Raw genomic sequence first — 487,587 nt, 5'->3', positions numbered from 1 at the left:
AAATTCAACCCGATTTTTTTCCTGTACCCTCTCCATCCAGGACACGACACTTCCGGTCAGTGCCTCAAAAGCCTCGACCACCGCCAACGACAGCCGGTTATGAATAAATAAATGAAATATAAGGCCCACGGTTTGGTTGGGTTTCCAGTTTTTTTTTCTCGCAACTTGCCGTTTAATGCTTGTCCCCTCTCGAGAATCGGACCGCAGGCCCGTATGCAGGCTTCTCAAAGTTCACGATTTATATGCTATGCTCCAGTTTCGTCCTGCAGGCGAGACGCATTGCCTACGGGCCCTGTCCGTGTTCAGAATGAGTTTTCCACTTGCTTCTCTGCACCTCGCGCACGGTTTCCAACAACGCCATGGTTGTACAATATTTATCGCTAAAAACTCATTATCAATTGAACATTTGATTAATAATTGCTTTTAACACTCGTGTTTTGTGTTTAATAACTTTCTCCGGTTTCATGCTTTTGCTTCCGCTGTTGCTTTTTTCCTCGTGCGTTTTTTGCTTCCCGATAGCTTAATATCTGATTAGCATAATACGATTTCGGTTAACCTGCTGTTTTGATTATTCATCTATTAGTAATTAAAAGGTAATTAAGCGTTAGATTAGCGTTACAGTATACTGAAATCGAGACGGTTGAGAAAAGTGTAAAATAAATATATCAATTTTTAGATAGTCATTTTCAACATCAGAGATTAGTTACAATCATTTTTGCCTAACAAGTAATAATGTAAAAAATTTGTTGTTCATACTATAACATATCTGCAATTAGTTTCGTGTATTTCATTTGTTTCGTTTCAAGCGTATCAAACTTTGGCTGTAAAGTATTGTTTTTTTTTCAACGTTTATTGTTTTCGTTTTCTGTTTGTGTTTGTTTCTGTGGTGGCTATTCTAAGTCTCTCTCTTATGACATAGTACAAGATCGCAAAAAAGTGAACTGGTAGAAACTGGTCGACAATGTTGCTTCGAAGGACGTAGTGAACGTGTAATCTGGCGTTTATATGTAGGTGTGCGGTGCTAGAAGTGTGCGTTGTGTACAACATTGCATGATGACTAATCGTGATGTTGGGTGCCCGGTGGTGCCCGATAGGCTGGATACGTTTGATTCAGTGCATTCTTGGCGAAGAAATCGCTGTAGTCCTACGGAGAGAAATGACAATAAACATTTATAAACACAGTGTGGTTAGCAATATGTACAGAGATTTTAATTATTAGTTGATAACTATAGCACATGAGTGAGAGTCAATTTGTAGTTTAATCCAGTCCAGAGGCTTAGATAATGTCGTAATTGGTATGACATTAATTTACGAAACGTATAAATATAACTTTCCCACATTTTTAGCATTCCTCTAAGGACTTGCAGAAAGTTTTCACTGCTGTTGTTAAAAATCCCATTTCGGAGTGTGCAACACATGCAAAAAGCTTGCTCAATACATTGATTTCAGTAGAAAATGCAAATTTGGAATTCATTGCTGAGTTTACGCTTCAAATAGGCAACGTTATTATGCAGTATATCAAAAGGGCCCGACTGATTCTGTTATGAAGACTTCGCTCACGCTGTCTCCAAGTCAGTTTTCATGTTACGATATTACTCGAGTGAGTACTAATCTGTCTACTATTCTATACGTTGCAGTTTCATACAGTCGGATTCCGTTCTAGATGTCTTAGAGATCTTTAAATCGTTGGCATAAAAAGAGAGGGCTGCCAGTTCATTTATCAAGAGAGGGAAAATAGCGGTGGTCCAATGCTGCTCCCCTGCGGTACAGCCGAGTTGTTGCAGAGTGAGTTTGAATACTTGGACTCAATCTTCCCACTCAGCCCATGTTTATTGGATACGCGTGAATACGATACCATTTACAAAAAGGTAGGGTATTTATCGAAAGACTGGATCCAAGGGGCAATGCCGTTCTTACTGAGTAGACCTCAACCTGCCAGCTACCGAACCCTTTTCGTTGTGCCAACTGAATTGTGAGACCAACAAAAAGATCGAGAACCAACACCCGATGGGACTGTTGACCGCACGCTAACACGCAAAGCGGGCTTTCTTCTTCGAAAGGTAGTATTTGGGCTCTACCCAGTTCTTGATAGTGCTCGGGACCAATTACAGCAGCTGGTCCTGCGGCGAGACAGTAAGGTTGGCCGCGGGCCTTGCAAGCCTAAACTAAAACGAAGTAAAGAATGACATAAATAGTAATTCACAATTGGCGAAAACAGGCGACGAAAACGGACTTCGTCTTGGAAACTCGGAACGTGGGACGATCTCTAAATTTCCTCGTCCAGCAGTTCCAAAATTATCTTTTATCGGCTGTTGCCAGTAGCTACTAGATTTGTAGAACAGGTATCTGGCCGGCTTCATGGAAGGTCGGTCTACAACAGACCCAATCTTCACCCCCCAAAAGTGCCGTGAATTTTGAATCCGCACGCATTGCCTGTCTGTTAAGTTCAAAGCCTCATATGATAGTGTAAACCGACTAGAGCTATGGAATAATTTGAATGGAAACGACTTTTCAGTAGGCCTGTGCGAGATTTCGAATAATTTCTTACCATTTAGCTTAACCCGAGATTTCGCGAAATTTCGCAAAATTCTAGTTTCGCGAAATCTTAAAAATATTTCGTTGAATTTTGTCAAATCTCATTCGTCATTTCGCGAAATCGAATTTTAAATTTCGTCATTTGCGAGATTTCGCAAAATTTCGATCCGAATTCTAGATAAAGGAATTATAATAGTTTGCAAGATATCTCAAGCAACTTGTCAAAAGGTCTAATATAACAACGAGAGATCCTCTTCGTTTCTGCTCTCTTCAGCTTATTACGGAGAAACAAATGCACTTGAATGCATCTGTATTGCCTCAATCGGTTGCTGGCATTATTAGCTAACTAATCCTTAAGAAATCTTGCGTTGAAATGCGTTTATGTCGTCGTAATAATCAGAAAAGGGAGACATTGAAGAGAATCTCTCATTTCTAGACTGGACCTTTGATAAGTTGCGCGAGATTTGTTTTAATTGTGTGCATCGTATTTATGTTTGCATTCTCTTCACAGTCACCAAAGCTCTGTAACCAACATGAAACATAAACACAAAAATAGGGCCCTACTATACAAGTCATGTCGAGCAACTCGACTCGACTCAGCCACTGTCGAGTGTCGAGTACGAGGAGAATGGGTAGCATAGCGGCTCAATGTAACCAAAATAAAACAGTTCGCTGGTCATTTGCTCACTTTTTAGCGGTTGACTGAGCTGAGTTGCGCAACAAAATCGTATCGAATGTGACTTACATAATACCAAAAGTAGACCAGTCGAGCAAAATGACATTCGACGTGACAAAATCGTAGTCGAAAGGTGGTTCTATGGGAATTGGATAGAAAAGAAATCGTCAACCCTGACTCTCTGACTTGAACAAATATTCGAATTTAAAAAAACGAAATAGGGTGATTCATCTATTTTGAACAGGCGTTATGGACATTTTCATTTCAAAGTCAAACTTTTGCATAAAAAATACTTCAGCTGCAAAAGGCAAGTTTAGTTAACATGTACATCCGCCTATAATGGCGAATCACGAGGCTTGACAGAAAACTTGGGTTCGAATCCGATTATAATTGGCTCCCATTATAGCTTGGTTCAAACCGTGGATCTCCCAGTTTGGTAAAAAGAACGAATTTCGAACCTATAAGTGTTGCTTTTATGCTCCTTCCCGAATCTTATTTTCGCTCTTACCCCGTCACATTTTGTCTCGTTCTGGAAATACTATGAAACACATATGCTTCATTACTTTCTTCTACTGTTTCCTTTGACTGTTAGAAAGAATATTGTTATATATAATAAGTTTTTTAGCTATCGATAAACTTGGAAAGCAAACTGGGTTAAGAACTGAGGAAGGCGTTAAATCGGATCTTTATCAAGGATGCTAGAATGTCATGCTACGGTTCCGTTTAGATATCAGCATCTGTGGCTGATTTATAACTGAAGTTTTTGGAGCGTCTTAGTAGAATACGAAACCTAAAAATAAAAAATAAGAAAACATCCAATTTAATTCTACTATGTGTATTTTATTCAATGACAGATACGTATTTCGCCTACGACTTGCAGGCTTCCTCAGTGTCTAGTTCGAAAACAGACACTGAGGAAGCCTGCAAGTCGTAGGCGAAATACGTATCTGTCATTGAATAAAATACACATAGTAGAATTAAATTGGATAAGTTTTCTTATTTTTTATGATTTATAACGCCGAGTATTAAAGTTACACAAAAGTTGCTGAGAGATATGAGCATGTTTACCAGTCTTATGACAGGACATTATCCGAGCAAATATCATCTTCAAAATCTTGGTTTTGCCCAAGATGATATCTTTCGTTTCTGCAATGCGAAACATCGGAACACCTGCTCTGCAATTGCGGAGCACTAATAAGACGCAGACTGCAGTATCTCAAAAAGGGCCCATTAGAGCCTAGAGAGGTCTGGTTTGTATCACAGATTAGGGTAATTACCCGAGCAGGAGCCAATACCTCATCCATACATAATGAATATCAAATTTAGCTATCATATCTAAATTTGATATTCATTAGTTATCGCATTTTTTGCAGAATAACTTATGAATAACTTGATGAGATATGATGCCTCGATATCGATATATTAATAAGTAATTTTACATCTTTGTACTACACCAAATGAATTACTGAATCAGCTATGAAGCTACAAAGAATGACTTGTAAATGCCTCATTGAGGTATGAAACCTTAATTGACGTCCCGTGTAGCAAAAACATTTGATATTATTTAGATATTGTAATAACAAAACGAGCTATTATTTAAGTGCTTGCAGAACATTTTTAGTTATTGTTTTAGCTATTTTACCTTTTCTGTCAAGCTCGTCAATACCAAATTCAGATATGCAGTTATTCAGGAAAAAAATATCTGGATCAGGTATTCTTCAGTAATTTTCCCCTGCTCGGGTAGGTTTATAAATAAAGAGATTCCTGTTTGGTACCTTTCCCGCTCCAACTTCCAGCCTATCATTTCCTCAATAAAAAAGTATACAGAAATTTCGTTCGATTTCGCGAAATTTTTTAGAAACCCAAATATAATTTCGTTTCGTTTCGAGAGCTCGAAATTGGTCATAATTTCGTTTCGACTAATTTCGTCTAGTCGAAACTGAGCTTGAATTTCGTTTCGTTTCGTCTCGACACAGAAAAAGTCAATCTCACACAGCCTTACTTTTCAAGGAAGCTGACTAGACTTATCATGGCTAGGATGGATGGGATCCAGTGTTGTGTGGGAATTTCGGGTGGAAGCACTATTCGAAACCCGAACCTTTCCTGCCTGCTATTTAACATTGCGCTAGAAGGTGTTGTAAGGCGTGCGGTGATCTACTTGTGGGGCGCGGTTTATAATAACTTCAGTCAATTTACCGATGACGTGGATGCTGGGTATGAAATGAGGAAGGCAACTAGGAAAAAGCGCCCAGCACAGCTCTAGCCATCCCTAGCCCCTACCTAGCGCCTCCACGTAGCCATACCTGGAAATACTTCAATTTGTATAATTAAGTAGCCAAGCTAGGAGGTGAGGGGTCGTGCGGTTTTCAGTTCCTAACCTTACAAATGTAGTTTTAGGCAATTATTAAACCACACGACTTTATTTTCAAGTATTATATGATTTAAACTAATATTTTTGTCTAACTAATCTATTTTCAGAGAGCGAAATAAAGCGCTATATCCTTGGCCAATTGCAGCCTGCCTTCTGGTCTAAATGCCATTAGTTCATCGCTGAGGGTCCGGAGTATCACTTAACCTTTATTAGCAAAGATACTCCCAACGGCTGTGAATAAATCATAATCTATGTATATGGGAAGCGTTTGGTACGGGAGGTCGACGCTTTCTTCCGTCCCCTTGATTTCAAGAAATTTAATGGAATTAGGTATTTTTTCTGGTTCCACTTGATTCCTTGGAATTCTCTCTGCGGTACATGCTGGCCGTTGACAAGAAAAATGATTGATTCAAGTAATCGTCATTTTCCAGGATGCCTTTAAGGGGGCATAGTACTTTTTCAATTTAAAAAAATCGAAATTTTTTTTATTGATTATTTCGAAAGATTAACATTTTGACCATATGTGTTTCAAGTCATTTCGATGAATTCCAAAAATTGACAAAGTTACAGCTATTTGTACCGCGCATGTCTGGAGCGATTACACAGCGAATAAAAACTTCAACGTCGTTTTTCTCGAAATCAGGTTTTGAAAGTCGGTACCATAAATATCTCAAGAACGGCTCAAGCAATTCTCATGATTCTTTTTTTGTTTCAAAGCCAACAAAATTATCTAGTGTTTGACCCATCCTTTTTTCGATATTACAATTTTTGTATTTTTTAGAAATGTTTAAAGTCAATTTTTTCGACTAAAAACCTTACTTTTATATTTGAATGTCCGCCATTTTGTTATGAGTTCGAATTTTAAAAAAAGGATGGGTCAAACACGAGATAATTTAATATACTTTCATGCCGTTTTGGAATTTTTCAATTCGGATAAGCCCCTTAGCGCCAATCCATGGTACCGCAAATCATGTTTTTTTCGAATGATCATGTTCAAGGAGCCAAAGGGGAGAGGGGAAGTGGTTCACATATGCAAACAATATTGTAAATATTAGTATAAAGTGCAATGTTTAATATGCAAAAAACCCGAATCGATTTGATTTTCACGTTATCGAAAAAAAAATATTTGAAATAAGGCAAAAAATATGGTGTTAAAAGTACTATGCCCCCTTAAGAATTGGCTGCGTTAGTGTGAGATTAGATTAGATTAGATTTACCGATGACGTGGATGCTGTCGGCAGAACATTTGAGGGTGTGTCAGTACACTAGGCTAGAATACGAAGTAGAGAAGATTAGGCTAAAGATAACTACATCTAAAATGAAGTGTATGCAAGCTGGTGGGTCCAAGTGCGATGCAGTCCGCTTATTTATTAATTTACATTATCAACAGGCTAATTTTATGCTATGTATGACATGACAGATTTCACGTCAACTCGCCTATGGGTCTATGGCCTATAATTCTTCTGTATATCGTAAAATGGGCATATTTAAGGCAAAAAAGTTTTTCTAATAAAAACTTTTCCGGATAAAAAGGTTCTTAAGTATTTTCGAAAATTATAGCACCTACAAAAAATGATCTATGGGTGACTTTTACAAAATTTTCTGAATTTTCATTAAAAAATACTGAAAAACCCATTTTTGCACTGAAAAAAATAGCATTTTAAAAACTAAAATTCAATTTTCCCAAAACGTGCATCTCGAAAATTGTTGAAATTTTTTTTGGAGGTAGATATATACATGGCCTATAAGTCTCTCATATTTTGCAAAATGGGCGTATTCAAGGGATAAAACCTTACCTACCTATATGGTTTATGCTAAACCAATCTGTAAAACTGTCCAATGGCATCAGCGATAGAACTAATATGGCTGAAGATTTTTATAATCGTCAGTGAAAGACCAACGGGGAACTCTCAGTTTTAAATTCACATCGTTGAAGTATATAATGACATTCAATAGTCCGAGATGGATACCTTGGGGGATCCTAAACGGAACAGCAAATTCCCCAGAACAATTATCACCGATTTTCACTGAAAGCTGACGACCAACGAGATACGAACCGGCTGATAGCTCTGTCGGCTTAGGAAGTACTGTGCTAATCGATGGTTACGATGCTTTCTTTCACAAAAATAAACGCGGACACAAGATCTTCAAAGTTACATATGGCATTTTACAGGAATTGCTCGCTAGGTGGCGTTAATGCGAGAATTATCAACTTTTTTGTTTTAAATTTATGAATTCTACTCGCGTTAATCGTTCCTGCTCGCCGAAAAATTCAGTTACTAGACACGTTCCCCGAGTACAACTTACAAACATATCATCTGTTTCCACCGTTTTCCGACGAGACTAATTTCGCTGATTCGTGCGACGCTGGATAGGTCACAATCATACGTCAGAATAGCGGGTAAGACTGCAGCCATTTTCGTGATGTTGGATGTACTCTCTAATCTGCTACTTAACATTGCCTTGGAAGGTGCAATACGAAGAGCAAACGTGGAAAGGAATGGGACTATCATCATGTAGTCTCACATGCTTCTTGGTTTCGCGGATGACGGTGATATCGTCGGAATCAATCGCAAAGCAGCGAAAGAGGCCTTCAGGCCTTTTAAACGAGAAGTAGTGAAATTGGGACTTATCATTAACACCGCCAAAACGAAGTACATGGTTGCTAGCAGAGCAGCAGACTTTCTACGGATTACATAGCCAGCGGAAGTCCCGTAGTTTGCAAATTTTCCCACAACTGGCGCTCTACAGAACACTAATCCTTCCGGTGGCCCTGTACGGACATGAATCGTGGACGTTAAACTAAGCTGACCGCGGGTGCTTGGGATTTTTGAGCATAAAATTTTGCGATCAATTCAATTGAAACCTTGGTGTCAAAAGGGAAAACGAAATATGGCGCCGACGCATAAACTACAAGCTGTATCAAGTATACAAATAGGCTGATATAGTGTAGACTGCGGTGGGCTGGTCACATGTCCAGAATGCCGCATGAAAGAGCAGCCAAAACTATTTTCATCCGATAACCAGGAAGAAGCCGTAGACTTCGGGGCAGACCCCGCACCCGATGGATGATCACTGTCGAAAACGACGCACGGTTAGCTGGTGTTCGAGGGGATTGGAGAACGGCAGCCGGAGGATCGACAGTACTGGAGGGCCTCCAGTGGAGGCACATCGCATGCGCAGGATCGATGGCAGACCGTCGTCAATAAAGTAAAGAGTAAAGCAAGATGAACTGTTCCTGTTTGTAAAGATCTAGTTAATATTTACATGACTTTCAGGATTGGTGTACGAATCTACTTCGTGATAGAAGACAACAAAATAAATCGTAAAACAAACGGTCATTTTTGTCCTACATATCGGGAGGACTCAATTTTCACCATCGGATAAATTTTGCAGAAATATTGGGAGTACAACGTGACCACGCATCACATTTTTATTGATTTCAAAGCAGCATCCGATACAGTCGATCGATACCAGCAATATGCAACCAGTTTATATGCAATGCAGATTGTAAAAGTGGCAGTATTTGTGACACTCATCGTATGGAAGGTAATTTCACTTTTTTCCCGTATGGTTTTAGACCGCAACGGAATTCCGTGAATGAGCCGTCAAATTTTTTGAATAAATTTTATCCTCAAGCCATGTTTTAGTGAGAACAAGTAGGTTACAGGTTCCGATTCCGCCACGGCAATGAAATAACGATCAATCGATCAAAAGCAAAGCAAACTGTTTTATTCCTACGAGCCGTTGTAAGGTTTTTTCATCCAAATTTAATATTGGGCGTTATTTGCAAAAAGAACAAGTCTGCACTAGATGGATAGAGCCCTAACTGGTAGAATGATTTATTTAGAACAGCTTTCTGTTCGCGCTCCGGTACATGAAAGTAATTCAACTATGGTTGAAAGAATGTTGTTGCAGTCTGGTAAATATAGGTTTGAATCATGCACCGAACATCTCGTTCGTTTGCAGATTCTATCAGCCAGTCATACCCTCCTACTACGTTGTAGTTCTAGTGGCAAATAGGCAGCACCCTCTTTGGATGACGGTCGTCAGAAAGTTGATTCGTCAGAAACAGTGAGGAATGCATTCACTGCATCGCACTGTGGGCGGTAGTGGGACATGATTTGGCAACAGTTGTGTTTAAAATTGAAAACATTTTTCAGTTGAAACTAAAAAAATCAACCAATTATCAACTTTGAACCTGTGTTGTGATCAATCAACCTGGTGACGTCCTCATTTTTACCCACTGTCAGTCAGGTTTGGTCGCTCGCACCCCACTGCGGAATCGTGAAATTTTTCGCATGTAGGTTATTGCAAAAAAAAAAACTGATTCAATGCAAGCTGGAGGCTTAGAATGATAAGAGCTAAGCTCTTTAGTGCTTCTGCAGTGATGGAGCATTCAGTTCTCCAGACAGTTTCGGTAGAGCAAGGGTAAGTGAACTATATTTTGCTTTCAGAGCTTGGACCTTCTGCTGATAAGAAAAACTGCAGTTCATGTTTGACATAATGAACAACAAGGGTGCGGGTAAAGTGCCATTACGGAGTTTCTGTCACTGAGATTTCGAGTCTCATTTAATTTGCATACAGTTTGTTGTGCCATCATTTGCAAATTTTGTTATTCACATTTTATTTCCAATTTCCAAATATGTCCATAAATTTGTTTGCAAACATTAGCAAAATCAGATTTTCTTTTTCATTATAATCCGCTATTGACCCAGTCAGAAGTTCGCCGTTTTTCCGATTCTGTGTGATAATCAAAATGTGAATCTATGAATAATATGATTATTTTGATGATGACGATGATGAAACTACACGCTACACGCTTCGGGCCAATTTTGGCCCTCGTTTTTCTTTTTCTTTTTTTGCTCCTGTCATAGTCAGAATACCCGCGCTCCATCATCGACGCCTGCCGACCAACCAACGTCGGCATCGGCACAGACCGGATCAAATTCAATTTGAAATGCATTCAGTTCGTAGCGTATAGGAGCATAGGAGAAAGCCTCGGATGCTGAATGCAGAATGATCCAATCCCCATGGCCGCTCGGGGCGGCACCAGTGTCGTGAATGATTTTTCGTCTGGAACGTTCACCTGCCGATTGGATTATGCACTCGGTGAAGGTTTTTTTTCGCTCTCTGTCCTTTGATGAAAAAAACATTTGTGATCCCTTGGCGGGAAAGGCAAAGTATAGGAAGAGAGTTATACGAGATGAGGGTTTTGTGCAAAATTTTTATAAATGTGAATAGTTTGATGAGGGATTAATGGAGGAAATTTCTTCGGATTTATTCTATCCTGAATTGGGTAGCATGGGTCCATGCCATCAGTTTGCAGTGGTGAACGAGAATATAGCCAAGCTCACGGAAATCGTGGAATTATGGAATAGAGGATGACAAAAAGTTATGTGAAATAAAACTGCGTGCGATGAAACAAAAGCTTTTGCGTAGCCAAAAAGTGTAGCCTCCACGAGTCGTACAAAACCCGTAGTTCAGCTTTAGGTTGAATTGCACTAAAGTTTGTTTACGGAAGAGAGATTGTTCTATCGACCTGCTCATTTGTGGATAGTTTATGGATCATATGTGGATTAGAATGGATTTTCACCGATTTGTCTGAAATTTTATATAGAGTAAGGAGGGGAAAAGTGAGATGGGGGTAAAAGTGCGATTCAATAATTTATCAGTGCAGATTACGAGAAATTGACTGCATTGGCATGGATGGGTGACTACTTTGACAGGTTGAATCTATTGTACCTTATACGGCAAATACGATATCAACAGGGGATATTACTTGTCGAAAAAAATGTAGTAGCGTTTTACATCACTCACATATTTCTTTTAAAAATGTGGTGAGAACAATTTACAAAATATCTTTCGTTTTCCATAATTTGCCCAAACCCTGACAAGCGCCTAGCGGGGCAAAAGTGCGAATCATGGACAAAGCCAAAATACATAGGTAATTATAGTCCGGTTTAGGCACTGTATTGTACTGCTGGCCGAAGCAAAACAGTGCCATCCGCTGGTGATACAAAAAATAAACGTTTGGTAAAGTTGCGATCTGGTGTAGGCTGCAGTGTACCAGTGGAACATAAAAATGGTGCAAATTGAGAATATTGAAACTTTTTGAAACTTATCGCAGATTGAAGATATTATGGTTTTGTTAGCTACTGCTGTGCCAATTTCACAGATTTAAGCTTCGCACTTTTGCCCCGCGGTACTCGAACTTTCGCACCGCTAGTGGAGTAAAAATGCGAATCGGCACTTGATCAGAAAAACGAAGAATTTATTTAGCATAACACTATTACCCCGGATGATTAATAGTTGAATGCGTTGAATATTGAGTTATTGCATCAATATAAAATATATTTTACTGCTGTGCTTCTTTATATCTCATGAAAACTGATGACAACTTCAAACGTCGCACTTATGGCCCACCCTCTCTCCTCTCCTCTCCTCTTCTGTTGGGTACTCTCACCACTGCGTCCATTATTTTGAGCTATTGTGGTATGCCCCATTGTTTCTTTTGCTGTACGCTTCAGGCTTACCTATCACTTATCACTGTGGTATGCCCCACCCTACTCTACAGCTGGTGGTAACATATCAACACCAATGCTTGGAGTTTGACCTTTTAGTTTATTTCCTGCGTATGCAATTAGAAGGCACAAGAAATTTGCCCATGGATACTCCATGGGATTGTTTATAAAGTTTGCATTGAAATGCCAAATAATTTTTCTTTATAGAATGTTTCATTAGCATTAATTGTCTATCAAGACTTTCTATAAGAAACAAAACCACCGGGAGTAGCCATTATCTTGTCTACGTTTATAATCTCATCATAATCTCATAATCAATGTAAATCATGCAATGAAATTATAAAATAAAACTATGGTCTCTGGAGGCTGCACTCCAGAAGGTGTATCGAAACAGTACGATTTGTTTCCATTTGGATTCGCGAAAGCATTGTGACTTGGACATATTCCAAAATTATCGTGCAAATTTCAACAGAAAATTTTCTCAGCAATTCAGGAAAAATATTATCCGAGAAAAGTTTTTCACAAAATTTGTTGTCTTTTATAGTAACAAAATAATTACGTTAGCGTTTTTATTGCTCCTGAGTTACAGTACAACGGCACAAGCCTATGAATTAAGAGGAAAATAAGAGAAAAATATTCCTTTTGATAAAATTGTTGGTAAATTTTCTTAGCATATTTTCAGATGGATTGCCGATGCATCTAGAACTGGTCCGTCTCTTGCTGCTGTTGGAGAAAAAATGGAAAGGAGCACGGGAGCAAGCGTGATAAAAAAAACTAGTTAAATGGGACAGAAAAAGAGGAAAAACGCGAGAGAGAAAACGAAGAAAAACTGGCATGAAAATAAAATAAACAAAAGACGCAATGAAAGGTAAAGCTGGACGTAAAAAAGGAAAAGAGTGGAAAAGAAAAAAACGGAAGAAAAAAGTAAAGCTAGGTAAAAAAGAGGAGACAATGAGGACAAACAGGACAAATCACAAGAAAACGGGATAGAAAACGATAAAATATGGGACAGCAAAAAAATTGAGAAACGAGAACAAAATAAGAGGAAAATTGAGAGAAAAAAATTGAAAACGGAAGATAGACGGGATAAAACGAAAAACAGAACGTGACAAAAAAGGAGGGAAAGCAGGACATGCTTAGAGGAAGAACGGGACAGACGAAAAAAAAAAAGAATTAAGAAGGAAAGGAAATAAAAACCGAATCTAGAAAAAACAGATGGAACAGCCCAGAGAAAGCTAGAACAAAATCAGGACCGAATAGAGCGAGAAACGGGACAGGAAAAGAAGAACACATTGAACAGCAGACAGAAAAAAAGAGAGAGGAAAGAAAATAAAACGTGACCAAGAGAAGGAAGACGGGATAGAAAAAGAAAAAAAGCGAGACAGAAAAGGGGGAGAAAAGAAAAAGAAAAATAGGGATGTGACAAGAAAGGGAAAACGAAACAGAAAGCATTGAAAAAAAGAAGGAATGTGAAAAAAAGGGCGAAAAAGACGAAAAACGGAACAGGAAAGAGAAAAACAGGAAGAAAATCAAGACTAAATATAGCGAAATACAAACGGGAAACGCAGAAAACGTTGAACAGTGAAAAAAAAAGCAAAAACGAGACAGAAAGAGAAAAGGAGGGAATACAAGACAGATAGAGGGAAGACGGGACAAATAAAGAAACGAAATCGTGACAGAAAAGGTGGGAAAACGGGAAAGAACAAAAAGGAAATACGAGCAAGGGAAAACGGAGCTGAAAACAAGAAAAACCCAAAGGGAAAAGAGGAATAGCTCTGTCCCTAGAGGAAACTAGGAAAATGGGGAAAAGATGTGATTAAAAATGTGAAAAAGATGTGATAAAATGTTTGAAAGATGTGAGTGAAAAACAGGACAGAAAAAGAAGAAAAGAAAAACAGAAAAAACAGATCAAAGAAAGAGCTAAATCTGAAGAAAAAGACGAAAAACAACAGAAGATAGAAAAGGAAAATCGGAAAGCAAAGGGAAAAAAGGGAGCCAAAAACGGAATAAACGTGACAGAATAGAAGAAAAAATGGGATATCTAAAAGAGAAAAAACCGAACAGACGGAGACGAAAAGCGAGAAGGAGGAGCGGTAAAAAAAGACGAAAACTGTCATCGGAAAAACGGAAAAGAGAAGAGGAGAGACGAAAAACGAAATAACTACAAATAATAGTGAAAAATAGGATTGAAAATAAGAAAAATTAGGAGGATAGGAAGTAAAGAAAAACTAAACACTGAGACTCGGGACAGGAGCAGAAAAAAGAAAAACGAGAGAAAAAGAGGAAAAACAAAAAGGAAAAGAAGAAAAGTAAGAGAAGACATCAGGAAATGGTACGAACAAGAAGAAAAATCGATTCATAAAGTCATAAAAATGGGACTGGGAAAGAAAAAAAAAAGAGAACAGAGAACGTGTGAGAGAGTGAAACTAAAATTCAGCTATAATTTCAAGTAAAACTTCTTATCTAATTTCATAATGCCCAAATTCAAGTTCCCAAATTTTGAGTTTTCCCAAATTTAATTATTGTGATAATTCCAAAATTTGCTGTGAAACAAACTACATACGACACGGTTTTGTAAAGAGGAAAGATAGGGTTTATAAACGAAGTAAAAAAAATATCGGCGGTCATCTTGGATTTGGCCGCCATGTTGAATTTAAAAAAAAATCGTCGTTTTCGCCATGATCCCCCCAACCGATTTTAATTTTAAGACCACTTTCGGAAAGCTGAGAAAAAATGCTATAAGAAACATTCATCAAATTACATGTGTAGTGGCATTAAATAAACGAAACAATTAATTTTTTGCACCAAGGTTTACAACTCTCATATAATGGTATATCTTGTTAAAGAAAATTAATTGTTTTATTTAGTTATTGCCATTGTACACCTAACTTGATGGATGTTTCTTATAGAATTTTTTCACACCTTTCCGATGGTGGTCTTGAAATTAAAATCGGTGGGGTGATCATGGCAAAAACGGCGTTTTTTTGATAAAATCCAATATGGCGGCCAAACCCAAGACGGCCTCCGATTTTCACTTTGTTTTTAAGCCCTATCTCTCCTCTTTACAAAACCGTGTCGTTTGTAGTTTGTTTCATAGCAAATTTTGGAAATAACACAATAATTATATGAAAATTGTGAACCTTGCTACAAATAACTGGTTGTTTTATTCAATTAATGCCATTGCACACCTAATTTTATGAGCGTTTCTTGTAGCATATTTTTTCAGCTTTCTAATGGTCTTAATATGCAAATCGGGGTGGGGCTCATAATGAAAACGGCGATTTTTTGATAAAATCCAATATGGCCGCCAACATTTTTTTTACTCCATTTGAAAGCCCTCCGCTTCTTGTTTACAGAACCGGGCCATTTGGTAGTTGTTTCATGGTAAATTTATAAAATTTCACATGATATAGATCTCAAGGTTTGCTCAAAATTCAACAATTTTTGAAACTGCTAGGCCCCTTGGCAAACGAAGGGTCCACTATTTCGAGGTATCAAAAGTGTAATTCTTATTATTTAACCATTTTCAACCAATTAAGCGCAAATGTTCCAATATTTGAAGACTTCGTGTCAGTAGTGGCCCCGTTTCAGCGAGAATTACTCATGTTTTAAATGAGAATGAAACGCGTATCTGAAAGGCGCATTTTCCATGGGTATTCCACTGGCTTGTTTACAGATTTTTTCAAATGTTAAATAACTAGTAAATAACTCTCAACCCACAACTGCTACCACTATTAGAAAGCTTTCATATCAACAACACAACACATACAGTTAATCACCGCACAGATGTAGATGGAATAAGCTGCATATACGCAGGGCTCCTACACCAACTCAAGACTATAAAAAACCGAAACCAAAATCAAAAAAGCGACAGCCAGACGACAACAACCCCACAGACCAAAATTACAACCACCACAGCAAACTCCAAAACTTTGTAAACCAATCACACCCACCACAACAAATCAGCCACTCTAGATAACACATAAAGCTCTGATAACTCAAAGCTTAAATAAGCTAGATAGCACAGTGTACGCAAACGCAACCAAAGTTAGCAAAAAGTGAAAAAAGAAAACATTCAAATGCACAATCCTCTACAATTTGCAAAAGAAATGGTATAATCTCAATTTATAAAACAAGCACTGCTCTATCAAAACCTTATACTAATTATATCTCCTAAATTAGCTTAAAACTTGGACTAAAAATCTCTTAACAATAGACCGCAGAGCTAGTGCGCTTAACGTAAAACGATACCTATGTGAGTAAAATTATAATTTTGTACGTTACATGTTGTCAATAAAACAAACAATTGCTAGATTTCCTTTGAAAAAGGCCGAAACCAACGGCCGAAACGTCGGATATACAACAAATATCGTTTTGAAATCATTTCGTGGACTGCAAAAGCCGTATACCTAAACCAAACACTATTCACAGTCGAAACCAGTAAAATAACTAGTTAAAGTTTAGTAGCTATTAAGTGTTGAATCAAGATTTTATTTAATAAATCAAAGTAACGGTCAGGGTGATAAAATCCACACAGAAAAAATCTCTCGAATGTACCCCATATAAGCGGAATATGGGAGAGAATGGTGCAATTTCATATCGAGCGGTTCTACCAGTGCTTATGAATCGCAAGAAGCGTAGTAGTTTCTAATACTATACAATTTTTACATCTCACTTTCAGGTTTGCGGACATTTGAGGAACCTTTATTTTTAAGATAATAGGGTTTAAAACTTATGAAAACTTCATAATATTAGGTATCAAAATGTTTCAGCATATCAATTGGAGAGCTCTCTCTTTCTTATATTGACCGTTATTGTGCTTTTAAAGAGCTCGTTCAAATAGCAGATTTGAAAATAAAAATTATTTAAGTATTCAAACTGTATAAAAAATTTTAGCTTTAAAAAACAGACACAAAAACATGTCTCCACTGGTTGCATGTGACACGTGAATCATTTTAAATTGTCAGCTCAATTTGAAATGAATCCACGTTGCGTCTGTCGATTCAATCAGTCCAACAAATTAAGTGTTATTTTAGCTCCCCATCCATATCAACCCAGTTTTCAGCAAAAAAAAAGAGGATGGAAAATTGTTATTATAATGAACGTGTGAAGCACGCTCTCGTTTGCGTATCGTCCATATAGTGGAAGATGGATTATTGCTGTTCGCTTGCCACACAGCAGCATGAACAATTCATACTGATCCACCCAAACACCCGCACGTAAACATACTTTCACATAAATTGACTGGTAGCAGTAATAATAATGGCTATGTGGGGTGGAGTTTATCAGAGGTAGGCTGAATCATATCAGAAGCCATTTCACGCTGGACTACCGGCAGGCAGACAGCAGAAGCCCTCGACGGACTGACGGTTTGGACGCTCGGCGGATGCATAGTTTGCAGCTATGTTGTTAACGGTAATAATAATTACGATCGTTATTATTATTTCAGAATTACTGGTAAATACGGATTATGCGCTGTATTATTCGGCTTTGGAGGGAAGATACTTGCTGGCATTTGAACTCGAGTGCCTCTGCCGTTCGAGTACGATTGTTTCGCATTGCAACGGTAGTTATAAGATGCTGTACCTGAAGAAGCAACTCGATGCTTTTCAAATAGGGTTTTATTACTGACTCCCGCACTTCAAGTACAAGTTCCGCAGATTCGATTGGTTTCGCGTAATTAATCTCGTCCCGGTGGTGCAATAATTGGACAAGAAATGTTCGAGCGTGTAATTGTTCAAAACGATTTGACGTACAATAAACATTTTAAAGGCAATTCCAAAATGGCACGGGAACGGGCTGTAAATTCACACCTAGAACCAATAACAATCGTTTCAAAAAGGTGATTATCAACATGAAGGCAACATAAACATAAATTGGATTCGTTCGCAACATTCTGCATGAACAAGGCGGGGCCGATCGGCTCGGCAGTGAGGTAACCATAATTTCGCGCTACATCGCGTTTTCATTCAATCGAAGAATCATCCAGACAGAACAATATCGGTTGATTTGTGTGTTCGCGGGCTTCCGGTTGCAATTTCCTCTCGTAACCGCTTTCTCCTACATACGCACACAGTTTGTCTAATTAATTTTCCTATCATTAATTTCGTACTTATCCCGAGGCAAGCTGGTATTTTTTCTACTATAATGTAACGAATAAAAAATGGATTCAATGATCGGCATATGTACTAATTCGTTGCAACGAAATTTATTGCACTTCATCACTAACCAGTTTATGAGACAGCTTCAGAAAATACATTGGTTAGAGGTTCGTTTCATTTCAACGATACTGACACTGTTGTGCAACGACAGCAATTTGCTGTCATCGAAACTATATGCTCTAGGTAGCACAACAAATCGCTGTTCAACTGCTTCTGACAATTATCCCCACAAAGGAATCAATGCCGGCTGGATTGGATCGCGTCGCGCCCGTCGCCCGTCGTCGGACTGGCGAACGAGGAAGCGGCGGCGGATGTGGTTTTCCCGGGTAACGCAAACAGTGCCAATTCGTTCGGAATAAAAATGTAACACGCGGCATATCATTGTACTCTACACGATTGCATTCAGCGACACAAACATATCCCACATTTTGTGTTTGTTTAATGTTGGTAGCAGCAGCAAACCATTCGGAGCGTGACAAGTGCATTCGAGAGTGCACCACACCGCACCGGGGGAATACGGACTGAATGTAATTACTCAATGCAAATGCAGTGCAGCCGCGCCGCATTTGTGCGTACATATGTTACACATTGTGCAAAAATCTGCTCGGTCAAGTGACAAAAGGGGATTCCGATGTTACTTGAGTTGAATAAATTGGATTACACATTCCAGGCGACGGCCGGCGCCAGCGGTGGTTTCGTTTATTTTTCCTACCCCGGTCAGTTGTTTTAATGAGCAGAATGTCAAAGGTTGTGTAAGCAAAGGGAACTTATTAATTGGAATCAAGATTTACGGGATTATCGGCAATTGCTATACTGAACTGAGCGAACCATATGACGAATTTACGAAATGAATAAAATTGGGGGCCTTCCCGACATGTATTAATGAATTTGGTTTAACACAATAACCGAAACGTAACAAATTTATTCCAAAACTCCCAGAGTTTAGGTTTGTCATGTTAAATGAGAGACTTCGGTCGATTCCTAGGTGCTTCCAAATTGGTTTCAAAAATACAGAAAATTTTGAAACCCATTCTTCACCGAAAACTTGTAGAAGTACGATTTGTTTGAAATCATAATGTAAGATTCCATTCTATTACAATATATTTACAGAGGGTTATCTAATCACATATGTTTGGATGCAGAACGTCTTAGTGAAGGTTCTTAAGAAAGATGTTCTGATTGTGTGAGAGGTAATATGTTACAATGTAGTATCCTAAGAGTCCTGTACAAAGTACTTCTAATTCAGATATCTATGCGGCTTCTTGACGGTAGCAGGCAGGCTTCTGTGCCTAAAGATATTGTGTTACGCTTTGCGAAAAAGATTACGATCGATTCAACCATGAAAAGCTATGGGATGCCGTCAAACCCAAAGGAGAAAATTTCCGTTGGGTCTTCTTGAGAAACCATGTGATTTACAAATACAGTTATCATCCATGTTAAGTTCATGAACATATAATGCAAAATTTATGCATTTGTGCATAAGTTTTCCAATATTAAAAATGCTTTTCTTTCTCTATCCCACTTCTCTGTATCATCTCTATTTTTATCCCATCTTTCTTCATCACTTCTTTTTCTACCTGTATTTTCTTTCTATTGATCTTTTTCTTTCTCTCTTTTCTCTTTTGCTTTTCCCTCTCTGTCTCTCTTCTTTCTCTATCATTGTTTCTTTCACTCTTTCGCTTTCTATTCCACTGTCTTCGTTTAGTTGGCTATTCTTCTTCTTTTTACCTGTTCCTTCTCAGTTTCGCTCTTCATTCACCATGTTGCTGCTCTTTCTGACATCGTACAGTAATCCTATTAGACAGGTAGTTCTTTATGGACTTGAAGCTGTGACGATGCTCACAGAGGACATCCGCGCCCTTGTCGTGTTCGAGCGGTGGGTGCTACGGACGACATTTGGCGAAGTTCAAACTGAAAGAGGAGAGTGGCGAAGGTGTATGAATCACGAGCTACAAACACTGCTTGGAGAGATTCCTATCGTTCATCTAGCGAATGTCGGTAGGTTGCGGAGGGTCGGACACGTCGTAAAGATACAGAGTGCTCTTTAACAATCCCACCGGCACCAGGTGGACACTACTTGAAACAGCACGAGCCACCCCCGTTTTACACTGACGATGACGAGAATTTTGAACAGCCTTGAAAACAGCGTTCTTTTTTACTGGATAAAACAGCATTATATCGGTGGGAAAAATAATTTACAGACATTGTCAACTTTGTTCATTCAAGAGGATAAATAAAAATGGACCCAAATTACTTCCCTACGGTACTTCTGAACATATGGTTGCAGCATAAGATTCGGAGTATGCTATCTTTCGGTCAAGTATCCATGGATCTATCTCATCAACGAGTCACCAATGTAATTGCCCACGACCTTGCAGGCCTTTGCCATATCTGTGTATACGCAATCATCCTGATGACCTTGTTTCTATTTAGTGACTCGCGTGATGAACTCGTACAAATATCAAATTCTTCATAACCGAGTACTTCAAATGGTTTCGGGAATAACCAATTGCGGGTAAAATAACCAAATCAAAGCAAAACCTAGGTGCTACATTCCGTTATCGAAACTTGACCTTCTGTTTTTATACGCAGCCAGCTGTTAGAGTGCAGGACAATTGCAGGGAGAGTTGCTACGATCCTATTGACTCTAACAGCCTCTCCCAGTCCGGATTCGAACATATGACGACTGGCTTATTTGGCCAGCATCCTACCTCGAGGCCAACTGGAAGGTTGGTAAAATAATCAGTCTTCTATTGCGTGATAAAATCACAAAGTTCGACAACGCAACAAAACTTGATGTTAGACTGTAAGATACCAGACGGCCGTGTGGCGTAATTGATTAAACAACACGCTCAACTAGAGATTGAGAGCTGTGAGTTCGACTCTCACCCTCGCATAGACGATATTTTTAGTCTAAGATCAAGATTTTCAGTTTATATTATTTTTGATTTGTCACATTAAACATTTACTCTTCCCGTGAAGAAAAAATTAAAGTGACTTATTGTCAACCAAAAAAGGAAGAATTACCAACTTTCTCAAATTATTTTAATATATTACTCATTCTAAAATCATTGTGGCTTGATATGGCTTCCGTGATATGGAATATTAAATACATTCAGGAAGGCGAAGGCTGAAATCATTAACAAGAGTCGCTGTATGGAAATTTTCTGGACACCGTGCGGTCTCAACCCAAGTAACTATTCCAAGTTTTATTACGTTCGTACAGTGGTTTTCATGACCAATTTCATAAATTCGCTAATAAAAGTATGAGGTTCACCAGAACTTTCTGATGACCGCTATAAAACTGCTTTCTGACCAAGTGGTCCACCCGTCAGAATGTTTTCATAACCTCTATAAGAATCAGGGTATAAGCTCAAGTAGTCGTATAACGCTCTGCTGAAAGCTGTAATAAAACCGGTTAAGCTTTCGCTGCTTGACAGCCATCGCCATGATTTAATAAAGCTTTTCGCTTTTCGCTCTGGTAAAAGCTAAATAAGTTGGCCAGCTTTATCAACATGATTATACATCCGTGAGCAGCAAAGTTCATGTTTTACTGTCAGATTATTCTGATCGATTTGGTTTATAGCGACTGTAATAAAATATCCCATAGAATATTTAATAAATTTTAAGCAGTTCCGTTGGTTTACAGCATGTGCGCATTTAATTTTATCGTGCATATTGATATGATAGAAAAATAAAATCGACGCGCCACTGCAATTTTGTAATGTTCGAAAACTGGTTGTTTTAACAAAATGTATATATTCAGTTATTCAATCTCAATTTTTAGCAAAACCATTTTAGTTGCTTCCTCTGACAGGAAAACCGATTGATAATAACTTTCTTTCTGCAAAACACTTTGCTTTGGTGAATTTTTGTTTGCGAGCTAAAACAAAATACTGGCATATGGCAATCCTAGCCTAAAAAAATGATTTTGGTGTTGAGCTTTGGTATTCTTTATAATAGCAGCAAAAAACTGTTTGGTCAGGATGTTACCGTTTTAATAGCTCTACAAAACTAACAGATTTATTGCGGTTTGACAAGTAACCGCGATAAGATCAATTTTGATTGGTGCGCCATTTTGTGTTGCTACGCCACACTTATGGTAAGTTTATAGTAGACGTGGTGCAGCCAACAAGTTTTAACGTGGTAATATAAGCAACCACAATAAATTTGCTTTATTAACGGGACATCAACAACTAAAAATTTTGAAAAATTCATTATTTTTTATTTCAGATTTTGATTCTGCAATCTTTTCCGCTTATTTTGATATCAACTTTGTAATGATCTGACCACGGGAAGTGGCCGAAAAACGATCATACACATAAGCATTCCAGTGCGGCGTGGAACAACCTCGTCGGAATAAAACGCCGCTCCTGAAAAACCACTATTTTCAAACTTTATGTATCTTTTTCTCAGAAACTACACAACGTATTGGAACAAACTTTTTTTTGTTTTGTTGGTAGGAGCTTAGCAAAGACTTTTATAACTTTTGAGTTTTGTAAACGAAATACAGCTTGAGAAAAACGAAAAAGAAGAAGAAAAGATGGCTAAAAAAATAAAATTTTGTCTTCTTTTTCTGAAATTTATTTTAATGAAATTTTCAAAAGTTTAGAAGGTTTATGTCCCCTTAACAGTTTTATTATGGTTTTCTAGCTAGCTATAAGTATGTTTGGACTTGTATGCTCTTGGTATTGGGCAATACCACAATAAACCCGGAGGTAATGATTAATACCGCAATAAAACCTTTATAAAATTCAAGTAAAACCAAGTGGCTTTAGAATTGTTACTTGGGTAAGGGGCCCACTTTTCAGGAGTTTTATATAACCTCTTTAAGAATCAGGTTACAAGCTTTGGTAAGTAAGTCTTATCACATTCTGCAGTAAACAGTAACAAAACTGATTGTGCTTTTCCCTGCCTTACAGCTTTCGCCATAATTTAATGAAGCTTTCCACTATAAAGCTATAAAGCATACAGCTTGCTCCGGTACAAAGCTAAATCAGTCCACCAGCTTTGTTAACTTGAAAATACACCCCTGTGTGAAAAAGTTAAAGTTTTACTGTACCCCAATCGGTTTAGTTTATAGCGAGCATAATAATATATCCCACAGAATAATTAATAAATTTTCAGCAACCTCCGTTGGTGTGCAGCATATGCGCATTAAATTTTATCGTGCGTATTGGTATAATAGGTGGATAAAATCAACGCGTCATCGGAGTTTTGCAATTTTCGAAAACTGGTTGTTTTAACAAAACAAATATAATCAGTTAGACAATCTTAATTTCTGGCAAAATCATTTTAGTTGCTTCCTGTGACAGAGAAACCGATTGATAATAGCTTTCCTGTTGCAAACCATTTCACTTTGATGAGTATTTTTTGCGAGCTAAAATAAAGTAACAGAATGTGGCAATATGACCTCGCATAAAAAAATGATTCAGTGTTGAACTATAATATTTTTCAAAATAGCAGCAATAAATCTGATTGGTCAGGGTGTTACCGTTTTAACCACTTATATGGCACGTTTATAAGAGTCGTGGTGCAACCAACTAGTTTCATCGTGGTAATACAGTAATGTACCGAATTTGTCAGCCCCATGTTGAATTTTGGGCTGACAAAATGGAGAAACTGACAAAATCGGGATTTTTTTTCAAAATTCAAGACTTAAAACCTTGCAATATTGAAGACTTCTACTGAAAATTAAATTTTAACTCTCAATTGGTCCACTGCACACTGGTCCAGAACTTTTTTTGGTGCGCATTAGCTTTGAGCAGGAAAACTTGGTTTTAGGTTTACCTTTGGAAGAGTTTCTTAAAATTACAAGTTCTATCGTCCAGCGGAATTCAAATTTTGATTAATCCCCCTAAAAGTGCAGTAAAAAATTATTTTTCTTCAGTTTCAATATAACACATTGATGATTTCTGCAAAGTACAGCATATGATTACAAGAAATTTTGCTGAAGACAGTAACCTTATATCTCTTCAGCAAAGATAGAAAAATCCTATTTAAAATCAGTTTTTCAATTCTAGATGCTTTTGTATTTGTTGTATGACTTTTTCTTGTTTAACAAAGTTGTACAAATAGTAAAAATACTCAACATTGCTGAATATAGTACGCCTCTATCTTTGCTTGGTTAGGAACTGTAAAACCTTTTCTATAAAAATACCCCAATTTTGATTCCGAGTCGCAAGAAGGCATCATTTTATTCAAAAACTCTTTCCAGAGAACCAGAATAGTTTTAAGCGGGCTGAAAAGTTTTATAAATCATGCTGAAAAGCACAAAAGTTAATCAAAATTTATAGGCTGACAAAATCGGGATAAAAAGCTGATAAAATCGGGGGTAGACAAAATCGGGAGCTGACAAAATCGGAACATTACTGTATAACCAATCAAAATAAATTTGCTTTATTAACAGTTTAATTATGGTTTTATAACAAACTTTAAGTGTGTTTTGACTCGTATCCTCTCGGTACTCTTCTATCTATACCTATAAAAATGGATTTCTGTCTGTCTGTCTGTCTGTCCGTATGCTCCTTATAGAATCGAAAACTACTGAACCGATCGGCATGAAAATTTGCATGTAAGGGTTTTTGGGGCCAGGGAAAGTTCTCTCGATGGCAAAAGACCCCTCCCCCACTAAGAGGGGGAGCTCCCATACAAATCTATGCCTATAAAAATGGATTTCTGTCTGCCCTATGTTCCTTATAGTATCGAAAACTACTGAACCACTCGGAGTGAAAACTTGCATATAGGGACCAGACCTTTGTTTTTGGGACCAGGGAAGGTTCTTATGATGGTTAGAAACTAAGAGGGGGGGCTCTCATACAAATGAAACACAAATTTCTGCATAACTCGAGAACTAATCAAACAAATGGAACAAAATTTGACATGTGGGTGTTTTTGGAGACAAGAATTTTTTCTATGATGAATTAGGACCCCTCTCCCTTTTGAAGAGGGGGGGGGGGGCTCCCATGTAAATGAAATACAAATTTCCTCATAACTCGAGAACTAATCAAGCAAATGGAACCAAATTTGTCATGTGGAGGGTTTTGGAGGTAGGAATTTTTTTTTATGGTTTGAGACCCCTCACCGTGGTAGGACTATCATACAAATTAAACAGAAATTTTTGCGTAACTCAAAAACTAATCGAACTCGAGAAATTTTAGACTCTTTAATAAAACATTAATCAATAACAAGATCACCAAAAACTAAACATTAGATAATTCAGCGCGAGACGGCCACAGGCCGCGAGTGTTGCCGGCGACCTGCCGTCGGAAGCGCCGGGCACTGCCCCCCGATGAGATCACCTCTGTCTAGGTTTATTTATTTTCCTAGATCTACTGACCTCTATTACTTTCCTTCAGATGGGTCACCCCTGCGAAATGGTACTTTCTATGAAAAGATTTTCCGTGAAATGGTACATCCCGCGTAAGGTTTTTCGCGAAATGGTATTCTGCGAAACTCTATATTCCGCGTTATGGTCAACAGAGAATTGGTGTTCCGCGAAAGGGCATTCGGTGAAATGGTTTGTAATGATGGCGAATAATTAAATGCTATCCGCTAAATTTTATCAGGCTAAGCAATGGGAGGAGTTGTTTTCTACTTTACTGTGAGGAAAAATTGTATATTAAAACACCTATGAACTCCCCAGAAACTTGCAAAACTCAAGAGTGTGACAAAGGTCATCCTAGAGTCACGATTAATGTACAACACAGTTTAATTTGTGGCAATACGACGTTTGTCGGGTCAGCTAGTATATATTTAAAAGTGAGCGAGAGTATGTTTGTATGTTCCGCCATAACTCCAGAACGCCTTCACCGTTCTCCACCAAACTCGGCGCACATGTTCTTTCATATAAGGGAATAAGGGAGGGGGGGGTTCCTAACAAGGTGGGTAGTTCTAAATAAGTTAAAGGGCTTGCGTTTCTCTTGAATTTAGACTGATTGCAGTTGTGCAAGTGATTGTGAGAAAAGTGGGGATTCCACAGAGGAGGGATGTACGAAAAAAGCCTATGTTTCGTTTCCGTTATAGGGATCTTCATGGAACAAACCGATCCATAATTGGATACGTGACATAAGGGGGAGCTGAGTGGGAAGGAGCCGACAGGGGGGTTGACGGTCTTTTACAAGGTTGGAGGAAAGTTCAAATTGGTAAAGGGGTGCGTTTCTCTTACAGTTGGAACGATCGCAATTGTACAGATTGGTGGATTTCTGAAAGGGAGAATAGGGTGGCCATTAACAAGGGAGAGGTTCAAAGACGTAAATAAGGCATTGTGTCCATTTATATGGATTATCGAGAAGAAGACATATTTACAAGTAGCTGCGGGACAACGGAAGGGGAACTGACAAAGGGAGTAAATAGACGCATTCAAATGAAGAAAAAGGGGTTTGTTTCTTGCGTTATGAGAATTTTCATTACAATACCAGATGTACAAGTGACTGAGAATCAAAGGGGCCCCGAGTAAGATCGGGCAAACAGCTAGTACCATAATAAAGCCAGAGATAATCTTTATTACCGCAATAAAACCTTTATAAAATTCAAGTAAAACGAAGTGGTTTTAGAATTGTTACTAAGGATGCGAAATGAGATTCATGTAGCGATAAAAATTTTGATGAATTTATTTTGTTGGCGCATGGAAAGTCATAGCATATGAAAAGTGAATCAATGTGACTTGCTGTCTAATTCGGCTTGTCTGACTTTTTCAGGAATGCTAGTGCTTTAGTGTTATACAGGATATGTTGGAAATAAGAGTCGTTCTGTTTACTGCTCGTACTTTGGTGGTAATACTTTAGTTTTAAATTAAATGGTAAAATAGAAATGTGACTAATGTTCAGTTTCGGCAATTTTAATTTTGAAGACGGACTTTTTGGCTTTTCGCCTGAAATGAACAGGTACTCCTACCTCGAATAAATAAATAGTTGGGACAAACTTTGTTGTTCCAATTTCTGGCGGGTTTTCAAAAATACAAGTAGGTAGTCGTCAAATTTGTTTGCCTCTGAGATATTCTTCAATATTAGTCATATCACATTATTGTACATGCGTTAGGGTATGAAACTTTCAGCTACTAAACGAGTAGTAAAACTTGAAGTTAATCAACTTACTTTCTGCACCTTACGCGGACGGAACGCGGGCTGCTGGGCTAGTCTTCGGCGTTCTTCGTTTTCCAGTTCACTTTGCTTCTTGTACTCTGCCGGTGGCCATTTCTGATCTCCGCGCATGTTGGTACCGCCTGCAAATCAAAACCAAGAAGATCAATTAGAAGCCATTATTTATGTTATGAAAATTTTAAAGCATTGGAAGCAATCCGACGGATGACATGCTGAAGTTAAGTGCTGAAACTTATCCACCATTCAAAAACGGAGAATTGCAAAACAAAATGTATTGAGACAGACAGAGAAAGAATGGCAACCGTCCAGCGCGGCCAAAGAAACGGGAATACAAGCGGAATTTTCGACCATTATTGTGTGAATGTGAAACCAGTCAAGTGGAGGAATCTGTCGGATTCTTATTTTCACTTGGCATCCACCTAGCGTCGACGGCAACGGCGGCATGTGATTGCTTTTTTGCACTGCCGCCGTTCAGATTTTCCGCTGCTTTTCCTGCTCGCTGCTGCTAGGTTTGCTCGTGATTGTGATTATTACTGTGGAGCACGTGGCCAGGCTCTGTTGACGACGACGACATGATATCCCCGGAGGCCGTCTGGATGGCTGGTACGTGTACGTTGAATTTTGATTCGATCCTGTACCGTTTTTCTCCGCCGTACTCCTAAAGGGTACAATTGCTTTTAGCTGTCGTTTTTCCGTACCTCTTTTGACTGTGATTGTGACGATGGTTTACAAACTTTCAAAGGAAAAAGCGTTCGCTCGCTCGTTCAAAGGCGACTTTTTTCGTGATCTTCGTGAGGGCCGGCAGCCTCACAGTTCTGATCACAGTACGGGTGAAGCATGTCACTTTATTTGCTTCTGTTTCGCTGTAATTGCAACTAGCTTCGGGGATCAAGAGTGCAATTCCTGTGTTGCAGAATGAATCTTTGCAGCGTGGTTTCACTGTGAGTTCTTTTTTGGAAAACTTTTCCTGCATTGTTTCTTCTTTGCATTCTAGAGAAACTGTAGAAGCTTTGTGAAAGTTGAGCATATTGTATCAGCAAAATTATATTTTTCCGGAAAAGTTCTTCCGCTGCCGTACCGTTGCTGACGCCGGTTGTTTTCTATTGAAAGTGACGACCGATCATATCTACCGTGAAAACTCCTCCCAATTGACAGTAAATGTAACTGCAAAACTGTTGCTGCCGTTTCTCGACGAATTCAACGAACGAAGCACATGTATAAATACTGAATGGAGCCAAATTTAAATACAAGCTTTTCAACTTTTCCGGTACCGCTAGGTACAAGCGGCACCCGTGCCTGCGCTGCGCCGCTCCGGTTGCCATGGTTTGGGCACCGGTTTGCATATCTCGACGAGCGAGATGATGTTCGTCGGGAAATTTCACAAATCAATCGTTTGGAAGCTGAATTTGAATTGAATGCAGCTGTGATTGCACTTTCACGAGGTGCGGAAAGTGCTTTCATTATAAATAATGGTACCGACTGCAATTGATTCGTTGTATCCAGTTCCGTTTCGAATGAAAATGAATCGATGCCGGCGTGGCCGGCTTCAGCAGGTCAATCGCCCGGTGGAAACTTTGTTCGTCGAAAGTTTGACATCAGACTGGCGTAGAACGTAGGTAACCGGAAGTTCATCTGTTATTAAATTTTGGAAACGCTTTTGAGCTAAATAATTGGTGATGATTAAGTCATGCAAATAACGTATTTTTTTTGTAAAATTCGCAATTTTTGCCGGCTCCAGCTCAAACCAAGCATGAACTGAAGTGATGACCGTAATTTATAGCTATCCAGAGACCAGCCGCAACTATCTCGTACCATTAAGAGGTCAAATAAACTGTAAATCAGCGTATCCTTGAAGCCCGCTTGTTTTCTATCGTTGTTGTGCCTATAATTTTGTCGTTCCACTATTTTTCTCCCCCCAGGGCCAGGGTTAGTTGAACAAAAGCAACCGGTGACAAATGATAGTGTCATCATGCCATTGTCGTGTCGTACTTTGTGGGGAACGCGAAAACATTAAATAAAAAAAAGAAAAACAGCAAGAAACAACCACTGGCACTGCAGGCAGCATAGTGACAGGGCCGTTTTGCCGAAGTTGCGTTCCCGGGAATAATGTGCTGCTTGCTCACGGCGCGTCGCCACATTACGCTTCGAGTCCCTCGGATGCAATTTGTCGCGCTATAATTTATAGATATTCCAAAACATACGACCGGCCCGTAATCTTTTCGAACAAGGTAGGAATACGGGTTTTTTTTATTGCAGATTTTAGCTACGGTTTCCTCAAACGCCAGCGACAAACAGAGCGCTGGCTGGCTGGCGACGTTTCCGCACCGATCGGGGCGACAGCTGCAAAAACGGGACTGCCAACGATGATGAATGGCTCGGCGGAAGTTTTTCATTTTATAGTCTGCTGAGTTTGTTATTGATGCTGATCGAAATAATGCCCTTTCGGGCAGAGGAAATAAACAGATATTTGTCCGAACAGAAAAAAACATAACCGCATATGTTTCCGGATTAGAGAAAGCAAGTTTTTCGGAAAAATGATTGCTTGCGGTCCACCTTCTTCCGGGCATTTTGTTAAAAAACGCAATTTTCGATGGTTTCTTACTTCCTAGTTGCTTCCTTTCATTTCAACCCTCGAAATCTATCCAATCGAAGCTTATAAATTGTTCAAATAAATTCAATTTCACCCGATAGCTGCTAGTTTCGACCCGGTTGCTGACGTTGGCATATCAAGCCGTCAATCCGTCACCCGGCAATGGCGAAAATGCCTCACTCTAGCCGGTCTGCCCCCCCGAAAGGGGGAGGGAAACTCTTGCCGTCAGTCACCATCACCACCGCGTTGCGTTCCGGTACCTGTGGAGAACAACGGAACAAGGAAAAACAGCTTTCGGGCTAAAAAGCGAAACTTCATCCGGTTCCTGCTTTTGCAATTGGGGATTTGGTGGCAAGTCGATTCGTTTTCGAATTACAATGGGTGAGAAGGGATGTGGAGCTTCCCTTTTCCAGCGATTTGATATTTCACTTCAGGCAATTTTATAATTATAGAATTATTTAACTGATTCACTTTTCTCAGAGAAGATTTAACAGATTTTGAGTTTTTAGGGTTGAATTCGGAACAGCGGGTTCCGAACAAATAGAGGTTACAGAGATATGGCAAACCTGCTTTTACTTTTGATGCCACTTCATGCTTGAGCTTATGCCTTCCGAGTTGATTTTAAGTTATAGTTGATTTGGTTGAAAATATATGCTGTAAACGGCATATAATATAAATAGAAAATATCCCAAACGCAACCCTCAAGGAACACCAGCTTTAACAAGTTATTAAAATAAAATTTGAAACTCACTAATATACTAGACTGTCCTGAACAGACTGGACTGACACGGACTATAGTGGCTCGGACTGACCCAAGCTAAACCGGATTGACAGGATTAACCAAGACTGACTAGGCTGGCTTGGATTTACTCGAACCGACTGCATCTAGATTGACTGCGTTGAACCAGACTGAATGGAATAACTCAGACTGATTGGGCTGAACCACACTGGCCCGAACTGGCTGAACTGAACCAGATTGATTACACAGAACCAGACTAAATAATTTAGTCCAATTATTGGACTGACCCGGATTAATCCGGATTGAATGGATTGATTCGGACTGACTGGAGTGAACCAGACTGGCTCAAACAGAATAGGCTGATCCGCACTAACTAGACTGACAGGACCGATTTGGATGGACTAGAGTGACCCAGACTGACCCGACTGACCTGGACTCCTGTACTGTCCCTAGCGGATCTGACGTGGACTAACTCGAACCGATTGGCCTGTCCCGGTTTGCCTGGATTACTCCAACCTGATTGGATTATCCCGGGTTGATTGGCCTGACTCGAACAGACCTGACAGGCCTGACCGGACTGATTCGAACCGACTAGATCGACTGGACTGATTGGATTCATCCGAATTGATTTATATGACTTGGACTGACTGCATGTGCCCTGATTGATTGGACTGATCCGGACTGATTCGACCGAACCGGACTGACCCAAAATGATCGAACTGACTAAACTGACTCGAACAGATTAAATCGAGTTCGAACTGGCTTAACTAACAGACTGGATAAACCTGATCTTACTGGAATGACTAGACTGGCCAGTCTAAACTCTAAAGTATTACGATTTCTTTTCGATGGTCTGGATTGATTTGGACTGACTGGAGTACCCCGAACTGACCCAACCGTCCTGGACTTCTTCACCGTCCCGTGTTGATTTTAAATGACCGGTGCTGCTTCGAACCGATTGGACTAATCGGGACAGACCGGACTGACAGTTCTGATTCGAATTGATTGGAGTGACCCAGACTGATCCGACTGACCTGGACTTCTTTACAGTCCCAGGCTGGTCCTAAATGGCCGGGACTAATTCGAACAGATTGCACTAACTCGAACCGATTGGACTGATCCGGACTGCCTGAACTAATGAATTGTCAAGGATTGATTGAATTCACCCGGACTGATTGCATTGAACCAGACTTACCCAAATTGAGTAGACTGACTGGATTGATACGAACTGACTTAACCCTTAAATGCGCATGCTGAAAAAATTCATTTAAAAAAAACTGCTAATCTAAAGGCAGTAAAAATAATTTACTTTGGGGATGTTTTTCACTATGTTATTTTAAAGCAACATTGCGCATTTAAGGGTTAAGAGACCTGGACTGACTGAATTGACTGATTCGACTGAACCAGACTGACCCAAACTGACTCGGATAAAGTGGACTGATTTTGAAATGATTTGACTGAGCCGGATAGACTGGAACAACTCGGATTGCTTGGACTGAGTGACTGAACTGATCCAGATTGAGCCGGACTGACCTGGATTGGCTCGAGTTGACTCGATAGATTCGGAATGACAGAAGCACGTCAGACTGAATTGACTGACATGGACACCTTTGTTGTCCCTGATTGGTTCAAACTGACTCGAAAATACTGGATTGATCCGAACTGACTAAAATGATGCGGACTGATTAGACTGTATCAGGCTGACCCAAACCGGTATCAGCATCTGTGGCTCGAGCAGTACGTTCCTCACAATCGTGTGGCCTAAACTGAATAGACTAACTCGGACTGACTCGAGTGATCCAGATTAAATCCAGATTATTAAACTAACCTGTACTGTCCCGTGTTAATTCAAACTGACGCGGACTGACTCGGACAGACTGAACTGACATGGGCTGACTGGGCTAATCTGCACTAACTGTACTGACTCGAATACACTAGACTGTCCTAGATTGAACGCGGACTGACAGGATTGACTGAATTGACTGGCCTGGACTGACTGAATTGACCCGGACTGTTTGGGTTGAACCAGACTGACCCAAACTAAATGGACTGATCCGGACTGACTCGGAAGAACTAGACCGACTAGACTGACAATCCCACCGCTGTCACCAGGAGGTGGATTATGTTGCGGCAGAAAGCCGCATTGCAATATTCCCTCGCAGTTAGCTTCTATTGGCCAGCCGAATCTAGTCACAAAAGACTATTGTCCGTTCGACCAAACGTGATACGCAGTAGCTATTGTTCTGAACGTTGAAGAAATCTTTTTACTACAAGTGTATAAAAGGCCATCAATAAAGAGCAATCATTATTCAGTGCACTAGCAGCTACCGCCGTTGGCGAATGGTTGCCGTAAGACAATCCTGTGCCTAATTTTACTGTGTAAAGAAGTCAGTCCCGTTAGTAATCGGACTACCCTAATGACGATCACGAACATTGGTCGATCACGACATCACGAACACCAACTGATAGAGAGTCCAAATCAAACACACGGTTTTTTAGAAACGGGCTCCCCAGGGATCAATACAGAGCCTTTAAGCAGTATGGATCCTTAAAATCTCGTCCAATTCTTGAAATAAATCCGAGATACCATTTTGCTTTAGAACAAATAGCCGTACGATTCAGAATTAAATTAAGCTACTATCATATACCGTGAACGTACCATATTCTGCGCAGTTAAGACATTTTTATGATTCTTCCGCTATTCTAAGCATTCTAGATTTAAAAGAACAACGTAGATAGCAGCAACGTGTAGTGCTACGATCTATAATATCTGGTAAAAAATATAGGAATTATAAGTCGACCAACAATTGAGTATTTTTTTCGTTTTGTAAACTTGTCCACGGTGCCTAATTCTGCGCACTTTCTTGCCCATGTTCCTAATTCTGCGCATATTTGCTCCTAATTCTGCGCACCCAAAAAGTGAAAATAAATACTCCTGCCGTGCTTTTTATGTCTTTATGCGCTGAAAGCACACCAAAAAACCCGGCATTAGCCATTACCATTATTAAATCCATGATTCGGTCTTCTTGTGCTGTCCGGGTGGCAAAGGAATATAGTTATCATTTTGATTGCCTCATTTTAAATATTTTATTCTCGATAACGTGAAGGGCGAATTGATTCGGGGTTTCTGCATACTGAACATTACACTTTAGATTGATACTAAAATTGTGTTTTCAGATAGAAACCACTTTCCCACTCTCTGGCAGCCCCATGAGGTTGGACATTCAAAAAAAAAAAAAAAAAAAAAATAGAAGACATGGTTTCATGAATTGGCGCTCGTAGGTTTGGACCCCGAGACACAGCACAGGATGCAAATCAATGCAAGTTAAAGATTCTACTTGAATTTTCATGCCTCTATACCTCAGCCATTTGGGTGAGGTTGCGTATTCTTTCGCGATTATTTCGTAGGATACATTACTGCGCAGAATTTGGAACATGAATAAAAAATCTGTGCCTAAATCTGCGCATTATTGCATTGCATTTTTCTAAGGAAAGCCATGCATGCAATCACTCTTTTTGTCTAAAACATGACTAAAATTAATTATTCTTTCTAATTATGCTGGGTAATTTGATGATTGCAAAGAATTTCGATCATAAATTTGTTAATTTTCTAGAAGGACAATCTTAGCGTTGGTGCTAACGACGATGTTTTCTACCATATAAAATACTATCAGTTTCACGTTCAAATTATTTCGCTCTCAAATATTATGGCCCGTTTGTGAATAATGACGTAATATTCAACAGACATTTATAAAAAAATAACGCAATGATCATAGTTATGCACAATTTTAAAAAATACTTAAATAAAGAAAAATGCGCAGAATTAGGAGCTGCGCAGAATTAGGGGCGGTCACGGTACTACTATATTAATGATGTTCAAACAAAATTGGGCTTATAATGCGACGGATTGTCATAATTTGACACTTTGCGGTATTAATGTTCAGCCAGTTCTTGCGACAATAGTTGACAAAAATATCTAACAGCATTTCAAGCTTTTCAGCTTTTACGACCGTTAAAACTGGATACAGTTTCAAATCTTCTGCGTACACCGGAAAACATCGATCACCTTGAAGCAAGAATATGTCACTAAAGTACAGCTAGGACACAAGGGGTCCATAGTGCTACCTTGTGGTACACCCAATTTGTTTCAGAATGGGATGGAAAGGCAGAAATTAAGCTGGATGCTTTGCGTTCGGTCGCATAAGTAGGAGCAGGGACGTAAAATGTACTGGTTGGTGACAAAAATTTGAAGACATTTACCATTCTTTCTTGCTACCAGCCTTGCGACATGTTACTGGTACACAGGCACCAAAAAGAAATGCAAGAACAACGAAAACATCTCTTGGTTTACGTGTCATACACTCTTCGATATCGGGGAGAAAATGTCACCAGTCTTGAAGACACTTTTTTATATTCTCTTTTGCTGTTGCGCACGTAAACCAGCTTTCCCCCAAACAACACGGTTTTAAATAAAAAGGTCCCCAATACACTGCTGTCTATCACTACTCCATACTATTCCAACTACAACTGTAAGCAAAAAGCGACAAATGCATGTCATTTCTACACGACATTTTGTATGAATGGTCGGCTGACATACGAAAATGTTTGCTTATTATCATGTACGTATTCGGGCTAGTCTCGATTCGTGCAAGAGATAGGCACTATCGATAGAGTCTGACATGGCATTGCATGCTGGTAAATGTAAAAAAAAAAATGTAACCGTTTCGCTCACTGAGTAGGAGTTTAACCACTCAATTACAACAAAGCCTAGGTGCTACATTCCGTTATCGAAACTTGACCTTCTCTTTTTATACGACAGACTTTGCAGCCAGCTGTTAGAGTACAGGACAATTGCAGGGCCAGTTGCTACGATCCAATTGACTCTAACAGCCTCTCCCAGCCGAGATTTGAACATACGACTCTCAACCACTCAATTAAATATTAAATCTGTTGTGTTATCGCCCGGGTATTTGCTGTATAACATGCACTGCATTTTTTGCTAGATTAGTGCATACAAGATTAGTGCAAACGGATTACTCAGGTAGGAATCCTTGAATCCATTATGTGTATTCTGTCGCCCTTTGTTGTCATCTTCTTGTCGTTTTTTTTGAACGGCTATTACTCATTTCTGCTCTCTTTAACATCTGGTTTTCTAGCATCCTTAAATCGTCTTTTTGCTTTTTTTTCACCGATTTGTTGTCGTTTTTTATCGTCTTTTGTCGTGTTTTTGGTTGCTTTTGATGGCGTCTTTTTGTCACGGTAGTCTTTTTTGGCCTTTCTTGCTGTTTTTCACTCTAAACTCTTCACTATCTTTTCTGCACTTATTTCTTGTCGTTTCGTCGATTTATATTGTTGTTTTTTGAGATTTTTGGTTGCTTCTTTGGCGTTGTTTATGCATCATTTCACCGTATTGTTGTTGTCTTTATTTTTTTCCGCCAACCTGTCACCATTTTTTCGTCATCTTTTTATTGTCTATTCGCTGTTTTTTCGTCGCTTCTTCTTCGTTGTTTTGTCGTCTAATTTTTGTCCTGTAGTTGTCTTTTCGTAATCTTATTGTTGCCTTTTCGATGTCTTTTCGCCGTGATCATATTTTTGTAGTCTTTTCTTCGTATTCATCATCTTTCTTTATCTCTCTGTAGCATTTATTATATCGTCTTTTTAGAGTCTTTTTGCCGTTTTGATGTCTGGTTTCGGCATTATTTGATACTTTTTTGGCGGCTTTTTAATTACTGTTTTGGCGTCTTTTCATCGTCACTTTTTCGTTTTTCTGTCGCACATTCGTAATATTTTTTCCATGTTTTGTTGCCTCTTTGAAGTTTATTGTTGATTTTTGTTTTTTATGTCTTTTTGTCGTATTTTCATAATATGTACTAGGAACGTCGTATTTTTATCGAATTTCATCGCCTCTTCGTTATCTTTTCATTGTATTTTCGCAGACTTTTAGGACCTTTTTGTTAGCTTTCTATCGCATTGTCGAAACAGCACCCGACCGATAATTTTTTATCGTCTTTTGTGGCATTTCTACCCTGTACAGCGAAGCCTGACATGTGTAGGGACGAGGGACGGAATCTAATCACAAACGAGCGCGAGGTGGTCGACAGATGGAAGCAGTTCTTTGATGAACAACTGAATGGCGAGGTCGCAGAATGAGGCGGATCGGAAATTAACCTAGGAGCGCCCATGGAAGATAGTAATGTCCTAGCACCTGTTTCTCAAGAAGTCAAACGAGAAATCGGGCTGCTGAAGACCAATAAAGCCGCTGAGAAGGACCGCCTACCGGCAGAGCTTCATAAACATGGCGAAGAAACGCTAGCAAAGGCTCTACACCGGGTTTGGGAGGAGGAAAAGCTACCGGAGGAATGGATGGAAGGAGTGATTTGTCCCATCTACAAAAATGGTGATCGGCTAGACTGCTGCAACTATCGCGGTATTACGCTGGTAAACGCCGCTTACAAGGTACTTTCCCAGATCCTGTTACGCCGGTTATCACCGATAGCACAAGGTTGCGTAGGGAATTTCAGGCGGGTTTCATGGGGGCTTGCGCAACTACGGACCAAATTTTTTCTATCCGACAGATCTTGCAGAAATGTCGGGAGTACAACGTGCCCACGCATCACATCTTTTTTGATTTCAAAGCAGCATATGATACAGTCGATCGAGACAAGCTATTGCACTAATAATGCACGAATACGTTTTTCCGGACAAACTGACGCGACTGATCAGAGCTACATTGGATCGAGAGATGTGTTTCGTACGCATCTCAGGGACACTCTCGAGTTCCTTCGAGACGCGGCGAGGGCTGAGACAAGGTGACGGTCTATCCTGCATGCTGTTCAACATCACTCTTGGGGGGATGAGCCGACGAGCGGGCTTCGAAACGAGGGGCCCAAGGGCCCAAGGGTAGCCAACTTCTAGGCTTTGCAGATGACTTCGATATCATAGCCAGGAACTTTGCGACGGCGGAGGCAATCTACGCAAGACTGAAAGCGGAGTCTAGGAGAATTGGGCTAAAAATAAATGCGTCAAAGACCAAATACATGAAAGACGTAGAGGCTCAAAGGAAACAAACGCGCGTCTCTCACGGACGGTAACTGTAGCTGTGACGATGCTCACGGAAGACATACGCGCTCTTACCGTGTTCGAGCGAAAAGCGCTGCGGACGATATTTGGCGGAGTACAAACTGAAAGCGGAGAGTGGCGGAGGCGTATGAATCACGAGCTACAGGCACTGCTTGGGGAGACTTCCATCGTAAATCTAGCGAAAGTTAGTAGGCTACGATGGGCCGGACACGTCGTAAGGATGCCGGTCGACAGTGTGACGAAAATAGTCCACCACTGTCAACACCCCACCGGCACCAGGAACACGGGTGCCCAACGTGCACGATGGCTCGACCAGGTCAAAAGTGATTTGCGACTTCTGAGACGACTAGGAAATTGGCGATGAGTGGCCCAAGACCGAGTTGAATGGAGACGAGTGTTTGAAACAGCACGAGCCACCCCGGCTGAAGAAGAAGAAGAAGAAGCCTGTGCTGCGTCTGTATATAGTCGTTCTTTATTGTCTATTCTATTGTCATTTTTTGTAGCTTCTCTAGCATTTTTCGGCGTCTTTTCATCTTATTTTGATGGTATTTCGTCAATTTTCAACATCTTTTATTGCTTACTTGTCATCACTTTTTCGTCGACTTTTCGCTATCCTTTCACCGCCTCTTTTCCGTCTATTTGCTACCTTTTTGTCTCTTTTGCTGTTTCAGTCTTTTTTTCGCCTTATTGTTGTTTTTTCGACGCCATTTCGCCGTCATCTCTTTGTTTCCTTTTCTTCGAATTCATCATCTATTTGGCATCCCTCCGTTGTATTTTTGTAATTGTTGTTTTTTGACGTCTGGTGTTTGTTTTTTTTGCTGTTTAGGCGTTTTTTATTTTTTTTACGTGTTTTCATTGTCACGTTTTGGCGAATCGCTGGAGCAGTTATTCCATTCAATCAAAACCGCGTGAGTGCTGAGTAGTGATTATTAGTCACACCTATCTACCCTTTCATGAAAGATAACGACATTTGATAGAGCAAGCTTCTCGAAAACTCGTCATCTTTCAAGCTGACACAGCAATTATTCACCGAAAGAAAGATAAACGGCTCAAATTAAAGATAAATCTATCGACGTCGATGATGGTGAATGTTTTTTTTTGCTCACACTTCTTCCGAATTGGAATCCTGATTTCTCCGGGGCCATCCGTATCAGTTTTTGCTGCCGTCCGCCTTTGCACGGCAAGTGCTGATAGCAAATGTGAGGAGACCCTTCACTTTGTGTAGGCATTTTTGATCGAATATTTGAATTGATCATTTTATGAATAACAATCCGAATTGCTCTATCGCACGCTCAAAGGCAAGGCAGAGCAGAGGTGCAATAAATGCGCACTTTTCAAACTCACCAGACAAAACCGACCGGGGACACGATTTTCAATTTTATTTTCTACGACACGTTTTCAATGCGAGATGCGAGGAAATTGTTCACGTGCGAATTTTTATTTATATTACCCGATATAGGTATGCAAAATTTCCGCTTGAAGCTAGGTAGGTCCTAGTAGCATCAACACAGCCGCTGAACTTTTCTGATCTTCGACCCTTCTCGTAGAGGTACGTGTGGCACTAGAAGAAGGGGGTGAACGGAAAATCACTTTCGATAAGATTTGTTCCCGCTGAATGGAGCAAACTGTATGAGACACGAACCAGCGTGAATGTGTGTACTTGTAGCATTATAGCTTTTGCACCGGCAGAACCGTGCTTACCCGTGCCGTGGATAGTCCTTGTATGGCACCTGAACGTACGAGCCTGATGTGCTTGTGCTTGACAACCTCCGTTCGACACGACGACGACGCCCGACGATAGGTTGTGGAAGCCTGCAAAAAGCGTTTCATCAGGGCGAATAAAACATTATCATAATCTGAAATCGCTTCAGCAATCATGCAGTGACAGGCCGTGCAGAGACCGAGGTGCGAGACGGGGGTGAGGAAAATCCGGAACAAGAAATTCTCCGCTTCTCGTCGCTTGGAAAATGTTTTGCACTACCGCGCACCGCACCGTGCCCCCGAAAGGGTGAATTCAATTGGGAAGGAAAAGAAAAAAAAAACCGAGAAAAAAGGAACGAAACTGGAAGTGCATGTCGGATGGGTGAGCAATCGAAGCTATTAAATTTACTGATGCACCGGTGAATTTTTACCTTTTGCAAAGGATTTGTTGCCCTTTTCTTGGTGACATAAACTATTGCACAGTACCTTCGACCTAAGCTATTGTATCGCAAAAGTAATTCTACGCAAACTTGTTTTAAAAAATTCGGAATCCGGAGAATTCGAAGACTCGGAAAAAATTAATTCCATTCTAAAATCTAATTGAGATTGAGTTGAGTGAAAAGAATTGTTTTTATAATCTCAAGCTTAAGTGGCAAAAATCAACTAACAAATTTCTAATACCTGATAGCACTTACGACATCAGAGTCGTTAGTAACTCATTGTTTCACAACCAAAAGGAATATATATGTATATATTCAATAAGTAAAGAAAAGGATTTACGTAGGATTGTCGGTGCAATTTTGCTAGAAATAAACATTAATGCAAATATTTCCCATTCTTTACTGTTTCCTCCGTACTTAGCAAAGTAAACTCCTCTTGTGAGTCAGGGCAAAGGCTAGCGTAGATGCGGAAAATGGTTTCCTCCAGCCTCCCGTTTGCTCTGATGTTATGTTTCAGTAAATTACAGTATAACAAGCACAACAAGAGCTGAGCAGGGGTTTACCAGACAAAACAGCAAGTGATCTATTATCAGCAAACAAGGAGCAACCTGCTTTTTTCATCTTTATAATGCTATTTTAGTATCATCAACTATAATATAAGCCTAAAAAAGAGCAAACTGCAAATATGTGCGTGTAAGTGTGCACTGCACACATACACACTTGATGAGCAAAAAAAATCTGTAAGCTGAACACGAATGAATGCGCAGATGATGGGCCTGCAACTGGCTACGCAAGTAAAAATTTCTTTTTTGTTCTACTTTCCCCTCGTCCGACATCTATCCGGAGCATTCCGTCTAATAGGATGGGTTGTGTGCGGCATGTATTGTACCTGCAGGGCTCTGGAATTAAACCGTATGCACAGCCAAGTCACCTGTTGGCCACAGGCTGCGGCGGGTAAAGTGTAGTTTTCTTTTCGCACATTGCACTGCGAATGCATTTCTATGAATGATGAGAACTACACTCTTGTTTTAAACTGTTCATTCCGTGTGATTAAGTTTTCATCAAGATTAGATTTCAAATGCTTTTTGGTTCAAAGTTATTTATTAACAATTCAGCAATTTGCCATTTTCAGTGCATTTTTCATCATTATTTTCTCTGTACGTCCACAAAACCTATTTCGTTATCTAAAAGGGTTTGCTTGCGTCACGTCAACATAGACCTGCTGAATGAGATCGACGGATAATATTATTTTTCACCGCTGCTCGAACGCATTCGGGTGTTTCTAAAAACTTTATTATTTTCTTTAGTGTTTTGGTCTTACTAGGAAAGACTTAGTTTTGACAACGACTGATAAGAGTTTTATTTTAGCGATTAAATTTGGAGTCGCAGTTTGAAAACTGCTCCTAAACTACGACCTTTTGTCGGCACTTTCGGCTGTGGTCTCCGGTCTAAGTTTAGCACTCATGAGGGAATGTAAGATTATTTATAAAACTGTTAATTAAATTTGCCTGCATATCCATCCAGTTTGACGCATTTATCTAACCGGACCTATCTATTTATTTGGTCCGATGGAAACGACGAACTTGGGACTTGATTTCTCTAATGAAACTGTCACCAGTCCTGTCACCAAATCCAGTTTTTATAACCGAAATAGGTCCACCCAATCCGGAAAAATATGCCACATATGAGAATAACTGGTCTGAAGAGAGGAACCCATGTAAAATGTAAAATTTGTGTTCGTCGCATATGTCACACAACCACGGTCTACTGTCTACTGCTGCTGCTGCTGCTGCTTGCCACCGCTACTGTTGGGTGCAGCAGCACATTTGACTGCTGTGTCTATTCGTTGGACCGACGCGTCGCGTCGATCCCGGTTCAAGCATCCTCCCCCGCCCCCCTTCGACCGTTTGGGAACAGTTTCTGAATAAATAAGAGCACGCTTGTTTGCCCACCGAGCAAACCGACCGACATGCGAATGCTTCGAGTGTGTAGAGTGGAAGAGTGCAGGCTGGAGCATTTAAAATACACCTTCAAGTTGAGGTGAGTTCTTAATCCCTTTCCCCCACTCCCGCCCAGCCCACCGGCTGGGCTGGAATCTCGCCTGCGGCGAAAGGGTTGAACAAATATTTGCTCGCATTGTGGCATTCTGCCATGTGCGGCACACCGGCCGGCGGCGGCCTGGGCGTTCGGTGGGTTCGTTGATGATGGATGTACAACTGTTTAGGCACATACGTTTGCCGTACAGCACACAAATGACGAGTAGCATTTAAGCGTGCTTTGTGTTTTTTTTTTCTTTGCCTCTGTCACTGACTGGCATAGAACTGAAAAGGGATGTTCGTTTGGACTTTTCAATGCCCAACTGTAGCTTTTGTCTCCGAAACTGGACCAGAATTGGATTTAGAATTTTTTATGCCTTTGCTTGTGTAAATAGATTTGATCAGTATGAGTAAAGAGGATTAAATTCTCTACCATATTTGAATGTTAATTATGGCATGTGAATCAAGATGTAAAAGATTAATAATAAAAGGATCAATCAAATTACTGCCTGGGATATTGCCGTTGATTAATTTCCTGTACTGGAAACTGAAACGAAATTGGAGATGAACAACAGTCATGAACCGAGCATATTGGCGTTCAGGTCAAATCCCGGTCAGCCTTGGTCGGCCTGGACGGACATCACACATGGATTAGTAAGGAAGTATGCCATTCTGAATTGTATGTCATTCTGAATTGTCTATTGTTGTGATTGAGCGACTCTTAGTGGAAGTCCATGGACCATTACGACGAGGCTTGCAACCGACCTGGCGTTCCACAAGGAAGCAGTACTGGACCACTGGATTTTTATTTGTAGATTCTTTTAAAGAACGCTGTGAACTGCAAATGCTCATAAACATTTTCGAAAATAGATTTTGCGGTCGCTGAAGAATAAATTTTTAATCAGTCTGTGTCTGTTCAATTATCATGAAAGAATCAAGTATATGGAACTAGCAAATTTGAAATGGTCTCTTGGGAACAGAATCTGTGGAGAATTGAAAGTGCATGTAGATATGACCTTCATCTTTTGAGGGCATCAGATATATATGTTATCTAACGCCAATTAAAATTCGGTCTTCATATTTCGATCTTCTTACGTGTTTTACGAGTCTTACGAGTAGGCCGCTGTGAATTGGAGCTGTTGCAGAGTTAAAAATTATAAAATTTAGTTGGAGTTAGAAGTTAGAAGATATATAGGCCAAAAATCAACTCGTTCAATGGCAGGTGGGGCTCGCGTCCATGCTCTGTCGGTTGGTAACCGTATGTTTTACTAACTAAGCTACTGGCGCATCCTTATATTAGGTAGTCTAATATAAGGTAGTCTAATAGTCTTTTGCTGCTGGTTCTTTAATACATTGTTTATTGTTTATTTTCTATGGAGTAGGGAAAAGCCCTCGGGAGTGATACTCTATGTCATTGTATCTTCTCCCGTGGGCACAAAACCTCTCATCTTTTAACTGTACAACAGATAACATGACATCCTACAGTACAACATTGCTTATATACTATCCTATGCGCTAATTCACAAATAATACACCTAATTTATACACACTGATTAAATACTTATGAGGCAGATATAACAAGACGAAAATTCTTCTTTAACGTAGCACGAGAGACATTGAAATCGAATTCTTCATTACAAACGTTAAACACGCGACATACACTTACTAACGGTTCATTGTGGCCGTAGTTTGTGCGAGAGCCAGGGATGAACAGGAGATTATTACGACGTAAATTTCGAGGCCTCACATTGAAATTGAGACGGTTAAGCAAATCGGGGCAGTCAATATCCGAGCGAATTAGATCGGCAACAAAGGTAGCCTTAGCAACATCGCGACGAACGCTTAGCAGGTCAAGTCCAGCTAGCTGACATCTACTTTCATAAGAAGGTAAGTTATTAGGATCATTCCATGGAAGGAAGCGAAGGGCAAACCGCAAGAATTTGTGTTGAATTGCTTCAATTTTCTGAATGCCATTTTGGTAATATGGTGCCCAGATAATAGATCCATATTCCAGAACTGAGCGGACCAGAGAACAGTAGACTGATTTAAGACAATGGACGTTTTTGAATAATTTAGTTGCACGAAACATAAAACCTAGAGCGCGCCCAGCCTTTGCAGAAATGTAAGCGATGTGTTCTTTGAAGGTAAGCTTAGTATCCAATAAGATGCCGAAATCTTTGACTACAGTTACTCTATTCAATATTTGACCAGACACTTTATAATCGTATGGCAATAGAGAGCGTTTTCGAGAAAATGAGATGACAGAGCATTTCGAAGCATTCAAAACCATTCGGTTGGTAACGCACCATGAGTAAAAGCTATCCAGTTGCTTTTGAAGAAAGATTTGGTCGTCTACGTTTTGTATAATATGAAACAATTTAAAGTCATCGGCATAAGATAATTTCTGGCATTCAATAGGTAGGTGGATATCATTCAGGTATAGTAGGAATATTAATGGACCTAAATGACTTCCTTGCGGAACACCAGATGTTGCGGCAAAAAATATCGATTGAGAGTCACCGATTTTTACTGCCATCTTGCGGTCATCCAAGTACGAGCGTATCCAATTCAGTATGGAGCCGGAAAATCCAAAACGTTCAAGCTTAGCAATTGCAATTTGGTGGTTTAGTTTATCAAATGCAGCAGAAAAATCTGTATATATAGCGTCAACTTGGAGACGTTGTTGCAGCGCACGGATGATTGCAGATGAATACACCATAAGATTAGTGTTTGTAGAGCGCTTAGAAATAAACCCATGTTGTTCCTCCGCTATAAAATTACGGCAATAGTGAGTAAAAAAATCGAGTGTAATCTTTTCGAACAATTGGGAAACGGAGCTCAGAGACGCGATTCCACGGTAGTTGCAGCAGCTTGCCTTATTTCCTTTTTTGTGCACTGGAAAGACGAAGGATTGCTTCCAGCATTTTGGGAAGGTACCTGAGCCGAGTGATAAATTGAACAGGTACGTTAAAGGAACAGAAAGGCTATTTGAGCATTTTTTGAGTACGATTGCAGGGATTCCATCTGGGCCAGAATTGGTGGAGCATTTCAGTTTGGCACAGGTACTACTGGTTGTTTCGTTTGAGATGTTGGGATGCATGGTTAGTGATATATGACATGGGACATTTGCGGAAGCCAGTTCTACTTGATCACTAGTTAAAGTTTCGGAAACAAAAACACTGCTAAATTGTTCGCGAAATAAGTCGCAGATACCTTGAGTGGTGTCAGCTGTATTATCACCGAAAGACATGGAGGTGGGCAAACCGGATTCTTTTTTCTGCTCATTCACGAACTTCCAAAACATTTTTGGGTTGCTTTTCAGACTTAGTTGCACTCGGCGTTGATAAGCTCGAAAAAGTTTTAGGTTGAGGTTTTTATAGCGTTTGTTGGCGGAAACGTAGTGTGATCTGGTGTGAGCTGTACGATGCTTGTTGAACTTTTTCAAGGCAGATCTTTTTAGTGATTTGAGATGTCTAAGTCGATCATTCATCCAAGGAAGCTGAGGTACGGGTCGAAGTGTCCTTTTGGGTACAAATTGATCAATGGCGTACAGGACGATATGCGTAAAAACCTCAGCGGCTCTGTCAATGTCTTTATCGTGAAAAATATCATTCCAGTCTGTTTGTTCAATGAACTGATTAAAGGCACGGAAATCTGCAGCGGAGTAGTCGTAAATTAGAGGCTCAGATATATCCTGGTACACTAGTTGTGTGCATTTCGTAATCGTTATTTGCAAAGGAGGGTGGTGCTTGCAAATCTTGACAAGCGGAGCTGGCGCGGTCGTGATCGAGCAAGAATTTAAGAAATCCGAGCTAACGAAGCATAAATCGAGGATACGATTATTCGAGTTAAACACTTCATTAATTTGGCAAACCCCGGCTGTGTTATAGACATCAATCATATCGGATATACTGGGACGAATTGAAGAGTGGCTAACGTCGGGATATAAATAGTTTGATGAGCTGCGTGTCCACCGTATTCCAGATAAATTAAAATCGCCTAATATGATTATCTGGTCATTCATCTGCAGTTGTGTTACGACCCATAAGAGCGAAGCAGAATGATGAGCAATATAAGTTACGTCATTGATGCGATCGGGTGGTATATATAAAATGCACAGGTAAATATTACGTTCAGCGAGCGAAATGGCGATCCAGATCTGTTCAAGCATAGCACAATTTGGGGGACAGATCTCTTTCGCTTTGATGTGGGAACGAACGGCTAAGAGAACGCCGCCACCGTGTTTTTTAAGACTGTTAACCGCGTTACGATCTTGCCGAAAAACGCTATATGAAGGAGTGAATAATTGATGTGAAGATGTATTATCATTCAACCACGTTTCGGTAAAGGCAAAGATGTCATACGTATCATCCGAACAAGCTATATAGTAATCACTAATGCGGGTGTTCATCCCTCCAGCATTTTGATAGAATATCGAGATATCATTCATACCAACGATTCTGCTACTGGACGATGGTTGTATCGTTGAGGAGGGTAGCGGGGACTGAACGGATGAGGGGGATCGACTGTGCGCTGTGCTGGCATGTGCGAACTGTTGATTAGATATCTGCGTGGAGCGGGGGACCGAGCTATTGCATTCCGAGTGTCGGTGACTAGTTGTAGTGGTGGGTATATGGTTTGGTTGAGCGGTCGGTAATGGTTGCCTACAATTGGGCGCTTCTCTAAAAAAGGTGAGATTGTCACACCTATTGGCCAAAATAGTTCTGAAAAAATTGCATTTTCGAATTGGGCTGGAACAGAGATTTTAAAAGATACGTATGATAGTGGCATAAAGCTTGCGCGATTCTGACGTATAAGTTTGTGACACTGAATTTGGTGCGGATTACAATTGGTCTTACTTGCTATGTACATAATAATATTATCTTCCGTTTCATATGGTTGAAATTTGGTAACATAGAACCAATTTTGATTTACAACTGAAGGTGCCACAGAAAGAGTAACAGCGGTCGGGTTGGTCATGTGGCTACGATCATACATACTACTTACATTCAAATTATCCGATATACTACCAGATGCTGTTCGATAAGATGGTGACAGTTGAGCATAATTTCCATGTGTTCTGGCGATCGAATACGTAGGCCGATTTGTGTGTATAACTTGTCGAGAAGCAATAGTCGTGTTTCCAGCAGCAGTAGCAGGTGCAAAATGGTTAGCGTTGTTTGTCTGGGTCCTAGCCGTTGAGATGGTTGAGAATGGTTGATTGGTAGAAACAGCAGTTTGCAGATTGAAATTGAAGCCGGTAGCTTGGTTGGTGACTGGCAGAGGGCGAGGTGGAAACGCAGTGACGGGCGTAACAGTGTTGGCATAGTTGGTGGGAATAGCAGTTTGCAGATTAAAATTGAAGGCGGTAGCGTGGTTGGTGGTTGGCAGAGGGCAAGATGGTAGAGCAGTGGCGAGCGAAGTATTGTTGATGTTGGTGTTCTCGGTGGCAGTGGGATTGGCCGTGACGTTAGCGTGCAGCGGTGGGACAGCAGTAGTGGTCCTGGTATTGGTTTGAGCGTGCGGTGTACTAATGGTGGGAGCTTCGTTGACTAGTGCAGGTAGAAGCATACCAGCGACATTTGATTCAGTGATTGGAACGGGTTGTAAGGCTGGCTGACTGAGTGGAACTTGATCCGGATTATCATTGTTTACATTGGACTGATTAGTGCTGGCAGTGACGGTAATGTTGCTTTCTGTAACGGTGGCGATTACGGTTGAATTTTCAGTAACGTCCATATCTGAAACAATGGAAGCTATAGTGGTTGGCAAGATCGATTGGGTAACTGGAACGTCAACTCTCTGGATTTTTTCGGGCTGCAGGACTGATGGTCGTGAAGCGCTGCTTGTGCGGGGTCGTTTATTAGTATCTTCGAATACTGAGTCGAACAGGCTTGTAAGATTCAAACTGAAGTCGTCTATACGGTCTTGGAATGTAGCCGGAATGGAGTTGTTGGGTGACGCATTAGAGGCCGCTTGCTGACAGCAGCTTGGTCTGGACATGTTGTTCGAGTACATGCGACAGAAAGACTGCATTGTATCCATTAGACCAACTATTAATCGTAAAGCTGAGGTGGTACGTTGCAGGATGAGGTTTATAGAATCACTCGAGGTTGTGTTCCTGTTGCTGGGCTCGCGGCACTTTGGACATAACCAGCATACTCCGGCATTTTCGCGAATCGATTTCGTGTGTGAGTTATTTAGATTGGCACATTTCAAATGCCAGTTAACAGAGCAGAGTGCACAAGATATTTTTGCCTTCTGCGGGCCAGATGGACAAAAGCAGATAATTGCGTCGCACACGTCTGGATTTGCCATTCTTACTAGATGTGAAAAGCAAGCGGGCAAACAATAGAGAGCAAGCGGTTGTGTAAAAGCAAATACCACTGGGGGGTTTTGTCGGAAATATGGGTACAGAGAGACAAAATTTCACTATTTCCATAAAAAGCACTCAAAGAATTCACTGCTAATCGAAGAATTACGGCGAAAACGTTGGTAAACTTTGAAAAAATTAGAAATTATTGGCAGAGTAATTTAGTAAACAAACTCAATTAACCGTGCTGCCAGAAAAAAAAAAAGAAAAAAAAAAAAATTCTCGTAATATTTAATGTAATATTTAGTGTTGATTTTAACACTAGATTTAATGAACAGCAATTGCAATTTCAAATTTTTTAAGAGACCCCGAAAACATTCTAAAACTTTGTACAACCAGTTTGTCCCGAAAAAAGTGCTGAATATATCGATCATTTTTTCGTCCGAAAACAGAATTTCATAATCACCGTGCCGCTTTTTTCGACTTTTTTCGACTTTGGCAACCTTCGGCTTTTCAGTCCATGCGCACCCTTTGTCAATTGAAGATCATCATTAAAACTATTCTTGAAGGTTGACTGCGAAATTCCCAGTTCCTTCACCATCAAGACTGAACTCCAGATCGATCTAGGTTCTAACGAACTCGGTCTCTTAATCGTTTGATGTTTTCCGGTGTCCTTACAGTGCGGTTTGGAGAGTATTTAGTTTCCAAGAATCGGTTTCCTTGTATCGCTTGATGGTACGAAAGATGAACCTATCGTTTATTCCGGGTGACTTCAGCCTCTTTGAAATATCACACGGTCAAAATTTTTCAAAAACGAAAAAAAAATCAAAACAAACTTGAAAGCTGAGTTGACATTTGAAAACATTCTAACCGAAAAATATGCAAACATATCTGTGATTAACCCATTTTTAATTAAACACGTCCAAAAGCACTGGCAGCTAGTACTACTGACCATATAAGCCTTCTGAAAATACAAAACAAACACAACAAAAAGGCATTGAAGAGGCGAATAAAATACAATGAAAAATTCACGAAAAGACTACAACAAAATAGATTGAAATAACGTGAAAATACGACGGAAAACACCAAAACAGCGAAAAAACGCGACAAAAACGTTCAAAAAGACAAAGTATGCAAAACAGATAATGATAAAAGAAGACCAAGAACCAGTAAAACGGACAAAACTTTTGTTGTCTTGACAACAAATAGGACGACGAAAAAAATGGCAAAAAGTGATGACATGATAACAGCAAAAGACGATAAAAAGATGACAAAGAAATCGAAGAAAAGATAGCAAAATGACGACAAAAAATGCAACAAAGCTACAAAAGAGACGACTAAAACAACAGAAAGCCGACGACAACAAAACGATAAAAATACTACAAAAAAGGTCAAAAACGACGAAAACATGGCGAAAAGACGATGTAAACATGACAAAAATACAACAGAAGGATAACGGAAAGCCAATGAATACGAAAAAGAGATGACAAAAGAGGATGAAAAGGTATCGAGAACAATATGATGAGGAAAAGACAGAAAGCAGACGACAAAAAAAACAACAAGGCGAGGCGTGTGTGAATAGACAATGTAAATGCAATGGAAAGATGACGAAAAATTGATGCCAAGTAGGCGAAAAGACGATGCAAAAAGACAAACGATGTGACAAAAAATTTCAATACAGACAATGAAATACAGCAAGAGTATTTCGCAAGAGTATTATGCAGTACATGCTGTCAAGAGACAATAATAAGACGCAAAGTAGCGACAAGAAATGCTAAAAAAGACTACAAATAACGACAAGAGGTACAGAAATTTCACGAAACGTCGATAAAAAATGATAACAAATCACTGACGATATAAAGATGCCAAGAAAGGCAGAATTTTTTTTTCCAGTGTGGACTCACCACTGCGACCACTATCGTTGATCTATTGTGATATCACCCGGGAGTTTGCTGTTTAACACGCACTGCATTTTTTTGCTATAATCGATAATCGAGCGATATGCTCATTAAATTTTATGCGTGCTTGTGTGTAGTGGGGTTTGCCCTTCCTTCAATGCTAGATCTACTTTACCCGCCATGCTTCTCAATGCCAGTACTGTCTCCAATTACAGCCATCCCTGGAGGGCTGACCAGTATATTTAACTATAAGAGTGACCATTTGCACTGCCAAGAGTGCTTTTATGGGGGTAATATAGAATTCAGCATGAAGGAAGGGTAATGAGGGGCCTGAGAATAAACCCATGCTAAAGTGACTTGATATCGAATGGCCTGATTCTACTACGATTGAAACCCACGACCACTCGCTTGTTAAAGCAGACACTGTAACCTTGCGGCTGCGAAGCCCTCGAGGCAGAAGTTAAAAACAACAAAAACGACTGACGGGCATTAATAAGACTAATAAAAACGACAAGAAGACGACAGAGTACATATAACAAAACCCAAACGACGGACTATGAAGGATGAAACACGGAAAAACAAAGATGAAAGGTGAATGATGCAAGAACGAGAACTAAAGGCGGGAGTGAGTGTCCTTGAATAATTTAGGTCAAATTTCAAGTATATTATGAATTGATACGATTAAACAACTATCACTTGCTTCAAATACAATCAAGAATAATACCATTAAAACAAACCTTCAAATAAAGCACAAATGTCGGTAAAACTTTCATTTAGACTAAAAATGTTAATTAAATTTTGCTGCTTACTTACTTCTGAAACGAAAACATAACCCATTTGATAAAAATACAGCTTGAACAATTACGGATTTTTCTTCTGCAAAGCCTGGCAACGCAATACGGGTTATTCTCATTCAGCTTTGAATTGATAAAAGAAATTCGCAGCTTCAAATTACTGCCTTATGTTTGCTATGAAAATAAAAATAACCAGCACGCTTCGCCAGCTATTCATGATGGACTTTCGTATATTATTTTGCAGCAAGCTAAATTTTTGACGAGTTCGTCATTAAAGAAAGGGCTGTGTTGAGAAAAGATTAAGTTTCGAGCGTTTAAAATAATCTTTTAGACTCTGTTTTTCATTTTACTTTCTCAAATTTTTGTAAGACGTACTCGTCGTTTGTGTATAATATCCGTTTAACTAAAATTTAAAAATCCATTTAAAAGTCCATTTTATATCATACTATCTGAAGATGATCTGAAGATTAGTAGGCCGAAAGGTAATAAAAAGAGGTTAAAATGATTTACCGACAATGTCAATTTTAAAACCGAAGATGATGAAGAGGTCCGAGTATGCTTCCTGGGGGTACGCTGACAGAGCTCACTGCAAAATATGCAGTGCGTTCCGTCAGATATGGGTAGAGATATTTTGTAATGCCATCTGTGCTTCAACTTACCGGTAACAGAATATGTGGTACAGTAACGAAAGCGTTGCAGAGTCGATGTACACCGAGTTCACTTGTTCGGGCCAGTTCGGGATCAGTTCAATCAGTTCAGGTCGGCCCGGTCTGTCTGGGTTAGTCCAGCCAGTCTGGATTAGTTCAGCCAGTTCAAGTCAGTTCGGGTCACTCCGGTTTAGTTCAGTCAATTCGGTTTCGTCCTGTCAGTCCGAGTCAGTTCAATTAGGCCGGGTCGCCCCACTTTAGTTCAGTCAGTTTAGTTAGTCTGGAAGGTACCCAGTTTGAGTAGATCCGGTCAGTCTGGGTCGGCCCAGTTACTTGGAAACGGTATGGATTAATCTGGTCAATTTGGGTCGAATCAGTATCCTTTATTCGGTCAATCTGGGACATTCCAGTTAGTCCGGGTTGAGTCAGTTCCGTCTACTCTGTCTGGGTCGGTTCAGTTTCCCGAAGACAGTCTGGATTATTTCAGTCAGTCTTTGTCTACCCAGTAACCTGAAGTCGGTTCGGGTTAATCTGATCAATTTGGGACAGTCCAGTCAGTCAATTTGTTTGTCAATCCGGGCTAGCCCGGTCAGTTCAGTCTGGGTCGGTCTAGTCTGTCCGAATCAGTTCAATCAATCCGAGTTAGTCCAGTTGGTCCTGATCTGTCCAGTCAGTTTGGGTCAGTTCAGACAGTCTGGGTCACTTTAATCAGCCTAGGTCACTCTGGATTAGTTCTGTCAGTCCAGTCAATCCGGGTCAGTCTGGGACGTTCCACCCGGTCTGAGCAGGTCCGGTCAGTCCAGTCGCTCGAAAACGGTCTGGACTAATCCAGTCAATTTGGATCGACCCGGTAACCTGAGGAACAGTCTGGATTAATCTGGTCAATTTGGGACAGTCCAGTCAGTTCCAATTGGCCCAATCAGTTTGGTCAGTCCAGTCAGTCTGGATCGGTGGAATTAGCCTGAGTTGGTTCAGTCAGTTTGGATTAGTCCAGTCAGTCTCAGTCTATCCATTATTCATCAGTCCAATCAGTCCCAATCAGTTCAATCAATTCAGGTCAGTATAATCAGTCCGGATCAAGTCAGTTCTGTCCAGTCAGTCTAAGTCGGTTCAATCTCCGAAGACTAATGATGACTGACTGAGATTCCGAAGTCTGGATTAATTGTGTCGACTCAGTAACTTGAAGTTAGTCCGGGTTAATCTGGTCAATTTGGGACAGTCTAGTCAGTCACCGGTAGATCCAGTCCGAATCAGTCAAGTCAGTCTGAGTTGGTCAATTAGCCTGAGTTGGTCCAGTCAGTGTGGGTTGATCCACTAAGTCTGAGTCGATCCAGTCAGCTGATGTCAGTCTGGGTCAGTCCAGTTAGTCCGGATCTGTTGAATCAGTCCGAGTGTGTTCAGTCAGCCCGGGTCAGTTCGGTCTATTTATCAGTCAAGTCAAGTCAAGTCAGTTTGGGTCGGTCCTGTCAGTGAATCCAAATCAGTTCATTTAGTCCGCGACAGTCCAATCAGTCCGCGTAGGTGAAGTTAGTGCTTATAAATTCAGTCAGTCCACGTTGGTGCAGTTAGTTTGGGACACTCCAGTCGGATCAACCTAATCCAGTCAGTCCAAACCAGTCCGAACAGTTCAATCACCCCGCCCAAGGAACATAATTTTGGTACTTCTAGTTACAGCAACCTAGTCATATAATCTGTAGCTACAACAGCTTTATAACAACTGTGTTAGTAGGGTGGATCCGTTCAATTAGTTCGGATCAGTCGAGTCAGTCCAGTATAGTTCTTGGCAGTCGTGTAATTCTGGTTCGATCCAGTCAATCCGACTTAGTTCAATCGGTCCAGCTAACCCGAGTCAGTTTGGATTAGTCCAGTCAGTTTAAGTCGGTGCAGTCTACAATCTACGTTAGTACAATCAGCAGACTTAGTCCGGGTTAACTTAGTTAATTTGGGACAGTCCGGTGAGTCCATTTTTATCAATTCACATCAATCCTGCCACTGCAGGTCAACCCAATCGGTTCTAATCAGTTCAACCAGTCCGGGTTAGTCTAGTCAGTTTAGCCAGTCCGGACAAGTGCGGGTCGATTTGGTCATTCCGGGTCCAAATCAGTCCAGTCACCCTCGGTCAGTCTTGTCAGTCCAGGTCAATTCAGTCAGTTCGAACCTGTCCATTCTTTGCGGGTTAATCGGGTCAATTGCAATTAGCCTGAATCTGTTCAATCAGTCCGAGTCAGGTTCGGGTCAGACCGTATTAGTCCAGTCGAAGTTCCATTTTAGTGCCTTTTAGGGTTAATTTCTGTGGGTATAACCCAATATTGACTTCGATTTTGTAATTTTTCCTTTCTTTTGCATTATTTCATTTCTTTTAAATTAATTTTATACAAATTTTTTGAAATTTTCTTAATTTGGGCCATATTTATCAGCGTTGTCCCAATTTTGCTGTATTAACTTTAAATGTTGTCTATATTTTTTCGAAATCTAAAATAACATTTAAACTCAAAATTCCAAATCCAGCTTTGAGGCGTGATTCGCTACAAACTAGCATTTGTTTCAAAGGTGTGCTCCCCATGAACGACCCAATCCGGTGAACCCCGGTTGCAGCGAAAACAATTATCGTCCTGTGCCACCGGAATCCGGGATCACACTGCACATAGGTACAACTGGCCAGTAGTGCCAGTCTAATTGCAACCCTCGAGAAGGATAAACAGCTCTATGGTAGTGTGTTTGCTTGCCTCTCAAAAACCGTGCAGCAAATGTCAGCCAGCAGAAGTGCATGTCGCTGGCTGCTCGCCCGCTACGGCACACTTCAGCCGAAGTGTACCTGTGCATTCCGTCGGCGTCGTCGTCGTCGTTATCGTCGCTAGGTACCTACCTTGATAAATAGCAGCAACTGGTTGGGTTTGATAGACCGGAGCCGGTTCCTGCGACATCGGTGGTTCCTTGCGTAGTGTGGTGACGAATGGTATTTGGTCCGGCTGTTGATAGTACGGTTGCTGTGGGACAACCGTTGGCTCGGGAGGATGTTGATAGAGCTGTTGCTGTTGCTGTGCGGACGCTAGCGGTTGGAAGGCTTGCGTTGCCTGTGGTTGATACTGCGGCTGTTGAGTTGACGGGTCAGACTGCGGAGGAAAGGGAGAGCAGACAAAAAGTCATTCGTTAGTTCGTGGGGAACAATGCAGCGATCGAGATTTGGAAGATGCATCCATTCAATTTAAATAGAGAAAGAGATAGTGAGGTAGTATACGAGAAAACATGTAAGGAGAAAAATCAATCTGTTCGCTCCTCATCCTTGGTATGGCATGGAAGGATATTTTTGAATAAATTATTCTAATCTTATTCAAGAGTCAGAGAGATTGTGTGAAAGTGTAACTGTTAATTAGATCGCTCCTTTGAAATTGACATTCACTTTAAAGTGTTCGTGAGTGACGTGATGGAAATTAATTTCCTTCCCTTACTTAGCCTGGAGCTCATTTGGCGAAGCTCCTGAAAGCAAAATGTTCATTATAGTGAAAGTGAAAGTTTTGGTGTCATTTCGGATCTGTTCGCCGTTGGGTGCAAAAAGAATGTTTGAGAATGATGTGTGATACGGGCGTGTGAGACAAATGATTTAACAAATGTGCGATCCGGCACGTGTGCAAGTGTTTGCATAAATTTCCCTATTCGAGAACAGTATGACGATAGCTCCGATGAGAAGATGATTTTAAATTCTATTGAAAAGTTTAAACTTTATTTAACATCTGAAATTATTTTTTATGTTCAGGTGAATGGGACATCTGTCCTATTGTGTCAGCTACTCAGAGTAGGGTGGTTCAATTATTGATTTTCTGCTGTCGGAAATAAATTGTGGTTACAAACACCAGGTTAGTAACAAAATCAGCTATGAGGATGTTTAGTTTAATTACCAATGCATGCAACACCACATCAAAGAAGCACTCAGAGTAACGCTGGTTTTCCGGGTGGCGGGCGGTGCTATGGATACCCTAGCGAAAAATGCTCGAACTGCCACAATAAAGAGCACACAATGTAGTTCACTCGTTATGGCTAATGAAGTGTGACTAGATATTTATATTCAGTGCAAAATATATGCGGCATATTCGCACACTGCACACGCTCTCTCTCTCTCTGTGTTTCAATGGGAAGAATAGAATTGTATCGCCAGGAAGAAAACTTGTACGATGTGTGGTGCCAGCATCGAAGTTCGGCTGCTGCTGCTGCTGCTGCAGTCGCCCGGCTACCCCACAGGAGACATCGCACACAATGAGTGTGCGATAAGCGATTCTCATTTCGGACGGGGATTGGTAGAATTTTCAAGAACAGGTTGAAATAATTCAATTCAATTTATGCTGTGGATCCTTTGCACAGGCAGTAGTATACTAAGTGTGTCAGCAAAGATATGTGGCAGCGTGAGCTTTGTGCACAATGGAACCCGGGAAACTGGACGGGTGGCGGCGGTTGTGTGGTCGAGGCGCGCGGCGGAACATTTCTTCGGAAAGAAGCGGTCGGTTCAAAAAGCATGAAAAGCTCCAGTGCGTCATATTAGAAATATACCCGAGGTCTGCCGGTGCATGTTGGCTTGTGTATAAATTTTCTGCCTCATTTTAGTTCGGTAGAGCACTGAAAAGCGGGAGCGGAGCAAGGGGAAAGTGTCATAATTAAATTATCACTATGACATGGTAATACTTTTGAATGACAATTTCTTTAGGCATGTTGAGAGAAATGAGCAACACATACGAGTTTTTCGAGTTAATTAAATGTACGTTTGTGTGAAAATTTATTGTTGTACACCCCACTTTTTATAATTAATGACTTCAAAACAACTTTAACTTTGCTTTGCACTTTGTTAGAGAAGTTATCATAGTATCATGTGAACAAAAAATCTTCCATTTTTTAAGTTTATTTAATTGGATTTTTTTAAGTTTATTTAATTGGATTCAAGTTTATTTAATTTTAATGCAATTGTTAGCACCCTAAAAGTAAACCCTAAAAGATTCACACAGTCAAACACATCCTATCAGCTGTATTCACACTAATCATTGGCTATCAAAGTGCCTCCATGATTGCTGAGAGAAGCAGACGCATGGTTATTTTCCAATTTGCTGCAAAAGCGTTCAAGAATTTTGGTTCGGTGGCAAAAATTAAAGCTCCTAATGAAAGTCGAAAATGATTATAATCTTTCAATCTCTAAGACTAAGGCTAAGATAGAAGAATACTAGTTAAATGATCACAATCATTGAATATTGTTAGCATTTACTTCTTTGACCATTATTTGTGAGATTCATCCTTTTAAGTAAACCACATCCTAAAGGAGGACCTAGATGATTGCTCCCAACAATAACTACTGCTATATCTAGTTATTTCATATCCAAACAATTTAATATAATTGATTAAAATATTGCAACATTTTAGACGACATTTTCATGTTCATCTCAATCTTCATATATGGAATAATAAAAGTACATTTTTAGCATTGTGTTCAAGACCATATTTAGATCTAGCTTCAAGTTCAATTTCAAATAGGATTTCAAGTGCAATTCAAATCCAATTTCAATTCACAGGTTAAGTTCAATATCAAGTGTAATATGCCCATTCCAATCGGAATTCTAATTGACACTTTAATTTTAAGTCAAACTTTAAGTTAATTTTAAGTCCAGCAACTAATTCATTTCCATTTTTAATTCCATTTTTAGGTTAGTTGATGGTGGAAAACTTCCAAGGCAAGTCGGAAAATATAATCTGTCACACAGAAATCTTTGGAAATATTTGGTTCTTGTTTGTCAGTTTCTAATCCTTTAATGTTAAAGTTTTTATAATGATAAAATAGCAAAAACGCGAGTGATACAAAAAAAAAGAACTGACATGAAAAAAAGAAAAATGAAAAAAAAAACCGTATTAGAATGAAAGGGAAAACGCAAACAAATGAGAAAAAAGACTAGACAAACTAGACAGAAAAGAAGCAAAGAGACAAAAAAGGAGAAAAACGGCATAAAAATAGAGGAAAAGAAAAAGAGAAACATCTCAGTTGGCCTCGAGGTAAGACGCTGGTCTAATAAGCCAGTCGCCGTATGTTCGAATCTCGGCTGGGAGAGGCTGTTAGAGTCAATAGGATCGTAGCACTGACCCCGCACTGTGCTGTATTCTAACAGCTGGTTGCGAAGTCTGTCGTACAAAAACAGAAGGTCAAATTTCAATAACGGAATTAGCACCCAGGCTATAAAAAGACAGAAAAATGGAGAAAAACAAATGAAAACGGAAAACAGAACGTGACAAAAGAGAAGAAAATCAGGACTCAGGAAAGACGAAATCTTAAAATCTCGACTCAGGGCGAAAAACGGGAAGAAGAGAAAACAGATAAAGGAGAAAAAGAGGACAGGAAAAAGAAGAAAAAAAAAACTGTGAAAACGTACTTAAGATAAGGATAAACCGAAAGAGGAAAAGATAAAGAGAAACTCTATCAATATCTTTGTTTCATTACTTCATGCTATCGTCCCCTACGTTAATTGAAAAAACCACCACCGTTATAACAAACGAAAAGGAAAACCGGAGAGGAAGAGGGGGCGAAAATAGAAGAAACGTAACTGAAAAAATGGTCAGGAGGTTCATTAAAAAAGCAAGAGCGGATCAGACGAAGACATAAAACGAGAAAGGAAGGAGATAAAAAGAGTTAGAAAAAGGCGAAAGCTGCCAACCGAAAAAAGGGCGAGAGAACAATGACGAATTTAAAACATGAGGAAAAACAGGACTGAAAATAAGAAGAAATGGAGGAGAAAACGAAGAAAATCGGAACAAGTAAACAGTAAAAAGGAAAAACGTAAGAAACTAGAAAAAAGTGGAAGCAAAAACCGATAAATGGTACCGAAAAGGAGATTGCAATTGAAAAAGAGACACAGCGTAACAGAAAAGTGTAGGATAAGAAGACGAAAAACGTCAATTCAAATCTATCTATTCTATCTTCTATCTTCTTCTTCTATGTCTATTTTCTATCTTCTTCTATCTATATATATATATATAAAAGTGAGCCTGAATATGTATGTTCCACCATACCTCCAGAGCGCCTTAGCCGCTCGCCACCAAACTTGGCACACATATTCCTTGTTATACGGGAATCAGCACTGGGGGGTTGATAAGAAGGGGGGTCGTAACAGGGGAGAGGCCATAATTCCTTAATGCTTGGACGGTTCTTCAACAAACTTGGCATACATGTTTCTTGACATAAGGGAATCAGCACTGATGAGTTGTATTTTGATTAAAGCAGTGGAACGTTTGGTGCGAAAAATGTTAGACTGAATACTGGGAAAGTTTCGATCTGCGGCTAAAAATATTGGGTTAGTTTGTGGCAGTGGGACTCCAACCCACAATTTCTCAAAGCAGTCGATAATCGTCTAGCTTCTCGTGGTAAAAGCAAAGGGCAGTCATATTACAAATAGTAACCGTCACCGGGGTAGTGTATGCGTGCTTGGACTGTTAGAGACAAAACTAGATCTCAGACTAATTAATACATGGGTGTGGTATAGTTTAAATGCGTAAAGCACTCGAGTACTAATCGAGAAATTGTGGGTTGGAGTCCCACTGCCACAAACTAACCCAATATTTTTAGCCGCAGATCGAAATTTTCCCAGTATTCAGTCTAACATTTTTCGTACCAAACGCTCCTCTGCTTTAATCAAAATAGAGTTAACGTTTGGCCGCAAAAAAGTCAGTAACAGTAACACGACTGATGAATTGAAAACAATGGGGGGAGGTTGTGATTCATAACAGGGGGAGGTCATAACTCCGAAATGCCTGGACAGTTCTTAACAAACTTGAGGCACATGTTCTTTGACAAAAGAGAACCACTGTGAGGGTTAACAAAAAGGAGGTTCCCTAATAGGAAGGGGGGAGGGCTCCTAGTAGGGGGGAAGCGATAACTCCGAAACGCTTTGACCGTTCTTTGTCAAACTTGGCACACATGTTCTTTGACATAAGGGAATCAGAACTGAAGGAGTTTACAAAGGGGGGGTTCATAACAGGGTGAATTGTTTGCACGGTTCTCCCATAAGTGACGGGGGAACAAAAGGGGAAGTTGATGACCGCAGGTTGCTGAAAGGAAGGGGGAGTAACGCCCACATGACTGTAACAATTTATTCGTACAACAGAAAAAATCACAATACGAAACACTAAACTGTAATGCTCGCAGCTGTACAGCTGACAAATGTGGAGGAACTTCCAAAAAAGGAACCATATTTTAATATTTTTGCATTACAAACATTTCGATTACAATAACTGATGTACAAGTGGCTGTGAGACAAAGGCGCTCCGAGTAAGATAGGGCACTCAGCTAGTTTCAAATAAAACTTCGTGTCTAATTTCGTGTGCGGGTTGTCCCATTTTAAAGCGAATACCAAGTTGAATTAAATTCCAATTTCAGCAGCGTTTTAAAGTCTAACTTCAAGTGCAATTTTATATCCAGTCCAATTTCAAGCCCAATTTGAGTTCAACATCTTATCTAATTAAATTTTATTTAATGTTAGACTCGAAGTTCAATTGTAACTTCCAATTTAGGTCCAGTTTGAAGTCCAATTTTTAGTTCAATTTTGAACCAATTTTAAACAAAATGTCTAGTCCGAATTCAAACCCAAATGCTAATCTAATGTCTAATTTCAACTTCAATGTTAAGTTTGATTTCAAATTCAATTTAAATTTCACGAGTGGACCCGGATTGGAACATCCATCCTGTCTTCTCTAGAAAAATTATGAATTATGGAGAAAAATCCTAATGTGAAACTCCCAACTTCAGTGTTGTTAACATAACCGACCAGAGTTTTTACAATTAATAAATTAATTACGTGAAAAAGATCCGCTATCCTACCATTAGTTGGTAATTTTCTGCCTAAAGCTTACTTTTGAAAGGTCGGTGCCCTATCTTACGCTTAGGTTTACATTAATATGTGAATTTCAAGTTTACTTCATTTCTTATTTCCAAAAAGAGCTTCATATCAACGGTATAGACTAGCACTTTAGGCTCGTTGAGAATCAAGGTGATATCGTTTAGGTACCAAGTAAAAAGAAATTGTCTCAAATGAGAGCTTTGAGGGTCACTAAACTAAACTAAAGTGACTTGAATTGAGTTCGAGTTATTGTGGATTCCAGATTCTAAGGACGACAAGTTAAAATGCCAAAAGAAAAGAGCGATAAGTTCCATTCCAAAACTTTTTATGGACACTGGAGGGATTTTGTAGCGACTAGGAGAGGCGTCGAAATCGGCTGCCGCAATCATTTACGTGCTAGTTGAGCCATCTTACGCAATGAGCCCCTCTGTTCCTGGTGTTTATTGGTTGGTTTGTTGAAGAAAACTGTTTTCGTCGCGCTGTTGTTCGGCATCCTTGCGACGTGTCCAGTACAATGTACGATGGGAATCTTTTTAAGTAATGCCTCCTGTAGCTTGTAATTCATACGCTTTCAGTTTGTACTCCATCAAATACCATCTTCCTCTCGAACACAGCAAGGACGCGTATGTCCTCCGTAAGCAGCATTCCAGCTTTAGGTTTATAAAAAACTACCGGTCTAAAAGGGGTTTGTACATTGTCAGCTTAGGATAGTTGTACATTGTTAGTTTCATATAGCTTCGTTATTGTCCGTGGGAGCCGCACGATGGTCTATTTCCTTTTTGAGCTATTTCATCATGTATTTGGTCTCCACTGCATTTATGTTTAACCGAATCCTCCTAGATTCCGCTTTCAGTCTGGGGTAGATCCCAAAGTTCCTTGCGATGATCTCAAATTCATCTGTGATGCCTAGGAGCAGGGCTATAACCGATCCATTTTTCTACCGCAACCACACCATCGCGCATTCAGATTCACACCGTCCGTTTAGTGGTGGAATATGCATAACACAACCAGCAGTTCGCTCAGTCATACCTCCGATTGTACAGCAGAACGAATGCGTTCTGATCTTTTTTTACATTTTCGTTTCGATCCAGTTTCCTTTACGGTTTTTGCGGCAGCGAATGACTGAAAAGCAGTCAATTGACTGGCAGTCATCACTCTAACAGCGGCAGATTGACTGGATTCACAAAAAAAAACAGTCAAATGATCGTGTTTGAAGCGTAAGTTGAATGCAGAAAGCGTACACATTCACGCAGTCATAGTCAACTTGCGATTCCTTTTCAAGCCTTGGCCTAGGAGTTGGCTACGTTTGGGGAAAATCGTGGCTCTCGTTTCGATGCCCGCACATCGGATCATGCCCCTAAGAGCGATATTGAACAGCATGCAGGATAAGTCGTCATCTTGTCGCATTTTATTTGCAGAACGACGACTCAAACGAAAAGTATTATCGTCTCTCCTGTTTTTATACGAGAGATTGGACACTTTCTAAAAAAATTGAATGTCTGTTTTTGCAATATTTTAATTCGAGCAAAGCTGTTAGGAAAACTAAATGATTATCCGTAATGTTTCGACTCTTCGAAATTCGAGCTGTACTGTGTGTGTAACCAACTCTTCCGGGCGAACCCTCCCGACGGCACCGATTTGTGTTCATTCACGCGGCATGTTGAAGCAAGCAGCCATCATGCTGCATTTTGGACAACGTCGCCGTGGTCGACGTCGTCGTCGTCCCTGGTGATGTCGATGCATCGTACGTAGCATAGTACATCTTCTTCTTCTTCGGGCACTCGTCGTTGGTGGTTGGTGTGCATAATTCTGGTTTCCCTGAAGTTTTGTATGTAATGAATTATTTATGCTAAACTATAAACTACAGCGAATATGTTTGAATAGTTAAATTGTAGCTGAAATTTTAATGACCACTCGCTGGTTCCTGCGGAGTTGTGGTTTTTCTCTGCTGGGAGTCGGGCGAGGCGCAGGAATGTCTACAGTAGTAGGTACAACACACGGAATGTGGAACTCATCGGGAGGCTCTTCGCCGCGGGCGATAGCGTCGGCAGGAGGCAAAACAGCTATTGCATGTTTTAGGTCCGTTGTGTGTACTCTGCTGATGAGCGACTATTCCCTTTCGCATGTGGCTGCTCGTAGAATGTCGGTACCTACTAGGATACAACAGCTGTAGGCACAGCGCGGCTCGTTAGCTAGCTAGTGGGATGCTTTCGGCTTTCGGTTCGACCCTTCATGTCAGCAGCAGGGACCAGCCAGCCAGTCAGCCAGCCAGCCCGCCCGCCTGGGTGTATGGAAAACATTTTTCCCAGCTCGTTTCGACTAAAGACTAGTTTTGCGAGAATGAATTGCCAGTTAGTTCTTTTAGGGATGAAATTGTTACGAAGCTCATTTCGTTTTAATTTCTAAATTAGCATCCAATTCACACATCGTTGTACATACTTTGCCGGTTCAGCTCCATTTAGGGGTTTGTAGTTTACCCGGTGGAAACCGCTAAATAAGTGTGTAACAATGATTTGAAATTACGGTATGTTTAGAGCGTTTGGTTGAAGTTGGCTCATTAACTGCAGTTGAATGTGCGAAATAATTAACATCGGTAGGTAGGTTAGTACAAATGAAAGTGAATTTTTATATTGATGATGATCATGGATGTGACTCTAGTAAGAACAGTCATCATTTAAATAGTCTGTGATGATCTTGTAGATCTGAAATGATATCGAATCTAATTCAAGGGGAAAATTTTTGCGGGGAAAAAATACATACTAGAGAAAGTAACATTGAATGACGACCACCACAAATAAGTCGAGCATGGTGAAACATATTCGACATAAACGTACGTCTACGGACGTCGTCGTTGATGGTCGTTGGTTGGAACATGTGAACGCACCGGACTTTTCCCGTTCAGAGCATGAGACACACTACAATGTCAATGACTAGAGCATCCCACCGGGTACGTCACCTGGTTAGCAGTTCGTGTTTCGCATTTTTTTTCGGCGATGAGCCTTTATCTAGTCGGGCCAACAAAAAGCTTCTAATACGCACGTATCGTCGAAACAAGAGGTGCAATTTAGATAGGATGTTTTGAAAGCTGTCGCCAGCTCGTATTTTCGCGTGGGACAATACATTTAGATTGGATTATTATCATTAAAAAGGTGCGCGCGCGCTCGTGTATTCATGAGAACAATGTTGCAGTTATCTACGGAAGGACCCGCAGCCGTACGGTTCGAAACATGGCCGTCGGCGGCGGCTTCCGAACTGAGTATTTGTATTGAATCGGCGGTTTGATGATGCGATGACATGGTGATACACCTGGATCGAACTACACTTCGGCAGTGCCAAGAAGTGATTTAATTTTTCGCTCAATCGGGGTGAGGTAGCAATTGAATTATTTTCGGTTTTGCTTGAATGATAAAATTTACATTACTTTAAGGAAAGAGTGGTTATATTTAGATTGCATTACGCAATTTTTTACGGTAATAGAGGTTCGTCTTATTTTAAAGATAACAAATGTATCAAATATTTCTATATTCGAACTTTCAACCTACTGACTAAATATAAGGAAAGGTATGTTTTTGCTAATATTTCATTTATGTGTAAGTTGAAATTTGAAACCGGATCTTCAAGGGAGTAATCTTGGACCATTGCTTTTTTATTACTTGACCTGTGCGCTGTACTATTTTGAACTTACAAACTTTTTTGTGTGGATGATTGCTTAATAATACCATCCGACTCAAGGTCTTAACGAAATATGACTAGTGGCTGCACCATAATCATTATCCACAAAATGGCTTAAAAACATGTATCAATGTATCACTTGAAAAACTGCCTTATGTGTTCCACTAAATCCACTTCCACTGATTGAAGATTAAAATCAATCGCTATATCAGGCGATATTCCCATCGTGATGGAAAAAATCTATCATGTTCCCCATTTTTAAAAAAGGCGATAAACAAAACGTGGCAAACTATCGTGGAATTACATCCCTCTGCGCAGATTCCAAGCTGCTTGAAATCTTAGTTGGTGGCATCATATTACGGGAGGCAAAATCCTACATTTCGACGGATCAACATGGATTTTTCCCAGGCAGTTCGACAACAATAAACTTAGCACAGTTTACTTCCCATTGCATTAAGGGTATGGAAGGAGGAGCCCAAGTCGACTCCGTGTATACTGATATTAAGGCGGCATTTGATCGCGTTGATCACTCTATCTTACTGGCAAAAATTGAACGCCTTGGGGCCCAACATGGTAGAATGGTTCAAATCATACCTTGTTGGTCGAACTCTTTCTGTAAAAATAGGAAATCATGAATCGCAATGTTTCACAAACTGCTCGAGCGTACCTCAAGGGAGTTACCTGGGGCCATTACTTTTTTCATTATTCTTCAACGACGTCTGCCAAGTATACCATCAGGCCGATTTCTTATCTATGCCGACGACCTCAAGCTCTTCCTTATCGTACGTTCGACAGCAGATTGCATTGAACTACGGCAGCATTTGAATGATTTTCATGACTGGTGTTCCCGAAACCTCCTGGTCTTGAGTGTATCTAAGTGCTCTGTTATATCTATTTCACGTAGGAAAAACTTTATTCTTTGGAATTATACTCTTTCTGAAGAGCATCTCAACAGAGTAACAGTAATAAAAGATCTTGGGGTACTATTGGACTCACAAATGTCTTTCTATCATTACTACGATTTCTATCATTACTCGCATATTATAGCACAGGCGAACAGAAATTTGGGATTTATCGTAAGAATTGCCAAAGATTTTAATGATCCATACTGCTTACGAGCATTGTATTTCTGCCTTGTTCGTTCTGTATTGGAATCCTCAGCTATTATATGGAGCCCATACGCGGCTTCTTGGTCAAACAGAATCGAAGCAGTTCAATCAAGGGTCCTGGCTATGCTCTAAGACGTTTGCCTTGGCAGAACCCAGTGGAGTTACCACCATACATTGATCGTTGCCGCTTGCTCGACATGAATGCGCTGCACAGTGGTCCCTTTGGTATCAGAACACGTGTTTTTTTAATTGCGCCGAAATAGTTGATTATACTGGTTAAGTATGTTCAGAGAATCATCATCAATGAATGTTTGCTAATACTGGCTAAGATCTCGGTTCCATCTTCCATCGCAACCGTACTTTACGAAAAAAGTTACTGTCTTCAGTTCTTCATCAGAAAACGTGTTTAGTGATGCAGCTTTCGAGCTGATAATACTTGACGAGGTCTGATAATCACAGTAACAGCGATGAAGTATCTTGAAATACACTTCGAAATTTGTACACCTCGAACTGCAGTAATCAAATTTCATCCGAAAACGAATTTTGAAAATCTTAATAATCCATGCTGCTTGGATTACACATTTTCATTATTTATTTTGCACACTTACTTGATCGGGATAACACGGTTTTTACACTACGCCATATTAAATTCAACCGAGTAACAATTTTCAATGCGAGTGTTTTGGTAGAGGGATAGCCAGGGTCAAGCTAATTTGTTTTGTATTTTGTAGTATTTTTCTTGTACTTTCACATGGGTAATAAATGGCTTGAATATATTTGCATGTTTGGGAGTTATTGCTGTCGAAAATTGGTTAATTTTTAAACGAAAACTTTAATTTTCTCCGCAAATATTGACGATAGCAAGTTACTATATTCTACAAATGTATGTAATTTGACTGTTAAAAAATCTTTTCCGAACATGTCTAATGCGTATAAATACTGTAGAAAGAGCTGTGGTCAAAAAATTGATTATCGTAAAGTCTCCACAAAAATTGTTCTTTATCTCTAAAACTATAATAGCTAGAAGGTTACTTTCTTTGGCAAAGTTCTTTATAATAATCTTTTCGAAAATTTTGTAGAACATTGTTTTGCTGTATCTCTTACTGTTCAAAAAATAAATTTTTTATCTAACTTTTAGAGGGATTAATCAAATAATCGTTCATGCCATATGAAAGAGCTTTTAACGCTGAGAAATTTCTCTGAACATACTTAACCAGTATAATCAACCATTTCGGCGCAATTAAAAAAACGCGTGTTCTGATACCAATGGGACCACTGTGCGCTGGCCAGAAGAAGGGACATTTCCAGAGCAGTTTTTGTTGGAAAGCTGCTACTAGGGGAAATCGACTCGCCTTTCATCCTATCTAAAATCAATATTAACACTCCGCCTAGAAGCCATGGGACTTTCTAAGACTGCAATTCCAGCTTACTGAATACGGCCAAAACGAACCCATAAGGGCGATGAGTGATATTTTTAATAAATGCTATGTTCACTTTGATTTTTGCATGCCCAGTGTTAGTTTTAAAACAAGACTACAAAGATTATTTTAATATGTATGACGCCTACTAGAAATTTGATTAGTTATTGAGAAGTGTATGATTTTTGTGTATTTGTCTATTTGTATGTAAGTAATGTAAAAACGACTTTCATAGAATTTGTAAATGATCAAAAGATGATGGGGTTTTTATGCCTATTTGAGAATGGCGTATGTTAGACTATCTCAAAGGGGCTTTTCCCCATCCAATCCAGTTGAATTTCATGGAGGCCTAAGTGGCCAGATGGAAAATAATTAACAAATAAACAAATAAACAAAAATACTCCAAATTCTTTCCTGGCAGATCCTTTGATGGCAAGAATACTCAAAAAGCGCAAAGATCCCCGTATTCTGATCAGGGCCCGGCATTGTCGAAACAAATTAATGAAGCTGCCTTCTCTTACCTTCGCTTCACACATAAACCGACTTGTTTCATTTGTTGAACAGAACGTTTCAAACAAACTTCAGCTGAAGCTAGTAACTGTCAGGCACGATTTGTCGATGTTGAGTAGGTTAATCATAATATGCGTTAAATGGTAGGAAATGTTACTCAAAATCAATTTAATTGCATTCAAAGTTGCTGGCCTTCTTCTGAATATTTAATAGAGAAATACAAATGAAACTTTAAAACCGGTCGTCATGATGAAGTAAAAATCGTTTCAATGACGCTGATTGAAACCAATTTTGAAGCTTCATTACTTCATAGTTGAAAAACAATATACTATTGTAACTGACGTTTCTGGGCCCTGATATTGTTTCCTAAATTCTTTATTTGAGAGCTTCGAATGATTTTGTGGCTTTTAAATATCAAGTTGTTCAAAAATAAATTGAAACGCGATGTCTGGCTCATACAATGAAACATTTTTATAGCAAAGGTGCTCTCCTGTGCCTGAAACGGGTTCAAGAGCTATAATTATTTAACCCACCATTTCACTCTCTTCATTGTTAGTAGTCGAAGAATCCCGTTTGCATTAAGGGGGCATAGTACTTTTTACACCATATTTTTGCCTTATTTCAAATATTTTATTCTCGATAACGCGAAAAGCGTATCGATTCGGGTTTTTTGCATTCAAAATATTGCACTTTATACTAATATTTACAATTTTGTTTGCATATGTGAGCCTCTTCCCCTCTCCCCTACGGCTCCTTGAACATGATCATTCGAAAAAAACATGATTTACGGTACCATGGATTGGCGCTGGGGGGCTTATCCGAATTGAAAAATTCCAAAGCGACATGAAAGTATATTAAATTATCTCGTGTTTGACCCATCCTTTTTTTAAAATTCGAACGCATAACAAAATGGCGGACATTCAAACATAAAAGTAACGTTTTTAGTCGAAAAAATTGACTTTAAACATTTCTAAAAAATACAAAAATTGTAATATCAAAAAAAGGATGGGTCAAACACTAGATAATTTTGTTGGCTTTAAAACAGAAAAAGAATCATGAGAATTGCTTGAGCCGTTCTTGAGATATTTATGGTACCGACTTTCAAAACCTGGTTTCGAGAAAAACGACGTTGAAGTTTTTATTCGCTGTGTAATCGCTCCAGACATGCGCGGTACAAATAGCTGTAACCTTGTCAATTTTTGGAATTCATCGAAATGACTTGAAACACGTATGGTCAAAATGTTAATCTTTCGAAATAATCAATAAAAAAAATTTCGATTTTTTTAAATTGAAAAAGTACTATGTCCCCTTAACATCAAGTTGTTTTTCTAAGAGTTTTATAATCTTCTATCAAATTTAGTTCAGATCAGAAAATACCGGAAATACCGGTTTTTTGCCTTTCCAAAACCGGTATTTCGGTATCCCAAAATTGGCCGTTATTACCGGTTTCGGTACTACCGGTTAGACAGCCCTACATGTGAGGGACGTGGGAAAAAACCTGATCACAAATGCAACTCAATAGCGATATAACAGAAGGATGCGATATGGAAGTTGCCTACAAACGATAACAACATCCTAGCCCCCGATCTCGAAAAGATCCGTTGAGAAATCAGACAGCTGAACACGAATATAACCGTCGGAAAGGACCAACTCCAAGCAGAACGCCACAAAAAATGATAAGGATCCACTAGCAATCGCACCTCACTGGATAATTTTAAGGATTTGGAAGGAGGAGAAAATACCTCGTCGTAGCGGGCGGTGCCTCACTTTAATGTGCATCTAAATTACGAATTTGGCTCTGAATTTGGTCCAGCATTTGCGCCTAAATTTTGATCTGACAAAATTAGGATCTAAGTGTGGTTCAGAATAAAGACCAGAGCTTGGACCAGAATTAGGTGTTTAACTTGGATCCGATTTCGGATCGAAATTCGGGCTAGAATATGGTCTTGATTTTGGATTATAATTTGAACCGTGTAATTTGGATTCATGTGAAATTTTGCACAAGAATTGGGACGAGACTGAATTTGATATAAATATGATCCATAATAGGGCCCAAAATCGAGACCAACATGTGGACCAAAATTTATACCGGAATTTGGACCAGAATACGGCCCAGGATTGGGAATTGAATTTAAACCAGAATTTGGTGCCGAACTCGTATCAAAGAGTTAACCAGAATTTGAACCAAAATTCACCATACTCAAGATCAGATTTTTGGGGGCATCATTTGGACTTACCTCAAAACGAGCCTAAATTTGGATGTGAATTTGGATAAGATTGTATAACATTTCGCCGAATACCATTTCGTGGAAAACCAATTCGCGGATGACCATAACGGAATATACTGTTTCGCGGAAAACCATTTCGCGGAAAGTACCATTTCGCGGAAAATATTTTCGCCGAAAGTACTATTTGGCGGAGAACCACTGCTTATTCAGTTTGAAAGCTGCAAAAAGCGGCTTTGCCGCTTTATATTCAACGAGAGTTAAATCGATGCGAGGACTAGGGAAAACTAACTAGAGGTCAGTAGAACTAGGAAAACGAATAGACCTAGACAGATGTGATTTCTGCGGGGGGACTGCCCCCCCCCCCCCGCAGTGGCCGGCGCTTCCGACGGCGGGTCACCGGCGAACACTCGCCGTTGCCTGCGGCCGGCTCGCTCTGAATCATCTAGGAAACGTTTGCTACTAACATGTTTCCCGCTAAACAATATTTTCCACCAAAATTGGGATCAGACTAAATTTGGATTTAAATGTGGTCCAGAATAATGGTCAAAATTTTGATAAAACGTGGACCAAAATATGGATATGAACTAAAATATGGAACCAAATTGGGATTCGGGATTCGAATTTAAACCGGAATTTGGTTTTGAATTTTGAACTAGAATTTTTACCAAAATTTTCCATATTCAAGACTAGATCCTATGGAGCATAGTATGAGCGTAGAGCTCAATATAAATCTAAATTTAGAAATGAACTTGGATTTGAATTTGGATCTGGATTTGATCCCGAATTTTGACCAGAATATGGTTTTCAATTTGGTCCACGGAATTTGGATTCACATGGACTTGAACCAGAATCTAGACCTGAATTTGACTCAAAATTTGAACTTGAATTACGTACTGAATTTCGACCCGAATTTGGAGCGAATTTGGGATCAGAATTTGAATTTGGTCCAAAATATGCCAAAAATTTCAGCTGAACTGAAGTTGGATCTGGATGTGGGCCAGAATAAGGGTCAAAATTTGGACCAAAAAGTTGGGTCAGAAAATGGACTTGAATTGGGACCATAATTCGGACCGCGGAATATGGATTCATGTGAACTTAAATTTGGATCTGAATTTGAACCCAGATTTGAACTTGAATTACGTTCTGAATTTGGACTCGAATTTGGATATGAATTGGGTCAAAATTTACACCGAAATTTTGACCAAACTAAAGTTATATCTAGTTTTGATTCAAAATATGACCAAAATTTTGCCCGAAATTCGGTCCAGGGTACGGAATTGGGATCTGCATTTAGTGCGGAATTCGGATCAAAGTTTTAACCAAAATTTTAACCAAAATTCACCATAAAGGGTGTCCCACATCAAATTGCACCACCGCAGAAACGCTGTAGAAAATTACCTAATTGACCGATCCTTTTATAAATTTTAGACAATAAAATATAACTCATTTGTAAGCTTTTGGCATATTTATTTCGTTCAACTTCAATACCATAACCGTATGCTCGCACCTTACGCTTAACTCCATTCAAAAAGTTTTGTACAACATCTGACTGCAAGACCAGATTGTTTGAAGCCTTATTTAAACCTACATATAGACCTTGATACGAACGTTAATTTGAACCTGAATTTGGACCTGAATATGAATTTGGCTCAGCTTAGACCGCAATTAGGACCAGACTGAATTTGAATTTAAATGTGGTTCAGAAAAAGGACCGAAAATGGATTTAAATTTGGAACTGAATTTCGATTGGAAATTTATTTAGACCAGATTTAATGGAATTTATAGCAGAATTCTAACCAAATTATAATCTTGAATTTGGATGGTGGAATTTGGATTCATGTGAACTTAAATTTGAACCTGACACATTTTGGATCTTAGTGTGGTTCAGCATAAAGAACAAAATTTAGAATTGGGACTTAAATTTCGATCCGCTTTGGGTCAGAATTCGGTCCTGAACATGGTCTTGAATTTTGAGCATTATTTGGACTTTAGAATTTGGTTTTATGTGCACTTAACTGAATGTGGGTTTATAGTTTGGATCATAAAATTTGGATTCATGTGAACGTAAATTTGGACCCGAAATTAAACTTGAAAAACTTTCTGAATTTGGACCAGCATTTGTATTTGAATTGGTTCAGAATATCCACCAAAATAAGGACCTGACAGAACAGTTATCTAATTATGATCCATAATAACAATGCCCAAAATTCGGTCTGGAATTTGGACCAGAATACGGATTAGGATTGGAACTTCAAATTAAAAAAGAATTTGGATCAAAGTTTTAACCAGAATTTGTATCCTAATTCACCATATTCAAGATCAGATTCAAGATCAAAATTTCGACCAAAATATAGACCAAACAATGGACTTGAATTCTAACCTGAATCCCGATTTGAATTTAATTTAGAACAGATTTAGACGAGTTTGAACCAGAATATGGTCTTGAATTCCGACCATAGAATTTGATTTCATATGAACTCAAATTTGAATCAGAATTTAGACCTGAATTTAGACCAAAACTTGACTTACTTTCCGAATTGTTAGGAAAATCGGATTTGGTCCAAAATTTGGACCAGACTGAAGTTTAATCTGAATGTGAATTTAGAATCTGAATTTGAAGCTCAATTTGGACCACAATTTTGAGCAAAATATTGTCTTGAATTTGGGCCGTGGAACCACTATTGGAGCTTGAATTTAAACCTGAATTTAGTGTTGAATTCTGACCAAATAGTTAGCCAGAACTTGAACCAAAACTTACCATATTCAAGATCAAATTTTTCGAGGCATGATTTGGACCTATATGTAGGTTCTCAACACGAATCTAAATTTGAATTTGAATATGAATTTGGTTCAGATTTTGCACCAGAATTGGGACCAGACTGAATTTGGGTTTAAATATGGTCCAGAATAAGGACCAAAATATAGTCTTGAATTTGAACCATAATTTGGATCGTGGAATTTGGTTTTCTGTGAACATAAATTTGGACCTGAATTTGAATCTGACCCCGATCAAATGAAAATAACAAATTTATAACAGGATGAGTTCTAAATAACAAGTTTTTTGTAACAAAATCTCCTTCGCGTTTTGCTATAAACTTAGTCTTGTTAGTAGTTAAAATAACAAAAATTGTAACAAAATCTGCTCTAGGCATATCACAAATATATCAAATTATGATATAATTCGATCTAGTTTATATCAGAATGTGTCACAAAAACAAGAATTCTGCCCTGCTTTATAACCAAAATATAACAAAGCATATTATAAGTTAGAGAACGGGATAGAATCTTTGTGAAACATTTTGCGTACCGCAAGTTTTTCTACCAAGTTTATAGCGTACTTTGGTAGAAATATCAACTGGAGTTACAATTCTGTAATATTTTTGTTAGAATCATCTGATCAGGAATTTGGAGCAAAATTTCAACCGGAATTGCGTTCTGACCTTTGATTTGAATTTGAATCAAAATTGAGACGAGAGTTTCGATTTGGTCCAAAATTGGCACCAAAATTTAAACCAGACGGCTGTTGGATCTGAATGTAACCCAGAGTAAACATCAAAGTTTGGGCCAAATTGAGGACTAGAATATGGACTTGAATCTGGACCTGAATTTGGAGCTCGGTTTGGACCAGCACATTGTCTTGAATTTAGATCATAATTTGGACTAGAATGTGGACTTTAATTTGCATCTGAATCTGTTTTTTTATTAAAGTGGAGCAGCGTTTGGTGCGAAGACTGGTAGACTGTATGAAATTGGAAAACTTCGATATTGGGTAGTTCAATTGGTAAGTGGGACTCCAACCCACACTTTCACACTTTCTGGCGGTCGACTGCCCGAAACACCAGCGTTATCGTCGGTGGGGGAGCGTATGTGTGTACGTATAGGGAATGGTTAGACTGACTGAAGGGACGGAAACTAGATGTGAGACTATCTAATATGGGGGGTTGTGTGATAATAGTTTAATGGCCAAAACACTCGGGCACCAACCGAGAAAGTGTGGGTTGAAGTCCCATTTATTATTCTTCTCACTAAACGCTCCTCCACTTTGGTAAAAAATAGTTTACGTTGGACCGAGTTACAGACAAGCAAAACAGAAAAAATCTGGATCTGAATTTATTCGTGTCAGTGGTGTTCGATTAAAAATATTCGAATATTTCTTTGATTAATTCGATTAATCGAACGATTATGAACGATTAACGAGCATTATACGGGGATTATTTGTACTCATTGAACTATGCGATTAATTCAACTACTCGTGCTGGCAGTATTCGATTAAAAATTATTCGAATATTCCATGTGTTATTCGATTAGTTGAATTAATCGAACGATTAACGGACATCACTAGGATCAGTATTTGAGCTAGAATTACGTTTTGAATTTGGACCTGAATAGAGACCAGAATATAAACTTGAATTTAATCCTGTTTGGAACTGAACTTGGATTTGAATTTGGATTTTCATATGGACCTTAGTTTGAACCTTAATTTGTGCCGGAATTTGTATGAGAAATGGTTTTGAGTTCTATTAGAATTATACTGATACCAGAAATTTCTTTGCAAAATTCAACCTTGGTACATACACTTTTATAAATTTGAACTTGAATTACGTTCTGAATTTGGACTCGAATTTGGATGTGAATTGGTTCAAAATTTACACCGAAATTTTGACCCGACTAAGCTATATCTAGTTATGATTCAAAATATGACCAACATTTTGCCTGAAATTCGGCCCAGGGTACGGAACAGGATTGGGATCTGAATTTTGTGCGGAATTCGGATTAAAGTTTTAACCAGCATTTTAACCAAATTTTACCATAAAGGGTGTCCCACATCAAATTGCACCACTGCAGAAACGCTGTAGAAAAGTACCTAATTGACCGATCTTCTTATAACTTTTAGACAATAAAATATAACTCATTTGTAAGCTTTTGACCTATTTATTTCATTCAACTTCAATACCATAACCGTATGCTCGCACCTTACGCTTAACTCCATTCAAAAAGTTTTGTACAACATCTGACTGCAAGACCAGATTCTTTGAAGCCTAATTTAAACCTAAGTACATATAGACCTTGATACGAACGTAAATTTGAACCTGAATTTGGATCTGAATATGAATTCGGTTCAGCTTAGGACCGCAATTCGGACCAGACTGAATTTGGGTTTAAATGTGGTTCAGAAAAAGGACCGAAAATGGATTTAAATTTGCAACTGAATTTCGATTTGAAATTTATTTAGACCAGATTTAGTCGAATTTATAGTCGAATTTCTCACTAAACGCTCCTCCACTTTGGTAAAAAATAGTTTACGTTGGACCGAGTTACAGACAAGCAAAACAGAAAAAATCTGGATCTGAATTTATTCGTGTCAGTGGTGTTCGATTAAAAATATTCGAATATTTCTTTGATTAATTCGATTAATCGAACGATTATGAACGATTAACGAGCATTATACGGGGATTATTTGTACTCATTGAACTATGCGATTAATTCAACTACTCGTGCTGGCAGTATTCGATTAAAAATTATTCGAATATTCCATGTGTTATTCGATTAGTTGAATTAATCGAACGATTAACGGACATCACTAGGATCAGTATTTGAGCTAGAATTACGTTTTGAATTTGGACCTGAATAGAGACCAGAATATAAACTTGAATTTAATCCTGTTTGGAACTGAACTTGGATTTGAATTTGGATTTTCATATGGACCTTAGTTTGAACCTTAATTTGTGCCGGAATTTGTATGAGAAATGGTTTTGAGTTCTATTAGAATTATACTGATACCAGAAATTTCTTTGCAAAATTCAACCTTGGTACATACACTTTTATAAATTTGCGATGCGTTTCTCATGAAACGATTTGCTGTTGCCTCAAGATAAATCTTAATTGTGGGTATAAAATCGTTACAACCAATTTTTGAGACATTTTAAAAAGTAAAGCAGTAGAAATTGTAAAAGGGGGGAAGGGTAACTGCTTATTCACTTGCTTGTGTTATTAAATTCTATACTTATGCCAAAATACAGAAACCATTCACTGGATTGTTGAATATTGTTTGAGAATTTTTAAAAATTGTCGTATAAAATGCGCTGAAAGGTCTTAGAATTTCTTAAAATTTTGAGTGCGGGCATGAGCCTCGTGAAAAATCGTGTTCATCAATGTTTTTCAGAGAACTTCAAGGAAGTTTTTCTGATTTTTTCGGACATCGCTTATGTTAAAAACGAAATATCGGTATGAAACCATTTTGCATGAAAGTGTAAGCAAATTATCTCAGAAATTGAAATATTAAGAATAAGTTTTCCACAAAATGTTATGTCGTGAATTGTACGGTACTTCAGATTGCTCTACTACACATGCAAAATCAATTAGCATAGGCCTTAGGAAATTCTGAAACTCAAGCCGAACCATTGAGACTCAATTGTGCGGATCGCTTTGATTCATTTTCGGATTCTTGAAGACTTGCATCCTATCCACTGACGAGATTCATGTGAATTATTGAGTTGTTGCAAATAGAACGCACAGTTCATTAATTGCTTCCTTACGGAAAACACATTTGCGCTAGTTAGCTAGCAGTAGGTGAATCTCCTGATTTCAACATTGATTGCATAAAGCAGTTGGTGTCTTCCCTCTCAAGCATACTAGAGCCTGTTTGGGTTGACTAATGTTCGTTTGATGAGCATCTTAGCAGGCAAAAATATGAATAACATTCTTTTGATTTTATTTGTTATTTATGTTTGTATTTTAATAACTCAAGCTATGAAATATTTCCTCTTTCTGGACGTTATTGAATTGTTTTGCACGTGTAGTTATGTCTTATAGCGGGTTCACCATCCATTTGAGAGGTATTTTTTGCATTATTCCAATCTAATGATATCAAAGTCATATTCAGTTTGTAACAAAAACCTCAGACTCACAGCGGTAACTATCAAATAACTGTAGATTCAACGATTCGCTGGCCACCGAGTGTAACACAATGTTGTGTGCAAGTTTGGTTCATTAAAATACTTGAATGAAATCGAACTATCAAGGCTATAGAAGGTACATATTCCACTTCACTTAATTTTGATTTTTATTGCAGCAACGTACGCAAATAATAATCACGACTAAACTGAATGCCTTTCAGTCATTGACAAATTTAATTGCAGTTCTCCTCAACCATACGGGGTAACTTCAAGGATAGGTAGCCATGCGAATTCATTATTTTTTAGTTCGATGGAGGCGCTGTGTATTTTGATTAAACGGAATGGCAGTAAAATGTCGTTGATTTTTCAAACAAGAACCACTTTTTGGTTCCTTATTCTATTCACGAATTTATTGAAAATATGAACGGTAGAAAATTCAATTTTGTCATTTTAGCAACGAAACCTCGGGCGTACCTTTCCGGACTGAGTTCAAATGAAGCACTAAAAGATTAAATTTGTCAGCAGTATTATGGCACAATACTGCATAAAACTAATTCCAGTGATTGCATTTCCGACTGATGATTGTTTTTTACCGCGTAAATTTCAGATCCCGCCACGGCACCAAATTCATTAGCTACCGAAAAGTTCAAAATTGTTTTCGTCGTACTGGTAAAACTGCGATTGGTAACAAACTTTTCGACGACGACGACGACGGTAATGCGCTCATAACGCAAAGAGACGTACGACCGTATGCTCCATCCGCCGGGAGGACATAATTCACCGAGCTAGCTTACCAAATGGAAAACAAGTCTCAATCATAGCCCTCGGGCAGGGTGGCCGGGAGTCCCCGATCAGCAACAGCAGCAGCCAGTCGCCTTGGCTGGCGAGGTCCTCTGGCTAGCTGGCTGGCTGGCAGGTTCCACCTGTCAGCCGGGAACATATGTGCTTGCGTGTGTACCGAGCAGTACATGCTAATTTTGTACTTGTTTGTTCAATCATGTTTCGGGGCACTTTTCGGTAGTTGGTCGTTCCGCGAAACTGCCAATTCGATACCGGGTGACCGCGGTGAGTTTCCCGAACATAGCGGACGGTGACCCGCAACTGTGTTTATTCGGAATTTGTTTCCCCGATCCAAACTCGGCGGGACATGTTTGTGCGTCCGCCGATGTGCGTGTGTGTGTGTGTATTTGTGTATTATGAGTGAGTTGATGTCATCGGTTTTCAGTGGCTTTGGCCGGATGAGGATGTGCTCATTTAATGTTTGCACTCCTGTCTGCGGTGACACGCACGCTCTGGCTGGACACCGATGATGATGATGACCGACCCCGGTTCGGAACGTACCTTCGATGTCGCGGAATCGCCGCTGGCACTGTTTGGTCAATTGGGAAATTCCTGCGTCGAACAGTTGGGTGCGTCAATTTTAGACGATTTATGATTGCGAATCCGTTGGGGCATAAATCATCGCCGTTATCAGTAGTATTGTTTTCGGAAGTATTTGTAAAAGTTGACCAGACGTGCTGAAAACGTGTTGATGTTCAATCGGTTCTGGTGCACTATCAAAGTGTATACAAACAAGCAATAAAAGTAAAGAAAATATAACCACACGTCACAGTTATTTTAGTTAGACAAATGAACTCACAATTTTAACTAATTGTAGTTAGTTTTTAAAATCGTGAATGATCGTAACTTAAAACATAGACAGAAGTGAAAGCTTATTTGGTCAGCAATTTCTAGGGAAGCGCAATATTGAATGTAGTCGAAAATTCAAATATTCTTCTATCTATCGCGTAGTGCAACGAGTTTCTTAGGAAAGTAGCACAGAAAGAATTAAAACGAAACTATCACAAAACAATGAGAAAAAAAATCTAGACATAGACAAAGTATAAGAAAGAAAGTAAAAAAGAGCGCTTAGTTTGTACAACGACACTCTATGAACCCACCGGAGTTTGGCGCGAGCGCAGCTGAGAGACTGAATATTTGGCCAAGCGGGTTTCAGTTATGTACCTTTCTCGGTCCGTAACCGTGACCGTACCCAGCGAAGGTGGACTGCTGGTACGGGGCGGGTTCCGGTTGAAAGGGCGGTGGGACGTACGGCTGCTGTTGGCGTTGTTGTTGCTGCTGCTGGGGCACCGGACGGTACACCGGGACCGGTGATTGCACGTGAGCCCAGCCGCGAGGACTGTGGCCCCCTCCGCCACCGACGATCTGCGGCGAACGGGGCGAGGCTAGCGAAGCCGTAGTCGAGGGCGAAGAGTATCGATTATACTGAGGTTGTTGATAATGTTGTTGCTGTTGATGTTGTTGTTGATGATGTTGTTGTTGCTGTTGTTGATAGTACGGAGCACTAACCGGTCTAGCCGGTTGCGGTTTCTGCTGTTGGGGAAGAACGGCACGTCCTCCGCTGAATGCTACGGTTGAGGAACCACCCAATGGGGAAACGGCACGGCGCTGAGGGCCTGCGTGCTGCTGGGGCGCTAGCAAAGTTTGGGGCGACGCCGGTGGATAGCTCGGTGGATACTTGAGCTGATTAACTGGCGACTTCGGGGTGCGTGCCGGTGAGGTGTGAGATGTTGCCTGTGGTGGTACAAGGATGGATTGATTGCGATTGATGACACGACACGCACGGTGATTTTACATTGGTAGTGAAAGAAGGTGAGCGGAAGATATATTTGCGTGGTTTTGGTTTATTCGAAAGAAGAAAAAAGAAGAAAAATTAAATTAAAAATGATGATTTTTCTGATTGCTGTCGGAGTTTGAGGACAAGTTGAATGAGTGAAGGGTGTGTATTTGATGCATGCTGGAATGTTTTGCAATCTGTTTCGTAGATCAACTCTTTACGGTGATAATAATGTTCGACATGATATTGTAAAGTTTAGCAAACTTTATTCTTCAGTTGAATGGCTTACGTCATTTGTGTTGTCGGAACGATTTAGTTGCATTTTGACTGTAACAACTTATTTTAGTGTCGATGTTAATTGTTGGTGACTTGTTATTGTGCTACCCATCGGAACGATGAAAAAAATGGGACTTCAAACTGCAAACTATTACACCATATAGAAAAATTAAGCAATAATCTTAGATCTCGAACGGGACTGACGAAGTCTATTTGGCTAATTACTTTTATTATTTTTTATTGAAGTTGCGTCTTGGTTTAGAAAAAACTGTCATTGGAGTTGGATAGTAAACCCAAGTAGCACACTTTATGTCCATTTAGTTTACGCAACCGGATTTCAACTGAAATTAGTCATAATTCGGTTACCACAACTACTTTTTAACAACCGTGCTAGTAGGGAAGAATGTCTTCATTTGATTAAATTAACTATTTTCCAAAATATCCAAAAGCATGAAATATTAAAAGAATTAAGACTAAATGCAGTAATGTTCCGATTTTGTCAGCTCCCGATTTTGTCTACCCCCGATTTCATCAGCTTTTTATTCCGCTTTTGTCAGCGTATAAATTTTGCTGAACTTTTGTGCTTTTAAACATAATTTAAAAAACTTTTCAGCCTGCTTGAAACTAATCTGTTTCTCTGGGGAGAGTTTTTGATTGCCATGATGCCTTCTTGCGAGTAATTCGGGGTCAAAATTAGGGTTTTTTATAGTAAAAGTTCTATAGTTCCTAAATAAGCAAAGATAGAAGTATACTATATTCAGCAATGTTGTGTATCTTTACTATTTGTACAACTTTGTAAAACTGGAAAAAGTCATACAACAACTACAAAAACAGCTAAAATAGTAAAACTGATTTTAACGATTTTTCGTTTATGAGAAATACGATTTTTCTATCTTTGCTGAAGAGATAGAAGGTTACTGTGTTAAGCAAAATTTCTTGTAATAATAGAACCTTGAAGAAGGTGTTATATTGAAACTGAAGAAAAATAATTTTTTTATTGTACTTTTGCGGGGATTAATCAAAATTTGAATTCCGCTGGACGATATAACTTTTAATTTTAAGAAAGGCTTTCAAAGGTTCCATCAACCTAAAACCACGTTTTCCCGCTCAAAGCTAATGCGCACCAAAAAAGGTTTTGGACCAGTGTGCTTTCGGTTGACCAATTAAGGGTTAAAATTTAATTTTTAGTAGAAGTCTTCGATATTGCAAGGTATTAAGTCTTGAATTTTAAAAAAATTTCGAAAAAACAATTTCCCGATTTTGTCAGCCCAAAATTCAACATGGGCTGACAAAATCGAAACATTACTGTATTCAAATCAATCAATACTGTTTAGGTGGGACTAAAAATTTGAAACAGTAATGAATTACTCAGTTATACACCAATCAGCTGTTGTAAAATAATGAAGAAAAATATTTTTTCGTATAACTATTGTAAGCCCATAGGTTATGAAAACTATACTTTAAACGTCAAATAATGAACGTTTTAAAACGATATTTAACGAATTCGGTCCTCAGTTACGATCTGAATTTGAAAAATAATTGAGACCAGATTGAGTTTAGACCAAAATTAGGACTTGAAGCTTGGATTTGAATTTGAGCCACAATTTGAGCCACAATTTGACCAAAATTGGTTCCGAATATTGACTTGAATGCGAACCAGACCTAGGGCCAGATTTCGATCTGGATGTGGATCTGAATTACGTCCTAAATATGGATCAAGATTTGAAAACGAGTTGAGACCTGGATTTGGACCTAAATTTGAAGTTGAATTTCGACTATAATTGGTCAGAATTCAGATCTCAATTATCTTATTTTATCTTATCTTATCTCAGACTGCTCAGAATTCAGATCTCAATTAACGGGTGGCAACTAAAATTTTGGATTTTTTTCGTGGCCCTCATGCTCAACAACAAACGAGCTCAAAGAGAAATGAGAGTATGTATATGTTGGCTCTCTCTCTCTCCTCTTTTTGTAAATATTTTTTGTTTTGTTTATGCTTGCCCAGTTTTGCTAAAAATGGCGTCGAAACAAGAAGCATTTCGGGTGCGCGTTGTACATTTCTACGAACTGCAACAGAAATCTTGGCAAAAAGTATACGGTACAACATTTAAAAAGCAAATATGTTGCGGCTTCGACTGTTTACCATATCATAAGATGCCCAACAATTATTCGCAACCAAAGTAGTGGAAGACCAACCAAAATTATGGACGCAGAAGGACATCGTTCTCTTTCTCGTTTTTTCAACAACAAGCTCAAGCCCTGGTTTGGCTATCAATTAAGATGCACCAGACGAATGTTTGGAGAAAATTTTGATCCCGTTTCTACAAAAACAGATGGACAATACGTGTTTTGGCCGGATAGAGCATCATCGCCTTACGCCAAAAAAACACAATCGTTCCTGAATACCCATTCGATCCCATTTTTACCCAAGAACCACGACCGGAAAAATCTGTCTCACTGCGCCCAATCGAAAATTTCTTCGGGATTTTGAGTTCCTTGGTGTACAAACATAATTGGAGAACCACGAATTGCCAACAGTGGATTGGTAGAATCAAGAGATGCATTCGCAAAGTTGACATGAAAGCCGTACAACGCTCCTGTTTCGACGTCAAACGAAAGCTTCGCCGTACAGCCGATTACGGACCGTTTTCAAATGAGTTAAATATGGTTCCGAATTAATTTTGACCACAACATTGGACCTGAATTTGCACTTGAATGTGGATCTGAATTCGAACCAGAATTTTAGATTAAATAGAATTTGCACCAAAATTTGAATCAAATAGAATTTGGATTCACATGCGGTCCGAAATAAGGACCAGAATATGGAGTTCAATTTGGACCTGTGTGTAGAGCTGAATTTGCAGCTACATTTGAATCAGAATTTGGTCTTCAATTCGGACCTGAAATGGAAACTTGTAGTGGAACATGGATTTGAATTAAGATCAGATTGGGTTTAAACCGGAGAAGAATTTGGCTGAGATCCTCAATTTCGCAAAGCTTTGGGCTTAAACTTAGTAACTTAGTAACCTTACTGACTCTAGCCGCTTATATTTGAACGTACGATGACCTGCTTTTTAGACCAGCATCGTATTGGATGGCAACCTGAATTTTGACCAGAAGTTGGACTAAAATTAGATCCAGAATTTTCTCTAAAATTTAGACCAGACAAAATTAGAATCTAAATGTAACCCAGAATAGGGAACAAAATTAGGTGAACCAAAATTTGGTCTACAATTTAGTCTTGCCGGTATATGAACCGCAGTATGGATGGACCAGACAGAATTTGGATTCAACTGCAGTCCAGAATACGGACCAGAATTATGGACAGGACTCGAATGAACGCCTTGCCTTTAAAATGTTCTTATAAACTAAAAACAACAACAACAATGATGGACAAAAATATGGACTTGAACTTGGGCTTGAATTTTGATCTGAATTTGGGCCTGATTTATATAGAATTTGAACTTGAATTACCCTCGGAATTTGTATCAACATTTGGACCGGAATTTTAACTCGAATATGGCCTATAACCGGAATCTGGCCTCTAATTTGGGTTTCGAATTTGGACCTGGATTAGTTTCACGCTGATTTTCCATCTGAATGTGGAGCATGAACAAGGAACTAAGTTTGGAGCAACATTTTGAACTTGGACCAAAATGTGGACTCGAATTTGAACCTGCATGAAACGTGAACCGTGAAAATTTGGACCAAAATTACATTACAAAATTACGATCTGAATTTTGGCCCGAATTCGAGTCAATATTTGGATCTGAATGTGGATCTGAGTTAGGACCTGAATTTGTACTAGATTTAGGATTTGAATTTAACTGGGATCTGAATTCATACCTGCGTTTGGACCTTCATTCGGACCTTAATTTGAAGCTTAAATTTAGATCTGAATTTGGACTTGAACACGGTCTTGAATTTGGACTCAAACATGGTTCTGAATGTAAAGCAGAATGTGGAATGAAATTTGGACCAGAATTCGGATCAAATTCTCAATTTAGAGTATTTAGACTTCAATGTGGTCCTATTTTGCGATCTGAGTTTGAAGCTGAATTTGGACCAGAATTTGGATTTGAATTTGGTCCGCGGGTTCCCAGACAGCTTCGATGTACGATGCTGGTTTGACAAGGCAGTTTTCATAAGTTCGAATCTCCGCTTGGCGGTGCTGTCTTCGCAGTAAGACTTTGGTTTGCATTTTGGTCAACGGTTTGAATCTGATTTTCGATCCAAGCTTGCATCTCATTTGGACCCCTGCATTTGGACTTTAACTCAAACCGGAGTTGGACCTAAATTAGAATTTGTCTGTGGGCCTGAATTTGGATCAAAAGTTGCGTATTAGTGTCGGAATGTCCTTTCGAGGTTGGACCTGAATTTGAAGCTGAACATGGATCAGAATCAGTTTCGATCTGAATTTGGACTCGAATTTAGATCAGGATTATGACCAGAATTTGGACAGGAATATGGACTTGAATTTGGATCTGAATTCTGATCTGATATTGAACCAAGATTCGGGCCGCTATTTGCACCAGGATTTGAATTCAAATTTAGACCTGAAATTGAAGCCGAATACGGACTAGAGTTAGTTTCGACTTGAATTTCGATCGAAATCTGGACCTAAATTTGGGCCAGAATTATCATCAGAGTTTGGCCAAGAATATGGAATTTAATGTGAATCTAAATTTGGACTAAAATTACGACCCAAAATTTGAGCCGGAATGTGGAGTAGAATATGGGCCAGAATCTACATTTAAATTTGGATCTGAATTTGGAGCTAAATTTGGTTCTGAATTTCGACTTGAATTTTGACCACAATGTGTTCTTGAATTTCGACCATTGAATTGGATTTTATATAAACTAAAATTTGGATCTAAATCTGGATCTGAATTTGAGTCTAATATTGCGTAGTATGGTGTCGACTTGTATTTGTTTGTAGCTTTTTTTGGGAAATGGCATATGTAGTCAAACCAAAATCGTAACAAATTTTTAGTTACTCTCCGACGTTTCGCATTTATTTTTTAAAAATCGTAGGAATCGTGGATTTTTTAAAAATAAAAGCGAAACGTCGGAGAGTAACTAAAAATTTGTTACGATTTTGGTTTGACTACATACGCCATTTCCCAAAAAAAGCTTTGAGTCTAAATTTGGATCTGAACTTGAACTTGTATTACGTTTTGAATATGGACCTGCACCTGTAGTTGAATTTGGTTCTGTATTTGAACCCGAATGTGAACCAGAGTTTTAGTCAGACTGTGGTCTTCAAATCGGACTTGCATGTCTATGGAGCACAATATGAATATTAAATTGGACGGAATATTGATCCAGATTGGGTTAGGCTTTGCACAAAAAGGGCCCTATCGAATTTGGATTCAAATACGGTACAGAATAATGAGTAAAGTTTGGACCAGAAAGAATATGGGTTAAAATAGGGACTCGAATTTGGATCTGAATTTTGAACGGAATTTGGTATTAAATTTGGACCGGAATTTTATTCAGAATATGGTCTTGAATTCCGATCACGGAATTTGGACTCATGTGCACTTAAATTTTTTGGACCAGAATTTGTATCTTAATTTGCTCCAGAATTTTCGCCTCAATTCGGATCAAACAGAATTTGCATAGAAATGTGACCCAAAGTTTGGACCAAAATGTGACCCGAAACATGGACTTAAATCTGAATCTAAATGTGGAGCATTGGCATTGGTTCTGAAATTAGCAGAGGAGCGTTTGGTGCGAAAAATGTTAGACTGAATACTGGGCAAGTTTTCGATCTGCGGCTAAAAATAAAAGTCGATAACAGTCTATCTTCTCGTGTAGAAGCAAAGGGCAGTCATATTACAAATAATAACCGTCACCGGGGGAGCGTATGTGTGCGAAAGATGGAATGCTTGGACCGGTAGGACAAGACTAGATCTGAGACTAATTAATACATGGGTGTGGTATAGTTTAAATGCGTAAAGCACTCGAGTACTAATCGAGAAATTGTGGGTTGGAGTCCCACTGCCACGAACTAAACCCAAAATATTTTTAGCCGCAGATTGAAAACTTGCCCAGTATTCAGTCTAACATTTTTAGCCCCAAACGCTCCTCTGCTTTAATCAAAATAGAGTTTACGTTTGACCGCGAAAAAGTCAGTATCAGTAAAACGATAATCTGAAATTAGACCAGAATAAACTTGGTCCAAGATTAGCACAAAATTTGGACCAGAGTGACCAAACCAGAAATTGGGCCAGAAATTTGTCTTGAATGTGAACTTAAATGTAGATTTTGATTTGGCTCCGAATTTGGAGCTCAATTTGCACCAGAATTTTGACCAGAGTGTAGATTTGAATTTGAATCTGAATTTGGAGCTGAATTTATATTGGAATTAAGACCCAAATTTGGTTCCGAATGTGTTATACAATATGAATCAGAATTTGGAGCTAAATTTGGGTCAAAATATAGACTTGAATTGGTCCAATCTCGTAAACGACACACACCCGAGTCTGATATGTGGAGGGCCGAGGAGGAAAACCTGACCACAAATGAGCGATAGTGGACAAATGGAAATAGTTCTTCGATAGGCAACTCATCGACCACATAACAGAAGGATGCGATAAGGTAGGTTCCTACAAACGACAACAGAGTGCTGGCCCCTGATCTCGAAGAGATCCAAAGAGAAATCGGACAGTTGAAGACGAATATAACCGCCGGAAAGCACCGACTCCCGCCAGACCTCTCCAAAACTGGTAAGCAACCACTAGCAAGGCACCTCACTGGATAATTTTAAAGATTTCGGAGAAGGTGAAACTACCGTATCGTACCCGGAGGCGTTTGACTTTAATGTGGATCTAAATTACGACCTGTATGCGGAGCTGAATTTGGTCCAGAATTTGCACCAAAAATTTGGATCCAAATGTGGTTCACAATAGGGACCTTAAATTGGAACAGAATTTAAACTTAAATTTGGATACGATTTCGGATCAGAATTCGGACCAAAATATGGTCATGAATTTGGAGCATAATTTGGACCATAGAATATGGATTCATGTGAACTCAAATTTGGACTTGAATTTGGGTCTGAATTTGGGTAGTTTTTTGAAACGATGATTCTACAATTGATGAAGGGACGGTAAGGGAAAGTAATGAAGAACGATTTTTTCGGGAATGAAGGGGAAGGGTGGAAAGGAAGGGGGGGGGGGGTAATAGGTAGCTATGGTTAACAAGTTGTCGTTGTGACTCCTATCTTTTGTCCAATGCTGGAAGGTGCATGGGTCGAACCAAGCTGTAATCAGAGATTATAACCGGATTTGAACCCACAACACCTGCCAGGGCGTCTGAATTTGGGCCCGAAACTGAACTTGAATTACGTTCTGAATTTGGACCAGAATTTGGATTTGAATTGGTTCAAAATTTGTACTAAAATTTGGATCAGGCAGAATCTAATTATGATTCAAAAATAATGTCCAAAATTTGGACTGGAACTTATACCTGACTTCCCAAAACCAAATTTAAGACCAAAATTGGATAAGAAAACCGCCATAAGAGTACAACAAAACTCACATTGTTGCTTGGGTTTGGACCAGAATACGGACTAGGATTTGGACTTGAATTTGCTGCTAATTTCGGATCAAAAAGCAAACCAGAATTTGAACTAAAATTCACCATATTCAAGACCAGATTTTTTGGAACATGATTTGGACCTATCATATGAATACCAATACGAATCTAAATTTGGACCTGAATTTGGATCTGAATTTGGTTCAGATTTTGCACCAGAATTGGAACCAGACTGAATTCGGATTTAAATATGATCCAGAATAGGGACCAAAATTTTAACAAAAACTTGCACCAAAATGTGAACCAAAATCTGGGCTAAATTTGGACCTGAATTTCGATTTGAATTTTATTTAGACCAGAGTTTGGAGCAGAATTTTGGTCAGAATATGGTCTTGATTTTGGACCTGAATTTGGATCTGAATTTAGACCCGAATTTGAACTTGAATCGCGTTTTGAACTTGGATTTGAATTGGACCAAAATTTACATTAAATTTGGATCTGACAGAATTTAGATCTAGAATCACCGCCATATTATGATTTGAGATTGCTTGATTCTTTTCGGTGAAATGATAACTATGTTTGTTTTATGCGTGACGCGTTTCAGCCTACTGCATTCTTTCTCTATTCCAATAGACATTGAACGCTTAAAGTAACTAGACGTGCCTGTTTTGCGTTCGAAGATGGCCGAAAGAATGCAGTAGGCTGAAACGCGTCACGCATAAAACAAACATAGTTATCATTTCACCGAAAAGAATCAAGCAATCTCAAATCAGAATTTAGATCTAGACTATACCGAAATTTGAACCAGAAGACGGACTAGGACTGGAACTTAAATTTATATCAGAATTTGGTGCTGAATTCGGATCAATGTTTTATCTGAATTTGAACCAAAATTCACTATAATGAAGACGAGATTCTTTGGGGCATAATTTGGATCTATATATAACCTCAACACGAATCTAAATTTGAACCGGAATTTGAATCTGAATTTGAATCAAAACTTGGTTCAGATTTTGCACTAGAATTGGGACCACACTGAATTCGGATTTAAATGTGGTCCTGAACTTGGACCAAAATATGGTGTTAAATTTGAACCTGAATTTCATTTAGACCATATTTAGACGAATTTGGAGCAGAATTTCGACCAGAATATGCGATTGAATTTGAACCATAGAATTTGGATTTATGTGAACCTAAATTTGGACTTTTGGAATTTGAGTCTGAAGTTGAACCCGTATTTGAACTTGCATTACGTAACTAATTAATAGTTATTACGTTGAGCGTCTTAGCACATTCCCAATAGGAGTTAAAAGATGGAAAACTTTTTCATTTAACTTGAATTACGTTCTAAATTTGGATTTGAGTTGCTTCAGAATTCACATCAAAATTTGGACCAGTTAGAATTTATATCTAATTGTCGTCTAAAATTTGGGGTGGAATTTGGAGCAGAACACAGACCAGGATTGGGACTTGAATTTAAACCTGAATTTGGTGCTACATTCGGATCAAAGTTTTCAAACCTGCATTTGAACCACAATTCACCATATTCAAGACCAGATTCTTTGGACCAGAATTCGGACCTATATGTGGGCCAAAATATGGACTTAAATTTGGGCCTGAATTTAGGTTTAGATGAATTTGTAGCAGAATTTCGACCATAATTTTGACCAGAATATGAAACAGGACTTTGTTTTGAATTGACTTGAATGAGGACTTTAATTTGGACCTGAATTTAGGACCAAAATTAGGATCAGAATATTGTCTTGAATTTAGACAATGGAATTAGGACCTGAATGTGAACCTGAATTTGGTTATGCATTTGAGCTTGAATTACGCTGTGGATTTGGACCTAAATTTAGACCAGAATGTTGACTAGTGCCAAAATTTTGACCGGAATTCGGAGCAGAATTTGGACCAGAATACGGACCAGAACCTGATTTAAAACTGCATTTGGCATAAAGTTTTAACCAGAGTTTTTTTTTCAAAATTAAGTCTTAAATACTTATTTACTTTACTTACGGCAGATACGTATTTCACCTGCGACTTACAGGCTTCATCAGTGTTTGTTTTCGATCTCTGATGAAGCCTGTATTCTACTAAAACGCTCCAAAAATTTCAGGAAAATTTTAATTTACTTTTTTATTAGTCTGTTCAAACAGTGGAGCAAATAAATTTCGCCGGAGTGGTTAACATTTCCAAAATTAGTACTATTTTTAAGCAGCTTTTCGACAATTGTAAATAGAAAATGCTAAGTAAAATAACCAAACTTGTGAATAATACTAGTTTGAACTGTAATAATTTAAGCAATCCAAGAAATATTACTCAAAGCCAAGCTTTGATCATCATGATCAACTTAATATCGATTGCCTGCAGGAACGAAATCCAGCTTAAACCGGATTTTTTTTTTTTTGAAAATAACCAGAAAGCTCATGTTCCTGCACTTGCTGTTTAAGCATAATGTTGACTTTATGCATACATCCCCTCCCCTATCCACATCCTGAACCATAAAACAAACAGCGGAAGAGTGAACCACAGTAAAAGAGTTGAAAAAAAAACCTGCGTTTATTTGCATTTCAATGAGCTAATAAAAACGGACGATATCGACAGCATTGCCGAATCGTACACCCGTCGAGATATTCGCAGCACCTGTCCTGAGCTGGAATGCCACAGCAGCACACGTTAATGTGTGGGAAGGGCCGAGGTTGTATACGAAAAGGAAGTCCCGTGTTTTCCGCATTGAGAAACCCGACAGCACCAACAACGCGCGCCGCGCCTCGCCACGCCACGCCGGCCGGTTGGACGCAAAGCGATTGTGGTCGCCGCCCCGTTCACTAATGGGGGATTGTGGCAAAGCGGCGGGCGGTTTGCGGTTTGCAAGGTACGAGAAGATAATTTTGATTTATTTTGGAATTTTGTGGTACAAACAAGCAACGGAGTGAAAGCAAAACAACAACACCGGGGATAACCGGCCCGGTGGGCGGGCGGTAGTGGTGGAACACCACCGCCGCCTCCGCCAGGAAGCCAAACACTTTCGGGTATTCGGAATTCGGCAGGATAACAGGATCAGGCCAAGGTTCGACCGGTGCCGGTGTACAGTCTGAGCTTGAATGCGACGAAGGAAATGAGAAAGAAATAAATTAATCGCATTTGATGTGGGAATACAATGTTTAATTTTAATAAAGCGGAACCATAAATTCTCTTCGTAAGCCGACTTATTTTTGTAGAAGTTTTATTGGAAAATGTCACTATTGCAGAAAGAGGTGTGGAGTGTGAAAAAAAGAGCAACTAAATGCTTTCTATATTAACTGCAAAATATATTGAAAGTTAAAGCCAATCAGGAGGCAGTCGTTCGCGTTGGTCTTCTGAAGACAAATAATCGCAGACAAAATAGAAACAAGATTCAAACAAATCTTCCTTGTTAGCTGTTTTGCATATTCAAATTGATCCCAGCCTAGCACTTGATTAGAAATTTCCAATTTGCGCCTTCTCCACAAGTGTATTGTTTTCCACAAAAAAAAATCTAGGAAAAAAGATGGACACTTTTTCATCCTGGTACATTCAGAAGCCCACTTCTGTCCGTTCCCGGTGCCATTACCATTAGACAATGCGCGAACGTTAGGTACACATTCAATTCTTTCACCACACCATGGAAGTAGTCCATGGAAGTCCGAACCTTTATTTTTTTCGCTTTCGACTATGAAGCATTTTAACACCCGTTCCGCCACCACCAAATCACGGTGGAAAATTTATTGCGAAAAGCTGAGTAAGCTGCTACCGAAGAGCTGAGCTGCGAAGCAGTCAGAAAACAACGCCAAATCCACTTCGACACTGACTATTGCCTGAGATTCTGCCGGGGACGTGTCCATTTTGGTTTACTACCAACCGTTCTGGCATGGTCCAGCTTGAAAATCGAAAAGTTATTTGAACAAGCAAAGAGCTGCAGGAGCTGGGAATAACTTTCCTTTTGCTGGACAAACAAATCAGTATTCTAGCTGGTTGGTGAGAATGGCGTTAAATGGCAGAGATGTAAAGAAGGTTTACTCTGCGGAAAGAAAAGCGGATGCTTGTGAAGAATTTTCTACAGCAAGTCATCACTGTACAGCATCTCTTCAGTGGTACCCTGAAGTTACGGTGGTTATGCGGGAAAATTTTCTATTTGCTGGAACCACAGACATAAACAATTCTGAATGATGTAAACTACAAACGATGAGCGCTGAAAATACAGAACAGCATTCAACATCAGCTATTTACTGTTGCTCTATCCATATTTTCCGACCTTGGCTGTAAGCACGGACTTCCCTCAGTACAACTCTTCCTAAAATTCCCACTCAAAGCTTTTTGAAGCATCACCCGCCAAAGTGGCAAGAATTAAATTCAATTTATAGAAGCAAAACACGGTGCTTTATTACAGGGTTTTCCGTTACTCCCGCTAACCATTTTACAAGGTACAATGGAAAAGGAAATAAATTGTTTTGCTTTGCAGTAATACATCCTTGATAACGAAACACAAATCGTCCGCCGGAGCCGAAGAGCAGCGCCAATCCCGACGAAGAAGAACTAAATAAATACAGGCAAGCAACGCAATTCTTCCTTCAGCCTCCGCACAAAAACCATTACCAACGCCCAGCGTTGGAGGATTTTCTGTGGAAATCCAGTTCCACAGCGGCAGGCGGAGAAAAAAGAAAAGAAAAACACGAACAAAGTGAAAACATCCGCTTAAGTAACGCTTAAGAATGTCAATCATTTTTATTTACCGACTGCGAGAGCCCCACTTTTCCGTTCGAATGCGGCGGCGTCAATGTGGAAGCGTTCCCGTTTCCCGTTCGTGGCTCCCCCTTCCCTACTACTTTTACCGCACTGCAACTTGGAAGCGGCAACAGCAGCATAGAAAAGCATACAAACAGCATTCGTCGTTGCCACTGCCGCCGCTTCCACCGCCGCCACAGCCATGGTTTCACGAGCGAGCTTGAATGATGACAAAGATTAAAATGTTTGACGCGATGATGAATGGTGGGACACAAATAGCGAAGGTTATTACAAAAGCGTGCAACGGGGAAACTGTGAAAGTTTTTCACCAAAAAAAAAAAAAAACACGAGTGGAAATTTTTTGAAAGGCGAAGTAATTTTGTGCATTGGGTAATTTTGGGAAAATGAGAAAATTTAAAGAGTTGAAAAAACGAACAATTAAAGTGTCGAAAAAAAGTCTATTAAATATTTGAGGGAACAGTCGAAGAAAGAGTCGAACCTAGAGTCGAAGAAAGAGCCGAAGAAAGAGTTGAAGAGAGAGTCGAATAAAGAATTGAAGAAATAGTTGAAGAACGAGTTTATTATTAGTTTATTAGGACTTTTACGAAGAACGAGTCGAGGAAAAAGTGAAAGAAAGAGTCTAAGAAAGAGCTGAAGAAAAAGTTGAAGAAAGAATCGCAGAAAGAGTCGAAGAAAAAGTAGAAAAAAGAGTCTAAAGTAGAGTTGAAGAAAGAGTCGTAGAATAAGTTGGAAAAAGGTTCGAAGAAAGAGTTGAAGAAAGAATCGAAGAAAGAGTCCAAGAACGAGTCGAAGAAAGAGTCGATGAAAGAGCCAAAGAAAAAGTCAGAGAAAAAGTCGAAGAAAGAGTTGACGAAAGAGTCGTAGAAAGAGTTTATGAAAGAGTCGAAGAAAAAGTTGAAAAATGAGTCGAAAGATGAGTTGAAGAAAAAATCAAACAAAAAATTAAAGAAAGAGTCGAAGAAAATGTCGAAAAAATAATCGAAGAAAGAGTGAAAGAGAGAGAGAGAGTCGAAGAAAGAGTCAAAGAAAGAGTCTAAGAAAAAGCCGAAGAAAGAGTCGATGACTGAATCGAAGAAAAAGTTGAAGATAGAGTCGAAAAAAGCGTTGAAGAAAAAATGGAAAAACGAGTTGAAGAAAAAGTCGGTGAAAGAATCCAAAACAAAATTCGAAGAAGAAGACGCAAAAAGAGTTGAAAAAGGAGTCGAAGAAATAGTCCAAAAAGGTTCGAAGAAAGAATCAATGCAAGAATCGAAAAAGTCGAAGAAAGAGTCGAAGAAAGAGTTGAAGAAAGAATCGAAGAAAGAATCGAAGAAAGAGTCCAAGAACGAGTCGAAGAAAGAGTCGATGAAAGAGCCAAAGAAAAAGTCGGAGAAAAAGTCGAAGAAAAAGTTGACGAAAGAGTCGAAGAAAGAGTTTATGAAAGAATCGAAAAAAAAGTTGAAAAATGAGTCGAAAGAAGAGTTGAAGAAAAAATCAAACAAAGAATTAAAGAAAGAGTCGACGAAAGTGTCGAAAAAATAATCGAAGAAAGAGTGAAAGAGAAAGAGTCAAAGAAAGAGTCTAAGAAAAAGCCGAAGAAAGAGTCGATGACTGAATCGAAGAAAAAGTTGAAGATAGAGTCGAAAAAAGCGTTGAAGAAAAAATGGAAAAACGAGTTGAAGAAAAAGTCGGTGAAAGAATCCAAAACAAAATTCGAAGAAGAAGACGCAAAAAGAGTTGAAAAAGGAGTCGAAGAAATAGTCCAAAAAGGTTCGAAGAAAGAATCAATGCAAGAATCGAAAAAGTCGAAGAAAGAGTCGAAGAAAGAGTTGAAGAAAGAATCGAAGAAAGAATCGAAGAAAGAGTCCAAGAACGAGTCGAAGAAAGAGTCGATGAAAGAGCCAAAGAAAAAGTCGGAGAAAAAGTCGAAGAAAAAGTTGACGAAAGAGTCGAAGAAAGAGTTTATGAAAGAATCGAAAAAAAAGTTGAAAAATGAGTCGAAAGAAGAGTTGAAGAAAAAATCAAACAAAGAATTAAAGAAAGAGTCGACGAAAGTGTCGAAAAAATAATCGAAGAAAGAGTGAAAGAGAAAGAGTCAAAGAAAGAGTCTAAGAAAAAGCCGAAGAAAGAGTCGATGACTGAATCGAAGAAAAAGTTGAAGATAGAGTCGAAAAAAGCGTTGAAGAAAAAATGGAAAAACGAGTTGAAGAAAAAGTCGGTGAAAGAATCGAAAAAAGTCGAAGAAGAAGTCGCAAAAATAGTTGAAAAAGGAGCCGAAGAAATAGTCCAAAAAGGATCGAAGAAAGAATCAATGCAAGAATCGAAAAAGTCGAAGAAAGAGTTGAAGAAAGAATCGAAGAAAGAGTCCAAGAACGAGTCGAAGAAAGAGTCGATGAAAGAGCCAAAGAAAAAGTCGGAGAAAAAGTCGAAGAAAAAGTTGACGAAAGAGTCGTAGAAAGAGTTTATGAAAGAGTCGAAGAAAAAGTTGAAAAATGAGTCGAAAGAAGAGTTGAAGAAAAAATCAAACAAAGAATTAAAGAAAGAGTCGAAGAAAGTGTCGAAAAAATAATCGAAGAAGAAGAGGGGAAGAGAGAGTCGAAAAAAGAGTCAAAGAAAGAGTCTAAGAAAAAGCCGAAGAAAGAGTCGATGACTGAATCGAAGAAAAAGTTGAAGATAGAGTCGAAGAAAGCGTTGAAGAAAAATGGAAAAAAGAGTTGAAGAAAGCGTCGAAGAAAGAGTCGAAGAAAGAATCGCAGAAAGAGTCGAAGAAAGGATCGAAAAAAGAATCGAAAAAGGCGTCGAAGAAAGAGTCGAAAAAAGAGTTGGAGAAAGAGTCGTAGAAAGAGTTGAAGAAAGGGTCGTAGAAAGAGTCGAAGAAAGAATCGCAGAAAGTGTCGAAGAAATAGTCGAAAACAATTTGAAGAAAAAGTCAAAGAAATAGTCGAAGAAAGAACTGAAAAAAGAGTTGAAGAAAAAATGGAAAAAAGAGTTGAAGAAAGCGTCGAAGAAAGATTCGAAGAAAGAATCGCAGAAAGAGTCGAAGAACGGATCGAAAAAAGAATCGAAGAAGGCGTCGAAGAAAGAGTCGAGAAAAGAGTTGGAGAAAGAGTCGTAGAAAGAGTTGAAAAAAGGGTCGTAGAAAGAGTCGAAGAAAGAATCGCAGAAAGTGCCGAAGAAATAGTCGAAAAAAAAAGTTGAAGAACAAGTCAAAGAAATAGTCGAAGAAATAACTGAAGAAAGAGTCGAGGAAAAAGTCAAAGAAAGAGTCCAAGAAAGAGCCGAGGAGGTCGAAGAGTCGAAAAGTTAAAGACTCAAAGAGCAGAAGTGTGGAAATGTCGAGGAGACGAAGAGTCGAGGAGACGAAGAGCCCAAAAGTCGAAGAGCCGTAAAATCGAAAAGTCTAAGAGTCGAAGAATTGATAAGTCGAGAATTCGATGAATCAAAAAGTCGAAAAATCGAAGAGTCGAAGAGTTGAAGAGTCGAAAACCTGAAAAGTCTAAAAAAACGCAAGTCGAAAAGCTGAAAAGTTGAAAAGTCGAAAAGTCAAAGAGCCGAAAAGTGGAAAAGCCGAAATGTTGAAGAGTCGAAAAGTCCAGAAATCGAAGAATCGAAAAGTCGAAAGCTCAAAAAGTCGAAGAGCCGAAAAGTTGATTGGTCGAAGACTCGAAAAGTTGAAGAGTCTAGCAGTCGAAAAGTCGAAAATTCGAAGAGTCGTAAAATCAAAGAGTCGAAAAGACCAAGAGATGAAGAGTCGAAAAGTCTATGAGTCGAAAAGTCTAAAAGTCGAAAGTCATAAGGTCTAAACGCCGAAAAACCGACAAAAAAGTCGACAACTCGAAGAGTCGAAAAATCTAAAAAGTCAGAGTCGGAAAATTGAGAAATCGAACCGTCGAAGAGTCGAAAAATCGAAGAGTCCAAAAGTCGAATAGTCCAAAAGTCGAAGAATTGAAGAATGGAAGAATGGAAGAGTTGAAAAGTCGAAGAGTCGAATGGTCGAAAAGTCGAAAAGTCGAAAAGCTGAAGAGTCGATAAGTCGAATAGTTGAAGAGTCGAGAAATCGAGTAGTCGAAGAGTCGAAGGTTCGAAGATTTGAAAAGTCGAAAAGTCGAAGAGTCATAAAGTTGAAGAGCCCAAAAGTCGAGCAGTCGATAAGTCGAAAGTTCGAAAGATCGAAAAGTAGAAAAGATGAAAATCTAGAGTCGAAAAGTCGATTGGTTGAAGAGTCGAAGAGTCCAAAAGCCGAAGAATCGAAGAGTTCAAAAGTCGAAGAGTTGAAGAATGGAAGAATGGAAGAGTCGCAGAGTCGAAGAGTTGAAAAGTCGAAAACACGAAGAGTCGAAAAGTGTAAAAGTCAAAGAGTCGACAAGTCGAAAAGTTGAAGAGTCGATAAGAGTCGAGAAATCGAATAGTCGAAGGATCGAAGATTTGAAAAGTCGAAAAGTCGAAGAGCCGAAAAGTGGAAAAGTCGAAAAATCGAAGAGTCATAAAGTCGAAGAGCCGAAAGTCGAAGAGTAGAACAGCCGAAAAGAGTCGAAAAGTCAAAAGGTCGCAGTTGAAGAGTCCTACAGTCGAAAAGTGGAAAATTCGAAGAGTCGTAAAATTGAAAAGTCGAAAGGTCGGAAAGTCAAGAAATCGAACAGTCGAGAGTCGAAGAGTTGAAAATCCGAAAAGTCAAAGAGTCGAAAAGTGGAAAAGTCGAAAAATCGAAGAATCATAAAGTCGAAGAGCCGAAAGTCGAAGAGTAGAACAGTCGAAAAGAGTCAAAAAGTCAAAAGGTCGCAGTTGAAGAGTCCAACAGTCGAAAAGTGGAAAATTCGAAGAGTCGTAAAATTGAAAAGTCAAAAAGCCGAAAAGTCGAAGAGTTGAAAAGTCGAAAAGTGCAAGAGTCGAAAAGTCAAAAAGCCGAAGAGTGGAAAAGTCGAAATTTGGAAGAGTAGAATAGATGAAAAGCTAAAGAGTCGAAAAGTCCAAAGGTCGTAGTTGAAGAGTCCAACAGTCGAAAAGCCCAACATTTGAAGAGTCGTAAAAGAAAAAAATCCAAAATCGAAGAATCGAAAAGTCTAAAACTCAGAAAGTCGAAGAACCGATGAGTCGACTAGTCGAAGAGCCGAAAATTCGAATACTCGAAGACTAGAAAAGACGAAAAGCTAGAGTTGAAAAATCAAAGTCGAACAGTTGAAAAAGAGTCGAAAAGTCAAAAAGTTGAAGAGACGAAGAGTCGAAAAGGGAAGAAATCGAACAGTGGATGACTCAAAGAATCAAATAGTCGAAAGGTTGAAAATTCGAAAAATCGGAAAGTCGAAAAGTCCAAGAGCCGAAGAGTCGAAAAATGATGAAATCGAACAGTCAGGAGTCGAAGAATCAAAAAGTCGAAAAGTCTAAGAGCCGAAAAGTCGAAGAGTGAAAAAGCCGAAAAGTCTAAGAGTTGAAGAGTCGAAGAGACGAAAAGTCGAAGAGTCGAAGAGACGAAAAGTCGAAGAGTCGAAGAGTTGAAAAGTCGAAAAATCGAAGAGTCGAAAAGTCGAGAAAATGAATGAATGAATTTCATGGAAAATATATTGATTTATATATTTTCCGGATTCCTTCACCGAAAAATTTATACCGCATTGCTTGGCCTATAATATCCTAACCTTTCAAGCAAATTCGTCGAGAATGTCAATATCATTTCAATAGAATTCATTAGGAATAAAAGTCCTTCCCGAAAATTCAGTAATAAAAATTTAAGTGGAATTGAGCGAGATTGAAATTTAATTTTCCACGCCTGAAAAACAAAAACCTTCAACGGTCGTATCGAACCGGAACGCAAGTTTCGTCCCGAGCCAGCAACAAGTCGGCACAACCATCAACTCGGCCCAGCCCGGCCAGGCCCGGCTCGGCTCGGATCGACTCATCATAAAGCATCCGCATTCCAGCTTCGCGGTCCTTTGATCATAGTCAATTAATTTTAATTCTTTCTTGCTTACACCGAAAACATCGTGTTACCGCCATTATCATACCTCTCGCGCAAGGGAAGAAGACTGCTCCGAACATGAAGCATCGTAAAAAATGCTGCCAAAATATAATTTTGCGTTGAGTTGATGCAAACGACACAATTAAGCGTTACACGAAATCTTGCCACAGGCGCCAGTACGGAGATGGAGGCTGCGGAAAGGCAAAAATTCATTAAAATTTTTCTTCATACTTTATACTTTGCTGCACGGCTGATGGCTGCAAAAAAATCCCACCGTGTCAAAACTCAGCCTAAGCCAGCCTTAGCAGTTTAATATTTTCAAACTACAATTAAGTTTTTCGAGTGCTGCAGCCTGTAAAACTTTGCCTGCAGTTCACTTAAACGCTCCCTAGCCTCCTTCCGTCTTGTTTTGATTTACGTACCAACAACAACAGCACAACATCTGCCATTGACACCCTTTCGCACAGCCTCGCGCCCAGCGCGAAAAATTTCCACACATGTGATAATTTGTTTGCCGCGAAATTCTTCGCGGAAAAGTTTGCTAGCGCCGTGGTAGAGTGGCGTGGCGGCAGCTGGCGGCGGTGGCCTGCAAGCCGCGCACAAATGTGTTTTGTTTTTCACCTAATGGGTAGCAATTTCGGTTGAAGCCAAAACCCGAAACCCGAAAGCGCGGAACCACCGCGCACTCTTTATACTGTCTGTCTGTCTGTCTGTCGTCTTCATGTCGACACCACCACCTCGAGGCACGATTGGCTGTGCACATACATACCACACGCGCGTGCCACGGAGTCATGATTGCTGCCTGCTACCAGAACTGGCGGATGTTTTGTAAAATGAAGTGGAAATTGGAGTAAATTCTTCTGGAAGTGAACAATTACGGGTGAGGATTATTAAGTACCGGGTAAACAGGTTAGCAGACTGGAGTGGAAAATTATTTCGAGTTTCCTTTTTTTAGACTTTACCTTTTTTTAGAGTCATAAAGTTGAAGAGCCCAAAAGTCGAGCAGTCGATAAGTCGAAAGTTCGAAAGATCGAAAAGTAGAAAAGATGAAAATCTAGAGTCGAAAAGTCGATTGGTTGAAGAGTCGAAGAGTCCAAAAGCCGAAGAATCGAAGAGTTCAAAAGTCGAAGAGTTGAAGAATGGAAGAATGGAAGAGTCGCAGAGTCGAAGAGTTGAAAAGTCGAAAACACGAAGAGTCGAAAAGTGTAAAAGTCAAAGAGTCGACAAGTCGAAAAGTTGAAGAGTCGATAAGAGTCGAGAAATCGAATAGTCGAAGGATCGAAGATTTGAAAAGTCGAAAAGTCGAAGAGCCGAAAAGTGGAAAAGTCGAAAAATCGAAGAGTCATAAAGTCGAAGAGCCGAAAGTCGAAGAGTAGAACAGCCGAAAAGAGTCGAAAAGTCAAAAGGTCGCAGTTGAAGAGTCCTACAGTCGAAAAGTGGAAAATTCGAAGAGTCGTAAAATTGAAAAGTCGAAAGGTCGGAAAGTCAAGAAATCGAACAGTCGAGAGTCGAAGAGTTGAAAATCCGAAAAGTCAAAGAGTCGAAAAGTGGAAAAGTCGAAAAATCGAAGAATCATAAAGTCGAAGAGCCGAAAGTCGAAGAGTAGAACAGTCGAAAAGAGTCAAAAAGTCAAAAGGTCGCAGTTGAAGAGTCCAACAGTCGAAAAGTGGAAAATTCGAAGAGTCGTAAAATTGAAAAGTCAAAAAGCCGAAAAGTCGAAGAGTTGAAAAGTCGAAAAGTGCAAGAGTCGAAAAGTCAAAAAGCCGAAGAGTGGAAAAGTCGAAATTTGGAAGAGTAGAATAGATGAAAAGCTAAAGAGTCGAAAAGTCCAAAGGTCGTAGTTGAAGAGTCCAACAGTCGAAAAGCCCAACATTTGAAGAGTCGTAAAAGAAAAAAATCCAAAATCGAAGAATCGAAAAGTCTAAAACTCAGAAAGTCGAAGAACCGATGAGTCGACTAGTCGAAGAGCCGAAAATTCGAATACTCGAAGACTAGAAAAGACGAAAAGCTAGAGTTGAAAAATCAAAGTCGAACAGTTGAAAAAGAGTCGAAAAGTCAAAAAGTTGAAGAGACGAAGAGTCGAAAAGGGAAGAAATCGAACAGTGGATGACTCAAAGAATCAAATAGTCGAAAGGTTGAAAATTCGAAAAATCGGAAAGTCGAAAAGTCCAAGAGCCGAAGAGTCGAAAAATGATGAAATCGAACAGTCAGGAGTCGAAGAATCAAAAAGTCGAAAAGTCTAAGAGCCGAAAAGTCGAAGAGTGAAAAAGCCGAAAAGTCTAAGAGTTGAAGAGTCGAAGAGACGAAAAGTCGAAGAGTCGAAGAGACGAAAAGTCGAAGAGTCGAAGAGTTGAAAAGTCGAAAAATCGAAGAGTCGAAAAGTCGAGAAAATGAATGAATGAATTTCATGGAAAATATATTGATTTATATATTTTCCGGATTCCTTCACCGAAAAATTTATACCGCATTGCTTGGCCTATAATATCCTAACCTTTCAAGCAAATTCGTCGAGAATGTCAATATCATTTCAATAGAATTCATTAGGAATAAAAGTCCTTCCCGAAAATTCAGTAATAAAAATTTAAGTGGAATTGAGCGAGATTGAAATTTAATTTTCCACGCCTGAAAAACAAAAACCTTCAACGGTCGTATCGAACCGGAACGCAAGTTTCGTCCCGAGCCAGCAACAAGTCGGCACAACCATCAACTCGGCCCAGCCCGGCCAGGCCCGGCTCGGCTCGGATCGACTCATCATAAAGCATCCGCATTCCAGCTTCGCGGTCCTTTGATCATAGTCAATTAATTTTAATTCTTTCTTGCTTACACCGAAAACATCGTGTTACCGCCATTATCATACCTCTCGCGCAAGGGAAGAAGACTGCTCCGAACATGAAGCATCGTAAAAAATGCTGCCAAAATATAATTTTGCGTTGAGTTGATGCAAACGACACAATTAAGCGTTACACGAAATCTTGCCACAGGCGCCAGTACGGAGATGGAGGCTGCGGAAAGGCAAAAATTCATTAAAATTTTTCTTCATACTTTATACTTTGCTGCACGGCTGATGGCTGCAAAAAAATCCCACCGTGTCAAAACTCAGCCTAAGCCAGCCTTAGCAGTTTAATATTTTCAAACTACAATTAAGTTTTTCGAGTGCTGCAGCCTGTAAAACTTTGCCTGCAGTTCACTTAAACGCTCCCTAGCCTCCTTCCGTCTTGTTTTGATTTACGTACCAACAACAACAGCACAACATCTGCCATTGACACCCTTTCGCACAGCCTCGCGCCCAGCGCGAAAAATTTCCACACATGTGATAATTTGTTTGCCGCGAAATTCTTCGCGGAAAAGTTTGCTAGCGCCGTGGTAGAGTGGCGTGGCGGCAGCTGGCGGCGGTGGCCTGCAAGCCGCGCACAAATGTGTTTTGTTTTTCACCTAATGGGTAGCAATTTCGGTTGAAGCCAAAACCCGAAACCCGAAAGCGCGGAACCACCGCGCACTCTTTATACTGTCTGTCTGTCTGTCTGTCGTCTTCATGTCGACACCACCACCTCGAGGCACGATTGGCTGTGCACATACATACCACACGCGCGTGCCACGGAGTCATGATTGCTGCCTGCTACCAGAACTGGCGGATGTTTTGTAAAATGAAGTGGAAATTGGAGTAAATTCTTCTGGAAGTGAACAATTACGGGTGAGGATTATTAAGTACCGGGTAAACAGGTTAGCAGACTGGAGTGGAAAATTATTTCGAGTTTCCTTTTTTTAGACTTTACATTGAGTTTTTACACATCATGCTTTTTATGCCAAATAATGCCCGTTTTATAGAATTTTCGAATCAACGACGAAGTAAAGAGGCTGTCCCATTTAATGCTACTACATTTATAATTTACCCTGCGCTAGTTGCTAGACAAGTTCCAGGAGTACAACTTGCAGATTCATCTTTTTATGGAATTTAAGACGGCGTTAGATTCAGTCAAACGAAACGAGCTGTGACAGATAATACTAGGACATGGTTTTCCGACGAAACAAGTTTAACTTAATCACGCGACGCGTGAATGGGGGAAAAATCATGCGTCAGAATAGCGGCTAAGATCTCAGACGCTTTCCTGGCGTTGGATGGACTTGAAGGGGTGCACTCTCTAACCTGCTATTCAATATTACCTTGGAAGGTGGAATACGAAGGGCAAACGTCCACATCATTGGAACTATACCATAGAGAAGTGGAACAGGCCTTTAGGCCTTTTGAATTGTAAGTAGCGAGGTTGGGATTTCTCATTAACATAACCATGGTACATGGTTGCTGGCAGCAAAGTGGGGCTAGATTGGAGGTATTCACATACCTTGGTATGTTCGTGCCATATGACAATGATGTAAGCCGGGCTCTCTACGGATTATGTGACCAGCTAATGTCGTTCAGTTTCTAAGTTCGCACAAAACTGAACGATAATCCTCCTGGTGGTCCGTTATGAACATGAATCATGGACGCTAAAGGAAGCTGATTGGCAAGTGCTTGAGTTCTCGAGCGTAAAATTTTGCGTTCAATACGTCGCCACTAAAGTAAGGTAAAGTAGGTATGGAATTCAAAATCCACTGTCGTGATTTGTTAGTTGACACGATTATTGGTAACTTGGCTTGTCAACAGATTTGAAACTACGAAATCAGTATTTAGCAATTTCATCAGTATTTAGCAATTAATCTGATGTTCCCCAAAGAAGTAGTATAAGACCTTTACTTCTCATCATATTTTCAGGTATGTGGCTACACTGCTTGAAGTAGGATGCATACTTATTGACGCTGACGACCTCAAACTGTTTCTTGTCGTGCATTTCATCGCCAATTGTCTCCGACTAGACAATTTTACTAGACACTTTTGTGAACTGGTAAGATCTTAAGTCCAAGGTCCAACGTCCAAGGACCAAGTTCCAAGGTCCAAGGTCCAAGGTCCAAGGTCCAAGGTCCAAGGTCCAAGGTCCAAGGTCCAAGGTCCAAGGTCCAAGGTCCAAGGTCCAAGGTCCAAGGTCCAAGGTCCAAGGTCCAAGGTCCAAGGTCCAAGGTCCAAGGTCCAAGGTCCAAGGTCCAAGGTCCAAGGTCCAAGGTCCAAGGTCCAAGGTCCAAGGTCCAAGGTCCAAGGTCCAAGGTCCAAGGTCCAAGGTCCAAGGTCCAAGGTCCAAGGTCCAAGGTCCAAGGCCCAAGGACCAAGGTCCAAGGTCCAGGCGTCATAATGGATGAATGACAGAAAGCAGTTCAAGGTGTTTTAACATTTTATAGCTCGTTCGATCGGCACAGTGCCCCAACCACTGCCAAAAAAAGTCAAGGTTCCCGAAATGGCTCTGCATCTGGAGACAATTTAGTACATTCAGAAAAATTTAGTACATTCCGTAGAGTTTTCTGACATGTCTGGGCGGACTAGCCAGGTAGGCACTATACAAATCCGAATTACAAACAAATTAACTGGGATACAACGCCAATAATCAGCAGTTCTCAAGCAGTGTTGAATAGCCAATTCTCCTGTGTTAAATAACGCCCATTACTCAAACTCTCATTTGTGAAGGTCAAACTGTCAAAGAAGAGTGGGAATGCAAACAACGAGAGCGAGTTCAAGCGATAATAGAATTGGAAAATAGCTTCCTTAATCGCAGAAGCTTTCGGGAGCCACCATTTCGAGAAAGATTAAGAGATTTCTCACTCTACCTAGAATTGCTTTGCTTGGCATATAAACATTTTTCGATTAGATCGTTCGATGTACCCTCATCAGTAGGCAAAAAGCAATTTTTCTCGAAAGTTCATGAAGAGTTGTTTAATCCGTTGCAGCTGTGTCGTTTCCGTTCTTCGATTTTCATTTCGTTTCAATATCCTTCTCTTTTGCTGCTTATCCGGGTTTCGGCTGATTATTCATCTGTTTTTATAGTTTGCTATTTCTGTGTTTTTTTTTTGTTTTCCTTTTGAACTCAATCATATTCACAATACGACAAAAGAGTTCAGATGATGTAATTTTAACTCTGGAATGGTTTTTCTATCGGCCGTTATTCCGATTCACTGAACTTCTGTTTTTCTTTGTTTCGTTATTCTTTTTTACTACTTTATGGCTCATTGCACACTTTGTGGCATAATTGTGGCCTATTACGGATTTTCTGGTATTCTGTCTAGTTATTCTATCTCATAATTTGTTTCTGATTTTCCATGTCTTAATTTTCTGAATTCAGAATTTTGAATTGCTATTTAAATATACTTTTTTCGGCATCAAAAGATTGAACCACGTACAGCGCACAGTGGTACAAAAGGGCGAAAAGCGGAACTTTTTTCCTAGTGTCTTTTGATTTCATTTTATCAGTTATGGTCTATAGCACTTTTGTTCGTATGAATATCCCCCTTAATCTAAAACTGTTAAAAGTTTGTCATCGCTTACTATAATGAAAATAAAAAAATAAATTTTTTGTGTTAGGAAATATGGACATAGTTTCCTCGGCAAAGTTGTAAATATTGTGAAAACAAGCAACTTTGCTGAAGAAACAAAATTTCTATCTTTATCGAGTGCTGAACTATAGGACATATTCTTCAAAACTTCTTTAAAAATTGGTTTTTCATACTTAGCTTTTCTTAGTTGCATTTTACAAGAATATAATGTTCTAGGCAATTATCGAAGCTTTCAACATATACACGTTTTTTCAGAAGACCGAAAATCTCTTGGACCTTTACTTGCTGAGTTATCGCATATTCAAGCTTTAAATTTCCATAGCTTCACGAACCCATGGGGTAAAATGGGGCAAGCGGAGTTATGAAATCAGCACTTCATCTTTAAGCTTAAGCCGAGTGCTATAAACTTGTATGGGTTCCGCTTGTTCCCAACCATCCAAATGTGTTTTATGTGTTTCGCGTTCGCTAAAGGCTCGATGCACATCCATTTTTTTGTGTTAGTAGATAGACACATGGTTTCTTCGGCAAAGTTATGGAAAATATGAAGGTTAATAACTTTGCTAAAGAAATGACATTTCTATTCCTATCGAGTGCAGAGCTATAGAACATTGTGTTTGGAAATTCTTTAAAAATAAGTTTTTCATACTTAGTTGCATTTTACAGGAATATATGCTTCTAAGTAATTATTGAAGGACTCAAAATACACGTTTTTGCAGAAGATTGCAAATCTCTAGGACCTCTCCTTACAAAGTTTTCGCTTTTGGTTTTGGTTTTGGGAGGAAAAACAAAGCTTAAATAAGCGATAACATTGTAAGGAAAGGTCATGGAGATTTGCAACCTTCTGTATAAACATGTGTTTTGAGTTTTTCAATAATCGCCTAGAACCATATACTCTTGTAAAATGCAACCAACATACGCTAAATATGAAAAACTTATTTTCAATTAATTTCCTAAAAAAATGCTGTATTGCTCTGCACTCGAAAAAGATAGAAATGTCTTTTCTTCAGCAAAATTGTTTACCTTTATATTTTCTATACCTTTGCCGAAGAAATCATCTGTCTATCTTCTACTAACACAAAAAAAAATGAACGTGTATCGAGCTTTTCGCGAACGCGAAACCCTTAAAATGTATGCTTGCCGTACTCTCATTTGGGTGATTGGGGACAAGCGGAACCTATACAAGTTTATAGTACTCGGCTTAAGCTTTAAGATGAAGTACTGATTTCATAGCTCCGCTTGCCCCATTTTACCCCATGGGCTCGTAAAGCTGTGAAATTTTAAAGCTTGAATATAGCATAACTTAGCAAGTAAAGGTCCAAAAGATTTGCGGTCTTCTGTAAAAACGTGTATTTTAAGAGCTTCGATAATTGTCTAGAACATTGTATGCTTGTAAAATGCAACTAACAAAAGCTAAGTGTGAAAAACCAATTTTTAAAGAAGTTTTAAAGAATATGCCCTATAGTTTAGCACTCAATAAAGATAGAAATTTTATTTCTTCAGCAAAGTTGCTTGTTTTTACAATATTTACAACATTGCCGAAGAAACTATGTCTATATTTCCTAACACAAAAAATTTATTTATTTTTTGTTTTAATTATAGTAAGCGATGGCGAACTTTTGACAGTTTTAGATTAAGGGGGATATTCGTACAAACGAAAATGTTGAAGACCTTTTAAAGATTTTCGCAAGGAAAACAGATGTGCGAGTGGCCGGGTAGACAAAAGAGGGGTAGCTGACAAATGGAGAGGAACGTTCAAAAGAGGAACAAGCATTATATTTTTGCATTATAATCATTTCGGTTACAATAACTGATGTACCTACAAGTGGCTGTGAGACAAAGGCGCCCCGAGTACCCGACCTTACTCGGGTACTTACTCAACTAATTTTATTATATTTTAGGGAGAAACTTCTAGTTGATTTGCTTTTGAAAATTTAATTTTACTATTTATTACAGTATTATTAGCTAAGTTCAGTAAAATTCACCTATAAAACCAATAATAATAAAAAAAACTTCGTGTCAGTTTTTTACGACGTGCACATATGATGGCATGAAATATTGCCAGAGAAGTGCAAAAGTTTTTAACGGATCCAAAGCATCCTTATACCATTAACTGTGTTTACGGGACGTCAAGATTGCTTCTGTTTTCTTGATCCATAAAACCTAGACACACGATTGATAAGATGCATTAGCGAGCTCGCTGATGGCAGGTATTTCGCAGCATATTGCCAGTGAGCAGCACGTAATAATACTACCGAGGAGAGGCACCTTTTATGTTTGAACGCTGAAAATAGCTTAGCTAAGGATTCGTTTCTTTTTACTGTGAATTAACATTCAAATCTAGGAGATTAGTTTCATTAATGGAAAAATTCAAGGAAGCTAAATAACGTTCCGTGAGGTAGGTATTTTTCAAAAACATTCTAAAAGCAGCTATCAATCAACTGTTTAATCAATCAAACAGAACTGTGCAAAGCTGAAGAATTTTATTCGAAATATTTTAATCTGCTACTACCCCAGACTGGTGGAGAGAAATTTTTAATTTGGAATTTTGTTTTCCGGGGAAAATATTACTTCGGCTGTACTAACTGATGAGCTTCAAGATAAATTTGGATTTCTAATTCGGAAAAGTACTGACAAGAAAAATTTCATATTTCGTCTGTAATGAATGAAGCTTCTATTTCAATTATCGCTGCTCCGGCCTGGAACAATAATAATAATAATGATCAAACAACGAAGAATGCGAGCAATGTTTCATTAAGCAATAACCCATTCTGGGAGAATTGCGTTTCTGCTACTCATTCACTGCCAGATGAGTTTTCCGGCCTACGCTGGCTGGCTGGTGTCGGCAAAATGGCGAAAGTCATTCCGGGAGGGGAGTTTGGATTATTATTGGTAAAGATGAAAAAGATAACACGGGCATTGTTTTTGTCAGGAACGAACCAACGAAGACAATGCGATGCTATAGGTTTTCGGCCTAAATTGAATTGATGATATTTTCTAAGTTATCATCAAACGATTTTACTTAGTTGATATTACTTCCGTAAAATGCTGAATTGACGGCCCCGTCCCGGGCCCGGGGTTTGATCGAAACTTTTCCTAGAAACGGAAAAGAAATTCGCTCACGTCGGTGCCATCATCAATTCCGGGAAGCGAATAAATTTCTCCGCCATAAGCGTGAAATCGACTAGGAATTTGCGGTAAACGCACCTGACAAAAATATGCTTTATGGCCGTGCACCTGAGATAGCGGCGGCGGCGCTTGCCAGGGGGGAAATATAGAGAGAAAATAAAACAAGTGACAAGTAAATTTGCGACGTAACAAGGAGTATAAAGAACGGTACATGCAGGTGTGCGACAGGAAACCAGCCCATCCCACCTCCCAGCTGTAAGGAGAGAGAGGATTTCGAAGCCGTAAAAGTGGCCCATTCTTGCCGTCGCCTCCTGCTATCCTACTTTTTCGGGCCCTATTAAACTCAACCCAAAAACAAAAATTATGGCCGAATGACTGCCGCACAGAAATCGACGGAAATTTATATTTGTTCTATATGTGAGGCGAGCTGCGCTCGTTCCGGGAGTCGAGTTCTTCTGCTTCAGCACCTGTGTTCTCGGTGGCGTCGCTAGCTCGGTAGCTGGGTTTCTGGTGACTAGCAAGAACGGCAAGAAAAGTGGTTTATACCTATTTTCCGGTCATAACGCGCGAACCGGGTTCGGTTGTCGTTGCTTTCGGCTGGATGGGAATAATAAAAAAAACGAAAGCCGGAGTGCAGAGTGTTCGGGAACGTAACTATAGGCGAAACATGTGTGCCGATTCATAACTCATGCATTTGCCGGCCGATGGCATTAAAAAACTTAAGCTGAGGAAGTACAGTCTCTTGAAAGTAAGAATCAATGATCAAATCAAATTGAAGGCAGAACCGTGGTTTTTTCGTTTGCCTTTTAATTTTAATTACCGAGAACTTAATCAGCTTAATGCACAGCCGGTTTGCCAATTAATTCGCCTAGAAGTGATAGCCATAAGTTCAAACCGAGCGGACGACGATCGTCATTGTTCATGATTAGTACGCGTAAGTCCATTTCCTCATCAGTCATTAGGCGTCGAGGAGGATTCGATTTTGTTTGGGCCTTTAGCTGCGGCAATATTACCACAATTGATTCCGTATTACTGCGCCATGTAATCGAGAGTAGCAGGGCTAGTTTGCCAGCTGCAGTGGCCATCGATTCGGGGGAAACCTGCTCCAGCAACCCTGAATAAAGTTCGCTCATTTAACCTGGCATACGGCGGCAGTGGCTCGAAGTGGCCTTGCAAGCATGGGCAGCAGCTGATGGGTTATTAAAATAATTTCCATATTTGCTCGCTGCAGCCACTAATCAACGCAAACAGTCGGGACGACGGAAAGGCCGCAGTCAATCGGAAATAATCGTGGAACGGGTCTTTCCTCGAATCATACCCGTGTGCAGGTATACAGCGCCAACAGGAAGTGAACAAATAGGGACAGAAATAGCGGGGACGGAACGGGGTCCCGGCTGTGTGCTGGAGGTGCTCTAATTAATTGCACTCGATAATGATTATTAAGTGCGGCTGTGGCTTTTATATTAGAAACTTCAATGGTCGGCCAACGATGCAACCGTAATGGGCAAGGGGAATACTCCCTCCCAGGTTAGGAAGCCCTGTTCTAAGCCGTAGTAGAAACTTGTGTACGGGCAATTACTGTATAATTGAAATTCCCATTTCCGGGTGGCACAAAATTGGAAGAAGAATCATTTGATTGTCGCAAATGTTATTCATCCATGCCTGTACTCTCTTATTTAATTTATTTTAAAAAATTCTCCAATTAAGTTATTTCAATTTTGCATATTATTTCCAACTCCAAAAGCACGACTCTTACAGAGAGGAATCGGAATTCTTTCTCGAAATAGCCTGCAAAGGTCCGCGCATCACGCACGGATTCTATAAATACAACATTAATACTTTCAAATAGAATCATAAATGCAATAACGAACGGCGAAAGGGAGAAAACCTCCCATAAAAAACCCACTCAGCAGTTCTTTGCGCGCAGAATTTTTTTTCCTGCTCCGCTCATGAATCATGTTCCGACCAGCCGGCCGGCCGGTCGGCCCGACGATATGCACTTTATGCATCGAGTTTGCATAAATTTATCATGGCCATCACCGAACCGAACCCCGATACGATGCGATTCACAATGCTTGGTTGGCACTGTTAGCGGAATATAAACTAGGCACCGTAGGATGTTCATTGAGTGAGTGCACAGTGTAATGGGATGGGGTCGGAAGGTCGACTGTTCGCCCCCTTCGGCTCGCCTCGGCACGGATAGTCACGCACTAGGTTAATTGAGGATTGACTTTCTCACATAATCCTGTTGAATTTGTTGAAGCTTCCTAGGGCGTCGTTCAATGAAAAGTAAATTTAATGAAGGACTCATTGTAGGAGAAGTGAAATAAAATAAAAAAAAAAGTGACGAGTCCCTCGAGCTGCTTTCCGTTAGTGGGCTACGCGCTGCTGGTCGGTAGTGCAATTATGACAATATATTTTAAATATAGCTTACAGACAAAAAACCACCGCGCAGCGATCGAGCAAAAATGTTATTTTTTCGTGGCTAAACGACAGGTGGTACAAACTAATTATGCATTCATTTTTCGATATGGCAAACGAATAATGCAAATGAAGCTAATTTTTAAATGAAAGCCATGAAGGCTTGTTTTAATGGTTTTTAAACTAGAGTAGAGTCCGTGTGGTGGTCGCGTTGTGAACAGCGAAAAAGGATGATGACTCTTTACTATCATGCTCGTCAGAAAGGCAGGGAAACTTTTTATAAAATATCAACTAATAACAGGTTTAATTCTTAAGTCATTTGAACGCAAAAAATTAGCTTTGAATGGTCCAATTCCTTCCTAAGCAATCGATGAAAAGTCGAACGGACTTTCTGGAGTACCGCCCAGTAAAAATAGACAGATTATCTCTGGCAATTTTTCTCGGCTGCTGCAATCGATGACAGGATGCAATCAGGAGTCTGTCACCAACAGGTGTGCACGCTTCGGTAAATATTGAAAATAGACGCCCCCTGGTGCTGGTGCTATTTGGCGTGCTGCTGTAAGCCGCTCCTTATGTGAGCGTCAATGGACGTTGGCCAAAGTAATAGATCGGTTGGCTGGTTGGCCGTCAGTAGTTGTCGGTAATCGTTATAGTGGCAAGTCGATTGGCCACGCGCATTCCACCTGGTACTGGTTTCTCCCGCGATTGATGAGCCGCCAGCTGTAACTGAACGGCCTGTCAGTGGTACAAAGTTGCTGTGACTGAAGCTTGATTTATACGGAAATAATTGGCCAATTTAGGAGTAACGATATTAGCCCAGTTTAAATTGAGCTATAAAACTCGCACGGAATTTTAGCGAATTGCTCTTGCCCAAAACATGTAAGTTTTTCACGTAACATTTTTACGAAAGTTTCGAATATCATAAAAATTAGCAAAGATTGTTTTGTTAGTTCTTCACAGACGAGGACAGGATGCCACGTGTAGAATTTCAGTAGAATTTTCGCTTATTGTGATACTGTTGAGTGGACCACGGTAGGTGGATGAAATATTACAAACACCTTTCTGCCCCTGCTGCTTTTGTACGATACTTTCTCAAAAACTTCTATTTCTCTATGAATTTGGGGAAACACTGGGTCTTGCGATTTGCGGAGTACCACTGGCGTTCCTCAGGGTAGCAACGTTGGACCCTTGATGTTTTCGCTGTATTTTGCAAATTACCTCAGTTGCTGATTGCATCGAATTGCAAAAGCTGATCACCACGTTCCATGATCGGTGAGTGTGCAACCGACACAGCATCAGCGTCGCCAAGTGCTCCGTAATCAGTTGCAGCAGAAATAAAGACTCAATTCATTACAGTTATTTTATAAACAGCCAGAATATTGAGCTCATAATGGTCGTCAAGGTTTTGGTCGTTTTACTGGATACAGAATTTGGTCTTCCTTGAACGGATCTAGTTGAGAGTCGGATCCAGTTCGGAATCCAGAATCTTAAGACCAGAGTCCAGAGTCCACAGTACCGAGTCCAGAGTACCGAGTCCAGAGTCCAGAATCCAGAGTCCAGAGTTCAGAGTTCAAAGACCAGAATTTCAGTCTTATATTACCTTTGGATTCGAATACTCGGCAATATTGTATAATTAGTCAACCCATGCTTGTATGGAGTGCATCAAACTTCTAACGGTAGGTGGTATTCGGTTATTCGGGCTTTTGGTTGTGAACTTTTTAACTTATACACCCAACCTAACGTATTTCGTAGCTTCTGGACTTTTCCATTTTTGGGAATTTGAAACTTTTAGGCTCCTGCTTTTTCGAACTTCGAGGCTGTTGAATTATTTGATTCCTGCTTCCATACTTTTGGAATCTTGGATTCTTGTACTATTGGACTGCCAAACTCTTAGCTTTTTGGGCTGCCAAACTCTTGCCATTTCAAATATTTTGCACTCTCAAACTATTGGATTCCTAAACTCTTGAACTCCCAAACGCTTTTGGGAGCTTAAATTCTTGGACTCTCAAACTTTAGGACTTTCAAGCTTTTGGACTTTCAACTTTTTGGATTCCAAAACTATTGGCTTTTCAAACTAGCCCAATAGTTGAACTCTTACACTCTTAGACTCTGGGGCTCCAAACTCTTGTATCGTCAAGCTCTGGGATTCTTGAGCTCTTGTATTCTTGAACTGCCAAACTTTTCCATTCTCGGACTCTTGAGATCCCAAACTCTAGCAATTCCAAACTTTTTTGCTCAAAAAGTTTTGTACCACCAAACTCACAGTTTCAAACTCTTGGATTTTTAAACTGGTGGACATCCAAGCTCTTCGAATTCAAAACTTGTAGACTCACAAACTCTCACATTCTAAAACTCTTGGACTCCAACGCTGATTCCCAAAGTTTTGTACTCCAAAATTCTTAGATTCCCAAACTCTTGGACTCTTGGGCTCCTATTGGATTAATAGGCTCCTAAGCTCTCGTACCACCAAGCTCTAGGATTTTCGGATTCTTGAACTGTCAAACTCTTGTATTTTTTAACTCCCCAGCTCTTGGACTCTTGGAGTCCAGCAGTCTAGGAATTCCTACAACTTTTTTTTTAAAGACTGTTATTCGGTCCAATTCTTGGATTTTCAAACCCTTCGATATCCAAACTTTTGGATTCCCAAGCTTTTGGATTGCAAAAACTTTCAGAACTCTTGGATTCCATAGTTCTTTGACTTCAACATTTTTGGATGCTCAAACTATTGGACTCCAAATCACCCAGAATCCCAAATCTTGGACTCTCGGAATTCCAAACTCGTGAACTTTAGACGTTTAGTCTCGTAAACTCTTGGACTTCTGGACTCCTAAGTTCTTGGACTCTTGGACTCCCCATTTCCAAACTCTTGTATTCCCAAGTAATTGGGCAACCAAAGTTATAGAATTTCAAATTCTTGAACTTCCAAACTTTTGGACTCTCAAACGCTTGAACTCTTAAGCTATTGTATTTTAAAAATTTTGAACTCTTACATTCTTAGGCTTCGAAACTCTTGGACTCAGGAAAAACTTTGGATTTCAAACTCACGGAATTTACGGAATGTTGGACTTATTGTACTTTTCAGTTCTTGGATACCCAAACTGAATCAGCTTCTAAAGCTTTTAGGCTCACAAACTTTTGGTTCTAAAACTTTTGAATTACGAGTTTTTCGATTTCCTGAAAGATTTTTTAGAATCCTGAATGGTTACGCTTCTGAATTGTTGGACTTCCAACCTTTTGTACTCCGAGTTTCGTAGCTAATATGCTTATTCTAAGCTTCAGTTTTGGCATCAGTTTAATGTTACGATTGATTCACCGTAATCTCTGATGTCGTTTAGTGCAATTTTCGTTAAATTTGCAATGAAATTAAAGTAGATTATAAAACAATAAAAATTGTGAAATAGTTGAAGTATATTTGTTTACGTTTCTGCGTCCAGTTTGAAAACCGAAGAGTTTGGTTGTCCAAGGGTTTGAGTGTATGCTCGCTCCCTTTCGCTGCTGTATGCTTTGGTGTGCGTTTGTGTGTTTCTGTAGAAGGTGGCTAGTACCTCTTTGGATTTCAACTTCCAGTTCGGTTCTGTGGTTTAGAAGTCTAAAGGTATGGTAGTTTAAGAGTTTGGGAGCCCAAGAGTTTGAATGTTCAAAAGTTCGAGAGTCCAGGAGATTGGGAGTTTAAAAGATTAGAAGTCCAAAGGTCTAAGAAATTGGGAGCCCGAAGACTTGGGGGTCCAAGAATTCATGGGGTTTGTTGGTCCAAAAGTTTGAGTGCTCAAGAGTTTCAGGAACCAAGATACCGGGAGTCCAAGAGCTTGGGAATCCAAAAATCTAAAAATTTTCAAGGTTTTGAGTGTCCAAAAGTTTGAGGGTCCAAGACCTTGGAAGTCTATAATCCAAGAGCTTGTTTGTCCAAGAGTTTAAGTTTTCAAAAGTCCAGGAGGCTGGGAGTACAAGAATCCAAGAGTTTGGGAGTCCAAACATTCAAGAGTTTCGTAGTCCAAGTGTTGAGGATTTCAAAGGTATAGGAGTACAGGTGTTTGTGTCCAATAGCTTGTAAGTCCAAAATCCAAGAGTTTAAGTTTTCAAAAGTTTGATAGTCCAGGAGGCTGGGAGTACAAGAGTCCAAGAGTTTGGGAGTCCAAAAATCGAAGAGTTTCGTAGTCCAAGTGTTGAGGATTTCAAAGGTATAGGAGTACAGGTGTTTGTGTGCAAAACATTGGGAATCCGAAAGGTTTTGAGTCTAAGTGTCCAATAGCTTGGAAGTTCAAAAGATCAAGAGTTTAGAAGTCCAAGAATCCAGGAATTTGGTAGTACAACCGTCCCAGTAGCACAGTTGTTACAAACCGGTTGTCACAACAGATTTGTGACCAATTTTAGTACCGCCAGGTTAGCTAGTATCTGTACGCGTTTGGATTTCAATTCTCACTTCTGCTTTGTGATTTGGGAGTTCAAAAATTTGGTAGTACAAGAGTTTAAAACTCCAAGAGTCTGAGTGTTCAAAAATTTTGAGAGTCCGATAGGATGTGATTTCAAGAGTTTGGGAGTCTATAAATCCAAGAAATGGGGAGCCCAAAGAATCTAAGAGTTTTTAAGGTTCGGGAGTCCAAAAATCGAAGGATTTGGAAGTCTAAAAGTTTGGGAGTCTAAAGGGTTTGAGAGTCAAATAGAGAGTTCAATGGCTTGGGAGATCTAGAACTCAAGTGTTTGTTAGTCAAAAGATTTCAGAGTCCATGGTTTTTGGGGTCCAAGAGTGTCCAAAAATTTTGGGAGGTTTGAGTGTCCAAAAGTTTGAGAGTTCAAAGGCATGGAAATCCAAGAATACAAGAGTTTGCTAGTCCAAGAGGTTGAGAGTCCAGGAGATTGGAAATCCAGAAATCCAAGAGTCCTAGAGTTTAGGAATAAAAAATCCAAGATATTGGGAGTTCAAAGGCATGCGAGAACAGGAATCCTAGAGTTTGGGCGTCTAAAAGCCTAACAGACTAGGAGTATGGGAGTGCTAGAGCTTGAGAGTCCAAAAATCCTAGAGTTTGTCAATTTAAGATATTAGGAGTACAGCAGTTCGTGTGTCCAAAAGGTTGAGAGTCCAATAGTCTAAGAGTTTAGAAGTCCAAAAGTTCAAGAGATTGAGAGTGCAAGAGTATGTCAGTTCAAGAGTTTGAGTGTCCAAAATTTTGAGAATATATTAATTTGGAAGGTTTAGGGCTTGGGATTCCAAAAACTAAGAGTTTGAAAGTCCAAAAGTTTGGGCACAAGCAAGGTACAAATCTCCCACACGATTGTGAGAAACGTAATGCTTGAGCTACAAATACTCAAGAGTTTGGGAGTCCTAGGGGTTTCAATGTCAAAAATTTTGAGTCCCCAGAAGGTTGGTAGTCCAAGAGTTTAGAAGTTCAAAAGTCCAAGAATTTGGGAGTCCAACGGCTTGGTAGTTAAAAAGTTTGAGAGTCCAAAAGTTTGAGTGTGCAGAAGGAGGTAGTAGAAGAGTCCAAGAGTATAGAACTCCTAAATTTTGGGTGATTGGGAGTTCCAAGGCTTGCGAATCTAAGAATTCAAGAGGTTTGAGTGTCTCAAAGATCACGAGTACAAGAGTTTAGGAGTCCAAAAGTTTAAGAAAGTGGAAGCCCAAAGGCTCGGGAGTCTAAAAATCCAAGAGTTAGGGAGTCTAATAGTTTGGAAGTCTAAGGGTTTGAGAGTCCAAATGTTTGAGAGAACAATGACTTGAGAGTCCAAGAGTTTAGGAATCCAAAAGCCCTAGAGATTGGGAACCAGAAGGCTTAGGTGTCCAAGAATCCAAGAGCTTGTTACTCCAAGAATTTGAGTGTTCAAAAGTTTGGGAGTCCAAGAGTTTAGGAGTCCGAGAGCTTGGGACTACAAAACTCCATGAGTTTGGAAGTTTAACAGTTTAGAAGTCCAAAGGTTCGAATGTCCAATAGTTTGAGAGTCCAGAATGTTGGAAGTTCAACAGTCTAAGAGCATAGGAGTCAAATAGTCCAAGATATTGGGAGTGCAAGAGTTTGTTAGTTCAAGAGCTTGAGTGTCCAAAAGTTTGAGAAACCAACAGTCTAAGAATCAAAGATCATTATCTCATTATCATTATTATAAGAATCAAAGAGCTGGAGTGTACAAATGTTTGAGAGCACAAAGGCTTGAGAAACCAAGAATCCAAGAGTTTATTAATTCAAGAGCTTGTGTGTCTAAAAGTTTGAGAGCTCGGGGATTGGGAGTCCAAAAGTCTAAGACCTTAGGAGTCCAAGGATTTGAGTGTCCAAAGATTTGAGAGCCAATTTAAGAATTTTGTTAATCCAAGAGTTTGAGAGTCCAGGAGATTAGAGTTCAAGAATCCAAAAGTTCAGGAGTTTTGGAGTTTAAAAGTCTGAGAGATTGGGAGCCCGAAGGCTTGGGAATCCAAGAATTAAAGAGTTCAAGTTTCAAAAGTTTAAGAGTCCAAGGGTTTGAGAGTTCAAAAATCTATGAGTTTGGAAGTTTAACAGTTTAGGAGTCCAAGGATTTGAGCGTCCAAATGTTTGAGAGCTGTTCAGAACGTCGGATGTCCAAGATTCCACGAGTTTGGGAGTCCAAAAGTCCAGGAGCGTGGAGGTTCAAAAATTCAAGAGTTTAGAAGTTTAGAAAGTTGGGAATAGTCTAGGGTTGGGTTGGGAATAGTCTAAGAGTTGGAAACCAACAGGTTTGAAAGTTTGAGAAACCCAGAGTTCGAGAGTCCAAAAAGCCAGAAGTTTGAGAGTCTAAATGTTTGAGAGCACAAAGGGTTAGGAACCATAGTATTTAGAAGTTTATTATTCCGAGAGTTTGAGTGTCCAAAATTTTAGGAGTCCACGGGGTTGGGAGTTCCACATTCCAGGAGTTTTAAAGTCCAGAAATCCAAGAGTTTGGCAGTCCAAAAATCCATAAAATTTTGAGTCCAACAGTTTAATTGTCCAAAAGTTGGAGAGCCCATGAAGATTAGCTTAATTTGATATTTCTCGGGCAGAGCGTCACTATAAATATTAACATTTTTATAGCATTTTTTCTCAGCTTTCCGATGGTGGTCTTCAAATTAAAATCGGTAGGGGGTATCATGGTGAAAACGGCGCTTTCTTGATAAAATCCAACATGGCGGCCAAATCCAAGATGGCCGTCGTTTGTTTTCACTTCGTTTATAAACCATATTACTCCTCTTTACAAAACCGTGTCGTTTGTAGTTGGTTTCATAGTAAATTTTGGAAATATCACAATAATAATATAAAAATTGTGAACCTTGCTACAAATAACTAGTTGTTTTATTCAGTTAATTTTATTGCACACCTAATTTTATAAATGTTTCTTGCAGCATTTTTTCTCAGCTTTCCAATGGTGGTCTTAAAATAAAAATCGGTCCATTTAAAAGTCCTGTTCTTGTTCTTTACAAAACCGGGTCATTTGTTAGTTGTTTCATGGCAAATTTATGAAATATCAAATGATATAGATCTTAAGGTTTGCTCAAAATTCAACTTTTTTTAAACCTATTAGGCCCCTTGGCGAACGAGGGGTCCACTATTTCGAGGTATCAAAAGTGTAATTCTTTTTTTTTAACCATTTTCAACCAATTAAGCGCAAAAGTTGCAATATTTGAAGACCTCGTGTCAGTAGTGGCGTCGTTTCAGCGAGAATTACTCAACTAATCTGAATAATTTGTTTTGTCTACTACAATTTTGCTGAACCTTTTTAAGATATTGAGATACATAGAAGTGGGAGTTCGAAAATGTTATTAAATAATAACGTTGTATTTTTGCTTCAAAAACGTGTTGTTAAAAATTGTTAAAACAGATTAATCAGTCAGCAATTACATATGTAAAAATGGAAATGTTCTAGTTTTGTTCATAGCTGGAGTGTCTGCTTAAATTTATTTAGAAAAATTTTTGATTCCTACGTATTTTTGTTCACTTAAGACGCCCATTTCTGAATCTAGTTGCTCTCAAAAATTATCATTTTTGCCAATTTTTGTTTAAAACTGCATAACTTTTGAAACACAAAATCGTTTTTAATGTTTATTTTTGTGAGTGTATAACGTATAAGTATGAAGAAGTCCCTAGACTCAAAAGACCCGAAATTAAGTTGCGATAATATAATGGAGACGCACGGTTACTTTTAATTAAAAGGAGTAAAGAAAATCCAAAGATATCCATTAGTATATGCCATTGAATAGAACCGACTATTTTTATGGCTGAGGTTTTCCGAGAAGGACATTGTCGACGGTATAAGCAAGCTACGTAAAACAGTTAGAAATTTATGGAGGCGTCCTAAGGCACCTGTTCGCATTTTAACCTAATTGCGTCATAAGTACGACCGATTGAATGCTATTGGACAATCATCTAAAAGGAAGAAATTAACAAAAAAAAAATCTCTAAAGTGCATAGTGCTGCTGTGCATAATAGTTTTTTATGAAATACTGTTTAATGAAGTAAATCAATTGAATAAAACTGGTTCATTTAACATAATTTTTGCTTCTGACGAAATATACTCTTATTTTTCTTTGTAACTTAGAATTCAGTGGTAGTTTCATTTTCGTTCCTTAAAAGCTTCTGTCAAAATGGACGCCATTTCAAAAACGTTTTAATTAACTATCTAGGCCGTTTACATAATTCGAGTCAAAAAATCACTACTCGCTGCAGTGTCGGTACTAAATAGGTTTTCGCTTCACTAGCTTCCCGGAATGTAACTGTAATGTCGCTCCAGCAACAAGAAAAGAAAAGAAAAGAAAACTCGCCGCTTTCAAACAAAAAAGAAAAAGTACGTCTCATGATAAACATGCAAATGATGGTGGCTTGGCCAGCATAGCCAAGCAGCGAGAATTAAAGGAAAAATGTCCCAGTTTGAATGCAGTCAGCAGCACCGACCGAGTGCCATTCATGCTTAAATTTTTCGAGCTCAAAATATGTTTTCAAGCGCGCGACTCAGCACTCAAGTAGGTAAGCATAGAATATCTACCAGAAAGTTGAAAAGGTTCGAATCGTGTGTAGAGTAGAGAGAAGGAAACATTCACCACCAGCGCAAGTAAGGGGTCTTCTTAATAGATTAGAGTTTACGTTGGTGGGATTTTAATGAGCTTACCCTCTGAATCGGGATGATTCGTTCTCGCGGCTGATGCTGTGCTTGCTGATGTTGTTGTTGCTGTTGTGGATGTTGTTGCTGCTGTTGCGAGTAGGGCTGATAGGATGGCTGTTGAAAAGTCGGTTGCTGATGGTGCTGGAACTGGGGGGATGGTTGTTGCTGCTGCTGATAGTATTGCTGTTGAGGCGGATGGGAGGGTTGTTGCTGCTGCTGCTGCTGGTAGTAATCGTCACCACCCTCCGCTTGTGGTGGTGGCCAGGCAACGCGCTTCAAACCTGCAATGATACGCGGATAAAAAGCAAGAAAATTGTCAAATGGACTTTTTTTCACTTCGACATATAGAGGACGATAAAGGAACGCGATATTCTGCCACTGCCACCGACCGTCGTCAGTGAGTGGTTCGCTGGGAGTCGGAGTTAAGCTGTTTGCAGAGAGGACTTTCAATGCGAACCGGCTGCTGCGAGCTCCATTGCATTCAGATCATAGTTTTCTATTATATTTTTCTATGGAACGCGGGATTCTTTTGAGACTCAGTTCTAATACTGACTAGGTAGTGGGGTTTAGTGCTTTTAAAGTCGAATTATCCTTTTTAAATATTGACGTTTAATGGACTGTAATGGCGTTTTTCGATGTAAAAACCAACGTCTTAACGTTTCATGCAAACGGTTTCATTTGATTAGTTACGCGAAATAAGATTACACTTAGCGAGATTATTATTTGGGACTGTCAAGTAAGTCTGATACGTTTTATGAATGTTTAAGGGGGTCAATTGCAGTGTTATTCAGTTTAACAAAACTGAACACATTTCAATGCAATTTTTGCATTGCATTGCAATCATTGCGGTATTTTACCACGAAATACACTTCAGCATCAGAAACTTTAGCACTGCAATTAAATGTCCGTAATTGAAAACTTTTACGGTAGTTAAAGTTCAGTAATTTCACGGAAAATGGCCTGAATAATAGCCGGTTGCTTCTTTGGCTTCTTTAATTATTGTTTTCTCTCGCTCCGTCAGACAAGCAAAAAAAAAAAAAGAATAATCGCATCCACCAGAATGGTTGTAATTGTACGGTTGTGATAATTTCATTTGCTTTGGCATTTTGCCGGTGTTTTCTCCAGCTGCTGTAGCTCACGTACACAACAGGAAACCGGCCGCCGCACCGGGGCGGGCGGAACGAGCGCGAAAAGTTTCTGCGAAAGTGGAGAAATCGCGCAGAACGAGTTCAGCCTGACCGGGATATTTAATTTGTTTCCGAATTATTTTTCTGTTATTCAACACCGGCGCACTGTAAATTAATTGGCGGATACAATAAAATAATTTTTTTAAAAAGACGCACGAATTTTCCTATTAGTTGAGTCGAACCTTAATTGGTTGTAATAAATTTCATTCAACCCAAATTATGACCAGGTCGTAAATCAAAAAATTACACTATCACAGAGGGGTGTGTTCAAATTGTATCGAAAATCAGCATCGAAATGTGCCTCGACAGTCCCGGGTGGTAGGGCGGTAGGCAGGCAGGTAATCACATATCTCCAATTCGGTGGCAAAAAAAATGTAATTCGATTTGGGTGATATGCTCATTCGAACAATTTGTGCCGTTTGGTTAATTTATTTATTCCGTTTAAATGGATTTCGATTTATTTTGATTCCCTGATCCCATTCTACGGTTCTGTGCGGGGCGCTGGTCAGCAGTGGTACAACTTTCTGCCCTGAGTAATGTGGCTTGTGAAGTCGAATGGAACTAATTTTTGCGCTGATTGGATGACATCCACACCTTTTTCTTCCCACGGTGTAATTTTGGCTGCTATTCAGGACACACCGTACACGGAAAACAAAATTCACGTTTCACTTGAACTAAATTACACACTTTTAATCACTCAAATTATATTCTTCACTAAAATTGCTCTGACTCTTCAGTAGTAATTCTTCACCGGAATTTCACTAAATAAGGAAACCAAGAACACGAAATTTCCCGACCGCAAGTGCTAATATTCTACTAAATTATCACGACCGCATGCGGACACTTCGCGCTGCGCGACCGGGGAGGTATATGTGCATAAAACGCGAATCTTGGCACTGAACTGAGGCCGCAATCGGGATATGCACGGAAAAACTCTCGCTGCGGGTTAGCCTCCGTTCCGCACCCGTACCGCTCACTCCGTCACGTCGATGCTGCTGCTGCCGCTCAGGTGTGTATGGCGTGTTTGGTCTAGTTTTTCATCCGTCCGATGCTGGTATTTCGGGCCATCTTCATCGTTGCGTTCTTCGTGTTGTTGTTGTTGTGGTAGTTGTTTGCGCTCTCGCATCGTTGGTTTTGCGTTATTTTCGCCGACTGTCCCGTCAGCGAAATGTGCGCCCAGAAGCGCGAAACAAACGGGAACCGCCGCCGTCACCGGCACGGACCGTGCGGAACATGCGGTGACTCATTCGGGAGATTTTTGATGAAACGCTTCTAGTAAACGTTTTAATCAGGATGCTATTTTTGGACGAGATTCGAAGAAGATTGTTCCATTTTGTAGAAAAAGAAACAGCTTTTATGTCCGCGAAAGTTGTGAAAATCCAATTGTCTTTGTGTTTTGCTGATTTTTTTTGCTGCCCCCATTTTTTTCTTTTTTTTAATGACAGTTTTCTTGTTCTAATCCAAAAGTCACAGGCTGTCGCCAAATATAGAGCAAGAGCCTGCGCATTTTATTTCCCGGTTTATTTTGGAGGACAAACTTCTTTTGAATTAGTTTTAAAAATAAGAATTTTGGAATGCTGACGGAGACAAAAGAAGTAAAAATAAATCAATGAAAGAACTGCTAATGAGTATGGTGATCACAGAATCGTGCCAAATTTTGTGCATCTGTCCTACCTCACTAAAGCAAGAAAATCAAAATCGTCCATCCCACTCCAAAAAAGCGTATGGGATGGAGACAATGCCCAGGAAAGATCAGGTGCCATCATAAAAAAGCAACATGCTTTCTTTCAAGGGGACATCGTAATAGCTAGTAGTTTTCTATAAATAAATTTCAAGGAATTGCTCCACGAAAATGATTCACGTAAAATTATAAAACATTTTGTGTAAACAGGTGGAAGCAGTTCTTCGATGAACACCTTAATGGTGAAGTTGCACAAGGAGGCGAAACGGAAGTTAACCTTGGAGTGCCGATGGAAAATAGTAATGTCCCAGGACCTGATCTCCAAGAAGTCAAACGAGAAATTCGGTAAGGACCGCCTACCGAAAGAGCTTTTTAAACATGTCCGGGAAACGCTGAAAATTATCCAGTGTAGTAGGTAATTTCCAAGATTTGGGAGGAGGAGAAACTACCAGAGGAATGGATGGAAGGAGTGGTTTGTCCCATCTACAAAAAGGGTGATCGGCTCGAGTGCTGCAACTATCGTGGCATAACGCTAGTAAACGCCGCCTCAAGTTACTCTCCCAGATCCTGTTAGGCCGACTGTCACCCATCGATAGCACAAGGTTTCGCAGGGAATTACCCTGCGGAGTCTCGCGCCGCTGCGGACCAAACTTCTACCATCCGACAAATCTTGCAGAAATGTCGGAAGTACAACTAATCATTTTCATTAATTTCAAAGCAGCATCCGAAACAGTCGATTGAGATCAGTTATGGCAGATAATAACACGGTTTTTCGGTTTTTTCGAGTACTCCTAGGAGCCAACTCCTAGGCTTTGCAGATTACTTTGATATCATAGCCAAGATCTTTTCGACAACGGAGGCAATAGACTAATCTTAAGATTTTAGTCTTGACCTTGGAATGAGGTCATACATATATTAATATTTTTTTGAAACGATGGTTCTACAATTGATGAAGGGACGGTAGGGGAAAGAAATGAAAATTTTTGGTGAAGGAGGGGGAAGAGCGGAAAGGAAGGGGGGGGGTATTGGTAGCTATGCTTGACAAGTAGTCATTTTGACTCCTACCTTCCAGCATTGGACAAAAGGTAGGAGTCAAAATGACTACTTGTCAAGCATAGCTACCAATACCCCCCCCCCCCCTTCCTTTCCGCTCTTCCCCCTCCTTCACCAAAAATTTTCATTTCTTTCCCCTACCGTCCCTTCATCAATTGTAGAACCATCGTTTCAAAAAAATATTAACGGAGGCAATCTACACCAAACTAAAATCAGAGTCTATGAGGATTGGGGTAAACTTAAATGCGTCGAAGACCTAATACATGAAAGGAAGAGACTCAAAGGAAACAATCGCGCTTCTCCCATGGGTTGACGGCGATGAGCTAGAAATGGTAGATGAACTCGTGTATTTGGGAGCGCTGGTGATCTCAGACAACAACAATAGTAAGGAGATCCAACGGCGCATTCAAGCGGGAAATCGGGCCTATTCGCCGCCGTACGAAGCTGATAATGTACAAAACCCTTATCCCAAAATATTATGAAATTTTATGTATGGACAGAGTGAATGGATTGATTAATATATTATTCAAGGCCCCCTATTTTGCCAACTCTTGCTCCAAGAGAAATTTTTCGATTTTCTCCGACATCGCTTATTTCAAATGTTCAACTTTTGGATCCAGTGTCGTAGAACAAACATTTTTTCATGAAAATGCAACCATATTTACTCAGTGATCCAGGAAAATATAATTTTAAAATAGTTTTTTACTAAATTTTCCTCGACGGTGGATAGTACCAAAAAAACCACGAAAAAGTCATATTCTAACTTTTTTTGAAATTAAATAAAAAAGAAAACGTTTCCAATTAAATTCTATTATCTATATTTATTCGCAACAAATATGTATTTCGTATACGACTTGCAGGTTTCATCAGTGTCTGTTTTTGTGTTTATTCAATATTTTTTTTACTAACAAAAATTTCACGATATTATATCTGGTATGTTAGAGTGATGACTGGAATACTTGGTTTTCTAAAACATTTAGGTCATTCCACGCCGATCACCGTCCAATCCCCGTGTAATCGACCTTTACGAATTTGAACCAAATTTCGCCAGATTCTTCGTTTTCGGTCAAAAAGCAAAAATCGAAAATTTGATGCCGATCGGACATTCTCTCGATTAATGGGGATTATTATTTTTAAGCACCAGTGCTGCCAAATATTTTTAAGCTCAATTTGAAAACTAAATTTACATTTTTCTCAACTTTAACAACAATTTTAACTCAAAAATTTCAACGGAGATTTGTTATGATAATCACAAATTAATCTCTTGTACGGGGTGTGCATGTTGATTTTACAAATCTACTTTAGAAAACATTGAAAGGGCTCGTCAAATAAACGTTCGTTTTCGTACTAGGATTATGAATCGTGCTTTATTATTGGTGCCGATCTTCTAGACTTTCCTGGCTTCGGCAATACTTCTCGATTCACCATAGGCCGGGAAGCGACCATCTTCTAGGCATTTTTGTAGCATTGTTCTGAACATATTCGGGAGCGCTTGCATAGCAGTCTTCAGGGCCACATTAGGGATTCTCTCCGGACGGGAACCGGGTTGACCGTCTGGGTGTACTATCAAACCTTATCAGCTGGTTCAAGTCGTAGCTGATTAATCGTCGATTGTGTGTACTACTGGGCTCAATAGAATAAGAAAAATTGCTCACCCGTTCAGGGGTCCCACAAGGCAGTGATTAAGGGCCAATACTGTTCATCATATTTTTCTACGACGTGTGCCACCGTGTGTTTACAGGAAGTTGTAAATATTCGCATGCCGATAACCTTATAGCGTTTTTGGTTTTGCTTAGATCCAACCTAGGTTCGCTCTAGTTCCAAACGAACCGCTGTCAAAACGTTTGTTTGTTCACGCAGGTTGAACTTAGTTTCGCATGAGCAATACATTGACAACCTGATAACGTTTGTTTATTCTTATTTATTCAGTGGTCGGGCTGGAATGAACCCAGGTTGAAAAACAAAAACGCTATTAATATTTTTTGGGTAACCAAAACTTCCACTGACTTCCTTGGTTACAAGTATTCATCGACAAATTTCACTACTGCAACGGTGGAATGCTTAGGCACATCCTCCCTCCTGAAGTAAAACCTAACGGTAGTTCCGGAAGGAGTTCAGGGAAAGGGGTGCAGGAGAGTTTTCAGTAGGTAGGCGCGATTTGCCACCTTGCGCATATTATACAACACCGTGAAGGTGTTGTCTTTCGAAGATTTTCACCACCGGTGGGCACCGCTAATCAGCTAACCGCTAACATTTTAGCTAGCGAGTATTGCGTTCGCCTAGTTTTAAATGCGTTGGCGCCTTCATTAGCTTCCGATAAGTTAAAGTGCCACTAAATATACTACTAGCCGCTAATTGTGAAAATAAACCTAGCGAACGCACTACTCGCTGGCTAAAAGGGTTGTCCGAGTTTCCAATCTATAGTCCTTTTTCGCTGCATGGGTCTATTATGATTACTATTTATATTTTGTTGATTTTAAATGTTTACTGCACTCTTTTATTGACTGGTAATTCACTCAATGGAGTTTCTTTCGGCTTTGCAGGCTTAAAAAGCAGAAAAACAGTGTTTTTCTTTTTCACCAACGTTTCGAATAACTTATATTCTTTATTAAGGTTTGAGAATGGACGTGCTACGAATTTGAAGTTTTCAGTTTGTAGTGTGTTTGAAAATTATTGCTAATATGTATATGTGCTGTTGAAGTGACCGTGTAATGATGAGCCACCTGACAAAGAAATGGTCCATTCTCGAGCCTTGATAAAGAATATAAATTATTCGAAACGTTGGTGAAAGAGAAAAACACCGTTTTTCTGCTTTTTAAGACTGCAAAGCCGAAAGAAACTCCATTCTATAAATGCTCTACAGTATTTTTGACTTCAAATGCTCTACAGTTCCTATACTAGCAAAGATAGAGGTATACTATGTACAGCAAAGTTGTGTATTTTTACTATTTGTGCAACTTTGTAGAACATGAAAAAGTCATACAACTACTACGAAAAAAGCTAAAATAGAAAAACTGATTTTAACGATTGATTTATAAGAAACAGAATTTTTCTATCTTCGCAGTAGAGATAGAAGGTTACTGTCTTCAGCAAAATTTCTTGTAATAATATGCTCTAAAACTTCGTAGAACACATCAATGTGCTAAATTAAAACTCAAAAAAAAAAAAAAAATAAAAATTTTAGTTCTCTTAATCAAAAATTGATCTGTATCAAATGATAGAGATTTTAATATCAAGAAACTCTTCCGAAGGTTCCATAAACCTAAAACCAAGTTTTCTCACTCAAAAGTCTAATGCGCACGTTTTTTTTGGCTTTTAGACCACTGTCTACTGGTGCAAACGCAACAGTTTGGTGACTAACCTAGTGAAATACTCAGTAACTACGTTTAAAAGAAGAAAACACCCGATTCAATATATGCACAGGACAGAAAACGACACGTAAATAGAACAAACGCACTTTAACAAGCCAATTTTATATGAATTGTTTGCTAGCGCCACTAGCTAGCTAATCGTTAAGAAAACTTTATCTGCCAAAGAGAACCTCTCAGTGTTACTTAGGTTCTTTTGAAACATCATCTATTTTGGACATTTTGTTATTTATTTGAGTACTTCATCTGACTATAAATCTACATGATTAAAATTGACGTGTCTACATGAATAAAATTGATTACAGATTATAGTAAATTAATTTTTAATTCGGTAAAAGCTCATAACTTCACACTTTGCAATGCTTTAGTAAGCCAATCCAATCTGCCATTCAGTAAATAAAAAAAAAAAAAATAAAAATAGATTTAGCAAATTTTGCAAACGGCAGCAGTCGTCTTCATTACCTGCCGTAGCAAAAAATTTCAGGTCATCGGCGTAAATTAACTTGCAGCCGTGTTCTACCAGAATCGCAGCATCATTGAAGAACAATGAGAAAAGCAAAGGACCCAAGTTGCTACCTTGAGGAACTCCAGATTTGTTGCTCAACTCTGGCGAAGTACTGGATCCTAGTTTCACACGTAGTACTCTATTGCTAAGATATAAGTGAAGCCAATCGATCATTTTCCGGGATGCACCAAGTTGTTGGAGTTTCCGCTAAATTATTACAAAGTTCTCTTCCATTTGCAAAATACACGTCGAGATAAACTCTAACAGACTAATACAGACGGATCGACCAGGTATAAAGCCGTGTTGAACAGGTGATATATAGTTTTTAGTTCGGGACAGTATTTGACCACTCACAATTATCTCAAACAATTTTGATGCCTCAGAGAGACTAGTAATCCCGCGGTAGTTTCTTACAACACGGTGATCGCCAGATTTATACAAAGGAAACATAAACGATTGCTTCTAAATATCAGGAAATTTGCTTTGCTTTGCTTTGGACATGCGTTAAGTGTAGGGGATTGTCGTCGTGGTTGGGCCACGTTTTGGAATTCGCGCATAACTTTCGTTTCAAAAGGAATTTCGGAAATCTAAATACATCGTTGCAAAGGTCTAAGAATAAAGTATAGTTACGAATAGTTTTGAACTGATTGCTTGAAAAATAAAAAAGTTATAGGCATGGACCATGTTGTACAGGTTGGGCCACAGCAGAAAATCTAAGACATACGTATTAAAATTCTACATAGAGACTTGAAAAGAATGAATTCCTTGAACAGCGGCTCATATAGGTACAAATACCCTATTTTTAATTGAATTTTGCGAAATTTTGGCGATCTTGTAAAATCAATATTGCTACAATCGACTTTTCCGAAGTGTCCAACTACAATGAAAAAAAAACAGCAAAAATCTAAGTTTCTATCGTATTAATTTTGCTTTATTTCATCACATTTTACGTGACTGACATTCTCTAACGATTATTGCGCTTCTGCGCTTAAAATTATGGTGGCTCAACCATGACTACTCAAGTGGCCCGACCTTTACAAATAGCGCTTTTCTAGTATTTCACCTTAGCCTTCCCAAACACCTTACTGGAGGACATTTTTCTATAGTCTTCGTGTGCAGCACAACATACTTCATACATTTTCAATATTTATCTGGATAGTTGCATTTCATGAATCATTTCTTGAAGAAAAGTTCATTGCGCCTGGAAAACTTTTTTTGTAAGATTTAGTCACTGAATTCAGTACGGGTGTTTTAAATACACGATTGAAACTCACAATATTGTAAAAAGTTGGCTATCACAGTAAGAAGTTCTACAATGGTTGTATCATAGATATCATGAGTTATTAAAACTGTAAAATCGTGATGGCCCGACCATAACAGTGGCCCGACAATACCCTACTCTATTGTGAACATTTACGGCAAAATCAAATGCAAATATCCAAAATAGAGTACGCGTAACGCCTGTCCAAAATCCGTCTGCGCGTCCAGCTGACATTCGAACATGGGCTAACTGGGCAGATTACTTACATTCGTGAGAAAATAGTTATAATAAACAGCAGATTCTTTTATTGATTTCAAAGCAGCATACAGTCGATCGGGACCTCGGGTCGAGCTCCTTCGAGACGGACCAAGGGTTGAGACATATGGTGACAAATTACCTACATTCTTTTCAACATCGCTCTTGAGGGGATGATCTGACAAGTGGGTATTGAAACGAGAGGCCTTTGGAATAGTTGTCAACTCTTTGGTTTAGCAGATGTCTTTGATGGTTTCGCAGATGCCATCGCTAGAAACTGTGAAACGGCGGAGGTCATCTGCACCAGGTGAAAAGCGGTATCTAGGAGAATTGGGCGACTAATATGACTAATTTGAGTCAGGAAGTATATGCTGCTATACGAAGCTGACAATGTACAACTTTATGGACTTGAAGTTGTGACACTGCTCACGGAGGATATACGCGCCCTTGCCGTGTTCGAGTGGCAGGTGTTGCAGACGACGATTAGCGGACTGCAAGATGTGAGTGACGGAGGCGTATGAATTACGAGCTTGGAGACATTGCTTGGAGAGATTCCTCTCGTATATTTGGTTCGACACGTCGCAAGGATGTCGGACGTCGAAAACGGTTTTTTTCAGCAACCTTACCGGCACCAGGAAGATAGCTCGACCAGGTCTAAAGCGATTTGCGGCTTCTGAGACGTCTCGCCTGGGAAGTTCGTGACATGTGGCCCAATATCGAGTTGAATGGAGATGACTATTTAAAATAATACGGCTACCCCGGCTCTATGCTAACGATGACGACTGCACCGGCGATGTATGTTTAAACCTCGGCTGGGAGTAACTGCTCGAACTAGTTAGATCGTAAGATTAGCCTGGAAATTTTGATTCATGACTGGTGAAAAAATATAGTTTTTAGACCCTATTGTAATTTAATAGGAAAAAATCCATAACGCGAGAAACGCTCAACCTAACAGGGCGAATTCTTATTTTTTAGGTACATTATTACATTCATCTAGTCTGGTATGTACGGATTTCATATACTGGTTTAAGAGGATCCATCATTCGACTAGTGATTACTAGTCCACTTATAGAACAGCACAGCGACGTTTCCCATTTCTTTTTTCGTTCGTCACTCATCGCAGCATTTAGAAACAATTTGGCTCAATTTCGGCATTTTTCTATCGGCACCAGTGACTTTCGTTGTTAATCGTTGTTAATCGTTGTTTATCATCAGTCACGATTAATAAATAAGCAAGGTTGGTTCACAAAACTTATTCTCGGTTTGGCAATTCTGCGATCGTATAAACTGTGCCAGTACTCAGTAATGTTTGAGGTTATATTTTTATCAGTAAACTATATTCAATTAAGATGGTCTTGATGGATAGTGGCTGTTAGCAAGATGTGGAAAGGAATCCGGCGTACTTCTCCATTTGCAATTCTGAGGGGGAGGCATTTGGGAAGTTTAATCTGGTAATTCAAATCTTACAAGATGAACTCGGCAAATTATATTCAAGTTCTGGACACTTCCGTTGGTTGGTTCCGCTCAAAGCGAGATACGGACGCCAAATATTCATGTTTCTGCAAGACAACGCTACCGTTCACATTTCACACCAATTCACCTACAAAATTCCTATTCAACAAAAATGAAAAATTAAGCTGTTCTAGTTGACTACCTTGCAATCTGGATCTAAATTCTATGAAGAACATTGGATGAATCGTTTTACATAACCATAAAAATGCGGCTGAACATCAGACGTCACATTGAAGAATTATTTTCATTCAGAATGCATTAAATCTAATTCAACACCTCGTGCAAGCTACCCTTATTACCGGCTTCATATTTCCCCCACAATTAGGAACAAGTATGATAACTAACATAATGACGGATTTGAGAAAAAACACCGCTAACAATTTTACCGCTTCGAAGTAGGTCCTCCTCCTGGCCAGGCCAGACCGTGCCAGGTGCAGTAAATCATTCGACGGAACGATGACAACTCTCTCTCTCGTTCCCATTGCGCCGGCCATGGAGGAGTATTGCCCGGAATAGACACAGCTCTACTAATGACACCTTACCTTACCGCCTTACCTCACCGGTCGGCCTGTGCCCCTGCACCTGTTGGTGACGACGACATCCGATACGGGGGATGGGGAGGAGGGTGTCGTTCGCATTTCCCTAGCCTAGCAGACCGGAAAATTTTGATTGGACCTGACTTCTTCGGTGGAGTGCAGTGGCAGGTATACGTTCTGCATTCTTCGCATTTCGAATTCCTCTCCGAGGAGAAGTGGAACAACAACTGTCAGAGAGTTGGTCGGCTCGGACCTTGTCCGGATGATCGAATTTAAAGTGTGGAGTTTAAAAATAAACTACACGGGTCTTCAGGTGGGGCGAGCGGGCGTGAAAATTTGACATAGTAGCGAAAAGCTGCGCTTTTCCCACGTAACGTTTTAATTTTCGGTAAGAGTTTCTACACCGTCATGGCCGTGCGAAAGGTGATTCACCATGATGGGTTAAGTGTTGCTTTTCCGTCAGTGTATAAATTTGAGCAGCTGTTAAGCAGATTGGTTTCGATGTTTTTGTTGATGCTGGTAGCGAAAATATCAACGTTGTGCTCGATTTATCATACTGATGTGATGCAAATGATTCAGGTTTCTTTTTCATGTCACTCTCATCGGATGAACTTGGAAGGTTCAAGGTTGATCGAGTGATAAAATGTTGACGAAGATAAATTCATTTCTATTAAAATAAAATGACTCAAATCCGACGGCAGCCAACGGGCAGAGAAGTTTACTGAACTTTACTAATAACTAAAAATAAACTTTTCCCTTAGGTCTTTATGCGCGCTGCACACTGCAAATGGGAATGCGCTTGCTGTTGATGAATTTCTTTCCCGACAGAAAGCACTTTAGCTTAGTTTTGCCGTACGATCAAAATATAAACTCTCGCTATAAGTGGAACGCCAGCGTTGACGAAAATGCGTTCCCATTTTGTACAGCTTGTCTAAAATTAGCATCACTCTTTCTCTCTCTTTCCATCTCGATACACCTTGCTTACAAAGTAGTATGTGTAGTAGCTATTTGAAGTGTTATACATCAAAATTCATCATCTTTTTCGGCAGGTGAGGAATGTAGTCAAGTAGGTAGTAGAAACTGAACTGCGAAACCGCGGCGGTGGCGGCGGTGGGTGGGAGCACTCCGGATGGGATCAAGTTTTGCGCACCTTTCTGTTGGAGCTCCAACCAACCAAGCAACGAACCAACGTTTGTTGTGCTGTTGATGCTGACGGCCCACGATGTTGAAAACGCGCGAGGATGAACCGCGAAACAAGGAAGCTGTCAGGACTGAAATTATCGCTCGCCGGAGCTAATTAATCATTTTTTACTCGCGGGATTTTGCTTTTCACGAGGAATTAGTAGCAGCTCAAACTGCCGCGCCGCGCCGCGCCGTTCGCCCCGGGGAGACTGCCGATGGGAACGAGAGCCGCAATGATGTCAAAGGTTCGCGTTCGTTTCCGTTTAGATTAGACTGCCGGATGGATGAAACTCGGGGCAAGCAGTTAATTTTGCTTTGGATGAACTTGGTAATCTTTTATTTTGGAAAAAAAATAAAATCAGCAACGGTTATATGTCACGTGAAGAACACCTTTGAAATAACTCGGCTGACGTCACTGAGGTTTTTTGGAGTTTTCTGCATTAGTTATGCATTTGATATTAATTATAATCTGTTATATTCTTTATGAGTTAGACATCTTTTCAAGTTCAAATAGCAGAATTTTGAATTAGTTAATGCTAACCAACAAGAAAAAGATTAGATAATTTGTTGATCAATGGCATGCACTAGCCTGCCCAGACATAAACAATAGGTGGGACACCCGACCTTTCAGAAGAATGTTTTGCCATGGATCTATTATTACTAAGCACAAAAATACCGGCCGATTAGGTTGAAAACTCCTGACCTTCAAAGAAGAATCAAAGAAGTAATTCGACGAGAAATTAGACTTGTAACTAGACTAAAAATTAGAGTTGGCATTTGAGCTTAAGAAGAAGAAGTTTTACTTGAAATTAGCATTAACATTTTTCGTCTTATTCTCTCACACGTTTTACCATTTTTCTATTCTGCTTTTTCTTTTTTCCAGTCCCGTTTTTTTTAAATTTTTGCTCCATTTATTTTTACTTTTTTGTACCCTTTTGTTAATTGTTACTCTCACTTTCCATATTTTTCTTTTCATCTCATTTTTCTTTTTTTTCAGTCCCATTTTCCTTTGTTTCCTTTTCTTTTTTCTCTTATTATTAGTCTCGTTTTCCCTCGTGCTTTTCACTTGTTTTTGATTATTTTCTGTTCCATATTCTGTTTTTTATCTTCTCTCTTTTCGTTTGCAATTTTCGTATTTTTTAAAATTTGGTTTTAGTTCCATTCCTTTGTGTTCCTTCGTCTTTTTCGCTTCCATAACATAACCTCTTTCTTTAGTCTGTTTTTCTTCTTTCTCATTTTTCCGTTTTTTGTTATATGTTTCCCCTTATGTATCTCGTTTGACCTCTTTTTCCCATTTTTTTTGGTTTTCTACACCGATTCTTCTTCTTCTTATTTATTCTTCTTTTCCCTGTTTGTTTCTCTTGTTTTTTGTTCCAAATTCCATTTCTTTTCTGGTTTTGCCTCTTTTCTGCCCGCTGTTTTCTCTCTCTCTCTACATTTTCTATACTGTTTTTCGCCCTTTTCCTAAATGCTAAATTTCCTCTATACCATTTTTGTTCATTCTTTTTTCGTTTTTACCGTTTACAGGCCCGTGTCTTCTCCTTTCCTGTCTCGTTCCTCCCGTTACTTGTCATCATTTTTTTTTCTCCCGGCTTTCGTTCCTTATTCGCCTTTTAGTACCTCTTTTCTATCCCGTTATTCGTTCGTTTATTTGCTGTTCATCGAATTCTCTTATTTTGTTCTATTTTTCCTGCTTTACTGTCACGTTCTGTTTTCAGTTTTTCCCTTTTGTCTTCTGTTTAAGTTTTATCTTTCCATTTTATTTTCTTTTTGGAATTAAATAAAAAGAAAACATATCCAATTTAATTTTACTATGCATATTTATTCTTGACAGATACGTATTTCGCCTACGACTTACAGACTTCCTCTGTGTCTGTTTTCGAACTAAGACGCTCCAAAAACCTCAGTCAATATTCTTTCTGTTAAATTCTTCTGCTGTTCTCTTCAGTCTACTGCTCCGGTATTTTTCCTTTTCTTTGCCTCTGTTACTTTATCTCGTTTTTCTTCTGTTAATTGCCCCTTTTCTTCTCGTTTTATGCCGAGTTTATCCATATTTTATATCTCATTTTTTTTTGTTTTCTTCATTTTTTTACAGGTTTTTCTTCTTTTCTTCCGTTTTTCGTCTTTTATGTTCAGTCTTCTCGTTTTTCTGTCGCGATTTTCCTCTTTTTCCTGTCGATTTAATCGTTTCATTTTTACCCTCTCTGTTTTCCATCCTATTGTGTCACGTTTTTTTCGTTTTTTTCTGATGCCAGTTTTTATTCTTTTCTCTCGACGTTCATGGCTTCCTCTTATCTCTTTGCTTTTAGGTTTTTCTTTTTTGTCACCCGTTTCTCGCTTTTTCTCTTCCGTTTTACGTTTTAGTCCGTATTTTAGTCCAGTTTTCTTGCTTTTTACCTCTTTTCTGTCCCATTTTTTCGTTTTTTATCTCATATTTCTCCTTTTACATCCCGTTGTACCTTCTTTTTCCGTTTTTCTCCTCTGATTTTCTCGCTTAAAAAAATAAAAATTCAAGCTCTATCGGTTTCCTTTTCTGTCTCACTGTTATTCTATTCCCAGTTGGTTTCTCTTGTTTCTTATTGCGTTTTCCCTCTTTCTCTGAGTTGGTTTTCTTTTTTCCTGCGCACTGTTTGCTCTTTCTCTGCAACTTTTCATTTGCTTATGTGTTTATTTCGGCAATCGGTTGCGGCCCGTCTGTCCCGTTTTTCGCTCTTTTCTTGTGTCTTCAACTACCTCTAATCTGTCTCCTTTTTTTTCGTCTTTTATTTTTCGTTTTTTCCCTGTTATGAGCTGTTCCTCTTCCTTTTCTGTTACATTCTGCTTTTCTTTTCAGTTTAATTACTTTTGTTTTCTGTCTTCATTTTTATTCTCCAATTTAGTTTTCTTTTCGGTTTTGTTTTTCCCCTTTGTCTGTTCTCGTTTCTCTATTCTCCAGATCCCGTGTATTCTCCTTTTTATCTCAATTTTGTCTTTTTCCGTTCAGTTTATCCTCATTTCATTTAGGGTTCTTCTTTCTTTTCTGCTCCATTCTTTTTCTGTCTGTGTGTTTTCTCGTTTTATACCTACTTAATTTTGCCTCTTTTCCATTTTCCTTTTAACCACCTTTTTGTCTTTTTATGTCCCGTTTTCCCTCCCAGTTTGTCACGTTTTTTCTTTCGTTTTTCTTTTTTTCTAACCCGTTTTTCCAGCTTTTTGTTTCGATATATCTCTTATTCTGTACCGTTTTCTGGTTATTGCTGTCACTTTCCTTCCATTTTTCCGCTTTTTCTTTCGTTTTGTTTTTTCTGTCCCGTGTTTCAAGTTTCATTGTTTCAATTTTCCATGTTTGGTTACAGTTTTAATTTCAGTCCAGTACTGCCGCATATTTTTTGTTCAATTTTTATTTTCGTATTTAGACATTTTTATTCCCTTTTTTACGTTTCCAGGTTTGGTGTTTTTCTAACTTCTTTCATTTCCTTCTATTCGTCTGTTCCGTTTTTTCTCTTTTTGATGTCTCGTTTTTCCTTCTTTGCTATCGCGTTGATTTTATTTATGAGTTCCTTTTGTCCCTTTCGTCTTCAGTTTTACCTTTTTATTGCTCGTTTTTCGTTTTATTCCCATTCTACCTTTTTATTTAATTCATTTTTCCTGTTTTACTTTTCTGTATTATTTTTGTCACATTTTTCACTTATATCCCGTGTAGCTTCTATTTTCCTTGTTTCGTTGTTTCTTTTATCTATTTTCTTTTTCGTTGTCCTCTTTTCCCTTTCGGGTTCTTTTGCTTGTTGTGTTTTTCTTCACAATTTTCTACTTTCTTGTATCGTTTTTTATCAATTTCTGTCGCGTTTCGACTTTTTCCTTATTTTCAGTCCTGATTTTCGTCGTGTTTTCGCTTCACAACTCCTTTACTATTCCGTTTTTGATTTCTGTTTTGATTCTGTTTTGATGTTCTTTTCTTCCTCTTATTATATGCTGCTCTTTACCCTTTTATCTTATCCGTTCTATCCTTTATGCCTTTCGCTTTCATTTTTTCTCACCTCTTTTTGTATCCCGTTCTTACTCTTTTTTTCATCTCGTGTTTTCATTTTCCTACTCCCGTATTATGTCTCTTTCTTTTCCTCCTTTTCCATCCCGTTTTTCTCCTTTTTGTCCCATTTTTCTGTTTTTATGTTCAGTTTATCTTCGTTTTCTCCCTTTTTGTTACGGTTCTTTCTACTTTTCTCTTTTGTTATTCTTCTTTTTCTGTCCAGTTTCCTCGTTTCTTACTTTTGTTCTTCCTCTTTTGCTCCCCTCTTTTCTTCTTTACCTGTTTTCTTTACACTAAAGTCTTTTTTACCTTCTTTACACTAAAATTTCTTTTTATCATGCCAGTTTTTATTATGGTTTTTTTTTCGCGCTTTTCCTTTTTGCTAACCCGTTTGTCCAGTCTTTATAATGTTTTTCTTCGTGCCCTTTTCCGTTTTACTCCTTCTTTCTCATTTTTCCTTCTCTACTTCTTTTGCTGGAGAGCGACAGAAGACGGACTACCTCTAGGTCCATCGGCAATCTATCTGTGAATATGCCCCGAAAATTTGCTGACATTTTATTTAGAAACTGTTTGCTTTGATGTTGGTTGCTTGATTTATGAAGTGTGAAGATTTAAATTAGGTAAGTATGTATTCAAGAAAATTGAGTTTTTCAGCTATGATCCCAGGAATATCAAAAAATTTCTTCACGAAAATATTACCATCGAAAGATTAGAAATATACAAACAAGAAAAAAAAACTATTTCAAAAAAGCAATCCATGTGGCAAAGCTTTCTTCAGAGTTTTCCACCGTCACTTAACTTAATAAATGGACTTGGATAAATGTGGAAATGAAAAACGCAAAGCTTTGGGTTATAACAGTCTTTAAGTCTTGGCCCTTGTTTACTGACAGACTTTGCAGCCGGTTAATTAGAGTACGGGACAATTACGGAGCTAGTGCAATGATCCTACTGACTCTAGTACCGCTCAGCCGAGATTCGATATCAATTATAATCTGTTACCTTCTGCATAAATAAGAAATCTTTTCCAAAGTCGTAATCTTTGTAAATAAATTGAAGCTATCCAACGAGAAAAAGATTGGATTATTTATTGATCAATGACATTTACACATCCCCTCTTGAAGTAGTAATTAATAATTGGGTATGTTTTAGACCAGACGATTCCCCGAACCTCGAATTTTCCATGTTGACCTTTTCCGTTCTACTTAAATATCAGCAGCAACGCACTTGGAGCTCAAAGGTTAAAAAAGAAGCTCAACCCACGTGACGTGTCATCTTCATGGCAAAGCACGAAAGACAGAAAGCCTCCGGCGATCTTATTCAGCACACCCGTTATATTTTCCAACACTCACTGAACTATTTCAGTATATACCCACCGGGTTGAAGCATTGCTAAGAATACCTCGCAAAAAAATTATTGGAAACAGTCATCAAATTAATGATGGTAATTTTCTTTTCCGAGAGCGATAAATCATAACGTTCGCTTCGTAGGTTTGGTTGGTTGGTGTCCTGAAGCCCGAAGCCCGACTTAGCGAGCCAGCGAGTCAGCGAGCGAGCGAGCGAGGACCGGCGCTTCTCCGGAATTGACCAAATAAACCTGACTTTCCGTCCGACTTCAATCATCGTCGCTGGTCTGCCTCAAGCAACCAACCAACCGTCCGTTCGTCTGTCGCGTGTTCAGTCTTACGACGACCAGCAGCAGCAGCATTCTCGATGGCAAACGCAAAAAATAGTCAACGAAATTGTAACCACACATAATACACAATTCATAATTCCTGCTTAAGTGCTGCTAAATTGAGTTTTAACTCGTTTCGCTGAAGGAACAATTTTCTACGGAACGTCCGCCGCGCTCTTGTTGGCTGGCTGGTTGGCAGTACGAGTGAGTGGGTGAATGTTCGTATTTTTATGCTATCGTCGTCGTCGTCGTCGTCGTTGCCGTCGTTGGACTGCCGAAGGGGAGTCGCTTTTCCAAAGTCGTAAACAAGATTGCTTCGTGGTCAGCAGCATGGCATGCAAGGCGAACCGAACTGGAGCTTTTCTCCGATGCGACGCAGAGTTGCGCTAGCGGAGCCTCCGGGCTCCGGAGCAGTAATAATTGTACGTATTTATTTATTATAAAACCGATTTAGATAAGAAGGGCAAATTATACGACAACTGTGTACCTACATAATGGTTACGGCGACGACGACGACGACGACGGAGCGAAAAATTGCCAACAGACCACTTTTGACGTTGCACAAAGTGGTAGAAAGTTTCCGCTGCAAGTTGGTTGCAATTGGTGTGAATCAGTTAGATGGTTATTATGTTCACACTGTAAAGTAATGCAACTGGAATGGGTTTCGCACCCTACATGATGACCTTCATATATTTTACCATAGAGGATTATAGATTTTAAGATCCAAAAACGTATTTTATGAAAAAGAGATCTCATCTCACATTACAAATTTTCATATATCACCCACATATCACCTAATTGTGGAACCGAAAAATGCGGCCTGAAAAACAACTTGGTCATTCCGTTTGTAAACGTATCTACTTATTCGGAATTGATTCTACAATAACAAACGCGTAGATACGTTAGGGAAATAGAGAAATCATGTTGTCTTTCAATCCGACATCGGGTGGTGTATGGGAACGCATGGTGCGTAACGTGAAAGAAAATATGCATGTCCTTCGCCGTCGTTAGTATTTGGCAGGCTTGGCACGCTCTTTCCGTTTCGCTTATTTGCTCTTTTGACTACAACGCCACAGCAAAACAGAATTCTAAGCAGAGGTGCATAGGGCAATTGTAAAGTTAAAAACACAAAAGATAAAACCATACTTCCTTCAACAATATTATGGATAAAAATTAATTCATAATAATTAAAGGATGGAAAAATAGGCAATTAGGTGCGTCGATTAGTAAGCATTAGAGGTGCTCTTGGAGGTGGAGAATATTAGAGTTCAGCAACGAAATCATTTTTTATGCGAGGCTATATTACCGCTTTCTAGTAGTTTTTTAGTCGCCAATCGCCATACAACAATTCATCGAAACTAACTGTGAGTTCCAGAAAGGAAATTATCAATCGGTTTACATATCAGAATGCAGCTTGAATGATTTTCCTAGAAATTAATAGCTGTTTTTCAAAAATTGCGTGATTATAATAGCGCGTTGATTGTCTGTAGCTATGGAACGATAGGCGATAAAATTTAATACGCATATGTTACACAACTACGGCAACTGCTGAAAATTGATTGCATATTCTTCGGTTATTTTATTATGGTCGCTGTAAATGAAATCGACCTGGATGATCTTCTAGTAAAATTTTACCTTTTCTGTTCACGGCTATATATTTTCAAATTAATAAAACTGTTTGGGTGATTTACACAGCAAGTTTCATGCTTTTTACGTTTGTCGAACAAAGTGAAAAGCTTTATTAGACGGCGGTTACCGTCAAGCAGCGAAAAGCATAATCGGTTTCATTGCTGCTTTCAGCTGAGCGTAATAAACTTATTCGAACTAATGGTCTGACTCTGCAAGAGGTTGTGAAAACCTTCTGAAGAGTAGGTCTCTTGTTCGGAAGGAAGTTTTATAACGGTCATCAGAAGGTTCTAGTGGAGCGGTTTTATGAAATTGATTATGAAAACCACTGGAGGAACGTAATAATACTTACTTAAATTGCTGCTTGAAATTGTTACTTATATCCTTTTGAAATAATACCCGAAATTTGTAGAATTTCTTATAGCAACTAACTGTAAAAACGAAACTCTATTGTTCTGTTCCACCTTGAATATAAAATTAATATCTTTGTGAACATTATTGATGATTTTTAAGAGAGTGCCAAAGTCTTCTTGTTTAAAAATACAAAAAATGTCGTCCACTTATCTTCACCAGCGATCTGGTAAAACATTTCTTTCCTTTAATGTATTTGCTATGTTTGTCATAAATAACTTGAAAAAGTAATTTTGGGACCAGTGTCCTACTATTGACCTCCCAGTTGGTCTCGAGGTATGATGCTGGCCTAATAAGTCAGTCGTCGTATGTTCGAATCTCGACTGGGAGAAGCTGTTAGAGTCAATAGGATCGTAGCAACTGGCGCTGCAATTGTCCTGTACTTTAACAGCTGGCTGCGAAGTCTGCCTGGAGTTTATTGTTACGTCCGGTATTCCGCAAGGTAGCCACCTAGGCCCGCTCATCTTCATGTTATACTTAAACGCTGTAAACTTTTCGCCACGATGACCCAGGCTTTCCTTTGCTGATGATCTTAAGATCCATCTCGAGGTCAAAAAAGTAGAAGTCGCCATGTTTCTGCAACAGCAACTGGAGAGCTTTTCAAGATGGTTTAACGAAAAAGAATGGTGCTCAACATTAGTAAGTGTTCAGTTGTATCGTTTTCCAGGAAAAAAACCACGAGCTGTTTCGGCTATCAACTCGGTGGTGAACTGATTGAGACAAAAAGTCCAGTATCAAGTACCTGGTAGTTCTCATTGGCTCACAGCTCACCTGCAAGTAGCATATCAGCTACATCGTTGCTAGAGTTGTTAATAAAGCAAATTTATTGTGGTTGCTTATATTACCACATTAAAACATGTTGGCTGCACCACGTCTCCTATAAACTTGCCATAAGTGTGGCATAGCAATACAAAATGGCGCACCAATCAAAATTGATCTTATCGCGGTTGCGTGTCAAACCGCAATAAATCTGTTAGTTTTATAGAGCTATTAAAATGGTACCACCTGACCAAACAATTTTTTGCTGCTATTATGAAAAATACTAAGGTTTAACACCAAAACCATTTTTTATGCGAAGTCATATCGCCATATTCTAGTATTTTGTTATAGCTCGCGAAGAAAAAATCATCAAGCAAAGTGTTTTGCAGAAAGAAAGTTATTATCAATCGGTTTTCCTGTCAGAGGAAGCAACTAAATTTAATGATTTTGCTAGAAATTGAGATTGACTAACTGAATATTTTTATTTTGTTAAAACAACCAGTTTTCAAAAATTGCAAAATGTTAGTGGCGCGTTGATTTTATCCATTTATGATATCAATATGCACGATGAAATTAAATGCGCACATGCTGCAAACCAACGAAATTGCTTAAAATTTAATAAATATTTTAGGGGTTATTTTATTATGGTCGCTATAAACCACATCGATAAGAATAATCTGACAATAAAACTTTAACTTTGCTGCTCGCGGATGTATTTTCAAGTTGATAAAGCTAACTTATTTAGCTTTTACTATACCGAAAAACGAAAAGCTTTTTTAAATTATGGCGATAGCTGTCAAGCAGCAAAAGCGTAACCGGTTTTATTGCTGCTTTCAGCAGAGTGTAATACGACTATTTGAGGCTAGAACCTGATTCTTATAGCGGTTATGAAAACATTCTGAGGGGCCACATGGTCAGAAAGCAGTTTTATAGCGGTCATCAGAAAGTTCTGGTGGAGCTCATAGTTTTATTAGCGGTTTTAAGTAATTGGTAATAAAAACCATTACACAAACGTAACGTAAACATAATAAAACTTGGAATTGTTACTTGGGGGGGCGTTCGGTGGGATACATCGAGTTGTTAGCCAAGCGTCGGTTGGGTTCGATGTTCACCTTACTCATGGGACTATTCGTGGCAACTTTTTAAACATTTTCCTACTAGTTAGAATAAAGTTATCATTGGGTCAACAATATGTCTGTTGGTATGAAAACAAATATGTATATAAAATAAAATAGCTCACATAGGAAAGGTGACATGGGATTTCCCATTGGGGCTCCCTGTTTTTGCTTGTAAAAGTTGCCTCGATTTTCGAAATAATTTTCCTCCATACAAAGTTGGGTTAGTTTTAAGTAACCCCTAACTTTAGTTTTTCACTTAGTTGTGAAAGCTGTCAATTTTTGCGCTAAAAGTTTTGCGACTTTGTTCACCGGAACACTAGAGAACAAGGTCGTTGCATCGAGTGAAATCATAATTTATACAGTTTCAATGTTACCTAAAGTTATTAAGTTTTCAATAAAATCTCCTGTGCTCTTAACTGATCGTCTTTGAATTAGCTTGAAATTCTTTCATTAACCGCTAAACAGCTTCTGCATATAATAAAATGGTAGAAATAAATAGTAGAGTAATTCTCGTTGAAACGGGGCTACTACTGACGCGAGGTCTTCAAATATTGAAACTTTTGCATTTAATTGGTGAAAAAAGAGAATTACATTATTAATACCTCGAAATAGTCCCACTAGCACGGTTGTTGCAAAGTTGTTGTGATAACCGAAATATGACTAAATTCAGTCGTAATCCGGTTATTTCAACTGAATGGACCTAAAGTGTGCTACTTGGGAGTCGACCCCTTACGCCAAGGAGCCTAACAGTTTAAAAAAAAAATTTCAGCAGACCTTCAGTTCTATATCATGTGATATTTCATAAATTTGCAATGAAACAAATTGCCCGGTTCTGTAAAGAAGAAGAACAGGGCTTTCAAATGGAGTAAAATTTTTTTGGTGGCCATCTTGGATTTGGTCGCTATTTTGGAATTTTCTCAATAAATCGCCGTTTTCGTCATGAGCCCCATAACCCATATTCGTTTTAGGACCACCATTAGAAAGCTGAAAAATTGCTACTAGAAACATTCATAAAATTAGGCATGCAATTCCATTACCTGAATAAAACAACCAGTTATCCGTAGCAAGGTTCACAATTTTCATATAATTATTGTGATATTTTCAAAATTTGCTTCGAAACAAACTACAAACGACACAGTTTTGTAAAAAGGAGTGATAGGGCTTATAAATGAAGTGAAAAAAAGTTGGCGGCCATCTTGGATTTGGAACCGTGTTGGATTTTATCAATAAATGGCCGTTTTCGCCATGATCCCCTCAACCGATTTTAATTTTAAGACCACCATCGGAAAGCTGAGAAAAAATATTACAAGAAACATTCATAAAATTGGATGTGCAGTGGCATTAATTAAACGAAACAGTTAATTATCTGTATCAAGGTTTATAAATCTCTTAAACTCATATATAAATCTCAGAAAACTAATTTTTTCATTTAGTTAATGCCACTGAAAATCTAATTTGATGAATGTTTCTTGTAGCATATTTTCTCAGCTTGTGGTAGTGGTAGTCTTAAATTGAAAATCGATTTGAGGGCTCATGGCGAAAACAGCGATTTATTGATAAAATCCAATATGGCGACCAAATCCAAGATGGCCGCCAAATTTTTTTTTACTCCATTTGAAAGCCCTGTTCTTATCCTTTACAGAACCAGGCAATTTGTTAGTTGTTTCATTGCAAATTTATGAAATTTTACATGATATAGATCTCAAGGTATGCTGAAAATGCAATTTTATTTTGAAACTGTTAGGCTCCTTGGCGAACGAGGGGTCCACTACTTCGAGGTATTAAAAATGTTACTCTTATTTTTTAACCATTTTCAACCAATTAAGTGCACAAGTTCCAATATTTGAAGACCTCGCGTCAGTAGTGGTCCCGTTTCAACGAGAATTACTCAGAATATTGCCAATTTTTTAATCTTTTCAGGTATTCTACTAAGACGCTCGAATAATAAATACATTTGTTTAGAATAATCCAAAAAATTGTAATAGAATCACAGCTTAAATACCCAAGCAACAATGTCGGCTTTATTGTACTTTTATGACGGCTTTGAAGACCAATTTTGGTCTTAAACGCCATCATAAGTGTGTAATAAAACCCAAATTGTTACTTGGGTAATAATAAAGGGTTATCAAACAGAAATCAACACGTAAATATACAAGCGGCGAAATCTCATGTAACAAGTTTTATTACGTTCCTCCAACGGTTTTCGTGAACAATTTCATAAAACCGTTTATAAAACTCTGAGCCCCAGCAGAACTTCCTGATGGCCGCCATAAAACTACCTCCCGATCCCGACCAAGGGCAGACCGCAAAGCTAGTTTGAAAATAAACGTCCAAAACGTCGGATTTACAACAATAAAAAAGTATCCGCATGACAGTTGTGGAAACTAGCATAGTTCCACAATTGTAAATTTCATCTATAAGCAGCTACGCATGACTTCCCCATAATGAAAGTTTATATCTTCACTGGTATTGACAACATTCCTTAACATCGCAAAACTGAACCTAAGAGCAAAATGGGAGTTTGGGTTGGATAGTCGAGTCAGGGCCGGCGCTTCCCTTAACATAGAGCCGGGAGGGCTCGTGCTGTATTTAGATGTATTCTCTGCTGCTGGGTACCCTCTTACTCTCTTGCTCTTAGTGCTGGGTACCCGAGTACTAAATCAGTTATTATACTCATCTTATAACCACTGTTTTAAAAATCTACTCAACAACAAAATGTGCTATCAATGTATCTCCATATCTATTCAATAACAAAATATACTATTATATCACAGTTTGATATTGTGTTTGTATTATTTTGCTCTTCGCTCCTGCTCGGGTAACTTGCCGCCAAGTCATTGAGCGTCTCGACACAAGTAAATCGGCTTCAACCTGGTCGAGCCATCTAGCAAGTAGGGTCCCTCTATTCCTAATTCCGAAGGGGGTCTTGAACAGTTTTCATTGCACAGTTGTCCAGCATTATTGCAACATGACCGGCCCAGCGTACTCTCCCGACATTTGCCGATGGACTATGAGAATTTCTCCAAGTAGTGCTTGCAGTTCATCGGTCATACGGCTACACCATTCTACGTTTTCCGTTTGTACTTCGTCAAAAACTACAAGGTATACAGCCCTAAGCGTTGTACGAAAGGGTGACGTAGGACTATATCAGATCAAAAACTAATGTAAACTGCATTTCTGGCATATGTATGTTTATAAGACTCTGTGAGCGCCATTGTTTAAGTGAATGTTCAAAAGAGAAGAGCGAAATATGCACTGCAATGGTGACTATGAAAACACGTGGACGGGGGTGAGACATAGAAATTTCTTTTAAAAATCATTTGTGTGCATCACAGAGGTTGAAATGGTAATGATTGACCAATTTCTGTTTTATTTGTATGAGAGTCCTTATCCTCCTACCACAGGGATGAGGGGTCCCAAACCATCATAAAATAAATAAATTCAAAATAAATTTTTGCCTCCAAAAAACCCCACATGCCAAATTTGGTGCCATTTGCTTGATTACTTCTAGAGTTATGAGGAAATTTGTATTTCAATTGTATGGGGGCCCTGTAGCCTCAAAGTTACCGAGTCTGCCTTGATAAGCGAGTGGTCGTGAGTTCGAATCTTAGTAGAATCAGGCCATTCTATGTTAAGTGACTTTAGCATGGGTTTATTCTCAGGCCCCTCCACATCTTTACTACAGCATTCTGCATTTACTAGCAAAGAAAGCCTCTTGCCAGGGCAAGTTATAAGAGTGGTACGTGCTTGAGGTGCGAATGAAGCCTCTTGTCCAAGGACAAATTATAACTAGTCTCCGCACTTCCTTCCTCTAGAGCTAGATTGGTTGAAAAGTAGTAAGAAGCGTAGAGAGAAAACGGGGTGAAAAACACACCGACACTTTAAGCACGGATAATAAGCAGTTCGCTCACTCTATAGCGATACTGCAATAACAACGAAGAGGGGAACAACACCTGGATAAAATCACAATAGATCAAAATGCTGGTCGTAGTGATAATATCCACACAAAAAAAAAGGGAGTCCCCCTTCTTAGAAGAAGAAGGGGTTTCAGTATACCTTAGCTTAGCTTAGACTGATTGCACATATCAATGGTTGCACTCAGCGATTGATCCGAATCAATGAAATTGCACAATGAATCAAACGAATGTGGTTGGGAGTGACCGGTCATTCTCACTGTGCAAAATTCAGTGACTCGATATATGAAGGATCAATAACTGCGCCGGCCACGTCCTTGCAATCAGGTGGGATTGGGGAAGGAGTGTTAGTGTAATTTTTGTTGTTTTAGGGACCGTGTTAACCTCTGCATCCCAGCAAAGATTACAGGAAGGAGTTAAATTTTGTTAGTAAGGTAGGTTTCGTTGGATCGGGATTCACCTTGATAAGTGATGTGATCGTTTGTTTTTTTATAAAGATATTATTATGTATTTTTTTATATTTATTTTTTTTAGCGTTATTCTTATATTCGACCTTTATTGAGCCGGCCGTTTCGAAAAGCTTGTTTAAGATAATTTAGTTATGTCGACAGATTTATGTTTGCAGATAATTTAAACCAACAGTCGAAATATTGTTGGGCCCTTACCGATACATATTGTCATTATTAGTAGCAAATTGAACTCCAAACAGCCGGCCGTAGGGAGTTTTGCTATATTTTCATATCCACGATATAAAAACCCTGCAATAAGCTTTCGAAAGTACAATAAATGGGCGAAAGGAGGGACCAAGGGATATACAGGTTCATGTTTATGAAAAAAATATCCTTGAAAGTGTAGCCACGTACAGATTCAGCAAAGACACAAGAACTAGACTGAGCATAGTAAAAGGTTCGCATATACACCGCAAAGGACGATACTACTAACGCCTTCTCTTATCCCAAGGGAGTAACCACTGCTTATAAGTGTTAGTGATCGCCCGGGAATGCCCGGGAACGCCGAAAAGTATTCAAAATAATATTACCACGAAAAGGGCCTGCGAACCGAAAAATATCCTTTCAGACATAACTTTTCTATGCGCACGCCACTACCGAAAATCAGCACCAAAGGGGTTATTAAGAGAGGTTCTTTAAAAATTGCCTAGGCAAAATAGTAAAACTGATTTTCTAGACTGTCAGCAGCCTATCAAATGCCTTTGACGAAGTTGCAGAGTGAAGTGGCCCTAACAAGATGAAAAGGAGCATGTCAAACTAGAGCATTCTTTATGAGGCAACCTATCAAACTATTCCTTTTTATGAATTCATCCTCTCATTAAGCAAACTAAACAACCAATAAAATGCCACATATTCGAAAATTTGTGGAAAACTGCTATGAATAATATACACCTAAATTAATCAAAAGAAAATAATTATGCTATTGAACCATAAAACGATGTAAAATCGATCAATTTCCAGGATCAATAAGATCGATCGCAGAACAGTCACAAGCGTAAATGTAAATGTTCATAAAGTGAAAACAATATTGTTAGTGATTACGGGTTATAGTCAGCATATAAAATTGTATCTTTTTTAACAGGCTGGATGTTTTTTACCAGAGTATAACCGAAGGAAAGCAAAAAAATAACGTGCAAAATCTAGCAACAGCATTAACAATTAGCACAACGTCACGTGCGTAAGGCAAATGTCATCGAGCTCATTTATTATCCCTACTGCTATATTTGCTATGCTCATCAAGTCACTTGTGGGAGTTAATAGAAGCCATCTCCATTTTTTCTGTATACTACCGCCGATGTCCGTCTTCTCCAAGCATTATTCACTCCTTACCGTGCACACACTATCATTATTTTAATTTCAAATTAAATACAGGAGAAAAAGAGAGACAAAACACTAGCTCGAAGCACCGCCGTTAATTCAATTGTTCTCAAAATTAGAGCACTTGTTCACACCACTAGTGATACTGAGAATGAAAGAGCATCGCACAATTTTCCAATTGGAATTACTCTCTCTATCCCTTAGCTATATCACATGCTGTATAGGTATTTGTGCAGAATAAAACTGTACTAGCGTCGGATAATCCACTGAAGCCCTGCTATTAACTTCACAATTTGAACTAAAAAACATCACTTTTCTGCCAAACTCCATTGCTCCGTAGCACGATTACACTTTTATTTCAGTTTAAGACAGCTTTTACACAAACCAAAACCGATTTCCGAAGAAGAAGGGGTTTCAGTATACCATAGAAAAACATCTTACCTCCAAAAACCTCCACATGCCAATTTTGGTTCCTTTTGCTTGATTAGTTCTTGAGTTATGAGGAAATTTGTATATTATTTGTATGGGAGCCCCCACTCCTAACGAGGGGAGGGGTCTCAATTTACCATAGAAAAAATTCTTGCCTTCTGAAACCCCTACATTCCAAGTTTGGTTCCATTTGCTTGATTAGTTTTCGAATTTTGAGGAAATTTGTGTTTCATTTGTGTAGGAGCCCCCCCCCCTCTTACGCCCCCCATAAAATTGCTCTCTCACCTCCCTAAAATTGCTGGTCATTTTATCTATCCAACGACATATAAATTGTTCAGTTTCGTTCAGTAGTTTAGTAGTTATTAGCATTTGAAATCTTTCATTCAAACGTTACACTTCTATTTTCGTTTCCACAAAGTGCTACCCAGTCCCAGTATAGTAAACAAAGACGTAGTCCTACGTCAAAAAAAAAAAAAAATCCGTATTGCAGTGCTACAAAATTATAGCCTTGATTATTCTGATGAAAACCTATTTGCAACGTAACTTAAGAATTCAAATACTCAGATAAACGTGATGGGAAATATTTTTTTGAAACGATGGTTCTACAATTGATGAAGGGACGGTAGGGGAAAGAAATGAAAATTTTTTTTTTTTTTTTTTTTTGGTGAAGGAGGGGGAAGAGCGGAAAGGAAGGGGGGGGGGGGTATTGGTAGCTATGCTTGACAAGTAGTCATTTTGACTCCTACCTTTTGTCCAATACTGGAAGGTGCATGAGTCGAACCAAGCTGTAATCTGAGATTATAACCGGATTCGAACCCACAACACCCTCCAGGGCATGTGGTTCGCTGGTACTTGTACCTTTGAACCATAGAGGCGCTGGACAAAAGGAGACCGCAAAATCCACTTCTCAAGGATAGCTACGCGTGTTGGTTGTGTTATCGACACATATTGTGCCGCTTCCTGCATCAATTGCAGATTACCACCGAGCGAGAAGTTTTAATCTAACTACTATTTACTTTCAGGACGACGACACTGTGCCGGCCCTTACGACTTGCAAGGTACTGCACGTGACGCTGTTCGTCCGTCAGCGTATGTTAGCCGCGTTTCTCGGCGCGTATTGTATTGGACAAAAGGTAGGAGTCAAAATGACTACTTGTCAAGCATAGCTACCAATACCCCCCCCCCCCTTCCTTTCCGCTCTTCCCCCTCCTTCACCAAAAAAAAAAAAAAAATTTTCATTTCTTTCCCCTACCGTCCCTTCATCAATTGTAGAACCATCGTTTCAAAAAAATATTAAATATATGTATGACCTCATTCCAAGGTCAAGACTAAAAATCTTGAGATTAGTCTGTGATGGGAAAGTCGTATTGACGCTATCAAATTATTTAGAAAAGTGATTTTCGAATCACTTCAAAATCAGCAATCATCTTTCGATGAAGCAGCAAGGTATGAGGACGAAAGAATTCCGCTCCTGCCACAGAACAGGTTTAAAGTACCTGGCTTTAAACCTGTTTTAGATACTGCCATGAATTTTATTGAAACATTTTTTTAAATTCTTAGTTGTACTAGGAATTAACATTTACAGATTGTATGCTTTAAATTTAGATTCGAACAGTTAAAGAATAATGAATGATATGTTCCTGCGAGCTCCAAGGTAACTGTTGGCCAATCGTCATAGCTAGTTGAAAGGAAGCGGAATAGTTTACTTTTGTACTTCGACTTTACTTATTTGACTATACCGCTTTAACCAAACAAAATTTGAAAAAGTTTTGTATGACACTTGACTTGGCTGTGATGGCACAGCCAAATGAAAATGTAACATTTAAAATCCGTTTAGCTTTTGCCTACGTCGTAGAGATCTAAGTTGCCTCACTGAAAAAGGGTTGATTAAAATTAGGTTTTAATGGTTTTGTGTACACTTCCAAATCACCACCATCATCATCATCATATTTATAGGCACAGTAAGACTTGAACACAATCTCAATTGACCGAGGAGGGCCAAGTTGGCAACGAGGAAGGGCAGATTGGCTCCCAATCAAACGTATGGGGGGTATCGCTTATCACCCACAAGAACGTAAACAAAGAACAAATCAATTGCAGTTATTAGCTTGGCCGATTGCAATTGGATTGAATAATTCACTCTGATTGATATTGAGTAACCAACCGGTAAGCAAACGTAACCCAGCCTGCCGAGTTCGGTTATATTTAGTGCACACACAGAAATGATGTGACACGGATTCAAAGGTCCTGCCGGGTTCGCTGAGGCGATGGAGGCCAATTGTGCGGCGCAATAGGTTATTAGTCTATTGTACGGAACCACGCCCCGTACTGTACTGTACCGCTGCGTTCGTTGGTTGCATTGCATTGCATTGCAGTGTGGGCAGGGACAAAAGCCTGCTGGCGAACGTGTGCCGAAGCCATCGATCACCGCTGCTGTTTGCTCGCAATGGTTTCATAATTTTGTGTACTCGGTTGCCCACCACACACTGCATTGTGGCGGGAAATCATAAATTTTTAAACACCCTGACGGCTCCTGCTGCTGGGGGCCCACGGAGGCCTAGCCTAGCACCTTGCTTTCGTTTTTGATGAGAACAAATGAGGTGCTATTCGGAATTGAAATGCAAAGGAATCCGCTTGTAATGTTCGCTCTGAATGTGGTAAGGCACTAAAAACAACAACAACAACCGTGGGTGCAGTCAGCAGTCGGCAGTTCAGAGCACATTCGGTTCGATTACGGTTACATGAATCACTCATTTGAATATATTCGTTGCAGCGGTGATACTTTTTACCAGGCGATAAATTATGGTCGTGTTGAAGTCTTACTGCGGGGGTAGAAAGCAACGTTCGTTGCTGCACATAAAATGTGCGCGGTTGAAACTAAGTACATATTCTGCTGAAAAGGACTTTTTATTACAAGGTTTATTAGCCGAAGGACTAGTTTTAAAATACTAATTGGAATTATAGTAAAGCCCTCGCGGCTTCGTTGCCGCGCAGTTCGAAGCTTCTAATTAAGTCATTAATGTATTTATAAATCAAGGGGATCACAGTGGACGGCGAGCAAAATGGGAAACCCTTCCACTTATTATGCTTTCTTCCTTCTTCTTTCTTAAGGAGCAAGAAAACTATGTAGCTGGAAAGAAAAAGCCGATGGGGTGGCCCGTTTAGGCATGTAAATAAACCTCCCAGTAGTAGATTGGGCAGTGATTAAGATTTTATCGGGTCGCCTAAGGTGATGGAGCCCTCAATTGTTGCTGGGGATTGTTTGTCCAACAAAAGAAATAAATACTTTTTTTGTTCAATTAAAGAAATTGCGGCACAAAATCATGGAAGGTTCGGAAGGTTCTGTCGTAGGTTTCGGTCACCGTTCCAGGCGCGGGTTTTCACGCAACTCGTCCGCTTTCGTGACGCCTGGTCAAACCGTGCGTTACGATGATGGGAGGAAATGCCTGGCCAGGAATGCGATGTTGTGTCGATACTAGTTTTGATTTATGGACGTTGATTACGGTGGAATGCGTCGAATGGTTAGACAAAAGGGTGAATTCTTGATTTCAACATTTATTAATAACTACTTTCGTTTATTTGAAAAGTGGAGGCAAACGAATCGGACTCTACAAAAAAATTTCGAGATAAAAATCTTTATGGTTTATACAGTTTTAATCCCTTTGAATCTAGATTAGTATACTAAAACTGACTGATCCTAGATAACAAAATCCGCTACATTTATAACCACCATAACTTGTTTATCAGTATCATAAATACCTCAAAAGCTTTGACATAACATGAAAACTCCCTTTTACCTGCTAGATGCGGGAATATTTACTCATACGGTATTTACGAGTGCAAACGTAAACACAAGCTATTTTCCGGGGAAATCGCTACTTGTCTTTATAGACACTGACGCCGCCGGACAGTACGGATGATGGATCGAAACTCCCATAAAGAAGCACTTGAAAGTTACCACTTTCCGTTCGAATAGTGTTTTCTGTTGAATGGCCTTTCCAAGTGTCAATACTAGTCTCGGACATCGGCTCCCTGAACAAGGATTCAGCCAGGAAATAAACTCGAACGGAAAATCACGTACATCGGTACATCCCACTCCCACTGTAGCAGGGAAAAAACTGTTCAAACATCTTCTGAAATGGTCCGGCAAAAAATAAACAATAAAGTAGCAAAGCAATAAATCTATAAAAATATGATTTCGATGTTCCTCCCACACCAAACGGAATAAAAATGTTTCCCCTAGTGAAAAGCGCGATCGAAGAGGAGTAAAGCAAAAATCTATAAAACAGATAAATAATAAACATTCCAACAACAGCACGATTCCGTGTCTTCTTCGGAACCGCACTGTCACTCAGTGCTCTCCATGTACAGACGGGTTCAATATTTATTTAGCAAAACCTCGCGTTTCCGTCGCTGATCACAGTAGTTGTGCATCGAAGTGTTTACCAGAAACAATAGTTTGCGGTAACAACTCTACTGATTGCTCCACTCTACTAATTTTCCAGCCATTGCTCTCTCTCGCTATCTCTTTCTCTGTCGTTCGCAATTGCACATGCTTTCCTTTCATTGAAAGTCAACAATATGGGATTGATTGATGCTCGTCCAGCCCCGCCTGTCACAGACACACACACACACTCCCCCCACCCAACTAATTTTCAGACCATCATCGCAATCGCGTCACAAAACGAACCCCCCACCCCAACCCAGCCGTTAAGTTTTCGCTGTGACGTTCCGTCCTCTCTCACACGACGACGGTGAACCGGCGAAGAAACTGCAGTGCAAAGGGTTTTTTTACGACTGCCGGCTTTGTGGCTTCCAATCAAAAGGTTTATTGATTGCTTCATGCTTTAGTTATGACGGCTGGTTGATTGAGGATAAAGCTTGCGGGCAGGTCAGTACAGTACAGTACGGTACAGCAGCTGCCCACGAAAGTGCTTCGTAAAATATTGATCCAGCTTTGTGCTCTCTGCTCGTTCAAACGACGGCGGCCGGCGACCGGCGGGAAGTTAAATGAATCCAGACAAATTCCGTGCAGTGGTACTACCAGACAGGGATTGACAGTTGATGTAATTGAAGTTGCTTAATGGCATATTGCGCGAGGCGAGGTTTGATTGCTGATGCAACGATGATGGCTTCGCCGGATGATAGCCGCCATATATATTCGATCAATGAAGCTTAATATTTGCTGCGTCATAAAACAAAATTCCAAAATAAAGTCACTGAATCCCATTCTTCCCGAGCGCATCCTGCTTGGCAATCGGTCGACCGAAAACATACAACGAACGAACATTGTTTGGTGGTGGGAAAAACTTTTCGGGAAAATCTTGACAATGGAGAAAACGTGTTCGGATCATCAAACTGGCAACTTACGTACGCTGCTTGACCACACATGCATGACTTGCACTTGAGTGGACAAAACACGGAGCGAACCTAGGCTACATGATTTCTGCTATCAACTTGAGCAAAAATGAAGATTTTATTTGGTCAACTGGAAAAAGGAACAAATCTTACCGAGGATGCAAAACTTTTTATGTTATTTCAATGGCGCCAGTCAGGCAGAAGCCAACCGGATCGAGTGGAACGTAGATGCTGCTGCTGCTGCTGCTGCTGCAATGTCACGTTTTGGATTCCTGTTCTCCCGGCGGTGGTGGGCGGTAGCTGGGTCTTTCCACCCGCAGTTGGCATCTTGCACACAGCTTGCACACACCGCATGACTGCATCCCGAAACGAACACGAATGTGATGCTACTCTGTAGTCGGTGATCGTTTTTTTTCTCTCGCTCGCTGCACCAACTGTGTTTTCGATGCAACGGAAAATGTGCGCGGTACGTGTTGCCTGTTTTCACCCCAAACTAGGTTTTAACCGGCAGCAGGACGACGATGTGCGGACACAATGTGGTCCCGCATCGGCACCGGCACCGGCACCGGCGTAAACGAGGATGGCGGGCGCCTTCGGTTTGCCTTCAGCGGCTTCTCTTTCTCTTAATTTTTAAACCAGCAAAGAGTAATCTTTGCTGTACTCAACTTTATAGTAATTAAAATTATCGGAAACGGAAAGCATTCTTTTGCGTCAATTGTGTTGGAACTTTTTCGATCAACACTGCAGATGTTTTTTCACCGAACGACTTAATTTCCGTTTTATTTCAACTATCAGTTGTGCTGGCGAATTTTTTAAACCTTGGTGTTCCCCTTTGATATTAAACCCCAATTTATATCAGAAATGTATGTTCCACAATAAGATAGTAAAAATGACCTAGTAATTGCTTTGTCCTTTGTCCTCCGATGATCCTTATTTGACTGTCAGCGACGTACAATTTCCAAAAAATTCGGATTAGACACTAAACTAATTATTATCTAAATAATTTCACCTTCTATGGGTAAATGTAAATTCTAGGTAAATATTCTATGGAATTATGAAGTTGGTCTAGAGTTGTCGCGGATCTCACGGGAGCAAGCCACTACTATTCTTGTGCTTCGTTTGATCACAGCGAGTTTGGCGCACTCGACCAACGAGCAATGGACAAAATGGAAAGATTAAGTGAAATTGATGATTGGGCAACTATTTATGTTCGTTGTTATGCGGGCGTCTTTTAAAGTTATCGCATTGGTTTATGCTGAAAAATCCCAGAATTTCATGAATTTTTAAACACACGTGCGTAGTTTATAGACTTGAATGCATGAATAAATTTTTCTGAAGTTGTAAGACAAATTTTCCAATTTTCTCACACGTCGTCTATTTTAAAAATTCATAACTCTTGAACCAAGCATAGGAAACAGATATTTTTGCATAATAATACAAAAAAAAAAGAAATTGTCATGAATTCAGAAAAAATATTATCTGGAGAAAGATTACATAAGTACATAATTTTTTGCCGTCTAAGCCAAGCAAACCATGGAATTTAGATGGAACACTAGTAGGGTTAGTTATTATCCACAAACCATAATTTAGCAATATTGTTGACAACAAATAACAATTAGTTTAGAGACAAATTTGGTTCAAATTTTGCTTGGTAAAGTGGTATAGTCATATAAACAAAGTCGGAGCACAAAAAACGTGATAATTCCGAATAGAACATAATATATCGCCTGCTTGCTTTTCAATCTTGATTTGTCTGGCTTTTCGGTCTGCTATGGAAATCAGAACACTTTTTTTTTAATTCGTTTCGACGTTTCGACTTTGTATTAAAATCTTTTTCAAGGATTGAATATTATCCGTTCTTCGACGTTCGTCTTAAAAAAATCAAAAATCAAGAGTAAATAATACCCCTATTTAACAACTGACTGCAGGATTGTGGGAGTGTGATATTTTCGTTTTTTTTAATTCATTCTATTAACGGAAAAATTGGAAATCTGGTAAGTAAACCAGTAATTTTTACTTCATTATTCAATACGGTCTAGCAAAAAAGGGCCGACCTGGACCGATGTGATCTCTATTAATTTCGGAGACCAATATATTACTAAATCTTCTGCCTTTGAGCAGTTTTTACATATGAAAAATTGACATATGAAAAAAGTAAAGTAAAAGCAATTTTTTAGAAAAATGCTTGCAGTTTCGGAACCGAAGGAGATAGCGACTTGATTCCCTTGAACAAAATGTGCGTTTTTTATGCATGTGAAAGTGCTTAGAAGGCATGATTTGTGAGAAATAAACACGAAAGGAGATATAAAGAAAAAACGGATTTTTTAGGTCCACCCCGACCAAAAAACTTCAAATAGCTCTAGTCCATCAACAATAAGAGATAAAACCTTTATTTCTTTAGCAGAGTTACTCAAAATTTAATGTTCTTTAACTTCGCTGAACATTTTATCCAGCTAACTTAAGCCGTAAAAAAGTTTATGTTTTCCGCTCTCTTACTATGATGGTCACCCTAATGTCATATACACCAAATAATGCGGAAGTTAAAATAACAAATTTACTCCGAATACACTTTATACCTAGGACTAACGGTTTTAGCGTAATTACTTTTGTCCACCTAGATTTTGGTTTCATCCCACGGAGCGACGCACAGTGGGACGGCTTGAAAAATAGGCGGACATCAGCTTTTGCGGCGAAACTATTAAGTTTTCTGCATTAGTGTCTTCGCAAAAGTTTCTTGGTCTTTGTTGTATTTTTTTGTTAGATAAAAAAATATTACATTAAGGGGGTGGGTCAATATATAGAGAAATTAACTTTTTTATTTTAGGTCCAAAATAAACCGTCTCTAAGGAAAAGTGGTAGAGGACGTTATTTAAAGAGTATTTGGTGAACGAAAAAAGTTTCTATTACTTAAAGGAAAAAAGATATTGAGCTACACAATAACAAACCCCCTTAATATCAGTTTTCCTAATTTTACTTGCTTATTTCCATTTTTACGTAGTTTTGATGTTCAGTAAGGTTTAAGATATAGTAAAAATACAACTTTTTGCTGAAGAGTGCGAAGCTCTAAGCTTATGGGATTGTGAGCTGTTGCAGTTTTCATATAATTTTATAGTCAATTTTAAGGTGATTTATTTCAAAAAGGCGCAAGTATGCGCAGCCATCCTCAGCGACTTTAAGTGTTGTGATGTAGTGCCTTTCATTTCATATATATGTCACGGTGGAACACGGTGGAACATTTGAGTAAACTGAAACTAAAATATCACGTTTTACGTCTGAAAAATTACATAAAATAACATAATAGACCAATACAAATGGTATAAAGCCGTTTAAAATAAAAATAAATTTTATAATATATGATTTAAAAATTCAATGATGCTATATTTCTAAATAACTGTTCATTTCTTCATCGTTAGCTTCGGAAGAGTTAACGCAATAACTTCAGTGCTGCTTCACTAAATGGCCTTTTCTTCCGTTTTGTGTTCTTACCCACTTTTGAAATTATCGGATCAGGTGATAGCATTGAGCGGTTAAATATATCATGATTTGTAGATACTCTGTGAACATAAGCGTATGCAATTAAGAACAAAATGCAACATATATGATGACTAATATGCACCTTAAACATTTTGAAGCAGCAAACGGGAAACGGTATTCTTGACTCCTCCGAAGCTAACGATGAATAAATGAGTAGAATCGAGGGCGAAGATGAAGAAGAAAAAGAAAAAGTAATGCAAAATTTGTATCCCAATGCGCCATCAGCCTCACGGGCAGCTGATTTCTCGAATTTTTTGACTCGGGAATAAGCTATGCAGGAAGACGATGTGAGAATGTGCGTGCGCGAGTGTGTAGGTAGCAGAATGTCTGTGCACAGCACCGGCAACTGTTTCTTTTACGCTTGCGTGTGCGGCGTAAGCGTTGAATGCTATGTTCCTCATACTCTTTCGCGTGGGAGTAGGCATGGTTGACTTCTTGCTCAGTTCGCAACATTGCCGGAAAGTTCAAAAAGTTTCAAAAGTATTTTCTCAAAAAGGGCAGCAGGTTTTTTCGATTTTCTCGGAAACTGACTTTTTCAAAAATTCATAAATATTGAACTAAAAATTGGAGAATAAAAATTTTTGTACACTGAAAACTCCAAAAAAAAGTCAGAAAAATGGGCTTACTAGTGTGGTTCGTATGTGAAATAAAGCCGTAACACTTTTCAGTGGGGGCGGGAAAGGGTCTTTTACGATCAAAACCTATTTAAACAAGAATAAGTGTAAATTATTATTATGTGCAACGCAAATTCATATTTGAGTAATAATAATCCCATCTATACCTATAAAGAAGGATTTCTGTCTGTCTGTCTGTCTGTCTGTCTGTCCTGTGTTCCTTATAGAATCAAAAACTACTGAACCAATCGGCGTGAAAATTTGCATGTAGAGGTTTTTGGGGCCAGGAAAGGTTTTAGTGATGGTTAGAGACCCCTCCCCCCACTAAGAGGGGGGGCTTCCATACAAATGAAACACAAATTTCTGCATAACTCGAGAACTAATCAAGCAAATAGAACCAAATTTGGCATGTGGGTGTTTTCGGTGACAAGAATTTATTCTAGGGTAATTTGAGACCCCTCCCCTCTTTATAAGGGGAATTATAACTCTTCTCCCCTTTCGAGAGCAAGAAAATTTTCTATGGTGAATTAGGACCCCTCCCCACTTTAAGAGGAGGGGCTCCTGTACAAATGAAATACAAATTTCCTCATAACTCGAGAACTAATCAAGCGAATTGAACCAAATTTGGCATATGTGTGTTTTTGGAGACAATTTTTTTTTCAATGATGAATTGGGACCCCTCCCCACTTTAGGAGGGGGGGTCCTATACAAACGAAATACAAATTTCCTCATAACTCGAGAACTAATCCAGCAAATGGAACCAAATTTGGCGTGTAGGTGTTTTTGGAGGCAAGAATTTTTTCTGTGATGAATTAGGACCTCTTCCCACATTAGGAGGGGGGCTCCAATACAAATGAAATACAAATTTCCCCATAACTCGAGAACTAATCAAGCAAATAGAACCAAATTCGGCATGTGGAGGTTTTTGGAGGCGAAAATATTTTCTACGGTGAATTAGGATCCTTCCACACTTCAAGAGGGGGGGCTTCTACACAAATGAAATACAAATTGCCTCATAATTCGAGAACTAATCAAGCAAATGGAACCATATTTGGCATGTGGGTGTTTTTGGAGGCAACCATTTTTCCCATTATGAATTAGGACTTCTTACCTTTTTAGGAGGGGGGGGGGGGTTCCCATTCAAACGAAATACAAATTTGCTCATAACTTTAGAACTAATCAAGCAAATGGAACCAAATTTGGCATGTGAGAGTTTTAGATGGCAGAATTTTTTTTTCTGTGGTGTATTACGACCCCTTTCCCTTTTAAGAGGGTGGGCTCCCATACAAATGAAATACAAATTTCCTAATAATTTGAGTACTAATCAAGCAAATGGAACCAAATTTAGCATGTAGGAGATTTTTGAGTCTTGAATTTATTTTATGATAGTTAGAGACCTCTCACCCCTGTGGTAGGGGGATATGGACTCTCATACAAATAAAACAGAAATTTTTGCGAAACTCAAAAACTAATCCAACTCGAGAAATTCGAGACTCTTCCATAAAACATTAATCAATAACAAGACCACAAAAACTATCTATAGTAACACTAGATCATTCAGGACGAGCCGGTCGCGAGTGTTGCCGGTGACCCGCCGTCGGAAGCGCCGCCCACTGGGGGGCTTGCAAAACTCGAGATAGTGACAAAGATCATCCGAGATTCATGATTTATGTACAACACAGGTTAATTTGTGGCAATACGAAGTTTGTCGGGTCAGCTAGTACCCATATAAAACTTTCTGCGATTATGATGAGCCACATGCCCTGGCGGGTATTGTGGGTTCAAATCCGGTTATAATCGCAGATTATAGCTTGGTTCGACCCATGCACCTTCCAGCATTAGGCAAAAGGTAGGAGTCACAAAGACAACTTGTTAAGCGTAGCTACCTATTACTTCCCCTGCCTTTCCACTCTTTCCTCTCCACTCCCAAAAAAAATCCTTCTTCATTACTACCCTTACCGTCCCTTCATCAACTGTAGAACCATCGTTTCAAAAAAATATTAATATATGCCTGAGTGCATTTCAAGGTCAAAAGACTAAAACACAAGTTTGGTCAATCTCGACACAAGCAAATCGGCTTAAACCTGGCCGAGCCATCTAGTAAGTTGGGTCTCTCTATTCCAAAGGGTTCTCATACACGTACGATCATGTTGGCCGAAAATGTTAGTGAATTCATGTTCGTTCAACACTCTCGCCTGTGTATGAGCGCCACGAACCAAGCTAGCAAAAGAAGATGTTGGGCTTGTCGCTCGACTTGAATGATCCGCCAACATTTTATTCGTTTCCAACCCAACATATGCTTATGTGTATGGGGCCCTTAAGGCTGATGGAGGTCTAGAAGAGAACAGATTCACTGCACGGTCATCCGGTATTCTTGCGACGTGACTGACCCATCGTACTCTCCCAATTTTCGGCAAGTGTACTGTGAGAATCATTCCACGTAGTGTCTGCAGTGCATGGTTCGTACGCCTACGCCATCCTTCGCTTTCCGTTTGCGCTCCACCTCCTCCTGGCGAAAATCTATTCGCAACAAAACGCAACAGTCAAAACACTCAGATAAACGTGGGTATTTAGAAATTTTTCGGGAGAGATTTTCGAATCTTTTCAGAATCCGCAACCAGCAGATTCATCTTCGATGGAGTAGCAAGGTATGAAGACAAAGTTTCTGAAGAAACAGGAAATATGAACCGAATTTTTCGTTTTTGAAGGTTTATCATTCTAATAATGGGTTTCAAGAAACCGACAATTATTCAAAGGAAATGGCGGTTGACTGTGACCAGTGTGGCGAAGCCCGCACTTGTGTGGGCCAATTTTCTCACACACATGTACTCGTTCTAACGAACACGCCGGCATAAGCATCCCTTTCGGACTCTCGCTCGTGTTTATTCATGCACTACAACGACTTTTGCGAGTGATCGAAGTAAGCTACGGCCGTAAACGGATGTAAAAATTTTTTCACGTTCAAATTTTTGACATATTCTTCTATTAAAAACGATTGAAAATTAGTGATCAAAACCTAAACTAATCGTGGACATGAATACGAATTATATATAGTTTTGAGATTGAAATTATGAAGAACGGTTTTAGTGCTGAAATATTCGGTTCCATTCACGAAAATAGTACTTGCTCACAAACGAAAAACAACTCCATGATGGGAATGACGATGGTGACCAAGTTCGTGCCCGTTTGATTGGCAAAACGAAGCCTGAGGATTTCGAAAACTTGTGCTAGTTGCATCAGTGTTCGGTTTTTGTGGGTACAAAGATGAAATTATCAGTAAAATGTTGGATTTAAGATGGACCTGCCCTCTAACCAGTCATTCTGGGGTTAGAATATACAGAAATATAATATGTCGTGCTGTGTGTGAGATTCCTAGTCATGTGTCGAAGGGTAGCAAGGAAGAAGTCTGCATGTTTTTCATTACCGTCGGAAAAAGGCAATTCTGGATTGTAAAGAGTTCAAAAATTAGACGCTTTTGGAAGAGCCAAAGCATGTACTATTTGCTATATTGTTTCGTTGCTCATTGGAACAGAAGAAAACAAATTGAAAATGCCGGTGAGATTGTTCTTTATTTTATCATTATACCCATTCACACTTGGGCGATTTGAAATTATTGTAGAATTAATTTCTTTCACATTTTTCTGGTTTTTAATTGCATTATATTCTAATATTACTTAATGTTATAAATTTTAGTAACTTGAAATAAGAATTGGTTTGTTTGCTTGCTCGTTTGTTTTGTCTCTTTTCAGAGAGCGAACTAAGGCGCTATAACCTTGGCTTATCGCAGCCTGGCTTTTGGTCGAAATGCCATAAGTTCATCCCCGAGGGTCCGGAGTATTATTTAATCTTTACTAGTTGAATACTTCCAACGAGCATTAAAACTAAACAATAACAATTGAACAGAAACGGTTGGTACGAGACGTCCCCGTTTCTTCCTCCCCTGTTGATTCAGAAATGTATTTATGTATGAATAAATTATTCACACAAGATTCATTTCACAGAATCGTCTTTACGGTAATACCTTACAGTTGGCCTGGCCGATTTGATTTTTGTGATATATCTGGGATATTTTACAAATGTCAATACTGACAAGAAAATAGTTTGAAATATTTCTATGTTAAGAAATAATTTAAATTATTTCCAGTAATCCTTTATTGTGGCTGTGACAGTATTAATGAGTAATGAGTAATGAGTAATGAGCACTACAACGACTTTTGCGAGTGTGTATTTAGCTAACAGCCACGGTCGTCGCTCTCGCACGTCATTGCAACCTGAGCAACTGATACCGATCACTCGTGCAGACTCGCACTCCCGCGTGTAGAATCGAGGGCGTAAGATGAAGAAGAAAACAAAATGTAATGCAACATCTGTATCCCAGTGTGCCGCTAGCGCTTACGGGCAGCTGGCTGTTCACGAGTTGTTTGCCTCGTGAGTGGTTATGCAGAAAGACGCTACGAGACTCTGCGTTTGCGAATGTGTAGGTAGTAAAATATACACAGCAACGTCGGCTGTTTTTCGTTTGTTCTGGGGGCGCCATTTTGAGAATTTGCGTGGAGCAGCAAATTGGGTAGCGCTGGCCCTGCCCATATCTATACTAATAAGTTGCAAATAAGCTTGTGAAACAAGGAGGAATACAGAGATGAGGCAATGACGAAAAACTGGTGGTTCAAATTGCTAAGTTACAACCGTGTGTGGGAGACGCTGAAAAAACCACGCTAATAATTTTCGCGTGGGAGTCTAAGTAGGTGGAATCTCCGCAATATTTTCAATTATTTTTCGAATTCTTGTTGGTCAATTGACACAATTTTTTTGCTCACAAAAATTTCTCGAATTTCCACTTTTGGAACTGAAATGAAATTTTCTGATTTTCGGTCGACAGTCTTCGCAGTCAACTGTTAGAGTACAGAACAACTGCTAGGCTAGTGTTACGATCCTATTGGCTTCAGCAGCCTCTCCCAGTCCCGACTCGGATATACGCCGAATAATTGGCTGGACCAAAGACGTATTTCGAAATTAACTGGGAGGCTCGCAGAACATTTTCTTACTTCAATAATAATTAATATCTTAGGAACAAAGCATGTTAGTGCAGCTATTTTTTATAAGGCTGGCATAGATTGCTGAGAAAATTTAAATTTACTAATTCTTCAGAAATATTTGCTCGATGATGCTTTGGTTTCTGAAAAATTAATTTTAAGTAGGAAATGCTCGGGAAAAACGTGTTTTCGGCCGTAAACCCGAAATAAGGCAAAAACGCAGTCGTGTAATTTTCATTACATAAAGGCTATGAATTGTCAAACAAGAAAAATATATTTTGGAAATTTTCCTTGAGGTAGTACACAGTTTTTCCGACTTCTCCATGGAGTTTTTAGTCGTTGTGGAAAATTTTGATGAAATATTTTTTAAACAATAATTTTCCTATTGTTCAAGATTTATGATCTTTCGAAGTGAGCCATATCTAAATAAATTAGAAATTTCCTTGAAATTTTTGTTCATAATTTTATAAACTTTGCCTGTGTTCAAAATTTAATGAAACTTTGAACCCTTCTGTTGAAGCCTGTATGATAAATTAAAAATATGCATAGCCTTAAAATTAGCAAAAGTCATGAAAATAATAAGAATTTTTGTGAGGTGATGAAGAAAATTACCGTGGGGTTTGCTATCCAACTTGTTATTCAATTGTTTAAAATATCTCAAGAATAGAGCACAATTTGTAAAGATACGTTTGTTTACTGTGTACTCAGGAGTGCCACAAGGTGGTCACCTAGGACCACAGCTGTTCGTGCTTCTGATAAACAAATTGTCTTATACTGCAAATATACTGAGTTTCTATCGATATTGAATTCGACCGAACATCATCAATGAGAGTCTGAAGATTTGGCCATGACTTCGCTGGCTCTCATGCAGTACTAGCGATCAAGCGATCAAAACCTCGTCAACTCGTTAACTCGTCAAAAGCAGACCTGATGGGAATCCGTTTAGCTTCTGCCTTCAGATTTTGTACAGCCATCTCGTCCATTTTGTTCACCGTTGAACGTTAGTTTGTCTTAAACTATTTCTCGCGTCCAATTCTTTTCGGGTCATTTTCAGGTTCCACTTAAGGGGACATGAACGACTAAAAATTTTGAAAAAATCATTATTTTTTTATCTCAGATTTTGATTCTGCAGTCTTTTCCGCTTATTTTGATAATAAATTTGTAATGATCCGATCACGGGAAGTGGCCGAAAAACGATTATACACATAAGCATTCCAGTGCGGCGTAGAACAACTTCGGCGGAATAAAACGCCGCTCCTGGAAAACCATGGTTTTCAAACTTTATGTACCTTTTCCTCAGAAACTACACAACGTATTGGAACAAATTTTTTTTTGTTGATAGTAGCTTGGCAAAGACTTTTATAACTTTTGAGGTTTGTAAACGAAACGCTTCCAGAGAAAAAAGAAAAAGAAGACAACATTTTATTTTTTCAGCCATCTTTTCTTTTTCTTTTTGGTTTTTCTCAGGCTGTGTTTCGTTAAAAAATTTTTTTTGAAACGATGGTTCTACAATTGATGAAGGGACGGTAGGGGTAAGAAATGAAATTTTTTTTTTCCAGCGCCTCTATGGTTCAAAGGTACAAGTACTAGCGAACCACATGCCCTGGCGGGTGTTGTGGGTTCGAATCCGGTTATAATCTCAGATTACAGCTTGGTTCGACTCATTCACCTTCCAGCATTGGACAAAAGGTAGGAGTCAAAATGACTACTTGTCAAGCATAGCTACCAATATCCCCCCCCCTTCCTTTCCGCTCTTCCCCTCCTTCACCAAAAAGTTTTCATTTCTTTCCCCTACCGTCCCTTCATCAATTGTAGAACCATCGTTTTAAAAAAATATATTCATATATATGTATGACCGCATTTCAAGGTCAAGACTAAAAACTTGAGATTAGTCTATGTGTTTCGTTTACAAACGTCAAAAGTTATAAAAGTTTTTGCCAAACTATTACCAACAAAACAAAAAAAAAGTTTGTTTCAATACGTTGTGTAGTTTCTGAGAAAAAGGTACATAAAGTTTGAAAATCATGGTTTTCCAGGAGCGACGTTTTATTCCGCCGAAGTTGTTCCACGTCGCACAGGAATGCGTAAGTGCATGATCGTTTTTCGGCCACTTCTCGTAGTCGGATCATTACAAATTTAGTCTCAAAATAAGCGGAAAAGACTGTAGAATCAAAATCTGAAATGAAAAAATACTGATTTTTTCAAAATTTTTAGTCGTTTCGTTCATGTCCCGTTAAGGATGGCCAAGGACGTCATGCACAGTTTGATTTGATTTTGCTCCTTTAACCGTACCAATTCAATCCAGCGGGATTTTCAAAACTTATGTATGAGATAGTTGTAGAAATAACTATAATCTGTGGTAACGCAGGAGTAAATACTGCTATATGGTGCAATTACGGTATATTACCGTTAATAGCAGCCTTATAATACAAAAATGAATAAAGACAACAATGCTTACTTCAGCAATACAACTAACTGCATAAGTGGCTCACACATACATTTTAGAAATTATGCTCAGCTGAGGCGATACAGGCAAAAGATCAAAATCTAATCAAATTGTGCGTGCCAACTCTCACGGTGGCCCAATATTTCCCAATGTAACTCGATTGAGCGGAGTTCTGGCGTTCTATTTTTATCGTTCACGTAAATTTCCTGGTTAACCGTTCCAGTTGCGATTAAATTGTTGCTTTTCAAGTCACCGGTACAGATAGCCTGCTAAACTAGACAGTTCTTAGCGAACCTCGACAGTTTCATATGCTTGAAAATATTTGCCCTTCCCCTTTCCGATTACCGAATCGTTCCCTGAACTCTTTTGTTGCGTTGGCGACAGTTGATTTGGTCCGCTAAATCGATGCACGTGTAAAATTTTGATGCGTTACTCTTTATGCTTGAACGCCATTTTAAATAATAATTGAAATAAATGCACGCACACACCGATAATTAGGGAGGTGTTTGGGTTTTTAAATGCTCGAATAAAAGAAATACGTCATGTTTAAATCAACTAAATTTTGATCGATTTGTGTTTTTTCTGCTTGTGCTTATGAGTGCATCTGAAACCTGTGCGCTAGTTGTGGGCGTGCAATATGGACGCAGAAAGGGTCTAATGCCCTATAGCTTTCTGCTCCAATTGGTTCTCCTGCATCTTGGATAAAGGTATCGAAAAACCACTTAGCTACAGTAAAGTTCTACCTGGAGGGATCGGAGTTTTATTTTCTCGGTCCAAAATTCCTGCCCGTCTAATGGACCTTGATGGTGTGCTCAGTGACACCAGTCTGGTTGTTAAGAACTTTTTGGACTTTGAGTCTGTTTCGAAGTTGCTGTGCAACTGGCGAATGTAAATTCCAAATTGCCAAGAAAGGGCTGAAAATACTAATAATATTTTTTGTAGCCTTTTCCAAGCATATTTTTTCCATCCACCGCTACCTGTCACAAAATGGACACCCCTCTCGTCCGTACAAACCGTGGACGTCATTATTGAAAAATCCTTTACCTGAGTTGAAAACAGACAGTGAATGTTTGCTAATAACTTCAAAACGTTAGGTTCAAGTCAAAAATAGCTAGATTGATGTGAATGTTTAGAATGTTTTTAATTTATTAAAGTTCAACTTATCATCCGAATATATACCAGAATTCCTCGCAAATTGATTAACGTACCTAATCTCCTATCGGGGGCTGTCAATCAGCAGTCAGCGCTAAGAATGTCCCACGGCACAAACTGACTAAACCAATTCCGCCCGGTCAATGCAGGTGTTTCAAAGGTCAGTGAAGAGTTACGACGCGTCAGTCTGTCTCAATGTGTTTGCTGTCATTCCGTCAGCAGGTTCATCCAGACCCCAACCGACCGAGGCGACTGGTTTCAGATTACCGAGGAAAATTTCCTATTCTAGGTGTTAGCAAGCCACACACACAGCTCGTGAGGCAACAGCGATAGATTACTCCATGGCCCTGGGGGCTGGGGTAGAAAACGCCGGATTAAATTCGTCGGTTTGAAACGCGGCTCAATCCATGGATGCCCCCAGCCGGCCTGGTGGAGCAGGAAAAAAAAGGACGTGGGAACCGTTCCCACTCTCTACTATTCGGCCGACTGCGCTCTGTTAACACCAGAGCTGGCAGTTTCCTTTCTGTCGGTTTTGCTGCTCCCCCGTTCAATATTCAACGTTGCGTGATTTATTCAGCATTTTTTCACCTTTTGGTTTGTTCACTTTCCGCACAACCTCCGGAATGCTGTTGTAATCCCGTCTCTAGTGCAACTTTCCACTGTTGTATGGCGGCACTCAATAGCCTTGCCATTTCCTCCCCATTCACGTTCACGTTCACATTCACATTCACATTCACATATGTGTTACCTGTTTTCTTGGGAAAGGACTCGCGCCCGCCGCTGGGTTTCAACGAACACAGCCTGTTCTACTGTTCACCAGAAAGCCATTATTATTCCAGATTTCAAACACGTAATCATTCAAAAAATCATACTCCAGCAAACATTATTTCAAAAGAGTTTTAGCGCCAGCTCGGACGTAGGGACGCTGCTACTGGCGGGAGACCCCCCATCTGTGCAGTGCAGTGGATTCCTCGAATCGGCCGTACGATACCGGGAGAGTGCCTATGTTTGCATATATGTATGACGCCAAGAGGGAAGAAGAGTAAATTTGCATGGGCGAATGAATGGAGCGGAGTAAAAAAAAGCAGAGCAAATAGTTTAACATTATTACTTTTATCTGGAATCGTTTTTTCTTTTTTTGCCATCGGACGGGGTTTCACCTCTGGTCGCCGCGGCCGGCCGGCCGGTGGCTCCCTCCAAATCATTCAGAAAGAATTTGCATCGATTTTCGGTCAGAGTACACATTCAAATTGCTTCGGATTTCGACGGGTTATTTTTGCATTTCGTGTGTGCGCATTTGCTCGCGATTCACGTTCGGGTGAAATATTTGCATTACATTTATGTGAAATGATGCTTCAATATTTATTGCATTTGCGGAGGTTGGCTTGGCTGGTTGGTTGCGCCATCCATCGAGCGTGGCACACACGGCGGCAGCGGTGGGTGGACGGGAGTAGGAGGATCAGCCCCATTCGGGTCCACTGCAGCAGTCACAGGCTGGGCTGACTCGTTGGGTGATCGTGTCAGTAAAGGTATTGTTTGAAAGTGTGAAAGCTGCTTTTTCATTATTGTTAATAGATCTCTCGGTGGAGGTGTCTGGTTGGCGCGATGGGGGTAAAATAATTTCGTTTTATGATTCAACATGGGACAAAAAGTGTGACTTTTTTGTAGCTGCTGTAATTGCTCGTTTTTTACTCGGAGCTCAATCAGTCGGCATGAAACGGTTTTGAACAAAAGAAACAATGTATATCACATTTATAGTCGGCATGTCGGAACGAAAAATAAAAAAATACGGGATCGCCAATTTTCCCGGAAGTAATTGTTTTTATCATCATCATCATCATTGTCATCTTTATAACATATTTATATACGTTTATAACGTACAAGCAAGATTTTTATTTGTTCTTCCCGCGAAGCCACTGTTAATTATCGTACTTGTCCATACCTGCTCTGCGCGCGTGAAAAAATACCGTGCCAGACTGCCGACTCACAAGAAGGTAGTGACTTCAAATCGCGACGATAAATAAAATAAGGTGGGTAAAACGGGATCCTGGACGATGTACATGCCGATGAGAAAGTTCAAGAGTGTGGTGATGGACAACGAAACGTACGACAAGCATCCAGGGCAGACATTTTCAAGCATATGAAACTGTCGAAAAATGCTAAAAATTATCTGGTTTCAAATTAAACGAAAATTGTTGTTTGAGTGATAGGTTTTATTATTACTTTTATGCGTATTTGTATGTAATGCGGTTAACCCTTTTTTCAAATCTTGCTCTTCTTTACCCACCCGTTCCTTACTGCCAATACCATCCCATATTATAACCGTCCCTGGCGAGGACTCATTGCGTGCTTGAAACCAGTACACTTTGACTATAGGAGTGACTTGGAAGTTAATAAGGCAGGGGAGTTAGAGCAGTGGTAAGTTTAGAGATGGGGGCTTCCATTATAGAGATTTTCAGAGAGTAAATAGATGCATAATTGACTATGCCACAGAAGGGGGAACTGACTGGAAAGTATGCAAAGCTTGAATTATAGCCATAAAAATTCGCCATAAAAAGTCTTGCTTGTTAACCAACTGCAGACGACCGACTGTGATCAGCAGTCAGGTCGTTGAACGCCGTGGGTATCGAGACGATATCGGTAATTACTCACACGATGACGCATAAAACTGTTCATACCATTTGTCGCGACGGTAGCACTCAGTATCACTACACGCGTTTTAAAACAATTTGTATTGGCGAATATGTCATTCGTCATCCCGGAAATGTCTCTTCTTGACGAAACTGAGACAGTGTTTGTGGCGGAAGTTAATCCCTGTCGCTGATCGCCCAGATGGCACAGCGGTTTAGTGCAATTACCTGCACTCATGTTGTTCAAATGCTTTGCAATTTCAAAATTCGTTGTAAACCGACACTATTAAGAACACAATCGACTGGCACCTAAGGTAAGAGCTCTGTTGGCGTACGTGATGGCCCGTGCATGTTTGTGTCCTAGCATTCTGAATATGGTGATACCAGAAAAGGAAAAAAATGGTCCCATGCTATTCACCAGAAATGGCACTTAAATACATGGCAGTTTAAACCTGTATAACTGCTTATGTACATAATTTGGTGCTTGATTCACACTGAATAAATCCATATTTTTGACAATGTTCGAACAAAACCATTTTATATGTCAATGCCCAAGTAACAATATCAGTTTTATTGTGCTCTTATAACCAATTCCGGTCATTAAAGCCATACTAAGAGTGTAATAAAACCCACTTTGTTACATGGGTGGCCGAATCAAGCTATTTATTTCAATCGTCTTACCGTCTTACCGGTCTATAGAGTAGGGCGGGGCATAAGTGCGATGTCTGAAGTTTCAACTATCAATCATCTGCGATTCGAAGCTTTCAACTATAAATCATCTGCGGTAATAGTGTTTTGCAAAATAAATTCTTCTTTCTTCTGATCAAGTGTCGATTCGCACTTTTACCCCACTTTTGGGGCAAAAGTGCGAATACCGCGGAGCAAAAGTGTGAAGCTCAAATCCATGAAATTAGCACAACAATAGCTAACAAAACCATATTATCTCCAATCTGCGGTATGTTTTGGTAAGGAATATTCTCAATTTGCACCTTTCCTATTTTGCGCTGGTGAATTGAAGCCTCCTTCAGATCGAAACTTTTCCAAACGTTTGTTTTTTGTTTCATCGGCGGAAAAACATTGTTTTCCTTCGGCCAACATCTGTAGAGCACACAGTTTTCTGCAGATCTGCCATTTCTAGTATTTGTAATATAGTGCCTAAAATTGTATATAATTAGCTATACATTTTTGCCTCGTCCATGAATCGCACTTTTGCCCCGCTAAGCGCTTGAAGGGGTTAGATTAAATTACGGTAAAGCGAAATATATTTTGTAAATTATTTTCACCGTATTTTCAAAACAGATATGTGAGTGATGTAAAACGCTGCTACAAATTTTCAACAAGTAATATCCTCCTGTTGATATCGTATTTGCCGTATAATGAAAAATTACGTCAAAACCGCCGTAAAATAACATTTGCACATAACTCAGCAACAATGCTTCGTAAGCAACCAAAGTTTACGTTAGATTCAAGCTGTCAAAGTAGTCATCCATCCATGCCAATGTAGTTAATTTACTCGGAATTGGCACCGATAAATCATTGAACCGCACTTTTACCCGCATCGCACTTTTACCCCTCTTTACTCTATGCTTTCATTGAACTTTGGTCGAACCGAAAAATATGCGGAAGGCTCCCAGTACCGGACACCTAAAGATTTTGACATATATAAAATCAACACTTAGCATAACTTCAGTTTTTATTAACTGAAAGCGTAATTTAGAAGACTATTTTCCAATAAAAATAGGTTACACGTACTTACATCCCCAATGACCCATTTTTAGAAGCCAAATGAGGAAACGATAAGAATCATTACTTAAAAATTGTGTCTCCCAGTACCGGGCACTTAACAGAAATCATAAAATAAACCAATTCAGGGCTTATATTTCTGAAAGATTCATGTCAAAATGTTTAAAATCTCTTATTGCTTGCATACTTGTTGACTCGAGATGTTTGAAAAATTGTTCAACAGTTTTTTATGCACTACATCGAATGTAAAATAATTCAATAATCATTTTTACATGCTTAATATAACCGGTTTGGTGTAAGTGATCTTTAATTTCTTCTCAATCTGTTTTTTACAAAATCTTGTTTTCATTCAAGAATTTGACTGAACCAAGTAAAGCATTTTGCTGTCCGGTATTGAAGGACGGCTCGGTGTCCGGTACTGGGTGACTGGAAACACTGAGTACAATATATGTTTCTAACGAATCGAATATCATTGTGGAAAAATGGACTGTGGAGCTTGGAAAATATTTAATGAAAGATATTTTATACATGAAAAACAAAATTTTATCCGACCGAATTATGCTGTAATGCTGATCCGAAATTAGCCGAAACATAACAATTCAATATTAGCAGCTATGGTGCTCCATTTGAACTATGAAAATCAGAAGTGTCCGGTACAGAGAGCTGTCCGGCGCTAGGGGACTTCCCCCTACACTTTATTCAATAATGATCGCACGGCACCAATTCTCTTACTCTCTTTTAAAAATCTGTGGTCGTACCGAACCATATAGTTCATTAACCAATGATCGTACCGAATAATTTTACTTACAAATGGTCGTACCGAATCGTTTAAATAATCTATGGTCGTATCGAACCATATTCTTGAGTCAACAATGACTGTACTGGATCATTAAAATCATTTATGGTCGTACCGAACCATATAGCTTATTTAACAATGATCGTATCGTATAGTTAATATGGTATTAGTTTTATTATCGGTTCTTTGAAATTTGTAGTTGACATGCAACTGTAACACTATCAAGGAGTGGGACAAAAAATAAGTATCCAGAAGGGTTTGATACAGCTCTGATCAGGGTCAACTTCATCGGGCCCACAAGGCGCCGCACAAATTTTTAACAGTAATAACGAGAGAGAGTAGTACCCACCAGGAAAATCCTACAATGGAATCTTTAACGTTTTCTGAAGAGGAAATCGCGCACGGTTTGCCTGCACTTGGTGCAACTAAAGCACCTGGGCCGGATGAAATTCCCAACAAGCTATTAAAGATATGCTGTGACTCGTTGCCTAATCCGTTGACCAAAATTTTCAATGCCTCTCTAGGCACTGGATACTATCCTCGTAGTATCCATACTAACTCGTAGAAAATCTTACGGCTAAAACCAATTTATAAAAAAAATCTCCAAAATAGAAGCAGAAAATTATAGAGGAGTAGCTATATTAAGCCTTTGACGTTGTCGGAATTCTACAGGTGTTGAGCACGTGCAGCGTTGGTGGCTCAAAAATAACATGAATCCATGGAGACTTGACCGGAAGAAAACAATACGTTACTGTAGATGGTTCAAGCTCTGAACTTTACGCGGTAACATCAGGAGTTCCGCCAGGCAGTAACAGAACAGAACTCGATGATCCGTGTACAATCAACTCACAGATATGCCTGGTACGATCCAAATTAGAATTCGGAAGTGTGGTGTGGAGACAAATGACGTAACATACATAAATAAAAATTGGAAATGATACAGAACAAATCGTTCAATTCGCCGTGAGAAATTTAGGATGGAGTTGGAATCTTCCGGATAATAAAGACCAGTGCTATCTCCTGGATATGAAGACTCTAGAAAATAAGTACCAGATTGTGGACGTTAGCTATTTTTTCAATTTGCAGAAAGGTTGATTTCAGATAATCGCCGCCACCACAATGTTTGTTCGATTTAATCGACGTTTTTCGGCGAAATAAGTATGAAGATTTAAATTACCAGTTAGTCCGGACGTTTCGAGCTACTACTGGTCTTCGTTCATCATCTGCGGACAATTTTTTCGTCCATTAGGTTCTACTTCGAAGTAGAACCTAATGGACGAAAAAGTTGTCCGCAGATGATGAGCGAAGACCAGTAGTAGCTCGAAACGTCCGGACTAACTGGTAATTTAAATCTTCATACTTATTTCGCCGAAAAACGTCGATTAAATCGAACAAACATTTGCAGAAAGGACGATACGACAGCGATTATCTGAAATCCAGGAAAATTGCTAACCACAGTACAGTAGTTCTGAGGAGACAAAGGCCCTTCACTCTGAACCACCGTCGGGCACACTACGCGCGCAATGAATCAGCTTAACGCTTTATGCAGCTAATGAACAATTTTAGAAATATAATAAACTTAAATATGTCGACCGATACTATTAGGGAAAAACTTCTGAAATATTTCTGAGATGTCAATTATATGTTTGCTAAAACCTCTACATTTTATATTATTTTGTATTTGGTATTATATTCTATACTAGCTGACCCGACAAACTTCGTATTGCCACAAATTAACCTGTGTTGTACATAAATCATGAATCTCGGATGATCTTTGTCACTTCTCGAGTTTTGCAAGCCCCCCAGTGGGCGGCGCTTCAGACGGCGGGTCACCGGCAACACTCGCGACCGGCTCGTCCTGAATGATCTAGTGTTACTATAGATAGTTTTTGTGGTCTTGTTATTGATTAATGTTTTATGGAAGAGTCTCGAATTTCTCGAGTTGGATTAGTTTTTGAGTTTCGCAAAAAATTCTGTTTTATTTGTATGAGAGTCCATATCCCCCTACCACAGGGGTGAGAGGTCTCTAACTATCATAAAATAAATTCAAGACTCAAAAATCTCCTACATGCCAAATTTGGTTCCATTTGCTTGATTAGTACTCAAATTATAAGGAAATTTGTATTTCATTTGTATGGGAGCCCACCCTCTTAAAAGGGAAAGGGGTCGTAATACACCACAGAAAAAAAATTCTGCCATCTAAAACTCTCACATGCCAAATTTGGTTCCATTTGCTTGATTAGTTCTCGAGTTATGAGGAAATTTGTATTTCGTTTGTATAGGACCCCCCTCCTAAAGTGGGGAGGGGTCCCAATTCATCATTGAAAAAAAAATTGTCTCCAAAAACACACACATGCCAAATTTGGTTCAATTCGCTTGATTAGTTCTCGAGTTATGAGGAAATTTGTATTTCATTTGTACAGGAGCCCCTCCTCTTAAAGTGGGGAGGGGTCCTAATTCACCATAGAAAATTTTCTTGCTCTCGAAAACCTTCACATGCCAAATTTGGTTGCATTTGCTTGATTAGTTCTCGAGTTATGAGGAAATTTGTATGGAAGTCCCCCCTCTTAAAGGGGAGAGGAGTTATAGTTCCTCTTATAAAGAGGGGAGGGGTCTCAATTCACCATAGAATAAATTCTTGTCACCAAAAAAAACACCCACATGCCAAATGTTGTTCTATTTGCTTGATTAGTTCTCGAGTTAGGAGGAAATTTGTATTTCATTTGTACAGGAGCCCCCCCTCTTAGAGTGGGGAGGGGTCCTAATTCACCATAGAAAATTTTCTTGCCCTCGAAAACCTTCACATGCCAAAGTTGGTTCCATTTGCTTGATTAGTTCTCGAGTTATGAGGAAATTTGTATGGAAGCCCCCCCTCTTAAAGGGGAGAGGAGTTACAATTCCCCTTATAAAGAGGGAGGGGTCTCAATTTACCATAGAATAAATTCTTGTCACCGAAAACACCCACATGCCAAATTTGGTTCTATTTGCTTGATTAGTTCTCGAGTTATGAGGAAATTTGTATTTCATTTGTATAGGAGCCCCCCCTCCTAAAGTGGGGAGAGGTTCTTATTCATCATAGAAAACATTCTTGCCTCCAAAAACACCTACATGCCAAATTTGGTTCCATTTGCTGGATTAGCTCTCGAGTTATAAGGAAATTTGTATTTCGTTTGTATAGGAGCCCCCCCCCCTCTTAAAGTGGGGAGGGGTCCCAATTCATCATAGAAAAAAATTTTGTCTTCAAAAACACACACATGCCAAATTTGGTTCCATTTGCTTGATTAGTTCTCGAGTTATGAGGAAATTGGTATTTCATTTGTACAGGAGCCCCCCCTCTTAAAGTGAGGAGGGGTCCTAATTCAACATAGAAAATTTTCTTGCCCTCGAAAACCTTCACATGCCAAATTTGGTTCCATTTGCTTGATTAGTTCTCGAGTTATGAGGAAATTTGTATGGAAACCCCCCCTCTTAAAGGGGAGAGGAGTTATAATTCCCCTTATAAAGAGGGGAGGGGTCTCAAATTACCCTAGAATAAATTCTTGTCACCGAAAACACCCACATGCCAAATTTGGTTCTATTTGCTTGATTAGTTCTCGAGTTATGCAGAAATTTGTGTTTCATTTGTATGGGAGCCCCCCCTCTTAGTGGGGGGAGGGGTCTCTAACCATCACTAAAACCTTTCCTGGCCCCAAAAACCTCTACATGCAAATTTTCAAGCCGATTGGTTCAGTAGTTTTTGATTCTATAAAGAACACAGGACAGACAGACAGACAGACAGACAGACAGACAGACAGACAGACAGAAATCCTTCTTTATAGGTATAGATTTGTATTCTGTATTAGATGACGGACGAAGTCCATGTTTTTTAACAATTAACAATAATTCGTACCGTATAATTCATTTTACTTTCATTGGTCGTACCGAACCCTACCGTACCGAAGCGTTTACTTTTTCAACAATGATCGTACAGGATCATTTGATTCATATATAGTCGTAACGAACCATCTATTTCATTTAACCGTTATGTGTGCGACAGGGTACCCGGGTACCTTTTCAGTTTTAAAATAGTTATAACTCATTCAATTTAAAACATACGTCATTGAAATTTTGCGACATCGTAAAACTCGTTGATCTTAAGTAATTGAGGTTTTTTTGGTGCATATCCATAAAGGGGTTTAGCAATGAGAGTCACTTGAATTTTTTTATTACGTAGGAGGGCGACAAGGGTACCCGGGTACCCATGATTTGCAATCTTCATAACTTTAGTTATGTTGAACCGATTTGGATGAAACCGGTGGCATTTGATTCGTACATTTATCTAGTTTTGATTAGATAAAGCGTTTGGTCATCAAATGACAAGTAGTTCCCGGGAATCGGTAATTCCGGAGCAACATCCGGTAAAACGTGGGAAGCCGCATGTTTTGAAAGAATATCAGCTTTTAGTAAACCTATTAGCTTTGAACTTGACACTTTGGAACCTTTTTTCATCTAATTATATAAATTGGTGACTTTAGATCGCATTGGCCACTACAGAATTTGGTTCCTGTAGGGATACAGATGGCGAGTTGGGTGCCTAATCCAATATTAGAATTGGTTTAGCGGATCTTTTAGATGTTTTGAACTGAAATGGTCAGCTTAGTACTGATTGATAATTTCGGAACTGGTTCCAAATGTATAACGGATGGTTCTACGTTTTGAACGGTTCTGATAATGCTAAGCATTATTTTGAATCCTGCGGTATCATCTGTGACCCCGTAGAAACCATTTTCGAAATAACCAATCAAAATACATCGAAATGTAAAAAATATCACCTACCGAACTAATTCCGAGAACTTGGATACCCATATTGCTAGGTTTTACCTCCAATCCTGGACTGGCCACCCATGACCCCACAGGAACCTACTCCGGAATGGCCAACCTGATTCATCTCATTATATGAAATAGTTCATTGTATGAATTTTTAGAATTTTTATACCCGCATGACTGATTTTCCTGCAATACAATCAGTTCTCTACCTCACAGCGGACGCTCTGTCGGAATTCCGGATTTTCGGGCCCCGTATGTCTTTTAATGGCCATATGGCCAAATAGTTCAAAACTAGATAAATTAACGAATCAAATGACACCTATTTCATCAAAATCGGTTCAAAATTGTTGATGTTATAACATTATCAATTTTGGGTACCCGGGTACCCTTGTCGCCCTGCTAAAGGTGTTTTTTTTGTCGCACACATAACGGTTAACAATGATCGTACCGAATCATTTTACTTATAAAATGTCGTACCAAATCGTTTAAATAATCTATGGTCGTACCGAACTGTATACTTCATTTAACAATAATCGTTCCAGATCATTCAATACATTTACGGTCGTACCGAACCATATAGTTCATGTGATCGTACCTACGTACGTACTATGGTCGTACCGAATCATTTTACTTATAAATGGTCGTACCGAATTATTTTACTTATAAATGGTCGTACCGAACCGTATACTTCGTCCAGCAATGATCGTTCCGGATCATTTCATACATCTATGGTCGTACCGAACCATATAGTTAATTTAACAATAATCGTACTGAATTCAGATATAAATGGTCGTACCGAACTACAAACTTCATTTATTAATGAATACACCGAATCATTTTGCTTATAAGTGATCGTACGAAACCGTATAGTCGTACCGAATCATCTACACTCAAGTCTTTTTTTACACGGTTTGTTTTTTTAGATTACTCAAGAACGGTGCAACTCAGGGACAATGTATAAACTACGTGACAATTGTCGGACCTCTCCCAAATGTATTGAGAAAGAAATGAATGGTCCCTAAGTTGCCTCGTTCGTAATAATCGAAAAAACAAACCGTGTAAAAAAAGTATTTGAGTGTATTTCATTTTACAATGATCGTACTGAATCATTTAACTTATAAAAGGTCGTAACGAATCATTTAAATAATCTATGGTCGTACCGAACTGTATACTTCATTTAACAATAATCGTTCTAGATCATTCAATACATTTACGGTCGTACCGAACCATATAGTTACTTTAACAATAATCGTACTGAAACGTTTTAGATATAAATGGTCGTACCGAACTACAAACTTAATTTATTAATGGATGCACCGAATCATTTTACTTATAAATGATCGTACCAAACCGTTCAAATAATCTATGGTCGTACCGTACTACGGTCGTTCGTATCGAATCATTCAATTCAGCTATGGTTGTACCGGATCATTTAATTCATCTATGGTCGTACCGATTCATATATTCAATTACACAGTGAACGTACCGAAACATTTCACTCATATCCGGCCGTATCGCAGTTTTTTTTTATCACATAATCAGCTTAATGTTAAAAACACATAATCACATAATCAGCTTAATGTTTAAAAAAAAGTACTTGAAAAATATAAAAAAGACTTTGTCTTGCTTTATAGAGATTACCGTAAGGAAGACAGATTTACAAGTAGCCTGCTTAGCTGGGGTACAACAGGAGGGGGGAGCTAAATAGTAGACACATTCGAATGAAGAAAAAGGGTTTTGTTTCTTGCATTATGAGGATTTTCGTTGTAATAACAGATGTACAAGTGGTCGAGAGACAATGGGGTCCCAAGTAAGATCAGGCAATCAGCTATTTCTGAATAAGTATGTCAATTCGTACTACTAAGAATCAAAGTATAAATTATTGTACATTATCAGCGAGAACTTTAATGACGCTTTTGCTACGGTTTTAAACGTCGTTTTAGCAAGTTTTTTTTAGTAATTCAGCTAGCATTCATTACTCAAATCATTATCTTTAAATCCCTGTAGATGGACTGCCTCCTCGTGCTTTAATTCTTCTGATTTTACGATTACACTAAACAAATTCATTGCAACATTCCAACTGCAATCATATGCGATAACTTCCTCATATCGACAGGATACTACTGCTGTAGTTATCTTTAAAACGCTTGAACAACCAAACCTCACAACTATTGCGCTTCAACTTTAAGTACGCTTTTCCTAAGGAAGGCATTCCGGTACCGACCCTCAAAAACTTTCCCGCCCCACCCCCTTCGCTTTTACGAGCTTGGTGAATGTGCGAATGGGAAATTCATGACAAATCGCCCCTTTTACAAAGTTAGGCCATTCAGTAAAGCAAACACCGCACCGCCGCCGCGCCCCGGTTCTTCCGTTCGTGTCCTGAGTGCTGGCCGAAGTAGTATGCCAAAATTATGCAAATCTAATTTCATTTGACAACGTGACACTCGGTCCATGTGTCGTATGTCCGGCTTCGGAACCGGGATCGTGCCTGCATAGCAGTGTGGTATTGCGGGGCTGGTAAGCTGGGGGCCGAACACCCCCTTTCGTATATACCACATCCGGTTCCTTTCACTTGCAGCACACGAATTGCATAATGGAAAGGCTGTCTGGTCCGGTGCGCTCTCGGTGCCCCATGAAAGATTGATGAAGGTGACATATTTTACATGGTCGTTAATTGTCCGGATGGATGGTGGAAATCCGTCCGAATGTTTCGATCGTGTACCGGAATAAAATTTTTGGCGAAAGCTTATTAATGGAAGAGGAAATTGGCCCGGGTTGGTCTTTTGCAGGACTGCACTGACTGGAGGATACCAAATGGTTGTTGCGTCAGTTTTTTCTGTATTATATGGTAGGAAGGCTAATTAGCTTCCGCGTTGTGCTAATTATGGCTCGGATCGGTAGCATATTGTTTCGGGTTGGGCCATTATTTACGCACAAAGCTGTCATCAATCGGAAACTGTAATTGGAATGTAATTGAATCGGATGTTCGATGAGAACGGCTAAAGTAATTCACAAAATGGACTTCCAATCAACATTGAGTAGTGGACATGCTTCTTCAAAAACTATTTAATATTAGTTTCACAATGGCCAGAGGGTATTAGTTACTTTGTATATTCTTTTCGCATCGGATAGTATCGGTTACAACCTCTTCCATAATGAAACGGAAGTACCGCTTTTATACAAGCCAAAATCCTTCTTCTAATGTAACAAGAGGACATAGACATTCAGTGCACGAACATGAAACCACTGCGCGTACCTGCTGCTGCTGGTCTTTCGAGCTCCACGTTGGACTGCATCTGTGGGCTGGCGATGCTTTGCTTGCTGGCATCATTATCATAATCAGATTCTACCGACGTCGACGTCGAGGACGACGACGACAGCGCTGGCAATGACGATGACGGTGGTGGCGATTGATGGCGTTCCTCGGCGCTGCTGTTGGCGGTTGGGCAGCTCCAGTCTAGTCTAACCGGATATTCGACGTGAGCTGAGTCGTAAAAATGGTCCACCGACCGGGCTGCTGCTGGACTAGCTCGACTGTCATTTGGGATTTTATGACTTTCCAGCAGCTCGGTGCTGCGGTAGGGAATGGAATCTCCGATTCTACGCTGAGTTGCAAATGAATTCACGTCCGCCGATGACGGATCCGCGCCATCAGTTATTTCCTCCATTCTGCCAATAGTGTCATCTTTGCAGCCCGTTAGCTGCCCTCCAGCATCATTGGAAGCCTGCTCACGCTCTGGCGAATTCAAATGTGCTCTATTTCTCTTCTGGCCGACATCGCTGACGCTCGCAACCGGCTCGTTATAACCGGGATCTTGGTCTTGGTCATTACTTTGCCCACGTAGGATGCTAGGACTAGGACGAAGGTCGGAAGCGATGGCATCATCATCTGTGGTCGGTACGGTGGCACGCAGGTCCGAAAGTGCAAATCGAGGATCAATCATAAACAGCCCATGCTGCTGATAGACGTCCAATGGATTCCAATTGAAAATGGCAACGTTGCCGAATATGTCCTCTACGGGATGCTTGGCGTTCGAATAATCATCCCACGAACGCGTTTGTCCTTCATCGACATTCTCATCACTTTCTTGCTGTTTGTCTGCATTTTCCTCCGGCAGATTGTCGGCAAGCTTAGAAGGTGGTGAACTTTTCTCCATCGTTCGACTATTGTCATCATCAGCTAATAAATTAATTAAATCATCGTCGTTTATCTCGACAATTTTTGCCGGCTCACGTTCCGCTGCTGGTGGTGGCTTAGAATCTTCCAGACAGCAGAACTGCTGCAGGGCCAGTGTCTTGGAAAACGTTAGCAAATCATCTAGGACGGCATCAATCAGGGGTACATTCTCCACCAGATGGGACCGCTGCGATTGTAGTTCGCACTGGTGCTCGGGTGGCACCAGTAGTGCTGCAGCGAATTGATCGAAAATGTCGTGATTTTCCGTCGGTGCGTCGTCGTCGAGGCCGGTGGGTGAACTGGGTGGGTACGGGGTCGGAACCCGTGGAGTCGGCGACCTATCATCACTTCCGCCTGCCATCGCCGCTGCCGGCGGCGGCGAGATATTTCCGTTTTCGAAGCGTACCCAACGGTGGTAGGATGCTGCCACGGGCGGCCGACTCTCGGCTTCTCCGGCTGGAACTGAATTAGATTCGATTAGTTAGTCAGTGTGACGGTCTCGATGCTGATGCAGCTGCTGCTGCTGCTGCTGTTCGGGGCTACTACGGTCGGTCGGCTAAACCGATGGTGATGGGTTGGGATTGGATGGCCTGGGATCGGGAGGATTTTGGGCTCGTAGTTTGGATTGTTTGCGGAAGTACGTGTTCCGCTGACTGATAGTGAAAACGTGTTGAAAAATAAACGAGCAGGGTATTCAGGATCGATGTTTATTTGTTGTTGTTGAAACAATAAACTCCAAAGTTGGGCGGCTGATTTGCTGCTGTGCAAAACGGTCGGCTGCCATGTTTATGAAGCAACCATGAATAATTTGGGTGAATTTCTCGACTAACAATACAGTGGGGATTAGCGTTGGCTTAGCATTCTATCACTTGTTTACCAAACAAATGAGGTAAATCGTTTGTTGGCATAGTGATATCAAATCATTAGCTGAAAGAAGATTATTTGGTATTTATTTGATTCCAAATCAAGCAAGTTAAAAAACCATGATCGAAAGGCAATGAAAAAGAATACAAAAACAAAATTTTTCAAACAAGTCTTCCCAGTTGTGGGAAGATGTTGGCAACAATCATTGTTCGTCTAATGACGAGCCAGTACTTAATAAGTTCTATGTAGTCTCTTTTGGGTAACTACTACAGTCAGTATGTATGTTACAAAATCTGGAACAAAATTTGATAAAAAAAAGTGATCTGCAATCTACTCCAGGTCCAAAATATGGTCCATCTCCAGAATCTGGTTTAAAACCTGATTCAAAATCTGATTGGTTATTTAAAAACTAATCAAAAAATTGTGGTTCAAAATGTGCTCCAGGTTCAATAATTAGCACCAAACAAGATGATAAAAAATGTGGTCCAGAATCAGCTTCGAAAACTAGTCCAAATTTGTTACAAAATCTGGAACAATTAATTGCTGGTAAAAAATGCGGTTTAGAATTTAGTCCAGGTTCAGAATCTGGTTGGTGGTGGACGTCGGTTTGGACTATTTTGAGCCCATTCAGGTGAAAGTTGACCACAGTCTCGCCAAAAGGTGGATGACTCTATTCACTTGTTTGATCGTTAGAGCCATACACCTCGAAGTGGACTACCGACTCGACTAGCGAGTTATGTAAAATGGCTGTGCGAAGATTTTTGAGATGTCGAGAGGCCAGTAGAGAGAAGTACGGGAAAAAATTGCTACCATCCCAGAGAATCTTGATGCGACCTTTACGGACGCCATGACCGAATGGATTTTTATTCCACCATCGGCCACTCACTTTGGAGGTTCGTGGGAACAACTTGGGAGATCCATTAAGGTAGCAATGGTATCAATGCGTAGTATGAGTTGTCAAAACGAGACCGCTAACATATATTCCGCTGAGTAATGCAACCCAGGATGCTTTTACTCCAAACCACTTTCTTTTCCTGAGACACTGGCTGATAAAGTTTTTCATAATGCTTACCAAACACGAATTCTCCGAACGGTACTTTTGATGGCTGGAGTGGTTGGATGGCCTCATTTGGCCTATTTTTAAAAAATGATATCGGCATTGCTCAATTTTTTCCGGAGTCCTTCGTCGGCGAATAAAAAGCTAGATTTCGTGAGGATCACGATGGATCAGATGTTTACCCTGCGTCGGCAATTTTCGGGAGCACAACTAGCATGCTCATCATCTGTTTGTGGACTTTACGGCGCCGTACGATTCAGTCAAACGAAATGAGCTATGGCAGATAATGCTAGAACATAGTTAAAGATTCGTAAGATGGGTCAAAATCAGAATAGCAAGTGAGACCTCAGTCGCATTCCAAGGAGTGACTGATGTACTCTCTAACTTACTATTCAGCATAGGCATGAAAGGTACAATACGGAAAGCAAACGTAGAATAGAACGAGACTATGCTATGACTGATGCCATTAGAATCCACCGTAGATTAGTGAAAGAGGCCATTACTGTTTACTTCTAGTAGCATAGAGCCGGGATGGCTCAAGCTGTATCAAGAATTCCTCTCCGTTGTATTCGGTCCTGGGCTCTTTGTCGTCATTTCGTTGGGCATCTCAACACTCGCTAGTCGGTTTCAATCTGATCGAGTCATCTAGAACGTTCAGCTCCTCTATTTCTGGTGTTAGTAGGGTTCTTGAAAAGAACAGATTTTACTGCGCAGTCGTTCGGCACCCTTGCGACGTGCTTGGCCCACCGTAGCCTCTGCAAGAATGAATCCCTCCAGTCAGTGCGGTGGCATATGCTCCTTGATCGAAGCGTCTTGCAGACAACGTTCGCTTCCCACGGACAGCAATAAATTGGAAGTGGTTGATGAGCTCGTATATTTGGGATATCTGGTCATCACCAGCAATAATACGAGTAAGGAAATTGAACGACGCATTCAAGCAAGAAGTCGACCCTACTTTACCCTCTGCAAGACGCTTCGATCAAGGAGCATACGCCACCGCACAAAGCTGACGCTGCAAAACGTCAAACCAAACCAGTAATCCAATACAGAGTTGAGTCATTTACAGTTGAGTCGAGTAGTCCAGTCGACCAGTTTATTCGAGCAGTTGAGTCGAGCAGTCGGGTTGAGCAGTTGAGTCGAGCAGCCGATTCGAATAGTCCAATAGTAGTTGAGTCGAGCAGTTCATTCGAGCAGTCGAGTCGAGCAGTTGAGTAGAGTAGTTCAGTAGAGCAGTGGAATCAAGTAGTTGAATCAAGCAGTTGAGTCGAGCGTCGGATCGAACAGTTGAGTCGAGCAGATGAATCGTGCTGTCCACTCGAGCAGTCCAGTCGAGCAGCCGAATCGAACAGTCCAGTCGAGGAGTTCAAGCGTGCAGATAAGTCAAGCAGTCGGGTGGAGTGGTAAGTCAAGCAAATGTGTCCACGAGTCGAATCGAGTAGTTAAGTTGAGTAGTCAGCTCGAGCAGTTAAATCGAGCTATTCAGTCAAGCAGTCAAGTCGATTTGTCCAATCAAGCAGTTGAGTCGAGCAGTCTAATCGAGCAGTCCAGTCGAGCAGTTTAGTCAACCAGTTGAGTAATCTAGCAGTCCAGCAGTCGACCAGTGAGGTGACTGAGAATACAACCCATTGCTACGAAAGCATGGCGTCCTGTCAGGGATCTGTTTTTAGTTACCGATAAGCCTCTTATGACGTCCTGTCAGAGACCTAGTTTTCGGTACAGACATAACCCTCTTATATAAATAGATTTGTTTTTAAACGCATTGATTTGTAGCACGATCTGTATAGGTAGCTTCCGTTTTTAATCTGACGTAGATTGCCTCCACGTCCCAAGGTTTCTAACGGGTGGCAACTAAAATTTTGGAATTTTTTCGCGGCCCTTATGCTCAACAACAAACGAGCCAAGAGCGAAATAAGAGAATGTATGTGTTGGCTCTCTCTCCTCTTTTTGTTGATATTTTTTGTTTTGTTTATGTCCAGCTTTGCTAAAAATGGCGTCGAAACAAAAAGCATTTCGGGAGCGCGTTGTACACTTCTACGAACTGCAACAGAAATCTCGAAAAACAGTATACGGTACAATATTTAAAAAGCAAATATGTTGCGGTTTCGACTGTTTACCATATCCTAATAGCGAATTCATAAATTAACCTGGCTCAGGTCGATTGGCACTCAGTTATAATCGAAGTGCTGTCAAAGCGTTCATAAATTAACCGAGATTGCATCTCGGTTAAACTGACAGCATTCAGTTTGAAGCGCAGGTTAAAACTGTCTAGCGTTACGGTTTACGGGTCGATTTGTCAAACTACCCGTATTGTTTATAAATTTCGGGTTCGAGTTGGCACGAACCTAGGTTAATTTATGAATTCGCTATAAGATGCCCCAGAACTATTTGCAAGCAAGGTAGTGGAAGACCAGCCAAAATTATGGACGCAGAAAGACATCGTTCTCTTACTCGTTTCCTTAGCAAGCCCTCTGGTTTGGCTATCAATTAAGGTGTGCACCAGACGAATGTTTGAAGAAAATTTTGATCCCGTTTCTACAAAAACATCATGCAGATGGACAATACGTGTTTTGGCCGGATAGAGCATCATCGCATTACGCAAAAAAAAACACAGTCGTACCATGACCCGAAAAATCTGTCTCAGTGCGCCCAACCGAAGATTTCTTCGGGATTTTGAGTTCCTTGGTATACAAAAATAACTGGAGAGCCACGAATTACAAACAGTTGATTGGTAGAATCAACAGATTCATTCGCAAAGTTGACATGACGGCTTGTATGCTCCTGTTTCGACGTCAAATGAAAGCTTCGCCGAACAGCCGATTACGGACCGTTTTGTACACTGTACACTAATTTTTTTTTCAACAATGGATAATGTATCTTTAATTTCGGTAAATCAGATCTGCTTCATGTATCTTTGTCTTTTTTTGACAGCTTGAGAAAAAAAATCCAAAATTTTAGTTGCCACCCGTTAGTAATGATGTAAAGGGTAGCAGTTGGCTACTTTTCCCGAAGATCGTACCTCTCATTTCAATGCCCACATGTCACATGACACATATGGCATACATGTCGATGGCAATCCATCCCCTTGTAGCAACCCACTAAGCGTAGCTAAACACTTGCTCCAGCTTTAATGCACTGCGTCCGTTTGTCCCAAAGACTGTTCTTGTGCACTATCTGCCATAGCTGTTTGCGCTCGACTACATCGTATGCTGCCTTGAAATCGACAAAGAAGAAGCCTTCAGGCAGCAGTGAGTAAACCATTAAGCCTGCTAAAATGAAGCTCACGGATGCTGGCAAGATACGTGAAAGTCTAAATGGGTTGGTATAGTGTATAACCAAAAGGTTAGTTGAGTTTTTGCCAAACACTGAACTGCATGCCCAGATGGCCGAAGTTACCTTTTTATCAGCATAGCCAAGGCGGGCAGTCCAGTTCAGTTTTTGAGCCAAGATAATACCTAGCTGTTTAACTTCATTGATGCAGCATAGCTGACATCATTCAGTATAGGGGGAGTAATGGTATGTTTCCTCCACTTAGTAAATGGTATGACGATTGTTTTGGTGGGCTGTACGTTGAGCTCTTCCTGTAAGCACAACGAAATAGTGGTAATTAGAGCTATTTGCCAGAGTCGGTGTTTCAACCGGCAAACCCGTGCGGTGGAACGGAGTCTCGCGCTTCAGGGGGGCCTCGCGCTTGGTGATAACTAGAGAAAAATGTTAAAAATTCTAGTGGACAATCGCTGTTGTATACAGACACACTTGGCAGTATCAGAAATATTTGTATGATTTTTATTTTCCTTTCCTCCTTCCCTACGATAAAACTGAACCTTGACGTGGTGTAGGGCTTTTTAACTAATCAGTAAATGAACAGCGGTCATGTTTACTTCTGAATGTGGGTATATATTAAAATACTTCAATGATTTATACAATTATTTATACAATACTTCAAATTTACCAAATATAATTGTTGCGATGTTCAGAAAGTACTTTTAAACCGTTTAAGAATAAAGCCAGTGCGGAGATCTCTGATAATTATTAGATGAATGTTTCTGGGGCTCATCCCTATCTATCGTAGATGTTTATTTTGTTTATTTTGGTTTTTTGATTGTGAAATTCATCTGACATCTTTTAGGATCTTTGCTACACATACAGCTTATTGAACCTTCCTATGCCGCTCGAGTGTTTGAAGACCCAGAAGACGACAGCGTTCGGGATATGGTGGTAGATTTGCTGCATCAAATCTCGTAGCGCAAGCCGGGCAAAACGTTTTTGCACCCGTTTCATACGCAGATTCCATACCAGCTGATAAGCAGGTATGGATGCACGCATTTTCGATCAGTGGACGTACCAGGGAACAGTATAGCGCCTTCAGACAGTGAGGATAACTGAAATCACGAGCAATCTTAGCGATGAAGCCAAGCTGTCGGGAAGCCTTCGATATTGCAGTGGTGCGATGTAAATGAACGTCAGCTTGACATCAAGCAGTACTGCGAGGTCATTGACTTGGTCGACTCGCGAAATTAGCTGTTCATTTATTTGGTAGCAGAAGAAGATTGGACTAGCGATGCGATGGAAAGTCATTACTTGGCACTTTGGGATACTGAGGACCAGCCAGTTTTTCCTGCACCAATCAGCGAACATTTCTAAAAGCCTCTGAAGCCGCATACAATCATCTATAGAACGAACTGGTGAATACAATTTAAAATCGTCAGCGTACATTAGCTTGCATCAAAGTCCAAGCAGCGGGGCGGTATTGTTAAAAAGCAGCACAAACAGTAGAGGTCTCATGTTGTTGCCCTGGGGCACACCCAACAAATTAGTAAACCGGGAAGAGAAACTGGAGTTAAGCTGCACACGCAGAACTCTGCCGCATAAATAGGAGCTGAGCCATTCAGTGAAATTCCGAGATGCGCCAAGTCGCGAGATTTTCTGCAGTAGTATTTTATGGTCAATACGATCGAACGCTGCTTTTAGATCAGCGTAGATTACGTTAATTTGCGCTTTATGTTCCATGTGGGAACTACAGGTAGACGTAAAATCCATAAGATTCGTGCTTACGGATCGGACCAGGCGTAAATCCGTGTTGGTCGGTGGAAATGTAACATTTTGTTTTAACAACGATAAAATTACTCACTACAATTTCAAATAATTAAGATGTCAAAAATATCTCCGAAAATTGCCGGTTTGATTGAGTCGGCCGGAGGCTTAGGGTTAGTAAGGGGATGTAAGCGGGATACCAGGCCTGGTTTGGATGCCGAAGGAGCATTCCTACAATGATTACGGGTATTAAAAGAGGTACTAAGGTAGCAGATGTTAAGTAAATTCTTATACTATTTTACATTTAATTCACAATAATAATATTTTTGTGAGTGATCGGTTTTTGGGATTTGGTGATGGATATCCGTTATAGATACTGTGCACTAGCTCTTTGGTCTCGAGGGTCGAGAGGCGTGTGCGACTGTATATTTAAAAGCTTCTGTTGACTACCGCGAACGTCGAGGTCGTGCTGCGCTCAATTACTTTGTAGACCTGCCTTGGGACAGTACTCAAATGCTGGAGGATGTAAGATGAAATTTGCCCTGATAAGTTGATAGCCACTAACGGTCCCAAATTTGTTCTCTTATTGGTTCGTTTGTGGTTGTTTGTGTTGGAAAATTGATAGCGGGCGCGCGGTTGAGGATCGGTGTTTGGTGGGGCTGACGAATCCTCCACTTCTTCACTATACTACATTTTACAACTCAAGTTGTACAAAATGTCCAGGGTAAAGCACATTTACAAATTCGATCAATCATTTTTCTTCTCAGGTGTCATTACATGAATGTGTCATTACATAATTTGTCAAACGATTCCGCTCTTCTTGCACGCAGATTGTTTACGGAGGATTCGTTCAAATGGGCACTTAGCTTACCCGTTTTAATACATAAAATTGACAGCATTATAATGTTTCAACATATTTCGAGCCAGTTTCATTTTGGGACATATCCCGGAGAATTGGCGGAGAGTAGGCAGATACCTAAAGGCATACCTAAGATAAAACCATGTAAAAGGCTTGCAGACTAATAAGTTTGACATCAACGCTTCTGAAGCTGGTAGAGGACATCGCGGATAACTATATATGCAATGAATTTTCAAAAAACTCTCCGTTGCATGGACCATGCATACCAACACGGTAAATCTACGGAAACTGCATTGCTCTGCGTTGTGACGTTAATTGAGAAATCGCTCAAATATCAAGAGACGGCACTTTGGGGTTTCCTCGACGTTGAAGGCGCTTTCGATAACGTGTCCTTTGCTTCAAATTTTATGGCTCTCTTTCAAAATGGAATCGACTACAGTAAGCTATCAAATTGCACCACTGAAGAAACGCTGTAGAAAATTACCCATTGGGTATTTTCTGTTGAAAATTTGAGTAGAAGTAGTTTAAAGTGTATTGTTTACACTCTATTTTTATCGCGGTCAGTTTTTCGAAAATTGGAAAAATGGCGTCATCCGAAAAGCAACGTCGCGAATTTATTTTGCGCAACCACCCAGAAAATCCTGAATGATGAGACTTACGTCAAGGCGGACTTCCGGCAGCTTCCGGGGCTACTGTACTTCACCGCCCAGCACAAGTTTGATGTTCCGGAAGAAGTATGGATGCAGAAACTTTCATAGTTTGCCAAGAAATACATGTCAAGAAATACGGGCAGATCTACCTCAAGGAGTGTCCACAGAAGCATCTGCTTCCTCTGTCGAAGCAACACGAGGGCCCTACGATATTCTGGCCGGATCTACCTTTGTGCAATATTCTAAAAATGTAGTGGAGTGGTACGAAGCCTAGGGAGTCTTTTTCGTATCCAAGTATATGAACGCCTCCAATGCACCGGAACTAAGGTCCATCGAAAAATACTAGGCACTACGGAAGTATCCCAAGGAGGTCAAGTCTGAGGAAGACATGAAGAAAAAGTGGATTTCCGTACAGACGAAGCTGCAGCTAGGTTGTACAAAACTTTTTGAGTGGAGTTAAGCGTAAGGGTCGAGCATACGGTTATGGTATTGAAGTTGAATGAAACAAATATGCCAAAAGCTTACTAATGGATTATATATTGTTGTTTGAAAGGTTGAAAAGGATCGGTCAACTAGGTAATTTTCTACAGCGTTTCTTCTGTGGTGCAATTTGATGTGGGACACCCTTTAGCAATGCTTTCAAGCAGTGAAATCACAGCCTCGTTGGGAGATACATCGGTCACGATGTATGTTGTTGATCTAAATGCTTTCCGGTTTAAAACTTGTGGTGATTCCTAGAAAATTCCTGGTTGACAGAATGCCCGATGAAAGAGTACTCAAAATTAGTTTCAACACAGAACCTGGAAGAGGTCATAGACTCTGAGGAAGACCCCGTACCCGTACGACCCCGTAGGATGATGCAAGTTTAGCGGGTGTTCGAGGGTATTGGAAAGCGGCTGCCTAGGATTTACACTATTGGAGGCTTAACGTTCGAGGTTCAAGGTGTTCAAAGTTCAACGTGTTCAAGGTTCAAGGTGTTCAAGATGTTCAAGGTTGGATAGATGGATGGATGGATGGAAGGATGGATGGATGGATGGTACATGAGTTTTGGAACACGCATGTAGTTTTCTAGTATTAAATATATACATAGGATATCCAAAAACTTCAGTCAGTTGTAGTTTCGTTCATTACTTTATACTGAAGGTAACAAAGGAGCAACAACGGTAAAACCATGAAAGGTGATTATAATGATTAAAGTTGGACGGTGTCAAGTTTGGCAGTCTTTTATAGAAAATTAGAATAGATATTTCTAATATGTTTTAATTTTCCATAAAAGACTTAAAAAGCCGGGAAAAGCAAAAGAAAAGCAGCGAAAATAACAGTCGTTGGGGTAAAAATTATTGAATAATTTTATTTTACTTTCAGTAATATATTTGTGAATTTTTTTCTTAACTTGGTCCCACGATTTTGTAGTCTTATTGTAAAAATGCAAACCAACTCCTTATAACCAACTATTTGAATAACATATCGTAAAAGTGACAAAAACTAACAATTTAACATCAAAGTTTGTAACAGCATAAAACAAAACTAGAAATGCGTAAACAAGTTGTATTCACTGTAAAAAATGCTCGGTTGCCTGCATCCAACAACACGGCTGCACAACACGTTTTCACAATCCTGACTGAGTGACTGACGGACGGATGGACGGTTCTGTTGATGATGGGTGTGTGGTGTTCGTGCAAAAAAACAGAAAGAAAGAAGAAATGTGGTATACCAGCCAGCAGTGCAGACGACGAATAACAACATACCATTTTTCGGGGTGTCATCATAATTTTCCTCTTGACTTGTGACATTGTTGCATTCCTTCGTGGCGGATTCCTTCACGGGTTCACAGTCGCCGAGAGCCTCGATACCTTTCAAAGTTTCGCTGCTAGCCTCTGAAGTTCGCTTCGAGCAGTCACAGTCCCAACTGGTGCTGTCGGGCAGGACTAAAGTGCCGTCGTTGTTGCTCGTCGGTCTCGGTGCGGATTGTCTGCGACGATGGCGACAATCCGGATGGTGACGGAACTCGCTGCTCCACAGGTCAAATCGTTGAAATTCCGCTGTATCTCGCTCATACGGTCCGAAAATATATTCGCCGTCGGTGAAGCTGATGTAGCGCTGGCTATTTTTAGCGTCAGGTGATGGCGCCACCTCTTGACTCATGTTGTAATTAGTCGAGCGTCGCTCGTGTGTCAAAAATGATTCTATCGATCGCTGCTCTTGATTGGCAGTTTGTCCAGCTCCGGTCTCGCCGGTAGCATGTGTGCTCGCACCTGCACGGCTCATCTGTTGGAATTCATTTGCTTCGTCGCTGAAATTGCGTTCAGTATTTACGCTTTCGCTCAAAAATTTATCATCCGTTAAATTCGTTTTAAAATAATCATCAGTTAACCGGCCGGTGCAGGCAGCAGCATCTGCAGGATCATCCCAGCGACAGCGACCGAAATCAGGACAAACATCAACCGTTCTGCCGGTGCCGCCCGGTACGGTAGCTGATGAACCGAATGGCGTTGAGACCTGCTGACAGTTTTGGGAAATTGTCGGATTGTCAGCTCTGCCGGCCGGGAATGGTTGCTTCGGCGGAGGCGGTGGCGGCGACGATCGGAGGACGTTGCGGTTATCGCAGATTTGCGCTGTAATGGGGCAATTTCGTTTTAATTGAAATGGTTGATGGCAGAAACAGATGGACCCCGGGACATACGAACAACAACATCAACACACGGAAAAACTCCACGGATGGCTGTCATCAAATCGGGGATAGATGCAGATAATGTTTTGTTTAACCGGAACGGGAAAGTGGATTCAACAGGTCTGTATCGTTTCACTATAGAAACTTTTTAAAAGCTACAATTTGAATTAAAGTAGAGGATTATTCTTTTCAAAATTTCTTGTAAACAACATTTTGCAACCAGAAACGTGCGCTCGCAGATCGAATCCGCCTCGTTAGCACAGCGTAAGCGGAAATTTGATTGAAACAGCTCTCAATTAGTGCCGCTGAATTTGGAATACTCTCGAAAGCGGACGGACTCTTGTTCTAGTGCCGGGCGGCGGTCCTCGCTTCGAAAGAGGTGTATATAAATAGCGGGAAATTGTGTGGTCCTGCCTGCCAGCATCATCACCATCAACATCACCCACCACTCACCCACCCTGGTCTGGTTGATTGGAAATGCAAGCAACAGAAAGCATCGTTGCGCTGCGCTGCTGGAAAGACGAAAAAACGATCCAACCAAACCGGTTCGGTGCCATCAATTCGAAATGGCGGCCTGATGAATGTTGTTCATTAAAAAGCTGTTTGCTCCCGGTATTACTTCGATGAAATTGATAGTGCATTTCATTATATTGAGAATTTAGCACTGCAGGATTTGGGTCATTTATATGAAAAAAGAAAAATTGAAATGGAATTGACTGGACCGATTTACAATTTAGAGGAATTTTATAAATAAATATTTCTGTATAATGACATATAAGTGTAATTTAACAGATATTTAATTTTCACAGACTTTCAATTGCTCCGTCGGAATTCGTATCTGTTTGTGGAGAAACAATAGAGACTTTATATATCGTGATTTTAAGTAAATTTTATTCAATCGGACATTGCCCAAGTAGCACACGTTGTCACAATTGAGTCGCAGCGGCTGATATGCGACAAATTTAAATGTAAAACTTCGGTTACAGTAACCTACAATATAACAGTTGTGTAACCGAAATAGCGCAACTTATGTAACTAAATCTGGTTGCATTAACAGTTACTCAATAACCAATATGTAACATGTATAGTTACAAAATGGTTACTATTGAAGTTACACATAAACTGTAAATTGACTTTCAATTGGTGGCAAATTAGTTATCTTGTAACTTTTATTGCATAGCGAAAATATAGCAGGTTTATTATTTCAATCTATGGCTGTCAACGTCAAGCAGTAAATTTAACTGTTGAATATAGAAGAGTGTATAAATTTTTATTTCAACACAAATTTTAATGCAGTTTCAAATTTATGGTGAAATGCATGATTCTAGCTTTGAAAAATTCACGCGCTCTTATTTAATATAGCTTTTCGTTACTTACTTCTTTGAAAAATTGATGTTTTGTAAATCAAATATAAAAATTTAAATTTAAATTTTTTGATTTTTTAAATTTATTCTTAGCAATAATGAATTAGTGGAGCATTCACCTAGAAACCATTAAAAATCAAGTTGTTTTCGCTATCACTTCTATCACAGTAAAATTCATAGCCATTTTGCCTTTGGTTCTAACTACTACACCATCGTCCTTGAAGTTTTGTATCGTTTTCGGCATATTGCATGAAATGATTTTAAGCAGCCATTGTTCATTGTTCACATTGTTGATATCGGGAAAAGGTATTTTTTAGTGATTGTTGTGAAAAGAAAGTGTTAATTTAATATCAAAGAATAGTTTCAGTTTGAATAAAACAGTTACCACCAGTGTTAATCATAGAAGGTTACATTTCAGTTACATTCTAGTTGTACGTAACCTTAGCCTTCGACCTGGTTACGGTATCGGTTATACGGTAACCAATATTAAATCTGTTGTAGTCACTTATTTCTTATGTCGTCATTTCTAAGTTACACTGTAACCTATTTTCATTGCCGGTTTCGTTTCGATGTAACTTGATCGTTTTGACGTTTGAGAATAATGCTGTTTACTTAATACCAATGTCTGGGCGGAGAAGATTCCAAGTACCATCAATTAACTAAATAAACGCATTTACAAGAGCATTTCACAACCCGTGTACCAATTGTTTATCTTTACCATTAGCAATATTCTTCAGGTCTAGTTTTTCCTTAATCCGTTGTGTTTACAAGGAACAGTGAACAAATTGTTGCGAAAATGTTACTAGCCGACTTTTTTTGACTTCGTAACTGCTCGTAACGGAAAATTAACTGTTTTGCGACCAGCAAGTTGATGACAGTTTGGAAAAAGGTTTCATTTGTGTCACTTGATAACTATTTGGTAACTCGTAACTGAAAGGTTATTGTTTTGCGACGACCAAGTTGTTGACAGTTCGAAAAAAAGGTTTCAATTTGGTCATTTGGTAACTACCTGGTAACTTTTTGAGATTTTTGTCACTAGAAAACTAAAAAGCAACTATTTTCAATTTTATGTAACCTAACTCGTTACAAGTATCCTAAATGTAACTGCTGTGCAACCTTTTTGTATTTTTTTATTTTTATGATTAGTTACAAGTGCTACTTGGGTGATCTGATCAAATCAAGCAGAATTATAGAATTAACATATCTGGCAAAGCAATGAACTTTGTCTTTTGCATTGAGCATAGCTTCCGTTTTAGAAGAATGTATTGAACGAAAATTGCTGCTGAGATCATGAGAACAACACGTTCGGTACATTCCAGTCCACAGGCTAAAATTTGTCTTTAAAAGAATATTAGTACAGCAGGTAAATCATTAATGAAAAAAGCATCGGTCCCAGAATTGATCCCTGTGTAACACCAGAGCAGAAGTTAGCAGACTAGAAAGTAGAAGTTGAAAATTTTTACTAATGTTAATACCAAAACAAAAGTGTCGAATGCTTGGTATGATACTAATAAACTATATAGCTCCATAGTAAATAAGATTGCACATTGTGTATGATGGAATGCGAGCAAAACACTAGTATTGAAGGGGTGCGAAAAATTAAAAACTCACTGCCTCTGACCGGCACAACCGTCGGGGTCGTCCTTGAACCGGACTTGAAACTAAGAAAAATCCTTTCTTAAGTTTAGATAATTGTGGGAAACCGACACATCAGTTGATTGCATGAAAGACAAAATTTGGACACAATTAAGAGAAAAGTGAGAAGGTAAACCATGTTATTTCGGTTATTTGTTTCATGTTAGCTCATCAAGCACTGTACGGTGAAATCTTTGGTCGTAACCAATTTCAGTAGTGTACTGATAGAAACTCAAATGATGCAACAGCATTTTATTCGACTGCTGGTAAGATTGTCATAGTTTTGCCCATATATATACCATATTTTAAATTATTTGAGCAATTCATAATATGTATTATTTGATATATTCAAGGGCATCATATGAGACGAAGGAGAAAGTAGCCAATCGATTTCACTAAAGGTCTGATACAGTATTCATATTGCGTCCTTCTAACAAACAAGGCATCACGTGGGTTAAAGGTGGTGCAGCGAAATTGATTATTTAATAAAGGGATCTTCCGTCTCCTGAGCAAGACTCGACTGGAAGAGACCGGAAGAGTCAATAGGATCGTTAGTACTAGCCCCGCAATTGTCCTGTACTCTAACAGCTGGTTCCCAAGCAATCTAAAGTTCGGATTGATGGGGATTTTTTGGCTTATTCAGCGTCTCTTTGAAGTAATGAATCGAACTTTCAAGTTTCTATCGAAGGAACAAATACGAAAGAGTAACTTTCTTTGAACTTTCAAGTTTCTAATGACGTTAATGCAAATCCTAATGATACTTGTTAGAGACAGCACCGTAGCGTGCCGTTGGTCAGACTGGCACTAAAACTTGCTTGTATTCAGGAATGCATTAGCAAAAATTGGACGGATTTTAGCAATTTTTAATGCAACGTTATCCGTTGATTTGCATGGCAAAAACCGCCAAACAAATGCGCTTGATGCTTTGTTCGTACTGTCAGCTCTCCCCCCCCCCGTAGCGAAGAAGTTGGACATGGTGAAGCACTTCGTACCCGCTGAAAAGAAACCAATCTGGCATTTACAACATCCTCCCCCCGCGAGAAAGCCGAATGCGTTGAACGGAAGTCTGGTTCCGGACGCACGACAGGAGGGGTATAGCAAAAAATCGTTTTTTTTACCAAAATGAGGCAGAAGTCATGAAAAGTAACTGTACCACAAATAAAATATGATTAGTGATTGTTTTTCAGGTAGGTAAACATATGTAAGTGAGAAATTTTGATTTTTCTACCACTAGAAAAGCGCCATATCTTGAAAAGCACCGGTTCGTATGGTGTTCTATTCTTTGATAAGCAACTGAACGGCGACATAACAGAAGGATATACAACGAAAAGTAATTTAAACCACTACCAGCCGCTGGAGAGGACCAACTATCGGCAGAACTTACAAAAATGTCCAAAAACCAGTAGCAATAGCACTTCACTGTATAACTTTAACGATTTACGAGAAGGAGAAACTACCGGAGGAGTGGGTGGAAGGTGTGATTTGCCCCATTTACAGAAAGGGAGATCTGCTAGATTCCTGTAGTTAAAGCGGCATTACGCTGGTCAACTCCGGCTACAAAGGGCTCCCCCATTTTGTTACGTCGTCTATCCTTAATAGCAAGAAAATTCGTAAGGAAGTGTCAGGCAGGCTTTATGGGGGCCCGTGCTACGACGGTTCTAATTTTTACTCGCCAACAGAAATGTTGGAAGTGCAACATGCCCACGCATTATATTTTCGTGGATTTCAGGGCAGCATATGATACAGTCGAGCGCGAACAGCTATGGCCGATAATGCACGAGTACGGTTTTCCAGACAAACTGACGTGGCTCATCAAAGCTACCATGAAAAGAGCGATGTATTACGTGCGTGTTACGGGGGCACTCTCGAGTCCTTCTAAATCTCGCAAGGGGATGGGCTGTCATTCTCTGCAAGTGGTTGATGAGTTCGTATATTTGGGATCTACGGTCACCGTGGACAATAATACGAGTAAGGAGATCCAACAACGTATTCAAGCTAGAAGTCGAACCTACTTTTCCCTCCGCAAAACGCTACCGTCACAGATCATACGCCGCCGCAAGAGCTGACGAAGTACAAAATGCTAATCAGATCGGTAGTCCTCTATGGACTTGAGACAATAAATTTGCTTACGGAAGACATCCGTGCACTTTTTAAGACGTATTTAAGCGCAAATTATTGCGGACTTTTATTGGCGGAGTACAAACGGATAGCGAAGAGTGGCGTAGGCGTATGTTCTCTCAATTCGCGATTTTTGTTGAAAAGACACTTTTATTTTGCAAAACTGGCCACCATTTTAGTTATATTCCGAGTATTCCATTAGTTTCCGGCACGCACCGTTAGCAAGGAACTTTTTTCTTGAGAGCATCTACGCATCACACAGCATAATAATCACTATTTTTACATACAAAAATCACTATTTTACGTACAAAAAACTATTTTTACATACAAAAAAAATACAAAGTTCACACTTCCAGAGTAGGTTCCTACCTCAAAATAAAAGTATTTATCAAGCTAAGCAAACCGATTGAGAAAATAAAGTCTGTGAAAAATTTATAATGTCTTGCGAGTGTTATTTCAAAGGTGAACCATAAAACCATCAAGACTTATCGTAGTTTTATTATAATTTTAAGTGACTCTGGGGAGAAAGAAATTATTGGAAGTTTTAAGAGAAGGTTTTGAAATATTTTTTGAAATTCTTCTTTAGTGGGGGCTTCTCTAGTTTTATGAAAGCTCAGTTTTGAAGATACAGTAATGTTCCGATTTTGTCTACTCCCGATTTTGTCTACCCCTGATTTTATGAGCTTTTTTTTTTTAACTTTTGTTGTTTTAGACATGGTTTATAAATCTTTTCAGCCTGCTTGAAACTATTCTGATTCTCTGGGGAGAGTTTTTGAATAAAATGATGTCTTCTTGCGAGTAATTCGGGGTCAAAGTTAGGGTATTTTTATTGTAAAAGTTCTATAGTTCCTGAACAAGCAAAGATAGAGGAAGGCTATATTCAGCAATGTCGTGTATTTTTACTATTTGTACAACTTTGTTAAACAGGAAACAGTCATACAACAACTACAAAAACAGCTAAAAGAGAATAACTGATTTTACCGATTTTTAATAGGATTTTTCTATCTTCGCTAAAGAGTCTGTCTTACTGTCTTCAGCAAAATTTCTTGTAATAATATGCTGACAAACTTTACAGAATACATCAATGTGTTATATTGAAACTGAAGAAAAATAAATTTTTTATTGCACTTATGGGGAAATTAATCAAAATTTGAATTCCGCTGAACGATAGAACTTTTAATTTTAAGAAACTCTTCCAAAGGCCCCATAAACCTAAAACCAAGTTTTCCCGCTCAAAGCTAATGCGCACCAAAAAAGGTTCTGGACCAGTGTGCTGTGCCCGGTTCATTGAACTTTCGGTTGATCAATTGAGAATTAAAGTTTAATTTTTAGTAGAAGTCTTCGATATTGCAAGGTCTTAAGTCTTGCATTTTGGAAAAAAAAAAATTCGAAAAAAAATTCCCAATTTTGTCAATTTCCCTGACAAAATCGGAACACTACTGTATACAAGTTTTATGATTGGTTTGAAGGCGCAGGTGCCAAAAACTTCTTCAAGTGCACCTTGAAACTGAATTTGTTATTTGGGAGGTAAAATATGTATTTCAGCATATTGAGTTACTTTGTAGAACATTTGAAAGCAACGAGAACGGATACTTAAAATAAGTTCTACAACTTTGTGGCGCCATTCACATAGTTGGTGTTAAGTCAGACAGAACCGAGTGGCAAAATTCTGACTTCGAGAAAAACGCATTCAAAGTTTGCTGCATTAGAAATCATCTTTTAACTCTGGCTGTTTGCAACATTTATGAAGTCTGATCAGAGTAAAATGTTGCTTAGAAAATTCTTGATCGTTTGCTATCATTAACTCATTTTTTAAAATTTTGTGACTTAGTTCGGGCTGATTTAACACCGACCATATGATATCGCGACAAGTAATCGAGTTGAGCAAGCGAGTCGAGCAGTCGAATCAAGCAATCAAGTCAAGCAGTTGGGTCGAGCAATCGAATCGAACAGTCAAGTCAAGCAGTCTAGTTGAGCAGTTAAATCAGGCTGTACAGTCAAGCATTCCGGTCGACCAGTTGAGTCGTGCAGTTAAATCCAATCGAGCAGTTGAATCGAGTAGTCTAGTCGAGCACTTGAGTCGAGTAGTCGAATCGAATGGTTCAGTCGAGCAGTCGAATCGAATGGTTTAGTCAAGCAATCGGGTCAAGCGATTAAGTCGAACAGTTGAGTCGAGCAGTTTATTCGAGTAGTCGATTCGAATAGTTTATTCGAGCAGTTTAGTCGAGTAGTCCAGTTGGGCAGTTGAGTCGAGTAGTCCAGTTGAGCAGTTAAATCGAGCAGGCGAGTCGGGTAGTTCAGTCGAGCAGTTAAGTTGAGCTGTCGAATCAAACAGAAGTCAAGCAGTTGAGTCGAGCAGTTAAATCAAGCTGTTCAGTCAAGCAGTCCAGCCGCGTAGTTGAGTCGAGCAGTTGAGTTGGGCAGTTGAACCGAGCAGTTTAATCGAACAGTCCAGTCAAGCAGTTTAATCGAGCAGTTAAGTCGAGTAGTCTTGTCGAGCAGTTGAATCGAGTAGACTAGTCAACAAGATGAGTCGAACAGTCCAGTCGAGCAGCAGGTAAAGCGGTTCAGTCGAGCAGTTAAGTCGAGCAGTTAATCCGAACAGTTGAATCGGGCAGTTTAGTCGAGCAGTTCAGTCGAGCAGTTCAGTCGAGAAGCCCAGCCGAGCAGTTAAGTCGCGCTGTCGAATCAAACAGTAAAGTCAAGCAGTTGAGTCGAGCAATCGGGTTGAGTGGCTAAGTCGAGCAGTCTACCCGAGCTGTTGAATCAAGCTGTCAGTTGTGTCGAGCAATCAAATCGAGTAGTCTAGTCGAGCAGATAAATCGAGCAATTGGGTTGAACAGTTGAGTTGAGCAGCCGATTCGAATAGTCCAATCGAGTAGTTGAGTCAAGCAGATCACTCGAGCAGTCAAGTCGAGCAGTTGAGTGGAGTAGTTCAGTCGAGCAGTGGAATCAAGCAGTTGAATCGAGCAGTTGAGTCGAGCGTCGAATCGAACGGTTGAGTCGAGCAGTCTAGTCGAGCAGATGAATCATGCTGTCCAGTCAAGCAGTCGAATCTAACAGTCTAGTCGAGCAGTTCAATCGTGCAGTTAAGTCGAGCAGTCGGGTCGAGTAGTAAGTCAAGCAAATGTGTCAAGCAGTCGAATCGAGTAGTTAAGTCGAATAGTCCACTCGAGCAGTTAAATCGAGCTGTTCAGTCAAGCAGTCAAGTCGATCTGTCCAATCAAGCAGTTGAGTCGAGTAGTATAATCGACCAGTCCAGTCGAGCAGTTCAGTGAAGCAGTTCAGTCGAGCAGTCCAACAGTCGACCAGTGAGGTGACTGAGAATACAACCCATTACTACGAGAGCATGACAAGCTGTCAGGGACCAGTTTTAAGCTGCCGATAAGCCTCTTATAACGTCTTGTCAGAGACCTGGTTTTCTGTACAGACATAAGCCTCTTATATAAATAGATGAATAGATGAATTCAAAGGTTACAAAAAATTGAGTAAGATGATTTTTTCAACGATTCTAAGAATTTCTTTTCTTAAAGAGATTTTTGGGAAATTTTATTGAAGCACTGGAATTCGGCTCAGCTTGTAAAATGTACTAGTTGGTGACATGAAATTAAATACATTTAACATTTTTCTTGTGACTAGCGCCAAGAAGAAATGTTATGAGTGTGATGACATTTTTTACTCCCTATGTCGTTTACACACAGACGGCACAGACTCTTCTTCACCGTTCTATCGATATGCATAGCAATAAAATATAGTAAGTCCTTGCAGACCATGATCACCTCGTTTCTGTTTGCAGTCAAACATTGTAATTACAACATGTATGTGTAAGCGGCAAATTCGTGTCATTTCTATACTGCGACAAAAGAAGTCACGATAGGAAAAAATGTCATGACATTTTAAATGACTAGTCACCGTATATAAGAGATTCTTCTCTTATTGTCATGTACGTACTCGGGTTGTTCTCAGCTCTCGCCAGAGATAGGCACGTCGATATGAAAACAGTTTGGAGTGGCGATTTTGATTTAGAGGATGACATGACGCAGCATACTACGAAAATGTACAGAAAAAATGTCAACCGTTTCGGTCCCTTAATTTAAAGATCATATGAAGTTTTAGCCAGTATTGGCTAGCTGCCAGTACAGCCGAGAGCCAATTCAGTGGGACTGTGACAATGGATGGATTTAGTCGAACCTCAACGCACCTAACTTTCACCGATTTCGCCTGATCATGAAATGGTGGACAATTGTTAAGTGGAAACTGAAAAAGAGTCGCCAGGAGACTCGGAATACTGCAGAATTCAAGAGATGTTGGAACATAATGGCCTCTTAGGTTGACCAGCAGTCTGTCTATAAGATGATGGGAGACATTAGAGGAAAAGTTCGTAGGTTTATTAAAACCAAATATTAAAAAAATATCAAATCGGCATAAATTGTTTGATATTTTTTATGAAAGTGCAATAAAGTATGCTACGGTGTAAGGAAACCGAGATAGAGTGGTTTATATACGTCCAAATATTAACTGAACCGAGTTTCATGATCTGAACAGCCCCAACAAATTGTGGAAGCAAATAGAGAATCGAAAGTCTCCCTAGAATAATTGTTTGCTAAAGTAATTTGCAGCCCTCGCGGGGGGTGGATTTTTATTGACTGTGCAAGCTTCTTCATGGAAGAAGTATAGAACTGCTAACGAAACTGGATTGTGGCCAAGTCAGAAAAGTTGAAGACAAGGCATGCAAAGCATCATGTACAGGCTAAAGTTCAAGAAGCAGCTAGGGGAAAAGAACTTCTGAAACATGTAGAGTTGTTCATGAAATTGAAAGTAATGTGATTCGATAATTTCCTATTGTTCTCTAATATTTGTCAAGCTGTTAATGCCCAAACATATACTCTTGCTAAAGTTTGTGCTTATATTGTTAACCACTACTAAAGTTTTAAAAAATTATGTAACAAAATAGAGGTTTCCCTGGAATAATTATTAGTAAGGGAATTTGCAGATCCCCCGGGGTGATGGGGATTTCATGAAAGAAGTGCAAAACTTTCTACGGAAGTGGGATTCAGCAGTCAAAAAAGTTGAAGGCAAGACATGCAAATCACCATGTAAAATACAAAAGTTCCGGGAGCTAGGAGGAAATCCTCCCGGAACATGTAGTGTTGTTAATGAAATTGAGCGTAAACTTTTTTAGACGAAAGTAATGTAATTCGTTAATTTCTTAAATACCGTTTCGTGACCTACTTTTTGCCGATCGTTTTGGTAAAATTGAATGCGGCTGCATAATAGCTTTCTTGCGGGAAAATATTGAGGTCTTAGCTCGCATTCATGAAAATATATTGTACATTTGCTAACTAAGAAATAACAAACAACTCACATCTTCCTCCTCGAGCTTCCTAATCCGAATCTACTTCCCAATTCCGCCGAAAAAAAAAACAATCAAATATCTGCATCCATCCGGCAGCAAACCGTTATCGTTTCCCCTAATCACAACCCCCTCTAGGATCACACACACAAAACAACAGAGTTGAGACAAACACAAAATATTCACCTCCGCCGTCGCTGTTGCTTCCGTCGGTGGTGGCGGTGGTGCTGGTGCCGAAAGCGAAACTTTCCTCGGAACAGCGTCCCGACGGAGCCCGCCCGTCACCTTCGCACTCGCACAGATACGCCGGCGGCGGGGGAAACTCGAGCACTTCTTCGACACGCCAGCTGCGCGCTGAATCTCGGCTCTCGGAGCGACGTATTTCGCAACCGGCCTGACGTGCTGGCGGTTGCTGCTGCTGCTCCTCCGGAAATGACAGTTCCGACCTGACCTCGTGCTCCCAGTAATTACTTTTAACACTTTTACTAGCGTAATTACAGCGAATGTCGCCACCCTGCTCGATGGCACCATCGTCGGTGGCTGCTGCCCGTTGGCCTTCATTAGTTGCTGCTGGCGGTCGTTCGTGGGAGATAGCATCATCGGTGGAGATGAAGTCATCATCATCGCCATCGGCTGCGGGAGACACAGCGGATTTGGTCCGATGGACACGTGTGTCTGACGTACGCGCCCTTGCTGCCGGCCGATCCCGACTGGTGGCGGCGGCCGCTGCAGCAGCGGCGTGAGGATAGATTTCATTTGAATTTAAATTAATCCAATTACGATTTGGCTGATTTGCCACATTTAATTTTGAATGTTGCTCGTTAGGGACTTCTGAGAGAATCTGCTGCCGGTTGGGAGTGGGATCGTGTGGTTCGGCTAGGGCCGGGGAAGGTTCGGTAGCAGAATGACAAACAACACCCGCATCCGGTCCACCAGTGTTTGTAATTAGTTTTTTGTTGTAATTATGATTTTCATCTATTATTTCATTTAATAATTGGTCGTTTGTTTTTAGCGGCGCTGTTTGCTGGTGGATCCGATGGCTGTCGAAATGATTGGCGGTGACGTTCTCCGGCTTTTGCCAATCAGTCACGGTAATCAGCGGCACTGGAGTCGGTGGCTTGGAATTGCTATCAATATTTGGATTTGGAGCCGCGTTTGAATTTATATTAAAATCATTACGTTTGTTGGTGGTTTGTTCATCGAGATTTGGCGTGCTATTGTGGCCGAATTTGGTGGGGGTCGGGGGTTTGCTGGTGGCTCGTTTCGATGCTGCAGTGCGCGTTTTGAATGGAGGTTTTGATTGGATGCCGTCCTGGTGAAGACCTGCATCATCTACATGTTTGTGTTGATCGCTTTCGTTGTTGAGATCCGAGCCGGTGATAGCTGCTGGCCTGTCAAGTGCTTCTTTCTGATGCAAATGACCTTCGTTAAGCTTTAGAAGAATCTCGATACCTATGCCACTGTGTAGTTGTTCTATCGGTAGAAAATACCGTCTCGGGGGTGGAGGCGGAGGCGGCAATCTAGGTCCCAATTCGCAACCCTCACCGGAATGTTCACCGTAGTCAACGACAACCTGTTCCGTTACACAAATTTGCGGACACAAACGGGGCCACGTACCTTCACTTATATTACCTTGGTTGATGGGATTATTTCCAGCACCATTATTGCCATTTTTTCCCTGCCATCGTCTATTATGAACTTCGTTATCACCCAAACTCTGTCTAACGGCACCCTTTCGACCCCAGTCTTCCAGAGCTACATTAGCTTTGTCGAACATTACCCGCAGGGGATCGATTTTGTGCTGCTTTCGAATCTGTTCGTTAAAGTACACACTGTCGTGGCTGCCGTACCGTCGGATACCATCGAATGCAAAGCACCCACCTTCTGCCGGACTCCTGTTGCGAGAAGAAGGACTCCGCTCGGCTGGTGGTGGCCAGAAGCTGTCGCAAGATCGATGCCTCGGAAAACGACGATTGATCCGGAGCACAGTGTCACGGTTGATGCAGGGTGTCCTCGTGCGCTGCTGGGGCAGCGTCCTCTCCGGCAATGGCTCCCGTTGCTTGGAACGGCTCGGCCGTGGTTGGCAGGCTGCGCAGTCGTGCACGTGCGGAGGTGGTTGAGATATAAATTTATATTTTTTTTTGTTTGATGTCGAACGGGATGGGTCGAGAAAAAAAGGGGAGAATAATTGCGGTTATCAGTCTTGTGAAGAAGTGTTCAAAAAGAAACAATACACTCAAGTGCGGTACACAAACACGTACACACTGAACACGGATGTGACGTTTGATGTTCTGAAGTATGCTTTCGTGTTATGTTTGCTTCCATGCTTTTGCTCTTTCTAACTCTCTGTCTCTGTCTCGCTGTTTCACTTTCTTGGTGATGCTGGCGGGCTTTTGTCCGCTTTGATAGCACGTGTGTTGGATGCAGAGTCTAACCGCCGATTGCTGGGCCGTGCAGGAGGGTAATTGAGATAGCGATCTTATATTATCATGATTGAACTCGTCTTGGAAAGAAATTTGCTGTGAAATAAAGTAAAAGTCGAAAATTTTCAAGTGAAGAGGAAGCAATCCATCTTTAACGTTTAACTGTGTCGTCAAATTTAACATCACAACAGCAGTTAGGACTGCTTTTTGAATTCAGTGCATGAATCTCATTAATATTAAACATATATTCCTCACCAAGGAAGAAAGCGATGGAGAAAATATTTACCTAATATTCGGTTCCAAATCATTAAAATCTGCTCATTGGTTATAAATACAGTAGGATCTCGAATTTGGCAACAAATGCGTGTCGCCTATGTTGACAAAATCGAAACCGTGCCAAAATCGAGACCCGTTTTCGATAGGAAAAAAATTAATGTAAATGCTTTAGAAGTTGAATAAATATCATTAATCAACGATTGCAACCATTTTATGTTTGAATAGTCCGACAAGAGCTACCCGTCCGGTGCAAATAAGTTATTGACACCCTGCGGTAAAACGTAGTCCTACGACAATAAAGATATTATCGTTTGAAATCACATAATTTTTTTTCATGACCATACTCAGGGCATCATTTTTTCATCATTTAAAGCATATGTGCGGAAACTGATTGATATTTAAGCATATTTTTGGAAGTGAAATATCTTGTGTTGCCAAAAACGAATACTTTTGTTGCCAAAATCGAGGCATGCCAAAATCGAACCATACCAAATTCGAAATCCAACTGTATATAAATTTTTCCAAAATTTACAGCAAAGAATCAAGTCCCGAAATTTGAAGAAAATCGGAGCACTTGTAAATTTCCGCAGGATTATTTTGCGTGAAATTGCTGATTTACTTTTAACTTTATGATCGTTTTTCTTTTCGACGTTTTTCCTTCGACGCATAAAGGATCTGCTATTTGATATGCGCCATTTGCTAATCGCTATTCGTTTTCTGCTGTTTGACGCTCGCTTTTTGCTGTTTCCTGTTCGCTATTTGCTATTTGTGATTTGCTGTTTGCTTTGTTGCTATTTGCTACTTTTTGCTCCTGGTTATTTCCATGGGCTATTTGTTATTTGCTTTGTTGCTATTTGCTATTTGCTACATATATATTTTAAAATTCGCTGTTTTCTATTTGCAATTTGTTCTTTGCTGTTTGCTCTTTGCTAATTACTGCATCCATCCGGCAGCTATTTGTCATTTGCTCTTTGTTATTGGCGATTTGCTATCTGCGATCTGCTATTTGCTATTTACTATTTGTTCTTTGCCGTTGGATATTTGCTATTTGCAATTTATTCTTTGCTATTTGCTCTTTGCTAATTACTATTGACTATCTGATATTTGCTATTTGCTGTTACTATGCTTATTATACTATTTACTTCTCTTCTTCTGATTTTTGATTGTTCTTTTTCCGGTTTTTGCCTTTCGCTATTTTGTCTTCTTCGTTTCGACTTTTGATTATTGCTATTAGCTTTTTGGCTTTTTCTATTCGCTTTTCGTGCTCTTTTTTGATTTTTGATTTTTTGGTTCATGGTTTATAGTTTTACTTTCTTCGATTTACTTTAGACTTTCGTTTTCCGACTTTCGATCTTAATTTTCGACTTTCAATTTTCGACTTTCCACCTTCGATTTTCGGCTTTCGACCTTTAGCTTTCGTCTTTCGACTTTCTATTTTCGACCTTCGGTCTTCATGGTTCGACCTTCGACTTTCGATTTTCGACTTTCGACTTTCAACTTTCGACTTTTGACTTTCGACTTTCAATTTTCGATTTTAGATTTTCGATTTTCGACTTTCGACTTTCGACTTTCGACTTTCGACTTTCGACCTTCGACCTTCGACCTTCGACCTTCGACCTTCGACCTTCCACCATCGACCATCGGCTTTCGACCTTCGACTTTCGAATTTCGTCTTTCGACTTTCGACTTTTTACTTTCGACTTTCGACTTTCGACTTTTGACTTTCGACTTTTGACTTTCGACTTTTGACTTTGGACTTTCGACCTTCGACCTTCGACCTTCGACCTTCGACCTTCGAACTTCGACCTTCGACTTCGGCTTTCAACTTCGACTTTCAACTTTCGACTTTCGACTTTCGACTTTCGACTTTCAACTTTCGACTTTTGATTTTGACTTTTGATTTTTGACTTTTGACTTTTGATTTTTGACTTTTGACTTTTGACTTTGAACTGTTGACTTTTGACTTTTGACTTTTGATTTTTGACTTTTGACTTTTGACTTTTGACTTTTGACTTTTGACTTTTGACTTTTGACTTTTGACTTTTGACTTTTGACTTTTGACTTTTGACTTTTGACTTTTGACTTTTGACTTTTGACTTTTGACTTTTGACTTTTGACTTTTGACTTTTGACTTTTGACTTTTGACTTTTGACTTTTGACTTTTGACTTTTGACTTTTGACTTTTGACTTTTGACTTTTGACTTTTGACTTTTGACTTTTGACTTTTGACTTTTGACTTTTGACTTTTGACTTTTGACTTTTGACTTTTGACTTTTGACTTTTGACTTTTGACTTTTGACTTTTGACTTTTGACTTTTGACTTTTGACTTTTGACTTTTGACTTTTGACTTTTGACTTTGGACTTTGGACTTTGGACTTTGGACTTTGGACTTTGGACTTTGGACTTTGGACTTTGGACTTTGGACTTTGGACTTTGGACTTTGGACTTTGGACTTTGGACTTTGGACTTTGGACTTTGGACTTTGGACTTTGGACTTTGGACTTTGGACTTTGGACTTTGGACTTTGGACTTTGGACTTTGGACTTTGGACTTTGGACTTTGGACTTTGGACTTTGGACTTTGGACTTTGGACTTTGGACTTTGGACTTTGGACTTTGGACTTTGGACTTTGGACTTTGGACTTTGGACTTTGGGCTTTGGACTTTGGACTTTGGACTTTGGACTTTGGACTTTGGACTTTGGACTTTGGACTTTGGACTTTGGACTTTGGACTTTGGACTTTGGACTTTGGACTTTGGACTTTGGACTTTGGACTTTGGACTTTGGACTTTGGACTTTGGACTTTGGACTTGGACTTTGGACTTTGGACTTTGGACTTTGGACTTTGGACTTTGGACTTTGGACTTTGGACTTTGGACTTTGGACTTTGGACTTTGGACTTTGGACTTTGGACTTTAGACTTTGGACTTTGGACTTTGGACTTTGGACTTTGGACTTTGGACTTTGGACTTTGGACTTTGGACTTTTGACTTTTGACTTTTGACTTTTGACTTTTGACTTTTGACTTTTGACTTTTGACTTTTGACTTTTGACTTTTGAATTTTGACTTTTGACTTTTGACTTTTGACTTTTGACTTTTGACTTTTGACTTTTGACTTTTGACTTTTGACTTTTGACTTTGGACTTTGGACTTTGGACTTTGGACTTTGGACTTTGGACTTTGGACTTTGGACTTTGGACTTTGGACTTTGGACTTTGGACTTTGGACTTTGGACTTTGGACTTTGGACTTTGGACTTTGGACTTTGGACTTTGGACTTTGGACTTTGGACTTTGGACTTTGGACTTTGGACTTTGGACTTTGGACTTTGGACTTTGGACTTTTGACTTTTGACTTTTGACTTTTGACTTTTGACTTTTGACTTTTGACTTTTGACTTTTGACTTTTGACTTTTGACTTTTGACTTTTGACTTTTGACTTTTGACTTTTGACTTTTGACTTTTGACTTTTGACTTTTGACTTTTGACTTTTGACTTTTGACTTTTGACTTTTGACTTTTGACTTTTGACTTTTGACTTTTGACTTTTGACTTTTGACTTTTGACTTTCGACTTTTGACTTGTGACTTTATATAGACATATTTCACCGAAAAAATCAAGAAATTCAAATTATTTCTGTCTCTCTGACTTTCTTTCTTTCTATCTTTCTGTTTTTCTGCCTTTCTGTGTTTCTGTCCTTCTGTCCATTTGTCTTTCTATCTTTCTGTTTTTCTGTTTTTCTGTCTTTCTGTTTTTCTGTTTTTCTGTTTTTCTGTGTTTTCTGTCTTTCTGTCTTTTTGTCTTTTCGTCCTTCTGTCCTTTTGTCCTTCTGCCCTTGTGTCTCGTGTCTCGTGTCTCATGTCTATTGTCTATGTTTTATGTTTTATGTTTTATGTTTTATGTTTTATGTTTTATGTTTTATGTTTTATGTTTTATGTTTTATGTTTTATGTTTTATGTTTTATGTTTTATGTTTTATGTTTTATGTTTTATGTTTTATGTTTTATGTTTTATGTTTTATGTTTTATGTTTTATGTTTTATGTTTTATGTTTTATGTTTTATGTTTTATGTTTTATGTTTTATGTTTTATGTTTTATGTTTTATGTTTTATGTTTTATGTTTTATGTTTTATGTTTTATGTTTTATGTTTTATGTTTTATGTTTTATGTTTTATGTTTTATGTTTTATGTTTTATGTTTTATGTTTTATGTTTTATGTTTTATGTTTTATGTTTTATGTTTTATGTTTTATGTTTTATGTTTTATGTTTTATGTTTTATGTTTTATGTTTTATGTTTTATGTTTTATGTTTTATGTTTTATGTTTTATGTTTTATGTTTTATGTTTTATGTTTTATGTTTTATGTTTTATGTTTTATGTTTTATGTTTTATGTTTTATGTTTTATGTTTTATGTTTTATGTTTTATGTTTTATGTTTTATGTTTTATGTTTTATGTTTTAAATTTTCAATTTTCAATTTTCAATTTTCAATTTTCAATTTTCAATTTTCAATTTTCAATTTTCAATTTTCAATTTTCAATTTTCAATTAACCAATTTTCAATTTTCAATTAACCAATTTTCAATTAACCAATTTTCAATTTTCAATTTTTAATTGTCAATATTCAATATAAAAGTGTTTGAATCTGTTCATCGTGCCGAACTTTTCGAAGAATGTCGTTTGGAGGTAAATTGCCATTAGAATTTCTAAAAAATGCGATTCGATTTCGCTCGAAGGGTCGTCATCGTCGTTGTCGGTTGTGTTGTGATTACACATTGAGTCCTTCGTCGAATTTTATCGTTCACTAGCTTCACTTTCAACGCGACAAACAGCCAGGCAGGCAGACAGGCAGGCAGGCAGGCTCATTCACCTGGTTCCGTGTAATTATCGTTAGCATAATTAGCGATATTTGCCGTGATTTTCCACCGGCGACCTTCGATGATTGACCCGAAGCGGACGGATTTCAACGGCAATCGGGATGCTCCTAATTTTTAGCTCGTAAAAACCGGTAAAACGGTTATGGCGTGTTGTGTGAAACTTAGTTAGTCGGGAAAAATGCGGGGGCATCTCTCCGAACCGAACCGGTGGTGGGCGCACTTTTCCATTTTAATGGATGAATTTTTATTCCCATCTTAATTAGTTTTTATTCACGATTCGCGTTTCACTCTTAACGGCCACCGATGGAACTGATGATGCGTGCCACTTAAATTTACCTCCAATTAGGGAGTTGTATCCTGAAGGAGGCAGAATTGGGCAGTTGGCGCGTAAATGGGGGCGCCAATGAACCGGTCCCTAATTATTTGCTCACTCATGCAGTTTATTTTCGTTGCCTTACGGTCGGTTGCTGGAGTGCCAGCGAATTGCCAATATCGTGCAGGTTCATTTACGAGTTCTTTTCGTGAAAAGGGTTCAAATTTAATCGATCTGCCAGAACTTTTTCTTGTCGGGTTTACTTTTGTTTTTTTTTATTCTCTGGACGGTGTTGTTTTACTCCGGTAAGTAAAGTTTTGCGGGGGAATTAATCAATCATTTCTCGATTGGTCGGGCGCCAGGCGGTTGGCAGCGGAAAACCCTCATCAATATCAGAAACAATAGACTATTCGTCACAACCGAAACCTTAGGCTTGTTTTGGTGTTTGGACGGGGCTGCCTGGAATGGTTGTCAAGCAGGGAAGCTGACCCTTGTCAAACGAGGCAGTATATTGTGCGTGCAGTTCAATTTCATCAGCTTGTCTAGAAGTTTGGCAAACAATCAAAGTTACGGGTAAGTTTACGGAATAATCATGAAGTGTGGATACCTTCCGGGAAGTTCCGATTGACAAGGTAAATCTACTGCATTTCTCACTGGAAGTATGCTTTAATCCTTCCGGTTAAGTTGTAAAACGTTTGATTATATTTTGTAATTTCTATAGTTAATCATCCTTTTTAAACCAAAAGAAGTCAATTGAGATTTTATTTTTCTGATTCGTAAATATTATTCACTAATTAATGTGCTTTTCTTTCAACGAATGAACGGCTCTGTTCAAGTACAATATCTTTTGATTACACAAGCTCATCCCAATTAATGGGATGCTTATCCGTCGTCCATTTTGCGTGCTGCAACTGCGCTTCTTCCAATTTACCTGAATTACGTATTCACTTGAATGACTTCTGGTAGAAAAGCAGCAGCACTAAAATGTAGTACGAAATTAATACCGTAAACGTGGCACGGGTCGGATGTGCCGTATCTGTATCTGTACCCGGGGAACCCGCAGTGACCCAGTTCCCCGCAAATAACTTTATAATTTGTACGCCAATTATTGCGGTAGTCGAACCAACGATGTTGCTGCTGCTCGATTGTCAGTTCGATCAGTAGCCGCCCGCCGCAGCCGTCGCTGGCCTCCCGGTGCGGTGTGGCAGTGCCCGATCGATCGATATCAAAATGTTGCTGCCAAATTGAAGCCCACCACGGTAGCATTTATGCGCTCGTAGAATGAAATAAATTTCAAAATATTATGAGTGTCTGTATTTTATTGGAACCGCGTTATAGCTGCCAATTGCTGCCTTTCGGTTTGGCTTGGCGAGCAAGCCTCGACTCGGCCTCGGCTATAGGACAGCTTCCAGGAATGGAAATCGGAATCCGCAAACACTCCACTGCGCGCGGGACTGCGGACTTTCCCGATGCATCGTAATCATTTGCTCCGATGCTATCGTATTAATCCGTCGTGGTCAGTCTCGTAAAGGCAAACGCATCATCCGTGTGTGCACGTGTATGTGTGTGTGTCTGTGTCGATGTGTTTTTGCGAGGTGACCTGTAATTTTTGGCAGTCGGCTTTCATGGTTTTTGACATTTGCGGTCGAAGCGTTGTTTGCGGGGTGAGGAATAGTTATTATTTATTCTGTTGGATAATTAATTGGGGTTTTGAAATTGCGTACGCACTAATGCGGGTGTGAGTGGTGTTGTAGTTCTACAACCCCGAAGCGGTAGCTATGTAAGCGGCTAGCACTGTTACAATGTATTTTGAATTATTTGTACAAACAATCTAAACAATGTAACGAGTGTGAATTCGATATCTACAGCATCGGTATTGGGCGGTTTGGTTACACGGATTTATTTCATTTACATACATGTTGCGCTAACCTGAGTGAATTTCTATTCTAAATATAGCTTGGTATTGTTAATTTGTTGCACAGAAAAATTATACCAAATTTTTGATACTCATTATTAATTCTATTAGCTGAAACTTAGCAAATGCATCTAAAATTTCAAACTTCAAAATTGACGTCATATTTAATTTCTCATTGAACTGGTTTTGATTCTTTCATTTAGAAACAATTAGCAAACGAATAAACGCCTCAGATCAACAAATATCCCTAGCATATTATATTTGTGGATTCAGTGTTTGTTTATTCAGTGGAAGAACCGCAATTTCTTTGGGTTACGTCAAAGTTTTGGATGTTTTTGATCATAAATTCATAAAAAAAGAAACAATCTCATGAAGGCGTGGTACCTTTAGATCATGTAACTATAGTTTATTGGATGCCTACAACAGAAGTTTCAATTTACTTTTGACGCGTCATTGTGAATGGCTAAGCTGACAAGCTAACTAGCGTTACTTGGGCTCTTACAGTACTCGGTGTAACCAGTTATGCTAGTAAAATAACGTGCCATTTACACGCAAAGGTGTTAATTGATTTCTCGATTTACTGTGCACGGTACAAAAGAATTATGGGAAACCATTTCGAAAAGGGCAAAAAACATATCATATTTCGTGTGGCGTGTAAATAATAACCAATAAGAAAAACGTGACTAAATATTATTGAATCGAAGTAAATATACCCAGCAGTGCGCTGGTATTTCATACGTTAAATATAGATTTTGCTTAATGTGAGAAAATTGTCTAAGCATGTGCTGAATTTGTTTTTGGAAAAGCGCAGCGCAGGCGAAAAGCGAACAAAACCTCCGGAAAATTTCGAAGACAGTGAACTGCAAGCATTTTTGGTCGACGATGACACTCAAACGCATCAACGACTGACGGATCAATTGAATGTTTCTCAACAAGTCATCTGCATACGTTTGAAGGCCATGCTAAAGATCCAGAAGGTCTGAAAATGAGTTAAACAAATGACAGCAGGTAAACCAACAGATCATAAGTCAAATGCCGGATATAAAAGAACTAAATTTCCTAATCGGATCGTGACTACCAATGACAAGCGGATTGATTACGAGAATCTCAAGTGTCAGAGACCTTAGGTACTTCCACGTGAAACATCAAAATCGGTTGCATGGCCAAATCGCTATGGACGAAAGACAATGCTTTGTGTTCAGTAGGATCAGAAGGGTTTGCTCTACGAAACCGTAACTACTGAACTCTTCGGACAACAAATAATTAATTGAAATTGTGGTTTGGGTGGTGAATAATCAGAATACCAAAAAGGCAATGCAAAGTGATTTTGTTGCATGACAATGCTCCATCACATATTGTAAAACTGGTCAAGGAAACGGTTAAATTATTTGGTTGGGAAGCTCTTTCACACACGGCTTACATACTAGACTTGGCTCCTTCCGACTCCTTATTTGCGCATCGATGGGATGGGACACGCACTTGCTGAGCAGTGCTTCAATTAGTACGAAAATGGGGGAAAATTGCAAGATGAATGATTTGCTTTGCAACAGGAACGCCAAATAACGTGGCATCCAGAAATTGCCAGAGATTGTGCAGAGTCTAAATTACAACCACAAAGAATCGCCCAAGCCTTTATTGTTTAGTCAACTGCAATACGACTGACTGTGCTTAGCATTCAGGTCTTTGAACGCTATGAACGGATATGTTGCTACATCGGCGTAATTGCCTATTCTCGTCCTATCCGATACAAATTATTAAAAATATTAGCATTTTATGACACACAATGCAAAACTAGTTATTCCCCAAGATTTTAGTTAGTTGTCTATCATACGCGATCAATCAATGTGAGCTGAGATCTATTTAAATGCTTTTTAACATTAAAGAAGTCCAAATTTCCTACGTTTTTTCGGGCGACGAAGAAGACAATGTCGACTAATTGTTTTAATTTCCGTCATTCATAAATGAAAATAACTCACGCAAGGCATTGTCGTTATTCTTCTACAGCCAGGAAAACTTGCCTGACTCGCAGAAATTTTGTAGAATAACATTTGTCATGCCGTCCTACACAAATACATGCGCGTTAACTTCGTAAGCATTGTTGTGATTTTTAGTTCGGACGATGAAAAATTTTGATGGACGGATTATAAAACGGTACGACGAATTTTAGAAATAAAGTCAGTTGCGTAATTTCAATAATATGCTTTAATAGTCGCTTTTCAGCACAAGAACTTTTGGAGTATTCATTAAATCCATCCAACAAATGAAGAAAATTAGAATGGCTTTACTTATTACGACGGGAATTAGAAAAAAAAACCCTACTTCACAAAAAAAATTATTAACGAATTTGTCATTTACTATATTTATTTGGAGGTAAAAGCCGACTTTGTCATGCATTCAACTGATATATCCCAAGCAAACAAAATCCTGAAAATAACTCTTTTCAATGAAATTGTGAGTGTTTATAGCAGAGGTTAGTCCTCTGCACCACTGTATTGTATTGTATTGTAACTACCAGTATTATTGAAATCCTTAGCAATTTCCAAATTCATTTTAACGGGTGGCAACTAAAATTTTGGAATTTTTTTGCGGTCCTTATGCTCAACAACAAACGAGTTGAGAGAGAAATGAGAGTATGTATGTGTTAGCTATCTCTCTCTCTCTCTCTCTCTCTCTCTCTCTCTCTCTCCTCTTTTCGTTAATATTTTTTGTTTTGTTCATACTTGTCCAGTTTTGCTAAAAATGGCGTCGAAACAAGAAGCATTTCGTGAGCGCGTTGTACACTTCTACGAAATTACGATGCACCAGACGAATGTTTGATGAAAATTTTTATCCCGTTTCTACAAAAACATCATGCAGATGGACAATACGTGTTTTGGCTGGATAGAGCATCATCGCATTACGCCAAAAAAACACAATCGTTCCTGAATACCCATTCGATCCCATTTTTACCCAAAAACCACGACCCGGAGTTTCTGTCTCAGTGCGCCCAATCGAGCATTTCTTCGGGATTTTAAGTTCCTTGGTGTACAAAAATAACTGGAGAGCGACGAATTGCAAACAGTTGATTGGTAGAATCAAGAGATGCATTAGCAAAGTTGACATGACGGCCGTACAACGCTCCTGTTTCGACGTCAAACGAAAGCTTCGGCGAACAGTCGATTACGGACCGTTTTCAAATGTACACTAATTTTTTTTCAACAATGGATAATGTATCTTTAATTTTGGTAAATCAGATCTCCTTCATGTATCATTACTTTTTTTTGACTGCTTTAGAAAAAAATTCCAAAATTTTAGTTGCCACCCGTTACGATATAAAGATGTTGAAATGAACGAAAAACGACTTACAGACGTTAAGGGTTATGTTCACTGTGCACTCGGAGGCGGAAAGGCTAAAGTAGCACCATTAAAAGCACTTTCAATCCCAAGATTGGACCTGAAAGCGGCTATAATAGGATGCAGGCTGATAAAAACACTATGTAGCAGTCACAGTCGCCAAATTATACAGGGTGTAAAATATGTCAAATCCTTTTGAAGTCCAACCCAGAAGATATGTACCGTCTAAGCTTAACAGAGCGAATAACGGAACCAAGTGGCATTGCGAACTCAATCCTAAACCTGGCAGTCGTAGGGCCGCAGTTGTAATGGCAAGCGGCAATTTTTGTCTTCAACGCGCCACCCACATGGGTGGATCGTGGGAGCGGCTCGTCCAAAAATCTGGACGGCAAAACCCTACTCATCCCACTGGTCTACCCCACTCATACTGATGATTGAAGTCAAAAAGATCGTCAATCGATCAAGACCGTTGATGTTTGTACCAGAAGCCCAGGAAGCCAAACACCTTCCTGCTTTTGAGCTCCCTAGGAGTCGTCCAGTCGTCAAGGAAGCCTTAGTTGACTACTGAGCATCCATTATCCCTAAGAAACACCTGGAGATTGGTCTGGTCGAGCCGATATTTTCGATGCGAACCAAATCGTTTGAAGAAGCGATGGATCCAAATGTAGGATATCTTGTTGTCATCGTGACCGAAGCTGTTCATAACAGATGACTGCGGGTACGAATCATATCTGCCATGAAAGGATGACCAGCGCGTTGGGCGTTCTGGTGAAAACTTTGGGTGGAGTGTTGCACAGACCGGTAACGAAGATTGCGGTTCTAGATATCAACACATCTGGTGAAGAAGTACACGAAGGTAATGGAATACCGCCAGAGTAGCTTAACTTGTATTACGGCTCGGGGAAACGGCACCACTGTAAAACGAACGTACGCAACTGACATCTGCGTTCAGTCACACTCTTCGACCTTCGACGCGTTAAATGCCAACTGTCTGTCACGCTAGCTTCCGCACAAGGAATATCGCTCTCTTCTATATAACCATTACCACATGCGGACGTATTGCCGTTAATATTATAATTAAAATTAAAATCGTGGAAGGCACTCCTGTATCGAAGAATAATAGTAGAAAACTATGAAAAAGTAAATTTCATCGAATTACATCGAAAAAACTTCCCAATTAGAACGCTAATAGGGACCGCCTTAATGTAAACCGTCTTAATGGAGTCTACGTAGTATATAGAAATTGACTTAATTGGTTCCAACATGGAGTAACTCGTGTACCTGACCGAATACTTAGAACGTTGGTGTCTTCGACAAAGTTGTTCAGTAGATCAAGGGCTTTTCGTTGGATTGTAGTATTTCGGAATTGCCTCACTACGTGGCGCTAGTGTATATGTAGTATTCTCAAATAGGCTGTATCTTGCGCAGCTGACTATCTAAAGCAGTGATGACTAAAGGGCGGCCCTTCGGGATAATTCATGCGGCCCGCAGACTTATTTGAGTAAATGACACAGGGTTCACTAAGTTTAGTCGTAATGCCTCGTGCATGTTGTGGATCTGAATGCTTTCCGGTTTAAATTGTGGTGATTCCTAGAAAATGGGTTTCGCTGCCACATTTTTATATTTTGTTATGCGCAGGAAGGTCAAGGGTCAGCTTTGGTCCGCACCATGCCTATGCCTGGGCACCACTGATCTAAAAAGTTTCAATTTGCGGGAAGTAACTGCGTAAATGCGTACGGTTTTTGCATCGAACTTGCGCAGCAGAAACGTACGTATGAATGGAATGGAAAAAATGAAGCGTTTATGTACCCATTAGGCGTACGGACGATACACATAGAGATGTTAGGCATAATGGGAAATAGGAATAACCCCGCAGTGGCCGGCACTTCCGACGGTGGATCGCCGGTAACATTCGCGGCCTGCGATCGACTTGTTCTGATTCATCTATGAAAATTTATAGTTTTTTTACGGATGTATGCCAAAAGGTCTTTCTTTCATGCCAAATGTTTTTCTTTCAGATGGTCCCTTATGTTTATGCCAACGTTTTTATAGAAAACGATGTTATGCAAAAAAGGATTATGCGAAATGAATTTAGGTAAAACGGGCGGGCCCACTTTTCATATGTATTGTGAATTGTGAAAGAGCGATGACTGGTTTAAGTGTGTATTCATAGAAAAGCGAACTTTCGTACATTATACCTAACGTCTATTATGCCCCAAATGGCAAAAAGTTATTTGGCTTAACGCTGTTTGGCATAACGACATTTGGCATAATAGTTATTTGGAACAATGGTCATTTGAAATAACGATTTTTTAACATAACAGTAAATTTAACCAGATTTGGTTGTTTTAGTACTTGTTGCAAGAAGAAGTAATAGACAATGTGACAATGGCGGTAAACCTAGTAAAACTAATAAACCTAGACAGAGGCGATTTTTGCCAGGGGGTGTCCGCCCAGTGGCTACCGTTTACGACGGCGGCTCACCGGCAAGTTTTCATGACCTGTAGCCATCTCACATTGAATTATCTAGGAAAGCGACCACATGGTCTTAACATGTCGTTGGAGGAATTATCTCACATCGTATTATACCAAATAGTCCCTTATGATTATGCCTAATGAGTTTATGCCAAACAGCGTCAAGCTGAATCAACCATACATGTTATTAATAAGTGGTCAAAACATGATACACAACATGAAGTCGAAACAAATTGTCTTCTAGTCTTCATGTATGAGCTGAATATATAAATAACCAGAAAAAAAAAACAAGAACAGGATAAGAATTGTGAGCGATGACCAAGCTCTGTAGCACAGGATTGGGTAAAGTAGGCAATTAGTGAGCTGGAAACTTGTATAGTTGCTGTGAAGGACGGTATCCCGGCTGAACTTCTAAAAGCGGGAAGCGAGCGGCTGTATGAAGCAATCCACCGGGTCATTGTCAGAATCTGGGAGGAAGAACAAATGCCACAAGAGTGGTTGGATGGTTTCATTTGTCCTGTTTTTAAATAAAGACATCGACTCGATTGTAAGAACTATCAAGGCAATACATTGCCCAATTCTGAGTCATCATCTGTTTGTGAACTTTAAGGCTACGTATTTTTCAATCAAACGAAATGCACTGTGGCATGCCACATCGGCAAATAATGCTACAACATAGTTTACTGACGAAACTACTTAAGCTGTTTCGGGTGACACTGGATGGGTCAAAAACATTCATCAGTATAACTGGTGAAAGCTCAGCCGGTTTCATGGCGCTAGATGGGCTGAAGCAAGAGGATACATTTTCTAACCTGCTAATCAATATTGCCTTGGAAGGTGCAACACGAAGGGTAAACGTGGAAAGCAACGGGACTATCATCACAAAATCTCATATGCTGCTTGATTTTGCGGATGACGTCAACATCATCGGAATCAACCGTAGAGCAGTGAAAAAGGATTTTAAATGGAAAACTGCGAGATTAGGGCTTACCATAAACATGCACATACTGCTAATGTTCGAGGGAATTGGAAAACGGCGGCCCAGGACCGGTATTTATGGTATTGGTATGATATGGTATTTTTATATTTGCAATTACATTTGTTGAAAATATTATTTCTTATGAATAATGCTTTGATTACCACTTTAATTAGAAGACCTGTTTCATCATCACCCCAACAATTAAATGTTAAACCAACAGCACGGCATCCCGGGGCGGCGAGTATTATTTACAACTCATCTATATCGACATAATAAGTGTGTGGTTGGTGCTCGGTTGCTGTAATGTACCTACTATCATGTGTCCTCTTTGTTTAATGTTGCTCGCTGTTATACATCATATATTTACTGTTTTTGCGACTGGCTGAACACAAGAGACTCTTGATTAGAACGCGGACTAGCGACTGTAAACTAGTGGTTTACACGCTCAATGGCTTAACAAGACAAATACAAACGCACACATACACATACACACTCGAAACGCGCACACGGTGAACTTACCCTTGCCGCGAGCCTGCTGGCGCTCTTCATCCTCCAGGGCCTGAAGAACGGCAGACTTGGCCAAGCTGGGGGGCTTGGTAGTCGCCGGATCTTCAAAGTCGATTCTGCAAATGAAAAGAATGGATGCGATAATTAATCATTTGTTTCTCGATGAAATTCATTCACGTAGATGGGCAAGCATATGCAATTCCCTGGCCCTGGAGATTCGATGAAATGCCTTCAGAATTCATTCAACACCGTAAATAACGCGTTAGTTATTGCTCGTAAAAATCCCACCTGCGGAATGGCGCGCGGCGGCGCACACACCGAATGTGTAGGAGAGAATGAGTTTTGCGAGTTTGTTATAAATCACATTGCCTTCCAGGGAGGATTTCGGAATGATTTGTGCGGTCCGTCCGAAACGAATTGCATCAGATATTCATATCGCCAGGAAATCCTATCACAACGGATTGCCTTGTGGCAAGTAGACATCATCAAGTGGAAATCTCTGACATGGAAAAGTGTTAGAGCCGGTCGTCGGCCCGGTCCTGGAGGCTGGGCTGGGCCGGAATGGGCTGGACTGGGCATTCATTTTCCATTATAGCCGACGTGAGTCTCCGGTGACGGTCGACCTGAGTTGTGGCTGGCTGGCTGGCTGGCTGGCCGGCCAGCCGACCAGTGGAAAATGTGGTGAGTAATAACGCTCAATGGTACAAATTGCATCATCCACTTTTCCGGAGCAGATGGATACAGGAACGTTTTCACATTTGATGCGATTCAGCTCAAGTCAGGGGAGCTGTTGGTGGAGGATAGTTTTATCTTACGTCCATTCCATAGTAGTTGTTGTGGGATTTGACTTGAACCTGCAGTCATCACGAACGGATCATCTCTCTGATGATGGGATAATCCAACACATCGCAGAGTACAATGGGAAACAACACGGTACCATTCTGATGCACAGTTAAGTGCGAAAGAACCGATCAACTCTTGGCACTTGATAGTAATGAAAAGGACAAGCAAACGACGAGAAACGAAAGTAAATTCGTTTTACTACAACAGACAATTTTTTAGAGCAAAATTACCGCAAAAGTCGCATCATAAAGATGTCTCGGAAAGAATTAGCATTCTTGATGGCCGAGATGTAAGCCAGGGGCTCGGTTGAACGAGGACGCTGCGGTGCTACAACAATCACTAGCGTGCCCAGACATACACAAAAGGTGGGGTACCCGAACATTCAGAAGAATATTTTGGACTGGAAAAACTATATTACATAGGGTATATTGATGCTTCGTAGTAATTGCCTATTGCCGTCCTATCCAACGCAAATTATTAAAAATATCAGCATTTTTATGACACACAATGCAAAACTAGTTATTCCCTAATATTTTAGTTTGTTCTCTATCAGACGCGATCAATCAAAGTGAGCAAAAATCTATTTAAAGAATTTTTATTATTAAAGAAGTCTTACCAGCCAAATTTCCTACGTTTTTTCGTGCGACGGAAAAGAAAATATCGACTAATCGTTCTAATTTCCGTCATTCATAAATGAAAATAACTCACGCAAGGCAATGTCGTTATTCTACAGCCAGGAAAACTTGCCTGACCTGCAGAAATTTTGCAGAATAACATTTGGCATGCCGTCCTACACAAATACATGCGTGTTAGCTTCGTAAACATTGTTGTGATTTTTAGTTCGGACGATGAAAAATTTTGATGGACGGATTTTAAAACGGTACGACGAATTTAAAAAATAAAGTCAGTTGCGTAATTTCAATAATATGCTTTAATAATCGCTTTTCAGAGATTTCAAAGTTCACGGATCGGAAGGTAAATGTGTTTTAGTCAAATCAGCACAAGAACTTTTGGAGTATTCATTAAATCCATCCAACAAATGATGAAAATTAGAATGGCTTTGCTTACTACGACGGGAATTAGAAATAAACCCTACCACAAAAATACCGGACGATTAGATTGCAAACTCCAAATTTTTGAGTGAAACTGAATTGAGTGAAACTGGATTTAAAATTAATGTTGAAAATAGACTAGTAATTAGACTTGGAATTGGACTAAAATTTAGAGTTGAAATTGGATTTGAAATCAGACTTGACGAAGGATATTAACTTAGAATTGAATTTGAAGTAATTTCGGTCTTGAAGTTCAACTTCAGATTGAACTGGCAAATGGACTTAAAAATAGGTTTGAAATTCAACTTGAATTTAGAGTAAAATGGTGTGTTTTCTGCTTCATTGTTCTGCTTTCCTTCGTTTCCTGGCCCATTTTTTCTTATTTTCAGTCCTGTTTACAGCTCGATTTTAGTTGTTTCCTTTCTCGTTTTCCGTCTTCTCTTTTTCCTCTTTTTCTCGTCTATAGTTTTCGTCTTTTTCTAACTCTTTTTATTTTATTCCGTTTTGCTCTTTTTAATGCTCCATTTTTGGGTTTTCTATCATGTTTCTATCTGTTTTTGGCTCCCTTGTTTCCCTTTCCATTCCATTTTTCCTGTTTTATTTCCTATTTTTCGTCGTTCTGTTTTACATTTTTCTTTAGTATGTTTTTTTTAATTTTTTTTTCTTCTTTTTCTTCTCGTTTCATGTCCCATCTTTTATTTTTCATATCCCGTTTGACTTCTTTTTCCCGTTTTCTTCGTTTCTTCTGCTTAATTTTTTCTGTTTTTTCTCTTTTCCCTTGTTTTCTGTTCCGTATTCTTTTTTGTCTCGTTTTCCCTTCTTTTCTGGCTCGTTTTCCCTTTTTCCGCCCACTGTTTCCTCTTTCTGATTCTTTTCTTTTCTCTTTATTGTCCCGTTTTTCGCCCTGATTTTCCGCTGTTCCGTTTTTCGTGTTTTTTCCGTTTTTCCTCGTTTCGTCTTTCGTTTTTCCTCGTTTCGACTTTTTTCGGTCCCGGTGGTCGTCATTTTTTCGTTTCTTACAGCTTATTTTCTATAACGTATAATTTTCGTTTGTTCCGTTCTTCCTCTTATATGTCCTGCTTTGCTTCCTTTTCTGTAACGTTCTGTTTTGCTTTTCCGGTTTATCCTTTTTGTCTTTTAAAGGTAAAATCTTATTCATTCACACGTTTTACGTCTTTCCTTTTCCGTTGTTTCGCAGTCTCCTTTTTCCAATTATTTCGTTTCCTGTACCGCTTGATGTACTGCCTAATATTTACTTTCGCTTTCCGTTTTTCCTCTTTTTTCATATTTTCCATTTTTTCTGTGCTGTGTTTGCTTTTTTTTTTTATTAGAGTGTGCACTTGTTTGCTATTTGATTGTTCCGTTTTTCTGCGTTTCCTGTCCTTTTTTTCTTATTTTCAGTACTGTTTTCACACGGTTTTTGGTATTTTCTTCCCCGTTTTTCATCTTCTTTTTTTTCTTTTTCTCGATTCCAATTTTCGTGCTTTTCTAGCTTTTTTTTATTTCCTCTACTTCACGTTTTCCGTCTTCGTTGGTTCCGTTTTTGTTCATGCCTCGTTTTTCCATGCTTTATGTCATGATAAAAAAGAAAAAAAAACAAAAAAATATTTAAATCCTTCAAGGGGGCATAGTACTTTTTACACCATATTTTTTGCCTTATTTCAAAAAATTTTTTCTCGATAACGCGAAAAGCGAATCGATTCGGGTTTATTGCTTGCTAAACATTGCACTTTATACTAATATTCGCAGTTTTGTTTGCATATGTGAACCTCTTCCCCTCTCCCCTACGGCTCCTTGAACATGATCATTCGAAAAAAACATGATTTGCGGTACCATGGATTGGCGCTGGGGGGCTTATCCGAATTGAAAAATTCCAAAACGACATGAAAGAATATTAAATTATCTCGTGTTTGATCCATCCTTTTTTTGAAATTCGAACGCATTACAAAATGGCGGACATTCAAACATAAAAGTAAGGGTTTTAGCCGAAAAAATTGACTTTAATCATTTCTTAAAAATACAAAAATTGTAATTTCGAAAAAAGGATGGGTCAAACACTAGATAATTTTGTTAGCTTTGAAACAAAAAAAGAATCATGAGAATTGCTTCAGCCGTTCTTGAGATATTTATGGTACCGACTTTCAAAACCTGGTTTCGAGAAAAACGACGTTGAAGTTTTTATTAACTGTGTAATCGCTCCAGACATGCGCGGTACAAATAGCTGTAACTTTGTCAATTTTTGGAATTCATCGAAATGACTTGAAACACATATGGTTAAAATGGTAATCTTTCGAAATAATCAATAAAAAAAATTTCGATTTTTTTAAATGTACTATGCCCCCTTAATTCTACTACTGTGTTTAGTTAAGTTTAGTGTTTAGATAAACATTAGTTAATTTTATGTCATGTTTATCCTGTTTTTGGTTTCATTTTTTCCCTTTCCGCTCCGGTTGTACTGTTTTATTTTTACGTATTTTCCGTTTTTCTGCTGTACCTGTCCGTTTTTGACGTAGGACTACGTCTTACGGCAAGTTTTGAGATAGGGTGTCATTCCAAAAAATCGAAAAATGCGAGCGTCACGAAAAATGAAAGGTTTTGAGCGCTAATAGCTCAGCGGTTTTCCTATCGATTTTCAATATTCTTACACCAATCGATCGGAAAATCTTCTAAGAATTGACCCAATTGAAGAAAAGTATGGATTCTTGATGTTGAACTATTGAAAAATTGAAAATAATGAACCTATGTTTTACCAGAATTCTCGCTTCGTGATTGGTTGGAAGATTCTTTGCGATGATCTAAACCTATACCAATTTGATATCTGTGCTTGGGAAGTAAGCCAAAACAAGTGACCAAGTTTCCTCATTTCAACAAGATTTCTTAACACCACAGTTAAACCTAGACCATTTTGACGTCCTTGCTTGGGAAGTAGGTCAGAAAGAGTGACAAAGCCCCCTCGTGCCAACAGATTTCTTACGAACGCGAATAAACCTAGTCCAATTTGATGTCTGTGTTAGGGAAGTGTGCCAGAAAAATGACACAAGTTCGTTGTCCCAACAGATCGCAAATTCTTTACTACGAGACGATTAAACCTCGGCGAATTTGATATCTGTGTTGGAAAAATGTGCTACAGCTGTAGTGTTCGGTTATAATACGACTCTATATGAATACGCATGCTTGCCGTTTCATTAGAAGTGTAGTGAAAAGATGTGCTGTTGATAAAATAGGATTGAATTGGTAAAATCCCTTCAACGTAGGGAACCATGGGTAATAAAAACAATCTTTAATTTCAGTAAGGTAGCAGGAAAGCAATAGTTTGTGTTCTTGATTTTGTTAAATTGTTTTCAAATGCACAATCTTTTGAGAATTGGACGTATACAATGTTACTACTTTGATAAATGTTACATACAATGCATGTAGCATGTATATATGTTGCATATAGCATGAAAAATCGAATGATTACAAGCATGAATACATGCTATTATCACTACAAAGAGACTTACGTAGTCCTGCGTCACCTATATATGCGGTCGTGTCTTGTACACAACCCCTCTGATTTTTTGTTTTTTTTTCTTCTTGTTCCCCGTTTTATGTTTTCTCTATCTCATTTTATAACCCATTTGACTTCTATTCGTTTTATATCCCGTTTGACTTCTATTTCTTCGTTTGACCTCGTTTCTTCTATTCGATTCTTTCTCGTTCTTCTTCATTTACTTTTTGGTTCCCTTTGTTTTTTGTTCACTATTCCTTTTCTTGTGCCGGTTTTCCTCTTTTTCACCCTCGTTGTTTTTTTTTCTTTCTTTTTCTGTTTCGTATCCTCTTTGTTGTCTCGTTTTTCCTCTTTTTCTTTCTCGTTTTTTCTTTTTTCTTTTTCTTCGCTCTTTTTGTCTCTTTTGGTTCTTTTTTCTGTCCCGTTTTCGCCTGAGTTGTTGTTGTTGTTAGTTTATAAGGACTTTTTAAACGTAAAGCGTTCATTCGAGTCTTTTTCCTGAGTAATGATTTTCCTCTGTGCCGTTGTTTACCTTTTTTCTGCCGTTTTCGTTCTCGTCTTATCTCTTTTCTTGTCTCGTGTTATGTAATTTTCTGTTCGATTTGCGAGTTTTCTGTTTGCTTCGTTTTTCAACTCCTTTCGTATCATGTTTTCCGTTTTCGGTTATTCCATTCTTCCTTTATTATGTCCTGCTTTTCTCATTCTCGCACGCGTTTTACCTCTTTATGTTCTACTATTTCTCTTTTCCAGTCTCGTTTTTCCTTTTTTTCGTTTGTTTATCGTTTTTTGCACCGTTTTCTTGATTTTTTCATTTGCACTAACTTCTTGTTTCCATTTTTACTCTCGTTTTTCATTTTGTACCGTGTTTTCGGTTTAATTGTTCCATTTTTTTTTCATTTTATGTTCCATTTCTTCTTGTTTTCAGTTCTGTTTTTCATTTAATTTTTGTTATTTTCTTTCAAGTTTGATTGTCCTTTTCTCTTCAGTTTTCGTCTTTTTCTATCTATTTTTATTTCATTTTCTTCTCGTTTTCCATCTTCGCCTGTTCCGTTTTCCCTCCTTTTAATGCCGCGTTTTTTGGTCTTTTTTGTCTTGTTTGGTTTAATCGGTTGTTGGCACTCTCTTTTCTATTCCTCTCCGGTTTTGCTGTTTTATCTCACATTTTTTGTCTTTTCGTTTTATCTTTTACAGACTAAAGACGGTTGTTTCTGTTTATCTATTTTTTTCCCGATTTATGCACCATCTTTCTCCTTTGATGCCCCGTTTGACCTCTTTTCCCTGTTTTCTTCGTTTCCTCTATTGATTTTCTTTCTTTCTTTCTCTTTATTTTTCATTTATTTCCACTCACAATTTTCTCTTTCTGTTTTTTTCTCTTCTCTTTTCTCTTCTTTCGCCCTTTTCAGACTTCTTTTTCCTATTTTGCTGTCTCGTTTTTTGTGTCATTTTATGTACGACTTTCGACTATTTTTTTTTGGTCCCGGTTTCGCCTTGTTTTCATTTTTCTTCTTTTCTATCTTGTTTTTCGTCTTCGACTGTACCGATTTTTCTTTTTTCTTCGTTTGTTATATCCTATCTTTCTCCTTTTATATCGCGTTTGACCTCTTTCTCGCTACCCTTTTCCTTTTTGATTTCCTTTGTTTTCTGCTCCGTATTCTTTTCCTTTTCTCGTTTTCCTTCTTTTCCCGTCTCGTTTTTCGTTTTTCTCTCCGCTTCCTCTTTCTGTTCCTTTTCTATTCTCTCTTCTGTCCCGTTTTCACACTTTTCCTGAGTCTTGATTATCCTCTGTTCCATTTTTCGTCTTTTGTTTTCGGGCCCCGTTTTCATCTTTTCTTGTCTCGTGTTTTTTCCTTTTCTGTACGATTATCGATTTGTTTTCTTTTTTTCGGTCCTTGCTTTGATGTTTTTCCTCTTCTTTTCCGTTTTTGGTTTTCGTCTGGTTAATTTTTTCTCTCATTATGTCCTGCTTTTCTTACTTTTCTGTAACGTTGGTTTTCTTTTCGTTTTTATTCTTTTTGTCTTCTGATTTATTTATTTTCTACTGTTTTTTTCTTTTTAATTTTTTATGCCGTTTTTTTCTTTTTTTGTCCCATTTTTGCTTTTTCTGTCCAAGTTTCCAGTTCAGTTCGTTTACCTTCTTTTCTCTTATATTTCTTTTTTTTGTTTGCGTTCTCTATCCGGTCTGTCTAGACTTCTTGTTTTTGCTGTGCTGTTTTTTTTGTCTTTTTCAGGCTTCTCTCTCCTGTCTCGTTTTTTGTCATTTTTGACTTTCGACTCTCTATTTTTTCGGTTCTCGTTTTCGTCTTTTTATATACCGTTTGACCCTTTTTATATACCGTTTGACCTGTTTTTCCCGTTTTCCTCGGATCATCGATCGGTGTTCTTTATTTCTTCTCTTTCATATTTCTTTTCTTGTCTCGTTTTCCCTCATTTTTCTCTCATTTTTCTTTTTTTCTGTCCGTTGTTTCTTCTGTCAGTTCCTTATCTTTTCTGTTCCGTTCTTTGCCCTTTTTTTCGAGTCCTGATTTTCATCTGTTTTAGTTTGTTCTACCATTTTTCTTCTTCTCCTGTCTCGTCCTGTCTCAAACAGGAATGCTCTGTTCGATTTTTGATTTTTTTATTTCTTTCGGTATCGTTTTTTCGCTCTTCCTTTTATTATATCCTGCTTTTTCTCCATATCTGTAACTTTTTGTTTTTGAATTTACTGAATTAGGTATTGAAATTGAAATTGAAAAAGGGAAACCGAACTTTTCAGCCACAACTCAGGAACAACAAAAAGTTTTTACATGAAAATTTTATCATTCAAGGAATAGAAATTGATATACAGGAATAAAAATATTTTATATAATTTCCATCATGTGAGAACCTAATTTTCCAACTTTACATTAGAGTTGTCCGTCATCACTATAAATTAGACTTATAAATGGACATGAATTGATTTTAAATTACACTTGAAGTTGTTATGTCAAATGAAAGTTGAAATCACCAGACTTAAAGACTTGAAATCGATGTTGAAATTGGGCATAAAATTATAATTGAATTTGAACTTGAAATTGAGCTTAAATTCGGTTTGAAACTAAACTTGAAATTTAATTTCATAATCGGATCTGAAATTGAACTTGAAAAATATTTCTGCGCAATAAATTTACTTATCACAGAAATAGTAGCCGAATAAATTAATATCTGCGAACGTCTAGGTTAGAGAAATTATTATGTTTCACTTTAAATTTAACAGAGGAGGTGGGACACGTGCCCCCCGGTGCGTCCCAACCTGACCACGTTAATGACAATAATAAGGATGTTAAACAAGAAACGTCGCTGTTGGTGTTGTAACTCTTACCGTTGTTACTAGAATGCTTGCATGACGATGATGCTGCTGCTGCTGCTGATGAGGCTGACGATGATGATAGTGCTGGCGGTTTTTCATTTGCACAGTTTCTTATTGCACAATTAAAAAGTTTTTGTCCCTTTCAACTGTTGTTGGTCTTCGTGATAAACTTGTTTTGCTTGCGATTATTTTTTTTATTCCTCTCAAAAGAAACAACGTTGCATAAGCAAGTGACCTAAACGCAGTTCCATGCTTTATAGAGTTGTAGCATATTCATAAACGAGCTAGTCTAGTCATTGTCATCGCAACCACGGAGTGTTCATAAAATGCGCCACACTTTCCACGCGGTCTCAGATAGTGTCCAAAGAACTCCTAAGCTAACCACTCTTAGGGTGCGTATAATTTTCCAACTATTTTTCAACTTTTTATAAACCAATCATCGAACAACCCCTTGAGTTAACGGACTCACACACAACGGTTGTGAAACTGTAGGTATGTATCCTTTACAATCGTACTTATCCCGCCCGGACCACCAGTTTTCTCCTTTGCCTAAGTGTGACGATACGGCAGTGCAGGAGTCGTTACTTCACTGTACTGGAAGGTGTAAAGTGTCACCGTACTTAACTGAAGCAGAAATGGAAAATACAACAGAAAACTTTCCAATGGCAATTGCAAGCAAGCAAGCAAGCAACATCACTTATAAGGTAAGACGACCCGCTGAAGTTTGTCATTGCAATGGAGAAGCGGGAAAAGTTTCGTAATATTTGCTTATCTAATTTGGTGCCGAGCGAAGTTAGCTTTCTTTTTTTCTGTGTGTGTGTGTGTGTTTGTGTGCCAACTTTCTTTGAGGATTCCTGCTTGGATTCCTATTGTTTCTGGGTTGTTGTTTTTCATGCAAGTTGTTTCCGGATCTTACTACCGGGAGAGGAACGCAAACAAAAAGACTAGTTTACGTGATTGAATTTCACTTTTCCCGAAGTGTTAGCCGGACAGATGCATCTGTCGGCTGAGTAAATAAGGAAGTTCTTCTTACTGAGCTAGAACAGGTGTTTCGAACAATTGGAGGGCATTGACGATTGAGGTTTCGAGAAGAGAAAGTTTCCTCTAACTACATATGCAAATAGGATCGAATGTGTAAAGCGATATATTATTGTGTAGTTTATGATAAAGTTTTCCCTTGTGGTCCTTCCAAGTAGCTGCTGCCGGTGCTACTTATTACCGATCGTTTGTTCCGGCAGGCAGTCGTAGGACCATTTTCAAGGCCAGAGTCTGAGCTCGGTGTATCATCTTCTTATGTGTTCGCCCGTACAACGAACACCGGCGAATACAAGAATAATTCGAAAAAGTTTTCCCCGGTGTGTTCGGCTCGGCTGTTTGCTGCTTGTTGAAATTGAACCAGAGGGAAAACTCCCACAAACGGAAAAGTTAGTGCCTTTGTATTCGATTTGGGAGTCTATAAATCATTTATTGGAAAATCTCTTATCAGACAGTTGCACAAAGGATTTTTCTCGCAGCTGGAATTCCGATCAGTTGCGCATGGGTGGAAAAGATGTTCGGCAGAGCAATGAAAGTTTTGTCTTCCTCCTTTCTTCCCGGTAATATGTGTCGGGTGAAGCATGTAAATGTTTTATCTTCTGTTAAGCCTTCGTCGGAATTTAGAATGGAAGATGCGGCTAGATTTAATGTAAGTACTTTTGCAGTGCATTGGCTTTTTGCTTTCGTACTCAGGAAAGTTTGACTTTATTGTATGGTAATTTGATCAAAATCACCGTAAAAATTTCTTTGAATTCAAAGGAAATCCACAGAACTTTGGAAACATGTCACGTCATGTCCTAGTCATTGCAATAGTATAATATTGAAATAGTCACAGCCTGTCGAAGTATTTATTAGTTTTTCAATTGCCTGCAAGTATTTTCAAATATTGTGATTACCTGTTTCTTCGGCGCCTAATGTGCCATGCGACATAAAATTTCTTAACTTGACCTCGATTGTTTCGCTTAATGATCTTATTTATTTTATTTATTTTATTGCTTTACTTCATCTGACACAAAGTCTAAATAAAGATTAAATGCTATGAATGGGAAAAGCCGATTTGAGTTGAAATTTATTATCTCATTCTCAAATCGGCATAAAAACCCATTATCTTTTCCTTTGTAATATCACATCAAAATATAAACTTAAATAAACATAAGATTCATAAACCAAAAACATAAAATTGTCGTTAAGTTAAGTTCTAATCCTAGCTTTGAATGTGTTTGTCGATACAGAGAAGTCAAAGTGGTTATATACTGCCCATAAATGCATAACAGTCCCATCTGACTTTTCACCACTTTTGAGATAAACCAGGGAATCATCTTTAAATTAACTGTTCTTTCAATATTTCAAACAAAAAAGTTATGTTTGTTCCCAAGATGTTGAAAAAAATATCAAACTATGACAGTCCCATATTACAAATAAACGCATAACAGTCTCAGTAGTAAAAATATATCAATAAGCATCTATTTTTTGGAAATGCTTGGACCGATTCGCCTGTAGCAACTACCAAACGGAAGATTTTACGGCATAGAAGAACACTATTAAGGAGAATTTGGATCGGATGTACGATTCCGAAGTTACAGTGGGAACAAGTTCCGGAATATATGGGACTTGAACATAGAAGCACCTTGAATCACAACAAACCCATCATGTGACACCTATAAATACACGGATTTGCAAATCTAGACTATTGGTAGTCGTATAAAGTGTTCAAGACGCCATTGGCCACATCTAAACATGGCCGTGAATGTTCCGGATTCCTCTACGGGGATCAGTTTCTGAATTTAACTAAAATACAACATGTGACATCTCTAAGTCGGTACTCGAGATTGCAAAACTAGTTTGAAATAGTTCATTTGTTGTCACATATAGTGTCCAGGTTCACATTGGTCATACTCGGACACGTTCTGGGAGTGTTCCGGACACACAGGAAAGCGACCAGCTTCTGAGTCAAACAAACCCCATCATGCAACCTCACTTTAAACTCAATATAACAAATTACAATAAAAAGGAGAAAAGGCCAGGAAGAGATTTGAGTCAAAAAGGACGTTTTGAACAATTGAATTGAACGAGCACGTGAATTATCAAAACAACGACACGTGGTCTTGAAAATACTGCCGAGTCACCGACAACGCAATGATCCAGGCATGCTGTGCCTGTGACTGTTATGCGTTTATTCTTGCTTATTCAAGCACAAATAAACGCATATCAGTAACTTCGGCAGTTTTTCTAAGTTTTGGAACAAATTTTAGGTCACTTGTGAACAAATTGTTTGTAAAAGTATTCTGTTATGTACATTCAAGTGATTTTATGACGATTTGGACGATTTGTTTCCAAAATCGACTCAATATTGAAGGAAAAATGATCGTGGCTTCAACAGCGTTTTTCGTAGTTGCACGATTTTGCAGATGTGACTGTCTTCCATTTATGGGCAGTATACGTCGTTAAAAATAGAACACATCGCCTGGATTGGTTCATGTTGTCCATATTGTGTGCGGTGGAAATCAAGTCGAAGAAATCCGCGGGATCTTAGCGGTCGAGGTATAACGTTAATGTTTGCTATTGCCAGAAGATCAGGAGCATCAATTTCGAATTTCAAAAGTTGAGCAACAAAGACGGCTCTGGATAGGGGAAAAGTGTATAATGTGCCCCCCCTAAGAATAAATGGATATATCTCCGTTATACTTCCCCAAATTAACGTTACAACTACGTGTATATGTTGGTACTTAAGCTGACAACCAATTGCAATTGTTTATTTCATTTAGTATTGTGGAATAAACATGCTAGGAATTATTTAATAAAAGCACCTAAATGTTGTGTTTCTCGTCTGCGCGGGGTAAAATGCCCCACCTGCGGTATAATATGCCCAATGCGGTAATTTGAGTATTTCTACCAGTGACAAACCAACTCTATTTTGTAGAAAGTAAAACTATTTCCTTTGTTTTGCAAAATATCGTTATTTTATGTAAAATAAACCTAGTTTCGGCCTTCTGGTGCACTTTTTCTTTTCTGCATGGGGCACATTATACGCAGCTGTGGCGTTTTGTACCGGGTAGTTGAATTACCTAGAATTTGGACGTTGGTAATAAATTATTCCCACTACGGTTACTCTACAATACAAATTGAATTAAATAATGGCAATCGACTTCAACTTAGATCTGTTTACATAGTTTTAAAGCCACATTTACAAGGGGGGCAAATTGCACCACCGCAAGTGGGGCATTTTGGCCTGCTTTTACTTATTTGAAAAAATATTAAATGTTAAAGCAAGTCAAGCGTTTCATACCGTTATTTTTAGCAGGGATGTCATTTTGAAGTTCACTTTACGCAATCGAATCGCAACAACCGGTTATTTACAGATTTTGACAAGAAAATAGCTTATGGAAATGACGCCAAAAGTTACATCGGAAGCTGCTCAAAAACAAATTTATTTTTGTTTTGTTTTTACAGCATGTGACAACTGTCATACTTGCATAGTAGGCTAGTTCCATCAAATACTATGGTTTCTGGGTGGTTTTGCATTTTAATTTCGCTTGTTTAGCGAAAAACGAAGGGGGGGCACATTGGCCACGGGGGGCACGTTATACATAATTCCCCTACATCTCTTCTTTTGGCTAAGGTTTCGATGTTCAGCAACTTACAGCGGTCCTCATAGCGAGGAAGGTTACGAGAATCATTCCAGGGCAAGAATCTCAGCGCATGTCTAATGAACCTTCGTTGCACTGCTTCAATTCTGGCTGACCAATTATTTGTATACGGGCTCCACACCACAGAAGCTGTGTCCAAAATGGAACGTACAAGCGAGAAGTAAAGAGCGCGCAGACAATATGGGTCACGGAAATCATTGGCCACATTGGCATGATAAAACCCAAGTTGCGATTTGTTTTAGCAATGATGTTCGAGTAATGGTTGTGGAAGGTCAGTTTAGCATCTAGTTCAACTCCTAGGTCTTTAACAACACTAACGCGTTCCAGACTAGCCCCTTCGATTTGGTAGGTATACACAATCGGGGTTTTGCTGCGAGTGAAGCTGATAATTGCACATTTAGAAACACTGATGATGAGGTTGTTTAAACGGCACCAATCTGTAAACTTGTCGATAAGATCTTGCAGTTGTTTGCAGTCTTCCACTGACCGCACAGCGATGAATATTTTAAGATCGTCAGCGTATAATAACTTGCGGCCAGGCGGTATAACAAAACAGACGTCGTTAAAAAATATAAGGAATTGTAACGGTCCTCAGTTACTTCCCTGTGGAACTCCAGATTGATTGCAGAAACTGTACGATTCAACGGAGCCTAACTTCACTGAAAGCTGACGATTTGTAAGATACGTTTGAAGCCAGCACACGAAGCCTTCAGATGCGCCTAAACGTCTTAGTTTGCGAAGCAGTATTTGGTGGTCAATGCGGTCAAAAGCAGCTTTAAGGTCTGTATATACTGTGTCTACCTGAGCTGCATCTTCCATCTGACGTAGGCAAAATGAACAGAACGGCAGTAGATTCGTGTTAATTGAGCGTTTGGGAAAAAAACCATGTTGCTCTATGGAAATGTAAGACTTCACTTTACAGAACAGCAGTTTACCCACGAGGATCTCCAAAAGCTTCGAACCGTCACAAAGCGAAGTAATACCACGGTAGTTTGTTACATCACGCTTATCTCCCTTTTTGTAAATAGGAAAGATATAGGACCTTTTCCAAGGCTCTGGAAACTTGCGCTGCTCGAGCGACATGTTGCATAGCTTTTGCAATGGCTTACATAATGCTTCAGCACATTTTTTGAGTACAACAGATGGGATTCCATCAGGACCCACGCTAAAGCTGGTTTTCAACTTCAGAAGTCCCGCTTCAATGTCCACTGTCGAGAAATGAGGAAGCCCAAAGTCTAAAATATCTTCAGGAACAACACGTATCGCTTCGTCAATTTGTGAAGATGAAGCCGCTGTTGAACTAAATACACTAGACAAGTGTCTAGCAAACATGTTGCAGGTAGTTTGAATATTATCAGACACTAAGTCTCCGAAAAACATACCGGAAGGAAGGCCATTTTGTTTACGTTTATCATTAACGAAGGACCAAAATCGTTTTGGGTCGTCTTGTGTACGCTTTACGAAGCATGAATATAGGTGTCGGTTATAACCCTTATACTCATTGCTTATCTGGTTGAAAGCACGCTTTGTCACAGGATTACGCCTATTAGTGTACCTTCTCAAGGCAGCAGCCCTCTGGCGCTTTAAAAATCGTAACCTCGGATTGGACCATGGTGGTCTCCTGCGCGGCCGGGGAGCAGGTACATGCGAACAAAAACAACTTTTCAGCTTTTCGTTAAAATATTCAACAGCGTGGTCTACATTCCGGATAAATCTTCTTTCTATTTTATAGCCTGATACTCAGAGACGTGTCGGCTCTTTCAATTCCTGGTATGCAGAGCTTCCCCGCGGGCTTTGTTTAACCGTGATACGCTTCTGTGGCCGACTAACAGTTCATTGAAGAATGCCCTGAATCATCCGATGCCTATGCCTATTCGTGAAAATTCGCATATTCCTTTAAGTCACCGCAGGGTGGTAGTATAGGATCAATGTTTATTACACTATTCGTCAATCATATTTCAAATGTATTAGTGTTCAAAGGAGACAACAGACTGGTGTATTAAGACTTTTATTTGTCGATTAGTCGCATTTTATGATAATGGTTTTGTATGTGTAGGTATATCAGGAACTCTCACAACTCAGTTTTTGATTTACCTTGCATGCGCACTTTCAGTATAAATATTTCTGCCTTAACAATTGAGCATAAGGTCTTCAAATCGGCTACCCACAGTGAAAGTTTGTCGCCCGGCGTCAATCTGACAGAAGCAAAATATTCGACCGTCTTCTTCAATGCACATTTAGTGGTTGTTTTTTTGTAGTATTTAATCAGACGATAGCGCGGTTGCTTTTCGTTAGTGTGGTGACTGCCAGTCATTTGACTGTTTTGCAGTCATTCGCTGCTCCAAACGGTAAAGGCAACTTGATCGAAACGAAAATGTCAAAAAGCTTTAGAACCCGTTCGTTCTGCTGCGTGCAATCGGCGTTTGACTGAGCAAACTATCAGTTGTGTTATGCATAGCATATTTCCTTTTCCTTTTCCTTTTCCTTTTCCTTTTCCTTTTCCTTTTCCTTTTCCTTTTCCTTTTCCTTTTCCTTTTCCTTTTCCTTTTCCTTTTCCTTTTCCTTTTCCTTTTCCTTTTCCTTTTCCTTTTCCTTTTCCTTTTCCTTTTCCTTTGCCTTTGCCTTTTCCTTTTCCTTTTCCTTTTCCTTTTCCTTTTCCTTTTCCTTTTCCTTTTTCTTTTCCTTTTCCTTTTCCTTTTCCTTTTCCTTTCCTTTGTCTGTAGCTCTTTGTCTTTGTCTTTGTCTTTGTCTTTGTCTTTGTCTTTGTCTTTGTCTTTGTCTTTGTCTTTGTCTTTGTCTTTGTCTTTGTCTTTGTCTTTGTCTTTGTCTTTGTCTTTGTCTTTGTCTTTGTCTTTGTCTTTGTCTTTGTCTTTGTCTTTGTCTTTGTCTTTGTCTTTGTCTTTGTCTTTGTCTTTGTCTTTGTCTTTGTCTTTGTCTTTGTCTTTGTCTTTGTCTTTGTCTTTGTCTTTGTCTTTGTCTTTGTCTTTGTCTTTGTCTTTGTCTTTGTCTTTGTCTTTGTCTTTGTCTTTGTCTTTGTCTTTGTCTTTGTCTTTGTCTTTGTCTTTGTCTTTGTCTTTGTCTTTGTCTTTGTCTTTGTCTTTGTCTTTGTCTTTGTCTTTGTCTTTGTCTTTGTCTTTGTCTTTGTCTTTGTCTTTGTCTTTGTCTTTGTCTTTGTCTTTGTCTTTGTCTTTGTCTTTGTCTTTGTCTTTGTCTTTGTCTTTGTCTTTGTCTTTGTCTTTGTCTTTGTCTTTGTCTTTGTCTTTGTCTTTGTCTTTGTCTTTGTCTTTGTCTTTGTCTTTGTCTTTGTCTTTGTCTTTGTCTTTGTCTTTGTCTTTGTCTTTGTCTTTGTCTTTGTCTTTGTCTTTGTCTTTGTCTTTGTCTTTGTCTTTGTCTTTGTCTTTGTCTTTGTCTTTGTCTTTGTCTTTGTCTTTGTCTTTGTCTTTGTCTTTGTCTTTGTCTTTTGGTTGGCTTTTTTCTTTCCATTTTTCTTGACCGACCGGCCTCTGGTTCTTACTTGCATTTTGAGTTTCATTTTTGATTATTTTTCCTTCAACGTTGCCTTCATTTTGGTGACGTTTCTTTGCTATTTTCTGTTGCTTCTTTTTCTTTTACCTGTTACTCAGGTACCTTTTACTCTCGATTCCCCTTTTTATTATCTATATTTTTTTAGGTTTTTTCTTTGCCATTTCTTTTTTCTTTTAGCCCATCCAAATTGCATTTGTGATATTTCTTTTGGCATTTCCTTCTAAGCTTCAAAATTCTTCTCTAATTTAATTTTTCCTATTTTGCTTTTATTCTAATTTTTTCAGGTTACTTTTTGCATTTTTCACTCCCAATTACCTCTGTTTCTTCATCCAAATGCTCGCTTTTACCTCATGTTCCACATGTTCTCTTCCTGTCTGACTGAGCGCATATATTTTGCAATTTCTATTCTATGGGTTTTTGTTTTTATTTACAACAAAACGCTTCCTTTCCAACCCGTTGTACTTATTTTCTCTTTTTAATTTGTTTGGCTTGATTTGTTTACACTTTGCAGTACATTTTTCACTTTCATCCCTAGCTATTTCTGTTAACTTTATCCATATTTAAACTTACAGTTTAAATTGCGAAGAAATTTTCAGACGGCGACACTCCAACTCATCTATTCGATGCTGTTTTTTTTCATCTTCTGGTCTTCAGGTCTTCTGACCTTTTAGTTTACTGGTCTTCTAGTCTTCTGATATTCTGATCTTCTAGTCATCTAGTTTTTTGGTCTTTTGGGCTTCTGGTCTTTTGGTCTTCTAGTCTTCTGGTTTTCTAGTTTTCTTTCTTTCTTTTGGTCTTCTGGTCTTCTAGTCTGCTGGAGTTTTGGTCTTCTTGTCTTCTGGTCTTCTAATCTTCTGGTCTTCTAATCTTCTGGTCGTCCAGCCTTTGAGTCTACTGATTTTCTGCTCTTCTGATCTTCCAGTTATCTAGTTTTTTGCTCTTCTGGTCTTCTGATCTTCTGGTTTTCTGATCTTCTAGTTGTCTGTTTTTTTGGTTTTCTGGTCTTCTGCTCTTCTAGTCTTCTGGTCTTTTGATCTTTTGGTCTTCTACTCTTCTGGTCTTTTGGTCTTCTGGTCTTCTGGCGGAGCCGGCGTTACAACGCGCGAGGCCCTATGCAGATTAAGTAGCGAGACACAGCGTGGTTGATGAAATCAATGACCGTTTGAGATTTGGGCTCTATACTCGGTATGGAGTAAGTGTGAAACTTCTGAAAAGTTATGCCGATATTCAAATGATGATGAGCGGAACAGTGTCCAGTTAGGAGTCTCGTGATTGTAAAAGGGAGAGAACTCCTCCTTGGAGGGAAGACATCCTTTGACCACCGAAATCGTGACCGACGTATTTGCCAATGATGATGTGATTTCTCTGCTCGAAAGCATTGCTTGAATCCAGCGTATTGTAGTGTGGTCGATTCTAATTTGAAAGAGAACTGTAATAATTGAAACGAAGGACGTGTATTTGAAAGCTCTTTCAATATCGAAGGAAGCACAAAGTACCGTTGCTTGATATTTGAGCGTTTTCTCAATTAACGATTGTGGGTATCTATGTTAATTCCCCTGCAATGGAGAGCTCTTTAAAAACTAATTTCGGATATAGTTCTCTGAGATTTTCTCCATCAACTCAAAAAGCGTGGATGTCAGATTTATTGGTCTGAGAGCCATATGCATGATTTTCTCTTACCCAGTCTACTTTCTGCCAATTCTCAGGGGGAAATGTTATAAAGTGAAACTGGCTCGGAAAAGGTTGATGAGCTCGGACATTAAACCGCCGCCGTAAGAAAATGGGTAGAATACCATCCGGATCTGAAGATTTCATTGGTTCAAAAGTGCTAAATGCCCATTTGATCTGAACTTCCACAAACAATCGGTTAACAAGCTGAGCCGAGTCCTTGGGCATTTTATCTAACGACCCGTTTCAAAGCAGTGAGGCCTAAACACCGGCTCTGTCTTCTGGTCGTTTGGTCTTCTGATCTTCTAGTCTTCTCGTATGTTGGTCTTCTGGTGAAAGATTAAAAATTAAAACTCAAAAATTTGAAGGCGCAATTTCCAACTCAAAACTGAAAATTTAAAACGCAAATGTTAAATTGCATTATCAAAATTCAGACATCAAAAGTTAAAAGTTGAAACTCGAAAGTAAAAAATACGCCAAAAATTAAAAATAAATCAAATACCAAAATTTGGATGTCAAAAGTCGAACGTCAGAATTTAAATATTAGAAAGTCAAAATTTTACTCAAATATCAAATGGAAATCAAATGGAAACTGGACTTAAAATCATAAATAATATGAAAATTTGTCGCCCAAAAATGTCTCTCAGTTGACTACGACTACTTTCCCCTAATAATAAAATCAAAAAATTATTACATTAGAGACCAAAATTAGGGTTTAGTGAAACTCAACGCCATCGAGATATTTTGCACGCCAACGAGACGAATTGCATAAGTCCGGAATGAGAAATTGCATCGCTAACAGGCCTAGAGATGATTTACGCCAGTTCCACTTGTCAGCCGAAGGTGATTTAATTGTACGTGCAGTTTGTGCCCAACGAGCCGTCTCCGTCGACGACTGGACGGACGGACGCCCAACAAGCAAGCAACTGACTGGTTAACGATGGCTTCCTATTTGGGTAATCGCGCGGACCAAGTTCCAATTATATTCCAACGTCCGCCGGAGTTACGTCGGGAATGTTACATCCCGGATCCCGGTGCGGCTGCGAATGTTAGCTCGTGTACAATATCCAAATGTTTATCTTGATAGATTTATATGTTTCACTGTCCGTCTTGGCTTGGGCTCATAATCGTTTTGAAAACAGTACGCAGTTTTCCCTACTACTAAGGGAAACTGATCTGGTTGTCCGTTAAGGGTAGAATCCCGTATTCCTAGCACGGTAAAGTACAAAGCTTTCTAGTGCTGGCTTACAACTACCGACCGGACCACCACAGGCAGCGAAACTTCATCGTTCCGGATTTCCGCCCGTTAGTAACGGGTGTAGCAACCATAATAAGGAGAGATGGACTGGACGTTATCACGTGCCATGCTGCTAAAATTGTTTACTTCCACTGCCAGGAAGCAGCCAGGATGACAGGGACTCGAAAGCACTGGAAATTCTCTTGCAGAGCACATTTCATCAGTGGAATAGAAATTAGGCTACGCTTCTTATCTACGGATGTTACAATGTGTAAAATAACAAAAATATTTACTCAAATTGCTGTTTGCTCTACTTATAATGCATCTAAAGTGTTTTGCTAGTGATTCTCGACGCAATCTACATTAGAAGATTTTGGCTTCGTTTCAAAATAGCCAATTTTTAACCAAGCCAAGATTATCTGCCTCGTTTGATTAGTTTTAGATCCCCGAAGGCAGCAAAGCAATCAATTAGTGTTCAATCTGTGAACGAGAGTCATCCATTTCGACGAGCAGAACGTCGGTTGGTTGGAGCTCACTGCACTGCAAGTAGCGATGCTTGTGGCTATTTGAATATGTGTGTTGTTCTGGCTGCTGGACGGGTCGTCCTCGTCAGCAGTATCCTCCGTAAACCACCCGAATTAGGGTTGATGCTTCAATCTATCGGCTTACGGAGAGCGTGTTGATGTTTGTTCTCGGCATCCGTAACAAAGCATAATAACAGTTGCGTCGACTTTGAGTTAAATTTGAAGTTAAGATGAAATACTGATTGTGATGCCCATTCTGTCCAACAATAGAAACGCCACTGCCAAAGAGAAGAATCCCAAGCTTGAGCTTGGGCCTGCTGCCTGCTGTATTTGTGCAGAAAGCGAACCACTTTGTTATGAGGGATTTTCGAAAAGATAGACAAACCATGCTGTGCGTATGGGCTTTGGCCATGTTCTTTGATTATTTCGATTACTCTTACGGATCATCTTTACAAGAGCTTCTTAGGCCGGAACGGCCGTCGTCTTTACGGAATGATGGGTACAAATTAATTTCCAGCCTACACACCGGAACGAGAAACTAAACGACTTAGCATGAAAAATCACTCGTCGATGTATATAAACCGAGCAGCTAAAATGATTTACGTTGATAGTCTGTAAATGTGACAAATGGCCGCCCCACCGTCTTAGAAGGAGCCACCACGCAACAGCCAACGGCATAAAGCGTCTCAAGTGTCAATTACTCGGCACCATAAAATTCAACCCATCGGCAATGGAATTTGCGCCCGCTGTCGACCGTCGCCAGTCGCTACCAAACTTTCCAGAAGAAAACCAACCAGACCAACTGCCAGACACCCACTTTATCGTAACGCCAAAAACAAATTACCAGAACATTGTCCGTATCACTTTTACGAGCTATTAGAGTAAAATTTATAAACCCTTACGACATAGACCGAACAGGTTACACATGTTTCAATGGGCACCGGCACCACCCACCACGGACCGAGCCGAGACCGGCTGGCCGGCCTGACAGTACATTTTGTTGTGCCATTTGGCCTCTCGAGTGACTTCCGACTATTCGGTCCCTTGGGTTTTAGGTAGCCTGCGACTGATCGATTGACTAAGAAGAGCCCCCGGGAGAGCCTGGGGCTCTGGGCCAGGTCTCTAACAGGCTCCCGCATTACACGGTCCAGTTGATGTGCACATTGCCAACCCAGCCGTTGTTGGCATTCCGGGCACTCTCACTTGACTCGGCATCATCAAACTACATAAGTGTGTTTGTGTACGTGTGTATCTATGTAAGTGTATGTCATTGTCCATGTCCAGATCCATATAAACTTGGGTTGAAATGCAGCCAAAACAGGCAACCTTACAAGCGCTGCTGTTTCTGAAAGTGTTGCGCCTGGCCTGGTAAGTGGTTGCAATAACAATAACTTTTCCCGGGCGAGAGCGGAGGAATTTTTGCAGCGCTATAGTAGCCCTAGCCCTAGCCCTGGCCCTGACCGGCTGGCAGTTTGAGGCTATATCCTGGTTCTCGCTCCGGAATGTCGGAACTGCATCCCAGCCATCATCGGCGTGCAATGTGGTGGTATGTTTTGCATTTTCCACTTGACCGATTCTACCATCAGCCAGCCCGCGCGGCGCAACACAGCGGCCAGGACCTGGCGCCCGCCCTTCGACCTCCGTGTCTCGAGTGTCTACGGGAAAAAGCATCTCCTTCCGAACTCGAGGCTTGTACGCCCGGTTCTCGAAGAAAAATGTGACACGTGAAAAGAATAGCTACAGATGGTGATTATTTGCGACGTTTTGTTGCCTGCTGGTCCGTTTGCTCGTAACTTTCGAAAGTGGTGTTAATAGGGGTAAAGTGGAACCGTGGCGAGTCGAGCGACGGCGAGATAGATAGAAAGCTTTCTTAATGCGTAGAACCTGCTGATTGGATTGCCGGTCATTATTTCAAGCATTTTATTAGCACCTTTCGAGCAATTTGAAAGTCACTGGTGAACTTTACACGGTCTTTGTTTTTTTTTTGGTAACATGTGTTATTTCAACAATCCAATCTGAATAACTCGTACCGTCAATCATTTTTTCAGAGGACAAAAGCTTACTTCAATTGGTGAAGAAGCTCTTGGGAATTGATTATTTTAATTCGTAAGAAAACTTCACAGCACCGCAAATCAGCGACTTGAGTGACTAATGCTCCTGCGTTGAACGCTCTAGTAGAATCTTTAAATTGAGAAGGATGAAGCTTTTCCTTTGATATCACTTTTTATCTCTCTAATTATCATGATCGTTGGTTTAACGGTTGTGTGCAAAACTTAACGAACTGTTTAAAAGAGTCAATCAAAAAGCAACGTGCTGGACACAAAACTCAAGCGAGTGTTAGTATTTGAGTTTTATTACAGTCCTATCACTGCTTGTCATCAAAATTTGTGCACGTTATAACAAATTCGAAAGATTAGTGCAGACAATAGAAGATGGAAGACAGAAATATTTAAAAACCGTAAAAAATCAGAGAGGTTGTGCACAAGACACGACCGCATAGGTGACGCAGGGCTACGTAAGTCTCTTTGTAGTGATAGTAGCATGTATCCATGCATGTAAGAATGCGATTCTTCATGTATACATGCTACATGCAGCATTTGTTGAGACTAACTGCAGGTTGAAAAAATTCGATTATTTTTAAATGAATGTTAATAACGTCTCAAATCTTACTTTAACGTCAAACACTATTTACATATATATGCACAGTTGTTACAAAACAGTTGTGGCAACTGAAATATGACTAATTTAAGGTATAAACAAGTTGCTGCAACTAGAAGTGCCAAAAGTATGCTACTTGGGTATAACCTTCCACGCACATCACAACCAGATCTTCGAAACGTCAGCCAGTAACGTCAAATAAAATGTTCGTAAGAAATCCGAGACTGGAAGCCGCATCTTTTAATATCAACCGTTTTGTTATGTATAGTACTGAAATTGGACACAGGATTATAACAATCTAGCTTAATGGCGGCCAAACTGCGGTTCACGTGCAACATGCGGCCCTTCGAGATAATCCGCGTGGGCCGTGGTTTCCTTGGGGGGAACTTTTCAGTAATGAAATGGGTACTAATATTTAGTCGTGACTCCTCCTACGCGTTGTGCAGTTGAATGCTTTCCGGTATGAACGTAGGGCGAGTCTTGGGAAATGATAGTTGAGTCCGTAAATTGTGTAGAACACTTGGAGCCTGCTCCAAAAACGATCATTAAGACATTAAGAAAAGTGTCACAGTGGCCGTTTAACCCAATGCCGTTGTGGCATACAAAAAAGGCCTCGCTACTTAATCTGCAGAGGGGCTCGCGCGTTGTAACGGCGGCTCTGCCAGAAGACCAGAAGACTAAAAGACCAGAAGACCAGAAGATCTAAAGACCAGAAGATCAGAAGACCAGAAGACCAGAAGACCAGAAGACCAGAAGACCAGAAGACCAGAAGACCAGAAGACCAGAAGACCAGAGGACCAGAAGACCAGAAGACCAGAAGACCAAAAGACCAAAACGCCAAAAGACTAAAAGACCACTGATGACTAGAAGACCAGAAAACCAGAAAACCAGAGGATCAGAAAACCAGAAGACCAAAAAACTAGATGACTAGAAGACCAGAAAATCAGAAAACCAGAAGACGAGAAGACCATATGATCAGAAGTGTAGTAGACCAGAAGGCCAGAAGACTAGAAGATCAGAAGAGCAGAAGATCAGAAGACTAAAAGGCTAGACGATCAGAAGACCAAAAGACCAGAAGACTAGAAGACCAGAAGACAAGAAGACCAAAACACCAGAAGACTAGAAGACCAGAAGACCAAAAGAAAGAAAGAAAACCAGAAGACTAGAATATCAAAAGACCAGAAGCCCAAAAGACCAAAAGACTAGATGACTGGAAGACCAGAAGATCAGAAGACTTGAAGACCAGTAGACTAAATGGCCAGAAGACCAGAAGATAAAAAAAGCAACGAATAGATGAGTTGGAGTGTCGCCGTCTAAAAATGTCTTCGCAATTTAAACTGCAAGTTGAAATATGGATAAAGTTAACAGAAGTAGTTAAGGATGAAGGTGCAAAATGAACTGAAAAGTATAAACAAAACAAACCAAACAAATTAAAAAGAGAAAATAAGTACAACGGGTTGGAAAGGAAACGTTTTGTTGTAAATAAAATCAAAAAATCATAGAATAGAAATTGCAAAATAGATGTGCTCAGTAAGATAGGAATAGGAAGAGAACATGTGGAACATAAGGTAAAAGCGAGCGATTGAATGAAGAAACAGAGGTAATTGGGAGTGAAAAATGCGAAAAGTAGCCAGAAAAAACTGGAAGAAAAAGCAAAATAGAAAAATATAAAATAAGAGAAGAATCTCGAAGCTTTGAAGTAAAATAGACATGAAGGAAATGCTAATAGGAATATCACAAATGCAATTTGGATGGGCCAAAAGAAGAAAGAAATGGCAAAGGAAAAACCAAAAAATACAGATAATGAAAAGGGGAAGTAAAAGGTAGAGAAGAAAAATAAAATATGAATAAAATAGCAAAGAAACATCACCAAAATGAAGGAAACGTTGAAGGAAAAATAATCAAAAATCAAACTCAAAATGCAAGTAAGAACCAAAGGTTATCCGTTGGTCACTATTGAAACGTGAAATAAAAACAAAAGATAAAGACAAAGACAAAGACAAAGACAAAGACAAAGACAAAGACAAAGACAAAGACAAAGACAAAGACAAAGACAAAGACAAAGACAAAGACAAAGACAAAGACAAAGACAAAGACAAAGACAAAGACAAAGACAAAGACAAAGACAAAGACAAAGACAAAGACAAAGACAAAGACAAAGACAAAGACAAAGACAAAGACAAAGACAAAGACAAAGACAAAGACAAAGACAAAGACAAAGACAAAGACAAAGACAAGGACAAAGACAAAGCAGAGCCAGAGCCAGAGCCAGAGCCAGAGCCAGAGCCAGAGCCAGAGCCAGAGCCAGAGCCAGAGCCAGAGCCAGAGCCAGAGCCAGAGCCAGAGCCAGAGCCAGAGCCAGAGCCAGAGCCAGAGCCAGAGCCAGAGCCAGAGCCAGAGCCAGAGCCAGAGCCAGAGCCAGAGCCAGAGCCAGAGCCAGAGCCAGAGCCAGAGCCAGAGCCAGAGCCAGAGCCAGAGCCAGAGCCAGAGCCAGAGCCAGAGCCAGAGCCAGAGCCAGAGCCAGAGCCAGAGCCAGAGCCAGAGCCAGAGCCAGAGCCAGAGCCAGAGCCAGAGCCAGAGCCAGAGCCAGAGCCAGAGCCAGAGCCAGAGCCAGAGCCAGAGCCAGAGCCAGAGCCAGAGCCAGAGCCAGAGCCAGAGCCAGAGCCAGAGCCAGAGCCAGAGCCAGAGCCAGAGCCAGAGCCAGAGCCAGAGCCAGCATTATTCGTTCAGACCCAGAAACAAAGGAAAAGGAAAAGGAAAAGGAAAAGGAAAAGGAAAAGGAAAAGGAAAAGGAAAGGAAAAGGAAAAAGGAAAAGGAAAAGGAAAAGGAAAAGGAAAAGGAAAAGGAAAAGGAAAGGAAAAGGAAAAGGAAAAGGAAAAAGGAAAAGGAAAAGGAAAAGGAAAAGGAAAAGGGAATGAAAAGGAAAAAGAAAAGGTATAGGAAAAGGAAAAGGAAAATAGTTTGATACCATATTTTCTGTATTCAATGTATGTGATACATTTTGTTGTTGATATGCGCTTGAAAATATTTGTTATACAGTTACTCAAATAAACATTAATCGAATTAATAACTACACTTACACACAGTTTCAACATTTGTTCATCTTAAACATTTGCAGAATTTTGTGATTCGACTGAAATGTGAGGTGGGCAGAATTAGACGCGTTTTTATGTTATATTTACTAGTCACAGTTGAAAAAAAATTATTGTGTTTTGGAGAAAGTAAATTGCTTTTATACGTGAGAGCAAAACGGAAAAGTTAAATACAAATTTGTGTCAATCCTTTAAAACTGCTTAATTGACATAACCTATTAATGAAACGCTCGCAGTTAAATATGAATACTTCTTGATATAAACAATTATTTGCCAGTAAAAGTCTAGTAGCATATATTTTGTCACACCATTTATCAAAGAGAAACAGCTCCGGAATGTTTCACAGGAAACACATTTCCACCAACAACAGAATTCTATCTTCCCGTGTAGTCATCCGAAACATTCACCGCACATCCGGAGTTTCCCCATTCGCGTTTTCCGTTCCAGTTTCCTCCGCAGATAGGTGAAACCCATTTGGTTTCCTTCAGGTCGAACGTTTTTTTTTTCACTCGCTATCTCTCTCTCTCTTGCTGTCTCCCTCGCTACTGTCCCAGCATCCTGTTCGAAGCCTGGTTTCAACTGTCAAACGCGCAACCACGGTGGTTTCCGCGGTCAGCGAATTCTGCAGACGCCCTTATCGCTCGCATGAACCGGAACGGCAGGAAGGCGAAAATTGAATTGTGGAACGAATGAAATGAGTTGAAAATGAAAATAAGTTGATTTTACAATTCGAAACCGGTTCATCGGATGCTGCGACAAAGGACGACCCATATTCCAGTGCCACACACCGGTTCCAGCTGTTGCGCTCTGAAAGGACCTCCGATCAGTTTGTAGTCACAATGGTACTGTTCCAGCCAGCGCGGGATTGACCACAGGTGTGACCAACCAACCTGCAGAGGATGTCCCCGTCAGTTCGTCGCCATTTGCATTTAGTGTTGCACATGCATTGTGCATGCCTGTGTGCTGGGAAACTGTGAACCAATTATCGATCGGAAAGTTGCACTATGTTGCTCGTAGCATCGCAGTGGAATGATGAAAACTATCCCATCTCTTGCACTAATGTCATTCCGGAACGTTGTTTCCGCTTCATGCAGATGCACCGAAACTATGCAACGGACATTTGCGGTGCGAACAATTAACCGAAGCTGGCACTTCTGTCGATGGCCTCCTGTCAAGAGATAACTTCTCCGATTCCGACTGCTCCGACCAGCCAGCGAGAAGTGTGGCTTTTGGCGGATGTCACTCACAATAAATGCTAGTCCAGTTGTGTGATGCACAATAGTATAAGAGCAAAGTTGTATAGTTTCAAATTATTTCGCTAAACTCTTCAACATTAAATCAAAACTAATAGGTATCACATATTACACAATTTTAATCCTAGACAAAATCCACATCTTTAAAAGTCACGAAATTAAAAAGCTTTCCGTGATTCAACAGTGTTTTTCATTATCCCGCGGCTTCCACTGTCTGCTGTCTGGCATCCAGAGAGTGTAACTGAAATCAAACTTCCTAATCGCATCAAATCCGGCGTACGTGACAAGTCCACGGAAAGCAACGCAGCGTTTATTTTCCTGCCGCATATCAATTTAAGCTGTTAGGCTAAGCCTAGCGCCAGTTGGCTGACGGAGCTGTTTCAGATCACCTATACCATCGACAATAATCGGTAGAGGGTTCGAACGTTTGTGATAATACCCCTATCAAAAAACAAGGCCTTAAAATCCTTGACATACTACCGTATGGCTTCCACCTTCACATCACATGAACTAATTCCCGTTCTAACGAAACTCTCAGCTAAGCTTTTAACAATCTGTAAGAACGAACAAATCTGCCAACTTGGGGGCTCATGCTACCTGGCAGTCGGTGTATTTTCGCTAATTCGGCTGACAGCTGCCATAAATTACAATCTTAATCCAATTTTCTTAAAGCTTTCCTCCCCTTTTCCACACTGGCCAGCAAAAGTTGACGAAGATGAACCGACTTGGCCACAGACTACCGGAGGCCTCCGACTCTACTAAAAGAGAACCAGTCTGCCTGCTTGCGTAAGGATGCGACTACCACCGCACCGCACCGGTCTGATTCGAGCGTGAAACAACGAATAATGCTGATAAATGTGTTAGGATTATTAAATTTCACTGCGTTGATTAAGGCAGTAATTAAGCTCAAAGCTAGTAGTTCCACTGCGTGTTCTACACCCACGAGGCCGAGTCGTACACCAAAACAAGGCGAAGTCGATTAACGGATGGCCAGTGCTGCCGGTGCTGGACAAGGCCTTCGCAATTTAAGTGAAAGTTTAGCGAAAGGATTAGTCAACGCTTTTGCCGAATATAAGCTTGCGTTCGCAGCAGCGAGCGTCATGAGTGTGTTGTTCCACTTCTGGCGCTAATCACGCTGCATTCAGCAAAGCCCAACTTTTCACACTAGGGTTGCTCGTAAAATATTGATAACCATTTGAACGTTTAATTTGCTTTGTTTGTCCGGTGACCACCCTAACAATTACTGTCACAATCACCCACCACCGCGCAAAAATCATCATGTATGCCACGTCAACGCCAACCGTTCCCGGCGCGGCGCTGGAGCGATGTCCATCGGACAGGATATGTTTCTGGCTTTGGGCGATTGGCAGTTCTACCAACTCCATAGGTAGGTAGCTCTATGTGTTGGCAGCACCACTAGATTGGCTTGATAATTTTGATACATCGCCATCGCAGGAGATAAAATGGAATTAGCGGCACGGAATAAATCTACATCGGAACGTGAGTGGCTTACGGGAGTGGCTCTGTGTGCCACACTCGGGCGACTGTGACGTTTCTCGTTTTGGTGTCATACAGTGCTGCGGGATCATACCCCGTTGAATGTCCGATTGAGTGGATCGCTGGAATAGTGCCATCAGTGAATGAAATTATTTATGGTTTTTTAACCTGCGATTCCGTTTACAGATATGATTAATTGAACAAAATAGACGCAGAGGTCAAAGGCAGGGAACAGAAGACAGAAAGTAAAAGATTACAAGTACAATACATGGTCTGCCACAAATATTTAGCTTCCTTAATGTTTAATTCTTAAATTATACATCTGTTTACGAACACCTTTTGATGAAAGTTTTTACGTTATTTCCGTAAGCTTCCAAAGTTGTCAAATTGGTAAATAACCGATTGTTGCGATTCGATTCCGTGATGTTCTAAAAATATATCTTTAGCGAATACATAGTAAGAAACGATAGAATGCGATCAATATGACACAGTTTTGCAATGGTGTTTCCATGTCCATATCTTTCATGCAATGTTGCTATTCAGCAATAAAAGTACTGATTCGGTTCGAAACACACTCAAAGGTGATTCTATAACGTCAAATTCTCTGGCAATGCTTTTCTAGCTGAGAATTATTTAATGAGAGTGAACGAAAAGCGAATTACCACTCACTCTTTTTCATGCAATGATTTGATGCCAATCAAAAACGAATACCTCGCGTTATGACTCATCGCGATGAGTAGCTTTGATTTATCAATTTTGGAAAACAGGCAAACGCGCTATCGGATATTGAATTATACCGTCAAAAAACATGTACCTAATATTTATGTTGGTTTTTCAGTTCGGCTATTAGCACCTGAGATATTTATATATACATTTTAATATACACTTATATACATTTTTGCGACATAATACATAAATGCACTTCAAAACATCAACGTTCTTATACCATGCGGTATCGAAATCCGTACAGCTTCGTAATCCGTACACCTAATACAATTTGCTTGATTATATGTATTAAACAGTCTAAATGCAAAATATTAATAATAGGCCTAGACCCGTGGTTTATTAGCATTACGTCAATGTCAAAATATAGGTAGTAGGTCACGAAATACAAGTAATAAAAATTAAAACGTTAATGCCTGTCATATTTCCTTCTAAATTGGCTGTGTTGTTAGCTATTTGCTAAGAAAATAACTTCCAATAAAATGAAGTGTAAAGCGTACTTGAAGTGATTTTCCTATTCAAAATCCAGAAAATCAATTTGAACTACAGGTGTTTATCGTTCTACAGCTTAATTTAATTCATTATGGCATTGAAATAATATTTATTCATCATAATTAGTACTGTACGGATTTTGATTCAGTTTTACTACTTGAATCTAAATCCGTACATCTGTGCAGTATCCTTAGCGATCCAACTCTATTCTATGTTTTGCCATACAAAACGGAAATAACTAAAGCTTATATGTCGATAAACTGGAAGATGGCAATTACGATAATATATGGTGGATAATCCTTTAATAAAGCATCGAGATAGTTTAAGTTCCGGTCACTACGATAAGAGCTACTATATTGAATTGGTACTCTCGAAATACCGGAGTCTCTTCTGCAATTTTTCAGCTTTCCATATAATTTGCAACAAAAATCAAGAAAAAATATTATATATTGTTTATAAGTGTAGTTAATTTACTCTAAAATGTTAAAAAGTTTGTTTCTAAGCCTAATATTTCCTGAGGCATAAGGAAAACAATGTAAGAACATTTAACACAACGAGGTTTTGTTACAAGTGGGTGGTCCCATGGATAGAGGCAATATTTAATCAGTACCAAACCTGATATTTTAACTTTCCGACCGAAAATGAACAATTACCCATAATTTGGCTTAAAAACAAAAAGATTGATTCCTTGTAGTGTTCCTACTGTGCGTGTGAACGACTCTTAGATGAGCAGGACTGAAATACAATGCGTCAATTATCGAGAAAAGCATATTTTATAAAGCAATTAGTCAAATAAAGAAAAACAACTTAGCCACAAACTTTAAACTCATTTCGATCAAGCTTACACGGATTTAGATTCAAAATTATGCGGACTTTGATTGATTTTTAACATGGTGTACGGATTTTGAGTCACAGGTGTACGGATTTTGAATCAGGCATAAAAAAGTGTACGGATTTTGAATCAAGAGCTGCATATTTTGATCTCGATTTTTTATAACTAGGATTAATTTTAGCTTCCTGTTATTCCAAATAACGTTAAAATAAGCATTATACTGTCAAAAGAAAACATAACGAAATGCTTATTACAATATCATAGTTTTATATTGACCATTTAAAATTGTCTAGTTCTTAGGTGTACGGATTTCGATACGGCACGGTACACCCAGAAGACTTTTAATCTCATAAAATTATTTTAACATGCTATTCATAATTTTTCAACATTCACGTTGAGTGCAGCATAAATCTTTTTTTTTCGTGAGAATGACAAGCACCAGGATCAAATTTTGAACAGTAGCCGACGATATTTTTATTATCAGCCTTCATCGTTAGTCACACAAGAAGATGTATTATTTTTCATAGCTTCGAACCTTCGAGGCACCAATTAATAATGATAATATTGCACCAGGTTTACATTTCATTGAAACTAAATCTTGAAACCATTTTGTTTGTCCGTGTGCCGCTTGAAGTTACTGGTTGTGTATGGCGTCGCAAGTATATGTTGACGTTTGACAAGTTCATAATTATTATATGTGATACGAATAACGTTTTATATTTGAACGAGCAATATTTCTTTTGTAATTTTCCGTTTCATTGTGATGAAAATTTGCAACATTGCTTTCATGTTAATTTTCTCCTTTTCATTTGTATTTTTTACTACCTGACCCGTCAAACTTCGTACTGCCAGAAGACTGACAGACAGACAGACGGGGCAGACAGACAGACGGGACAGACAAATAGACAGACAGACAGGCGGAACAGACAGATAGACAGACGGAGGACAGACAGACAGACAGACGGGACAGACAGACGAGACAGACGGGACAGACAGACGGGAAAGACAGACGGGACAGACAGACAGACGAGACAGACAGGCAGACAGACAGACGGGACAGACAAATAGACAGACAGACAGGCGGAACAGACAGATCGACAGACGGAGGACAGACAGACAGAAAGACGGGACAGACAGACAGAAAGACGGGACAGACAGACAGAAAGACGGGACAGACAGACAGAAAGACAAGACAGACAGACAGAAAGACGGGACAGACAGGCAGAAAGACGGGACAGACAGACAGAAAGACGGGACAGACAGACAGAAAGACGGGACAGACAGACGGAAAGACGGGACAGACAGACGGAAAGACGGGACAGACAGACAGAAAGACGGGACAGACAGACAGAAAGACGGGACAGACAGACAGAAAGACGGGACAGACAGACAGAAAGACGGGACAGACAGACAGAAAGACGGGACAGACAGACAGAAAGACGGGACAGACAGACAGAAAGACGGGACAGACAGACAGAAAGACGGGACAGACAGACAGAAAGACGGGACAGACAGACAGAAAGACGGGACAGACAGACAGAAAGACGGGACAGACAGACAGAAAGACGGGACAGACAGACAGAAAGACGGGACAGACAGACAGAAAGACGGGACAGACAGACAGAAAGACGGGACAGACAGACAGAAAGACGGGACAGACAGACAGAAAGACGGGACAGACAGACAGAAAGACGGGACAGACAGACAGAAAGACGGGACAGACAGACAGAAAGACGGGACAGACAGACAGAAAGACGGGACAGACAGACAGAAAGACGGGACAGACAGACAGAAAGACGGGACAGACAGACAGAAAGACGGGACAGACAGACAGAAAGACGGGACAGACAGACAGAAAGACGGGACAGACAGACAGAAAGACGGGACAGACAGACAGAAAGACGGGACAGACAGACAGAAAGACGGGACAGACAGACAGAAAGACGGGACAGACAGACAGAAAGACGGGACAGACAGACAGAAAGACGGGACAGACAGACAGAAAGACGGGACAGACAGACAGAAAGACGGGACAGACAGACAGAAAGACGGGACAGACAGACAGAAAGACGGGACAGACAGACAGAAAGACGGGACAGACAGACAGAAAGACGGGACAGACAGACAGAAAGACGGGACAGACAGACAGAAAGACGGGACAGACAGACAGAAAGACGGGACAGACAGACAGAAAGACGGGACAGACAGACAGAAAGACGGGACAGACAGACAGAAAGACGGGACAGACAGACAGAAAGACGGGACAGACAGACAGAAAGACGGGACAGACAGACAGAAAGACGGGACAGACAGACAGAAAGACGGGACAGACAGACAGAAAGACGGGACAGACAGACAGAAAGACGGGACAGACAGACAGAAAGACGGGACAGACAGACAGAAAGACGGGACAGACAGACAGAAAGACGGGACAGACAGACAGAAAGACGGGACAGACAGACAGAAAGACGGGACAGACAGACAGAAAGACGGGACAGACAGACAGAAAGACGGGACAGACAGACAGAAAGACGGGACAGACAGACAGAAAGACGGGACAGACAGACAGACAGACAGACAGACAGACAGACAGACAGACAGACAGACAGACAGACAGACAGACAGACAGACAGACAGACAGACAGACAGACAGACAGACAGACAGACAGACAGACAGACAGACAGACAGACAGACAGACAGACAGACAGACAGACAGACAGACAGACAGACAGACAGACAGACAGACAGACAGACAGACAGACAGACAGACAGACAGACAGACAGACAGACAGACAGACAGACAGACAGACAGACAGACAGACAGACAGACAGACAGACAGACAGACAGACAGACAGACAGACAGACAGACAGACAGACAGACAGACAGACAGACAGACAGACAGACAGACAGACAGACAGACAGACAGACAGACAGACAGACAGACAGACAGACAGACAGACAGACAGACAGACAGACAGACAGACAGACAGACAGACAGACAGACAGACAGACAGACAGACAGACAGACAGACAGACAGACAGACAGACAGACAGACAGACAGACAGACAGACAGACAGACAGACAGACAGACAGACAGACAGACAGACAGACAGACAGACAGACAGACAGACAGACAGACAGACAGACAGACAGACAGACAGACAGACAGACAGACAGACAGACAGACAGACAGACAGACAGACAGACAGACAGACAGACAGACAGACAGACAGACAGACAGACAGACAGACAGACAGACAGACAGACAGACAGACAGACAGACAGACAGACAGACAGACAGACAGACAGACAGACAGACAGACAGACAGACAGACAGACAGACAGACAGACAGACAGACAGACAGACAGACAGACAGACAGACAGACAGACGGGACAAACAGACAGACAGACGGGACAGACAGGCGGGACATACTGACAGACTGACAGATAGGACAGACAGACAGAGACAGACGGGACAGACAGACAGACAGACGGGACAGACTGACAGACGGGACTGACAGACAGACGGGACAGACAGACAGACAGACGGGACAGACAGACAGACGGGACAGACAGACGGGAGAGACAGACAGACAGACAGACGGGACAGACAGTCAGGCGGGACAGGCAGACAGACAGATGGACAGACAGACGGGACAGACAGACAGACGGGAGAGACAGACAAACAGACAGACAGACAGACAGACGGGACAGACAGACAGACAGACCGGACAGACAGACGGGACAGACAGACAGACGGGACAGACAAACGGGACAGACAGACAGACGGGAGAGACAGACAGACGAGACAGACAGACAGATGGGACAGACAGATGGGACAGACAGACGGGACAGACAGACGAGACAGACAAACAGACGGGACAGGCAGACAGACAGAGGGGACAGACCCCCTCCCCTTTAAGTTGGCCACAGGGCTTGAAAAGGGATCGCAAGTTGAATGTGACTGCCGTGAATGCGAACTTTCCGCATTCAAACTCCGCTTTTTGAACGATCATTTGACTGTTTTTCCTATCCAGTCAATCTGCCGCTTGCGCTGCTGCCGTCTTATAATTCATGCGGCATCTCAGCAAAAGCAAACAGTCAATCTCCCGTTTTGCTTTGCGTTTTGAGAATATAAACTGCAAACTGACTGGAAGCATACGGTGACGTATTTTTTCGTTTCTCTTTTTGTCTCCAAATCGGCTGCTCACAGTAATAGTTTGTCACCCGGACGTCGGTCCGACGCAAGCAAAATATTCGTTTGTATTGGACGGAGTCCGACCGACTTCTTCCATGCACATGTAGTGGTTGTTTTTTTGTAGTATTGAATCATACGATTGTGCGGTTGCTTTTCGTTAGCGTGGTGATTGCCAGTCATTTGACTGTTTTGCAGTCATTCGCTGCTCCGAACGGTAAAGGTAACTTGATCGAAACGAAAATGTCAAAAAGCGTTCATTCTGTTGCGTGCATTCGGCGTTTGGCTGAGCAAACTGCCAGTTGTTTTATGCATAGCGTTCGTATTCCACCTCTAAACGGACGGTGTGAACTTGAATGCGCGTTGGTGTGACTGCGGTAGAAAAAAAGGATCGGTCGAAGCCCTGGTTGGCCAACAGCGGAAGGACAAAAACTTTTTTAAATATTTGTAATGGCCTTATATCTATTTCTTTTCCACTTTTTGCTTTTCCGGTCTCACTTTTCAAGTTCTTTTCCTTATTTTTGGGTTACATTTTCCTTTCATAACCCCGTTTGCTCGTTTTCTACTACCATTCTTGTTTCTATTTTATGTTTCATTTGGTTTTTCCTACTTTCCCTTTTTTCCGTGTAATTTTCTACTTGCCTGCTTAATTTTCTCTTTATTGTTTCTCTATTTTACTCTCGGTTTACTTTCATATTTCTTCTAAAATTCTCTATTTTTTATACTTCTTTCCCTGTCATCATTGGGATCTTCCATTTGTATGTTTCACATGCCTTTTGGAATTTTCTTCATGACTAATTTCATAATCGCCAGTAAAACTATAAGCAGTATTATCGTTGTAATCTAAGCAACCACAGTAAATTTAATTTTAAATGGTAAAAGCCTAAATCAGTTCGCCGGTTTTGGTAACTTGAAACGGAGGAAAAATGAGTCTCTGTGTCATTATCTTTTTCTATAGATTAGGTTTTCACAATTTGAAAAATCCAAAAGAATCAATATACAGGGTGTTTGGTTGCTTAGTACACATATTTTTGGAAGTTATAGAGGGCCGCATTTGACAAAAAAAAATCCATCTACGGAGTACGGACATAGTGAAATCTGAATCATTACAGAGTTATTAAACATTTTTAGTTTTCGATTTGGTTTTCCTTAAATTAGCTCTAGTACAGAAAGTATACCAGCTAGCTCAATTCTGTTACTTTCATTCGAGAGTTGAGAAAATTCTGCCCATCAACTTTCTGCTTCATAAAATTAGTAATCTTCCATAAGTAAAATGCTTTAAAATAAGCTTTTCTCAAGACGTTTTCATAGAATTTCTCCTAAAACGGTGTGATAAAGTTAATTGATTTTACCTACCAATATGAAGCTCTGGTACCGTTGCACAATTCGTTCTTTGACGTGATGTGTTTTAGTTTCGTTGCAATTTAATTTTAAACGCAACGTGTTGAATGTTAAATTAGTATCTGAAAACTGCAGAAAATTCATACGTCACGCATAGCACACAAGATCACCGCGTGCGACGGACACGGTCTGACGTGTATGGAAAACAACAATGAAACAGATTTCTCGGATCTCTTTAGGACCTTTCGGACTATTGTTTCGCTGTTGATGTTGCTACCACAGCCCAGTAGGAGTATGGTTGTAGATTTCCCGACCATCGGCTACCTAATGTAGGGGGGCTCGAATTTTGCAGGATTATGCTAGTAAAAGTGAAGACGAACCCTTCGTGGCCTTCGCACGCGGTGATCTAGTGTGCTATGCGTGATGTATGAATTCGTGAAATTTTCGAGATACTAATTCAACACTCAACACGTTACGTTTGAAATTAAACGCCAAATAACGAATTGTAGAACAGTACCGCTACTTCAAATTTGTAGATAAAAGCAATCAATTGGAAATTTGACAGAAGCGCCTTAAAAAACGCTTATTTTAAAGCTTTTTACTTCTGAAAAGTAACTAAATTTCATAATGTAGGAAGTTTAAGCACAATTTTCAGTGTAACATTTTCACAGCTTTCGAATAAGAGCAACAGAATTGATCTACCTAGAATAGTTTTTGTACTAGAGCTAATTTAAGGCAAACAGAACCGAAAACTAAAAATGTTTAATAACAATTCAGATTTGACCATATGCGAAGAAGGATTTTTTTTTGTCAAATGTGGTTCTCTATTCCCTTCTGAAATATTTGCATTAAACTACCTAACACCCTGTATTTACAAGCTTACCGAAAAGAGCATTTGAATTCGAGATTCTAATTATGCTTAAACGCATAGCATTAATAGCAACATATGCGCCCTATTTGAACTATTTTTACAATCTACAACTCTGTATTGATTTTTTCCAATTTTAACTTAATACATAACACACATGAACCAGGGAACAAAGGAATGTTACTGACACTAATAGCATTATCCAGATGATAAAGTGATCGCAATCACAAATTTGTATCACAAATCGTAAAAACCTCATTTTATCCGATTACCCAATTTCAAATCGTCATCCACACCATGCTGGCACGGCCGACGACGGCCAGGCCAAGCCAGGCCGGGACGGGCTGGACGGTTTACGTCCTTTTGGCTCAATTTCCTGCCGCTACTTGTGTAATCTCATTTTATGACAGTTTTCCATCTCCTCCGGTTTTCAATTCACCGGCACAAAACGATGAAATTAGATTAAAGTAGAAGGTTACATTGTAGTACTCGCGTGTCCACCGTGTTATCTCCTGCGAATCACTGCGCCCTGCGTTGCTCTCTGAAACCCCGGGAGTTCGGGGTTAGTCGGATTGAAAAGCTCGATGGAAAGATGCAATTTTTGCGCGACAAACAACGCCGGAGGGCGGCAGCAAATGATGTGTCGGAAAATCGCCTGAGCCTATTAGAACGGACAAGTTAATCGATCGATAACGACATTCTCCGGTGGTCCTGTATCCTTATGTGGTAGTCTCTTTTCCGTAGTCCGTCGAAACGGCCCACTCGGTTGCTACGCAAAGGGTCTCGAAAGATGCAATCTTAATCCTTGCCGTAAACCGGGTCATGTAAGCTTTGCCTCACGCAATCCATTACTTCGGAATGATGTCGGTTTCGCAGACAGGTTCGACCGTACCGAGCGGATCCGAGCCAGGCGAACGATGATCAGGTGGGTTGAAAGTTTTCCGCCCCCGTCCGCAGAAGATAATTAACACCGACTCGACACAGACGGGAACCATTTTCCTTACGGCGGCGGCGGTGGCACCTGTCCTAAGCTTCAACGCCCCAACGCTGCTGCGCTGGATGAAAGAAGAAGCTAGAGCTTTGGGAAGATTATTTTTACCCAAGCAGCAGCAGCAGCAGCTTGAGCTGGCGGCCGCAGTGGAGAACATCCGATCCGATCTGCCTTCGACAGGAGATTTGGCTGCTTTTACGATGCAGCCAACCGAGGCGTAGAAAATGGATCCCCTCGTAGTCGCAGCTATATAAGGGCTGGCTGAAATTGATTTCGACGTGAAGGTGTATCAATAATTTGATTATTGTTTGCTCCCTATAGAGTTGCACCGGGGAGGATCTCTCGCTCTCGAGGGGTTCGAGAGGCGAGTCGAATCTTCTCCCCGCCCGCCCGCTGGGAATTGGATTCGTGGGACACAGTTGAAAAAATTGTGATTTAAAAACAAGCTGTTTTGTTGTTGATGCTGAACGTGAAACGTAAATCGAAAACGGATGAGGCAAAAGTTTATTTTTGCGCTGTAAGTCAGTTTCAAAATATGATTGTGTCAGTCATGACACACGTCCCTTGCTTTATTGTTGATATTTTTTGTGAGAAAATTTGTCACTTCCTCTACGTTTAAAATGACGTTCAATTTGGCTGTAGGGTGAAACCTCAGAAGCAGTTTGAAGAGTTCAAAAAGGATTTTTCCAGTTCAAAGCCTCACAAGTTCACGAGAACCGGTAATAAATCCGCCTTAGTTTTACAGTGTCCCTCGGCTTCTCGTCTGCTCGTCGCTTAGGCAAGCAAGAATGACATGGCAATGTGCTCTATCCGTCGGGTGTTGTCAATTGATGGAGCCTCATTTAAGCTGATTAATATCGGCTGTTGGCGGTAAGCGGAAACCGTACGCTTCGAGCAATTTGTAAAACTTATCTTCGTTTCACTTCGGGGGCCGGTTGGCACTAGTTTGGCTGGCACAGTCGGTATAACATGCAACCATGAGACGTTTTCTGTGTTGTTGGGGCCGGCCCCGGCACGGTACGGCACGGCACGGCACATCGAAATGCATCGTTCGGTATCTTCGTTGGTCCCTCCGCTCCGTGAACGTACGGGAGTGGGCGGCAGAAGGAAGTCGACTCTGTCAAGGATTTCCCCGAGGCAATCATTGCGAGCGACAGAGAGAGAGAGAGAGAGCTGTCAACTTGGCAAGGATATCTTCGCTCGTCGAAGGTACCCGTCTAATGGTGGCAACAGTAATTAATTTAATTTTACACGAAATTTCCATGACACTATGCTGAAGAATAAGAGATTCGAGTAACCGAGACTTTCGGATGCTGCAAGCGGACTCCTGTTTGAGCAGATTGAGATATCTTGCAGTGTGAGTAAACTAGCTTAAAAATTGAGTTTATCTACTTAGTCGGATGCTTCGTACCACTTGAGATCTGACCCGACGTGGGTGATTTTTTCACAAATTTACTTCATGAGCTGGAAAATTATATAATGCACTGAAGTCACAGCACAGTAAAGTCTGTTAGAAATGACTCCTGTCACTTGTGTCGTTGATGGCAGAGAACAAAACGTAAATTTACCTGGATTTGAAGACAGGCATCCTTCGGTGATAAGCCATCATTTTGAACCGATTTACTTTAATTAACTTCTTTACTCTCGAATATCACTCAAAGCCAAACCGTGGCTACGCGGAACGACCCGGCACTTTTCACTATCCCGAGGCTGGTGGGGGGTTTCACCACACGACGTTTCACCCACAAAGTTTTCACAAACAGTTCGTATAGTTTGAATTCGTTACCTTTTCCGATAACCGGCGTAGTTTTAAAAAAAATCTGTTCTCACGTTTGAATCCTGCGACTTTCTGCGCACTTTCGTGTTATCGCTGGTAAATAAAAATAGGAACAAAAATAACACTCACGGTTAAGGAACCTATAACGCACCCACAAAGGATTGAAACTAGTAAACCGTACCGCAAATAAACGGGCGATTCTCGGACGGGCAATTCTCCGCGCGCGTGTTGGACACAGAAGAAGAAACAAAAAAACTTAGGAATTGCACAAAATCTAAGGATTCAAACCGTCGGATCGTAGACTCGTTTCGCGAATAATGAACCGCATCGGCTTCAGCTGATCTGAGTTGATGATGGTGGTCGGTCGGTGGATAAGTGTTTTATTTTTTCCTTTTTCAAGCATTCGATTCAAGCACACGCTCTCCGCTCACCGGTTTCATGTTTTAATTTTAAATCTTTAGTTTGTAAATACCGTTCGATGACAGGTTCCTTCGGTGCTTGTTGGTGGGTGTGTGTGTATGTGTATGTGTGTGGGTAGGATCAAAAGTATATATTTGTGCTTTTTGGTATGTCGATTTATGTGAGCCTGAGCAGACCGCACTTTACATTAGCCAAAGCAAAGGTGATGCATATGTACGTACGTACGTACACTTTACTGTAGATAGATCTCGACATCGAACGGACGAAATTGTAACGGACGGCGTGCGAAAATTCATTGCCAGTGTGTCATGCAGGCGGTAATTAAGTCATATCTCGTGAGCTCTTCAAACAAAAATAGGAAGGTTATTCACTCACTCGCCGATATGGCCCCACTATGTCACAAGCAGCAAAAATCAGCTGTCGGTTTAGTTAATCCGGCCTTGGTGTCGCTGGAAGTCAAGACGTTTTCGCGAAACCTTGGAATGTCGACTTGCAGTGAGATTATTTGCACGTTGATGCCGATGCACAGTGGGACGGATTAAAAAGAACACGGACATCGATATTTGTGACGAAACTACTAAAGATATCACCCTAATGTCTTCTGCAACGTTTCTTCGCTTTATAAGAACTTTTTTATGGTATTGGAAAATTTGGGATTAAGGGGATAACACAATAGATAGAAAAAATAACTTTTTAATTTTAAGCTTAACGTCTTCGATTGGTAAGGAAAATTTGTAGATATTATTATTTTAAGCAACTTCACTGAAAAAAGAAAGTTGCTATCTCTTAAGGGAAAAAAGTTACGGAGCGAATCTTGCGGGTACCCCCTTTTTTTTTTTTTTTTTTTTTTTTGTATGCCAGAAGGGCATTGGGTTAAAAGGCCACTGCGACAGTCTTAATGATCGTCTTTTGTGGCAGGTACCCCCTTAATATTGGTTTATTTTACATGGCTCTTTTTTTTCAACTCTTATAAACATGAAATGTTCTATAAAGTTATAGACAATGTTAATTTGCATATTTTGGTAAAATATTTGGAAACTCTACAATTGCCGGTTTTCAAGTTGTTGAAATTTTTTGCTTTTTTATTGCAAACTTTAAGGGGATGCATCTTGAGTAGTAGCAGAATGTAGCAGATGACTTATAATGTTTTTGCAACATTCACTCTTTATGTATAAGAGCATGTATAAATGACAGTGGGATCTCATGGGTCAAATGAGTAAACTGCATTTAAGTTTATCAGTTTTACAGCACAAAAGAACGTTTAAAGTCGTACAAATCTCATGTTACCTTAAATTAGCTGATTTCTTCTACTGAATATGTCTTATATATACATAAACATAAACATAAATTAAGGCACGAATGCCATAATCAGGGTGAAAGTAAAGTAAAGCCTAGATGCTATTTTCGAAACTTGGCACTTTGTTTTTATTACGACAGACTTCACAGCCAGTTGTAGGAATTCAAGACAATTGTAGGGATAGTGATGCGATTCTATCGCAGCATCTCCCAGTCAAGATTCGAACAGGCGACAACTTGTTAGGTACATATTATTTACTTTGATTCTCTAACAGGTAACATCGAAAAAAAACGTACGTTCGAGCTAATGACTTTTTTCCATGATTCCCATGTCTCCAGCGGTATATCTAAATATTTTTTAAAAATCAAATGTATTACAAAATTTAACTAAAGCAACTGAACAACTCACAAAAATGTTGAGGTTGATTAATTTGTTCTAAATGATCTTTTCTCTAAAAGTAAAAATGACGGAATAATCTTTTTACAATTCTCATGAATTCTTGGTTTTGAAAGATGATAACTCTCGAACGCATGGTCAGAATGTTGTAATCTTGTTTCCAAAATATCAAGAAGTCTATTGTAAACAAACTTTTTATATTGTCCGTTCAAACAAATTTCATAAGTTGCTCTAAGGATCTAGGTCAGCAGGCGGTCTTTCTCGTTGGAGGGTTAAATCTTCAAAACTGAAAAACTTAAATGCAGTTTACTCATTTGGCCCATGAGATCCCATTGTCATTTATACATGCTCTTATACATAAAGAGTGGATGTTGCAAAAACATTATAAGTCAGCTGCTACATTCTGCTACTACTCAAGATACATCCCCTTAAAGTTTGCAATGAAAAAAGCAAAAAATTTAAACAACTTGAACACCGGCAATTGTAGGGTTTCCACATATTTTACAAAAATATGCAAATTAGTATTGTCTACAACTTTGCAGAACACTTCATGTTTATAAGAGTTGAAATAAAAGAGTTATGTGAAAAATACCAATATTAAGGGAGTACCCGCAAGTTTCGCTCCGTAACTTTTTTCCCTTAAGAGATAGCCACTTTCTTTCTTCAGTGAAGTTGCTCAAAACAATATTACCTACAAATGTTTCTCACCAATCGAAAACGGTAAGCTTGAAACTAAAAAGTTATTTTTTCTATCTATTGTGTTATCCCCTTAATCCCAAATTTTACAATACTATAATAAAGTTCTCATAAATCGAAGAAACATTGCACAAGACAGTAAGTTGATATCTTTGGTAGTTTCGTCGCAAATATCGATGTCCGTGTTCTTTTGAATCCGTCCCACTGTGCGACGGTGAAAGATGTTAAGATTTTTACTTTGTTTTGTAGTACTTAGTTATAGGATCAATACTAAATCTAACTTCTTCCATTTGCAACAATAATTAGAAGTGATTTTGCGTTGCACTGCGATTAGAATGAATAAAAATTTGAAGAAATTTTGTTTTAATTCAATTAGAAAACTTTATGACTATGAGTTGCCAAAGCTTAATTGAATTTGATTTAATTACTCGGATATATCAACTGCCATTAATAATTTTTACAACTTAGAATGTAATTTGGAAATCTGTTTCAATAATAATCTATTGATTAAGATAAATATTCTTCATTGCCAATATGAAATAAAACTGCGCAGAATGTGTATATAATTAGAATCGAATTTTTTGTTGACAGAAAAAGTGTACCTTAAGAGTAACAATCTTTCTTTAGCGTATAAATGTAGCTGCACTGATATAGATGGACAGTTTGCGTTTTCGCAGTGACATCTTGTGAAATCTGTCGTTTCTACTTTAAGGAATGAATATGACAAATGATATGACAGCGTCAGTGGGGTGCAACTGCGACACAGTATTTCAATGTGTCATTGTATCTTAGCATACTTTAGGCATATAGATGAAACTAAATAGTTTGATCTATTACTGATTTATTATTCGCTTTTCGGTTCGATTTTGATCTTTCGATCACTGCACATCGACGAGGCAGAATTTGAAAAAGTGATATATGGGGCATTTGTAGAGAAATTAAATACCTAAGACATGGAAAATGTCTTGAACAAGTCTACCCAATTAACAATTCTAAAGCCGCTTGGTTTTATTTGAATTTCTTAAAGATTTCATTGTGGTATGAATGACTATCTCTGGTTTTATCAAGATGTTGCGCAATATCATGATGATAAAAATCAAAAACTACTTATAGCTAGCTAGAAAACCATAATAAAATTGTTAATAAAGCAAATTTATTGCGGTTGGTTATATTACACTAGAACGTTCTCTCGTTTTACCTCCAAAAAATACATCCGATTTTTCACGTCCCCCCAATAGTGGACGTAAAACGAGATTTGAGTGTACAATGATAAAACTGGTTTGCTATGACACATCTCTCATAAACTTGTACAGTAGGATTTCGAATTTGGCAACAAATGCGTGTCGTCTATGTTGCCAAAATCGAAACCCTTTTTTGATATGAACAAATTTAATGTAAATACGCAATGTTGCGAATCGTGCGAGATGTCAACCATGCCTGCTCACACGCGAAAGAGTATGGGAAAAATAGCATTCAACACTTACGTCGCAAACGCTGGCGTAAAAGAAACAGCCGCCGGTACTGTGTGAGATATTTTGTTACCCACACACTCGCGCACGCTCATCCTCACATCTTCCTGCATGGCTTATTCCCGAGGCAAAAAACTCATTCCCCACGAGTGCCCGTGAGGCTGGTGGCGAACTGGGATACAAATTTTGCATTACTTTTTCTTCTTCTTCGTCATCTTCGCCCTCGATTCTAATCACGGGCGGGAGCGCGAGACCTCGCGTGTAATCGGCATCAGCAGATCGGGCTGCAACGACGAACGACGAGCGACAACTGTAGCTGTTAGCTAAACACATTCGCGCAAAAACTCGTTGCACTGTATGATGAAATAAAAGATGGAGCTTTAAAGGAATTCTCATGCCGGCGCGTTTGTTAGAATGAGTACGCGTGTGTGAGAAAATTAGACCGCACGAGTGCTGGTTTCGCAACACTGTGAATGCGTTAGAAACTGACTAAATATTATTAATCAACGATTGCAACCATTTTATGTTTAAAAATTTCGCCAAGAGCTATCCATCCGGTGCAAATAAGTAACCAGAAACCTGCGGTAAGACATAGTCCTACGGCAATAAAATTATTATTGTTCGAACATTATATAACGGCAAACTTTTTTTCATAAACACACTGAGGGCAACATTTTTTCATCATTTAAAGCGTATATGCGGAAACTGACTGATATTTAAGCTTATTTTTGGAAGTGAAATATTTTGTGTTGCCGAAAACGGATATTTTTGTTGCCAAAATCGAGGCATGCCAAAATCGAACCATACCAAATTCGAAATTCCCCTGTATAAGTGCATTTCAATATGGCGCAGCAAAGCAAAATAGATCTTATTGTGGTTACTTGTTGTACCGCAATAAATCTATTAGTTTTATAATGCTAGTAATATAATAACAGCCTGACCAAACAGATCATTAACTGCTATTTTAAAGAATATTAAATTTCAGCTCCGAAACCATTTTTTATTGTCGTTTTCTAGTATTCTATAAAGGTTCGTCAAAACAAAATTTTAATTGCAGAAAGTTATTATCGATCGGTTTTCATGTTAGAATGCAGCTAGAATGATTTAGCTAGAAACGAAAATTGACTAAACGAATATTTTTATTTTGTTCAAACAACTGGTTTTCTAAAACAGCAAAATTTTGATTGTCCGTTAATTTAAACTACTCATTATTCCTGCACACGATAAAATTTAATGCGCATATACTGCACAACTACGGAAAATGTTGAAAATTCATAAACTACAAAAGGAAAAGCTCTTCCATTTCTTCTAGTGTGATCTTGGGCGGAACGGAATAACCCAATCTTGCGAATTGTTTGCTGATAATTTTTCTTCTGTGTTCGCCAGTGGTTGAACCACCCAGCCTGATGCTAAAATAGCTACCTTGGGTGTCCCCGGTGGTGCTGTTGATTTGGATATTTTTGACATCACTCCCGATATGATCATTTGTGATACCTAGAAATTGAAGAGACTCTATTGCCCTGATTCCAATGGCGTTCCGGCTTTTATTTTCTTTCACTGCGCTACTGCTCTTGCCATCCCCTTCAGTCGGATTTGTACAGATTTTATTTATTTATACAATCATACATAGGGTATGTTGCTATATCGTCGTAATTGCCTATTCCCGTCCTATCCAACACAAATTATTAAAAATATCAGCATTTTTATGACGCACAATGCAAAACTAGTTATTCCCTAATATTTTCGTTTGTTGTCTATCATACGCGATCAATCAAAGTGAGCTGAGATCTATTTAAATCTATTTAAAGCTGAGATTTATTTAAAATCTTTTTTATCATTAAAGAAGTCCTACCAGCCAATTTTCCCACGTTTTTTCGTGCGACGAAGAGGACAATGTCGACTAATCGTTTTAATTTCCGTCATTCATAAATGAAAATAACTCACGCAAGGCATTGTCGTTATTCTACAGCCAGGAAAACTTGCCTGACCTGCAGAAATTTTATAGAATAACATTTGTCATGCCGTCCTACACAAATACATGCTCGTTAGCTTCGTGAACATTGTTGTGATTTTTAGTTTGGACGATGAAAAATTTTGATGGACGGATTTTAAAACGGTACGACGAATTTTAGAAATAAAGTCAGTTGCGTAATTTCAATAATATGCTTTAATAGTCGCTTTTCAGTGATTTCCAAATTCACGGATCGAAAGGTAAGTGTTTTTTAGTCAAATCAGCACAAGAACTTCTGGAGTATTCATTAAATCCATCCAACAAATGATGAAAATTAGAATGGCTTTACTTATTACGACGGGAATTAGAAATAAACCCCATTTCCCGTATTTTAAAAAGGAGAAAAGCGAGACCTAAGGAACTACTGAGGCATCACCAGTCTTTCTACTGGATAGAAGCTTTTTGAAATCATCACTAGTAGTTTAATTCAGAATAGTACTCCAAACTATATAACAGTAGACCAGCATGGGGTTTTGCCTGGTAGTTCTCTGGAAATCAACTTGATGGAAGGCACTTGTACGCGCATTGCCAGATGGAAGTTGATACTCAAACTGATGCTGTGTACACAGATATTAAGGCAGCTTTCGCCACTGTAGATCATCGAATACACAATTGTACAAGCTCCTTAAACTGGGTGTATCTAATAGACAGACTTCTTGGTTGAGCTCATATGTTTCAGACCGTACTTTTAGTGTTAAGTCAGATTTCACAGTTTCACGTGCATTCAGTAGCTCTTCTGGTGTCCCGCAAGGCGTTAAACTGGGGCCTATGCTCTTCGCCTTGCACTTCACCGATATCGCTATTCTGTTGAATTCTGGATGCGCACTGAAATATGGCGACGATCTAAAGATCTATCGCGTTGTGTAATCTATCGATGCCCAACTGCAAGCACAGTTGGACACTTTTACTGCCTGGTGTAACAGAAAAATGGGCCTGCTGTAAATTACCGAAGATGTTAAATTTGAACTCATCTGCAAAAAGAATATCTTACTGGGACGAAATCTATCATTTTTGGCTCAGGTGGTTGTCGTTTTGTATGGGAAAAGCCAAACGATGAACTAAATGTAAAAAAATCTGAAAGCGATGGTTAAACACTGCTGGGGTTGAGTGGTGGTAAGCGGGTGGATTACGGCTAAAGGTGTTGGCAAGTTAGTCTTCATCGATGACAAAATGGATCAAAATGTCTATTTAGACATTTTAAAGTAAAATTTGAAGCCAAGTGCCAACAAAATGGAATTTAGTCAGAGGTTCAAGTTTTACCGAGACTATGACCCATAGCACAAAGCACATAAGAAACCCACATGGTTACTTTACAACTGCTCAAAACTTATTGATACTCTACCACGACATCTCCAGACATCAATCCCATTGAAAACCTTTTGGAATATTTCTACAAAAGATTAGAAACCATCAAATTTCCAACAAAAACGATCTTAGAAAGCACTTAATGGACGAATGGGACCAAATTCCCACCAAATACATGAAAAAACTGCTAGACAACATTCCAAAATGACTAAAGGCAGTGGCAAAGACCAAGGGACACCATACCAAATACTAATCTTTGAAATTAAACCACATCTGCGAAATCAAAACTGTTAATTCGAAGCCCGTACGAATATGGATTTGTGTGGATTTTTTCATATGCCAATTTATAATATTTTGTTCAGTTAAATAAAATCCATTTTTCCAAAACCAGATATCATACCTTAAAATTAACATCTGACACTATGATTTTACAGGGGTCAATCCCGGCGTATTGGTCAGCATTCACGCCTCTCACGCCGAGGACCCGGGTTCAAATCCCAACCCCGCAGAAATCACGAATGACCTAAGTTGTTAAAATGACTATAATCAAACAAAACAAACTATGATTTTACTTGAATAACATGTCCCTAAAACTTCTGTTAAACTTTCGAATGTAGAAAAACGAAATCTGCAAGGTGCCGTACTAATACGGATTTGTATCACTGTAAATGCAGCTGTTCTTGGACGCGTTTCTTCAGCGATCTTGGAGTTCTGTGAGATACGTGAGCTTGTGTTCATCTCTACAGCTTCGCAACAATTTGGGTTTATCACAAACAGATTAAGTGCCAAAACTCCAGGCGTGTCCATGCGGAGCGTAAAGATGTATTTAGATTGGGCCATTTTCGGGCAACATTTGGAATGCAATATGTTGCTAGTTGTTGCTGAATGTTACTTCTGTCGCCACCTAAACATTTCTGAATGTAAACGCACCATAAGAACAGCCGCGAGGTGTTCCCGTGAGTTTTATTTGTCTTACATTCCATATGACTCTTGAGTGTAATAAACTCACTATAACCATCTTTAACAAACTTATTCACACCAACCGCACAAATTTATTAAATGATTCGCCTCAGCACGGTTAACAGCTCTGATAGATGATATAATTGGCTCGCTGCGGCCAAATTCAGTTCAGATGAAATGGGTTAGTCAGCAACAATGACGGCCTTAGAGTCCTTTCAGAAGCGCGGAAATTCATGAGCGACAGTAATTTCGCTGAGCCAATTTCGCCATCCAGCAGTTTGGCCGCGAACGAACCCTGTTGTACCTTACGTCGACATTCTAATGTATCTAATCCAAGCAAACGACAGCGGTCGGGACTCAGAGGTGAATTATTTGGGTCATGCCAAGCCAGATTACGCAAGGTCAATCGTTTGAATCTTCCCTGCATTCGTTCAATCCGATGGTTCCAATGGAGCTGGAGCTGGGCTCCAAATTAGACACGCGTTTTAGAGGAGCGGACGAACTAGTGCGCAGTAGAGTGGTTTGAAATAATGTGAATAGTCAAAGTCTCATGCTGTTTGGCAATTTGGCAATTTTCGGGAAATCCCCCAAATTTGGTGAAAAAATATTGAGTGACAAAAAAGCTACGACCATTTTAGTGAATTTGGCGATGCTAAAAATGATGTAGACCTTAGAGGAGTTAATATTTTTGTTGTCGCGGAGCAGCCAGCCATGAATCCATGCTGGTCATTGCACAGTGGGGAATCGCTGGCCAGCAGCCAAAAAATGAAAGTTCATTTCGATTCTCCGTTATATTTTTCCTGTGATTCTATACTATTGAAGTGTTCAAATCCAAAATTTTAGATCAATTTGACAAAATTTGAATTTTCTATGAATCTTGAAAGTATGCTATCTCAGCATATTTTAGCGTTTTTTTGAAAAATAACCCAATATTTCAAAACATGCTAGAGGTCTAATGGTAGCTCGGATTTCAACGGTATCTAAGGAAAAGTTCTTCAAAAAATAGTGCTGAATAAATCCCATTAATTGAGTATGCAGTAATTTTATCATAGTATGCCACAATTTTAATTTTCATTAAAAAAGTGCCATATTTTCGCGTAAAACACGCTTAAAAGTTTTGAAGCCAAGGTTCGCCACTATTGACACTACCGGTAAAAGTTAGCGTAAAATATGAGCTTTCAAATGGATATAGTCTCATTTAGCGCAGAGTAGCGCAGAGCACAGATGTTACGCTTGTAAGGCTACTATATCAGAATTCAACAATATAGACAAAATGCAAACACTCAAAGTAAACGTAGGATATCTTAATTTTGGGATATCTCCTTTACATGGTTGGTTAAGCTGCTTCGAATGTGTGGTCCATGTTGCATATTGACTAGATCTTAGAGGTTGGAGGAAATCTGGAGGATACAGCGATAGTAATGACGGAAATACAGCTAAAAAATCTTATGTCAATCCCGTTATTAGTTCTGAAATCACGGGTATAGATATGAAATTAATTAAAAGGTTGAGAAATTTTCTTATAGCTAGTTCTTGAACACGTTATTTCAGAAAAATTCGAAACTTATTGTTTGTATACCAAAAACCTTTATGTCAGGGTATAGTCCTCATATAATATGTCCACTGCAATGCAAAGAATTTGAATTCGCGCCGAATTTCGCGGTCATAAATGAATCTAGACAACTATATTGCTGATAGGACGAATGACAGAAGAAGCACAAAAATAAGTTTTTTTTTGTTTAATTATAGTCACTTTAACAACTCGGGTCATTCGCGGGGTTGGGAATTGATCCACGGTCCTCGGTGTGAGAGGCGTGAATGCTAATCACTACACCGGTATTAACTCTCACAAAAATAAGGTTATTGCCTTATGCTAAAAATAGGGATAAAAATACAAGACAATATTTTACATGCAAAAATGAGTGTGAAAATACGAATGGTGATAGAATTATTCGTCTTCTTATTTCTCCGGATAAAGCTTATAGCTTCTGCGAAACGGAATAAAGTAATTAGAAAAATCTTTCTGGGAACGCTATATTACTATTGAAGACGAAACGTGAAACAAGTGATTCTGCAGAAGGAGAAGAAGAAGAAAAAGAAGATGGAGATAAAGAAGATTAAGAAAACTAATAAGCGGAAAAGTTTTGATTTTTGATTGATAATAACTTATATGGATTTTGTGTTGATTATTAAAACTCATAATTGCTTTGTATTGTTTTATATAATGCTTTATCCTATAAAAATCCATCTGCAATAGTTTTTCAAATGACCCTCATTTCTTATACGTCATTATACTTCAAAAATACTTGAAAAATAGTTGAAAATTTTACCTAACACAAAAAATATACGTTCTAATGCAAAATAAACCTGAAATTCGGGCTCAGCATCCCAAAATTACTTAGGAACCACATATTATCCTTGATTTAAAGAGATTTTTTTGCTTGGCCAGCATTTGTATGGAGTCGCCCCACTGTGCATTGGGACTGGGACTGGGACTGGGACTGGGACTGGGACTGGGACTGGGACTGGGACTGGGACTGGGACTGGGACTGGGACTGGGACTGGGACTGGGACTGGGACTGGGACTGGGACTGGGACTGGGACTGGGACTGGGACTGGGACTGGGACTGGGACTGGGACTGGGACTGGGACTGGGACTGGGACTGGGACTGGGACTGGGACTGGGACTGGGACTGGGACTGGGACTGGGACTGGGACTGGGACTGGGACTGGGACTGGGACTGGGACTGGGACTGGGACTGGGACTGGGACTGGGACTGGGACTGGGACTGGGACTGGGACTGGGACTGGGACTGGGACTGGGACTGGGACTGGGACTGGGACTGGGACTGGGACTGGGACTGGGACTGGGACTGGGACTGGGACTGGGACTGGGACTGGGACTGGGACTGGGACTGGGACTGGGACTGGGACTGGGACTGGGACTGGGACTGGGACTGGGACTGGGACTGGGACTGGGACTGGGACTGGGACTGGGACTGGGACTGGGACTGGGACTGGGACTGGGACTGGGACTGGGACTGGGACTGGGACTGGGACTGGGACTGGGACTGGGACTGGGACTGGGACTGGGACTGGGACTGGGACTGGGACTGGGACTGGGACTGGGACTGGGACTGGGACTGGGACTGGGACTGGGACTGGGACTGGGACTGGGACTGGGACTGGGACTGGGATTGGGACTGGGACTGGGACTGGGAATGCGTTTCAACATTCGCCTCAAATATTTGCCTACGCCGACACAAATACGTTCCCACATTCTTGAATTTGGGAACAAATTTTGACATAAACTTAGACTTAAGCTTATGGTCTCAAATTTGGATTTAAACTTGTTTTCTAATTTTTACGCAAATTCCGATTTGAATTTGGACTCAAATATGGACTTAAATCAGGACTCTCAACTTTAGGACCTATATTCCACTCAAATATCGATTGGAACCCATTCTCACGCTCTAATTTGGTCTAAATATCCGAATCAAATTGTAGCTCGAGTTATCATTCAAATTTAGACTCAAATTTGGCTTTGAATTTTAATGCAAATAACCAAAAACAAAAATTCGTGAAATCGCACAACTTGCTTACTAAAGTGGCTTGCCGTCCTAAGGCAAAGTGTCGCAGTGTAAAGCAACTATTCGTACAACTTGTAAACAACCGGTTTGCCGCGTACATAGTTTTAATGTACCACAGGGTAGAAGTCTGAGGCCACTGCTATTCTGTATCTACATAAACGTCGAAGAGTTACTGCTCAATGAACGGTGGACGGTTTTTCTTCATCGATGATGTGGAAATCTATCTTGTAGTCAGTCTAATTGCAGTAGAAGCGCTCCAACTTGATTATCAAATTTCCAAAGCCAAACTGAGTAGAGATGACAAGTGAAGGATTTCTGCCGAAATCGACAAGTCCAAATGTAGTCTTAGGTTCGTTCGTTCGTTCGACGCTAGAGTTTACGTGCATTTTTGATTTATTTGTTATGCTCTTCGTCAACTTCCCTGGAGAGATCAGCAATATTGGACTTAAGACAGGTTTCGCAAATTGTATACAGGCCTGCAAATATAATGTTTGTTATTTATTACTACACATCATCACACCAGGAATAAAAATACTCCTGAGAGAAAATAATTTTCTGAATGCGAGAGGTTTTAGACGGCCGGTTTTATTTTGGATGTAAATGGCAACCAGCAGCGTATCGGTTGGGACGAGATGTGCCAGTTTTTACAGAGCAAGAAGGCGTGGTTGGCAGGTAAAAAATTAAGTAAACAGGAAGGAGGGTAAAATATTATTCCAAGCAGCACTGGGCTGTACTGGGACGGAAAAAGAAGCAAAAGAATTCTAACCGCTCTAGGATTCTGTGCCAAGAAGCGGTTGCCAATCCTCCGGGTGATGCATTTTGCGCTACGGTGGCGAAGTTAAACGAAGCAATAATCCCACTGAAAAGTCATCATCGAGAGATCTTTCCGATGCATGGTCTCTGCGATCATACTCGAAAGGTAATATTTGTGATTTATGTAATTCGAACTTATATGTTTCGGTGGTGATTTTGTTTCCAATGGTAATCATCCTTGAGGGTGCTCTAATTCCAACACAAACGTCTCTGCCAAATGCCAGTCACTCTACTGTGCCCCAATCGCCCCTGCAAACAAAAAAGCAATTCGTCTAGTAAAACTGGCAAAAATTAGTTCCGATTACTCATACAATTTCACATCTCAATGGCTCATTTTCGCCGTTCACCTCGCGTTCAAACGACCCGACAATGGCGTTGCGGCGGTGGTTATCTGAAGCAATTGTTCGCTCGTTTATAGAAGCTCTCAAAGTCGCTCTAACTAGAGCGCAATGTTCCGAACTTTTCACCTCGCGTTGCTAGTAGGTATTAACAACCGTTCCAAGCGTGCTGCACCGCGATGAATCACGGCTCTGTTGATCTCATCCTCTTTTCTGGGTGATTCGTAAATTGTCGTCCTTTCCCTTGGTACGCTACCGCTGCTGTTGCTGCTGCTGCTGCCATTCCGTCGGAGATAATCCCGGCCATCAATCACCCTTTCATCCTGGCGATGTGGCAGCAGCGCGGCGGCAGCAAACAACCACGATGACGACGACGACCGCGAGCAGGCAACCATGTACGCTCCGTACACATGTAGGTACCGATACATTCTTCTAGATTCTTCAACCGACAGCCAACTGTCTCGTGTAAACCGACACGTACTTTATGTATTGCAAATTGGCTTGGTGTAAACAGTAAACAAACGTCGCCCCACACGCGCCCAGCTGCCTGCCGAATCTTCGTACCCCAATCGACAGAGCACCGCATTTGCAATCACTTGTGAAGTAAGCGGTTAAGCTGAGCGAAAAGTGTTAGTCATCAATCTTAAAATAAAACACTCGATGCAAGTGGAAAAAGAAATCTCATGGGGAAAGCAAAAAATAGATGGCGAAAAAAAAAACTTTTACGAACTAGGAAGACATGAGCGGATTTTTTTCCGAACGACCGTCAGCATCCAATTTTTCAATTTGTAATCTGTTCCCTAGTTGAATCCGTTCTATCCCTTATCATGCCATGTTTATTTATTCCGGGAAGCTTTATCAATATTTTAACATAAACATCAAAAAGTCATCATGCGCTAAATTGCAGCAACAGCAGCAGCACCAGCCAGGATGCAAACATACATGCTTGCATGTACGATCTCGGTGTCCGTCAGTAAATTGAAACCCTAATCTCACGAGAGATGCCATCGCAACTGAATAATACAAATAATACGGAGTGAAACTTTTCTCCGCATCCCAGATAAAAATTAATCGTAACTAGCAGCATAAATAATAACCCAAACAGCCCGGAAAGCCGGAAGTTGTACAGAATAAAAGGAAGTGCCTTCCCTTCGTTATTTATTCAAATGTGTGAGACAGTGATAAAATACAGTCCAACTGGCCGTTGCTGCATGCATGCAGCATGCATCCAGATCGGAGTGGCAGTCTGAGTGTGCCCAGCCAGTATAGTGGTCCGTAAAGCTTCTTTCGTGTGTGGAATGCAACAGTATGGCTCAGAGTATCATTATTTTAAAGGCTACAGTGGCGACCGAATGCAGCGGTCCGTCCTTGTTTCCTATTTCGAAGCTTGCGATAATTACTGAAGTTGCTCCTGCTGAACACTACTAATCAGGCTCCCAGGTAGGACTAATATTGTGCCACCCACTGTAGATGTACAGCAACTTCCGCTGCCGTTATAAGAGCACTCAGTACGGCCTTGCATGATTACTCCATTCGCTGATGATGTTTACCAGTATGCGAACAAGTGCATCCAGTGCGAATCATCCGGATTGCTTCTTGCAGTCGGCACCAGCTTTTCTCTTCTCCAGTCCAGTCAGTGGCCTGAGTAGAGGGCGATGATTTCGCTTATTTCCGTTTCCGCATAATGCCTCGTTTGGACTGGCAACTTTGGATCTCTGTGTGTGGAGTGTGGGTGTTTCTCTACTTATGAATCCGTATGATTGTTTGCTTTGCCACAGTTTGGTCTACCATTCGCCCTGCGGACTTCGGAGCACTCCAGATTCGTGTGTGCATACTTTCCAAACAATCCCGGCCAATGTTTTCTGCTGTAGCCGGAAGAAATGTTCACATCCTATCTTCGAATGGTTCGATCTTGTGTATTTTTTGTGCCAAACTCAGTATTAGATTTCCGGTGTTTTTCCAATTATGAACCCCAAACTAATTTTCTACTAATTGAATACAACCCTGAACGTGATTCCTGAACTAACACGAGAAAAGATTTGGGAAGCTTCCTGAGTCCTGAGTACCAGTACCAGGAATGCTTTCTACCTCCGTAAGTACGTTTGTTATTTTTTCAGGCAAACATACATCCTGACACGACAACATTTGATGGCATTTCGGAGGATTTAATCGTAGTGGATTCTGTCTGCATTGTGCACCTTGCACTTCCTTAGTCCGGGATGTTAAAGTCGTATCAGCTTAAATGTCCTTCTAACTGTGTGTGTTCCCAACTCGCCACCCCACGAACCGTATACGGAGATACATTGTTGCTGTTGCTCCGTTTGTTTGACTAAACCAACTTGAGTCAAGCCGAGCGCTGCTGGATTTTCCTTCCGAAGTTTATTGTCTAGTCTGCTGCTGTTTCGCTGCATTGGCTTGGCGCTAGGAGTGATATGAAATAATCTACATGACAGTCAACATGCCAACGAAAATGTATACACATAAATTACATTACAATCTACATACAACTGCGTGTGTGTGCGCTGTACAGTTGTCTTTTTCCCGATTATGGTTGGTTGGGTCGGGCGTTTTGCTGCTCGGCTGCTGGACGGCGTGCAACAACGACGACAAAGTTTCGCAGGACGACGCTTGCCGGAAGTTTGCTTATCTGATTTGTGATAACCTGAAATTATATTCAGTTCAAATTATGCATGATCTGTTTGAGATGCAGGTGCGATAAAATGGAAATTCTGCCAGCTAGCCTTAGGATCATTAATTTCACCTGAAAATACAAAGTTGGAATTGACTACGAAATGTCACTGAAATAAGAAGATATTTTTTAAGTAAAATAACGTTTCACTGTAGCACAATGGTAAATCATAAATCAAAATCTGTTACTGAAATTTCCTATCTCAGTCAATTCATTTAAAAACTGGCTCTGGCTCCCATATGAAGCGCCTATGCCGGCAAATCAGGAAAATTCAGAGAATTAAGTTGACGTACTAGCAAGACAAAATTGGCATAAACTTAGACAACTTAAACCAGGAGATGACCAAATCGCCGGGATATGTCTGGTTCATGACTTCTGAGGCTCTCTGTCAAGTTCATTAATTTTGCACAGAGCTTAATATCAAATCCAAATTTAACTTAACAACTTCTAATTTTAGCATGAGTCTATTTTCAAATCCAGGTCAAAGTCTCAGTCCCAAGATTGATGGTTGGGGCTACCACAATCCAATTCCTTGAACACTGCCGTAAATTCGTCGCCAGATCTCGCTCCACGTGGTTTATCCATCTTGTTCATTGTGATCCTATAGTTGTCTTGTTCCTAAAAACCAAAGCCTTGGGTATAAACGTCCTTAAGAAATTGACCCTTCTTTATTGTCAGACTTCACAGCCGGCGATTAGAGTACAGGAAAACTACGGGTCTAGTGTAAAGATCCTATTAACTCAATAGCGGCACCGCCCAGTTGAGATTCGAACCTACGACGACTGGCTTGTTAAGACCAGCAAAGTATCCCGAAGCTAACTGGGTGCGCAACTTCCGGGTTTAAATCGAACACCATCTTAGGAGGGTAATTGTCCAGCATTCTTGAAACATGCCCTAATGTCAACAAATTGATCAACTTTTGTCGAATTAAATGTTATTTGAATCTCTGATCAATTTATAGCAAGTCAGTAGTTTGAGGTTGAATTTTCTATTACTGTGACAAGACTTTTGTACGATTTCACGATTTTTTTGTTTTGTGCTTTGCATGAATTCAAATATTATTTCAATATTTGCATAGAAATTAGAAACCTAATCTGAGTCAAAATTTAAATGATATTTCGAATCTAAGTTTGAGCTCAATTCTCAGTTCACATTTGAGTCCAAGTTAAAATTTGACAACAAATTCGAATCACAATTTTTCGAATTTTTATGCCAAATTAGAATCCGAATTTGATTTCGATTTTGAGTCTATATCGAAATTTAAGTGCAATTTTGAGTTGAAAGTTAGGTCCAAAATTGGTTCTATATTTGGGACTAAATTTGAGCATAAATTTAAGTCGAATGTTAAGTCCTAGTCTCAGTCCCAGTCCCAGTCCCAGTCCCAGTCCCAGTCCCAGTCCCAGTCCCAGTCCCAGTCCCAGTCCCAGTCCCAGTCCCAGTCCCAGTCCCAGTCCCAGTCCCAGTCCCAGTCCCAGTCCCAGTCCCAGTCCCAGTCCCAGTCCCAGTCCCAGTCCCAGTCCCAGTCCCAGTCCCAGTCCCAGTCCCAGTCCCAGTCCCAGTCCCAGTCCCAGTCCCAGTCCCAGTCCCAGTCCCAGTCCCAGTCCCAGTCCCAGTCCCAGTCCCAGTCCCAGTCCCAGTCCCAGTCCCAGTCCCAGTCCCAGTTCTAGTTCTATTACCTCAATCTCAGTGTACTTCCTCCAGTGTCCCACTCCCAGAACCACAGACCCTGGCCAAGCCTGGTTGTACCAGTCCGTGTGTATCAGACTCAGTGCGAGTGTGCGAGACTCAGTATATCAGTCCCAGTGTCATTATCCTAGTTTTTTATCGTGAGGAAAAACTCAATGCCTGGCTCACTGATGATTCATAAGGTCATTTGTTTATTTAAGGGTAAGCGGGGCAAGACCGCCCGCCTAAGCAAAACCACCTGTATAAAAAAAAGTTGTAGCTCAATTTCTAATTTATCTGCTTTAAATGAACAATTGATCTATTACCTACATATAAAAAATAAAAACATAAATATCTGTAATGATTTTCTATTTTTTATTGCGATTTGGAAACACGTCCAAAAAATAGAGTATTTTTTCCATGCGGGGTGAAACACGCCCACTAACGGGGTAAAACCGCCATAGCGTATAACTTTAACAATATTCAACCGATTTGAATGAAACTGGTAGCATTGGATTCATGAATTTATCTAATTTAAACAAATTGAATCAGTTTGCTATCAAACAATACATAGTTCCCCGAGATTCGCAAGTTCGAAAGAGTGTCCGGCAACCACTCGTATTGGAAGAATATCAGTAATATAGGTACCAACAGTCTTGAAATTGATACCGTGTAGTTTCCTTAGACAACAAGATGGATCGGCTTAGGCATCCTGGAGTCAATCTTTAAGGACTAGAGAGGATCTAAGATAAAATATAACAATATGGGTATTAAAGTTCCTGGAATTGATGCGGTAGGTCATTTTTTGACATTTCAAATTGTTCTGATTGATAAAGCAGATACATATTACTTTTCCATTGCTAAGATAATTTGCAATATTTTCATAAAAAATATGTTTATTCCATGTTATTTGTTCCAAGAGGGAGGAATTATTTAAAAAAGCTATATCCGAGAAAACAAGAAAATGTCCATAGCGCCCGCAGGGAAAATTGGCGATTTAGATTTTTCCAAACAGTCCACCAGCTATAAACTAAGCACATTTATATTGTTTTATGTAAATCTGAGATCCTTTGGTCCAAACTATGCAATTATTTTAAAAATCTCCTTATCGCACTAGCATTATACACGACGGTCTTGCGCCGTTCGTTGTGGGCGGTTTTACCCCCAAATGACCGATTTGCACATTTCACTATTTATTTCAACAAAACTGCATGAACAGTTACCTAATTTAGGTACTGTCGGATGAAGACAGGATCAGAGAAGCGATGTGGGTTGGATTTACTGAAAGTTTTAACGTTTTGAAGGAAATAAACCCTAAGTTCTGCGGGAACAAAGTTATAAAAAACGAAACGATTATAACGAAAAATCTATTTTTATTTATTTCTCCGATAGTTTATACGATATTGCTGTACAAGGTATTGTAAAATATTGCGTACGCATTCAGTAATATGACTGTCATCAACATTTAACACCAATTTGAGCAAGGCCCTGTAAAACCATGGTGGGCGGTTTTACCCCGGCGGGCGTTGTTACCCCGTTTACCCTTATTTATTTATCCATCTGACAATTTGTCTTAATGAAGTGTATGATGTACTTATATAATATTTAATCTTTTCACTCGGTTAACAAATTAGGATGCAGACATTCCAAACTCGAACACAGATTCCACCGAAGTAAACAGGCGTACCATCGCAGCGATAGGCTGGTTGTAACCATAGCGTGTTCGATAAAATCCTGGCTGCATTAATGATCGCTGTCGCAAGGATCTTCCTGATGCCCGGAAATCAAGCAGGGATAAAAGATGTGGGCAATCGATGTCACCAGCGAGCAATTTAACAACGAAAGCGGCTTGCTGGATTTTTCGTCTCCGAGAGAGCGTTTCGAGACTAAGCAGTTGACATCTATCCGGATACGCTGGAAGATTCCAGGGATAACGCCATGAAAGATTCCTGAGAGCGAGCCGTATGAATCTTTTTTGGACTCGCTCGATCCTTAAGTTCCACGTTACGTCGTTCGGTGTCCATATAATGGAAGTATTTTCAAGGATCGGCCTAACAAGAGAACAGTATAATGCCTTTAAGCAATGCGGATCCGTAAAGTCCTTGGCAATCTTGGAGATGAAGCCAAGCTGTCGGTTTGCCTTGGAAATGATCGACTTGTAGTGCGCATGAAAGGTAAGCTTAGGATCCAGTAGAATACCAAGGTCCGTTACATGGTCCACTCGATTCAAAATAGTACCGTCGATATGGTAATCAAACATAATCGGATCTGAAGAACGATGAAAGGTCATGACGTTGCATTTTGCGATACTTATAACAAGTTTGTTCAGCTGATACCAATTGACGAACACGTTTAGCAACATTTGCAGATGGAGGCAGTCCTCGATAGAGCGCACCACTACGTAGATTTTCAAATCATCGGCGTAAATGAGTTTGCATCTGTAACCAAGCGAGAATGCAACATCGTTGAAGAAAACGACGAACAAAAGTGGTCCTAAATTGCTCCCTTGCGGAACTCCAGATTTATTAACAAACGGTGACGAGATGCTTATACCGTGTTTGACATGAAGCGTTCTTTCAATCAGATAGGATGAAAGCCAGGACACCAATCTGCTCGAGGCTCCCATTCGCAACAATTTACGCAGTAACACTTTGTGGTCAATTTTGTCGAAAGCCGCTTTCAGATCCGTATAGATGACATCAACTTGCGCTCTGCCTTCCATAGCCGTCGAACAAGTGGTAACGAAGTCTAACAAGTTTGTAGTTACGGATCTGCCGGGAATGAAACCATGTTGGTCAGAAGAGATATGAGACTTCGTTGCTTGTAGAATTCGGTCGCTGACGATAATCTCGAGTTTCGAGGCGGCGGAAAGGCTGGTAATCCCACGGTAATTTCTGACGTCACGACGATCACCACTTTTATACACGGGAAACATGTATGACAGCTTCCAGCTCGCAGGAAATTCTCCCCCAATGAATGATCGGTTAAAAATGGCGGCTAACGGCTCAGCAAAAGAACTAGCACAGCGACAGAAAACAACAGCCGGGATTCCATCCGGTCCAAGAACGTACGAGCTTTTTAACTTTTTTGAGGCAGCAACAATCATGGCGGGCGAAATTTCAAACGTATCCAGGTCTACAGAATCCAGTGAGACATTAGACGCGGCAAGTTCGGCGTCTGCGTCGGACGATTGTTCAGCTTGAAAGACTGAAGCAAAATGTATCGCAAAGAAATCACATGGTTCGGCTTCACTCGTAGATTCTCTGCCATCGTAAACCATATGTTAGATGGGATTGACTGATTTTTCCTCTTCGTATTCACAAAACTCCAAAACGATTTTGGATTCCGACGCAAACCAAACTGCACCCTTAGAACGTACGACTTATAAAGTGCAGCATTTAACTTTCTGTAGTTGTCACTCGCCCTCTTGAAATTGTTCTTTAACACTACTGATCTATCAATCCTCAAACGACGCAGCCAACGATTGCGGTCCCTTTTCGCTTGACGAAGAAGAGAAGTACTCCATGGAGGTGAAATTGGTTTTCTTTTCACTGGAACGTTTGAGTTTAGCCATTGAGGAATAACATCGCCGAACAGGGAGGCCATACCATGAACATCCACGCAATTGTCGATACAGCGCCAATCTACAGCTATAGGTAAGCAGAAAGTCTGTCGAAGTCGATTTTCCGGAAATTAAGTTCTCTCCTGCGTTCATCAGTCGTTGGTAGCGACCCCAAAAGTTCGCCACAAACATTAATGTGAATATCCAGTGGAGGGTGATGAAGATCTACTGGTAGTAGGGGATCCTCTGAAGCGGTAACCACGGCACGGCTGGCCTCAGATACAAAAACTAAATCTATAGAGCGGCCGTTGTTATTCAGTTGTAGATTTACTTGATTCATGGTCAAAAAATCCATGCCAGCGACCAATGCTATATTCGCTGGAGTTAAATATGACACGTTAGGAAGAGTACCGCTCTCGTCTTTGCGCCATGCAATGCGGGGTTGATTGTAATCGCCGCACACAAGGACAGTATCACCTTGAGAGGCCTTGTTGCACAGTTTACGGACGGTGCTAATGTGCTCTTCAATTATATCAACTGATCGGCTTTTGTCAGGAGGAATGTAAATATTGCACATCAGGAAACGATGACCCCGTATCGTAGCAGAGACACACACTTGTTCCAGGCTGTTGCCGTCATAATACCATAATCGTAGTTTTCCGGTCCAAATGTCCTAGTGTCCCAGTCCCAGTTTCGGAATCCTAAGGTACAAATCCGTGTGTTTCATTGGCCCAGTCCCTGTGTTTCAGTACCAGTGTAGCAGTTTCAGTGTCCCAGTCTCAGAATCTCAGTCAAAGTGCCCAAGAACAAGTGTCCTAAACCCGGTCCTAGTGTACGAGTTCCAGTGTCCAATACCAGTCCAGTGTCCCAGAGTAAGTGTCCCAAACCAAGTGCCCCAATCTCAGTCCAAGTGTCACAGTCGCAGTACCAGAGTCTCAAGCCAAGTGTCCCAGCCCGGGCGTCTCAGTGTCCTAGTTCCAGTGTCCAATTCCAGTTTCAGTGTCCCAGCTTAAGTATCCCAGGCCAAGTTTCCAAGTCACTGTGTTCTAGTGCCGGTCATCCCAGTCCAAGTATCCCAGTCCCAGTCCTGGTATCCCAGATCCTGTGCTAATGTACTCAGTCCCAGTGTCTCAGTTCCAATTTCCCAATGCCCAGTCCCAGTCCTGATAACAGTGTTCCAATCCCAGTGTACCAGTTCTGGTATCTCTGTTCCAATATCCCAGTCCCATTTTCCAGTTCGACCCAGCTAACATTTTTGTACGTATATCAAAGTGAAAATTGAAAAATATGTACCGATATATATCTTGAAAAATCGTACTGGATGCACGAAACCAGCATATGCGTACTATTTTGGAGGCGATATACGTACTTCAGATCATTCGTAAACAATTCACATTCATAAGTATTTGTATACGATGAGATCCGACTCAACATGATTAGTTACATAATGCTATACAATTCTGTGACGAAAATTGTATGTAAATCAATCGTCATCATTTTATACGATTGAATATAAACTAGGGTGCGATTTAATAAGCTTTGTGTATGATTTCGATTTTGTTTAGAGACATTTAAGATGATTTTCATATATTGATATACGATATGTGGTTTGCTGGGGACTGAAAAATCCCAGTGTACCAGAATGTGCCTGTCCCAGTGTCCCAGTCACAGTGTCTCAATCCCAATATCCCAGTTTCAGAGTCTCAGTGCAAGTGATCCAGTCCCAACGTCTCAGTTCTAATGTCCCAGTCGTAGTGGCTTAGTTCCAGTATCCCAGTATATGTATCCCACACCAAGTTTCCCAGTTCCTATTATAGTGTCCCAGTCCAAGTATCCTAGTCTTAATCCCGATATGCTAGGTCTAGTCCTAATAAACCAGTCCGTGTGTCCCAACCCCACAGTCTCAATCCAAGTGTCCCAGAGCCCAGTTCCAGTTTCCCAGTCCCATTGTCCCAGTCACCGTGTCTTAGTTCTAGTATAACAATTCCAGTGTCCCAGTTCCGTTTTCCAGTCCGATTATCTCAATTCCAATGTAATAGTTCAGTACCCCAGTCCAAGTCTCCGAGTTCCAGTGTCATAGTCCCAGTTATAGAATCCCAGTCCAAGTATCCGAGTCCCAGTCCCTGTACTCCAGGTATAGTCTTAATGGACCAGTCCGTGTGTCTCAGTGCCAGAATCTCAGTCCCAGAGTCTAAGTCTCCCAGTCATAGACCCAGTTCTAGTATCTAGTGTCCCAGTCCCGTTTTCCAGTTCTAGGGGTGTCTCTTTAAATCCCTATAAATCCGGGGGTTAATTTGAATTCCAAATTTATTTCTTACTCTCTAGACTGACTGATGAGCCGATAAAACCCAAGTCTAAAGAATTATTGAATACAGTCGATAACCACGTCAAATATTTATTTCTAACTTCAAGTCCAAAATTGAATGCCAATTTCAGTCCAAATTTGAGTTGTAACGTAAGTTCAATTTTAGTCTGAATTTGAATCCAAATTAGAGTTGTGTTTTGAGTTCAAATTAGGTTCCAAATCGGAATTTCAGCCCAAATCTTGAGTCGGAACTTCTATCCGAATTAAATTCCAATTTTGAGTACATATTTGAGTGCTGCATTCAGTCCTGCTTTGTAGTGCAAGTTTGGGTTCAAATTTCAGTCGGAATTTTAGTCTAAAGACAACCGGCTACCAGCTTTGTGGATTAAAAAACGGCCACTTGGCATCCTTGAAGAAGCCGGCAAACTTCCTATGAAGTCAAAATACTGCCGATATAAACAATCAATGAGGAAATTAGTCTTAGTCTCGCTGATTGTTTATATTATTCCTCACTTATATTTTGTTTCGGGAATTCCAGTAAGATGCTCAAAAACTGGTAAAAATGGTTAAATGGTTAAATGGTTAAATGGCTTTGGTTGGTAAATGGTAAAAATGTTCTTATTTTTTGTTATTTTTTTCAAACCTCAACTTTTCATCATTGCCCTGCCAATGAATACTACCCATCTATAAATCAAATATATTTCTCTAATCTGATGGATCAATGTCATCAAGCACGGCATCGAATGCACGATTCTAGCAAATATTCACTCCATCGCACGTTAAGCCCTCTTCTGATCAGCAGCGTTTAGTGTAAAACTAGCCTTCCTTCTTCCGTGCGGGACTGCGACCCACTGCACTTGACCTCACGGTGCGAATATGCGAAGCACAAGCACAACCCGGAGAGAGTGGCAGTGGCTTAAGCGGATTTAAAAATGGGAAATCGTTGCCTTCCGATGGATTAGTCGCACTGCCCTGCAGGGCAGTGGCAAACCCACGGTTTGACCGGAGGGTCGCCGAGGGGTGTTTCCCCCTTCTGTGGGTTGCTTCCGGGGATTACCAATTCATGAACGGCTGCTGCTGCTGCTGCTGCTGGCGACTGCTGCTGGTTGGCTGGTACAGTCGTGGTGCTGGTCTTCTGGCATGAACGAGGCACTATTCGGTTTTAGAGTGCTAATTCGGAAATTTACTCCTGTTTTGAAATTTGGCTTGGAGCCGGGGTTTTTGATCTAGATGAACGGCTTGGTTTGGTTTCATGTAAGCTTCGAGTTTTTTTTTCGAAAACAACAAATAGTCGTATTGATTTTCAGTAACTTTTTTTTCGTAGACGAGGGACAAACCATGACCTATTTTTAGGGCTTCTATGGCTGTTAATAAATTGAATTACAGGCAGCGAAGTGAGCTGCAGACGGAAATAGCTCTGAGGGAAAGTTAACCTTGGCGCTAGCTGCTAGACAACATTGCACCGCATTCAAATTTCCTGTTTTCTTTGATGAAGGAATGTCTTTTAAGGTGCTTAAAAAGCCACTCGACTTAACTGCCGTTTCATCCCTGAGCAACGGCATGAAACGTAACGTCGAATCATCCGTTTTGGTTCATTCTGCGAGGGAAAAATTTCATACAGGTACTGACTACCGGTCGCTTTTGATAAGAAAATCGTTCGTCTTTAGTTAAGGTGAATCTGGAAACCTCCTGCTGCTGCCACAGGTTCAAAGGGCAAACGGGATTACAGTAGGAAGGCCACTTACAGCTTACTGAATATTTCATATTATACCGTCATAACAGATGGCTGGCATATAGACTGCATGGTTGGTTCCACATCGTATTGCAGTTTTTTTTGGGCAAAAGTTCTCTCTCAGGTAGTCACAAAAAATTGAAACAACATTGGCAGCAGGTCTTCTGCTGTCTGTGTAAGTTATCAACCGGTTCTTTCGGAAGCTTGCTCAAATTGGCATCTTGGCAGCCCCGGTACCCTTCCAGCAAGGACAGGAGGTCAACGAGTAGGGATTCAATTTTTGTTCGAGTACACTCGAAAAGGTGGATTATAGGCATTTAGGGATAGAAAGTAAACGTAAATATTGTGCGCACTTGAACATCCGTCTGTCTCGATGCTGTATGCATATATCAAACCATGGATTTGGGGCCATTTTGTTGATTCCTCAGACACCTCGTTTCCGATCATAAGATTTATGTTAAGAGTGAATTTCACTCATCGTTTCTACTTCGTACTGGTCCACTTCACTCGGCTTGAATAGTTTGCATGAGTCGTAAAAAGATTTTGCATTTCCATTTTAGTAAGGATGCTCTGCCCAAGGAGTTGATGAGATACTTTGCTTTAATTTTGGGGTAAAATGGTGGTCTCTCAAACCAGCAGTTAAATGTTCAAGTTTACTGGTGCTTATATATTGTAATTAAAGAGACAAAGACAATTTCAACCAATTTCACTGCAAAAGGTTTATTTTCGTCACACATCTAATCATTATCCGGGTACAACTATTAATTTCCGTGCCAAATCCGTGCGGTCAGTTATGATAAAGGAATAAACAGATTAGTCCCCGGCATTCAATCCAGGCAAAACAAACCGTTTAACATCGGCAAACATTCGTCGAAACGTGCCCCCGGGGGTCACGTGCTACCCACATCTAATTAGAGATTAATTTGCCGATGTTTCCGCTCAACGGAGAGACAGTGTCTCTGTCACAATGGAAAAACGCTGAAATACAACAACACCAGGAGAAAAAAGAGATATATAAAGTATATCGAAAAAACATCTCACCGGAAGCTATTCTCACTCACTGGGTGGGCGAACTTGCCCACGTCGTCGTTGCCTCGGCTCGGTTCTTGTCCTGCAGTCGAAGGATAATTGAATTGTCACGGAGGAGAAAGCGCACACACACACAACGAGTGGAGAACGAGTAGAGAACTATCTTGCAATCTTCATTCACATTTACACCCCCGGTAGCGCTTTGCATAAATGAGAAGCTTCCTTTCGCCGGGCAACTCGGAACAGTTCCGTCGGGCATCCATCGGCGGGATCGTGGTACGCGGGGTGCTCCATTAATTCCAATCAAAGCTTCGGCTATCTGGTTCTGGTTCTTTGCTGTTTTGGTTGACTTTCCGTTGTGATAGGTAGTATGATCGCCCGGAAAACCTGACATCACACTCAGAGTCGACTTTTTCAATTAGCTAAGATTGCTATCTTGAGTTTGGGCTTGGGCTGACGGTTGTGAATGATTGCAAGTTCGAACCGAAAAACGAGTTTCCGATATTCCGCAGCAAAGCCTTTCCCAATCGATAACGAGCCGATGATGGTGAGAAACGTTTCAGCACAATGCTAGGATGATTGAAATTGGTTTTTCTATTTTACTATCTTTTTTCTCCTCTACGGAAGCGGAAACGGAAACGGGTCGCTTCCAGTCGCCAAGGATGCAAGCGATAGCAAAAACGATGCCACCGAAGAGCACGACGACAAACTGGTGCTGCTGCGAAGTTCTTCTTAACTCTCAGTAATAGCTGGCCGGTGAAATAAGGCCAACTTCTGCGAGGCAGCAGCACAAGCCAAGCACCTACATTCATCTCACGTTCAAATCTAATTAGCAAGAAAAGGAATTAATTGCAACACTAATTAATTAGCATACATGAAGATTTCGCTCTTTTCCATCATCCTATGGGTTGCGGTGAATTTAGTCTTTGCCCTTTCGCTGGGCCTGCTCGGCGGTGCCGAGAAGAGAGAGAAAGTTTTTTTTTATTCTGACACCATCAAAATGAAGTGAAGGCAATAATCAAGTGAAACAATGCAATCTGTCTTTGCACTTAATAAGCGTACAATTTATCATGTTTGGTTTAATACTAGTTGATTGTACTTTTTTATTTGGTTTATGAAAAACGAGTTGAACTAACTATCTAAGCATTGCCACAGGAGCCAATCCTTAGACAAGCATTGACGAATACGGAACGAGTGGGTCCGAAAATGAAGCGCTTAAGTTGATTCTTGAATTTGGACTCAAATTTACACTCAAATTGGGCTCAAATTGGAACTTAAATTTGGACTCAAACTCAGACTCAAATTTGTACTCAAATTCTAATTTAAATTTGGACCCAAATTGGGCTTAAATTCAAACTCAAATTTTGTCTCACGCTCAAACTCAGATTTGGACTTGAATTCGGACGCGAATTTGAACTTTAATTTGCTCTCACATTCTCCCTTAACTTTGTGCTCAAAGTTGGATACAAATTTGGGCTTAAGTTTGGTCTCAAACTCTAACATAAATTAGGCCTTAAAGTTGCACTCAAATTCGGACGCGAATTTGAACTCAAATTTGCACTCAGGTCGAGATCAATTTTAGTCTCAAATTCTCAATCAAATTTGATCTCAAACGCAGATACAAGTTTGGACTCAGATAAAGACTTCAATATGTACTCAAATTGGGTTCAAATTTCATCGCAAAGCAAGACACAAATATAGCATTTGGACTCGAATTCAAACTCAAAGTCGGACTAAAATTTGAACTCAAATTGGACCTAAAATTTGCATTTTAATTTGGATGTAAATTTTAGGATTGATTAAGATTTTAATTTAAGTGCAAATTGGAAGTTAGATTTGGATATGGAAATGAATATGGACTAGGACTGGAACACCGGAACTAGGAGGCTGCGACTGGACGCACAGTAGTCCAGAAGGGCGAAAAGCAGAACTTTTTTCCTAGTGTTTTTTGCTTTCATTTTATCATTTATAGTCTTTTGCATTTTTGTGCGCACGAATGTCCCCCTTAATCTAAAACTGTCAAAACTTTTTTGTGTTAGGAAATATAGACATAGTTCTTTGACAAAGTTGTAAATATTATAAAAACAAGTAACTTTGCTGAAGAAATAAAATTTCTATCTTTATCGAGTGCTGAACTATAGGGCATATTCTTTAAAACTAAAATTGGTGTACAATTTTGCTAAAGAAATGACATTTCTATTCTTATCGAGTGCAAAGCTATAGAGTATTTTCCTTGGAAATTCATTAAAAATTAGTTTTTCATACTTAGCGTATGTTGGTTGCATTTTACAGGAATATATGGTTTTTGGCGATTATTGAAAGAGTCGAAATTCACGTTTCTGCAAAACATTGCAAATCTCTAGGACCTTTCCTTACAAAGTTATCGCTTTTGTCTCGTGTGGTTAAGGGAAAATAAACTTTAAATAAGCGATAACTTTGTAAGAAAAGGTCCTAGAGATTTGCAATCTTCAGCAAAATCGTGTATTTTGAGTCTTTCAATAATCACCTAGAATGATATACTCTTGTAAAATGCAACCAACATACGCCAAATATGAAAAACTTATTTTTAAAGAATTTCCAAAGAAAATACTCTACAGCTCTGCACTCGATAGAGATAGAAAAGTCATTTCCTTAGCAAAATTGTTTATTTTTATATTTTCTATAACTTTGCCGAAGAAACCATGCGTCTATCTACGAACACAAAAAAATGCCTAGCCTTTCGCGAACGCGAAACACATAAAACGTATGCTTGCCGTACTCTCATTCGGGTGGTTGAGGACAAGCGGAACCCATACAAGTTTTTAGTACCCGACTTAAGCTTTAAGATGAAGCGCTGGTTTCATAAATCCGCTTGCCCCATTTTACCCCATGGGCTCGTGAAGCTATGAAAATTTAAAGTTTGAATATGCGATAACTCAGCAAGTAAAGGTCCAAGAGATTTGCGGTCTTCTGCAAAAACATGTAGTTTGAGAGCTTCGATAATTATCTAGAACATTGTATTCTTGTAACATGCAACTAACAAAAGCTTAGTATGAAAAACCAATTTTTGAAGAAGTTTTAAAGACTATGCCCTGTTGTTCAGCACTCGATAAAGATAGAAATTTTATTTCTACAGCAAAGTTGCTTATATTTACAATATTTACAACTTTGTCTAAGAAACTATATCTATATTTCCTAACACGAAGAAGTTATTTTTTTATTTTCATTATAGTAAGCAATGACGAAGTTTTGACAGTTTTAGATTAAGGGGGATATTCATGCGAACAAAAGTGCAAAAGACTATAAATGATCAAATGAAAGCAAAAAACACTAGGAAAAAGGTTCCACTTTTTGTCCTTTTGGACTACTGTGCGCTGGGACTACGACACGGGGAATACTAGGACTGGGATATTGCACTTGTGACACTGGGCTGGAACTTTGTGACTTTAGGACTTTGGGACTTGGACACTGCAACTGGGACTGGAATACAGAGGATACAAGGCCGGGATTCTGATACTGGGAAGCTAGAAATGGGACACAGTAGGTACTAAGACTGGAACACTGTAACATGGACTAGGCCACTGGTATTGGGACACAAGGAACACTAGGACTGGGACTGGGACACGGGGACTGGCACACTGGGACTAGAATTGTGGGATTGGAATACGGCGAACACTAGAAGTAAGATTTTGAGACTGGGACACTGGAAGTAACACACTGGGACTGGGAATGGCACACTGGGACACTGATACTGGGACACGGGAACTAGGATACTGGAACTAGGATACTGGAACTAGGATACTGGAACTACACACTTAAATAAAAGCACCAATTTTGCCGAAATAAAAGCAAAATTTTGCCGAAATCCCAACGGCCAACCGTTCGGTAAAATTTTCTATGTTACCAAACATTTTTACCGAACGTTCGGCTGTTGAGATTTCGGCAAAATTTTGCCGAACTCGGCGCTATTTTTTAAGTGTGTAGGACACGGGGAATACTAGGACTGGGATTTGGGCGACTGAAACTGGAGTACGGGGACTGGCACCTTGGTACTGGGAATCTGAATCTGGAACACTGGGACTAGAATGCATCGATTGGTACGCTGGGACACGGGAAACACTATGGCTGGAGTTTTCGGATTGAAAGACTGAAACTGGGACACGGGGGACACTAGGACTGCAATTCTGATAATGATACACTGGAATTGGGACTCGGGAGATTCTAAGACCGGAACTCCGGTACTGGAACACTGGACTGGGACTAAGACACTAGTACTGAGATGCGGGGAACACTAGGACTGGGACTGGCACACTGGGATTGGAATTTCGGGACACTGGAACTAGGATGCTGGATCTGGAATGCTGGGACTGGGACTCGAGGAACGCTAGGAGTGAGATTTTGAGACTGGGACACTGGAACTAGAACGCTGCGTCTGGGACGCGGGGACCAGGAGACGGGGAACACTCGGACTCGGATTTTGGGACTGAAACTGGGACACTGGAACTGGGACGCGGGAGATTCTAAGACTGCGACACGGAAAACACTAGGACTGGTATTCTGTGACTGAGACATTGAAACTGGGACTGGGGCACTGGAACTAGGACGTTGGGACCGGGAAACTAGGAGTACTAGGACTGGAAATCAGAGACGGAAACTTTGGAACTGGACTTGGGGTACGGGAACTGGCATACTGAGACACTAGAACTAGTACGCATCGACTGTGACGCTGGAACCGGGACACAGGAAACACTACACACCTAAAAAGTTCGGTAAAATTGACCGATTTTTTTCAAGTGTGTAGGATATGGGATATTGGAACTGGAATGCAGGAACTAGGACACTAAGACTGGAACACTGGGAACCCTAGGACGGCGATTCTGAGATTGGGACACTGGAACTGGGACATGGGGGATTCTAAGACTGGGATTCTGAGACACTGAAACTGACACTAGGACACTTGGACACGGGGGCACTATAACTGGGATACCGTGACTGGGGCATTGAAACTGGAACAACGGCACGAGGACTGTTACACTGGGGTTGGAAATCTATGACTGAGACGCTGGGGCTGGGACACGGGGAACACTGGAGCTGAGATTTTGAGACTGAGGCATTGGAACTGGGATTCTATTGCTGGGACACTGGAACTAAGATGCTTTACACTGGGGTTGGGACACTGGTACTAGGCCTGGAATTTAGAGGACATAAAGACTAGGATTCTGAGATTGGGACCCTAGAACTGGGACACTGGAGATACTAAGCTGGTATGCTGACACTGGAAGTGGGACTTGGATTCTAGTACTGGGACTGGGGCACGAGGACTAATATCACTGGGACTGGTACACTGGAATTAGGACGCTGCAACTGGGACGCTGGATTTGGGACAAGATAAACTCTAGGACTGGAATTTTGCGACTGTAACACGTTACTGGGACTGGGACACGGGGGAATGTAGGACTGAGGATTCTGAGATTGGGACACTGGAACCGGGACACGGGAGACTCTAAGACTGGGATTCCGTGACTGGGATATTGCAACTGGAACTGAGGCACGGTGACTGGCGGTCTGGAACTGGGAATCTAGGACTGGGACACTGGAACTAGGACGCTGAGACTGGAACACTGGGACTGGGATACGGGGAACACTAGGGCTGCGCTTTTGAGACTGGGCACTGAAACTGGGACAGCGGGACTGGGACACTGGGAATTGGACTGGTACACTGGTATTGGGAACTGAGACTGTAATATTGAGACTGGGACTAGGACACTTGGACTGCGACACCGGCATACAAGAACTGGGACACTGGGATTGGGTCACTAAGGCTGGAATACTGGGGCTGTGACCCACGTACTGTAATACTCGTACCGTGATGCTGAGCCTTCAACACTGCTACTGGAATTCGGACTGGGATTGGAACTGAAATCTGGATGGGAATTTAAACCTGAAAATAAAATTAGAATCCCGCTCAAGTAACAATTCCAAGTTTTATTACAGTCGTATAGTGGTTTTAGTGACCAATTTCATAAAACCGCTAATAAAACTATGAGCTCCACCAGAACTTTCTGATGACCGCTTTAAAACTGCTCTCTGACCAAGCGGCCCACTCCTCAGAATTTTCTTAACCACTATAAGAATCAGATTATAGCCTCAAATATTCGTATTACACTCTGCTGAAAGCATCAATAAAACCGGTTAAGCTTACGCTGCTTGACAGCCATCGCCATAATTTAAAAAAGCTTTTCGCTTTTCGCATTTCGCTTTTCTGGCTAATCCCATAGCCCATATTCCATAGAATATTTATTAAATTTTAAGCAATTTCATTGGTTTGCAGCATGTGCGCATTTAATTTTAACGTGCATATTGATACAATAGGTCGATAAAATCAGCGCGCCACAGAAATTTTGCAATTTTCGAAAACTGGTTGTTTTAACAAATTGAAAATATTCAGTTAGTCAATCTCAATTTCTAGCAAAATCTGACAGGAAAACCGATTGATAATAACTTTCTTTCTGCAAAACACTTTGCTTTGATGAATTTTTGTTTGCGAGCTAAACGAAATACTAAAATATGGCAATATGGTATCGCATAAAAAAATGATTTTGGTTTTGAACTTTGGTATTCTTCATAATAGCAGCAAAAAACTGCTTGGCCAGGGTGTTACCGTTTTGTTAGCTCTATAAAACTAATAGATTTATTGCGGTTTGAAGTAGCCGCGATAAGATCAATTTTGATTGGTGCGCCATTTTGTATTGCTTCGCCACACAGTTTTAACGTGGTAATATAAGCAACCACAATAAATTTGCTTTATTAACAGTTTTATTATGGTTTTCTAGCTAGCTATAAGTGTGGTTTGGACTCGTATCCTCTTGGTATTGCGCAATACCACAATAAAACGAGAGGTAATAATTAATACCGCAATAAAACCTTTATAAAATTCAAGTAAAACCAAGTGGCTTTAGAATTGTTATTTGGGACGCCTTAACACATCTCCCGTGGTCGGCGATGGTTCGATCACTTTGGCTCAATTTTAATTCATTTGACAGTACCGTCTCAGCCGTGCAAAATTTGACAAAGTGATGTATGGGACATTTGTAGAACTAGTTATAGTCTACAAGTTTGCTGAATAAAGTTTTGCTGTATCTTTTGTAGTTTGTAGATTACGGACAACATCAACCGATTAATGGAATGTGCTATATATTTAAAGACGTGTATAAAGAATTTGACTTTCCGATATCGACGAATACTTTTAAGAATAGGATAAGAAATAATGTAACTTGATGGGAAATTTATGTTTTATATTTGATTAGGTTTGTGCTTGAATATTGTAAGTTAAAAGCTAAAAAGACAATGGGTTTTATGCCGATTTGAGAATGGGAAAAAATCTCTACTCAAACCGGCTTTTCCCATTCACAGTTTCTAATCTTCATTTATGTCTAAATGATCCGATGGAGTAAGCCCATAAATAAAACAATAATATTTTAGCCATTCTATTCTAGGACTGGGACTGAAAAACTTGATTCGGTACATTTGGACTGGAACTGGTCACTGGGATTGAAGCACCGAGATTGGAACTGGAACATTAGAACTCGTACACTGGAATTGAGATACTGGGATTGAGACACTAGAACTGGTACAACAGCTACTTGGACTGGAACACTGGGACTTGGCCCTGAAACTGAGACATTAGAACTGCGACACTGGAACTGGGGCACTTGGACTGGAATTCTGGGATTGGGACTGGGCTGGGTGGGGCACTTGAGCTGGTACGCTGGGATTGAGATACTAGGAACAAGGCAATGAGATTGAAACACTGGTACTGGGATATTGGGACTGGAACACTGGAACTAGGACGCTATGACCGGGACACTGGGACTGAGATAGTGAGACTTGAACACCGAGACACACGGACTGGTTATTATGACTTGACTTGGGACACTTGAAATGGAACTTTGGGACTTGCACACTGGTACTGGGACGCTTGCACGGGAATATTGGAACTGGGTTACTTGGCTGGAACTCTGGGACTAGGACACTGGAACTGAGATACTGGGATTGAGACACTAGGACCAGGGCTCTGGGACTGGTACATTAAGACTTGCATTGGGATACTTGGACTGAAACACTGGGACTGGAACATTAGAACTAAGGCACTGCAACTGGGATTCGAAGATTGGGACTAGTACACTAGAGCTGATACCTGTGATTCTAAGACTGGCAAACAGAAACTGGCACTCTGGGATTGAGATGCTGGGATTGAGATTCTGGGAGTGGGAATACTAGAGCTGGGTTACCGGGACTGGGACACTTAGACTGTAGCTCTGAGACTGAAACACTTAGTCTGGGACAGTGGGACACACAGACTGGTACATTAAGGCCTGGCCTGGAACACTGGGACTTGGATACTTGTACTGGGACATTAGAACTGAGATGCTGGAATTGAGACAATTGGACTGGGTTCTGGGATTGAGACTGGGACACTGGTGTTGGTACACTGGAATTGAGAGACTAGGATTGAAGCGATGCGACTGGAAAATTGGTACTGGGATATTGGGACTAGATACTGTGACGGGGGATAGTGACTAGTGGGATTGGGACAGGGGACAGGGCTATTGGAACTAGGCTAGAACTGAGACTTCCATCTTTACGTCAATTTGAATCTGAGAATCGACATCAATCTGAAAAGTTCGACCATGGGATTAAATTCAAGGTCATGGTTGATCTTTAAATTGGGACAAAATGTAAATCACCCCACCCAGCCCATCCCCAGGTGCCCAGCGTCGTCAGATTAGTTGGTCAGTCGGAAATTTCTATAAAACTTAGACAGTTGTATTTTTATATGGAGAAAATGGTAAAAGGCAGTAATGAAATCAAAGGCGTTTGTAGTATATAAACATAGTGGACAAGACGTGAAAAGGAAAGAGCTGAAAATTAGGCCGTTGGAAAAATTCGGTGGTTGATTACAAAGACGGTGGAAGAGACATAATTTGTCCCACATCTTGTTCCGTAATGTAAACTGAGAATAAAAATGGACACCAGAGGGTTAATATAAAATTTAAAGCCCAAAGGTGTACTTATTTGGGTCTTTGGAAAAGTGTTGAACCAGGTTTGATCTGGCATTTATCGCCGCTTCGCCATTCGTATATAAACGCATTTTTCTGTACAAAATTGTAATATAAAAGGTGTGACGAATCAATAAAAGCCGGTCTTAATAGAAAATAATTCACCTTATTAGATTATTTATACCTCATTTAGTGGTTTTCTGCTGGCCTAACAAAAAGAAAGAGACCTATACTCGATTTGCTTACATTTTACAGGTTCGTCCTCTTGCAAAAGTGTGTCCCAATTATGTGTCTAGTGTTGTGCACGGTAATTATCAATTTATTTCATCTATGCTTTTCGGTTTCATCACAGTTATGTTATAATTTTATTTCAATCAGTTATCTATCTATTACATAATTATTAATTCATCCAATTCAATACGATAAAGATAATTTTAAAGATTAACTCGTAAAAAATGGGACACATCAATTAGTTTGTAACTTTTAAGCGTGTGATTAGAAATTGGTGAAACTTTGACTGAAGAGTGTCATGCTCAAGTTGGCAGAATTACGTCATTATCTGTTAAATGGTTATCGTGATGGCATTAGAGAAAGAGCAGGTCCACCAGAAAGTCACGGGTGGAAAGTTAAACTGTGTCCCACAGATGGATTGGACTGGCTTCACCCGGTTGGTGAAGTTATTCAAGGAAACCCAAATGACCCAACCGCGGTCAGGCAGCGTTAGAAAACCGAAGTGTCAACTGTCTTTGTGAAGGTCAGGAAGGTGGTGGGCTGTTCAAGGTACAATCGATACTTTCGATTCGCAACGCGACGAAAAAGGCGGATATTTCCATCTGGTTTGTCCAAACAATGGCGAAACGTGCCGGCATATACGTTTACAAGGTCCGGAAGACAGGAAGTTGTACCGAGAGTGGGATGATGGGACTTATGTCAAGACGGATACAAAGCAATTGCTGGAGTTGGTCGTTCCTGAGAAGGTAAGAAAGAACAAGTTGGACAAATTTACCAAAAAATTCTTAGTTTGGCAGGTCATCCGTGGATGCGGTACGATAAGCCAGCCGTGCATTATGACGGGTATCAGTCATCGGTGAATCAACCGGGACGAGTGGCTCCAGTAACTGCCTGCTGCTTTTCATATGTTGTTTTGGCCGGATTTGACATCCTGAAACTATGCGCGGCCGGTATTAAAGTGGTAGGTACAGAGACCAGCCGAATCGAGAAATGTTATATCATATTGTAGACCAAACGTTGTAAAACTCCTAAGAGAACGGGCTGACTTTGAAGAAACTCTTGATAAAAGTATCAAAAGAAGTCTATTGCCATTGCCCAACACCATTTGAGTGTTGTCAAGGACAAGGTGAGTGCATTCAGTTATAGGGAGGATATCCATTAAAGTGTGGAAGTAGAAATCTAAATATAATAATTAGATACATCTAGTTGAACAGAAACAGAACAGAACTGAAAGAGAATTAGATTAGATTTTGCTTAAAACTTGCTAGCTGTAAAAGAACTGTATGATACAGTCTGCATTGGACGAAATCTGTTATTATATCGAAGGATAAATTGCACATATCGCTATCCATATGGTCTGTTGTGACGAGTTCTAGTTTTGTAAATGGCAATCTCATACGAAATCGAATCTTCGTGACAGTTGTCGATATTGCTGTTGTTGATGCATGATCGAGAAACCCAATTAAACTGTCAGCATCAGTGTCAACAACGAGAACAAGCAATCACGCGTAAATCATTCGGTAGTTCAATCGCATGTTTTGACCGTTATTTATAACTTATACGACGAAGACGGAGTTGGCCCCAAAAAAAAACAAATCCATTCAAGTTTGAATTCCAGCACTTTATTTCAAGCAATTAACTTCCCTTTCCTGCAAACAATAGGGCCAACACCCGACCCTGCACTACGTTCCTTGCAGAGGCAGCCGCCACCGAATGACGAAGTTAATTAGGAGCACTTCGTTCTCGAATGCAATTTCGAAGCTTTTAATTTTAATCCGAAAACAAACAAATTATCACGCTCTCTCGCCTCAAGTGCCTGCAGAACGATTACGAGACGAGAGCCGAAATTAAAAAGAATCCAACCCAACAAACTCGGGCGCCAAGGCCAGAGTAGAACGAGTAATGTAATCCACCGGGATATCGGAGTGCTTGTTTGTTGGCCATCTTTCTTTCATCGCTGCAAGTGTGCATTTTTTTTCATCTTCTAGCTAGGACAGACAGCTCATGCACCCAACAATGCATACGTTAAGAACTCAAACATAAACTTTAAATTATCCTTGTTGGCAACTCGTTCTGCAGGCTGGCGCGCTGCTACATCGCCCTCCGGTCTGCTGCGCTCTGGCCGGTGGGTGGGACCTGGGAAGGAAGAAAATTCAAATCCTCAATGAAATTGTTGTGCACAACTATTCCCATTCGCCGTTGGCCGGATGCCGAGCGGATCCTGCCATAGAATTAGCCTCTGACAGCCCGAACGAAGCGAGAAGCTCTGTATGCTGCTCTGCAGTGTATATCCCCGTTCCGATTCCTACTTTTTATTCTCGCTGCACAAACTGCATTTGATGATGTGCTCAATTGCATTCCTCGATTCTTAGTATGCATATTCCATTCATTCGGCGAGGGTTTTCTAACGCTTCTTCTTCCTCTTCTTGGGTTCGGTAGCTTGCGATCTGTTTGCATCTCGAAGATGCCCGCCGCCGCGCCGTTGCTTAAACGGATGGTCTGCAGTTGATGGCATCTACAGAATCATCATCGTCGTCATCATCTTCACTTCACCGTCATCATCATACCAACAAGCAGCCAGCAAGCGATATACCGCATATCGCTTTGCTGCCTTCGTAGATGCGATTCCCATCGTGTGCAGTGGAGTTGTGCTGTATAGTACCACCGCGCCACTAGAGCCAGAACCAGAGCCAAAGCCAGAGGCCAGAGGAGATCCGTTCGGATGCTGCTAGCAAGTAGCAATCTGCATCGAAAGCAGTCTTACCCCTAGGCAAAGGGAGAAAGACTCCTTCCTTACAGCAATTTACTGTTGCTATCATTCGTCGTGTTTACATACTTATTGGTTTCGCTTCCAGAGGTCTTTGCTTTTGATGTATTTTTTTCTCTCTCCCTTTTTTTGTGCTAAAGCTCTATTTACCTCTAAAAGGTGGCCACTTGTTGGGGCAGACACGCAACTTAAGTTGCCCAACTTTATGAAAGGAAACCGGAGCGGTTACTTGCTAACTGGTTGCCTTTTCCTCTTTCAATTCCATCTTCCGCTGGACTTTGATTACCTTAGTAAAGAAGGTTCGAACAACGATTTAATGCTCTTTCCTAAAATTATGTTGAAGTGTGATAATTCAAATAAAATTTTATTTTTTCTAAAATGGTGTTTGAGGTGCACTTTAATTGGGAAGCATTTAATTCACCCAACTAAATTGCTCGAAACTTTACCTTCACCGAAATCTAATTTTCGCAGTCGCAGTTTAATTTCCACAGTCAATAACCCACCCACAGGCTCGCTGCCGGCCGGTGTCACCCTCTGTCTGTCTCTCTTTCTAACGAGATGTTTGTGTTTGCGTTTACTTCCCGAATCGAAACAATCGCCCTCTGTCTCTATACATATATAGCCGGATCCTGTCAGTCAGTCAGTCACTCGTTCGGTTGTCGAGCCAGATTTGCCGGGCCCCAAACGATTTGATTGTCGAAATCTAATTCGTTCCCAACCGGCCTACAACATTCTTCCTCCGAGCTTCTTCTGCTTCCATGGAAGGTTCACTTTCCTCTACGGTGGGTCCTGTTACTGTGGAGCTGAGCTGTTGTTCGAAAAATAACACATCCTAGTCGTATACGATTGAAATTTATGCTAGCGGTGCGTTTCCGAGCCGATCCTTTGGTACGCCTCCACTCTGAAGCCGGCATACACACTTCGGAGCTTCGGACTGTCTAGCTGTACAGTTCAAATTAATGGAAATGTCCTTTTTTCCGCAGGCGGACCAACGCAACGCACAAACACACACATTTCCCCAGCCAGGACTTGGCTTTTATTGAAAATGATTCTGCTTCGTCGCTTGTCCGCTCCCGCAGGCTAAATATATTTCCAAGGCGAACGGCGCGCAGCGCCGAAAGAACCCTTGTCAATTCGCATACCCCAAATGTTTGCTTGTTGTGTCTAGCGCCTCTCCCGGGGTATCCTTCAGCCAGCAGCGCCAGCACCAGTGCCGTAGTTTGTTTAACCGAAACCACTCAGTCGATTGTGTGTACCTCGCAGCCGGGAACAAGCACCAAGCTAGCACAAGCACACAAGTGGGCCGCCTGGAAATCCGTCCTGGCCTGGCGTTCGGAAGGGCGATTTCTGTGATTTTTTCCATTTCCACCACCACGGGGTGGTTCAGTTTACCACTTGTTTGGTTCTGTTACTTTGGGTTTGTTTTCGCACAGAATGGCAGTTGATGAATTGTGATTGGAAAGGAAGCTTTGGGAATGAAGTGGCAGAGGTAGAAAGAAAACGGGAAAGAATACAGCAAAATCGAAGTCTACGTTAGGAGCAGGACTCACTGGCGTGCTTAGGGTAGGATATTTTTTGACAATTTTTCATTTTAAAATTTAAAATAGGTTTAAATAATAAGAGAATGAGAAAAAATCAAGCAAAAAATTGGCTCGAAACAAAATAAAATTTTGGAAAGGCAAAAGAAAAAAGCATCGAAACCTTCTTTAACTGTATAACGATGTAACGCTTTTTCCTTAGACGTACTTTCCAGTTGTGAATTTGTGATCTCAAACTTTCTGAAATTCGACACTTCAATTTTTAGAATTTACAATCCTCAAGCTCAAACCTTTGCTGAATTTCCAACTTGTCACGTTTTATGACTCAGTAACTTTTTTGCTTTTCATTCATTTTTTTTGTAATTTTCTTTCCCATTTTTCATCCTTTCTTTTGCCGTTTTTCGTTTTCAGTTTTTATCTTTATTTGTCTTTTTCTAACATTCCTCCTTCTTGTACATCGTCAGTTTCTTTTTTCCTTTTCTAGATGCTCCGTTTTTCCTCCTTTCCTGTCACACCAGAATAAAGCTTTTTGCTCACTTTTTTCCTTTTCCTCTTTGGTTTTCCTTTTTCATCTCCAATTTCTCCTCTTTTTCCTTCCAATTTTGTCTCTTTATTTGGTCTGTTCTTTTTGTTTTCCTTTTCTTCTTTTTCTGTCCCATTTCGAACTCCTATTTTGTCCCAGCTTTTTCTATTTCTATCCAGTTGGACCTTCTTAGTTCTTATTTTCCTGTATCGATTTTCTGTTTTCTTTCAAGCTATTGTCCGTTTCCCTTTCTTGTCTCGTTTTCTCTCTTATTCTTTTCCGCGGTGGGAGTTCTGTTACATTTTTTTTATCTTTTTCTGTCCTATCTTCCCGCTAGTTGTATCGTTTTCCCACCTTTGCTCTCTCGTTTTTCTCGTTTTTCTACCCACTGTTTCCTCTCATTCTTCTTTTCCTGTCTCGTATTTCACTGAAAAATTTTGACTTTCGCAGTGTTTTCCTTTTTTCCGTTTCATTTTGCTTAATTTTCCTACCATTTTTAGACTCGTTTTTCCTTTTTGCTGCTTTTCTATCACGTTCTGTTTTCGTTTCCAGCCAAATGGAGAGCCATTTTCCTCGTTTTATGTTTCTTCTCTCGCGTTCTCCTCCTCTTCTGTTTCGTTTGTTCTGTTTTTGTTACGTTTTCCGTACTTCTTGCGATGTAAATTCCAAAATTGGCGTAATAACAGACGCGTGACGAACAAACCTTGTAAAATATTTTACATCTTTTCTGGTACTTTTCTTCGTTTCCTGTCCGATTTTGCTACTTTGTGTTCCATTTTTCTTTTTCTTTCTGTTTTTCTTCTTTTTCTCTGGTCTGTTTTTCCTGTGTTTCTCTTCTTCTTTTTCTGCTCCGTTTCCCATTTCCCTTTTGTCCCATCTTTTCCTTTTATGTCCAGTTAGATGTCTTTTTCCTGTTTCGCTGTTCCGTTTCTCTTTCAATCATCCTTCCGGATCCGAATTCTTTCCCGTGGCTAGTGTTCTGTCTCAATTTTGAGATTTCCTTCAATTTGAGTCGTTTTCCCTTCTTTGCTATATCGATTTTTTTCCTTTTTTCTGCCCGTTGTTTTCGGTTTTCTTCATCTCCTGTCATCCTTTTCCTAATATTCTGATTTTTCTCTTTTCTATTCCATTTTTCCATTTTCAGCCCCTCTTCCTTTTATTCCAATCTCATTTTCTGGTTTGCTGTTTTGTTTAGTTTTGTCTGCTCCATTCTTACTTCTTTGCTCTGCTGTGCCTCCTCTTCTGTCACGCTCTGTTTTTCGTTTTATCCAGTTTGTCGTTGGTTTTCAGTTAAATGGAAAGCCATTTTCCTCGTTTTCTGTGCTCGATTCCCAATGTTCCTGCCATCTTTTTTTCTCATGTTCCATGCCTCTTTTTTATCCTATTTATTTTTTCTTTTCGTTCTATTTTTTACTTTTCTGACCTGTTTTCTTTCGTTTTCTTTATTGTTTTTACTTCTTTTCCATACCGTTTTGTAGATTTACGCTCTCACTTTTCGTTTTTTCCGTTTTTACTTTTCTCTCGTTTTTCTTTTTTCTGTCTCATCTTCTCTGCTCCATTGTTCCATTTTTCCTCGTTTCTTGCTCCATTTTTTTCCAGTCTTATTTTTCACTCATTGTATTGTATTTTCTTTCCAAATTTCCCTTTTTCGTTTTTTTATGACTCTCTTTCTTCTTGTTTTTCGTCTTCGTCGGTTCCGTTTTTCCGTTTTTAGATGCTTTTGTCAAGTTTATTTTGATTATAACCTCCCCCTTTAATCTCCGGGTTTTCTTCATTATCTCCCGTTTTTCGTCCTAATCTTTTTTTTGGTCCTTTGTTGTCTTTTTTCCAATTCCCATTTTGTCCCATTTTTGCCTTTTATATCCAGCTGGACCTCTTTCCTGTTTTCCTCTTTTCATCTATCGATTTTCTGTTTTTTTTTCTCTCGCTATTTTTCTTATCCCATTCTTTGATTTCTCTTATTTTTTATTTCGTTTTCCCTTTCTTGCATCGTTTTCCCTCCATTGTTCTCTCGTTTTCCCTTCTTTCTGCACGCTGTTTCCTCTTTTTTTTCCTGTCCCAGTTTCCACACTATTCAATCCAATCCAAGTTTTCTTCTCGTATTTCGCTTTTGTGTTCCATTTTTCCTTCAATTTCATTTTCATTCATTGCCCATCACGATTTTTTGTTTTTTGTTCAACTTTTTGCTTTCGTTTATTCCATACTGTCTCTTATCCTATTTCTTCTGTTGCAGGCTTTTCTGTCACATTTTGCTAGGGCTAGGGCTAGGGCTAGGGCTAGGGCTAGGGCTAGGGCTAGGGCTAGGGCTAGGGCTAGGGCTAGGGCTAGGGCTAGGGCTAGGGCTAGGGCTAGGGCTAGGGCTAGGGCTAGGGCTAGGGCTAGGGCTAGGGCTAGGGCTAGGGCTAGGGCTAGGGCTAGGGCTAGGGCTAGGGCTAGGGCTAGGGCTAGGGCTAGGGCTAGGGCTAGGGCTAGGGCTAGGGCTAGGGCTAGGGCTAGGGCTAGGGCTAGGGCTAGGGCTAGGGCTAGGGCTAGGGCTAGGGCTAGGGCTAGGGCTAGGGCTAGGGCTAGGGCTAGGGCTAGGGCTAGGGCTAGGGCTAGGGCTAGGGCTAGGGCTAGGGCTAGGGCTAGGGCTAGGGCTAGGGCTAGGGCTAGGGCTAGGGCTAGGGCTAGGGCTAGGGCTAGGGCTAGGGCTAGGGCTAGGGCTAGGGCTAGGGCTAGGGCTAGGGCTAGGGCTAGGGCTAGGGCTAGGGCTAGGGCTAGGGCTAGGGCTAGGGCTAGGGCTAGGGCTAGGGCTAGGGCTAGGGCTAGGGCTAGGGCTAGGGCTAGGGCTAGGGCTAGGGCTAGGGCTAGGGCTAGGGCTAGGGCTAGGGCTAGGGCTAGGGCTAGGGCTAGGGCTAGGGCTAGGGCTAGGGCTAGGGCTAGGGCTAGGGCTAGGGCTAGGGCTAGGGCTAGGGCTAGGGCTAGGGCTAGGGCTAGGGCTAGGGCTAGGGCTAGGGCTAGGGCTAGGGCTAGGGCTAGGGCTAGGGCTAGGGCTAGGGCTAGGGCTAGGGCTAGGGCTAGGGCTAGGGCTAGGGCTAGGGCTAGGGCTAGGGCTAGGGCTAGGGCTAGGGCTAGGGCTAGGGCTAGGGCTAGGGCTAGGGCTAGGGCTAGGGCTAGGGCTAGGGCTAGGGCTAGGGCTAGGGCTAGGGCTAGGGCTAGGGCTAGGGCTAGGGCTAGGGCTAGGGCTAGGGCTAGGGCTAGGGCTAGGGCTAGGGCTAGGGCTAGGGCTAGGGCTAGGGCTAGGGCTAGGGCTAGGGCTAGGGCTTGGCATCAAGCGGCATTCCTCGCTTACTGTAGTGCATTGAACTTTTAAATTAAATGCGGTGATGCACAAATATTATGTCCAAAACATGGTCCACAATTCAGTCCAAATCTGTTCCAGAATTTGGAACACAATTTGATGAAAAAATGTGATCCACGATATAGTTCAGAACCAAAATATGGTCCAATTTGAACCAGAATCTGATTAAGAAAAGGAGACCAAAATGTGGCCCTGGTCAGAGTTGAGTTCGGGTCTAAAATCTGGTTTTGGACCAGAATGTGGTCCAATGTGTGTTCCAAAACCAGATTCAAAATCTGGACAAAAATTTGATCAAATACGTGGTCCAAAATCTGGTCCAGTATCTAGTCCAAATCTGTTCCAATAGTTGTTACAAAATTGGAACAAAATAAATGTGGTTAAGAAATTAGTCAAGGTTCAAAATCTGGTTGGTGGTTTAAAAGCTTATCAAAAATAATAAACTTGGAAGTTGGAAGGAACACTCATCGGGTCTAGAATGTCACGCTACGGCTCTGATTCCGTCGCCTAAGTTTTCGCACAAGACTTGAATCATGATTAGGTTCTAATAAATTATCGATGCAAACTATAGACATGGTTGCACATTTTACTAACATATTTTACGTTCAGAACATCAAATTCGTTTAGGTTGACATTGTCGTCCCAGACATGGGAAGCAACAATGTGCTTACATATGATTGGTAGCTTCATCATATATGACAATGCTTGGCGGTTATGAAAGTTTTAATATAGAATCAATAGGAAAAAAATAAAACTAGAGAATGCCGATGTTTAAACTGAACTAAACCGATGTTTAAACTGAACTCAACTGAAGTTTAAAAGCAGTCATTCACTTCTATTAGATCACACTGAATCTATAAAAGATTGAATTAAAGTTGAAACACAAAATCGAGTTGAAAAATATTTAGAACATAATGAAACAAACTGCAATCTAATATGATATGAAACCTGACAAACAATTAAAAGTACATGGGTATCGATTGAAATATGAGGCAGGTTAAATCCCCATAGAGATAATATGAGTTGGAATGAAAGATAAAACAATCTGGTTGTCACCCTTTTTGCAACGGACCCAGGCACGCCACCGCCGGTCAAAGGGCCCACCAACACACAAGACGATGCTCGCTGGCATTGGTGCTCCGTCGCACGCGGACCAACTAGATTGAAACTTACTCCAATCGTCCATCATTCTGGGGGGAGTATAAGACAACAAAAAATAGAACCGAAAGAAAGCAAAGTTTTCGTCTGATTAAAAATGGTTCGATTGGATGAAAAACCACACTGTACCTATTGTAGGTACAGTGTCTGCCGGAGGACTGGAGCTGTGTTCTACCGAAAACTTTCGGATTTGGTCAATTTCTTACGAAATCCGGATCAAAGCGCACCCGGGAATGTTCCAAATATGCAGCAGCCACCGGCTACAATCTTACCGGACAAAAGCCAACCCGGCAAAAAGAATGGGATCGACGGACGGGATTAGGCGTAGGCGGTGTGGTATCGGGTTTACGTGGGCGAATTTTTCCTTCTTCCTTAGTGTTCCGAAGCAGGCTAAAGAAGCGAAAAACTGCAGCGTTCTTGCTTGTGCAGCAAGCAAGCAAGCAAGTTTCATTGAATTTAAAATTTTCCAGCCAATGAAAAATATTTGCTGGACGTGATTTATTCATTCGTTCGTGGCGGTGGAGCTGAACGAAATCGAACTTTTTCTCCCTTCCGATTCCGGCCGGCCCTTTGATCTGCCACTCCCACCCCGGGCTGGAAAGGTGAGGAAACCTACTGCTATGCTACTCACCCGATGGCCCCGTTGGAGAGGAGCTTCAGCTCCCGGTCCAGCGTTTCCTGGATGTTGCGCTGCGAGTACAGATTGATCGGCGAGTTGAACTGCTTATGCACCAGGCGTCGCTGCATCGTGGCCATTGCTGTGTCGAGGAGCGAGAGCGGGGGGTGTTCGATTTATTGCACTTGGGTTCGATTGATTATTTAGCGACTGTTACAATTTGATTGCACTCAAATTAAACAAGTTGTGGGTCGGTTGTGAGCTGGACGAAACTTTCTTCTTTCCGGTTTCTTCTACGGGGATGCTATATACAGTGTAGGGGAAGTTTTTTTTTTTTCAAAGAGGGTAAATTTATTGAAAACTTATTGAAATCGAAATAAGAAAGGAGCCTCATTAAAACACGACCAGCCGGAACTCGATCTGCAAAAGAGGGGAAAAAATTGGTTGGTGTAAGTTTTGCGTTGAAACTAGTTTCGAATAATGATGATGGTTGGAAACATTGTGCAAACAAAGTGTTCGCATTGAGCGTGTTTTCTTATTTCTGCGTCAATTGTGAATTTAATCGACCGACTAGGTTTCACTGATAACCTCTTTCCATATTTTCACGCATCACCGGTTCCGCACAGACAATGTTCAGCGAGGCGACAGCCATCAGACAAAATATTGACCGTAATAAATTTTAATAATTAATTAGTACGATGCATGTTGCTGAGCTGCGCGTCAACCATAGTGTCACCAGGTAGGCTCAGGTGGTGGTTAATGCTGAGGTTTACCCCCGGGAGCTTTATTCCGGTGACCCCGTCAGTAACCTTGGCCGCCTGCCGGCGCGGCGGGGCTCTGTCAGGCAGGACGAATTAATCTGGATGGAGTTAATGTTGTGTGCGCGGTCTATTACGTGACTTGCTGTGTTTAAACTTTTCTCCGACAACATATCATGTCGAATGGCAAAGTTCAATTCCCTTCCCTGGGCTGACGAATGTTCGGAATGTGTGTCGGAGGAAGTTAATGCTGGGATTGATGTTGACTGCCAGCCGGCAGTCATTGCTTGGGGATAAAAAGGTGAGCATGTTTGTTTGAGTCAAATATTTTGGTTTATACAGTCGGTGTCATCACCTTTCAGCCATTTTGATGAATGAACCACAACAATTGGTCGGTGTTAAAGCAGATCGGACCAAGCTGCAAAATTTAAAAAATGAGGTAATGACAGCAAACCATCAAGAATTCTCTAAGCTATATTTTACTCTAACTAGGTAACATCAATGTTGCAAACAGTCAGAGTTATGACATGATTTCGAACGATTGATAGCTATAAACCATACAGAGCAGCAAACTTTGAACGCGTTTTTACAAAATCAGAGTTTTGTTACTTGGTTGGGTCTAACACCGACCAATTTCAAGTCTAGTTTCAAGTTCAATTTATTACTTAAGTCCAATTTTAAGTTAAGCGGAAAACTCCAAACAAAAGTCCAAGAATTTTGCTCTGCCTAAGGGATTTTATTTTAATTTTTTTTGTTTTTATTGATAATAGTGATAAATGTTCAATGAAAACACTTTTTGTTATTTCTGAGTTAGGCCATTATAAATATTTTATGAAGTTTTCCTTCCGTTGTTGGGCCACTGAAGCATTTTTACTTAAAGTGTGAACGTGAAAACCGAATCTATTCTTGCTTGTTATATGAACGTTATTAATATTTTTCATGCAAAAATCTACAAAAAAGAGAAACAAAATCCAAAGAATTTTTTTTGGCCGATTTTCGGAAATTACATTGCGTTCCGTACACTCCTTATAAGCATTTTTCGTGCTTTTTAGGCTGTAAAGTCCACAAACAATTGATTTTATTAAAAAAATTGACTTATGTGCCACAAATTATTTTTTTGCCCTTCGATTTTTTAAGCCATTTTCAAAGGGGAAAGGATTACAAAAATTTAAAAATAATTTGCAATGGCCTTATTGCTGAAAAAGTCCGTTTTCTTGCGAATCTTAATTCAAAAATATATATGTCTTGAACCAAATAACTCAAACAGTTTCGTATGAAAATGTTAAAAAAATTTCTTAGCATAATAACGGACGGACCACCAATGGATCTAAAGATAATTCGTCTGCTGCCGTTTCCCAGAAAAAGACGTAGAAAAGGAAAAATAAGATAGAAGGAGAAAAAACGGAAAAGAACATGAAAGAAAACGTGACACTGGAAACACTGGTAAAACGGGTTAGAAAAAGAAGAAAAAAGCACGAGAGAAAAGAATAAAAACGGGCATGAGAAAAAGAAAAACGAGAGAAAAAACGTAACAGCTTGGAAAGGAAAATGAAACATTAAAAAGAGAGAAAACAGAAAGAAGAAACCGGAGGCAGGACAAAAAAAAGTTGAAGAACGTTAGAAAAAAGAAACAAAAGAATGGAAAACTCGAGAGAAAACGATGAAATGAAGTAAGAAAATGAAAATTAACTGGATAGAAAATGGGACAAATTAGGATCAAAAAGGATTAAAAGGAAAAGAGAAACTACAGGAGCAGAAGAACGGAAGAAACGAGAAGAGAACAAGAGGAAAGATGGGACAGAACGTAAATAAAATGTGGTGAAAAAAAATGGAAACAGAAGACGAAAGGGACAAAAACAATAAGGATAACAGAACGTCACAGAAAAGAAAGTCTTCATCACACCCCCCCCCCGTCCCCTTGGCAAAAGGCTTGAAAAATCGTGGGGGGGTGCAGAAAAAATAATTTGTAGGATATGAGTTAATTTTTTTTTTAAAATCAATTGTCTTTGGGTTCTACAGCCTGAAAAACCTGATAAATGAGTGTACAAGTTGAGTTAACGCTTCTAGCACGAAACAGAAATGGAAATTCGAACAATGAAATTTCCGAAAATCGTCCAAAAAATTTCCTTTCGTTTTTGTCTTTCTTTCGTAGATTTTTGATTGGAAAATAATGACGTATTTATGAAAAACAAGAATAGATTTGGTTTTTACTTTTGAACTTTAAGTAAAAATGCTGAAAACTTACATTTTTTGCTCGATTAAAATTTCTCTTTGTTTTTTTTTTACCCCCCCCCCCCCTTCAGTGGCCCAACGCCAGAAGGACAAAAACTTTTTAAAATATTTGCAATGGCCTAAGTGGAAGAAAGATGATCCAAAAACGAACGGAAAACGGGATATAAAGGGAGTTACAAAGCGGAGAAAAAACGAAAACCGAGGTAGCAAAAAAAAAACAGTCGAACCGTAAGAAAGGGCAGAAAAGGACAACGTGCGAGACAGGAAAAGCGGAGAAACCAACTTGAGAACATGGTAAACGAAAAAGGATGACGAAAAACGGAACTTAGGACCTAGGAAAAGGGTAAAAACGGTACAGGAAAAGGAAGAGAGAAGTAACAGGGAAAGAGGAAATAACCGGCAAAAAAAATGGAAGGGAAAAGGAGACAAGGGAAGGGAAAATAGAACAAGAAAAAATGCTACGGGAAAAGCAGAATAATGAGAAATAGGAAAGAAAAACGAGAGAGGAATTGGAAAATTGGGTAGAGAGGCCGAGATGGGATATAAAAGGATAAAAATGGGACAAAAAACGACAGAATGGGATAGAAAGAAGAGGTCAAACGGAAGAAAAAAATACGAAAACTGGAGAAGAAAGGGATAAAAGGCAACCGATAGCAGAGTATAAAGACAACAAGGACGGAAAAAGAGTTGAAAAGTTAAAAAGAATTAGAACAGAAAATACTGAGAACGGGAAAGCAAATACAAACAAAACAGAAAACAGCTGAAGATAAGAAAGCGAAGGAAAAAAGCGAGGCAAAAAAGGAGGAGACTGGAGAAAAAGGTGAAAAAAAAACGATAAATAAAATGAGGAAAACGAGGAAGGAAATAGAGACAGAAAAGGAGAAAAACAGAACCAAAAATTATAAATACATAAAAAGTAGAACAGAAAATGACAAAAGGCGGCAGCAGGAAAACTGAGAAAAGCAAACAGAAAACAAGAAAAATGCTTCTTCATTTAGTTGCATGCAAAGCAGAAGAAAGTCAGGATAAGAGACAGTATAGAATACACGAAAGCAAAAAAAATTAACATAGCACAAAAAATCGAGGTTGAAAAAAAAACGAGTCTGAAAATGTAAGGAAAAATGGAACAGACAAGCGAAAAACGAGAAAAAAAACCAGGATTGAAGAGGGGAAAAAAGGAAAAGTGAGAGTTCACAGGAGGGAAAACGTTGCAAGAAAGAGAAAGCGGAATGAAAAATAAAAGAAATCAAGAAGGATAAGAAGAATAGCGAGAAAAACACAAAAAACCGATAGATGAAACGACTCAAGCAGCAATGTGAGTTTTATTGTACTCTTATGGTAGTCTTTAAGATTAATTTTGGTCTTAAATGCCATCATAAGAGTGTAATAAAACCCAAATTGTTACTTGGGGAGGAAAACAGGAAAAAGAGGTTCAGCTGGATATAAAAGGAAAAATCAAAATGGAAAAGGGATAGTAAAAGAAAAACAAAAACAGGACAAAAAAAGGATAAACGTGAAAAACGGGAGATAAAAAACCGGAGAGTAAAGGGGAAGTCAAAATCATATTAAATATGACAGAAGCATCTAAAAATGGAAGAACGGAACAGACGAAGATGAAAATGAAATACAAGAAAGAGAGTCAGAAAAAAACGAAAACGGGAAAATTGGGAAGAAAATCCAATACAATGAGTAAAATACAATACAATGAGGAAAAACTGAACTGAGAGTAAAAATAAGTGGAGCAAGAAACGAGGAAAATGCATTGTTCCAGAGAAGATGAGACAGAAGAAAAGAAAAACGAGAGAAAAAGAGGAAAAATGGGAAAGACGAAGCATACACCTACAAACCGGTATAAAAAAGAGGTAGAAACGATAAAGAAAATGGGAAAGAAAATAAGGAAAGAAAATAGAAAATGAGAAAATACGGCAGCAGTAAAATTGAAAATCGAGTACAGAAAATGAGGAAAATGGCTCTCCATTTGACTGAAAACAAAAGGCAAATGGGATAAAAGGAAAAACAAAGTGTGACAGAAAAAGAGAGAAAGCAGGGCAAAGAAGATAATATGGAACAAATAAAACCTTAACAAAGACAGAAAACAAGAAAATAAGACTGAAGCAAAAGGAAAAAGGAGTCTGAAATTGGAATAAAAGAATAAAAATGGGATAAAAAAGAGAAAAATAAAAAAAGGGCGAAAAAGTAAGTGCGATGGGCAAGGAAGAGAAAGAGGAAGCAGCGGGCAGAAAAAAGGATAAAAATCGTGAGAGCAAAGAAGAGAAAACGATCTAAATTAAAGGACGACGGGTCAGAAAAAAATGTAATAGAACCCTTGCCACGGGAAAGAATTCGAGGGAGAAGGGAGAATGAAAGGGAAACGGAACAGAAAAATAAGAGAAAGAAGTCCAACTAAAAGGAAAAAGGTTATAAAAGGAAAAGATGAGACAAAAGGAGATTGGGAAATGGGACAAAAAAAGAAGAAAATTAAAACTGAAAAAACAGACCGGAGAAAGAGGCAAAACTGGAGAGAAAAACAGGAAAACGGAAGGAAAAAGAGAAGAATCGTCAGGAAAATGAATAGAATTGGAGAAAAACGGGACAAAAAGCGGAAAAACGGGACAGGAAAGGAAGAAAAGGCCAACGGTGGGAAAAAGTTGGATAAAATGGAAATGGAAACTTTGGGAAAAACTCAATGAAAGGAAAGCAGGAAAAACAGAAAGGAGAAGATTCAGTAAAAGACGAAAACTGAAAACGAAAAAAGGAAAACGGGAAGAAAAATGTCGGAAAATTGGAAAGAAAATAACAAAAAATGAATACAAAATAAAAGGACAAGCAGGACTGAATAAAGGACAAAATGGGACATGATATGAAGATTAATGGAATATTGAAACAGAAAACATGAGACTGAAAAAAGAAAAACCAAAAAATGGAAGGAAAATGAAAAAAAGTGAGAGTAAAAACCCAAAAAACAGGAAAAAAAGTTGAGAACCTTGAGATTCTCTCAATTCTCTTTTGAGATTGAGATAAGACGAGATATGTCAATCCTAATTATAAATAAAACTAAAGCCTAATTTTGTGTACATGCCCAACGTCAAGTCTTATTTAATGTCCGGTGTTAGGTATATGAATTCCAAATTTTAAATCTAATTCCAAATGTAACTCTATGTCTAATCTAAAGTTCAATTTGAATCTAATCGACTTATAATTTCAATTCTAATTTTTAAGTTCAATTTCGAACATAAGTAAGATTTCATGTCCAATTTCAAATAAAAACCTCAAATTCTCGCTCCACTTCATGTCTAATTCGAAATACAAGTCCAAATTTAAGTCCAATTTCCAGCTTAATTTGATATATAGCCCCAAACCCTAATTATAGTACATATTCAAGTCCAAATGTCAACTATAATTTCTAGTCCAATTTCAACTTTAATTTTAACACCAATTACACTAAAAGTTTCAAAGGTATTGTTATGATAAGTATCGATAGATCCTTCCTACGAATTCTCGATTTTCTAGATTATTCTTCTGAAAGGTCGGGTGCCCAACTTTTTGTTCCTGACTGGGCACGCTTTAGAAAAATTCCTGAAATACAAAAAATAATCTTTTCTCCAAAAATTGTAATGAAATGCATTTTCCAGACCACAAGACGGGGCAAGCTGGTTAATTCAAATTCCACAAACGGCTTTTTCGTCACGAGTCCAATCTGTTCCCGATTATGAAGTTTCCAGCATAATCAGAAAGAAAACTCCCGACTTACGTGATCAATCTGCGATGCCCTATTATCTGCTGACACGCCGATTCCATCGCATCCCGGCAAATAAACTTCCCGAGAACATGCATATTTCGCGCACGAACTCACTGTTTTACAATTTCTTTCTTATTCCGTGTGCCACAGCAGCAGCAGCAGAAAACTTTCCTCCATTGATCATTTCCTCCTGAACCCCGCGGAGAGGCCTCAACCAACAAGCTGGCAAGTTAGCTCCCGCTTGGTTACCAAATTGAATTTAAAATCTACTTTGTCAGCGCATATATTGTGAAATTGAACTTTTTCGTGTTTTTTTTCCTCTTCACTTCACTCTCTATATCCTAAAACTCTACCCATTTCTCCCCGACGGATGCTTACTGTTTGCAGAAAATTTCGTGACGCTTGCATCGCACGCCATCACCTTGTCAGTTTGTGTCTTCTAGCTCAAACAAACACTCCCGGCGGGCTTCCAAAGTCCTGGCAATCGCACGCTCGTTCCTTCCCACTCAGAGCCAACGAGAACTCATCATTTTCCACTGTTTGATCCATCTGGAAACTCTGGCACATACAACCGCGGCGGACACAATGCTCCTTCCTCCCTTACCCGTCCGCTCAATAAGTCAGCCACATGCATTCAGCTGAACGCTCGTGGCTCTTTTCGGATTCTTTTGCGAGGAGATGAACTTCTTCACCATTTTTCGCACAGCGAAACACCCGGCTAAGGTTTAGGGTAAACGGCCCTTTCTTCAACCCGTCGGTTGGTTTCGTTTCTCAATGAATTTTTACAGTTAAGATGGAAACCCTGCCTCACTTCTTTCATGTTGAAGTATAGTCTTCAGAGCCTTTTAGCATTTCCATGAGGGATACGACGCACGCACGCTGATACTAATTTCTGTCAAGAAGAAATTTATTTTCCCCGCCCGTGACAGTTACCTGCGAAGAGTTTCCTAACACACTAGTAGGAGTAGTGCACTTTTCTTTCCAGAACTACTTTTTCTTTGTTTTGTTTCTCCTTCCGCCCAAAAAGTTTGTCCTTCATCTTTGTGATAAATTTATGATGCAACATTACTTATGTGTGTGCATTATTGTGCTGCTGCCGTTGCTACTGTTTTGCTGTTTTGCGAACGAACGAACGGAGAGTGCCTTCTTCACTGCTGGTGCAACAGCAACAGTAGCAGTGACAGCCAGCAGAAACTCTAAATGATTCTCTGATGAATTTTTGATTGAGTTCACGACTTTCACAATCCACCATTACCTAGAGCACCAGCAGCAGCGAGGAAACACGGCGACGGCTCAAGCACAAGACCTGACGGTGACGAGATGATGGGAAAAATCAAAAACATAATGGGGAAAAAGTGTCTGTGTCGGGTTAGGAAAAATGAAGCCTTATGAAAATTCGATGAGGCCACATTGATTCATGTGGGCTGCGCGAAGTTGTGGGTTTGTTTCGTTTATTTGGGATTTCAATTTCCGTTAGCAATCTGTTCAACGTTCATCAGACAGCGTTCGTTGACCCTTAGGATTGTGTCAGAAAGTCTGCTCACAAATAAAAATTATTACTTTCATAGTTTTACAAATATTCGCATTTTCATCAAATCACAGTTTTGAGAAAAACATTATTCAAAAGTTCAAACCCAATAGTTTAACTCGGAGGATTCTTTAGTCAAACTTCCAGAATCGATGAGCTAAAATCTAGGAATATATGAGCTTAATTCTGATCCATGAGTCGAATTTAGAAAATCTATGAGTTAAATTTAGAAGATCTGTGAACTAACTCCGAGCGTCCATGAGCTCAAATCAGAAATTCAACTCAGAAAATTCTTGAATCCAAAAGCAAATCCTGCAAGAATCCAACATTCTTAAATCAATCAAGGATTCTCGGAAGAATCAACCAGATCTAAGTATTTCAAGAATCCAGTTATCTTGTAAGAAGCCATGAATCTAGGAAGAATCTGAGAATCTTGACGAAATCTAAAAGTCATCGGGGAACGATCCAAAAGTCTTGAAAGGTTCTACGATTCTTAGAAGAAAGTAAAAATCTTCAAGATTCCTGGAAGAATCCAAGAGTTTTGCAAAAATCCAGGTGTAATCGAAGAATTGTAGAGTCTCCAACAGTGTTTTAAGAAATCTTGGAAGAATCGAAGAGACTTGAAAAAATCTAAAACACTCGAAAGAATTCAAGTGTGTTGAAATTCAACCCACGATTCTGACAAGAATCCATGAGGTTTAGAAGAATCCAAAAGACTTCTAGTCTTCTAAGAGCCCTGGAATAATTAGAGTTTTTGAAGGATCCAAGAGCCTGGAAAAAATTCCAAATCCACTGGAAGAATCCAAGAACCTTGGAGGTACCGAAGATATCTAAGTGGAATTCAGAAAATCTTGGTGGAATTCAAAAATTAACCAAACCTTCTAGTGTATGTCAAAGTATAGGCTCAAGTTTGCTAGTAAGAAATTAAGAATCGAATTTCAAGTGCGAATCGAAGATCTAATTACAATTGCATGTAATTTAGAGAATTCAATCTAAGAATCCACTAGACAAGTTCTGACAACCCACGAGTATAATGCCAAAAATAAAAATATGAGTTCAAATCAGTGAATACGACCAATTCCGAGAATCCATCAGCGAAAATCCCAATCTATGTGGATTCCGAGAATACAGGAGTTCCATTATCAGAATCCAGGAATCCATAAGTACGATAGATTTTCAAGTATTTTGAAAGAATCCAAGAGTCTTCAATGAGCCTTGGAAGAGTCTGAGGGTCTTCGAAAAGTTAAAAAATCCTGGAACAGCTCAAGTTTTTCGGATGAACCCAGATTCTTGAAATAGCTCCAAATTTTTGAAAGAGTCCCTAGAACCTCGGAAGAGCTCAAGAGTTTTGGAAGAGCTCAATGCTCTCTTAATGTTTGCAAAGCAGTTTTGGGATTTTGGAAGAGCCCAAGAACCTGAGAAAAATCCACCTGCAGTCGAAGAATTAAAGTGACTTTAAAAACTTGAAGTCTTGAAAAAATTAGAGAAGTCTTCCAAAGAAGTTTTGGAATAGTCGACGAGTTTTAGAAAACAACCAAATCTTTGAAAAAATTCCAAAGCCACTACAAGAATCTAAGAGACTTAAAAGAATCCAATAATTTTGAAAGATTCCAAGAACCTTGCAAGTATCTAAGAATCTAGAAAGAATTCAACTAGAAAGAGTCTTCGGGGAATCAATTAGTTTTGAAAAAATTAAAAACTTTTGGAGGAATTCAAGAGTTTTGCAGGAATCCATATTAACTGACAACATTACTCAGAAGTTAAATCCATGTGGTGAAAGTATCAGCTCAAGTTTGATTTGAAGTTGAAATCAGAATTGACATTCAAGTGCAATTAGAAGTGTAATCAAAATGTAGGACCAATTCCATACATCTGTTTTTAATGCAAGTACAAGAGTCCAAGAATACAAGTTCAAGAATCGATGAATCCTAGTCCAAAAATTCATTTGTCTATTTCTAAAAATCTATGGGACTAGTTTCAAAAATCTTTTAACGCCTGTCAGAGAATTCAACCTGAGTATTCAATAGACAAATTCTGGAATTTAATTCTACTATGTTTAATAAGTTTTAATTTTATTCAATTCCAGGTTTCGTATTCAACTAAGACGCTCCAAAAACTTCTGTCTAATTCTGATAACCCACGAGTATAATGCGAAAACGCCGTTTGAACTCACAGGTCGAAGAATGCGTCCAATTCGGAGAATCCATCAGTCAAAATCCCAAAGTCCGTCAGTTCCTGATCCTGATAATCGATGTGTCAGTGGGAATTTCGAGATTTTCGAGAGAGTTTCAAGTGTTTTGCAAGAGTTCAAAACTTTGGAAAGAATCCAAGAGTCTTAAAAGAGCGCAAGAGCCTTGGAAGAAGGGTCCAAGGGTCTTCGAAGTGTTCAACTTTTTCCCGAAAACCCTGAGTCTTCAAAAAATTAGACTTAGTCCTAGAGCCTTAAAAGAACTGAACAGTCACGGGAGAGTCTAAGCATTTTGGAAGGATTCCCAGAAGAGCCCACGAATATTTGGAAGATTTTTAAGAATCTTGGGAGATTTCTCTTAATGTTGAAAGAGACCAAGAATTGTGCATGAACCCAAGAACTCTGGAAAAGCTTAAATTTCTTGGAAAAACCCAAGGGTTTTGAAAGAGTCTTCGAATAAAAGTGTCTTGGAAAAAGAACCGAGGAAGAAGTGTATTGAAAGAAAAATGTTGCTAAAATCGTCTTAGTAAGAACTTTTGATAAACAACTCCCCGAAGAAGAGTTTTGGAAGAGAAGTCTTGGAAGAAGAGCCTTTGAAGAGGATTTAAAAAAATGGTTTTGGAAATAGAGTCTTGAATGAAGAATTTTGGAGTGTTAGAGTGGTGGGCCACTGGTGGCACGAAAATCTTAGCAAAAGGGTCTTAGATAAAAGTTTTGGAACAATAATTTTGGGAGAAGCTTCTTGGAAGCATTGTATTCGAAGAAGAATATTGGCAGAGATCAAGTGTCTTTGAAAAGCCCGAGAGTTATGAAAGAGTTCAATAATTTTGGAGAGCTCAAATTTTTGAAAGCGGATTTTGCGAAGAAAAGTTTTGAAAAAAAAGAGTCTGGGAAGAAGATTATTGGAATAAAAGTCATGGCAGCAGAGGCCGTTGCGAAAGAACGTTGGAAAAAGAGCCTTGAAGGTAGAGTCTTGGAATAAAAATCTTAAAGGAAGATACTTAGTAAAAGAATCTTAGAAAAAGCATCTTGAAGTCTTGGAGTGAAGTCTGTAAAATACTCCAATTTTAGTCGAATACGAAAGGCTAATGAAACAACACAGTTTCTGAAAATAGTTTTTACTTTTCATTCATTCAAGAGACTTGGAGGTAAGGTCTTGTAAAAATCTTTGTTATAGTATAATAAAGGTAAAAAAGAGGTGGGAGAAGATTCTTGAAAAAATACTCCTAGCATAAGACTCGTAGAAACAGCTTGAGCTTTGACACTTTTGGAAGAAAAGTGTAGAAGGAAGGGATTTGGCAGAATTGTTTTTCGAGGAGAGTCTTAGAAAAGGAGTCTTGGACAGGAAACTAAGTTAAAGCGGAGTTCAAGAAGAGCCCAAACAAAATCCAAGAATAGTCCTAGAATACTCGAAGAATAGTCTATGAAGAATTCAAAAACATTCCATGAAAATTTATTAAGTATTAGTACATCGGCTCTCGTCCTGAAGATAGGCATAAGATGCCTGAAACCGGTCGACGTGTAAGTTAAAAGTAATTTGTTTTATTTTAATATTTTATAAGAGTTAGAAGTGTCTTGTCCGCGATTGTGTCTAGTGATATTAGGGAAGAGCTTAGATAGACATAAAGAAGAGTCTAAGAAAAGCCCACGAAGAGTGCCAGAAAAGTCGCAAAAGAGTATAAGACAAGTTCTGCAAGGATCAGAGAAGAATTTAGAAAGAAGAGCAGTCCAAGACGGGAACAGAGCAGAGTCCAGGAAGAGTCCGAAAGGAGTCTAAAAAGAGTTCAAGAAAAGTTCTAGAAAAGCACAAAAAGATACAGGATGGGTCTCAGAAAGTCCAAGAAAAGTTCAGAAAGAGTCCAAGACTAATCCAAGAAGAATTTAAGAAGAGTCCAGGTAGAATCTAAGGAGAGTCCAAAAAATCTCAAGAAGATTCCAGGCTCCAGGAAGAGTTTAACCCTTAGATGCGCAATGTTGTTTTAAAACAACATAGTGAAAAACACTATCCCCAAACCCCCAAATTATGTTTACCGCCTTTAGATAAGTAAGTTTTCTTTTTAATGAATTTTTTCAGCGTTCGCATTTAAGGGTTAAGAAGAATTTTTGAAAAAATTCAGGAAGAGTTCAAAAAGAGTTCAAGAGGAGTCCAAGAATAGTCCGAAAAGAGTCCAAGAAAAGTTTAAGAAGAGTTCGAAAAAGGTCCAGAAAGAATCCAAGAAGAGTCCTATAAGAGTCTAAAAAGAGTCCAGGAAGAGTCGAAGAAAAGTTCTGGAATGGTCCGAGAATAGTCCAGGAAGAATCCACGAAAAATCCAAAAAGAATCTAAGAAGAGTCCCAGGAGAGTTCAGCAAGAGCCCAATAACAGCTCAAGAGGATTCCAGGCTCCAATAAGAATCTAAGAAGAAGGTAAAAAGAGTTTATTTATTTATTTATTTATTTATTAGGGATATTTCATCTGACATAAAATATTGTCTACATGAATAAAACCTTATACTAAATTAAATCTGCGTAATTTCTGCGCAAACAAGCGCGACGGTTGACCAAAGTCAAACAATTCCTCCGCATTCGAAAAGGTCCTTACACATTCAGTAATTGGTTCGTTGTATCCAAACACAGTCCGATGAAATTGGGTCTGCAGTAAACCCGTCGAGCGCAGTGATCGTTGCGAAGCGCGAAAGTAGATCATTGAAAGTAAGTTAGGGGCGTCAATTTCGTCATTGATAACTTTGGCTACAAATAATGCCTGTTACACCTTGCGTCTATGTTCTAGTGTGTCTAGGTCGAGTAAACGGCATCTGTCTGCGTATGGGGGCAATTCGTCAGGATTTCGCTAAGGGAGGTGTCGCAGTGCTAGTCGGACAAACCTCCGTTGCACACGTTCAATGCGCAGGTTCCAAGCTAGCTGTTTTGGAAACCAAATTAGGCTGCAATTTTAGCGGACGAACAAGGGCGCAATACAACGATTTAAGATAGTGGGCATCCTTAAAGTTCCGACCAATCTTAAAGATGAATCCGAGCTGCCGTGATGCCTTGGAGATAATTGATTCACGATGCACATTGAACGTCATTTTTGTGTCTAGCAGGACTCCAAGGTCGTTAACTCGGTCCACGCTGCGTAACTCAAAACCATCAACGGTGTAACCAAAAAGGATCGGGTTTTTAATGCGGTGAAATCTCATAACTTCACATTTGGCAACATTTATAATCAGCCAATTTTGTTTGCACCAGCTCGTGAGGAAATCAAGCAAACCATGCAGTCGGCGGCAATCGTCTATATTTCCTATCGAGGCAAATAGCTTCAGGTCATCGGCGTACACTAACCTACAGCCAGTACCCAAAAGCAGGGCAATATCGTTGAAGAACAACAAGAAAAGCAATGGTCCCAAATTACTGGAAGTTAAGGAAGAGTCCAGAAAGTGGTCAGAAAAAAGTTCAAGAAGAGTGTGAGAAGAGTCAAGAAGTGAGTGAGAAGTTCAAAAAGATTTTAAGAAGAACCCAAGAAGAGTCCAAGAAGAGTCTAGGAAGAGTGCAATAAAATTCCTAGAAGAATGTGATAGGATATCAAGAACCCACGAAAAAACTGTAATGTGTCCGAGAAGAGTCCACCAAGAGCTTTGGACGAATCTAAGCGGAGCTCAAGAAAAGTTTAAAAAGAGCTCTAAAAGAGTTCAAGAAGGATCCAAGAAGAGATTGGAAAGAGTACAAAAAGAAAACAAGTAGACTCCAGGTAGAGTTCAAAAGAGCCCAATAGTCCAGAGTCCAAGACGAATGTAAAAACGGTTCAGCAAGACTTTAGCAAGAGTCCAGGAAGAATGCAGGAAGATTCCACGAAAAGTCCAAGAGGAATCTAAGAAGAGACCAAGGAGGGTCCAGCAAGAATCCAAAAAAAGAAACTCAAGATGATTGCAGCGTCCAGGAAGAATTCAAGAAGAAGGTGAAAAGGGTTTAGGAAGAGTCCAGAAAGAGTAGGAAAAGCGTCCAAAAAGAGTGCGCGAAGAGTTCATGAAAAGTTCAATAAGAGCCCTAAAAAGGTCCAGGAAGCGTCCAAGAAGAGTCCAACAAGAGCCCGAGAAGGAACAGTTCAAAAAACCCAAGAAGAATCCAGAGTCCAAGAAGAATGTAAAAAGGGTTCGAAAAGAGTCTAGGAATAGTCCAGGGAGAGTCCGAGAAGAGGCCAAGAAGAGTCCAAGAAGAGTACAAGAAGATTCCAATAAGAGTCCAAGAAAAGTCCATAAAGAGTCCAAAAAGTTCAAATCCGAGAAGAATCTAAGAAGAGTCCGGGAAAAATCCAAGAATAGCCTGAGAAAAATCCAAAATGTGTCGAAAAAGAGTCCAAGAGAAGTTCAGGAAATGTGCAAATTGAGTTCAATAACAATACGAGAAGAGATCAAGATAAGTTAAAAAAAATCCAAAAATAACATACGAAGTGTCCAAGACGATTCTAAGAAAAGTGCTAAAAGAGTCCTAAAAATTCAACAAGAGATCAGAAAGAGCTCAACAAGAATCCAAGTAGAGTTCATGAAGGGTAATAGGAGCATCCAGGAGGAGTCCAACAAGAGTTCAGAAAGAGTCCATGAAGAATCCAAGAAGTTTCTCAAAAGAGTCGTTAAAGATTGCAAGAAGAGTCCCAGGAGAGTCCAGTAAGAGCCAAATAAAAGCTCAAAAGGATTCCAGGCTCCAATAAGAATCCAAGAAGAAGGTAAAAAGAGTTACGGAAGAGTCTAGAAAGAGTCCAAAAATAGTGTGCGAAGAGTCCATGAAAAGTCCAAGAAGTGCCCGAAAAAGGTCCAGAAAGCGTCCAGGAAGAGTCCAGGAAGAGGCCAAGAAGAGTTCAAGAAAAGTCCAAGAAGAGTCCAAGAAGGTCAAGGAAGAGTCCAAAAAAAAAACAAAAAGAGTCCAGATTCCAAGAAAAGTGTAAACAGGGTTCGGAAAGAGTCCAGGAAAGGTCCGAGAAGAGGTCAAGAAGAGTCCAAGAAGAGTACAAGAAGATTTCAATAAGAGTCCAAGAAAAGTCCATGAAGAGTCCAAATTAGTTCAAGTCCGAGAAGAGTCCAGGAAATATTCAAGAATAGCCTGAGAAGAATCCAAGAAGTGTCGAAGAAGAGTCTAAGAGAAGTTCAGAAAAAGTGCAAATTGAGTCCAAAAACTATACGAGAAGAGATCAAGATAAGTTAAAAAAAAATCCAAAAACAACCTACGAAGTGTCCAAGACGAGCCTTAGAAAAGTTCTAGAAGAGTCCTAAAAATACAGTAAGAGATCAGAAAGAGCTCAACAAGAGTCCAAGAGAGCCCAAGTAGAGTTCAGGAAGGGTCATAGAAACGTCCAGGAGGAGTCCAACAAGAGTTCAGAAAGAGTTCACGTAGAATCCAAGAAGTATCCCAAAAGAGTCGTTAAAGATTCCAAGAAAAGTCCAAGAAGAGTTCGAGAGAAGTCCAGCAGCAGTCCAAGAAGAATCGAAAATGGGTTCAAAAAGCGTTTAAGAAGAATCCAAGAAAAGTCCAAGGAGTGTCCAAGAAGAGTCTAGCAAGAGTGCAATAAAATTCCAAGAAGAATGTGAGAAGATATCAAGAAGAGTTCACGAAGAATCCACGAAAAAATTGTAATGTGTCCGAGAATAGTCCACCTAAGCGAATAGTCCAATCTAAACGGAGCTCAAGAAAAGTTTAAAAAGTACTCAAGAAGGATCCAAGAAGAGATTCGGAAGAGTACAAAAAGAAAACAAGTAGACTCCAGAAAGAATTTAAACAGAGTCCGAGAAAAGTGCAAGATAAGTTGAAGAATTTAAGAAGAATTCAAAACGAGTTCAAAAAGAATCCAGGAAGAGTCTTAAAAAAGTTCAGGAAGAGTTTAAGACAAGTCAAATAGGGTCCGAGATGAGTTGAAGATGGGTTGAAAAAGAAGAACCTAAGAAAAGTCCAAGAAGGGTTTGAGAAGAGTCCAAAAAGAGTTTGAGAAGAGTCCAAGGAGAGTCAAGGAAAAATGCAAGATATGTCGAAAAAGAGTTCAATAGGAATCTAAGAAAAGTTCAGATCCCAGAAGAGTCCAAGAAAAATGTAAGTTAGTTCGCAGAAGAGTTCAATAAGCATCAAAAGAATAGTTCAAGAAGAGTCCCAAAACAGTCTTGGAAGAATCTGAGAGTCCTGGAAGAATGCAAGAGTCTAGGAAAAATGGAAGTGTTTTAAAATCCGAGACTCTTGTAAAAATTCAAAAGTCTGGGAAGAACCCAAAATTCTTGGAAGAATTCAAGAACCTTCATGGAAGCTAAAAGTCTTCGGAGTAATAAACAGCCTTGGAAGAATGTAAAAGTATTGGATGAATCTGAACGTCTGTGAACAATCCAATGGTTTCAAAAAAAAAATCCGCGAGTTTTAGAATATTCGATGAGTGTTGGAAAATCAGAGAGTTTTGGAAAAAAAACTCAAGAAACAGGCCGGAGCATGGACAGTCTTGAAATTGCTCAAGACTTGCGGAAGAGCACAAAAATCGGTGAGGAGCTCAAAACCTTATAAGTGTCGAAAAATCTTGGAAAAGAGCAAGAATTTTGGAAAACGTGTCTTGACGGAAATATCCTGGAAAAAGAGTCAGGCTTTTGGTGAAGGGTCTTGGAAGAATAATCGCAGAAGAGCAAATCTGTGGAAAGAGCTTTGCAAGAAAAAAGTATTGAAGGAGCAGACATGTGAGAAACGTTTAGATAGATTAGCCCAGGAACATGAGTTCGAGAAATGGTCAAGAATGGTCTAGGAAGAAAGTCTAGGAAGAGTTTTGAAAGTTGAAAGTTTGAAAGTTCAGAAAGAGTCCAAGAAGAGTCAAAACATAAGCAAAGCAAAGCCTAGGTGCTACATTCCGTTATTGAAACTTGACGTTCTGTTTTTATACGACAGACTTCGCATCCAGCTGCTAGAATGCAGGACAATTGCAGGGCCAGTTGCTACGATCCTATTGACTCTAACAGCCTCTCCCAGTCGAGATTCGAACACACGACGACTGGCTTATTAGGCCAGTGTCATACCTCGAAGCCAATTGGGAGGCACATAAAACACAAGAAAGAGTCCAAAAAGAATCTGTGGAAAGGGAAAGTCGAAAAAGATTTATAAAAAAAGTCTAAGAAGGGGTAAAATAGAAAACAGTCCAAAAACAATCAAAGAAGAGAACAGTTTAAGAAGAGTCTTAGAAGAGTCTATGAACAGACCAGAAAGATTTCAAAGTGCGTCCAAAAAGAATGCATGGAAAATCCATGCAGTGTTCTAAGAACGGTCCAAGAGGAGTCCCGGAAATGTCCAAAAAGAATGCAAAAAGACTCCAAGCAGAGTTCAAGAAGAGAACAGGAGCACTTCAAGAAGAGTTCAGTTGTCCAAAAATATTTCAAGAAAGGTACGAGAAGAGGCCAATTGGAATTCAAAACGTGTTCACGAGGAGTCCACAAGAAGATTTTTATCTGCGTAGTTTTACAAAAGAAATCGGAATTTCGTAAACATACATTGATTTTTGGATCATATTGAATCGTTAAGATTTGGATATATTTAATTTGTAACCGAGACTTAATTCGCACCACACTACAAAATTTTTAACAGATTACGATTCACTCTTTTAAGGATGGTTAAACTATCAGCTATCAATTAAAATGCGCCCAGTTGTCATAGGCTTAATGAGAATCCTAGTTGCACATCCATTCACATTCTGAGCCGCAGTCCAGCACGAAAACATTAGTTTCCGACTCAAATGATTGCACCGCAAATCACATCGCAATCAAACGGCATAACTCGTACGCTCAAGTAACGTAACAATAATTACTTCACAATTGCACGGTGATATTCAGCACCGGTCGGTCGGTCGGTCGGCCGATCCTAGCAGAGCGGGAGAAGCGGTAATTTAATCAAACAATAGATATTATTTCCCGCTTTGCGGTTGCCATGTACAGTAGTATGATCGCGTCGTCGGTTATGATTGAAGGTATATCGAGGATATGAAATTAAATTTCAAAATTAATTAAAATCATTTTGAATCAAAGGCGTGATGCTAATGTTGCCGAAGGCACATCGGAGCTTCTCAGTGGATGTATGATTGCTGGTATCATCCTAGCGTTGGCTGTTGCTAGAGAGCTGCTGTTCTCTTGATGCTGCCTGCTACTGCTGGCTGCTTCGGAATGCCACAACACAGTTTCCACAGTTTCTAGCTCCGGGAGGGAGGTCGGCGGTTTTCGCTCGTGGCTTACGGCGGATGTATGGATGGATGGATGAACGGATGACGGGGGAAAATGGCAGTTTCGAGATGTGCCATAAATGCTAAGCAGGTGAAATGATGAAAATTCAATTCATTCGGCTCGAGTCGACGACGATGGTGTGTACCTTTATGTATGTACGTTCGGAGGTGTTGGAAAACCTCTGGCTTGCTTGCGACGACTGCCGACGACGACGACGCGTTATCGTTGTTGGCGCGTGGATTATAATCCGAGGTAAAAGTCGAGACACGGAGCAAAATAAACGGCGAGACGGGACTGGCTCATCCGGAGCCGTTCCACGGTCTCGGCTACGAAGCGATTGCTGACGATTTTCTAATTAAAACTTATTTCATTAGGTGACGGTGCTGCTTACTTTTCATTAGAATGCATCGACTTATTAGTTTCCGCTGCGGTGACGCCTTATTTGGCTTCATATTGGAGGAAAAATAGGATTGATTTGGGACGGTGCTGTTTGCACAAAGCAAATTATGTTGAATTTGACCTGACAGCAGCTGTGAGAACTACTTCGAATGTATTGTTCAACACGTAGAATAATCGAACCATTCTGTCCAATTATCGTTTCCCAAAATAGCTAAATTTCAATGTGGAGTGACGTTTATCCGAAACGAACATGTTGTTAGTACGGCTTAATCCTGTAGAATGCTATATAAGATAGTACAACAAGCCTTTGTCTGTCATAAAGACCACTAATTGACACATTGCCATTCAGTTGAAATTCAGTAACAAACGATTGTAATCTGGCAGTGGAGTAAAATCTGCATGAGAACATTTCCATACACAGTCATTTCAATGCTGTTAAACTCAACTGCGAAGCAGTATAGTAGAAGACTCAACCACAACGTAGGAAATTAATTTCGTTCCAATCAATTGTAATTTTTTCGCACAAGTGATCTTCCTCAATAATAAAATCGTTTACGTCCGGCTAGTTTGCTTGTTTTTATACGGGATGAATGTCCGCTCGTCCCGGACCAGCTCTAATCTACGTGCCGTAGATGTGCGAAAAGAAAGAAACGCACGACGATAGACAGAAATGATAGATCGACAAGATAACCGAAGCTTTGCCAAATGAGTAACGTCGCTGGCGATCTACGCGAGGGAAGCTTTACATCATTATACCGGGCTTTGCCCTCCAAGCAAGCAGGCTGGCTGTTTATCGTGCGGGAAAATTCCGGCTGGTCCAGGCCGCTGGGTACCTACCGAAAACCGTTGCGTTGGTTGGTTGGTGCAGGCAGGCAGCAGCAGTTCCCATCTTGATGAGCGCTTGTCGCTGGGCGAAACATGAAGATTAGTCAATTTCATGGTTCTTTCCCCGAACGAACGAAACGTCTTTCGGGCGATTCGGGCGAAAGTAATAATCCAATAGTCTCCTGCGAAGCGGCAGCTGACGCTCGCAGCTGCTGACACGGTACGCACACGGTACGGTACGGTACGGTACCTGCCCCCGTGTCAATGTGGTTTCCCGGAAAGACCGGTCTGCCGAGCTGGGGATAATCAACTTTCAAGGTGAACTGGGAAATGAGCCTAGGTGAAAATCAATTTTATGCTAAGCAAATTTTAGGACTGTCATGGCCGTGGTTCACTTACACTGCTGGACCGACGGTTGACGAAAATAAGTCATGGCGAGCGCTGGAGGTGATTATAGATTTAGCGTTACACGTAATTTACTGCGACAGAACAGAGCAGAATTTGTTGAAAAAATCTAAGTTGGATTCTTATCGGTAAATTACAATTTATTCAGTTATTCATTTGTGTAAATTACGTGTAAGTCGTATGCTTAGAGATGTTGTTTCAACAAAGTTGTGATTGTGGTCAGTATTGAATTTTCTGTAATTTTACTTGGTTTTCGCATGATTGAAGTGTTTGGAGCGTCTTCAATTTTAAATATTTGGCATATTAATTTGCATGCTCTTGAATATAAGTCTGTTCCAAATTTTAAATCTACTTTTTCTCACTGGGATTAGGACTGAGGTGCTCTGACTGAAACACTGGGATACTTGGTCACTGGGACTTTAAGGTATTGGGACACTGAGGCACTTGACACTTGGGACATTTCACTGATTCTTTTTGGATTTTTTGTTAACTTTACTCGGTCTTGTCTTGAACTCTTCTTGGGTTCTTCTGAAAATCTTTGATTCCTCCAAGAATCTTGAATTTTTCCAATAACCTCGGAGTCTTCTAAGATTCTTGGATTTTTCTAAAAATCTTCAATTTTTTCATGGATCTTTAGTTGTTCCGAAAATTTTAAATCTTACCAAAATTGTTGGATTCTACCAAAAATATTAAATTTTTAAATATTTCCAAGAATATTGAATTCTTCCAAGACTCCTGGATTCTTCCCAGAATATTGGATTCTTAAAAAACTCTTGGATTTTTCTAAGACGCTTTAGCTCTTCCAAGAGATATGGATTCTTGCCAAGAATGTTGAATTCTGCTAAGACACTTGTATTTTAATTTTAGTCCCTTGTTGAACTCTTTCTGAACTATTTCTGGACTCTTCTTAAATTTTGTACGGTCGCTTCATGGAATTTATTTTTTTATCGCTTCATGGAATTTATCGTGCTCTTTTTAAACTCTTCTCGGACTCATTCCAGACTCTACCCGGTCTGTTTTTGAACAGACCTTTTCATGTATTCTTCTCAACTCTATCAAGAATCTTGTAAAGAATCTCCATTCTGCAGGGGAACTCGGATTTTGCAAAATTCGTTGATTTGTCTGCTGAGAAGCTTAGGTTCTGCCAAGAATCTTCCAATACTCTTGGATTAAACTAAGAATCTGGGGTTCATTCAAGACTCTTATATTCTCTCTAGATTTTTGAATTCTTTTAAGAATCATGAATTTTTGCAAGACTCCTCGATATTTCTCGAGGTCTCTTTCAAGACTCTTGAAATCTTCAGAGACTCTTTGATTCTTAGATTCTCCTAAGCAAAAAAAAAAAAATCTTGGGCTTAAACGTCTTTCTAAGAGTAAACCATTCTTTATCGATAGACTTCACAGCCGGCTGGTAGAATACTGGATAGCTGCGGGGCTAGTGCAACAATCCTACTAACTCTATCTAGCAGCACCGCCCAGACGAGATTCAAACGTACGACGACTGGCCTGTTAGACCAGCATCGTACCTCGCAACTTGCAGCAACGTGGACTCCTTCAAGATTCAAGATTTTTCGCAAAGTTTTTAGATTCTTTTAAAATTTTAGGATTCTTTTAAAACTTTCCAACATTATTGGATTCTGGGAAGATCTAAAACAAAGCCGTGACATTGTGGCGCCCTTGGCGAAGACCCGATTTAGCACTCACTCGTTTCTTAAATCAATGTTCTTTCCAAGTTTAAAGTTTATTATTTTTGATAAGATTTTACACCACCAACCAGTTTCTGCACCTAAACAATATTCTGAACTACATTTTTTTTTATCAGTTTTTGTTCCAAATTTTGTAATAAATTTTGGAGCAGATTTGGACTAGATTCTGAAGGAGAGGCTGTTAGAGTCAAGAGGATCGTAGCAACTGGCCCTGCAATTGTCCTGCACTCTAACAGCTGGCTGCGAAGTCTGTCGTATAAAAACAGAAGGTCAAGTTTCGATAACGCTATATTCCGCTACACCTAGGCTTTGCTTCTGAAGTAGATTCTGGACCACATTTTTGATCAGATTCTGGACCAGACATTGGACCTGATATTGGACTTCATTATGGACCAAACCAGATTTTGGACTTGGACCACATTTTGGTTCACTTTTTTATCAGATTTTGGACAAATTTTGGACCAGATTGTGGAACTGGACCACGTTATAAACAAGATTTTGGACCACATTTTTTATCAACTTTTGTTACAGATTTTGGATCAGTTTTGGACTACATACTAGATACTTACATACTTTGATCAGATTTTTGATCATATTTTGGATCAGAGTTTGGACGCCGATTCTAGACCTGGTCTGGACCACATTCTGGACATGCATCAGATTTTTTACCACATTTTTATCATGAACCAGATTTTGAATGAGACTGTAAACAACATTTTTGACCAGGTTTTGGTTCGGAATCTGGACCTGGACCAAATTTTCGAACTGAAACAGATCTTTGAGTTACATCCGATTCCAGACTAGGTTTTGTGCCACATTTTTATCAGATTTGGACCAGGCTTTGGATAATATTTTGGTCCGCATTTTTGATCAAGTTTTGGTCCAAACTCGAGACTTCCAGATTTTGTAACAAATTTGAACTAGTTTCTGGACCAAGTTTCGGATCACATTTTTATCAAAGCTGAACTAGGTCAGTTTTTGGACCTGAAGCAGATATTGGGCCACATTTTTAATATGATTTTAAACCAGCAACCAGATTTTGGATCAGATTTTGAACCAGATTCTGGATCTTGACCATATTTTGAACCTCAACTATATCGTAGACCACATATGTTTTATCAAATTTTGTTCCAGATTTTGGGAAAAAAATTGGACTGGGTTGTGGACCATGTTTTGGACCATTGGGATTGCAAAATCCTATATTTGCACCCAATTTTTTGCCTGATTCCAGAGCTGTAGTATGATATTGTGGCGGCCTGGGCGAATGCCCGATTTGGCACGCCCTCGTTTCTTAAATCAGTGTTCCTTTGAAGTTTATTATTTTTTATAATTAGACTGCCATGCATGATTCTTACAACTCGCTATATCCAGTACCTCGCTATACTCGAGAGTGCCTTACTGAGGTTCAGGCCGTTTTTGACGCCCCCAAGCAGCTGATCTAGAACGGTCCAAAAATGGGCCGAAAAGAGTTCAGAAAGAATTTTACAGAAATCTAAGAGTTCAAAACGAGTACTAAGAAGGATTCAAGAAGAATCCAAATATGGATCAAAAAGAGTCCAAGAAAATTCTATTAAGAGTTCTGGAAAAGTTAGACAAGAGAAAAGTTGAAAAAGCTTCTAAGAGGAATTTAAGAAGAGTTCAAGATGGGTCGAAAACGACGGTTAAAAGAATCTAAGAAGAGTCCAAGGAGAAGGCAAGAAGAATCTAAGGAAAATTCATGAGCGTTTAATATGAGACTACCAAGAATCCAAGTAGAGTTGCAGAAGAGAAACAAGTCCAGGAATGGTCAAAGAATATTTCGAGAAGAGTCCAGAAAGATTCCAAAAACGGCCCAAGAAGAGTCCTTCAAGTGTCCAAGAAAAGTCCTAGAAAAATCCAAGAAGTGTCCAAGAATAGTGCAGGAAGTTCAAGAAGAATACAAGAAGAACCTCAGAAAACTCCAAGTTGAGTTCCAGATGAATCGAAAAAGATTCCAAGAAGAAACCAGGAAAAGTTCACAAAGAGTCCAAAAATAGCCAACGAAAAGTCCTGAGAGAATCAAAGAAGAATCTAAACCCCAATTTTTGAATTCTTCTAAGAATCTTGTATTTTTCCAAGACTTCGTTTTGTTTTTGGGTTCTTTCAAGCCTCTTGAATTTTTTTCGAAACTCATAGATTATTTTAAAGTACTTGGAATCTTTCCTGATTTTTTCCAAAATAGTTGGAATCCTTTCAAAACCTATAAACCTATGAAAACAATCTTTTGGATTCCTTTAGGATCAATACTGTTGGTTTATTTCAAGGATTTTGGACTTTTCCACGAATTTCGAATTCTCTCAAGATTCTTGGATACTTTTTAGGCTCTTAGGTTCCTCTTAAGAGCTTCGTATTCTTCGAAGGCTCTTGGATGCTATTAATAGTTTTGACTTTTTTAGAGCATTTGAATTTTGATTTCAGAAAGCTATCAAGACTCAATTACTTTTAACCAACTCTTATGCTCTTCAATGTATGAACTTCTAGATCAATAAATTCTGGAAATTCAACGAATTGATTGTCAAAATTGAGCACATGGTTTTTGGATTAGACCTCAGGGATTCTAGACATTGGACTCGCAGATTCTATCAACAGCTAAGTTGAGGCATTTCAATTGGATTTAGCGATTCCTGCAATTGGACTTGGATTCTTGTACTTTAACTAGGAATTTTAAGACAAGTTTAGGATGAGAAACGATCGTATTTAGATGCTTCTGTGGATAGCTAGTGGTAATCGTTGCTATTTCCTTTGGCTTGTGATCTAGGTTATTAACACTGTTCTGTTTAAATAGATGAACTTATTATAACTTTGCGTGGTCTTTCTTTATTTTAACACTTTGCTATTTGGAATGTACAGCAATTTTTGTTTATTTTTCGTTTTACTTTTTCATAAGTATTTATAAGTGTTGTAATAAAATACAATGGAACTGGGACTGCGACTGGGACTGGGACTGGGACTGGGACTGGGACTGGGACTGGGACTGGGACTGGGACTGGGACTGGGACTGGGACTGGGACTGGGACTGGGACTGGGACTGGGACTGGGACTGGGACTGGGACTGGGACTGGGACTGGGACTGGGACTGGGACTGGGACTGGGACTGGGACTGGGACTGGGACTGGGACTGGGACTGGGACTGGGACTGGGACTGGGACTGGGACTGGGACTGGGACTGGGACTGGGACTGGGACTGGGACTGGGACTGGGACTGGGACTGGGACTGGGACTGGGACTGGGACTGGGACTGGGACTGGGACTGGGACTGGGACTGGGACTGGGACTGGGACTGGGACTGGGACTGGGACTGGGACTGGGACTGGGACTGGGACTGGGACTGGGACTGGGACTGGGACTGGGACTGGGACTGGGACTGGGACTGGGACTGGGACTGGGACTGGGACTGGGACTGGGACTGGGACTGGGACTGGGACTGGGACTGGGACTGGGACTGGGACTGGGACTGGGACTGGGACTGGGACTGGGACTGGGACTGGGACTGGGACTGGGACTGGGACTGGGACTGGGACTGGGACTGGGACTGGGACTGGGACTGGGACTGGGACTGGGACTGGGACTGGGACTGGGACTGGGACTGGGACTGGGACTGGGACTGGGACTGGGACTGGGACTGGGACTGGGACTGGGACTGGGACTGGGACTGGGACTGGGACTGGGACTGGGACTGGGACTGGGACTGGGACTGGGACTGGGACTGGGACTGGGACTGGGACTGGGACTGGGACTGGGACTGGGACTGGGACTGGGACTGGGACTGGGACTGGGACTGGGACTGGGACTGGGACTGGGACTGGGACTGGGACTGGGACTGGGACTGGGACTGGGACTGGGACTGGGACTGGGACTGGGACTGGGACTGGGACTGGGACTGGGACTGGGACTGGGACTGGGACTGGGACTGGGACTGGGACTGGGACTGGGACTGGGACTGGGACTGGGACTGGGACTGGGACTGGGACTGGGACTGGGACTGGGACTGGGACTGGGGCTGGGGCTGGAACTGGGACTAGGACTGATACACTGCTATATTGGGACACTAAGTTATTGGGACGTTAAGGTATAGGGACACTATAGGTTATTGGGAAACTACGATATTTGGACACTAGGATAATTGAACACTGGGATAATTGGACACTAGTACATTGTGACACTAGGATATTAGGTCACTAGGATATTGGGATACTAGAATATTGGAACACTCTGATATTGGGACACTAGGATGTTGGGACACTAGGATATAGGATTACTACGAGTTTGGGCCACCTTTCATTTGCAATCAAAATAGTTAAAACCGGTTGAGCGGTTCAAATCTATGTATATAAAAGTGAGCGTGAGTATGTTTGTATGTTTGTATGTTCCACCATACCTCCAAAATACCTTGACCTATCTCCGCCAAACTTGGCACACATGTTCCTTGACATAAGAGAATCAGCACTGGGGGGTTAACAAAACCGAGGGAGGGAGATTCCCTGATAGGGGGGGATGGTCCCTAATAGAGTAGGGGGGGCATAACTCCGAAACGCCTTGGCCGTTCTTTTTCAAACTTGGCACACATATTCCTTGACATCAAAGAATTAGCACGGAGGTTGACAAAGGAACTAATAGAGGGGGGGGACCATAACTCCGAAATAAAAGTGGGAGGGGGTTCGTAACGGGGGGAAGGCCATAACTCCGAAATGCCTGGACGGTTATTCATCAAATTTGGCACAATTGTTCCTTGGCATAAGAGAATCAGCGCTGGGGGGTTAACAAAAACGAGGGAGAGAGGTCATAACTCCGAAACGCCTTGACCGTTCTTTATCAAACTTGGCACACATCTTCCTTGACATCAGGGAATCAGCACCGGGGGTTGATAAAGGGGGATAGGACTAATAGAGGGGGGGGGGGGGGGTGGAAACGATAACTCCGAAACGCCATGACCGTTCTTTATCAAACTTTCATACATGTTCCTTGATATAAGGGAATCAGAGCTGAAGGGGTTGACAAAAGAGGGGGTAACAGGAGGAAGACTCCGAAATATTTGGACGGTTCTTCCTTAAGTGACGGTGGGACAAAAGAGGGAGCTGATGACAGGAGATTGCTGACAGGAAGGAGGGAGTAACGCCCACATGACTGTAACAATTTATCCTTACAACAGAAAAAATCAAAATACGAAACGGTAATGCTCGCAGCTATAGATTTGTAGATCAAGTGTAATTATGCGCCGAATCAAAGTGACCCCTATAAAAAGTATTCGACCATTAGTGCTAAGTGTTGCTGGTCGACTCTATTTGAGTCACAGGGGGCAATCATTCAAACAGTGTGGGGTTGATCTGAGAACACCATGTTTTTCCCATGGTCAACTTTATTTGGCATGTTCCAGAGTGGGCTCAACCAATAATTTGTGCATTCTTGCTCCTGGTGGTGAAACTAAAAACATTGTTTACAAACAAGTTTTGTCTTGAAGTGAGATGAAAGGAATGACAGGTTTTTTGTATATATGGAAGAAACACTGTTGCATTTTCTACTTTTTCAGAAAAGTATAATAACAAAACTATTGATTACTTATGAGTAGGGCCATTGTTAGCGGAAGGTGCAAATAGCTTTGTTTCTCTTTGTTTACAGGGTTTTATAGGAATTTACGTAAAGAAAACAGATGTGTAAGTGGCCGGGTAGACAAAAGAGGGGGAGCTGACAAATGGGGAGGAACGTCCAGAAGAGGAACAAGCGTTATATTTTTGCATTATAAGCATTTCGGTTACAATAACTGATGTACAAGTGGCTGTGAGACAAAGGCGCCCCGAGTAAGATCGGGTACTCAGCTAGTATTATTATAAAATACAATAGAAAAAAAATTATTTCTAGGAAGACCTTAATTCAATAAGGGCGCAATACAAATTCGATACACATGCCACACAAATTACTTATTCCATCAATTTTGTCAGTTGTATCTGCTCTGAATGAATCCCCTTCGCTTCGCTTCGCTTCGTCAAACCAAGCCAGCTCGAGTTACACCCAAAGCGGACGGTGAAATGATATTACCCATTTTACAAAACCCAGCCCACATTCTATTGTTTATGTGCAAAATAATGAAAACGAAAAAATTCATCGCATATTTTACACCCCAGGTGACAGTGTGGCAGAAGGGCGACATTCGGTTCGCCTGACAACTAAATCAAATCACACATTCCATAAATTTTCCACCAACTTTTCGAACGCAGTTCGAATAACAATAATCGGATCATTTCCCGCAACTCTATTCAATTAAAACGATGAAATAATCAATCAGCATCAAACAATGGCCAACCCGGCCGGTGACCGGTGCTGCTGCTGCTGCTTCTGCACACACGTGTGCTGCCGGGCCGATTCGATTCCGGTCAGCCGGTACCGAAGCGCGAAGTTCACCGAACCGATCATTATTCGAATTAACCCGCCTATTCAACGATGAAATGATGGTGACATTGGACAGCGCGCGGGGTGCAGAGTCGTCGTCCGATTCCGTTCCGTTGCGAAGCTGCTGCTGGCAAAAAGAACAATCCGAACACCACCGGGCGCTGCCACACACTGCTGCCAGCAGCAGCAGTGGCCACAGCGACACACAACGACGATGGCGACGACGACGCAATGTGGCCGGTCAAACAGCAATCGTACTTCCGGACTGCCGTGCTTCGGTTTTTTTTCTCCGGATCAGAACCATTCCGTTACATAAATCATTGCCCTTTGATGCAAATTTATCCCGACAAACGTCACCTGCTGCTGACTGGCGGTAGTTCATGTGTGTTTGTGTGCGTAAAAATGGCACATCTGGGGGAACACATTCCGATGTGTGCCTTTTCACCTGCATGCCTTTGGGGATTTGCATTATCCTAAAGGGTTTCCGCCTTTCCCGGTAAAAGCAGATCACTCAATCCCGTCGTTATGAGGAGCGAGCAAAGCATTTTTCAATATATAAAATCACTGAACTAGATAAATCCGTTTTGCCACTTTGCCCCGTTCACGTGCGTCTGGCCTATGCGATGGCGTGTGATGCCTTCGCCGGGCTCACCGGAGGATAAACTCACCAGATAGCTCGGAATCAGCTACCGTAGCGTGATTTTCATTGTTATTTTATTTTATACCGATTTGCAGCAGCATTGAAGCGAATAAATTGTGGATATATTCCCATGCCATGCCAAGCCAAGCCAAGCAAGTGCAATGATGGTGCACAGGAGATACGGCGAATGTGACGGGCTTTAAATTTCACGAGTTAAATGTGATGGCGGATCAAACAATCAAGCGTCTCCAGCTCGAGAGAGATGTAAAGCTGACGCACGGTGATTTGTGCACAGTCATGCAGCTTTTCTATCATCCTTTCGTCCCGGCTACGTTCCGAAGGGCAGACAGGTTTGACGCTACAGCAAACGTTAGAGGGAGTAGGAAATTTATTATCACCTAAGATCGATAACGGTTCATAGCATTATGAACCGTTTGCCCGGCGGGACGCCGGTAACCGATTGGTGGTGGTGGTGGGGTAGAACGTAGAACCATGGATAGACAGTATGGAGGCTGCTGGTTGATCCACGGTTCAATGGTCACTGTGTTCCGCTGGGCACGAACAATGTCGCGTGCTGTATGCGGTACAGGAACTTAGATAAGCGTTATTTGTTGTAGTGGCCTGCCGCCGCGCCTTTGTGGCCTTTGTGGCCCTGAGATTGCTGCATGAAACGGCGAATTGTTCATGTGAGTAATTTTAATTGATAACGAATTTTCCATCGATTGCCGTCGGTCGGCCGGTCGGCCGGTCGGTGTGATTGGTGTTTGAGCCGACCGAGGCCTTTGTTCGATTGAGCAGAATAGCGGCAGTGATTTGTGCTGTAATTCGATCAAGTTCGAAGTGAATAGATTGCACAGGGTTGAATGTCAAATGGAATGGAAGGGGTTTATGATGCGGCGATACTATCTCGCACTTTATCACTCAGATGGAATGGAAAAGGTCTTGATTGGTATTTGGGATATTTCTGTTATATCAAATTGGATTTTGGAGTCCTGTACTTAGTATTAATTTACAGAGTTATTCGTTAATTTGTGCACATTGTGCACACACCATTCATTTAATTCTGACTAACTGACATTAGACTCCTTGTTGATTAACTGACTGGTGGTGTAATTGGAAACGCACTCGACGCGTTGAAAGTTGTGGATTTAAATCCCACTTGGGCAGTTAATTACTTTTCGCTATTTGCATATCATTTTTCCCAGTTCTTCCAATGTTCGTTTCTCACAAAAAAACACATTTACTCCTTCTTATTGGCTAGGATTTTTGAAAGCTAAATAAATATAACATGATGATTAGAATGAAAAGTTAAACAAGATAAGATATCATGGTAACATTCTATGAGTTAACATTTTACATTTCCTCAATCCAAGTGTCCCAATCCAAGAGGCCCAACTCAAGTGTCCCATTTCAAGTGTTCCAAGCCAGGTGTCACTAGTCTATAAGCACTCGCCACTCGCATGGTCATGAGCTGGAACGTGCTGTTCAGCTTTGCTAGGGTCCGTTTGGTCCACAACGCAGAAATCCAGGTTGGTCTGAGTATCGATAGGAAAACACTAGCCAGAAGTCGATGCCTACTAGGTCCGTAGCTATTCGATATAATTCTAGCCAACGCTGCTGCCTTCTCACAGACATAGTCCACGTGGCTATTAAAGTTAAGCCAATCGTCGATCACCACTCCTAGGTCCTTCAACACCTAGCAGCGAGGCTGTGGCGTACTCTCCAACAGTGTTACTTTACAGTTACTGACTACACTTCCGTGTAGTGGTGAGCTATCGGCAGCTTCGCTCCTTGCGCTACATTTCTCAATCGTACCGATTCCCTATGTGGCCAGCATTACTACCTTTTCTAGCGTCTCATCCGCTGCCGACAGTAAGATGTCGTCCGTAAAGCTAACAATCTCTGCCCCTTTGGGCAGTTTCAGAGTCGACACACCGTTGTACATCTCGTTACATAGCGTTGGACCGAGAATAGAGCTTTGAGGGACTCCCGCCGTAATCTTCACCGATCGCTGCCCCTTGGCCGGCTTGAATTGACTCGTACTTGTGATTCTCTGTTTCTGGAAGTAAGTCTTCAGGATCTGGAGGTAGTCTGGGACTTTCATTTTATGCAGTGACGCTATAGCCCCCCAGCTGGTTTTTGATGTTAATGGTTATCAGTTATCAGCGCAATAACGATCGCCCCTTTGCTTTTGTTTGGCCGATTTTTAGACTTTCTCGATTACTGTCCGGATAACTTCAATTTCAACTGTCAACAGAATGATCCTTTGCAACAGTTTTCCGAGTATATCAAGCAGAGTTTCTACCCTAGTGTCCCAATCGAATTGTCTCAATCTAAATGCCGTAATCCAAGCTCAATCCAAGTGTCTCAACCCAAATGTCCCAACTCAAGCGTTTCAATTCAAGTGTCCCAGCCAAGTATCTCAAGTCAAGTGTCCCAAGTGAAGTATCCAAATCCAAGTAACCCATCTCATGTATCCCAAGTGCCCAAACCCAACTGTCCCAATTGAAGTGTCCCAATCGAAGTATCCCAATCCAAGAATGTCTCAAGCAAAGTGCCCCAATCCAAGTGTTCAAATCCAACCGCTCCAATTGAAGTGTCTTAATCGAAGTTCTCCAATCCAAGTCTGCTAATCCAAATGTCTCAATCCAAGTGCCCCAAATCAAGTATCCAAATCCAAGTGTCACAGCTCACGGTTGCCAACCCAAGTATCTCAACCAAAGAGCCTCAATCCAAGTTCCCCAATCCAAGTGTCCTAATCTAACTGTCCCAACTCGCATGTCCCAATCCAAATGTCCAAACCCTAATATTGCAATCTAAAGGTCTTAATTTGAGTGTTCTAATCCAAGTGCTTAAATCCTAGTGTCTTCTTCCAAGTGTCTCTATCCAAGTGTCCCAAATCAAATATCCAAATCCAAGTGCCTCAGCTCACATGTCCCAGACCAAGCGTCTCAACAAAAGTATTCCAAAAGTGTATCAATCCAAGTGTCCCAATTCAAGTGTCCCAGCCCAAATGTCTCAACTAAAGTGTCCTAATCCAAGTGTCCAAACTCAAGTGTCCCGATGTGGAAGGCTCTTAGCGTTTACGATTTCATTCTGTGTCAGCTCGGTAGTTCTGACCCAGAATAGGTTTCAAATGTTTCTACGTTCGGTGTTGACTGAATTTACGACCTACAAGAACAATTTGAGAATGTGCCGAAAAATATCGTATTGCAAGAAATATATGAATATTATATTACACCAATAAAAGTGTCCCAATCCAAGTATCTCAATACAAGTGCCCCAACACAAGTATCCCAATTCAAGTTTTCCAATCCAAGTCTACAAATCCTAATGACTCAAGCCAAGTGTTCCAAATCAAGTGTCTCAATCCAAGTGTCCCAGCTCAAGTGTCCCAACCCAAGTGTCTCAACCAAAATATTCCAATCCGAGTGTCCTAACCGAAGTGCTCCAATCGAAGTGTCCAAATCCAACTGTCCCAATTGAAGTGTGTCAATCCAAGTATCTCAATATAAGGGTCCTGATCTAAGTGTCCCAATCTTAGTGCCTTAATCCAAGTGTCTCAATTCGAGTTCTCCAATCCAAGTCTGCACATCCAAATGACTCAATCCAATTGACTATTCAAGAATCCCAAACTCACTGCCCCAGCCTGAAGTGCCCTAATTTAAGTGGCCAAATCCAAGTGTCCTGATCAAAGTGTCTCAATCTAAGTGCCCTAATCCAAGCGTTACAATTTTAAAGCCTCAATTCAGATATATCAACCCAAGTATCCCAACTCAAGTGTCTACCCATGTGTCCCAATCTAACTGACCCAATTCAAGTGTTCCAGTCCAAGTGTCTTAATTGAAGTTCTACAATCAAAGTGTTTCAACCCAAATGTCTCAATACTTGTTTCTCAAACCAAGTGTCCCAAACCAAGTGTCCCAAGCTAAGTGTCCCAACCTAAGTGTCTTAACCAAAGTGTCCCGATCTAAGCATCCTAATCAAAGGAACTGAATTATAGTGTCTCAATCCTAGTGGCTAAACTCAAGTGTTTCACTCCAAGTATCCCAATTTGAGTTTCTGAATTCAAGTGCCCATACCAAGTGTCTCTATCCATATGTCCTAGTACAAGTGACCTAATTCAAGTATCATAATCCAAATATCATAATCCAAGCGTAAAAATCCAAGTGTCCCAATTTAAGTGTCGCAATATTAGTACACCACCTCAAGTATCCCAATTTTCAATCCAAGTCTGCTAATTCAAACGTCTCAATTTAAGTGTCTCTATCCAAGTATCCTAAGCCGAGTGTTACAACTCAAATGACGCGATACATGTGTCTCAACCCTAGTATCCTAATCCAAGTGTCCAAATCCAAGTGCCCCAGCCCAAGTATTCCGATCAAATTGTCTCAACTAAAGTTCTTCAATCCAAGAGTCACAACTTAGGTGTCTCAATACATTTGGCCAAATCCAAGTATCTCAACCTCTGGGTCCTAAACCAAGTGTTCCAAACCAAGTGTCTCAGTCTAATCCAAGTGTTCTAAGTGTCCAAGTGTCCTAATCCAAGTGTTCCAATTTTAGTGTCTCAATCCAAGTGTCGGAATCCTAGCGCCAAGCGTGCCAACCCAAGGCCCATTTTGTGATTCGAAAAGAAGATCTTTCATTTTAATTAGCTGTAAATCTACTAATATTAGAACAGTTTTATAGTCTTTCTAACGTTTCGGTTATAGAACCTCTATTATGCAAAGATACACTGACAGCCAAAAAAACGTTAAATTTTACAGTCGACAAATAGATTCAGAAAAGCGGATCAAAATGTATCGAGCTCTGTGCTTAGGAGGACAACCGAGGGGTTTACGTAAAATTACGAATGCAATTTACAGTACGACAATTCGGATCAATTCGACAATGTAAACACAGTGTAAAAATCTTCAGCTGTTTATTATGCAAACTTATGATTAATTGTATTGTAATAAATGCCTTAAAACATTCATATGCATTTGTTAGATGAAGTTAAGTCCTAAATGTCCTAAATGTCTTACTCTGTATATCATTTTCAACAGCTTCCTAGAGTTAGTAGTTCCACTAAGAGTTAAACTATCAGGCCAAAATTACACATCTTTAAGTAATTAGCTTGAAACTGATATGCGGTTGACGAAGTTAACTTGCTTACAACTACGGGTAAACAAAAAAAACTATTCTGGGTTATCATTTACAACCAGGACCCGGCATCGTCGAAACAAATAAATAAAACTGACTTTCTCTTACCTTCGCTTCATACATGCAGTGACTTGCTTCATTTGTTAAACAGAACGTTTCAAGCAAGCTTCAGTTGAAGTTGGTGGCTGTTTCAATTGACGATGGCAGTAAGTCAGGCTCGATTTGTCAACATTGACTAGGTTAACGTTAATAAGCGTTGCATTTTAGGAAATGTTACTCAAATTCAATTCATTTGCATTCAAAGTTGCTGGCTTTCTTCTGAATATTTGATAGAAAAGTACAAATGAAAAGTTGAAACTGATTGTCATGATGAAGTGAAACCCGTTTCGCTGACGCTGACTGAAGCCAGTTTGAAACTGAAGCGGTACTGCTTCTGTTGAAACCGAAGCTTTACTGTTTCATTTTTGAGTGACGCTATGCAATTGAAGGTGACGTTGTCGGGCCCTGTTTACAACACTGATTCGTATTCGTCAATTTCAGGCTTCATTTTCAGTTTTTTGCTCAGTAGATGCTCATTTGGCTGCAGCGCCTCAACGAAACAGAATTCGAAAAAGTAGTGTAAACGGTAATTGTAGAGTTAACTATTATCTACATTATTGTTGAGGAAAGTATAGTTCTATCTTTTGTATTTACGGCGCTATGGCGCTGCTACCCCGTTGGTAGCAAAAAGAGCGCTCATTTGGCTACCAACGGGGGTAGCAATCGCTTAGCGTCCTAAACACAAATGATAAAACTATACTTTCTTCAACAATAATGTAGATAATAATTAGCTCTACAATTGCCCTTCACACTGCTTTGTCGAATTCTGTTTTGTTGAGGCGCTGCAGTCAAATGAGCATCTACTGAGCAAAAAACCGAGAATCAAGCCTGGTCAATTTCCACGAAGTTGTTGGTAGCACCATTCATCGTGATAGCTGAACCAAGTAAAACATCAATTAGCTACCGTCCTTTGCATCTTACTAGTTCCTTTCGACATTCTACTTTACAGCTAACGGGTGGCAACTAAAATTTTGGAATTTTTTCGCGGCCGTTATGCTCTACAACAAACGACCTCAGAGAGAAATGAGAGTATGTATGTGATAGCTCTCTCTCTTCTCTTTTTGCTAATATTTTTTGTTTTGTTTATGCTTACCCAGTTTTGCTAAAAATGGCGTCGAAACAAGAAGCATTCAGGGAGCGTGTTATACACTTCTACGAACTGCAACAGAAATCTCAGCAAAAAGTATACGGTACAACATTTAAAAAGCAAATATGTTGCGGCTTCGGCTGTATACCATATCCAAAGATGCCCAACAACTATTCGCAAGCAAGATAGTGGAAGACCAGCCAAAATTATGGACGCAGAAGGACATCGTTCTCTTTCTCGTTTCTCGGTTTAAATATCAATTAAGATGCACCAGACGAATGTTTGAAGAAAATTTTGATCCTGTTTCTACAAAAACATCATGCAGATGAACAATACGTGTTTTGGCGGGATAGACCATCATCGCATTACGCCAAAAAAGCACAATCGTTCCTAAATACCCACTCGATCTCATTTTTACCCAAAAACCACAACCCGAAAAATCTGTCTCAGCACGCCCGATCGAAGATTTCTTCAGGGTTTTGAGTTCCTTGGTGTGCAAAAATAACTGGTGAGCCACGAATTGCAAAAAGTTGATTGGTAGAATCAAGAGATGCATTCGCAAAGTTTACATGACGGCCGTACAACGCTCCTGTTTAGACGTCAAACGAAAGCTTCGCCGAACAGCCGATTACGGACCGTTTTCAAATGTACACTAATTTTTTTTCAACAATAGATAATGTATCTTTAATTTCGGTATATCAGATCTTCTTCATGTATCTTTGTCTTTTTTTGACAGCTTGAGAAAAAATTCCAAAATTTTAGTTGCCACCCGTTTTTTGCATACGTGACAAAAATACAATTGGAACTATGTAAAGAATTACCAGCAACTAACTGATGCAATGCAGCTAATGAATCGTTCAAAAACTATTCTCAGATAAGACAGTCGATGATTTTCCTCGCTTTGAGAATTGCTGCGTCATGTCACATGCACAAATAGCCCTTCAGTTCCTGAAGATTTTTTGCAGTAGGATTACGGACCCTCTTCGTCATACGTAAACACGATCCAGACTTTATTTCGAGTTTTTATAGGAATTAATCCACAAGTATTCAAGTTTTTTACACCAGATAAATCTGACACGTCTTGCCTGTATATGTGGTATACATATTTAGCCTTTAGCATTTAGCATGAAAAAATATTTCGGAACTTACATTTCTCAATGGAACAATTTTTCGTGCTCCAGCGGGAGTTCACGCAAGATTTCTTTCGTTTCTCATGGACAGACAGCAATTATTAACAAAAATCTATGCACATATTCTTTGAGCCGTGTCCAAGAGCTTCCTAACTACTATAAAAAGAGTGTAAATAGTTTGAATCACAGCTAAAAATTTCAAGTAGTTACTCTTCGTCACACTCAAGCTTCTCTTCGTCATACTCAAAACTGGTAGGAAAACCAAGAGGACTTCTATTTTTTGAACAAATATTGAAAAATAGTAATTTTCTAACATAATCTTTTCCTCGATAGCGAAGAGACAATCAATACTAGGCTGGTGTGACTGTAATTCGCATTGGTTAGTGGTTATTCGCGAAATTAGTTATAATGCTGGTTTCTAATCGATATGTCTAGAAAGTAGACGAAGACCCGCAGTAGTCGAACCCATCCAGCACCCTATATGGATGCAATCTGGCAAAAGAAAAGGATGTCCGCTCACTTTTCAATAACTTTTCACTTTCAGGACACCAAATTGGACTAGATTTAATGTTTGAAGATAAAAGTGGTTAAAGAAAAAGGGTGGTTTTGCATTCTGGCGTACTTCCCAAGCACAGATGTTAAATTGGTATAGGCTTAAACTTCGTAAGGAATTTGCGACCTGTTGGGACTGGGGGTTTTGTTACTTATTTGTGAAAGGAAACCACTCTAAACAGATTACCGTCATCCGGGGATACTTGCAACACCGGGGTTACTTGCAACACTTCGGCGCATCGCGCTTTTGACAGCTCTAACGCATTTGTTTGTTAACATAACCATTTGTACCCAATGCCATTTTAAAGAAGGGACGTTTACCTATTATTTTTTAGTTAAGTTTAATCCATTTCATCATTGTTTTGCTTGTTTTTATACGATAGGAAAGTAATTTCACTTTCAGAGTAGGAAAACTGGATGTGCAAAGTTGCGTCAGTTCATTGACATGGAATTATTTGTTATTGTTTGGTTCCTGTACACATTAAGTGCATCATATAAGCTAACAAATAGCAACTTTGAGCTTTGTTCATATTTTGAACTTAGAGAAGAAACGATGAATTCGTGTTGTTACTTCCAATATGGCGCGGCTTGTAAAAAGGAAAATTATCGTAATAGACAGTATGTGCAAAGCAAGTTTGCATCTGAACGATGTTATTTCGTCTACCACCATCTCCAGAAAAATTAAAATTATGAAGAATTCCACGTGCCTTGAAACGGCAGCTTGAAGTTCGCCGACATGCTGCATTTTCACCGAATATCTTTAAAAAAGCGATAGACGAAATTGGGAAACAAAAAACGCCTCCAGTATCTCTTGTTTTACTACAAATACACTCAAAATATCTAAAAATAGTCATTCGCGGTTTGAAATCAGATATAAAATCATAAGAAACGCAAAATCAGAAAAGTGTTGCATGTAACCCCGTTTACTGGGTAACTTGCAACACCTCTATTTTCGGTTCATTCTACAGATTCGTTTAGTTTATATTTTTTCTCATAATCATAAATCAAAAGTACTCACCACTATACAAGTTTTGACTACTTACACTTGGACCTAAACGGTATACTTCGAAAGTTATACTAAGACAAAGTTCAAAAGTGTTGCAAGTATCCCCGGATGACGGTATGTGTTTAACTGTCGTCCCTGCCAGAGAAGCAAGGTAGAAAATGTGTGGGGAAATTTGACCACTACTAACCAATACTAACCAATGTATATGAAACTTTTCGTTAATTGTTACCACTTACAGATTGAAAATAAAAATTGTAGAAAACAACCACATAAATTGCTACATCTATTATGAATCGATTGATATTCAAATTGGCAAAATTGGCAGAGTTACTAGCGTTCAAAATCTTTTATTTTTTCGTAACCCTCGCATTTTTTTAATTTTTTGGAATTACCGAAAAAGAGGAAAATGGAGAGAAAATTAGACAAACGAGACAAAATGACGGTATATATGTCAAACCTTATATAAGGAATATGAAAATGGATGACAAGCAAGATAAAACCTATATCAGAACGAGACAGAAAAATAAAAAAAGCAGGACGTAATAAGAGAAAAACAAGAAAAGAAATGGTTAACGGGACAAAAACCAAAACGCGAAACTGGAAAACGAGATTGAAAAGGAATGAACGGAAAATGGATTGAATACCCAAGTAACAATTTGGGTTTTATTACACTCTTATGATGGCATTTAAGACCAAAATTGGTCTTGAAGACCACCATAAGAGTACAATAAAACTCATATTGCTGCTTGGGTAGAGACAAACAAGAGAAATATCAGGACAAGAAAAGAAGCGAAAGGGGATACAGCGGGCAGAAAAAGGGAAAAACGAAAACGAAAAGGAGGAAATAGAGGAAAAACGGAAAAGAGACGGAAGAAAGATGTGACAAAATGAGACAAAAGCAAAACCTTGGGCCTAAACGTCTTGATCCTTCTTTATCAACAGACTTCACAGTCTGCTATTAGAGTGCAGGACAGTTACGGGGTTAGTGCAACAATCCTACTCACTCTATCTAGGCGATGGCCTAGCCGAGATTCGAACATACGACGACTGGCTTGTTGGACCAGCATCATACCTCGAAACCAACCAAGCGGCTGGGACAAAATGAGAATGGCACTTGAAAATGAGACAGAAAAAGAAAAATAGAAAAGCAGTAAAATCGGACTAAAGAAAAATGTAAAACTGCTCAGAGAGAGATGAGAAAGAAAATGGAGTCAAAAATAGAATAAATGTGACAGAATTTTTTATTCCAAAGAGGGAAAACGGAACAGACGAAGATGAAAATCGGAAAAAGAGTTAGAAAAAACGAAAATAGGAAGAGAAAAGACGGAAAACATGAAGGAAAATTAAATACAATCAAATGAATGAAAAACAAAAAAAAAACAGGACATGAATCGAAAAAATACACAACAATGCAACAGAAAAAATGGGATAGAAAAAAAAGGAAAAACAGGAAAGGGGACGCTTATGCCAAAAATAGAGTACAAAAAAGAGAAAAACCGGAGCAAAAAGTGGAGAAACGGGACTAAAAAAAAGGAACAGAAAAGACGTAAAACGTGTAAGAAAGTAAGACGTAATTCGTAAATCCTAATTTGAAGTAAAACTTCGTGTTTAATAAATATAAATAAATATGTTCATTATGACATATAAAGCATTTATTATAAAACCTAATTCTCATACATTAGCCATGTTGAGGTTTCCGAGTTCCAGCTTCGGAATTTTTCTTTTAAATTCAGTCAAAAGGTTTCAGATCCTCGTAATTTATATGATGTTACTTAAATTAAATCGTTTATATAATAACTCTGATATATATATATATATATATATATATATATATATATATATATATATATATATATAACTTCTCCAATTTCGTCCGATTTTCGATCAGTCTATCTAGGGTTAATGTTCCTTTGTTGTGCGTTTCAGTCGAATATAAATATTCTTTTGAAACATGGCACGCAATTGGATTTATGGAGTCAAAACTGCTAAATTTTTCCCATCTAGTACAATGAATCAATTTCTATAATTTAGTACAATCTTCTACGTTTCTTTAAGCAGTTTCGAACATAATTATATATTCAGTCAGTTTTCTGTCACATTCAATTCCGTCGTCTTGCTGGCTCGCATTAGCAATCATTCACCGTATCGAATTCCATCGCTAGCTAGCTTTGGATTTGAAATATTTGCTCCGGGAGAGCGGCACTTCAACCATCCATCGGGAATAAAATTTGTCCCCCGCGTGAGGCTGTTCGCGCTTGTTCGTGAAATAAGTTCGGTTCGGCAGTTTGATTTTATGGCTGACGCGGTGTAATTGCCGCACATCGTAAATTCGTTCCCACATTCATATGAATATCCCAACTCGCTCGTGCTGCTGCTGCTGCTGCTGTTCGGTTTTCACATTTCCACCGGCACTACGGAGTGTAGGAAGACATGGAATTTTGTTCTTAGTTTTATACATACTAGCAACAGCCAGCAACAGAAACGCCCGCGTGTGGCAGCTAGCAGCAGACAGACAGCGCAGACGACCGACGTCATACGCCGCGCGTTGGAACGCTTATTTTTAGAGCGGATACCATAATCCCACGCGCAATTTTCCACCAGAAAATCTATTTATCACCGCAAAACGGCAGGTGTCTCTCGATGTTCAGTTCATGTACCGTTTGAATTGCTGCTACATGACCCGACCCCAAACGAGCAAACTTTCATCATCAACACTGTCAAGAGGATGCCCAGATTTAAACACCGAACACCGGTTGAATATTTAACGACTCATTTTCCAACATTGCCGACGAGCCGATCCAATTTTTCGTAAACTTACCTGAGATTTTCCGACCGTCGGTCGCGACGACGAGAGCGCTGCTTTTACCAGTCCACAGAATTATGCACGGACTCGTCCATAAACACGGCGGCAGAAAATTCCAGCAGCTAGCGAGCGAAAAACCCAACACTTCACTACCAGCACAAGGGCTGCCGAAACATAATTAATCACCTAATTAAATTCACAATTTTTCACTCGAGAGCTGCTCGTCTGCCAATCATGGAAACAACAAAACACTTTGATCAAGAAACAAAACAAACACCAAACTGAAGTTGCTCATCAAGCAGAAGGATCACTTTATCACGAGCCTACTTGAGAGCCACGAGCTGATAGACACTTACGGGAGGATTTCGAAAAATTTCACTGGAAACAAAGCAAATTTGGCCAAACCAAATTGAAAAGAAATTTTGTTTTTTCGTAAAACCAAAACTTACGAAGCACTTTGCAATTCCACACCAGTGGCCGGAGCGATGAAAATTGCCGCTTGGAAACGGGAAAAATCGGAGAAAAAATTAGCGCACGTATGATGATGTGATCTCGTGTGTGTGGCGTGTAAATGGAAGGCGATCGGCCGATTTTCTTTTTCACAGATCTTTCTTTTACGTCCCACTCCGTGAATCCTAGCCGCTACTGGTTGGACCGGATCCAAAAAATTGAAACATTCTCTCGCGGAACAAAACGCAATCGGCTCTCTCCCTCTCTCCTACATATTGCAAAAGTAAACATTTTCCTTCCATTTTAGCTGCTGCTGCTGGGATGATGATCAACGCGATGGTTTATAATCATGATCATCATCGTCGTCGTCGTTGTCGTGGGTGCGCTACTGTCCTCTGCTATGTGTATTGTACGACACGGCCAGCCTACCACACGTTCGGTCACAGTGAGGCGGAACAATGTTGGTTGAACTTGCCATGCCCGGCTCGCGCCAGTGCAGTGGGTGTGTGAGTTGACACCGATTTCGTGCCACAAATGAGGACAAGGGTGACTCTTTCGTGTTGATGGATTTTCTACACTTTTAATTTAAATTAGTGGTTTCTGATGGTGAGAATGGTGTTCACATATTAGCATTTAGCAATGGTATGGTAAAATGAGTTGAATAACAGTTGCAAATCATTGCATTGTAGAACTTTACAACAAATGTTTCTGCAGCTACATATTTCTAAATTTTCAGTCACCTAACCTTTCGCCTACAGTTTCCTCCTCATGATAACTTAATATTTTTTAATTGGTCTGAACTGGGAACAATTTGATGGGTTAAATTCTTTCGTAATAAATTGAACCCTATTTACTTCATACCATTACTGTACATTCTTGCTATAATAATGGCGAGCAAGATCTGACCAAAAAAAGTAAAGCCTTGTGATTAAACGTCTTTCTTAGACTTGACCCTTTTTTAGCGAAAGACTTCGCAGCCGGCTGTTAGAGTATAGGACAGTTACGGGGCTAGCGAAACAATCCTAATGACTATATCTAGCAACTTCGCCTAGCCGAGCTTCGAACATACGACGCTTGGCTTGTTAGGGTAGCATCGTACCTGCAAGTCAACTGGGCAGATCTGGCCAAAACATCACGGAATGATCGTAAAACCGAATGAAAATTTGCTTCTGGAGGCACTTCTTGTAGGTCTTGTAGGTCACCAGACCATAAATTTGCGTGCAAATATACCAGTAAACCCCCTAAGTTCACATACAACTTTCGAACATGGATTTTGTTTGTTTTCTTTAAGGAACCGATTGGGCTACTTCCTGGCTCGATAGAATTTAATCCCTTCCCAGAGGCGAATTCTTGTACTATACTGTGAGCGGTACTAAACCTTACGAATCCAAATCCAAATCACGATCTAAAATGTTCCAGTGGTTGTTGATGACTCTTCTCACTATCACACGTGTCTTTTTGAGTAACGGTGTTTTTGAGTAGTTTTAGTCCAAGAGTCTTCATACCCAAGGCCCAATGGCCTTGGAAGAGTCTGGAAAACAGTGTTACCAATCTTTCAGTTTTGTCTGGATCTTCCAGACTTTTTACTACCTAGCTAGACAAAAAATGTGTTTCCCAAAAGTTAATTTTTCATCAGACCAAATGACTGGTGGATTTTTCCATACATTTTTATTCCCGTTAACCAGATTTTCGTAACGTCGTTGACGACGAAGATTGGAAGAAGGGTCTTGGAAAAACACTTTCGGAGGAAGAGTCTTGGAAAAAGAATTTACCTAAAATAGTTTTAGTAACATATTCTTTAAAAAATAATCTTGGTGAAAAGTTTTGGAAAAAGAGAGTTGGCAGAGCTCAAAAATTTTTGAAAAGTCCAATAGATTTATACATATAGCAGTTGAAATATTCCGGAGGCAATTGACATTAAAATTTTGATTTTTCAGCGACAATATCGTTGCAGTGTACATGGAAAGTTAATGCGCTATCCAGGACAACAGCAAGTTCACGGAGGCGATAGATGAATCGCCATGTTGTAGCCAAAAGCTATTGGCCAATTTTTACGATAAAAGGAGATGGCGAAGCACTTTGATGCTGACGGTAAGCATGTTACGGTACATTTCCAGCATCAATCTTCAAATTCATCCACAAACTGTTGCATTTCAATGGAGTCAGAGTCCATTTTAATTTTAATGAAGATTTTGACATCGTCAGTATAAAAAACCGACAGCCAGGCGGCAGGAGACAGATGGAAGCAGTTTTTCAATGAACACCTCAATGGCAAAGTCGCAGAAGGAGGCGGAACGGAAATTAATCTAGGAGCGCCCATTGAAGATAGTAATGTCCTAGCACCTGATCTCCAAGAAGTCTAACGAGAAATCGGGCTGCTGAAGACCAATAAAGTCGCTGGGAAGGACCGCCTACCGGCAGAGCTTTATACACATGGCAGAGAAACGCTAGCAAAGGCTCTATACTTGGTTATTGCGAGGATTTGGGAGGAGGAAAAACTACCGGAGGAATGGATGGAAGGAGTAGTTTGTCCCATCTACAAAAAGGGTGATCGGCTAAACTGCTGCAACTATCGCGGTATTACGCTGGTAAACGCCCTCTACATGGTACTCTCCCAGATCCTGTTACGCCGGTTGTCACCGATAGCACAAGGTTTCGTAGGGAATTATCAGGCGGGTTTCATTTTTACTATCACGCGGGACCGAATTTTCAGATCTTGCAGAAATATCGGGAGTACAACGTGCCCACGCATCACATCTCTATTGATTTCAAAGCAGCATACGATACAGTCGATCGAGACAAGTTATGGCAGATAATGCACGAATACGGTTTTCCGGACAAACTGACGCGACTGATCAGAGCTACATTGGATCGAGTGATGTGTTCCGTACGCATCTCTGAGACACTCTCGAGTCCCTTCGAGACGCGACGAGGGTTGAGACAGGGTGACGGTTAATCCTGCATGCTGTTCAACATCGCTCTTGAGGGGGTGATCCGACGAGCGGGCATTGAAACGATAGGCACGATAGGCTTTGCAGACAAGTTCGATATCATAGCCAGGAACTTTGCGACGGCGGAGGCAATCTGGTGACCGCGGACAACAATACTAGTTAGGAGATCCAGCGGCGCATCCAAGCGGGAAATCGGGCCTACTTTGCCCTTCGTAAAACGCTACGATCAGGAAGCGTACGCCGCCGCACGAAGCTAACAATGTACAAAACCATTATTAGACCGGTAGTTCTTTATGGACTTGAAGCCATGACGCTGCTCACGGAGGACATACGCGCCTTTGCCATGTTCGAGCGGAAAGTACTGCGGACGATATTTGGCGGAGTACAAACTGAAAGCGGAGAGTGGCGGAGGCGTATGAATCACGAGCTACAGGCACTGCTTGGGGAGACTCCCATCGTACATCTAGCGAAAGTTAGCAGGCTACGGTGGGCCGGACACGTCGTGAGGATGTCGGATGACAGTGCGACGAAAATAGTTCAGCAACCACACCGGCACCAGGAACAGAGGGGCCCAACGTGCACGTTGGCTCGACCAGGTCGAAAGCGATTTGCGACTTCTGAGACGACTAGGAAATTGGCGACGAGTGGCCCAAGACTGCTTGAAACAGCACGAGCCACCCTAGCTGTATGCTGAAGAAGAAGAAGAAGAAGATGGCGGGAGAGCAGTGTTAGGTACGAGTGTAGTCACTTGCAGAACGGTACGGAAACTCCCAGCTTTTCCAGCCTTGCCAAGAGGATGCCATGATTCACCCGATCAAACGCTGCTTTCAAGTCCATATACACTGCATCAATTTGCACTCCTTGATTCATGTTGCGCAGGTAGAACGAGGGGAAATCGACGAAATTTGTGGAGGCTGGACGTATTGGAATATAAACCGCGCTGGTCTGAAGAAAAGTACCCAGCTAGCACCAACTGGTATATCAATGCACGAAAACTATCGTAAATATCTCCTAACAAACTCAAAATCGTAACTAAAGCTGGATAAAGTGGATCAAATTGATTTTCTATCGTATATAATGATAATAACTGACATACATACGATTTTCAGTACAAAATCGTATAGCATTACGAAGCGAGTCGCGCTTAATCGAATATTATCGTATATAAATACTTATATAGTCGTAACGCCTGAAATTATTCCTAATCACGTATATCGCCTCCAAAATAGTACGGATGTGCCAATTTTGCGCATCAAATACGATTTATTTGCATGTATATCTGTACGTAATGCTGAATTTTATCTTTTATATGCATATGCAAATGCTAGCTGGGAAACCGCGCTGGCCTGAAGAAATGTAATGTTGGCAGCTAGCGATCGATGCGTTGCTGTTGCGAATGCAACAGACAGACGATTTTCCGGTTCTTTAACAACGTAACTCTTTTTATTTACTACAGCTATAGACGCTGTTAAAAAATCCCTATGGTGTATAATATAACAATAATTAGCTTTCCATGTAATTCTTTCATGTTTTACTATTGGTTTTGATTTCATAATAATCTAATTTTTAAATCACTTACGTTTAGTGTCTTTTTCCAATTTGTTATTTGTAATTAGTTTAGCTCAATTCCGCTTAATTATTTTTAAAGATCCTGACCGTTCTCTTTCCGTACTGTAGGCTTAGTATCTGTTTAGATGATAATTAGGATATAAATTTTTACCAAACCTCGCATGCATTTTAGCAACGCAATCACCTTTGAGAAACAACGATGTACGAAACAACGTATCGTTTGTAGCACAGAACGGTTTTAGAAAACTATCTTAAAATCAACTAATTAATAGTTTTAAGCAAAATTTTAATTTTAGTAGTTTTAAGGCAAAAAATCGGCACTTTTACTAGTTTTAGGGTTCACTTTTTTTTCTCGCTATCGAAACGCTCTTTCTTTATTTACTTCTGGCCTGTCATTTTCTCTGCTTCAGTTCGATCCCACTGGTTCGCTGACGTTATGGAAGAATTACGGCTTCAACGTAATGTTGACGAAGGTGCGTCGCAACGAAAGATTGTGACACTCCCCCCGGTACTTCTAGGTCTAGGGTCCGACGATGTACATCAATTCGCACCGACGTCTAACACTGCTAGCTTCACCGCTGGCCTTTCGAATACTCCATGTTCAGTCTGCACAACTGCGCGTCGCACCTGTCCATCTTTGGAGCGGACTGCACGAACCACACGACCCTTCGGCCAACAGTTTCTTGGCAGAGTGTTGTCTACAATAACGACAATGTCTCCTACAGTGATCGGTTTGGTTCGGTTGAACCACTTTGTCCTCCGTGTGAGTGTGGGCAGGAACTCAGCTATCCACCGACGCCAAAATCGGTTGGCATATACCTGGGACATCTTCCAGGTGTGTTTCAAGGCGTAGCTGCTGTCGTCGTATGCGATCGGGGGCTTAGAACCGTCTGACGACCCTATCAGGAGATCATTCGGTGTGAGCGCTTGAGAAAACTCATTGTTTAGTGGTAATTCTGTCAGAGGTCGGGAGTTAATGATAAGCTCGATTTCAGTGAGTGTGTTCTTCAGTATTTCGTCAGTGGGTGTTCGAGTGACTTGCAGGTGCTTCAGGACTTTCTTCACAGATTGAACGAGGCGTTCCCAGACTCCGCCGAAATGAGGTGATGCGGGTGGATTGAACGACCATTTCGTATCAGCGGTGACGAAATATTCTATCAATTTGTCCTGGTTTACTTGCTGTAAGGCTTCCTTCAGTTCACGGCTGGCTCCGATAAAGTTGGTGCCGCGATCGCTAACTATCTGCACCGGCATACCTCTCCTGGCGATGAAGTTTCGGATGGCAAGGATGCACGAGTCGGTGGTAAGACTGTGTGCGACTTCAAGATGAACCGCTCGTACAGTTAAACAAGTCACTAATACGCCCCATCGTTTTTCGGTCCTCCTACCAACGGCCACGTGCATTGGCCCGAAATAGTCGATACCGACGTAGGAGAAGGGACGACAGAATGCTTGTAAACGCTCGGACGGTAGACCTGACATCTCTGGGGCTTCCGGCTTCGCTCGTTGAATCTTGCAGAGTTGGCATCGTTCTCGAACGCGCTTGTAGGCCGATTTCAGTCCTGGAACGTAAAATCTGCGTCGGACCTCGTTAAGCGTGGTCTGGTGATTCAAGTGGCAGAACTTCTGGTGAATATTGGCGATAATAAGGTCTGTGACTGGATGCCGCTTAGGCAGCAGGATTGGATGTTTTGTACACTCGTCCACATACGCACATTCGTCTATGCGACCTTTCATTCGCAATAATCCATCTCCACCGATGAATGGACTAAGTTTGTACAGCGAACTACTCTTCGGCAAAACGTTCTTCCACGGCAATGGCTTTGGCTTCTGCAGTAGGGTTTTCTCTTTAGCAAACTCTGTCTCTTGAACCGACTTGAAGATAGCTAACTGCGCCTTCTCAAGTTCTTCTTGCGTTAGAGGTCCAGTGACGATGGGTTCCTTTGACAACTTCCGCTGTAGATTCGACGGAAATCGTTGAACGAAGGCTACATGTCGTTGTAGTCGCTTCCACTTCGAGAAATCTTCCCAGCGGAATAGAGCGCGTTCCACAGAATGGTGCAGTACATTCAGTGCTGACCGCTTCTCCTCTGCGGTGTGCTCAAATTTGAACTCGGCGGCAGGCCATCTTTTTGTTGGTCCCCACAGGAACTCAGGGCCACGGAACCAGCGGCTGGTAGGAGTGAGATCCGGCAGCGTCTGCCATTTCGTTGCATCGTCAGCGACGTTTAGCTTTGTCGGGACCCAGTTCCATTCGGAAGGCTCCGTCAATTCCAACATTTCACTGATCCGCACCGCAACGAACTGGTTAAATTTCCGATGGTCGGAATTCAGCCAACAGAGGACATTTCGTGAATCCGTCCAGAAATATTTTTGCACAAACTTCAGTTTATGTGTCTGTATAATGTCGCTCGCTAGGCGAGCTCCAATGACTGCTGCTTGCAGTTCTAGTCTAGGAATCGACACGAATCGCAACGGAGCTACCCTCGTTTTCGCACGGATGAGCGCACATTCTACTTCACCGTCTTCTTCGAACCGCAGATATGCAACTGCAGCAAAACCATTCTCCGACGCATCTACGAATACATGCAGCTGGACCACATTCTGCTCACGTAAGCTCGTCTTCGTCCGATAACATCTTGGCACGCTGACCGATTCCACTTGCGGAAGAACGCGTAACCACGTCTGCCACTTCTTAAACTGCTCGTTCTGGATAGGATCGTCCCAACTTACACCACTGCGCCAAATTTCCTGTTGTAGTATCTTCAGGAACATTAGGAAGTGCGCCAGTAGTCCCAACGGATCGTAGACTGTCATCAGCGTGCTTAGAATCTGCCTTTTCGTTGGAACGATGTTACCTTGCAGTAGTTCGGCGTTGATTCTCGGAGATACCTTGAAGGTGAACGTATCGGTCGCAGTACACCACCACAAGCCGAGAACTTTCTCCGTCGCCATCTCACTTGACAGATTCAAACTCTTTTCGCCGGCAGTTGCTTCCAATTCCCGCAGCACTCGTTTCGAGTTCGACAGCCAGTTCCGTATTTCGAAACCCGCCTCCGCGTGGACATACCGGACATCTTTCGCCAGCTGTAGCGCCTCTTCTTCTGTCTCTACACTGGAAAGCATGTCGTCGACGTAATGCTCGTTCACTATCGCTTCGACTGCCCTCGGGAACTGTTCCTGGAACCGCTGCGCATTGTAGTTTTTTACATATTGCGCACAGCTTGGTGAACACGTCGCTCCGAAGGTCATTACTTTCGTAACGTAGACATCTGGACTGCGGTTTTGCTCTCCGTTCCGCCATAGAAATCTCAAACACTGTTGATCAAACCGGTTCATCAAGATCTGAAGAAACATTTCTCGAATATCACCTGAAATGGCAATGCGGAACTCCCGGAAGCGCTGTAGTACAGATACTAATGAGGTGACTTGATCCGGTCCCGTTAGCAGGAATGAATTTAGTGAAACTCCCGAGACTTTAGCGGCTGCGTCCCAAACTAAGCGCATCTTTTTTGGCTTGTTGGGATTGACTACCGGAAAGATAGGAAGATACCAAACTCGATCGAATTTCTCGGTCAATTGGTTTGCCGTCAGCTTCTCTACGTATCCGGATCGTTCGTAATCGCGGATCTTCTCCTTCACCGATTCAGCCAGTTCAGGGTCTCGCTGCATACGCTTCTCCAAGCAGACCAGTCGTCTCATCGCCATCGATTTGCTGTCTGGTAGACGAACATCGTCACACCGCCAAAGCAATCCGGTTTCCACTCTCTTCCCTTTTATACGCGTTAAAGATTTCAGCAGCTGTTCTGCTCGCTCATCATCTTTTGAAAGAAGCGGTTTAGCTGAACGCACTATTCCAAGGCTATCTAATGAGAAATAGGCCTTTATTGTGTTATGCAGCTCTGTGTCGCTTCGCTCACAACACGGGCAAGCATGAAGGCTGTGATGGCCTGTAAAGTTTGTCATTGCCGGAACAGGTGCCGAACAAGGCCCGAAGATTGTCCATCCTAGACGGGTTCTTGTAGCTATTGGCTCATGTTTTGCGCCTTCTCTGCTATCCAAAGCATGTCCCAGATGACAGTTATCTATCCCTATGAGGAGTCTAGGCCGAACATTGTGGTACGAATCACCCGGCAGCTCTCTTAGATGGTTATATTTAAGTGTTAATTCATCCATCTTGAGAGTCTGTCGAGGTAAAGCGAGGCTTTCAACCGTATGCACCTTTGGGATCCAATACGATTTCGCGTCATTTATTCCTGAGATCTCCAGCGCTAGTTTCACGGATTCTGCTTCTTGCCGTTGATGATCGGCTGTCCACCCTAAGCACAGTGGATAAGATTCTCCATTGAGACCTAACTCTTTCAGAAGGCCATGTTCCATCAGGGTAACTGAAGAACCATCATCCAAAAAGGCGTATGTACGAACAGAGCTCCCGCGTCCGTGAATCAGTACTGGAATGTATCTAAACAACACTCTACCTACGTTGCTTACGTGAGCGTTGCAGCTTCCATAACCGGTCTCAACGTCCGCCTGTGACGTTGAAGGCTGAGGATTTAGATATCGCGGGTATCTAGAATCGTCGTGTAACAATTTATGGTGCATGTAAGAGCAACCATTCTTTCCACAAGCTTCCCTCACCGTACACGCTCCAAAATGTTTTGAGAGACATTTGCGACACAGCTTATTGTTTTTGACAGCTGTCCAGCGAGCCCCGATGTCCATATCTCCAAATTTTGCACAAGAACTAGGATTGCGACATTCTTCGCTGCATATTAAACACCTTTTCCGCGATGTTGCTCCAGAAGGCATCGGCGAGCAAGAGGCTGGACTTGATTCACGGTGTAAGTACACTTCCTCCTTCCTGCTTCTCCTGTCAGATTTACCAGTATAATCGCCGAACGACGAAGGAACCGTCACCACGCATGCTGCTTCAACTAGTGTTTCAAGCCAGCTACTAAAGTCCGAAAGAGTAACCGCGTTTAGTGTTTGCCGATGTCTTGCCCAGTCAAGCTTGATAGTCGGCGGCAATCTTTCCACAAGCTCTTGGAGAAGTGCAACGTTGCACAGATGTTCGTTTAATCCACAAGCTACAATCGTTGCACACATATTCTGCACTGCAACTCCGAAATCGATCAAGGTCCCAAGTTTCTCCGTCTTGGGCGCTGACATTTCTCGTATCTTAGAGACCAGTGAATGGACGATCACTTCTGGTCGTCCAAATAACGTACGTAGCGTTTTAATAACACCTTCGAGGCCAGTTGGGTATAGTAATCTACTTCGCACCGCTTCAAGAGCCTTTCCTTTTAAGCTGCGCTGAAGTCGAAGTAAATTCTCTTCATCACTGAAGCCACACATCCTGGTGGAATTCTCATAAGTAGCAATGAATAGCGGCCACTCCTCTGGGTTACCGGAGAAAGCGGGAAGTTCTTTTGCTACTGCTTGCCGCGCAGCGAGTTGGCTTTTGCTGAGCTCGTGAAGAGAGGTCGCAGACTGTTCATACGACTGTTGATTGCCGGAAGAAAGGTTCGCACGGAGATTTAAACCATCACTCATTGGAGCAGATCTGCTCATGCCGATTTCCATAGCCTGCAATCGCTCCTCAAGCCGCCTCGTTTCAAACTCCTGCTTTTTCGCCATATCTTGCAACTGCTTTTCCATCCGCGTTATTGCCGAACATACATCATCTGCAACACGAGATTCAGTTCCTAACGATGTTGAGTTAGCATTAGGAAGTACGATGGCAGGAACACTCAGCTCCTCCCGTATCTGCTGCTCTTTTCTCTCCAAATTCAGTAGATACTGGCGCTGTAGATCGCTTATTGCCTTTTCCATTTCAAGATCCTTCTTACGCAGTAACTCTTCATACGTATGCTGTTGCTGATCAAACCTAGCTTGCATTTGATCCATCATTCTTTGAAACCGTTGGACTTGATCGATTTGATGTTCTTGATCTGCAGTCGACTTTTTCCCTGCTCCACCCTGTACCGATGCCTCATGGGATGATGTGCCCTGAGCTGCACGCTTCGTTTCACACGACGAGCAACTCCAGTCTACATCTTCAATTCCTTCGTCGACACCTACGCACTTAAAGTGAAACCACCGACCGCAATCATCACAACTCACCATTAAGCTATTATCCGGATCATCACATATTCCACAACTCACACCCTGCCCTTTCGCGCGACTATTTTTTGGCATACTGAAGCTTCCCCGATCGCAAATAAACGGATTTTTTAAAATGTTGCGAATGCAACAGACAGACGATTTTCCGGTTCTTTAACAACGTAACTCTTTTTATTTACTACAGCTATAGACGCTGTTAAAAAATCCCTATGGTGTATAATATAACAATAATTAGCTTTCCATGTAATTCTTTCATGTTTTACTATTGGTTTTGATTTCATAATAATCTAATTTTTAAATCACTTACGTTTAGTGTCTTTTTCCAATTTGTTATTTGTAATTAGTTTAGCTCAATTCCGCTTAATTATTTTTAAAGATCCTGACCGTTCTCTTTCCGTACTGTAGGCTTAGTATCTGTTTAGATGATAATTAGGATATAAATTTTTACCAAACCTCGCATGCATTTTAGCAACGCAATCACCTTTGAGAAACAACGATGTACGAAACAACGTATCGTTTGTAGCACAGAACGGTTTTAGAAAACTATCTTAAAATCAACTAATTAATAGTTTTAAGCAAAATTTTAATTTTAGTAGTTTTAAGGCAAAAAATCGGCACTTTTACTAGTTTTAGGGTTCACTTTTTTTTCTCGCTATCGAAACGCTCTTTCTTTATTTACTTCTGGCCTGTCATTTTCTCTGCTTCAGTTCGATCCCACTGGTTCGCTGACGTTATGGAAGAATTACGGCTTCAACGTAATGTTGACGAAGGTGCGTCGCAACGAAAGATTGTGACAGTTGCGTTATCGATTATCGCGAGCATTTTGGGGCTGGAGCACAACGATGTAATTCCTCGATAGTTTTGAACGTTGTGCTTATCAGCCTTCTTGTGAACAGGGAACATTACTTTTGAAAGAGTTTTAGAATTTTGTAGAGCTCAAGTCTTGAAAAAGGGGCTTCCAAAAAAAGTTTTGGCAAAAGAGTCTTGGAAGTAGAGTTTTGCAAAAGAAGCAGTGTCTTGAAAAAGATGACTTGGAAAACGAGCGTTAGAAGGCCCGCAAAAAATTGTGGCGAAAGAGTAATGGCGGAGAATTCTTGGAAGAATAGGCAAAGCCTTGGGTTATGAACGTTTTTCAGACTTGAGCCTTCTTTATCGATAGATTTCGCAGCCAGTTATTAGTGTACAGGACAATTACGGAGCTAGGGCCACGATCCTGCTGACTCTAGCTGCATCACTCAGCTGAGATTCGAACATACGACGAGTGGCTTGTTAAACCAGCGTTGTACCTCGAAACTAACTAAATAGGCGTAGCAGAAGAGTCGCATAAAAGAGTCTTGAAAGAGTTTTGGAAAAAAGATTTTTGAAGAATTGCTGTAGAAGAAGAAAAGTCTAAGCCAAGATAAGCCTAAGAAAGAAGAATCCAAGAAGATCCAAGATGCATCAAGGTTCAAGGAAAGCCCAAGAAAAGATCAAGAAGAGTTCAAGAAGAGTCTAGGAAGAATCTAGGCATAATCCAAAAGAAGCCCAAGAAGGAAATAAGCAGAGCTCAATAAGAGTCTAGAAAGATCCCAGTCAGCGAAGAGTTCAAAAAGGGTCTTGGAAGGATCCAAGTAAAGTCCAATTAGAGCCCAAAAAGAGTCTAATAAGAACCTAAGGAGAGTCTAAGATGGGGAAGAGTCTAAGAAAAGTTCAAAAAGGCTCCTAAAAGCATTCGAAAAGAGTCCAAATAGAGCCTATGCAGAATCTAAGGAGAGTCCAAAAAGAGTCTAAGAAAAGTTGGATTTGCTGTCATGAAAGCGGACGAAATTTGTGTACAGAACTCTTGTTCGATTTTTTTTAAATTTCCAACGCGGGTGTTCAAAATTAATTTTTTTTGGCTTCTGTCTGTTGCAATTTTTTAAAACATGAATGAATAGCAACCGCTTTCACTATCGGAAAGGAGACCTTTCTAAATGAACTGCTGCCGGAAAATACAAAACTAAAGCCTAGGTGCGTTACAGTCAAATGACTAGATGAGCTTTCCATATTCCCGGAATGTGTGGCTATTTTTTTCTTTCTGTCGTACAGCTAATAGACACATTCAACTATATTTTCGCTGAGTATGTGGAGAACGATGAAATTTAAGAACGATGAATTGCTTTGAACCATATGGAGTAGGGCGGGGCATAAGTGCGATGTTTGAAGTTGTCATCAATTTTCGTGAGATATAAAGAAGGACAACAACAAAATATATTTATCTATAATATAATAAATTATTTGGAATAATAGTATTAATATTTTTTGTGCATAATAGTATTATGCAAAATTAATTTTTCATTCTTCTGATCAAATACTGATTCGCACGTTTACCCCACTTGCGGGGCAAAAGTGCAAATACCGCGGGACAAAAGTGCGAAGCTCGAAATCCATGAAATTCGCACACAGCAGTATCTAACAAAACCATATTATCTTCAATCTGCGGTATGTTTCGGTAAGGAATATTCTCAATTTGCACCTTTCCTATTTTGCGCTGGTGTATTGCAGCCTCCGTCAGATCGAAACTTTTCCAAGCGCTGGTTTTTTTGTTTCATCAGCGGAAAAACATTGCTTTCCTTCGGCCAACATCTGTAGAGCACACAGTTTTCTGCAGATCTTCCATTTCTAGTATCTATAATATAGTGCCGAAAGCTGTATATACACATTTTTGCCTCGTCCATGAATCGCACTTTTGCCCCGTCCGTGAATCGCACTTTTCCCCCACTAGGCGCTAGCCGGGGTGTGGTTAAATTATGGCAAAGCGAAATATATTTTGTAAATTCTTTTCACCGTATTTTAAAAACAGATATGTGAGTGATGTAAAACGCTGCTACGAATTTTCAACTCCTGTTGATATCGTATTTGCCGTATAACGTAAATTATATCAAAACCGTCCTAAAATAACATTTGCACATAACTCAGCAACTATGCTTCGTAAGCAACCAAAGTTTACGTTAGATTCAAGCTGTCAAAGTAGTCACCCTTCCATGCCAATGTAGTCAATTTACTCGGAATCTGTACCGATAAATCATTGAATCACACTTTAACCCCCATCGCACTTTTACTCCTCCTTATTCTAATAAAAAATTGGCGCGGTGATGTAACGGAAACACATTTGCCCGGCAAACAAGTTCAGTTGTCGAGTTTTTCCTACTGAATGCCAAACTTTGCCAAACTTTCCTCCAAAATCTTAGAAATTATCCAGTGAAATGCCGTTGCTAGCGGTTCTTGGCCATTTTTCTAGAGATCTATCGGGAGTCCGGGAGTCAGTCCTTCCGGCGGCTCTATTATTCTTCAGCTGACGAATTTCTCGCCACATCTCCTCGAAATCGGGACCCGGCATGCTGTTGTCGTTTGTAAGCACTCCGAGGTTAATTTCCATTGCGTCTCTTGCTGCTGTATCGTGTAATGACGCCCGGAATGCCCTAAAAAAGCAAAACTGTGGGCTTAAACGTCTTTCTAAGACTTGACCCTTCTTTATCGACAGACTTCGCGGCCGGCTATTAGAGTACAGTACAGAGTAAGACAGTTACGGAGCAAGTGCAAAAATCCTACTGACTCTGTCTAGCAGCACCGCGTAGCCGAGATTCGAATATACGACGACCGGCTTGTCAGACCAGCATCGTACTTTGAAGCTAACTGGGCGGCAGAATGCCCTAATGACCCCGGAATAGTTGTTCCAGTTCCTCACGATCTCAGCGTCAGAAGGAGGGCTTTTTCGTCCTAAGGATCGTGGTCAACTCAATCCGCGCTCGTCGATACTTGGCCAAATTTTCTCTAGTGGATATGCTTAGATAGTTTTTCCAATCTCTTTTTTTCCTCTCTATCGTTTGTTGGAATTCCCCGTCAAACCAATCATTTCGTTTACTCGAGGTTTCCGGCCGAGCGTATCATACTTCATCCGTTTTCGAGGGTTGAAGCATCTAGCTCCACAATGGAAGGCAAAGCTTTATCCAGCATCGTACGTTGCCTCCAGTTGCGCATAGAACGCGTCCTTCTCGTTGTCGCGGCTACCTTCGTGTGGACAATGCACGTTTATGATGGTGTAGTTGAAGAAACGGCCTTTATCTTCAACATACACATCCTCTCGTTGATCGCTTTCCAGTCCATTACGCGATCCTGCATTTTACCCAACACTACGAAGTCGAAAAATTGGGCTTTGCCACCACTGATCCTCCACACCTTCTCGCCTTTGCGACAGATCTCTTGCAGTGCCACGATGCCAAACTTTTGGGATTCTAACTGATCAAGCAGCACCCTGTCGCTACCAATGAAATTTAGCGATCTGCATTTCCAGGTAGCAAGACTCCATTCCAAGTCCTTATTTCGACATCTTTGTCCATGCCGGATGTTCCGAGTAGAATTTTCTTGACTCTTTTTAGTATTCTGTTTAAAGTTAGGTAGCCGTACCAGGGCTTACGCAACCGGGTCTCGCGATGGGGCTGCCACTGGGGTTGGATGCCCGATCTCCTCTAAAGTTGCTCGTATTCCGGCGGGTACATAATAGGTAGGGTAATAACTTAAAAGCCGTCAGTGACAATGGGGCACAAATGCAAATAGAGTGTGTTTGAGGGCGAACAATCATATATTTCAGTGATAATAATAATACAACTAGTGGTACCACGATTCTGTTCTCAGAAATTTGTGAATACATATTGAATATTATTAGACGGTTAACTATGGTAGACTAAATCAGACGTAAACTGAAGCAGTTGAGTTTACTTTTTCAACAAATAAATTGAAAACCAGCACAACTGTTGATCTGTTGACTTCTTGAACGACGCCCTGAGTTTGAAGAACGGTGGAGAATACGTTTCCAAGATAATTGTTGCCTGAATAGAAATAAACAAAGACATTTGAATTTCGTTTTGCCAATAACATTACTAAAATGCTTCTAACCTGGAGGGTGCAAATTAATAAAATAAATATGCAACTAAGTGTCGAAGCAAGGATGCAACTACTGGCCCAGTTGGATCTGCCAAAACAATTTTCTTTATTTGCTGAAAATAGCTTCTCGGATGAGTCCAAGTCTTGTAAATTTAGTAAATTAATTATCCTTTATTTTAAAGAGAATATTGCACTGATACGTAAGACATTTTAATTATGAACCGCTTCGTCAAATATGTCCTAATGAGACACACGACATCTGTCGGTTTACGACTACCGCCCATACCCTCTAGAGAGCAAAGAAACACTAGAAAATATTTCAAGACGTTGCTTCTTCGAAAAACACAACTTTTCCGCAAATCACGATTCGAGAGCGCATTGCATGCATCGTAACGCCCCAACCGCAAACCTCCGTTTCGTATATCGTTGCTTGCGCTAGCTTGCCTTACATCAATGCACTTCAAGATACCGTACCGTACATGTACGGAGAAGATCCTCAGATGGTGAAGGTGAAGAGCTCAACTGTATGCACTTGCATGGCAAAAGGAAAATCCTCGATGCATTCAAACCACCACTGCCAGCTGTGCTGCCGGCAGTGCATCAGCAATCGGTAACGATGGCATCCGACTAAAACAACTGGGAAACAACCGGATCGGAACGACACGGTGGCAACCAGCAAACGGAACCCGAAGAAGACGGTTTCGATGATACGAAACGTGTTGTGTGTGTATATCGGAAGCAATAGTAGCATCGTAAAACAACTGCCACTACTCTTCCTTCGCAGATGACACAACCAAGACCAACCTCCGCCCGCAATATATAGAATAACTTTTACTCAGAAACTCAATTACGTCGTTGAACGCTGAAGTGCCGCTCAGCGACGAGAAAGGTAATAATGCCCCTAATTAGAAGAGCTTACTTTATTACAAAGTTCGACGAATGCTTAAATGCTGCGGCGTATTGTTACAAAGTTTCGCTTCGCCAAAACTTCTCCAAGGGAGGGGTCGGGAGGGCAGCCTAGCATTTATGAGTTTCCGCGGAACTCTTCTAAACACAGACATTCGTTTCGGTAAATGCAGTGCAGTCTTGCGCAAATTTTCTCCGAGGAATTATTCAAATCGAATCTTCACCGAACAACGAACGAACGAAGGGAAAAGGTTGCAGTTTTCTGCCCTGCTTCTAGCCGTGTGCACTATTTCAGCTGCCAGCTGCCACAACAAATCATTCGCCTCCACCATCCGCAGAACATAGCGCGAGAGTAGATGAATGGAATGCTGAAGAAAAACTATTTTCCACCTACCCAATGTATTTACACTACCGCTCTGTCAGTCGGGCCAGTGGAAAAGCGGTAAAGAAACAGTCATCGCGCGCGGACTGCCATCATTGATTTGTGCATCATGTCTCCTCCCACCTTGCCACCCAGTGCCAGTGCTATAGTTGGTGCCTGTTGGTCATTGTTTTGCATCATCGTAATAAGTTGCTATCTTTATGTGATGATTTCTCAGAAATAAAACTAAAACCGAGGAAAGAAAAAAAAACAACCACTGAAAAGGTGGAAAATAACTCTTTGTTGTGGGTGGATGTAGGATAAATACGATGACCGCAGCCAAAAGCCAAGAGCAGTAAATATATGTAAAATCAGAGCGAACAAGCTCGGACATAAACACACACACTTGAGTAGCGTTGCCAGACTTTGCTGAGGAAAAATCCGTACTTTTATCACCGAAGAAAGGGTTACACTTTCGGTTCAACATCAATAAAAAAGCGAAATTTAATAAAATTTTTAATTTAAATGAAAATTTAACCGACGTTTGTACTTCATTTGCAGGTTTGCCAGTATTATTTGTTTGTTTTGCTGAAAAGTGTGAAGAGAGATTTGAACTAAATTAATTAAGTACACTTACTCTCGACTATCGTTATTGATCTTTCGTCATTCGCCTTTCGTCTCTGTTATTCCGTCTTTCTTGATATTTTAACTCTAGCGTTTTTCCGTATCTTTGTGCCTACTCATCATCACTTTTTCATCTTTTTTCGTTGTTTGTTTAGCGTGTAGGGCGCTATATCTCTGCATATTATGTTTATCTGCATATTAATGTTTATCAATTTAGCGATTATATTGGCTCGTTTCGTTATCCCTGATTTTTATTTTCAGGTATAGGTAATAAGTTCAAGTTGTTACGTAGTTTCCGAGCCGTAAATCTCGCATGTGCTTAGTATTTTCCGATATGAATTAAATAATGGTTGTATATGAGCACCATTGGCATTATATTAAATTTGTTAAAAAGGTATTGTTTATATCTGAATTTTCGTAATTGCTGGCTTTATAAGAACATTTTCGAATATCCAGGTTAGTCTCATATAACTGGTGCTTACATACTTACTTGTCAATCTAGCTCCCCCCATCTACTAACAACAATTCCTTTCCCGAAATACTTGTGAAGATGCAGAAGATTCCCTGGTCTTTAGTAGAAACAAGTATTGGACTAACATTCTTTCCCATCGCACCAGGACCCGCATTCGGACGTAGCAGGCGTCGGTATTGATCAGCATACCGGGACCTGATAAGGTTGCACAATGAGGAATAGCGTGCTGTCCCAAGTATGCTTTTTCCAGCCATCATTTTGCAATTTTCATCGGTCCTGGTCAATAACGATGTTTGTCGATTTTGTTGTTGTTGTTTTTTGGCCTCTTCATTTCGACATCGTCGTTTTGTTGACTTTATTCTTCTTTTTAACCATTGTTGTTGTCTTTTTATCTTTTTTTTGGCACTATTTCTCATCATCCTGTTTGTTATCAAGACAACCTAAACTGCCACAGAAGACGATCATTAGATCTTCATTGTCGACTTTCTGTCTTGTATTCATCATTTTTCATTGCTTTTTTGAAGTATATCCCATTAGGCATACCGACGATAGGCTTACGGTCGTAAGGTATAATGGACGTTAGGCATAAATACGACAGGCATAATGGATGTTTGGTAGGCATAACGGACGATAGGCCATCTGCTGTTAGCTTGTAAGCGTTCTTACCGAAGCAAAGGCAAAACTTAAGTGCTACATTCCGTTATCGAAACTTGACCTTCTGTTTTTATACGACAGACTTCGCAGCCAGCTGGTAGAGTACAGGACAATTGCAGGGCTGGTTGCTACGATGCTATTGACTCTAACAGCCTCTCCCAGCCGAGATTCGAACATACGACGACTGGCTGAGAGGCTTTTTTTTCCTTGTTGGGGATCTTGGACCACTGCGACCAGTTCTTTGATCTATTGTGGTGAGCTGATGCTGGGAGCTGGGGAAGCAGGGAGGCTTATCGACCTATCGAGCGGTCTTATCGACTCAGTTTAAAAATGCATTGCAGGCGGCTGTCCCCCCAGAGTAGCCGGCGTTTCCTTGAATCAATGAGTAAACGTTTGCGTTTCTCATATGCGTTTAAGGAAAAGAAAGAAATACCAATCTAGACGACTCTATAGCTTGTACCACAAATAATTACCAAAATATAAAATATGGGGTAGAGAGTGTGTGTCTTGATGTTATAGGTAGTTGTTCAGAGACTAAGGTGTCCGTATTTAACGAAATGCTTTGATTCTTTTATTATTTGATATTTCTCCAGAACCCAGGAAGATATCTTGTAATTATTGAGATAATAGCTTAACATTGTCCTTAAAAATATTACTTTTATCAATATTATTCAAGAAAATAGTTTTCGACGAGATTCAGCCATGTAGGGGCTCGGCTTTTTATGATTCGGCCAAATAGGGATTCGGCCTTTCGTGATACGGCCGTGCCTTTTGCACGAAACTGTACCAATGAAAAGAAGAAGATGAAGTAAACATAGTAAATGGCCAGTGTGGTTCAACCCACATCTAAAAATTCTTAAAAATAGAAAACAAAAAGCACACAAAAAATTCAAAAATGAAAACAATAGGGTGATTGATCGTGGTTCGGCCTATTCTCACTGTTTCACATAGCACACATGGACTAAAGCACGTATATCTACAAAATCACAATGTTTTTCGAAAAAAATTTAGAATGTTTAGGAAGAATAACTAAAGACGATTCTATTTCTTAATTTAGAAGAAACTTTAGAGCGCCAGTTGAATTATAATTTGATTTTTAATGACAGTCAAATTGTGATCCTGGTTCGGCCTATGTTGATCGTGGTTCGGCCCATCGATGATCTTGGTTCGGCCTATTCCAATAAAAATTTTCTGAAACGAATGTTTTTATATATTAACCAATTATAAATGGTATAAGCTTACTTTTGGTGCCTGATATAGTATCTCACTTCAATTTATCTACCTAGCAGTGTTAAATGAGCTTGTACATGGTCAATATTCTAACTATTTCGGGTTATATAAATTCAGATAATTTTTTACTTTCTTCGGAAGCATTACAAATAGTACAGATGTATTTTTGGGTAAATATAGTATCTTTTTTCACTTTATCTACCTAGCAGTGTTAAATAAGTTAACTTTCTCCTCCCAGTTGACCTCAAGGTACAACACTGATTCAACAAGCCAGGCGTCGCATGTTGTAATTTCGACTGGTAGAGGCTGTAAGACTCAATAGGATCGAAGCACTAGTCTCGCAATTTTCCTGTATTTTAACAGGTGCCTTCGAAGAAAGACAGAATTTACATTTAATTTCAGCATGTTTTCAAAAAGATCAGTGAAAATAGCTGCTTTTGAAATCACAACTGTGTTAACAAATAACCGGTCATACACCGACATTAGACGTTGGTTTTTGCCCTAATTCAGGGACAACAAATAATCCTAAATTCCTATCGTTAGAAGAATAGAAATTGGCGAACCGAAATATTTTTGAAAAATTCAAAAGGTAAAGCATACTTTTATTAATACCACAATAGATCAAATAGATAATGGTCGCAGTGGTCAAATCTTCCGACAAAAAAAATACTTTTATTAAAAATTATTTTCGAGCGTCTTAGTAGAACTCACGAAATATCGCGAACTAATTGGAAATGAATTCTTTTTAGTTCTTCTATAATTTCTGCAGAAATATGCCACGCTGATGAAGGTTGCAAGTCGTAACCGAAAAACGCGTATGAAAGTCAAATTATAGTAGAACTAAAAGGAATTCATTTCCAACTAGTTCGTAATACTATACTTTTATTGATTTTTCGGTAGAGTTCCCACAATCATGAATTTTTTTCCAGATAGTATTTTTCTGGATTGATGAGTAAATTTGCTTACATTAGCATGAAAAAATATTTATTTTTCAATACTTGGCTCAACAGCTATGAATTTTTAAAATAGGGGGTGTACATGAAAATCGATAAATTTCCATTTGAGTTTTCTAGGAAAACAAGATACCATGAATTTTTTAAATATTGTTTCATGCACAAGCCCTGAAGTCGTGTACAAGGTTGCATAAAATTCTGAAACATTACAATCCAGTTTGTACGCTTCTTTGGAAAAATACCCTCATATTTATTGTTAAGAAAAACTCAATTTTGGGATGCTAATAATTTTGTTTCTGAAATGCATGAAATAATAAAATATGGCATAAAACACAACATTTAGATTTAACACAAATGGTACGTGCAGCCAGAAATTGGTTAAAACGTGGGCGAAGCGCGGCGCCACTAGCGGCGATTCAGTGAAGCTGATAGGCCGAACCACGATCATTTGTAGGCCGAACTAAGATCAAAAAATTAAAATCGTATTTTCTCAATAAGTCGTAATCTCGCTTTTTGTTTGGAATAAAACGATCCAATAATGGAAGAATATAGATGAATCTATATTTTAAAATTGTTTTCAACCAATACTTCACAGACTAAAACACTTTCTAGGCGTTTAAAAAGACAGCTTTGATGACGACATTAGAAGCCGTTTTTACATATGTTATAAATTTAATTATTTGAGCTAGTTACATTAATTTTTATGGCAAATAAATGAAGGCAATGCATAGGAAAATATTATAAGCTGCTTAAAAAATTATTTTACCTTTAAATCTGTAAATATTTAATGAATTATCGATGATTATGCTAATGGGCCGAACCAGGATCAGTTTTTGCATAGGCCGAACCACGATCAATAACCCTACCATTAACTTGAATAATTATCTCAATATTTGCGAAGAACTCAACTCGGCCATTAAAATCGCGTATGAAGAATATAATAGTAAAGTCGAAAATGAAGTCAAATCATGCCCAAAAAATTTCTTTAACTATGTAAATACTAAATTGAAAAGTAGTAATTTCCCATCCCAAATGAAACTTGACGGTCTCATTGGAAATAATACTAATGAAATCTGCAACCTTTTCGCAAATTTCTTTCAAGAAGTATATACAACATTTACCGAAGAAGACCGCGACCAGGAATATTTCTCATTTATCCCCGATTTTCTAACGACATATCCGTCTCTCAACTATCAGAAATTGACGTATTTGAAGCACTCAAAGACTTGAATGCGTCAAAAGGGCCGGGGCCTGACGGAAAAACACCCATATTTCTCTCCCATATTCTTTATATTACAACGCCTATTTAACATGTATCTGAAAAATGAAAAATTCCCGGAAATATGGAAATCTTCGTATTTAGTCCCTATCTTCAAATCAGGAACAAAATCAGACATCCGAAACTACCGTGGAATTGCCATTATCTCTTGCATTCCTGAACTATTTGAATCAATTATAAATGAAAAAAAAATTTCAACAAGTAAAACACAAGATTACAAGTCAGCAACACGGCTATTTTAAAGGCCGCTCTACTGCCTCAAATCTTCTGGAATTTGTAACTTTTACTCTTAATGCAATGGACAGTGGAAACCACGTAGAAGGTATTTACACGGACTTTAGTAAGGCATTTGACAGAATAGATATACCATTATTAATCTTCAAATTAGGAAAAATTGGAATAGAACCGAAGCTCTTGAAATGGCTTCAATCATATTTAACGGAACGTAAACAAATTGTTCGTTTTCAAAATGCCCTCTCGGACCCTATTCAAGTCACCTCTGGGGTTCCCCAAGGTTCCCACTTAGGGCCACTTCTTTTCATTTTGCACGTAAATGACATTTCCTATATACTTAACCTCTCAAAAGTACTTGTATAAATACAATTTCGGCCTGTTGTCACAATTGTCGAAATTCGGCCATTTGGATTTCGGCTGTTATTCGGCCATTCATTACCAACCCGGTAAGTCGATGCGAGGGCTAGGGAAAACTAGCAAGAGTCTGTAGACCTAGAAAAGCGAAGAAACCTAGACAGATATGATTTCTGCGGGGGTGCTCTGCCCGTCTCGTCTATGAAAAGTCATAAAACATTTTTTACGGACTAAAGTTTTTGGAGCGTCTTAGTAGAATACGAAACCTAAAATTACAGAAAGAGAAAACTATTCCAATTAAATTCTACTAAATATAGATAGTATTGTGACCTTTCACTAATTTCTAGCTCGTCACAAAAATCTACACGCTTTTCTTAAAATTGAATATAATAAAAACTGGAAATAATCATTTAACTTAGCTAGATAGGACATATATAAATTAAAAACCAAAATATTTTCTTAATTAATAAAAAGTTATCAACATAATAAAATAAAAATTAAAAGAGAAATAAGCTATATAGGGAAAATGGCAAAATAATCATAAATTATTATACCGACACTAGAGGCATTGTACTCAGCCCTGACGCTTACATAAAACAAACACTTAACCACAATGCACTGAACTAGAAATTTATCGCAAAGGACTACGGATGGGAAGTTCCGGTCGCTTGGGAAGGAGTCGAAGTAAGAGGATTGGATGTACGCAGTTTAGGAGCCAGAGGTCCCCAAGTCGTAGCACAATTCGGACGTAAGTGCAACTTTTCCCGCGATAAACCACGTTTTGCCACAATCAACTTAAATACGTTCAAGTGGTACAATTAGTTGTCATCATTAGCCAAAAATTGATGGCTTATTTCGCGTCAAATCGCGTATAGCGCTATGAAGTGTATAATACAGTGATAAAATTGACGGAGTTGGAGTATTTATCTGCAGCCAGGTGGGCTAGTTTGCATCGACGATAGATGTTAAAGCGTCGATCCGACGCTGTTCTGAAAATACGTCAGCGACTGACGACTCGGATGTACCCCACAAGCGGACCCAGACGACTCGAGGACACTGTGATTTCTTTGACCATTTTTGCGGCGATTTGGTGTTGGCCGATCGACGATAGAAGGCCCGTCAACAACGGTGAGTGGATGAAATTGACCCTTAGCGACGGATTCCCACAACTAGGACCCGGACCACTCGGTGGTCCCCGATACCAGCGGATCGACGGAGCGAGGCGAAAAACGGGCCCAACACTGACACACTTTCACTTACCACGTAAGTTGCTCTTTGTATGAATATTAGTAGGGACGATAGGGACTGTAGGGACCGTTTAATTGTGCCAAATACACCAGTTAACCCGAATCAGCCCAGAATTACCCCACAAAATCAATCCAATTTTCAACTTTGAGATGCTATTGCATCAAAGTACAACGCTCAAATACGTAACATGATATTTTTTATTAAACTGTATCCAATTGCCTTCAAAAAAATGTTACTAAATGTTGGAAATATCAATTTGTTTTTATGACGAAAAGTATATGTTGCGAAACAGAGATAGAATAGGCTAACGCTAGTGCACGGTGCTACCGGGCATCGAGCTACTAAACGCACACATCGCATATCAAGAGACAATCTCTCGATCGTTATCGGTTCAGTTAGAAATGTAGAGCATAAATCACGAATGGGATCAGTCCCGAATAAACGTTCGATCAGAACAGTAGCCAGTTCACTCCGTTCTATAGTTTCCCGTCTGAATAAAGGCTCGGATTTCCCGGCTTAGAGCCAATTTGAGTGCCCGTGTATCTTGTACAGTCCACCGAAATTCCCGATAGTGTGGCCGCGCTGATCCGGCACAAAGTTTTAGTGTTGAACATTTTGGTCCTTCGAGCCGGATCAGTGAACCGGCCGATCGGGAATTTCTGGTGAAAATTGAACTTGGCGCGTGTGAACTATTGAATTGCGCCATTGTGATTGTGATCGAACAATTAATTGTAAACGAACAAAAGAAGACACTGAAGTGCAAAAAGTGCATCTGGAACAAAGGCGGACTGCATGCTGAAAGTGATTCTTCAAAATAGATGATCGTCGCACGGAAACCAAGTTACCGAGAAGGAGTGATTGGAAAATTTGCCCGTGGATTTCACCCGCTTACCAGAGAAGTTGCATGTGCATGTTTTTTGTCGTGTGAGCAGTCGTTGCATGTGGTATCTGCCATCGCGGAAATTCCGATGGTTGCTTGAGCTAAATACAATAGAAATTAAATCAAGCTACTTGCGAGTTTTTCTTCCGATTTGTGTTGGATTTTATAGTGAGCCTATTTCTCCCGATTGACGATTTCTGGTTTTCTTGTTGGCATTTGTTGGTCGGTCTTGTTCGCTAAGCAGATTTTATTGAATTTCTTTATTTTCTGTCAAGAGGTCGCGCGCGTGAATCGTTTCGCTGTCAATAGTGATAATTACTTTAGTGATTCGATATGCCTGTTACAACTCTCCGAGAGCATCAGATGCAGGAAAGACAACTGCGAAATACTTTGCTAATGGTGAAACAGTTTGCTACCAACTATTCCAAGGAACGAGATGAAGCTCAGATTGAGGTTCGGTTGGCTATGGTAGAAGATACGCTGACCAAGTTCTACGCTGTGAGACGAAAAATTGAAGCACTAACGGACAGTGCGGACTTGAGGGAACCGAGCGTTGGAGAGATAGAAGCACGACTTGAAGCCCACCTCAACACTAATACAACTATAGTATGGGAATTCGAAAATTTATACTGCGAAGCAAAGGCCATGTTACTGAGCCTAAAACCGAAGCAGCAAACAGTGAATCCTCCTGTATCAGATACGGCAGTATGCCCTAGTGTTCCCATATCGAGAGTGAAATTACCCGACATAAAACTACCCACATTCAGTGGGAACCTAATGCAGTGGATATCGTTTCGAGACAGCTTCCGATCGTTAATTGACAACAACCATACTCTCTCCGCAATTGACAAGTTTACCTATTTACGCGCTTCTGTTACCGGAGAAGCGCAGCAAGAGATTCAATCCATTGAACTTTCTGAAGCAAACTACGATGTTGCTTGGCATGCGTTAGAAAACCGATATGAAAACAAGAAACTGATTCTTAAAAGTCATTTGGATGCCTTGTTCTCGGCGGAGTCAGTGCGAAAGGAGAGTTTTGAAGCTTTGAACCAATTGCTGAGCACATTTGATAAAAATTTACAAATGATTGAAAAATTGGGAATCCAGACGAACAACTGGTCAATTCTTATAGCGTACATTTTGACCTCAAAGTTAGACTCGGTAACGCTTCGGAATTGGGAGACGCAGTCCAACTCAAAGGAATTTGTGAAGTACGAGGCTATGACAGAGTTCCTGCGAAGACAATGCTCGGTGCTCCAGTCTATCGCACCTGCGAAATCCCAACATGTAGAACGTCATCAATACAAGCATGTGGCCGTCCATTCAGTGTCAGTGGAACCAAACAGTTGCTGCTTTTGTAACGGATCCCCACACAACATATTTCAGTGTCCAGCCATTCGTAAGATGAATTCTGCTGATAAGATTGCTACGGTAAAACGAAATCTACTCTGTTTTAATTGTTTGTCGCCTGGTCACGTAGTAAGCAAATGTTCAAGAGGTTTCTGTACAATCTGCAAACGTAAACACCACACACTATTGCATGACTGCTTTGCTAATGCTTTCCGTGGAAACACTGCCACTACCCGCGTCTCGCAAATGCCGCCGCGACCTCATCAAGCGAGCACACGAACACAGCCACCACAATCAAAGCCACAAAACCAATCACAGCCACTACAATCCACACAACATTCTACACGTACACTTGCTTCGAGCAGCAACTCGCAGCAAACATGCCCAAGAACTACCACAGAAAACACTGCCACATGTGATCAAGCCGTTTCGATGGCTACAAATTCTATGAGCTCTTCTCGAGATGTTTTATTATCTACCGCGATTGTAAAAATTCGTGACCATTACGGCAATACATTTCTGGTAAGAGCCCTGCTTGACAGTGCTTCCCAGCGAAACCTGATGACCAGGCAGATCGCACAGAAGTTGAAATGTCCGTCAATATCAGAATATCTGAAGGTAAAAGGAGTCGGATCGTCTGAGACTACGTCAACAAGTGCAGTAGTAGCGACAATCCTGGCTCGTTCGTCATTGATTTCGGAATACGTACAACCGATGAAGTTCCACGTGCTAAACAAAGTCACGTCAAAAATTCCGTTAAGTCCAATGAATCAACTTGAGGTTCCGAGCGAAATCATACTGGCTGACCCACACTTTAATGTACCTGGAGGGGTGGATTTAATAATCGGCGCAGAATATTTTTATGACCTGCTATGTGAAGGAAGGCGAAAGTTAGGGGAGAGTGGTCCGACCTTGCAAAACACTACATTCGGATGGATCGTGTCTGGAGTGGCTGACGGAGAATCAGCGATTGTACCACGAGTAGTGCTAGTTACCGAGATAGATCCGCAGATTAACATTCAAGAACTGTTGGCCAGATTTTGGGAGCTGGAGTCTTGTCATGTAAAAAGTACTATGTCAATCGAGGAGACCGAATGCGAGAAGCATTTTAATGATACGACAATCCGTGACAAAGAGGGTAGATTCATCGTTACTCTGCCAAAAAAGGAATCGCTCATGCACAAGCTGGGCGAATCTCGAGCGACTGCTTTAAAGCGCTTTCTAGGTGTTGAGAGACGTTTGAATGCAAATGATAGTCTCAGGCAGCAGTATATGGAATTCATTCATGAATACAGGTCAATGGGACATATGGTAGAAATCAGAGAGCTCGACGTGTCGCAAACTTATTATATGCCTCATCATGCTGTGATTAAGCCAGACAGCACTACAACGAAACTTCGTGTTGTATTCGACGCTTCGTGTGCAACCTCTACTGGAATTTCTCTCAATAATGCGTTGATGGTAGGGCCTGTCGTGCAGGAAGATCTGCTCAGTATCATTCTTCGTTTTCGCTGCCATATGATTGCCGTCGTAGCGGATGTCGCAAAAATGTATCGGATGGTAAAGGTACAAGCATCCGATCAAGATCTGCAAAGGATTCTATGGAGAGATAGCCCTACTGACCCAATCAAATGTTATAAACTTACCACAGTGACCTACGGAACAGCATCTGCCCCGTATTTGGCGACAAAATGTTTGCAAACACTGGCCGAACAAGGAAAAGAGTCTCATCCCATCGGAGCAAAGGCAGTTGAAAGGGACTTTTATGTCGATGATTTGCTATCTGGGGCAGACACCATCGATCAAGTGTGTGAGTTGGTGTCGCAAACAAGTCATCTCCTCGAGTCAGCTGGTTTTGTGCTGCGAAAGTGGCGGAGTAATAAAGGAGAGGCCCTAATAAACGTCCCAAGCCACCTGCGCGATGATGATAGTGCAAAGGAGTTGGATTCGTCGAGTGCGGCAGTAAAAACCCTTGGCTTATTGTGGGATTCCATCAGCGATGATTTTCGATTCAATGTCCCGAAGTGGAATAGCAGTGCCGTCATTACGAAAAGAGTCGTGTTATCAGATGCTGCTCGAATCTTTGACCCGCTAGGCTTAGTGAGTCCTGTTACTATATTAGCAAAAATATTCCTGCAAGAATTGTGGAAAGGATCACTTGATTGGGATATACCTCTGCCTGAAGAACTCGAGCAATATTGGGTAGAATTCCGAAGAAATATGTTGAGTCTTGAATCCATCACTGTGCCACGCTGGATTGGTATCTGTTCAACGTGTGTGCAACTCGAGCTGCACGGGTTCTGCGATGCTTCCGAAAAGGCTTACGGAGCCTGTATCTATCTGAGAAGTGTGTGGGATGATGGTGCAATAACCGTTCGTCTTCTTACAACGAAATCTAAGGTTGCGCCGTTGGAAGATTTAAAGCGAAAGAAGAAAAAACTATCGATTCCTCGACTTGAATTATCTGCGGCAGTGTTGTTGAGTCATTTGTACGAAAAGGTCAAAGGTAGCACGTTGTTTGACTCAAATACAATCTTCTGGACCGACTCTATGATTGTTAAATGTTGGCTATCGTCGTCTCCGTCCCGCTGGCAACCGTTTGTGGCTCATAGGGTCTCTGAAATACAACATGTAACCAGAGGTAGTATTTGGAATCACGTGGCCGGAATAGAAAATCCCGCGGATCTCGTATCCCGCGGCATGCTACCAGCACAGCTAAGTTATTCGAACTTATGGTGGCATGGACCATTGTGGTTGCGACAAGAACGAAACACGTGGCCGCATGCCAGCCTAGAAACACAAGAGGACAAACTTGTGGCTTGTGAAGAGGAAAAGGCGTCAATAGTATGTGCAATGCAGGCGGTGTCCCATAGCGAAATTTTCTCACTGCGTTCATCATTGCTGTCGCTGGTACGTTTAGTAGCTGTTATACGAAGATTCACCAATAATGCAAAAAGGGCGAACCGCGGAAACAGAAAGATTGGGTTTATAACATACGCAGAATCGGAGGAAGCATTGATGGTGTTGGTTAGACTGTCACAGCGCGAATGCTTTGCTACAGAGCTTGCAGCACTGTCCAAGGGAGATCAGGTTGCTCGATCATCCAGACTTATAGGAAAAAATCCTCAACTCGTAGAAGGTGTAATACAGCTCGGCGGCCGGTTGAGTAATGCTGCAATACCAATCGGCAGAAAACATCCCATCATCTTGGACGACCGGCACCCACTTACTGCATTGATTGTACGTCATTACCATCACAAGTACTACCATGCAGGTCAACAACTTCTGATATCGTGCGTACGAGAGCGTTTTTGGCCATTGAACATTCGGCGAATAGCCCGACAGATAATCCACCAATGCATACCGTGCTTCCGGAGCAAGCCTAAGGTACAAGATCAGTTAATGGCTGACCTACCTGAAGAAAGAGTGAATCCTGCCCCACCCTTCTTGAAAGTTGGTTTAGATTACTGCGGTCCATTTTATATGTCATATCCGGGTCGCAAGGCTCGTCCGGTGAAGTGTTTTGTAGCAGTTTTCGTATGTTTGGTGACAAAAGCGGTACATCTAGAAGCAGTGGCTGATCTTACGACCCAAGCCTTTCTTGCCGCTCTAAGGCGATTTGTGGCTCGCAGATCGAAACCTATTCTGATAATGTGCGATAATGCGAAGACATTTGTTGGTGCTAGAAGAGAACTTGATGAATTGGCAAAACTGTTTGGGGAACAACATTTTCAAGAAGCCGTGACCAAAGGAGCAAACAACGAAAGTATCGAATTTAAATTCATTCCCGCTCGATCTCCCAACTTCGGTGGCCTGTGGGAGGCCGCGGTGAAATCCTTTAAAACGCATTTCAAGAAAACAATCGGCATTCGAAGTCTGACGTATGATGAATTTGTAACCGTACTCGTACAAATTGAGGCCTGCTTAAATTCACGACCCTTGACACCGCTGAGCAGTGACCCAAACGATCTCGCTGTATTGACACCAGGCCACTTTCTTGTCCAGCGACCGATCACAAGCATAGCCGAACCAACATTGGATGAGATACCAGAGAACAGACTATCAATGTGGCAAAAAACTCAGAACTTTGTACAAATGATCTGGAAGAAATGGTCGACGCAGTACCTTTCGGATCTACACAACCGCACGAAGTGGACCAGGCAAAGAGACAACTTACGCATCGGCACAATGGTACTGCTGAAGGAGGAAAACCTCCCCCCTTTACGTTGGTTGCTTGGAAGAGTGATTCAAGTACACACCGGAAACGACGGCAACGTCCGGGTGGCCGTTGTCAAAACGAAAGACGGAATCTACGAAAGAGGAATCTCGAAGATTTGCGTTCTACCAATCCGAGATAATCAACCATCCATTGAAGAGGAGTCTTAGTTTCTCCTCCAACAAGGCGGCTTGGACGCCTGCGGGGGTTGGAAGACCCCCGCATCCCAGTTAAGTCTTTATGTATTTTTGTTTGTTCAAAAAGTAATACGATTTCTTTTTCGCTAGCATCATTGTCCATTGCCCCCTACGCTATCGGTTGATTATGCTGTTGTCTACCACACTAAGGTCCGTATCGCATCCTACAGAAACGTCAATCCGTGGATTATTGTCATTGTTCATCGCACTGTTATTTTGGTCTAGTGCAGCATGTTGCACTTTAGACTCGGCGCTTGCTGCGCCGTGGAGACTAATAGTCTCCACATGATGATAAGAAAGTAATGCACTCTCATTTGAATCGTCAGGTCACAAGAAAGCAAACTCCTTCGTGGCCTATTCTCCTACCGTCCGGAAGAAGCGGAACCGGCGGTAACTCGAGATCGGAAACTATTCCATACTGGGTATCTAACAGCTCGACCAGCTTTACGATGACCCACGCAGAAGAAAGCAGCAGTCAGTCAGCAATCTAATAGGAAGTCGTCCTATTTCGTCCCATCCACGAGAGCTCCAGAAGATGTACTAGAAGTCAGCAAATCAGCAGAAGTCACCAAGAATGCGTCAGCTTACCAGCAACGGTGCTGGAAGCACCCGCGGAGGTCGCGGAGACCTCCGCTCCAGGGAAGTCTTATCAAAGTTTGAAATTTCGGTTTAAAAAGCACCCTCTCATCTTTTCAGTCGCTAAGATCCACGATCTTCACTGCAATCCGCGGTGAGTCCAACTGGGATTGGTACAGCGCTCGTTCACACAAAGTTCATCGGTAGAGACCAAAAGCATCCACTGAAGAGATAAAATGGATCCAGTACAGCAGCAAAAATCAACCGGCAGACTACGCGTAGTGTTTTATCACATTTTTCTGGCGAAGGACATATACGGCAGCATGATGCGTCTCAGTAGCAGTCATCGAGAACGTCTTCAAGTATCCTGTCAGCGACGAAGCAAAATACAATACAAATTGTGCAACTTCGATATACATTTATCAAGGCGAAACTCAGCCAGTTAAAATGACCAACTTATTTAATGTTCGTATCATTGTTAAATTGCATGTAGTAGAAGTAGTAGTTATAGTAGTTTTAGCAATTATAACGAAATTGTGAATCAAAGTTGAAAGGTTTTTCAAGGCGGCCGGGATGTTGCGAAACAGAGATAGAATAGGCTAACGCTAGTGCACGGTGCTACCGGGCATCGAGCTACTAAACGCACACATCGCATATCAAGAGACAATCTCTCGATCGTTATCGGTTCAGTTAGAAATGTAGAGCATAAATCACGAATGGGATCAGTCCCGAATAAACGTTCGATCAGAACAGTAGCCAGTTCACTCCGTTCTATAGTTTCCCGTCTGAATAAAGGCTCGGATTTCCCGGCTTAGAGCCAAGTTGAGTGCCCGTGTATCTTGTACAGTCCACCGAAATTCCCGATAGTGTGGCCGCGCTGATCCGGCACAAAGTTTTAGTGTTGAACAGTATAAAATATGTCAAGTGATGCCGTATGGCATCATTGGGATGATTCGGGTTAATTAAAAAGTGATTTTATTCTCCATTCATTGATTATCCTCGGAAAGTAAGCCGCCCTGAGAGTCAGTAGAGGTTTGTATAATTGAGCTGGGTTGTGGCGAAAGGAAAGTTGCAGTATACTTTAATTGGAATAGTTTTCTTTTTATTTAATTTCAGATTTTTTACGGAGTTATATCAAAAGGTCGTAATGCCATATGTTTTTATGGCTAACGATGTTATGTCACAGACAAACAGACATACCACTCGATTCTTCACACGCTGTAACAGTCATATTATGGGATTGTCTTCGTTTTGGTTAAAGTGGCGCTTTTTCTCCCGATGTTCTATTTGATATTGGGGAAGGTCGGTCATAGATAGTGCTACTGTGCTACCTGACTCACTGCGAATATGCGTTGTGTTCGCGGGATCGTGTTGGCTAAAAAGGTTTCGAAAAATATCGCTTTTGTATCGAAAATATCGTTAATTTTGATCACTAAAATAACGTACTTAAACGTTATATTTCAAGTGCCAGTAGTACGCAATAATTGTATTGTGAAACTGAATTGTTATTTATGCAACTTTTCATAAGTTAAATGCAATAACAAAAGCACAACTTATAAAAATCGTTTGTTATCGATATTAGCTGCATATGCGTTATAAACGAATAAAACGTATGGCTACGTTATTTCATTTCAATAACACGTGTATTCGCAGTGAGTCAGATAAAACAGTAGTGTTCAGGCAAAATGTGAGGTACGATAATTTTTGTTGGTTTTTCTTCCGAGCCCAGCCCAGCCCAAGCTCCGACCTAGCGCCTCCACGCGGCCATACCCGGTAATACTCTATTGAGTAGCTAAGCTAGGAGGTGCGATGCTGCGTGGTTCCAACTGAGATTTTGGGCAGACGGTTGAGTCACACGGCCTTGATAGCAGGTAAGCCTAATATGTTAGTTTAAGTATTTGTTTCGTATTGGCTCATCAAGCACCTCCTTCTGTACAATGATAACTTTGGCCGTAGCAAGTTTAAATAATGCCTGTGGATATCAGAAGGAAAAATTAAATTAAATACTGGATATTAAATGCATGGATATTAGATGATGGGAACTCAAATGACGCAATTATATTTCATTCGAAGGATTGCTGGTGAGATTGTTCTATTTTTGCCCACATATACTTTATTTTTTATTTATATTTATATATAAAACTTCCTCATGATCCTTATTGTTTATCTTGTCCTACTTACACAATATCCTCTGTTTTCCTGTAACATCCCAAACAACAATGTGAGTTTTATTGTACTCTTATGGTGGTTTTCATGACTAATTTAGGTCTTAAATGCCATCATAAGAGTGTAATAAAACCCAAATTGGTACTTGGGATCTGTGAAGGTAGTATGAGTTCCCTTCACCTTCAAAAGTAGATGCTACACTAACATTCCTACCCACTTCCCCTGCGGTTGTTTGGACGTAGCCAGGTATAAAATTCGATTATATAGCCACGATGTGTGCAACCCCATATGCTAATGCTAATTTTTATTCCGAAAGTTATGTCTGTTTGTCTGTGGTTATGTCAAGCAGCGTTATGCCAAACGAATTAATGTTCAATGGGCGGCCTCGGTTCTCATTGTATTGTGATGCACCGGTGATGGACACAAGTGCGTATTCGTAGGAAAGCAAAATTTTATAAATTATGTCTGACGTTCATTATTCATATCATCCAAAGTAAAGCCTTGGGTTTAAACGTCTTGTTAAGACTTAACCTTTCTTTGTCGACAGACTTCACAGCCGGCTGTTAGAATAATGGACAGTTACGGGACTAGTGGCGCAATCCTACTGACTCTATCTAGCCATCCATTATGTCTATCACTCGTTATACACTCGTTTGTATTGTTTTTGACGCTTTTTAAACATTTTTTTCTCGTTTATTTTTTGTTTCTTTTTCTGTGGCTGTTTTGGCGTCTTTTCGTCAATTAAATCGTATATCTTGTTATTTCCGTCGTCTGTTCGTCATTTTTTTTAGCTTCATTTTTGGTATTTTGTCGTCCTTCGTTGTCGTTTCGCAAATTTTTTGTTGTACTAATTTTGCTGTTTTTTCGTCGTCCTGTTTGTTGTCAAACAAAAAACAATAGGCTGCCTTTTTACTGCCTTTTTGCCGTTCTTTCGTTGTCTTTTGTATGCGTTTTGTCACCTTTTTGAAGCTCTTTAATCATTTTTTGTTATGCTCTAGTTTGTCGCAGTTTCACCCCTTTTTGTTGTGTCTTCATTGCCTTTTTCAAATGTTTATAGTCATTTCGTCATTCCGTATTGTCGTTTTAAGCATTTTTTGTTGCTGGAATAGCGTTTTTTCAATGTCTTTCCATCGGATTTTGTCTTTCTTTCATCGTCCGTTCGCATCCTTTTTGTCGTTTTTCCGTCAGCTTTGGTTGTCCTTTCTTCATATTCGCCGTCTTTTTATGATCTCCTTGTCGTGTTTTCGTTCATACATTTTATCGTGTCAGTCGCCTGTTTCAATGCTGTTTGGCGTCTTTTCGCCGTCATTCAGTCATCTTCTCTTCGCGTTTTCTGCCGCCATTCATATATTCATAATCTTTTTTGACTGAAGTTTTTGAAGCGTCTTAGTAGAATACGAAACCTAAAATTAAGTTTTCTTCTTTTTTAATCTTAGATTTCTTTTGTATATTTTGTTCAATTTTTGAAATTTTTCAATCATTTTTTGTCATGTATTATGTTGTAGTTTTACCGTTTTTTGGCGTCATTACATCTTATTTTATCTTTGTTTCATCATCTTTTAGCCGCCTTTTCGTGTTTTTGTCAGCTTACTGTTGTCTTTTCAACACCTTATCGCCTATTTTTTGTTATCTTTTTTTCGTATTCGTCGACTTTTTGGGATCTTTCTGTCGTATTTTGGTTCTTGCTTTTTGTCGCTTTTGTCGTCTTTTATATTACTGTTTTGACGTCTTTTCGTCGTCATTTAGTTGACTGTTTTCGAGTTTTTTGTCATCTTTTCATCGTTTTATGTCAAATTTTCGTTATTCTGTTTGTTGTCAAGATGTTGTCATCATTCTTTCATCGTCGGTTTTAGTAGTGTTTTGTTGCCCGTTTGACGCTTTTTAAAACTCTTCTTTGAGGCGAACCAATTACCGATTGAAAGTTCCATTTAAATAGTAAATGAATAGACAAAAACTCTTCTTGTAGTATTTTTTGTTTTCTTTTCGTATTTCAAACTTCTTTTCGTCGCCTTATTATTATATTTTCTGAAGGCTCAAATATTCACCAGTATTCGATTAGCGCGTAAAAAGTGTAAAGCTAATCAATGCAAATAGAACAAGAACACCAGCTACTTGGTAATAAAGAACTACTTTATTTGTTTAAATTTGTAGAAAATTTCTAAACCCATAGAACTACGCATAAATCAGTAGATCTGGCATCACTGCGACACGAGAGTTATTTCAGAACATTCAAATACACGCAGAGGGAAGCATAAATCTGTCGAACAAGAATTGAAATAACGATTAAGTGGATAACATTTTGTGTCAAAATTTGAATTCTTATGAAATTTACTTTTACAGATTCTTGATTTGTTCATAATTTTGGTAAACAATTTCATAGATATCATTTCAAGCATTTCAAGAAAAAATTATTTTATCTTTAAAATTTACGAAGGAAAAATGGTTTTTGAATAAAAATTAAATAATTCAGTTAGTTTTTTAGTTTGGAACGAACCTACCTGAGTTGCTTCAATTTTGCCTGTCAATTAACCACACCGGCAAGCCAATCGCTAATCCCGGATCAAAAAATAATAATTGCAGATCGTTTGGAAATTCCTAGAATTTTCACCGCCTGCAGGCACACGCAAGCCTGGCGGCCAGCAGTTGTTTACAGTGTATCAAAGGCAGTTGTTCAAAGTCAATTAAATTTCAATTACAAACCCGATTGCATTCCACGGGGTCCGATCGGCTTCAACGCTTTGGAATCGGTTTAATTACAGCTGCCGCGTTGCCGCACTTTTCCACACCTGCTCGGTCGAACGACCGTTTTGGGAACTGAGAATACTCTGCATGCAGGTACGATTAGAACGCGATAACATATTTATATTAAAAGTATATATTAAATTTTACTGATTTCAATTGAATTTTTTTGCTGGGAGACTTAAATATTTTCTAAACTGTGGAATGATTTACCCATGTCAATGAGAAACATAACTGACAATCTAAATTCCCAATCGACCGTTAATATTTTTGCAGTTGTTCAATAATTTAACGCATTTAATCACTTCCTCATATTAGGGCTACCACTTGTGGTCGCTACAGTCACAACAACAGACCGTAAATATGCGTAGGATTTGCGGTAATACACCATCATCATCAGCAGCAAGCGGTCATTTTTCCTTCTCACCTAGGTGCAATAATTTTTGTTTTCTCTATTAGTTTCGGCCGAAAGGGAAAATGAATGTCAACCCACCTGGGCGCAGCAGCATTCCCGTTCAGATTCAGATTCAGTGGGTTGCGTTCGGTGGGTGTCGGGAAGGTTAGCTCGACCGTGAGCGATGCTTGCCCTTGTGGTAGAAATATTTGTGAAATGTACCGAAAAGCTCTTGATAAAATAGCAGAGGATTTAATTAATTTTCCCTCAGTTTTATTTAACTATTAACACAAACAGTGACTTTCGAGTCAGTTTTTCACCATTGCTGTTTAAACTTTGATTAAAACTCGGGAAAATTCGAACGTTCGTGCTACGAACGCGCTCACCATTTCGACCTTGGATTTACTGAATCAAAGCATCGTAGCAAGAAGAAATCAAAATATTCATTCAGAATGCATTCCACACTATCCCTCACCGGTGATGCTAATAATAGCTCGACACATTTCCCGGCGAGCATCTGCACGATCCGGCCAAGTCGGTCGGTATCGGTTCTCCGCATGTATTGTGGCTTACATAGTATTATGAAAGGTGGTAGCTGGGTAATTTTTTTTTGAGAAATCACCCTTTAGCCGTCGGCTATGTTTTCCTTCTAACAATATAAATTGGAACCAACCTCTAGACGGTCGCACTCAAAGGGATAGTCGTTATGTATAGCTCAAGTGGGCATCCTCTCGATGTGCCTCGATCTTTGATATTCTGCACTAACTATTCTTGCCTCTGGCGTGTCTGAGATTTACCTTTACTCGACGGCCACCGGACGGCTACACTCAATAAACCTGTTCAACGTTAAATGGACGAGAACGAGAGCAAGATGAAATCATCGGCAGCAGAAGGTGTTGCGACAGTCTGCTAGAAATAGTTTATACCTACATAGTTTTATAGGTGAATGTTTAGGTCAGTTTATTAGCATCGGGCGGAGATGATGCCCCCGCAAGGAACCTAACTGCCGTGTTTAGATCTAAAAAAAAGTTGGTGTTGTTTTTTTTCGATTCACAAAGAAATCTCGTTTGGCATGAGTGTAGAATAAGTTATTGATCCTAAATTGCATTTTTATTTATTAATAGAAGTGTGAGCGAGTAGTATGTTTTTTTATCTTGTCAGCACTCAAAAGAAATTAGGTTAAAAGCAGAAGGGTTGTGTTATGTTATTTAGAAACGCTTTAGAGAGTTAACGCAGGATTACGGCAAGCAGGCTTTTCCTGTAAAACTACGATTAAGAAAACCTTTTTATGGCTCTGGCCCATAGATAGCAAAATAGCAAATGGCACGAAGATAATTTTGTGTTCTTTCTAAATAATCAGAACTGTTATCTATTGTTCATGCTTATCATAAAATCAGCAGTTTTCGTGTCCTTCAAAAAAACCCGTCGTCCCATTTTGTACAATAATTTTGTAAAATGTCATATTATTTCCGTATCATTCATTCTATTTTTAAGCCACCAAGTTGGCTTCGAAGTACGACACTGGCACCTAATTCTGGGCATGGTTCCTAATTTACACTCCATGTTTCGGTCAAAAGCTCCAAATTCCTGAACGTTAATAGGATAATCCGAAGAGGGAGACTGCAGAGACAGTCTCTCTATTAGGCAATATTAACGAAAAATTACGCGATAGTTGAATTGAAATTTCTAAATCAAGCAGCACAAGCCGCGGTGCGGTGGCTCGATCGTCATAAAATAAGCTCTTTCAAACTTCACCGCCATCATAAAGCATTCTAAGGCTAATCAGTCTTTATCAGGACTGCTAAAATTTATCATCGAAGAGTTAAAACGACATTATAGAATCGGAAAATCACAGTAAACACCTTTCAGATACGAAAGTTTGTCTCCTAATTGAATTTTTCGTCTGTTTTTGGTGTATTTTTGTGTTTACAGGGTGTTAGGTAACTCAGTGCAAATATTTCAGGGGGTGACAGAGGATCACATTTTACGAAAAAAAAAATCTTTTTACTCATATGGTCAAATCATTATCATTAAAGAGTTATAAAACATTTTCTGTTTCTCAATTCTGTTGCTTTCATTAAAGGCTGAGAACATTTTGTACTGAAAATGGTCTTTAAACGTCCTACTACAAATTTAGAAACTTCTAAGAAGCAAAGAACTCAAGGCGTTTTCATCGAATTTCCCCTTAAAAAGTGTAATAAAGTTGATTGCTTTTATCAACCATTTTTAAATTCTAATACCATTCTATAACTCGTTATTTGTTGTGAAACGAATTTCTCTTTTAGTTTCGTTGCAATTTAATTTTAAACGTATCGTTTTGGGTGTCGGATTAGTATCTGAAAACTGCACGAATTCATACATAGCACACTACATCATCGCGTGCGACGAACATATGCGTGATGTATGAATTCGTGCGATTTTCAGGTTTCAACCCTTAAGAGGTCAGGGGCGGACTGGCCCACCGGGCAACCGGGCAAATGCCCGGTGGGCCCCAGTAAAAATTACGTTGTTACACAAAATGAGATTTTCCAAACATTTTATTTCAGCTAAACTCTTTCTACGACTCACGAATGTTCAATTCCTGGGGCCCCATGATTCATGAAATCAACCGATTTGATGATTGAAGATTGAAAATTCAGCTTCGAATAGGACTGTTGGGGCCTCGAACTTTCCAAAATTTCTATTTTAAGTAAACTTTTTCTATGACTCACGAAAGTTCGATTGCTGGGGCCCCATGATTTATGAAATCAACCGATTTGATGATTGAAAATTCAGCTTCGAATGGGACTATTAGGGCCACGAACTTTAAACCAAAATTTCTCTTTCAATTAAACTTTTTCCATGACTCACGAATGTTCGATAGTTAGGGCCCCATGATTTATGAAATCAACCGATTTGATGATTGAAAATTCAGCTTCAAATAGGACTGTTGGGGCCCCGAACTTCAAACCAAAATTTCTTTTTCAATTAAACTTTTTCTATGACTCACGAAAGTTCGATTGCTGGGGCCCCATGATTTATGAAATCAACCGATTTGATGATTGAAAATTCAGCTTCGAATGGGACTGTTGGGGCCCCGAACTTTGAACCAAAATTTCTCTTTCAATTAAACTTTTTCCAGGACTCACGAATGTTCGATTGCTGGGCCCCATGATTTATGAAATCATACGATTTGATGATTGAAAATTAAACTTCAAATAGGACTGTTGCGGCCCGAACTTTAAACCAAAATGTATACTTCAATTAAACTTTTTCTATGACTCACGAATGTTCGATTGCTGGGGCCCCATGATTCATGAAATCATTTAAGTTGAGCTGTTGGGGTCCAAGCTCCGAAAATATTACCAGCTTCAATTCGAGTATTTAATATTAGAATTAGTATTTCATCCGCAGTTATTTGACTAGTTATAAATATTGAACTGTCGGCTTAAGCTCAGTTTACTCAGTTTACTTCAGTGGCGACGGTCCGTTATCGATCCTGCGCCGAATGAATTATGGTCCTACCTTTCTTCAAACCTCTCGAACACCAGCTGAACGTGCATCATCCTCGATAGCACACATCTATAAGTGCGATGTCTACTCCGAAGTTTACGGCCTCTTCTTGATTCTCTGCTTACAATAATTTTGGCTCCTCTTTCGACGGGCCTTCTAGACACGTGACCAATCCAGCGCAGACTGCCACACTGTGCTATCTTCATTATAACAGCATATTTGCATTCTTAAGATAGCTCGTGGTTCATGCGTCTGCGCTACACTCCATTTTGGATTTTGCCAAATTATACGCTAAAACCCCAAGCATTCGTCGATCAGCTTCTTTTAGCGTCCATGATTCATGTCCGTAAAGGGCCACCGAGAGGATTAGTGTTCTCTAGAGCGTCTGTTTTACGCGAATTTGCAAGCTACGGGACTTCAGCTACAAAATGTAATGCCTGCGTAAAGGCCTATTCGCAGCTGTAATTAGTCGTTTTATTTTGCGACTTACATCGTTGTCACATGTCACGAGCATACCAAAATATATTCAGTTCCTCTTCGACACCAACACCATTTGGATTTCCACGCCATGTACTTCGTTTTGGCGGTGTTAATGGTAAGTCCCAATTTCTCAATAAATGACCTAAAGGCTTCTTTCGCTGCTTTACTTTTGATTTTGGTATATCGACGTTATCCGCAAAATCAAAAAGCACGTGAGGTCTCATCTGCTATTCTGACTCATAATTTTTACTCATCCAGCGTCACACGAATCAACGTAATTAGTCCTGTGGGAAAACCATGTCCTAGCGTTAACTGTTACAGCTCATTTCGTTTGACTGAATCGTATGCCGCCTTGAAATCCATAAAAATATTATGAGTCTGCAAGTTGTACTCCCGGAACTCGTCAGTTACTAGACGCATGGTAAATATCTGATCCATCGTGAAGCGACCCTCATGAAAACCAGCTTGATACTCGCCAACGAAGAACTCAGCTAACGAACTCAGTCTAAAACACAGAATAGGGAGAGCACCTTATAGGCAAAATTGAGTAACGTAATGCCTCGATAGTTTTTACTCTCATGTCGATGTCCGTTTTTAAAATTATGGGAAATGAGGCCAATCAACCACTCCTCCGATATTTATTTTCCTCCCATATTCTATTCCTGACAATGAGGTGGCGCTCGCTCTCCGTTTTTAGAAGCTGAACCCATCCTGTACAGCAACCTTACCGTTTTTCAGCTCACTGATTGCTCTTTTGGCCTCCTCCTGTGTTTGCGGTTCCACAGCTTGGCCTTCTTATCCTGTAGCTGCTGATCTTCGTGTTTACTTCTCTATTCAACAGCGTCTGAAAATACTCTTCCACCTGGCTGCTACCGTCGTTTGGTCAGTAAGCAGGTTGCCAGCACTATCATTGCACATCACAGGCATGGCAAAATTCTTGCACCTGACCGTTTTGTGGAAACTCCGTGTGTCGTTGCTGACGAACCTCTCCTCTGGACTGGCGAGCACGTGCTCTTCGTACTGGCGTTTTTAGACGGTGGGTTCTTTTTTCCGCAGCTCTACCAGGATGAACCAAAAAGATTCGCGTAGAGTCTCGGGCATTCCTCACATTGAAATCGTGTGAAGAAATTCTACAGAGGATTCGCACAGAATACCTTGCTTATAGAAGCATGATTCTTATAGGAGAATCCAAGAGTTGAATCCCAGGGATAGCTATAACTCGGAACGGGAATCGCCTGCACTATGAACTGTTCTGTTCTGACGTGTAGACGCAGTAAGCTACTCATATATATTGAACTATTGACATCATATCATTTATCATGCAAATCAAATCAAATGTTCACGCTGTGGCAGATCCATGAATAGAGAATTCAACGGACAATTATTTCGTTGATTTCAAAGTTGCGTATGATACCTTCGACCGTAAATTATGGCCATTCTAACCTCGCAGGGGACTTTCTCAACGTAATGGTTCCTTGTGTGGGCTGTTCAACATGCCGTTACAGGATGTTATCAAAGGAGCAACACACAGGCGCAATCTTCAGCAAATCTAGTTAGTTCGTCTGTTTTCCCAATAAAATGCATATTGTCGATAGAACAGAATCTGGGGTGGTGGCTGAACAAACTAAAACTCAAAGCAGCGAAGATTGGGTTGAAGAAAAATGCGTCAAAACTAAAGTACCGTGAACCGCTAATATGACGCACATGCTAAAAGCTGGTAACTCGGTCCTAATAACGACTGAGTTTGTTTTGTTTCGAGCATCGAGCCGCTATGCTGCCCGTTCACCCGATACTCGACAGTGCCTGAGTCGAGTCGAGTTGCATGACATGACTTACAAAATAGAGCCCATATTCATTCGATTTACTGTCCTTGTAACGCTGATGTCTTTAGAGTAGATGTCTTTTTTTGTGTTAATTTACTATTATAAGAATATTGCAAACTGGGGCCCCTAATATCAAAGGTCCGGTGGGCCCTTTGGCTCCCAGTCCGCCCCTGTAAGGGGTTCTGTGTTGTGAGGCTTAAAACAGTCGATTTTTTATATTTTTTTGGAGAAAACCTTTAAACTTATTAAATTGAACATTTGTATACTTCTTACAGCAGCTTTTGGCTGTATTTGGATTATGGAAAGTGTTATTGAAATAACTGCTACAGTTAATCTGCTGGAATGCTTCTAAAATAAGGCGTTTTGCGGTGAGCACGATATCTATCGGAAATCGAAAAATCAAAAAGGAATTGGTGATGAAATATACCCAGCACCAAATCGAACATCAATAACCGAAAACTATCTTAAATAAGTCTTAGCACATTCCGAATCGTAACTAAAGCTTAATAAAGTCCGCCCAAGTTGATTTTCAGTCATATTTAATGATAGTAGCTGGCATACATACGATTTTCAGCCCAAAATTGTATAGTATTTCGAAGCGAGTCGCGCTTAATCGGATATTATCGTTTAGGAATACTTAAATAGTCGTAACGCTTATAATTTTTCCTAATCATGTATTTCGTCTCCAAAATAGTACGCATATGCCACTTTTGCGCATCAAATACGATTTATTAGCATGTACATCTGTACGTAATACTGATTTTTATCGTTTATATAAATATCAAAATGCTAACTGGGACGCGTTCAAATTTTTTCTTGAAAATATATCGACGTCCCGATTAAATGATTATAACAAACATATAACAAAAAAAAATATCTCAATTAGATAGAAATTACAGAATTTGTTATATTTTTGATCAGACAAAATAATGACGCTAGCAAAATTATTACAAGTTTTGTTCTTATATCAAAATGTGTTATAATTTTGTTACAGAGCAATTTCAGCTTGTTTCAGCTTGCAAACGGTTTGTCTCGATCTCGACTATTTTTAAAAAGAGCGTATTTAGAAATGAGATTATTTTTTTCAAAAAATTCTATCTCGAAAATTAGTTATTTTATGAATATGACTTCAAAGGAAAAGTTGTAGTAAATTAAGTGTATTTTCAGTAAACAAATACACTGAAAGAAAAGGCTTTGCAAATATGCGATAAAAACCATAAATTGTGAATTATCTCAAAACATGTCTTTTTTTAAAGATTTTTTAAGCGCAAATAATGCTGTAAAGTCTGGTAAAGAGCTCTTTAGGAATTTTTATAATATTTGAAAATTGACTAAATTGACTAAAATTGACTAGTTTGCAAAACTAAAATAAAATCAAATTCTACGCATAACATTGAACAAATTATGTCATATAAACTTTTTTCTTAGGTCGTTCTCAAATTATTGCAAATTTAAAATCTAAAAATTATCGCTAAAAACTTCTACGCGAAGTGTCCGAGATGTAATCGACCTTCACGGATTTGAACCAAATTTTGTCAGATTGTTTGTTTTAGGTCAGCATGTAAAAATCCTAATTTTGGTGCTGTTTGGTCCTCCCCTCGATTAATGCGAGCAACAACTAGCAACATGTCGTATTCTACATATTGCTAAAAAAAATTCTAATCTAAATGCACCTTAAGAAACGTACTCGATGCAGTAACACACCGCTCCTGTCAAGTCACGCTTGGGGAACCTCATGTAGTTTATTACTAGAAATTAAAGAACGCATTGACAGAAGTCTTTGTTTAAATAACCTAAAGAGCTATTTTTGAATATCATTGTAGAATTTCATATATGAGATAACCAGTTTTTTTTAGTAAATGGCATGTAGTTGGAGAATGTCTCGTTTACTCACACTTATATTTTATTGCTAGATGCTTGGAACTGAACATAACTGAGCAAAACAACATATAAAATATGAATGGACGATAAAATAAAATCTTATTTTTTATATTCTCGGTTTATGTATGTTTACAAAGTAGTTAAAATTTTCTCCAAACCTTTACCAACAAAACAAAAAAGTTGTCTAAATAGGTCGCATAATTACTGAGAAATAATTGGGCTTTCAACCGTACACATCATTTAAATAATTAAGTTCATGGTTGTTTTTAATCTTTTCTGTGATCGAATCCTGCTAAAATGAGCAGAAAAGTCTACAGACTCGAAAACTGAAACATAGGAGTCATTGCGTTATTTTCTTATACGGTCGGTGTTAAATCAGACCGGACCAAGCCGCAAAATTAAAAAAATAAGTTAATGACAGCAAACGATTGAGAATTTCCTAAGCTACATTTTACTCTAATCAGATTACATAAATGTGGCAAACAGCCAAAGATATGAAATGATTTCAAATGATTGATAGCTTTAAACTACACAGCAGCAGCAAACTTTGAACACGTATTTCTCGAAATCAGAGTTTTGTCAGTTGGTTCGGTCTGACTTAACCCCGATCATATATGGTCGTCTTTAAGTCAAACCGAACCAAGTGACAAAACTCTTCGAGAAAAACGCGTTCAAAGTTTGTTGAACGCGGTTAATACCTATCAATCGTTCTAAATCATCTGATAACTATGGCTGTTTGCAACATTTATGATAGTCTGGTTAAAGTAAAATGCAGCTTAGAAAATTGTTGATCACTAGCTGTCATTAACTCATTTTTTTGAATTTGCGACTTGGTCCAGTCTGATTTAACACCGAACATATTTGATGGCAATTCGTGCAACCTTCTTAAAGTGGCGCAACACTGATAAAACGGATTCGATTTCTTCGTCTTCTTGATATCGGCTTTGGATTGAACGTTTATTATCTATTTATAGACAACTCGAAGCAAAAACTGATAACCCCGAATGAGCTATCGGCTAAATCATATAAGCATTTAATCTACCTACATTCAAGAGTAGTTCTGGCAGAGAGGTTAAGACTGTTGCATTCTGTGCGAGGTGTCGTGAGTTCAATTCCGGTCGAGGCCGGAACGATTTTTGAAATAATGTATGAAAGTTCTTTTCTGTGCTATTTGTGAATATTCCTGATAAATAGTTGTACTATTTTTGGCAATTTAACCGAAATAAAATGTCGATATAGCAGATGAGGGCAAAGAAGTTTTTGTTATTTTTTAACAAAACCTGTTACAAATATCATAACCAATTTTGATATAATTTTGTTCAAAACATAACAAATTTTGTTACATTTTTGCTACTGCTGTCTGACAGAATTTTTGATATTTTAACTACTAACGAGACCAAAATTATAGCAAATCATGTTAGAAATACCGTCATAACAGAATATCACGATTTGTTATAATTTTGTTATGTTTGTCTGATCGGGGTGAGAAGAAAAGATAATGTTTAATTGTCATTACCTGATCGATTTGATCTACAGCGACCATCATAAAATATCCGAAAGAATATATAATAAATTTTCAGTAGTTTCCGTAATTGGGCGACATATGCGCATTAAATTTTATCGTCAAACTTCGAACACTTCAGAATAAAATGCTCGTTAGTATTGCTAATATGATAAAATATTATGCCTATTGTATATCAACGTGTTCTTCAGAATGTCGTCTATCTGGTGAGGCATGACAGTGAACTGTAGGACTCCTTGTAAGGAATCAGCAGGCGTTGGGAAAAGTAAGAACTCAGATTTTCACTTGGCTCGCTTACTCTTAGCGTTTCGCGTAAAAGTAGCTGTTTTTTCGTTTGCATTATTTTGCCAATTTTAGAATGTTTACCTTGCAACTACGTGATTATTAGATAAGTGCAAGATACTTATGTACTAAAGCATAGTTAAAATACAATATTTCATGCATTATTTCAATGATATTAGATAAATTAAAGTGTTCGAAGTTTGAATCACGTTTTGAGGAGTGATTCAAACTTCGAACAGCAATGAATAATATCCGGTTTTTCCGGGTTTTCCTTCGGGAAAATCAATTGTCTGCATTGATAAAGCTGTAGAAAGTAAACTTCCTTTGGATGTGGTTCCTGGAGTTCGAGAATATTAGCGATAGACTTCAGAAATATGGATTGAAACTAATTATTGTGTGAAAAATTTAAATCACACTGTTAGGTGAATTCAAAAAGACAGTGTTCAGAAAAAGGATGTAATATCACTCAGTTAAGTTGAGTGACACTAAAAACAATAACATATTTTAAAGTAATACAAATGTTCGATGACTGAGACCGAAATATTCGAGCTTTGAATGTCGACCATGAAAGTGTTCGAAGTTTGAATCAAAACCGAACTGTAACTTTTTAGTGTTTTTCATTATAAAATGACAATTTATACTCTAAAAATAATCTAAAAATAAAAAATAAGAAAACTTATTCAATTTAATTCTACTATGTGTATACACATAGTAGAATTAAATTGGATAAGTTTTCTTATTTTTTATTTTTAGGTTTCGTATTCTACTAAGACGCTCCAAAAACTTCAGTCAATTTATACTCATTTTTAAAATTTTCCCATGAAAATAAATAAATTGTCATGCTATTGAACTATTCATGGGGGCAGAATAAAGATGTTTTCGAACATTTTACTTTGAAGAAAGTTTCAGCATGGCTTAAATGTTCGAAGTTTGAATCAGAACGGTATGTCTCTTTCCGTGTCAAACTTAATCCTAGAAGATCGATTGGAAATTGCGTCGGTTTATAGTTTTTCTGTTTTGATTTCCATTCAATTTGTTTCTGATTTTTGATATTCCACGTAAAAATAAAATGTTAATGAGTACGGCTTGTTATTTACTGTTCCTACCGGCAATGAAAAATTTGAAACACATTCAAATGGGATTTGCTAAAGGAATCAATAATTTTACTAAATTGATAATGGGAAATGAGTAATTTGATTGAAAAGTTCGTTCCATTTCACAAGCTAATTGCTAAATAAATCTAGTAGCAACACAATACTAATTCACTCGGTCCAGTAATTTTCCATCGAATCCGAATAATTAACTCAACGAAACCAACAATAGAGTGAGTGAGTGCTGAACCATTTCCAAGTTATTTCGCCTGAAACGTTACCGAAAAGTTGCCCTGGAAACTTGCTAAAACCGCATACGTGTCGAGGTTAGCCGCAACGTCTACTCCACCAGAATAAAACAAGTGGAATTCAATCTACTGTTGGCCCATAGTTAAAGTGTCGTAAACTAAACACAAGTGAACGGAAACTTTTCACTCCTTCAGTCCGGAAGCTGGCCAAAAATCTAACATGCTCGGAATCGTTTTCCAGCAGACAAGCGGAAGAAATGAACCTGACAGGCAAGGAAGTGTGAGTTGTGGGCGTGTGTGTGTGTGGGAGAGAAAGAGAGAGTAGTTTTCACAAGTGTCAAATCCGTCCAATTTCTTGCGGCTGCCCGACGCGGTCAGGAAAACTAAACTCTTCGGGAGCCGGGAGCTGTTTCGAAACCCACCTGCTTCTGTATTACCAGTGTAGCTGCCCGTAGCTGACAGATCTGTCCGGGAAAGTGTAACTCCAGTTGGAAATATATGAGCTCCTGCTGCGATTGTGAACCTTGATAGTGTGGGTTGGGTGGTAAGGCTGGATGGTAAGCGTAAACCGAGGCCAACCGGACACGAGCGGAAGCTTTCACGTAAGATTTTCAGGAGCTGGTGTTAAAGTTTTCACTAAATTTTAAGCCCTCCCTGTCGTCGCACTGCAAGCCAGAAAGCAAACCACCCTCACCGGCGGGCGGGCGCTTCATCTAAGTTAGAAATTTATAGAGCTCTGCTGGCTATTGGGACATTAGTTTCTCGACGACTTCGGAGCGAAAGTGTTTGGACAGTGGATGAAATGTTTGTGGCAATGTTTTCCGAACCCGAGCTAATTTACCATTAGAACCCCCGGCGGACAGGGGAATCGGAACCGAATGAGGTGTGGCTCGGAAAAGTATTTGGTAAACCAGAAAAGCAGATTATGGTAATGGTTTTCGAAGCAGAGACTTTCGACGTCGTCCGGTCGGTTGGAGCTAATCTTGTTCGGGGACGAGGATTGAGTTTCGCTGCATCGTCGTTTCGCCGTCCTTTCGCGTATAAGTCCACGTAATTATGATGAAAGCGGAAACATTTCTTTTCATTATAACTTTTGTGTCGACAAATGCGAAAGCCGCCGTGCAGTGGGAGTGGTGGTGGTGGTGGTAGCTTGACTTTCTCGTATTGTCCGTGTACTTGTGTCGCACGATTCGACGACAGTCCGGCCAGGGCAGCAGCGCCTGCGGCGCTCGGTCACAAAGTGGAAATATGAGCCGACATAAATATGAAAGACGACGGCCGGAAGGAGCATATGAATTGAATTCCGGCAGTTGTAAGAATGAGTTATGAAATATGTTTGAATGAAAATAAATACGCTTAACGATGGGATTCCACCGGAACCGCCACCACCTCGTTGGACAGATGGTACGTTTGCAGAGCGAAGTGAAAAAGGGAAAAACACATTCGGTTATTTTAAAATCAGAAAGGGTTTTTGTAGGAAATGTTTGAATAAATTTCAACTGAACCGCACAGTTAATTTGAAAAACACTTTTTTTTCTCTTCCACAACCAAATCCAATGGAAAGTCCAATCCACATGTCACTCCAATCAGCACAATTCTGCCGCCACCACCACCGCCACCACCGATCAAACCGATGTTTTCATTTTGTTCACCCCCGGCTGTCGCACGTCAGCGTTAACGCCAATCAATTTACGCGTGAAATACAAATTAGTTTTGACGGCATGAGGACATGCATACAACAGTGTGAACTAGCACTGTAATCCATCATTTTCCGTAATCGTCACCGGCGTAGTGCGACTATTTCAACACAGGAACCCGGGGGGCGCTACAGATTTCATCGAATGTCGTTCCCCCCGAGCAATATTCGTCATGCAGTCACAATGCATACCGATGCGTATTTTACCATGGGTTACCGCTTTCATTTCGTTAAGGATCAAGGAGGTGGAGTAAACCCTTTTAAGTTTGACAGATGACATATGTAGAACGATTCTGCTTTTACATCTTGGGAAGAAACCGAAGCAACTCATCATCATCCCAGCCTGTGTTCCATCAGCAAGGTCCAGTTCCAAGAGTCACCATCGAAGGGAAGGACCTTTACGACGGCAATGGTTGACTTTTATTGATGCTGTCGCCAGGATGTGACGCGAGGCGAGGGCGTGAGGGTGTAGTGCCTTTTGGCGCTTCGTTGGACAACATTAATTTTCCATAACTAATGTGCACCCGACTACTGGCTCCAGACTGGCCGGAGCGGCACCAACCGAACTGCTTGGTTGACGATTTTGCTCCAATCTGGATACACACGGTTGGAAGTAATTTTCCGAGCCCGGAAATGGTAAGTTGTAAGGGACGGTAGGGATGTCGAAAGGTAAAACGATGATGTATTATTATTATTCCGAAACTCTTTGATTGACAGCTTTTGCTCGGCAGCAAGGGACGCTTTTTCCCGAAAGGCATTACCTTTGATGCTGAGCTGAATGAAGTTGGAATCGATTTCACTCGACTGGAGATTGACAGTTTGTTTATCGAAATGTGATAGTTTAAGTGGACGGGAATTAAAAAGCTTTCAAATTCGGATGCCCAATTTTATCTGCATTGTTAGTTAGGGCGGACGGTACGCTTGAGTGGCATCCGTTTCGGCCAGTCATCCACTCTGCCCGGAAGGCACGAAATACCTACCTGATGGATCCCGTAGGATAAGGGACAAAAAACAGTGATGATTTTAAGTATGCTTTCAGCGTATATTATATTTGTTCATTCTCGTTTTCCGGCTAAGTGGATATCATCCGTGCACTGTCTGATTTAATGGACGCGATTAAAAGTAAATGTTTGAAGCTTTTAAGGGCTTTGTCAGGCAGGGAATACACAATAGATTACTTTGCGTTAGTTTCGGTTGAAAATGTACTTCAGCGCTTGGTGGATAAATTAGCGCTTTAATGATACTATGTTACTGGGAAAAACTGTTTTCTTTTCTGGATTGCCGAACTTTTTTCTTTTCTGGATTGCGAAAACATTCACAAAAATATACATTAAAATATAAAAAACTACACAAATAAAACAAATTTACAGAGAATTAACAAAAATGCGCAGAAAAAAACAAAAACATACACAGGAAACAAACCAAAAATACATAGCGATTCACAAAAATTCCACGCAAACAAAAAAAAAATACAACAAATGCAATACACATAAAAATACATAAAGAAAGCACAAAAATGCACAGAAACTATACAAAACATATAAAAAAATGAATAAAAAACATAATAAACATGAAGAGTTTACAGAAAATACACAAAATTTACTAAAATTACACAAAAGCACATTAACAATACACAAAAAACAAAAAAAAAATACACAGAAAATACACCGAGAGTTCACCAAAAGTACTATAAATAATTAAAAATACAGGTATAGTATACAAAAATAATACAAAACTGCTCAGAAAATTGGTTGGTAGTTTGGTACAAATAGTTCAGAGTACCTCATTTGATGACAAAAATCTTTCTGCGCATATGTATGATCAAATCGGAATCGTTACAGAGAATTATTAAACATTTTTAATATTCGCTTCAGTTTGCCGTAAATTAGCTTTAGTACTCAATTCTGTTACTTTCATTCGAAATCTGAGAAAATTTTGTACCGAAAATTGCCCTTAAACCTTCTACAGCATAAAATTCCACATATTATGCCGTCTTTTTCGAGGCGTGCTCATCAAATTATTCCTAAAAAAGAGTTATTAAAAAGTTCAAGGTTCTGAGCATTCAAACCACTGTGCATTGTGAGCCTATTGTATAATTTTAGATGCCCTTAGAGATATCATCACTACCCAATCAGCAATTAAAGTTTCATTATGTTCCTGTAGTGGTTTTCATGGCCAATGTTCGCCAATAAAACTATTAGCTCCACTAGAATCACTATAAAACTTCCTTTCAACCAAGAGGCCCAGTCTTCAGAAGGTTTTTATAACTTGTTGAAGAGTCAGGCCATAAGCTCAAGTAGGTTTATTACGCTCTACTGAAAACAATAGTTTGATGAAACTTTTCGCTTTGTTCGACCAACTAAATCAGTAAAAATTTACTGTCAGATTATGCTGATCAATTTCACTTACAGCGCTTTTTATCCGAAAGAATTTATAAAAAAAATTTTGAGCAATTTCCGTTGTTGTGCAGCACATGCACATTAAATTTTGGTACATATTGAAATAACTAACTAATTACCCGATCTTACTCGGGGCCCCTTTGCCTCTTAGTCACTTGTACATCTGTTATTGTTACGAAAATTCGCATAATACAAAAAAACAAAACCCTTTTTCATTTTAATGTGTGTACTTTCTTTGTCAGTTTCCCTCATTTTGTCCTCTCGCCACTTGTAAATCTGACTTCTTCCCGGTAATCCCTATAAATCCACAAAAAACCGTTTTTGAACCTTGCCTTTGTTAATGGCCACCCTATCCCCCCTTTCAGAAGTCCAGCAACTTGTACAACTGCTATCATTCCAATTGCAAGAGATACGCGCCCTTTTACCCATTTGAACCTTTGTTTCCCCCTGTAAGAGACCATCTCCTACTTTTGTCAACCCCCCTGAGCTGATTCTCTTATGCCAAAATACATGTGTTTGACAAACGACGTTTAATGAAGAACGGTCCAGAAGTTCCGAAGCTATGGCGAAACATACATTAATACTCATGTTCTTCGTACCCCTACGTGTCGATTCTTTCTCAGTCAGCTTCCTCTTCTGTCACGTAGCTACTTATGCATTGGTTTGCTCTATGAAAATCACTATAATGTAAACTAAATAAACGTCTTTTTTATCATGTACAGTATCCCCCCGCTAATCCGACACTCAATAATCCGACGACTCAATAGTTCGGATCTCGCTAATCCAGAAAATTCCGAATTAGAGCTTGACTTGATTAGAACTTATACTTGACTTCTTTCAATCGAACACTACCTCCGTTTGGCGTCTCCGTTAGAGTCAGAATGGCACTCTTTCTAACTAAATGGAAATGGTACATGGTGCGGCTTCTAACTATATTCACTTTTGCCATGGCCAAAATATTTTCATTGCTATTCTCAATAGACTGATGTGCTTGCGCTTATTTCGACACTAACTAAGAATTTCAAAGTATTTTGTTGACGAAATTACTGAGTATAAAACATAGTTATTGCGTACTTACGACAAATCCGGAGTGATTCGCGATTAGGGCGCAACTAGCAAAAAGTAAACAAATTGTTTTACCACATCATCAGCCTTAAAAAGACTAATAATATCCAAAGCAAGAACCCTTTCTTCTATTTTAATCGAAAGAATTGTTTAAAACAAGTTCAAAACACAATTTACAGTTTAGCGTCTATCCTTGTTATGAAGTAACAGGCTTATTTGCAAATCGTTTTGTAAACAGGCGATAGTAAAGAGCGAAACTGCGTTGTTTTCAAAACACAGGCGAAACAATATAAACAAAAACAAAACAAGGCGAAACAGGGCTGGGTGAATCTCATTGTTAAAATGCTTTGAGGCTCGTTTCAAGGGGTTAAACTAGAAAACTTAGCTTGTTGAACTAGAACTAGAAAATAGCTTGAATGCACAGATTTAATGCAGTATTGCTGTGAAATTATAAGATTGCTTTATTGTCCACCAATTTATGTCTTTAAACTCGATTTTTGTCACTTTTATTTAAATTACGATTTGAAAATGTAGGGGAGAGATGTCTACAGTGAGACACTTTTTTTCCAAAAATTTTAAAAAATTTTTGGTAATAGATACCAACGAGGTCTTCAATCCATTTGAGAGGTATATCCTTCTAGTTGTCTGAAAAAAAGTTTCAGCCCTTTTGGTTAAAAGATAAAATAGTTACAAACGCAAATGTGAAGGTGTCTTTTTGTTCCCCAGTAGGTGGGAAGAGTGAGACAACGAGTATTGAATACTGAGACACATATTAGAATTAAACTTAAACCATATTTTTTGGTTACAAAGAATAGTTTAGAGGTCGTACTGTTTATTTTGTGCATAAAGGATACATTATTGTTGTGCATTATTGAAAATTCCGATTTTTCTCACATCTACATATATCTATACCTATAAAGAAGGATTTCTGTCTGTCTGTCTGTCCGTATGTTCCTTATAGAATCGAAAACTACTGAACCAATCGGCATGAAAATATGCATGTAGAGGTTTTTTGGGGCCAGGAAAGGTTTTAGTGATGGTTAGAAACCCCTCCCCCCGCTAAGAGGGGAGGCTCCCATACAAATGAAACACAAATTTCTGCATAACTCGACAACTAATCAAGCAAATAGAACAAAATTTGGTATGTGGGTGTTTTCGGTGACAAGAATTTATTCTATGGTAAATTGAGACCCCTCCCCTCTTTATAAGGGGAATTATAACTCCTCTCCTCTTTAAAAGGGGGGGCTTCCATGCAAATTTCCTCATAACTCGAGAACTAATCAAGCCAATGGAACCAAATTTGGCATGTGAAGGTTTTCGAGGGCAAGAATATTTTCTATAGTAAATTAGGACCCCTCCCCACTTTAGGAGGGGGGGCTCCTATACAAATGAAATTCAAATTTCCTCATAACTCGAGAACTAATCAAGCAAATGAAACCAAATTTGGCATGTGGAGGTTTCTGGAGGCAAAAATATTTTCTGTGGTGAATTGGGACCCCTCCTAACTTTAAGAGGGAGTGCTTCTACACAAATGAAATACAAATTTCTTCATAATTCGAGAACTAATCAAGCAAATGGAACCATATTTGGCAAGTGGGTGTTTTTGGAGGCAACCATTTTTTCTATGATAAATTAGGACCCCTTACCTTTTTAAGAGGGGGGGCTCTCATACAAACGAAATACAAATTTCCTCATAACTCTAGAACTAATCAAGCAAATGGAGCCGAATTTATCATGTGGGTGTTTTTGTAGGCAAGAATATTTTCTATGGTATATTTTCTATGGATTTTCCCACTTTAAGAGGGGGGGGCTCCTATACAAATCAAAAACAAATTTCCTCATAATTCGAGAACTAATCAAGCAAATGGAACCAAATTTGGCATGTGGGAGATTTTGGAGTCTTGAATTTATTTTACGATAGTTAGAGACCTCTCACCCCTGTGGTAGGGGGATATGGACTCTCATACAAATAAAACAGAAATTTTTGCGAAACTCAAAAACTAATCGAACTCGAGAAATTCGAGACTCTTCCATAAAACATTAGTCAATACAAGACCACAAAAACTATCTATAGTAACACTAGATCATTCAGGACGAGACGGTCGCGAGTGTTGCCGGTGACCCGCCGTCGGAAGCGCGCCCACTGGGGGGCTTGCAAAACTCGAGATTGTGACAAAGATCATTCGAGATTCATGATTTATGTACAACACAGGTTAATTTGTGGCAATACGAAGTTTGTCTGGTCAGCTAGTATTCATATAAAGGTCAAATCCTGGTTATCTGACCTACAACTTACACTTCAGAACTCACTTACAATCAATTTATATGGATTGATTTACAATTCAACACAAATTTTTTTTTTAAATTACTCACATCTGTTTGTCTCACTGTTCCCAATAGGAATATTATATAAGAAATAGTGAAATAGTGGTGTTAGCAAACAATTCGATGGTCTTACATTTTTTATTTTTATCTCTCATTCCTATGAGATGCCATGTAGTAAAATTAATTTGGATTAGTTATGCGATTTGCCGTTAAAAATCACCTGAAAATGATCGCAATAAAATTTACTTTGACCCCCCCAAAAACGACTTTTGTTGAAAAATATACTAAAAAATTAACAAATTTTTCTCAAACTGTATTATGTGATATAGATTCACAAACTTTACTTTGCAGGAAAATATCATGGATCTTGTATGTTTTATGTCGAAGCTATTCCCGATGTCTCACTGTTGACTATTCTCCCCTACTTGCAAATTATCACAGTGACATTTCTCATTGTTTACATATTGCTAGTTGCGCCCTAATCGCGAATCACTCCGGAAATATTTTCAAAAATTTCTGGAGTTGTTTACGTATGGGTGTAAACAAAACCACATTTCAAACTCACACTGACGTCAGTTTGACTGTCGGATTATCGAGTCAAAATTCGCTAATCCGGCTATAAATTTGTCGAATTAGCGGGACGGTACTGTATTTCTTTTCGGTGGAACCCCCTCTTTTCTCATAGTTATTTGCACAACTGCAATCGATTTTAATGCAAGAGAAACGCATCCCTTTTACTTAACCCCTTGCTAGCCCCCCCCCCCCCCCCCCCCTTTCGGCAACCTCCCAGTGCTGATTCCCTTATGTCAAGTGTGCCAAGTTGGATTAAGAATCATCCAAATTTGCCGAAGAACCGTCCAGGCATTTCGAAGTTATGCCCCTCTCCCTGTTACGAACACCCGCCTCTTATTATCCCCTTTTGCTGATTCCCTTATATCAAGGAATATGTGTGCCAAGTTTGGTGGAGATCGGTCAAGACGTTCTGGAGTTATGGTGAAACAATTTTAGTTTCAGTAGAATTCAGTGATTAAAACTTACAAAAAAAGTTTTTTAGACGCAGTGAACTTTTCTTCGACAAATGATTCATGAAATGCAATTATTGAGATAAATATTGAAAATGTGTTAAGTGTGCTGTGCTCCATACGCAGACTATAGAAAAATCCCCTCCAAGTAAGGTGTTTGGGTAGGGTAAGGCGAAATACTGCAAAAGCGCTTAATGCACAGGTCGGGCCCCTTGTGTAGTCATGGTTGGGCATCATGATTTTAATCGCAGAAGGGCAATAATCGCTAGAGAACGCCAGTCACGTGAAATGTGATGAAATAAAGCAAAATTACTACAATAAATACCTAGATTGTTGCTGTTTTTTTTCATTGTAGTAGTGCACTTCGGAAAAGGCGATTGGGGTAATATTGATTTTACAAGATCGTCAACATATCACAATAATGTAATTAAAAATAAGGTATTTTATTTATATGAGTCGTTTTTCACGGAATTCATTCTTTTCATGTCTCTATATAGAATTTCAATACGTATGATTTGGATTTTCAGCGGTGGCCCAACTTGTATAACATAGCCCGACTATGCCAATATTTTTTGTCATTTCGTAAATACCTATAACTTTATTAATTTTCAAGCAATCAGTTTAAGATTTGCTAGAAATATACCTTATTCTTAGATCTTTACAACGATGTATTTGAATATCCAAAATTCCTTTCGAAACGGAAGTTATGGGTGAATGCCAAAAGGTGGCCCAACCACGACGACATTCCCCTATAGATAAAGATAAGTGGGTAAAATTACCGCGCCATCAAAATTTTGTAAATTTTGATCCGTTGTTTAAACAAAATCAATATAACCGATTAGTCAATCTTAGTTTCTGGTATAATCATTCTAGTTGCATTTTGATATGAAAACAGATTAATAATAACTCACAGTTTGCTTTGAAGAACTGTTGTTTGGCGACAAAAAACGATTTCGGAGTTGAATTCTAATATTATTCATAATAGCAGTAATAAAACAATTTGGAAAGTAAGAAAGTGACTGGTGCCAAGAATGATTAGTTGGACGAACCGGAAAATTTTGATATAGACCAAACATTTATCGGGGGAGATAGCAAGTGGGGTTCGCACCCACGTTCTTTCGGTTAGGACCCGACTGTTTTACTAACTAAACTACTATCGCCCGCTGTATTAGGTAGTCTAACACCTCGTATACGCGTCACAAACTTCCCCATTCGTCGATACTATTTATATGACTGCTCTTTGTTTCTATCACCGAGCGGATATGCTGTTATCTAGTCGGTCAGTGTGATAGAAGCTAAGCAGTGTGTCACCGACGTTTCCAAAATAGTTTGAGTCATGGTCGCGAATTGTCATATACAAGTGAGTAAGAAAGAGCAATAAAATTGTTTGGTCAGGGTGATACTAGAGCAGGGCGGGGCATAAGTGCGATGTTTTAAGTTGTCATCAATTTTCGTGAGATATAAAGAACGACAAAAACATAATATATTTTATAGTGATGCAGTAATTCAATGTCTTTACATTCAACTATAAATCATCTGCGGTAATAGTGTTTTGCAAAATAAATTCTTCATTCTTCTGATCAAGTGCCGATTCTTACTTTTACCACACTAGCGGGGCAAAAGTGCGAATACCGCGGGGCAAAAGTGCGAAGCTCGAATCCATGAAATTATCACAACAGTAGCTAACAAAACCATATTATCTTCAATCTGCATTATGTTTCGGTAAAGACTATTCTCAATTTGCACCTTTTCTATTTTGCGCTGGTGTATTGCAGCCTCCGTTAGATCGAAACTTTTCCAAACGTTTGTTTTTTGTTTCTTCGGCGGAAACACATTGTTTTTCTCCGGCCAACATCTGTAGAGTACACAGTTTTCTGCAGATCTTTCATTTCTAGTATCTGTAATATACCCAGCTGGCATTTTCATATGTATAAACAAGATAAAAATCGGCATTACGTACAGATATACATGCTAATAAATCGTATTTGATGCGCAAAATTGGCATATCCGTACTATTTTGGAGGCGATATACGTGATTACGGATAATTTTGAGCGTTACGACTATATAACTATTTATATACGATAAAATCCGATTAAGCGCTAGTCGCTCCGTACTACTATACGATTTTGTGCTGAAAATCGTATGTGTGTCAGTTATTATCATTATATACGATAGAAAATCAACTTAATCCCACTTTATCCTGCTTTAGTTACGTTTTCGAGTTTGTTAGGAGATATTTACGATAATTTTCGTACATTGATATACGAGTTGGTGCTAGCTGGGTAGTGCCTAAAGCTGTATATAAGGCCATTACAAATATTTAAAAAAGTTTTTGTCCCTCCGGTGAAGGGGGCCACTGAAAGGGGGGGGGGCGAAAAAAAAACAAAAAGAATTTTTTAATCGAGCAAAAAAAAATGGGTTTTAAGCATTTTTACCTAAAGTTTAAACGTGAAAACCAAATCTATTCTTGCTTTTAATAAATACGTTGTTATTTTTCGAACAAAAACGAAAGAAAATTTTTTTGGCCGAGTTTCGGAAATTCCACTGTTTGAACTTCCATTTCTGTTTCGTGCTAGAAGCGTTAACCCAACTCGTACACTCATTTTTCAGGCTGTAGAGCCCACAGACAATTGATTTTATAAAAAAAACTTTGGAAATTATTTGCAATGGCCTAATTAGCTATACATTTTTACCATCATGAATCGCACTTTTGCCCCGTTCGTGAATCGCACTTTTACCCCGCTAGGCGCTTGACGGGGTTAGATTAAATTATGGAAAATCGAAATATATTTTGCAAATTCTTTTCAAAACGTATTTTCAAAACAGATATGTGAGTAATGTAAAACGCTGCTATAAATTTTCAACAAGTAATATCCTACTGTTGATATCGTATTTGCCGTATAACGAAAAATTACATCAAAACCTAAAACTACATTTGCACATAACTCAGCAACTATGCTTCGTAAGCAACCAAAGTTTACGTTAGATTCAAGTTGTCAAAGTAGTCACCCAGTTAATTTACTCACAATCTGTACCGATAAATTTGTTTATTTGTTTATTTACAGTATTTCCATCTGACAATGATGTCTTAATGAATTTAAAATTTAACTAAAATAATAACGACCTAATTCTACACAAAAAACCCGAATTAATCCACCTAGCGGCGTGACCTAGCCTTTCTACTGCCACAATAATCATTATTTAATTTCTCAGGAACATCTATGTATAATTAACTTGACTATATTTATAAATATCCGTTCCGTATTCCTGAAAATCCTTATTTGCCAGTAAAATTACCAACGTATTGCGTAGAATAATTAAATTTTCTTTCCTTGGGTGCGTAAATACTTGTAATACCTTATTTAGTTTTATAATCGGTCGGCCTTAACTTTCGGGCTTCAGAGCCACATACGAAACTTGTTTTGAATTGACAATATGAAATATGTGGTTATAACAGATTTTTTGATAATTAATTAATACCATGCGTTCAAAAGTGAGCATCTTTGAAAAACAAGAGTTCAGAAAAATTATTATTATACTTCGCTTTTGAAGACAAAGGATATCGACAACAAAATGATTAATCTCAAAATTTTACTATTAGTTTGCTTGGCTTCAATTTTGCAATATATTTGAATTAGAAAAAATAACTGAATAGAGCATTAGATATGAAAAAGAGAAATTGAACTTTTTCTTAGCTGGCGCTCCTTCAGATAATTATTTTGCATGAAAATCAAAACTTAAGCTTCTTTTGAATGTACTTTCATGAAAAGATAGTCATTAGCTTGATCGCATCGTTTTTACAATGTTAGAGGGTTAGGAAAACAAGATGAGGTCGAAAAATAGTGCAAGCTGCGCCTTAAACATGCTTGAGAATGGGAAATATGATCGATATGATTTCCAGTGCTTGTCATTTTTGATTTATTTGTTCAAACATGATACATGACATAAGACATCTGTCCTTTAAAATGTCATTAACGAAAACAAATCCTAAAAAATTACTACCGTGCAAAGTTTACTTCCTATTTTTCATATAACATTTCTAAGCTCCAGTATCTATTGATTAAAAAGAGCGTCTATTGATGCGTAAAATTTGTTTGAAATTTGTATAAATTTATTTGGAAAACTCATTAGTATTTTTAATCCTATACACCACTATACCTACATGCTTAAAATAACTGCTTCTTTTCGCTGTTTGCTTTTCGTGTACAATTGTGAGTAACAGCAAGTGAACAAAATGACAATTGAAATCTGAAATCAAAGAAAAGAAATAGCTTTTCGATTAAATCCCACTATTTAATATTTATTTGCAACAGATACGTAGTTCGTCTACGACGTGCAGGCTTCATCAGTGTCTTATTTCAAAGCGTATACGTATTTGTCACAAATAAATATTAAATTGTGGAATTTAGTCGGTAAAAGTTTTTTCTTTTCTTTGATTTCAAATTTCGTATTCCACTAAGAGGCTTCAAAAACTTCAGACAATTGATTCACAAAAGTGAGAAACATCTTTTCTTGAATTTCAATGCAAATTTAAAAATTGCAAATTGTCATCCCAAATAACAATTTGAGTTTTATTACACTCCTATGATGGCATTCAAGACCAAAATTGGTCATGAAAACCACCACAAGAGTACAATCAAACTCACATTGTTGCTTGGGACCACATACACACACATATACATACATACATACATACATATATACATACATACATACATACATACACACATACATCACACACATTGACTACAATCAACATTTGTTTTGATTTCACGCGTTTTAACGGTTTAATATACGGTGCTTACGTGTTAAAGTTTAAATAACTTTTGAACGAACCGTCCGATTTTTAATAACTCGGTTTCGTTTGATAGATCTCAGCAGTAATTTTCAAATAATAATAAAATGTGTGATGTTTTTCATTGAATTAATGTTTATATGTTTCAAAAATATGTTTTAAATACTATTTTTTCACATTTCTTTATGTAACTTTCAAACTACAAGGCCAATCGTCATGAAATTTGGAAGTTAAGGGTTTGCAAGGCTCCTCTTTCATATGCAATCAATTTTGTTCAAATCGGTTAAGGGACCTATGAGATAATGAAGTCCCATATTTTTCATATTTTTATACATAACTTTTGAACTAAAAGTCCGATCGGTATGAAATTCAATAGCGACCAATGGGACACCTAGACATTTCATTTGACACTAAGAACATTAAAATCGGTCCAGCCATCTCCGAGAAAAGTGAGTGAGATTAAAAGCGTCACATACACACACACACACATACACACACACACACACACACATACATACACACACACAGAAAATGCTCAGTTTTCGAAACTAAGTCGAATGGTATATGACATTCGGCCCGCAGGACCTTCTTTCCATTTCCGGTTTTCCAAGTGATTTCTATACCTTTATACTATATATTTATATAGTAGAAAGGCAAAACGTTTAGTTGGTTCGTCAAAATCATAACACTCTTCAACGGCCGTAAATGTGCGAATACATGCTGATATCGGTTCATTATAGCCAAACACAGTTCGATGAAATATTGGTTGCAGCAACGTCGTATTTCGGAGAGATCTGCCTGGGACACGAAAATTTAACATTGAAAGTAGTTCGGGGGCATCGATTTCCCCATTCAGTAACTTTGCTATAAACAGTGCTTGCTGAATTTTTCGTCTTCGTTCCAAAGTGTCCAGCCCCAATAGCTGGCATCTATCAGGATACGGTGGCAGATTATTGGGATCACGCCAAGGCAAGCTTCTCAACGCCAAACGAACAAACCGTTTCTGGACGCGTTCAATCCTTAGGCACCACGTAACTTGATGAGGATGCCATACAATCGACGCATTTTCCAAAATTGGACGAACAAGTGCACAGTATAACGACTTCCAACAATACGGATCCGAAAAATCCTTCGCTACCCTGGCAACAAAACCCAACTGTCGCGTTGCTTTTGATATGATTTTTGTACAGTGTAAATCGAATGTCATTTTTGTATCAAGATGAATTCCCAAGTCAGAAACTTTAGTAACTCTCGTAAGCGTGACACCATCGATGTGGTAATCAAATAGAATTGGCTGAACGATACGGTGGAACGTGATCACCTGGCATTTTTCCACACTAACAATCAGTTTATTTCTTCGGCACCACTCCACAAATGTTACTACCGAGCTTTGTAGACGCCAACAATCTTCCAGTGTGCGTACTGTTACGTACAGCTTCAAATCGTCTGCATAAACTAGCTCGAAACTTCCATCCAGAGCCAGAGCAACATCGTTAAAAAATAAGACAAACAGTAGCGGCCCGAGATTGCTGCCTTGTGGGACTCCTGATTTATTTGAGAAGGGTCGTGACTCATAGCCATCAATCTTCACTCTAAGTTCACGGTCCGCTAGATATGATTCCAACCAGGCTGTCAGTTGTGCGGAGATACCAAGACGGGATAACTTCTGTAGCAGTACATTGTGGTCAATTTTGTCAAAAGCCGCCTTCAAATCCGTATAAATTACGTCGAATTGTGCTTTCTCTTCCATGCCATGTATTATTTTCGTCGTAAAATTCATCAGATTTGTAGTAACTGACCGTCCGGGCATAAAACCGTGTTGGTTCTTGGAGATATAATTTTTTGTAGTATTGAGGAGCTGCTTACATACTATAATTTCGAACAATTTAGAAACGGGTGAAAGGCTCGTAATACCACGATAATTTATGACGTCATGGCGGTCACCTCGTTTGAAAACAGGAGTCATAAAAGATTGCTTCCAGATACGAGGAAATTTTGCTTGGTGGAACGAACGGTTGAATATGTCACACAAAGGTTGCGCTAATAATGCCACACAACGACATATTAAAATTGCGGGCAGACCATCAGGACCTGGGGCGAACGAACGTTTCAATCGTTTTGCAGCCAACGAGACCATTTCGGGATTTACGGTAAATACTCCAACATTTACTAAATCAATAGGAACATCACGGATGGCTTCAGAAATTTCAAACCTTGAAGCGGTATCTGGCGCAAAAACAGATGCAAAATGATTTGCAAATAATTGACACGAATCAATGGCAGATTCTGCGGTCACTCCATTCATGTGAATATTTCTTGGAATTACAGTACTTTTCCTCTTAGAGTTAACGAAGCGCCAAAAATCACGTGGATTTGCTTTCAAGTTTGTTTGCACCCGTAATACATATGATTTGTATAGAGAGGCATTCAGAATTCTATATGCATTACTAGCTCGTTTGAATTTTTCCTTATTGTTTGTTGTGTGCTGACGGCGTAGCTTTCGCTGACAAGCGTTGCGCACACGCTTTAGTGAACGTAAATGTGAATTACTCCATGCCGGTGAAAGTGGGGGTCGCACTCGTGGAACGTTCGAAACTAGCCAGTCATTTAATACAGAACAGAAATTTTCAGCCATTGCATCTACGTCGTCGTTTGTAAAAACTACATTCCAGTCAACGGTAATCAAATAGTCCGACAGAGCCGCAAAGTCAATCTTACGATAGTTCAGTGGTCGGTCAGTTTTTATTTCAATCGGCTCATCACACGCTACATGTACGGGCAAGGAGATTTCGAGCGGGGGGTGATGCGAATCAACGGGTAGCAGCGGTACTGAACAGCCCATTACATTGGCCACACAGTTAGGCAAACAAAAAACCAAATCGAGAATACGATTGAGTGCGTTGTGCACGAGATTCCTTTGGCTGAGACACAAGTAATCCATGCCATCTAGAAGCGTGCTACTGGACGGTGGCAGCTGAGAACAATCACATTGGATAACATGGTCAACCGCACACCAGCGCATGCGTGGTTGGTTAAAGTCACCACATATCCAGACATCGTCACCGGGTTTGCATTTTTGGCAAAGTTCATTAACAGAAGATAAATAGTCATTGATAATGCCAACGTCTTTACTGTTGTCTGGCGCAATGTAAATTGCACACATTAGAAACCGCCTACCTTTTATCGTCGTAGAAACACATATCTGCTCTAACGTTTGTCCATTCATTGTGTGCACAACACAGCTGGCATATTGCTTTGCAACAGCGATCAGAACACCACCGAAGCGAGATTTGTTGCTGTTAGCGGGGCTTCGATCGCAACGGAAAACGTTGAAGCCTGTGCCGAACAGCTGTTGCGAGTTGATGCTGTCGTCCAATCCATGATCCATGGTCATGATGAGCACGTCATAGTTGCAATCGTTTGCCGCCAGAAATAGGTCATTTATTTTCGTTCGTAGGCTGCGGACATTTTGATAGTAGATCCAGATAAATCCGTCGTCAATACAAGCATCATTTTGCTGCAACGTACAGTCGGTGATAGTAGGAGAAAATTCAAAATCCACAGAATACTCGCCTTTGGCGGGAACCAGTTCATTGAATCATTGAATCGCACTTTTACCCGCATCGCACTTTTACCCCTCCTTACTCTATACTGATAGCACCATAAAACTAACAGTTTTATTGCGGTTTGGAAAGTGTCCGTGATAAGGTCAACTTTGATTGGTGTCCCATATTGTATCACTACGTCCCACTTGTAGTAAGTTTATAAGAGATGAGTCGCACCCAATCAGCTTTATGATGGTAATATTAGCAACCACAATAATATTGCCTTATGAACAGATTCATTATGGTTTAATAGCTTGCTATAAAATAGTTTTTGACTTGTATTATCTTGGTATTGCGCAGTACCATAATAAAACCATCGGTAATGATTCATACCGCTATAAAACCTTTATAAAATTTAAATGTAATCTAGCGGCTTTAGAATTGTTACTTGTGAGGCGCAATTTTCGACACTTACTTCTTTAACTAAGTCGCTTATACCTGCCACCATTTTCAAGAAAATTTTTACAATCCAATACATTTTCCATGGGGTGATTTATAGTTAGAGCAGTGATGACCAAACTGCGGCCCTTCGTGATGATTCGTGCGGCCCGCGGACTGATTGGAAGGATGGCAGACTTCTGAATATTTTTTTATGACATAGGGGTCACTCAGTTCAGTCGTAATACCTCGTGCAATACGCAGATCTGATTGCTTTCCAGATTAAATCTTGTAGTGATTCCTAAAAATCGGCTATTTTACATTTTGTTATGCGTAAGAATGGCCAGAGGTCATTGCGGCCCGCGGACTCATGGGGCGATCCGATTTGGCCCGCACCACACCAATGCCTGGGCACCACTGAGTTAGAGTAACATGACAAGGGAAAAAGAAAACTTTAGTTATTTTACATACGTTGGCTGCATATACGTTCAATACCCGAAATCTTCTGGTGTGTTCACGGAGCCTTTTCTTCCGATGATACTGCCAAATTCAGAATATGGTTTTTACCTCCTCGGTTCACAGTTGATTACTAATAAGTTTAGTGAGTTTATCGTTGGAAATGGCTGTAATTTTTCTGTCATATATTTAGCGTGCCCTTGGACGTGCATTGATTGTTTTATTCTGTTACAAAGGACAAGCACAATCAATTAAAGCGTAGTTCTCAGCTCCCAACATAGTGGCTAAAATAAAATTTTTGACATCAATTTTCCAGTCAATTGAGCAGACTCTGTGACATTTACACAGAACTGAGAGCAAAAAACACACTGCAAATGCATTTTAAATCGAACCCCTCTGATTAGGCACATTATCCATATTACCGGTTGTTCTCATAGGACAACAATCAATGGTACTGTTTACCGGGTGAAGTGAGTACAAATAAAATCGTAATGTGCTTTGATCACGACATCAATCGTGATTTGACCATTGACGACGGCCAACCGCCATCGTGGCATCGCTTCTTTTACTTTTTTTGCGTGTCATTGTTTAGTCGAACGAGGGGTGGGGGAGGGAAATTATTTAACTAAAGGATGCATCCGTTGGGTCCCATCCAACGAGCGGTGGTTCGGTGTGCCCTTTGTACCTTTCGTTCAACCATGGGCGGGATTTCCAAGTAGAAGTGATAAGTGTACTCTTCCAATGACTCTCGACCGATGGATAAACCATAATTATTTATTATGATATGGTGTGTCTGCCACTGTAGAATGGATGCTCTTCGGTTGGTTACGAACCTATTGGGTCTGATGACTGCGATTACAAATCACGACAGACCCATGCACAAGTTTTTCCCTGTAACGCTGTTGAACACAAACCATAACCGTACCATGCAATCAAATGATAATCTCTAATGATGACAATAAAATCCGAACACTTTTCGTTATTAGTAAAGTAGTATGCTTTCGTGGAAAGAGTTTAATGAAGAGCAATTGAAAAGAGAAAATTCATAGCCAGGTTAATTTAAACACTACACGATGAGTGTTTTGGAGAATTGATTACGTTAGATTGATCATGCCTAAATTGAACATGTGGAGGAGGAAAATGGTAATGATTTTCCCGCTTTAAACAACCAACCGCAAGAACGGAACCCGGACCCCGTGGACGAAATTTTCACTCACGTGACACCGTGCATTAGAAGCCGCTACACTACTTGCACGCGTCTGTCATTTCACTTCTCTACAATAATAAATCTGAAAACGAATTAAAATTTGCATAATTAATGCCGAGCGAATGAAAATAATATGATTATAGTTTTGCTGCTGTTTGCGTTTTTATTTACCTCCACCCCATCGCAGCGCATCGGATCGGCGAATGGGGCGAATTGTTTCTCGCCGGGAAATTAAATGCGATTTGGAAGCGGGCGCACCGTGCGGTGGGCGTGAAACCGTGAAGGTACAGGCGCTGCTGGCTGCTGGCTGCGGTTGGTGAAAAAACTTTTCGCACATGCACATTCCCCAAATTCGCTTATTTGCCTGTCCAGCAGCGGTGAGAATGCAGCTTTCGCAATACTAATGGTGGAAAATATTTCTGGCTTCGAGTTCATTGCCAAAGTTAGAAGCGAGTGAGGGATTGACACTAAATTAGAAATGGCAGTGGGAAAAACTGGGCGAAACCGTGGACCGTTAGGTTGCCCCGGGTAACCGTCATTGTTGTGATTGGTTTCCATTAAATGTAAATATAATTTGTTTGGACAGTGGTTTTAATCCGAAATAATCGAGCTATTCAGAATTTCGTTTCCAGCATTGCTGTAAAAAGTAAGTGACAATAAATACTTTTTATTTTTATTAGTTTTTGCTTGCTCGAACTAATTACCTGACAGAGCCCTCCATAATACTATTACGGGGAAAAGATGGAATTTCCATTGTGGAACATAATTAGTTTCATTATTAACCTCGGAGCAAGTTCTGCCAAAGGTAGGACACGTTCATACGACAATGGCATGTCACCGATAGGTTACAAACGTTATGAAGCATCTGCCATGTACAACACAACAAACCATAATAATCTAAATGTAATAAACAACAGCAAATGACGATAAATCCCCGAGGTGCCCTAAAGCAGACGACCAGGAGTTTCCGGTTTGTGATGACAACTCACTGTTAGTCGCTGTTAAAGGCATACACTCGCACATGCACAGATCCAGACACGCGACCAGGCTGCTTTCCATACCCAACCCAGACCGGGGAACGGATGAGCCGCTCGCTTGAAGGGTCCCTGGAACAGGCTGATGTTTACACAAAGTGGGAAAGAAAAACACACAATTCATTTGCCCGACAAACCCTTTTCCTTCCACTGCCGCCCATGCCACGATGCTGTGTATACCTTCGGTCGCTTCTAGCTTAGCTCGGTTGCAACCGAGAGAATGAAAAGCTGATCTTTGTCTGCGGCTGCATGGCAGATTGACCAGCTTTTCATTACTACACATTCGAGCTCCGTAACCCGTCCCGTTCGTTCGTTCGTTCGTTCTGCTGCTGCTACCGGCTCACGAGCGAGTCTAATCTCGATGAGCCGTTGGGAAATTAACTCGTTCCGTACGAAATAAACGACCTACAACATGTATGGTATGGCATGGCAGGGTATGGCGAAAGCAGCAGCAGCGAAAGGAGTTTTACACCAGCGATGGAAGCGGCAGTAGAAAGTTGGCGCAGACATTAAAACTTGTTTTAACCACGCTGTAATCCTTTCGGTCCATTTCAGCTGAAGGGTTTATTGCTGCGAGATGATTGTACCTATTCCATAACGGTGCTAAATCGGATTTGCAAAACTCTTGCTGCACAGAGTTAGATATATTGTTACAATAAAGTAGTTAGTTGTTAAACATTTCTGCAGTTTGGTGTTTTATTTTGGATGGAAAATAATTTTTGACCGAGCAAAATAATGTGCGCTATTTTTGGAGTATATTTCAAAACCCCCATCAATAAAAAGAAAACTTTCGTTTTTCAGAATATGGTTATGTAAAGTTGTGATTACATTCAGAAAAATATTTTGTATTGTGCGGATTACACGCCGATGGTCCTGACATGCTATCGAACAACCTTTCGAAAGCATTGCAACTTATTGAAATATCTCGAAATTAAACTCAATGACCAAGCCGGCAAATTCGTTACTTTTTCTACGCTACAATGACTCCCAAATGGGATCGCATGAAAAAGAATATTCTAAAAACTTCATGTCGCTCTCAGAGTGGGTAGAAGGAAATTGTAATTTCTAACTTTCGAAATAAACTCTAAATTGACAAATGATCATTCCTTCCAAAACTGAACACGTGGTTGACACACTTAAAGCTACTTAATCGTTCTTCCAAACAGTAGATGAACTGACGTTATCGGTGTGATTCATACTGGTCGTCGGATAAAGGATAAAAGAGGCAATGATACACTATGACTACGCTGTCAGTCAAAATAGTATTGCATTGTCCAAGGTTAAATTTAAATGAGATTTGACTACCTTAACCTCTGCCTCCCATAGTCTTCCAAAATTGGGCGATGTAGGTGAAATAAACTTTCACGCTATTTCTAGTTTGAGCGTTATGCGTTAATTTTTACTTTGGATGCGTTTTATTGAAAGGACAAATATAATGAATACGACAAGCGCTTCTGGAGGCACTCGTCTTGGTAGACTTGATGTAAGTCTCGTCATCAATCAGGACGCACCTCGTCGTCTTCGTCAACCGCTCACGGTACTGCTTTCTAACGCGAATTTTGGCTACACTATTTTGTTTTTCGTTCCGATTTGTTACCTTTCGGACTTTGTAGATGCATTAACAGGTGCGCTTCATAATTTTTGAGGCAAACCAGATCTCTTTCGCAGCAGAATGATTCGGTCTACGCTTAAACAGACTGTGTTGAGTCAACATCTTCTTGTTCTGCACCAAGTTGGCTATTAGAGGTTTTCTACCACTGCTTGACCGCTGCTAGGTTGTTTGAGTCTTCTTGAATGACTTAATCACCCGGAATACCGTTACAAACTATTCAATGCGTCCCACTTTATTCGAGTAGGGTGCTGGATGGCTTCGTCTGCGGCGGGTCTTCGTCTACTTTCCCGAGATAGACACGAAAAACCAACATGAATCCAACTTTGATGCGAATTGTATTCAAACTAATACTGGACATCAATATTTATGGATTGTTTCTTCGTAATCGACAAAAGATAATGTAAGAAAACCATTATTTTTCACAATTGTTTTACTACCCGCTTTGAATAAGACGAAGAGCATCAGCAGCAGGTCAGCAGATTACTCGGAGGAAAAACATCGAAATCTGAGCTCTAATTCAAACCACATGCGCTGTTTTTGTACCAGTTGTATAGTGCGTGCACACGGCATAACGACCCAAGTAACACACAAAACATGTTAGAAAATAATATTCATGGAAAGTAGTCGTTTAAGAGTGCTATAAACGTACTTTGAGAACATGCTTATGCTATAATAACGTTTTAAATTCGTATGAAATAACCTGATACATACTTCTTTCAATTGTTGTTTCATCAGACTTAAATTTTTTGCGCTTTTCTGGTAATAGAGAAGTTCCGATATATGTAACGCTCTACTGTTTTATAACAAGCTGTGTTGTTTGGGGAATGCATAGATTTTTGCAAACAATTGTGGTTGTGCATGATAGACGAAAGTAAATATTCGTTATGACGAAGTGCAATTTCTGAAACTACGATATACTACAGTCTAACCAATCGTACGCACACACATATACTCCCCCCGGCGACGCTAATTATTTTTTGTATGATTGCTCTTTTTGCTTTTACCACCGAGAAGATATGCGATTATCGACGGAAGGAGGGACGGAATCCAGGTATGAGACTGTCTGATATAGGGTGTCGTGTGATGATAGTTTAATTGTCAAAGCCCTCGGGCCCCAACCGAGATAGTGTGGGTTAGAGTCCCACTTACCAATTGATCTACGCAATATATTTTTGGGCACATATCGAAGTTTCGCAGTTTCATCAAGTCTACCATTCTTCTCATCAAACGCTCCCTCACTTTAATAAAAAATCAGAGGGATTGTGCACAAGACACGACCGCATAGGTGACGTAGGACTACGCAAGTCTCTATGTAGCGATAGTAGGATGTATCCATGCATGTAATAATACGATTCCTCATGCATACAAGCTACATACGTAAAGTTAATCAAAGTAGTAACATTGTATACATTCAATCCTCAAACGATTTTGGAGTTATATCCATGAATTAATTGAATCTATTTTATTAAAACGAAACCAAGTCACACTAAACCAAACAGTAAATAAAATATTATGATCTGTTTCTACGTAAAATAGTGCTTTTCCTCTGGTAATCGGTAGACGGTAGACGGTTCAACTTGTGCGTTGAAAATTGTGCGCAACTTTTCTGCGGCTTACAAAAGAATACTGATAATAAAGCATTTACAACCTGCAGACACTTTGGAAGTCGCAGAAAATGTCGCCTGTGACCAGAAAACTTATTTTCGTCAGTTGTTAGTCGTCCGCAATGGCGAAAATTTCAGCTTTTCCCTCGTTGCCTGTGTTATTATGGTATTAACTGGGCAAGAAAATATAATAAACTCTTCAATCGTTCTGTGGCCCTTAAAAGGACCGATTGTTTGATTATCATAACTCCAGCTTGCAATAAACTTGCACTAACGCACTTAACGTAATTCTCTGTTCGGTGAATTGGAATACCGATAACCGCAAACCAGGCACGGCTTGTTGGAACGGACCAACCGGAAAGCCTCAGCAGCTATTCGATCGACGAAACCGTTCGTGTATGATCCTGAGTCACGATGAAATACCACTCCAAGTGGCCAGCTGCAAGTGACGTGGGATGATTTTGGGCGTTCTGTTGTCGCGAGCAGCATATTTCCTGCCATTTCCAAAACTTCAGTAGCCAGATTCTCCATCACGGCAGCGAAATGAGTGCTCCAGCTCCAACACACGCTCAGCATACTTTCCTTTCCTCAGCAGCCGATGAACACGACCGACCGGGAACTGCAGACGTGCACGACTGCGTCACCGACTCACCGCTCATGTTGCCGTTGGTGGTACATCTCAATAAGGTATTTTCAAGCCAATTAGCAAGCAACGAGAATTTAATTCTCTTGTAACTTTGTTATAGTAAAATTAAATGGAACATTCCATCAACTTTCTCGGTGCATCCTGAATTGTACCAAGACTTGTTCGATAATAATTGGAAATAGTTCCAACCAATCTCAAAGCGACAATTTCTAGTACGACCGAGTTAGAGTTATTTTCAATTTCTCAATGACGCGCATTGAAGATCAATAGTTTTCTATATTTTCAATATTTTCCAAATCGATTTTCCGATTAATTGGTGTCTTAGAAATCTATTGAAAATTGACTGAATTATAAGCCGAAGTATGAAAACGCATTTCCACGTTGATGACGTCATTTCCAACAACCAATCACGAAGCGAGAATTCTGGTAAAACAAAGGTGCATTATTTTCAATTTTTCAATAGTTCAACATCAAGAATCCATACTTTTCTACATCTGGGTAAATTCTTAGAAGGTTTTCCAATTGGCGTAAGAATATTGAAAATCGATTGGGAAACCACTAAGCTATTAGCGTTCAAAACCTGACCACTTTTCGAGAAAGATTTTTTGGAATTACCCCCTATACCAGCTACCTTCCTGAAAGACGTAGTCCTACGTTAAAAATCATTATCACTTTATGACTGAATGGTAGTTTTCCTAGATGATTCTGGTTCATCAGGGCGCACTGGCGAAATTATCTATTTTGCTAAATGACCATTATGTCAAATTACTTTTATGCCAAATGATCACTATAGCAAATGGAATTATGCCAAATGGCAATATACCAAAGAATACTATGTTAAATGACTTTTTGCCTTAATCATTAGTGTATTGGTCTCGCCAGCTGACGCTTCACCAGGATCAACTATTGCGAAACGACTCAGGTAGGATGAACGAGGTTAGTAGGACTAGTGTTCGACATAGGAACGAAAATTGTGGTCCGGGTTCCGGTCCGGTCCGGTAAACATCGGCACGAACTTTGTTATTCCGACTTTATTCCGGTCCGATTTGGCTCTGTTCCGGCTCCGGAACCTGAACAGAGCCTAATCGGACCGGATTATTAGTCTTTATAGTCGGAATAACAAAGTTCGTACCGCCTTTTAACTGGACCGGACCGGACCGGATCCGATCCCGGACTTCAATTTTCGTTCCGATGTCGAACACTAGGTAGCACAGCGAGCAGCAGAATGAGGAGAGGGAAGACCACATGAAGGATGACAAAGGAGAACGGCGAGAAGAAGGACTCTAAAGAGTACAACGATAGACATCAAAGTGGAAGACACGTAAGAGAAAGACGACGAGCAAAAAGATGCCGAGGAATGCTGGCGAGGAAGGTCCTTGAGGATGAGGATAACAATGAAAAAGGTAACAAAATAGTTTGATGATAACAAAAAAGATGATGCCGTTCCATCCCAAGGAACAAAAAGCCACTTGGTTCTAGTTGAATTTTATAAAAGTTTAATTGAAACATTTTTTTTTATTATGGTAAAAAAGCAAAAACTTGAGCTTAAACGTCCTTTCCAAGCCTTAACCCTTCTTTATCGACAGACTTCACAGCCTGCTATTAGAGCAGTGGTGCCCAGGCATAGGCATGGTGCGGGCCAAATGAGATCGCCCCATGATGCCGCGGGCCGCAAATTCCTCTGGCCATTCCTGCGCATAACAAAATGCAAAATATACGGCAATAAAAACCATTTTCTGAGAATTACCACAAGATTTAAACCGGAAAGCATTCGGAACTACAAAATGCACGAGGCATTACGACTGATTTGAGTGACCCCTATGTCATTAAAAAAGTTACTCATAAGTCCACCATTTCTCAAATCAGTCCACGGGCCGCACAAAACATTTTGAAGGGCCGCATGCGGCCCGCGGGCCGTAGTTTGGCCATCACTGTATTAGAGTATAGGACAATTACAGGGCTAGCGCAACAATCCTACTGAATCTATCTAGCAGCACCGCCTAGCCGAGATTCGAACATACCAGTCGTCGTATTGTTAGATCAGCATCGTACCTCAGAACCAACTAAGCGGTATGGTATTAGACAATACTAAGATGATACGAATAAAAACACGCTTATAGATAGCTATAAAACCACAACAAAATAGTTAATAAAGCAATAAATTAGTTCGCTGTGGCGCATTTCTTATATACTTCCTACAAGTGGGACGTAGCAATATAATATGGCGTACCTATAAATAATTAATCTTAATGCGGTTCCTTGTCAAACCGCAATAAAACTGCTAGTTTTTTAGATTTATTGCTGATATTTAGAGGAATATAAGAGTCCAATGCCGAAAATATTTTTTTATGCGTTGCCATATTACCATATCCTAGTATTTGTTTAGCCTGCATTTTTAGCAAAGTTCGAGTTTCAGAAAGAAAGTTATCATCAATCAGTTTTCATGTCAGAAGAAGGACCTGAAATGATTTTGCTAGAAACTGAAGTAGTTTGCAAAAAAATCGGTGGTGCGTTGACCTTTTTTACCTAAGGCTGTCCCAGCACAAACAACAAGCAACAACTATAGATAAATTACGAAAATCTTGGACAAACGCAGCTAAATTGGTTGCCAACAAGTCTGCACTAAACCTCATGACAAGGGTAAACTCCAAAGTTCGTCAATTTTTCATGCAGACCAAATAAGTAATGTTAATTTGTTTGATTATTATTAACGCTACACATATAAATGATATAAAATTGTTTCATGGATTAAACTTCTAGCAAATTTGTTATATTGAAAAATTGAGGTGTCCAGATTTTGTCGCGAACAAGCCTTATTGTTCCAATATACACGACAAATTTAATGCGCGTATGCTGAAAAAACAACAGAAACTGCTGAAAATTCATTTTTTATTCCTTCTGATGGTTTATTATGGTCGCTCGCTATAAACCAAATCGACTGATTTAGCTTCTTTGCCAAGCAACAAACTTCATGCTTCATAGCTTTGTCGAACAAAGCGAAAAGCTTCATTAAATTATACCGGTGTATAATTCGAGTTTATTCAAGGGTAAGTCGCTGAGAACATTCCGTTCATCTCATTCATAGAAATTTTGTTCAGTCTGTGCCTTACTGTGCCGCCGAGGTGCTGATCGAGTAAAACCTGTCAAACTAGCCTGCGCCCAGCCAGACTCTTTTGCTCGTTTTGACAATAACAAACATTGGCAGGGCTGCCAATTTTTAACATTTCAAAATTTAAATGTCAAAAAGGTGGGCCACAGTGTGCCATAAACTGTGAAATGAATGTACCGCAATTGCAATCAATGAGGTAAGCTGTTCTCTAAATTGAACCTGCCACAATGTTCTAAGCGATGTTCTATTGCTTTTTTTAGCAGAGCGTAATAAGACTACTCCAGCTAGCACCAATCGTAACTAATCGTAACTAATCCACAATTAAGTACCCTCAAGTTGAGTTTCAGTCGTATATAATGATAACAACTGACACACTTACGATTTCGACCTTTCAAGATTTTCAGCACAGAATTGTATACCAGTATGGAGTGTAGAATTGTATAGCAGTCGCGCTTAACCGTGTTTTATCGTATATACATACTTATACAGATGAAATGCGTATAAATATTCCTCATCACGTATATCACCTCCAAAATAGAACGGATATGCCAGTTTTGCGCATCAAATACGACCTATTAGCATGCATATCTGTACGTAATGCTGATTTTTCACTTTCGAATAGGTATGAAATTTCTAGCTGGGCTTGAGCTTATGGCCTGATTCTTAAGAAAGTTATCAAAACCTTCTGAAAAGTGGGCTACTTGATCGAAAGGCAGTTTTATAGCGGTCATCAGAAGGTTCTTGTGGAACTCACAGAAAACATAGCAGTTTTACGAAATTGGTCATGAAAATTCCTGGAGGAACATAATAAAACTTAAATTGCTGCTTGGGATTTGAGTAGAAGATGAAGGGAATCAGGGATAGAACAAGGTAAATGATACCGAAAAAGTGGACAACGATGAATAGAAGGATGACAAAGAAGGAAAGTAGCTTTCATGGTGAACCAGAAAAGGAATACAAAAAAGAGGACGACTAGAGAGAGAACGATGGGGAAGTAAACTACAAGAAGTAGGGCGAGAAACGAAAAGACGATAAAGAGGATGACGAAATGGAAGAAGACGAATAGTGGGATGACGCCGAGGAGAAAGACGAACAGCAAGAGAACGCCGATGAGCACAACGATGAGAACAGGGGGTAACAAAAGATACAGGAGGAAGAGGAGCACGATAATGAAGAGCACCGCAAGGACGAAAAAGCATCTAATCTAAAGCATCTCATAACAACAAGCATCTAAATTCAGGTCATTTTTATTAGTTACACACCTTGCTTGCTTCGTCTTTGAAACAGCACCTGCATTCTCGTCTCACATCCTCTTAAAAACTACGCTGGAGAGAGATAGGGTCCATCGTTGGTTCTCATAAGTGTTGCAAAATCTAACACAAGCTGAATACATTTTTTTTCAACCACTTCGTGTAAAGCTACACGTTGAATGTACAAACCAGCAACAAAGTACGCGCACTCAGTGGTGCAAAGATAGCAAGCATACTCATTCGTCCTTCCCAATCCGACCTGGTGACTAACCATCCCATCCCGTCGCATCGGATAGGGAAACTGCCGTACTGCAGCTGAAAATTGGCTGCATGAAATTCTAGCAGCAGCCACTTTACATGGTTTTCGGATTTACCCGGATGCACTAGTAGCTATCCTTGGCAGGTGAAATTGAAGTAAACGAGATTTTGTACCGTTTCATTGAATTGATTTAACGGTTTCGAAAACCCGCGGGTGACAACCCGCCGCTGCTGCCACTCGACTCGTTCCATTCAAAATTCATCAAATTGACAATAGATAGAATTACCTTATCGTAAAATCGCGCCTGGTCAACCGGAAGGCAAACTCGAACAGCGCGGAAAATAACCATGTTACCGAAGTGAGAGGGAAAGAGCTAAAGTTCGGTCAATTGAACGCAACTAATAGTGCGGAAAATTCAATTTATGCTAAACAAATTTGGTTATCGCGAGCCGCGGCAGGATGACGGACAAATTCAACGAGTCAACAACGATCGTGTGAGCCGCTGATGAGAAAGGAACATATTTGACCGTCCGCGTCCGTACGGAGCATCCATGCAGCCAGTAAAATTTGTATGCCCGTTCACACTGCCGGATTGGCCATTCTTCGCCCAAACGGTGGCACTTTTGTGATGTTACTGTGCACAATAGGGGCGGCAGATGCAGATTTCAGAATGTTGAAATGAAATTTTCTCCCGGTCCCGCTGGCTGTCCAGCTGAGAGTAATTTCGGTGCTTCTAGATCTTCGGCTTACAGCGGAACTCGTCCGCATTGCTGCGCGTTGTGTCTAATCAGTTATAAAAACTAGCCCGTGTGACTAGCCGGTGGATGAAATTTTCACTCATCCTGAATACCAGGCTTATGATTTTCACAGCCCCTACGCAGCGGGAAACGCAGTTACTATCTCGCGCAGCTTTACTGACAATAATGGTGCAAAATTTTGACGATTTATGAACGAACACATACGGACCCAACCCTCGGCCGAAAGAGGCTTCGAGGACTCAAGGCTTTCGAGGGAATGGTACAAGTGAAGCGAGCTTTTGTACAGACACTGCACTTGCACGTTTAGATTAGAATTTGTGCACCTTTTCGAGCAGAAATGGAACCAACCCAGCGGAAGAATGGAAAGCTCAAACGCAGTTTCCCGGCAGTTTCCCTCTTTTCGTTGCTAGCATCCCGTTTAGTAGTTTGGTGGTTGGCAGTGGTGGTGTAAGCCCGCATTAAGGCCAAAAAAGGTGGTCTACTCTGGCTGCCCGGCTGGCGATGGCGGGACAATGGCGAATAGTGATGATATGCACTGCCTCCGTAACCGAAGATAGATGATTGATTTGCAGACCTGAAATCATGCGTTGTGTGGCTTCGGAATTCGCAAACGAGGATATCGCTTTGATGATGGTCCAGGTTACGGTTTACGGGGTTCTGACCGTAATTTGTATTACACTGTTCGGTGATCTCTTTGAAGATTTCCGGTTTTGTGCAACTTTGTGTTACGGCGTTTGGAGGGAAAATCTGTAATTGTGGTTATGCTGCAACGAATTTCGATGCATCGAAGGGGTGGAAAAGAAAGTAATAATTTCAAAGCTAAACAATATTTCAAAAATCGAGTTGTAAATTTAGTTACAAGAGATAGAAACATGTGTACCTTAAAAAATTGAATCAGAAAGTTTCGACGTCTTTAAGGCATTCGACCATTCAAAAGTCTGCAAATTTTAATAACTTTTTTTGTTAAACAATTAATATTTTAAATGCTAGAAACAGAAATTGATTCACTTTATGGGAGAGCGCATCTTCGCAGTGTAAGTCGAAAAATAGTTTTTTTTTTGGTTTCATCAAACAAAGCTAGTGCTATGAATTATCAACCATTTTCTATTTGAGAAAGTTTCACTTTTCTTCTAAAATCCCTGCCTTTCCAAATCACTTTCCTCCAGCATCTCCTTCTTCCTAAATCTCTGTTTTCCAAATTCACTTCTCAATTACCATTCTATTCAAATTTCAGCCTAATCTTTTTTCTCAAATTTCTATCTTCTCCAATTCGTATCTTCTCAAAACTCTTTCTTCCCAAATCCCTGTCTACCCAAATCTTACCTTTTAATAATATCTTTCTTCCCAAATTCTTGCCTTCCAAAATTTTTTGTTTCTCCAAAAATTTTGTTTTCCCGAATCTATCTCGTAGCAAATCTAATTATTTCTAAATTTCTGTCTCCCAAAATCCATATTTTTCCAAATTATCCAAATCATACCAAATATGTTTCTGTTCAAATCTCTTTTTCACCAAATGTCTGTCTTCTGAAATCCCTATCTTCCCAAACCTTTCTTACAAAATCTCTGTAATCCAAAATCCCTGTCTTCTCTAAACTGTTTCTTCTCAAATCTCTGCCTTCCCAAATCTCTCTTCGAAAATCTCTTCCTTCTCAAATTCTTGTCTTCTCAAATATCTTTCTTCCAAATATCTTTCTTACAAAATCTCTGTCTTCCAAAATCTCTGTTTACCCAAATCTCTCTTTTCCCAAATAAGTTTCTTCCCAGATTCTTGTCTTTCTAAATTTCTTTCTCCAAAAATTTTCATCTTCCTTCTCAAATTCTTGTCTTCTCAAATATCTTTCTTCCAAATATCTTTCTTACCAAATCTCATTCTTCCCAAATTCCCCTCCTCCAAAATCCATTTCTTTCCAAATCTCTCGCCTCCAAAATTTCTTTCTTACCAAATATCTTTCATTACAAATTTCTATCTTCCAAAATCCCTATTTTTTCAAATTATTTTCATACCAAATCTGTTTCTGCTCAAATCTCTTTTTTGCCAAAAGTTTGTCTTCTGACATCCCTATCTTCCCAAATTTATTTTTTCTCAAATCCCTATCTTTCCAAACTTTTCTTACAAAATCCCTGTCTTCTCAAATCTGTTTCTTCCCAAATCTTTGTTTTCCCGAATCTCTGTGTTCCCAAATCTCTCTTCAAAAATCTCTTTCTTCTCAAATCTCTTTCTTACAAAATTTCTGTCTTCATCCCTGTCTTCCCAAATCCCCATCTTTTCAAATCCCTGTCTTCAAAAAACTCCTTCTTCTCAAATCCCTACCCAAATTTCTCTTTTCCCAGATAATTTTCTCTCCAAATTCTTGTCTTCCTAAATTTTTTTCTCCAAAAATTTCAGTTTTCCTGAATCTCTTTCTTCCCAAATATTTCTTACAAAATCTTTGTCTTTCCAAATCTCTTTCTTCTCAAATTCTTGTCTTCTCAAATATCTTCCTTGCCAAATCTCTGTCTTCACAAATATGTTTGTTGAACATTTTGTCTGCAAGTAGTAGGCGAAATACGTATCTGTCACGAAAAAATATAAATAGTGGAATGTTTTCTTTTATATTTCTTTTTTATTTAATTTCAGGTTTCGTATTCTGCTAAGACGTTCCAATAACTTCGATATCTTTCTTCCCAAATTTTAGTCTTACGAAATCTCTATCTTTCCAAATCCTTAGCTACCCTAATTACTGGTTTCTTGAATTTCTTTCTTCCCAAAACGTTCTCTTTCCCATGCGCTTTCTTACAAAATCTCTGTCTTCCAAAATCCCTGTCTTGTCAAATAATTTCCAAAGTCATATCTACTCAAGCCTCTGTCTTCTCGAATACCTAGCAACAATGTGAGTTTTATTGTACTTTTATGGCGGTTTTCATGACCAATTTTGGTCCTAAATGCCATCATAAAAGTGTAATAAAACCCAAATCGTTACTTGAGGCCATTTTCCCAAATCTTCTACCCAACATTGTCTTCCCAAATCTCTCTTTGATTATGACGATGGCTACTAGCTTCAGTTTTACCACCTTCACCGACCTCTAAGATCGGGAACTTTGCAACAAACCTACGCTCCAACCCACTCACAGCTTTTTACGATTGCTTGCCCCGAGACCGATTACTCGAGACTCTATTTAAAGACTCGACTGTTGATCCTCGCGCCATTTTCGGTGCAGCGCCGACATGATTTGTGTGATGGTTCGGCTGATTACATTCCACGTGTGGATGTTACGACACATTTTTTGGACTAGGGTGATTGATCGTGGTTCGGCCTATTCTCACTGTTTCACATAGCACACATGGACTAATGCACGTATATCTACAAAATCACAATGTTTTTCGAAAAAAATTTAGAATGTTTAGGAAGAATAACTAAAGACGATTCTATTTCTTAATTTAGAAGAAACTTTAGAGGGCCAGTTGAATTATAATTTGATTTTTAATGACAGTCAAATTATGATCCTGGTTCGGCCTATGTTGATCGTGGTTCGGCCCATCGATGATCTTGGTTCGGCCTATTCCAATAAAAAGTTTCTGAAACGAATGTTTTTATATATTAACCAATTATAAATGGTATAAGCTTACTTTTGGTGCCTAATATAGTATCTCACTTCAATTTATCTACCTAGCAGTGTTAAATGAGCTTGTACATGGTCAATATTCTAACTATTTCGGGTTATATAAATTCAGATAATTTTTTACTTTCTTCGGAAGCATTACAAATAGTACAGATGTATTTTTGGGTAAATATAGTATCTTTTTTCACTTTATCTACCTAGCAGTGTTAAATAAGTTAACTTTCTCCTCCCAGTTGACCTCAAGGTACAACACTGATTCAACAAGCCAGGCGTCGCATGTTATAATTTCGACTGGAAGAGGCTGTAAGACTCAATAGGATCGAAGCACTAGTCTCGCAATTTTCCTCTATTTTAACAGGTGCCTTCGAAGAAAGACAGAATTTACATTTAATTTCAGTATGTTTTCAAATAGATCAGTGAAAATAGCTGCTCTTGAAATCACAACTGTGTTAACAAATAACCGGTCATACACCGACGTTAGTCGTTGGTTTTTGCCCTAATTTAGGGACAACAAATAATCCTAAATTCCTATCGTTAAAAGAATAGAAATTGGCGAACCGAAATACTTTTGAAAAATTTAAAAGGTAAAGCATACTTTTATTAAAAATTATTTACGAGCGTCTTAGTAGAACTCACGAAATATCGCGAACTAATTGGAAATGAATTCCTTTTAGTTCTACTATAATTTCTGCAGAAATTTGCCACGCTGATGAAGGTTGCAAGTCGTAACCGAAAAACGCGTATGAAAGTCAAATTATAGTAGAACTAAAAGGAATTCATTTCCAACTAGTTCGTAATACTATACTTTTATTGATTTTTCGGTAGAGTTCCCACAATCATGAATTTTTTTCCAGATAGTATTTTTCTGGATTGATGAGTAAATTTGCTTACATTAGCATAAAAAAATATTTATTTTTCAATACTTGGCTCAACAGCTATGAATTTTTAAAATAGGAGGTGTACATGAAAATCGAGAAATTTCCATTTGAGTTTTCTAGGAAAACACGATACCATGAATTTTTTAAATATTGTTTCATGCACAAGCCCTGAAGTCGTGTACAAGGTTGCATAAAATTCTGAAACATTACAATCCAGTTTGTACGCTTCTTTGGAAAAAAATACCCTCATATTTATTGTTAAGAAAAACTTAATTTTAGGATGCTAAAAATTTTGTTTCTGAAATGCATGAAATAATAAAATATGGCATAAAACACAACATTTAGATTTGACACAAGTGGTACGTACAGCCAGAAATTGGTTAAAACGTGGGCGAAGCGCGGCGCCACTAGCGGCGATTCAGTGAAGCTGATAGGCCGAACCACGATCATTTGTAGGCCGAACTAAGATCAAAAAATTAAAATCGTATTTTCTCAATAAGTCGTAATCTCGCTTTTTGTTTGGAATAAAACGATCCAATAATGGAAGAATATAGTTGAATCTATATTTTAAAATTGTTTTCAACCAATACTTCACAGACTAAAACACTTTCTAGGCGTTTAAAAAGAGAGCTTTGATGACGACATTAGAAGCCGCTTTTACATATGTTATAAATTTAATTATTTGAGATAGTTACATTAATTTTTATGGCAAATATATGAAGGCAATGCATAGGAAAATATTATAAGCTGCTTATAAAATTATTTTACCTTTAAATCTGTAAATATTTAATGAATTATCGATGATTATGCTAATAGGCCGAACCAGGATCAGTTTTTGCATAGGCCGAACCACGATCAATAACCCTACATTATCTGGGCTGGAGTCCTCACCGCTGGTGGCAAACATTGCGCTTCGCATTGCCCCGAATCGTGGGCAGTCAAACACCACGTGCTCCGGCGTTTCTTCTACTTCAGCGCACTCCGGACAGAGAGGTGACTCCGCGTGACCGAATCTATGCAGGTACTTCCCGAAGCAACCGTAGCCTGACAGGAATTGAGTCAGGTGGAAGTTGACTTCCCCGTGTTTCCTGTTCATCCACGCGGGCACATTCGGGATCAGCCGATGAGTCCATCTTCCATTGATTGCGTTGTCCCATTCCACTTGCCACTTACACAATGTTCGTTTTCGAGCTCCGCGGAGGCCTCTATTTCTGTAGCATTCTAGACCCTCCTCCAATACCAATCCAATGGGGATCATGGTGCGGTAGGCGCTCACTACTCTCATGCTCATCAGTCTGTACGTGCTATTCAAACACGATAGATTTCTTTTCGTTCTTAATGTCGAGATCCATGCAGGGCTGCCATACCTAAGTATTGACGTGGTTACACTAGCCAGGAGCCTCCTCCTGCTACTATTTATCGCCGAATTGTTCGGCAAGATTCTGGTTAGCGCTGTGATCGCTTTTGCTGCCTTCTGACAGGCATAATCTACGTGACTATTGAAATTTAGTCGGTCGTCGATGATCACGCCCAGCTGATTCACGTCACGCTTAGAGTCGATGATGCATTCCCCAACTATATTCTTTGCCTGCTGCACTGCCTATCGGTTGCTAATCACTACCACCTCTGTTTTACGATGAGCTATTGTCAGCCTATTCTTTCCCATCCAATCTTCCACCATATGTATGGATTTCATGGCGAGTACCTCCACCTCTTCTCTTGATTCGACAGTTACTATCAACGCCACATCATCAGCGAAGCCGACAATCTCCACACCCCTGGGGAGGTTCAGCTTCAATACTCTATCGTACATCGCGTTCCATAGCGTCGAGCCAAGAATGGAGCCCTGGGGAACGCCTGTCGTGATTGTAATCTTCTCTTCTCTCCAGCTGGGGCTATTGAAAGCATTTCTCACGTGTAAGGTGACCACCGCACAGTAGCGATTTCCTCTTCTCTGTTGTTTTTGGGCCTTTTCCGCAGCATCCACTACCATTCGTATGGTACTCAATGGCCTACGCCAGCTCGATTAGCTCCTCGTTGGTGATTCGAGCTTCCTCTACGTGCTCCGCCTCCTCGCCATACGGTGGGCTTAGCCTGGGTGTTATTTCATATTTCATCTGCTCCGGACACCATTCGGATGGTACGAAAGGACCTTTAATTTTTGGCATGGCAACTCTGTAAGCATCTACCCAAGGATTCGCGTTGGCGCTATGACAAAGATTTCTTGCTGAGCTTAATTGCTTTGTTAAGTGTGGTTCTTGCTATCCTGTGCACTAGTATTCTTTCTTCTCTATCGGCATCGTTGCGAGCCCGCTGGCTTCTCCTTCTGGTACGAAGGCAATTTGCCCGTAATTCAGCGATCGTCGTGTTCCACCAGTAGACTGGGCGGCGACCGTTCTTCGGTATCTTTATCCTCGGCATAATGGCATCGCACGCTCGTGTTAATACTGCTGTCAACCCTTTCGTATTTAGGTTCGAAGGAATGCTTTGAAACCTGAGCGCTTCAACAAATACACCCTTGTTAAAGCACGCCGTTTTGCACCTTCGCTCGCTTATCTGTATATGATTCCATCTGCGTCCCGTTTCCAATGCGGTACCGAATCGCTTGGTGGTCACTGAAGGTATATTCCTCGCACACTCTCCAGTTCGTAATGCTTGCCACACCAGAGCTGCAGAAGGTGACATCGATGATGGACTCCCGGTCTTCCCTACGGTATGTACTAGTAGTGCCTTCGTTCGCTATAACTACATTTAGCTTTGCAAGGGCCTCTAGCAGACTGCGACCCCTTGGATTGGTGAGGCGGCTTCCCCACTCAATTGCCCAGGCGTTGAAGTCACCGGCGATATCAGCTGGTCTCCGATCGACCAGCACATCCGTCAGCTGATCCAGCAACTGATCAAACCGTCATTTTAACGAAACCAAAAGAGGTGTAAAGAGACAAACACCATTGACGACGCAGCTCGTTTGCGGTCGGCGCACGGAAAGCCGATAATCGTTAAAATGAAATAATTAGGCTGATATTCTGAAGATGGCTGAATAGCAAATCAGTAAGCCGAAACGTAAAGAAAAGGGAAAGTTTTTTTTATCGTATTCACCGAAAAATATCAATTTTAAATTGCACACATAATTGACCGGTGACTCAAAAATTCAAATTGATTTAGCATGTAGGAGATTTTTGAGTCTTAAATTTATTTTATGATTGTTAGAGACCTCTCACCCCTGTGGTTGGGGGATATGGACTCTCATACAAATCAAACAGAAATTTTTGCGAAACTCAAAAACTACTCGAACTCGAGAAATTCGAGACTCTTCCATAAAACATTAGTCAATAACAAGACCACAAAAACTATCTATAGTTACACTTGATCATTCAGAACAAGACGGCCGCGAGTGTTGCCGGCGACCCGCCGTCGGAAGCACCGCCCACTGGGGGGAGGCAACTTCCCGCAGAAATCACTACTGTCTAGGTTTATTTGTTTTCCAAAGTCTACCTGGGTTTCCTGGAACGAGCGACAGCGAGTAAGGAGAAGATCGCGAAATGGTACTTTCCACAAAAAAGTTTTCCGTGAAATGGTACATTCCGCTTAAGGTTTTTCGCAAAATGATATTCGGCGAAATGTTGTACAATCATGGCGAATATTACTATCCGCTTTCTGTCTATGCACTGAGGGGACAGGGGAGTTGTTTTCTACTTTACTATGAGGAAAAATTGCAAATTTGTATATTAAACTACCCATTCCTGGTAACTAATAAGCATTAACATAAGCAGAAAATCAGGCTGGTGAATGGCTATAACAGTGTAACCTGACCACTTTCAGTTATAGCAACTCTGATCCCTACCTCCTCGTGGTGCCAGCTGGTAATACAACCAAGTCCCGGGAAAAACCAGAAACTCCCCTCTGGTTGGACCCGTGGTTGTAAACAGACAGGGAGAATGGGACACCTAGACCTTAAACTTCTGGTCTACCAGGTGTCTGAACGGTTCGTTGGGACCCATTGGGGTCGATGCCAGTAAGGTTTCAACTTCGGTAAACTGGCGGCTATGTTATTGGACATGATTCGGACACGATATACAACACGACTTAGGGCTGGCATTTGCGACGAGCTCCTCTAGTAAAGTCACGTGATAGCGACTTGAAACGGCGAGGTGGCAAACGGTGCATGTGTCTCCGTCCCGTAAAACCTGGCAGGCCTTCAAGTACGTTCCAAATCTATCGACCGGCGACCACCGGGCGGGAGTAGGTTCAGATGCTTTTTCCTGATTTACGCCGATCTGGCTCTGAGGTGCAGTTACCCATAAGGCGCTGCCCCAACCCTCGCATGGTTCTCCCTGTTCCATAGATCACCATGGGATCATTAAAGCGACTACTTCAAATGGGTTTGGATAGCAGCTTGAAGGGGGACCCTTTAGAATCAGAATGAGTCTTTTAAACAAATTTACAGCAAGTGCAGATACGGTGGAAATCCCGTTCGCGAGGGGAAGCATCCAGCGTTCTCCACCAAGGGTGGAGAAGGATGCAACCCGAAGTGCTAGTGTGGGTGGCAAGGGCAGCGGTACGCCTGCCACACCAGACACAGCGATGAACGGCCCATCGCTAATCAAGGCGATGGGAAAGAATAGAGAGGAACTACCCAAAGTGGTAGCCGCGTCACAGCAGCTCGATTTAATCATCGAGTTCACGTCAGGTCGCGGCAATTTCTCCAAGGACTTGAAGCAGAGCTTGCTCATGCTTCGGAGAACCTTGTGTGCTGCGACCAAAGTGCACAACGACCTCGTTGCGCATGTAGGAGAGGTGAAGACCGTGAAGGCGTCGAAGTCGATACAAACGGATGCCTGCTCGTTGACGGCGTGTCGCAACGTGGCCCTGGAAGCCACGGAGAGCGCTACCAACAGCGGTAAGGCATCTGCTAAGCGTCTGAGACAGTCCCCGGGGGATGGCACCCCTGGTGGACCAAAAAAACGCCTGATCGGTAAAAGCCCTCAGGCTAGCGAGTAGGTGGAGCCAACCGACCAAGCAGCGGGAAACACCAAGACGGGTGGCCCGTGGATCGAGGTCACGGCCAAGCGGAAGAAAAGAGGAAGCTCCACCAAAAAGAAAGCTTTACCTAAACCGACAGGGAAGCGAGCGAAGAAGGGCGACGCTCTTATCCTGAAAACCGACGGGTCGAAATACTCGGAGGTTCTGAAGGCCATGAGAGGAGATGCCCTACTCAAGGACCTGGGCGCGTACGTGCGGAGCATCCGCCGCTCACGCACGGGCGAAATAATCCTTGAGTTGAAGAAGGACGCCACCAAGAAGAGTTCCGCATACAAGACGATAGCGGAAGGAGTGCTCGGAGAGGGAGTGCAGGTACGTGATCTCACACCAGAAATGACTCTCCAGCTTAAAAACCTGGATGAGATCACCGATGTGTGTGAGGTCGTACAGGCCCTCAAAGAGCAAAGTGGAGTGGTGGTGGCAACCGAGGCGGTTCGCCTGCGTAAGGGTCCTGTCGGGACCCAGGTAGCCATCATACGACTTCCGCTGGCGGACGGAAACGAAGCCCTGAAACCTGCTAAGCTAAAAGTGGGGTGGTCGGTATGCCCACTAAGCATGCTGAAGCAATCGGAGGCTTGCAGCACGGCTCAGCAGCTGTTACACCAAGCAGTTTCCGAGTCGGCAACGGACGTTGCCATCATCTCGGACCCATATCGCGTCCCTGCTGGAAACGGCAACTGGGTGTCGGATGGGTCCAGGACGGCGGCTATATGGACGACAAGCAGGTTTCCGGTTCAAGAGGTTGTGTCAACCGCAGACGAGGGATTTGCGGTTGCCAAAGTGGGTGGAGTGTTCTACTGCAGCTGTTATGCTCCGCCGAGATGGTCTATCGAGCAGTTTACGCGGATGGTAGACCGAGTATCAGTTGTGCTAACTGGTCTAAGGCCGGTTGTTGTGGCGGGAGACTTTAACGCTTGGGCGGTAGAGTGGGGAAGTCGTCGCACGAACCATAGGGCTCGGATTTTGCTTGAGGCTCTGGCAAACCGCAACGTAGATTTGGCCAACGTCGGCACCACAAGTACCTTCAGTAGGAACGGTGCGGAGTCTATCATCGACGTGACATTCGGCAGTCCTGGTCTGATAGGAGACTGGAGGGTAGACAATGGCTACACTCACAGTGACCATCAGGCGGTCCGCTATGGTGTCGGTCAGATAACGAGGCGGCAGGTGGCGAGTAGAGCCAACACTCCAACCACTCGTGGATGGAAGACATCATACTTCGATCCCGAAGTATTTGTGGAAGCGATCCGGAGATAGTGCGGTGATCGCGGTATGCCCGATCCGAACGCTGATCATTTGGTTGAGGTACTGTCGCGATCGTGTGACGCTACCATGCCTAGGAAAAGTCGACCTAGGTATGGCAAGTCACCGGCTTACTGGTGGACAGATGAAATTGCGGAACTCCGCGGAGCGTGCTTTCGTGCGAGGAGAATTATGCAAAGAGCTCGTTCGGACGAAGGCAGGGTTGAATGTCGAGTAGCACTTGTTGCTGCACGCGCAGCGCTTAAGAGTGGGATAAAAGCTAGTAAACGAGACTGCTTTGAAAGGTTATGTGCTAGTGCCAATGCGAACCAGTGGGGTGATGCATACAGGGTCGTAATGGCAAAGACCAAGGGCGTGATGGCGCCCGCTGAGCAATCACCAGAGATGCTGGAGCGGATCATCGAGGGCCTCTTTCCGCGCCACGAGCCAAGGCCCTGGTCCCAGGCCGCTGAGTCGTCCCACGGCCGACGTTCCAGTATTTCAGACCATAGCGTAGGATGGTCGGCCTCCCAGCCGAACATCCAAAGTAACGTGGGCGACGGCGGTTTGGAGGTCGGGGAGGAAGTGACGGTTACGAACGAGGAACTCATCGATATCGCTAAATCCCTAAAGGTGAGCAAGGCACCGGGGCCAGACGGTATCCCGAATATGGCCATTAAAGCTGCTATTTTAGAGGCTCCCGAATTATTCGGGGCAGTAATGAATAGATGCCTGGAAGCTGGCCACTTCCCGGACAGATGGAAGCGACAGAACCTGGTCCTATTGCCGAAGCCGGGAAAACCTCCGGGTGTCCCCTCGTCATATAGGCCGATATGTCTACTCGATACTGCCGGCAAGGTGCTGGAGAGGGTTATCCTTAACAGACTCGTACAGTACACGGAGGGTACAAACGGTCTGTCAAGGAACCAATTCGGCTTCCGAAAAGGCAAATCTACGGTGGATGCCATCTTGTCTGTCACTAAGACAGCTGAGGTGGCAATCCAGCCCAAGAGGACAGGTATTCGTTATTGCGCAGTTGTCACGCTCGACGTGAGAAATGCGTTTAATAGCGCTAGCTGGGACTCCATAGCCAGCTCGCTTCGGAGCGTCCAAGTGCCGGTGTCGCTGTACAGAATTCTGGAAAATTATTTCCAGAATCGTGTGCTATGCTACAACACGGAGGAGGGTCAGAAATGCTTTCCAATCACCTCAGGGGTTCCGCAAGGTCCGGTGTTGTGAAACGTCATGTATGACGAGGTGCTGAAGCTAAAGTTCCCGGTAGTGGTGGTGATTGTCGGCTTTGCGGATGACATCACCTTGGAAGTCCATGGTGAATCTATCAAAGAGGTAGAGTTGACGGCTGCCCACTCTAAAAGCATTGTTGAAGATTGGATGCGATCCAGGAAACTGGACCTAGCGCATCATAAAACGGAGGTTATCGTGGTGAACAACCGCAAGTCGGTGCAGCAAGCAAATATCAGCGTCGGGGACTGCACTATTTCGTCAACGCGGTCCTTAAAACTCCTTGGAGTCATGGTCGACGACAAGCTCAAGTTCGGGAGCCACGTCGACTATGCCTGCAAGAAGGCTTCCACAGCTATTTCGGCATTGTCTCGTATGATGTCTAATAGCTCTGCGGTATATGGCAGCAAGCGAAACTGCAGAACATGCTTTCTTCATATGCCCCTGTTTCGCGGGCGTGAGAAGCAACATGATGGCAGTTAGCGGACAGGACACTACTCCGGATAACTTAGTCCAAAGGATGTGTTCTAGCTCGGACGTCTGGGGTGCGGTCAATGCGGCTGCTACCCAGATCGTACTTGAGCTACAAAACCGCTGGAAAGCCGATCAACGGCGAATAAACAGCCTAACTACCATAGTCCAGTAGTTATCTAAGAGTGTGCGTTAAGCACAATAGCCCCTCCCTGAAGTAATACCGATAAGGTGGTTCCAGGGGGGATTGAGGCTGGAGACTCGAGTAGGGTTTTAGTGGGTCTGGATCCTCACGCCCCAGTAGGGGGGTCGGGATACCAAACCCCACTCCCTGAGTTGTCTTCTCAGGTGTCTGATAGCAGATTTCCCTACTCGTTAAAAAAAAAAAAAGATAAGCAGAAAATCAGCCTATCAGGCATTTTGTACTGCACGTTGTTGTATATTAGCTTTTTGACTGCATAGGTGTTGTAAATTGGCATCCAAAATGGTATTCAAGTTCTTCGTGTCGGTAATTAGCTGTAAATTAGCATTGTCAGCACTATAAGAAGGTTATCAGTAAAGTAGCTGTATATTTTGCCAAAATAGCATTTAATTAGCATTTCAGGCGACTTAAATGCTTATTGGCCTACATTTGAATAGCATTGGTGATGCTTATTGGTTACCTGGGATGCTTTCATAGTTACGTAATTGCCAAAATGAATCATCTAAGGTTGAACTGCTCAGAAACTTGCAAAACTCGAGATTGTGACAAAGATCATCCGAGATTCATGATTTATGTACAACACAGGTTAATTTGTGGCAATACGAAGTTTGTCGGGTCTATACCTATAAAAATGGATTTCTGTCTGTCTGTCTATATGTCCCTATGTTCCTTATAGAATCGAAAACTACTGAACCGATCGGAGTGAAAATTTGCATGTAGGGGTCTTTGGTGCCAGGGAAGGTTCTCATGATGGTTAGATATCCCTCCCGCAACTAGGAGGGGGGCTCCCATACAAATGAAATACAAATTTCCTCATAACTCGAGAACTAACTAATTTTCCGTGAAATAAGGCGTAAGGTTTTCGCGCGAAATGGTATTCTGCGAAACTCTATATTCCGCGTTATGGTCAACCAAGAATTGGTGTTCCGCAAAATGGTATTCGTCGAAATGGTTTGTAATGATGGCGAATATTTAAATGCTATCCGCTTTATTTTATCAGACTAAGCAATGGGGGGAGTTGTTTTCTACTTTACTGTGAGGAAAATTTGTATATTAAAACACCCATGAACCGAGAAGGTCATCCGAGATTCACGATTTATGTACAACACAGTTTAATTTGTGGCAATACAAAGTTTGTCGGGTCAGCTAGTTCAAAATAATTCATAAAATACAGATGGATAAGATATGTGCATTTTGAAGATAGCCAAACGTAGAAATTACTGCTTTTGAAAAACCAAGCTGTATGGCGCGTGTAACTTTCTGGACGTTGGGTCTAGTTTCGCGTCTTTGATTGTAATTAACAAGGAATATTTCCAGCATAAGTTACCAACTCAGACACTTTAAGTTGTCACACAATTAGGTTAACGCGTGAACTACATATACCATGCACCTAATGAGAAAAGCACTCGCTGAAATGACGGCTTCCGACACGGGAAGCTTAATGCGAAAGTTTAATTACTCCCCCATTAATTGCACAATTAATTAAACCAGTTTCCCCGACCGATTTTGAGTATTATGCAATTTAAGGCACCACTTTACCGCTAGGCCATCTTCTCACCTAGTTATTTCACCAGTTCACACATCACCGTCTGAACTGAACTGAGCAAACCAACACAATTAAAACCACCCACCCGGCAGTTCGTTCAAATGATCCCAAAGCTTACACCAAATGAAAATACATTGATCAACAACGGGCCAACGCAACGGTTTTGCATTGATGCTGATCTATTCTTCACTCCAAAAGTATTATTATGTGTGTGTCCACCTCGCTGATTGCGTGCCCATTATTTCACGTGGAATCGTTAGTAATCAATCACCCGGCCATCAGCAGCAGCAGCAGCAGTAGCAGTGAGAGTTCTGCATAGTGTGTCTCTTCCTGCTGCTGCTGATGATGGGCACGATCTATGGTTAAGTTTAATGGGAATAATTATTGATGAGTCTTTTTCCTGCTTCCGCCCACAGACCCACTGCCCCGAAGGGGCGTGCAACAGCTCAGGTATTCTGGTAGAGTAACTTTTTGAGTCGGACTCATAATGAGGATTTTTTCGAGTTTGAAATTTATACGGTTCTAATTGAATATTTTACGTGGAGATGCATGGTAGGTTATTCGCCCATCAAGCAGCATGTAGCTCCATAACGTAAATTGTCTCATTTCACCTCTCATGGGAACCGTACGTGCCCCGTGGTTGGGGAACTGTACTGGCCTGTCCACGTGTGTGGTGTGTGTGGGAGTGACAATTGCATCATCATCGGCTGTGCTGTGCGGTGGTGGCGACACAGCAAATTTACATGCGAAATTTAATTCATCAAATAGACTCGCTAACTATGCGGGAAAATGTGGGTCAGTCAATATTATTATCATTAACTTAAATGGACAACCGGTTCTCGCATCCGGATCGGTCATCGCCGTCGTCGGTCAGGGCTGTTGCGGTTAGATACTTTTTTCCCCACATATTAATGAACAGGATGAACATGCGACAGAATAATTGCCTTTCTTAATTACCGCATCCGAGTCATATTTATTTTGTGTTAGATTGAAGTGCACACCCCTGTCGTCGTCGTTGTTGTTGGCGGGAGTTGCAAGTGCAGTGCAGTGCAAGTGCCGTGTCGGTGGTAGGAAATACGCATCCCCCGGGAAAAGTGTGACAGCAATCGTCAGCCATCCGTGAGCAATCGGACAAATACACTCTTTGAGCGGTCCTTTCCTGTTGTTAATCGGGGAATGGGTGATTAGGTGTCCGGGTTTACCGGAAGCGAGAAGTTTATTCAATAGGAACTATTGCTTGATTACAGCTACCGGGCTCAGTCGTTTACCGGGACAGGATTGCCAGTAATTTGCCTCTGGTGGCAGTCCGTGCGTGCGTGTGTGCGTACGTGTATGTGCGTGGGAGTGAAGTGTGTCTGTGGCTGTGCAGTCAATCGCAGCTGAGCAGTTGATGATGATAGCGATTATACTGATGAGAGGCTCATTTGTAAAACTCGACCCGATGCTTATTGGACGGTTACGTTTGAAGGTTTGATCTTCGCCAGCAGGACCAAAGGTCCTGTCTTGGGAGGTGTTTGAATAGAACAAATAGTTTAGGATGCAATCAACCGTACTAGCGTACGCGTAGGAGGAATGCACGCGTGCGTGCTTTCGAAAGGCGTTTGTGCGTGCGGTAAAGCGTAGGAAATGCTTTCCTAATTCATTAATTTTAATTATAACTATATATATATAGACAGAGAGAGAAAGAGCATGATGAGGCAGAGACTAGCTCGCTCTGCATGCTTTATGGAGTCTTCGTCTACGATGGCAATGTTAATCCTTGAAACGATGGCGATTATGCTGATGATAATTGTGATGAGGCTAATAATGATGAGATAGTTAGTGAATGATTTTCAAAGAACTGGCTACAATCAATAGTTGTACCATTATTGTAGATTTTCGCTACGTCAAGCTTGAACAAATTTTAATTAAGGATCATATTTAGCTCGACTTGATTGAATATTATCTAAACTGCACCCTAAATTATTATGTAGGTAATTCAAATGATCAAATCACACAATAATGTAAACTTAATTAAGACTTTAGCTTTGTCAGGCAAAACCAATTCAAACTAATTCCTACATCTTTTACCGGTAAAGAAAGTGTTTATTTACAAACAGAACCTTCGAACCAAACAACCAGACAAAACAAGTAACGAAGTTTACTGCTGTTGGAGCGAACTTTCAAGAAAAACCATCCACGGTTATCCGATCAAGGAGAAAAAAACAACCAACTATAAGTATAGACGATACACATTTCCGCCCGATTAGTTGGAAAACTCTAACAACACAACACAAAAACTCGCACTAATTAGCCACCTCGAGCGGAAAATTCATTTTATCGTTATTCACTTTTTCCCAAGCTCGGCTGCTTCTAATAATGTTTCTTTGGTTCCATCGTCCCAAGAAAGCGTCGTTTGGTTTCGTCTTTTTTTTTTTGTCCGTCGATTAGAATCTCAGTCAAGTCGCTTTCACACCCTGCCTGGCCTGGCCTGAGAGAATGCATAAAACGAGCTTTTACACCCTACAGCTAATGGCACCCACGTACCGGTCCCCGGTCCCTGGTCCCGGTCGGTGGTGGCTCTGCAGAGTCAGATTGAACAGAAAAGTTTGTAATCACTGTTCAGTCGCATTCCCTGGTATTGTTTTCAACTATTCCGTTATTTTTCCTATTCCTTTCCTGGAGCTTTACCGGGCAAACTAGGAAACCATTCGGAACCATTCCGTTCGCTGATAAGAACAATTTTCCGCTAAACTTATCACCGCTCATCGGGGGATTTGTAATTTCATTTTTCAATCGCCCTATGCTATCGATATTTATAATCCGCCAATTGGGCGGTCCCACGTCCTGTGTTCGATTGACTCACAATTGATAATTCTCGTTATCTGGTTTTTCGATTGCTCTCCGGTTAACCCAAACAAATCCTGAACGGAATGAAATAATGAACAAGATTATAGTGATTGGATTGAAATTTAATTTACCAGTAAAGCAGCTTTTTTTCCATGTTTCCATGTGCTCCGCACTACGTTCGTAAAGGGAAAACCGGCAATTGGCTTGTTTTGCGTTGGTGTTGATGTGAGGAGCTCAAAATACTGGTGCTCGCATAGAGAGCGAGCGGATCTAAAGCGGAACCTATCGTAAATGAACTATTTCCTTGTCTGTCTGATTTGCTGCTGATGTGTGTTGTTGTTGTTGTTGTCGCTGCGTTCTGTTTCTATTCACCATCCATGGCCATGGTATGTTCTGCAACAGCTGCTGTGCTCTCTGTGAGCTGAGCGTGCATAATATCAAAAGATGCGGCAGCATTTGAAAGTGTACAAATACGATAATGTGATATAATTTCCTCCCCACTCAGCTGAATCATCGTTGCATTGAAAACATGAAGTTATGTTTGTCAAAGCATCGCTTTGATCGTGCACATCGATTCGTATTAAAGTGGGTTGAATGCTCCTGACTGAGGCATACCGTTCGGAGCGGCAGTATGCATCGGGGCTACGGAAGGGGAGAACGCTAGAGTATAGGTCGACATGAGGACATGTTAAGTGTTGACACTCGTTACGGATGGAATCCACTTTGTCGAGCTCAGTAGGAAGAGGATTCACACTAAGTAGAAAGGGTATTATATTTCCTTTTATCACTGGGAAAGGTAAAGTTTTCCGACTATAAAATCGGGTTAACTATTTGGATAATTTGCTTTCATCAGTCGGTTATCTGTATCTTAGAAAATGTAAAACTATTAAGGGAAAATAATGAGTGTGGCCGGACTTCGCTTTATGTAATTTATGTTTCCAAAAAAGAATTCAGGAAAATTGCAAAAAAAATTACTTCGCAAATTTTAACATATCTTACTTTCGATAAAAATGTCTAGATAAAACATTTGTATAAAGAAGAAAAAATTGAAACAAATTTCCTTAGCTTCTACTATATACAAATACGCGTATCTGTAAAAATAGCATAGAATATATTAACAATCAAAGGAATTTCTTCTCGCTTATTCGTAAGTTCTACTAAGACGTTCGAAAATAATTTATAATTATTCCAAAAAATTGTAAGTATTTTACCTGCTTCATTTTAATTTTAACAGATTTGAAGAAAAATGTGTTGATCGTGAAAAACTCTGCCTATATGTGGTGCATGCTATTATGCCTACCAATCTATTGAATAGGACTCATTAAATTGAACGACAAATCAATGAAATTGCATTCGGCAATTACAAATCGAGATTCTGGCAATAAAAATAGTTACTATTTTCAGCAAGATTGACCGAGATCTTTTAATCGGTGGACAAAGTGTTATAAATTTTTCATCAGGTGGGATTAGTATTCGAGTGAATTACGTTCCGTTTTCACATGCCTATGATTCGAAGTTAGCGCGAATTACGAAAGATAGCTGTCCTACATTATGTCTTTCGTCCATGTCGAATTGCTCGGCGAAAGCAGTAGAATTTCCGTACATTTCACTAGTTGGGTTGATTTTCAAATTATTCTGTTTATACGACGGCTCAGTTTTCTCTTCTTCAGTTACTGGTTAGGGTTTGTGAACTTTAAGGCGGCGTACGATTCAGTCAAACCAAACGAGCTGTGGCAGATAATGTTAGAAAATGGTTTTCCGAAGGAACTACGTTTTGTGGCGTTGAATGGACTGAAGCAAGGGGATGCACTCGCTAACCTGCAATTCTACATGACCTTTGATAGTGCAATACGAACAGCTAATGCGAAAATGAACGGGACTATTATCACGAAATCTCACATGCTTCTTGGTATTGCGGACGACGTCGATAGCATCGGAATCAACCGTAGAGCAGTGAACATGAATCATGGACGCTAAAAAAAGCCATGGATGTGCGCACCAGCAGGATGGTGACGTTCAGCGGTGTTCGTGGGGTTCAGAGAATGGTAACCCAAGACCGACAGTACTGGAGGATCATAATTCGTTCAGCGCAGGATCGATAATGGACCGCCGTCGCCTCTAAAGTAAAATGAGTAAGTATATTCGCGATTTTCTTTTCAAGCTTCAAAAACACAAACTCGTCGACGAGCAAGAGGAAGAGGAAGTTGGAAACAAGAAAGAGAAGGACAAAAGCAGGACGGCGTCGTGGTGATGATAATCTGTAAAAGAGTGACAAAGATGTCGGGAATGAGGATTATGAAATGGAGAAAGGTGAGAAGTATCCGTGGATCTGTGATATGAGTAGCACTTCCTAAGTAACAAATTTAAATAGAGCCGTTTGGTTTTCTTTGAATTTTATAAACATTTTATGGGGATATTAATGAATACCTCTGATTGTATCGCAATAGCAATATAATAAGAGTCTAAAATTACTTATAGCTAGCTATAAAATCACAATAAAACTGTTACTAAAGCCCCTCGCCTGTTCACTGTTCTCCAACGCAGTTCTGTTCATCAACATCCGGTCCGGGACACCAATCACGACGCATCATGGAAGCTCCTTATCCGCCTAGCTCAGTCGTGCATGTTGCAGTTACCGAAAGTCGATCACAATTCTCTCGCTCCTGTCATCCAAGACGTCCCGGCCCTGAGTCTAGTGCCGGTGAAGGGGTCTTCCAAGCTTCTCGCTTTGGCAAGTATCCTAGCAGTAACACTAACATCGACGCTGACGATTCTCCAACTCCTAGGACGCCCCCTTTTATGGCTAATCCGGCTAATCAGCTCCCTCGAACGCCCTGATATATTATCAGAACGTTGGCGGAATTAACACCTCTATTGCTGAATACTTAAATCCCGAATAGTAAACCCCCCAGATTGTTCAAAAGTCGAACAATTGTGGGTCGCCATTGCCACTGTTGACGCGGCTATCTACCTTCGTGTAGTCTACATCCCTCCAGATCGGATTAACGACGATAATCTAATCGATTGCCATCTCGAGTCACTCAACTGGGTAGTTTCGCAATTGGAGCCTAGAGATAAAATTATAGTTTTTGGTGATTTCAACCTAAGCGCGATCTCCTGGCAGCGTAATTCTTGCAGTTTTTTTTGCAAACACCTCTCGTTCCTCCATTGGTACAGCTAAAACTACTTAATACATATAGTACCGCAGGACTTAGACATATATGCGGGATTGAAAACGAGAATCATCGTATTTTGGATCTGTGCTTTGATAGTCATGAATTATGTGTAGGCTGTACGGTTATGGAGGCTCCGGCACCACTAGTAAAATTCTGCAAGCATCATCCTCCCATACTAACGCAGCTAAAGATTAGCCCACAACAACGCTTCCAGGACGTTTCTGAAAGTCTCTCATATGACTACAGAAAGGCTAATTTAAAGGGCATGAACGATTTTCTGGCGCATGTTGATTGGGACGAAGCCCTTTGTGATTATGATGCCAGTCTCGCTGCGTCGACGATTTCTAGCATCATTGCGTATGCTATCGACCAATTCGTACCCGTAAAATCTAATCACGTACCGGCTAAACCACCCTGGACAAACGCCGATCTCAAGTGCCTCAAAACAGCAAAACGTGCAGCCCTCAGACAATATAGCAAGTACCGTACTGACGCTACGAGGATAAGATATGTAGCTGCAAGCATTAATTCCAAGCAACTCAACGACCGCCCGTACAACGCCTACCAGAATAATCTGCAACGCCACCTGAAGGCAAACCCTAAAAGTTTTTGGCGAAACGTGAATGAACAGCGTAAAGAATCAGGATTGCCCTCTACGATGTCCAATGGACAAATTGAAGCTGACTCAACCGTTGACATTGCCGATTTATTCCGTTCTCACTTTAATAATGTTTTCACTGACGAATATCTCGAACCGCAGGATGTGGCTGTCGCCACTGAAAATGTTCGTCAACTTTCCGTTCCTGCGCTGCCGTTTGTTGACTCCGCTGATATGGTTACATCAGCTGGAAAAGTATTAAAATCCTCCATAGGATATGGTCCTGACGGTATCCCTTCAATCATTTTGAGGCGCTGTATAGAGACACTTGCTAAACCTCTTACAACAGTGTCCAACCTATCCTTGGCTACTGGCGTATTTCCAAACTGCTGGAAACAATCATATGTGTTTCCTGTTTTTAAAAAAGGTTGCAAGCGAATCGTCTCGAACTTTCGGGGCATAGCTGCATTAAGTGCTACGTCTAAATTGTTTGAACTGATAATTCTTCAGGAGCTTACTCAGAGATACAATCACTACATTTCGTCGGATCAGCACGGATTTATGCCCAAACTATCTACAACAACCTATTTGACCTGTTTTACCTCGTTTGTAATACGCCAGATAGAGAAGGGTCATCAAGTAGAGGCTATATACACTGACCCATCCGCAGCATTTCATAAAATGAATCATCAAACCGCAATTGCTAATTTTAAACAACTTTGCATGAATGACCATTTGCTTCTCTGGCTTCAATCATACCTTAGCGGACGAAGCATGTCTGTCGAAATCAGTGATCACTTTTCACCGCCATTTCCACTTTGCACTGGTGTTCCACAAGGAAGCCACCTAGGGCCGTTTTTATTCCTGCTGTACATGAACGTGTCGAGACTATTCAGCGAAAATTCATCCGCTTCGCTTTACGTCATCTTAGATGGACGGCTCCATTGAACCTACCCAGCTATAAAAGTCTTTGTGTGCTCATTTACTTGGATTTACTAGAGGCAATGTGGTAAAAGCATGTTTTATTTGTGATCTTCTGCAGGGTAATATTGATTCCTCTGCACTGCTCAGCATGTTGGATATCATTATACCTCGCGCCATAGTCTTCGATCTCATTCGTTTCTCAACGTTACTCCAGCAAGAACAAATTATGGCTTACATGAGCCAGTGCGTAGTATGTCTCGTATTTTCAACACATGTCTAAACCTGACATGTGTAGGGACGAGGGAGGGGATCTAATCACAAACGAGCGCAAGGTGGTTGACAGGTGGAAACAGTTCTTCGATGAGCATCTCAACGGCGATATATCAGAAGGAGACAACGGAAGTTAACCTAGGAGTGCCTACAAACGACAACAGCGTGCAGGCTCCCAATATTGAAAAAATCCGACAAGAAATCGGTCAGTGGAAAATAATAGAGCCACTGGAAAGAGGCGAACTCCCGGCAGAACTCTACAAAAATGATTTTTTTATTACAGGTGGAGGAGCGTTTGGTGAGGAAGAAAGGTAGACTGGATGATATTGTAGAACTTCGTCGTGGGGCCAAAAATATATTGCGTAGTTCAATTATTGAATGGGGCTCTAACCCACACTTTCTCGGTTTGCGCCCGAATGTGTTGATATGATTAAAATAGGTGGAGCGTAAGGTCTATGCGTACGAATGGTTAGAGTGGAATGATCGAAACTAGATGTGAGATTTTCTAATATTGGGTTTCGTGTACTGATAGTTCAATTGTCAAAACACTTGGGTGCAAACCGAGAGAGTGTGGGTTAGAGTCCCATTCGGTAATTGAACTACGCAATATTGTTTGGCCCCACATCGAAGTTTCGCAATATCATCTAATCTACCATTCTTCCTCACCAAACGCTCCTCCAAAAAGCAAACATCGGCCAACAACGTACCCCAAAGCTGACCGCGACAGAGTCAAAGACAAGTAAAACAGAAAAAAATCTACCAAAATGGCCAAGAACCAGGATTTAGAAAAACGAGAAACTATCGGTGGAGTGGATGGAAGGTGTGGTCTGTCCCATCTACAGAAATGGCGATCGGCTATATTACTGCAACTATCGCGGCATTTCGCTGGTCAACGCCGCCTACAAGGTGCTCTCCCAGATTTTGTTGCGTCGTCTATCCCCAATAGTAAGAGAATTCGTAGGGCCGTATCAGGCGGGCTTTATGGGGGCCCGTGCTACTACGGATCAAATTTTTACTCTCCGACTAAGCCTCCAGAATTGTTGAGAGTACAACGTGCCCACACATCATAATTTCGTGGATTTCAGAGCAGCATACGATACAGTTGAACGAGAACAGCTATGGCAGATAATGCACGAGTATGGTTTTCCGAAGCAAATAAAAGCTACACATAAAGAAATCTGATTCCGATACCATGAATAAAGTCATGAAATCATGAAGCTTGAATTGCTGTCAAATCATGACTGAGCTGCCATATCCAGCCGCACAAATTCATGAATAGTAGTTCATGACCTTGCGTTGCGTTTCATAAAACATAAGCCAGAAACCTGAAATCATGAGTCATTTTGCTCATTTTGGAGAATAAATTTCTACCCGTGTACCCGTGAAGCGAGTGATGTGCTACGCGCGTTGTTCGGGGACACTCTCCTTTCGAATCGCACTGAGGGTTGCTGCAAGGGGATGGACTGTCCCGTATGTTATTCAATATCGCTATTGAATGTGTGATCCGGCGAGCGGGCATCGAAACGAGAGGTACGATTTTCAGCAAGAGTAGCCAACTCCTAGCCTTCGCAGATGACCTCGAGTTCATTTCTAGAAACGGGACGGCGGAGGCAATCTACACCTGACTAAAAACGGAGACTAGGAGAATTTTTGGCGGAGTACAAACAGAAAACGGAGAGTGACGGAGGTGTATGAATCACGACCTACAGGCACTACTTGGAGAGATTCCCATCGTACACTTGGCGAAAGTTGGAAGACTACGATGGGCCGGCCACGTCGCAAGGATGCCGGACGACTGTGCAGTGAAATCCGTGCTATTCAAGAACCTCACCAGGAATAGGAAATAGGAACAGGGGCCCAACGTGCTGGATGGCTCGACCAGGTCGAGCTCCTTCGGCTGATAACCGCCGGATATTCAGTTCTATCTTCCTCGTTGGTTACAATTTGAAATCGTTGGTCAATGGGGCGCGAATCTCGGTTACAGCGAGTTAGTGTTTCGAGTCGACGTTTGGTCCGCGGAAGGATCGCACGTATGCATCCGAACATGTGAAAAGTGCCGGTCATCAACCAGAAGATATTCGATCTGAGAGCAGGCTTCCCCATTGTGGTGCTTCCATGTATACTACCGAATGTTCCGTCATACAAAACAGGTGCTACAAATAGCTGTTTCTCTGGTTGCGACGTTGTTAATTAACCTCAGGTGGTTGACGTTTGTGGTAGAATGGATGCTTTCTCTACCAGTAATGGTGCAAAAGAATTGTTCATTTGACGAGCAACATTTTAAAAGGTCCAATGTGCAAATGAGAGATTCTCTTTGCGTCTTCTCTCTTACGCTTATCACGACGACATACATGCACATGGAAGTGTCTATTTCGACTGAGTCACCTTGTCTATTCGACTATTTCAACTGAGTCTGAGACTGAGTGGCGTTATTGGCTAGCTAATCATTAAGAAAAATTGGGTTGAAATGCATTTATGCCGCCGTAATAAGCGTAAGAGAGGAGACGCAAAGAGAATCTCTCATTTGCATATTAGACCTTTTGAAATGTTGGTCGAGATTTGTACCACGACAACTACCGTTATAACATGTCTCAGGCACACTCCATAGGTCGTTCCGAGAAGCTCATAGAACTTCTGTTTCACGTTATCGGATTTGTCGGTTGTCGGTGCGTACACATTGTTCATCCTGTAGGTTAAGAATTTGTTCCAAATTCTCTTGGATCCAGCTGACGAAACACGGCGTTTCATAAATCAGCCGTCCGCTGTGGATCAGTCGCTGTTGTATGCCAGACACCACCCCTAAGCTGGGGTACAACTGCACATCTAATAAGGAAATGAAGATTCATCCAGCAGTGTGATAATCGTCATGAGCCGCCCTTGACCTGAGAACAGACGTTCGCGGTTGGCAAGGCTATTCCTTTTGCATGCGTTTTTTGCTAAGCGGAAGTATGAGTACCGCCTTCCATATCCATTCCATTGGCATATGATTTTAGTTTCCAGGTGGATAATAGACTGAGACATTCTACCACCTACAGAGTCACGACCGGACTGCCTTGCAGCGTCTTTCAGCACAGCCCGCTCACGAGCGAGCGACATACTAGGATGTATACTGGCATACTGGGTTGCAATGACAAGCGAGAGCAGTCGCGAAAACTCCGAACAGTGCATGGGAATATAAAAAAGGGAGTTTGATTAAAACGCGTGTGTAAGCAAATTAGACTACACAAATGCGGGCTTCGCATCATTGACTACAGTGTCTATATTATGTCAACAAGTGCGCGAGGTACCGAGGGTATGCGCCATTTAGCCGTTTATTCGCGACGTTGATTTAAACCGTCTAGAAACATATTAAATATCAATAATCGCAACTGGGGGCAGTTCATAAATTTCAAATTGCATGCTTTTGTTAACGCTAATACCGATAATTTTATGGCCGTCTGCAATATATAATTCATAGTATAATTTATAGCCAGTAAATCTAACCAAATTTTTTATTGAAATTTTTGCCTATGCATATTATTATCATTTGACATTTAACCTGTGCCAGTCACGTGGTGCTAAATACTCTTCAATTACGGAACCAGTTTCTTGCCGTCGAAATTGCAGTTATCGATTACCTTAACAATGAACAAAAGGTTACCGGGTTGCTAACTAGGCACCCCGTCGCGACTGGCGGCCTTTTACGTCAACAGGGCTTGACTGAAATCGCGTGTCAACGTGTCATATAATTGAGTCATTTCAGATAACAAATGTTGCTAATGTACACATGCAATTATTTTCTAAATAATGCATTACCCTCAACCTCTTCCTGCTGGTTGCCCGGCCTGGTTGGGCAAACCTCTGCTGGAGAGAAACAAGTAAACTCTGCACACCAGGACCACCATCGTCACCACCAGCAGCCACCCCAGCCCCAGCAGGGGGGTTGAAAAATAACGCGACCAAACTCATTTTTCCGAGCCTCATTTTCTCCGTCCCGCAGCAAACTGCCACCGATTACGCCATCCGTTCGGGAAGGAAGTCTGCCTTTCCTTTTCTCTTCTGCTGCCAACAATGTCGTGGTTTCGCTAGCCATATCGCCTTCGGACAATCACCAACATTTTTCACCATTACGGCGAGAAACTCTGACACTTTCTGGCGAGTACAAAATGCAAGTACGTACCTACCGGGGAATATTCTTGTTTGCAATTGGATCGATCAACGGTGGCAAAACTGGGACCGAGAGCCTCCATCACATCTTTTCTGTGTGCAATCAATAGTAGGTATTTACCAGCTCATGCTTGCACTATCACTCTCGAATCGAATGCTACGTGGCAGCAGGGCGGACCACAAAACTCGACAGCAATATGTCCGTAATTTGCCACGGCTCGTTACAACGACGGCAGCATAAAAAACAGCATCTCCAGATCTTACGGCGCACCGTGGTGCACCGGTCAAGCAACTCAGAGGCGGATGGTCATTTGGACAAAGTGCTGCTGCACTGCGATGCGCACGTTTAGTATATCGATGCCACCTACCGAATCGGTCTGCCAAGTAGCAACGACGCCGACCGACGACCGACGCCGGCCGTGCCGGTTGAACATGTGTATGAATATGGCCGCAGGGATATACGTGGTTTCCAAATGCCTTTCTGGAATTTCAATGAGCGGAACAGGTGAAAAATGATTGAACATCGTTCTATTTCATTGCCGTCGTTGCAGCAAGCAAGTGACAAACAGGTGCTTTTAACTACATGGCGGTAAAATCCATTCCGGAGGGCATAATGCAGTCGGGGGAATAAAAGCTAGGTTAAAAATTGTCAATCCAAGAAAAATGGTTTAGTTTGCAACTTTCAATTGATAGTCATTTTTCAGCGATGCTTTTAATAATTCCGTACAACCAAAGGTATACTTTATTGCGACAAAAAGAAATGGCAATTGGGGAGAAATTTTCGTAGTCTTACCTCCTCGTGAGAGGAAAAATCCCAGATGCCCATCAACGACAGAATGGCCAATAATGGAAAGACGTGCCAATCCGAAATCCATGTCTGCCCGGTATGTCGATGTGTGTGTGTGTGTCCATTTATGTGTGCCTTGAAACCGATCTACCTTTTGCCAAGTCAAGTGCCTCGGTGCCATCATGGTACACCGTCGTGGTACCGAACGAAGGCGACCGTGGACAAAAATGCACACAAAATGATACCATAAAGCGACGCCCGCTCCTCCTGCTTGGCCACCGGTTATTCCTGCATTACAACGATATCGATTCAGAGAGAGCATTTCTTCTGGTTATCCGCCGGTATAACCTTAACGTTCAGCGGTCAAGTCCGGGGATGCTGCCAGGGTAGCACGATGATGACACAGCCGGAATTTATGACGTGAACAATTTATAGTTGCACAAAATCGACGTCGAAAATTGTGTCTAGTTAGTGCGGACGGAGAAAGAATGGAAAATTTATCATCGATTTATGCGCTAGTTTTGTACTGAATGGTGCCTTTTCCCGAGTGCTCGCTGTTTGTTGGTGGAAAGTTTTTTTTTCAGTGAAGGAAAATTTTACTGTTCAATGACTTGTCATAAATCTAAGGAAATACCTTTGAGGATTTGAATTATAAATTTCAGCCGAAAATATTTCTTTTTTGTTTTTTGTAAAATGAATTAGATTTTAAGAAAATATTATGAGTCAATGATGATGCTCATAATCAAAGCTACTTTGGTTGAATCATGAATTTGGTTTAGTTTAGTGACGTTAGCAAAATTCTGTGTCATTACATGATTATACAGATCATAATTGAACTGAGCATTCATTATCAATGTTACGGACGGTGTCAACCGTTTCTAGTTTACGGAAATGCGAAATAATTACTATTACTGAATATTTTCAAGCAACCTGTGACATCAAGAAATCAGGAAGAGCTTTTACGAGTTTACCAAAACAAAGTCTTCCAGAGCCAGTAAACAACAGTAAATCACGCGCTAATTCATTCAGTTCAAAAGGACTAGCGTGATTAACAGGGCTTACCAATGATGTGCTGAAGTGCCCGGGTGCCAGCCTAGCTGGAGAACAACATGAAAAATATTAAAAACATGATAGCGTGCGTTACCGTAACGAAACCGATTAATCGCGTGTCCCCGCGATGTGGATGGACTCGATACCGCAAACAACAAACTATGGCAGGTAATAAAAATTAGTTTAATGAAATCGAAAACATAAAAATGCAAATAAATTGAGGAGAAAATCATTGGCCATGGAAACAGTTTCGACAATTTCAGGACTGGTTGAAAAAAAAATCCAAAAAGATGATGGTTGGAAGAATTCAACGATGATTGTGAGCTAAGCTAGAAAAAATTCGGGATTGCAACTTTCAGACTCATCATCTGTTTGTGGACTTCGAGGCGGCGAACGATTCAGTCAAACGAAATGAGCTATGGCAGTTAATGCCAGAACATGGTTTCCCGATGGAACTGGCTATGCTGATTCGTGTGACCTTGGATGTGCCACTGAAGCAAAGGGATGCAATCTCTAACCTGCTATTCAACATTACCTTGGAAGGTGTAATACGAAGGTTTTTCGTATGACATCGATATAATCGGAATCAACCATGGAGCAGCGATAGAGGCCAGGTAAAACGACGAATTGCAGCTGTGAATTGGGCAGTTACGTTGTTAGCTCAAGTCCGATAGTTGGCAAATTCGCACTAAACTGGCCCTCTACAGATCACTAATTTCTTTACGGACATAAATTATGTATGGTACAGGAAGCTAATCCACGAGTGCTTGGGATTTCTGAGTGTAATATTCTGCGTTCAATATCTTGTTACAAAATGGAAACTATAGTGTGGCGCAGACGCATGAACGACGATCTGTATCAAGTATACATTAAATGGAACAAGAAAGAAAAGAAGAGAACACGGGAGCAGGTGAATCGACAAACGAGAACAGAAAAAGAGAAAAATGAACGGAAAAGATCAATAGAACGTGATCGAAGAGAAGAAAAAGCAGAACATAATGAGAGCAAGAGCAGATGAACCAAAAAAATCAAACGAACGAACCGGAATAAAAAAGCAGTTGAAAAGCGAAAACCGGGACCAAAAAGAAGCTATAAATAGTAAAAGAAAAGAGGAGGGGGCCCAAAAACGTGGAAAAACAGAAAAAGCATGACGAAAAACAGAGGAACAGAGGAGACTTAGAAAAACGGGACAGGAAAAGAAGAGAAAAGAAATGAAGAAATAGAAAACTGCAGACAGATAAAAGGAAAAACGAAAGGGAAAAAGAGAGACAACGAGACACGAAAGCAAACATGGAACAGAAAACAAGAGAACTGAAGTTTTTGGAACGTATTAGTAGAATACGAAACCTGAAGTTAAATAAAAAGAAAACTTCTCTAATTTAATTCTACTATATATATTTACTAGCTGACCCGACAAACTTCGTATTACCACAAATTAACCTGTGTTGTATATAAATCATGAATCTCGGATGATCTTTGTCACAATTTCGAATTTTGCAAGTTTCTGAGGAGTTCAACCTTTGATGATTCATTTTGGCAGTTACGTAACTATGAAAGCATCCCAGGTAACCAATAAGCATCACCAATGCTATTCAAATGTAGGCCAATAAGCATTCAAGTAGCCTTAAATGCTACTTAAATGCTATTTTAGCAAAATATACAGCTACTTTACTGATAACCTTCTTATAGTGCTGACAATGCTAATTTACAACTAATTACCGACACGAAGAATTTGAATACAATTTTGGATGCCAATTTACAACACCTTTCAGTCAAAAAGCTAATATGCAACAACGTGCAGTATAAAATGCCAGATACACTGATTTGCTGCTTATGTTAATTGCTATTAGTTACCAGGAATGGGTAGTTTAATATACAAATTTGCAATTTTTCCTCACAGTAAGGTAGAAAACAACTCCCCTGTGTCCTCATTGCATAGCCAGAAAGCGGATAGTAATATTCGCCAGGATTGTACAACATTTCACCGAATCATTTTGCGAAAAATCTTAAGCGGAATGTACCATTTCACGGAAAACTTTTTTGTGGAAAGTACAATTTCGCGATCCTCTCCTTACTCGCTGTCTCTCGTTCCAGGAAACCCAGGTAGACCTAGGAAAACAAATAAGCCTAGACAGTAGTGATTTCTGCGGGGAGTTTCCTCCGACGGCGGGTCACCGGCAACACTCGCGGCCGTCTCGTCCTGAATGATCTAGTGTTACTATAGATAGTTTTTGTGATTTTGTTATTGACTAATTTTTTATAGAAGAGTCTCGTATTTCTCGAGTTCGATTAGTATTTGAGTTTCGCAAAAATTTCTGTTTGATTTGTATTAGAGTCCATATCCCCCTACCACAGGGTGAGAGGTCTCTAACTATCATAAAATAAATTCAAGACTCCAAAATCTCCCACATGCCAAATTTAGTTCCATTTGCTTGATTAGTTCTCGAGTTATGAGGAAATTTATATTTCATTTGTATAGGAAACCCCCCTCCTAAAGCGGGGAGGGGTTCCAATTCATCATAGAAAAAAAACTTGTCTCCAAAAACACCCACATGCCTAATTTGGTTCCATTTGCTTGATTAGTTCTCGAGTTATGAGGAAATTTGTATTTCGTTTGCATAGAAGCCCCCCCTCTTAAAGTGGGGAGGGGTCCTAATTCACCATAGAAAATATTCTTGCCCTCGATAACGTTCACATTCCAAATTTGGTTTCATTTGCTTGATTAGTTCTCGAGTTATGAGGAAATTTGAATTTCATTTGTATGGAAGTCCCCCCTCTTAAAGAAGAGAGGAGTCATAACTCCCCCTATAAAGAGGGGAAGAGTCCCAATTTACCATAGAATAAATTCTTGTCACCAAAACACCCACATGTCAAATTTTGTTCTATGTGCTTGATTAGTTCTCGAGTTATGAGGAAATTTGAATTTCATTTGTATGGAAGTCCCCCCTCTTAAAGAAGAGAGGAGTCATAACTCCCCCTATAAAGAGGGGAAGAGTCCCAATTTACCATAGAATAAATTCTTGTCACCAAAACACCCACATGTCAAATTTTGTTCTATTTGCTTAATTAGTTCTCGAGTTATGCAGAAAATTGCGTTTCGTTTGTATGGGAGCCCCCCCTCTTAGCGGGGAGGGGTCTCTAACTACCACTAAAACCTTTCCTAGCCCCAAAAACCTCTACATGCATATTTTCACGCCGATCGGTTCAGTAGTTTTCGATTCTATAAGGAACATACGGACAGACAGACAGACAGAAATCCTTTTTTATAGGTATAGATTCGCGATAGATACGTATTTCGCCTACGACTTGCAGGCTTCATCAGTGTCTGTTTTCGAACTAAATTAAATACATATCTGTCGCGAATAAATATACATAGTAGAATTAAATAGAATAAGTCTTCTTTTTATTTAATTTCAAACAAATTCAAATGAGAGATATAAAAGGAAGCCGATAGAGGAAACGATAAAAACGGGGCAAAGAGGTCAAACGGGATAGAAAAAAGAACAATTTGTGACAAAAAACGAAAAATGGGACAGAAAAGAAGAAAAAACAGAAAGAAGGGACTTAAGAAAAAGGTAAAACGGCATAGGAAAAGATGAAAAACGGGAGATGAATTAGGAAAACCGGAGAGGAAACGGAAAAAAGGAAGCCAAAAATAGAATAAAATGACGAAGCAGACGAAAACACGGGAAAACGGTATTGACGAGGAAGAAAACCGAAAAGGAAAGAAGTTAAAAAGAATTACAAAAATACGCAACGAGAAAGAAAATGTCAAAAAATGTGTGATAAGCATGAAGAAAAACAGGACTAAAAATAAGAAAATATGGAACAGGAAACGAAGAAAACTGAAAGAAAACACAGGAAAACGAAAAAAAGACGTAAAGTGTCTTTGTCTGGTTTGAGTTACTCCAAAACCTAATCTAAAGTCCAATCCCAAGCAACAATATATTCGTCTAGTGGATTTCATAACCAATTTCATAAAACCGCCAATACAACTATGAGTTCCACTAGAATCTGATCTGATGACCGTTTTGAAATTTCCTTCCAACCAAGAGACCACTGTTCAGAAGGTCTTTATAACCTCTTGATGGTCTGACTCCATAAGCTTAAGCATGATTATTAAATTCTGCTGAAAGCAGCGATAAAATCAATAATGATTTTTGTTGCTTGACGGCAGCCACTGTAATCTAATGAAGCTTTTCGCTTTGTTCGACAGAGTTTTTTATAATAAAGCTTGCTGCGTAAAAAGCCAGATCACCCAGACAGCTTAATGATTCTAACAATAAACATGAGCATAATACACGGGTAGAAATTTGATCTCCAAAACGAGCAAAATGACTCATGAATCCCGGTTTCTAGCTCATGATTTATGAAAATACACCATGAATAAAAATCATGATATCACGAGCTTCTTGCAGTACAACACAACGCAAAATCATGAACTATTATTCATGATTTTGTGCTTCTGATATGGCAGTTCAGTCATGATTTGACATGAACTCACATTTCATGATTTTATGATTTCATTCATGGCATCGGAATCAAATTTCTTTCCGTGTAAGTAAAGTTCTGCTGTCTCATCATCCTGATCGATTTGATTTACAGCGAATGTCCAAAAAAATATGTAATCAATTTTTAGCAGTTTCCATAGTTGTGCAGCATACGCGCAGTAAATTTTTTATTGTGTAAAATGGAATGACAAGTTGCTCAAATTCACATGCCATCATAATTTTCGGATATTTGAAAGCCAGTTAAGCCATTGCAAATTATTTTTAAAGTTTTTATCCCTTAGTAAAGGTTTTTGGGGCCAGGAAAGGTTTTTGTGATGGTTAGAGACCCCTCCATCCACTAAGAGGGAGGGCTCCCATACAAATGAAATACAAATTTCCTCATAACTCGAGAACTAATCAAGCAAATGGAACCAAATTTGGCATGTGAAGGTTTTCGAGGGCAAGAATATTTTATATGGTGAATTAGGACCCCTCCCCACTTTAAGAGGAGGGGCTCCTGTACCAATGAAATACAAATTTCCTCATAACTCGAGAACTAATCAAGCAAATGGAACCAAATTTGGCATGTGAAAGTTTTAGAGGACAAGAAAATTTTCTATGATGAATTAGGACCCCTCCCCACTTTAAGAGGGGGGGGGGGGGCTCCTATACAAACGAAATACAAATTTCCTCATAACTCTAGAACTAATCAAGCAAATGGAATAAAATTTGACATGTATGTGGTTTTGGAGGCAAGATTTTTTTCTATGGTGAATTGAGACCCCTCTCCTCCTTAGAAAGCGAGTTATGACCCATCTCCCCTTTAAGAGGGTGGGCCCCCATACAAATGAAATGCAAATTTCCTCTCATCTCGAGAACAAATCAAGCAAATGGAACCAAATTTGGCATGTGGGAGTTTTAGATAGCAGAAATTTTTTCTATGGTGAATTACGACCCCTTCCCCTTTTAAGAGGGGAGCTCCCATACAAATGAAATACAAATTTCCTTATAATTTGAGTACTAATCAAGCAAATGGAACCAAATTTGGCATGTGGGAGATTTTGGAATCTTGAATTTATTTTATGATAGTTAGAGATCTCTCACCCCTGTGGTAGGGGAATATGGACTCTCATACAAATAAAACAGAATTTTTTGCGAAACTCAAAAACTAATCGAACTCGAGAAATTCGAGACTCTTCCATAAAACATTAGTCAATAACAAGACCACAAAAACTATCTATAGTAACACTAGATCATTCAGGACGAGTGTTGCTGGCGACCAGCTGCTGGAAGCGCCGCCCACTGGGGGAGGCAACTCCCTGCAGAAATCACTACTGTCTAGGTTTATTTGTTGTCCTACGTCTACCTGGGTTTTCTGGAACGAGCGACAGTGAGTAAGGAGTGGATCGCGAAATGGTACTTTTCACAAAAAAAATTCCGTGAAATGGTACATTCCGCTTAAGGTTTTTCGCAAAATGATATTCGGCGAAAGGTTGTACAATCATGGCGAATATTACTATCCGCTTGCTGGCTATGCAATGAGGGGACAGGGGAGTTGTTTTGTGCTTTACTGTGAGGAAAAATTGCAAATTGGTATATTAAACTACCCATTCCTGGTAACTAATAGCATTAACATAAGCAGCAAATCAGCGTTTCTGGCATTTTATACTGCACGTTGTTGTATATTAGCTTTTTGACTGCATAGGTGTTGAAAATTGGCATCCAAAATTGTATTCAAATTCTTCGTGTCGGTAATTAGCTGTAAATTAGCATTGTCAGCATTATAAGAAGCTTATCAGTAAAGTAGCTGTATATTTTGCCAAAATAGCATTTAGGTAGCATTTAAGGCGACTTAAATGCTTATTGGCCTACATTTGAATAGCATTGGTGATGCTTATTGGTTACCTGGGATGCTTTCATAGTTACGTAACTGCCAAAATGAATCATCTAAGGTTGAACTCCTCAGAAACTTGCAAAATTCGAAATTGTGACAAAGATTATCCGAGATTCATGATTTATGTACAACACAAGTTAATTTGTGGCAATACGAAGTTTGTCGGGTCAGCTAGTATGTAATAAATTTTCAGCAGTTTCCGTAGTTGTGCAGCATACGCGCAGTAAATTTTGTATTATGCATATTGAAATGATAAGTTGCTCAAATTCACACGCCATAATTTTTGGATATTCGAAAGTCAGTTAGGCCGTTGCAAATTATTTTTAAAGTTTTTGCCCTCCCGCCTTCAAAATTGACTCTAAAAATTGGGGGGCCAAAAAATGTGTTAAACCTGACTAAAATTTTTTGTTTGTTTAAAATCTATTATTTGTGGGTCTTAAAGCCTAAAGAACTCGAAAAAAGAGTTTACGGATTGTTAACGCTTCTAGCACGAAACAAAAGTGGAAGTCATATGATGTAATTTCCGAAAATCGGAAAAAAATTCTTTCGATTTTGACTCTATTTTGGAAAGTTTTTGCTTGCAAAATAATAACGTATGTAGGTTACGGAAGGGTATTTTAAGCAGGTTTCTAAATTCAGCCCATTTGCCTTTTCTTTAGCCAATAAATATACTTTACCGACATGCAATTTCAATATATTATAACTATTTTCTCAAGACTGTAAGTAATCTACTAGTTTTTATTCAAAGAACGTGAAAACCACCTGTCCTTCCACTAGAACTAGGCCATAGGCCGAAAAAATAGATGCCATCGTTAATGTGCTGAAAATACCCTGCCCTATAAAAATAAGCAAGAAAAGATTCAGATTTCACGATTAAATTTCAAGTAAAAATTCCTAAAAATCATAATTTTTTTACCTGATTAAATTTTTTTTTGTTTTTTTCGCCCCCTTCCCGTTTTGTTGCCCAGCATCCAGAACTGCACCCATTTCTAGGAGGCTATAGCCCCGGCATTTTTATCGACCATTTTATTGGTCGACCAAGTCAATTTAATTTTTCGAGGGGGGCTAAATCTCTCTCAAGCCCTCTCTAGCCCCCCCCCCCCTAGTTCCGCCAATGGTTTATTGCGGTTTGACAAGTAACAGCAATAAGCTCAACTTTGATTGGGGCGCCATAATGTATTGCTACGCCCCACTTATAGTACGTTTATAGGTGATGTGCCGCAGCCAACCAGTTTTATCTTGGAAATATTTTTTTTAATTTAGGTGGCTTGCCGTCCTAAGACAAAGCCTGTTGAACAAAATTTCTCCATGTAACTCGGTTGAGGGCTACCGCTCTCCAATTCCTCGGACACCGAGTACTCTCCGTCAGATCTCGCTCCACCTGGTCTAACCATCTTGCTCGCTGCGCTCCTGGTCGTCTTGATCCTACCGGATTTGAGGCGAACACCATCTTTGCAGGGTAGTTGTCCGGCATTCTTCCCAAGTAGCACACTTTTCGCACTTCTGGTTGCAAAAACTTATTTATGACTGAATTTAGTCATAAGTCGGTTGCCACAACTGGTTTGTAACAACTGTGCTAGTAGGGTTGCAACATGCCCTGCCCATCGTATCCGTCCAGCTTTAGCCACCTTCTGGATACTGGGTTCGCCATAGAGCTGTGCGAGTTCATGGTTCATCCTACGCCTCCATACTCCGTTCTCCTGTACGCCACCGAAGATCGTTCTTAGCACTCGTCGTTCGAAAACTCCGAGCACTCGCAGGTCCTCCTCGAGCATTGTCCATGTTTCATGCCCGTAGAGAACAACCGGTCTAATAAGCGTCTTGTACAGGGTGCACTTTGTACGGGGACTTAGTCTGCTCGACCGCAATTGCTTGTGGAGCCCATAGTAAGCACGACTTCCGCTGATAATACGCCTCCGAATCTCACGGCTGGTATCATTGTCCGCCGTTACCAGTGAGCCAAGGTAGACAAATTCATCGACTACCTCAAACTCATCGCCGTCGATCAATATACTACTGCCCAAGCGGTGTCGTTCGGCCTCGGTTCCGCTGGCCAGCATGTACTTTGTTTTAGACGTATTTACCTTTAACCCAATCTTTTCTGCTTCGCGCTTTAGTCTGGTGTACTGTTCAGCCACCGCCACAGATGTTCTGCCGATAATATCCATGTCATCGGCAAAGCAGACGAATTGACTAGATTTGTTGAATATCGTGCCCCGCGTGTTGATATCCGCTCGGTTCATAACACCTTGTAGCGCTATGTTGAACAGCAGGCATGAAAGACCATCACCTTGACGAAGCCCTCTGTGTGATTCGAATGAACTTGACAATCCACCCGAAATCCGAACACAGCACTGCGTACCATCCATCGTAGATTTAATCAGTTTGATGAGCTTCCTGGGGAAGCTGTTTTCGTCCATGATTTTCCATAGCTCTTTCCGGTCGATGGTATCATATGCGGCTTTGAAGTCAACGAATAAATGATGCGTGGGAACTCTGTATTCACGGCCCTTTTGGAGGATTTGCCGCAGTGTAAATATTTGATCCGTTGTAGACCGACCTTCGACGAAGCCGGCTTGATAAGTTCCCACAAATCTATTCGCAATTGGTGATAGACGGCGGAAAATGATTTGGGACAGCACTTTATAAGCGGCATTGAGAACGGTGATCGCTCGATAGTTCTCACAGTCCAACTTGTCGCCCTTTTTGTAGATCGGGCAGATAACCCCATCTTTCCACTCCTCCGGTAGCTGTTCCGTATCCCAAATTCTAACAATTAGTCGGTGTAGACAAACGGCCAGCTTTTCTGGTCCCATTTTAATAAGCTCCGCTCCGATGCCATCTTTTCCAGCTGACTTGTTGTTCTTTAGCTGCATGATGGCCTCCTTAACTTCGCCTATCGTTGGGGCTGGCACCTCTTCCCCGTTTGCTGCACCGTCGAAATCGCTTTCCCCGTCGCCATGGTTTTCCGCCTGGGCGCCATTCAGGTGTTCGTCGAAGTGCTGCTTCCACCTATCCGTCACCTCACGATCGTCCGTCAGAATACTGCCAGTCTTATCCCGACACATTTCGGCTCGCGGCACAAAGCCTTTGCGGGATCCGTTCAGTTTCTGGTAGAACTTCCGCGTTTCCTGAGAACGATGCAGCCGCTCCAACTCCGCATATTCCTGCTCTTCCAGGTTGCGCTTTTTTTCCCGAAAGATTTGGTTTCGCTGCATCTTCTTCTGTTTGTGTCTTTCCACGTTCTGACGTGTGGCACTGCGCATCTTGGCCGCCCGCGCAGCGTTCTCCTCATCCATCACCCTCCTACATTCATCGTCAAACCAATCGTTCCGCTGATTCCGGGCCACATGCCCGATGGAGCTCTCCGCTACACTGCTGATGGCTGTTTTGATAGTGTTCCAACAGTCCTCGAGAGGGGCTTCGTCCAGCTCGTCCTCTTCCGGCAGTGCAGCTTCGAGTGAATGCGCGTAGTATCTTGGAAATATAAACATTTTATTATGGTTTTATAGACGAGTTTTTTCCTGTATGGACACTCATCACTGCGACCAATATCGTTGATCTATTGTGATATCGCCCGGGTGTTTTGCTGAATAACCCGCACTGCATTTATTTTTGCTATAATCGCTATTGAGTGAGCGATATGCTTGCGTGTAATTGTGAACCCTTACTTCAATCCCAAGTAACAATTTGGGTTTTATTTCACTCTTATGATGGCATTTAAGACCAAAATTGGTCATGAAAACCGCCTTAAAAGTACAATAAAACTCACATTGTTGCTTGGGATGCTTTCTCTTCTTTATCCACCTCGTTCCACATGACAGCGCTGTCCCCAATTATAGCCATCCCTGGCGCAGCTAAACCGGTGCATTTAACCATAAGAGTCATTTTTGCACTGTCAGTAGGCCATAACAGGATAATCAGTGATGAGGGGCCTGAGAATAATCCAATGTTAAAGTCACTTTGACATCGAATGGCCTAATTCTACTGAGATTCGAATTTACGACTATTCGCTTGTCAATTCAATTCAACCTTGCGGCTACCGAGCCCCCCTTTGTAGAAAAGAAAAGAAAAAATACGCAAATTGGAAACGAAAAGAAGGGAAGAGTAAAAACTGAAAACGAGAATGACAATGCCAAAAGTCGTGTGAAAAGCATGAAGCCAAACACGAAAAAAATAAGAAAATATGGAGTAGGACACGAAACAGAAAACACGGTTCAGAAAAAAAACAAGAGAAAAAGATAAAAAACGGATGGATACAAGTAAACGATACAGAAAAGGACAAAAAAGGAACAAAAACGGGATTGGAAAAGAGCAAAAGCAGAACAGCAAAGAGGTAAAAGGGAGAGAGAATATGACAAAAAGTGATACTTTAAGCTAAAATTAGTCCAATTGCAAGCCTAATTTAATGTCCTAAGTCAAGTCCGGTTTCAAGTCCAATTTTAGTTTAACTTCTAGTCCAATTCCAAGTCTATTTTCTAAACCAATTTCAACTTTGATTTTAAATCCAGCCGCATCCGAATGTCCGGAGTTTTCAATCTACTCGTCTGATATTTCGTTTCTAAAACACTAAAATAGGGTAAAGTGGTTTTAGATCCCTAGAAATGCGTTGAAATTCGTAAGATTTTTAGTGTTGCTCAGCTGTCTCATAAAGTCCAAAAGTTTATCAGCCCGAATTCCCTCCGGAAGACATTAATAACATACTGCACAAAAACCCCAATTCCCCGCTAACCCTGTATGACATGAACCCAACGTGAAAATGTGTTCGAGAAAATATCACACTGTGAAGGATGGGGTCGCCGAGCAGCCTCACGCTACCCGTCCGTCGCCGCATGATAGCGCATAGCTCAGGCGAATCGAACGGTTGGTAAATGATGTGAAAATTTTATTTTTATTACTCTATTGTATTAGTGGGCACCCCGCCGCAAGTGCGAAAATACAACTGCGTCGGAGACGACGGCGAAGCGGAAGGAAACGACGTTGGCTAAATTGACAAGTGATGACGGTTTTTTTTGCTCGCTTCTTCTTCTCCAAGTCAACCCAAACGAGCTTTTGCCGCTTCCATGACAGCTCGACGTCCCAGTTAACTGCTTTACCGGCCGGCAAAGCTCCGTGCTCGGTATTGAGTAACGAGAAGTACGTGCCTGCCACTGTCTTCTGCTGCTGGGCGACGAAAACCGTGCTCGCTCTTCTATCGGGGAATTTATTTTCATGGGAACCGTTTCAAGGATGCGTTTTCCATGCTTTCCACTTACTATATGGTCCTGAAGTGTGTCGCCCTCTTTCTCTGTATGTAGGGTAATGCGGGAACTGTGTGGTTTCACGGGGAGTTAGACCAGATGCAGGATGATACAGATGAAATGGTTCCCGGCACGGCACGGCACAGTTTTCGCGATGAAACCGATATTTATAGTTATGATGATTGGGAGCCGTTTCGATTATGGCCTTTACGCGAAATTGGACTTCAATAAAATAAGCCATTTACCGTCAGTAGTCACCTGAAGTAGAAATGTTCATCAGCTTCAATTGTCTTCCCTGTTGGAACAATGTATAAAACTCAACCGAAAAATTATTTAAACAAAACAAAAGGAAATGCTGTCATATTCTTTCAACCAAAAAGGATGTTTCTAAAACAATAGAAAGTAAACCGATATGTTTCCGTTTTGATCCTAACCCGGCTCTGCTCTGTAAGGCAGTAAAATTAATTTCGCAGTAACAAACAAGATTCAATCTCAGCTTCACCCCGGGTGAACCATCTGCCTCCTTCTGAACTATACATAAACCGGGGGATAACCAATCTGCAGTAAGCTTGTTCCCAACGACGAAGATTGGCAGCGGTAAGAAAGACTTTTCCCTCCCCGAACCGAACCGAGCGGAGTTTTCTTTTCCTTTTTCGGATATTCCGGCGGATGGGTATCGGATTGCTGTTTGAATTTCTAGATGGTTAATTAATTTTATTTGGTCTATCCCGCACGCAAACACATACACACACACACATATCCACATTTTAGCATTCAGTTTTGTCTGATGGTCGGAAGAATCGAGGAACATGACATCGGAAGGAACCGTAACACGTGGCACTAATTAGATATTTTCTTCGGAATTGCTAATGTTCAATGAAATTAGGCGGAAATTGTGATAATTATCAATCGTTACGAGTAATGATCAAAGCGATCAAACGATGGGAGAAATTGACAGTGAAACACTCCTGAATGTGACTCGTTTAATCGTAACGATGATTGCCGGTGATTTGTTTTAGTTCCCATTCCTGCTGCTGCTGAGTTGGACGGTTCATCACAGATAACAACAGGCAGTGGATGGAGAGTAGATCAGACGAATGACAGTTCAATTACAACTGGCCTGCGGTTCGGATCAGCGAATACCGCCCCGATAAGGACGCAAAGTAATTAATCTAACGTTTGTTCGACGACTTGATTCTTTCAGCTTCGAGTGAGTGGGTCGGTCGGAATCGGAATGGTCTGTTCGGCCGGTAGGTTCCAATAATCTCTCGCGCTTGAATCGCAAATGAGACTGACGGATGATGGGACTGATTAAAACTTCATTCGCAGCAGATTGAGGGAAATTATTGCTGGCCACAGCTGGTAATTTGACAAACCGTTGGTTTTAATTAGGTGAAAGAAATTATCTCACATCTTCGAAAAATTATTTTCTTCTTCAGATGCATTGAAGATTGAGTGAAATTAAAAATAACCTATTTTATCACACTTTAATTTTACTCAAACCACAGCATTGGAAGCGCCGTTCTTAAAACAGTAGATAAGCAAGCTCATAAAATGTTAAACTCGTCATCAAATATTCCCCGGTCGAAATGTAGCACAAAGTGAACTTTTGCCAGCTGGAAATGCTAGCTAGCTTGTAGCTCCCGCGCGAAGGTGACTCGTTTTCCTAGAGGCAACCGCGCCGCGGCGGCGAGCTCTCGTTTGTGCTGCTGGTGGACCGGTTTTCCGGCTTAAAATATTCACCTACATAAACGAATGCTAATGCAACATGATTCCGGTCGTCCGTCGTCGTCGTCGTCGTCGTCCTCGTCGTGGTCGTCGGTGTGTGGCATCGCCGCACTGGAAAATATTGCAACCGTTGCCAACACTGTCGTCCGTTCGCCAGTTCGGAAACAGCAGAATCAAAGTTACAGTTAGCGTGGGAAAGCGTTAGAGTTATGGGACTCTTTATCATGTTCAGGTTTTGCTTTTCCGATCTCAAAAGGTGAGTCGTGGTACCGAGGTACCGAGCGGAATTTAATTTTCATCCTACTTCCTTTTGCCGTGATTATCAGTGCGCACTATTTGGTCCCCGTGGGTGGAATGGGACAGATGCTTGCTGTTGCTGCTGCTGTAGCAAATGCACTTCGGAGGTCGAACAAACGAGCAAAATCCAGTCCGTTTGAGTTCCTGTTGTACTCTGATGCTGGAGACAGATACTTCCGGTGTGCCCGATTTAATGACTCAGTGAATACCAGAGATAACTACTTGATTCCGTGTATAAATTTGCTCGTGCAAATTTCGATGAGTGATTATTTGGCGAACAGGGAACAGTAAAAATAACGTTTTTGTGTAAATTTCGCAGAACCATATTAACTCAGTATTGATTAAACCCTGAAGAAGTTCAGAATTAAGATGGACTAAGCGTCCGAAAATCTCAATTTAATGTAAAAGATCAGTTGACAAACATCAAACCATCGCTTCGTTTTTTTGTGCTGGTCAGTCGCTTGGTGGTTACATGATTTTTGTCACGTACATACTTCCACTGGTTGGAAAAGCGTTTAGTAAAAGGCGAAAGATTTATTCGACAACTAAAGAGAGATCAGAGTGGAAAAGCGTTACAACATTACAATTGGTGGTCTCATCATTGGTTGACCGACTTTTCAGATGGATGCATACAAACTATCACGAGGCTAATTCACAAGTTAGCTCCGCTAATAATAACGAACAATGCATTGCATATAGGGTAGACGCACCATTAGTGGTGGTAGTACCAGTAGTGGTGGAAACTCGAATTATTCCATTATTTTTGCAGAATTTGGTACAAGTTTGATATTTATCAAATAATACTGTTACTGGTAGTTCGATACTTATCAAACTTGTACCAAAATCTGCAAAAATCAAGGAATAATTCAAGTTTCATGGGTTCGAATCTTAGTAGAATCAGGCCATTCGATGTCAAAGTGACTTTAGCATGGGTTTATTCTCAGGCCCCTCATCGCCCTTCCTTCATGCTGAGTTCTATATTATCCCGATATGGCCTATTGACAGTGCAAAAATGAGACCCTTATAGTAAAAATGCACTGGTTTGCTACGCCAGGGATGACTATAATTGGGGACTGCGCGCTGTCATGTGGAACGAGGTGGGTAAAGTAGAGTAAAGCATTGAAAGAAGGGTACCCAATTACACACAAGCACGCATAAAAAATTCAATAAGCATACCGCTCAATCAATAGCGACTATAGCCAAAATAAATGCAGTGCGGGTTATACAACAAACACCTGGGCGATATCACAATAGATCTAACCATACTGGTCGCAGTGATGAGTCCATACAGGAAAAAAAAAGTTTCTACCACTACTATACTAGTACTACCACCACTAATGGTGCGTCTACCCGAGTTACACATTGAATTGACACTTAATTTTATATTTAACATGATAATTTCATAAATACAAGCAAGCACAACATTTAATTTTCTTATTAAAAAAGCCTCCCCTTTGTAAGCCTCCAAGTTGGCTTCGAGGTATGACGGTGGCCACTCGTCGTATGTTCGAATCTCGGCTTGAAGAGGCCGTTAGAGTCAATAGGATCTTAGCAACTGGCCCTGCATTTGTCCTGCACTCTAACAGCTGGCTGCGAAGTCTGTCGTATAAAAAACAGAAGGTCAAGTTTCGATAACGGAATGTAGCACCTAGGCTTTGCTTTGCTTACTAAATGATCGACAGGAATATTCTCTTTTGTCACATCAGTTTGCTTCTGGTGGGCTAGGGTTTATCTCACCCACTTGCCTGCATGAGTTACACTGACGCAGCTTAGTAACCAGCGCATTATATGCAGCGTTAAATAAAAAAATAATCAACAAAATTGATAAAAAAAAGCGTTGATAGTATCCAAACAGAACTGGACAAGCCTTGGAGGGGAAAGAGTCGAAAATTAGGTAAGCGAGGGTCATTAAAGCAACGCTTATTAAGATTGTAGAACGTTCCTCTTTCCCCAAGCTGGGTGATCCGCGGATCGAAACAAGCTATAATCGGAGTCAATTATGACTTGTTACAATCCGCGGATCCTCCAGCATGGGTAAAGAGGAACGATACACAACTGCTTAAGCGTTGCTTTAATGACCCTCGCTTACCTAATTAATTTTACCATATCATCGACTGTGGACATATCAGTTACTTTGTCGCAGTTATGAGCCATGGTGCGCGCCATCCGGATCCGGGAGGACACTATAAATCCGGAACCGTTTCCCGTAATGGGACATTTCAGCATCAGTAAAGCATGACGTGTCGTATATCAAAAAACATCAGCATTCGATAAAATAGCGACTGGCGATCATCTCATGTCTTTCAGAGGCCATACGGCCGATTCCAGGTCCCGGACAAGTTCCTCCGAAATCCGTTCCGTGCTTGAATCAGAAAAGAAAACCTCCCCGGACCCGGAACCAGTCATACGGCCTCTGAGAGACATGAGATGATCACCAATCGCTATTTTGTCGAATGCTGATGTTTTTTGATATGCGACGCGACATGCTTTACTGAAGCTGAAATGTCCCGTTACGGGAAACGGTTCCGGATTTATAGTGTCCTCCCGGATCCGGATGGCGCGCACCATGGCTCATAACTGCGGCAAAGTAACTGATATGTCCACAGTCAATGATATGTTTTCAAAAATCAACAGATTTCAAACAAATTTTAGATATTTGGCAACTTTATCTTAAAAAGCCATATCTCGGTCCCCCAAGGAACTCCGGAACCATATAAGATATGGCCATTATCTATAGATATTATGAAAATAGAAAATATTTTCGGCAAAATTCCCAAATTTGGTGAAAAAATATTAAAAGATAAAAAAAGTTATGGCCATTTTAGTGAATTTTGCGGTGCAAAAAATAATGTAGACCTTAGAGGGGTTAAATGCGATCAGCTCCATACAGCTTTGTGCTGAAAATCGTATGTTTGTCAGCTACTATCATAATAAACGATAGAATATCAACTTGTACGCGCTTTCGAATGTGTATGGAACTATTCACGATAATTTTCGTACAATATTATACGAGTTGATGTTGGCTGGGGTAACCGATCGCTTGTTAATACTTCTCACTGTCCTTAAAGTAAAACTCCTTGAGATACATTTGGATCGAACTCTCTTGTATAGGCGTTTAGGCTCTCACTGTATAGGCGGGATATTATTTTTAAGGATTTCGAATAAGTTACCAGTGGTAATGTGGTAAATAGGGAGCTGCCATCATTTGTTTGGTGCCGAAAGCTAGCTCAAATATTGCTCTCTACAACTAATACAAAGCATTGAAAGCGTTGCTGCATAATATCCCATTGCTTTCGGAGTCTTTTCACTAGTACGTCCCCGAAAACCTTTCCGGTAGTGCGTCAAGGTTGACTCTAATAAAAATATCCAGTGTTTAAAATCTGCAAGTCACCGGATTATCGAATGTTTAGGATTCAGACAATAGCCCACGTCCCAAGTAATAATTCTAGGTTTTAGTACCTTCTTATAATGTTTTTCATGACCAATTTTATAAAACCGCTAATAAAACTTTGAGCTCCACCAGAACATTCTGATCACCGCTGTAAAACTACCCACTCCTCGGAATGTGCGCATATGCTGACATTATAGGTAGATAAAATCAACGCACTACTGAAATTTTGCAATTTTCGAAAACTGGTTGTTCTAACAGAATAAATATATTCAGTTAGCCAAGCTCAGCTTCTAGCAAAATCGTTCCTGTGTCAGGAAAACCGATTGATAATAACTTTCTTTCTGCAAAACACTTTACTTACTTACATTAGCAGCCGAGAGCCGGAGTGGCTCTTTCTGTATCAAGAATACCTCTCCATTGTACTCGGTCCTGGGCTATTCGTCGCCAATTCGTTGCGCGTCTCGACACACGCAAGTCAGTTTCAACCCGGTCGAGCATCTAGCACGTTGGGTCCCTCTTCTTCTGGTCTCGGTGGGGTTCTTGAAGAGAACGGATTTCACTGCATAGTCGTCCGGCATCCTTGCGACGTGGTCGGCCCACCGTAATCTCTCAACTTTCGCCAGGTATACGATGGGAATCTCTCCAAGCAGTGCCTGTGATAGTGCTCGTGATTCATACGCCTCTGCCACTATTCGCTTTCCGTTTGTACTCCACCAAAAACAGTCCACAACACCATGGTGTCCATTGTCTACTTTCGTCCATCAGATAGGTTATTGGTGTGTGAATTAATGGTGGGAATACTGTTTACCGGACAAACGCTACTGGTAGGATCTGTAATCAAGATAGATTTTTTTGTTTATGATGTTATATTATGATGATGTTATGTGTCGCCAACCAAAGCCGCTAACCGAATGACGATGCGCACCGTAAGGCAAGCAATGTTTCAAATAAAACCTTCAAAATTATGCCACGGATGCGACTCGAAAGCTGCCTGCACGATGTGTCGCCAACCAAAACCGCTGACCGAATGACGATGCGCAGCAAAAGGCATAGCAGCCAAAATCTACTGTGTTGTAATGGATTTTTTGAAAAATTTCCAATCGATTGATACTACTATATCTAGAATCTATTGACGGATGACTTAGTTATAAGCATGCAAACTATAACCACTTTTCGTTACATGTTCCCTTTTCATTTTTCTAAAGTGCTCCCCCATATAGATAGAATAGAAATCAAAGACGTAGTCCAACGTCAAAATGGCGAAAATGCAAAAAAGAGTTGGCGAAAAAAGACGAAAGAGAATGAAAAATACATCGGAAATAATACAAGAATACGAAGAAACTAGGCCAAAATAGCAGCAAAAACACGATGAAAAGTGACAAAAACTTGCATAAAAAGTATCAAAAATACAACAAACCATGCAAAAAAACGACGACGTAAAGATGACGAATCTGCGAAAGAAAGACGTTGAAAAAACGACGAAAACGCAGTAAATATGTAACAGTTTTATTGTCTAGAAAACATCTTCTCTGACGTTCAACTTTCGTATTCTTATAAGATGCTCTATAAGCAAACTTTAGACGAAAGACTGCACAAAAAAAAATAGTAAAAAACGCCGCAAAACCGTCAAAGAACCATCTAAACATGTCGAAAAGGACAATGAAAAGTCAAAAGTAAGCGTCCTTGAATAAATTATGTCAAATCTCAAATGTATTATCAACTGATTTAATTCAAGAATGCAATAATGACCTTCAAATACAGCTAAGGTCAATACCAATGAAGCAAATGCAATAAAGAGTGATTCTTTCTTAATTTTGAAACAAAATTATCAACCGTTCTTCGGTGACTAAAAACAGATGGTATAACTACAAATTTTCCTTCAACAAAGTCTAGTAACAATGACTGTTGTCTGGTTGCTACTTAAAAATACCAACTAAAAGTGCGTCCGTTGGCGAAAATCTGTTACAATCAATGTCAATTGCCTGAGACTGATAAAGAGAGGTCCTGTCATTAGACTTATCAAATGATTCATCTAAAGCTTTAAGTAACCAAGTCAGTATGTTCGAACAAATGGTTTGGTTATAATTCCTCAGTAGATAATATAGTCGCAGTCAATTTGCGATTAGGAAAATAATTTGTAAGAGTAATACTATATTGTAATACTATTTTTTTCAACCAAAAAACGACAACTCTGCGGTCACTATTCGACCTCAAATATCAGGTTAACAACTGTGAGTAATTCTGCACCAATCAGTTCATTCTCAAATCAAGTTCTCCCTGTGGCACACGTTTCGGTTAGAGATGGCTTGGACAGTTACATTGAATCGGCAACAAAGGTTAACGACTTTTCTGACACCAGTTTAAAATCGTTGATTTCTAAAAAATCTCGTAATTTCACAACTATTGGTTTTCATAATGCTCGCAGCCTACTGAACAACATTGATAATTACCGTGCATTTTTCGAAAATACAATGATATCGGTTCTTGGAGTAGTAGAAACTTGGCTTAAGCCTGGAAACACTAACAGATCAATATCCATAAGCAACTTTAAAATTGTACGATCTGATCGCCTGAGCAGTACCAAGACTCGTGGGGGGGGAGTTGCATTTTACTTAAACAAATCAATGAAATATTCTGTTCTTTCTAAATCTCAAAAAGGTAGCGAAGTAGATTATCTTTTTATTAAGCTTACTAGTTTAAAAACTGTTTGCGGGATAATATACAAACCACCTAACATTCCTAGTTCTAGTCTAAACGAAATCTTCGAAATAATTGTTGAGCTATCCTCGTGTGAGCCGAATATCTTAATCATGGGCGATTTAAACATTAATCTGCTAAAATTTGCTGAACCATCCGTGACAAAGCTGCTGAAACAGCTTGATACGGTGACTTTTAAACTAGTGCCCTCCCTACCTACATGTCATCGACCCAACTGCCCAGAATCTTGGATTGATTTAGTAGCGGGTAACTGTACTTTTAACATAAAAAATTTGTATCAGTCTTCATTTGGAGGTATTAGTGATCATGATCTAATCTGCTTCGATTATAGAATAAAAAGCCAAAATTCCGCTCCCGAATATCATTGGACTCGTGAATATGGCAAAATTAATTACTACAAGTTTGTGCAGGATCTACGTAATGCCGATCTCTCTGTAATGCAACAATACAATGATGTAAATGATAAATTAGCTATTTTGAATGACACCCTTTTATTCATCATCGATCAACACGCTCCCTTGCGAAAGAAAAAGAGCATCGATCCCAAATGTCCTTGGATCACTCAGAATTTAAATGTGTTATTTAAAAACAGATTGGATGCATATAATTGCTGGAAAAGAGATAAGCAATGTCTTAGTAAGTGGAACAATTTTACGCGGTTAAGAAATATTGTAAATCGTGAAGTAAAAAAATCCAAGCAAGAATTTTTCACTTCCCATCTTAACCCTGAACTTTCAACAAACAAACTTTGGAGAAACATCAAACAGCTGGGTCTTAAAGAGGCGTCTTCTAGAGCTGGTGGCGGGGACGTCAGTGCGTCATCGCTTAACACGTACTTTGTTTCTCAACTTAATCCCACACATCCTTACGATTTAACTGCGGATATAAGTCAGGAAAACTTTTCTTTCAGATGTTTATCTCAAGACGAAGTGTTAACCGAATTCAATTCGGCCACATGTGATTCTGCCGGAACTGATCAAATTCCATTGTATGTTCTAAAAAAGACACTTTGTGTCACGCTGCCTTTTATTACCGACCTGTTCAATTGTATATTAACTACGTCATGCTTCCCTTGTGACTGGAAAATTGCTCGCGTTGTTCCTATTGCAAAAAATGAGAATCCTTCCACCGAGGCTGATTATCGTCCAATCAGCATTCTTCCCGCTCTCTCAAAAATCTTTGAAGGTCTAATAGCAAAACAACTGAATAACTATTTAGTGCAAAATAGTCTGCTGTGCCCTCTCCAGTCAGGATACCGTAAGCACTGCAGCACAACCACAGCGCTCATTAAAATCGAAAATGATATTCGATGCGCGTTGGATCGAAAGTTTGCTACAGTTATGGTGCTCCTTGATTTTAGCAAAGCTTTTGACTCAATCAACCATGCTTTACTTTGCATAAAGTTAAAGCGCATATTCTCACTACAAGACTGCGCTATTAAGCTCCTTCATTCATATCTTTCCGGCCGATCACAATACGTTGAGCTCAACGGCATAAAATCAGACTACCGTAACAAGCGGAGTCCCGCAAGGATCAATTTTAGGACCGCTTCTGTTCTCGATGTTTATTAACGATCTTCCTGAGCAATTGCTGTACTGCAAATTTCATCTTTATGCTGATGATTTTCAATTATACCTTCCCGGAAAAAGTAATGAAATCGACATTCTCGTAAATAAAATCAATATGGACATAAAGAAAATTATGGATTGGAGTAACTCAAATGGTATTCGATTAAATGCTGGAAAAACTCAAGCAATCATTTTCAGAACGAAAAGAATGATTTTTGATGAAGTTGCTCAAGTTATGGTTGGAAACGAGATTATTCCCTATTCAGCGGTTGTCAAAAACTTGGGCATACTCATGGATAGCTATATGAAGTGGGATGCTCAAGTAGCAGCCGTGTGTAACAAAGTTTATGGGTCTATGCATTCATTAGTAGCACTACGTCATTACACTCCACAACCTATACGTTTACAACTAGCTAGAACTCTTATTGTTCCTTTGTTCGAATATGGTAGTGTCCTGTTTGCAAATGTATCTAACGAAAATTTCGAAAAACTCAAGTTGGCTTTTAATTCCGTCACTCGTTACGTCCATAACATTCGCCGTTTTGATCACATTTCAAGCTTTCAAAACTCATTAGTTGGGTGTACAGTACGCAAACTTTGAAAACCATTATAAGGTTACTTGTGTTACGTGAATATGTAGTTAAATAAATAAAAATAAATAAAATATTTACCGTGGCTCGAAGATGCTATAAACAATTCAAAACATGCTTAAGAATAAAACCCCCTTTTATGAGAACAATTTTAACCAATCTCATTTATCTTCAATTTAAGCCAAGTATAACAATAACATAATTTTCTTACGGTAAAAATTCGCTTTTGTCTCCTACTCGGATTGTTGCAAATTGTTGTAGAAATTTCCTAGCCCGGTACACAATGTGCCATTAATAACGAAAGTCGTTCCAGAAACTTTTAAGCACTTCGTACATACAAACACACACACACACACTCACACGTCCCTACATCCTTCCTGATAATGTGCGGTCGTTTCGCAGCCCCGTGGTCGTCCGCGCGGGGCGGCCGCAGCGAAAATGATTTAATGTTTCATTTCTACGCTCGCCGAAGTTGTGAAAGAGCTCAACTTTCTTAATCAAGGTAATGGTCATGATGATTGGATGTAATTGGATGCCCTTCTGCATGGCTCTGCACTAATTTGATTCGCTCGTTCTAGGAACAAAAGTGGTTAGTTTGTTTCTCTCTGTGTGGATGTGCAGCAGAATGATGGCGAGTTTTCTTCGAAATAATAACAATCTTGTCCGTTCTCAGCTAAGCTCAGCTCAGTTACAGTTTTCATAAACCAGTAGCAGTTGCATTTTCCCAGCGATGCTGGCCAGACAAAAACACAACCCATTTAATGCTATTTTTATGTTCGGGGATTTATTGTCTCCGTGGCCATCTCACAGTTTGCTGTTGCTGATAAAGCAGAGATCCTCTTGTTGTTTCGTCTTCCGGGAGCTGATGTAGATGTAGCTGATGCACCAGCCACCAGAAATGGAAGATTTCTGTCTGCTGCTCCGATGAGCTCGATCTATGTGTGTGTGTATTCAGGAGACGGCCGAACGACCGCGGAGGAAGAGCCAACATTCATTCCAGCATGTTCTTCGGATTATCCGCTGGGCAAGAAAGCGGTGGCACCAATGGGGTTGCAACCAGCACCAGCGTCTTGTAGAACAATTTAATGCAATTCTGCCCTGTCATTATGATTGTAAATGGTCACAATGTTCTCGACAACAGACAGCTAGGTGTATTTGCTTTTGCTTGAAACTTGTTCGTGGCCGAGTGTGTTCGTGTGTGATTCTAAAATATATTGCGGAAGATGACAATCCGGATTTGAACACGCATCAGTTACGACTGACTTTAAGGGTTCGGTATTATCCGGTAGCATTTGAATATTACATATATGCCGAGTAAGCTGAACCCACGGAAGATAGACGTGTAATGCATCATCTCGAACAAGTGCAACTAAGCAACAGCAACGACAATACCCGACAACGACAACATCAGTAATAGGCAGATTGTGCGTATTTGTCAATTGACACAGCTGTACCAGAAAGTGGATAGAGTCAATCATAAATTGGAATTGGTTATGGTGCACCAAGTAGTAAACACTTGACGTTCCAGCCAGGTTGTGATAATCAAAACTGCAATAACATTCAAATGAAAGTTCTGATCATTTCCGCAGAGCTGCATTATTTAAAGCAACCACCCTACGATGGATGCCAATCTTTCATATCAATGCTATCTTGTTTATCCGAGTGGCAGCAAGTTTATAAATGACAAATGGAACTAAGTCCCGGTGGTGGTGGACAATCCTGTTTGTTACCGGTGCTTAGCAAGCTCATCCGCAGGGAGGGAAAGGCGTATGACGGACGGACAGATGTGGACAATGGAAATGTATGAATTTACGATGACACATTGCAATGCAATGCAATGCAATGCGATGCTATACACGCCACTCCGAGTGCGGAAGGAATATGCTGATCCGATATAATTATGAGGAGAGGTTTGCACGATACTTCGAGGAAGCAGCATGCCATCGACGCACTAGGATGAGTCTAATAAGCAATTGACGGGCTTGACAGCCACTGCTGGAACCGATCAAGCCGATGATAGGTTTATTGCGAAATAATTCCTATGGCGAGCGGGGCAATTCAGTGCCGTTGGAATTGTTTCCAATGGTGCTTGGCAATGTAAACTGACTAATGTCGCATTCAATGATGATGGTTCTCCATTTTGTCTTCGGTTCAACGATAAGGCGCTTGTGTGAAGGTTATTACCGCACGGAAGGTCCTCCAAATCCCTTCAGTAGCAACGGGTATTATGCATACTCTGTTACCTCGATTTCCTAATATATTTCACCGTCCTTTCCTCGATGTTGCTGAAAGCGATGCCGGGTTTTCTCCTGTAGGATTTCAGGCACAGCGCAGATAATCTACAGGTATAATTGTGGCGTTGTAATTCCAGCTCAAAACGCTGAAAAAAAGCTATTTTTGACTCGACTAAGAATTAATTTGGAAAAAGTTTTCTTCTTTTCTTTAATTTCAGGCAATCGTAACCATTCAATTCGATCTTGAGCCACTCGTCGCCAATTTCTCAGGCATTCCACAAATTGCAAGTTACTTTCGACCGGGTCGAGCCAGCTTGCATGTTGATCCCCTCTGTTCCTAGCCTCTGTAGGGTTATTGAAAAGAACCATATTTGTCGCATCCCATTTCATCCCAAGTAACCAAAAGTTCCGATAAAAGGGGATTTTTTGGCTTCATCAGCCAACAGAATGATCATGAATAGAATTCTATTCAGTTTAATTCTTAAGTAATTAACCGTACTTTCAAGTTCGTAATTGATAATTAAACTTCGAAGGGAACGCAAAGCAACCTCCAAACAGAACTAGACAGTTCGCAAAAAGTTCACTTAAGTCAATATAAACAATAGTCAATAGAAACGGTGGTTCTGCAATTGAAGAAGGGACGGTAGGGGAAAGTAATGAAGAATTTTTGAATGGAGGGGAAAGACGGGAAAGGTGAGGGGGGAAGGTTATTGGTAGCTACGCTTAATAAGTTGTCGTTGTGTCTCCTACTTTTTGTCCAATGCTGGAAGGTGCATGGGTCGAACCAAGACATTGATTCATTGTTACACGTCAAAAAAATAAAGTCAGCCAAATCGGTCCACTAGATACTGAGATACACGCACCGTCGCTGAAACCATATGGTTTTGAGGAGAGCGCGTTTAAACTGTTGTATATCACTGCAGAGCCGTAGCGTGACATTGTGGAGCCCTTGGCGGAAACCCAATTTCACGCCCCCTCGTTTCCTAAATCCGTGTTCCTTCCAGGTTAATAATGTTTTTGTATTCGCCTCTTCTTTATACAATACTTCGCTGCACTACACGCGTATTAGAAAAATAGACTAATTTTAGTTGGCGATGAAAAAAATTCAAAAGATAATTCAATGAAACAAATTTTCCTAAAATCCTACGTTTATTAAGCCTATTATAGAAATGCTTCGATGCCCCGCCAAGTGGCCAGAAGCCCACATCCTTTGCGTGATACTTCTTGATGAAGCCGATAACTTCCGGTAGGTACTTCGAACTGTATCTTCGTATTTCCTCGTTTACCGTTACAACAACAACAACGACTTGAACATTCTCTTCTCGCCGATCGTCAGCCACCGAAGAATCTTCTTCAGATGCTTCTTGGTGGAGGACGTAAAGTACTCGGTCCGTCCAGCGCCAAGTAGTTTTCGTGCTTTTCGTCGCTCATTATGACCCCGACATCGTGTTCTCTGGGCGATTACCCGCTACTCAGAAACAGCCCGTCTTGAGAGACGCTTTCGCATAAAAAAGCCCGTTTTGGCCGTTTTGCCGGTTACTCCGACTTCCCGTTCCAAGACGCGGGACATTCAGACCACCTTGCTCTCGGTCTGCGTCATCAGCACTGTCAGGCGGCTAGAACCAGGCTTCCGTTCAACGCTTTCGCCTTTCTCGCGGGAGAGGATATTGTAAATGCCAGATTGGCTCTATTCAGCGGATACAAAGTGCTTCATCATGTCCAACTTCTTCGCTACGGGGTGGAGCTGGCAGTACGAACAAAGCATCAAGCGTAGTTGTTTGACTGTTTACGCTGTTGCATGCAAATCAACGCAGTTAGGCACCCGTTCGTAGGCTAAATCAGTAATCCTTCCAAATTTATCGTTTTTCGAGTTGTAGAATCATGCACAATTCGTAGAGTGTCCCTTATGCAGCACTCGCCATGCTTAACGTGTGCATTAAATGAAATAAGCTGATTTTAGCGGTGTTCTATGCAGTTGCGAAAAACGGTGTTCTATGCTATGGCGAAAATTATCAAAAAACTAGACTCGATTGTTTATTCGTTCTGCCAGCTTCACCCGAAACGTTACGCAGAAAAAATAAAATATACAATTTAAAATACAATATGTGACATCTTCAAGTACTAAAAATTGCAAAAGTAGTTAATTTGTCGTCATATAAAGTGTCCAGGATTACATTGTCCACAGCTGGACACGTTCTGAGAACGTTCCGAATACATCCAGGAAAACGGCCAGTTTCTAACTGAAACCAAACCCCAGATGCGACCCTGCTATTAACTCAAAATAACAAATTACAAATAAAAGGAAGACAGTTTTTGATTGCTATCAAATATTATACAAATTTATCAGTATATTACTTACACATTCATATGTATTGATGTTAACTACCACTACCACTACCATAGATGTCAGCTACCATTAACAAAAAGTTGAATTATGTTCCGAAGGCGTGTCGAATTCTATCTCAAATGACAAATAATATGGTATAACAAAGGTTCCTTTCACCAATAGGTGGATTAAATCGGTTTTTATAAATATTAATGTATTTTTGCAACTCGAAAAGATTTGATCTCGAGTGCTCCCTTCGGCAACGTAGTTGCGTATCACTGCTCTGTTGCTGAAAAATGCGATCTGCATCGATTTTACTCGATGTGCTAATATCCGATTTTCAGCAGCCTCAGAGTGAACTTTTCACACAAGAACAATTCACGTCCCTTGTGGCGGCAATGCATCAGGATAGGCTTGCAACGCGGAACGCTCCGGTTCAAATCCAGCAGCGGTATGTTATAGTTTAATTTTTTTTATTTGGTCCATATTTATCGTATGAAATGAATTTACAAAAGTTAGGAGTAGGTAGAAGGCAGAAAAGTATAAAAATAGAACTAAAAGTTATATTTTATAAATTTTTGACAAGTTTTTTTAAAAGTTCTTTAGAATTTTATGCAGCGAACTCAAGACAACTTTAAAGTTCGGTTAATTACTTAGAAGTGAAGTTGCTTACTAAGCTATAGATCTATAGACAAAAAGCTTAAGGTTAGCAAGCAAGTTTAGACCCCATTATCCGAACTCTTGGTTACTTTCAAGTTGCATGTTGAACTTTCAAGTTGCTACAAATATTAATTGTTCTTTATTGAGAATGAACTTCGGTTTTCAAATGCAGTGCACAGTGAGCAGAAAAACGAAAAACGGAACCTTTTGTTGCCGCCGTTTTAAGGAGTAAAAAGTGACTTTTCTTATGTAAAAAATCTCGAGAAATCGATTGGTGACTGTCTCAACGCGCGGAAATGACGGGAAGTAGCACATTTTGCCCCATTCACCCCTATTTTTTAAGAGTTTTGAAAGAATCATGTACAAACTACCTCTAACTTGAGATTCTACGATAAGAAAAGAAGAAGAATGTTAGGAAAAAGGTATATGAACAGTTTTATTTTAATGCAACATGATCTAGAAGTCTGTTTTGCGCCATTTTACTCAAGGTTTTAGTGCTACAGGTAAAATGCCAATTCGATACTTTTACGAGAGATTTTCAAGAAGGCATGCTTGTTGAGCAGGTTGAAAAAGTCAGAAGATCTAACGAAGATCAAGTTTCGTGTCGTGTAAGGGAATATTTTGCTTTGTTTTACCCTACAAATTTTACTGAAATCTGCGATTGTATTGATTTAGGAAAAGGACAAAATGTAAAAGTACTCCGATTTCGGTCAAAGCTAGTATATTTGTTCCTAGTTGAAAAACTTTAGACCCATATTTTTTATTGGATGCTTAGAATACCTCTTTTTGAGTTAGGGTGGCTACAAAAATCTTCATGTTTGCCAGTCTTTCTTTCAGTCTTTCTTTCATCAAAGTTTCAATGTTTTTACTCCTTAAAGCGGCAACAAAAAGTTCCATTATTTTGGTCGATTCTGCCCACTGTGCAGTGTCTTGTTATTCAGCAAGTTTTGTGGAACTACAATTGAACCAAATATGAACTTCCAAGTTCGTTCCTTAAGTGAAATTCGAACTTTTGGTTGCTTGGGCAATGTGTTGTTAGCCGGGTTACCGGGTTGACCACTTCACTTTCCCTAAGCACACTGCTTCAAACAAGTACCCTGTTGGACTCTTCCATTCATTGATGTTATTGTTTTTGGGTGCTTTAAAGATTTGATTTTTTAAGTGATCGTCTTTAATTACTTCTGGCGTTTTGCGACTTGGTCCGGTCTGATTTAACTCCGACCTTATGATATAGCGACAAGCAATCGAGTTGAGTAGGCGAGTTGAGCAGTAGAATCAAGCAATCGAGTCAAGCAGTTGGGTTGAGTAGTCAAATCGAGCAGTTTAGTCGCACAGTAAAATCAAGCTGTTCAGTCAAGCAGTCCTGTCGAGCAGTTGAGTCGAGCAGTCGAGTCGAGTAGCTGAATCGAGTGGTCGAATCGAGTGATCGAATCGAGTAGCTGAATCGAATGGTCGAGTCGAGCAGTCAAGTCGAGCAGTTAAATCGAGCAGTCCAATCGAGCTGTTTAATCGTGCAGTTAAGTCGAGTAGTCCAGTCGAGCAGTTGAATCGAGTAGTCTAGTAGAGCACTTGAGTCGAGCAGTCGAAACGAATGGTTTAGTCAAGCAGTCGGGTGAAGCGGTTAGGTCGAACAGTTCATTCGTGCAGTCGAGTCGAGCAGTACAATCGAGCAGTCGAGTCGTACAATTGAGCAGTTAAGTCGAGCGGTTGAGTCGAGTAGTCCAGTCGAACGGTTTATTCGAGCCGTTGAGTTGAGCAGCTGAGTCAAGCAGATAAATTATGCTGTCCAGTCAAGCAGTCCAGTCGAGCAGTCGAATCGAACAGTCCAGTCGAGTAGTTCAATCGTGCTGTTAAGTCGAGCAGTCGGGTCGAGTAGTAAGTCAAGTAAATGTGTCAAGCAGTCGAATCGAGTAGTCGAGTGGAGTAGTTCACTCGAGCAGTTAAATCGAGCTGTTCAGTTAAGCAGTCAAGTCGATCTGTCCAATCAAGCAGTTGAGTCGAGCAGTCGAATCTAACAGTTCAGTCGAGCAGTTCAGTTAAGCAATCAAATCGAGCAATCTAATCGACCAGGCCAGTCGAATAGTCTAGTCAACCAGTTGAGCAATCGAGCAGTCCAGCCAGCAGTCAACCAATGAGGTGACTGAGAATACAACCCATTGCTACGAAAGCATGACAGGTCCAGAGACCTGTTTTTAGTTACCGCTTAATGTGGGCGATTATTACCACGAAAATACATATCGCGCCCCTCGTTTTGGCGACAGACATAAGCCTCTTATATAAATAGAAGAGAAGATTTTAATTTTATTTTTTTAAACTGTGACGACAGGAAACAAAATTCTGCGTTTCCTTTTGAACAAATTTTCTCATATAAAATTTTTTCTTAGTCCCAACCGTTATCAAGCTATTGCATTCAAAAATCAAAAAAGCATATTAAGAAAGAATTGTTGAGAAAAACTTTTTTACACATCCATGATAATGCAAAGTATCTTTACATTGCATAGAAAATCATTGCTTCAAGAAGGTTGAGAAATTTCGGAGTGTTTCCTTCAAAATTCTGTATCTCAGGATCGGTACGGAGAACTTGGTAACAAGCGATACTCACGTGAAAAAATCTGGAGAACACCATGGGGTTAGAATTTTGAGATCAAGTCGTACTCATTAAGAGAAAATTTAGTTTTCGATTGGAATTAATAAATATTTGGCGGCACTGTCGCTAAAAAATAACATTTTTTCGGATTCTTTAAGAAGTATCCTAAGAAAATGTGAATAGTTTCTTTGTAAACCCAATATTTCCGCAGATTCACTCTGTGCTCTCATTAATCGTGATGAGTGCCAACTGGTACCAAGTTTAGTAGTAAAAATCCCAATTCCAAAATCAGAAGTCCAAATATCAAAGTACAGTTCAAAATCCGAAGGCCAAAACCAAAAAGTAAAGAGTTAAAGAGTAAAAGAGTAAAAGAGTAAAAGAGTAAAAGAGTAAAAGAGTAAAAGAGTAAAAGAGTAAAAGAGTAAAAGAGTAAAAGAGTAAAAGAGTAAAAGAGTAAAAGAGTAAAAGAGTAAAAGAGTAAAAGAGTAAAAGAGTAAAAGAGTAAAAGAGTAAAAGAGTAAAAGAGTAAAAGAGTAAAAGAGTAAAAGAGTAAAAGAGTAAAAGAGTAAAAGAGTAAAAGAGTAAAAGAGTAAAAGAGTAAAAGAGTAAAAGAGTAAAAGAGTAAAAGAGTAAAAGAGTAAAAGAGTAAAAGAGTAAAAGAGTAAAAGAGTAAAAGAGTAAAAGAGTAAAAGAGTAAAAGAGTAAAAGAGTAAAAGAGTAAAAGAGTAAAAGAGTAAAAGAGTAAAAGAGTAAAAGAGTAAAAGAGTAAAAGAGTAAAAGAGTAAAAGAGTAAAAGAGTAAAAGAGTAAAAGAGTAAAAGAGTAAAAGAGTAAAAGAGTAAAAGAGTAAAAGAGTAAAAGAGTAAAAGAGTAAAAGAGTAAAAGAGTAAAAGAGTAAAAGAGTAAAAGAGTAAAAGAGTAAAAGAGTAAAAGAGTAAAAGAGTAAAAGAGTAAAAGAGTAAAAGAGTAAAAGAGTAAAAGAGTAAAAGAGTAAAAGAGTAAAAGAGTAAAAGAGTAAAAGAGTAAAAGAGTAAAAGAGTAAAAGAGTAAAAGAGTAAAAGAGTAAAAGAGTAAAAGAGTAAAAGAGTAAAAGAGTAAAAGAGTAAAAGAGTAAAAGAGTAAAAGAGTAAAAGAGTAAAAGAGTAAAAGAGTAAAAGAGTAAAAGAGTAAAAGAGTAAAAGAGTAAAAGAGTAAAAGAGTAAAAGAGTAAAAGAGTAAAAGAGTAAAAGAGTAAAAGAGTAAAAGAGTAAAAGAGTAAAAGAGTAAAAGAGTAAAAGAGTAAAAGAGTAAAAGAGTAAAAGAGTAAAAGAGTAAAAGAGTAAAAGAGTAAAAGAGTAAAAGAGTAAAGAGTAAACTAGTTTAGCCCTATATTACTCGTTTGAAACCACCAACCAAACACCGAAAATAATGCTCTTCCCTCCGCTTAAATATTTGCCGCGTCTCATTGCGAAATGTAGAATCTACTTCGCGACTAGGTATTATGGTTTGCCCAGAAGAAACTTCACCAGCTTCTCTCTCGAGCATCCTCTTCAGATGCTTCTCCAGTTGTGGATGATTTTCCCACCAACAAATGCAACAACAATGCCAAGTGCATCAGACCTCCAAATCGGACTAACTTCGTTCGTCGTAGTTTCTAGCAGTAGCCACTTCCTATCGACCACCGTCCATTCAAACACTAATTCGTGCCCCACATCCCGCTTTGTCGGTCTCCCCCCCCAATAAACCAGCCGGGAAAACGTGTGTGTGCGAAAATTGGAGAAAAATGTGGTTTACTGCAAGGAAACTAATTAAATATTTGATCAGAGTGCACGCGGTGGTGTGTCGAACGGAGGGGGGGCAGGGGTGGAACCGGTTTTGCTTTCCAAAAGAATTTTCGCAGCTTCTGTGCTTTATCTGCTGTAGGAAGAGAGCTGGAAAATGGAACTATTTACTTTTTTTCTTTTTCTATTTTTCGTTGCTGCGCTGGTGCGGACGACACATTCGTTCCAACTTCCAACGCTCCATTATGGCAACTTGCGGCTTCCGGACTTGGTTTTCGTCCTTCGGACGTTCTCCACGGCGGCGGCCGGTGGTGGGTCTATCGAATGGTTGCATCCATCGCATCGACTGACTAGTGCCTGCTGGCAGAGGGTCTGTACATAGGCGACGGGCGACGAACTGGAAACTCTTGAGACGTTTGCTGCTGTGAACCGAAAGTGGTTCCACTTCGGTACCGGAGAGCAAGTCTGCCTGCCTGCCTGCCATTGCGGTCGGTGACGGTTCTCGATGCGGCCATGGCAGCCTGCAGTACCAGAGCAGCAGAGCCGGGCGAGTAAAGTTTTGTTCCGGAAAATTGTCATCCGGCGACTGGAGCATAGTTGTACGGCAAAGGGTTTGTGTACGACTGTTGAGTGTGAGCGAGTGTGTGTGTGCGTGTGTGTATGTGTGTGTGTGTTTGTCCCCGGGAAGCTGGTTTGAAATAGTTTGGGGACGTGATGCTTTCTGTGCTTGCACTTAGTTTCGGTCTTATCGGAAGATGTTTTTCCGGGGCGATGTCTTGGAAAGTTTTTTTTTCTGCCGTCCGCCGCACTTGGCAAAGGAATTGAAGTTTACCATTTTTCACTGGCGACAATGGATGAAATTAATTACGGTACTCTGTCAATGTTGAACCGGAACTTGTTGTGAATTTCGGGGCCTATCATACTGGTGTAATGTATGTTGCCATGTCGGAACAGCGAGTTGTTGTTTGACAAATTGCCAGGGTTCGGAAGTCGTAAAAAGCATAATTAAGGATGATTATCATTATGATTTCCATGTTATTCACTAGAAGTTTACTACTTTGAGTTGAGATAATTTAAAATTTTAGTCAAAATTTAATCGTACGCCTCGTCATCAAATAACTGCGAATCAATTTTTGCGAGAATTAATTCTATTTTGAGAATAGACCACCAAAAAAGAAACTGTTTCAACTTACAATTATATACGACGATAACATCGAATATAAACTATAATTTCCAGCTCATTTGTCTCGAATGACTTCACCGCTTCGCTTAAGTTAGGGAGAAGTGAAACCTAAACCGAAACAGTTCCAGCCAATTTCTGTCCTGCCAAATTCCCCCCGAAAAATTTGCATACGGCATTTTTGTCTTCGGAAAATTTCCCCACGGTATCATTAAGTAGCAGTCTACGGTGCGGCGGTCGGAACGGAACGTGTTCCGCTGCTGACATGACGACGAGGACGACGACGAGCGCCGGCGACGTGACGGTTGACGGAGTTGCCGGACGAAGCTGATGGGGCACGTCGCTCTCGTTTCCATTTAATTATCTACTCGAAGGAAATTTCGAACGCATTTTAGCACTTAGTAAAGCTTGTTTCCGGACGACTTATGACACCCCGACCAACCGACAGCTGCTGCTGCCGCCGCCACCGCCCAGCCCAGCCGCTTTGCATAACCACACCTATCTATGTATGGGGTCAATCCGATCTATAGCCACGAGAAGACTGGAAACAGAGCCGGGGTTGAAACAGAGAAAGTGACGCATAATAATCGGCGGAAATTTAGAACTTAACGGGAATAGTTTTCCCCGAGATGGGTTTCGAGAAGTCGGTGATCGCGTGAGAAGTTTCGCTTCTTTAGAGACCGCTTTCGGCGCAAGGACTTTCTGCCGTTCTGGATAATGATGTTAGCTGCCAGGGGAATTTAGCTCGAACACAAGCCACGGTAACATTATGGAAATCCTCGTCGTCGTCGTCGTCACAAACTGTGAACTTGATAATGGGCAAACTTTGTGTGTTACAACAGCATACTCGGCAAGGGTTCACACGATTTACGACGACGTAAGGCGGAATGTGTTTATTGGCAGCTTATTTAACTTACAGGAACAATATTTTTTTTTAAAGTAATTCCCCTTCGGCTAGGTGATCTTATCTACGTGCTCTACGAACCGTTAACCACGAACCACTTACCGTTTAACCTCGTAAAGCAAAGGATTATTATTCATTCAACGCTCATCCAGTGATACTTTCCAACTGCAATCCTGGTTTTCCGCAGATTAGGTAGTAATTCCATTCAGTGTTCAGAGACTTTCTCTCGTTTTTTTTTCAGGTATAAATTTGATCGGAGCAGACAAGATTGCAGAATAAAAATTTCCACGCGGATAACTATAAACTGGTTGGTTATCTGCTCGTTTTTTTTTTGTGTCACCGTCTTTTCAACTTCCTTCCAGTTCCAGCGAACCAACCAACGCAACGCAGCTTCGCAAACTGGAAATGTCTCTCGCGGGCACAATTGACGGATCATTCTTCTTATTTGGCACTTGTTTGCTGCGCTGCGGTGTGGAACAAAAAATACGAAAAAAAAAATCCGAGAAAAGGATTTGAGGCTTTCTCGTCGCGAATCAGCAGCCCCCGCTCCGGGAAGAACGTCGTTGGTTGCGCTTCAATTGGAGACTGACGGGACGACGGTGGGGTGAGAGGAAAATGTTTCCCGAGGTTGGGGTTAGCGGATCATCCTGTTTGTTTCAGTGTATTTTTTTTCTTCATTCGTTTCATACCGAAGAAGCAGAATACAATCAGAAACAATACGGCACGGATTGGGGATGCCATCAGTGTAAACAGACATGGGCAAATAATCTCTTTTGTTTTTTGCCGGATTTCTTTTGTTGCCTGGTGGATTTTCTTTATCTTTTATGGAACTGCTCGGCGACGACGACGACGGTCGTGCCACCGCTGCTGATTGATGGCAGTCATCCACAGGACAAATTGGACTGAAGAGATGGAATTTATTACGCAGCCCGAGATTCATCCGCGTCGAAGGTGGCGCGTGGCGTGGGTGGGACCGGTTGGCAAAGCAAATGACAGGCAGAAGGCGTATGGAAGCGCTCGGCAAGGAGGCGGAAAATATGGAATGACAGATATAATCTATTGTCTCTGCCCTGGGCCGGGCTAGTTGCGAGTTTGGCTTTGGTGGTTTTGCGGTTTGGTTTTTCCGAATGTAGATGATGAAAGTAGTTGTATTATCAAGCAGATGGAGATGGGCGTTTTCAAGCTTCGGTTGGTTTCGGTGTTTCCAGGAATTGTTGATTAGTTAGTCTCGAAAGAATCGAATTGTTGTCGCCGCCACACGAGTCAGTCGACGGTGACGGCTAATGAACCATGGTCTGATAAACAACAATTAATTTTGCCATATATTAGTTTATCTTGCTTTCGTTGCCAGGCGAGTGGCTTTGATGAAGGAAATTGAGCCACTAATGAATTTCAGATGGTTTGGGTTCTTTTCAAGCCAGACCAGAAAGTTAACGTTGCGTAGGAAGCTAGCAGTTTGCTGGATGGAGAATGTTTTGTATTTGGATATGGGATTACATCTATCGAAAAATTACGATACTAAAATGATGATGCTTTGTAAACAAACAAGAGCTTGAAATAAAAGTTGATGAAGAAGAAGGAAATAGCATGAAAAAACAATAAATCATAATTTATCTGTTCCAATCCAATTTATCTGTTCCAATGTTTAAATAATAGGTTGATAATTAGTTCATTATTCTTCCAATAAGTTTGTTCGCTCCACAAATATAATATTGCATAGGAGAAACTCCCCCGGCGCAGCGCCAGACAGCATTAACCAACTGACATTTCCGATTGTTATGGTCCAAACGGTTCTACCTTTTGTCTTGTCGGGCTTTCGGTTTTTCGATTTTTCGACTTTTCAGCTTTAAAACTTTTTGATTTCTCGAATTTTTTACTTTTCAACTGTTCGGTTTCTCAAGTTTTCTACTAGTCGACTTTTGTACTTTTCGACTTGTTCACTTTTCAGATTGTCGTGCTTTCGACTTTTCGAGTTTTTGATTTTTTGAGTTTTCAACTCTCCGGTTTTTCAATTTCCGACATTCGACATTTCAACTTTTCGAGTTTTCTTTCCAACTAGTCCTTTCCAACTTGTGTTTTTTATTTTATTTTATTTTGCTATTCATCTGAGCTTTATTGGTCTACATGAAGTGTAGGGTGGGGAAAAGCTCACTTGAGGTGGTCCCAAAAGAACTTCCTCAAATGTGCATTAAAACCCCACCGTCTTTTAATGTGCGTCACAATACATTTGATACATAAAATTATTACATTACATAATTATTTCATTATTATAGCATTACATTGTCATTTTTTAAAAAATTAACATGAAAAGACAAACTATAGTAAATCACTCTCTAATAATCTACGACGATACACGGATGAAGTCTCATTAAAATTGAACAAATCAGCATATTGGTTAAATTGGCTGATCTAATGTTTTGATACCCAACAGACTACAGCGATCTTCGTAGAAAGACAAGTTGTGCGGGGATCATTCCAAGGTAGATTCCTCAGGGCGTAACGGACGAATTTGCGTTGAATGCTCTCTAGTCTATTGATCCATATTGCCTGATACGGGCACCAAACAACACTGGCAAACTCTAGTCTTGAACGGACTAGCGAACAATATAGGGCTTTAAAGCATAATGGATCATCAACTCACGAGCTGTTTTGAAAATGAACCCAAGTTGACGGCTAGCTTTCTCAATAATCGTTGCGATGTGAGACCCGAAGGAGAGTTTTTCATCTAATATTACTCCCAAATCCTTTACCTGCTCGACTCTGTTAAGTTTAGTTCCAGCAATATTGTAATCAAATCGGATTACATTTTTCGTACGATGGTAACTGATCACGCAACATTTTTCCACGCTCAATAACAATTGGTTTCTCTTACACCAATCGGTAAATCGATTCAACAAAGTCTGCAGTTCCATACAGGCTCCGATTTACCGAATTGCAAGGTATATTTTTAAATTATCAGCAAAAAATTGTCGCCCACCTTGGTCAATAATCAGTGCTGCATCGTTCACAAATATTGAGAATAATAAGGGACCCAGTTTACTACCCTGCGGTACACCTGGATGATTCGTAAATGTAGCAGATTGACAATTTGCAATCCGTACGTCAACAACAAGCTATGATTCCAGCCAATTGCAAATCTTCTCAGTACAGCCAAGTCTCTTCAGCTGGCACAGAAGTAGTTTGTGGTTGACCGTGTCAAAGGCGGCTTGTAGATCAGTGTATATTGTATCAATCTGTGCTTTGGAACTGATATTTTTGATGCAAAACGACACGAAATCAACAAGGTTTGTTTCCACAGAACGTCCGCGAAAAAATCCGTATTGCACTATACTGATATAGTTTTGACAGGCAGCAGACAGTTTTCGATAGTTCAACCTTTTGACTTTGCAATTTTTCAACTTTTTGACATTTAAATTTTTCGACTTTCCGTTTTTTCGAGTTTTTGAACTTTTGGCTTTTCGAATTTTCCGGGGTATGAAATGGGGAAGGCAAATGAGGAGCGTCCATTATAGCTCTAGCTATCCCAAGCCCCTACCTAGCGCCTCCACGTGGCCATACCCGGTAATGCTCTATTAAGTAGCCGAGCTAGGAGGTGCGATACAGGGTGGTTCCCGGCTACCTGATCTGAAAATCGAGAGTTTGGACAGACGGCGGAGCCACACGACCTTGTTAATAGATAAGCATAAAATAAATTATTTTAATTATTTTTTTCCTTATAGCTTATGAAGCAGCTCCTGCTAAATAGTGAAAACTTTGGCCAATACGAGTGTTAATACTGCATACTGGATATTGGATACCAGAAGAAAAAATTAAATTAATTATTAGATGCACTTATGGAAACCAAAAGGAAGCAACTCTATTCCATTCGAAGGACTGCTGGTGAGATTGTTCTATTTTTACTCATATATACCACATTTCATAAATAAACTAGAATCGGGAAGAGGGAGGGACCATCAGAGCACTTGTTTGAAGCGGTGGGCCTAGGGAGAGTGAAACAGTCAACTTTCTAGGCCCGATTAACAACACATCGTGGATAATGAGCGGGCCCTTCTCCCCACCTGCTGGAGTCATTCTGCATTAACCTTCCTAATGCATTAGAAAAAAGTTACATATTATGCATTAAGGGTCGAAAACGACCCAAGTTTTGAAATTGCTCTCATTCATCCATTTTCAATCCGAATTTCGTTTTCTTTACCTCGTTTGAAAGCTATGGCCAAAAACTAGCACCCAAGGTATGTTGGGGAATATTTGTTGACTGATGGCCACTTCTGCGTCGGTTCCGGAACACCCACTACCAGGTCCCGGGGAACATTTTTATATTTTGAGATAATTCATTTTGCGGCACATCAAATCACATTGGCTTGATAAAATAAGACTAGTGGAAGTACAATGTGGACATTTTGGACCCGAATGGCCACTTCCCCATCGGTTACGGAACATCCGGTACCTGGTTTTTGAGTCCATTTTTGAATTTTAGGATGATTTATCTTGCGACACGTCAAATTACATCAGCTTGATAACGTAAGACTATTGAAAGTAAAATAAAGACATTTTGAAGGCAAATGGCTACATTAGCATTGGTCCCGGAACATCCGGTACCCGGGTTTTGGGGCCATTTTTGTATTTTAGGATAACCCATCTTGCGACACATCAAATCACATCGGCTTGATTAAATAAGACTGATGAAAATAAAATAAGGTCATTTAGAAGCCAAATGGCCATTTTACCATCGGTTCCGCAACATCCGGTACCTGGTTCCGCGGGATATTTTTGGATTATGAAATAATTCATCTTGCGGCACATCAAATCACAACGCCTTGATCAAATAAAACAGTTACAAGAGCTATGGGGACCATTTGAAGACAAATGGCCATTTCATCATCGGTTCCGGAACATCGGGTGCACGGTTTGAGAACATTTTTGGATAGGATAATTCATCATGCGCCACATCAAATCACATTGGCTTGATGAAATAACACTAATGGAAGTACAATGGAAAAATTTTGG

The 487,587-nt window shown here is 40.2% G+C and overlaps 3 protein-coding genes across 3 annotated transcripts; 1 reads left to right on the top strand and 2 right to left on the bottom strand.

The window, feature by feature from the left end:
- Positions 1 to 609: 609 nt before the first annotated feature.
- Positions 610 to 331,710, bottom strand: LOC128736796 (putative mediator of RNA polymerase II transcription subunit 26). Its single transcript, XM_053831285.1, has 9 exons — positions 331,591 to 331,710; positions 323,308 to 323,469; positions 323,186 to 323,255; positions 303,319 to 303,445; positions 217,769 to 217,866; positions 118,471 to 118,745; positions 54,473 to 54,719; positions 27,363 to 27,490; positions 610 to 1,144 (listed from the first exon to the last, which is right to left on the bottom strand). Exons 1-9 carry the CDS (start codon positions 331,708 to 331,710, stop codon positions 1,058 to 1,060), a joined length of 1,314 nt encoding a protein of 437 aa, XP_053687260.1. The 3' UTR covers positions 610 to 1,057.
- A 17,945-nt stretch (positions 331,711 to 349,655) lies between these two features.
- LOC128736794 (uncharacterized) lies at positions 349,656 to 352,817 on the bottom strand. The gene has a single exon (XM_053831284.1). The coding sequence runs from the start codon at positions 352,815 to 352,817 to the stop codon at positions 349,656 to 349,658; it is 3,162 nt and encodes a 1,053-aa protein (XP_053687259.1).
- A 16,851-nt stretch (positions 352,818 to 369,668) lies between these two features.
- Positions 369,669 to 375,071, top strand: LOC128736793 (uncharacterized). Its single transcript, XM_053831283.1, has one exon. It carries the CDS (start codon positions 369,669 to 369,671, stop codon positions 375,069 to 375,071), a length of 5,403 nt encoding a protein of 1,800 aa, XP_053687258.1.
- Positions 375,072 to 487,587: the final 112,516 nt, after the last annotated feature.

This window comes from Sabethes cyaneus, chromosome 2, assembly GCF_943734655.1.
Source record: "Sabethes cyaneus chromosome 2, idSabCyanKW18_F2, whole genome shotgun sequence".
Taxonomy (NCBI): Eukaryota; Metazoa; Arthropoda; class Insecta; order Diptera; family Culicidae; genus Sabethes; species Sabethes cyaneus.
The sequence above is the reverse complement of the archived record's forward strand: the minus strand, read 5'-3'. Positions and strand labels throughout refer to the sequence as shown.

What these genes read in the sequence shown, in the direction of transcription:
- LOC128736796 (XM_053831285.1), bottom strand. Translation starts at nt 331,710, where the DNA reads ATGATCGGTTCGGTGAACTTCGCGCTTCGGTACCGGCTGACCGGAATC. An exon ending in CTCTCCAACGGGGCCATCGG is followed by an intron (nt 217,867 to 303,318) that starts GTGAGTAGCATA and finishes TTTCATTTGCAG; the next exon opens with AATCGACTTTGAAGATCCGG. An exon ending in AGTTGCTGCTATTTATCAAG is followed by an intron (nt 27,491 to 54,472) that starts GTAGGTACCTAG and finishes TTTGATTTGCAG; the next exon opens with GCGGTACCAACATGCGCGGA.
- LOC128736794 (XM_053831284.1), bottom strand. Translation starts at nt 352,817, where the DNA reads ATGAGACGACTGGTCTGCTTGGAGAAGCGTATGCAGCGAGACCCTGAA.
- LOC128736793 (XM_053831283.1), top strand. Translation starts at nt 369,669, where the DNA reads ATGCCTGTTACAACTCTCCGAGAGCATCAGATGCAGGAAAGACAACTG.